The sequence below is a fragment of the Lonchura striata genome, chromosome 12, assembly GCF_050655825.1.
Source record: "Lonchura striata isolate lonStrDom1 chromosome 12, ASM5065582v1, whole genome shotgun sequence".
NCBI lineage: Eukaryota > Metazoa > Chordata > Aves > Passeriformes > Estrildidae > Lonchura > Lonchura striata.
The window spans coordinates 15,838,945-16,320,818 of NC_140714.1; the positions used below are offsets into that span (position 1 = coordinate 15,838,945).

At 47.1% G+C, this 481,874-nt stretch overlaps 12 protein-coding genes and 1 long non-coding RNA gene across 35 annotated transcripts; 2 read left to right on the top strand and 11 right to left on the bottom strand.

Annotated features, from left to right (window-relative positions):
- Positions 1-15,613: 15,613 nt before the first annotated feature.
- RFT1 (RFT1 glycolipid translocator homolog) lies at positions 15,614-80,737 on the bottom strand. Of its 4 annotated transcripts, XM_085590666.1 has the most exons (19): positions 74,493-80,737; positions 62,938-63,046; positions 38,683-38,794; positions 37,433-37,570; positions 36,777-36,890; positions 35,763-35,932; positions 33,920-34,027; positions 28,405-28,490; positions 27,838-27,954; positions 26,127-26,316; positions 25,496-25,597; positions 24,632-24,766; positions 23,645-23,723; positions 23,337-23,387; positions 22,616-22,746; positions 21,638-21,782; positions 20,699-20,804; positions 19,469-19,718; positions 15,614-18,609 (listed from the first exon to the last, which is right to left on the bottom strand). In XM_085590666.1, the coding sequence occupies exons 7-19, from the start codon at positions 33,938-33,940 to the stop codon at positions 18,445-18,447; spliced, it is 1,578 nt and encodes a 525-aa protein (XP_085446792.1). In that variant the 5' UTR covers positions 33,941-34,027; positions 35,763-35,932; positions 36,777-36,890; positions 37,433-37,570; positions 38,683-38,794; positions 62,938-63,046; positions 74,493-80,737; the 3' UTR covers positions 15,614-18,444. The 4 variants fall into 4 exon arrangements, with proteins under 4 accessions (XP_085446792.1, XP_085446791.1, XP_085446793.1 ...); XM_085590665.1 differs by lacking the exons at positions 35,763-35,932; positions 36,777-36,890; positions 37,433-37,570; ... (1 more) ...; positions 62,938-63,046; positions 74,493-80,737 and having other exon boundaries at positions 33,920-35,038; XM_085590667.1 differs by lacking the exons at positions 33,920-34,027; positions 35,763-35,932; positions 36,777-36,890; ... (2 more) ...; positions 62,938-63,046; positions 74,493-80,737 and adding an exon at positions 30,353-31,314.
- A 3,919-nt stretch (positions 80,738-84,656) lies between these two features.
- Positions 84,657-91,866, bottom strand: LOC146766270 (uncharacterized). The gene is made up of 4 exons (XR_014958186.1): positions 91,735-91,866; positions 91,334-91,482; positions 88,203-88,324; positions 84,657-87,678 (listed from the first exon to the last, which is right to left on the bottom strand). It is a non-coding gene; the product is annotated as an uncharacterized LOC146766270 (long non-coding RNA).
- A 399-nt stretch (positions 91,867-92,265) lies between these two features.
- On the top strand, positions 92,266-152,757 carry PRKCD (protein kinase C delta). Of its 3 annotated transcripts, none has more exons than XM_085590669.1 (18): positions 92,266-92,285; positions 127,098-127,232; positions 131,107-131,306; positions 132,548-132,608; positions 140,995-141,151; positions 141,775-141,806; positions 142,445-142,530; positions 142,807-142,936; positions 143,539-143,639; positions 144,770-144,866; positions 145,170-145,300; positions 145,963-146,136; positions 146,679-146,770; positions 148,283-148,345; positions 149,498-149,636; positions 150,450-150,638; positions 150,871-150,999; positions 152,208-152,757. In XM_085590669.1, exons 2-18 carry the CDS (start codon positions 127,118-127,120, stop codon positions 152,364-152,366), a joined length of 2,055 nt encoding a protein of 684 aa, XP_085446795.1. In that variant the 5' UTR covers positions 92,266-92,285; positions 127,098-127,117; the 3' UTR covers positions 152,367-152,757. The 3 variants fall into 3 exon arrangements, with proteins under 3 accessions (XP_085446795.1, XP_021384803.1, XP_021384804.1); XM_021529128.4 differs by having other exon boundaries at positions 92,278-92,459; XM_021529129.4 differs by having other exon boundaries at positions 92,278-92,459; positions 145,173-145,300.
- Positions 152,758-155,152: 2,395 nt separating this feature from the next.
- LOC110469914 (6-phosphofructo-2-kinase/fructose-2,6-bisphosphatase 4) lies at positions 155,153-206,495 on the bottom strand. Of its 12 annotated transcripts, none has more exons than XM_085590675.1 (15): positions 194,813-194,855; positions 183,065-183,181; positions 179,350-179,446; positions 176,941-177,007; positions 175,738-175,812; positions 174,830-174,886; positions 174,370-174,491; positions 172,519-172,726; positions 171,844-171,990; positions 171,139-171,243; positions 169,467-169,596; positions 169,047-169,109; positions 165,905-165,969; positions 165,389-165,466; positions 157,824-157,944 (listed from the first exon to the last, which is right to left on the bottom strand). In XM_085590675.1, exons 1-14 carry the CDS (start codon positions 194,838-194,840, stop codon positions 165,404-165,406), a joined length of 1,344 nt encoding a protein of 447 aa, XP_085446801.1. In that variant the 5' UTR covers positions 194,841-194,855; the 3' UTR covers positions 157,824-157,944; positions 165,389-165,403. The 12 variants fall into 12 exon arrangements, with proteins under 12 accessions (XP_085446806.1, XP_085446808.1, XP_021384807.1 ...); XM_085590672.1 differs by lacking the exon at positions 194,813-194,855 and adding an exon at positions 190,323-190,457; XM_085590676.1 differs by lacking the exon at positions 194,813-194,855 and adding an exon at positions 183,934-183,955.
- Positions 206,496-215,990: 9,495 nt separating this feature from the next.
- On the bottom strand, positions 215,991-218,610 carry HYAL1 (hyaluronidase 1). Of its 2 annotated transcripts, XM_021529219.3 has the most exons (4): positions 218,490-218,610; positions 216,730-217,664; positions 216,518-216,607; positions 215,991-216,428 (listed from the first exon to the last, which is right to left on the bottom strand). In XM_021529219.3, the coding sequence occupies exons 2-4, from the start codon at positions 217,627-217,629 to the stop codon at positions 216,111-216,113; spliced, it is 1,308 nt and encodes a 435-aa protein (XP_021384894.2). In that variant the 5' UTR covers positions 217,630-217,664; positions 218,490-218,610; the 3' UTR covers positions 215,991-216,110. The 2 variants fall into 2 exon arrangements, with proteins under 2 accessions (XP_021384894.2, XP_085446796.1); XM_085590670.1 differs by lacking the exon at positions 218,490-218,610 and having other exon boundaries at positions 216,730-217,827.
- A 252-nt stretch (positions 218,611-218,862) lies between these two features.
- On the bottom strand, positions 218,863-222,007 carry HYAL2 (hyaluronidase 2). Of its 3 annotated transcripts, none has more exons than XM_085590671.1 (4): positions 221,910-222,007; positions 220,454-221,395; positions 219,734-219,823; positions 218,863-219,599 (listed from the first exon to the last, which is right to left on the bottom strand). In XM_085590671.1, exons 2-4 carry the CDS (start codon positions 221,378-221,380, stop codon positions 219,186-219,188), a joined length of 1,431 nt encoding a protein of 476 aa, XP_085446797.1. In that variant the 5' UTR covers positions 221,381-221,395; positions 221,910-222,007; the 3' UTR covers positions 218,863-219,185. The 3 variants fall into 3 exon arrangements, with proteins under 3 accessions (XP_085446797.1, XP_021384896.1, XP_021384897.1); XM_021529221.3 differs by lacking the exon at positions 221,910-222,007 and adding an exon at positions 221,706-221,746; XM_021529222.4 differs by lacking the exon at positions 221,910-222,007 and having other exon boundaries at positions 220,454-221,646.
- Positions 222,008-224,650: 2,643 nt separating this feature from the next.
- On the bottom strand, positions 224,651-229,384 carry TUSC2 (tumor suppressor 2, mitochondrial calcium regulator). Its single transcript, XM_021529136.3, has 3 exons — positions 229,212-229,384; positions 228,883-229,003; positions 224,651-227,316 (listed from the first exon to the last, which is right to left on the bottom strand). The coding sequence occupies exons 1-3, from the start codon at positions 229,361-229,363 to the stop codon at positions 227,251-227,253; spliced, it is 339 nt and encodes a 112-aa protein (XP_021384811.1). The 5' UTR covers positions 229,364-229,384; the 3' UTR covers positions 224,651-227,250.
- A 279-nt stretch (positions 229,385-229,663) lies between these two features.
- Positions 229,664-234,803, bottom strand: RASSF1 (Ras association domain family member 1). Its single transcript, XM_021529205.3, has 6 exons — positions 234,539-234,803; positions 233,469-233,590; positions 231,234-231,338; positions 230,867-231,155; positions 230,374-230,489; positions 229,664-230,269 (listed from the first exon to the last, which is right to left on the bottom strand). Exons 1-6 carry the CDS (start codon positions 234,786-234,788, stop codon positions 230,123-230,125), a joined length of 1,029 nt encoding a protein of 342 aa, XP_021384880.2. The 5' UTR covers positions 234,789-234,803; the 3' UTR covers positions 229,664-230,122.
- A 1,055-nt stretch (positions 234,804-235,858) lies between these two features.
- On the bottom strand, positions 235,859-246,134 carry ZMYND10 (zinc finger MYND-type containing 10). 2 transcript variants are annotated; one of them, XM_077786081.2, is made up of 12 exons: positions 246,022-246,134; positions 245,343-245,451; positions 244,700-244,816; positions 243,585-243,638; positions 243,338-243,490; positions 241,274-241,362; positions 240,881-240,984; positions 239,383-239,555; positions 238,967-239,092; positions 237,100-237,221; positions 236,780-236,905; positions 235,859-236,142 (listed from the first exon to the last, which is right to left on the bottom strand). In XM_077786081.2, the coding sequence occupies exons 1-12, from the start codon at positions 246,117-246,119 to the stop codon at positions 236,058-236,060; spliced, it is 1,356 nt and encodes a 451-aa protein (XP_077642207.1). In that variant the 5' UTR covers positions 246,120-246,134; the 3' UTR covers positions 235,859-236,057. The 2 variants fall into 2 exon arrangements, with proteins under 2 accessions (XP_077642207.1, XP_085446809.1); XM_085590683.1 differs by lacking the exon at positions 238,967-239,092.
- A 108-nt stretch (positions 246,135-246,242) lies between these two features.
- On the bottom strand, positions 246,243-249,625 carry NPRL2 (NPR2 like, GATOR1 complex subunit). The gene is made up of 11 exons (XM_021529142.4): positions 249,482-249,625; positions 249,227-249,318; positions 248,671-248,839; positions 248,335-248,443; positions 247,917-248,053; positions 247,558-247,655; positions 247,437-247,473; positions 247,205-247,298; positions 247,013-247,130; positions 246,686-246,828; positions 246,243-246,400 (listed from the first exon to the last, which is right to left on the bottom strand). The coding sequence occupies exons 1-11, from the start codon at positions 249,551-249,553 to the stop codon at positions 246,333-246,335; spliced, it is 1,137 nt and encodes a 378-aa protein (XP_021384817.1). The 5' UTR covers positions 249,554-249,625; the 3' UTR covers positions 246,243-246,332.
- Positions 249,626-249,765: 140 nt separating this feature from the next.
- On the top strand, positions 249,766-251,840 carry CYB561D2 (cytochrome b561 family member D2). The gene is made up of 3 exons (XM_021529144.3): positions 249,766-249,925; positions 250,017-250,054; positions 250,432-251,840. Exons 1-3 carry the CDS (start codon positions 249,799-249,801, stop codon positions 250,933-250,935), a joined length of 669 nt encoding a protein of 222 aa, XP_021384819.1. The 5' UTR covers positions 249,766-249,798; the 3' UTR covers positions 250,936-251,840.
- A 175-nt stretch (positions 251,841-252,015) lies between these two features.
- On the bottom strand, positions 252,016-254,792 carry TMEM115 (transmembrane protein 115). Its single transcript, XM_021529143.3, has 2 exons — positions 253,889-254,792; positions 252,016-253,182 (listed from the first exon to the last, which is right to left on the bottom strand). The coding sequence occupies exons 1-2, from the start codon at positions 254,740-254,742 to the stop codon at positions 252,978-252,980; spliced, it is 1,059 nt and encodes a 352-aa protein (XP_021384818.2). The 5' UTR covers positions 254,743-254,792; the 3' UTR covers positions 252,016-252,977.
- Positions 254,793-255,632: 840 nt separating this feature from the next.
- On the bottom strand, positions 255,633-473,447 carry CACNA2D2 (calcium voltage-gated channel auxiliary subunit alpha2delta 2). Of its 3 annotated transcripts, XM_021529146.3 has the most exons (39): positions 473,131-473,447; positions 451,327-451,408; positions 391,469-391,585; positions 305,412-305,471; positions 288,293-288,337; positions 281,679-281,817; positions 278,069-278,200; positions 277,754-277,811; positions 275,627-275,677; positions 275,369-275,468; positions 274,463-274,621; positions 273,876-273,983; positions 273,106-273,184; positions 272,896-272,945; positions 272,046-272,135; positions 271,642-271,710; positions 271,131-271,205; positions 270,613-270,687; positions 270,370-270,441; positions 270,018-270,089; positions 269,801-269,862; positions 267,974-268,050; positions 266,758-266,778; positions 264,415-264,475; positions 262,015-262,112; positions 261,723-261,813; positions 261,529-261,591; positions 261,322-261,425; positions 261,138-261,236; positions 260,942-261,036; positions 260,652-260,699; positions 260,184-260,255; positions 259,881-260,033; positions 259,711-259,763; positions 259,550-259,605; positions 259,344-259,467; positions 258,633-258,742; positions 258,349-258,437; positions 255,633-257,735 (listed from the first exon to the last, which is right to left on the bottom strand). In XM_021529146.3, the coding sequence occupies exons 1-39, from the start codon at positions 473,253-473,255 to the stop codon at positions 257,607-257,609; spliced, it is 3,363 nt and encodes a 1,120-aa protein (XP_021384821.1). In that variant the 5' UTR covers positions 473,256-473,447; the 3' UTR covers positions 255,633-257,606. The 3 variants fall into 3 exon arrangements, with proteins under 3 accessions (XP_021384821.1, XP_021384822.1, XP_085446811.1); XM_021529147.3 differs by lacking the exon at positions 266,758-266,778; XM_085590685.1 differs by lacking the exons at positions 391,469-391,585; positions 451,327-451,408; positions 473,131-473,447 and adding an exon at positions 338,325-338,360.
- Between the last annotated feature and the right edge of the window lie 8,427 nt (positions 473,448-481,874).

A 481,874-nucleotide genomic window follows, 5' to 3' on the forward strand; every position in this document is an offset into this window, starting at 1 on the left:
CAAGGCTGCAAGTCACTGACATTTAAAGGCAAAAATCTGCATTACTGGAAACGCTCAAAGTTAAAAGTAATCCTCTATCTTTCAATTCTCTGAAGAGCTACAAAGTCAGGACTGAAAAAAGGATTTTCTGGAAGCAGTCAAATGAGACCACTTCTGCAGGTGAGATTTCTGCAGATAAACGAGATTGCTGGGGGAAAATAAAGTCTAAGCAATGGAAGACACAAGACCTTAGATACAACACATGTACTAATGGCTGCTGTAAAAACAGCAGCTCACCATGCTGCACCTTTGGAAAATCACCATGATGTTACCATGCAAAAAAGGCTACTCTGGGACCAGTTTTACCCACAATACACATCTGTAGTTCATCTACCTGATGAATATAAATTGCATGGTCTGTCTCCTGTGATTGCAGCTTCCTTCAACTTATCCTGATGAGTCTTCCCAGCACTTCTTACTTAATGATTCAGATTGGCAGCCCCTAACTCGAGGAGTCAGCAATTGTGTGGAGTCACTCGGTGCACACCTGAGAGGAACAATTAGACAGAGTCCTGAACAAATACAGTGACAAAGGTACAGGAAAAAACACAGCCTATTCATGCCAGTGTAACTGATGGCAAAAGCTCAGTCACTAGAATCCAACAGGTCATTTCAGCATGGACAGTGAAAATCTGCAGAAAAAGACAATATATATCCAGCTATGCTTACAGCAGATGGGTTTATTTGCCAAAGAAATTCAGTGTTCCACAGCAACTGTCTAAAAAAAGCTTGCATCACTGAAAATGCCAACTTTTTCACTTGTAATTATGGCATACCAATACTATTTTTAGTTTGATTTTATGAGGATCCCTATATTTGTAGAAGGGACTGCTTTGACCAATAATGCAGACACTTCTCTCTGCAAGAGGTGAAAGGACTGTTTTAAAATAACCCTTTCACACATAAGCAGACAAAATAATTGAAATAAAAACTGATTAGATAAGACTACTAATTAACCCATTTGTCATCAACCCATCTGTTACCAACCAATTTGGTCAATTCATTAAGAAGAACTGCCTCATTACATTTAGCCCAGATTATGAGACCTACAAAGCTTTAACACTGTAAGGCAACAGAAAACCTTCCTTCCTTCCTTGTGGAAAAGTTCCTAGTTGCCTAGAAAATCAATTAGCAGCACAGGCAGTTCAGTAGATCATTTACTCCATCTTTTGGCAGAACAAAGGAGTGCAATGAAATTGGGTTCCTTCTTCCTCTCCATCTCTATCAATGCTGTAAACTCAGAGTGCTGTGGGTACAAAGGCCTCATGGCATTGCTCCTCCCACAAGGGGAAAGCTCATCACTCAATAACTCTCAATCAGAAAGTAAAAATAGATGCCAAATAGTGATGTCTTGCATAAAAGGATGCTGCTTCAAAGCATCAAGTCTCAGCTAAGATCTTCATGCAATAGAACTGGTAAAGACTGGAAGGTTCTGAGCTCCAAGCCCAGGAAGTCTCTCTGTTCTCCCTGAAGTTATTGCTACTTAATTAATTTGAATAAAAAGGTCCATATCTAAAATAAGAAAGTCAGAACATCTTTAAAGCACCTCGAAAAGAAATGTAAATGAAGAAATACTTGGAGAAGCATGAAAATATTATTGCAGATGAAGAAAGTAACCTCATTCATTAGCCACAGATAATATTTCTTTCCTACTAGATGCTTCAGTAACAGCCATAAAAACACAAAACAACAGTTAAACCCACATAACTAGTACTATTAAACATGTAGTGGTGGGTATTTTTTCAGCTGTAGAAAATAAGCAGAAGGCTAAAAAGTAAACAAGTAAACTATTACAAGAGGCTTACAAGAACAAGTAAATAATTAAGACAGTATTTTGAGTATATACCCAGCTCTCTTAACATCACAAAAGCTCTGCCCTGGAGAACTATAGAAGACAAAAAAAAAAAACAACAACAAAAAAAAAAAAATACAACAACCAGCTAAAGTAAGAATAACTTCTCTGTTATGGGAAATACTTCCATTTCTATATAACTATTAAAATGGCATTGCTATTATTTTTGCTGCTGTAATATGGCATTGCTTCAGGCACATGACCATTATGTGCAGTAATGTAACCCATGATTACAGGAAGCAGATAAATGGTCTCACATGGTGCTATTTCCCAGTATTCCTCATTGGAAAAACACTTTTTTTTCCTGTTACTGTAAGACAAAAACATTAAGAGAGTCTTATTCACAAATCCATTTATAGAAATACAAAAACTCAATGCTGCAGTAGGAAGCTAAATTTTTGGAGTGTTCTCAGAACTCCAAGTTCTCTCAAAGTAGCCCTACATTTGCAACACAAAAACCTGGGAGAGAAATACTCAGGAGACATCAATCAACTGAATTCCAATGCCAGCCTGGATCCCTGACTTCAGCTTACATTCCTGATGGAGTGAACCTGGGGAGCCAAAATTCCACTAGGCTTTTCCTGTAATTTTAGGAAAAAACAAAATTCTGTAGAGAAATTCATACTTTACTGAAAACTGTTTACACAAGCACACCTTAGGGGAGAAGAAACACTTTGTACTTCACAACTATAAATCAGATCACATAAATAGAAAAAAAAAAATGCAGAGCCTCACAGGTATTGCCAGGAAAGAGCAAAGCATACTTGTACAAATGAAGGTCACAAATAATAGCTTAGTTAAATCACTCAAATATGATTAAATTTTGAGTCAAATAAAAAAATTGTCTTCACACTAAGAAATTATATAGTTACAAGCAATCTAATAAATTCTTCATTACTATAAGAAGTCAAGCATTAACAAAATTAATGTCATTTTTTTTTGTGTTGGAGGATACAAGCAGTAAAACCTTGTACAACAGGAGTAAAAGAGGACCCAGCAGCTGGCAGAAAAACATGCAGAGAACCAGGGAATCCAATGGTTAAGCAAAGCAACATCTGAAAGGACAGCACTCAGGGAGAGAGGAAGGGAGAGAGATACAGAAAGGAAAAGGGAAGGTAGGGGAAAATAACAGAAAATAATAAACTGTCTGCAGGATAATCAGGTTAAAACCATTAAAACACCTCAACTGTGCTAAAACACAGCAGCTGTGACAAATGACCCAGAAATGCACAAAAAGGCAAGGAGATATTCTCAAATTCCCCAGTAAAGAAATGAAATGTCTCCAGTTAGGGAAAGATCAACACAATTTCAAAGCATGAAAGATAATTACAGTTCATCAAAGAGAAAGCTAGACACACACAAGCACATAAGTGTTGTGCAGTTTTTACTCTTAGGGATCACTGATTTTTATTAAAAAGGCTGAGCTGGCTCTTCAGTATCCAGTGCCACTTGTTGATGCCTTGTACTTCACAAAGCTTTTTTGCAGCTTACTTGGGTTAAAAGGAAACTTAGTGAGAGCTAATTCTGCTCACAATCTAACAGTTGATCTGTTGAATGTGAGAAATATTTCTGTCATGCCTTAATTTTGCATTTCATTTCAAATTAGGAGCCCTGAAGGGCAGGTTTAATCAGGAAGTCTGACTGGCAACATCTGCCAAGATAATACATCCATATGATGCCAGTTAATTATCCCCACCCCTTTTCATTTGGGTTTAAGCATTAAAAAAATATTTGGATAATACCTATAGCATGCTAAAATCCATAATCAGTAAGTGGGAAAGGGAACTGATTTTTTCCGTCATAGAATTGCAGCTACATCATCTGCAGTATGTTCTGTATCTTAAGGTTGGCTAGTTTTCCTGCCTCTCAAACATGAGGGATTTGCTGTCACTTCCACAGATATATAGGTTCCAGATAAATTAACTGAGGAGCAAATGAGAAAGTTATAATTTAGGAAAAAATCCTGCGAACTGTGGGGGTTTTTTTACCATACGCAAACCATACATTGCTGACCTATCTCACCTCTCCCTCATTTTTCCTGCCTTTCAGATTCCCACAAATAGTCACAATCCCTTCCCATTCATCCCTACCCCAAATTTAGCAAATATCTGTCTGTACAACCATCTATCACTGTGTCTCACACCAAGTGCAGGGTAAATCCAAGCACCCTGCAGTCTGAGCACATCCAGCCAAGGCAGGCATTCCAGAGCCAGTGTGTAAAGTCAGGCTAAGGAGCAAGTTGGTTGGTTGCAGGGGTACAGGTCTCAGCCCAACTCAAGCACATCAAGTGCAGAAAACCAGGATGAATCCAGCCCTCTAAGAGCTGAGCTGCTGGCAGGACTGGGCCAGCTACACTGGCTTTAGTTTGGCTTTTTTCACAAATCAGACCCTGCTGTTTACATGCAGGCTGAAAAGATGCAGGCCTGTAAGCAATGCAGGTTTTCAAACTGTCAGAGCTTTTTTTCCCTCCTCAGCCCCTTTCCATGCTTTACCTACTTTTCTGATAATGCAATTTTGTCAACTCTCTAGTGATGAAATGCCCTGATCAGAGTTCAAGTTCTAGTTGCTTTATCTGCAAAGTCAGCCACATGCTGCAATAGTTCAATCACTTAGAGTCACACCACCTCTCCACTTACTGCCCTGGCTTTGACCTCTAGGAATGAGTTGATAACAGTTTCTCTGCTGAAATTCAGGTGCTTTCAAATTGATCTATCAGGATCTGAGCAGCTCTTGAGAAGAAAGTCCAAAGACTTTCACATTTGTTTTCAACCTTCCATTAACAAGCTGAATCCAGTCAATCTGGGGCTCACTCAGAGGGAACACTCAGTTTCCCTGCCTGCTCACAAGCAGCACAGCTTTGCAGGTTTGATTCTGATCTTGCTTTTAAAAATGTAGCAGTAAGATGAAGTAAGGAAATAAGACTGGGTAGATGAAGCACTAAAGAGAACAAGATATAACAGCATTGCTAACACAGGCAAACTCACAGGGAAAAAGTCACTTTATGTGGACTCATGAGACTTCCTCTAGTCCTACATTAATCTGCTTTGCTCCCTTTGCCAGCTCTCAGGCACCAATGTGTTTTCCAGACTCTTACATCACTTTCTTGCATTACTCATGAAGTCTGACAGCTCAGAACTTTGTAGATCTGGATTTCCATCTCATGTTTGACTGCTTTTCCCAGCTGAATACCTAGCTACAGCTCTACCAAGTTGAATGTGTTTAACAATTTTCACCACGTGTTTTCAGGTCCCTGTGCAGTAAAACAAGACAAAACAGCAGCTACCATCCATGTCCCCCTAACCCAAGGCAACAGTGTGGTTTGCTTGCAACTTTGCCCCTCACCACTCCTGTTTGCCTTCTCACTCAGCATCTTTCTGTATCTGCTGACTGTCAAGATGGCTTTTCAAAGAAAGAAAAATTCTCGTCTAGTTCACAGATTCTCTGAAAACAGCAAAAAAAAAGTTTGTAGTTGAATTTGAAGCTAAGGAATGACTTTTTTCCCCAATACCCATAGACAAAGAAGCCAAAGTATTAATTCATTTCAACAACTCTTCAGTAGTTGTGATACAGCAATAATCCTGGTTTATGAATTAAAAAAAAATAAACAGAAGAAATTACTAGTGAGAAGAGGAATTATTAAATATTTTGATATCTGCACTCTACTTCTACAACATAAATCATCCAAGAGCCACACCTTGAGAAAGAAAGAAGACCAGGAAAAACCAAACACTTACCAGGAGAGATACTTTTCATGTTAACAGCCCAAGTCATCAAATCAAAGTTCAGAAGAAATATTTTGTGTTGACAGCTTGAATTGAATGCTCAGCCATATACTCCATTCTTCTCTACATATATATAAATAGGAAGCACAGAGGAAGTGCAATTGTGCAAAACAAGCTTTTTTAAGCATACAGAAAGTGTCAGGATGATAAACCACGTAAGCACAGAATTAAATCAAAGTTAATGGCCACTATCTGGTATTTAACTTACTTTCATTTCTCTTTTCTTTTCATTTTTCCACCTAGCCTGCTCAGCTAATAAAATTGCCATTATAAAGGAGAAGCAAAGGCACGATTCAATGCTACATCAATTATTATGACTTTATTGTGACATACTGGCATTCAGCTCATCCCAGAAGGCTATACTGATGCCTTGGATGCAATTAATTTTTGATTGATCTAACTCACTCTAATACTGCATGTAAAATGTTCATAGACATTTGAATAATTCTATTATATCTAGGAGATTGCTGCACAGAGATCATTTGAAATTAATTGCCAAGTTATTTTAGTAAATGTAAAACACCATTCTATTCCTATTGTGGTAACAGTTATGTAATTGCCTTACAAAGTAAACTAATGAAATAAATGAACTCTGACTAATATGTGGCATAACAGGGCTGGAAAAGTGAAATCACACTGTAGATATCCTATCTACCTCTCCAGGGCTGGGGCTGGTGAGTCAACCTTTCCATTACAGAAGTGAATGAGAGAAGAATGACCTCATAAAAAGGGTTTTGTCTCACTGGCTGCAGGTGAACTTAGGCGGGGGCTACTTCTAAGAGCAGCTAGAAGATGATTACTCAATACCTAGAGTGTTTGCAAAACCTGAGGATAAAGAAACCTTCATTATCCCAAGGGGGTTGCCACAGTTTGTTCTGTGTGTGTGTGATGGGTTTTTCTCAGGGCTGTGTAACAGTATCTGCTACACACAGAAAGCAAATTTCACATCTGAAGCTGCTGACTATCTCCTAGTTAAATCACAGACACATCCAGTTCACAGAGAAGCTTTGAAATCCACAACTGAGAATTTCACACGAGCCAGATAATGGAAGGATTGAAGAGTTGGCTTTTAGCAAGAAGGGTAAGAGTCTGAATCTCTGCAAGTCAGGACCTGGAGAAAGCAACTTCAAAGGCAAAGCAAAATCCAGGCAGGAGAGAGGTTTTACAGGCACAGGGGAAAGGTGCTCATTCCTGGAAGCTGCCTGCAGCTGCAGTCTCTGACTGTCCCCTGAAGCACTGCACCCATACTTCCAGTCATTTCTCCAAACCAGAGAAGTACAACACTGGGATACTTTGAGTAGGGTCAGTAGCTCAGAGAGCTCAGATGCCAATGCAGCCATTGTAAAACATTAACTCTTTAATTAACTCATAATTCTGAAAGTTGCTTCCAAGGATGTCACAGCACTTTCTGCCCTCAGAAAATGTTCATAAGAAACTACAACTTGACATTCTTAGTAAAAATAGAGAAACAACAACACAAAGCAGACAAAAAATGCTTAATATTTACGTACCTTAAATTATTTTTGTCCCTGACACACAAAGGTCATCACCCCAAGGAAGAGGCAAAGAAGCTACCCCAGTTACAGTCAGCCCAAGGCAGCGTGGGATGGGAACCCAAGTCAGTTCAGGTTAGCAATAGGGTGAGGAGGACTAAGCACAGCTTAGTGCAGGGTGAGATCCCCTAACATCTCACATGGATTGTGTTAGCTAAAAAGGAAACCTAAGAGCAAATGTAAATTGTTACAGGAGTTTAAAAACCTCAGTCACATGCTTCCAGCACACTGCCTGTAAAATCACTGGCAACACTGAAAATGTGGCAAGGAGAGTGAAAAAAGGAAGACATGGAGGAGATGAAGTGGAAATTCTATCACAAAGAAATAGCTCCACCTTATGTTTGAGCAGCAGGAGCATTTTGTTCAAACTTACCTTCCAAATACACGTATGAGGGGAAATCCAGCTAACACAGCCCATAAAACAATGGTCAAAAAGGCAATTTAGCAACATCTTTGCTCTGGAGTTATTTTTTCCACTCCAGTGTTTGCAGTATTACTGGTGTAATAACTAAGCTCTCCACAAAACAGATGTTGTGTCATGACCTCTTTACTTTTCCAGGTTGAATTCAATGCCAGGAGTGAATTTCCTAGTGACAAAACAATGTTATGTTCAGCTGCAGTATTTTTTCATCTAATTCACAGCTGCAGGGGAAGAAAAATCCAAATAACCAGTCACAACGCTTCATAAACTGTTAAAAGTAATCAGACAACTAGTTTCAGGTAGTATATCTCAATCCAGGTGACAGACTCCATTTACTATTGGAAAATTATATTTGCTTAACAAATGGTTTTGATCCCTTTTTCCAGGCTTTACTTTAGCAACAGATGATTTCTAAAACTTAAGAACTTAAATTCATGCCCCAAATAGGAAGGTATTTTTAAAATAATTGAGATGTGCTGTTTATTTGCCATGATCAGATGAACACGCTCTTACCTCGAACACAAACATTTAAACCCAGAATTAGGTGGTGAAGTAACTGATGATGTCTAAACCTTTTATTAAATGCTGCACATGGACTTGACTTAAATAATACAGGACTGAGCTGAAGGATCAGTTGGAACATGCATGACAATATTTCACAGTTAAACACACAAAAAGTATCTCCTTAGGGTCTCACGGCTGCTACAGCAAAGGAACAAGAAGGAAAACATAGATGGTACCAAAGAGGGGAGCAAGGGCACAGAACTACAGGGGGGAAATAATGTTTGATGTTTATTTTGCCAAGATGGTGCTGTTGGCAATGGTGAGCAGTCAGGGCATCAAAGAACCAGAGTGCTCCACTCCAGAGTCAGTCAGGAAGGGAGAGGGGAAGGACATGCAACAGAGTATTTCCCTCATGCAGAAATTAAGAAACCTGAAGCACTTAATAAAAATCAGTCTTGATTTGACAAAAACAATACTGTTCAGGAGATGAACTCCGTACAATTTCTCAAGCACTCTTCTAAAAAAGAAAGGAAAGTTAAGTCACTCCACATGCATACCCAGGAAGCAGCACATTTGACATATAAGCTGTGTACCTTCTGCCCATCAGGAGCAGCAGGGCACCATTCCCTTGGCCAAAGTAAGTCACAAGCCCTTTATCTCATCCTGACTTTGTATAAGTTGTCACTGTCACCAAGATCCTGTGCACCCCGCCACAACATAAACAATAAGGAAACCAACCCCAAAACATACAGTTTTAATAATTATTTCAAAGGTGAATTTACAAGCTACTTCTGACATTCCATAAGAAATGGTCCCCAGGAACTGCTTTAATACTATTTTAATAAATATTTATGGATACATCAGTACAAACTGGATTCCACTGATGTTTAATGCTTGCTGTGTAGTAACAGAAACATTTTCTTTGGCCTGTGATCTTCTAACACAGGCACAGATTTGTTTGATACACACACACATATTTACCTAGGTGAATGCATTTGGCAGTCAGTGCAGGTTGTCATAACCCAAACAACATCAGCACTTTGTGATGGCGACAAACAGCAGAAATCAATCAAGGCATTGATATGTTGATACAATTATTCCTGTTAGTGGCCAGGTGATTTATTGGTAACTGAGATATGTAATCAAAACTGTTATTAATTGTAGTGCCAAAGATTAGAGGAACTGCATATAATGACTTGCTCAAGTTCTGCACGAGCAGCTTTCACTCACATTTATGCTTGTTTTCTGTTTTAGACTGCAAGGCTCATTTAACTTTTTTGCTTCACAAAGCTTTTTTTGTAATCAAGGGATGTCTTCAGCTAATATTCCATGGCAGTAGCATTCTTTGTAAATTCATATGTCATCACTGCTGCTTGTCATTTCTAATGACAGAGAAATACTTGGTCATCATTGAAGAAAAATTACAGTATCATTACTTGTATTATTTTTTAATTTGATGAAGCTATTCACTGAGCAAACCTCACACTTTTCTCAGGCATTAATTTTATCCAGGCACAAAGTTCTTGCTATTTTTATTTGCCAATATTCTAGCCAGTAAAGCTCAAATGATACTATGATCTGCTTATGTCTGTTCTCCATTTGCTCAATATTCACTCGTTCCACTTTTCGCCTTCAAGAAGCAGATAACTTTGTATTTAGTACAAGTAATTGTTACAGTAGTGTTCTAATACAGCCAGGAAAGAACAATAACTACCAAGAATCACCCTGTTTCCTTGGCACACGCTCATCCCAGAAGTTTTTGCTCTGAACTCTTATAGCTTGTACAGAAAAAATACCTTTCATGGTTAAGGTGTCTGATATTGAGACTACACAACAGATGCCTCTACCATTTTGTCCTTTATTCTCATGGGAGGTATTCCTTCTACAGTCAGTTTTATAAATAGGAATTGTGTTTATCAACAGAAGTGATGGTTAACATTGAAAATCTTAGAGATACACACTTGAGGGGAAGGAAGGAGGAAGGGAGGGAGGGAGAGAGAAAGGGAGCTTTGATTGGAACACACATGCACAAGCCTCTTCTAGCACTCACCTGTACAATCTTCCTTTCGTTTTATCCCTGCCCCACTTGGACTGCACTATTTCATTAGTAATTTTTATTTCATATACACATTAAATTCCACAATTCTCCAAACTCCTTACTAAAGTACTGTCAGTATTTAATGCTTTTCTACTTCAAACCTCTTCCCTTCTGTTTTATTCACCTCTTCTGGAATCTCTCTGTTGCTACACACTTGCTTGAAATCAGCATCATTCTCACTACATTGAGCTACTTATCCTCAAACCAATAATGCTGGCAGCATCACCCTGTAAAATAAACCACAAGAACTTAACAATGGCTATTGACTTACTATGTTTCTAATTCACTCTTTCAAGGTTTTATCTCAATCAAATAAAGCACTTCTTCCAATGCTGGTCTTTGTATTTTGGTCTACTCTTAATCCTATTATTTATTCCTGATCCAAAGCACCACAAGCTCTTTCTACACTTACAGCTGGTGGTACCTTTTGACACAAATGTAGTCCTGAATAATCCTTGGGGTCTGGTCCGTGTATCCCCAAATGGTGTTTGTACTTCACCACTTCCTCAGCACACACCTTTCTTGGAAAACAGTGATTTCCCAGAATATTCCATTACTTTTTCAATGGCTGAAGTTTTCCCTCCTCAAGCAGAAGGGACAATCCCTTTCTTTAAATTGTTTCTTCATCTACCCAAATTACTGTACATCATACACACTTCACTAAATTCAAAGAAAGCAGATCTGCAAATAACCAATATTTACCATTTACCTTTGCTCATTCAAGACTGAGTCCATATTTAATACATTAAATGCTCTACTATTTTAATTGTGAATACTAAGTCATGCACATTTAGTCGAAATCCAAACATTGTCAGTGCAAAATTCTTCTATTTTTTAATTTCTGTTCCCAAATTCATTAAACTTAAAATCCACTGTGCTGTCTGTGGGGCTCCTGTATATGCACTCTGAGTTCCTCCAGGTAGCAGGTGTGGAGTCAGGGAATGCACAGTCTAGAGCACAGCCTCACTGCCCTGTCCTCCCTGTGTCCATGCTCCCCAGCAGAGATCAGTGCTCCCACTCCCATGGTGTGGCAGCTGCTTATGGCAGTGGCAGTTTTCCATCTGTCTGCATTCACCTGCAATTTCTCCCATTTGTCCCACATGGATTAGCAGAAGAGAACTGGTCTAAGTCCTGGTACCAAGAAACTTGGGAAGAGCTAGGAAATGTCTCTTCCATGTGTTTTGGTATATCCACACCAAACTGATCTGGACTGAACCAACAACCTTCCCTTCAGTCCCACAGGCTGAGGTCTCTGGGCTAAATTCTGCACCAGCAAATCCAACCACACCTTGCTCTTCTTGCAATGCCCTTTTCTAAGACCAGGAGACTCCTTGAGGAAGCTGAATCATCCAATCCACAATCCTGCCTCTAACTACAGCCCTGAAGCTGCTCAAGCTTGTTTCCACTGCCAAGTAACTGCACAGCTGGAGGTTTTATTGTCTAGCCTTTTGTATGTCCTTCATCACATGCACTTCATCACAGATGCTGAACACAGGCTTTTTGCAGCACACACCACTCTGCACTACTTTTCTGCTGTTCTTCCACTTCCATTCTGTTTCTGTTCCTTTAATAATTCAACCTCTGCTTTCAAGTCCACCTTTTCTTACCCTACAGAGACTAATTTTCCTTTTCCTAACTGTTATAGATTAAGTCAAATTGCTTGCAGATCACCTCAAGCCCCATCCTGCAGCAACCTTAATGCTGCCTTAGATGTACTGCTCCCCTGACAGATTGCAAATGCCTTTTCAGCCTTTGTCAATGCATCTTCAGCCATGAAAGCTTCCTTCTCCCACACCAGAATATCTTTCAGGTGACCTATAACACTACATTTTCCTCTGGATGGGAGAAATCCTTCCCTTTTCACCTCACCTGGTGAGCAGTCATGCCCAGCAGAACACTGACTACCATTAATGCCAGTTACCAAACCTCAAAATTATGTGTTTGTTTTCAGTTTCTGATTTTATTCTGCTTCAGTTGTGGCTTTCACACCAAAATACTTGGTTCACCTGCACTCCACAATTTTTCAAGTCTTCCTCTGAGCTGTTTCATTCAGGCAACTTTGGCCAACTGCAAATAGAATCCACAAGCAGGATAGGATGTCCTTGCTCGTGGCAGGAGCACTGATGATCTTTAAAGGTCCCTACCAACCCAAACAATTCTATGATTCTGTAATACATTCAACTCAGAAAAGATAACTCATGTATTGGTTTGAATGCACAAACCCACTGAAACTTAGAGAGCTATGAAGCACAGCACACATACAGCACTTAGAGCATCTCTACCAGCAGATGGTTTGGTAGGGAATCTCTGCAGCTCCCTGAAATGGACCTTCTGGGCTCAAGAGCTGCCACCTTCCAATTCTGTATTTACAGTACGGAACGCATACTTGTAGTGGTTTTCATCCTGAATCCCGGAGCAGCTGTCTCAAGAAAAAAGTCCTAGTTGTTTTATCCTGCCCAGCTTTATTACAGATGTTTCCCTCAGCTCTCCCAACTTTTCCTTAGGAATCTGAGGCAAGGTGCTCACAGCTGTGCAGCCAAGACTCAGGCCATGAGTCCTGACACTCACCCCTGTTGATCAGGGGAGGTTCTACTCAGCCCTCCTCCAACCTGACTGTGCTGAGCAGGAGCTGAGTGATGCTCCAGCACTTCCCCAGTCCTCATCCTGTGCTTCTGCAGAGATCCCAGATGAACATGTGTGAAGCTGCTGTGTAATTAAGTCATCTGAGAGAGAAGAAAAATATACTAGAAAAATGTACTATCAGTACAATTCTGAAAGAACCACAGAAAAACCACACCATTTCCACAGGTTAATACACAGTCAATCTCAAACGGGAGGACTCTTAGTGAGAGTTATATATTGTCACACACTATTGCCTGCATTTTCAATGCATCAATAAACCCTACTTGACCAGCAAAGCTCCATGGGCATACTCTGATTCTTCCAAACAGGTTCTCCTGGTTGCCTAGAGAAGCACTTGAGCAGAGACGTGCTTTTATCTGCAGTGACAGAAGCGCAGAGAGGGACTAAAGGCCTCTCCCCAGAGGGACACTCTGTGCCTTGCACATGTACTGTACTCAGCATACTTCCCTTTCCTCATCCCATAACATCTCCTCTCTGCACTGAGAGACTTCTAAAAATCATTACACAACTAAGAGAAGGCATATGAGTGCACTTTATGGCACCTGTTTAATAAAATGACTTCCAAAAATCCCTTCCATTTGGAAAACAGCACTGCCAAGTCAAGCATCCACAACAAAAAAGAAACCACAATTAAATTTTTCTGTGCAAGCCTAATTTGCTCCCTCCTCAGTCTGTGCTGTCAGGGCTGGACCTTCAGCAAGCTGACCCACACCTTCCTCAAACCAGCCCCTTGATTCTTGCAATGAGACTGGCTAGGCTGAAGTTTTACAGCATAAAAGGGGCATACCTACGTACAGGAGGTGGTTATGAATGGCTTGCCAACATATGAATGAAACAGGGATCAAAAAAAAAAAACCCAAAAAAAACCAAAAAAACAAACAAACAAAACAATTTGAAGATATTCCGAAGTGATGACAAGGCGCTTTCTCACAGACAGTGCATGACTGTGATTCAGTTGCTCTCTGGGACACAGGCACATCCCTTCAGAACTTTCATATTCCTCTCTCCCTAGGAGGCCACAAAGATGTAAGTGCATAATTTTCTTCATTTGAGAATGTTAAGAACTAAACCTTGCAGTCTTCTCCCAAACTCTGTTACATTGTTCCCTTTTTGGAGCAAAAGTATATCACAAAGAACAAAACACGATTCTTGTTTGCTACTGGATTGGAACTACTCATACACCTGATGTGTCTTAAAGGACTACTATCTCTGTTGAGTTTTTTTCTTCTTGACACAGCTTTAGTTACTTGTTTTATTAAATGGGCCACAAATATAAATTATCTGCCCTCTTGGTTATGTTCCTTGCCACTTTCTCAGTGGGATGGCACAGAACTTTGGAGAGAAATTATGCCAAACACATCATCCATGACTCAGAAGACATTGCCAACGAACAACACACAGAGCTCTGCCAGAGGCTCACTTACCACACCTAACCAGCGAGTCTGACGAAGGAAAACCCAGAGGTGTTTTGCCTCTCCCTACAGTTCCCAGGAAATCCTGCCAAATTAGCTGCATGAGAGGCACACACTCACCCCATTCCATGAACAGAGCTCACTGCAGGGAGGTGCAGTGACAGATACCCCACTGAAAAGGGCTCACTCCTCCTCCTAGATCCCAGCAAGGCGGGGCATGGAGTGCAGCTCAGATCAGAAACTAGAGAGAACACACATCTTTCCATGGAAGCAATCCAAAGTGAAGCAGAGATAAGCACTTCCTATCAGTTTTCTTTAAATCCCCAGCTGCTCACACTTTTGAGCAGGCCCTGATGTTTCCAAGGCCCAGCTGTACATCACATGTGCACAGCTTTAAACTTCATTTTCAGCTTACACTGAAAACCAGCTCCATTTCCAGAGCACCCTCAGAATGCAGATGAGTTATGCATTTTGTGCTGAGCTGTAACGGTTTTGTTCAGCACATCTATTGAAGCACTGATATGGTTCAAAAAGCCTCAGATTCCCTCTCTGGCATTATCTTTAAAATCAGGTAATTAAACTGCAAAAAAAAAAAAAAAAAAAAAAAGTATGACGTTCAGACAGCAAGAAATATGAAGCCCACAAAAAAATGTCCAAGTCTAGATAGAAGGACTGTTCAGCATCCAAGGACCTCAAGACACTCACAGAATCATTCACATGAACTAAAAAGCCAATATCCCTTATGGGTGCTCAGTTGTGGTCAACATTCAAACTTTTATCTATTCTCTTTTGTGCCTGCTGAAGCAGATTAACCATTTAGGCAAAGCTTCAACTCCTCATTTCTTTACCTAAAAAAGGCTGCCCCTGCCTACATTTTTAACAAATAAAATACTTACAGTATTGGGGGAAAATCAAACAGTTGAAAAACTGGTTAATTTGTTAGTTCCCAATAGCAACATTGCCATTCACAAACTAATTCACTAAAAAATTTCATTAAATATCAGATTTATTCCTGGCCACTGAATCAGTTTTTATCACAATGCATTGTAAAAACAAGCAAAGGAATTTGGCCATTCCAATTCATACAATTTGATAGAAACAAAGAAGGGAAATGTACTATAATGATGCCGCTTCTCACAAAACTACTACAGCAAATTTTATCCATGTGTGTTAGAAAATGGAGTGTATGTTTAGGTTGATAATTTATACATAAGATATCCTAGAAAATCCAACCAAATTCAAACACCAGCTGTACCAATGATGCAAATAAAACTCCAGTAATCATCAAGTGGAAGACAACAACAAAATATAAAGGAAATAAACTTTATTTAGTGTTACCTTGAAAATCATTCATCCAACAAATAAGAAAAGCGCACCACAAAGCATGAAATCATAACCTTCCCCACCAAAGAAAATGTTTCATTCCCCTTTGGCTGAAACGAAAAAATTTCAGAACTCCTTAAAACAGCTTCATGACACTTTAGACAGTGGTGCTTTTGACTGATGAACAAGGCTAAAACAACAGGGAAATGTGGTCAAGTTCAATCTCAACCTGGTCCCTGAGTTTGAGAGTTTGCTGCTTTAGCAATAAAACAATTAATAGCTCTGACATTAAGGATCCCACTGATAAATAAAAAACCAGTAGTTTCATAGGTCTCTACGTCCTGTCTCTCCTTGCAGTTTCCTGCCACATAAAAAATGAAAAATAAAACATCCCAAATCACAAACACCAGTCAACCATCACTGATGTGCCTACAGATGATGTTTAAATGAGGAATGTGTCCTTAATTTGCTAATGAGCAATCATTAAGTCACCTTAACTGTATTCCTGATTCTTATAAAATAGCATTTGAGACATGAGATTTGCCAATATGAAATAAGACAAATCATATTGCCAATACAAAATAACACAAACTGGTATAAAAATGTAAGTTGTCTTTAAATTAATTCATATTATACTAAATAATTCATTTATATTAAATAATATTTATGAGACTACACAGGTCATGTCGCTGAAGAATATCTCACATCACCCTACTTACAAGATTACAGTAGCAGAAGTAATATCAGTGTACAGCTGGGGCTGTAAGAGCAGACAAACAGAATGACTTCAAGCTTCAGTTTGATATGAGAAGTTCTTCCACCTCCAAAGCACTTTAGGTGCAGGGCTGTACAAAATTTCTCATTCCAAGGAGTTATAAAAATTCACTGTACAGATTGAGATATTACCACAGTAGGATCCCAAAGGCACACAGAAAGACAGACCTTAAAACACAGCCATAGGTTCAACTGTCTTAACAAGTAAAGAAGAAGCAGCTGTTGTAAGCATTGACCATTCATCATAAAGAAGTTTCAACCCTCTGCAATAATTGAAGCCGTACTTTACAACTAACTCCACACCTGACAGAAAAGAGAAAAAAAAGGTGTAGGACATTCTGAAAAGAAAAATGTAGAAGGCAAAGAATTACTGAATTCAATTAAGAAGACAGAAAAAGGTAGAGTTTGTTTCATTTTGACAGATTTCAAAACAGCATAAGAAGAATCAGCAAGACTTTTTCTACTCCTTCTAGCCAGGCAATAGAGACAACTGCCCTTGGCTGTGCAAGGCCACTCCCTTCACTGTCACATTTTGGCTTCTCTATGATAATTTTTCAATCACCAAATTCTCAAATAAAGGATCTTTGGCAATGTTTTCCAAGTGGGAACTACCAGAGTTTAGAAAATATTTCTAACTATAAGCTGAAGGCTCTGACACTAGAAAGCATTTCAGCCTGTGCACTGAGGTCACCAGAATGAACTCCACCATACCACTGCAGTGAGTTTTTTTTAAGCAGTCTGAGGATCTGCAGAGTTGCTACATAATTAAACTAAAAGCTTTCAACTACACACATCTGAGCACACATTTTTCATACCTTGACATTTTTTGGTCCATCCAAAAACTGCAAAGGGAACATTGATGATTATAAACCTGCCACTTGTACATTCTGGAACTGCCCAGTTCAGATCTTAGATCAGTAATATAATACACCATTAGTACACCTAAACCAGCAGCCTTACACAAAATTTTAGAACTTCTGAACATCCAAATTTTCATCAATTATAAAAAAACCAAACCAATCCAGAGGTTGAGATTGAAGAAGTAAAGAAACAAGATATGAGGAAAACATTGGAACAAAAGGAAGTATTTACTATCCAATGAAAACATCTTCAATATGCATAATTCCTTGTAAAAAAACCTTATTAAATATATTTAACATTCAGTTGTACAGACAAAATAACTTTTATTGAGATAAGTTTGTTCATGCTGGTGTTTAGAATCTCAGACAAACCCAAAAGACAATGGAATGAAAGCAAGAAGTTTTATGAGTAACCTTATGAACTGCACTATCCATGATTGTACTCAACACCTAATGCAGACAATGCCCAAAACCCCTTCCAGTTAAGGCTTCAGAGTATTTCTGACAAGTTAATCAATGCCCTCAGACAGGAAGGATCTGATGAATGAAATACTCTCACAGAGCCAGCAGGGACACACGCTGTGTACTGCATTAATTTACTTGTAAACGTCAGCATCTTCTGTTCCCTAGTTTGCACTTCAAACAGTGACAGCTCAATCCCTCTGCACCACACTGTGTTCTGCTCCACAACACTCACACTGGTGCTGGTCCTTGCTCTAGCGTTCTCCTCAGCTTCTGGGTATTTTTATGGCATTCACAGTCGTGGTTGGTTTTGGGATTTTCTCCCTGACCATCTTCTCCTCAGTTAAGCAGCACGCATGCCAAATAAAAGCCTTCTAAACCACGTCAGGCCTTCCTACGCTGCCCAGTGGTAGGAAGGGGAGCTCTCTACATGCAGTCTGTCAACCAGGTTATATCAGTGGGTGCAGCTTAGATCTTCAGAGGCTGTTTGAAGAAAAGCTTAGACAAGAATGATTCATAAAGAGAAAACTATTCACCTCTCTTCTGCTGTACTGACCATTTCAGAAGACAAAATAATATTCATGTGCCAGTTGCCAACATTGCCACTCCCTTATCAGTGCTTCCAAACACACATGGAAACCTTTTTTCAATACAGATCTTATGGAAAAAACACAGCCCTTTCCTGCAAGCATGTACAAGAACTGTTCTGCACAGGAGCAGGTCATGTTCCTTTCTTCAGATAGCGGGAGAGGAACTGACTCCTGACAAAGTGGATGAGCTTGGTCTCTGTGCAGAACATGGTAACCAGGGTTGCTGCAAGGCACAGGGCACCTGTGCTGATGTGGATCAGCCTGGCCATCCAGCCCTTGTCACAGCAGAACAACACCTACAACAAAGAAAACAAGGCATTGCAGGAAAACCACTCAGCACAAAGTGTATTTACTGCCTCAACAAGAAGTAAGGTCCAACACCTCTGTCCAACACACTAACGCCACCATCAAGACAAGTAGAGCTGTGCACGTGCACTGACCCTACAATAAATCATCTTCAGGAGCCACAACATTCACTTATTTAAGTTCTTAAGTTCAGCAAAAAATAACCATTCAATAGATATCTGAAGGTGAATGAGAAAGATGCTGTTATCTGGCATGCAGAAATGTGTTAACTGAGATGACACAAAACTCTGCTGGTGCTATCAGGCAAGTCTGCTACTGTACAGCAACATATCAGGCTATTTTCTAACAAACTGGAAATCTCTCACTCCAAAACATAAAATTCTCCTTTCTCAAGCATAATGGATTTTCAAGCTGTCAAATTTTTGTATATTGAAAAGTTCCAATCAGCCTGCACAATTACCATCTTGTACTGAATAAATGTGTTAAATGTGCTCTGAGCAATTTTTGGTTTTCTTCTAGTTTTGGTTATTACTTGTTTTTATTACAGAATTTTTAATGCCAGTTTCTTGGTGCCACTGCAAAATTTCCACTATTAATAACAAAGAACATGGATTAATTACACACAGCAGAAATGTGTTAGATTTTATTTTACTTGTCAGATCCACCTTGTACAGGTGGCAGAGAACATTGATACAAAGAATCTCTTAACAATATATCCTGCCTTTCTGTAATGCAAATCTCCCAGCCTATCCTCAAAAGCCTGTTTTCCTAATGGCATTCCCCTTTCTGTGGACACAAAAGTCACCTGACAGCAGCATGGTCCGTGAGAGCAGAGAGGAAGGAGCTCACCTCTGAGAAAGCAGTGACCCCAGCACTGAGGATGTAAACCAGCAGCACAGCTGGTGAGGGCAGCAGGCCTGTGAGGGGTCTGTGGCTGCTTTCTCTGAAGTAGTGATGGATGTAGTGGGTGCTGTGAGCTATTCTGATGCCCATGTTGAAGCAGTTGGCAAGGATAAAGCCCACACTGCCATACCAGTGGGTCAGGAAATAAGAGATGCACAGAAATATCAAAGACAAAGCCAGCATAACAAAATTGTACCTAGGGAAAAAAAACAAAAAGAAGAAATAATTTAACAATGCATGCAGTTCCAGCATTCATTTACTAATGATCTTTTATTTTCTAACATCAGTAACAGAATTTCTTTTGCCATCTTCTAGTGAAAATAAATTTGAGAAATGAGAGGATAAAAAAAAATCATTTGAAAGAAAAGAAAATACATCAACCAAATTAAACCAAGAATTACATTATGTGAACAGAATTCTATTACACTAAACAGTTGTGCACTCATTGCAGAAAATCAAACTTAATAACAATTATTAGTTATGTAAAAACTTGTGCATTTTTCGCTGTTTTATGTTAGGAATATACTAAAGAAAATGAATGCTCAAGAACAAATTGACACTTTATTTCATTTCTGTTGTAAACAGTGACTTGGAAAACTAGTGCACATTTTAAAGGGGTGGAGAAAGCAGCCCTTGCAAAGTCAAAAAAGATCTCACTTTGATTGTGGAAAATAGATCTCACTGAAATTAATTTGAAAGGGCCACATCAGAACCAGGAAATAATCCAGGCTGGAGGGGCTCTCAAGAGGTCACCTAGTCCAACCTCCTACAAAGTAGTAAACCACTGGATTCACACCCACAGCTTGGGCCATTCCTAAGTGTATGTCCAGTACCTTTACATGAAAAATGTTAATAGTTGCAAACTTTCAGTGAGTCAAGTGATTGTCTTAAAAAGTGTAACTTCAAGCTCATCTGTACAGAAAACACACATTTAAACTACTTTATCAGTTAGTGATGTGCCTAAAGCTAAATTAACAATATTTCTTAGTTTCTGACCTTTCTTACCCAAACTTTTCAACTCTTGCTAAAGCTTCTATATCTGAATCTAAATGCACACTGCCTAGCAGGGAGTTATTTTCTGTGGGGCAGGATATTATTTTGTGCAAAAGCACCAATTCCTTTTTAAGGTCAGCACAAATAAATTCACAGGAACACTCTGTAGGCATTGTTTCCTACCTGTCCACTTCTTCTTTGCACATTAAGGCAGATGTAAAACATTCTGTTACTCCATTTACAGCAAGAAACAGGACATACAACGAGTAACACCGGAGGAGATCTGGACCTAAAAAACACATTAGAAAGAGAAATAGTTAATGATATCTTTTATCAAACCACTTTGTTTTTACAGACACTGGTATTAAGAGACAGAATTTGTAACATTAATACTAATAATGGAAGCTTTAGTGTAGGGAAGGCTGTGCTCCAGGACAGTTTGGATGAATGGAGACGAGAGATCTCTGAAGGCTGCTCTTAGAATATCAGGTTTATTAGGGATGGAGAAAGGTCTTGCTTGGAGCTGCCAGACGCAGCGTGGCAAGGCCTGAGGGGATGGTGGAGGGGAGAGACAAGGGGTAGAGAGGATGCTCGAGGAGAGGGTGGAAGTTCTAGGAGGGGAGAAGATCCAAGAGAGCGTCTGGCCCCTCAGAGACCCCTTATCAGGGGGTTTCCAGGTGGGCTGGAACAAGACTTAGGCCAATGGGGTCACAGACACCTGATGCTTCCGGGGAGGGTTGCAGGTGTGGGATGAACTGTACATTTTGGGGATTGAGATGGAACAGTCCATTTGACTTTTGGTCCTGTCTGTAGGTAAGGGTATTGTCCAGCCAGTAGGGGGGATTGTTTTCATCCTCGCTGTACTATTGTGAATCTTCTGCCAGGCAATTATATTTATCCATCCTTCCCAGCACTTTAGTTAATTTGAACAAGTTTCCTGTCTAGATATCTTGAGAAGAACACAAATAAGCAAGATGAAGGATTCTGATGAGCTAAATCACAGATTTCAATAGCAGTTTCACAGGAAAAAACCTAAACTGCTGATTTATAAAATATTCATGATAGCTGTAGGGTTTTTCTCCTAAAGAGGGGTGGTTTTTTGTCAGGTCTATAAATCTTTACCTGTTCCAGAACTGAGCATTGAGCCTCCATAAATACCCAGAGCCAGCTGAGAATAGGCATAACCAAAAACAGTAATGGTGAGGCCAATCAGGAGCACAAGTTTCAGCAGCAATTCCAATACATTTGCAGCCATAGCAACATCATCCTGAAAAAAAACACAGTAAATTACATGAACCAAAATCAATGTAATAACAGCCACTCTCATGCAGAAATGCTCCTTCAGAGAAACAAATCAGTTTGCATGGTCTAAAAAGGTGTGAAACGTATCCTTTGTTATTGAATTATCCACACACATGCTCTTAACTTGGTAACACTTTTTACAGATTTATTATTCCACCATTTTTTCAGTTCTACACACCCGGTAGGTTTTATACGAAATACAGACACCTCCCTTAGCCCACCACAGACCTGTAGCACAGGATTTAATTGTGTGCTGATGTGCAATTAGCAGGACTGCTACAGGCTGACCCTCATGAGTGAGCAAGAATAATACTCTGTGGAACAAAGCTCCTATTCATTAATCCTCCTCATATAACTCAAACACAAGGAAAATCCAATTATTTTCTTCCCAAAGTAGCACTCTTCAGAAACATTATTTAACAGCTACATTTATGTAAAGAAAGTACTTCCAGATAGCATTTATTTACTAGATTTCATTATTTAAATAATGGCTTGCTATATCTGGAAATACACAGTAAGGCAGGCTTTCCATCACACTGCTTGGAGCAGCTGAAGTTAACTTTATTGATGCAAAGCAGCACTATACCACTACATATTTTCATTTCTATTTCCTTCTTTTACCCATTCTCTTTTCTTTTTGGTCCAGTCACACTCAACATTTTTATTCTCCATTTTTCAATTTTAACAGCCTCAATAAGCAAATTTAAACACATATTTCTGTCAGTCACGCTTCTGTGATGCAACTCATCTGTAACAAAAATCAACAATTTGACAAGTAATTAATCCAAACAAACATACCTGCTTCTGGTCCTTTACAGCCTTCCCTCTTTCCAACACTTTAGCAAAAAATACATAAAAGCTCTCCTCAATAGGCAGAAAGATAAACCTGGCCACCAGTGAACCGAGGTTATTCACAATATCATATACACCTTAAATAAAAAAAAGGCAATCTCAGAGTTTTAGACATATTTTAATTCCAAATCTTTAATAACAACATGAATTCTAATTTAACATCCCCAAAAAAAGAGAAAACAAGTGTTATTTAGTGCAACATTGAAGCAGTATTCTCTAAAAATTCTGACAATCAAGCAACTACACCTTAAAATTGCAAGGTTTGCTCATGGCAAAGGTAAGACAAAAGCACCAGCTAGACAGAAGTGAATCTAGACTTAGAATTCTTGCTGTAGAGGAATTAAATGATCATGATGAAGTTCACCGAATAAGAACAGGAATGTAAGGATTTTCTGATACAGGAGAATGCAAAGATATAAATCTAGTGAACATCCATGGCAGGGGGACTGGAACTAGATAATCTTCAAGGTCATTTCCAACCCAAGCTATTCTATAATTCTATTATCTTAAAGTTTATATTAATCGTTCCCTGAAATGCAGCTCAAAGGCTTTGAAACCTTCTCAGACTTTCAAGCTATCTTCAAACACTTTAGGCCATTTTCAGAACTACATGAAGAGCAGTGACTAAGAAAACTCTGTCACCATTCCACAGTACCATCACACTTACCCTGATCTCCAAAATTTAACACATTCAAAAAAGTCATCACATAACGTTCACCTGTAAGTCCAAAATAAAGAACTTCAGAACAAGCCTCTAAATCCTACCCAATACTTGTTCAGGCACTTCCAATACTAAGCATTCAAGAGACAAAGTCAAATAGGATAGCACCTAGTTCTGAAAACCTTCAAAAACTCCTTTCAGGTTGGCAATCATGTGCCTCATCTTCCCCCACCCAAGCTTCCTGAAGCTTTAAGTCAATTTTGTAAATAGTTTTCATGACCCCTCTTCCCTCACACCTTTATGTCAAGCCTCACCCTCTGTCAAAATCTGTTTCAAGAAGGATTGTTTGAAGAAACTCCATGTCAAGCGTGCTTCCTTCCAGTTAACAAAGGTCTGAAAATAAATACTGAAATGTAACAAATGTGATTGATGTTACAGAGTAGAAATAGAAAACAGCAAGGCAGTGCAACGCTAGGGTAGCTCTAACTGCAGTGGTGAGGAAACCCACAATGCCACAGTTATTAACCACTAGTAAAATATTGCTGAATTCAAGCACCAACATCACTGATCTGGCAAAAACTGATTCGCTTGTTGGAAAGTGCTGCTGCTGCTGAAAGTACCCATAAGAGCATTCTACAGAAAATACTAATCAAGGCTAGAGTTAGGAACTCAGAGTGTTTAAAGTGCCAATATAACTTTACCCTCACTGGAGATATGAACTGTTTACTGCTCTTCAAACTGTCCTTTTAAGACTCGCAACCAAGAACCACCTGTATATTTTCAATCTGTAAATCTTATCCAGAATGTTGTCTTCCTCAATGAGTCTTTTAATTTCTTTCTTTGCTTCATTTTTGTTTGAGGGATATTTGTGTATCTCTAGGATGCTGTGGAACATTATGGCTATTTTGTGCAGAGATCAAAGTACCAAAAAATTCACTGTTATATGGTTCTGGTTTATTTTCTGCCTCAGATCCAGTGATAGCTGGTCATTCCCCTGCACAGTGGAGATGGTCTATCTCCAGTTCATGTCTGCTAATATTTTGCACACACACAGTTGGCAACAACAAACCCAAAACCACAAAGAGTTCAAGTTTCATTAAGTTATTCTGACAAGAATTTTACTAATATAAACTTCAAATACAATTTCTATGTAATATTTTTAACTTAATCAGTCATATCCTTCTATAGTGCAAAAATAACCCCAAAACTACTCAATTTACACCCCAGTCTAAAAGCAACATTCAAAGTGCCTTCACGTGAGATTTTAAGAAGAAAATCAAGAAATAAATTGCACAACTTACCTCATCTTCCACAAAGCTAGGTAACAGACCTTTCACTCTAGCAACTGGAAATGATTTCTTTGTGGCTTCAGGAGATCCCAAAAACATGACAAAATGAATTACATAGCACATTACCAGAACACTGACATATAAAAGCTGGGAAGATCAGGAACGAGAAAAGAAAAACAGTGAAACCAAATTAACTTAGAAATGCAGAATTATATATTAGGTGAAAATACAGTGAGAAGAAAATGTAAGTAGTTCTTAAGCCTACCAAATATTAAACTAGGTAAGGATTTGAACAGTTCTTGAGAATGCTGTTGAGCTTTTTACCTTTTTTTAACATGTAGGTTATCATAGGCCTTTGATAATTTTCCTGCTTTATTCATCATTTATAGAACGTTGAAGGTCCAATTATAAAGCAATTACTCAATCAAAAATCAAGCTGACAGAGTAGCTACTGCCTACATCTCTCACCTCATAGAACATTTCCAATTTCCATCAGTTATAAGAGATCTACAACAGCCAGGGCAAAAACTTGAAGGAGAAAAATTATCCCTCCTTCATTGTCATCAAGAAAAAGTTTTAACCTGAATTAATTGCACTTGATTAGCACTTGATTAGGCTGATAAGGTTCTGTGTGATTAGAATAACATAACCTTATTTGCAAGATGTGCCTTCACAGATGGAAGGAGTTTCGTTCTACCTCCCTTTAACTCAGTGTCAAAGCACCAAGTCAATAATGAATATTAGGAAAATACTAAATATAAATTCTAAATCTTAAACCTCCCAGGAGCTTTTTCTCTCAGCTCCACAAAGTTCTTTAGCAGGCTAAATATCAAAGGAAAATTAAAATTCAGGTGAGAGGGAACAAAGGGAACTTACCTGAGCCAAGCAAAAAATGTAAAGGCCCCAGTGAGGATAAAGGATTACTAAAGTAACTGTCAAAATGCATTTTGACACTACTGAAAGGCTTTCAGCAATTACCTTTAAGAAACACAAAACAGAGACAGGTTATTTTCTGACAACTTAAGCATGTACACAAGCTTAAAATACATATGTTTAATGCACAGAATTGATGTAGGAATGTAAGATTTTTCAAAGTCAGCATGACTTTATGGCAGTTTCTTTTTGCTGAGCTGACCAGCTTAGATTGTCATTGCTCTGTATGTTTTCTATTCTAGCATTACCCCGTTCTTTTTACAGGACATATGGAAAAAATCTTTGCTTGAGACTATCATAGTCTCAATATCTCATGAAGAATTGTGGAAGCAGTGTCTCTCCCTCCAGTTAAAACCTATGTTTCAGGATTAAAGGAACTTGAAGGTGATAATGTCTAAATAAACCAATTTGCTTATTTTAATGGGTACAAATTCCTGGGTATGTTACAAACTAGGCCACGCAGTACTAAACAGTACACACAGGTAAGCTTGAATATACAAAGATCTAAGTCAGTAATCTGTTCTTTTCAGTAAAGATTCCCCCCACATGCACACACCCCACAGACTTTACTAACCTTAAGTCTCACAAACAAATGAGCTTGTGCTAAAACCCAGAATGGCTCTCCCAGGAGTTCAATAATGGCAGAAAGACCAAATGCCACTACACCAGCCTGATAGTGAGGAACCACAGAAGGATCGGGTACTTCAAGCAAGTATAGCCAGACTAAGCCCAAGATAAGAGACCAAAAGACACCAAGAGGGACTCTAAAAAAATATAAAAACTAATTAATGGAAATGTTACTGCAGCAGAAACAAAAAAAAAAAAAAAGGAAAAACCCAAGACAAACAAACAAAAAACACTACAACCAAAAACAAAACAAAAATACCCCAACAAAACAGGAAAAAAAATATTAGATTACATATGGCCATATATGTAATATCACATATGGCCACAATGATTACACAAAAAAAGGCCCTGAGGAATTAATTCCTGTTGTTACCATACCAAGAATTAATATTTTCCTTTGTAATGAACACCCTTAAGGCACTCTACAGAAAACATTTTTTATGAGTTGCCCATTTTCTACTCCAGACCCGTTAGGTCAAATATCTGCATTTTTGTGCCTTAGGAGCAAACAATTCTGATCCCACATCAGCTTGCACATCCTTTTCTGCTGACACTGCTTCAGAAACAGAGCTCCTGACAGAGTCCATCAAGTTTTACATCACTGCAGCAAGAATCTCTTCGACCCTCACACTATCAGACCCCTAAGATATTAGACATCAAGCTCCTAACACGTATTTCAGATGCTTCACCAAAGTTAACCTTCATTTGAAGTTACGCTTCTCTATGAGGAAAAATTTAAAACAAAAATATACACACAATCAGTGTCATCTCTGCCAAAGCTTGCTTGAAAGGCTATCACACAGCAGAAAGCTGACTACAGTACAGAAACAATGTATTTTAAATATTACTATTACACCTTTCCCTGACAGGAACAATCCCTCTGCTTCATACCTGGATGAAGATGACCACTCATAACCCCCCCTTTCTGGGCCAGATCCAAGTAACAGCTGGGCAGTTCCAGGGAAAGTCAGGTGCCCCAGTGGGAGAATACTATTTGATCATGCAGGGGTAGTTTTCAACCATATCAGGCAGGTAAATTTACTGCCCAGCCCAGCCCAGTTGGGGCTACACAGCAGCTAGAGCTGACAGAGGGAGAAAGCAGAGAGAATCACGAACCAGGAGGGATAAACAAGCTATAAAATCCACTTTAGCCACACTGCAGTGCGTGATCGCTTGTTGCAGTGTCCTGTGGACTTTAAGGTGTTCTGCTATAAACAGCATCACAGCTGAAAGAGGCAACCCTACTTCCTCCTTGTTGTCTAATTTCACATCTCTCCTACCTAAACATTTATGTTGCAGGTTCACAAATGCACACTGGGTAATAAAAGAACAAAACTGGGCAAAAAACGAAGAAAAAACAAAGGGCTACATATTGGAGCAACAGGGTTTTCCTTCAAAAGTTACAGCCCAAATGAAACTCAAGGAACAGAAAAAATGGCACTTTTTGCAATGAACTTCCTCATGTGCTCCAACAAAAAATCAAGTCCAAAAATGCTACAGCACCAGACTCGAGCAAGTTCCTACAACAGTCCTAGATCAGAAACATAACTGAGGCTTCTGAAATAATTATCTCAGTAAATAAACACTTCTTCTCATTCTGTGAGCTCCCAGACAAAAACAAAATATTTTAAGGAAGTAAACTTTTAAGGGTATCTTACGTCAGCCACAAGAGATTAATTGTTTTGGTCCAGTTTCTCTTGGCACTTCCACTTAAACAAGCTCTGCGAAACGCCTCCCTGGCGAGGAAGACAACTGTTGAGTACAGCAGAGTCAGCCTAAAGGGGGTGAAAAGGGGAAAAAAAAAAAGGAGAGAAAACAATTTCTTTTCTATAAATTGTAAATCCTTCATGCAGTAGCATCAGTTTTTACACACGACTGCCTGGCAGACAAATTCCTACAGGTGTGCAAACATGTTTATACGAGGCAAAATTATCACCATCTCCTAAAAACGGAAAGTAATTTCGTGTGATGTTTCAAATGGCAAAAATACAGGCTGCAGACCAAATGTGAAGCTACAGTATATCCTATAGCAAAAGCACATTGTATCTAGTTTTTACTCCCCAAACTGATGGTTTAAACACACAACAGTGATACCGGTGTTTCAGGCCAAAACAGACCTGGGGAGGCAAGAAATGACCAAACACCGTGACACGGCCAGGAGCATTGATCAGAGCCTCGCAGTGACAGGGCGCAGAGCAGCCCGAGCTCCGCCGCACAGCCCTCACCTGACATTGACCACGCCGAGCAGCTCCCGGGACAGGTAGCGGAGGGTGAAGGCGTTCAGCCCGAACGTGACCACCCGGAACAGCACCTGCGAAAGAAGCCGCACGGGAAGCACCTGCGGCGCCCCGCCGAGCAGCAGCGGCTAGAGGAGGAGGAAGGAGGGAGGGGCGGCCCCGCACCTGCAGCAGGGCGCTGGACGAGGCCAGCCGGGCGGTCTGGCCCAGCACGTCCTGCGCCGCCATCGCCCCGCTCCCGCCGCCAGGAAGTGGCGCGGCCGCCGTCGCGCCGGAGCGCGTCAGCGGGGCGGCACCGCCCGGTCCTGAGGGGGCACGGCGGCACCGCCCGGCCCGGCCCGGCCCGGTCCCGAGGGGGCACGGCGGCACCGCCCGGCCCGGTTCTGAGGGGGCACGGCGGCACCGCCCGGCACCGCCCGGTCCCGAGGGGGCACGGCGGCACCGCCCGGCCCGGTTCTGAGGGGGCACGGCGGCACCGCCCGGCACCGCCCGGTCCCGAGGGGGCACGGCGGCACCGCCCGGCCCGGCCCGGTCCCGAGGGGGCACGGCGGCACCGCCCGGCCCGGCCCGGTCCCGAGGGGGCACGGCGGCACCGCCCGGTCCCGAGGGGACACGGCGGCACCGCCTCGCACTGAGGGGACACCGGGCAACATGGCGGGACGCTGAGGGGACACGACAAAGGGTGAATGGCCAAGCACTTCAGCCCGCCAAAGCTGCGGCGCTGCTCCACAGCCCCGCGCTCCTCCGAAGCCAGCCCAGAACTGCAGCCTGGCTCACGGGAGGAGATGCGCGGTAGATGCGGTAACATTCAACAAGCGCTGTTTGCCAAAGATTGCTGAAAAAGCTTCCGAGTTCCACCAATCCCTTTCCAAACTGAGGGCAAACCCACCGGCCTTCCCTGACCTAAGGAGAAACACAACCAAGACGTAGGGAAAAAAACATTCCCTTTATTCTGTGGAGAAAAAAATAAATAAAAACCCAAAACATACAACTAAAAAACAACCAAAAAAACCCCCCAAAATAAAGAACAACAAAATCAACCGAAAACAAACAAACAAACAAAAAAACCCATCACATAAAGCCCAAACACACCTTCAAATGCCAAGATGCAATTTAATTGCTGCAGATTGGATTTGATAATAAGAGTGCATTGAAGGCTGCCAAACAGGCAAGGCTTTGGACTCAGTGTAAGTCAGGACAGTTACAGACTATTTTGGATCACTGTTTAAGCAGTGATATATAAAAAGATTCTATCTTTCTGCGTTACAGAACGTTCCCTTCAGAAGCACGGCGCTTCGAGCTCAGAGGTCACATTTTTCTTAGCAATGCTAGAGTTGAACTAAGATTTTTCCTGTCTAACAGCAGCAGCTACAAAGAGCACGGGGGAGGGAAGTATTTGAGCCCTACTTGATTGCAGCTCCTTAGTGACAGACTGTGAACAGCATCAGTTTCAATCAGGGTCTTCAGAGAATCTGGAGAACTAACCAAAATTATTCAACCTCATGCAAAGCAGCCACCTGTCCATCAATTGTCTTCTGCATGAAACCTCCTCCTCTGAGCCATTTCACCCACCACTTTATTTCTTCCATGTTCAGAGTAAAGTTTCCCAGGCTGCTTTTTTTCCCCCTACTTGGTCATTTTTCCTAATAACATTATTTAAGTAATCTGGAAGTGATGTATAGATGTAGATGTATGTGGCAGAGGAATATATCCTATGACTAAAAAAACACAAACCAATGAAGGAAAAAAAAAAAGGGATTGTTTTCCCATAGGGAAACGGAGAGAAACAGAAGAAACTAATCTGTGTTGAGCAACTGCAGAGAGATTTTGAGTTATAGAAGAGTACTGATTGCAGCTAGAGGGGAAGAAGCATTACCATTCACCTCCTTTGTTTTCCAGTTATCAAATGGAAAAAGCAACTAAAATATTGTCCTACCTCAGACTCTGGAGTTTGCTCTTGTGGCAGTACGGGGTGATGGCAGAAATGAAAAAGGACTTCCAGTGTGTTATGGCTTGTGCTGATCTCTATAAGGGTGGATGAACTGGAAGGGATTAAAACCCAGTATAAACTACCAGATAAGCTAAACTGGGAAACAGAAATGCAATTGAGGTGCATGAAGCATACACCATAGAACTGTTCAGGTTGGAAAGGACTCTTGAGGTCAGAGAGCCCAACTGGTCCAGGTCCACCGCTGAACCATGCCCCCAAGCACCACATCTAATTGGTTTTGAAATCCCCCCAGGGATGGTGACTCCACCACTCCCCTGAGCAGCCTGTTCCAGTGCGGTTTTGTTGAAGACATTTTTCCTAATATCCAATCTAAACCTCCCCTGGCACAAGTTGAGGCTGTTTGCTCTCATCTTATTGTTACTTGGGAGGAGAGACCAACACCCACCTATCTGGAAAAGCCTTCTTTCAGACTCGTGAGTGATAAGGTCTCTCTTGAGCCTCCTCTTCTCCAGTTTCCACCTGTCTCTGCAGCTGCTCCTCATAAGACTGATGCTCCAGATTTCTCAGCCTTCTTAATTTCCCCTCTCTGGACATGCTCCAGCATCTACCAATACTCCAGTAAGAAGGACTCATGTCTACTCTCTACACACAAACATTTCTGTGACAAAAGGGGGTAACTTTGAGGACTAAAACATGAGGATTCACTGTGCTACCTGGAGGCAATGATCTGACCTTTCCAGGCATCTGCCACAGGCAACAGTAAGTGACAATGAGCGATGTTTTGTTGGACAGTTTGGCTTGTCACCTCATAAAGCCGAAACAGAAACAGCCGCAAAGCCTGAGGGGGAGGAAGAGGAGGAATATCTGCAACTCCAGGTGGTTGTGATAGGAGGCAGCTCCGGCACGAGGAGACCCCGGGCATTGACGCGGTTGGGCCGCGCGGTGGCGGCACCGGCCCCGCCACGGCCGGGACGGGCCGGGCGCTCCCACCGGCTGCGGGCGTGTCCGACCGGCTGCGGTGTGTCCGAGCAACAAATGAACAGCCCAGCTGGTGATGGAAATGGGACACAGCACAAGGCCAGCTCTGATCAGGAGCAGCATTTCATAGAACAGCCTAGATTGGAAGGCACCTTATAGCTCATCTTGTTCCAACCCCCTGCCATGCCACACCTTCTGTTAGACTGGGTTGCTCCAAGCCCCATCCAATCTGGCTTTAAACACTTCTGGGATGGGACAGCTTCAGCTTCTCTGGGAAACCTGTGTCAGTGCCTCACCACCTTCACAGTAAAGAGCTTTCTCCTGATATCTAATCTAAACCTACTCTTTATGTGGAGCATTCCCCCTTGTCCTATAACTCTTAAGTCTCTTTCCATCTTTCCTGTAAGTTCCCTGCAGGTACTGGAAGGCCACAGTTAGGTTACCCCAAATCCTTCTCTTTACCAGGCTGAACAACCCCAGTTCTTTCAGCCTTTCCTCAGAGGTGCTCCTTTCCTCAATTCATCTTGGCACCTTGCTGGTCTCTGGACTGTTTCCAGCAGGTTCATATCCTTCCTAGGCTGTGGCCCCAGAGCTGGATGCAGTCTTCCAGGTGGGTCTCACCAGAATGGAGCAGAGGGGCAGAATCCCCTCCCTCCCCTGCTGCCCATGCTGCTTTGGATGAAGCCCAGGGCACAACTGGTTTTCTGGGCTGCCAGTAGACATTGCTGGTTCATACCCAGCCTCTCATCCACCAGCACCCTCAAGTCCTTTTCAAAAGATTAACTGACCTATCTTTTAACTTAATTTTATTCACAACTATACCTGAACAGGCTTAACAACTGAGTTGACAAAAATTGCTTGCTTTTAGTAACATAACTTTAGAATAGGTACAAGTTAAAGGAGTTACTGAACTGGCACACAGTGTCACAAAATCTTCTTGAGAACATTAAGTCAAAACAATTGCTCTCTGATTCCCAGAGTAGGCAATGCCCTCTTAAAGCATTCCTGCATCTTTTCAGCACAACATTCTTCACTTTTGGCTGCCCTGAGGCAAGTTTGTGATGGGATACTCTAAAATAGTTCACTTTTCTTAACAGCAAAGGAGGAAAGATTAACTTTTACAGAGACTTTTACATACAGAGTTAGCCTGCATCTGGAACCAAACTAGGCTGGATTTTCCTCCGGCACACACCACACACTCCTTAATTTAGCACAATGGGACAAACCCTTGGTTTTTTAGAGGTATGTGAAACCTCCATGTCAGAGAACACCTTTGATTTACACCGAAGTTTAGTTAGTCCAAAAAGACCAGACAATGTATATACAGGCCTTAGAATGAGTTGGGACTGTTCCTTCAGAATTTAAAAAAGAAAAAATTTTGTCTTTCAGTAGCTTGGTATCTGTGTTCCAACTTGGGGAACTTAGGTAATTAATTACCCAACTAATAAGGTATTTTGGGATGAAAGGTAGACTTTAAATCACAACTTTTTTTATAGACCGACAGTAGCCCAGAAAACTTACAACCTGTTAAGAACAATTAGAGACCTTCCATAGTATCACCTCCCTCAGAAAGGAATTCCTCTTCTGCAAAAATATATCCCAAAGTAAAGACACAGTGAGATTGGAACCTATTAGCAGGAACCTATTGAACCATTGCAGAACTAAAACCAAATCCAGTATAAAGGATCATTACTATTTTGTATTTTATTAACACAAATAAATGCTGCATTTTAGAGTTAGCAATGTATTTTAATTTCTTCATTTTATTTGTAGGTTTCCATTTCCTTTAAGGTCCCTTGAGGAATTAAGCTAGAAAATCAACTGTGCTATGAAATCATAGGCAGCTCTACCTCCTGGAATAGTGCATGATGTAACACAAAATGACAGACTGGGCTGTGAGCTAAAGACTGTAGATTTCTCAGCTGCTGAAAAAGCTTTCGAGTCGGGACTCATTTTGGAAACAAGCAAAACAAATAGTCAAAACCCCTGGTGCTGGCTGAGCAATCTTCCCCCTCAATGTCACCCTGTCCAGCACCTCAGTGCTCAGCACAGAAGATGCCCCAGGCCAGGAGCAGCCCAGAGGTGCTGCTGCTGCAGCCAGCCCTGCCCGTGCCCCTGAGGGCAGCATGTCCTGCACGAAGGGCTGCGTGCACCCTGCTCCTCCCATCCTCTGCCCACATCTCCACTGGGTCCCAGCACAGCAGAGTGGTGCACAAGGGGAGCTGTAGGATACTGCTCTGCAGGGCTCGCTCATCCCAATCCCCCTCCAGCCTTTTTCAGGAGCAATGGTCCTTAACACAACTGCTCTGTCTCTGCTGCAAGTCCACATTTTGCCATTTCATTAATGAGGACAAAATCATTTGTTCTTGGGATGGCAAAAGGTCATTTTTCCTATTCTGTTCAGAAGTCTTGTGCCAGAAGAGGCCAAATTACATTGTCTGGTCTTAATTTTGTTTCTTTTTCAGAAAGAAAGCATACAAGACATCAGTGTCTTTGTTCCTGATCTTATAAAGCTTGTTTCTTCACAGCAATAACTAGGTTGGGGTCAATGCAAGGAGTCACATGGAGACTTACCAGACTAGGCATTAATCTCATTAAGCTTCCTTCTCTCCTCTGAGCACCTCTCTTGGGTCAGAGACATATCCAAGCCTGGGCATGCAACATTTCCAATGCAGTGCAGAACTGCAGGAAGAAAAATATGCTAGTCACAGGTCATTCACCAGCAAAGGACACATTAGGAGTTACTGCTGTGCCAGTTTTTCTTCCCTCCAACTAAAGTGTCCCCCAGAGGGCTTTTTTGATTTGTTCCCCAGGCCTTGTGCACTGAGTTAATCTCTATGAGCATGTTAAATGGTTAAACAAAAATCTGCATTTTTTTTTCCTGGATGCATAATTAGTTCAGCAAGGATTTCATTTATGTCTTTTCTTTGGGATAAAAGAATAAAGGGACTTTTTGAAGAATGCAGAGAAGTGGGTTTTTCTGTGATTTGCAACATTTGAAAAAACAGTGTCTCAGCTTTACAGCACAGCTTTTGACTTAGTAGTGTTCATTTTGCCTCACACATTTTAATACACTGTTTATATGTAATTTGATAACTGGTCTTGCAGCCTTATCAGTTTCAATTGTAAATTCAACTATTATTTATTGAAATACTTTACATATGGAAGACTAGCATTTTTTATATATGAAATAATATAACAAACCAATGTTCTACTCAAGGGAAAGGCAAAAATATGTAGCAAAAATACAAGACATAGTAAAATATCAAGGATGGGATAGTGCTACATTTTTTTATAATTCTAAATAATTGACCTGCATACTTCACAGTATATTTGGCAGATTTTAAGAAATTGTGTGTATTGATTAGAAAAGCAAAAATAAGTGTTCTGTACAATGTTGTCTGGTCCAAAAAGCCTTTTTTTTTTAACCTTTTCAATTTAGAAATCTGTGACATTCAACAGACATTTTAAAGATCTACAAAAAAACCCCTCCTTCTGGTTATTTAATGTGGGGAAGCAATAAATTACAATATTTTGTCACAGGAACTGGCAAGGTCCTTACTTAGTATTCATGCAAAATGAATTCTAAAACATGCATATAATGAATTCTGCACCATCTGAACTGTCCTTTGTTTTCTAAATACTAAGTGCTTTATATATGTATATATATATATATATATTTATGTTCAGCTGAAGATTTCTGTCTTGCCTTCTTCAAGGGTTGAAATTCCAGCCATTTTTGCTGGGATCTACCTAACAGTTTCTGGCTTACATGTCACTTGACAGGCTTAGGAAATGTGCATCAGCCCCTCACTCTGAGCACTGGTAGACAATTTATCTAATTGCTGTGTGCTTTAGAAGCCTATCAATATATGAAATAAGAAAACTACAATGGAACACCTCTTGATCTTTTTGGAACATTTATACTGTCAGCAATAATTATAAATAAGAAGTTCAATTGCAGATTGTTTCTTTTACCTTGCAAAATCTCACTGCCATCACTTGTTGCTCATGTCAGTTATGCACAACTTCAGCTATCACTATGATCAGAATTGTTTCTGGAGGGTAGGTGTCATGGTTTGACCCTGGAACAATGCCAGTGTCTCCATGAAAATACACCCTCCCCAAATGAGTGCTGTGAGATGCAACCAGGAACAGAACAGAGCAAGCTCAAGCTTAGAAATAAAGGAAAAAAGACACACCCTGAATCCAGGATGACAACCTTCCAAAACATTCCTCCTCCCCCCATCCAATTTCCACCAAAACACAGTGAGACACAACCTTGGATTCCTGATCAAGTTACCACCTTTCAGATGATCAATTCTTAGTTCATCAAGGGAGAGATGAATCTCTCCAAGTGTCAATATCCAAACCTGACCACTGATTGGTTTGACCCCAACTTCCTGAGAAAACTCACTTCCATGTCAAACCACAACAGTAGGACATCCCAAATCCTACTCTGCAAAGCTGAATTATAAAGGTGGTGATGAGCAGGTGCTGAGGCAAAATGTACAATTTCCTCCTTCCTGTGCATTCTGTAAGATGAACCCCAGGGTAACACGTGCTGCTGCAGATGCCAGTGTATTGCTAGGGAACAGACAGAAGGATTTTCTGGTTAGAACAGCCAGAGTAAAAGTACAGGAACACATTCTGCACCTGTGAGCACTCGCAATTGAAAGCTCTTTACTAACTAGTGCTTGGCATCTTTGCACAACAAAATCATTCCATGGGCTCCAGGCTGCATCCCTTGAGAAAAAATGTACTTGAAAAAGAGGTGCAAAAAGTCTGCACAAGAGATTTCTGCTTGCTGTACAAACATGTATATTCACCAACACTGTTAATATTGTTATTATTAATGTTAATATTCATATAGAAATAAGGCTCTGTTCATTAAAACACTTCACAGCTGCCAAGTATTCAAGCAGAATGATCCTCTTATATTTTAGAATTCAACAAGAAGTGTTATTAAACTTGATTTAACCTCAGCATGATTTTTTTGTCTATGAAATACCCTTAAAACTTTTAAAATCAACAGTGACAATAACTCAACGAACACAGTAAAATACACACTGTGGAAGAACACAACTAGCAAAGAGCTACTGAAATACATATGAGAGGAATGTGGATTCTGAAAATGCACTGAATGCAATGTATTCTTGAAAAATATTCCAGTTTCTCCTTCCTTTTTTTTTTTTTCTTGAGTCACCTGGAGACTTTTGAAAGAGAAGAAGACATGCAGGAATTGTACTTAACAACCAGCAGGATATGACACAAAAAAGTGGTTTTGCTATTCAAAAAATTCAGCATCTAGGAGGAGAAAAATCACTTCATGCTATGGCTTATAAAGTTTGAGAATGCAGAATTTGTGACTCACCATACACTGCCTTCAAACTGTGTTCATACAATATTATATAACACTGTGCACACTCACCTGTCAGAGTTAATTATGAGTCAGGTATCTCTTCACATCATTCATTTCCTTCTCTCTTGAGAGTTGACTTTCTTTCTTTACTGAAATAACTCCTCTCACAAGACAGTGATTAGTCTGACAAATTGATAGAATAAAATACCTTCAGCCCCTTTACGGGACCTCCTCTGGCATTCATGACAGCTACAGCTAAGTGCAATACATTTTTTGGATTCCTCTTTTTCTTTTGTGGCAAACAAGGAATGTCTTAAATAAGATAATCCCAGCATATGTTTACCTATTCAGTTTCAGAAACCCCCACATTATCCTTCAACATTTAAAATTCACTTTCATTACAAAACCCTAAAATATTAGGGAAAAAAAAAAACTCACTAGGAATATGGGGAGGAGAACTTAACACTCTGCCCAGCAGAGCTCTCTCAATAAAAATTGGGAAAAAGGAAAGCTCTTATTTCACCTTCTAGTGGGAGGTTATCTAAATATATCCCTTTGATATAGGGGAACAATATTGAGCACCAAAATCATCTCTGCCTCTAATGCAGTTGTCCATAGATTCGAGTTCCTGAGCTTCACTGTCTCCATGTGGATTGAGATAATGACTTTGTTGGATGTGTCTGTTCAGAAAAAAATAATCTCCCCAAGGTCATAAGACAACTCACCTTGAAAGTCCTGTTGTCAGGGCATGAGGAACAAGGCTCTGCACTCCAAGTTTGGCTGCACTGCCGCCCTTGCCGGCTCAGTCTCTGGACTTACATGGAACAAACAAACACAGGATGGCTCAGCTCTGAGAACACCAGCTGTCCTCAAACATCACAGTTATGGTGACAGAAAAACAGAAAAGACAAATGAGATTAGTCACCACATGAGATACATTTCTGCAAGTCTTCAAACATAAGATCTTGTGTCATGCTAACATTAGGGAATTTCCCCACTTTGTCCCTTAAGCAGAATGCAATAAGAAAACTCCCCTCTCCCTTCTCTACTAAATAACCTGCTTTGTTTTATTTTCTCTTAAAAATATTTTGTTTTCAGCTTTGCCAATCACTCTGAGTTTGTGTGCTAAGCAGTCATGTAGAAAAAAATACTTTTCTTTGTTCAGTCATGTTATAAGTGTATCACAACTGAACCATGATGTGTCAACAGTTTGTGTGTAACTTGGAAAAAAAAAAGAATATATCCACTCTCACTACTAAGATTGGCTGAGGAGGTGATTGGCATTTTTTTTAGGATCAGGTATATTAGGCTAAATTCACAGATGTCATACAACTCCTAAAGATAACAGCAGCAAAATGTTCCCTTAAGTGGGATATGTACTTTTGTTTCTTCTCTCTCTCTGTGGGTTCATGGTTTAGTTACAGAGAGCAAAAATTTGTCTACTACAACATAAGATGTTGTCATACATTAACATATTCCTGACCACAGCTAAATCCTGGTGAAAAGATCCCTTGTAATGCTGTAAAGACACTTGGGCATAAACTATAAGGCAGTTTACACTTAAATACAGGAAGTCTAGCTTTAACATGATTGGAAAGTTGTACTTTAACATAATATTCCAGACACACCCTATGGGCTCTGCTTCAATCCCTGAGAATTGCATGAGGGCTGCATGGGCACCTTGGTGCTCATAAATGTCTATATTCACTACACTTCCCATGTTCCTAAGAATTTATGTTGTGGACAAAGCCATATATCCTACCAGATATTCAATTTTACCAGAAAGTCTGCATCCCTCCACCAAGAGTCATGGTTTGGCTTCTTGCCAAGTGGAAGAGAGGTGAAAGCAAACACAGTCAACTCTATAGGCCATAAAGGGAGCAAAAGTTACCCAACTTAAAATAAAAAGAAAGAATTAAAAAGTTCACCTTCCCAGGTCTGTAGAAGAAAATTCTTGAGACAATTTAGTCCTTACCAGAGGGGAGAAACTCTGAATGATCAGCAGGCAGAACTGCTCATAGCCAGTCAAAGGAGCTGGATATTCCTCTCACAAATACCGGTGTCCACACACAGAGCAATGGATGTGCCTGGTAAGGAAAGAAAGCTGCACCCTGGCTCTTGTATTCTGCTGCTGCATCTACAACCACCACTCCCATCAGAAGATAAATGCCACTAAATGGAACAAGTTTAATCTTTCTGACTACATAACCACTGTGTTAGAAAGCTGAAGGTGCAGCATACAACTGCTACTCATTTGGAGCCTCAGACTGTCACTATTACCTTTACTCACCATTCTGCAGCTTGCAGGCTGTGGTTCACACCACCTTTCATTCATCAGCAGATTTCAGAAGCACTGTGTATTTCACCATGTCTTTAGACCTCCATGCCTGTCCTACCTCAACATTAATTTAAAATTATTTTCTTAGAAACCAGTAGTATCAGAGGTTCACTGTAAGAGAAGTCGCAGGAGTCGCTTAAGATTTTCATGTATGGGAGAATACTCCCACTCACATCCTGAAGAATGTGGGGAGGTTCAAACAAAAGGATCTGACCACATGTCTGAGACTAAACCAGCAATGCATATCTTTTTCTACCCACACCCTGCTCCCAAAACTCAATCTGTTACAAAACCAGTTCCTTTCCATCTGCAAAGTTCACTATTTTATGTTACCAGTCTCATTCAGAGTCCAACCGAAAAAGCAAGAAATCATTACTAGCAAAGAGTGATGAATCTTGAAATTATTTCAGCCCTAGACACACAGAGAACACTGTAACTTTTCTACGGAAACATTTAGGAATACAAGTCCATTCTGACTATTCCACTGACATTGTATCCTTAGATTTTCATCCTCTCTCAGATATTAAATTGTACTGGGCCTCATTCTGTAATGCTGTTGGTAATGTTTTCAAATGCTGTATGCAGGGTTACTGTACTCTGGGAAAGTGCTAGTCAGGAAATTATGTAAGAAATTAGCTTTATTCAGTTACTGCAATTCTGGCAGTCTTCCAGGTCTTTATGTCACTGGCTGCATGTGATTATCAACAAAAAAACTCCAGCAATCTTCTTGCCATGACTGTAATTAATTCCAGCAGTCAGGTACAGAATACATTATTTGCAACAATATGAGTCCAAAATTTGAGGTAATCCATAAGAAAATCAACAATATTTCATATCATTCTGGATGTTTTACCAGTCTTATTTAAAACTGCCTTTTTCCTTACATATTGTTTTTTCAAACATTATTTTAGTTATACCTTAGTTATACATTAGCAGGATGGAACCTGTTGATTCCAACTTAAAAATACCACATGATTTTAAAATAACTTTTTATCTCTCTGCACTACCCAAGAAGAACTGTCTGCTTGTTAAAGACCATCATCAGTTGTGACTCTGCTTGTACTCTGGTATGATTTGTTCTCTTTATGAATAAAACTGTTTGCTTTCAAATGCCATTTACCAGTTTCTTCCCTGATGTAACACTGTATATTCTTTTCTTTGCCAAAAGAAGTGGAGTGGTTTGGGGTGTAACAGGCCACTAAAATTGAGATCTGCACTGGTAGGATTGCTTCTGAATAGTTCTGTTACAAGTCATTGTGAACTTGACAATGGAAAGCACTGCCAAAGCAGGGAAAGCTGTTCAAAACCCCAGATTTCATTCTAGGCACATTACTAAAATCACAGGCTGCTTCCTGCTTTTTAGATAAAAAATACAAATATTTGCAGGGAGATGAGGAAATAAAACTCATTCACTTTACTTATTTTTTCACCATCCAGGCTTACATTCAGCCACTTTTCACCTCTGAGACAAAATCCTGCATGATGGAAGAGCAAATTCAAAGCCATTCAGGTGAAGTTAATTCCATTTGGTCACTCCAATAACACAAGTACACGAGGAGGTTACAGCTGGGTAGTGCAGTGTGAGACAAACACTCAAAATTCAGCTAAGAAACCACTGAGCCTGTGCCTTATTGCTACCACCACTGGTTTTGGTCCACCTCTGCTACCAAAGAACCAGGCACAGCTGTGTGGAAAAACTCTGTGCTGATAGTGGGGCACAGGCTGCTCACCCTGGCCAAGGGATGTGCTCTTTGCTACTCTGCTTTCTGATTAAAATCTGGGAAGGAGATGCTTCCCAATATGCAGCAAAACATAAAGAAAAATGAATAAAATGTCTTCAAATGTGCCTATGAGAAATGGACAATACAAGAACTCTCAATACTTTGTTATATTACAAAAGGAGGAAAAAATGTCTTGAAAACAAATAAGACTCATGGCATCGATAATTTTAAAAAAGAATTATGATGCTATATTTAGAAAAGAAGTCAGACACTGGATTTCAAAACCATATGTGGCAAACATTAAAGGGAAAACTGGATAGGATTGTCAAGGCAGTATGGGGCCAAGAACTGCTGCTTTTTTTTTTTTTTAAGCTCACCCCAAAACACTGGTGGGGGGCAGAGAAGTTTAACACAACTTTCCTCTGCAACTACTGCTAAAGGTAGTTTGACTGGCAGTGCTGGAATGATGCTGACAGCACAGGACTAGCTGGGCAGTTTCGGGACAGTCTGCAGCATTATTGCCCATTTTTGGCTGGTTTGTAAATAAAAAGGAAATTTCAGTATGAGATTAATAGAGAATATATGGGAGAGCAAGACTTCCCTTGGAAGTGCATGAGAGGTCAATAAGCAGTGCACATTAGCCAAAATTTTACTGCCAGCAGTAGAAAACCTGTGAGTATATTGTCAATATAAATAAAAATTAATGACCTGAACATGCACTGTTACTGTTTTCTTCTAAATGTGTATGCCAAGAATTGCAGAAATGGTCTTGCTCACAGCCCTGAAAAAAATTACTTCATTATTAGTTCCTTCCTTTTTGAGAAAAGACTATACCTAATGAAAATTCACAAAACTTAGAGAAGCCAAACAGCAGTTTGCCAAAAGGGGAGTGGTCAGGTTGGCACTTACTCTGTCCAAGCCTTTGCACAACCAGAGCAGCACTTCAATATTGATTGTCAGAATGCTCAAATGAGACAAGCAAACAGAAATCTGACAGCCACATGCTATAAACAGTCCTCTATTCACACAGATCATGTATTATCCTATCACTGCTTTTCCCCAGTATTTTCAGGCTGAATGGTATAACTTAAGTTGCATGTTCTCAACAAGGATTACAATACAGTACCTATTTACAGAATTAAGTACAAAGGTAAATGTGTAGCATCTGAGAAGGAGCAGATCATTCTTTTGTAAGATTAAAAAACATCTTGGGATTTTTATTTGTAAACTATGCCATGCAATTCCTTTATTTCCTTTTCATCCCAGTGTTTCCCAAATTCTTTGTCCTTCACAAGATTTTATTTGCCTCAGGGGAAAACTCAGTATTTCTACTGAACACCCATGACAATTTGGCAGGAGAGAAGGAATTGAACCTAAAAGTTGCATTTACAGCCTGAAATCATGCAAAGACCCTAAGAGCAAGTGTCCTCTTAAAAAAAAAACAAAATCTGCACTGAGGTATTTGGAGCCACAGCTTGTCTTCTGTCTTCCTTTTCATCACACTGGAGCATGCGGCTCTTTAAAAGGATGTCTGTGCAATCCTTCTCTTCTCCAAGATTAAATACAAGAGGGATCAAAACCTCACAGGCCCCACCACTGCCTCATCCTCAGGCAAAGAACGAGGATGTGCAGAACTCCTCACAGTGCTCCCATGGGAAGATTCCTACTAAAGGAGTCAAGTGAGTCAATCGGGGAACAGACCAAAACCTGGCACCCTGGGACAGAGATTGCAAAGCCTTGGACTCTGAAAGGACAGAATATATGGATTTAGTTCATTTGTTTGCCTTCTCAGCAACACAGCATTCACAGCTCATCCAGAAATTAAAGCAGTTCTGGTCATCAGTCCCCTTACCACAGCAATACAATCTGGGCTCACACAGAGCTGGAGAAATGGGGAGCAAGCCTGCACATGTCAGAACCCCAACAGGGAGTTCACGACTAGTACCTTGATATTCTCCTCAAAATCAGTCAGCATAGTTACATTTCAGAAATGACAGCTGACTGACTGATTTTTAGACTAACTACCCTTCTTTGGCTCTTTCCGAGGTACATTATAAAACTGAAAGAGCATTAGATATCTTGAGTATGTGTGCATAGAGAAAAGTATCTGCCATTTCCCTAAGACATATCAGTATAAGATGTGCCCTAAATTAGTTCCTTCATCACTTTCTGATGGTTTTAAGAGATTACACAGTATGCTCATACACCTACATAAACATGGTATTTATCTGGGTACCGGGTTTCATTCTACAGTATTTTAACTGCCAGCTGCTATTCTGAGAGAGAGATAATGAAAATAATTAACAGGCAGGACATTCTTCCAGCTGCTAATGCTGTAAAATAATTACTCAGATGTCATTCCAGAATTAGATTTAATACTGATTAAGCACTCAATAATAATGTGTGGCGAAAGACAGACAACTGTAACAGAACAAAGAGTGCCAAGAAGTGCTGATGTTTGTCTGACTGGCTTTCTGCCTTTACTGATGGCAGTCCATTAAAAAGCATTTTTTGCATGCTGACAGGAGTTTTGTGCACTGTCTTCCTGCACTTCTCTCACATCTCTGTTAATAGTGATGTGCTTTCATTAGCTATGGAACAGCAGTAGCCAATGCCAAGGCACTCTGTGCGTCAGGAACAGATGGTTCTCCCTCACAGCACACCAGGGAGGCTGGCTGTTCCACACAAAAATACCTGTTCACACCTGCTGGGCAGGCCAAGGAGACAGTCATCAGGACACTCAGATCCATTACATGTACACAGGGCACTTTCATGGGTGGAATCCTCCCAGTTTCGGTTTTTACACTCAGTTGTCAGAACAGGTGGACCCCTCCCTGAGGCTTTCTCAGCCCCAGGAGCTGCAGGAAGGTCCCCTGTCACTGCTCATGATGGAACAGAAGTTATTTCAGCCTTTGTGAGAGCCAGTCATTCAGTGTAGGCTTCTGATCAGATATTGATACCAGTGGTGTTGCTGCTACAGACACTAACTCAGTCATGTCTGGAAAAACAAACCTTCCACAAGTGTTTCATCAGCCAGGATCTGTATCTCATTATCATTTGCACCTTGCCCAGGCTCTGGAATTAGTGAATCCAAGTTAATCAAGGTTCTCTGTTTAGCAAAGAGATCAGTTCACAATTAAAACTACATTTCTAAAATGGGAGTTGAACATTAACATGTCTGTAGGGCTTTTTAAGCTGCAGTACCCAGAAGTCGTAGCATAAATGGACTTGAACACATTCCAGCAACTTGTATAACTAAAAAAGATACAAAGTGCTTTAAAAATTTAAAACTGCAGCCCCACATACTGTCTCCAGCTCTGTCCAGTCACCCACATAATCACATCCACCCTAGTACAGTTATGGACTTCAAATTTAAAAGCATTAAACTGATTCTCATCTGTGACATATTATGTTGACTTTGTTGAGAGCACAATTAGGCTGATGCTACTTGAAATCTTCACCAAAAACTCTCCAAGTTTGTTTTAATGTCACTTTTGACACACTGACAAAGCCAGAAATACCTAGTGTTCTGTAAGAGCTAAGTGTTATGGATAGAGCAGATCTTAAGAGCTGAAAGCACTCCGTGCTTGGATGCAGTTCCTGGAAAAGCTTCAGGAAGCTTTCATTAACAGTGTTAGATGAGTAGGTATCACAGCTTTTCTATTACACAGTTATTAAGCGGACCTTTCAGTACCTGCAGAAGTTTTGAACATCTGCAAAATACTTTTTGTGAAACTGAACTACCAATTCGGACTATTACAAGGTGACTAGATTATATTTTTCTTCTGGAGGAACAGGTGCTCTGTGTTCTGAGTGTTTGTACACTGCAGCTAAACCAGCCTGGAGGCTGCACTGACCTCTGCTGAAGTTCAGCACTGCAGGGCAGTGTATAAATGTTCTATTCTGGGACAAATGCTTAAAGCTGAGGTAACTCCTCTGAACTTCACATACTAGATGAGAGCCAAATCAGCAGTCTGAAACTGTTAGTAGGTACCAGTTAAACTCATTTTCTTCTTCAATTTTCTTCTCACTTCTAGTCCTAATAAAAGTACAGCCCTAACACCTGAAATATTGTTCTTTTCTTTCAAAACTGCATTTGTATTATACTGCTGCTAATATAGAGCTACTGAAAATTATGAAATTCATAATTATTATCTAAACAGAAGCCAGTCAATGGCAACAATAAGAATACTTCAACACTATTGACAGAGCTAAAAAAAAAAAAAAAAAAAAAAAAAAGGCAGGGGAAAGAGTTTGTTGGAACATGAGAGACCATGAACTGCAGAGTTTTGTCCAGGCTACTGACTATTCAGCAGTACCTTGCCTTTGTAGGCTTTCTCTGTATGACCACATCATGTAAATAAGCAAAGCCACAAAAGCCAAATAAAATACAACCAAGCCAACCCCACATGCAGAAAAATCTCTGGGGAGAAAAGGACTCGTACCTATCCCTCAGTGAAAAGCACCTATTACTTACAAACACTGTGAGGAGCAAAATTCTCCTTCCAGGAAGCAAACAACTGTACCTCAAGGGTGGAAGAAATAGATGATATCTGCACATGTAAATCTCAGTCTTTAGCCATCAGTGTTTCCAGAGATGTCCTGATTAATCAAACCGCATAATTAGGTGTTTTAAGTGTCCCTACTATATCAATTGCCTTTACGATGGCTTGTAAAGTGGTTCAGTTTTAACTGTGACTGGATAGAGGCTTGACTGTGCTGATAATCCAGATATGCTTTGGGAATTACTGTGTACCAGTTGATTAGATTAAGAGATAAAGAGAATTAGGAAGCACTTGCCATAGCTTCATCAATGCAGGCTTCTGTCACAAACTTTGCTGGAACAGACTACCCAAATTCTGAAGAGACAGATGATAAAGGCAAGAGCGTTCCTTTGCTGTTTAGGTTGGTATGTGAACAAGCAAGGCAGAAATTTAAGATTGATTTACTCACACTTAGATTAACAAAGACAAACAAGCTGGCCTAGTAAAAACACAAACAAGCCCCATTTCCAAAACACTGTCCTGCTTCTGTGAGCACTGGAATAACCCAGATAAGCCATACCATCAGGAAACTATTTTTCTCTTACTACAAGTACACAAAATAAGCTGTGTTTGTGTTGGGGTATGTGTGTACATAACTTTTACCAGCTGTAAGTCTACCGCCATTGCTTAAGGATAAAGCAAAAGCAGCCAAAGGATGTGATCCCATAATTAAGGGACATCTCTCATGAGGAAAGGCAGAGGGAGCTGGAGCTGTTCAGCCTGAAGAAGAGATGACAGAGGGGACCTCATCCCTGTGCGTCAGTGTCTGCAGGGAAGGGTCAGAGCAGGGACCAGGCTCTGCTCCTGCTGCCCAGCAATGGGACAAGACAACGGGCAGGGACTGATGCCCAGGAATTTCCACCTGAACGTGAGGAAGAACCTTAGTGTGCAGGTGATAGCACTGGAACAGGCTCCCCAGAGAGGGTCTGGAGTGTTCCCCACTGGGAGGAACCACCTGGATGCAATCCTGTGCCATGGGTGACCTTGTTTGAGCAGAGAGGCTGGACCAGATGACCCCCAGTGGTCCCTTCCAATCTGACCCATTGGTGATTCTGGGACCCACTCACACTACCACACTGCCAGACAATCCTTTTCTAGTTTTTACAATTAAATAAGCCATAGGTAAATGTCTAGACTAATTCTTTGACCCTACACTTCAGTCTCACAATAAAAATCACAAACACTCTGCAAAATTTATAGTGGGAAAATTACACACATAAATTGTCTTTTAAAAAGACACATTTTTGGTGGCAGGAAGCAAATTTGCTTCACACCACTGCACAATTTTCAGAGGTCTCTACTACTGAGTATTTTAAGAGTGATTCAGCAGTAATTCCAAAACAATTCTCATAAATTCTTTACCATGTATGGACACAGAAACTTCTCCCCCCTTTTTTTTGGAGCATGCTCTGCAGATAACCAGATGACTGTAAGATTTCTGATGCAACTCGAAAAAATGAACTGCGTTCTAAGGTTTTAAAGGAATTGATTATTTCAGTTTGGGTTTGATAGTTCACTGTTCAAGAAAAAATATTATTTACTGGTCAAAGGGCTGCAAGAGAAGACACCAGGCTCAATTTCCCAGTAGGGTCTGAGACCTGACTTCAAGCACTCATGTAGATTTTATGTGCCTTATTTTCTGTTGTATACAAAACACTGCACAAAGATAACACAGTACAGGACAAAACGTACAGACATACACAAAAATAAACTTGTTAATAATAAAAACGTCTGAGAAATTTGTGCAATATTAAGATCTGAGTTTCATTTCTATTCTATAAAACATTTATAAAAATGCATGGAGTTGTACTGGGTAAGGGAAGAATAGAAAATTAAATGAAAGCTCAGAGCACACAGCTCTTCACTGATGGATGAAGACAGATACAATTTCTTTCCAGGAAAAGTATAAAATGCCTGATGACTAAACTATGAATTAGTTAAATTCTCATTTATTTCATATATTGCTGTTGGACAGTTTACTCTAGGATAACATACAATCTATTTAAACCAAATTACAGTCCTTTTATTTCTACAAGGTATATAAAAACTGGCTACATTAAGTTAGTTTTATTTAAAATTGTATTTTAATAAAGAATCTATTACAGACTTAAAAAAATACCAAACTTGTCATTGTCACAGTCAGGAGACTGATTTTTAAAGAATAAACATTGGAAATTGTGCTTGGTTTTATGAAAGGATCCCTCCTTCCTATTTGCTATATGGGTGGTGGCCTTTATCTAGAGATGCATACAGGTTAATAACTTGAGCAACAATTCCACATGCAACAGATACAGATTTCAGTGGCAGAAACGGATCCATGATGCAAAACAAGCACAAAATCCCTATTTCTCTAAGTCAGTGACCTCCCCAGATCCAGACACAGGTAGTAAATTAACAGATGGCCTTAAGGACCTAAGGATCTATAAAAGACATAAACCACAAATACTATTAACTGCTCAGTTTTGGGACTGGGCATTGATTTTCATTGTCAAACTGCATTACTGCTGCAGGCACAAGATTCACTGCTGACTTCTGCTCTGTATTGATTTTGTTGAACAGCAATCAAGAGTTCAGTATTTAATGGGATGTAGCTCAAACTGGAGTTCCCACTTACTGCAGAGAGGGTTTAATCAATTAAATCTGCCCATAACATATTCTCATTCACTCTGTGTAACTGCCTTGCATAAAAGCACAAAAGAATGAGAATGCCATTTTGTTATCATCAATACTCCATGAAATTGCCTTTACTCATTAATTTAGTAACATTTATAGATCTTCAGCAAGCAAGGCTTTAGAAGCAGTGAAAGAATTCTGTCACAGATTTTCTGCATGACTGCTCATCCTTGCCACTTGGAATCACACAACTCCAATGGAAGACAAATTGAAGCATTGGACAGAATAATTCCCTCAAGTTGCACAGCACTCTGACAAGCAAACTGACCTTACCACATGTGATCCAATTAAGATTCTTTTGCCATCTAGGATTTAAATTACTTCTATCAATGACAGCTACAGCATCAAAAACAGTAAATGCTCTCCCCAATACAAATAAAATATACTTTCTCTTTGGCAAAGATGATGAAATCTCTGAAATAAATCCACCCTGAAGCTGAAAAATTACTAACAGTTCCAGGCTTTGCTGCATAATAACTCTTCAAACTGCAAACAAATGCTCCTGCACATGTAATTACCTGAACAGAAATTCATTCTTGTTTTACTTTTGCAACCCCACTTCATGATGATTTCTGATGGAGACAATTTGTTATTACCATAAGAGCAAAGTAATGAAATCGTGAACCACTGCTCATACATTTACTGAATCCACTGCAAAAGCAAGGTGAGATATTAAGTGCAATTCTGTTGTGGGTTAGATTTTACAGAGACATTTAAATAATTAACAATTACAGCTGATAATATAAAACAGCAGGAACCATTAAAATCTATTTGTGTGAAAAGCAAGTTGGAGAATTCTTAAAATATAAACAAGATATTAAATTATTCCTCACAAATAATATGAAGCAAAATATAATAAGTCATGACATACCCAAAATGTTCAAAGGAAGGAAAGCAAAGAGACTAATTAAGGCTTGGGGGCAGTAGATGATGGTTATAAGCATATGAAGTGACAGCACAGTCCGAAAGAATTCATATACATAAAAATCAGTACTCCAACAGGAAATATCTTGCTTGATATAAAGGGAAAAGGATGAAAATCAGTTAACTAGATCGGGGTTTTTTCACACCTTCCTAGTTATTTTGCATCTTGCCATTAGACAGACAAATGTGATCACGTCACAAAAAAAGGCTGCTAATGAACAGCTAGTGAACTCTGGGGTTCTCAGATTAGCCAGGCGGAATGTTAGCAGACAGATTGGGTAGAAAGAGCTCCGATGCTACATTTTTTCAGGGGGAAAAAAGTGAAATGTGATTAAAAAAATTGGAGCAAATGATCACAAAAAACAAAGGAATGAATGGTCTTGTCCTTTGAATCTGCAACATCTGAGGAATTAGAAATGTGAAGAATAAACAGCAAGGAACTTTCTGGCACAGCTTAGTTATTATGCTGGAAAAAAGAAGGAAATAAACTAAAGCAGATGTAGCATTTTCTATTTAAAAATTCAAACCTGTTTTCCAACACTGTTGGAACTGTTTAGCTCTTTCTCTTCTGAGAAGAATATTCTTTAGACTGTATTTCAGAAAGTCGTTTTTGAAATTGTAGGTGGTGATATAAAGCAAAGCAGAGTGAGCTTCTGAAATGAAGTGATAATTGGCCACTGTACTGAGGCAAACTCCTACCCAGTGCAGTGTGTTAGCTACCAGAACTTACTATCTCCATAAACACAATTTCAAGATTTAACAAAAGACACATTCAGTTGTTTTGCTGTCCTGTCAATGGAGCTAATGCAAGAAAAACTCTTACCAAGAAGTGATACCTGCAAAATGCAAAAAAAAAAATACATTTCTGGAAAACAAAACAAGGGGGGGTGGGGGGGAAGTTAAAACTATGATTAAAAGGAAAGACAAAAAGTAGAAAAAGAGCTGTCTGGTTTTTCCACTTTCTTTGAGTTCTGTGCTGACACCAGAGGCACCAACCACAACATTGATCATTTACAGGATGAAGCACAGGATATTTTTGTCATGTCATTTTACACATAGTAAGGATTGTATGCTCATATGAAATGGGAAATGGTAACAGCTGAGAGTCCAGGCAGGGATTATTCATCCCTGTAGCCTTCCTCAGCATCAGCTGGAGGGACAACAGGCAGATGGACATTGGCTGAAGCAGTCAATACCCAGGGAACCCAAGTGAGTGCAGATCCTCTGGGTGGGTTCTGCCAATAGCTCCAAGAAGCTTCAATCAGCTGATCATGGTCATTGCCTGGGCTGCTCTAATCAATAAACATGATCCATAGCACAGGTGTTTGGTGTACTCCAGGGGTTCCCTACCCAAGACAGTTTGTCAAAGTGAAGTAGCTTTCTAGTGACAACTGCAGGAGATACAGGAATCAGTGCCTCCTGCCACAAGGGCTCCTTGGAAAACCTAGGAGTAACCTCTGTGGGGGTGATTTCAGTTATGAGTCCTTCCAGTGATAAATAATAATAACCATCTCTGCAGCTACACTGCTCTGCTTTCTTATTCATGTCAAGTAATAATGGACCACTGTAAAACATGGAGAGAAGCTCAACTACGTGAAATATGCACAAGTGTGAATTTAAAGAGGAAAACCTACAAAACAGTATGAATACCTGCCGTACTGCTGTAAGATCTCTGCTTAAATAAGGGCATGGTAAGTGCCTCTAAACATAAAAATTAACCAAGTGATCAAATTACTGAACATATATCTTATACAAAGTGCATATTCCTTCCCCACAGCCCCCACTCAAGAAGAGTTTCAAATTAAATTGCTACAAAAATTAAAATAATCATTCTGCTCACACCAAGGTCAAAATAGCAACTAACACATTTCATTTATAATGTGGCATTATCTGCTGGAGGCAGACTGACACAATCTGAAAGGGAATGATCTTAAGTTAGCATTCCTCATGTTCCTTTGCCACAGCCTGAGCTATCAGTGAAAGGATTCAGAGCTGACAAATTCCAGTGTTTCACTGAAAGGAGGTTTTCCATGTGAGCCATTGAGATCAGGCACCAGAGCTGGTCAGCTGCTGTGCTCCAAGGCTCAGCATGGGCCAAGAGGTATTAATGGGTGAGAAATATTACCCATGTGAGCAGATCACACACCACACTAACATTCATTAGAAATGTATTTCAGAAGTCCAAAGCTTTCAGTTTTGTAGCACCCATCACCCTGAGCTAGATTTTGCTCATGCCTGGTCCTCACCATGCTTAACATTTTAGATCACTGAAACAAATGTGAAACACTCTGTATGCCACAAGTCCTATTTTAGAACATTAAAACAAACCTGGGACACAATGTGCCTCAAGCACAAGGAGCAATGCCATGATTTTAATGGAAGAAAACATCACCATGGGTCCACCAAGTTATCCAGCAGTGTTAAATGCCTGTATTTGCAATGAAGCATGAATACAAAGCTGCTGCGTCTCCTTTGCGGCACTAAGCAGCACAGAAAGGGAATCTAATCCAAAGTGCTGAGGTAATGACCAAAACCAACTTAAAGTACCAGGGGAACTCCAAAGCTGCACACAATTGTTAGTTAAATTAACAGAGGTTAATTAAACAAGCAGGTTTCAACAGATGATCCAGTGTGGTACATTCACAAAGGATGGGAAAGAGCTGGACAATGAATACAGCAAGAGGAAAGCAACACTGCCTTTTAAAAGATTTAACTGCTCATACCATCAGCAAAAAGAAGCCATCAAAATTTGGCCACTCTCTCAGACACATTCCACTTCCTTTCATCTTGAGTGAGCTCTCCTCAGGCTCCCATGGAAAAACAGCTTTTTATTGGACAGGAATAAAAACAAATAAACTATGAAGCTAATATAAAATTCAGCTCCTCTTAAAATCTCAAAATAAGACCTGTTCCCTTCCTCCACCCGCTGAACCTTGCCAGACAAGAGCTAAGCAGTATTGGGTAATACCAAGCTTGAAGAATGAGCCTTTCAGAGGAGAATGTTTGTTCTTAATTCCGAAAACCATGTTAACAAGTTACTTTATCAAAATTAGAGAATAATAGATGAAAAAAAATAAACAGCCATCTCCTTGCAGCCAAATTGGGCCACACTCAAAAGTCGGTCTGGAGACTTCACACCTGAGTCACAAGCAAACTGGGAATTCACTTTATTTTTTTTATTGCACAATATGGAAATTATCTGTGCTGTACAGGTTAAATTATTCTCTCTCTTATTTTATACAACCGAGATTTAGAAATGAAAACTTGGGCTCAAAATATACAGGATATGAGTGACTCTATTACAAACAGTACTTCATAGTAAAAAAAAAATGAGCTAAAGCAGCACCCATACACTCCTTGAAAAAAAAAAAAAAATCAAGAGACAATATTATTCAGCATTGTTTGCTGCATATCACTACCCTCTGCAGAGATTTCTCTGTTCAGTCAGCCATCCACTTTCACAAGAGGACAACAGGTTATTCTCTTTCAGTTTCTCCAAAACAATAGCAGCAACAAATAAAGTTCTGTCCAAAGGATTTTAGAAATGCAGCAGTGCAGCTCTAAGGAAAAACCTGTCAGCAGCTAAGGATTACACACCTTTGCCCTGGGGATAGGAAAAAGTGCCAAAGCAACCCTTACAAAAAGAAAAAGATCCCCATTCTCAGATGTAGCTGTGCTTCCATTTGACAAATGGGCTGTAGGGGAGGGTGCTCCACCACTGATGTTTATTTCTAATTGTGGAAATGAAATGACTGACACCTGGTGAGGAATGAAGCCCAGAATGTCTCACTGCCCATCTGTGTTCATACTTACATCATGCTAAAAATCCTGAAGGACATGGCAGCCTTGTCCACATTGCTGTTATAATCCCCAAAATCCTGCAGTCAGCAAGGACAACCTAGCTGAGAAATTAATTCAGTCAAGTCAAATGCCTGTCCAAGCATAGATGCTGCCATATGGTTTTCCATGCGATACATCCATAGCTCAGAATTTCACCTGATGTACTTGAAGACACAAAGGAATAAACACAAGTATTTTCTCACTGATGCGCCTGCTGGATTCTGTCATTATAAGTGATATTATTGTCCTCAAACAACAACTCTTACCTTCTTATATAAACCTTTGCAAATGCATTTCTAACAGCAAAATCTGCCTCAGAGATCAAGCTCCCCATGAACTATTTCCTGTAAGGACACTCCCAGAAGCATCACTGGTCTGACTGCTCTGTGCATGGCACAGCAAGACTCTGGACCTGACCACTCCTTGCTGAGGATCTTTTCCGGCCCCTCAGGGCTCTGCAGCCTGTGCAGGTCACAACACTCTTTGTTCAAATCAGGCTAATGTCTCAGACCTCATTTACCACAGTTTTATGACTGCTTCTGTTATTTTTATATTTTTATATGATGTAAAGTACGCCTTTACACCCGTCTAAGTGACAATCAGATGTGTATCTCCCGAAAATCAGATTCTAGTGTGAGTTGTTGAGCCAGAAGAAGAGAGCACACTGGAAACCATGGGGAAAGAATGATGACAGTGGGGTTTTCTTGGCTTTCAGGAAGCAAGGAGGATATTAGGAAGGAATGAAAACAGAAGTTGGGTAGAAAAACAATGCTGAGGGCACTCAATGGTGAAGAGAAGGTATTGGATATGTACTGTACTTTATAGTGAAAGTGTATTTAAAGCTGTGTTTACTCTGTAAAGAACATGGAAACTACCTAAGAGACAGATTCTCTTCTCATTTAAACCAACATCATTAAGACAGCTTCTGAAATGAACTGCAAAATATGTCAAGCTGGTACTAATGCAAAAATCCCCACATTCCAATAATCACTAAGACTCACAGTAGGTGATTTCATGAAGGATGAAGCAAGAGTACTTCATGTTGTCTAATCTCAGCTGCAGCCATCAAAAATTCTTCTCCTACAGTCGTGGTTTGCTGTGGGAGGATGTGGGGGCTGTAATTGTCCCACTGAGGGTTTCTGATGGATGATTGTATTTCAGATATCTGGACCTGTGATTCTGTAAGACTCACTTTGACTAATTATTACATTAAAAATAAAACAAAGCATTCAGAAGCCTCTGGGGGGAAAAAATGAAAATGGCTGGTCCTAAAAAGATCTAAAAAGATGCACTCCAAAAAGAAGGCATAGTTTTTATTTTCTTCGTGTAATCTTAAATAAAATTAGATACCAAGTAAATACAGTGAATTTTACAGAAGTCCTGGATGCAGGGGCACTTACTATGACAATTAAGTGGAAAAATCAGTAGGTCCTCTATGATGGGAGGAATTCAGCAAGTTTGTTCCCTACATCACCTTTCTTACATGGATTTTCCGTAAGTTATTGAAGAATAACTGTCCCAAGACATTCACAGCAGCCCTTTGCCAGAGATTACAAACAAAGCAGCAAACCCAGACCCATACCTGCTGTGCAAAGTGTTTTACACAAACAGAAATGGGTTTGTTTTCACCTGAAGTTTTCAATGGGTTGGTCAGTACATGGTGAGGGGCAGAGCTCAGTTGCCAAGGGTTAAACAAACCCATCTACCAGAGCTCTTCTCTCTGAGCTCTTGGTCCAACTCAAGCACTTGGAGAAAAAACAGCAAATCCACAATAACCTAATCTTAATCTTGCTGTCATAATCTTTATTGCATTTAACTACCATATTTAACTACCATAAATTAAAAAAAAAACCAAAAAAACCAAACCATCTACCCAAATGACAGGACCAGAAACTGGTTTGTTTATGCTGTTAACTCCACAGACATCAATAAAGTTACTCCTCATTTTCAAGTAAAATCAGCCCCAAGCTGTTTAAAGTTGACACATGTGCACAGCTGAGCACTTTGTGAAATAAACAGATCAATAACTGACCTGAAAATGATAATTAGGGGCAGAACTCTTACTTGCAGAGCTGTCCTATTGTCTCTTCCTTCAGTACCACAGAGCATGCTGACTACTTACTGTTTACACAAAACTTTCTACATTAAATGCTGAACTCTCAAATCCACCTACTTAACATATGCCATTTGTAGTATGCAAATACCAAGCTACTTAAGGTGCTGCTGTTTTTGCAGCAAGTGACATTTTCAAGGCATCCCCACAAGAGCAGAAAGATCACTTCAGCAGAACTTGGGGGTTACCACTGAGCAGATGAAAAAGCAGCAATGGTTTGCACTCAGAGACTGCTCTGTGCTTGTTGGGAATGGTATGTGAGACACAGGAAAATTTGTTGGTTTGAAAGAGTATTTAAAATACACACACCTGTGTTTTAAGGCTTCAAATGCTGATATTATACATTATACAGAACAGTGATAGGAATATTCTTAAAATCTAGGCCTCCACTCTACTGCTTCTCTTAACAGATGTTACCCTTACAAAACTGAAGCCAACAAGCTCTGGATTCAAATTCATACCAGTCAGTACCTGACCCATACACACACTGAGTTACTGGTTTGGTTTATTTTGTTCCAACTGCTTTCATAAGCATCAGGTAACTATTTGATGATGTTACATATGTCATACATATGTGTTCTTCCAAATTAAATCTGTAGAAATAAAAGCCAATTTTTTTTTTTTTTTTTTTAGATTCAAGAGGAAATGAAGTTGCATTCTTGGCCTTCTTGGCTATAAGACTTGTCCTTTTTTGACATATTCATCAAGCAGTCAGTTAGCTCCAGATAATGCCATATGTTCAAAGTGAAAAAGTACTTCTTCCCCAAAGAGCAATGTTAGGACTACTGGGGCTGCAGAAGGCAGAAATATTTGACTCCCTGCCAGACTCTGAGCTCCCAGAACAGCACTAGTCATGGCTCTGAGAACTGAGCTCCACACCAGAGCAGCTCTTTATTTTTGTTAACTTGTTCACAGCTTCCCAGCTTTTCAAATCACACTATTATAAAATTTTAGCCTCCCCATCTTTCTTTGGCTACACCATTTCCCCTAGCAGAAGTGGCTTATAAATGATATTCATAGTTTCACTGCACATTTGTAGCATTCATTTAGTAGCATTAACTTGAGTATCAGCACCCAGGAACACTTACATTTAACAAATGAGCCAAGTTTTTACTTACAATTCATTAAGGCTTGGAGAAATTTCCATTTACATTTGCCATGAATTTAGGGATCCCAGACAGAAACCTTTAAACATATCTAATCTTTCAACCCAAGTTTGTGATCCATAAAGCTCCTTTTTAATCCAAAACATGTATTACCTTCAGCTGATATTCTGACATGTATTACCTTCAGCTGACATGCTAATTTCAGTCACCACAAGTACTTGAGGGGCATGGAATTGACTGAACAGCTCTAAATTGGGTAAGAATGTGGCTTTTTATCCTAAAGATAGAATATAGAATATTAGCTATAGAGAGAATATAGATATAGAGATAGAATATAACTCCTAAGTAGAAGCTCTGGTGTTGTAAAAAGATCCCAACATTGGTGGGCAAAAAAATCAAGGCTGATTTGCCTTGTCAACTAGGACTATCAATATGGCACTTGAGAGCTTTACCAAAGCACAGAATACACAAAATTACCCCCAGGCACACAGGAAACTCCTTTACTCTCAAGTTTCTCAAATGGCAAGGTGCCAGTAAATGGTACCATTGTGGAGCACTCTCTATTCAAGTGTTTTCTTGGTGTCATACACACACCCATCAAGCCTGGGATTAACTTTAATCCTGTTTAGGAGCAAAGATGAGACTCTTTTCAGTCTTGACTGGCAGTCTATGTACAGGCCACTGGACTGATGAACTCTAAATGCTCAGCACAGCCGATTCTATCACACTGCTCTTGAGTTACTCATCCTACCCCATAAAGCTTCTGTTTCCAGCTAAAAGCACATTTGTTATTAATTTTTCCAAGATGACTCCTGGTAGAAAACAACCTTTCTTTCTGTTTAGACTTTTAAATAAAAAACATCACGCGAAAAATCCAAGACAGGAGATACAAATCTGATATTTTTGAGATATAAGTGAAACTGACACCTTCTAATTTAGTCCAAGGTAGAAAAATCTCCTAAATTCTATTAAATCACCTCAGCTCTATGCATCTTTAAATGTCTTTTGACATCCCTCATTTGATGGAATCCCATAAAACCCATGAAATTAGTACATCAGAAATAAAAAGATGGCAAGAACTGTGGATAGGAATCTATTCCAAGAAAAATCTTTGGTGTTTAGATACTCTTGGCAGTGTCACAAAGATTAAAAACCCTGATACATACCCAGAAACCATTACAGCCTGTGGAAGTAGGGAAATGATACACAATCCACATCTCCGCTTGCCTGACCTCAAGGCTGCTGCTGCCATCTGGGTTTGACCTGAGGTTTGAGCCATGAAAAATCCCTTCAGCACCTTGCCTGCCTTCCTCAGAGCCTCTTAGAGTTCTTTTGGTATCCATGAAAAAGCATGGAAATCTTACATTTACTGTGGCAAGGAGTTTTTGGAGATGCTGAAAACATCCTTCCCTTTCTCTCCCTCATAACTGCTGATGATCTGTACAGATAAAGCCACACTGGAGAGCTGGCAAAAAAACTTCTCTTTGAGACTCAGCAAGGCCCCTCACCTGCATCAGTGCTTTGAGATGCTGCTTACAGTTCTACCTCTGCTTCATAGAAAATATTCTTCTTTTCCCTCCTAGGAACAATGTCAAAGGGCTTTGTGATAAACAAGTGTGGGTGGGAGCCTGAGGCTCTCCTCCTCACTCCCAAGATCCAGTCCAAACCAGAGCCAGCTCTCATGCAAAATTAAAAATATATTATTAAAATATTTTTGCAGGCTGCATCTGTTTTCAACACCCACAAACCTGCTCCTGCCCTGATACTGCTGCCTACTGGTGTGTTTCATCTTTAGATAGAAATCACTCTAGGGAAGCAGGGCAGCAAGGTTAATGACAGCTTTGATTACTCAGGTTGAGTATGGATGGAATTAAGGAACTTTGTCTGCGTGTGATGGTGAGGTTTCTTTGTGTGTACTTTCACATCCAGCTTTAATTAATAAACAAGCTCAGCCTGTGGTAGTAGACACTGCAAAGAGAAGTGTCACAGGAGCTTTAATGGCTCTTCCAAGACCTTGCAGCACCTTCAGAAAAAATTATTTGGTTTCTTGTTCTTACTGATGTTGTTGAATGTCTTTGGGAGGGCTGCAGGGTTTCTGTCCTGGGGTAACTTTGACATTAAACAGGCCTGGACTTCTAAATCTGTCCATGATCCAACTAAAACTTTGAAATTACAAATTTTGTTTCTGTAGCTCTACTTCTTAGACATGTTCCACTGAGTCTAAACATATCAGTCAATTTTTCCAGTTGCCCAGGCAGTGGTACAATTATTAGAAAGTTAATTTCAGAACACCATACTTAAATTATTTTTAAGAGTTATTGACCTATGCAAATGTACACTGCCAGCTTGGATTCCTTATGGGTATTGAATATAGTAAGTATTTTCTAAACCATGTTGACTGAATTTCATAGTCAGCCTGGACCTGGAAAAATGCCAAGAAGTGTTGTTAAAGTTGACAGGACATCAAAGTTTTCTATGACTTCTGCTATTTATGTAATTATGTGTCAGCCCTTTTGTTTTGGTGCTGCTCCTTTATTTACATAACAATTAAAATTGATGCTTCCTTAAGTGCAGTTTGAGAACATTGTAAAAAAAAAAAAAAAAGTACATAAAATTCAGTCCAATAGTCCCTCTCACTAACAGTTCCTATGATTGCTGAAATAAAAAAGTTACAGCAGTCTGGACAGTTGTAATTAAAAAAATCTTCTTTGATGTTTTTTGTCAAGAAAAGTAACAGAGTTTAAACCGGAGATGAAATGCAGCAGGAGGAAAACAGGATAAAGCTTATGTCATTATTCTAACAAAACATCCAAGTTTATGTATGCTTCCCACACAAACTCAGGAATGGGAAATTGATTTTTTCCTCCATCCTAGATATTTGAGACTGGCCTTTCTTCAGCTGGGAGGTTGGACTGGATCTCCCTACCAAGCTAATTATTCCTATTCTAGTCCCCTTCTCAGTGCACTCCAGAATGGCTGGAAACTGCAGGATAAGAAAGGATCTCGTGACTAAAGCACCTTTCCCACAGTAAGGAGTCCTTTTGCCTATGATTCTGTAATCCAGCTTGGTTTATCACACCCAGATTCTACTACAGAAATGGGGTGAGAGCAGAAGCCACAGTGGCATAATTGTGCCATAGCAATTGTAGTGGGCAATCAACAGGGATCCTGCTTCCAGGGGTCATAAAACAAGGAATGTCAGCCTACAAAACCAGTCACAAGCTGGAAGTACTTGTGCCATGATTTAAACTGCTGCTTAAATTCCTAGACCAAGTTTCAGAGTGAAGATACACTTGCTGAGAAAAAGCTTCCTCTGCTCAGGATCAGGCTGTCAGAGAAATGGATGTGAGCAAACAGAGAGCAGGGGCCTGCCACAGGTAATGTGATTGAGTGGGTTTATCCATTTTGTTCATTAAGGGTGTTTTCCCACAGTGTTGAGGAATCTCAGCTCTGTCAACCCCCTTTTATAGTCTTTCCTTAAATTCTGAGGTCTTGATATTCACAAGGACCTCCAACACACATTCAGGATAACTACAGCTAAAGATAGAGCAAAGCCAACAAGTAAGAGCAGTTTCACTGTTACCTAAATTAACAAAAGAAATACCTCACAGAAATACATTTCTTGTCTCTTTTTCCTCCTCATAGCAAGAGAAGGAAAAGTTTAGTTTATTCTCTTACTCTGGGTTTGCACAAGGGTAACTCCAGTAACATCAGTTGAGTTATTCTGGCATGAACCCAGCATAAGCAAAAGCAAAATTTAGTCCCTTGTTTGTTCTTTGTAAGGCGCCTGACCCTTAGAAGCATCAGCCTGTTTGGAAACAATCCCGTAGCCTTCAAGAGAGGAAGGCAAAAAAGATCTGACTTACATAAAAAATATAAGTATGCCAAGTAAAGTTGGTATTTCTTTTCATTTTACTGACTTAAAAAGATGCTGAAACAACACAAAAACCCCAAACCTGTATATGGCCTAGCAAGAAAACACTCTTGGTCGTTGTATTCTACTGCTGAAAATGGTGCTCCATTACTTTGGGGCAAACTGCCTTTTTTTCTTTTTTCTTAAATAAAAACCATAGTTCTTGCCTGCTTCATTAAGGATTAAGAGTTTTGATAGCTATTTTAAATAGCTGGATTTTATGATAGGTAAGAAAACTTCTCTCTGAAATTTCTTGCAGCTTGGCTGTTGCAAGAATAGCAATGCCGTCATCTCAGTGTCATGGTAAGCCCAGCACAGACTGCATTACATATTTTGTAGTCTAAAAGTAGCACAAAGCTTGTTGGTTTTGAAGCAAGGACTCAAAGAAGGAGAGAGGGACAAGTGGACCTTCCTTTGTAAAGATTTCCCCCCATGGTGCCAATCTGCCTCAAATTCCTTTTCCAGTTTACTCTCTTGAGCAGATTTCTTTCTGAAACGAATAGGGAGAAGACAGTAATGGCACCAGTAATAGATGAAGCATAAATGATCCACAAAGCCTTCCTGTTTCTCCCTGGGGAGTGAGCTCATTGAAAAAGTTTGAATTTGCACTTACAGCCATAGTCCATTTGTGGGACTTGAGAACATCCGAGTTCAGTCACGCAGTGTAACACCAGAACTTTTTTTCTTCCTCTTTTCTCAAAGAAAACAGGACTAATTTGGTCACTGTCATGGTTCTGACTGCAATCACTCATCTAACTGCTTATTTGAGCCTATTGAGTCATTTGGACCCAAACTTCCCAAGTTTCACAGTGTATGTGGGCTGTCTCTGGAATCCAGACACTGTCTCACATGTGGATCTCCAGTGGGAACTGAAACTGCAGAAATCAGTGACCTCAATTTAAAGAACAGTACCAGTTTCCTTCATCACCTCAACTGGTTTGTGTCTTTCTTTGTAGAGAAGAATTTACTGATATTTTGGCTAAAGTAATTCCTACAGAGACAGTAGAAACTCACTATTAGCAGAATCTAGGCTTTAAAAAATAGACATAAAAATTGATCTTTCAAAAAAGTGCAAGAAATACTTAGATTGAGAAAAACAGCACACTTGAACATCTCAGACACAGAGGAGAAAAAAGTGTTTTCTATTTTAATTTAGCTCACCACTATAAATTCTCCTCCTCAGACACTGACAAAGCTTTGTAGCTCCGGCTGCTCCATGGTTCAGAGATGCACAGAGCAGCGTGGTACAGCACAGCATCTGCCACATTCCTGCCACACTGGAAATGCACCAACCTCAGGGGCCAGACAGCATCAACAAGCTTTTGGCAGAGAGTTATCCATACTGTGACAGTGACATCTCTATTGTGGACATCAAGGAAAAAAGCCTTTGTAGAGTACTACTCAGTAAACACCAAAGTGCAGTCCAGCACTAATGAACTGGTTCTTGTCTCACTAGAGGGTTCTAAGCTACAATCCAAAAAAAAAAAAAAAAAAAAAAAAAAAAAAAAACCAAAACAAAAAAAAAGTTAAGCTAATTTCTTCAAGGGAAGTTCATTAATGCTGTTACATTTCACTGACAAAAAGTCCCCAGCACTCTGCAGCACCATGGCTCTGCATTACACTTCATCTGTTATAATTTAATCAGAAAATGCAAAAGAAACAAGAAGATAATGGTCCATTTCAGTAGCTGCTCAAATGACTTGATAAACACTGGCATTTTTTATCAAGATCCTCAGCACAGCTCTTGACTGCATTTATTGTGACCTTTCTCAGTTTTCTGCTGGCAGTATCTTCTAGCCTTGCAGTGACTCAAAAAAACTCACACCCTGATAAGGCATTCTTCCCTTATCCCACAACATCAATATTACTCAAGCCCCTGTAGCTGCCATATATGAGTGGTTTAGCATATGGTGATAAATTGAAGGCAATGAAACCAACAAGTCATTGTGTTTCTTCCTTTACAGTTATTTATGTGAGGTACTTTTAGATCCTTACAACAGTAAGCTCTACACAAACATGCTTTTTAATTATTGGAATTGAAGTATTTTTGAGACAGAAGTCTTAATTTTTTTCTCTGTCACACAACCTGAACGTAGCACAAGATAGCCTCCCTCACGGAGGCAAAGCTGAGAGTAAGCAGATGAAACAAGTGTAAGATCATAACTGTGCTAGAAGAGGACCAGATACTTTATTAAATCAGCTGTCTCCTTCAGATTTGCACCTCTCCATGCTGCAGTTAAGGTTAGACTAGTCCATTTTCAGTCCTGAAAAATCCTATGTGCACACATGCTATTATGAAGGCAGAGACAGTCAACAGAAACACAGCTACATTAAAATATTAAATAGCTAAAAACATCCAAAGAAGCTGTAACTAAGTTACCAAACACAGGACATGTGCAGAGGCCACACCTCACCAAGATCAGACTGGGCCAGCTCAGTGCTCACACAGAAGTCAAATAGATGATTTTAAGGAGGGATGCATACTTGCTCCTAAAAAATCGTAGTCTTCCCAGTCTTTAGTCTTCCCAATTCTTTAGTTATGAATAAAATAAAGAAGTTACTGGAAGTTTTAACCAGCATTTGTACAGCCCCACAAGGATTGCTACAAAAACCATTATCTGAGAACAGCAACAACATGTAAAGCCTGTATGTTAAGGAAGGATGATTGTTCTCAGAAATAACTTATCTAGGGGCTAAACCAGATTATTTTCTGTGGCAGCAATGGGTGAAATCTTGCTAAAATGTTCCAATGTTCCAAAGTCTAACCAAAATAGACTAAGAACTATTGACAATACATCTAAAACTTGGTGATGCCACAGTCAAGCCACTACTCCTCACAGCATTAAAGAATGTGTAGTCTCACACAACCTTGCTCTAGTAAGACTATAAACCACTACATCTCTCAACCTTCTCTCTGCTTGGCTACACTTCTGTAGGGATTTTTTTGTTCCCTATCCTCCCCCCACTCCCCTATCAACCAAATGAAATATTTACTGTTGGAGGCATCAGAATAATTAATTAATATATTTGTGTAATTTCCAGAAACTGGAAGACTCACACAATGCTGCAGCAGAATTCATGTCAGAATTAGGTGTGACTGTAACCAAGCTGAAAGCTCAAAGCAGGTTGCAGATCCCCTCAGAAGTCTCCCCAAGTTGATGCTGGCTCTGTACAAAAAGGATCATTAAAATGAGGCTTTTACAAAGTTGATACAAAACTAAGCAAGAAAGAATAACATAAGAGCAGAATTAAATGCGCTTCTAAACAAGACCAACAGGTTTCTCCACACAATCCCCACACCCCCTGCCAGAAGGAGACAGAGACAAAAGACAATAAAAGCTTCAGGAAAGATTCTGATCTAAATTATTCCTGTATGCACAGCTTATAAGTTAATAGATCTATTTTTATACCTTTGAAAAGAGAAAAAACAGATGGAAGACTTAAACATTTTTACAAAATGCTAGGAGTAAATGGCTTTACTTTTCTTAATTGTATTTACATTATCTATATTTTTTTATCGCTCTCCAATCCTCAGAGATGTTAAATATAGGACTGAGTTAGTAGGTTCTAATTACAATTGTTTTGGATAATGTTTCACATTATCCAAACTTCACAGCATAAGAATTGTGCTTTCTGACTTCCAAGGCTTTACATGAGAAATGGGCAATATGCCATTGTTTTGTGTGCTCAAGTCCATTACAGTACAGGAAGAATTAGAATATGCAACTGAAAAGACAATGTGCATCTCTAATACATAGCTAAATAAAACTAGAGGTAACCCCACACTCAATGCCCACTTTCCAAAAACTGCTCTTTGCTCATCTGTTCTTGAAATCCAAGTCTTATTCACCAACTGGAGGAGAGATTTTGTTTTTCTCCACAGAACATAAACTCATGTAAAAAAGTTTTAATGCTTTAAACTTTTGTGCTGTGGCAATCCTAAAAATAAATAGTACATTTTGTAACAGCTTGTAGTCTTATGACAGAAGACGGAACTCACCAGGAGATTCAAAGCAGCATAATTTGAAATACTTTGCTTTTGTTCCAAACCAACACTTGTTCTTTTAAATCAATTCTTTGGGTTGTGAGGCTGAGTGTCATCCCTGCCAGCACCTTGGGTTGGAATATTCCAACATTCACAGGGGGTTCAAACTGGTGTTGGTGACTTTACCTCACTTTCACACACACTGATTTTCACAAGGCCTTGAATTAAAGTCAGGCCTTCTCTTTTCCCCTTGGCTGACAGAGAAAAACATTTCCTCATTCCAAGTAACCTTAGGGCAAGAGAGTAAAATTTGTCCTTCCTTTACCATGTGTGCTGTTCATGATGATCTAGAGATGTACAATTGTCATTACACCATATATTGAGGGACCATGACAACTAATAGCACCTGAGAAAGCAATTGCCTTTAAGGTTGGTATACTATCTAGCTCTTCAAGTCAGACTTGGTTTTTTTAATGTTTTACCATTACCAAACAGGCCACAATGTTTTTCCCCATGGATCTGTGATCCTCTCCTTCCCAGCTCTGCAGCAACTACTAACAGACCCTAACTTAAATGATGCTCTGGCATCTGCACTGGATCAGAAAGCAGAGATACAGATTTTCTGGCATTTTCTGGACATGGATGACTCCTCTGATTCAATTTAATTTCCATTAATTACTGTCTACTTCCCCACACTCATCTGCAGCTGAAACTGGAGAAGAAGCTTTCTACAATCTTTGAACAGCTGCATAACAATGCATTACCAATGGCTTATTCTCAGGCAGTTTATTTCACCAATAACTTCATCAATACCTACTAAATGCACCTTACACCTACCCAGAACCTCTTTGGGCCTTGGATATTCTGTTTGTGTCCATCTGCCTTTTGTGAAACAATGAGCAGAGAGTGAAGCTGACACAAACAACTGATTGCCTCGAGACAAGGCAGCAGCCTGGCTTGGCCTGTAATTTGTATTCTTGCACTGTTACTGCAGGATGATTGCATAGCTATTTGCCATGCCATAAAAAGGTACAAGAGACCGAGCCCTGCCCTTCTTGGTCAGTGCTGAGCCTGTAATTTGTGGTGGAAACAATCCTGGGCCAGCAGGAGGGGTGTGATGGGCCATGTTTAGGTGTTCCCCGTGTGCCAATAATGGGAGCGGATGGAAACGTCACCGTGCAGGGGACAAGAAGGAGAAGGGCTGCTGCCACAGCCTGGCTCTGGCAAATCTTCCAGCTCATTAATCCTGAGCTCTCAGCTCTGCTCTAAGGCTTGTTTTCTCCAGCTATTCTGCAGTTAAACACAGCCTTGCTGTGCCCTGCACCACAGCACCAGGGACTGTTCAATGTCACGGAGCCTGAGCTGCTCCAAGGGAAGGGAACTTCCAAGGCATTTAATTCAGCCTAACCATCAGCATAGTTCCTAGAAATACTCAGAGAGCTGACAGCCAAGTACAAAGACTTTTCTTAAAGAGCAGGTTTCATAACTAAGTCAAGAGGCTTCCCAAAGTAATAGAAAAGATAATGAAGCAATAGAAATAAGTAATGAGGAGCAATTTAAACATACCTAGAGATTATCCCTGTTTCAAGTAAATTAATGACCTTCCAATCACACATCTTTTTATTCATCCATGATTCTAACTTCTTTTTTTCTTTGCTATTCTATTTCTTCAAACCTGGAAAAATTAGTTGAAAGTGTTGGCAGCTGAAAGTAAATATAATTGCATGAAACTGCACATCAAGCCATCAAATATATGGGACAAATAGATATGTTAGTGCAGTTAAACCAAAGGTAAAAGAGTTCCATAAACTTCATTCTGTGTCTGTAGAGATCACTGAAGTAGATTTTACTCAGAAAATTGGGTTACAAGCTTTTTCCCAGCTCTCATATTAAACGCAACTATAACATGACCAAAAAATATTCAGAACTGAGGAGAGAGTATTTACTTTCTAATAAGTCCCTGTTTTCTATCATGTTATAATCAAAGGCATTGTCAGCAGTAACACAGGGCAGAATCCAGAAAACAGAATTTGGATTTTCTGTGCCCATAACCTTCATGGAAAATGGCTGATAGTCTCCGAGAGTCACAAGCCCTGTATTTTTGCTATGTTATTTCTTATTATCATCATTAGTGCATAAGGTCTGCTAAAGGAAAAAGAAAATTGCTGTGGAAGGAAGAGGGTGTCAGTACCATAAAGTGCAAGCAAGCAGTGTGTTTCAGGGCAGGAAAGGACAGGAGGGAGAGATGAGGGTAGTAAAGCTTATTCCATTTACATGGAAACACAAAACAAAATAAAGGGTGGGAAATTCTGGTCCATAGTGATCCCTTAAATGTTAGACTATGGTATATAAAGTACCAGTATAAATTCACATATGCTTATGGCCTAAATCAGAAGGTAAACTCTCCCAAAGTACTGGAGAGCAAAGTCAATACCCCAAGATGGGCTGATCAAGTTCCAAATGTTTGAGACTAGCTCTTCTGCTATGCAGGTGTTCAACTGTACTGAAGTTTGTTGCCTTTTTTTCAAAGAAGCACTTTGAACACAGCATTCACAATGTTCTCTTTGCTCCTTTTCAAAGTAAACTTTGTTTCCTCAGGCGGTTCACCTTTCAGGCTTTGTAGCCCTTAACTGCATTTTATGCAGAGACTGCTCTGTGATGCTCTCTGTGGTGAAACAACACGCATCACGACACGTTCTCACAATGTATAAAGAAATGCTGTGCTAATGCAACCCACTGATTAGTGCCTCCACAAACAGCAAGAGACTGTTCTCTAATGCTAAGGGGAAAGACAGGAAGAGAATAACTGTATGAGTGAACAACAGAGATCTTGCAGAAAGACATTAAGCCACTTCACAGTGCTCTTGAAATAGAAAATTCAGTCACAAAGACGACAAGACATGGCTTTTAGATACTCTGAAAACAAAAGGGATCTTTTGCTTGTGCACCTAGAGCTATTTGCTGTTCTACCTCCCTATCAGCTTCTCATCAAAGACTGCCTACACAAATGCTCTGATAACAATAGGATCACAGCAACAAGAGTATTCATTATTCCAGCTCAACAGGAAACCAAAGTATGATATTAAGCAGAAACTGCAGCCCAAGTTCTGCACTCAGAGTGTCTGGCTCAACACTGCAACAGCTTCAGGTACTCCTAGTTGACACCTTTGAAGGTGTACAAGTCAACCCATGTTCTCAAATTGGAATTTTTGCTAATAACTTGTATTTTATGGATCTGCATTGTCAGGCCAGCCAGGACAGGTCAGCTGGGAGACACAACCAGTAGAAAATATCTGTGTATGAAAAACACCACAGTGAAATAAATTGTGGCATACAAGAATTGAGTTAATCTGAAATCCCAAAACAACTTCATTTCCTATAGAAGGATCTTGGAAAGATTAGTCTGCAGAGAATAAGGAGTTAAGCCTTTATTAGTATTTCCAAAGTGGCCTTGGCAAGGGGCCTCCAGAAGAGGGTTTAATCTAGCCTCTGTCAATTAGCTTTTGCTCTGTCATAATAAACCACCTTCCACAACAAAAACTTTCCCTTCCTGACAACATAATACAGCTACAACTTATCCAGCAATAGATGAAATTATATTCACTACGAGCAGTTGAACTTTTCTCAGAATCCACTCCGCTGGGTGATTTAATTCCCTTAAATATTTATCTAATATTGAATGAGCAACACTTTGATTCTCCAGCAGCTCTGGAGATAGTTTTCCAGTGACTGCATGAAAATAAAGTAAAAGTCTTCTGTGTGAAATGGAAACTAAAACAATACTATAAAACCCTCAGTAAATTTTTGTGACATTAGCAGCAAAGTCCGTTTGAACTGGGTCACCTGTTGTGTCTGTGTATGGCAATGAAATAATACCAGAACTCCAGCTGTGCTGTAAAGCAGATCAGTAAAAAGATCAAGTGTTTGTTTTGCTTGGGTTTTTTTTTAAAGAAGCACACACAGTTTTTGTGGTGGTTTCAACAATCTGGGATACACCAACACCACACAAAGAACACAGGAATGGCTGCTGAACTGAGGGGAGGACAAGCAAGGGAACTGTCAGAGCAGCTCTGCCAACCAAACCAGTAGCTCATGAAACTACTCTTCTCAGCAAATCTGGTATTATTACATGAAATGTATAAATTAGATAATAACATTGTTCAAAATTATGAACATTAAATGTCGTCTCGCTCAACATCTCCTTGGCTGTAGTAGGGAGCATAAGTCTTTCCTTTTAGTTCCTAGAGAAGACTCTGAACTGGAATGGATTCTGCAGGTATGACGTCCTAGGTAATACAAAAAAGAGAAAATAAGGGGGGTTTTATTGTTTTTAACAGATAAAACCCCTTTCCAGCTCAAACTCTCTGATCTCGCCTCCACATCATTTGCAATGTGTAGAAATCTGATTTAAAGGGGTAAGAAGAACAAGCACAGCACAAAAAAAACCCTCATTTTATAATGCATCTTATGACCTCTGCTGCCCAAATCCACAGCCTCATCTGATCAGAAGGTAAACACCTTGCTATACCACATCTGAGTTTGTCAAAGTCAACATTCTCAGCAGAGAGTGGGATAAAAAGCACCAGCTCATTCCCACACTGTCACTAGACTTCTGGAAAAAACAGGCTCTGTCTTACACACCAACAAACCAGCCCCTGTGCACTTGGTATCATGGAAAGTTACCAACACTCCAGTAATTTCTTAATTCCTAGCTTTAAAATGCTCCAACTAACCATTGCACTAATTGTGTGGTCTGAGGGCCAAAAAGCATAATGCTTCCCCTTGGTTTTGCTTTTATCTCCATGTCTCCAGCTAATAGTGTTGTTGAATGTGGTTACTTACAATGGCACTTTATCTCAGAAAATTATAATTTAAAACCACAGTTGTGTTGTTCATGTTCTTCTCTCCTCTGGGATGGATTTCTGTGGAAAGCAGAACTGAAAACTGGTTTCATTTTGTTACTCAGAAAGGTTTGGAGCAAAGGAGAGTTTACAACACTCAAATAAAGACATTACTTTCTCTGAAAGTTGGGTTTGGCTCTGTTTGCATGTGTGTCCCTCAGATGAAACTAATTTCTATCCTTCTTACTGTAGTAGGAGTTTTCAGTCTTGCCCTGCTCATATTTTGATAGCAAGAGGGTACATTATTACAAAAGAATCTCTCAAAGAGATACAGGGTAGAGAAGAGGCCACCATGAATCCAAAAGATAATGATAGCACAGAAATATCTCTTCTAGGAAAGCTGAAATACAGGCCTTCAGCAGAGATTACAGGGAAAGTCTTCCTCTCACCTATAAAGAGCACGAAAAGTTTCAAATTTTTGTTGGAGCTACTTTGGAACAAGAGGAAAGGTAAGAGTAAGAGAGAAATTCTCGCACCCAGACTTAAGCTGTCAGAATGGAAATTAAGAGAAGAAATCAAAGAAAAAATACTCTGTGATAACATATGATTCACAAGCTTTAACAAACTCCCTCCAGAAATACTGTTAGGCAGAGTAAAAGCTCCCTTGTCTTCCTCTTTTCCATTTACACATCCCAAGATTTGCTGTGAAAGAAAACACCAATATTTTTCTCCAAATCTTTAGGGAGAAACAACCTCATGTTTTTACAGCTGCACTTGCCAGAATGCTGTTCCCACCAGTCCCTTGGCTCTTTCCTCAAATGTCCCATAGTTCAGATTCCTTCAAGAGTAACTGTCAAATCCTCATATTAGTCCCCAGGACACAGATACATAATCCCTGTCTTAAAAGACTTCAAAAGATTTTCCCATTTTGCAGTTGATAGAGCTCCTTCTGTATAACACTGCCAAAAAAGCCCAACACAGCACAGTGACCAAGCCAAAACCATGAAGTTTTATCTGTTTGGTGGGTTTTTTGGTTTGTTTTTGGTTTTGTTTTGTTTTTTGTTTGGTTGGTTGGGTTTTTTTTGTTTTTTGGTTTTTTCTATTTCAGGACCCAGAAGCTGTCAAAGGCATACACAGTGTGTTCAAAGCAGCAGTTGGGCACACGTGCCTCAAATTTAGAAGTTGCCCACCTGGATCTGTGTTGGGGGCTTTTAGAAGTTCCTTCACAAAGCCCAGAGCATCAGAACAAGGCTCAGCACCTGAGAGCTCTTTGTTCTCCTTGGCAACGTTAGCATGTTTGTCCTGTCAGTGCTCACAGAACAGCCTGTCAGTGTTCACCCCAGAAGACTGAACCTGACTGAAGAGACAAAACAGCCCAAGGCCAGGTATCTCCCTGTATCTTTTCCTTGATTCTGCCCACATAAGCAATCAAATCCAGTAAAAGGTTAAGAATAGGAATATAATGGGTAAAATTTAAGGGTGGGAGTAGGAATATTACAAGATGACAGCAAGTAAGACACATCTCTACTTCAGTTTTTTCCTCTTGTAGCTAACTCCAAAATTAAAGGATGGTGAAAAAATACCTGCTACCCCTGCACATGAAGTTAACTAGGGTTAATCTATAATGCCTGCCTAACACACTGACACCTGTACAGACATGCTGACATCTAAAAAAGGCTTGTTCATTATGCTGACCTTCACTGTATAGATGTTGTGAAAAGTAATTAGTATTTTTCAGCAATTAGGACTACACACAATAATGCTATGCAAAAAACAATGAAGTTCTTCATCACAGGTCTGTTCTGTTGGTAATAAAAAACAGTTAAAAGCACTCAGCCTCCAGATCATGCTGAAGTCTTTTAGAAACTCTCACTGGCTAATATTTGACTTAGAAGTAAAAATTTAGGACTCAAAGCAGCCGTGTTTGCCTCTGCAGCATTGACCTGGACATGGGCATGGTTCAGTAGCACAGTGAACGGGATGTGCTGGCAGCCTCAAAGCAGGTGCCAGGCAGGAATACTGCTCCTGAGGCAGAGATCTTCCCTCAGTGCCCATCACAGGTACTGCAACCAAAATAGTGCCCTCGGTATTTATAGCCCCACAGAGCACAGAAGGGTTTAGTCTCAGTGCGTGACATGGACACACCCCTCAAGGGCTGAAGGTGAAAAACTGTTCAGGACTCCTGACCCGGGTCTGCTGAGTGATGTACCTGCTCTGCACCTTTTATTAGCTCCAGGTTTGCCTGCAGTTATTTACCCAGTGACAGCTGAGCCTCCCCCTTAACAACATGCCTGGAGCAGAGCTAATGATTACATGATTAATCTGCATAACCCTTGACTTGAAACAACTCTTGTCAACTCTTGGCAAGAACAGTTGACTAAACTGCTTTTCCAGCCCCTCCAACACACAGCAAGTCACGCAAAATAAATTCTTAAGAGGCGGGAGGGCAAGGTCATTTGAGCCCTTTGTATCACTTGGTTCTAAGTGTATGTATATTCAAATCAACAGAAAATGCCTTTGCTTTCTTCAAAAAGAAAGTGAAACAAGCAAGTGATCTTTGCTTTAAATAAATGTCAGCAGGTGACATACCTGGCAAAACGCACCAAAATTAAACTTCAAATAGTAATGAAGCCTAAGTTTTATATGGAATCATTTACCAAACCAGATTTCAGCAGAATCAAAAGGCTTAAAAAATAAAAATAAAATCACCAGGAACCGAAAATCCCACCCAGTGGAATCCTTCAGCCCATTTTTAAGCTTTTCCATAAAACTCATGTGGGACTTCTCAGTTGACTGCATTCATCTGAGCTTTTCACTGTTCTTTTAAAGGGTACACCACAATAAGATTTCCAAGAAATCACAGCTGGTGTGTTCACAAATGAACAGTCAAAGCACACATAAAGAGAAAGATTCCTTTTAATCCCCTGCATGAGATCTATTTCCTTCTTTGTTAGGGAAAAACACAGATCTCAGCTTTTGTAAAAATATACACACCATGCCTAAAAGTGATGGTATCAGAAATGCCACTGCTTAGCTGCAATTGACTGTGATTTCCAGTGCCCAAAAGCATCTTGAGCATAAGTACTCCACATCCCGTTTTGATTGCCTTGCCTGCTTCTGTTTCTGTACCCATGGATAAAGAACACTGAAGAGCAGCATAGGGAAAGGCAAGAAAAATTAAAAAAAAAACTACAAATAAGAAAACAGAGTCATCACCTATTTCCCTAGAATAGTCACAAGTTTCTTTTGCTTCTTATGCTGTAGAAAAAGTAGAACTACAGAAAGCAGCATGTAATTTGCAGCAATTACATTAGCAAAAAAACTTATTTCCAACCATCTCTTTACCCAACCTCTACTTCCACACAGTGGTACTGCAGAACAGCTTTAAACCAGGTCAGTAGAATGCAAAAGTACATGATACAACTGAGGATTGCCCCAAAACATTTTGATTACTTTCCTAAGCACTGCTTTCTTCAAAAGTCCCCAAGATAAAGATGTAGGATAGGGTGATACAACACTAGAAAGGCACATATTGGGTATAATAAATACATTTTCTGGCAATTCGCCTCATATGGAAAGAGAAACAGAGTAAGAATATAAATAGACAAAGCTCATTCTCTTCTGGAAATTAATTCTGATTTTATTTCTAAATGGCCAAACGGCTTAACTATGTGAATTTTTATTTTTACTGATAAGAGATGAAGCTGACACATCACTAACAAGGAAGGCTTAAAAATTCACTTTTAGGTGTTTATTTTCATAAATTATTTAGCCGGGCGGTTGTTGCACTGAATTTGCAAGAGTGCAGAAAGATAGAGACAATATTTAATTTTGAATCCCTTTATATCCTGCACATACCAAAATTCATTCTATAAAAATTGATTAGTTTTAAACCAAGCATCTTCCTGCTACTTAATTCTGATACACACATTTCAATTCTAGTTGCCATCCAAAAAAACCGAATTTTTATTTAGCAATGAACTCTCTTTGAACTCACAATGTCCAGAAAGATTTTCTGGCCATTGCTCCACTCAGAACAGTGTCAAAAGGGCACAGACTTAAAGAATCTTTTCCCACAAGGTGTGTCCCTTCCTGGGCTGTCATCTGACAGACACATGAAAAACACCCAGAGACCACAGAAGAGAATAGCTTAAGGGACAGAGGTGACAGCTGTACAAACATATTTTCAATGCCAGGTTTATGCAGGGCAGTGAAATTCTTAACCTCCTGAAACCATCATATATAAAGTCTCCCAAACTGTTTCCAAGAAAAATCAAAGGCATAGAGCTCCAAAATGTGACTTTACAGAAAAGTCAGACATCTTGTAAAACGAACAAGTCGGATTTTGCCTGTGGCAAATTTTACAGAAACCTCCCATCACTGCCTAAAAGTCTGGTTTGGTTTTGCTTTGAGTTTCTACCTCTTGGCTCTTGCTTGCAAATGCTCAGGCAGATCTCAGTTTTAGCCTTCAAATTACAAAGTGTCCATGGTGTGTTTGACACGGCTCCAGGACAGCGATGTCACACAGGCTGCCCCAAGCAGCACAATGTCCTGGCACCATCCTCTGCCAGGACACAGCCTGCCACTCCTCTCCTGCAGGGACTCAGAGCACAGAAAAGAAGAAAGATGTAACCTAGAGGGGTGAAGCTTTGCCTGGTGTACAAGGGAAAATCAATTCATTAGAAAAAAACAGAAGGAATCAATTTAGTTCATAAATGGGGACTCCTTTTAGTACCTGGTACCTCCAAATAATAAAGAAATAGCTGAGGAGTTAGAACCAGGTGAGGCCAAAAAGGACCCTGATTTCCTTGTTTATCAGTGGTGTGTGTTACCATTTTGCCTACAGCAAGATTATTCTGGAAGCCAATTGCTTAAAGGGGTCATCAAGAAAGAGGAGGGATTTTTCACCCATCTGAATAGAAACCAACATCATCCTCTTTTATTTATTTTAGCTTAAAGAACTGCAGACTGTCTGTGAACTTGACTATAGGAACAGACCTGGAGCAAAAACTCCTGCTGCCTTCCACTGAAACCAGTCCAGGACAATCCACAGGTATTCAGTCAGTTTTACTGAGGGTGATGCAAACAAGAACATACAGAACAGCACTGAGCCACAACTCCGTGGCTCCACTGCTGGGTTTTCCTGATCTTGTTTTAAGCATTGCAATTCTTTTAGTGATGAAAAACATGAAGATTTGAACAGAAAGCAAGGTACACAGCTGAGCTTGTCAGGAATTCTTTGATGAAATAGCAAATAAGACTTTTAACCTGGTGTGGGAAAAAACTCTTCTGTCTGAATGATGGCCACTAGCGAGGGTCACTGCAGCACCACTGGGGTACCAACAGCAGCCTGAAACAGCCAGCAGCAGTGCCCAGAAAAGATATTTTCTTGTACAGTGCACAGGAAGCACAGGCATAAAGAAGCCTCACAGAGACCTGAGCAGTCTGAATTGCAAAGTTGTTGGGGCTGTGCCAGCCTGTGCTCAGGCACAAGGACGTGGCTGCAATGTGCACAGCCAGAGCACTCTGCACACAGGGGCAGCTGAGCAGCAGTGGGAGCAGAAACGCTGCAGGTGTGGAGCTGCTGCCCAGTGCCAGCATCCACCTGCACGACTTGTTCCTCACCTCAGGCCTCTGAATATTCCTCATTTCAGAACAAGCTCCATTAAATGTGGCATGACTGTTTCTCAGCTGAGAGGAAGCTTTAAGACTTGCAAGTTTTAACATTTGGCAAATCTTCCAGATTTCTCAGCTGGATGAATAAACAAAATGTAAATACCAACTTACCTGATATTAACAGGTGTTTTCCTGTAGTTGTCACATTGCTTGCATTGCTCCTGAGTCACAGTGTGAAAACCCCGTACCAGAAGAATCAGGTCAATGGGAGTATCCACATGAAACAAGGAACATTAATAAGAAAAAAAATATTTACATCTGAGTCAGCATTAACCAAACTGAACTACAGTCAGAAAAACAAGGAAGTTAGGAAACTCTCTCTGACAGGTATTTTGTTTGGGAATTTCCTCTTCCATATAACTTGAGATATTTTTAATCAGTTTTTGTTGCAGAAGCTGGTGAAAGAAACAATGATGGGAAATCAAATATTCCTCAAAATTAAGTATTATATTAATAGTATTAAATGACAGTGTCCTCTAAATCCAGTCTCTTGACTGTTGACATACAGAGTGATAAATTACTTTCACAATCATTTATTTGATACATAACAACGCCAGTATGCACATTATTATGTTATTTGCATGTTCACATTAATGCACTCTCAAGTTTATGGAAATTACAAAAAAAATATTCTGCTGATTAAGAAAACTTACAGATAATATAAATTTAACTGCTCAAGTTATATTGACTTGCACCTTATAAGGTTTTCAATGTACTTTGAGGAAGACAGGGGCGTCTGTTTCACTCCTGCTGTAGAGGACAATTCATGGCCCTTTTAGCAGAAAAAATATAGCTGTAGAAATATTGAGGCTGGCAACAGAAGGATTCACCCCAGTCAAACCACAAGAAAGGAGAATCAGGACAGTAACACTGCTCAATTATCTGTGAGGAATGCTGGTATTTAACTTGCATGACTTTTATCCTATTTACTGTGAAACCATCAGAGGACTCTAATCCCAATTGCCATAACTGCGTCTTTGCTTTAGTTGATGCTCATGCTTATCCTCTACACATTAGACTAAAATATGTGGTTTTTTCTCCACTCAGTGGTTCATTACTGTCTCAGAACTTGACCTCTTTACAGCCATAGTGGTTTTTAAAAGCAGTTGCTCTGCATTGTTGAAATCAAAGGATGGAACTGTCATAACACCACTAAAACTCTTCCATCACCTTCAGCACTTTAAATCTACATTTTGGTCTCTGCTGCACTGCACTGTACAGAGCTTTACCTCTACTTTCCTACATTAGGAAACCTCCATTTGGTCATGACATCTTGCTGCTAAGTTTTTATGGTAGTAATTAGAAGACATGTTCAATTTTATGACTGAGTTATTTTCATTAAAATTAAACATTTCTAACCAAATATGTTAATCCCTATTGAACAAGGGTGTCCATGCACAGGAACTGAAGAAAATGCAAAGCTTTCATGGCAATTTATCCAGATGGAATACAGAATATGTAGTTATTAAAATTAATCTGACTGAAGTTCACAGAGCATTCCTGCCAACCCTCAACACTGAAGGGAAGGAATAAATAATTTCCCTACTGACTTCTGTTTTAACAGGATATGGAAACCAGATGAAAACACTGCTTTTTACAATCACTGGGCTAATCAAATATTTCTGGCAGACTCTATAGCAAGTGAAGGACTGTAAAAGAATATTTTAGTGTTCTTCAAAAAGTGTATGGTGAGAAGAAATGAGATTTTTCGTGACTCACTCACTATATATTTGTATAACATTAAGCAAATTTTGTCTAGGCAACACTTAGGAAAAAGAAAGCTTTTGTTATTCCAAACCTTTATCTTTCAAATGGAAGTATGAGAAATATCCATCATTCACACTCAATTTATTCTTGAAGAATCCTAGAGCTGCATTTCCAGTAAAGTCTAAAGTAAGCACATGGACAAATCACAGGTAATGAAAAGAAAAAAGGAATTATAGATCCTTTTGAAAGCCTTTCCATGTAAAAGAGCCAATGATTTGCATTAGTGATGTGCAAGCCTGTGATGCTACAGCAGAATATTTGGAGTTTTAAAGAAAGAAAGAAATTACTGGAAGAAATTACTTCCTTGCCTGGAAGAAGCATTTCAAATATCCAGCCAGCAAAATCCATTAAAGAAGGGCCATAAAGATACTCCCAGATAGTTCTGGCTTGAGCTGGATTTTCTCTGCCCTGGTCTGTAGATTTATCCCAAATATCTCTCTATACCATTATGAAGATATTGATGCAAACTTTACTTCTCACTTTCCTCCCTCACCCATTATGGTCAATCATCTGTTCTCTTATCAAAGGGCATCCTTCCCTTTTTATTTGTGTGAGCCTCTTCTAAGGAGATTTTCATCTCCAATTCCAGAAGCTGCAATATATTAACATGCCCACTCTGTGCCATTCATTATCTTCATTACTCAGCCACACATTCTACTTTCCTGCCCCCTTACAGTTGTCACATCTTTCCAAGTCACAGAATTTCAATTTACACAGGATTGGGTGAAAAGGGCTCCTTTCAGGCACAACTATAAGAAAGACAAAAAACAGCCAGAGATTTCTTCCTCCCAAAAACTTAGGTGTCAAATTCAAATGATCACAACAGAATGTCACAAAAACTTTCTAGCTAGCACATTTCAGGATAAATGTTGAGCCAAACACACTCCAAAAATTCAGAAAATAAAGAACTCCATGCTTTTCATACTTTTTTTTAGATAATTTTTTAATATTGATTTCTAATAATTTGAAAGGTAAAATTATCACCTGTGATGTTGTGCCTGTTTTGAGCAGAACTTTCAGTCACTTGACAAGAGCTAAATATCACAGGGAAGAATCCCACAATAAAAACATGACCTGCCAAAAATCTGTAAAGCCTCACTAAGTTTGCATGTAACATCATTAAACATTCTGGGAGTTTTTCCCTTTGCTATTTCAAATGTATTTCTTTTGCTGACTGTAAGGCACAAACAGAAAATGAAAGAGTTGACATGCATGGTTGGGAAACTAAGTGCACTCTGCAAAGAACATAATAGGATTAGGAAAACAGTAGCATTTCTTGGTAAATAGGGAGCAAGGTGACTGTTTAGGAGGCTTGGGGTTACTTGATCTATTCAGGAAAGTGTCTTAGACAGCAGCAGCTGATCACAAGTGGAAGGCATGAGGCACAAGGGCACGTAAAACATGCCCAGAGCACAAGAAGGAACAATTCATTCCTTTCATCTCTTCTGTGCTCTACTCTAAGAGGAGATTAATATTCCAAAAACCATTGCAAACTGACTGAAGGAAAATATTTTATCCTGTTCTCCAAAACTTTACTCAATAACTAAGGAAAAAAAATGGTAACAGAATCACCAAAAGTTCGGTAAAGAACACAGGACGAGGAAAGGAAGCAAAATAATATGGATGCAAAAGAATTTTCACATTTAAATGAGATTCAGCCTCATGAATCATTAATATTTCCATCTCACAGGACAAGTTATCTCAACTACTTTGATGTACTTTAAATGGGAGATAAATACAATTCCTTCTATTACATTTTTGCTGTCAAAGACAATTTCTGTGACTGGTTTGGTTTTCTGTTGTTTGGGGTTTGGTGTTGTGTTGTTTGGGGGTTTTTTCCCCCCTTGCAATTACATTTTCAACAGCTACACAAAGCAGCTTTCCCTTCTCAGAAAACTGCAGAATTTTAAGCCTAATCAGTCCGTGAGACAAAGATAAGCATCTTCTGCTTCATGATGGAAATCAACCTGATTTTGCAATTGATGATTTGTAAAGCTGCACACCAAGTACAAACCTAACACCCTGGACAAGCACCAGCTCCTGACACAGTAAACAAACTTGGACAGTCATGGAACTGAACCATGTACTGTTTCCAATGGCCATACAACTTCCTTGTGGATAAAAGCACCAAATGGATTGCAATACATGCCTGAGCACTGTTGGTTTAGATCATTTTCCACAAAGCATCTCATTTTAGATGTTTGACTTATAATGCAAATAAACAACAGAAGGTCACTAAATGCAACCTTTTGCCTGAAAATGGTGCTTGCCCTTGTCAAGAACTACATTCCTTCAAATCCCCTGGGGACTCTCTGCATGAATGATTTTGCATCTGAAATTCCTTACCTGTATTCACCTACATCTGAGCTAACAAAACACTGAAGCTTAATAATTTACTCTAGATTCCAACACTTGGAAGTGAAGTTTGCAGCTGAGCTGGACGGTGACAGAGTGTACTGCTGCTCTTTATCCTGGTTTTCCCCAGTGCTGAAGGGATCTGTTCCTCACTGAGGAATGATGACCCTGAAAATTAAACCTAAGCACTAAATTTTAGCTCTTCACCCGAGTGCTCTGCAATGTTGTCAAAAATGGGGTTCAAACACTCTCATAGTGATGCTGACATCCCTTCCTTAAAGGTGTGCTTTCCAAACTCTCTCCTGTACCATGTAGCTGCTGGATTTCAAGCCAGGAGCCCTGGTATTTTCATGACCCCACCAAACAATGACTGAATTTCATCACAACTCTTTTTGGACCAGTAAGTGGTTCAGGACATAGCTTGAAATTACCAAAGTTATAAGTGACAGATCATTTATTAGTAATAAGCTGAGGACAAAGCCATAGGAGTATAGAGATATGAGACCCCTGTCCATTCTCACACTCTACAGCACTTAACAAATTTCACTAAAAAAAAATTTCACATAAAAGCAGATTATAACAACTAAATCTATGCAATGCCTTTAATGAAAATATAAATCAGAAATGTTAAATTATTTTATGTTATATATGCAAATATTCGCCATATGTAGTAAGCTATTCTGAAAAGCAAGGTTATTAAAAACCAGACACAGCACATCCTGCACGCCTGGGCTCTATGGATGAACAGTTCCCAACAGCAACAGCCCCAAACTGGAGCAATTTCAGCCGTCACAGAGCCAGGCATAGCTTCTTTATCTTTGCAGCTCATTCTGCTTGCCCTGCAGCTGAATTTAGCCTATTAATATATAACACTAAGGAAAGATTTCCTCTGGAGACAGCAATGCACTTAAAACAATAGGTAGCTGTATTATTTTCATCTTGCAGCAAAAGCAAGTGATCACATTACAGCTCTCCTGGTCTCCAAACACCTCATCCTTTAGAGCACATTCCATTTTAGTGGGATCACAGAGACAATTTCACTGAAATCAGGCACAATAGTGGTGCAAACCAGCACCTTCCTCATCTGCAGTGTTAAATAAAATATTAATCAGAATCTCAAAGAAAAACATGCTGCTTCTGAAAATATGAAGACCAGCTGGTAAGAAACCAGCACAAGAGTACCAGTTAAATTGTTACTTTGGTCAAGTTAATTAACAGTCTTAATGATCCTACCAAAGTCAGAATGTTGAGAAACATATATTCAGATCTATTTGTTTTAGACTGTGGGGAAAATATTCTTTTACAGAGAGGGTTGTGTCTTGATGAGGGTCTATTAGGCACAACCAGTCCCCAGCGATTACAGTACAAACATTTCCTCTTAACATTTGAGCTGCACCATTATTCTGTCACTGATGTGACACTCTCCCTACAATCCCACCCCCCTCAACAATAAATAAAAGATAAAAACTCAGATAAAAACTCCCACCACCCTCACCAAACGGGACCACTTCCTCATTACTGTGGTAACGGCACGTTGAGCTGGAGAATCAAGATGAGATGAGCACAACCTTTTCAATCTATTCCCTGTGACAACTAAGAAAATCCTTTCTACCAGCTTATGCCAGGAAGATGACAATTAAACAGCAGCCACGCACTTTAATCAGAATCATCAAGCAAAGCAAAGCAGTGCCCAGTTCAGAGATGCTCTGGCCTCAGGCAGGCAGCTTTCCTGCTTCTCTGGATCACACAAACTTTCAACACCTTGCAGAGTGAAAGTTGAAACTGGAGAAATGATGGACAGTTTTAAACACCCACACCTGAGAGTCATAACCAGCATTCCTGCTCATTCACATGTACCAGGAAATAAGGCAGATTTTTAATAGAAATCTCCATAACATTGGGCTGCCTCTGTGCTGTAGGATATTAAGTTCTTAAAAATAATAATTTGAAGACTCTGGGAAGTAGATTTATTCATCTACATTAGTTTCTCTTCGCAGTAATACTATATTATAAATGTCACCTAAGTCTATCAGCTGTATTAACATTTACATCACGTATTTCAATATCATTTATTCATCCAGTTTCTGAGAAAAATGTACCTGCTACTGAAATTTGAGCCAAGACTTGTAGCCCACATGATATTCCCAAGATCTGAACAAAGCTTTGTATTCACAAAAAGCAAGAAATGCTAAATCATCTGGGATGACTCTTCATCATCACAAGACAAGTTAAGATGTAAAATTCTAATTGCAAGTGAAAAAAAAAAAAACCAGAAGTTTTATCCCAGAGTTTCTTTAGGGTTTTTTGGGGTTTTTTTGGTTTTGTTTGTTTGTTTGTTTTGTTGTTGTTTTTTTTTTTTTTTGCTGTGGCCTTGGGGAGGTTTTGTTGAGCTTTTAAATATTTTTATTTTCCTGAACTATCTTCAATGAAGTGTTTATAGAACCTGTCTTTCAATGAAGCTCGAAAGAAGAGCACATTTCCAGACAACAAATCCCTCTACCTGGAAGGACTCAATTTACTGAAGTTTTTTTTAATTGCTTGAACTAAAATGCACATGAGTCACTTTGTCAAAACTAGAATTACTAGTATTAGAAAAGGGGATTAAAGTGATAATTATTCCTGATGCCCAAATAAGTGTCTCTCAATCTGCAGAGACATTTAAAAGCTGAAAGAGCTATCAGATTGTCCTGAGTAGAACAACACTGCACTAAAATTCCATTAATAATAGGAAATTTGTTCAAAGTGGCCCAAACCAACTGCTATTCATTAAAACCAACCCTGTCCTTTAATATGCCAATAACTTGGAATGTTTCTGGAATTTCTGCTTATCTATAATTGTAAAATAAACAGAAAAAAAGGAATTCTGAAAGCCTCTAACCATCACCACTGTTATTGGCTACAACAAACATGACTTCACCTCAAGAAGGACACGCAGCACTTCCTGCTCTGGGCAGACCCTGTGCTCTGAATTAAAACACACACAGGCTCAGTGCTCTAGACAAATACAAATGTTTAAATGTGAACCACAAGTGCAACATATAGAGTCCACAGGGTACACCAGAATTCCCAAGAGCTACAGGCAGTGGCTTAGGCAAATACTTAGTCCCATGTTTTACAATAACATGCCAATTTTTTTATGTCTTGGCATTTGCTGCACATTGTCAGTCTTTTAAATTAATGTGAATTTAAGTAGGTGGAATATATAGTTCCAGGGAAATTCCATTATAACTTATCATAAATTAATCTTACCACCTACTACACCATCAAGTTCCTGTTGTGCCTACAGATTAGTTCACCCAAGTATTAAACTTGTTTCTTATTAAAGCATCTAAACTCTGAAATTGTACATTTTCCAGAACTTGAAAGGCACTCACAAGGAATGCACTTGACAAAAATCAGTCGTATTCTTGCGTTTTTAGCTCATGATGACTGTACTCACATACATCTATTTTTATTAAGATATTTTGTCAGTTACTAATTATTTGTACATCTTCCCTGATTAAATAAAGAATTGATAATCCAAATCACAACTTTATGAAAAATAATTTAAATATAACGGTATTAGAAAATATGAAAAACAACTTGCATAAAGGATATATTTATATTCAAATAATATTCCCCAGAGCATACACAATTTCTTTTCTGAATATATTGACATTTCATCTTCAGTTTTGACACAGAGGGAAAAAAAAATAAACAAAAAAAAAAAAAAAAAAAACAACAAAAAAAACAACCTCCATAAACAAACCCAAAATCAAACAAACAGTGACAATCTGCATATGTTGAATAAAATTAAACTCACCCAGGCCTTGCTAGAGAGAACTCAGGATGGATTCCTTCATCCAGTTCAAAACAGTTCTCCCATTCTGGCACAATCTCAGACCTTTACTAACTGACTTCCAGACTAACATGGCAATGAAAATAATAAAAGCTTTTCTCTGCAGCCTTCACATCTCCTGACAGCTCGTAGGTGGAGGTTAAAGTAATGCAATGTGAAAAGGAGTCACACAGGCCCCTGGCCACCATTCTGGCAGCGTTCATCAGAGGCACTGTCTAGCAGGAATTCAGGAGTTAAATATTTTGGCTTTGACAGGAACATCTGTTTAAGCCATCTGCACATTTCCCTTGTGACCACTTGTCCACCACAAGCTGGGCTAAAGCTAAAGGTATTTTGTATGTCAAGAAATACCTGTCAAGAAGGAAAAAAGAAGAGCAAAAGGAAAAGACAAGGGAAAAAGATAAGAGGAACACAGAAGCATCCAAATAGTAACAGCAGAAGGAATGTCCAATAGAAGGATATTCTCAAGAAGACAAAACCAGCAGGAGAAGTCTCAGAGGAGAAAATGAGAAAGTAAAGAAGAGATTAATCCAAGCTGGAACATTTGGATCCATGTGCAAACACAGCCAGTTGAAAGCACATGACCCTGCCTGGGAGCAGACCCCAGGGTTTGAGTCTCCATTTGTTTGTTTTTTTCCTGGAAACTAAATAGGTTTCAATTCAGATTAGGATTACACTGAAGCTTTTTGCTGTGTTACTATAATTCCATAATTTACTGCAATATCACAAGGCCTATCAAAGTAGTCCTCCATTTAAAAAGGGGAATTCTTGTTACACCCAATAAAAGAATTAGGATTCAAGTAATAAAATCTTTTCAATATGAGATACAAAGTAGATGTGATTGTTTCCTGATTTTTTTTTTTTTTTTTTTAATTCAAGACTTAAATGTTTCTGAAAGGGAAGAGCATATCAAAATCCTTTCTTCCTCCAATCTCCACCCACAACTCAGTTCATCAGAAACACAAGCTGGAGCTGGATCCTGAAAACATTTACTATCTAAGTCAAGTTTAGTGTTTACAGCTGGATCAATGAAATGCAGCAGTCAGTCCTTTGAGTAGCTCAGAGACCCACACACATTTAACTTCAAAGAAAGCACTGGAGGATATGTGAGTACATGCATGGCTCTAGTTTAGCACTCGCAAACATCAGACTTAAAACTCACATGTATTTGCAGGTGCTCAAAAAGTAATGGGCCAAATGCAACTTAACCTTTTGAGCTGCACGTGTGATTGAAACCCAGATTGATAAAATCATCATATGTTAGGCTCTTTCTTACACATCAGAACAATCATAACAGCTCCAGCTGCCTAAAAGAACAATTTTTGCTGCCCTCCTTTTGTGTTCTCCATTTATCCCATGTCTCTCAAGCACAGAAACCCATTATTAAGTCAGTGTTGTTCAATAAAAAGGCAGAAAATGGTCCATGGTTGTTTGGGGTTTGGATGTGTTGGTTTGATTTTTTTTTCCCTGGAATACCTTGCTGATATTTCAAGAGTTAAATCAAAGCCTGAAGCATTCCAACAAGCATCAAAGCTGGCACAAGTGAGAACACGTAGGCAGGAAGACAGGAACAAGGAGATGCGGGTGATGTGGCTCCCTGTTTCAGCAGCTATAAGCTGTTAAGTCTGACCCCCCTGTGCTAAGAACCATGCAGATAGTGGGCAGATATTTAGCAGTTTTTCCTTTTGCTTTGCAGCCAACTAATTAAGTCTGACTTAAGATGGTAAAGTACCCACAACAGTAAACAGCACCTACACAAGGCAAGAATCGCCTCACCTTCACCTCCGAGTTCTGCCATACAGGAGACGTGCACACAGAAACAGCTCTGCTCAGACTTTGTCTGGTCTCAAATAAGTTGAATGGAACTTGTGATATGATAATCAAACTATTCAAGTCAATGTTGTAGTTAGAGGAATAAAATAGAGGGGATTTTTTCCACGTGAGACTTAAGGAGACATTCTAAGCATTTGCTTTAAGCAACAAATTTTTCCTGTAGTTAATGCAAAACAAAACCTCCATATGACGACTCAGAGCAGGAATCTAGATCAGGGGCTCTGAATTGCTGGTAGAAGAACCTTGCTTTCTGAAGAAGCCTAGGAAGGAACCATTTTAAAGACCTGTATGTTTAGGAAGTGTGTTCCCATAAATTCTGAAAAGGAAATTGCAAAATTACATTAGGTCTCTGATTCTGTGGTTTTTTTACAAAATACATAAAAAAACTAAAACAGTACATCAAAACTTTGATCCCTAAAGGACAGTTGTAAATACAGGGTTTTGACACAGACACATTCCTATTTAATTTTTTTTCTTTTTCGCTACTATTAACACTACTTCTATAGAGTGTATTCATCTACATTTAAACAAAGTGTATAAAGCCCCCACTCAACCTGAGCTTGCCCTACTGCTATAAAGGACCTGCACAACAGGTATATTCTGAGGAGAAGGATATCATTAACAGAGAATAAACAATTGTTCTGAAGTCCTAAATTGCTCTACAATTTTTTCTGAACCTATACTTTTTCCTAAAAGCTTGAGCAGGTAAAAGACTTATTTAATGAGACCAAGAATGATTTCCCCTCTTCTACTCTGTGCCTACCTGGAAACAAAGTTTGGATAACCATAAGGGAACTATTACCTCTTCCTCCTCTGAATTATTTATATCACTGCTATCCTCTGCATTACCAGCTCATAAAAGCTTCCTCACAGTTCTAAACCTGCATGTAGAACACACTTTCCTACAGACAAAAGTGAAGAAATGTTAGAAATTTCCTCCAAACACAGTGTTAAAAATTTTGCTGAGTAAAAGTAGTTGGAAACATGGCAAACCTGTTCCTCTAAAAGTTTTTTTCTAATCTTCAAGCAAGTCAGAATCATTGGAAGAATGTGACCAATAAAAAAATACAGCATCTATTTGTCCTTAGCAATAGAATTTACTGTACTGACAGCATGAGAAAACAACTAGTTAATATTTGAACATCTGAATTGTTCTTCCATTTACCTTTCTGTCACAAAAAAAAAGAACCACAGGCACCTTTGTAATGATAAGAATGACGTGCAGTGAATCATATTTAATATAAGCCTGACTAAAAGAAAAATTCTGTGGTGATCTCGAACACTAAGCCTATTAAAACTTCCTATACGTTCAGGTGTGTTGTAGATCATCCAGGCTTGAATGATCATATATATTCAGGTATGTTGTAGAATGTAAAATATGTAAACCATTAACTATCCAATTATATATAATGGCATATAAAGTTCATGAGATTTAATTATACGTTAAATAATTAGCTTACAAAAATAAAAGAGATCACAGACCAACTGGTTTACACTGCATGCATTTAAAAGTGGTTAAAAGACATATAGGGTCAGATCAATACTAACCAGAAATCTGGGTTTGACCCCATAAACAGTGTCCAAGTGTGGCAGAGCAAGGCGACACACTAGAATTCAGCAGACACAAGACACCATACCGGCATCAAGATCCAGCAACTCTACAGCCTCTTTTGAATAGAATTTTAACACCTTTAATTTTTTTTTTTTTTAACAAGAAACATAACAAATTGCTGAGTAAAATTAATGTCCCAGTTGCAAAGAGGTAAAAACAGCTGAATTTACTCAAGAAATATGTCTGGCTCTAATATAGAGCCTTCAACAACATAACCCGTCTTCAAACATGTTTGCAATGTTCTGCTGCACATAGACTTTACAACTCTGTTAACACAGCTTTTTAGATTTATACTGCTAAGTCCTTGGGGAAATAACCAATTTTTAGCCTATTACTAAAAAGTAGAGTAAATATTCTCAGTGTCTTTATTAATTTACCAAATTTTAACAGCAACATCAAATCCTTCCTTCACCCTGCTACCAATAGCAGCAAACATGCACAAGAAATGGAAGTTTGGCTCACCCATTATTAGGCAAGGCCAAGGCAGAGCTATTTCCCACAAACACTATCTCTCATGCACTGCAGGGTGGGGAGGAGAGCTGTGTTGACATCTCTCCCTGAAGTCTCCTGACTCAACATCTGTTCCACAGCTCCAAACATCAACTTCACCAAACTCTCCCCTCGTGGTTCATCAGAACTGTGATGTGCCTGGGACAGGTGACCTCAGTCCTCCACCCTGCTCCTGTGCAAACACACACAGTCTGCAGTTTCATTATTGATGTTTGCTTTCATTTTAAATGTTTACTAGGATTGATTTTGAACACTATTTCATTTCACTGATACTGTGTTTGGCTTTAGATAGCAGCAATGCCTGTAGCAATAAAAACAAATCCTACTAAATGAGTATCATAACATAATAATGGTCTAAATAATATGTGCCCCAGTACAGGCAAGAAAATTGACTAAGATAGACAGCTTGCAAGACATGAAAACAAGCTTATTAATTATTACTTGAAGGGAAAATACCCAAGCCCACAGCCCAAGCAGAAAAGAATACATGACAATTAAATGGTAGTGGTACAAGGTGCCAAAAGTTGTTCATTTGCAGTGGCCAAACTGTTCTTTAAAATTATACAACTGGATTCAAATACTCCTCTATCCTCACACCAGATCACAATAGGAGATCTTTTTCTTTCTGCAAAGAAAGCCTTGTTCCAGTCACAGCATAGGACTGACCCATCTTATTGTTTGACAATATAAGCTGAAGCATTTTAAGACAAAAAAACACTCCATGTACCAATGCCATTGCAGTTTGCATTTTTGGATAAACATTTACCCTAATAAAAGGAACACCTTCTGACCATCTGGCAATATTCTGTAAAAATAGCACTGGCCCTTTGTCCTAGGGATGAGGTGGGTGGTGCATGTTCCTGCTCCTGCATCTGGCATATCCTGCTCCTTCACTGAGATGGGGATAAATCATGGCAGGGCAGAGAGTGAAGAACAGCCACACTCGCCTGCTCTCCCCCCACAGCCACACCTTGTGCCAGGTGAGTGACAGAGCAACAGCCTGAGCAGCAGGCCTTAACCTCCTCTTTTCATTCTTTAAAGGAGCACAGCAACTGTAGTCCCTGAAAATATCCACAAATGAGATAGGGTTAAAACCAAAACAAAGCCTGTGTGCATTATCTTAGCATCTTACCGTCTCATCAGACAACAGAATCTCTTCAACATCGGAGCTCTTGATACCTGACACCTTTGAGACATCACTCTTAAAGCAGGAGGCACCTGTGTTGCCTCAGGTGATTGCACTGTAGCTGAGGAAGTTCTTCATTCCTCCCAGGTGAGCAGCAAAAGCAGAAGGTACTACAAGCTGCTGTCATGTGATGGTCTAAATTCATTGACTTCACTGTCTCCAGCTTGTTCTTGTTGATTGATGAGACAACTTACAGCTGCAAATCAAAAGGGATTTAGGAAAAAAAAAGACAATGCCCCTGCTAGACTGAGAACACCACAGTGTGAATTGCGCCCCTCTATGCTGCCTCTATTCTTTGCACAGACAGAATATTAATCTCCTAAACCTTAAATTAAGACCAAAAATCTTTTTTTTTTTCAAAAGAGCTGAAAAACCAACCAAGAAATCAGAAAACATTGCTTGTGTTCTTTCACAGCACGGTTTTCTCAGAGGAATATAAAACCAACTGTGAATAGGACTGTGGTGAGCAAGAAAATTGCTTCCTGCAATACATACACTTCCTTGTTCTCCCATCTATATTAACTAACAGCAAAAAAAAGCTGTCATAAGGGGAAGTAGAACACTTACATTGCTCAGAATCAACATTGGCAGCTGGCATGTTGAAACCAAATGTAAGGGGGTGTAGGCAGCAAACACCATAAAAACCTTTTTCTAATTTCAATTCTTCTTAAAAACTAACTACAGTCTCCAATGTTCAAAATGCAGGGATCAGTCTCCTACCCTCAACAACAGAAGGCAGCATGGGGATATTTGTAAAACTTTAAGAGATTTTGTGTTCCTCTTATATGTAGCCCAGATTTTCAATCCTTTAGGAACTCCAAGATGACATGTGCATGTACCTTCTGGACAAACACAAAAAATACGTTTTATTTAAGAAAGACAAAAAAAAAATAAAAAGCCCAAGATTTTAATCCAATTACTTCCTCAAGGAAATAAGGCTTTAAAAGCACCAAACATAACAAAAATTGGCAATGCTCTAAGCAGGCATTTCAGCAAAACAGTCAGGAAACTATTCACTTGTCTGGTTTATAAATGAATCTTATATAAAAGTTCCTTCAAATGCTCAGAACTTTGGGGTGGTCGGGATATAAGCATATCTCATTTTAATCTCAAATTCTTAAGGTTCTATTCTGATAACAAAAAAGCCTCTGCAGTAACTTAGTTACACAAACATGTTGAAATTCACATGATTGCATCTGACACCAGGATCTTCGCCAGCACAGCCACTAACTTCTACATCTCATGCTCCAGGAAAAAAAAAAAAAAAAAATCATTCCACTTAAACTCTGCTAGGCACAGAATATTACTCATATTCAAGCTCTAAAACACAGCAAATGAAGCACAGAGATGATAATTTCTAGGTGTAGTGCCTATCCACAGTCTCTCCCCTGCAGAGTGCTCTTGCCTGTTGCACAGGCACATGCAACATCCACACAAGCGAACCCTGACAAAGTAGGAAAAACACAACTCAGCTCCAAGTTTGAAAAAAATGGCAAGCAGACCAACTCAAAGAAAAAACTCTTCCTTAATCAGTATAAAAAACTGCAAAGATAACCAGTAGAAATTAATGTATGTTGTTATCAAAAGAATCTTTAAAGTTACAAGGTCAGGAAAGGCAGCCTTATTCCTGTTTCACCTGGACATCAGCCCAAGTTTATGGCACCCAGGCCTTCACGTGACCAAATCAGTATCTGTCTCATTGCTAATCCATAAAGAGTTCATGCCCTTCACAGAGAAAAGCATGAAAACCTGGAGGAAAAGCCTGACAGAGAACACAAGCCTCTCATCTCAACCTTAAGGCAAAGCTGAAGACAATGAACAATGCTCAGAACACTTCAAAAAGTGAATCTACACAATAGACCACAGACCCGTGTAGAAGGTTATGGGTGGAAACTCCCACCACCACCAGACTCTTCACACCTCCCACCACTATCAGAAAAGAGGAAATGAGAGCCGGCATTTGGTGGTTAGGCTTGGGACTGAGAGACCAGTGAAGTCCTGCTACAAAGTGGGGCTGTGAAAAAAAAAATGGCAGCAACGGCCATGACTGTTTTCTGTTCTGAAATTACACTTTTGCAAAAGGCTTCATCTTTGCATAAATGAGGTATCTACCATCAGGATTAAAATCAGGTTTGTTTGCTGGAGGTAACAGATACTGTAGATATAGTCTTTCAGCTCACAATAGGTTATTACACACTTGTGAAAAGCAATTTTGCACCAGTCTGCCTCAGAAATCTTCAGAGAAGCAGTTCTTAACTTCCACTAGAAAATTTTTGTTTATATTTGCTGCAGAAAATTTTATCTCTAACTTTTGTTTCTAATGTGCATGTTCAAAGTCACATCACCCCTTACTGTCATCCTATCATATGGCAAAAATTAAGTGACCCCAGGTAAAGCAGGTTTTCTCTATGTGAAAATACAAGAGAAAATCCAGCTGTGGGAGGCCCTGGTAGTTCATCTTCTCCCCAGAGATCCCCTGGAACAAAGCAGTGATTTACCATGGGATTGGGAATTATTGGGATGTCTATCCAGCTACCAAAGAGATGACATGTTTTAACTCAGCTTGAGACTGTTTTCTTTTTTTGAAATATCCAAAGGCACATTTCAGGAAAATGGATCAGAGACAGTAATGCCCTTTTCCTTTCCAATAGTTACCCTGTAATCACTATGAAATCCAGTATTTCTTACTATTTACTTAGAAGCTGACAGAGAGTACTGCTAAAGGATGTTCACTTAGAACTGATTTTCATCCCCCTCTCAAATCCACTGGACATAAAATGGCTTAATAAAGCCTTCTGAGCTGCATTAAAATCTATTCTGAGGAAAGACGCTCTCCAGCTGTAGGAGCATTTCCATGCATTAAGCACAGCTAAGTTGTATAGGAAAAATTACAGAAAATAGGCAGCAAGAAAGTCTCAGTACCAGGAAACACCTCAAATTTCTAAAGTCACATTAATAGCTGAGAAGACTCTCGCATTTCATTTCCTGTGGATCAAATTTTTACATCTTTACTCAGTCCTAATCCAACTTGAGCCCATTGTCTGAGCAAAGATGTGAGAGGCAAAGCTCTTTAGGTCTTGCAAAATTTTCCACAGTCCAAATGAGAAATGACTCTTTGTTTCAGAAAGACTTGGACAAAAGTAATGCTCTAAATAATTGAAATACAGCAGTAGTTAACTAATGGTCTGCTGCAACATTATATGCTCAGGTCACAAATGAAAATGGACTCTCTCTGACCATTTACATGCCATTAAATGCTCAAAGAGCATGAAGCTAAATAAAATAAATTTTAAAGCACTGTTTCCAAACTTCTCTGGACATATTGAAATGAGGAAAATTCCTCACTATAATTAGCTTCTGCTTTTTCTTCTCTCATTCAAACTAGTCTTAGTTTTGCTTTTATTACATGACATTCATTAACTGCTCAAGCATATAAAGCTTCTCCAGATTTCAGCATAACAGCAGTCTATACGATTTTAAATGAGGGTCCTCATACAATTTATTACAGCACTATAGCTAATCAGATTACATTCTCTCCCCAAACAGAGAAACATTATTAAATGTTCCAGCCAAAAACAACACCCCACACTTAATCATGCGTAAGAACATGTATCTGTACAAAATACTACATAGTTTAATTTGCAGCAGAAGTAGAAAGGAAATTACCTCAGATGACTCTGTTCCTTTGCTTTCACCCAAACTGTAATATATCTACTAGAGCTCTCAATTTTGAAAAATATTTCTTCAAATTAGACTCTTCAAGTATAAATTAACTATTGACTGATTTATATGCCTATTATAGCCTTTCCAAGATGATGTCAGACAGCACAAGCAAGGAACTTTGACATTACCTTATAACTGTCAAGTGAAATGTTCTGGAAAGAAGCTGGACATCACATGGGTGGAATTTGGCGTTTCAGAATGGACTCTGCAGCAATGTAACAGCTGGGTCACAGTCCCTGCAGTGGTGACACCCGCACTGCACACCAGGGGCTGGCACCTGCCCAGAGAAAAACCCAGTTACCACAGCACCACAGAAACACTGGGAATTTCATCACCGTTTTCAGCTAGAGCTGAATGAGGTCATTTAAGATGAAAACCTGAGAGCAATTCTACATGACCTGTGCGAGTTAAAAAGTGATAACAAAGGTCTGCCTTGAAGTATAGAGGTGTTTTCTCTGGTTCCTACACTTTACCCATTCCTGTGCTGCACCCCATCCCTAAAATACCTCATTTTAAAACAAACGCTTACAGCACTTGAAGAAACACCGAGCCCCATCACTCAGAGCAGAGCACGGACTGGGGTAGCCCCGGCTGGGACCCAAAATGACCCCGTGAAGGCCTCCAAGGCTGAGGTCTCTGAAGTGAGCTCGCTCAGGCGACGGCAGCGACCGCAGAGCTACGCGGTTCGGCCGTGGCTTCTAAGCCATTAAGGAATGTTTTAACCAAAACCGCAGTAAAGGCTGAGGACACCTGAGCACAGCTCAGCCCTGCAGACGGGCAGGGGCTCGCTCCGAGCTCCGGCACCTCAAACCCCGGCGCTTCCCCGAGTCCGGGTGACCAGCGGAACAACACCTCCCAAACCCCAACCACCACAAGAGCGCTGCCGCGGCCCCTCCCTCCCTCGGGCACGGCACCGAGCCTCGGGCGGGGCTCCCCCTGAGGGCTCGGGCGCTGCCACACGCGGCCAGCGCCGGGGGAGAGGAGGGCAGGGGCAGCAGGGCGGGGACGAGCCGCGGGGAGCCCGGCAGGGACGGCCGGCGCCTGGCACGGCAGCTCGGGGCGGGGCGGCGGCAGGAGCAGGTGAGCGTGGCCGCAGCCGCGCCGGGGCGGGGCGGAGCGCGGGGCCGGGCCGGGCACACTCTGCTGCCTCCCGCCCGCCGCTCCGCCCGCACTCCTTCGCTCTCGCTCTCTGTTTCCCGGGACAGCGCCCGAAACTCGGCGGCGGCCGCGGCTCCCGACGGCTCTCCGGACGCGGTGAGTGCCCGTACCTGCCCCCGGCGCGGCGCTGCCGCCGCCCGGCAGTTCCTGCCCCGCCTGGGGTGAAGGAGGAAGCGAGACGGGCTCCGGCTCCCTCCGGCCCGCCCGGCTTCCGTGGGGCGCCCGGCGCGCAGAGCGAGCGGGAGGAAGAGCGAGGGTGCCGGGGCTCAGCCGCCGTGCCCCGTGTGCCCCGGGCAGCGCCCCGGCGCCGGCTGGGGCGGGAGGCGGCGGGGCTGCGGCCCCGGCCCGGGGCTGCCTCCCCCGAGCCTCCATGCTGGGTGCGGGGATGGGGCTGCGGCCCCGGCCCGGGGCTGCCTCCCCCGAGCCTCTATGCTGGGTGCGGGGATGGGGCTGCGGCCCCGGCCCGCCCGAGCCCCCTCGGCCGCTGGGGAGCGGGGCGAGCCCGGGGGCTGCGGCGGGCACAGCGCTGTGCCCCGTGCGGGCGGGCGGCGAGACCCCGGGCTCCGTCCCTGACAGGAGCGTGGAGTCTCCTCCCGGCAGAAGTAACGACTTTGATGCCACCAACTTTTTCTACCACCCGACTCTCTGTTCAGCCTCCGTGCTGCAGTGAGTTTGGGCAGATGAAATGCACAGTCTTTCGAATGGTCAGTTTCCAGCTGAATGGCGACAGACAGTAAGAAATGAAGGAGCAGGAATGCCTGATGCTTTTGTGTACGTACATGCCAGCCGTGCATCTATTAAAAAACAATTTTCAGTTCATTGCTAGAGAATTCCCCACTTGCATCAGAGCATGAAATATTAAAATAATTGGATTACAGCATTTTGTGGTTACATCTGACATTAGTTTACTTGCGGGCCCTGATTGTTGCACCACTTCACTTCTAGATTGTCCAAGTAGCACTGAAGCAGAGAGCAGAGTGTAGATCTGGACCTAGGAGGTTTATGTGCAAGGATGACACTGCCCTGTATCCCATCCTTTCATATGTCCGAGGAGAGAACTGACTCTGCAGAGCAGATGGGTGTGGGAAAATCAGTTCTAGTACTAGATTTCTACCTAGTTTTAGAGACTTGTTTAAAGCCTGAACTGCCATGTTTAGTATCTCTACAAATAACCAGTATAAAAATCCTTGATACCCTTGCAGTGTGTTTTGTTCCTTTTAAATCTTTTTTGCTCCACACTTGTACAGTCAACAGTCTATTAACAATGTAATAGCAACTTAACTCTTTAGCTTTCAGTCTGTCAAATAATGCCATGCAGCACTGTGCTAATCACATAGGAAGCTGTAAGCAACATAGATTTCTGAGCAGGAACACTATGAAGAACTGCTTCTTAAGTGGTTAAGCAGTAATTCATAAGCATTTTTTAAGTGTATATGCAGGGTTTCCTGTTTATTTTAGTTTTGAAAATGGCTGTGTTAAAAATGAGCTGTGTGTCTTTGGACTGATAGATTTCAGTCACCCCATGTCACTGCTGTGGAAACCTACAAATACTAAGGAAAGGAAACAAACCTGCAAAACATGGGTTTAGGGGTTTTTTTTTAATGTTTCTGATCCTCATCTTAGATTTCATAATAAAATACAGGTGTGTGCTTTAATTTAAGAAATTATTAAATGCTGGCATTTTCAGTTTCTTTGACCCACACAGTTTTGCTATGTTTTGTAAAATTGAATACATCTAAGTTCTAAGGACATATGATTTTCAGAATGAAGTGCATTATTTTTGAAACTTCAGCTAAAAAATTCAAAGGTGCAATAGGATATTTCACTAGTTGTTATTATTTTCCTGCACTGCTAAACACAAAAGAACTTAGGGGCAGCACAAAAGAATTTAGATTTGGGAATCCTTTGAGATTTTCATCCTGTATCTCATAATTCAGATTTAGGTATGAAGGAATTGCTGCCACTCAGTGGCTGATACAAACATACAGAAAAATATATTCAGTTACACAGATGTGATGTTCTGTGTGGGTAATGGGAAATGTTATAAGGTGATTCTACTCAGGCAATATGTGTGACATAATTAATCAGGAAGATGCTCGTATTGTTATCACCAGAAAAGAGCTCATTGTTAATTTCTTTGCCATTTTGTGCTTCATTAATTAAAACCCACCTTTTCATTAGACATAATCATACAGTAGGGTCCTGTTTTTTTAATTGAATGGAATAGTGAAATAGCATAATAATTTTTACTTTTTGGTCACACAACATAGATGAAAAGATACTCTGTACAGAAGGAATTATTTAGAAACTATTTCTAACTTATAACTTACATTTTCTAGGTACATTTCTTAAAAAGAAATCTTTAGAAGAATCCCTTAAAGAGAACTTGGCTAATTGATGCTATATAGATCTAGGAAATAACAATAAATCTTGGAAAGATGCCGTCTGTTACTGAAGTAACTGATTTCCCAGGAAAAGCATAGAAGCTTTCAGGCTTCAGAGTTTATTTTGACGTCTAAAAGCCGCAGTCATTACAAGTAAAGTCCATTCAGAGTAAGTCCCATCCCTGGAAGTGTTCAGGGCCAGGCTGAACAGGACTTTGAGCAAGCTGCTCTAGTGGAAGGTGTCCCTACCTGTGCCAAGGGGGTGGAACTGGGTGGTCTTTAAGGTCCCTACCAACCTTTACCAGCCCGTGATTCTGGTGAGTACTTTAGGGCCTAATAGCTTAAATTAACCGTCCATCCTTGTTCCCATTTGAAGGGCTGCACTGTCAGCCTGCCTCTGTGTGGAGGCACAAATCTGCCCTCTGCCCAGCCACAGCTGGAGCTCAGCTCTGGCTGCTGCTCCCACAGAGAGGGGCCCCTTCCCCACCTCTCAGTGCCAGCTGTGCCTGGAGGTGGGGCTGTGGCCGGTGTGCGTGTGCCAAGGTGGCTCAGGGCAGCTGATCCCCAGGGAGCTGCAGTGGCCCAAGCCCCAGCATGGCCTGTGCACTGTAAATATCTTACAGGGCTGGCCAGCACTGAGCTGAGAGGTGTGCCTGGACCCCAGCATGGCCTGTGCACTGTAATTACCTTACAGGGTTGGCCAGCACTGAGCTGAGAGGTGTGCCTGGACCCCAGCATGGCCTGTGCACTGTAAATACCTTACAGGGCTGGCCAGCACTGAGCTGAGAGGTGTGCCTGGACCGTGTTCATTGACACAGGTATTTCAGTTCCCCAGAGCTAACTCAGGTGTGTCTCTTCCTGATGCAGTCCCAGTGCATTGTGTGTCTGTAATCCACCATCTCCTTCACTGCATTTGCAAAGTATGTACTTCAAATACTGCAGAAAGAATGGAGGAGGAATGAATAGTCTGGGGATTGGACTGTTTGTTGCAGATGAGTCAGAGCTGAATGTGAAAGATGACAAGAAGGGATTTACCAGTGGAGTCTGGGGGCTGGCTGACCTCATTAGGAGCCAAATTCCTCTGTTAATCATCCACTGATGAGAAAGATTGTGACTTTTTACTCTGAGGTTATCCTTGCATTTGAATGCATTATCTCCATTCTTATCAGGTTCTGTCCAACAGCTGCCTAAAAAGCAACAAAACAGTTTGTGTTCCAGTAGTTTTTTAACTACTGCTCTGTGACAGAACTCATCATCTTTCTCTGAGTGTGCCTTTATCTACATAATCCAAGTGCAGAATTTGTTTTCTGTAGAGCTCCATGTGGAACCAAAGGACAAGAAGCAGGAATAAGGAAAGGGGGAAAGCTGCACCCATTCAGAGCCACTTGGGTAGCACATTAAGAGTCATCATTCTGCATCCGCTTGGCTGCACTTTGCAAAGATGCAATTAACAGAAATGAGCCAGGGAAGGCTCTTTACAGCCTTGGTAAAATAATGCTGAAGTGTCCTTTTCTGTGTTCTCATTTCAAAGGCAGTTATTTCTACCCGAAAGAGTTTTTACACTTTCTTAAAGAGAAAGTGCCTCTTCAAGCCAGAGCTACCCGACAGGTTTTTACAGTATTTGAGTACTTTTGCAGAAACCTGCTCTGTAGGAAGCAATGGATTGCCTCTATCTCTGCAGGACCTCCTAGATGATCCATACTGCCTTTCTGCCTGGAAGCTGCACCAGTGTGCTGCTCCTGCACCAGGACACCAGGAAAGGTAGTGAAATGAGGGATCTGGCACGCAGGAGTGCTGGGAACTGCACAAATCTGACCTTGGGAGTCATGCAGGATTTATTTCTGGTCTGCTCTAGACTAGACTCTGTTATTACACATAACATTGCTACAGAGGAAAGAAATCTGACATGTATATCTGTGTGCTTCAAATAATTTTCTGTTGATTTTTTTTTTCTTCTGATTAAAATTTATGCAAGTGGGATATTATGTCTGATTTTTGGTGACAGCAAGGTGCCCTAACATCCATGAAGTTGTGTTTTGAACCTGTTGCTTTTTTCTAATTGGCAATAGACCTGACAGTTTGACTGAAAGATGGAAGTGATGCAGCATAGATTTATGTTGATAGCTGCAAATCCAAGAGGCAGGGCATAAAATAAATTCTTTGCAAATACTGCTCAAGACAAGAAAGTGCTTAAAACCACAGAATACTTTTTATGGTATCCTCTTACTGAAATTGATGTGTTTTCTGGCAATTGCTTTGCCATTGAGTGCAATGCTCTATCTGGAAAAGTTTATTTAAGGATACTTAAGCATAGTTGGTATTCATGTGATAATAATCACCGTCCATAAAGTCTGGGAATGACTATCACAGATAACTTCATGGAACTGATCCGTGTTAAGCTTTTAGCCTTGGATGATGCTTGCCTGACTTCTAAGGGAGGAGTGTGTGTACTTACCATCTCGTCACATTTAATCAGCCAACGATCAAAAAAATAAGCAGCAGTACCTCTCCATGCCTCAGAACAAGGTTATTCTGAATTCTGAGGTGCTACCTGCTTTTGAGAACAAAGCAGACAATTAATGTATGCACATACCCTGCTATTTCTGGTACTTCTGCTTAGAGCTGTGAGCAGGCTATGGTTGAGATGTAACCAAGTGGTTCCACTTTTACCCATTGGGAGTGGAGTCAGGAGAGCTCCTGGGAGACTGGATAACTGAATAATAGGGCAGGGTATCATTGCTGTGGACTCTGTGGCAGAGACCCTCCTGAAACAGGCTCTTCCCAGACCCCTTAGTGAGGGTGCCCTCTTGTCTGAAGAGGTACATGTGTGCTGACATCCTTTCCACCCCATAGGGCTCAGAGGAGTTATCTCAGTTAGCATCTTGTTTCTCACCTCCTGAATGGCTGAAAATCCCTAAAATGGGATGTACGTTTGCACATGAGTGGCTTTGATTTGTGTTTTGTTAATCCTTTGCAGCCTCATAAATTATTTAGGTATTTATGGACTTGGTTTAATCCTGGCTGCCTGCTATGGATAAAACATATGTCTTAAATCTAAACTTATTTTCCCACACCCCTGAGCTCTGATGTAATTCATGCTGCTGATCTGGAGCTGGAAGCCCAGACCTGTGTTGGTTTAGCTTTGCTGTTTATTTTGTGATAAATTTGTACTGATCAGATGACAGAGAAAACTGCATGGCTGTTTAGCACTCAAGTGTTGAGCTACTCTGAGTGTTTGATTTTATCTGCTCCTATCCCTATCAACACCTATTTAATAGAGATCTAATAAAATTCTGGTTTGTATACTTGACTCTATCATATTCTCTGGTTTCTCAAGGAAATGCAGTTTGAGCTTTGGCATGACTTTTCTGCCAAAGGAACTCTTCAAATCTGAGTGTTTGTCAGGATCGCTTTGTTCATCATTTCAAGGATATTTAATTTACTTCAGTGCATTGAATGCATCAATATTCACTTTGAGGAACTATGAGGAACAGTTTAGAGGAAGAAGTTTTGGTTGTGATACCAGATTTTTCTTTCTGATAGTAAAACTTTTTTTTTTCAAGATTTAGATGCTTGAACATGTGGATGGATATTTGAAAATATGATCAAAACTGTCTTAAGAGCCAAACTTAAGGTTAAGCTTGTCTTCTGAAGTCTGCCTTTGTGTGGGAAATTCTGAGTACAAAGGTAGCTAAGCAATTGCTAACACATTGTTTGATGTGATTGTTTGAACTATGCTTTTCTAGGAGGCTGTATTTGATTCTTGCTTGAACAAAAGAGGGATCTTGTATTTCTTTCTTAAAAGAAACAGTCCCTGCTCTTCAAAAAGTCTTCTGTGCAGAAGTTTGGTAGGAAGATATGGTTCAGCCAGTAACAAGCAGTGCTCATCATGTGCTTTCAACTTCTATTCTCATGGAAAAGTAAGATAAATAGACATAGTGCAATAACATTGAAAGACTGTCATGTTTGAAATATGACACTGACTGCCCTGTACGTTTTATCTCAAGATGTTTATGATATGTTTTGGAATGCCTCCTGGTAACTGCATTTTGCTGGTGTGACTTTGTAACCAAAATGGGTACTTTGTACCTCACTGATTCCATTAAGGCCGGTTGAGAAACTACTTCACTTGCTAAGGAGCACAGTTGTATGTCTGAATATTTTACTGAAAAACTCTTGTGAAAGTAAGATTTATTCTTGCCTATTTAAAGAAAAGAAAAAGTATTTAATGTATATTTCTGTAAGAATGAGCACAGATGGCTGCCTTACAGCAAGCAGGTGCAGACAGATTCTATGATTTTGATAAGGAACGCTTTAACTAGACCTGAAACCCGTAGTCAAACAAGTATCTCTGCAGGTGAAGGAGTAGATTTGACTATAGATGCTTTCAGTATCGATGGATTTGGGTTTTTTAAAAGAATTTTTTTAATAGGCTGGTTCCTGCACTTGCTGATCAATGATGATGACATTTCTTCCCATGCAGCGTGCTGGTCTGTAATGCTGTGCTCACGCTGAGCTGTGAATTGCTCAACAAGAGTTCAGCTGTTTCCTTAAGTGTCTGATGACTGTGGCCTTTGCTGAACTCAGATAGTCTCACTAATGACTTGGGGGTGCTGATTGCCAAATATCCAGAGCAGATTAGTGTGTCAGGGAATTGTGAACCCTCTCAGGTTACATTTGCTTACATTCCTCAGTAGCTGACAGGAGCCCACAGTTGCGATTTCTGTTTGACAAGTTTACCTAAGAAACAGCATCCCACGGGCAAGAGCTTCTTGCTGTGGACCTACACTTTCCCAGGTAACTTAAGAGCCAAAATTAATCCAGTTTTGCTATGGTCTGAATGCAGTGAGCTATTGGCACTGGAACATGTCTTCTCCCCTTCTCCCTGCACAAAAGGAGATGCCAACATCCCCATCTACCTCATTCCTTCAAACCTAGCATAAGTTAGGGAAGGACAGGTTAAACCAGGGGTCAGCAGACAGCATCTGCCTAGGAAAAAAAAATGTTGGGGAACTAGAGAGCAGGAGACACAGCTCAAAGCAGTATTACAGCTCAAAGCAGTATTACAGCTTTAGCAAGTATCATGGCCCCAGCTCTACCCAGTGAAAGAAGCAAGTCCAGTGATGTCATTGCACTGGGGATTCCTCACCTTTACATTAACAAAAGAGAATTGTCATGAGGGAACATTGCCAGGTATTTTTTTCCTGGTGGATTTTTTTTTTTTTTTTTTACATTAAGGCCATTTGAAGAAGCATATTATAATTGGACCAAGAATTTATAGATCTCTCTGTTAATTCCTGCCATGCTTGTATGAGGTTCTTGGGACTTCTTTTCTTCTCTGGTTTTCTTGGACCCTTACCATGAGGGAATCTGCAATCAATTTGTACCTCTCAGCTCATCTGTAATTGCAGGGGATGTATTCAGTTGCACATACACCTGAGAACATCTTAACTATTGAAGGCCCTCTGGAATCTGATTCTCCTGATTTTCCCCATGTATTTGGTCTCATTTCACCAGAGGCTGTTTTTTCTCTCCAGGAAGTCAGGGCGTGTCTGTCTCATTGCCTCAGTAGTCTCAGCTGTGATTTTTGCCTTTCCTGGCTGAGCCATGGCAGCCTGGGCACAGGTTTCCAGGGCTGCCTCTGCAGAGCAGTCAGTTCCAGGCAAGGGTGGGGTTTGTGGCACATGTGCAGCTGTTAAAGTGCTGGCACTGCACCTGCAGTGCAGGCTTGGTGTGCAAGCAACTCACATGGCTGACCTAGGGACACGCTGTAGGTGTATGTGTGGGTTCCTTTTATCCAAAATTAAAACCAGTTTTGTCCAAAGTAAGCTGCTCTGTTGCAGCCTGTATGGGTTTTTACTCAGCCTTTCCACATGGCTTCATTTCCCAAAAGATGAAGTTGTTGGATCTGCACCACAGACTCCCCACGTCTCCATTGAAGGGAATGTGGGAGTTGCTGGCAAGGGAAAGCAAGAATGCTGAAACTGCCATTTGGGCAAGGAAGCTGATTGATTTCTGCTGTAAAGCAAGAGCAGGTGGGAAAGAGGAGAACCATGAGTGTGTAGATATGGACCTGGAGCATGGCAGGGGCAGCCCAGAGTGATGAGAAATGCCAGGCTCTGCAATGCTGCTCATCCATGTCACATCCTGGGCTGCCAGCCTTCCTTCTGCTCCAGCCTCAGGAACTCCTCCCCAAAACTTCTGTAATACAACCCAAATGCTCTCACCGGGTCAGGGTGGATAGAGGAAGTACAGCTCTAGTTCATTGCTGTATCCTGGTTTTTGTTTCAGTTTAATTTGCAAGCTTGCTGATTTCTTGCAGTGTCACTAAGAGTTTTCAAGGCAACCCCAGGGTTTTAATGTAATCTGTTCCAGTGTCTGTCAGATTGATTTTCTGACCTATTTTTGGTCTTGAAATTTGGAATTAATGTTGCTTTCCTTTTCCAGTGGGTGGCAGTTGAAGCATGGAGAAATGTTTATTTGCTTGAAAGTTTATATAGATATGGATTTAAGTGGAAGAAGCCAAAATAAGCCAGTTATTCCTTGTGTCTCCTTATGTTGAATTCTGTTCTTTTTGTCTTGCATCTTGTAGCTGGAGAAAAGAACAAAAACCTCTTGTGAGCAAAATCCGCTTTTAGTTTCAATCTCCTACTTTTTGTGTGTTGTTCTGAACTCATTTCCTTATTCTCTTACTGGTTAATAACTGTGAACCCAATCTTTCCATCTCTAGAACTCTGCATTGCATAAGCCTCCTTTCAAAACTTTGAAGCAGGGAGCTGCTGACTTCTTGCAGCAAAGTGTTCACCTTCCCAGAACTGTATTTTGATTCTGAATGTGACATGTAATAGCAGTTCTTTCTCCTGGTAAAAAGCTCGACTTGTCAAGAAGTCTTTAGTACTGATTATTTGAAATTTAATGTGTATTTTACCTCTAATATCTGTGTCCTTGTGGGGCCAAATTTTAACTGGAAATTACTTTCATGCACATTTTTCATATGGAGTTAGTGCATATCTTATGGCTGAATTCAAGCATATGTTATTAAAATAAGTGGTGCTTGGAATCCAATGTGCTAGCTAAAATGCACATTAGTGCATGTAGTAAATAGTTCTGAGTAAAATATTAGTATGTCTTTATGGGAATATAAATTTTTTTTAATGTATAAAATACTGCAGTTCCAAGCACAGTAGAGGTTAAGTTTAATCTATTCATCTAAAATTGTAAGAAGTATTTATATCAGTGTTGAAATCAAATGTGAGGTTGGTATTTATTGTTGGATTGAGGAGCAGAATTTAATGTACTTTGCGAAGAACCAAATTTCTTTTTGTTTTCTCCAAAATACTCAAATCATGAAAGGACTTTTCCAGGATTTCCCAGTGCTTTATTTTGTGAATAACTACTTAATGTAGCATAAAAATCAGGGGAAGTCTTTTATTTTAGTGAGGTTTTTCCCCTAGGGATGAACTAGCTATTCATCTTCTACAATGTGTGATTAGAGCTAAATTAGCAATTATCTCCATCCTTTCCCTGAAGAAAATGAGCTCTTATATAGGTATTTAATGACTGAGTCAGCTTATCATAGCTAAGCCTTGTCTAAGCATATGTGCCAGTCCACTTGGAGTCTGCTCTTAAGTTGATGCAGTTAAATACAAAAGCTTGTGCAAACACAGTATTTCTAGATGTTTATAAACTCATTTGCCGCTTGTGGGGATACAAGTTCTGTTGCTTCTGTGGTTGATGGATGAAACTTGAAACTGATTTAGGACTCTAAATGGAAAAATATCCAGGAAGAAACCTTTGTTCCCCTTCTGGCCAAGTGAAATGATGAGGAATTAATTACCAGTGCAGCAACAAGTTGAGCTTTGTCTGGTTGATAACAAAACTGATTTTACTTAGCAGCAGTACTCTATGGCTGTATTACCCTAAAATGTAAAACTTCAAAGTAAAAAGTACTCTAAAAGTCATGACATAGCATGATCTCAGTTTTGTCAAAGGGACCCATTCAAACAGAAGATGACTCCATTGAAAGTCATTACTTGTTTTTGTTTTGGTTTGTTTTTTTGGGTTTTTTTGTTGTGTTTTTTTGGGTTTTTTTTGTTTTTTTGTTACAAGACTATAATAACATCTATGATTACTTCAATGCAAGTCATGTTTATTTTCAATTCCTTTATCTGTCGATTCCTGGAATATCATTTGCTGGAAAATAATGCTTCTGTAGATGGTGAGGAAAAGGCTCTAAATTATTTTAAAACTTTGATACACACATTGTGTGTGATGGCATGCTTGAAGTCTTTAAGACTTTATCCAACTGGCAGATCTTGTTCAGAGGGCTGTGGAACGGTTTTAGCATTATTCCTACTCTGGATTGCAAAAAACATCTACTTTTATTATGGTTTGGGTATTTTTTTTTCCTTTGCTTTTCATTTTTTTAAAATAAATCTGGTTTTCTTGCTGCTATTTCATTCTGCTTTCCAGTGAATAAGGCTGATCCTAATACTAAAATAGTTTTGAGTGAGTCTCAAACAGAGGGATGTTTTCTTTCTTTGCTTTAAACAAACCATGTGGGTTACACGGCTCTGTTTTGAATTAACAGCTCTCTAAGCTGGGCTGACCACTTAAGGCTTCTCAGACACGGAGGATTCAAATACCTCAAAGGAAAGACAGCTATATCTAATGTTTCATCCTCTTAAAAGCACAAAAAACGATGCCAGACTCATAGGTAAGGTGTCCCAGGCAGGGCAAGGTGGAAGAACCTATCCCTGTTCTGCTGTGTTTAGTTTTACTTTGGTTAGTAGGGGCACCCTGCTGCCTAATAAGAGTTAAATAAGAGTTAAAACTTTGCCTGTTTGTGTCTCTCTGATTTTGGTTTAATTCTTGTGGTCCTTTAGCTCTTATTTGGAGTTCTAGTGGGTGAAGTCAGAATAAATGGAGAGCAGCATGCATAATGCTCTTCTGATCAGGGTCTTATTTTCCAAAGTCCACTTAATACCACTTTTTAATTGCTTAACCATTCAATATCCCACAGCAATTTGTTAGGAAAGTTACAAAAAAACCCCACTTTGCAGTCCATCAGTGTCTGCTGTGTAAGCCTTTTAAAGCCTGTGTATAAATACCCCAGTGTGGTTCCATCTGTTCTCTGTGCTCAAGGAGAGAGGCAATAGAGGGAAGCAGGGGCAGATGGGGGAAATGTTTGCAGCTGGATATGGGACTCTGCAGGAGTAAGACAGTGACAGTGCTGTTGTACTGGGGAGCAAAATTGTTCTGCTTCTGCTGGACCACTGACAAGTTGAATAGTTTGGGTAATTGTTTGCTTGCTGCCTGCCCAGATCATGGGTAGTGAAACTTGTGTTTGTTCAGGGTTTTGGTTCTGGGGGTTTGGGTATTTGGTTGCGTGGTTTAGTTGTTTTTTTCAGGTTTTTTTTTTTGCCTGGTTTTCCTATTGCAGTAGCCCAAGAGTGGGTGCCTGGTTGGGACACCCCATCAAGTCCTGTCAGTGTCCTGTGGTTTGCTGCCTGCCCCGTCTCTTGACAGGCTGGGCACTGAGCTGTCCAGCTGGGACACAGCCCACAGCTCCCATCCAGCAGTGTAGGGCTGAGCTCAGCTGTGTGTGCTGCAAAGCAACGCCCACTGCTGTCCTTGCACAGCCCGAGCCCTTCCCTGGTGCAAACTGGAGAAATTTCCATCTAACTGACACTGCACAATATTGTATCAAAGCTGGAACAAAGATGAGGTTGATGTTCTGCCAGCATCCTAGGGAAAAGCAAGTACTCTTGAGACTTGTGAATTTTCCTGTGCATTCTTTGTGACTTTATGATTATAAAGTTTCCGAGAGATTTTTCTCCCTCAAAGTTAGGCTTTAAGTGTGTAAGTCACATATTTTGTGCCTGTGCAGGTGTGTTAATAAATGGGGGTAAAATAAATGGAGTAATTGAGAGGGTTTTGTCCTCTGGGAAAAGAAGCTGGAAAAGCTTTTTTGGTCCATTTCATCTTTCCAAAGATTCTGGCTGGACTCTCTCAGTATCACTTGGAGCTGTGTTCTGAAACTGACTGCTTCTCTCTGGAAACACTTGCACAAAACCGGGGTAGCAGTGTCATACTGTCCTCACATCTACCTGAGATTGCGGTTGGCTGGGCTTGAGAATCTTCACACTCAACTGTACAGAATTTCTCATTTTGAATCTTCTGAAAGCTTGATCTGATAAATTGCTGGAAGGACGTGTTCTGGGTATGAGTGAGCAGAATCTTTTCCTGTTGGAGACAAAGTGTGGTGAAATGGAAAACAGAAGCTATGGGAAGCCCCTGTTGTGTTTGATGCAGCCAGAAGCTGGAGTCTCAGGTTTTTGGTCAAAGTATGGGAGATGTCCTTTAAGCCTCTTGGGCTTTATGCAATGCAATGACTTCAAGTGTTACAGCATTTTTTTATTAAACTTTTCTCAATATTCCCATGCTATAGAGAATTAGCAGCCATGTAGTTTGTGTTCAGCTTGGCTTCGATAGTTGGAGGTGCAAAGGATTGGCTGAAGGACTTTGGCACCATTTTTCCACTAGTTGCATCTCCCCAGAAACTCAAACAGTAAAATTGCTCTTTTCTATTCAAATGTGTAGTGCTGTGTGACATCAGGTGCATATGGCATTCATCAATAATGAAAATGTTTAGCTGAGCAGTAATAGCATCTACAAATAAGTAGTAATGCAAATAAGTAATGAGTAATCCCTACCAAGCAACATATTAAGAGGAAGTAGGCTGCTTGCTTCTGTTCCTTTAATGTGGATCCTGGAATCCAGAGGTTGATTGTGTCTGACTGTGCATTTCATAAATACATTTCTAAGCTCATTCCCACATCATTTATACACTGAAGTTATCCAAGTTCTGAATTGGCCTTTCGGAGAACAGGGCTAGTGCTCTTTGTTTTCAGGCATTGCCAAATATTAAGAAAGAAATAAAAATGTGAGCTTTTACTTTGCAACAGTTTTCAGATGTTTGGTTGTGTGTTCTTATAGTGCAAATCAAAACTGCCATCTGTATGGGTGAGTAGAAAGGGCTGAAGTGGTAGCAGGGAGGTGGCCATGGGCTGCTTGAGGTATCTCCACTGGTGGGAGATGCCCAGGGACCTGAGCAGGGACTGCAGATGAATTTGGTCCTGTTAGTCCTGTCCAGTGTAACAGTGCTGGAGGAACCTGGCAGGGAAAGCAAAATGCTCATTTATTTACTTCAACCAGGAGCCAGAAACCTCTGTACTTCACCCTACCCAGAGCCTTGGCTTGCTGCAAAGACATCCAAGTTTATCTGTTGCTGTTAGACTTTGCTTTGCCTACACATCCTCAAATACTGCACAGCCCATCGTATCAGGAAGGAATCCCATAGTGACTGGAGTTACTTGGGCTCACCAGACTTTGAACAATGTCTGAGTAAAACCAGATTGGAAGCAGTACAACCAGTTTTCCTTTTGCTGTAGCTGTGTTTACAAAGATTTCAGTGTGGCCATAATTTACCTGGCTTGATAACACTATCATTGACAGAGAAATTAATGAATGCTTACATTCATACTTCATGCTTGCAAGATTGTGCTTCAAGAATGAAATTTCCCTGAGTTTAACCAGAAAACACATTTAATTAAAATGTTAATGAAGCTGATATATTTTTTCTTTCTGCTGCAATTGTTTTAACCAGTGCCATTGCGCCCATTAAGGGATGTGGGCTATGTGTGTCCTCCCCAAAACAAACACTGAAAAAAAGCCCTCATCCTTTGTTGATAAAGTGTGAAAATAGTAAAATGCAGTCTTAAGACTGCCTTAAGAAAGAGACAAATCAATTTCAGATCTCAAATGCAGTACTTTAAAACACATTTTGGCATTCTGGTGACATCAGTCTTAGTAGAGCATACTTCACAGAACTGAAACTCATCTTTCACTTTTCACTTTGTGTGCCTGTGCTCTACTTTCTTTTCCCCAACTTTTCTGTGCTTTGCTAAAAAGGCAGATCCAGTCCAATACTTTTTTTTCCTAAAAGGCGTGTTGTACAAAGAAGTTCTGCAGTGAAACCTTTTAAATCATGAAACTCCAACAGGATTTGATTTTCTGTTTCTCAGCTTGCTCTCTGCCTTGACCTTTGTTGTGTTTTAGGATACATAAGCAGCAGTCAAAAACTGATTTTAAGAAACTTTACTGGGTTACTTTGATTCTCTCTCTTAGTTTAATCCTTTCAGAGATGAATTGCAGTTCCCCTGGTGCTCCTAGGAAACGCTGAAGCGAGTCCATTTTTAAAACAAATAACAAATTCCAACAGTAATTCTAGCAGGAAGCAGTGGATGGCAATTTAATGAATTTCTGAGATCAGTCATTAAGCATCTTTCTCTGACCTTAATTTGTTATATGGAAACTGCTGGTTTTACATGTGTCCTGGTTTTGGAGAAAAAAACCAAATTATGATCTCTGAATATGTATACAGTGTTAGTGTCTAGTTTATTTAGAAATGGATGATAAAACTCCAGAGAAAAACATGTGATGTGGTAAAATGTATTTGCTCAAAATTAAGTGTCTCAGTCATCTTGTAAAGATATGGGAGTATTTGGAGCTTTTTCCCACTTTTTTTTTCTGAGCAAAATCCAGTGTGCTGCTGTCAAGTCCTCAGCAGTTTGCAATCAGATGTTCCCAGCATCTGTCAGATTAATTAGTGTGACTCTCTTCAACGCAGCAACTTGAAAGATTTTTTTTCCTTTTAATTGCTGAAGTTTGATACTAACCTTCCCAATGATTTGTTCAGTAGCAGGCAGTGCAGGGGAGTAGCACAGTGAGCTGGCATTCAGAAGCTGCTCATAGCTGCATGTTTTTCCCTTTCAAAATACTTTGTAAAGTCAACAGAAGGGTGAAAACTCTGTGAAATTCCGAGTAACTGTACAGTGATCAAACAATTCTGCAAATGTGTACTTTGAGTTTCTCCAAGTTCATGCTTGTTTTATTTGGTGAAATACTTTGAAAGAGTTGATATGACATTGGTGTGAAGTGTAAAGTTATACAAATAAAGTCATGTATTCCTATGAAACCCCACCTCTGGCAATGTATTAGGGCACAGAAGTTTTGGTTCTTTTACAGTAGCTGGTTTGTCCTTCCTAGTCAGATTTTCCCATGTTTGAAAGGGTCTTTGTTGCACTCTTTGGCTCCTCTTGCCATTGATACACAGGTCTGAGGTTTTCCTGTTCAGGGAGAATTTGGCTGCACTCACCGTGCTGCTTCTAGTAAAGCTCACAGAGCAGAGAGTTGTCTTGGAAAATGTAACAGATTGGGTTTTATTCAGCTGGTATATTTTGGACCTCTACCATGTTCTCATTTATCTCTCACTCACAGAAACACTCTAAAATGGCAACCATGTAATCTTTTTTAGATTGTAAAGCCTTTGTTATGGCTCCAGACATTGATGCCTGACGCTTTACTGTGGGCTTTGATCCTGATTTTCTGGTTTGTGTTTTCGTTTGATTTGGGGACTTTTTTCCCCTGGTGCCTATAGAAACATTCAAAGTCCTGATTATTTTCAGGGACTAATATAACTTTTTATGGAATCATATTGTAAAAGGGCTTTGTTAGATTAGTGAAGCATTCATGTGCTTTTCTTCATTTGCAGAGTAGAGGTTTTTTTGCTAAACCCTAACTCTTCTCTATTAATATTTACTTTCTGCTTCCAAGCTAGCTCTTTGTGAACAAGGAAGAGATTCCTGGTGAAGCTTCATCTGGAGCATAAGGGTTCCTCTGTTGGCTGTTCCTTGACGTGGTTTTTGTCATTCATATTTGAGTTACTGTCTAAATTCAGGATATTTAGTTGTGATGAACTATAGCAGTTGCAAGAAGCTCTGTCTCCTTGTAGAGACCCACATGTAGTATTTTAAATAATTGTTCTTCATTCAGTGTTAGTGTTCAAGAGAGCAGGGATGAAGCAGTTCCATTTGGCTGATGCTCCATTTACAATGTGGAAAGCTTCTCTCTTGTGGCTCTGCCCAGTTTATCTGGAAAAGCAGAAGTTTTCAGGCTACAAGACTCATTTAGGTGGAGTCTTAGTTTTAGTGGTCAACTCTAATTTCCTGCCAGGTGCAAACACTTAGTCCTGGAGGACTTGGTCACTGTGGCTGAGATTTGCCATAGCCTGGGTCTTAAAAGTTGTAGGTTACCTAGAAGAAAACTCATCTGTCTAGGAAGTTACTACCAAAGAAAATTCAGGAAAAGGGGTTAATGGCAAGTATGCTAAGTATTTATTTTGTTCTTTATTATTTGAGTTAATAGAGTTTAACTCAGTACAGTGAAATTCTTGTGGTTAACTTTTAACTTGTACTAGAAACAGGTAGGAAGCACAGACTGGTGTGCTCGGCTTCCTAAGAAAGACAAACTTGGTGACTTTTTTGAGTGCATTACTCATCAACTAGCTTGTGTATTCAAGGAAAAATTCCAGATACTCCCCCAGTGATGTGACTGTTTCTGTCTTGCCTAAGTGTGGTTACGGCCCCTATCCAAGAGGTTTAGAAGGTAGAGTGAAATCTTTGCCAAGTATGAAACACAGGTATGACAGGCAAGTACTCTTGGCAGGCAATTTAGTTTATTATGCAGCTATTTGAAGGGGCAAGTTGCCAGCTTTCCACGTTAAAGGGAAGATAATTGCCTAACAAGGTCACTGGGAATAAGGAATACTGTGGGATAGAAATTTTGTCCTGTCCCTTGGTAGAACAGATAATTTTATTTCATTGCGTGCTGGAAGTACCCATGGGGCCTAAATCGTGCCAGTTCCAGACATTGTATGTCTACCATGTCTTCCACTGCCAGCCAGAAAAATGTGTTTATGAAATGTTGGAAAGTGCCCAAGTGAGGATTAATATGCAAACTAGAACTGAGGCTGGCTGTAGTAGTGTAGTACCTTCCCTAAATGTGTAAAGAGAGGAGGAAGTTGGGCTTTTTTTGTTTCTCTTTAATTTAGTAGGAATGGTGTCTTATTTTGGGGGGAGTTTTTCTGTTTATTAGCTTAATCTGCTCTGAAGATAGTGTCAGTAATTTTCTTGTTCACTGTGTTTGTGATTAGAATAAGTCTCATTTTTTGGGGGGTAATTTCACTGTGTCATTGAGGTGGAATTATTTGCATTTTAAAAGAGGGGAATTGTTATAGAAAAAGTTTCTTATCTGTTTAAAATACTAATCTCATATTTTAGAGATTGAGACAGCTATACCTGTGTCTTCAGAGTACATTCCAGGTGTTTTATAGCCATGTTCTAATAAAGAGCTGAAGGGTTTGTTTGGATGAAACTTAAAACTCCTCTGAGGCAGAAAACCTGCAATGTCTGTGAAACTTCAGTGTCATGATTAAAATTAGACATACTTGTAAGCAGCTTCAGAGGAGTTTGCTGGCAGTCATGACTGTAGTGCATGTCAGAGGCTGTTATTGCTGTTTGAGTGAGTCATTTGGGTAACAGAGGTCATAATTTAATTTGTAGTTGTGTACCTAAGTACACAGAGCACGGGAACCACCTGTTAACTACTGCATTTTAATATATTTTTACTGTCTATCATTCTAAAATGTATTTCCAAAGGGAGAGGAGCAATCTGAAAGAGGTATGTGCTTATAGAGGTTAAACTGTATTTATTTAGAGAGAGCTTTATCTTTCTGATGCCACACTGAAATATTTATATGATCCTCAAATAATGCATGTGAAACAGACACAATGAACTGTTGGTCAACTTCCAGAAAAGTTGCTCAGTGTTTTCTCAGAAGGCATCATCCTTCAACTTCCTGGTAAAAGAGTAACCATTGTTTGGAAATAATACAGTGATCCATCTAATGAGTATCCATAGCTCAGCACCTGATGGAGGATTTAAAATAAAAGTGAATAGCTGCTTTTCTGCTGTTGGTGCTTTGTACCTTCTGAAACAAAAAGTGCCTGCCTACCCTCACAATTAGATGATGAGAAAAACAAAAACTAAAAAGACCTTGACCAAAGTCTTAAAATGTTCTGGGGACTCTGCCTGCCTCTGCAGCCCAGGACCAGCCCTCTCCTTCATCTCCCCCCATGCAGCAGGGATGGGCCATCACTCCAGTCCCCAAGCTTAGGGGTGATACTGATTGGTTTTGCTGGGCCTGCTGAGGAGCTGGAGTCCATCAAGGCTGGTTTATCCATCATTTCTGGTCCTGGCAGATGCCTTCTCCTAAGACACATACTGATTTAGGAGCTCAGCTGAACTTGTGGTCCCTGGAAAGCATGGGGACAAGGACATTGCCACCCAAAGGAGTGTGTTCCAAACACTCACACATGAGTGAGTTTATTCCCTTAAAATGTGGAGTGCTTCATTCCCAAGTTGCAGCACAAGTGGTTTTTTCCCCCAAGTACTTAATTCCTATTTTCAAGGCCCAGGAATTTCCAGTATCATAACAGTGCAGCCATGGTGTTAATGCTTTTTGGGTTTTACTGTGTTTTTTAGTAAACTCTGTATTCCCATGTAGTCTCCCATAGTTTGTTTGAGCAGGAATGTTTGTCTGTAAACTATGCCAAAAAGAGGGGTTAAAATTCTCCAGAAGTTATAGGAGCTAACTGAGGAATTATGAGAGGAAACGAATTCTTCGAAATATACTTAATTAGGGGTTGTCACTTGAAAAAATTGTAAGCAGACTCAAATCTCTGATAATCCGGAACTATGTATCTATAATCTGTTTGTTTGCTTGAGAAGGAAAAATCGTTTATATTGTATCCCAAAATCCATCAAAGTCTCCCCAGGATGATTAAAACACAGGTGAAAGCTAGCAACAAAAGTAAAAATGTTCAAGTTCCTCTCCATCTTTCCCTCCCACCTGTTGCCTATTTTTAATCCCATGCTAGATACAGTCGACAGGCAATGATCTAAACTCTCTTAACAATTTGGCTTTCAAACATGTTTGAGTTGCTTGTTCCAGATCTAGATCTCTCATTTTTGCTCTGTGGGTTGGCTCTTACTGACTTCTCTCTGCACACTGTGTGGTCCAGAACATTTATTTCACCTGCTGGATATCTATGGGAAAACAATCTTGAGTTCTTCAGGAGCTCTGGTTATCTCTATTTGTTCATCTTAAGTTATAGTTTGCATTGCTTGTACTGTTGGCTCTCAATGTCATGTGTGAGTCTCTCTCCTGTTAGATGCTTAAGCATTATTTATGGAGTGTTTGTAAACTTACCAGCAGAGTGTCTGGGAATGTTTGGTGTGTTCCCATGGAGCTGACTGTATTTTGACAGCTGGTAAATGCCACAAAGCCTCCAGAGGCCACTGCTCTCTATCTGCCATTCCTCCACCATTTAGCTGACTTGTGATAGCTGTTCTGCAGACAGAGCTGTGATTGACAATCTCAATTTCAAAATGTAGGCTCTTCCATGTATCTGTTATTTGTAGCATTAGTCCAGACCAAGTAGTTTTGCTTTCCTCTGTAAATGCATATGTTCGAAATTGAGTTGAGAGTTGGTGTTAACAAACCCTATTTTTAATATTAGAGTTTCTGTTATGAGTCTTCACAATCAAAGCCCTTTGTCAAGTGTATATATATTGTTTTATTAGAGCAAACTAAGGAATAGACAAGTTAAAAGGTTTCTCAGTGTCATAGGTCATTCAAGATCAGATTCAAAGGAAAACAGTACCAACTTGGGACCTTGTCTGCTTTTATGGTTACTAACACCCCTCCCTGTAGCAGCAGAAGTTACCAATTGCTTCTCTGCAGTCTAATCTCTCCCTGTTGTTTATGTTTGGATGTGAAAATGAGGTTTCAGTCATTGTTTGTAGTGAGTCCAATGAATGCTGAAACCTGAAAGAATGCTGCTCTTTTCTACTTGAGAGGTGCCTCCTGAAACTGAGACCAGCTGGGCCTTGGCCCTAGGAGGAAGAACAAAGAACATGGACTGTAGTGTTCCTCGAGGTAAAGGATTTTTTGGTTTTGAAGTGTTGTGAGACTTTTGTCAAAATTATTCCTCACTTGTGCGTAAGGGAATGAATAAAAGAATGAGTATGTTGTAAGGCTGGTCTGGTCATTGGTCTGTCTTTGAGTGTACTTTTTGAGTACCCCCTAGTCAGGTGGGTGAGTAGATAACATTAAATTCTTGCTAATGATGGGTAAAAAACCAGAAAGAGAATCAAGTAGAACAAATTTAGTCTTTCTATTTTAAGTTCTCTTTTTTCACTTCCCTGGGCATTTCCATTCTCCATCATTCCTTGTATTCAGCTTAGTTTACTTATTATTTATTATAGGGGAAGCCAGGGGGTTTTCAGGGTAACAGTTTTGTAGGAAGAATAGGTTTCACTTAACACGGAGTAGGGGTATCAACTGAGAACTTGTAATTTAAGGTGCTGCTGACATCTACACCAAGCCTGGCTGGTAGTCTTCTTATCCCAAACTAAAATGCAGTTATGTTCCTCTGCCCTTCAGCTCTTTAATGGATTGTCCTTGAGGCTGATTCAAACATCCCACTTTTTCAAAGGCCCTTAAAAGGATAAAACTTTAGAAAAAAAAATTCTTACAATTTTAAAAAGGTATATCTCAGGTGGATAGATAGTGTGCAAACTTCTTGAGATAACCTTTGGTATTAAGTTTGGTAAATTTGTTTCAGATTGAAAAAAGGTTGTTGAAAGGGAGCTTTAGGAAGTGTGGTGCTTTCATGAGTATTTGTAATGGCAGATTACCTGTCTGTGCAGTTCTGAGCTGTGTCCTTACTCAGCATTCTGGCTCCTTGGTTTATGAGTAAGCACGGAAGTTGGGAGTTTCCACAAGCATTATTCATAGCAAGGAGGAATCCTAAGAGGCTCGTCCCTGTCTGATCATGGAAGCAAATTAATTACCTGTTTGCATAATGTGTCTTTCCAAAATTACAGGCAGACTCTTGATTCTCTTTGCTGTAGGAGATGGGAAGGAAAGTTCTGAATATAAATTCAGTCACTTGTTGCCTCAGAAATGTGTTGAATTGCTGTTAGGAGCCTGTAAGCGGCCATGCTGACACCTTGCTGAAAGTATAATATTGACTCTTTCTGTTGAGTGTTTTTGAAGGCAATGGTTAAAAGACTTTTGAGACTTTAGATGATAATCCTTAGCTATGATAAGGTAGCCAAGCCTGTCAGTAACTATTTTTACAGCATCACTTTCTGGTAGGTAGGTCATGATAGGAAAAGGGAACAGAGGAAGAGAAGTCAGCAGTAAATGGGTCACAAACCCAAACCTTGATTTTTGACTCTCTCATGCCAAGATCTAAAATGTAATGCTGTGTTCCACTGAGCTCCATACAACTGCCTGGAGTAACTTTTTCTCTGTGTAGCTCATGTAACTTCACTAGGAGATGCTGGAAGAGTTCAAACTGTGCCTTTTAAAGTTGTTACTGAAAATTGTTTAGAGATTCTAACCATTCTCTGTTTGGAGAACAGAAATTAATGTTTTCATTGTAGAGTATCCTGAAAGTTTGTTTGGAATTAAGCAAGAGCCACAAAATATTTACTGACAAGAAAAACCAAACTGAATGGTGTTTTCTCTTCTGTAGGCAGAGTTTATTGTACTTGCTTGTCCTAAAATTTAACATGGTGTTGGAAGGTAGTTACAAACAATGGAAACAGCTCTATCCCACTACTTTGTAAGTCTCCTAAACTGCTTTTGGATTATGCAATAGTACAGATTGATGCTTAAAGTGCTTCTGTTTTGATTTTGTGTTCCAAGATTGAAAGTAAAACTTTATAATTGCTCAGATCTGCATTTGGGAAGGGTGAAGAATCTATTTTTTTGGTCAGGCCTACACTATGTATCGCTGTTCCAGAACTGTACTAAATACCTGTAGTATTTGTTACTTGTTATATCTGAGTTTTTCAGAGGTAGCAACATGAAATTTTTAACAGAATAACTGTAGAATTAAACTCTTGTAACTCCTAATGCCCCAATTTAAAAGTATTGTGATGTTTACCTACACTGCACTGAGCCTTGTAGCTCACACTAAGCATTTTGAAAGAGGTCGGTGTACAAATCCTCTTTGCTGTGATATCAATTCCATGCATTAAGGTAGGTTAATAAGAATATGATTAGCACAATTTTTTAAAAAGGAACTATTTTCAATTTGTCTTAATTCTCTATTCCAGATGGGTGTTTTCGGCCTTCCACTATAAATGAATGCTATTGCTAGAAAATTGTTACTTGCAATAACAGGAAAGAATCTATCTTCACCATTTTTTTTCTATTTATTCTTTGAGAAGCTCTTGTTTTATTTTCTAGGTACTCTTTTACCTTGTAAGTAATGGTAGGGCAGATGCAGGCCTTGCTCTGGAGGTTTCTGTGTAATTTTTGAGGGTCATGTCTGAAGTCAGCAACACACAGTTTCTTCTCCATTTTCCTTTGCAACTCTTCCTCTGGAAAAGAAAACGAAAGCAACTTGAATAGTTTTGTATTATTTACTTGAGATGTGTAAGTTGTTACTTAAAATACCGTATTTTTTTATACTCAGCTATAATCTGTAATCCTAACAAAATAAGGCAAATAGTTCTACCACTGAGCAAATACTGCATGTCATACACTATTTCCAGTAATACTGGAAACTTTCCTCAGTTTCACACAAGATATGGGAGTTAAATTTTGCCTTTTGATGAGCAAGCTGCTCTAAGTAGTTTTATATGGTAGTCAAGAGTGTATCAAACCTTACTATATTCAATTGACATATGTTGGAAATCAATATGGTTTTATGCAATATTTTCCTCTTAACATTTTAAAATTAAAAAAAGCCCTACTGCTTCGGTGGAACGAAATGTTAATGAGAGGAGATAATTATGAAAATTACTCTCCTTCCTCAGGATATCCGATCTTTGTGCGTGTGATCCATATTTGCACATCTCACCTGATGCAGTTCCTTAGTGCACATCTAAGATGAAGGTGGGGTGCTAACAGCTACAAGAGAATCATGAGGTTCTTTTCTCCTTTGATATCTCCTCAGATGAATTTTAAGTGATTTTCTGTCAGAAATAGGTTTCATAACCTCATTTTCAGAGGTGGATTTTGTTTTAGACCAGTTAAAATGTTTATGCTCTATTTGGAAAACTGCATTGGGGTCAAGGAGATACATCATAGGAGCATAAAAATTATATTTACTAGACCACCTTTTAAATTAAGCATTTTCCAAAGACAAGCAAATACATTTCTCAATATAGCTGGTTTTCAGGTCTGAGTAAATATCTTAATTTTTAATAGTCCCAAAGGAGCAGAGTGGGGTTGTCTATTCAAGACTGGAAAAGTAGCTGTCTGCAGCTCTTTCCCACAAAGCTGTCATTCATTGGGCTGAAGTTGATCTAACTTCTGTTTACACAGTATTGGGGACTCTCAAATTATCCAAGATGTGAACTAACTTATTGTAAGAAGTGGGTTATGGGCATCTTTTTACCTCTTCTTGATTGTGTGAATTGCTTCTCAGTCCTGGTCACAAAACGTGTCTGTGGGTTCAGCAGTAATTGCTAATATGGAAAAAACATCATTTACACCAGGATTTATGTACTTAGTGGTGTAGTAGAAGCAAATATCCAGATCTGTGGGGAAAAGCCATCATCCTGTGGCCTGGGGAGTGCTGAGTACTGTAAACCACAAGGCAGAAAGGAATCTTTTTGGGCTAATTTGTGTTGGGTTTGCTGTAAACATCAGGAGAGCTCCTGGCCAGCACTAACTACTCATTCTTTTGCTGCTTCGTGGAAGTGAAAGGTATTTCAGATAGACAAAATGCCAGGGTGATTATAATTAAGCAAGCTGCATAGTAAACAGCATGAAAGAGCCTCTTGGCATTGGAGAAGGGAAAGAATCAAGGCAGTGTGGACGGCACTAATTCACAGAGGAAAGATCTGGAGGCAGGACTGGGCAGACCATTAAGGGTTAGATCTACTCAAACAAATGACACCATGTGGAAAGAGAATTTCCCACGCAGCTGCCTGGGGATGAGCAATCTTTCCATGCCAGGAGCATTTGGAAGTTCTGGAAGGTTCCTGTGGGCCTCGCTCTGTGACCTCCCTGTCCCCTTTAAAGCACTGGAAGGGTTGGGAAGAGCATTGTGCCATGGTGTGTGCTACTGCCTCAGGAGCGTGGGGCTTTACAGCCCTCTGGTTTTCCTCCTGAGTTCTTCTGTGCCAGTAGCACCCATGCCCCATCCCTTTTAACTGAATGATCTCACAGAAAAACTCCCCTGCCTGCTGTCACCCCCAGTATCCCAGCGTGGTTGGAAAGCAGACCATTAGGGCATGTCATTTCTATCAAAAAAGTTGCTATAAAAGTTATTGTAAAGAAGCATTTCTATGGCGGAAGAAACCTGTGCAGAAAAAAAAAAAAAACAAACAAACAAACAAACAAAAAAAAACCACAAACAAACTCAGAAATAATTGGAAGGTGCAGGGAAAGTGACCAAGACTTTAACTCATTTATCCATTTAGTGATGGAGAAAGTGAAAGGCCATAATGAGCCAGGAAAGCTTGTCTGTAGGAAAATCATTGAACACTCTGTTGCTTTTGTGGATTAACTGGGACAGGAGTACAACTGTAATCAAAGAGCTTGTCTTTAGTTGCCTTTTTTACCCTGGTAAGTCAGTTGCACAAATCTTCCTGAAAGTATTTTTTTAGACAAGTAATGAAGTCTGTGTCTTGTTTACCAACATGTTCATCAGTGCAACGACCCAATAAAGTAACAAAGTAGGTGCTGACTTGCAGTGTTGCGAAGTGAAGCCCTTGGGTATTTGGTTTGTGTTTCTCTCTGTGTGTAGGGCTTTGCATAGGAAAAGCAAAATGCTTCTTCTTAACTGTTTCTCCAGTTTTTAGCAGGATGAGCACTGGAGGGGCAGCTGGAATAAGCCACGGCAAACAATACACACTTAATAATTTGATTTGCACTGTCCAGAAATGGGAGTCCTTCAGGCAGTAGGAATAACATTTCTGGAAGGTGCCCAGAGGATGTTCCTGACAGCACCCAGTCCACACAACTCTTTATGCTCTCCAAACCTAAAATCGTTGAGCATGTCCTGACATGGTTGTCCATACAAACAAGGTTCTGGCATATCAGAAACTCCAGGGATTTTTGTTTAGCTTTTTCTTTCTTACTTACTGTCTTGTGTTCCAGACATTTCAATGCTTAAAGGTTTTCTTGCCCCATGATGGTACAAAAATGATATATTCTTTTCATTTACTGAAAAATCATTCAATATGGCTGTTAGCAAACATGAATCCTAAGTGTTTAGATCCATCAGAGTGTGGAGTTTATATGTTTTAACCACAAAATTCAGGAAAAGGTTAAAAAAATAAATGCTTGCTCTTAACATCTTATCAGGAGGATTAAAAAAAGAAAGAAAATTAAAATGGTATTAAATTGTATATCTCACCCTGAGTTTACAACTTGTTATGCAAACTTTGTGCTACCTTTAAGTAACCCAAATTTCTCTTAAGATCTCTTTATGCTTAAATTCAACTTGCTGTTAATGAGTTGTGTCTGATTTTCGTATGTTTGGGAATGCCAGGTCTGCTGTAGAGCTTTATATGCTCATTTCTTCCAGAAGGTGATTCAAAGGGGAGGGGACAGTTAAAAATAATTTGTGGTTCTATTTTCTTATTTCTTTTTGCAAGTTGGAAGGCTGAACCTTGAAATTACAGTAGGAGCAATGCTGTATTAATTAAAAATAAGTTTTGGTTATGTTTGCTTCTTTCCAGTTTCTCCTTATCAACCCCTATGGCTGTTTACTATTTAGCATCAAACTGTACATCCTCAGTGGAATAGAGCTGTGCTTATTTTCTCTCTTCATTGCAAAAGAGAGATCACAGAATCACAGGTAGTGATGCATGTATGTTTTCACTGTTTATTTTCAGTTTATAAACCATAGCAAAAGGCCTTGATTAAGTTGACTAAGATTGGTTATTTACATTTATTTTTTGGGTTTTTTTGGCTTTCACATTCCCAGTAATGAAACAACCAGAACAAAAGAATAACAGGATGATTTCTACCTGCCCTGAGCAGCCACTGAGTACCAGGAAATAGCAAGAAGAGTATTGTGCCCAGAAAGGCAGACCCAGTCCATCTTAGAAACACAGAATAGTATGGGTGGGAAGGGACCCTCAAGGTCATCTCAAAAAAAAACCAACCAAACAACCCAAATAATGCCAGATGCAGTCAGGAGGGTGGACTGGATCTATTCCTACAACTCCATACACAGTTAATGAACAAAATTTTTGGTTCATAACACTTGCACCCTTTTAGTTTAAAAGCCTTGATCATATCCATGGGCTGAATTGTGTTCCCCCTGATGAGGTTATCTGAGCAGCAGCTTTCCAGCGTGTATGAATGATGATACAGTTCTCTCAGCTAATGAATATTCTCGTTTTCCAGATACTTCGAGGATTAGGTCATAAGTGCTGGCAGTAGGATAAATTCTTGACTTGGAGGCTTGTACACTTGGAGAGGCACTTAGACTCCATAATCTGCTGGTGTTTTCAAAAGAGCAAACTAAAGTTGTTTTCTTACTGCAGTGTTTTAGAAGGCATTTTTTATAATTCTGTTGAATGTCCCATTTCTTTATTTCCATTTTTTCCCTCTTCATGGTTCATGTATACTCATTAACCCAGTACATGTAAATTAAGACAGATTAAAAATTCCTTTTTATCTTAAACTGTAATTGACTTACTATCTTTATGGTATTTGGCTTTTTCAGTGTAAAGGAATTCAGTGGAAAATACAAAAAAATCTACCCAAACATAAAACTCCCCAGTGTTTTGAAGAGAAAGGCAGTGTTTTCTGTTTGGTTTGAAAATATGTTGGCATTATCTATAATTCTTTCTGGGGAATACATTTCAATTTCCAGGAAGCTTATAATTGAGCAGAAGAATTACAACATTATGGAAGGGTTTGGGTTGGAAGGGACCTTAAAGCTCATGCAGTTCCACTCCCTGTCATGGCAGGGACACCTTCCACTATCCCAGGTTGCCCTGAGCCTTGTCCAGCCCGGCCCTGGACACTCCCAGGGATGGGACAGCCACAGTCTCCCTGGACAGCCTATGGCAGGGCCTCACCAGCCTCAGAGCTGAGAATTCCTTTCTAATATCCAAGCTAACCCTGCCCTCTGGCAGTGGGCAGCCATTCCCCCTGTCCTGTCCTTCCAGGCCCTTGTCCAAAGTCCCTCTTCAACTCTCTTAGAGTCCCTTTACGCACTGGAAGGGCAGAAAATCTTGGATGTTATAATGGATCCTAGATAAAAGTATTCACAGGAATGAACTGGAGGATGGGCTTGGTGTCTATCTCCTCTGTTAGGGGAGAAATACGCTACTGGAGCATGGCTGAATGTGGGTCTCTGTCCACCTGATCATGGTGGTACCTGACCAGTTATTGTACACTGGATTTTCTTCAGCTATTTCCCTTTAGTTTGGTCCTTCTGAAAGCTGTGAGTAGCTCAGCTGTCCTCATGTACTGGTTGTTACAAAAAAGTCTATGAAGCCTTTTGCAGAATGGCTTGCTTCCTTTGGAGAACTCATATTCACATGATAAACTTGATGTGCAATTTTGCAATTCACTTGTGCTGGCTTATAAGCTGCTGGATTTCTATACCATTGTTGGGGAAGTGGGAGCTAATCGAGGGCTCAGATTCAGCTCCTTCAGTGCCCTCCTTAATGACACAGAGCCAGACCTGGTGTAGAGCTTGGCTACAGGCCATTATTATAGAAAAGTGTAACTTCATCCCTTTCACAGAATAGTTTTCCTCTCATGTGGAAGGGATTGTGTTACTTAATTGAAGGGAAAAAAACCTCAGCCTCTACTTATTCCCCTTGTCAAAGAAAAAAAAAAAGCTTCCTAATTAGACTTAAATTATGCATTGCATAGAGGAAAGCTATGGTTTGCCTCCTATCAAAATATTTTGGACATGCTCTCATTTCATAGTGTGAGGTGGTATTAATGAATGGTTCGTTCACCTGGAGCCTCATAAGGGTCTGTCCAGCCAGCCCCATTGTATTAATCCCTCCAAAATATTGTTTCAGCTGTACTCAACCAATGATACCAGCTTGTGCTATCAGAAATAATTAACAAAGTCTTTGGGCTTCAGGCAGCCTTTCCTCTCCTGTGTGTTTCCAATGTGTGATGTTTGGGTTTGAAATTCATGAATGGGATTCATTTGTACTTTTGGTTCAAGCCTGATTTTGGCAGTGGTGACAAGCAGAGGCCTATAGTGTTTCCTGGTTAGTCCTGTGTGTTCACAGAGGAAGGAGAACTCGGGACTCTAAAAAGAAATATTTAAATGACTATTTCTTATGCACTTATAAAGAATAAACAAATGACAGTACTTCCCCCTTCTCCCCACCAAGTGGTGGTTATGGAATATTGGAAAAGCCAGTTGTTGCTCCAAGTGTTCTCTGTTTCCAAAAAAAGGATACTTGGTGTAAAATGCTGGTTTTATCTTGCAGCATATGCTGCGTGACAGCCTGGCCTGCTGCCCATTTCAGAGTCCACAATTTCTTCCACTTTCTAATCTTTGAGTGTAAAATCCAGATTTTTCATCCTCAATGCACTTGAAACCACTTTAAGAACAGTCAATTCTTGTTACTGAGCTTATCATGTTATCCTGTTCCCAAATAAACTGGGCTCTGTGTCTTCCTTAAAGCTCCCAAAACTGGGTCTGCTTTACCTCCTGCTTGCCTCCAATCTGCATCCCCCCTCAATCTGCATCCCCTTGAGCTTCCAGTTGTGCTGTCAAGATTGAAAGAGTTTCCCTGTTTAGACAAATATTTCTGGTGCTCATATTTTGAAAAGCTTCTTGTTGTAATGATAAGGGAATTTTTTTATTTTTGCCTTGAAGGGTGTTGAGGAAATACCAGCAATTTAGACAGCAGCCATAAATTTGGGCAGTTTGGGGACTGTCTGAGCAAAAGAAGTGTGGAAAGTTGGAAAAATCTGTGCTTCTGGCCAAGGGGGATGAAACCAAGGAACATCTCTTGCTACATGGCTTATCTGGATGGATTCTTCTCCAGACTCTTGTAACACAGTGATAGATTTTATTATGCAATGGTTTCTGTTTCTGGAACTTGGCCTAACCCAGCAAAAGCAGAAGTATCTGAAAGAAAATACACTTGGGGGAGGAGGGAAGGAAATGGTAACTACACTTCTTCCAAGTTAAGCTTAGGAACCTGAGCCACTCTACTTGTACTATTTAAAAAGAAAAAACAAAAGACCATATAAACCCCAAAACTTGCATCATTTACATTTGAATTCAATGTATGAACTGTCATTTTGAAATTGTAAACCAGAAAAAAAATCATTTGCAGTAAATTTAACAGAAAGTAAATAGAACTGTGAGTTAAATTTCTGTTCTCTTTTCTTTTCATAGAGTTGTGTAATTATTTTAAAACATTTTATGAAGATACACTGTTTTAGAACTATTACTACAGAAATTCTACTTGATTGAGTTGTTTGACTGTTTTAAAAGTGGTCTTTTTATCCTTGTCTTTCTGAAGATAACTGCAATTATTACATATTACCAGATGCATATATTTTGCTTTCATCACAATTCTAATTTCTAAATTAAACCATTCATAGGAGATAGCTGTACCTTAATGTCTAAACCTAAATGACAACTGGCTAAACCTAAATAAAAGCATGAGTGATGCTGCTGCAGGAACAGTATTTTTGGAGAATTCTTTTTTTTTTTTTTGCAGGGACCTACATGCAGCATGTTAGTTTAGCTGTGTTTTGTGGAGAGCACTTCTTAAGCTGCTTCTCTGTGGATTTTAAGCTTTCAGAACAGCACCTGAGCATAATGGGTTTTTTGCTATCCCTGGTGGCTGTGGGAGTTCAGCATCATGATATAAAGTGATTTGAGGTTGGATATAAGAATGTTTTTTAGAGTTTATTTGGGTAGCAGTACTGCCTGGGGAAGTCCAGCTGATAAAAGTTGCTGCTATGTATCTTTTTGACAAGGTTCATAACGGCAAATATAATAAGCCTCTTGTAAACTGACTTCATTTTTAGCCTGACTTTACTGACAGAGCATCAAATAAAGGCCAGGTCTTGCAGAACAGAACCTGCAAAAATTCTCTCTAGACTAATCCTAGGTGTGCAGTGTAGACAGTAGTTAGCACCATATTCCTTTGGTTCAGTGAATTGTCCCACAGCACAGATACTGGTTTTCTCTCTTGGACCATCAGCTGAAAGCATCTAAGTGCAGAGAGTGTGAGTTGTCACACATGGGAACAATAAAAACAGGTGGAGGATGCTAATCCCTCTTTTAGCATCTTCATTTGCAGGCTGCCTTGTGTGATTGCCATGCATGCAGCACAGCCACCTTTGCAGGCTGTACACAAAGACCACAGAGAACCTTGTTCCTGTGCTTGGAAGTGCTGTAGGGACAATAAATTGGACAGTAATTTGGTGCTATCTTTCTTGTCCCTTGCTAGAATACAGGACAGGAACTCCTTGTGTAAAAAAAGTTGGATATAATCTATATTTTTACATCTTAAAGAAAAAGTTACTGCTTCATCTTTTCAGGGAAGAATGACATTGGTTATATCTGAGTGGTGCTGTTGGTGGTTCCCAGAGCAGCCGTGTGGCCCTGGAAGCAACCTCAGCAAGGAGCTAAGCAGGAATCAGGCATTTCATGGCACCCAGAGCATTTCTGTGAGACAGCATGGAACAGCTGTGATGCCTTGCAGCTTTACATCCATCTGCAAAATGTTTCACAGAGTAAAACAAGGAAATCAGAAGCACAAACCTGCAGGGGAGTTTTCTCAGTTGTATTTCTCTTGGATCCATGGTCCTTATCAGTGATGGAACAGCCTGGCTTTGTTTGGGCCCATTGGCTTTCAGTCTCTTCAGTGCTCTGTTGTCAGCCAGTGTCAGCATTTCCTCCAGATCATCCACTGCTTTTCCTCCAGATCATCCACTGCTTTGATGTGCCTTCCCGCTTTGTGTAAAAGTTACAACCATGTCTTTGTTTCTGGGCTGTGTTAAGGCTGGCTTGTCCTCACTGTTTATAACAAGACAGAATTACAGCAACAAAGGAACCCTGGCAAGCGCTGCCTTCCCCCCAGCCCCTGAGAACTGGGCACTGTTGGAAGGAGAAACACTGCAGATTTGTCCCTTTGGTCTCTGTGAACAAGATTTTTAATCTAATGTGGATTTTGTGCCAGCAAATCTTGATAAAGTTCTCCTTGAAATATTTTAATATTTTAATTCGCTTTGAAGACTTTTTTAAAACTGCATGTTACAAACACATCAGTGGGAAAATTGAGCACTTGTTCATCTGGCAGGTGTTGACATTGATGATGTGAAGATGTTTCCAGCTTCTTCCTTTCTCTCTGTAGTTGATAATAACATTGTTGATTTTCTTTCCATATTAAATAATCAAAACCAGTGAATTTTAAAGCTCAGTGGAAAGTACAGTGTATTTTGCAGAATCTGTCCCTGATAGCATAGGACATAGGTTTAGTTTGGATTAGAGAAGGTCAGGGATGCTTGACAAAATGAATGTTGTGCAAGACAGCATCTGATGGTGTGCTATAAACCACTGGGGCCACCACCAGGTATTTCATATAGAGTAATGTTACTGGGATGTTTTTCCCTTAGTTTTTTGTTTTGTTTTGTTTTTTCAGATTGTACTTTGAAACTGTTTGAGATATTAAACCTGTCATTTAGACTGGGAGTATTCTTGGAGCTCACATCTCAGTTTTTCCACCATTTGGTTTGGATAAAATCTTGCCCTTCAGGGAAAAGAGTTTGGCTTTAACACTTCATAGCTGCAATGCAGATTATATGAGTAGATTTTACAGTCTCCCTCAATTCAAAGCTGGTGTTTTGCAGCAGTTTCAGTTCTTGACAGCCTTTAAAACAGGAGTCAGCACTTGTGCTGTCACTTCTGTGACAGACACAGACTGGAGGTGGACTCTTGTCTAAACTGCAACAAGCAAAGCCTGTGTGCTGCTTTCAGTGTCTTTCCTTCTCAAATGTGTTCTCACATGAGTGTGTACTCAGTAGGGATTTGAGAAACTTTGTTGATTTAAAATTAGTCTCTTTCACTGAGTGTCACTGCCAAAAGCAGTTTTAGTGGGGTATGGTTTTGTTTACAGCAGTGCAGCTGATCCTTGTCAGCTATCTCACAGTACATCTCGGCATAGGAAAGGATCCGAAAGTGTATATGAGGAACAAATCCAAACCCTCCTTTCTCACTTAACCTCTCTCTGTCACAATATACTCTACAATGTATAGTGAAGAGTTTGCATGCAGGCATTTATGATCTCTACATCTGTGAAAAAATCATATAATGTGTAGGAGTGGAGAAACTTGGCAAGGGCAGGCAGCTGCTGAGTTTGTTTGGGCTCTTTTTAAGCTCTTGCTATATGTAAAAGCAAACAGTTATCTTCTGGTTTCCACTGTGACCTTGGACTTTGAACATCATCAGAAACTCTGGGATATTGATGTATTCTTCTAACTGCTTAATTGCTTGTGTGTGGCATTTCTGTGTGAGAAGTGAGCAGTGGAGATGCACTGAAGCTGAGTACAACAAATAACCACAACCAAAACTATGAAGCAGAGGTGAAAATATGGCATCCAAATGTATTTGGTCATTGGAAATGAGAAAGGTTGTGGGATTACTCAAAATGTGTATGCATTGTACCTGTTTTTATTGTATCTGATAACTTGGAGATAAAAAACTACGTTGTAAATCTTTGTATTCTGTCTCGGGACTAACATTGGCCTGAGTCATGTGGGCTGAGTAAAATCAGTGCAATTGTTAGTTTGGCTTTGTCAGTGCTTTCCAATTTTTTTTTCATATAGTAACAAGCTTACTGGAAATTGTGACTTCTTGCTGGGCTGTCCCTTAGAGCAGAATTCTCCTGTGATTCTGTTAAAGAAACCTTCCAGTGGGAGCTGTATGTTAACCTGCCCAGATTGTTTCTACCTATGGCCTCACTGAGTCTTTGGGCTGTTTCCCAGAGGTGAACAAGGCTGAAATCTGGTTTCTTTTACATCCATGTAGTGTAGTAATGATATGTGATCTGCTGCTGGCAAGTCCTGTAGCTGATCACTGGGGTGTAGTTCTGAACAGAGTGAGCACAGGGTCTCCTGAGCAGCTAAAATATGTTCCTCATTAAAACTCTTGATAAGCACTGTGCTTAAGTTGTGTTTGTGAAAGTGAGCTGTCAGATGGTATTTGTTAATTTTTACAAAAGCTGTCTATTTTTCTTTCTTTATGAGGTCACCTCAATCTCCACTCTCGTTAAATGGTGCCCCAAGCTGCAATAAGCAGTGGAGTAGTGTGGGAGGGTTATTGCTTTATTGTGAGTCTGTGTGAATGAGAATTATAGTAGTGGCTTTCTGTTCTTCAGGGGGATAAGCAGTGGAGCCAAGTAGTCCTAAACTTGCTTTCTAACTCTTGTTTTACTCCACAGAAAGAAAGTGAGGAAACAGTCAGTTAAAAAAAAAAAAAAAAACCTAGCTCAATAAAAGATAGTCATAAAATTTTTCCACTTATCGAAAATGGTCCCCACATGGATAGAGTGTGAGATGTGCAAATGATGCTAAATGCTGTCTTGCTGCAGAGACTTGATTTCAGTCTTTTCTCTAAATGACTGTAAGGGCCTTTTTGGAGATAGAAGAGAAATGTTAATTGTTTCTCAGGTCGATGTCTTTACATGAAAAAATGCCAGCATGTGCAAGATTGCTTGAAATGTTCTTCCTAGTGCTGCTTGAGTAAGCTGGTTGACAATCTACAGTCAAAAGGCCAGCTCAGCCCATTTTCAAGTCTTAATTTCTTTTCTACCATCTCTTCCTGTTACCTTGTTACGTCTTTCCTCCTAATCCCTCCTTCCTTGCATCACTCATTCTCCAAATGCACTAGCATTTCTTTTCTCTCAAATGACTCTTTTCTCTTAGCCTTTGAAGAAATCCTTTTTGTGTCACAAAACAATGTGACATACAGGACAAACTCCATGGCTAAAAGTGCTGTGAGTCATAAATTGAAATCTGCTCTAAATTCAAGAACTCTTAAGAATGGGGGAAGACTGTATTGAAACACCTGTTTGCTGACTTAGAAATCACAGGTGTTTTGAATTCTTGTAATTAACTCCTGACACTTTAAAACAGGTGACACAGTAGCTCTGGAGCTCTCCCTGCCTGTCCCTGTTCTCTTTGCCTGGCATGATGTGCAGGTTTGGAGGCTCACAGGTTGGGTCACTAGCTCTGGATGCTTCCTAGGATTTGTGAACTGCCACCTGAAAGCAGTACAGGAATAGAAGCCGTGTGATTGTAGCTTCAATAGAAGCTCTGATGTCTGTTGAGAAATGTCACTTCATTACATGTCTCAGAGCAGGTGTTTTACTCTGTGATTTTTATTTCTTTCTTTCCACCTAGGTTGTGTATCACCCTGAGCAATGGCCCCCTTCCTACGGATATCTTTCAACTCCTTTGAGCTGGGACCTGTGCAGAACCAAGGAGAGCAAGTGCAGCCTTTCTGTGCTATCAAGATGAAGGAATCTCTGACTACAGGTGAGCTTACAAATGGGGATGCTTTTCTGAATATCAGTAAGTTTTTGAGCAATACTGTCATCCTCCTTAATATGTAGTATTGCAGTGAGTCCTTCCCTTCCTGTCATGCCAAGCACTTCAGTGTGAGCTTTTCCTTTGGAATGGAAGAAATGATGGCTGTTTTCTCTACCCCCACCTTAAAGCAAGGTTTCTTTGTTAGTACTCAGGACTGGAAGCTGGACTGCAGCAGGTTTGAGGGAGCTATCCTCAAGTACAGAGCAGCAAATGCTCCTTGTTGGTTTCAAGGATGAGAGATGCAGTTTGTTACTGTTGTAGTAACTGAGGTACTTCGGTTGAATTGTTTGCTTGAAATGACTCCCACCAAAGGTCCTCTTAGCACAGAAACACAGAATGAGCTGTGCTGGAAGGGATCCTCAATGATCACTGAGTCCAGCTCCTGGCCCTGCACGGGATCATCCCCAAAAGTCCCACACTGTGCCTAAGAGCTCTGTCCAAACACTCCTGGGGCTCTGTCACCCTTGGGGCTGTGCCCCTTCCCTGGGGAACCTCTTCAGTGCCCCACCACCCTCTGGGAGGAACCTTTTTCTAATAGGCAACCTGAACCTGCCCTGACACAACTTCAGGCCATTCCCTCGGGTCCTGTCACTGTCACCTAAGAGCAGAGATCAGTGTCTGCCCCTCACAAGGAAGTTGTAACTGCACTGAGGTCTCCTCTCAGTCTTCAACTCAACAGACCAAGTGACTCAGCAGGCTCTTAGCCTTCAGAGACCTTATCTTTACAGAAACTGGTCCAAAGGTTTATAATATCTTGTGACATTTGGCTAGAATACACCACTGCAGCCAAACAGGATGAGAGGGAATTGCTGTATTGGGTAGACTGCAGCTCTAATTCTGTACTATGGCTGTAGAGATTCACAAAACATCAAAGAATGCAGAAAAGGGTGAAGTTCTTCTTCCTTACAACATGATTGATTGGTCTTTTCCCTTACAGCTGAGGGTAAAAGTTGTATTTAAACTTGAAATACTAAGCATGGTGTCTTTTCCACAAAGTGTTGTCATCCAGCAAATGTATTAATCTCCAAAGAAGCAGTTTCCTAATCTGGGAGAATGAAATGGTGTTGAAGGTGTAGCAGCTGCCAGAATATGTGGAGAAATAAAAGTGATTTAAATAAATCACTGGGTTTTTTCCAGCCATTTGCTTTTGAAAAATAGAATTGTCCCAATATTTCCCAGTCTTTGCTTGGGTGTGTCTTTGATGTACTAAAAAAAGAGAGAGGAGAGGGAACTGCTTGGAGAGGTGAGTAATTGGAGTAATCAGGAAAATAATCTGATGCTCCTGTTGTCAGTTTGACAAGATCTGGAACAGCTTTTTGTTGGATTTGAATGCTGAAACACAATTGGGAAAAAAGTTATTGTAAAGGAAGAAGAAAATCATAGGGCTTAATGATTAGGCATGGAGCCAGTTTGCAAACATGGGATGTGTTTTGAAGTCAGGAGTGTGAGCAGAGAAGCCAAGGAGGCCTGAACACAGCAGAGGCAGGAACAGTGTTCTTGAAGGTTGTCCTTTGCTGACCCTTCAGTGCTCATTTGCAGACAGGGATTATGACCCATGACAAACTTTGAATAGCATGATTTTAATTAGAGAAGCAGCGTGGCCAGGCTGGAAGCCGTTTCCAGTAACTGAGACATCTTCTCTATGTTTGGTGTAGGGTAAAAATATATAGAGGTGACTGATCAAAGCAGATATGAATTGGGACATAGGACTAGGGAGGAGAGAGGCTGTGGACAGACTGAAATCATTCTTTCCCCTTTTAAGAATCTTGCAAAGAGCATTACCAACTCTTTACAAATTGCTGCTGTTTCTGCAAACCCTGAATTACTGTCAAAGGTTCTGCAAATATGCACTGTCTCCTATTGCCAAGGATGCCTCCTGAATTGTGCCTTTTTGATGAAGGGGTCTGGCTTTAGCAATCCAAAAAGCAGGCCAGTGTAAAAGCCTTGCTGTGCAGACAGCCTGGTTCCTATCCCCCTCCCCACCTTTATTGTCTGTCCTAATAATCTCTATATAAATGTGTAGATGTGGCACTTGGGGACATGGTGTAATGATGGCCTTGGTGGTGCTGGGTTAATGGTTGGACTTGATGATTTTAAAGGTCTTTTTCAACCTAAACAATTCAGTGATTCTGTGACAATATTTTCAAGTTTTTTCATAGAACTGGGCTCTGGAAGTAGGTTTGCACTGTGAAGGGCTTGAGCCTTCTGTCTACACAGTTCCTCAAATTCCAGATAAAAGCTTTTGACTGAGTAGAGGAGGAACGCTCAAGTTTGCTTTGCAATGGAGAGGGCCTCAGGTGGCTGTTTCTGAGCATTTTGGAATCTCCTTTGGCAAGTGGCTTAGGGCTGTGTCTGAGCTGTGACACCCAGTGCTGCTGCTGGCAGGCATTCCCTAATAAAGCAGTGCAAGGACACCATTCCCTGTGCTTGTCTGCAGATCTCAGCACAGCTGAGTGCAGTGTCCAGCAAGCTCTTCATGAATGAACACTGACTTTGCCTTGAGATTCCAACAGGATTTTAAAATATAAAGCATCTAAGAGACCACACTGCAGCTTCCCGGGGAAGGGTCCAACTATTTAATCTGCTTTACTACTGCCTTGATATCATAACAGCAAATGGATCATTCAGAGCTGGAGAGGCACTTGAAAAGCACTTCTATTGAAAAAAAAAATTATAAGTAACAGAAATTGTGTAGAATGTAGAAAATTGTATTCCATTTCCTGGGCACAAATGGAGAATAATTGACTTGACAGCAAATCAGAGGGAAACTGGAAGGTGGCTCTGTGTGCCAGAGTCACAGTGAAGAGCTGGATGTGGTTTCTCAGGAGGCATCATCACTTTGGATATGTTGGTGAGACTTAGAAACTCAGATCTAGAAATATGCTAATGCTTGTGATAGATTGTTCAGTTACTGGCTATTTTCTGTGCCTGAGATATGGACAGGAGGAAATCCATTTAATGGGTAGCAGGAGAGACTGAAGCTGTGTATTAGGTTCATAGAATACCAGGCTGGAAGGGACTTCAAGGAGCATCCAGCCTTTCTTGGCAAAAAGGAAAAAAAATCCATCTAATAAGAATAGTACAGCAATGTAAAACTCTTAACAAAGGAGTGTGCTGAGATGATTTTAATGGAAACCAAAAAATTTTTTAAAAAAAAGAAGGGGACAAAAGGACATTTTTTGAGGTAATTTTAGCTTTTTTGTTATTCCTTACCTACACAAGGTCTGCATGGACTGCAGAGGACAGATAAGCCCTGAAATCTCCTTTAAAAAGCAGCAGCCATGGTAGAGTACAATGCCAAGGAGAGTGACTTATGAATACAAGTGAAATGTTGGGATAACTTGGAAGTAGATTAATGAAATGTGAAGCCTTTCATCTCTCAGACTCTGGTTTCAATTTAAACTGGGTCAATGTGAGGTTTATCTTAATTTATCTTATAGCAGTAGGTATTCATGATGATCACATGGCACTTCATGGAGATTTATACTAGGATGGAGCCGTGCAGGTGTTCCCTGGCACGTTGTGACTGACTAACCCAGCTCAAGTTCCACATCAGGGTTTGTCCCTCCTGCTCTCTAGCTCCGTGTTAACCCCTTCACTGCCTCTGCATGTTCATCAGGGTGGGCTTTGCCTTCCATGTCATGAACTTTGAACTGAATATTTAAACCTGGGTGCAACAACAGTAAAAGAAGCAGTAAGTCTGCTAGTAGTTTCAGTACAAGTATAGTATTCCCTCTTTTATTTTGTTGAGTTTCAATGCTAGATCTATATACATTTTACAATTTCTGTTCTTTCTTTTTTTTGTGTATGTGGCTTTCAGAGAGAGGAAAAACACTGGTTCAGAAGAAACCCACCATGTACCCCGAATGGAAATCGACTTTTGACGCCCACATTTACGAGGGCCGGGTGATCCAGATTGTGCTGATGAAAGCAGCAGAAGAGCCACTGTCTGAGGTGACTGTGGGTGTGTCAGTGCTGGCAGAACGGTGCAAGAAAGGCAATGGCAAAGCAGAGTTCTGGGTAAGGAAAAAGATTTAATTCCTCTAAATTGCTGACCTAGTTTTGTTTCTTTCAAGCTGAATGAATGCCTTGTGCCTTTTAGGCTTACAGATTTTCCTAGGTCAGTAGAATCGCTCCAGTTTGTATTCACCTGTTACACTTGGGGCTTTTTTTTCACTTTGATTTCTAAGACAAGAAAATGATTCAAAAGAGTAGAAGCTAATAGTGATCAGTTTTAGCCAGTTCAGTGGTCTCAAACCCTCTGCTTATTATCCACAGAACAGGTACCACATTGATATAATCAGTGTTAAACTTCTCTACAGCCTGTCATGGCTTGGACAGAGCATCATGGCCAGCAAAGAGACCACTTAGCATAGCCTGTAAGTTTATTTTTGTGTGTGGAGAGACAGACTGGCATTAGGAGCTGTAACTGAGGTCTTGGCCTTCTGTAAACTTTGCTGGGCAAATGTTCTGAGTGTCACACACTGCCTTAGAGATGAACTCACTCATTATCCCAGTAGGATGATGGGATTTCTTGGGATATGTTCATCTAATGTAACTGTGGTTTGGTTTTGTCTGGGGCCTGGATTTCTCATCCCAAGTTGTATTTAGTGTAACCCAGGGGTACTTTGCTCTGTGCTGAAGTGAAGATTAAGTCACTCTTACATGGTTAAGTGTTTCTTATCTTTTATGAAGGGAGCAGTTTAAGAATTAGTGGCTACACTCTTAGCACAGGAACTGACCTCAGCTGTTGCCTTAAAAGGCACTTATTTTTTTGCTGGTCTGTAGCATTTGCCACAGAAACCATGTGTAACAGTTTTGAGGAGCAAAGGAAAATAAATTTTGATTATATCACTTCTTTTCATTGCCAGCAACAGCATTTGATAATACTATGGTTTGTACTCTCAATAAACACATAAAGGATTGTATAGACTTCTTTTAAAACAGTGTTCCTGTGCAGATTGCGTTTACTCACAGTAATAACAGAAGCCAACAAAGTTCTTGGGAGAAGTGGGAAAGGGATGTGGACAGTGTGAACTCTGACCATGCTGAACTCCTGGGGACACATCAAAGCAATGCAGCACATGAGGAAAAGCAGGAGCATAAAAGCCCCTGACTCAGCTGCAATAGTGAGATATGGGAGAGGACTGCAATCAAATAGTTATTGAATAGTCTGTTTTGATACACTAGAAAGAGCTGTTTAAATTCCTGAGAGATGCAGTCAGCCACACACTTCACTGTTGCTATCTTTCTTTCCACAGCTTGACCTTCAGCCTCAGGGGAAGGTGCTGATGGCTGTGCAGTATTTCCTGGAAGATGCAGGTATTGTCATTGTTTATTTTCAGTCAGTTATGTGAAAAAAGGGTTTGGTTTTTTGGGTGGGTTTTTTTGCAGCACACAGGATGTAGATTCCAGAAAAAAATCACATGGTGTACTGAGTAGAATCTTATTAATTAATTGTATTAATTTGCTTTCCAGGTGTTTGTTTGGGTTGTTTTTTTTTGTTGTTCTATGCACTCATGGCAGGATTTGTTAATTTCTAAATGCTATTGCATTTAGGCACTTTCAGATCTTTAATATGTCTAGTCTCATGTTTTGATGTGATAGAAAATATATTATCTGTTCCTTTTTGGGTGCAAAAAAGTTAAATCTCTTGCTCTAGCTTATGTGGGAAAATTTTTTATGGATTGGAGCATTGGGTGTGAGTTTCCTGGGATTCAGACATCCTATTCACTAATTACAGAAACTGATTGTAGGAATGAGTGAATGGTTTTGTATAAAAATGCAAATCCAATCAATGATCTGATGTACCAGTTTAAAAAGTGCACAGCCTGTCTGTTTCAGAAACCTACACAGGCTCTTTGGAAATGAACTAGGAGGGAAGCTTCAAGTACAGTAATAAACCCAAGATAAGCCCAAATTTTGGCATGGATTTGTGTATCTGGGAGTCCTTTCCTAAAGAAAATGCCATAAACCTCACAATGTGCTCAGCTTGTAGTTAAGACTTTGCCATACTAGAAGTCATGAAGTCTTATTTTTTGGAATAATATTGTAATTATAATTTACCTGGTCTGCCAGATTAGCCTACCAGTCTTATAAGTTTTAATAGTATGTGTTAATAAATGACTGAAAATACTAAACAGGAAAATTTGAAGCATGGGTGGTTTTTTCCCCCCACAGATTTATAGAAAGAGCACAATTCTCTCTAGAATAAGTTTATTGAGAAGGTACCATACTTTTTTGTACCTTCTGTGCAGAAGATACTGAAGATAGAATGTGATGTGCATAGGTTACATTTCAGAGGTGATGTTTTATCTTTGTGATGACAAAAACCTCAGTCTATATGCTTGTTGCTTTAGTGTCTATGGAAAGCCAACACTTTAAATCAAAATTTAAAAAAAAAAATACTGGGACTTTAAAGAGTCTCTGAGTGGGAGCTTTTCTCAGGTTTGCATTTAAACTGGTATGAGCAAAGGCTTATATTAGGAAATATTTATCTTGGGCTTTGTCATAGTTCCCTGTGCAAGGCTGTTTCATGGGGCAATGGTACTCTGATCATACATATTTAATGTGATATACAGAAATCCATTTCTCCGGAACACCCAGAAGTTTCTCAAGCAAACCTGTACAAACCCAGTTTCTGTATTTTCAGTTGTTTATTTAATGAGGCTGAAGCATATTTCCTCCTCTCCACGCAGACATATGGAAAAGCAGAGATGGCATAAGTGAAACCCTTCCATAATTTATTATTAGCTGTTAGCAGGAAGGTAATACTTGTGTGCTGAAAGTACTATATTCATTTTACTCAGTAATCAAAATAACTTAAAAATAGATTCAATGTTCTTGCAATTCTTTTCATTGCCTGTGTTAGGGATTGCAGATGGTGGTGGATGAAGCCTAAATACCAAACAGATCAATAAGTCATGCATTTATATTCTAATTGGCAAGTTAATATTCACATCTTACTGCACTTTTTTGACCTTCTACTTTGCAATGAGTTCCTATTTACCTTCTCCTGTATATGAAATTAGTCACCAATACATTTTTGGTAACTGAACCACAGAGGTGGTGGAAGTCACCTTTCAAGACTTTTATGCATCTACATTTTGTGAAGGAAAGTCACTCAATCTGATATTTTAATGTGAATATCAATACATTTTGACAAACTACTCCTCCTCAAGGTTGCAAACCTCCCTTATGTCAGTGTGTAATGCTGTTAAATAGGCAAACACTGATTTTTGGCTCATCACTGCACTGCTGTAAATGTTCTCTTCTGTTAAATCAGCATTGCCAGTGTGAGAGCAGAGAGGTTTGCTGGTGCATTGCAAGGATGTTTGTGTCAGCCTGCATTCCTCACCCTGCTGAACCCCTCAGTCAATAGCTGAAGCTCAGGACAGTTCACATTCCTTTCTATGCACTTGTCACTTTGTTCTCCCTCTGACCTGCCTTTGCATACTGAACTCTATGGTAGCTAAAATACTAAAAAAGGCTTGCTCTGAAACTGGTATTTCAGTTGTTCCTTGGTTTATTCAAAGTATTCCCTGGTTTATTCTGTTGCTGCCATTTGTATCTTTGAGTTATAGGTGCTACCTTATGTTTGAAAACCTCCAAGCAGTTCACAAAAGTGACTGATTCTTTCTTTGGTTTGTTTTGCAAACTGAAGCTGCTGTTTTTCAAACCTTTCTTCTAAGTAGCAAACGTTCTGCTACCTTTAGAGGAAACTGCCTTCCTCTGCTGCAGTGGTGCAGAGCAGGGAATGTTATTGCTACATTAACAGATATATTCCTAGAAAAAAAGAAATCACAAAATAAGCTGGTATTAATGGTTCTTCCATGGTAGACTACACTGAGACTTTTCATTTGCATATTCTTTTTCCAGATTGAGGCCTGACCAGTTAATTTAGGGCTGCATATGAAAAGTCTTAGCAATCTTAAAGGCTTTTTTCTTCCTATACCCTATAAAATGGGGACTGCAGAGCCCTGACTTAGAGCTGTCAAAGAACTTATTTGTCTTCTGTCTTGTGATTTGAATATGAGCTTGTGCTGGAAATTCAAAAGCTTTTCTTCTGGTGTGTGAAATGTGAGAACAGGGTGTTAACCTCAATTTTAATTTTGAAATTTGTTTTCCTTCTACCACTTCTTCTCTCGTTGTAGTATTGAAACTAGGTTATAATTCTGCAAAGCAGCTTTAGTTTTAATAGGTGGGAGTTGAACTAAGTTTAATGCTTTGCTTGATCTTTGTTTATTCAAATGTGGTTAATGACCTCCTCGAGTAAGAAAACGCAGAGCCTCACTCTCCTGTGTCTTGTGCAGCATTAGCAGCTTTGGGCTTGTGTCTTGGGCTTGAATTCTGAATTGCTCTTTTGCTGACTACAGCTTCCTGCAGAAAGGGGCAGTGAATTTTTTTCTTAAAATGCCATTAGAAGTATCAGAAGGTGAGTAATTTACATGCAGACTTTTGATATCTCAATTCTATGAATGCTGGGAGAGAGAGCTGAAGATATTTTGAATTTGTTGCTCTCTGTGTGTTGAGTGTTGGGGAAGCATAAGACCTTCAGCATTTTTCTGAGTTATCTGTGAAAAATTTCCCATTTGCCATTTCAGTCTGGATATTGTATGGGCCTAAAGTAAGAGTTGAAGAAAGTATCTCTACAAATGAAGTGCATTGTGGAAGGATGGTCACATTTTTAATAAATAATAGTGTTGAGGGCTGAAGAGCCAGAACTGAACCTTATAGTTGTACATGGGGATGTTGGTATGATTTAATCATTTAACTGAGAAAAAGCCATTTCTAGAAATTTGACTAATGTGGAGGTTATTCAGTGGCACCTCACATCCCCTTTAATCTGCACCAGAAGTGCAATAGCATGAATTGAACAAAAAACATCTGCAGGCTTTATCTTCTGATATTCATTCCTCTCAGAGAATCAGACAGTTGCAGATGTAGTGATTTCATGGATAGCAGGTTGGTGTGTCCGTGGTTCCTAAGGTAGCTAACATGCTGTGTGGAGCACAGAAAATCTGATATAGTTTGTACCTTCAGTAGAAGTTTGAGATGCTTGAGATCTGTAGCTGTATATTGAGATGCTGTATCTGTTGGTTTGACTGTGTAATTTGAAAAAGAGAGAAGACCCATTTTCCAGTTTAGTCCAGTTTATTCCGGTTTTATTATCACAAATGAGATACCAGAGGTCTCTGCAGAAGCATTTAGCAAAACACTGAACTGTAAAACAAGAGCTCTGTACACTGAGCATGGGCTGTGTTCACACTGCAGCTCTGTGTGGGTGGGAGCACCACAAAGGCTGGAGTGTGTTTGGTTTTGGGGATTTTTAAGCCTGGATTGAAAAGCAGGGCTTGTTACAGCTGGTGTTTTGTTTTACACTTCTCTGCCTAGGAAAGGTTACACTCACACACTGAAGTAGCTTCAGAGCAGCAGCAGCAGCTCAGGGCCATGGCAGGACTTCATCCTGGATTTGTCCAAGGCCAGGCTGGATGGGGCTCTGAGCAACCTGGTCTAGTGCAAGTTACCTCTGCCTGTGGCAGCCATTGCAACTGAATGCTCCAACCCAAACATCTGATCCTCTTTGGAGGGGTAGCAGAAAAATCAGAGTGATTTGACATAGCAAGTTCATGTCACAGAACTGTGGGCTTTGGGGAAACTTCTACTTCTGTAAATGGTTTCTTGGGATTTTTGGGTTTGGTTGGGTTGGGGTTTTTTAACAGGTGATCTTTAAATCAATCTTCTCTAGGACCAGGGTAAAGAGCAGTTTGCATCTGAGAAAGTCCATACTGGGAAAGTCTCTTAGTCAGGAACAAGCTTTCCCTTTTAATGATTGCTCTGAGAGATTAATATTTTTCTTGACCTGAAGGTGCACTTAAGTTTCAAACAAAGCCAAGTGCAAGACTGCAGAACAGCAGAAGGAGACAGACACTGAACAGAAATGTTAGTGGGGTTTGTAATTAATTATAAAGTTTCAGACAAATCTCAGCCTGAGCAACCAGCTCAGAAAATTCCTTTCCTGTCCCTGTTTGAAGTCCTGGTTCCCAGACTCTGACAGTAGCACTGTTCTCTTTCCTCTTCACAAACAGCACCGTGAAATAAGCAGGCTAAAATGAAACATGAACTCTGAAGAGGGTAAATATTTCTTTCAATTCCTTCTTTTAAGAAAAATGAGGAGGGTTATCCTGAGGTTGTTTTCCTTTGTCGTTGGACTTTTGAGGTTCAGTTGAGAAAATGTGACATCTCACCTTGAGGTTTGTTACAGCTCAGCAGAGCCCCAGCACTGTTATTGTAGTAAATGTTTTCCAGGCTTGTTGGGTGTTGTGTTAGTGGCTGTGGGGACTGTGAAATGTTCAGCAGGACAGGCACTGCAGCTGAACAGAGTGCAGGGGGTGTTTCCAGCACTCTGTGGGGCTGCACTCCCAATTCCCAGCCCTGCCTTGTGGCTTCTTTGTGAATGTTCAGCACAGAGGAGTTCTGGGCGTGTCAGATCAGCTGCAAGTTTTGAGAAGGGACCTTGGAATACATGAACCTGTCAGTGATAAATATTAACCACAGCTCTCAACAGAGGAAATAGATTATGTTTAATGGTGTATGCTGTGTGCAGAATGATTCATGTCAATCCAGGCTGCAGAGGTCACCTGGGTTGCTGATTCAGCTGTTCTGTACCTGCTCTTTTTGACCATGTGCTGGTTCATAATAAGCATTTCATTTATGGAAATGGTTTGCTTGGAGGGGGAAGCAAAGTTTTTCCCTTCGTGTTTCTCCACCCCGCATCCATATAGTTGTTGTGAAAGTTACTTCCCTGCAACTGTTGATTGTCTCTACATCTCTGAAATTAGGCCTTTATTCTCCAGTTAACTCCATGTTTGGCTGAGCTGCTTAAAACTTTTCTGGAGCAATACTCATTAAAGGCAATTTACACATTAAAGATAACTTGTTAAACATGCCCATAGTAAATCCAAATTATGCCATAATTTCAGAGCTACCTGAAATCCTGATGAACCTTACTCACAGCTGCTCTACAAACCCCTCAGCTGCTTCTGAGCCAGACAATGTCTTCAGCTATTCTTTATTATATTGGTTGGTTTTGCCAAAGGCATCTAACAAGGCAGCTGGTTGTAAAGTCTGTGTGTCCTCACATGCAGATTTTGAGGTTTTGCTGTACTAAGGATTCTTCCCCATTAAAGTACACCTAGGGAAAATGTGCAAAATAAAAATAAAAAAAAAAAAGAGGAAGAAAACCCCAAAGTGATTAGTTTAGATAATTACCCTCTCAAAGAAATAAGCGTCAGTCTCACGTATTTCTTTTAAGTTTGATGTCAGGGCTTCAGACAGAGAGGAAACACTGGTGTTTCCCATAAATTAATCAAGTTTTGTCAGAGACTTCTGCACACAGTATCAGCAATACTAAATTTCTCCAAGTATTTTGTCATGAGGTGTTTGTTCCTCACTAAACACTTGGTTTGCTTGTTATGGACTTTAGAAAGGCTTTTGTCTGGTAATTTGCTGCATCACAGGTGATCTCCTCAGAAAACTGCCATAAAGCAAAAGGCCTTTCTCTGCTTCCTCCCTGTTACTGATTAAATCTCCCTTACCAAGACACCCTTTACTGCACCAGACAATGTGCAGTACTGCTGCCTCTCAAGCACCTTGTTTCCCTTGCACCACACCAGTGTGGTTTCCCTGAAGCATTTTTGCAGCAGTGGGTGAGGTCTGTGTGTTTGCTCAGCAGGATTAAACAGAGATAGCAGTTTGCAGACTGCCACAAGCTGAAGTGCAGCAGCTGATGAGTTTGTGTTGGGTGAATTCAGCAGCCTCTTTGAACAAGGCAAGGAATCCTGTTCCTGTAGGGGCAGGGGTGACTCAGGGACTGTCACAGTGCACACTGGACAGTCCTTTCAGGGGCTGTCAGGATGGGTATTTCTCTGAACCAGGTGGCAAATTTGTCAGAAAAGTACATTAATACCTAGTGGCAAACCTGGAGACCTTTTTTAAACTTTCTTTTCTCTAATATGCTTAACCTTTCCTCAATAGCTGAGTTGATGATGCCGTTTCTTTTCTAAGACAGCAGATGCTGCTGCAGTGTGGCTGCTGCTGGCTGTGACAGGTAAATTAGTTTAGGACACTCAGAAAGGTGTCACATGTCAGATTGTATTCCAGGTTCAGCAGTCTGTTGGAATAGCAGTGGTGGCAGCCAGCTAAAACAAATGACAAAAACCAAGTGCATCTAGCAGCCAGAAAAACAGAGCTCCTGGGTAACTTTGTAGTAAGCTCAGGCATTGCAGTGAGTGTGACTTGGCAAAGGACACAAATCTGCTTCTGTCAGTGCTGAAAGAAAGGCTCCCCCTGATAGTGATAAAAGGCAGCAATGCAACAAAGCTAATTTGGAAAGCCATTATATTGATGATGGGAGAAATGCTCCTCTGGCTTTTCCCTTACTCCATGGCTGTGGAAATTCCCAGCCTGCAAACAGCAAGATGCTGTTGCCCTCAGCTTTACAGCACTTTGGACATGTGAATTATGTCCACATTTCTTCAGCTGGGACCCACAAACTGGTGGCCACAGCTGATGGAATTAGCAGTTGATCAGCTCTTCGTTTCCAGCTCAAGCCTTTATCTTTTCCTGCTGGATGGGATTGTCCCTCAACAGCTCCTTTTGGTTGACAAGAAATGTGTTCGCAGGTTAAATCAGTTACCCAGTCTCTTGATATACCTGCATTAGGTTACCTCTGCTCCAAACCCCAATGACTTCAAAAATGCCTAATTAAATAATTAAATGCCTCATTAACTAATTAAATAGTCTGAGTTTGTGTCTCAGTCTTACAGCCATAAATTGCATTTTTGTAAAAGAAACTGATAAGCTTCCTTGGAAATAAGTGAAAATAACCATAACCACCAATGAGGACCTGTATGAGCCAGCTGGAATTAGAGCCTGAGAATTTGTTTGGTTTTATTTCTTGGCTTAATGCTGCATGTGATTTCTATGTCATCCAGTATTAGATGCTACAGTAGATGGGAGCAGGTAATATTGTTATAATACTGAATAATTTGATTCCATGGGGGCTGGAAGGGGAAAGGAATGAGACTGGGATTCGTGGAAAGATAAAACATGAATGTTATAAGACATCAAAATGTAAATGTCTGACTGAAAATCTCATTTGTCCTTGCTGCCTAATGATCCTGGAGGCTGGAAGAAAGTCGTCTTCCAGTAGGATGGTCCTGTGGTCACCCAGAAGGTCCTGCAGCAGCTCATCTGAATTTCTGCTGTAGTCCTGATTCAGGAGGGCATGTGGAGCAGAGCATGGAAAGGCTTCTGATGACCTTCCTGCTTCTAATAAAATACTTACTCATATTAAACTTAAATCATAGAACAGAAGTCATAGATTTATTTTTTTTTTTCAAGGAACAACAGTGGTTGCCACTTCTCTTTCAAAACTGTGCTCCATCCCTGCTCTGTGCTCTCAGTTCATCAGCTGAAAGCTTTTTCTGTGTGGGCAGGAGTGGGAAGCACTTGCACAGAACACAGGGACACGTGGAAACAGTGTGTGCACCTGTACCACCCCTGATGGACTGAAAGGATGCAGGTGTCAAATGAACAGAAACACGAGTCAGAAACAGGAAAACAAACTCAACATTTGGGAGAAGCAAATATTAACCTTTCTAATACCTGGAAGTATTAAAAGTGTGTCTTCTTGTGTCCCCCTCAGACTGCAGACAGTCGATGAGGGAAGAGGAGGGGACAGTAACTATCAACAGGAGAGGAGCTATCAAGCAAGCCAAAATCCACTACATCAAAAGTCATGAATTTATTGCCACCTTCTTTGGACAACCTACATTTTGCTCTGTCTGCAGAGACTTTGTATGGTAAGAAAGAAAATCTAAGCTTCTTCCAGCTCCAAGGGCCAAATTACTGCAAAATTTGCTTCAGATATACGCAGATAAAGCATGACAAATAAATTTGTGTTGGGAAATTGAAGTTACATACTCAATAAGGGCATTTTTATACCTAAGAACCATAGTTGTCTTTCACACTGAGAAGTAGAGCTTGAACATTTTTGCCACTGAAATAATAGGCAGAAACTCCATCAGCATCAAGTGATATCTGGCCATGGTCATCAGCAGCTCTGCCACAGGAGAACAAGAGGGGTGGGTCTGAGAAAACAATGGCCAGACTGAGATGTGAAGTGACTGATGGCAGCCTAGAGACCCACAGAGAAGTTGAATTCCTTTCATAGTAAGGCTGGTTTTGTCCTACGTTAGGTTGGGTGGATTTTCCATGTGATTGAAAATTTGTTGTTTCTGGGTTTTCCTCCTCATTTGCTGGTCTATCAAATACAGGACTTTATCTTCTAAACAATGACAGAGGATTCGATTACCAGAATTTAGACCAATTTATTAATTGGTTGTTTGACATGATAAAAATAAAAACCAGACATCTTTTATGCCAGAAAATGTACTGATTTCCTTTTTTATAATTTGTTTTTCAGGGGACTCAACAAGCAGGGATACAAATGTAGACGTGAGTTGGTTTTTTTTGTTTTTTTTTAATCTTATACTGCTTTCCACATGAATCTGGAGATCTTGAAAAAATTCTGTAAATATGCATGGTACAATGCATCATCACTATGGGTAGTAGTAGAAGTTAAATATCAATTTTGCACAAGAACCAGAGGAACCTGTGATTCCTACCTGGGGTTTCAGATCAAGATTTAGACTTAGCTATTCTACTGGGAAGTGTGTAATGCAATTGAAAAGTTGCACTCATTTATGACAGCAGTTTTTTGTGGAACCTCTTCTAAAGTGAATTACAGCTATTGAGGGGCTTTACAAGCTGGATTGAAAATCACCTTTGACTTGGCATACATCTGTGCATTGCTCCAAGCAGGGAGGAGCTATCAAAGGGCAAAACTCAAAAGCATTATATTGTCCTTCTGTTATCAAATGCTGGGGGCATTACTGATTTCATTTAGAAATAAAGTTTAACCTTCTATCAAGGTTAAAAAATATTATTATCTTGATAGAAAATAAACTTTTGGTACATATAGTATGATGCAAAAAGAGTGTGATTTTCACATTCTGCCATTAAATGCAAACACCTCATCCCATGTATTTATTATCTGAATGAATTCTTTTTTTTCTCTTGTGCATGTCTTGAAGAATGCAATGCTGCTATTCATAAGAAATGCATTGATAAAATTATTGGGAGGTGTACTGGTACTGCAGCCAACAGCAGGGACACAATGGTAAGAGCCGAAACAATATATTTAGAGTGTAATTATGTAATTAAACATTGCTGAACTAAGAAAACCTTGTACAGAAACTGACAGCTCCACTTGGGAGATGCTTGCCTGTACAAACCAAGGTTCTGTCTTTGCTTAAAGCTGTGTAATGTTCTGTAAGGGGCAGGGGGCAAAGCTTCCAAGGAAGCAAAGCAGCTGAAAGCTCGGTGAGGGTGGGTGCTGTGTGAGGCCAGAGGCAGGTCCCTGCGGGGAGGGAGCTGAGGTTGTCCCTGTGCTCAGTTCCAGAAGGAGCGCTTCAACATCGACATGCCCCACCGCTTCCGCGTCTACAACTACATGAGCCCCACCTTCTGCGACCACTGTGGCAGCCTGCTCTGGGGGCTGGTCAAGCAAGGGCTCAAGTGTGAAGGTGAGGAGGAGGAGGGAGCTGGCAGCTCTCAGTGCTTTTCCAGTGTTCCCCCACTGGGACTGCTGGTGGTGCACACTGTGCCTTTCCACGCGAGTCGTGTAGGGTGGGATTCGTCTCGTCCATATGGGGTTAAAAAGCTTTTGTACAAAGGAGACAGAAGCACTGGGCTCGTGGGACAGCTCAGCCTAGGTGAGCTGCTGAAGGAGTCAGGAAACACTGCAGAGGTGTAATCTTGAGCATTATCAAAATTACTGCTTTGGGAATAGCTGAAATTTGGAGACTGACTCAACGTAGCATCTCAAAGTGCATTCAAAGCGTTTACTGCAAATACTGCTTTTATAATTCTCCCACAAAAAAGCAGTATTATCCTTATTGTCACAGGTTTTGAGAATAAAGTAATGATGATTAGAGGCTTTTCCCTTGTGAAACCTTTTTTTAGCCTTCATTGTGTTAAAGGATAAAAACTGCAATTTTGGTAGCAATGGCAGGTCCATGTCCAGTCTAGTCTTAAAAAAAGTTTTCTGAACTGCTCAGAACAGCCCTGTTTGTTGTAATGTCAGTATTTTCCTGATGCTTGATAACAATCCTTACATTTCTTCTAGAATGTGGGATGAACGTGCATCATAAGTGCCAGAAGAAGGTGGCAAACTTATGTGGAATAAACCAGAAGTTGCTAGCTGAAGCTTTAAATCAAGTTAGCCAGGTAAGCTTTATTGCCATTTCTCAGGTAATTACTTGTTTTCAGAGCATTTGGGGGTTTCCACATTGTCTTTTATTGGAAACTGTATTTGGAAAAAACAGCTTTGTCTTTTTTAATTTGACACTTACAGAGACTAACAAAGATATCAATAGCCTGAAACTGAAATAGGGAAGGGGTATGCTACTCTAAACAATTTTTTAAAAGGTGTGTGGCTCCCTGAAATCCAATTTTGTTCTTCTGCAGTGCCAAGATTATTCTGTTCTTTTCTGTTCAATGGGTTAATCAGTGGAATGCTGAAAATCTGTTTTTACACACTTCAACTTTAAAATTCCACTTGAATGATAAAATTAAATGAATAAGGAGAACTGTACCAGATAGTCTCATTTTTAATTCATATATATATATACAAACAGAAAAACACTGAATTAATGTTGGCCCCATAGCTTGCATCGTTTATCTCCTGCTGCAGCACGATTCTTTTGTGGCCAGCTTCTGCAAATAAAGATTCAGACACAAGCTCTGAAATAAAACAGGAAAATATATCACAAAAGCCAACAGTGCTTCCTTTGAGATGTGTATTCCTAAGCTTTCCCAGGATATTTACTTTGAAAACAGTGAAAGCTGTTGTGGCAGCGCTCTCATGACACAGGAGCTCAATCTTTTCATTACTGAAATTTGATCTCAGGGATCTCCCATATGTAAACGTTGTTTCCCTGTGCTAAGGACAGATGTCACATCCAGAAAGGACTTCAGCAGGTCAGTAAAACAGTGATTCCCTTCTCCTCTTTCACATGAACAGACATCTAAGGGGACATTTTCCCACAGTTCACATCCTTTCCACTGTGGTTGAAACCATTATACCTTGAATAATTTCACAATGAAAATGGAACACAGACTGTTCAGGAATTTCAGTGACTTATTTTCTTGCAGTGAAGGAAATAAAGCAAATGACTGATGTGAAGCTGCAAAGGAGGTGACTAAATAGTCTGTGAACCAAACTTCTTGAAAAAAGATTCTGGGAGTTAATAATTAAAAAGAAATGTTTATGCTGCCATCATGTTACATTTAAAGCTATTGCTCTATTTTTAAAGTAACAGTGCTAATATAAATTCAAATGTTCCCCTTCTCCCCAGAAATCTACACGAAGGTCTGATTCTGGATCTGTAGAAAGTGTTGGTATTTATCAAGATTTTGATAAGAAACATAAAGCTCCTGGAGGAGACACAACGGGTAAGGAAACAAACAATGTTTCAATACAGCCACTTACCTACCAGATAGTTTAAGAAGTTATTAATTAATTGTGTTAGACAATTTTTTTAATAAGTCCTGTTAAGAAAAGCAGCATGTCTTCCTTCTTCTTTTCTCTTGGCCACATGAAAAGCTTACACAGGACTTGTCCCTTATGTTTGGGTTCACCTGTAATTCCAGCAGCAGATGCATTGAAATGCTGTGTCAGTACCTCATTCTTACCCAGGGCTCTGAGTCCTGCAGGGTTCCTGCATCCCCTGAATTTTCCCTCCCTGTTTTGCTCAGCAGATAACAGCGAGTACGATAAGCTCTGGGAGGTAAACACAACCAAACCAGTGCCAAGAGCTGCAAGGAGAAAATTCAACATAGACAGCTTTGTCTTCCACAAGGTGCTGGGGAAAGGAAGCTTTGGAAAGGTAAGTGACAAACTGAGAGTTCAGGTGTCTGCCTGGCTTGATCTGCAATGTGATTTTTTTTTTTCCTTTAACCAGACAGGTCTCACAGCTTTTTGGGTCAGTAATCTTCTAAAAGAATTGTATGTAGACATCTTTGTCAAAGACACTGGAAATTCATCAGCTGCATCTTGTGTAAACCCCAAAGTGATTCATTGTGCCCAGCAGTTTGTCAGTGTTTAGTACTGAGGCAGAGGAATTGCCCTTTAATGCACATACCCAGTGCAAATGGATGTTTTAGTTCTGTTCCCTCCACACAGAAACAGCCTCACAACGCCCCAGTGCAGTGGCAGGGGATGTGTGGGAGAGCAGTGTGACCTCCACGGGCTCTGCCCTGCTGCCTCTGAAACTGCAGCTCTAGTGACAGACCAGGCTTGCATGGCTGCTGCTCACACACTCCCAAGGCATTGACTTGAAAAAACTGCCTGTGGTACATGGTCCTTGAACCCCATCTCCTCATCTGTGTCCAGCAGCTGCAGCTTCCCAAACCTCCCTCATCTTTCCCATGCAAATGCGTTTTATAATTGTCAGTGCACCTGCTATGAACACCTTTGGCTTTCCCTCACTGATAAATCAGCACCAGTCTTTCCTACACGTGCTGTACTCTCATCTTTTATCTTTTGTAGGTTCTGCTTGCAGAGCTGAAAGGGAAGAACGAATTCTTTGCTATCAAAGCTCTGAAAAAGGACGTGGTGCTAATTGATGATGATGTGGAATGTACTATGGTGGAAAAGAGGGTCCTGGCCCTTGCCTGGGAAAATCCATTTCTCACACATCTTTACTGCACATTTCAGACAAAGGTAAGAAAAATTTAAATGGTGACAGCAGCACAACAGATTGAACCTTTAATGGATGCTGATACCAGCAGTCAAATTAAAGTAATTTAGTAATGCAAGAATTAAACATCCTTTTCCTGCACTCTGTGCAATTCATGGGCCTAGTGGAAAGTAAATATGAGTATGCCCAAACATACCTTGATGAAGACAGAATAAAATCAGAAAAACATCTATGCAGTCTGGAATAAGAAGGAGTTTAATTTAAGTCCTTAATCTGAGCTTTACCCTTGGTGAGGGGAAAAGGATGACTGTCACAGATTGAAATCAGTAGGTCTGTTTCAGTGAGTATTAAGCCTAGAGACCCACAGAATACAGGATCAGGTATTTATATTTACTACAAGACCAGGCCACTCAACTCTGTTGGAGCCTCACAGGGATGCATGAAACTAAAAATCCTTCAGGAGAAGAGGGAGGTGGCTGCTTGGTCCCCTGGAGAGGTACATTTCTACTTCATTTATGGTTGGATAGCATCAGTAATTGTTCCATTCCCTGGTTATCTGCTAAAGGATCATTTGTTCTTCGTGATGGAGTTCCTGAATGGGGGAGACCTGATGTTCCACATCCAAGACAAGGGGCGGTTCGACCTCTACAGAGCAACGTGAGTCCTCAGCCCTTCCTTCCCCACCTCCCTTCATTCCTCACCCCATTTCATCTCTGGGTTTATGGCTTCTGGTTCTGTGCCCCCCCCCACTTACCTGCAGTCAAGTTTCAGTGGCTGATGTTTGAAAATATGTTTCTAGGCACTGGTTGAATACAATGAAGTTCACTTAATGATGTGTGGAGTTGGGCTTTTTGAATTTACAGTGTGATCTTGTACTTTATGGGGTGCTTGTTCCTGAAGGTGCAAAATAAATTGCAACATGAGCCAACATGAAAAGCAAAAGGCACAGCTTCAGTGTACTTTAGGACAGTATTCTGATGGAAAAAATTGGAAAACAGCATAGGGAGAAAAGTTTAACACTTATTTACTGCTGTTGCTAAATTGAGAGGATAATACAATAAAACCCATATATTCCATGAGATGCTGATTAAATGGGTAAGCACTTTGTTTAATAAGTGCACTTGTGTTAGTTATCTATGACTTAAGTTTTCAGCTCCAGTGATCTTTAAAGGATGCAAAAATACTGTATTATTGTTACCTCAGCTATCATTTTTAGATTGAGGTTGGTTTCTGCTTCTGTCATCCAAACCCATGGGTGTTGTAATGCCATCATTGAAGGGGTGGCATGTAAGCCTTAAAAAGTAACAGTGCAGAGTACTGGACCTGTCTGTAAGCCCCAGGAAAATTACTTCTGTTACTGGCACTGTGCTAAGAATTGCTGAGTGGATGGGATCACAAGAAGTCTGGGATCAACAGCAGCCAGTGGTACAGGTCAGCTCCCTTCCCACTCTCCCCAGCAAAAATGTGGACAAAGTCCCTCCATCTTACCTGCATGCCAGGAAACATCTGTGCATCTGGCATTCTCTCTGGTTATATTCTGTGCTCTTTGTTTTGGACCAACATTCATCTGCTATACAGAAATTGAAATAGTTTTGTATTTTTCCAATTTAAAAAAAAGTGTGCTTTTAGGGGCAGAGGGAAGCATTCTTTCAGATCTTCCTTCATGTCCCTTAGATATCACTCTTTCCTTTGAGGAGAGTGCCCCTGAAGTGATGGCATTTTCAGTGTGTCTGTTGTGGCCAGGCAGGTGCAGAGGGAGACGGGTGAGGCCCAATTCTAACCTTGCCATTGGTGCCCAGTCCCTCCTGCAGCAATCCTGGAGGGCTGAGCTCCCAGTAGCTTTTCAAAAGGCACGTGCCTATCCCTAAAACCACACAAAGAGTTATCAAGGAGGAGGACAGGGACGGTGTTCCCTGAGGAAGTGGGATGAAGCCTCACAGCAATTGCTGCTGTGTCCCCTCTGCTGTTTGGTGTTGGACACTGCCGATGTGTGGTGAAGGGATCACCTTGCAGGTTACAGCATCTGGCTGCAGAAACACACAGACACTGGCATTTAAAGATGTGTACAGTGCTTCTCACTCCATGAAAAGATGCCCACAGCATTCTTTTGGCTACCTGCACTGACTGTTTTAACCGAGCAAAGATTAAAGTATGTTTTGGTCTTTTCAGGTTTTATGGAGCTGAAATTTTATGTGGGCTCCAGTTTCTTCACAGCAAAGGCATTATTTACAGGTGAGTACCAGCGAGCTCCAGGCTGGGACCTGGGAATTGTCCTAGCACTTCACGCATCTTTGAATTCCTGACTGATGTAACAAACACAAGCTGTCTGTCAGAGATCTGATGTAGTTCCAAGGCCATTAACATGCCTGAGATTAATCTTTATTTGTGTGGTTTTTTCCTCGGCAACTGGAATGATGGCATGGGATTTTTGTTACACTAAAGGAGTTTTGTTTCAGTTATTTTCAAACACTGCCTTCAAATCATGAGTCCATTTAGTGTGGAGGTGAGGGAGGGGCTCCTTGAGCAAACCACCAAGGTGAAAGTTCCCTGCTTGTGACTTCTTGTGAAACCACAACATTGATGCTTCTGCCTCACCAGGTTGAAGCATCAAGGGCCAAATCCTGATCTACTGCTGGTACTGGGAACTTCAGTTACCCGGGAGAAAAGACTGCCCTGTTCTTATGTGAAATTCCCTGCTCTATTTCAGGGAGGGAGAGGGCTGTTCAGTTCTCTTCAGCCTGCCCTCCTTGGTATGTGCATTTGCAGCCAGATGGACAAAAATGCAGCATGGTCAAAGGGAGGGAATGTAGCTTTTGGAAACTGCTGGGGAAAAAAAAGCTCGCTCTTGGTTGAATAGTGTTGTTCTGAGAAAAGACATGAATTGGACCCTGCACAGGCACTGCCACAACCCATGAGCGTGTGCTGTAACCAGAAGCAAGTCACAGGTAGTGTTAAGAGTTGGGCAGGTTTCAAACAATCAAATTTCTGCCAAAGGCTCTCAGAATCCAGCACAATCCTCCTTTTGAGCCCTGGAGCAGCACTGCTGTGTCAGCTGCTGGGGCATTAACTCTCACCATCTTCCAGCATCAGCAGAAGCTCTGGTTGTGCTTCTGTATCTGAAAGCAAATGTGGAGGATTATACAGTCACATTCTATATCTGCACCTCAGCCTCTTCTTTTCTTTGACAAGAGAGAATTCTTCCCTTGTCCCTCATGCCTTTAAAGCACAGAAGTACCATTCTGGATGGATTGTGTTGATGGATGATTATTTTTCTGGAAAAGCTTTTGCGTGTGCAGTTAGAGAGGTATTTACCAGTGAACAAACTGTGTGCATCTGATTACAAAAACTACTTAAAGTACAACATTTTAAAAACACTTTTTGCAGAGACCTAAAACTGGACAATGTGATGCTTGATAAAGAAGGCCACATCAAAATAGCTGATTTTGGAATGTGCAAAGAAAACGTTGTTGGTGACAACAAGGCGAGCACTTTCTGTGGGACCCCCGACTACATCGCTCCCGAGGTCAGTATGGCACAGACACTGCTGGATTAGTGCCCTGATGGCACAAGAGCTGCTGGGATTCACCACATGTTTGTGAAAAGAAAAGGTCCAAGTCTAATTAGAGGCAAAAATTAGAGCAAAAAATTGTATCTGTTTTTTTTTATAGAAGCTACTTGAGATTTTAAAATATTCTGTAGCTGTAGTTTAAAAAAAATGTGGGTTTGGAAAGTTAAACTGCTCAGGTCAAGAGATGGGAGTTAGGTGTAGCCAGCACATCCATGAGGCTCCTGCAGAATGAATCTATATGTGCACTGCAGATGGAGAAGAGAATTGAGCCTGTGCAAACAACCAGAATTCAAAACAAAAAGAGCTTTTAAGGGGACTCTCAGAGAGTTTAATTCTCTGGATTTTTTTTTAAAAAACCTCATTTGTGAAGCAGCTCAACTAAGGTATTTTGCTTTTAAAGCTATAAATTATGTCAAAGACTTCTGTAGGAATCTACTTTGCATCACTATTTGCTTCTCCCTTCATCTTGTAAAGAAACTAGAGAGGATGTTTTTTTAAGTCTGTGGTTATTTAAAATTAAGGGAGAAAATTTCTGAATGAGAGTAAAGACCTGTCTGTGGAGCTGGCCACATTCCCACAAACAGCAGCCTAGGGTAAAACCACAGCTCAGCATCACTGTCCACAATTTCCCAGAGAGATGGATTTTTATTTTTCCCTGAAGTGCTCTAGTCATTAAAGACTGTCTCTTGAAATACCTCTTGAAAAATCTGGGTTTTGGGATATATTGCTGCTTCTTGCCCCTTACCTGCACTCTCCTGTGGGCCCAAGATCCTGCAGGGTTTGCGGTACACGTTCTCTGTGGACTGGTGGTCCTTCGGGGTGCTGCTGTACGAGATGCTGATCGGCCAGTCACCCTTCCATGGGGACGATGAAGATGAGCTGTTCGAGTCGATCCGAGTGGACACCCCTCACTACCCACGCTGGATCACCAAGGAATCAAAGGATATCTTAGAAAAGGTAGGACTGATGATCCTTGGGGTCCTGGTACTGTCTCTGTGCAGGCAGAGACAAATCTCCTATTAAGAGAGTTGTTATCAACAATTGCTCTTACAAAGGGAAAGCCAGGGCAGAATAATTCCTAATGCTCTGTTTGCTGTCAGCACCCTTAGTTGTTTGAGCACCATACCTGTAACTCTTCCATTGCCATGTACCTTTGGAGCAGCTCTTTACTGGGTGTCTTCTCCTGCAGCTCTTTGAAAGGGATCCAGCAAAACGACTTGGGGTCACTGGGAATATCAGAGACCATCCTTTCTTCAAAACAATCAACTGGACAGCACTAGAGAAGAGGGAGGTGGACCCTCCCTTCAGGCCAAAAGTGGTAAGTGGGCTGTTCTTTGTTCTTAGTAAACAGCAGCCCAGGGGTAAGGGGTGAATTCTGTACCTGCACAAAGGATCCCACTGTCATCTCCTCCTCACATCTTACAAATGAGAAAGTTATGTATCTGTTAGCCTGCTATTCTTGGATGGTTCAGTTATACACAGGTGCACTGTACTCCTCTGACTGCCCTGAGATCTTCCTGTTAAGACTGTCTTCCTATTGCTCCCAAGGAGCTTTATGGATGAAATATTCAGGAAAACCAATAGTTTGATCTCCATTCCTCCCCTGCACTGGAATGTTTACAGCTCCTCACAGCACTTTGCTTTTCTGAAATACAACATGGGAGGAGCAGCAGTAGCTCCAGGCTGCTCAGCTGCTACCTACTGCAGGCACTCTGTGGAAGAATTAAAACTCTGCTGCTTCAAATTCACTCAGCATCTCCAAGGGGGCAAGAAGCAGCATTCTCTAAGCTACTGAACTTGGAATTTATGTACATGTCTGATGTGACCTGAAAAAGCACCTCCAGAACAGACTGTAACTCAATCTGTATCACAGTGGGATGAGGCTGCTTCAGCTCATATGGTTAAAAACCCAAACCAGTGTTTCTCCAGCCTGTTCCTAGAACAGGCAGCAGTGTCTTTAAAACAGTGTCTCCTCTATGGAGGACAGCTGTCCCCTTCAAACACACAAGGTTTTGTGTTGCTTGTTCCCCGAGAAGGGGGAAATCTTTGGTGATTAAGAGTGTAGAACAGTTTGTAGTTACATGAATATTTATTAAACACAAAACAGCTGCTACAGGGCATTGCTTTATTCTCTGAACAAGTACAGCCTGTATAATGTTCTCAGGAATTTAAACATTTTGGTTAAGGGCAAGAAATGTTGATCAGATGTGTAAGTTAACGCTGCATTGCTTTTGTCAACAGATAATCTTTGGATAATAACCCAGTGTTATCCCAAATCCAGGTTTCTTCTGCAAAGCAACCTGGGATTTGGGTTTTCTGTTGGTTTCCAATGAACAATAAGAAAGTGCCCAGTTACAGTCTTAATAGTCTTGTTAAAATAGGTTAAAATGAGATTTTTTTTCTCTAAAGCAGGGGAAGGAGGGAGGGAGCTAAAAGACTTTTAACTTCACAACATTTTGTATTTAATTAATTTGTTCTTGAAGAAATATAAAGTTTGTCTCAAACTGTCTTCCCTCTCTAATACAGAAATCAGCAAATGACTACAACAACTTTGACAGAGAATTTCTGAGTGAGAAGCCAAAATTGTCTTACAGTGACAAAAACCTGATTGAATCCATGGATCAGTCTGCATTTGATGGATTTTCTTTTATTAACCCAAAATTTGAACAGATCTTGAACAAGTAAGTCTCTGAACAGCTGGACTTTAAAGCAGGGTTACAAACCAGACTCCCAAGTGTTAATGCATTCCAACGACGTCGATACTTCAGAATAATACACAGTAGTGTGATGAATTATGTTCAACTCCTGATTTATTGGCAGTGTTTTTATGCATGGTTGGGTTTAAGGTATGTGAATCATGTGCATTATTTTCTCTGTTTGGGAAAATGTAAATTCTATTTGGTACTTGAATATAGTTATGTTATATATATATATATATATATATATATATATATACACATGTGTGCTGTATATTTTGCTCGAGAGAAAACATTGGGGGACAGAAGATGTCTTTTTAAAATGTGTTTGAGCCCTTGGTTCTTTTATTCGTCTTCAATTAAAAGAAAATTTAATCTAACTTTCGCTCATGGCTCTTATGATTTTTAACAATATACAACTTAACTCCAGTGGTCTTTAAAGCACAGTGAAAAAATAATGCTTGGTCATCCCTGATCACTTACGTAAAATATTTGTTCTTGTGAATTAAACAAAAGGAAGTGTCAGGAGAAAGCAGATATTCCTAGTGTAACACCAGCTGCTGTGGTAAGCAGCTCAGGGCTGCTTTTGCTGAATAAATAAATTTATTCCAAGGCAGTCCAAGCATGAGACAAAAAGGCCTCAGCACCCCAAAACAGCCCCATCCTGCCTGGAAATGTGGGGTTCTGTCACTAAATGCCACTTTCCTGCTAGCAGCCACAACATTCACAGCAGGACAGAACCCAGGTAATGACTGTAGAGTTACTTGCCTGCTCTGCTTGAGGAATTATTCCGTTTAACTGCCAAACACAAATTCTTCTTCCAGTTTTATTTGCTTGTTTGTAACACAGCAGCTGTGGCTCCTCCTGCTTGCTGTTAGAAGGGCACACAACCAGATCCTGCTGTCTTGCAACACCTACTTCTGAATTTTGATTTTTAGCCCTTAGAGAGAAAGAAAATCTAATATAATTACTTGCAAAGCTCCTTCCAAATGCTTTACCTTGCAGTCAGCTCATAAAATTCAGGCTGAAGGTTTCTTTCTTTCTCAGGAGCTTTCTGTATCTTTTAACACTATTGCAAATGATTTGATTTTTCTCAACACTAAGCAGGCAGAAAAAATGTAGCTGTGTCAGTTCATCCAAGAGTTATGGAATGCTACAGAACTCTTAGGAGCACCCTGGAGCTTCTGGGTAATTTCAGACTGTTAATCCTGCTGAAAGAGCAGCAGAAAGCTGTAATACTTTGTAGAGATTAAAAAAAAATACACTACTGCCTTTGTTCAGCTCCTGAAGAACAGCTCTAGCTTATTGTTACAACTCAAGTAATGCCAGCATGACTTGGATGCCATCTGAGCCTGCAGCAGATCGAGGCTGGAAGGGGCAGAACACAGCTGGCACTTCCAAACAGCCAGGGCTGGCCTGCATAACAACCCCAGTCCAAGGGGAACCAGCACTGCCCTGCAAGGTGCTGCAGGGAGAGCAGGAACCTGGGCTTTTCCCCTTCACATAACCTACAGAGGCACTCCTGCTTTGCCATTTGTCACCAGAAAGTGACTCTGCTTTCCAAGGTGAGTGCTGTGCTGTTACACCTGAGCAGGAACGCATTTCTAGGTAAGGAGTTCCAAATGTGGGTGTCAGCAGCAGTGGGCATCTGCACACAAAGAGACTGTTATGAGCTATAAGTAGTAGTAAATATTCCTTGTGGGAATGCTGGCTCCCTGTACTCACCTGCTTTGCTCTGGAGTAACGAGTGCCAGATCTGCTCAGGAGGCTTCACACAGCCAACTCTTCCAGCTGGCATCTGCCTGATGTACCAGGAGCATCTCCTGCTGCCACAGCTGTGCCCGACTGCACTCGTGCCATGGGGGCACACATCCCTTTCCTCTGCACAGCAGCTACTCCACCCCTCCTCCAGCCCCTGCCCTGCACCACTGTTACAGCACAGGCACAAAAGCTCCACAGCCTGGGGAGCTTCTCCACCTCCCCTGCAGAACTGCTGCAGCCCAGGGCCACCTGTGAGCACCATCTGGCTTCACTCACCCATCGGCTCTGGGTCATCCTCATACTACAGAAGTTTCAGCTATTCAAGGATTTTGTCCAGAAAACAGCCTAAAAGCTCTAAAACAAAGAAAGAAGTTACCTGCTCCCCAAACAGAAATACACAGTGGAGTTAAAAAGCAATTAATACACTCCTCCCACCTAGCAGAGAGACAAGTGGTTACCACCTGGGGGGCTGCAATCAGCAAGACATGAAAATGTGAGTACATCATTCTAAAAGCACAAAGCAGTAATTAATTTTGTTCCTGTCATTTTGAAGGATAAGTACCCCTGCAAATGTAATGCCCTCCAGCTCCCCTCTGCATACATACTTGTACTGACAGGCAGCATTTGGCTGTTGGGTTTCAGCTTTCTCAAAACACCAGCAGCATGTTCAAGACAATGTAAGAACAGTGTAGCTCTGAGAGGGTGGAGCAGATCTTAATCCCAGTGACCAGGTAAAGCTAATAAAGTCTTACCTTTCCCCTCCATCATGTGCAAATCCTGGCATGCATTTATTTAACCAGTTCTTCCAACTTCTTCTCTATTATTGAGCTTCCTACTTAAATCATAGTTACTTGTCACAGTAAAGCAACCACAAGGTGAATTAATGTAATCCTTAAATTTCTATCTAAACTCCCTAAAGCCAGCTTGTGGGAGCTGTGGAACCCTGCTGAGGCTCAGGAACACTCACCTGGCACTTCAGCCACTGGGAGGGGACATGGAAAGAAACACACATCATTGCCCCTGGTAGCATTTGATCTTTATTACTGGGATAAAAGGTCAAATGATTACATTTGTCTGAAAGATCACAATGAAGGCCAACGATGTAAGAAAGGACAGTTTAATCCCAGTCAAGAGACTGCATCTGAGCCAGGCACACACGGAACAGAGGCAGTCAAATAGTACAAACACAGAAGGTCAGGACAAGGGTTTTCCCCTCCCCATCAGTGACTGTTCTGTCAGGAGTGGGGACACACGCTTACAGAAAGTGACAATTAACTGCAACTCTTAACTGTGCCTTCCCAGAGCAGCAGTTAGGGTTACACCCTGGGGGAACCCACCACTCCAAATCTACATTCAGCTCAAATCTACATTCATCATCTACACCTGCTCTCTCCAGTCAGTCAGATGCAGTCACTGATTTAGTACCTTCCTACTGTAGAACCAACAACTTCATTTTTTTTTCTCTTCAAGTATCAGCACAATAGTTTATTTACACTTCTATACAACTCTTTTTACTGAACACCCATTGTAGTAAAACACTCATCACAGTATATTTGAAAGCAGGCTATAAAAATACCTACTCTACATAGAACATGTAGCCTGGAGGATGTTACAGCACCTCTGACAGATCAGAGAGGTAAAACAAAGGGGGGGAGGAGACACTTCAAGCTGTGCTCACCAGCAAAAAGAAGCAACTCTGGGCTCAGCTCTCACTGGGGAAAACATTTCTACCCAAAATTCTTCAGACAGGTCTGAGCTCGCAATCTGCCAGTAAAATCCCACTTTTCTAATGCAGCCTTCTGGGATTTTTACAGATAAATCCTGACATTCTCAGTGTAAAAACTGCTTAACCACCCCTCCTGTCCCAGCAGAGGAGCGAGGGCTGCCTGGGGCACAGCCTGGCTTTCCCACACCACAGTGGGAGGGGGAATTGCTCCTTCAGTTGTGCCACAAAGGTGGCCTTGTTAACCACACATCAATGAATTCACTCCTCTGAGCAGTGCCAGGCAGGCTCTCTCCTCACCCCAAACTACGGGCACAGCTGAATTAATAAAGGTCTGAAATGGCATTACCATAACACACACACACAAAGCTTTAGACAGCAGCGCCTGAAGCAAGTGTTCTGGTCATTCTGCACCCTACACATTCCTCCTCTGAAACAGAACCCAGCAATGCACTATGGCTTACTTCCAAGAGCTGAATATATTGCTGAATTTAGCTTATTTAAAAGAAAAAGTAATCACAACAGCAGCACATTATTTTATAAACCCTGCACAAACAAAAGACAATTTAGCCCTTGCCCGCAAAACTATGTTACCAGGGCCTGGTATTTCACACAGGAATTCAGGAAAGAAAAAAAAATCAAAACAACAAAACAACCCCACCAATTCACATGGTAAAAGCTCAATTAATTGGAGAGAATCCTTAGGAAAAACACAGTTCATCTACCAAAGAATAGTTCTCCTCATTGCAGAGCTAGAGCCAGCAGCAGTGCTGGCAGCTCATTTCAGTTGTCTGGTAACATACATACAAAATACACTTTGATTTAGTACAGTTAAAAGGTTGTGACCTTGACACAGAAAATTCCATTTTTAGCACTGGAGTTTCACTAGGCATAAAAGAGCAACGAAGAATTGGGATGATGGAAGGTGCTTAAAAAACAATACAAAAAACTCCAAGGCAGGTGTGCCCTGTTAAAATTATTTCAGAATTTACCTGGTGTTTTTGTTGCATGAGTTGTTAGAATGGTTAAACTCACCTAACCTTTCTGTACTGTTTCCTGATGTACGTATTAAATGTGGCTATAAAAGAGAAACATATACTTTTATGTTGAAATTCATTCCAAAAATACTCTAAAAATATAAAGACAACACTAACAAGACAAGCAGCTTTTCCAGCCCTTGACTGGGCTCAATCCTTTTCCCCTCCCTTCCTGACTCAGAAAAGCTGCTCATCCCCTCCTGTAATTGCAGTAGAAAGGATGTGTCTCTCTCCATCTCTCTCCATTCATTCCCCAGCTGTCACTCACACCCATGTCCCCACTGCCCTCCAAAATACACCTGGTCTCAGGAAAGTGTTAAAATCTTGCTAAAACAGCAGAATTTCCCAGGTAGAAAATTCAGCTTTAATGCTTTGATTTTACAAAGGGAACATCTCTTTTGTGAATTTCAGAAAAACTTTAAGTTGTGGCTGGCAAACCAAAGTTCAATTTAAAACACAGGATCGAAGTTCAATTTAAGACATAGGACCAAAGTTCAATTTAAAACAGAGCTGATGGGCATCCCCATTTAAAGCAGCTTTGCAATATGAAGCCTCCAGTGCTCAAAATGTAGAATTTTGCCCATGTTAAATACGTCATCAAAAACCTCCATGTAATTCTAGGCAATCATTCACAGTAAAAATAAGAGAACTCTTAGAAAAAACACTTAAAAAAGAAAATAAAATCTAGTTAAAAATTGACAGTAAAATCAACATGGGCAATTAACCACTTCGCATTATCCACAAACAGTAAAAACCCACTGAAACTGCACAAATTTACATGAGAAAAATCTAAAACTCTGCTCTGCTCCCCACAATCTTTTTCACTGATACCTTCTGAGTTATCCACGAGCACAGGTTTTGTCCAAAGGAGCAGAATCACATTCGAAATGTCTCCAAGGGAAGGGGAGGCGCGTCCATCCCGCCCTGCTCCGACACCGCCGGGCCCTGAGCTGCTGGAGGAAGGGCTGCTGCCCCAGGAGCTGCAGCTATAGGTGGGTGGGGACTGTCCTCAAAGCTTCTTCTCTCGACCTATTCACACCTACATTCTGCAAATTTAAAGACAGAAAAAAAACCAAATATTTAAAGCAGAGGTCTGATAGGCAGCCAAGGTTTTCACTCAGCACGCAGCGGTTACACGACACAGAAGGTGAGCAAATTGTAATGCTTGTTTTCCTCAAAATGCTCTGGAAAACACAAGGAAAGGTCCCAGCCCCGGGCAGGAGTCAGAACCAGGCTTGGACCTCGTCCCAGTGCCAGGAGCTTTACCGAGCCCCCTAGACATCCAAAAGCAGGATCTCTGCTGCCAGTGAAATGCAGACTTGTATCACACCGGCTCTGGCAGGACAATTGTTCCCTGTACACCATATGCAGGTCTCACTGTTACAGCTTTTAAAACCTTTTTTCCTTTAATCACTGTTTTAACCCCATTTTTCTAACCCACTGTCTCTCCAGTCCTTATGCATGTAGTGTAAGGAAAACCAGAACCCTGTAAAGGCCATAAACAACACAGGAATCAATAAAATCTTGAGGGAGGGAAGCTCTCCCCTCCTTGTTCCAAGCACACTCCAGGAAATAATTCCTTAACACCAAGAGCCATAAAGCCAATCCTGATCCTCTCTGCGAGCAGCCAAATCACTGGAAGAACTCCGAGTAACTCCCTGAAGAGCTGGTAACATCAAGTGTTCCCTGAAGAGCTGGTAACATAAAGTTTAAATGCACTTCGGGGTACACGTGGCATGTGGCAGATGTCACACTGACATCAGGGAATGCTCCAGTGGTTTTATATCCACTTTTATTAGGGTTTACATTCAAAACAAGTCTCTCCAGTTGAACTGTGGGGAAAGGAGAGCCCTACGAGCACACAGCAAGGGGCCCTCTCAGCACATGCAAACACACAACTCCATCAGTCAAAACTCATCCACTCAAAAAGCAATTCAATCCCAGTTTCTAGATTTTCAGCCATTTCTTATGAAAGCAGGCTATAAACAATCAGCACCAGATTCATTTTGGACGCTGAACTCTGCCAACATTGCTCTGCCCTCACCAGTTCTACATCTGCAACAGCCCTTTCAAGGGCTGACCCCTCTGTCATCAGCCTTCAAGCCCTTGGGTAAATCCTCATTTTCCACCATGAATACCACACCAAGGTTTCTGGGAACACACACAGCAAATGCTGCTGGACAGAGTTGTCCAGGTACTGGAAATCTCTGCACCCACCAGCACACAGCCTGACCCACTCACATCTTTTTGACAGAAAACAAAGCAACAACCCTATCTAAAAAAAGCAGCTTCTACAAGAAGCATCTCTTCTGCAGCAAGGGGAAAACATCAGTATCTGCTAAGAACTAACTAAGGAATTAGCGAAACAAGTCATACTCTGCATGGTTATAGGGAAAGAAAAACAACAAACCAACAGAACGTGATGGCATTTGGTGTGTTTGTGTTTTTCTTAGCAACTGATGAAACATACCCAGGATTACCCTGGGATGGCTGAGAGGTCTCCACAGGCACTCACAGAATACTGGCTGAAATCTCTTAAGTTGAACATCTGATGTTGATTCAAAGAACATTAAATGGAGCATGAAATGGAGCATCAAAATGCAGGAGTCCAGAGGTACTGGAAATTAGTCCACAAGCAGCAAGAGGTAGACAGCTCAAACATGAAGCTAAAAGGAAATGAGGTGATTAAGGCAAAGCAGAAGATACAGCTTATTTCAGTGAATGAGAGAATTGGATAAAAGCAGCATTCTAACAACTAAGACAGACCCAAAGGGAATATTGACAAGCAAGCAAGAAAGCTGAAAGCAAAAAAAAAAGCTTGCATTTGAGTAAATACAGCCTGTGGAAGCAGAGTGTGCTGAACTGACACACTGAAGGAAGAAAACTGGGATAAACCCTGATAAACACCCCCAAGGATTTATTAAACAAACACAACAGCCAGCAGAGAGAGCACAGATGAACAGGGGCTTAGAAAGGAACCAATATCCTCATTAACTGTAAGTGGATTCCTACTCTTAGGAATCCCATTAGATGAGATGATGGCAACTGAGATTGTACCCACTTTCAGAGCAGCCATGGGCACTGTGAGAGAAAAGCCATGCAACAAGGACAGTGCTGCTGCTTAGAAAGGGGACAGAGGTTTCAGCCTTACTTTTGGGATCAGAAGGTGTCCCTGCAACTGCCTGGCACCAAAGCACACCTGGACAAGTGACCATGCTGAGAACAGCCCCACACCAGCAGCAACACTGTCTGGAGAGCCCAGAAAACACAGGAGAAGGAATAAAAACCACACACCTGTCCCAAATACTGTTTCTACGCAGCCATTCACCCTCTTCCCTGGCCAGCCCCAGCAGGAGCTGGCTGTTTGCAGAGCCTGCTCCCCCAGGCAGGAGCAGTCTGACCCTGCCTTGCACAAGAGTCCATCTCACCCAGTCCTTCCTGGAAAGACTGAAAGTACACAGATTAACTCAAATACCCTCCTATACCCTCTTGCTGTTCTCATTATGCCCTGGCCTTTGGACATTTTTGTCCTACAGGACAGAGCCTCCCCCAGCAAAGTGCTGTGGGTCTCCAACAGGACAGGCCTTGTTTTCAGCTTTGCTTTGACTCAGCTACATGTGATCTCACAGCAGAATGGGAAGAACTTGCAGAAAGGCTCCTGCAAGCAAAAGGAGGAACCTCTGGTGAAAAGGGCCAGCACAGCCATCAATATAGAAATAAACAGCACAATATAAACATCCAGCACTCTATCAGCCAGCTTCACCTCAGCAAGCCTCCCATCCGGAATCAGGCCTTCCTTTTACTGACAGAGCACGGGCTGCTAAGCAATCCTGCTGTAAGAGGAGACCCCTTAGAGCAGTCTGCTTTTAAATATCCACTTCACTCTGTGGCACTCATCAGCACAGTGAGTGCTGTGCTCAGCAAAGTACAACATGCAGACATAGCTCCAGGAAATGTGGCTGGCAGCAGCTGGCAGAAATGGAGGGTCCTGGCTGCTCCTGCTGCTTCCCTTCCCTCTGCAACCTCCACCAGCCACAGACCAGGCAAACTTTGCTTTCCTCTCTGGCCAAGCTTCTGCTCCTGTCATCCTCCCCCTCAATTTTCTCTGACAACCCAAACCATCCTTTTTCAAGCAGCAAAACTCAGTTTTTCCGCAGCAGATGCCAGCACAGGTTTGGGCTCCATAAGAAATACAATGCATTTAATTTCATTTGGATGGTGTTTCCTGAGCTGTGGCCTGAGGTGACAGCACTCCAAGCTGTCTCCATGTGGCTCCTCAATACCTGGCTATGGCCAGCATCCCTGTGATCCCTTAGGATGTCACCTCAGCTGTCACGTAAGAGCAACCAGACCCACTGTTGTGTGCAAGGGGGTAGAGCAGGCTCAGGTGCTCCTCTGGGCCACCTTTCACAGCAAAGGTCATGCCCAGACCATGGAGCAATTAAACATGGAAGGTGACCAACCACTCCTACATCACACCAGGATCACACCACCACAGCAGGAGGTTCCCTGGCCAGAAGGTTGTCTGGTTATGACAAACATTCCCAATTGCTACAAACTTATGAAGACTTCAGTACCATTTTAGAAATGTAAATATTTAACTTGTCTTTTTTTTTTTCCAAAATCCTGGTTTTGGAAAAACATACCACCCGAGAAACCTAACAGCTAAAAACTTACCACAGTCCTGCTTACTTTCACTACTTAAAGTCCCCCTCAGAAGACAGTTGTGAGGCTCAGTGCTTTTCTGCCTTTCCTTGCCTCAATGACACATGTTCCATGGCACAGGCACATCCCACAGCCTTGTGGAGCCCATGGAACACGGTGGCAAAGGCACCAAGGCACCACATCTCCCACAGCCTGCAGTCTCCTCCCTCCTGCAAGGAGCTTTCCTATCATCCAGTTTGGGATTCATGCCCTGTTGGTTTGAGATCTGTGTCTGCTGGAGCCAGTACCCAGCTACAAAATGCTCTGGCTGACTCTGCTTCCCCGCTCTGGAATGGTCAGCACTGCTATTTGGAGCCCACATAAAATCTGGGTACACAGCAGCTGGGGTAGAGCTGTACATGCTCCAGCACCCACATCCACACAAAGCAGGAAAAGAGGGAATTTTAAATCCCTTCTCTAGGCAAACCCTAGAGCCTCATTAATGCAAAACAGCTGTTAAAGTTGTATATTAAGAACATTTATACACATTCCTGTTCTTTGAATAATTGTCCTGGAACTAAGTGAAAACTTGCTAACCTGCTCCAACAGCACATCCTTAATTAGCACATGTAGAGCACTAGTGCTGTGGATCAGTGGGATTAGGGATTTACAGTAATTATGGGTTGTTATTTTACACTACATGGCAGTCCAATCACTCCCAAGGGCCTTGAAACAGATAATACTGGTGCTCTGCTGGGCAAAACAAATTCTGACCTTCTTATCTCACACAGGATGTTGTGTTTCATGGCTTTCATAAATACACTGCAGCTAACACTAAATGATTGCTGGCTATTACAATAAAGCTTAATGCTGCAGGATATTTAAATTACAGCAATTTACAAAACCAGCATTCCACTGAGAGCCGATCAAGGTTTGATAACTCATCCACAATAAATTAGCCAGTGCAACAATTTTATTGTGATTTGATAATTTTTTTCAAGTCATGTGCTGTACAAACATTTGGTTTGAGTTATGAGTTTGGTTTGGGTGTGGCTATTTTTTTTTTATTTCAAAGCAATTGGAATGATTAGTTTTTGAATTTATTTTGAAGTAGCAGGACGAAACAGCACCCAAGTTCGAAAGTTGGTCAGGACACAGGATTCACTGATGAGCAGGGACTGTTACAAGAGCCTCCTCGGTAGGTCTGGAAATGTCTACATTCTGTATAATAATAAAAATACAGAGAATATTTATCATGCAGCAGGTAAGACCAACAAAAACCACCAATCAGGTCGCTTCACAAGTACACAGCTGGGTTGATTGAGAAGCAGAGATTGTTTCAGCCCCCCACACCCCAAGAATGCAGCAGACTGAGAGCTAGTCCCTGTCCCAGAATGAGACAGCAGAGAAATGTATTTACAGTAAACAAAAATAAAAGCTTTTGAAATTTTCACAGTCCTTTGAGGAGCAGTTAAATACAGCTCGATTGCTGACAGCACTACCCAAAGCTCGAGTCAGTCACGTTTAGGAGGAAGTCTTTTACAGGCCCAAGCAGAAAACCACCTTACCATGTGCTTCAGCACATACACATCTCACTGAGCAATGTTCACTGTTTCACTGAATATGCCATGTGCTTCTGTGCCAAGAGAAAGCTTTTAACATGTGCCTGCATTATAGGCAATGTAACACCTCTAACAAAATGAAATATATGTTCTCAGACACCTTAACCATTCAAGGCTGATCACACAAACTAGATCTCACCTCCTTTTGCAGAGGCTGCAGAAAAACGATGATATTCAGTGCAGCACTCAATTATTCAAAACTGAACGAAAACAAGACCCCAGTGCAGCCAAACAGGAATCATATCTGCTATGGCATCATCTCCTGCAAGTCCCAAAGCCTGTGCAATTGGTGTTCTCCCTCCTACCAAGAGAGCAGACCGTGATAAATGGCTCTGAAGTTCCTTACAAGATCCATTTTAGGCCAAATCATTGCCAATTCTTCAAACTTCACGCTGATGGGATTCATTAGTCCTGCTTGTTCTGCACTGTGGTAAGCCAGCTCACCTTGCACTAACATCTCCCTCCCCTTTGTTCCCTCAACAAAATAAAAAAGGAGATGTGGTATGACTAATCCCCTCTCTGTCATTCACTGACTAAGCCAGAGGTGCCCAGCACTTTCTGGGTTCCTTCTCTGGGCCAGAAAACAACAGGTAAAGCAACTCCCCTGAATTATTTTCTGTAAAAGACTATAGACTCCTTCATTAGAAAAGGTCAGAACTTCAGCCACTACAAGGCTGACAAAACACAAGGTTTCATTCTGCTCCAGGCAAATCACCATGGTACTTTGAGGTTCACACATACCACAAACAAACACCCCAAAGCTTTGCCTGCATTTATGCCATGTGAAAATAGACATTTTCAGCTGAGCCAAAAGGAGGGCACTGTTCTGGAGCACAGACTACAAGTGACTGGTGGGTCACAGAACAGCACACTGGGCAATTCTCAGTCCAATAGCTTCATTGTTTAACAATGCTGTTGTGTGACACTGTATTTAATTAAATGCTTTCACTTCAATAGACTACTTGAAAACTTAATTTTACAGAAGTAATTAACATTTTCATAGGTGATTTAAATGAAAGCTTTTGAAATGTTCACAGACCTCTGAGCAGCAATTAAATGCAGACAGGACCAGCTTAGGTCCTTAATTCAGACCCACTACCTGAACAGTGTAACATCATCCATAATCCACCAGCCTGGGTTTCCTTTGGAGCAAAGGGAGAAGAGGATTTGAGGGGTTTTTAGGAAAATGCTAATATTCCTTTTTTTCTTCTTATAAAATTCATGCACTCAGTTTATTTGTGTTCCAATCAGTCTTTGTGTCTTTGAGCCCACTGCAATGGAAGGGTCTTCCTGATCCTCCATGTGCACCCGAATAGAGCCACCCCACAGCAGAGCCAGCATGGCCACATCACTTGCCAGACGTGGAAAGTCACTTGGTGATTCAGGCAGAGCTTTTCTCCTTGAAACAAACCCCTTCAGTTAGAGGACTGGCATCTTCAGCAACATTTTAGCAAGCTGTAAATTCAGCACCAATATTTTGATCTGCCGAGCTAAAGATGTTCATCTACCTTATTTAACACAGCCTACTACTCTAAGATACCCTCATGGATTTTTCAATATGCTTCTCCAGCTTTATGGACTGTGAAAACACAGACTTGATTTCCTAAACATGATAAATCAAACTAAGATACAAAACAGCAAAGCAGAATGACAAAGCAGGAAAAGGAGGAGAAAAGAGATAATGCAGTGCAGTTGTTGAAGAGATAATGTCCAAAAGTCAGTATTTTCAGAACTTGGAATACCCAGGTCAATGAAACAAAGCTTCTTTGCAGAAGAATTCAGCAAAGAATTCCAGCATGAATTCTGTACAAAAGTGAACCCTCGGTTACAAAAGGCACTTCATGTCCTGTGCCTTGTGGAACACACAGATAAAACCTCATTTCTCACTATATTCTTTTTCACTATGAACTGTTGCTCTGAAAACCACCAAACACAGTCCTTTTTTCTCATGTTATCAAACTGACTTCCAAGTCAACAGCAAGCACTGCTCCTAACCTCAGCAGGGAATCAGTGCCATGCCTGGTGGCACGAGCCTGAGGATCTGCAAGGGAACCAGAGAGCTTTAACCATGACACATTTCACACAACTTGGATGCTAAAGCAAAGGAAGAGCTTGGCACAAGCAGCAGAGTGAGCCTGAGCTCAGGTGGACACTGAGGAGCACAGAGAGCCTGACGCAGGCAGGGCACAGAGCTGCCATGGGCTGACATCTTCTCTGCACTTACATGTCACAAACACGCTCAATTTCCTTCCCCCGGGTGTCCTGCTGTTTCCCGAGATCTAGTCTTCCTCTCCAGCTTTGGCTTAAAACACAGGTGACATCATCAATTCCTCTTTTTCATACAGCAATGACAGCAGGGATGAAAAAGCTGATTGATTTCTCTCCCCAGAATAGGTGTGGCATTCATAACACAACTGTGGGCTACACCTACTTCTGCTGAGGGACAAAGCCTGGCAGAACTTTATACAGTTTTTAGCCTGACACCACATCTTCAAATTCTCATTTCTCAAAGATAAACCATTCCACTAGAACTCACATATAAGATAAATTCAGACAATGAGAGATTTGCTCCCCCCTCACAGTAAACCAGTAGCAAAGTATGTAAAATATATGTAAAATGTAATAAAATAGGTAAAATAAAATACACTCAGCTGAGCTATCGATTCTAGCCACAAGGACAATGGAAATCAGCTCAGAATGTACATTACATCAAGTTCTCCAATTTGAGAAATAGTCTTACCTCAGGTTTATCTCTGTGTGTGTTTACAGCTTCAACATTCAGAAATATAGATTCTACTTTACATCCTGTTGATAGAAAACACATTTTTAGACACATCTGCTTTGAAAGTGAATTTATAATAAAGATACAATCTAATTTTGAGATGGTGAAGGTTAATCACTTTCCCCTTCTGATTTATACCAGCATTTCCTGAATTCTGAGGAGCTAAAGCTACGGAAATTAATTTGTTCCCCCTGGATAAATCTTATTGTCAATCTGATAATCAATCTCCTCAGCCTAGCTTTATCATTATTTTCTTGGAAAAAAAAATGTATGTTTTTTTTTAAACATACATGAACATTCAATCAGAATGTTTGTATTTGTAACTTTCTGTGTTTTAAACATCCAGGACTTTTGTACTACAGTAAAATTCTAAGAAGATACATGCTGCTCTCATTCCTTAAACATAAAAACAACTACAAGGTACAGTGTGTTGTCAGCAACCTCCATCCCTCTATATGTGCAAAATGGTTTTAACCCCAAGCTAACAGAACTTCAAAGCTGACTCCTGAAAAGGAACTTCTGCTTTACATTCAGAAATTCAAAACGCCAGTAAGGCAAGAAAAATTAAAGCAGTGAGAAGAAACAACTAGGTAGTATAAATAATAAGGTAGTATAAACTGATCTACTTAAGAGAATTATATAATTACTCCATCCACCATGGCCACAGCACTTCAAACAATCTCTGATTGTCAAATCCTGGCTTATCTCGGACAAATGTGACTTTTATAAGCTACCACTACTCTACAGAACATCATTAATTGTCACTTCCTCTGACACACCAGAGTCTATCCTCTATCACAAGCAGCTTTCCAGATTTTTATCCTCATTTATTCCCTAAAGTTGCACCACACTCCATCAAGTTGCTACATGACAGAAAAAAGGGGATTTCCTTAGAAAGCCACAGCACTTTAAAAAAATAATAAGAAATTAGTAAGGCCAGTATTTGCCTTCCCTTTGGGAAGCCTGTCCTTTTAAAGCCCATTTGTCAGGAAAACTGTGAGCAAACACTGCGGGAAGGCCAGAACTCAGAAACAGTGAACCATAAAACAGATTTTAAGGAGGAAAAGCACATCATCTCCCACTGGAGCAGGATCTTTACTCATCCTTCTGTCCACAGATCCACTGTGACCCCGGAGACCAAGCCAAGACAAGCTCTGAGCCCTGCTGCTGGCCATTCCCCAGGACTGTTACACAGCAGACACTTCAGAGCCCTCTCAGTCCTTGTCACAAGTGGAGTTTAAGATCCAAAGAGAGCATCGTGTGGAAAGCTTTAAAAACAAAACAAAAGGACATGCCTTGCTCCACAGCAATTACCACCTGCATACTCCCAGCTCAGTTTTAATTACTGATGAGCAAGTTCGTACCTACAGCAAGCTGCACTTTCTCTTTCCATAGACCACCACTGCCCTGGACTACTGGGTAAAGGTCTCACCCACCCTGATCCAGCTGTCAGGCTGTAACAGATGTTCCTCCACTGCAGATCAGACTCTTACAGTGGCAATGATGCTCCCCTCCAACACCAGGAAGGTCAAAGCCCCAGGAGAGGCATTTCCCCAGAACAGGCTTAGCTGGGAGGTATCCAACACACCAGCTCTGATGCTGCATCCTGCCTGGAGCCAAGTGACACATCAGTGCCATCGATCAGCACTGCATCAATCATTTACACAGCCCTCGTGTTTCCAGATGGCTGAATTCCACAGAACAGGTTGCCTGAAATGTGCTTGTCAGACATACATAGCAAACACCTTAAAAAAGGACAATGGCATTTCTTTCCCTCTAGTCAGAAGGGCAAGGACAGCATTTTGTACCACTTTGTTTCCTTCCTGCGTGAGCAAACACTGCAAACATCCACACCCTCTTAAAATTTATGAACAGTCACCCAACTTCCCACCCCCCCACAAAGAAGAATGAAAAAGCAACAACAAAACAAAAATCACCAGAGATTTTTTTCACCCAAAAATCCAAAGAGTACCCCAAAACAAAGCCTTGCTGTGGAAAACAGGCATAGACTAGCAGGTCAGAAGAATCTAGTTTTAAAAAGCCCAAGTTTTAACTGCAGTGAATCTATTTTCAAAACCCCAGCTTGTCATGCAAGGCTGGGAGCACCAGATGTCACCACAGCACAGGCTTTCCTTCCTGCAAGAGGAAACTCAACCAAATTACAAAAATCTCACACAGATTTCCCAGTGCAGCAGCTACTTTGTTTCACAATATTCTTTGTTTCAACTTCATTTGGAACTTAACAAAAAACAAAGGACAGACCTGGACCGCTATTTTTCAGAGCTGATAAGACAAAGACAGCTTCCAATTAATGACTGAGCCAACATTTTTGGGCAATACATTTTTCCTAATAAGCCATGCAGATAATTTTCTGCCTGAGATGATCTTCTGAAGAGGGCTATCAGCAGATACGACCCAGCCATAACTGAACAAAAATGAAGGCACACACTAAGCTAAGGTGGGAACACACACAAAACTCCTTCAGCAATCAGCCTAAAGCCCAAGCAGGGCACCCTCAGCCCACACTGCCCACAGAGCCCAGGGAAAGCACCTGAGCCAAGCACCAGAACAGCTGCTGACAAACAAATGCCAGCACCAACAAACAAGGTGAGTTCCTGGCCTACTCTCATAGTCCATGGAAAAAAAAGTTCAGGAAAAGAGAACAAATTTATTTAAGGCTACGGGAACACATTTGGCAAGATGATAAACCTACACAAATGCAAATTTGTCTTCTGAAAAGCAATGCCTTCCAATACATCAAAAAAACCTCAGATCTTGCTGTAGCAGACGTGTAAATGCATGGGTTTGCCAGAAGAATTAGTGAAACAGAGTATGAACTGAGCACAAAAATGTCCCCTGCAGCAGTTACAGCCACTGGTGGTTTCAGGCCTTCAGCACACATGTGTTTCCTGGCACAAGGCAAAGCCAGGGTAATCCAGAGGATTCAATTATTCCAGCAAAGCTCTGCAGGCATACATGAAATGTCAAACCTGACTACTTTAAAGCAACATAAAGAGTGTTTTAAACACTCCACCACCTTTCCTGATGACAGAGACAGTATAGCCAAAATTGTATAATAAATATACAGAATTGCACCTACCATAAGCCACGGGGGTTAGCTTTAAGACGGTATGCAGTGGGCACTTCAGGTAGGGCAGTTGTTCTGAAAAATCAAACCACAAATTACACATGAAATACAGGTTACAACTGACTTTTCTGCTATGTTTCAGGTCAACTATTTGAATGACTTTTTACCTAACAGGATATCTCTTTTCCTAGCATGCAACAGAGATGCTAATCAGAGGTAAAAACAACTATCACAGTATTTCAGGTGAGGAGCAGCTCAGTAACATCAACTACCGAGTTTCATGTGGGGGTCAAATGCAAAAAAAATACACTTGGGTACTTGCCTAGCAAAACCAGACTCTGATGATACAGCAAATTGTTAGAATTTACTGTTTGAAACCTTAAGCAGTAAACTTTCAAAAAAACAGACTGTAACATATCATGGAAGACTTACCTGCGGGCTTGTCAAGGAAATATGCGAGCAAACAGCGCATGACAGCTTGGTGACAAATGACAAGCACATTTTCCTGCCTTTCGAGTTCCATAATTACTGGCTCCAGCCTTTGAACAAGATCTTCATAGGACTGGGTGGGGAGGAGAAGCACATTAAAAAGGGAAAACTCTTTGAACAAGTATATGTATACAGAGGGGATCTTACTTTCATATTAGTCATCGTCTAAATATTATTTATGCACAGACAAATACTGCAGTAATAATTGTCATTCAACTAAGAACACAGTTCAGACCTAAGCACATACATAACACATTTTATTATACACATAACAAAACAAATCTCCCTCATGGAAAAGCTTTATTAAATTAGCCACTTTGATCAAGAATTTCCACAAAATCCCTAGGATTTAATTCACATCTGCAAATAGGAGTCTTGCACGTTATTTTCCATAGCTCATCTTCGAAAGCATCTCTTCTCCAAACCCAAATCTAGGAAGCTCAGCCAACAATCAGCATGCAAGGAGTTCACAAAGCCTGACTTGTTCAGGCTGCCCTTTCAAAACAAGCTATGGGCATGTTGGACTGGCCTGGTGACAGCAGCCACCATCCCACCAAGAGCCAGCAGAAGGACTTGCTGGTGACCTGTCCTGCCTCATTGTGCACAGGGAATTGCTGCTGCAGGGGAGCAGCAGGACTCCTGCATGGGCACAACTGAGCTCAATTTCACATGCATGGTAAAGACTCTGCTTCCAAAATGTGCCAGGTACTTCCAAACTGTGTCATGTACCACACGTGGAGAGCTCAGCACACTGCCCAGCAGGGCAGGGACCAAGCACAGCAGAAAACCTTCACCTTGGTCCCCAAGAAGGACCAAGTGGCACTGCTGACTGAGCCCTGGACAACAGAATGCCCCCAGTCCCCCAAGAGCTGTGCACCCCTGACACTATTACCAGACACAAAACTGTCTTGGATAAATGAGACCAACTCATCCCCACAAGGCACTGAGGGAGTTTGACATGCCAGTCACCATCCCCAGGACTGCACTGGTTCGAAAAACAAACACTCCTTGTTCAAATGCATGAGGAGAACTTGCAGCTTAATGACTGCCTCATTAGCAGGACCCGGGTCACACTGCCAGGGACATTGCTCTTGTCACAGTGTTTGCTCTTGAGGAAGAAGGCAGAGCTCTGCTCCCTCACAGCTCAAGCACGAGTTGCTGGGCCAACCCCTCTTCCCAGACCCTCAGCAATGGCCCTGTGACCATCTGGCCAGCACTGCACTGCACTAGGGCTGCTTTAGAAAAAACATCAGCAAATTTTCCCAGAGAAAAGGAGTTTAATAACATGGCTGGAGATTTCCCCAGCATCACAGTCAGAGCTGCCTGCAAAACAGCCACCACCAAGAGCAGGGATGAATATAAACAGGCATCTTAGCAGCATGTTTGCATATGCAACAGCTGAAGCCCTGCAATAATTCCTCCTGCTTTATCACTGCAGGACCAGTACAGATAAGTGGTCTGGGCTCAATCTTTGCAAGATCCTATGTGCTTTTCCACAGAGAAAGGAACAACCTTTTCATTAATTTAAAAATTTATTTTTCCTTCCTAAAGCCAGCATGGATGTATGCAAGAAGACAAGGAAGCACTTCAACTTGAGAGATTAAAAATAGCATACCTCTCCTTTAGGGTATCTGTATCTGTATTTGTCTTGGTCTCTCAGTGCAAATTCAAGAGGATAATTTTCCTGTATTTCTTCGTATGTCATTTCTTCACACACTCCCTGTCGGTAATGAAAACAATTAAAAAACATGTATTCCCAGTAATGCAAAAAGCAGATATCACTCTTAAACAAAACCATATACAACTAACCTTTAACAGTTTTATTTTGCTACTCTGACATTTAAAATTGTCACACATGATAAACAGGGCACTCAGCTTGTCTCAGAGGTGGTTAGTAGGAATCATTACCTCCCTGTACAGGTGAAGTTACATCTATGGACAAAGCAAGGCCATGTCTTATCTATTGCACCTCTTATTATATCTTACAGCTGCAGCTGGGAATTGCCAGCTAGCAAAACTCCCCCACCACACACTTCTTTCCAAGCCAAACTAACCAAAGCTTCATAACATCACTGCTTCTACAGAGGAATGTTTTACTGGGAATGTCAAGAAAAGAACAAATTAACAATGGAAAAATTCAATTAAATGTTTATTTAGCCTTGTTTAATGTTTGTTAAGTAACGACAATTATTTCCAGCCTCTAGAAGCAGCTTCAATGACTTTCTACCCCATAAAAGACATATTATTAAAAAACTAAGTCCTCTCTTTCACCCCTAACAATCAAAGCAACTTATTAGGCATTTAAAAGAGAAGAACTTACTGCATCAATCTCATTCAAAACCTTCCACTGTTCATAAGGCACTCCCAAGGCTTCAGCAGTCTGAATTGTCCTTTTCATCTGGCTGGTCCAAACTTTCAGATCTTTGATATTTTGCTCATTAATAAACTGTGCCAAGCTTTTGGCAAACTGGAAGAAAAACCAAGCGACACTGGGTGAAGGCTCAGAGCCAACACATGGCTTTCACTTTAGAATACACGGGTACCAGCCTCTGTAAGCTCACTGTAGCTTTTCCAAAAGACTGTCAAAGTTTTTGCTAAGAAATACAACCTACTCCATTAGCCAAGAGGGACAGGAGAAAGAAGTACAAGAAAAATATTTGTATTTTCAGCATTTCCTAGCTTTCCTTTCAGCTTTAAATTGTGTACACTTTCCCAATTACCCAACAAGTCAGGATTCCACAAAAATATAGTTAAAAAATAAAGCACTCTTGCCAACTGATTTGTGGTGTGGGCTAAAAAGGAATTTCAGCCAACAGAAAGGCAAACAGATGTAAGAGTACAAACCACAACGTGCAAAGTGCCCGTCCTGTTTCCACTACCCGAACACACAACTAAAGAAGTCCTTTAAACTCATTAAGAGGGAAAGGCTGCAGAGGAGGAAAGCTGCAAGTGCCCAGCACAAAGAGCAGAGTTCCACCTGGCTGGAGGTACGTACTTCCTTCCCCCTGACAGACAGCCCGGGATCGCCTCCTATCCTCCCCTTCAGGTTGAGCTCGCTCTCTCCGTGGCGGCAGAGGTAGATGGACCGAGGAGTCACATGGATATTCATGAGGTAGTAGACAATCCGGCTCTGGATGTGATCCATCACTCTGTTCACCAGGTAACTCCTTCCGACATCCATGATTTTAATGTAAGAAAGATCCCTTTCATGAGCAAGTTAAAAAAAAAAAAGTAAGGTTCCACATTGTTGCTATTAGTACATACCACAATCTTTCCACCCTCTCTGTCCACCCTCTGTCCTTATAAAACAAAGGGGCAACAAGCCAAAGAAATTTAAACATCCTCAATTAGCCACAGAATATGCATTAGTCCTAAGAAATAACACAGTGCTCCAAAGGTACAGGATGAACTCTATTCCTTTCACGTGGAGCTGCTCACATCACTTTCCTTTCTGCCTCCTTTACTTGCACTTCATCCAAATCTACATCCTACTCTTGGAAAAATACAGCCCATACACTGAAAGGGAGATTCAGTGGAGTCACTTAAGTTACCATAGCTGAATAAGATACACAGCTATTTTACAATACCATTTGGTTTTTTTTTTCCCAGGTTACAAACACTTTCCATCACCAAGTGTTTGTCTGATTGCACCCAGGGGCCAAAAGGAATGGTCACTAATTACCCATCTCATTTAATCCCTCCAGAAAAAGTAGGGCACCAGAAGAGCCTAGGAGCAGTCTGAAGCAAGACATTTTCTCAACTGCACTGTGAGCAACCCTTTGTTAACTGTACTGTAATCTACCCCACCACTACCTTCTCTCAGCATCAGACAGCTTACAATTTCAATTTTCACTGCTTATCCTTTACCATCTGAGCTATAAATCTAGATCAGCTTCTCATTCACACAAGGAAAGATGTAAGATGAAAATAACCACTATTGGTTTCCAGCTATGTGTTTGAGACACCACACTACAATAAAACAAGAAAACTGATAATAAAACCAAACAGAGGTAGTGAGAAACAGGCATCAGCACCCTCATTCCTGCCCGTGTTCCTTGGAGTTAATGATTACTATTCCAGCCAGGCAGAGCCATTAGGTCCATCATGGGAATTACATGCATGAACTGAGCCGATTGAACCGGCTTCACACTGTTCACGCTCAATTACATTAAAATGCAGCTCAGCCTTCTCTGCAGCTCTGGCCTGGAACAAACCAGGAGCACCTGGTAAGGCTGCAACTCCAAACCCTACTCTGAAATCCTGGGCTGTAGCACACATGATTCATCCCTACCTTATTCTCAAGAGTTCAAAGTTAATAAAAACCAGAAGAATGTTTTGGGGTGAGGATAAATAATGTAGCCAAGACAGTTTCTCAGAGGCCTGCATCTGCAGGATAATTTTGCAAGCACAAAGGAATTTATTCAGAAGTCACATTTTTAAAACTGATGTGCTCATAATTAACCTTAACTACGCCAAACAATTAAGTTATGCTTACAAATCACTCATGTCTCCTCTATGTACCAAAAAAACAAGTACCACCCAACCACTGTAGAAAATCTGGAATAATTGCTAAATGCTGGTTCTATCCCAGAAGAATAAATACCATTCTCCAAGTGGGAAAATCAAGAAGAATATTGTCCCAGACTAGACTCACTAGCCAATTTTCCTCAAACAAGGAAGTGTCCATGCTACACCCCCAGAGTCACCTCTCTCTAATTTGCCAAAGGAGAGAGAGAGATCAAGCCACTAAAATAATGACTTTGAAGCCCTAATCCCCAATACAGGATGCCCCAATCCTTACAGAAATAAACACTGGCTGTAATAACAGTGTTGCTCCATCACTTACTTGTCCAGAGTTTCATCTAAGGTCTCATACGAGTTCTTGTAGCACTCTATTCTTTTCATGAAGTCTTCTGTTGCTTCATCATTACTACAATCAACATAGTCAGGACTACCCAGCTTCACTTGCTGTTTAAAATAAAACCAGGAGAACAGTATTTAAGTTTCCTTCCATTCTTCATGGATGTTTAAAGAAAGCGGGAATGGGAGAACACAACAAAAAATTTTGTCTGCAACTTCATTAAAATACATGGAAAGCTAAAAAAAAAAAACCTACTCCTCAGAAAATTAAACTTCTGTGCTAGTAACATTCACATGGATGGGGAAAAAAAAAGATTTTTTTTCTATTAATGAGATCTGAAGTGGGATTTTTGCTATTGGAAATTCTTATAATGTACTTCTAAAAATACTGAGCTGCTTTAAACCTCCCAATGTCAAGCTGTTAAAGCAAACTTTCCTTTACTCACCACAATATTTGCAGCAATGACCTCTGGATCCACACATACAGACTCCACAAAAAAAGTCTTCAGTCCAAATGGGAGGAAGAAGGAACAGAAGGGAGGAAGAAGGAAGATGCATGAAAACACCTCTGGATACTAACACACATGAGCAGCATGTCACCCACTTCCATGCCAAGGTCTTTTTCCCCTCCATTTAGTCAGAAAGCATCTCCAGACCCTCTCATGAGAAATTCCTGGCTCCCCATTCCATGACACATCATGCTCTGTGCTCTTTTCCCCAACAATGCTTGGAAGTGGAAAATTCTTGCCATAGAAAAACCTTAGGATGGAAGAGGAAGAAACAAATGCAGAGGATGCTGGTCCAGCCCCACAAACAGTAACTAACATTTAGGAAGTAACATTTTAGAAGCCTCCCAGCTAATGGAGTAACCTCACTTATAGAGAGGCTTGTGTTCTGCTGTGCCAAAGGCTTACAGAGATTAAGTTTAAAGGAAATGAAAGATGACTGGAGAACTGCTAAACGTAAAACCAGAAGGCAGAAAACCACTGAGCTTTTGGTTTGTACAGAACTAACACAGGACCCCCTTTGTGTTCCTGCAGCAACGACCTCAACTGCATGAAGAACAATACTTTAAATGCTCTTTCTGACACTGCATTCATGACCACAGGTCCAGGAAGACAAAATTGAAGCTGTAGCACAAAATAGCTTAGCTCCAAACAGTACAAACACTAAAGATGAGGAAAACAAGGACTGAATGACTTCCAATCACAAACAATGCTTAGGAACACAAAACATTATTGATTAAATATCCAAGAAGAATGTGGGTCGTGCTAGTGCACTTACAGATAAGGGTGAAACTACCACTGGCTTACCTGGCCATGCAATAGCTCAGAACTGCTTTGCTTTGACTCACCTTATATCCGTTTTCTTCACCAAATTTATAAATAGTTTCTCTACGTTCTCGAGTTGTGTTTGTAGCATCAAAGACCTAGGAACAATTAAAGGGAGAGAAAAAGGAATTAAGAAAGCAGCACAGCATTGGAAAGCACTGTGTTAGTTGTTAAAGTCCCTTGGTGTGAAGGAAAGCAGTGGAAACTCTTCCCCTTCCCTCTACCCTACTATTTGAACAAGAAAACAAAGACATTACTACTTTACACATATTATTCTCTAAATACAAAATTTAGTAATATTTTGAAAGCAATTCTAGCAGAACTATGGATTTGGAAAAGGAAATCAGAATTTAAGCCTAGCACATAGTGCAGGAGAGACTCTTCCTCCTTGCCCATTATCAGTACAAAATAGTAACACACAAGTTTTAGTGAACTTAGCTACAAAAAAACAATGCTGCAGTTCAATGGGCTGTTCAAAATGCAAGTGTAAAATCTGCAAGACTTGTAAATCCTGTCCATTAATAACACCACCAATGCAGCCATTTTTGTAGGAACTCAGTTAACTCTGAACACAGTATTTTACTAAAGTATAAAGTTTGCCAAAGCATAACATTTACCTCATGTATCCACCAGAACTTATAGTTCATGGTTTTCCCTGATTAGTTAATAAAAACCCCAGAGTTGTGTTTTAAAAATTAGTCTCAACCTGCAATGTCAATAGTCGAGGAACTGATGTTTTGCATTCTATTATTAAATACTCAGGTATGCAGCAACTTATAATAAATTTCTCCTGGTCTCTTCAGACATTTCTAATGCCAGTAACAAGTGCCAAGAAATACAGAGGATACTTTTTGTTCAGCAAATCTTTACCTTCCACTTGGAACACTGAACTATCACATAGACATGTAAGCAAAATGGCAGATATGTTTAATGGTACATTGTGGAGCAATGTCCTATAGTGATGGGGAGGGAAGGTGGACTTTTTTCTTGGTGTTATCCTCTTCTCAGCTAACCTTTCAAATCAAAGCTAGTTGCTCAACATGGCATCATCACCCTGAAATTCAGCATTCACTTCACTGCAGCAGCAAGGCAGACCTAACTGCCAAGGAAAAGAAAGCTGGTATACTGGACAGCTGTTGTTATCCCTCAAGCTGTGGATAATCCAGCAGACACACAGTGTTTAGTGCAGGGGCATCTCAAGAAGGTGTCTCCAACAAGAAACTTACAGCCACGTGCCCGTTCTCTTCGCTGAGGTACTGCCGGACGTCGTTCAGCGCTGCTAAGGCACACTGCCTTCAGAAGGAAAGAATCACAGTCAAATGCTAGATAAAGGCATTTTGTTAATGCACTTGGGAGCAAAGGGCCCTGAAAATGGTAAGATAATTTATCTCAAAAACACAAGACCTCCCTCCAAACACGGGAAAAAGCCAACAGAGGTCAGCCAAGATACACTAAGGAAATGTGGTCATGTCCCCTTGCTCCTCTGTGTCACTGACACAGCACCACATGTCAGTGACACAGAACACCCATCAACTTTGCAGACCAGGATACACTTCCACTGATCTAAAATAACATCACTGAAACATCCCTGCAACTGTATGCTTTTCCCAATTACCTATTCATACATAACTGCTTCTTAATTTGACTTGCAAAATAATAAACAAAATGAACCAACTTAAGGCCTTTATCTTGTGGCACTAAGTTGAAGTGAAGAGACAACTGTCTTTCAGTAATCTACTTACTCTCTTTTGAGCTATTGAAAACTGCTAATGTAAAAAAAAAAAACCAAAAAACAGTTAAAGCAGAGAGCAAAACAAAGTTAGCATCAAGTATTAGTGACTGAGGTGAAGAATCATCCCACTGCAGTCATCAACCCCATGTAATTAGTACTGGAGACAGCTGAGGATACAAACACCAAAAATCCCCACCCTGACATACTTTACACTTGTGTTAAATCTGGACAAGAATACATGAATATGCAACTTTCCTATGTCCCCAGCATTAGCATTATCTTCAAAGTCCATTATGATTCCTAACACATCAGTAATGCTGGAGGGGGACATTGTACACGATTTACTTGTTAGCAGAATAAAGCCCCATTTATTCCCAGTAAGTACAGCCTCTCTGCAGTACCAACATAAAAGCCTACCCATTCCAACAGCCCTTCCCTACATTTCTGCTGAATTTTGACTTCCAGACTGAAATAAATAATTCCTCTATTTACCATCTTCTGGAAGCACAGTTTTATCTTGAAAGAGAAATGAAAGCTTTTGGATCCTGACAGTATTTCCACATTAGCACAGTTAACAGATGTCAGGACCTGAGATTCATCACCCAGGTCTTCACTGAATAAATACAAACCCTCTTTACTCATTGCTAACCAGGCAGATTATTTCACACAGCCCATTTCATGCTACATCCCTCACCACTTAGCCTAATAGGTAGCACAGAGGCACATTAAAAGGTTTGGCTCTACCTGTAAGCATAAGGTAGTGGCTTGCAAAGCTAATGCACCTTATAACTGCTCTTTATTCCCAAGGATTCCTTTGGCTTTAGCAACACTCAGTGCTGCTGAGAGGGAGAAAGGGAAGAGAGAGGAGAGACAAGACAATGGACAGCCACAAAAGAAAGTCCAGATATTTTTGATGTCTGAAGCTGAATTAAGAATAAGACAGCCCATACTTTAAGTAGCCTGAATAAATATGATTTCCATCCACCTCAAATTTCTCATTTCCTTCTCATTTCACACTGCACACTCTAAGTGCTTTCCTGAACACATTAAAAAGCACAGTGAATGTCCAAGAAAATCTAAAGGCCTTGTTGTTTGGTCTCCTCTAGGAAAGAAGCAGATCTCTCTTGCTCTGCCCTTTCTCATCATCCACCCTTTCTTCTCAAGGTCTGTCCCCACATTAAAGCACAGCCTCTTTCCAGGCAAGAGCAGGGACTCAGCTGCTTCATCTGGACACAGAACTCTGGTTCCCTCCTTGCTTTGCACAGCATTAGCAAAACATGGCAATTTTTGAGGCTGTGCATTGATGGACTGAATGAGGCACCTGCATGGTGGCCAAAACCACAATTTCAGGGAGAAAATTATCACATTTGATTCTCACTCATTTAAACAGATAATGATGAATACATTCAAAGTGCTACAGATGAACAATTTCATTATACAAACCAAAAAGAAAAGCAGTTATGTGTTTTTTTTCCTTTATGAAGCAAACAAAAGCTCTAAAATGGGATTTTAGGAATTATGCAGCAGAAAGAGTCACATTTATTAGCTGGTACTTTACAAGAAGGTAGAAAAAGTTATAACTATCTGTTAAAATAGTTTTTGAGTGAAAATATTCTAGAGTATCTACAGGAGTAACAGTAGTCACATCCTAATGAAAAGGAATCAAGAAGGACTTCTCTCCATATCTGATGCTTCAGATGAAACAACCAAGAAAAAAAGACCCCCAATTTTTAATGAGCCTAAAGAAATCACTATTCCATCTTCTCTAGAATGTCTTTTCCTGCAGTCTCCCTAAGGGTCTTGATCATACAAAAATGCAACTTCACGCAATCTCTAAGAGAAATAACACAGGATATATTTTTAATATGATTAGCATGGTGTTCCAAGCACAATCAAAACTTACTTCCTGATTTTCAAGCCTTCTTCATTGTCAGGCAGGAAGAATTCAAAGGATTTATACTTTTTCACCAAATCTCGACGATACTGACCAACATTAAATTCTGCCAAGAGAAACCAGCATTAGCAAGAGCCAACAACAGGCACATGAAAAGGACAAAAGTTATGATAACTTTGAAACCAATCTTCCTGCAAAGATAAAATAACTTGGCCTGTAAGTTATCATACTTCTTATGAAGCAAGATAACTTACTTCATACTTCTTTTTGTGTTTTGTGAGGTTTAAAATAGCGAAACAGCAATAAATCTTGGAAATAGCTAAAGAACATTTGGGCTGTAGTCACTCTACTTCAGTGGCCACACTGTAGTGCCTTTGTCTGCCAGTTTGCCTGGACAACAAAAAAAAAATTATTTTCCTCCTTTTCAGGAGTAACTCAAAGTCTATGAAGGACTAGTAATTATTATTGGTATTAATAATTATTATTATTATTAGCTTTTTCTTCTATGTATATGTACAGTGAAACAGTGTTCAGATAGCACCTCCCAAAACTTAAAACCCTTAAGTACAAGGCAGAGCTCTAAACAGAACTAAACAATCTTGCTTTAAATAAATAAAATTTTAAATTCCAGTAGCGAAAACATTTTTTCAGAGTCCTGCTCTAATATTCCTACTCTTTAAGAATTAGTATTTCACAACCCTTGCTCCACTTACTGGGGAAAAAAAAAGATAAATTACTAAAACAAAACAAAAAAAAAATTAAAAATCATCCTATGTATGAAACAATCTCACTGTGATCTCATTTCAGTGATCAAAAAACACCTACTCCATATCTGGACAAAGGTGTAAAAGGTCCATGGCCAAACACAGTATCAGGTCACCATGTCAGGTATGGGATTAGGGCAAGACAGCTCTGCTTTGGCTCAGAGCAGAATGACATTGAACCCTAATTAATTTCATTCAGTGGCTGTGAAAGTAGGCCTCTGAAATGAAATTAAACATTAAGTTGTTTCAGAACTACAGGTTTTGTCTGCAGAACTGCAAAGCTTCGTTTTTGGGGTTTTTTTAAGATTAAACCACACTGAAATATTCTGTTTAAAATGCTGCCAAGGTACAACTCTATTTGCCAGACTTCATTTCTGGAAAAAGAAGCAGTAGACACAATTACAAGGTCATAGTTAAGGAAGAGGATACAGAATAAAAGAGCTCATGAACCACATGCTGTATACAGATTGCTGTTGGGATTGGAGGCAGAAGATAATGATATAGAAATTATTTTTCTCCCCCAAAAGTCAAGTTTTGTTTGAGCTCAGCAGTGCTGATGAAATTCATCATGACATGGATTACAGAACAATCCAGGTGATTCTGTGATGGTTTTAATAAGCACTAGCCACAGTGGCTACATGAAAAGGTTTACCTTCCCTTTTAAAATAAACGGAAGGTGCAAGAAGTTCAGATGGCCAGTGTTGTAAGTCAAAAGCATTTTAACAGTCAAAAATCATTAATTTCATGAGAAGGAATAGTTACTGCCAGAGGGCCATGCAAAGCAGAGGAAAAAGTGTTATCCAGTGGGACAATCTCCAGCCTTTATTCTTGGCAGCCATACCTATGGAAAAGTTTCCCAAAGCTCACTGGTATCACAACCACAACTATTGAATAAAGCTTCCAAGGCTCAGTATCTCAAAACCACATTGCAACACAATTCTATTCAGACATCTAATTGACCTCATTTCCTTCAAAAAGCACAGACAAAAGTCCCCTGTACTTTTAACCATTTCACATTCTATACAAGAGAGGATTTTGGAAGAAAACACAAATATGATGACTGATTTAACCATCAGCAAAAGCCTGGGTTATTTACCTCCACCTTCTGTTCTTGAACTCTCCAGCTTGCTTAATGTTACATGAAAAGATGGCATTTATCTTTTCTCTGGTTTACATAACCTCATAATTTGAACCATCTGTCTCAGAGAACAAGAACTCCTGCTAAATTAAGCACACACTAATTTTAAGATATTAAGAGCCATAGGGTAGCAGATGTTAGGGCTACTTGATACTGATCCTGTATCAGTTCAGTCCCATTAAGTGGAAGAATTAGGGAAAATGTCATCTATTCCCTCAAACAGGCAGTGAGATGTTTTACATGGACTTCAGTAAAATTGCATCACTGAAGACACAAACAGAAAGGCCTTGTGGTTTTCTGAGAAAATCTCAGTCACCCTTTCTAACAAAGACAAACAATACTCAGCAACGAAGGACAGAAACTCATATGGCAACTTTATATTGAATATTTTTGTAAAATCAGGCAGCAATGCTCCACCTGTTTTTTCATCAAGTACTACTGTGTGTGTTTTCTGATGTGATGCTCACAGTACCCCACAGAATTTCTCCTACCAGTTGAGCCAAACTCCACCTACAGTAAAATTAGTATTTGGGATACATTCAACCAAGCATGAGCCAGATGTGGATAATATCTTTCTTGGTGTCCAGTACTGGACTTCTGCTTGTCAAAGATCACACAGTGAAGTGCTCAAACTCAATTACATTTATACATAATATATCTCATGAATTTAAGTTACATGTGTATCTATCATACAAACATTTTCTCACCTTGGATATAGGTTAAACTACTTCGATTGTTATTTCATTTCAGCCTAATGGATAAAACTAAACTCTGAACTAGCTGATACTGGTCATCAGAAGGGTTAAACCATGTGAAAACAGTCAAAATCAAGTGATAATTTAAATCCTATAAACTCTTACACTTAAACAATATATCCCCCATGTCTCTTCTAAATAAAGCACATTATACAAGTTCCTAAAAACTTAAGGAAACACCCACACAAAAAGCTTTACCCTAGAAGCAAAAGGCAGTTTAAATATAGGCCAGAATTTTTCATCTTGACTTTTTAGAGTGACTAGGAAATACATCTCTGAACAGCCAGCCAAAACTCCACACTTTATTATGACCTCATGTGTTTAATACCATTTAAATTATTAAATAGGCATAGAGCTACTATTACTGCACTGGACACAGAATGAGAGCACACCAAATGTGTCTTGCTCTTCTGCAGAGAAAGAGGAGAAAGAAGGGGAGGTGGCTGCTCAGAAACTCAAATGTACTTAGGTCCTGTTTACTGGGCCCACAAGAGACCACAGGAGCCCAGACAGGTCCTTGGCACAGCCAATCTGAGCCATTTCCTGCTCAAAACACACAGAAATCTTTAAGGAATTGATAACAAGTGGCAACTGGCTTCCTCAGTCTTTGGCTCTTAGTATTTAGACAAAGAACTGCAAGTCATTCCACAAACATAAAGAAGTAAAGAACTGCAAGTAGCACAAAGTTCACAGAAAAAAAAAAGATGGAGGAGTTGAGAGTTTAACCCAGAAGTGCCGACTGCTCAACTGCTTGTAAACAACATTCCTTTTCACCCACATGTAGAAAGGAAAACAAGGAAAAAATAAACAAAAAAGGGCAGTGTTTCACAATAAGGGAAAAAGGTTGATTTAGGCAGAACAAGAAGGTAAAGGGACAGTCAACATAATTGGATTCATTAACACATAAACAGTAACATGCCTGTGTATATAATTGCTTAAAATTACATTAACAAAGCAGGAGGATTTTAAGTAGTCAAACTTGGCAACAAAATTACTGAAAATCAGGTTTATAAGCCACCTAAGGTTGCGCCCTGTCCTTCTGATGTAAACAACAGTAAACCCATCACCTTTTGTAGGCACTCCAATCCAATTTAAGTAGCGTGTCAGCTTCTTGGAGATGTAGGTTTTTCCTCTTGCTGGGAGACCCACCATGACAATCAGAGTAGGGCAATTGGTCATACATACTGCAAGAGAAACAGGAAACCAGGATTTACCAACAGCATTCCCACAAGCAAAGGCTGCTCTGTGAGCTCCCCAGGAAGGTCCCACCCACCCAAGCAGCTCATGCACTGTGGGGAACCATTTGGAGCTCCACAGCAGGACAGGGAGCCTCACCACCCTTCTTACGCTGAATTGTGGAAGGGTAAGTCAGTGGTAGTGCAGTGATGGACGTGTGAGGTGTAAACAGGCAGAAAAGAAGAAATCTGGGTATTTGCACACAGTAATAATAGCAAAATAAAGGCAACTGACATCTTATGCCCCTGCGTACCTCAGTTAGTGCTTGCATTGAAAGGAAATAGCAAGGTGTACAGTTTTAAAATATTTTTTATATTTTTAAGACAAGACCTAAACATCAGTCAATTTTTTCTTGATTTTGAGCAAAACAAGCATGACAAACACATCTTAATACATTATAGTAAGACATGCTACTCACTACTGATTACTCCTTTAAGTATAATTAACACTAAAATCTCTCCTGAGCAGAGCTCATTTGGCTATTACTAAGAATAAGACAAGTATTCTACACAATCAAGTACAATAATCTGATACAGATATATGTACACACTCTTAATCAAAGCCAGAACATTTAACTTAATAAAAACCCTCAACACTGTAGGAGGCTGAAAGAATTGTATGTACGACCTGAAAACTCTGGAGGCATTTCCTTTCAAATTACAAGTTTTTGAACATTTTAACAGCACAAAACTAAGGATACCTTGCATTAATCTATCACAGCTACAAGGGACTTCCTAAAAAGAAAGAAAATATTAAAGTGATGCAGATACCGCCAAACTCCCTCCACCTTCTATTTTTAAGGAAATTCATTTCTATACAATCCACATGTGTATCAATTTCCTCAGTGCCTTGACAGAGGAGACGTCAAGTCACTCCAAAAGACCAAATCTCAGTGATTAGCTGTAAGGCATAACTGAACTGTTGTACAGAGGGCTGTGATTGCTCACTGCCATCCCACAAAGCCACTTGCATAAATCTAGTGCAGATAGTTCACATAACAGATTAAAAAAAAAAAAAAAAAAAAAAAACCACCAAGCAGATTAGCAAAGGCAGACGTGCCATTTTAAAATGCACATTTTAAGACACAAAACAAAAAACATTAAAAATACACCACTTTTCATGAGGGAGAGGAGGTGAAATGGCACCCAACCTCAAATTCATGAAACAGTCAACTACTCCCTGTAATGACAGCTACAGGGAACTCAATGCAAAGCAAAACAGATCCATCCAAACATGACCAAATCTCTGGAAGGATGCTGAAAAAGCCCTCAGAGTAAGTTCCCCTGTGCAGAAGCCTATAAACAAGCAAGGTAATAATTTCTTTTCCTTTTTATCATAAGTTCAGGCTGTGAACCCCCTCTCCAAGAGGGTGAAGGAAGTCTCTAGGGAAACGACAAAGCTATGGAGTGCCAAGTGCTTATTAAGCTTAATAGCCTTGCTTCCAGCTTTAAGGGCATAAAATAAAACACTGAGACAAGAGAAACCCCTGGGCCCCAAGACATTTTAAGAGAAGACATTTTTCTTCAAAGCCTGTTCAAAAGGTCCTTCACCTGAAACATCTAGCTCAAGTTTTGAACAATTTTTCAGAACAAGCAGTGAAGTAAGAGCTGTAAAAGACAAACCAGGATCTCTACAGAAAGGCTCCATGCACAGCCTGAACTCCTCCAGCTCTGCAAAGAACTGTGGTGCAATAGGCTTTTATACCTATTCCAAACAGAATTTACCAACCTTTTATTCTTAGAGCACCTCTTTTCTTTTTTTTTTTTTTTCCCCTTTTTCTGCTGCTGGGGTCAACCATACAAATTTCACCTTCTCACAGAATATCTGTCTTCTGGAAATGCAACAATAAACCTATACTGGAATAAAACTGAAGTCTGGGAAGCTTCCATGAAGAGACCTTCAAACCACTTAAATTAAATGGCTGCTTCACAGATTATATCAACAGCTAAATTTCTAAATTAAGTCCTACTGCCTGCATGGTTTTCTAACCAAGCAGCAAACTAGATCAACACCACTACAACATGCATAAGGGACATTGAGTGTGCCAGTCTGCTACCACCCCTATTTTTACACATATTTCCTCAAAGAAAGTACAAAACCAGCAAAGCTGCCTTTGTTAGAACCCCGCGTGTCCAGTTTAACAGGCACACCTCACCTGTTATTCCAATCACTCTGGTGAGTAACCACAGAGCAGAAACCAAGAGAAATATCCCAGTCAAACAAGTGGCAATCCTACTCTCATTAGGTGCCAGGCTGAACAAGAGTGCTTTTTCTCTGCAGACAGATGCCCCTGTCTTTGTAAGGAGAACACCACTGATGCCAATGATCCCAAATCTGCTTTTACAAAATGCCACAGCCCTGTAAGCAACACTACACAGGACATGATGCTACAGTGATGTGCCACTCCTCAGTGCTTGTCTTTAACAAGAGGGTGGCAGTTCATAGTCTAAAATTCAGGGCATCTAAAGACGTGTTTGGTGTTCTGGATTAGATGGCCACCAATGGCTGCAGCATCATACCACCTGCACAGGTGGCACTTAGTGACAAACACACCTGTGCACTGACAAGTAGAAGCCAAAGGCACCTGTGCTGGCCAAAACAGCCCATTCACAGCTAAGTGGTAGGACTAAAAATTAAAGCACACAAAAAGCTATTTAATTTCTTCTGTATCTCAGTGTAGCATTCTTAATACACAAAGACTTAGCACAGCAGACTTTATTTCCTCCCTTATGATCCCGTGTAATTAACAGGGCTTAATTTTGTTCAATTAGCTGAGTAAAAAAGTTAAGACCAGAACAGAATGCCAAGTTCTGAGGATGTATCATATACTCCAAATAAATTAATTATCTTTCACTTTATCTAAACCACAGCTTTCTCAACACTTACTGTAAGCAGGGAGAAACAGTCATTCCCATGGAGGTATTTTCAGTATCAGTGTCTCATGGTTTACATTTTCCCTTGAAGAAATGTAAGCAAGTTTGACATGAGGAAGTAGGCTGATAAAAATATCCAATACCACAGTTACATATACGTAATTCCTGGTTTCCCAGTGGCACAGTGTTCAACCCCCGTTTTCACAGCACCTCACCATCACTCAAATTTATATTTAAAAAACTTCAGTGTGAGCTACAGGTGTGTGAGTTAGAGCCAAGGCAAACTCCTAAGGGTGGCTTTCTCACCACTTCTTACCACTGCATTGTCTGGTTTATCTTCAGAAATAGCTCGACACAGTCTAGTCTCCAGAAACATCCCACTTTTCACTGCTGCTTCGCATATGTAACTCCTAAGGGTTTCTGACAGCCCCAACCTGTGGATATGTCATCAACACTAATTTTGTTAGATGAACACAAGCACTCAGAACAGTAAAACAGAACTTGCATCTTGTACACCATATTTGCTAAAGATGCTCTAAGACTTTAGTCGGTTTTTTCTTTGAAACAGATGCTTGTGATATATGCATTTAAGAGTGCATGTTTATAAACAGCATCACCAAAGGAGAAGGAAAACACACCCAAAATACCAATCAGTGAGGGAAAATGGCCAAATGATGAAATGCTGCAACTGAAGCAAAGTCATTATCCCAGTTTAATATTTCTTAAACATTAGAACAACACAGCAAGCTGCAGCTCAAGAGTAAAATTATGACAGCCTACCCTTCTAAAGTTTAAGACTTAACAGTCAAGGAAAAAGAAATTACATGTTTATTTCTTGCCTCTTAGACTCTGTTGTGAAATAATGCAAACGCAAAAGAAAATTGTGAAACCAAACTGGGACACGGAACAATCTAGATGAGTTGTGCTGCAATTCATCAGCCTTCAACTCTTTTGGATCTTGTGAAATCCAAGTCAAGAGCTGATATTTTCCAAGTTCACTTACTACCGAACAAATTATCAGCTGTCCTTTCCTTTGACCCAGAATCAGATTTTGTTTTTTCCTTATATGTGTTAAGGACAGATGTTTTTTGTATCATGCTGTTACGGTTAGAGATTTGAAGTTTACAAAGTGTTCTTGCAGTTTCTATGGCCTTCAATTCAAGGCCTGCTCTCCAAAAATCCTGTACTATTTAGAGGCTCATACACAAATACCTCTGACTTTAAGCCAACATAAGCACCCTTCCAAATAAGGTTAGCCCTACATGTTTTATTCATTACTTATCCAAGTTAACCATTGTTAATCCATCATATCCTTTTGATTAATAATGACAACCAGTCTCTCTTCTTCGCATCCCACAGGGATGAGTTCCTCATCCTGCTGTTCTTCCTGAAAAGCATCTGCTCCTAGACCTGAAGAAGTCCATTATCTTCTAATTTGTATCTCCTCTTTCTGTCCAAACCAACAGTTTTTATCATCACCTTGGCCCAAGGGATTCAGAATTCACATTTGTCCCCTGGCCAGCCTTGTGCCACCAGCTGCTCCAAACCACTCTGTCATTCACTTCCTCAGGGTCACCCTTTGCTTCTTACAGCTTTGATGCCAAGAGCAAGGATCCCATCTCACATCCTGCTCCTCAGGCACCATCCTCACCTCATTCGCTCTCCTATTTTCAGTTCCTAGGATTAGGAGCATAAATACACACAAGCAGCATGTGCTCAAAGGGTAGAGTTCTTCAGAGCAGAGATAATAATTTGATACTTTTTTTTTTATGTACATTTCTACTGCTGTATCATCAGCAAATGATAATTATTAGACTGACCAAATTTTAGCAGTTGTAGGGAAACAAAGCATTTAACTGTACTGGGGAGGAATGTTTAACCACAGGAAGTTCATTATTTATCTCTCACTATAAACATCCTCTGCTGGAACAACTTTCACTAGGGCCTACTCAGCTATTTGTTTTTTATGTCCATGTTTACAGCCCTCTGCTTGATTCAGAGGTTACAGCAATCTGAACATTCAATGTCAAGAACAGTTTTAATTCAACCTATTCACAGACAAAACTCTTCACAAGTGACCACAAAAGGCAAGCCACAGCTATTAACAACAATATGCACTCCCAGTGCCTTCAGGTGTGACTCTGGAAGGTCACCAGAACAGTTACCTTGGCTGCACCTGTGTCACCAGCTGTACAAGCTGCCTGCTCAGTAGGCTGTATATGGACACAACTCCTCCTCAAAGACCTTGTACTGACAGGTTGAAAGAACTGGCTCTTCAAAGCCCTGTGACAGCTAAACCCAGGCACAGCTCAACAGATTTCTTCTTCTCAAGACAACAGTAGTTGCTACAACTCTTAGAAAATCACACTAAAAAAGGCTAACACTGATAAGTCCTTTAGTAGACAAACCTGCCGAGTCCTCAACTGGAAGTGTGAACAGTTCTGCTCATCCAGCTTCTAGAAGGATAAAGACTAAAGGTAGAGCAAAGGTCAGCAGCACAAAGCAAAAAATAAAAAAAATAAAAAAAAAAAGCCAACCAAAAGAGGCTGAAAGAGTTCATCTTGTTTAGCCAAGAAACTCAGAACACAGAGTGACTTACTTCACTTTTCCCACTGCAGAACTTGAGGACAAGAAAACCACTTCCACCTTGAGCTGGTATTTTTGGAACAGTATCATCTGACACAGTTACCTGAAGCAGCAAAGAACTGGAACTGGTCAGCCCAACACAGCCCCAAGTCACCCATCTGGGCAGTCCATCCTGAGCTGCCACAGCTACAGCACCCACAGTCACACTGCCCCACCAGAACACAGGGCAACAGAGGATGCATGGAAATCTTGGGGAAAAGGAGTCTGCAACACCCCTGCATGGGAAAAATTATGAAGTGTCCTCAGTTTGCTGACACAAAATAGATGGCTTCATCAAGGAAGAGTAACTTCTGCTCTTCTGCAGGCTGATTGTAATTCTTACATATCACAAATGACTGCAGATTTTTTACGAGTAGGGATGCAAAAGGATTAAAAAAAAAAAAGGGCAATCTCTTTTTGTAGCAAAAGGTTTTTTTTCATTTATAAGGGGTCTTAGGAATTAAATTTACAGAGTCCTACCAAAAAACCCACAGGCATGTGAAATATTTTTTAATTTATAGTCAAGTGAAACTAAATAATTCTGCCAAGAAGACAATGTACATCGTCAAATTACACATGACTCACATGCAATTTTGTTCTTGGGTTTGGGGGATTCTTTTGCAAAGCAGTATCTGTGTCAGAGCTATAACAGATATTAGTCTGTTTGGAAAAGAGATGCCACATTAAGGCTAAAACGAAGCAGTCTTCTTAGCATGTTTATAAAGCACTTATACACATTTTCTGACTCTCTTCCTATTTCAGCATTCATCTCAGTCTACCATGGTTCCGATGCTGCAGTTCCCACAGAAATACAATCCTGCCTGCTTGCCCAGCACACCACAAAAGAGTTAGGGGTGGTTTGGGGTTTTTTTGGGGGGAGGGGGTTTGGTTTTCTCTTTTAGCAAGGGCTGGACCAAAGCAAGAGCAGAGAGAGCCAAGGCTGCAGCCCATGGACTGCTGCCACACCGGCAGAGCCTCAGCTCTGTCAGCACAGCCTCTTTGCATGACAAATACAAACAATTCTACACGACAAAGCCCCTTTTGTCTGCAAAACTGCCGTGTACCGGACCTCAGTTACTTAAGTAAGGGGGAAAAATGAAAGGAAGAGGGGGGAAAAGCAACCTGTGAGGCAAAGTTTGTTAATGAACTATGGTTTACAAACGCTACAGCCAAAGTCGCAGGAGGCTGATGACTTGGTTGGCTGCACCTCAAAATATGGGAAGTCATTAACTCATGGAACAGATGGGCTGATACAGCATTGGCCTTAAAGGAAAAAAAAAAAAATAAAGGAACATAACAACCAAAACAACACTGTGACATTTTTAGGCCTCTCTCCAAGACGAATATACCGAACATAAACGCTCCCTGACACCAGAACGTCTCACAAATAAAAAACCCAAACACACCCGCAGAACACCAACAAAAGCACGCAGAAAACACATTCATCCCAGCTGAGCTCCCCTGCCTTCCGCTGGGCACCGAGCCAGCAGCTCCGGGGCTCGACCCTCGGGGGGACCCGCGCCCGCCGCCCGCGCAGCGACCGGCCCGGGGCTCGGTCCGTGCCCGCCCCCGGGCCCGAGGGAGCCCTCACCGCCGCGCTGCGCGCTGTGCCCCGCGGGCAGCCCGTTGTCGTAGGGCTCCCACGTCTTCTGCAGCGGGTTCTGCGTGAGCTCCCGCGCCGCCGGAGCCGCCGCCATCCTCGGCCGCTCCCGGCTCCCACCGCAGCGGGGCGGGCGGGGCGCGCCGGGGCCGCCCCCGGGGCAGGGCCGGCGGCGGAGGCCGCAGCCCCGCCGCGCCCGGCACCGGCGGAGCCCCGCGGGACGGGCCCGGCCGAGGGTCGTGCTGCGAGCGGCCGGCTCCGCTCCGTGCAGCAGCACGCTGCTTCTGAAACGCCTTAAAAAAAACACACAGCCAGCCCAAAATCTAAATACAGGACGCCCAGGGAGCGTGCGGTGTGTTTTAAGTCATGCATCGAGTGAGACATTTTTCCAATTAAATTCTGTTTTGGCCTAAAGGCTAAATTAATAAACATAAACAAACCATAGGTTTCCTACATCCTATTTGGCTCCCCGCAAAAAAAGCTGTTAACAAATGGCCCTGGGAAGCTGCAGTGGTTTGACTAAACGCAACACCCAGCTGTCGCCTTTCCACATCACCTTTATCAGCTTTACAGCTTGGGGAAACCCACCTCCTTAACCGCCCTCAGCAAAGCCCTAAGAAAGCTCAATATTTCACATATATACACCTCTCTATATATTTTACAGAAAATAAATGCAACACAGTGGAAATACGGTAGTGAAGTGGAATACACACTTTCATTATTAATCACTCCAGTATTATGACACTGGCCTAAACACAAGTGAAGCTCGGTACATACTTTCTTTTTTAATATTAACCAGGCTCTGATCACCTGAGGATTATTTTTAGTCTTTCTGTTGTACTACAAGCTAAAATGTACCTTTCTAAACAACAAAAAAATCAGTTCTCAGCCATGTGGCAAGATACCTCTCGGAGGGTCAATATTGTTTTTCCAGAACCATGTTTGCTTGACTTGTTTTTCCCACTGTTCCATTTCCTTCTCTCCAAGACCAATGACAGTTTTCCTCTGTAGGTACCCTACACTATATTTTTATCCAAGATTTTCTTCATGATTTCGTTTTGGGTCAATAGCTGACTTGGGGAGGGGCAGAGGGGCTACAAGAGTTTCATTGCAAGGGTCAGAAAACTAGGAGCAGAGAGAGGGAAGTTCTGAATTCTTGAAAGCTTCCTGGTTTCTTCTGTCAACTGTGTTTACTTCCAACAGTTGTCCAAAGAGCTGTGAGCAGGAACAACTCAATCTGTGTCCCAGGTTTATCCCAGAAGCCTGTCTCCTATGCACACATGGAATGCTGCAACACACAGGACACAGACTCCAGAGTAGAGTCCAGCACCAGGACATCCCCACCTCACCCTCCTGTGATCACAGCAAGGCCAACACCAAAATGCTCCAGCTTTGCTAACAATGCCTCCAGTAAAGCCAGGGGAGCCCACCACAGATGTGATATTAACAGATACAAGAGATTAATAGGAAGGCATGTATAAACCACACTTCTCAGGTTTGTTTTACATACATTAAGTAGAAAACCGACTAAATCCTTCCAGCCTCTAGAAACAAAGTTTGTACTTCCTTTCTGCAAATCCACACCCTGCACAAGAACTGGAAGCCCGGTCACACCACTACCTCATACCAAGAACACTGACCTGATGTTATTCATATAAAAATAGCATTTTTCAAAAGCGGTGAATGGCCACATTTCTAAGTCTCATCCTCAAAGCACCACACAGGTCCAGTTAATTAATTCTTTTCTGCTCGGGCAGATTCAAACCAGAGGCACCTGCACAAAACTTCAGCTAAGGGTTTGTCCAGGTGTCTCTAATAACATCAGAGGTGTTCAGAGACACCTGCTAGCCTTTGTTCTTGTGAGGCACAGAGTTTAGCTTGGTTGACAACAAGCTTATGCAATTATGTTGTATTCAAGGGTTAGTTGATTTGTTTTTAAAACTCAGTGCAGTAATGAGGCATTAGATCAAGGACACAGAGAAAGCAAATACAGGTATCTTGTGCTACTCCTGAGGTCTCCTTTCAAAACACGGTTTACAAGGGCACTACATTCACTTACTGGGAAAGGACAGAACAAGTGTTGCCTGTTAGATTCTCAATAAATGACAGAGATCACCTGCTGCACAATCTCATTGTCATCAGCAGCTGCCTTAATGCAAAGGCTGGAGGAGCAGAGCTGATGCCTGCAGGTGAAGAGCTTTGTTTGCTACAGGGAAACCATGAACAAGCCTTTAGTCCCGGGAAGGCTTTTACACAAAGCATCTGCTCTCAGGGCCATGGTGGGCAGAGAGCTTACCTGAGAAACCACCTCTGTCCAGGGGCAAAACATAAGGAGAAGGCAGTCCTGGAAACTGAGCTGCAGCATGGAAATAACGTGCTTGAGCCAAGTGACAAAGTTACACTCACTCTCTGGAAACAACTGACTGACAAGACAGGAAATGTAGGGGTTTAATGCCTACAGCAAATGGTAATTATTTAGAGACAGGGAGAAATAAAAGAGACTGAACCAAGGTTTCAGCTTGATCCTACAGAAACCCAACTTGTATCTGTGAACAGGCTGGATCATATGGCAGCCACATAACCCAAGTTTCACAATATGTGTGAGTAACTTCCACATACCTCATTTCCCAAGTAAAGGTATCACTTTTTAGCCTGACAGCCCATAAAACATCCATAAACCACTCATCATCTCTTCCTCCTGTCCTTCCACCATCTCCCGGGCAGCACACACCCGCTACTTGGAACTGGGAAAGATTTCCCAGTCTCCCGGGTGCCCAGTCCTCAGCACGCGAGCACACACAGCTCACCACAGCCCACCCTGTGCAGCGCAGGGATCCGGGCCAGAGCTGAGAGCCGGGAGGGATCTGCGGCAAGACAACGAGGCAGCCAGCGGGGAATAGAGGGGTTCTGGAGCGTCCGGGCAGCTCTCCCGCACCGCCCGGGGACATCGCGGGACATCCCGGGGACATCCCGGGGGCGCCCTCAGGCTCCCGCGGGTGCTGGCACCGCCCGCGCCGCCAGGCGGCGCCCTGGCCCCTCCGCGGGCACTGCGCGGGCGCCCCCTGGCGGCGGCGGCGGGCAAAGGCACCGCCCCCGACAGAGCGGGGATGGGCGGACGGACACACGGCCGGGGGATAGACGGACGGACGGACACACGGCCGGGGGATAGACGGACACACGGCCGGGGGGACGGACCGACGACACACGGCCGGGGGGACCGACGGACGGACGGACACACGGCCGGGGGATAGACGGACGGACGGACGGACACACGGCCGGGGGATAGACGGACGGACGGACACACGGCCGGGGGGACGGACCGACGACACACGGCCGGGGGGACCGACGGACGGACGGACACACGGCCGGGGGATAGACGGACGGACGGACACACGGCCACAGCGCTGGCCATCTCCGTGCCTCGAGCTGCTCTAAGCCCGCCGAGCCGCCCGTGCCCAGAGAGCTCTCCTGGAAAAATGAATTCCCTGTCACCCTTCCCAAAGGCACTGTCGCAGCCAAGTGACACCCGCATCGCCGTGCCAGGAGACAGCAAAGCTCCGCAGAACTAAAATTCAGCAGGACCTGCGTTCTGAGCTTCTACTCTGTGCTAGAGTCAGAGTTAACAGACAGCTACCGGGAAGAAAGCCCATCTACCAGCCCTGAGTTATTTCTTAACCCAAATGAAAAAAAATACTGGGAGGTGTGAGTCCACACTCAGAACTAAATACCCACATTTCTTTATAGACATTAAACAGCAACAAAATATATTTCATCATTTATCTATTACTTCAATTTCTCTAAAGTAATTCTCCTACCAATAAGTCATGGGGTATACTTTGCAGTCTCATATTCTCAGCTACTTTGACAAAACCCATAGTCCCTGACCTCTACACACACAGCTGGCAATAATCAGCTGGGGGAAACCTACATCCAAACCCTCTCTATTGCAAGTGGCAGGTTTCTGCTCTAGCTCGAAGTGACAAACAGGAACTAGTTTAAATTATCCCATCTTAAGACTACCATCTGCATTTTCTACATCTGGCAATAGTGAGAGGGGGACAGATCAGAGTTTAAATTCTTATCCCCATTTAAGAAAGCACAAAGACAGGGCTGAGGCTCCCCATTTACAAGTACTCAAAAATTTGACATCACCCCTAGCACAGCACCGGTTTTGTTTCAGCACAAATTGAGGAAACACAAAGGAACACAGACCTTGCAATAATCACTACAAATGGCTGTTATTCAAGAAGTACACACACCAGCACAGCCTTCAGCCACACATAAAGCTTACATATTCAGCTTTGACACCCACCCAAAGCTCCCCAGTTTGACATGGATTGCCTGGCTCTGACCAGCTAACAGGCAGCCTGCTACACTGCATCAGTGTTTGTAGAAAGGAGACAGGGTAATTCCTGTTGAATTTGTAATTTATTTTCTCCTTCAATGAAAAGAAAAAAACCCAAAAAATATTTCAAATGTACCTTCAGCAGGCTGGTGGCAGTCCTTCATTGGCCAAAATCCATGCAGCTGGAAGCATCACCTGAGGACAGCAGCTATCTAATTTATACCAGGCTGTTACCACACTGCAAGCCAATGAGAGGAGTCAGTGCCCACACACACAACTATGCTTCACCCTTTCTGTTCACAAGTAACAACAGTCCAGCATTTCAAAACTGGGTTTCAGGTGCAATGGGAGAGATTTCTCCCCACTCAGCTGATGTGAGGCACATTGCTGATGGGTTTTTTGACCAAGTATTTGTTGGGGTGCTCTTATATGGCGAAAAGACTTGTAAATGCACCCAGTTTCTGCTATAATGACTAAACCTACTGCAGAGCAGCTGGGACACTTGGCCTGTTCTGTCACATCCCTTGTTACACGAAGACCTCAGCAGGGAACAGACTGCTCTCTCCTCCAGGTAATTCCCATATTCCTGAAGTGCAGATCAAGCCTGGCAGGTTTTTCCTCCCTGTGCAAGAGAAGTGCCTAACAAGCTGCCTAGAACACAATGCCCTTCTGCTCAGTATGATGTGACCTATGTAAGGCAGGCACTAACCCAGCCTCGCTGGGTGCCAAGGACACCCAGAGATGAAGGAAGCTGCACCACAAAAAGCACCTCTCTTCCTCCCTGGGCTGTTCTGAGCTCCTGGATGATGACACAGAGTATGCCTTGGGAACAGTCATCCTCCACAAGAGATCCCCCAGGAGCTAAAAGCTTCTCAAAGAGCTTCCCACAGAGAACAGAGTAAGTTCTTTCCCATCCAGAGCTTAGCAAGCACAATGAGCAATCAAGGCAGAGAGGTGCAATGCTGGGCTAGCAGTGACACACACTGACTCACACCTTCTCACTTCAGGCTCTCAGGACGTTTTGTTACATCAGCTCCTGAAATGAAGACTTTCCATCTGATCAAGGCCACCTATGATTCCTTTCTCAACCCCGAGTGCCATCCTCCTTTTTGTTTTCCCACAGTGTCATGTCCCAGGAGTCAACCCAGCAAAAATAACAAATAGCGCACTAAGTCCCCAAAAATTTCAAGCATCCCACATGACAGGTTCAGCAGGTTCCCCAGACCATCTCCACAGGCCCTTCCATTCCGGACTTGATTCCAAACCAACCGAAATCACAAGGGCCAGGCCTTGTGATACACAGCCCTAGCACTTCCCTCAATCCTTCTGAGCAACAAGTAAGCTTTATTAGTGGGACCATCCACTCCATATCTTATTTCCTATCACTGCCTAAAGGGAAAATGTTCCTGTTGTCTTGGAGTACGCTGCTACCCCAAAGACAAGCAAAAAGCCATTAAGAATTCAGAAGTAAAACACGAATCTGCCCTCAGCAAGACACACCTTCAGAAATTATTTTGTAAGAGTTCATTTTACTACCAGACTTCATGGCTACAGATCAATCTATCAAAGAGATTGATAACAAATACCCAGATGTAATCACGCTTTAGATGAGAATAAGCTACTACTAAGGACAAAAAATTCCTCTGTGCTAACCGGGGAATAGATTTAAACAACACCTAAGATCCCACACAGACAAAACCTTATAAATACAGATACTAAAGAGATTCCTTGAGCTAAAACAAAATATTCCTTAGCATAGATAAGGAAAATAATTCATCCAAACAGAAAATGTTCATGTCAGGTAAATCAGCAAGAAAACAAGCTCCTATCTATTCCAACAACCATCAACACATCTGATACAAGGGAAGATCTGACAGGGTTTGGGCTGTCAGGAGCCTCACACCACACCTGAGAGACAGATAATTCCCACAGCAATTTGCTTGTATGGTATGTTCCTCATTGTCTACTGGAACATCAGAGTTATTCATGGTGCATGCAAAGCAACGAGGCAGCCCTGACAGCAGAGCTCATGTGTGGCTGGATTCCAGCACAGGTGTGCTTTCCAAGCCATGAGGACCCCACCATCAGGAAACAAGCACCAGCCACACAAAGGTTTTATTGTCAGAATTATACCAATAAACTCTTGGATCACTTTCTACGGAACTCACTCCTTGCATTGCAGGCACATAAACTTTATTAGAGGAGATATCTGAGATTACTTGGGGAGACAGAGCTGATCAGCAGAACATCATCTCACCAACACGTGGATTGCATGAGAACCCCAGAGCAAACACTGAGACTCACACACAGCAATATCAACTAAAAAAAAAAATACACCTTGCAACACTGTCACTCTGTTCTTTGTTATCTTCACGTGAACCATTCCTCAAAGCATGGTCACTCAGAGTACTTTCCTTATTCTTAAGTATATAAATATGTTAGTCTAGAGGTTTATCACATTTCGGAATAATTGATCTCTTTTAAATGTGGGAGAAATTTAATGTCTCGAGATAAACCCTTTTGAAGAGATGCTATTGTTTTCACACAAGGAAGTTTCCTGTGTTAAGCCTGCTATTAGGGGTAGATTTAAGGCTAGCCTGCATTAATTCTGTTTGTTAAATCTGAAGGACTAATCACTAAATCTTTACACCTTCAGTCCAAGCAGTCCTCTCCCATCTTTCCCTCTAAGAGAATACTGAAATTATTTCCCTGAAAAACAGGAAAGATCCTCAAGTGGTACTTCCACCTATTGCTTAAAACTATTCCCATCATCACAAAGTTGAGCAACGTTTTAAATCTTCCTGTTATGATGCAACATAAAGGAAAGATGGCATCCATTATTCATGTTTTCTGAGTGCAACCCAGTGTTAAAAAGCCCTTTGTAAGATAAACCCTCTCTCTGTATACCAGGGACTCCAAACTATTTACATGAGGGGACCTGTGCTTGTCAGAAGCGCAGAAGGAGGACACCAAAACACCCAGCACTTGCACAAATTGCCTGTTTACAGTCCCATGTCCAGAGCTCAAGTGAAAATCCCGGGTTCCCAAGATGGCAAGCGCAGTGAGGAGAGCAATTCCTGCACGCTGCTCTGGTAGAACCTGATGCTGCCACCACAGCTCCAGCACGGGCAGCCTGGCACAGCCCCTGCATCGCCCCCGGACAGTCCCACACCTGCAAGGTGACACAGCAGCAGGGCCACTGCAGCCACCTGCCAGCCTGCTTTAACCACCAAAACAAAGGCTGTAGTGCTTGAAAGAGAAGGGAACACAAAAACATCCATGGGGATGTCTGCCTTTGAGCCTCTTGAAGCTGCTGAGAAGCAATCTGTGCTAGGCAGTGTGAAAGTGCCTCTATCACCTCACAGCTCTCTACTCCTTTTCAGTCACCAAGCATATTAGAAAAGCTCCCCAGTTCCGAGTTTGAGTGTGCAGGTATGAGTAGTGATATAATTAAAGGGAGCACAGGGAAGGCACTGACAGTTTTAAGTACAACAGACAGCCCTTATCCAGGCTGACAGGCTTATGAATTATGCTCAGCTACTTTTATATTAGATATTTTAACACTTCTGGTGTATACACATCCTCTCTCCTGTCACTCAGCTAGGATCTTATGAATCCCACTTGCTCATAACAGCAGGTTCAGGCTGCTAAATAATAATAAAAAAAAGATAAAACAAGGGCAGCTGCCATCTCAGAGTAGAATTAAAACACTTTACGCCACCTTTAAAACCAAATGCTATCAACTGACTTCAGAAGTACAATTCTACAAGAGCTGTCACTTCAAAGGAAAACATCTGTAAAAACTTACTACATGAGTTAGAGGAGTTGTCTGACGAGATGAAAAAGGAGAATATACTGACAACAAAGAGCACACAAAATTTGCATGCTATTTAAATGCATGAAGTACACCAAATTAAGTTTTTAAAAATCTTGAAGGCTTCGGGACAGAGCTACCTATCAGATAGCAGCACTTTAAAAGACAAGAGATACGAGAGCTTGGGAAACACCACACGGGGTTTGGGGTGTGAAATACTGCATGAGTGATGGGGAGCTCAGAGGGGAAAAGGCAAGAAGGAAAACAGCCACCGGGCTGGGTGACAAAGCCTGGAGGTGTAGAGTGAATCTGTGAGTCACCAGCACTTAATAGAAGCTGAAGCCATGTGAATGCCTGGAAAAGGGCACAGGGAGACAAGAGCAAGACAAGGTCAGACCTGGGGAGGAGGAGGAGGAGGAAACGCTGGACCAGGAGCAGGGAAGAACATCAGCAAAGAAAGAACAGCTCACTGGGAGCAGCAGTGACTGTGCAGAGAGGTCCTGCAGAACAGGAACAAAACAGGGGCCTGCAAACATTTCAGTGACATCAAAAACAGGTAATTAGAGAGAAGCACCCAAAGCAGCCCTGGCACAGCAGAGGCTGAGGGACAGGGGGGACAGCCTCACCTTGTGAGAGGGACTAGACCTCACTGAGAGCCAGAACAAATTTTAAAAAGGGGGACAAGAGTTAAAGGTCCAGCAGAGGATAGTCCAGCCTACCTTAAAAAACAGGTATGTCACTGAGGGAAAAGCCCATGGCAATGGAAGCAAGAGCAAAGAGAAATGGGCCCAAAGTCCTCTCAGTTACACTCGGGTTCCTGCATGTCCTGCAGCAACAGTAAAGCAGGGTTTGTGAAAGTAAGGAATAAATCCGTCTGGAAAGGCAGCATGGAAAACTGACACTGACACAGGAGGAAAACAACCCACAGCATATGCGACACCAGCTGCTGCTGGAAATATTCTTAAGCTCTGTGAAAAAGGAGAGTATTCATCCAAATAAAAATACAAGCAAACCAGAGCAAAGCTTCTCAGCAGCTACCAGTGATAGAATTTATAATAAAAGCAAAAATTCATCTCAATTTGGCAAACTACAATGAAATCAGGTAGTCTAAACAGCACCAAAGGGGAAAAAAATACAGGCCAGACACACAGATCTAAATCGCAGTGAATCTCACTATTCAGAGCCTCCAGGGCAGATTTTTCATTTTCTGTGCATTTTGCAAGTAGACCTAGATGGCCTATCAGCTTCCTGAAACTAACAGGATCAATGTGCAAATGAGGAAGCTTAATAAAAGTAATAAAATTATGACAACCAAAATAATCAGATTTACAGAATGCAGACAGGCTAAACAGCACAAATGCTACACATTAAACTCTTGCATAGGGAAAACATTTACCCAGTGAGACTCCAGCATAATGTTAGTAAAGTAAGCTGTTCTTTAAAACAAACAAAAAAAAATAAAAAGTAGCCCACCTGGGTTATCTTTCTATTTTGAAAAAAATAACTTTGGTTCAGCACAAGTGTTTCTCTAGAGAAAATACAAAAAATTGTTCAGGTGCACAGAAGGCCATACTCCATCACAAACAGCATAAGGGACAGCCTTTGGCACCAGAATGTGTAAAAACACATTCCAAAATCTAAATATCAATTGAAAGCCAAGAAGTATACAAAAATAGAAAACAAATCAAGGGAATCAGAAGCAAATGAGCCCAGCAGCTCTCACACTCACCACCTCCAGAGAAACACCAGCTGTCCAGGACTGCTGGCTCCAGACACCCCACCCTGGCTCGGTCTGTGCCTGCTCGGGTCCCCCCTCACCACCAGGGACAGCTGACCCTTCTTCCACACAGGACAGAGGTCTCAGAAACATCAGTCTTTCACATTTTAATGACAACTGGCTAGCAGGAGTGAAGAGGTGCCCTACCAATGCTCCCAGGACACACAGTGCTTTGAGCTGGTCCCATCAGACTCGGGACCGACTCCAGATGAGACCAAATCCCTGGAACTGGCTCAGCCTGGGGAGGAAAAATCAGTCACAACCCAAAGACATAAATCTGTGGGAGATATTTCTTCCAGAACTGCTAGGATTTTTAAGCTCCTGTACTCTAATCCCCAAATTGAGCATTTCTCAGGGAAAAATAAAGAGGAATCTGTGAGATTGATCTCCCACCAAAAGTAAGTAACAGGGCTGCTCCCTCATCAGTCCACCTGTCACATGCTGACATTTTCTAATTACAAGAGGTCATGAACCCCTGAAATCTCCTCATTGTGTTGGGGAAACCAGCTTCACATGGGTAGCAGAAAAAAATAAAAAGCTTTTTTCCCCCCCTCCTTAATGCAGATGGTAAATGCTGCACAGCTCAAGGACATCAACAGGGTTTCCATGAACAACAAATGTCTCTTGTTATTAACCAACAACAGCAATTAGATTTCCACGGATATATGACCATAAATGAAAACTTAAAAGGAAGGAAAAGCCAGCCGTAAATCCAAAGAGTGTCAGTGATCATTGGTGAGAAGCAGTTTCAGACCACTCATGGTGGTTGTGCTCCCAAAGTCCAAAGAGGGGGTGTAATCACATAGAAGCTTTTAGGTATAACAAATCACCACAAATATTTAATCTTTGCACATTTTAATTTAAAATATCCACTGGCAAACCGTACCCAACCCAGACATGAGGATTTCTTGCTGCTTAGGGAAACCTCCCCATTTAGGCAGCTAAAACGTGCGGGATCAAACCGAGCCTCTGCAGCGCCAGCTCAGAGCCAGACAGCTCACCAGCTCTGCTGCTGTGTGCCCTGGAGAATCCCTCACGTGGGAACCCGCTGCCAGAGAAGCAGCACCACGAGTGGCTTTTCCCAGCCTGGCAGGAATAGCACGTCCCAGCCATTTTTAGGCACGTCCCAGCCATTTTTAGGTGTCACTGTGGTGGCAGGCGCGGAGCCCGCAGCAGATCCGGGGCTGTCGTGAGGCTCTCCTCTGCTCGGAGGAGAACAGTGCCAGGAGCCTGGGTCACACAGCTGCCCTGGCAGTGCCCAGCTCAACACGGGTGAAGCCAGCCCCACAAAAAGACAGGGTGCCATAGAGAAACAGAAGGAACTATTTTTAAAATAGCTACTCAGGAAGGAGTTCGGGCAACTCTAGCTCACCTTCAGAGTCAAAAAGAGGCAAGAACTCAAAACCCTATTCATCTATTTTGGTTTTTATTTTTTCCTACATTTTTCTACTCGTACATGCCTGTAAACAATAACATACTGAATCACCTGGAAACTCATGCCATGCAGGCATTTCAGATAGCTGAGTGCAGAAATTACAGCTTTAAATTCCATGTTTCAATGTAGCAAGCACATTATTTCTACAAGGGCACCCATTACAAATCCATCCTGATTTATTAATAAAACATTTGCAAAACACCGTTTTTATCCATCACATGGATACAAGTCAGTTGCAATTAAGAGACTCATCATCTGTGTTCATGGCAGCTCAGGGCTTCAAGATTAATTCCAGAGCATTACTTCAGACCCTTAAATGTTGCAGAAACCAACACCCAGGACAGCCCCTCATGCAGCAGCTTCTCAAATGAGAAATAAGTTTGGCAGAATCAAAACACAACCGTAAAGGCACCTAAAACTCCACTGTTGTAATAGCACAGGTAAATTGACACATTTTACTCAAAAAATCCCAAGTATTTCTTCTCTTTGCATGGACACAAATCCACACAGGCTCAGCACATCAGAGTGGTTTTGGAGAAGAGAAGGCTCTGGGAGATATGAGAGCACCTTCCAGTGTATAAAGGGGCTCCAAGAGAGCTGCAGAGCCTTTTGACAAGGGCACGGAGTGGCAGGACAAGGGGGAACAGCTTTAAACTGCCAGAGGGCAGGGCTAGAGGGGATATTAGGAATAAATTCTTCCCCATGAGGCTGGGGAGTCCCTGGCACAGGTTGCCCAGAGAAGCTGTGGCTGTCCCATCCCTGGAAATGTCCAAGGCCAGGTGGGATGGGACCTCAGCAGCCTGGGGTAGTGGAAGGTGTCCCTGTCCATGGCAGGGGGTGGAACTGGATGAACTTTAAGGTCCCTTCCAACCCAAACTATCCTGTGATTTTACTTCCCCAAGTCAGCACCTCAGCAGGTAACAAGTACAGCACGTCTGGAGATTAGGATTCATAATCAGTGAGTGATTACAAAACCTAGGGCCAGGTCTTGGCAGGCACCCAGGAACAAGCCTGGTTTAGAGGGCACCCCAGCCCCACGCTGGAGCCTTGTCAGAGCACCCCAGGCCACAGCTGCCCCTGCTCCTCTGCACAACCAAACCATGCCCAAAACCAATCCACCACTGCTGGAAATAACAACCTGTGTGAAGCAACATGGGTCTCTCCTGCAGCCCTACTTTAAATGCCTGGTAAAAATCCAGTTAAATCAGGAATCAAGCTAAATTACTTAATTTTAGACACTGGAGAGCCCAACTAGACAGTCTAGGGAGTTTGGAGCTGATTATTCTCTTTTACTGCTTTTCACAATTTAATTACTTAACCTCTTATGGTCTCAGACACCGCAAGCCAAGCACTTTGCCTGTGAGAAAAGGTTAACAGACTAATTACTTCTCTTATAATGGGCAAAAATGGCTTCTGGGGAAAACCAGTGCAGACCCAAAGAACCTTGCACTTCTCAGGCTCACAGTTGCTGCCTCCTCACTTGTATTTTCACTATTTTTACCCTTTCTACTACACTGACCTTGTGACTCTTCCCAAGAAGCTCCACCCAGGGTGTGGGGCCACAAGTTTGCAGCATATCCAACAACTTAAAGCAAACGAAGAAAAGAGAAACAGAACAAAACATATAGAGTAAGAAGGTGGGGGAATACTCCAGCAGGTCATTTCTTTCAGAAGGTCGAAGCATTCCCCAAATATGTCTTTTCCAGCACTTCAAATCTAAGATTTATATTTATCTCAAGCAAAAATCTGTGGGCATCATACGCAGAGAGGTTAAGCCCCAAGGAAACCATGCAAGTCCAGTGAGCCATTCACAACACATCCATAGTGCTTCACCAGCAATTAAATACTGTCCACAAGTTGGATTTACCAAATCTCTTACTCATAAGAGCAGAAGGAACACTGACGCAATCAAATTGAGAAAAATATTGCTGCAACTAGGCTTATTTTTTTAATTGGATGGATGGTACATTAAAAAAATGAAGTGTTACAATCACTCAATTCAACAACATCCTGCTATTGGTAAGGCTTGTATTTATAAATCAGTACACTTTCATAACAAAATGTCCTATTTCATAGCAGATTCTTCCTTTGAATGACCTCAAGAAAGTTCTGAAACCAAATCCTCCCCAAAATGCTCTCAGCTTTGGGTCCTCATCCTGCACAGCTATCCCTACATGAATGCTCTCATTAGATGATGCACTGATTTAAAAGGACTGGCATCTTATATAAATGGATGTTATTGCCTTTAATTGCAGCCATAATTATGGGAGTGCCTCAGAACTGAGTAAGGTCACATTAAGCAAACTTATTGGAAACTTTGCAAACTGCTCTGCAACACGCTGGACGAGCACCAGGAGTCCCACAACGGGCATTTATTCAATCCCATCTTCAGCTCTACTCAAAGCACTACAAAATCAATAATGTATTTATGGGATTGCTCCAAGTTATAGCTGGTTTAGTATGTTTTTGCCTCAAATTAACTAATTTATATGGCATTTGCCAATATAAAAAGTTTAATTTAGAACTAACGCCTTTAAAGATTGAAAAAATCTTAAAGAGTTTTCAAGTTTCTTCAGTATTAATGTCTTTCTTTATCCTCCTCACATCGCAGAGCACCACAGAGCACCAAGGGACCTGCTACAGAGCCAAGAAGGAACCAGAGGTTGACAAGAGGAGCAAGGGCAGTATGCAACTCCCCTGGCACAACCAACAAATCCCTGCTGGTGAAAGACACGGGCACAAGCACCCTGGGAATGACCAAAGGGGCAGCGAAGGGGTTTTTGTTCAGCCACAGAGCAATGGCCATCAGCACCTTTCAGCAGCTGAATAGGGTCCCCCTGCTAGTCCCAGAGGTTCTGAAAGCCCAGCCTCGCTGGAAGCCCTCTCCATGCCCTGGGGTGGCGTCAGGCTCGGAGGAAGCAGGCAGCTGCCCACCGTAAGGCTGGCAGAAGCACAGAGATGGCTGTAAACAAGAGCAAGCCTGTGACTCACTGGGCAGGAGCCACAGCCAGCCTGCACCCGGTGACACCCAGTTCTGTGTGGCACCGAGCACCTCGGGGTGCTGGTCCCGTTACCAAACCCGAGTCCAACACCCTCCCTGCCACATCCATCTCTGCCTCCCCGTCCTGCCCCACGGCAACAGCGCTGCCTGGCTCATCTTCCAGCCTACATCATGCCATTTTCCAAGGAAGTGGGGAAATTATATCCAAACATAACCATGACTAAGGCTACGGGCAAAAGTTTTGGTGCACTTGCATCACAGCTGTCACCCTGTATTACACAAAGTGCCTGACAAACACGCCAGACCTCGGGCCCCAGCCCTTTCCAAGGAAGGCCCCAACGAGCCAGCAGCCAAATCTCACGAAGGAAGATAAAAAAGGTGCAGATTATGTGCTTTTTATGGAGCTGCCCTTAGAAATAAGGGAAGAAGAGCTAACCAGTTAGATCAGTATTTGCCAAAGCACTGCTTTTACACCTTTCCTCGGCAAATGGAGAAGCACCAAGGCTTGGAGGAGTGATGTAAACCCGCCTTCCTACAGACAGTTGGAAAAAAAAAAAAAAAGTCCATCACAGCACAGCAATCTCCAAAAATAACTCGACAAGCAAACAGCTGCTGCTACACTACGATTCCCTCTTTCCACACCACATCTCCCAACCCTTCCTTCACCCAGGGCTGTTCCAGCAGAAGCCGCAATTCCCATTTCCCAGCGGCCGAGCTTTCCGAGATGCCTCACTCCCGGGAGGGAAAATCCCGACCGGGGCTCCAGGAAAACACCCAACAGCCCCTTCCCCGTTCAGCCGTGCCCGACCGCGCGCGGGTCTCTCGGGGCCGCCCGGTGCGTGGGGAGCCGGGGCGGGAGGGGAGAAGCGGCGGCGCGGCCCCGCTCCCGCGGCGCTCCCGGGGCTCCCGGGGGTCCTACCTCGGCAGCGCCGGCCCTGCGGGCAGCGGCCGCGGCGGCGGCAGCCCCACATGGGCGGCGGGCTGGGCTCCGCTCCGGCGGAGGCTGGCACGGAGCGCAGGGCCGCGGGGAGCCCCGCGGAGCTGCCCGCGGGTGTGCGCGCCCCGCGCGGGGCGGGGCGGGCAGGAGGGACCGGCCCCGGGCAGCCCCCGCCCCGCCGGGAGCCCCCGCTCCGCCCCGCAGCCCGCGGGGTGCGGAGGGCTTTGGGGGAGCCGCTCCCGCGCCTCTGTGCGGGCACGGCCGCGGAACCGCCGCTCCGCACCCCCCGCACTGCACCCCTGCACCGCACCCCCTGCACTCCCCGCACCCCTGCACCGCACCCCCTGCACTCCTCGCACCCCTGCACCGCACCCCCTGCACTGCACCCCTGCACCGCACCCCCTGCACTCCCCGCACCCCTGCACCGCACCCCCTGCACTCCCCGCACCCCTGCACTGCACCCCTGCACCGCACCCCTGCACCGCACCCCCTGCACTGCACCCCCTGCACCGCACCCCTGCACCGCACCTCTGCGCGCCCCATCGCCTGCTCCCTGCCGGGACCGCAGCCGTCCCTCCGCTGTCTGCTCCCCAGGGCTTCGTGTTTCGTTAAAGCGAGCCGAATTTAAAATAAACAAATTGCTAAGTAAAAATCGAGTGGCCGTGAGGGCGGTGGGGCGGCTGAAGCCATTTTGGAGAGCTGGCTGTGAGTGCAGCGCGCAGGGGCGAGGGTCGGCAGGGGCCGGGGGAACGGGGCTCCGCTAGCAGCGAGCCCTGGGCCGGGCTCAGCAGCAGCCGCCCCGCGGAGCCAGCGCTGACCCGGCGCTGACCCGGCCGGGCTCACCCCGCCGACAGCGCCAGGAGAGGAGCCAGGCCGGGATGCACCTCCCCGGGAGCCGGAGCGGGCCCGGTGCAGCCAGGCCGGGCACGTACGGGCTCTACGTGCGCTCGGGGCACAGCCGCCACCCGCTCCGGGCTGCAGATTGCGCTGCCCTTGCCGTACAGCATCCCCGAGGACACACACAGCATTCCTCCTGACACAAGCTTGAGCTTAATGACAAAAATCCTCTAGGTCTTTATACCATCCTTGGGGTGATACTGAAGTGCGTTTGTTATTTTGTTCAGGTTGGGACACGTTATTTTTGTGGTTGCCTTTCCTCACGGCTTTGTAATTTTGTTAAGCTTCCCCCCCGAGGCAGGCATGAAAGAAATGGGTGTGTGTAGGAGCTTCAGAGCTGTTATCACACTGAGTGTCCTGCACTGGGGTGAGGATCCGGAGAGGTAGCACGGTGCTCAGGAGAGTTATCTGACTGCAGTGCCTTTGGCCTGCAGAGATAGGCAAACACAAGTGTGGGGAGGGGGAAACACCACTGCAGATGAGAGAGGGGCCAAACAGAAAATGAAGGAAGATTAAGGAAGCATCAGTCAAAAGTCACTGATGAAAAATGTGAAAAATCAGTAATAATTCTCCTTTTAAGATGAAAATGGTCAACATAAGCAATGGAGTTACTTTTTTTGTTGTTGTTGTTTTGCATAAAATTCACATGCAAATTTTCTTTACCTTGTTAGGATGTCTTTTCATTTGCCTACACCACTCCATCCTGCGTCCCAAGTTGTCTCCAAGTTTAGTTAGAGTAAACTTTAAGTTTTCTGTCTGGGCAGCTGGTTTCAGACCTCCACTGGCAACATCAGCATAACTATGTTGGCTCTGCTTGAGCATCGCCTAATGCTTTAAAACTTCAATTAATAAAGTATAACTTCTGAATTGCTTATAGAAATTAAGCCACATGAAAAAAAGGGTGGTTTGTTGGTGTGGGTTTTTTAGACAAGGAGTATTGCATGCTTATCTGCAGGTGGTGATGTCTCCTGCAATGAGGAAACTCGGCAGGATGCCTGGTTTCCCTTCCTTCACGTGTGTGTGGGGTGACTCAGAGCAAGCACTGGGTTACTTTGGTTTGAGACCAGACCCCTACTGCTTCTCCAATGCTAGGCTGTCACAGCTGAGGGCAAACACAAGAGAAAAGTGTATCACTGCTGGTGCAATGCTGGGGAAAATGCCTTTTCTTCTGGGGAGCTGTCAAAGACCCAGCTCCTTGTGCAGCCCCTAGAGCTGAACAGATTCTAGAGGTGCCATAGTGTAGGTGTGGGGTCTGTGGAGGTGGAAGTCACCTGTGTCACCTTCTGGACAGTGCTTAATCCTTATTAACTCTCTGTGAATTCATCTGGAGTATTAATGACTAATTTGCTTTATCTTCTAAGGACCTCAAGTGACTTTACATAACTGTGGCCTTTTCAATATTAGCAACCTTTGTTGTGCGCTGCAAAGGGCATGAAGGAGGGGGATGATATGTGGGTACTCAGAGCCACCATGTCCCTGAGCTGTTCTGGAGCAGAGCATTTGTCACTGACACAGATGGCATAGCTCAAAACTGGGTTAACTCTGCTTTTGGTCACTGACTGCTTCCAGCTTGAAGCAAGGGCCACTGGAGTTGTTTGAGAATTTCTCTGAAAGAAATATCATACAATTCTGAGCCCTGGGATAGGAGAGAGGCCCTTTGTTTCATCTGCTCTCCCCATGAAACATCTTTTAGTCACAGTTTCTTGGCTTAGTGAAACCTTATCCCTATGTTTTATTAATTTTTTTTTTTTTTTTTTTTTTCAGCTGGTGTGAAGCAGCAGGTAGTGAGGCACAGCCAGAAATGGAGCTCAGGGGGCTGGGCACTGCAGCAGCTCACCCTCCTGTCCTTGGCCATAAAAACAAAGAAAATCCAACAAAACCACCCATCTGCAAGGATTCCTCACTGCTTGATGTTGGTGAAAAGGTTCAGAGTGAACCCCTGTCCCACTGGGCAGCGAGATGTGGCTCAGTGTCAGCCAGAAGCCTCCACTCCTGGCAGAACAAAAGGTCCTGAGCAGCAGCGGTGAGGCAGCCTCACCCCTGCCCTGCTGCTGGGCAGAGCCTCCCGGGGCATCCAGCAGCCCTTTCTGTGCTTTTTCTCTTCTGCTCAACCATGTCTATCCTCCTCCACTGCATTTTTCCCAAGGTGGGAAGGCACAAGGCACACCTCGGCCTTTGTGTGCAGCAGCTGCTTCCCACACGAGCTGTACCGCAGGGCCCTAACTGTGCAGAGGACTTCAGTGTTCTTAAAAACAAAGCACACTAGATCACTGATAAACCAGTGCAAGTATGAGCAGCAAAACTTACTAGAAATCTTGGGTTCTGCTCAAGATCTGTGTAGCCAACCACTACTGAAGTTGTTGAGATTTTGTCCAAATTGGTGAGGTGAAGTTAATTTGGCAAGTGGTGCTGGGAACAGATTCATGAGGGGGAAAAAAATTAATCTGATAATTCATTTGCATTTAGGAGAACTCAGCAGGAGAGAAGAGTGTTCAAGGTGAACACTCACAGTTTCTGCCTGGGATGTTTGACCCTTGCTTGTGCTTGGATAAACTGAACAAGCAGTTCAACAAGTCATCCATTTGGAAAATGTTTGACCTAGTCCCGTGCCTTTCTTGAAAATAATTAAATTGGAAAAATTGCTGCACTTACAGGCTTTGGAAAATATTATTCCCTACATGTGGCTTTGTGGTTTCAAAGAACTGAAGAGAGGGCCACAAAAATACATTTTTCCTTCAGCTGCTTGGCAAGGGAAATCATCTGATGGGGCTTATCAGAGCAACGTGGCTGGGGCAGGCCTGGACTGCCTGGGGACACCAATCCTATTGACTGTGTTTTTCACAGGTCACATTATTCCTCCTCTAATGCGAGCCAATAATTTTTACCTCTGGATGACAATAATTTAAAGATGAGTAAATCAATTGGATTTTTGTTCCTCAGCTTCACTGGGAGGTTTAAGCCGTTGGGTGCTTTGTTAAATTCCTTGGAAATTGGCCACATGCAGGATTGCACTGCATTCAGTTCAGCCAGATAAAACAATTCTTTCTTAAAGATATATCTGTAATCTTTACCCAAATTGTAAGTGTGCAGGGGAAGAATAAAAGGAAGTAACCAACAGGTGAACCAGCAAGTAAAATGGAATACAATTATTCGTGTAGTCACCCTGTGCTAATTCTGTACCTTTTTTCCATTTCTCTGAACTATTTATTTTGTCTATACTATAAGATCTTTAAAAATCAGGTGTATTCATGTCCTAAAGCATTGGAGCATGTTAAAGTACCCCAAGACTGGAGACTTAAGATGTTTGGGAAGCCTTATCTTTTTGGGTGGGAAGTCTCATCTCCAATCTGGTCAGACCCCAAGAGCTTGCCTGGCCTTTCTCAGGCTCTTTGGAAGAGGCAGATCTTGTTATGTGCATTGCTGGAGTGCTTGTTGTGCTATTTTTACACTGCTCAGTTTTTGTATGTGCAGCTGTAGTGAAGTGTTGCTTCTTGATCCCAGACAACTGAGATTTTCCATAACCTTTGACTAAGAAAAAATGTATCTTTAATCATAGCTCCCCTTCACAACAGGCAGCATGTAAGAAGATTATATAAATATTATATTAAGCACATTTTTTCGCATATTGCTTGCATTGGTGTTGCATTTCTTTCCACCAGTGTCTGGGTGATAGAAAAAATAAATTATGAACTTGGGCCATAATGGAAATGAATACTCTGGTGTGTGTCTCTTCTAATTTGGGGATTCCTTATCAATTAACTGCCTTGTTAAAATAACTCTGACATCAATTTATCTACCAAGAGCCCAGATCAGGGCATTTTAAAGATTAATCCCTTTACTCTTGGTTATTGGTAGGTATTTTGTGGTAAACCTGCATAGGTAGAAATAATTTTTCCTCGCTTAGAAAACAAAGATAAGGTGCTTGTTTTTTTTTTTTTAAGCTGGCAGAAAATTATCATTCATCCTATGCCTTCTAGTCATAGCTGAAGTGGAAAAGAAAAGGTTTCATGACCCTTCTGACCAACATCCTGAAGGTTAGCTCCAAGTACATTTTGGTGGCAATTCTTCTGGGGCTCACCTGGTTTCAGACACTGGTAAGACACTGATGACAGATTTTCAAGTTATTTCATTCAATCTGAATGCAATTACTGATGCAACAAATTCTATGAGTGTATGAACAAATGTTAATCCATGAAATAAAAAGCAACATAGGTGTTTGTCCACATGAATAAACGCAGCATGGATTTATGATGGAGAATCTGTTTCATTCAACTAATTTTGGTAGAGTGGCAGAGGTGCAGAGAGGAAAGGGTACCTTTGAAGGGCTCTTCTGTTCTAGGCCAGTGACTATGAAGAGTCACTTGAGCCCCAGGAGCTGATTTATGCAGCCAGGGAGAGCAGACCCACACTCAAGGGTCACCACCTCCACTGTTTTATAAAAGGAAAGTAAGATTCAACAGAGACCACCCTCCTTCCCAGCTGCCTGGAAGACAAGGAAGCAAGCACCTACCTGTGTGTTTACCTGCTGCTGATTTGCACAGCACACACTCCCCAGGGCACGCCGGTGCTCGTGGGCAGACGTGCGGGGTGGTTCTGCATGGGCAGTGAGAGATCCACCCTGCCTGCACCACTGCCCTCGCTGGGTGGATGCTGCTGCTTACCCATGGCCTCTTACTCGCCTTACAGATTTGAGATTTGTTGCTATGGTGAGAGAAGCCAAGCCTTAAATATTGAACTCCCTTCCTGTTAGCTCAGCTGGTATCTGCTGTGTGCAGGTATCACTTGGTGTGTATTAAAACAAATAAGATAATAAAGAATATATGCTTTGCACTGTGGGCAGGTTCTGCCTCCAAATTTTGGGTTGTTTTTGGTTTTCCCCCTTCTTCAATTCTAACTTGGTTTGTTTTTGCTGAAACTAACCTTGAACTCTGCCCAACAGCACAGAGGATTACAACTGTTTATGTCTTAATTGGGGAATAGGACCAGTAACCTGTCAAATCAAATTTTTCCTCTTGAGAAGTTACAGTCAAAGGCAGGACAGTTCCCACAAAATGTTTTGCTATATTATTTGCTGTTTGCATGAAGCCTGCACCAGCAGATTAGAGCAGGGTTTGGAGCACTATATGGCTTTGTGCTTAACATGTTACTGGAAGAAAATGAATTTACAAGGTGTTTTATGCAGTGCAAGCCAGCGGCTTCCCTGGAAGCACTCCCAGGGCCTCACTCTGACCCTCCTCGGGCTGTTGATAATGCTCCTGCTGATTGACTCATGCCAGCACAGGACACAGATCAGCCTGTTTGGTGGAAAATAACTAGGAGGGAAGCTGCTGCCAAATCAGAGCTGCGGAGATGCTGCAAATAGGACAAGTGTTCTGCCCCTGACAGTCCCAGCAGCAGTGAAAAACACAAACTGGACTTTTCTCAAGCAGAAAATGCAGAAGCCCTTGCACCCCACACAGCAGCCCTGCCTGAGGCTGGCCTGGAGCACTCCAGAAGGAGCTGCTGCTGCGCCCACATTCTTGTGGTGAAAGTCCTGCTCTGCTGCCCAGCCCCGGGAATGGCAGATTTTAAAAGTTCTGGAACAAAGCAGGACACGTTCTCAAGCGCAGAGGCATTTTTATTTGGAAAACATAAAGCAAGGTCTGCTGTGTGCGGTGGATGTTCAAACACTCGCTGGGAGCCCACAAACGGTGCTTCGGGGCTTACTTTTGTTTTTTTTTCAAGTAACTTCTGAAATTGCAATCTGATGAATCAGAGGAATGAGGGCTGATATTCCTGCTAGTTCTCAGAAACAAGGGATTTCAGGTCCAGGGCAGTAGCAGAGTCTGTGGCCCCTGAAGGCCACTTTAGATCTTTCTTAAATATGGTTTGTTTTTTATAAATCTTTTCATACCTTTTCTAGAAATACCTGAGCAAGTGAAAAGGGTTGGAGTGGGTGATTTTCAAACAAAACAGAGATACAGAGATACAAAGACACTGTAAGAAAGAGCCACTTTCTCTTTAGGTAAACGGTAGCTTGAAATTTTTGTGTTCAAGTCAGTGCTGCTCCAAGTGACACTGAGGGGGGTTGGGATACAGAGTCTTGCATTCAAGCTCTGGAAATTATTTCTGTAGGAGCTGAATGTTTGACTTTTGAAACAATAATCAGAAGTGAACTTTGACATTGCACGTGGAAAAGAAGTGGCAAGTTTTAGTTAAAAGCATAAACAGGCGAGCAATGAAGCCTTGTGCACACCTTCAGTGCTACTGGCATATGGGGGGTGCTTTATTCAAAGCCACTGCTGCTCTGGGTAGCCCCTCAAACTGCTCAAGTGTCATTGGAGGCAGTTTCTGTGCTGCTGCCTCCTCCTCCTCCTTCTCCTGGTCTCATGTTTCTCTGAGGTACCTGAGTCCCCTTAGCTGCTCCTGCAGGGTTAGCCACTCACCTGGAAGTTTTGGGCACAGCAGAGCAGTGTGGTTTTGGGAGTTAGGGGGGCTTTCTGCAACTGGAGCCAAAGAGAGTGACCAAAACCCGCCCAGGGCTGGCAGAGCACCCAGCCCTCCTCTCTGCCTTTGAGCTGCCGTGTGTTTGCACACCCACGAAGCAGCCTGAGCTCTGAGTGACCAGCCCTGTGTGCCACAAGCCTCTGCTGCAATGCAAATGGATTAAAGGGCATTTTAAAGACTCACATGCCATCTCTTTAATTTCAAAATATACAGTTGCTGTGATCTGCTTTTGGGAAGGATTTATTTCTTCCAAGACAGGTTTGTACTTGAAAATCAGGAGAAGCTCAGCATCCAGCTGGAAGAGATGCAGAAGTGGTCTGGAAGGGCCTGCTTCACATACTCCCAATTTTAGTTTAATGGCTTCAGTCCAGATCTTTGGGTGAAGTGAAATACGGCAGCAAATGATAGCTAATGGGGTTCTAAAACAACTTCTAGAGTCTCAAAATACATCACCTCCTTGGTCATCTAACCATAGGTGTGGGCTGTTAATCCAAGACAAAACTGAAAACAATGTCTTAGTGTCAGACTAAACTGATTTCTAACAACGTGGGAAATATCTCTCTATACAGATTCTGAGTTTTTTTAGTAAGAGAAACAAGGCAGATTAGAACTTTTCTTATTACGAAAATAACAGGCCACTGATTTCTTGTTTGTATTTTAAAAACCTGTGAATTGCTTGGAAGGGCTTCCTTCCATCTGTTTTATGCAAGACTTAATCTACACCTTACCCTTCAGCTGAACTACTCATTTTCTGGTTATATCAGAGCATTTAAAGGCTCCTCACTACAAGTATCTTCATTCGCTCTATCTTCAGAGCACTCAGCAGTTCCATTCTATCTGTTTGGGATAGTTAACTATGGTAAATACTTAGGATTATTTGTGGAGCTATGAGGCTTAAGCAATGCAGACAAAAAATAATGAGCCATTGAAATGAAAAACCTGGCAATGTAAGAACAGTTCTAAGTGACCGTCTTCCCTCACTTCTTAGAGCAGCACATGGAAAAAGCCTAGAAATTGATTTAGTGTGAAGCCTGTAATGCAGTGGACAAGCAAGCTCTGCACACAGCAGGTTTGTCAGTCACCCAGAGCATGGAAAACAGGAGCTGCTGTGACAACACGGTGAGCACATCCCAGGAGAGGCAGAAATGTGACCCACACAAAGGCCCGTGCCTGGACTGCTGCTGGCTGCTCTCCAGCACACCCCAGCCGAGCGTGGGCTGGCTCCAGCAGGCTGCGTTTGCACAGCTCCACACATGGACAGGTTTGCAGACCTGGAAAAAACAACCCAGCAGATGTTCAGTGCTTCCACACTGTCTGCTGGCACCACATGCAGCGCCTTTCTAGTCTCCATTCCTCAGAGTCTAGAGCAAGACAAGCTGAATTACATGAAATCCAGTGTCTTGGGTGGTTTTAGATACAGTGTGAGGGGCAAGGACAGAAGAGCTGCAGTAAGTAGGATGAATAAAGCAAATCCTCTCACACATTCAAAGCTATTATTTGAAAGTGGCAAACTGCATTCATGCCTAAGTTTGCATTATTTCAATAACAAGAAAAGGAGCTGTTTCAAGAAATAAGGGAAGTCTGTCACTTCCCAGCCTTATTTTTCTTTAAGAAAAGCCAAAAACTCACACCTGGAGACAGGGTTTCTGCAGGGCTTAAGTGGCTTCTGACAGTGCCAGAGCCTCTGCAGCTCCTAAGGAAATGTCTCTTTCCTGATGCCCACCTCAGTGCTTAGTTTGGTTAATGGATTGAGATAATACTGTCCAGGAGAACCACAGACCAGCCCCCAGTTAGGCACCAGTAGCTAAATATTTGAAGCATATTAAATTACCTGAAGTTACAAGCACACAGTTCTGATCCCTTCCAGGCATAAGGAGGACTTGAAATTCATGGTAATTTTCTTTGTGTGAGTAGCAAGGTGAACTTTGCTTTCCATTTCAGCATTTAATACAGGGCAAATATCAAATTTCCTGTAGCTTGGGAGGAGCGTGTTTGAGTGCTCATTTAAGTTAAATCACATTTCACATACAAAAAATACTAAGATAATGTTGTTTCCAATATTAACATACAACATTTACCAAGATATCTCTATAAGAATTAGATAAAACTATTAATTCTGGGCCAAAATCCAATTATGACTAATTTTTTTCAGGAGCCCCCAGATTTTCAAAGAGCTTGGAAATAACACAGTGTATGTTTCTGAAAGCTGTGACTAGGGAATCCAAAGGCCTAATTATGTTTCCAGTGGTATCTTCTCAGATCCTCCTCAATGTAATAAGAAGTGAACATAAGAAATGTAGTACCTCTGCAATGATTTACACCAACCAGCTTAAAAATTAAGGGTGCAGCATTGGAAGTCCCCAGTACACGCAGAGTGCCATGCATTGCAGTCCCAAAAATTCAGATCTGAATTGAAGCCTAAAATCAGATAAATGTGCATGTGATTTCCCCACCCCAGTATCAACATCCCTCTTTGTCTCAGCTCGCCAGGGTTTCATGCCTTCTCCCAACTGCTTTGAGATAGGTACAGTTAAGTCTGTAGCCTGGGTTACAGAAATCAGTGGTTTTGCATATCATTTCTGGGCTTAACTGCTTTGCATATGTTTATCCAGGGGAAAATCAAAGTGGAGGTATTGGTTTCAGGCCACTCCTCTGTGCACGGTGAGGGGTTGGAGCACACCCTCCCTCAACTACAGCCACACAATCACATCCTTCTCGCCCCCTTTGCCTCCACTCTTTGGCCATTCCCCATCATTCTTCCATTTCTCATCCTCTTCCCCCATCATCCCCTCTTCCTATGTCTTTTCCCATAGATTTTCCTTTTTCCTTGTGGTTTCTCTGAGGCACTACCTGCCAAGCTCCCAGCCCAAAGGACAGCCCTTGGCAGCATCACAAGGCAGCACTGGTGTTGCAGGAAGATCCTGCCACCCCAAAATGTGCTGCAGCAGAAGACAAGGAGACACTTGCTGGTGCTTTCTGGTTTTATTAAGAGTCCCACATTAAGGTTCTCAACCCTATGGCAAGGGTGCTGAGGTAGTGTCACCCTGTCTGCCCCAGGGTCCTCAGTGGGGGAGGATTGTGCGGGGGTCACTTGGCAAAGCCCTGGGTGTCACAGCGGGGTCCCTGCCACTTGTCATAGCACTGGCAGCTGAACTCCTTGGCCAGTTTGGAGATGTCCTCCCCAGGCTCCAGGCTCTGAGCCACCAGCCAGGGCTTGCCAGCACGCAGGTCGATGGTGAAGCGGGAGGGGTCCAGGTGGAGGTAGCCCTGCTGCTTGTCCTGGCGCACGCAGCGGCCCCGGCCAGAGCACAGGGTCTGGCTGCACAGGTCAGCGCCGGCCGTCACATTGACGATGTAGTGGCCCAGGGGCCCCTCCACGTAGTCCTTCAGCCTCAGGCACATCTCCTGCAATGGCATTCGGTGTCACAGCCCTGCACAGCTGAGGAACTGGGGGTCCCTGCTGACAGGGACCTGATGCCACCATCTGCACTCACCTTGGAGGTGCTGTAGTTCAGGCTGCCCCAGAGGATGATGCCAGCAGCACCCTGAGCTGCGCTCTCCCCGATGGTGTTCATCAGGTCCTCCTGCACCCATGGGGAGAGAAGAAGTCAGCACAGAGCCCCCACATAGCCCCAGCAGAGATAAAGACTCCCTGGTGCCAGCCCATCGGCCCAAGAGGTGCCCACTATCCCCACATCTCCATCACCTGGGAAAGGAAGTCCAGAGTGCGCTCGAAGGCGATCTGGGAGTAAGGCAGGACGGGGATGCCGCTGTCAAGGATTCCCTGCTGGACAGCAAGAGCCTCGGCCACGCGGTGCCGGACGTAGGCAAGAACCTTGTTGGTGCCATTGAGGCGGAGGGGCAGGTAGATGCTGGGGTAGAGTGCCTGGCTGCCCTTCCAGAGCCAGGAGAGATTCTGGTTCCTCTGCTGCTCCACATCTGGGCACGTCCCGTTGTAGGGCAGGCTATCAAAGTCATTGTTGTAGCAGTCGGGGAAACCATAGAAGCCCCAGTAGGCACTGGGACGGAGGCTCTTGCCCAGCCACAGGGTCTCGTTCATGAAATCGCAGGCGCTCTTCTCAAACTGCTGCTTGGCCATCTCCTCCACCTCCTTGGGAGGCCACTGCGGGTGCTGCTGCTGCACCAGCTCCTCCGACTTCTGCTGGTAGATCTCCATGGAGTCCCAGTTGCGGATCCACAGTGGGCGCCACTTCTCCCAGTCGATGACAGCCAGCCCACTGTAGTCAGGGCTGGGCAGGGTCACCTTGATGTCCTGGGTGGCCTGGTGGATGTGAGCCTCCAGGCTGGCATTTTGGGGGAGCCCCCCATTCACTGGCACCCCCTCAGGTGTGTAGTAGGGGAAGAGACCTATCTTGTCGCTGTAGAAGAGGGTGATGTCCTGCCCAGTGAAGGACTGCTGGTCATTGGCCAACACATCAAAGACCTCCAGGCTGAGGGAGACATTGTACTTCTCGGCGCAGCGCTCAGTGGGGATGTTCCAGATGGTGACAAAGGGGCGGTTGACGAGGACAGGACCAGGCCCTCCAGCGTGGGTCAGGGCAGGCAGGAGCAGCAGGAGGACCCAGCAGGACCACGCTGATGCCATGATGCCGGTGTGCTCAGGGTGAGTTCTGGAGCTGCCTGGGTAGAACCGAGACCTTGAAGCTTTTATCCCCAAGTCAGGACCGGCATTAATCCACACCTCCGTTCCTAAGCGGTGCCGGTCAGCCAGCGTCACCTCCTCCACCTCCTCAAAGTCCCCGAATTTATCAGCAGCTGGAGCCCAGCAGAGCAGCCCCGGAGTGGGACAGCAGCGTCAGCCGCGCCTTATGAGCGGCGGCGGCGGGCTGGGCTGGAAGGAATGTGCCGAGTCAACATCCTATGACTGGCCGGCGATGGAAAGACAAAACAGACACGGACGGGGCGGGGGACGAAGGTCACGGTGATAGACGGGGCTGCGCCGGGCGGGCGCCGCTCGCCAAGTGGAGAGGACGGCCGTTCCCTGGCGGGAGGGGGGCACTGCCGGGGGAGCCCACGGCACCGGGCAGGACCCGGCGCGACACGGCCCGCGGTGGCAGGGGACACTCCCGCGTGGGCACCGCAGCCGCAGGAGGGCACGGCCCGGGGCCACTCACGTGTGGGGCCAGGAGGCACAGAAAGGCACGGCCTGGGGACACCCCCAGCACAGGACAGCGGCCACAGAGAGCACGGCACGGGGGCTCTCACTGCAGCCAAGGCGGTGGGCGGGGAGGTGGCTGTGCCACGCGAGGCCGCTCCACGCCCACGGGCGCGCTTCAGGACAGGGCAGTGGCCGGAGAGGCTGCACGGGCAGAGGCGGGGCGGGGCAGTGTCGGGAACAGGGAGCCACGCCAGGGCACCGCTGGGGGACACTCGTGGCACGGGACAGCGCAGCTCAGGGGCGGGCGCGGCCCAGGGCCGTCCCCGGCCCCGCGGGGCTGAACCTACCCTCGGCCGTGGCGCACAGCACGGTGTCCCCACGCGATCCCGGTGCTGGGAGCTCCGGCCCCGCATCCCGGACACTGCCCGGGGCCGGGGGCCGGGCCACGCGGGGAATCCCGCTGGAGGCGGGGCCGGGGCGGGGCCGCACGCCGCCTCCACGTGGGTGGCCCGGCCGTGGCTGCCCACGCGGCTCCGGCCCCACGGGCCCCTCCAGCCCCTTCCCCGAGCGGCTGCGGCGCCGCGGGGCAGCTCCCAGCACAGCAGGGCTTTCCCCGAGCTGCATGCCACCACACACCGCTCCCGGCCGCCCCGACCCGGCGGCTGTGTCCGCGAGTTGAGTGACCCGTGTGCCCGCCTTGCCCAAATCAGCCCAAACCTCTCGGTTTGACTCAGCTTTATTCGAGGTAAAGCACTTCAGTGTGGGGCAGCACACGGGGGATCAGCACCACGCAGCACCCGCTCCCCGCCCCCGTGTCCCTCTTGCCCCCATCCCTCTCCTTACAACAGGAGAGGGGTTCCCCTCCTACCCCATCCCCATGAAGGGCACCTGCACTGCAGCAGGCTGAGTAGAATTGGGGCAACCACAGAGCTCTTCCCCCACACCACCACAGTGAGGGACAGCCCTCCATAATTAGCTGCCTCCCAGGCAGGGTAGGAATATCTTAAATAGGCTCCTCCTACACCACCAGAGAAAGGGACAGCTCAGTCCAGGGGCGGGTAGCACCAGCTTGCAAGCAGCAACAGCACCCCAAGTCCCAGCGGTGCCAAAGGGCCAGGGGCATCGCTGCGGGGGCCAGCGCGTGTCTGGCAGCCACTGCCCTGCCAGCCCTGGTAGCAGTGGCAGTGAAAGTGGGTCCGTAGGAAGAGTACGTCAGCAGAGGAGAGCTGGCCCTCGGCCCAGAAGAGGGGGCGCTCGGGGTGGTCAGCATCCCGGCGCCGCAGCTGGAAGCTGGTAGAGTTGAGGTGGAGGAAGACATCGGCGTGGCTGTCCTGGCGCAGGCAGCGACCCCGGCCCTGGCACAGCGTCGTGCTGCAGAGCTCTGCTGCTGTCGTGACATTCACAACATAGCGTCCCAGGTCCCCCTCCAGGTAGTTTTTCATGAACTGGCACAACTCCTAGGGAAAGGGAAGCACCAAGGTGTGACCCAGGGAGAAGTAACTTGGATGGAGAGGACAGCTCAGCCACTGGTCCGCCCCTGGGGCAGGTGATCCCTCCACCCATCTACCTCCCACACTGACCCCAAACTTACCCGGTTTCTGGTGTCAACTGCATCACCCCACAAAATGGCCCCAGCTGCACCCAGTGCTGCACTCTCTCCGATGGTGGAGATCAGGTCCGCCTGTGGGAACACGGTCCGCTTAGCACCCACAGAGCCCATGCAGCACCCACAGCCCCAGCACAGTGTGCTCCAAAGTGTCTACTGCAGGACCAGGGACCCAATCCCCGCTCCAGGGAAAAGGGACTGTCCCAACAACTGGGGGACAAGGCTTCCCAATACTGCCCTCCTCCTCAGGGGCTAAGCCAGCACAGCACAGAGCTGTGGGCTCACACACCCCAGGGCTCCAGCTGCCAGGACCTGAGTCCTTCAGTACACCCCAGGCACTTCCCTGGAGATAATCACCATTGGTGCCAGTCCTGCTGCCAGACATCCATCCATAAGGGAAACAATTTATGGCAACCCATCATCCGGCCCAGACAGGGGCTGAGCTGTAGGTCCTAGGAAAGGAAGCACCCCTCCTGCTCCCTGGGGTCAGCTGCCAGCCCCGTGCCAAATGTGCTGCTTCCCATCACATGGAAACAGTCAAACCATGGGGTGCCAGTAACACCATGAGTGCCAACACCAGCCTCCAGAGCCACCCTACTCCATGGGAGCAAGGTGCGATGCACAGACAGAGGAACCACCTCAGCTGACCCCAAAGCCCAGATGCCCGGGGTTTGGAGTGAGGACGTCCCAGTGGTACAGCCCTACCTGGCTGAGCACATTCAGCTTGCGGATGTAGGTGGGCCGGGTGTAGACAAAGACAGGTAGGGAGTAGTCATCGTGGTGCTTCTGCGAGATGCGCATGGCCTCCATCACCCGCGCCCGCACAAACTTGCGGCTGTTCGGAGTGGAGTCCAGGAGCGGGTCGAGGTAGATGGAGGGGTAGAGCGCCATGCTCTCCTTCCACAGCCACTTCAGCTGGTCATTGCGAGATTTCTCCACATCTGGGCACTGCCCGGTGTAGCTCTCCTTGTTCTTGCTGTAGTCGTGGTTGTAGCAGTCAGGGAAGAGGTAGAACCCCCAGAGCTGTTTGGGTCGGAAGCTCTTGGCCTTGCGTAGGGTTCTCACCATGAACTCCTGGGCAGCCGACTCAAACTCAAACGCTGCCTGCTTGTTCACCTTCTCAGGGGGCCAGGTGGGCTGACGCTGTAACACCAGTTCCTGGGACGCCTCCCGGTAGATATCCTTGGGCTTCCAGTTGCGAGCCCAGACGGGACGCCACTCCTCCCAGTCGATGATGGCCAGCCCTTCCTTGGTGGATGAGCGGATGTACTTATTGATGCCCTCCTGGAGGCGGGCGAGGTGCTCGGACAGGCTGCTGTTCTGGGGGACACCACCATTGACGGCCACACCTTGGCGGGTGTAGTAGGGGTAGAGTCCCAGGCGTTCCTTGTAGAAAATGGTGAGGTTCTGCCCCACGAAGCCCTCGTTGGGGGAGGCGTACAGGTCGAAGATGCTGAAGTCGAACGACACCTGGAAGCGGGGTTTGCAGTCCTGGGTGGGCACATTCCAAGCCACCAGGAAGGGCCGGCGGGTGAGATGGGGGGCGGCCGACGGCTTCTCGGGGGGCTGCCGGGCCAAGGCCAGCAGAGCCAGCCAGGGAACAGCCACCGCCGCCGCGCAGCCCCCGCGCATCCTGCCCGACAGGACCTGGAGGCGGCGGGAGAACAGAGTCAGAAAGGGGGGCCGGCAGGAGGGGGTGCAGGCAGCGGCCGATCTGCCCGCACCCCCCACGGCAGACCTGATCCAAGTCTCCTCCCGGGGCAGAGAGCTCCGAGGTGTGCGGGCAGAGCCCCGTTTGAGGGCTGCTTCTCGGGAATCCCGGTCCCGAGCGGCTTCGCCCGCCCGTGCTCCCCCGGGTGCCGGCGCGGCGCTGCCTTTGTTCGAGCCGGGCAGACAAAGCGCCGGGGCGCGGCCCCCGGCGGCCCCGCTCCGCTCCCGCTCCCCGCGCGGCTCTCACCGCGCCTCAGGCCATCCCCCGCCGCGGGCTCCTCCGGCACCGCCGCCGCCCCCCCGCCGCCGCTTTTAAACCTTCCGGCACGCACCACCCGCGGGGGCGCCGGCCCCGCCCCCGCGCCCCGCCCGCGCCGCGCCGGGCCGGCGGCACCGACTATCGCGGGCCCCGGGCTCCCGACGGCGGCGGAGCCCCGCTGCACACACACACCTCCGTGGGACGCGGTACCGGGCACCGGGCGCCGGGGACTCATGCCCTGTCCCGCCGCGATTGGTACGGCCCGGGAGGACCCGCCCCCCCCACGCGGCGGAAGGGGGCGGGGCGGGGCCGCGGTGGGCGCCGGCAGGGGGCGCCACGGCCGGCGGGGGAGCGGGGCTGAGGCGGCCGAGGCGCCCCGGCCGCGGTGGCCGCGGGACGGGACCGTCCCCAGCGGGCTGCTGCGGCTGGCGCCGGGGCTGGCGCTGCCCTGGGGAGCGGTCACTCCAAAACCAGAGCGACCCCCGCGCGGTGCTGTCCCCAGGATCATCATCACTCCCAAGTGGGGACTCTGGAATGGTGGTGACCCCAGGGTGGTGTGTGAGGATCATGTTGTCCCTAAAAAGCTGGTGATCCTACAGTGGTGGTGACTCCAGAGTGCTGGCAAGCCAGAATGCTGGTGTCAAGGTGGTGGTGACAGCAGAAGAGCAGTGTCCCTGCAGCAGCAGAGTCCCCAGGCCGGTGCTGACCCCAGGGCGGTGCTGTGCCGGACAGGACATCCTGTGCAGGGCTAGGGCAATCGGTGCTGCTGACTCAGCCATGGCCCCGTGGGTTTCCTGCCTGGAGAGGACAAGGGGGGCCATGGGTGGAACAGGGCTGGGGCGCCTTCCTTCCCAGAGCACTGCTGAGGCTCCAGCTGGTCCCCTCAGGACAGGCAGGGCTCGGGGACCAGCCGTGTGGCATGTGGCAGTCCTCATGTGCTGCCTGTCCCTCACCGGCTCTGGCCAGGGCTGGCCCCATTGGGCTGAGGGCCACGGGGGTGCCCCGCGCAGGAAGCGCCAGACTGCGAGGGTGTGCCGGGGCTGACAGGGGAAGGAAGAGGGATTGAATCTACGGAAGTGCTCCCCAGCCACCCGCCAGCTCCCTAAGGATCAGGCGGGAGCACCAAGCCCAGCATTGTTCGGTGTCAGCTCCTGGTGCCTCACCAAGCCCTGGCCGCAGGCACCCGCAGCTGGCTCCAGTTAGTGGCACCACTTAGGTGTCAGCTTTTGTGGTGAAGCTTCCATGGAGAGGGGACAGCCCTGCTAGGGATGGGCAGTGCATCCAGGCCGGCCACTCCAAATCCGTGCTGCACCCCACAGCTCAGCCTGACCTGTGGGCAATGCCAGGCACTGGCTGGGAGAGGGGCTGGGAAGGTCAGCCGCTGGCCGGGCGTTGGCTGCCAAAACCCTTGGGAGAGATTGCAGGGAGCCAAGAAGTCCCAGTGCTGCAGGCGCTGCCCTTCCCCTCTGGGCAGTAAACAGGCTCCCTTCGCCAACAGCTAAAATTTTCCATCCTCCTCATGCAAAGTTATCCAGCCCCACCGGCAGTGGGGTGGCTGGAGGGGTCACAGATTTCCACTGCTGGGAGGGCTGGAAGTCCTCAGTGTGACGCAAATTCTCACTGCTGTCCCCTCAGTGGGAGCATCACCTTTCCCTCCTTCCTTCCCACAGGTAAGACTTGCTTTTGGGAAGGGGCAGCTGGGCAGGTCCAGCCTCCCCTTGCCCTACCAAGCAAGAGATCATTCCAAGTCATTTCCAGAGTGTAAAGGGGTGTGGGATGGCAGCAGCAGACAGCAACCAGGGCGAGCTGAGCAGGCAAGCTGCTCCAGGCAGGCAGCAGGAGGATGGGAATCCCTCACGGATGGTAGATAAAGATAACGGGACATGAGTCACAGCCACTCGTGCCAGTCAGGTCTGGGCTAGGTGTGAGAGGAGGTCAGCTTGGGAATGGAGCAGACATGAAGCCAGAAGGGGACGTCAGCACCTGCCTTTGCCCTGGGTTGGGGGCTCTGGGCATGGCCCTGCCCCACTGGCAGCAGGAGGGGACGGTGGTGGCCCTGGCAGACACAGAGACGGCCACGGAACCACAGAGCCACAGCCACCGCCTTGCGTAATCTTGCCGACTGTACCACCCTGCGCAGCCACCCGGTCCCTTTCTAAGCCACCAGGATCCCTCCATCCCTCCTGGGGCTCGGTCCCTGCGCATGAACGGGCCACAGCCTCACCCCGCCGAGGCTGGAGGGCTGGCACCACACACTGCACCTCTCACTCTCATGACAGCTCTCATCAGCGGCTCATTTCCGAGCCGGCCTGCGAGGAGGAAATGATGAGAAGTGACGGTGGCTGCAGGAAAACACTTGCAGGGCTGTTGGGGATAGGACGTGGGGAACAAAGTGAGATCACACTTGCCCCACGGACAGCCGGCAATGCTCGGGGGACATCCCGGCAGAGTCACGCCGGCTCCAGAACGTCAGGCCCCCGTGATGAATGAGGCACTGATTTGGCAGGCGAGGAAGGAGCGGACAGGCGGATCCTCCCCCCCGCGGGGCTCGGGCGGAGCCATGGAAGAGTCAGCTTCAAGCTAGGCTGCTGCGAACCCTGGGTCCTCACACCTCCGTCCCCACAAGGGAGGAGAGGCCTCAGCTCCAGCCCTCGGGAATGAACAAGGAAATTACATATACTTCACATTAGTTACACATTTAAAAGCTGTTACGGCAGCTACAAGTAGAGAGTCACAGCCTGGCACAGCCACCAACTCCTGCCAGTCCCATGTGCCAACTGGAGAACCTGGAAATTGCTGTGACTCGGGGGTCCTTCACCATCAGCTCGGCCACACATGCACAAACACACCCTTCCCGAAAAAACGGGGGGCTCAAAGTCCACCCTCCCTCAGGTACATCTTCCTTCCCCAGTAAGACAGCTCTGGGACCTGTGGGCTCTACAAATAATTTTATTGAAATTTAACAAAAGTGGACAGATGCACTGGGAGGAAGGACCAGAAGTAGTGTACATTTCCCAAACCCATGGGTCCTACCCACACACTAGAGGAGCAAGGAGCTTAGTGTCGGTGAGTACGATTCGGCTACACATCCACACAGGAAAGCACAATGTTGCACAGAAATTGTACAAAAAAAAAATAGAATTAAAAGGAAAACTTTTGTGGTTTTCTTTTTTTTTTTTTTTTTTGCTTGCTCCAACACCACAGTGGACACAGATACTATTTACAGTGACCTTCACATTTTTAAGATCCCTCCAGGTGCTCCCAAGGCCCTGCTGCTGCAGGAATGCTGGGGTCCTGGGGGCTGGCTGCTGTGGGGACCAGCCTGGGAAGAAGCGGGGAAGGATGCAACTTGTTGGCAACCTGCAGAGGTTCGCTGCCACTCTGAGGGGGTAGAAGAGTGGGAGAAGGCATGGGTTTTGGAGACGCATGTTTAATATGCTGGGGGAAGGATGGGCAGCCTGTCAGAAAGGATAAAAGCATCCTTGCTAAGCTGGTCACAGTCTCTGCCCCCTCCCCTGGGTTTGGGCCATGCCTTGCCAGCAGATTTTTGGCTGGTAGCCAGGTGAGGGGCTCCCCACTGGGGCAGGCAAACAGCGCCAACCCTCTCCCCATTCCTCCTCCTCCTCCTTCCCCCATGCCCAAGGCAGGGTCGGTGCAGCTTCCCGTGCCCTCAAACAGCAATGGGGCAAGGCAGCACAGACAGCGTGGCCATGGTTTTCTCTCCTCTTCCTGGGGACAGCAGCTCCTGCTCTCCTGTGGAGCCCAAGGGATGTCCTTCCCAGGGAGCTCCAGCCAGGGAGAAACTCAAGAGCAGGTGGTGCAAATAAGAAACACTTCAGTGAGGGATTGTTTTAAGACAAGACTCTTTCAAGCAAGCAGAACAAAAGATGTCGAAAGAAGCGCCCAGCATCACAGTGTAGATGGGCCCTGCCCTTCCACCTTCCTGCCTGGTGGCAGCCAGCACATTTATTTCACCCTGTGTGCTTGCTCCTGTCGATGGGAACCGCGGGTGGAGGGACGTGAAGGGAAGAGGTGGTGACAGGAAGACAGCAACAGCCACGTCGCTGTTATCTCCCCGAAGCTGGGAATGTGGCCCCGCGCCCGGGCGGGGATGGATACATCCAACGTAGACACCGACAGGGCTGGCAGCCAAGTGCCAGCAGCTTAAATTAAAAATCGAGGTAGCAAACATCTGAAGTGCTTAGAAAGTAAATAAGTTCTGGAACGAAAGAGGAGGAAAGCCGAGCTAGCTGCTGTGGGGAGTAGGCTCTGACCCACTTTAAAGCTGTGCCTGCTGCCGGTCCTCCTCTGCCTGCCCGGTCCGGGCACAGCTGAGCAGGGAGGCAGGGGCTCCTCGTGCTGCCAAGGGGCATTTGGGCTCAGGCCTTTCCCCCAGCAGCTGGACACACACAGGGCTGAGAGGTTCTTCGGTGCTGCCAAGACCTCAACCTTCTTAGGTGGGAAGAAAGAGGAGAAAAGAGCAGGACCTTCCAAGGAGGGGCAGAAAGCCTTCCTTTAAAGTGCATTGCATTTCTCCTCCTGCCACCAGCTGGGATGCGGGAGAAACCACAGTTCACATCGCCAGGGAGATTTCCAAGCTGTGGCAGGTACACCAATTGATTGTTTCGGGGGCACAGGGAAGGAAGACAGGATTCCTTTCCTGCTTGGCTCAGTCGAGGCCCAGCCTACAGGGAGGTATGTTCAAACAGCAGCAGGGCTGAGGAAGCTGCCCGGCAGCCCAGCCCCACAGCAGGTGAGGGACGGCGCTCAGCAGGAGCCAGTGTGACAATGGGGGAGGCAAGTCCACTGCAGAGCTGGGACCTTGCTGCCACCAGCAGGGGCCAGGGACTGCAGAGATCTCCAGCAGGCAGCAGTAAAGCCAACCTCCCCAGCACTGGCCTAAGTGGGGAAACACAGTGGGGGAAGAGACCGAGGTCTAAGAGAGTGGCATCTGATCTCCATCCCCTTCCCAAGAGGAGAGCAGCAGCCAGCCCAATGTGCTTTGAGACCCCTCAGTCTGCTCTGCTTATCCTCCATCAACAAACCCACATGGGGGAGTGTCACATCACACTGGTGTCAAAGGGAGGTGCTGCAGCATTGGCCACCTAACCTGCGGGCCCCAGGGACCTCGGGGTGCAGGGCAGGGTGTTACCGTGCCCTGGCTCTCCCTGGGCCGCATACCTGAGAAGCAGGGGATTCTCTCTGATGAGAAGTGCAGGCTTGCTCTCCCTTTCACAGCTCAATCACAGCAGCTTGTTTGCAGTTCCAGTTACCCATCAAACGTCGGCTAGAGGCTACAAAAGGTATTTTAGTCTTCTGACTCAAGCGAGGATGTTTTTAAGCAGTCGCTGCACAGTCACGCATCTCCTGCGAAGGCCTGCTCCGTCCTGCCTCACCTCCAGGCGAGGGGAGATCCACCATCCTGCCACACGGCTGGAGTCCTCCTCAGTGGGAACACGATGCAGCCTGGCCCAGTGAGGCTGGAGTGGTGGGGCAGGGCCTCCCACCCACGGGCAGCAGCGATGTCTGGGACTCACACCTCGCAGATAATCACTGGGAAATCCACGTGAATGCGAGGATGCTCTAGTTTCACTATGCCCTGAAAGAAGAGTCAGAGTGGTGAGGAGAAGGGACAGCCAATCAACATCCTTGAGCCCTGCCAGTCACCCAGTGTCAGAGAACACTGTGCCCTGGAGGAGCTGGAGGGACCAGGCTCCATAAATCGCCCAGGTACGCCTGAGCAGCAGCACACAAAGCACCAGCTCTTTGCCCTTCGCACTCGTCCCTGGAGAGCTGAGGGCGGCACGGCTGGCTGCCACACATGGCAGGGCGAGAAAGGAGGGAGCTGCTCTGCCAGGCACTGCCCGTGCAGCAGCTGGTGCGTGACTGGCAGATATTGGCTGCCTGGGCTTTTCATGCGGCACCTTTCATTCATGGGATTTAGAGGAATGAAAAGAGCTCTCTGAGAGCACGCAGCCGGGGCAGCTGGCGCACAGAAAAGCGGCTTTCTGTGCAGGGGGAAGGCTGCTGAATGCCGCTCCCTCCACACCAGCCACGGGAACCGTTCCCATGGCCCATCCCAGCCTTCTCCTGTGACAGCACCAGGTTGGGGGGGCTGGGGAAGAGGAGGAGTGGGGGTTCAGGGCTGGGCCCGCACCCGCAGAACCAGAGTAAAGCCTGTGCTGGCAAAGGACTGTTCAGTGCTGGTACCTGCCCGCTCCAGCTCAGCTGAGCTTTCCAACTGCGTGAGTTTCAACACACATGAACGAGGACTCAGTTCCATATGCCAAGCCTGCTTCTGCTAGAATGCCAGCCCAGGAAGCAGTACCAAATCCTTCCATCCACAACTGCTTGCTCAGCACTCAGAGGAGTTCCATCCAGCTGAGAGGCTGCCCACTCCTCAGAGTACACTGACAGCTCACCCCAGCTGCTCATTACAGCCATGCCTTTCTGCTCAATTCGGGAAGACTTCTATAGAGGCTCTTTCCAGCCCTATTTTGATCTGCTCTTTCCATTTATGCCCCCAAAGGATTCCTACATGCAGGCTCTCCTGCCCCTGCACCATGATCCTCACTCGACATCCTAACCCCAGCTTCACACCACTTGCTTATTTAAAGAGGAGACTTTTCTGCTGAAGGGCAAAGCACAGAGCTGTCAACACTGCTGAGCAGCTGGAGGGGACATGCAAGCTCATGTCAGCAGCTGATGGGCTCTGGCTGCTGCTCGCTAACACAGAGCCTGGCCTTCCACAGTGACATGACATTGGCTGAGGCAGCACAACATCCTACACCTCGTGGAAGGTGCTTGTTAGGGGACTCCATGGCCATGCAGGGCTGCCTGGCACTCTGTGCCCCACAACATACACCCAGCTGAGCTATCTTCCCCTGCCTGGCAGTTCTGACAGGCTCAGGCACTGCTTCTCTTCGAAAAAGGCAGCTGGAGGGTGGCCCCAGCTCTCCCTTTCCTGTCACAGCCTCAGGTGACACGGGTGTGAGCAAGGACACACAGGAATCGTGGCTCTGAGGCAGATACTGGGGAGGAGGAGAGAGCCTCCACCTTCCCAGGAAAAACATGCCCCGAGGGAGATGGTTCCTGTAAAGGCCGGACTTCAAGTGTCACCGTGGCGCTTGGCACTCACTTTCCCCCATCCTTCCCCGTACACTACCTGAGGTATCAGGTTCTTGTGGATCCTCTTCAGCTTGGCGCGCTTCCTCCCGTTCTTGGTGACGATTGTCTCCTCGTAGAACTCGTGAGCAAGGTCCCCGTCCTCATCGTAATACATGGAGCTGCCGAGAGGAGAGGGGAGGCGCTGGATGAGAGCCTGCCGGGCGGGCCGGGGGCCGGGGCCGGGGCCGGTCCCGCTCCCCGGGGAGCTGCAGCCATCACCCGCTGCCGGCGGCTCCTCCCGCCCCCGTGCCGTGCCTGGCTGGGGCCGGCCGGCAGCAGAGCCCCCCGCCCGTGGCCGCCGAGCCGCCCCCCGCGCCCGCGCCTCACCCGCGCCGAGTGAACACGAAGGGGGTGGCGGCGCGCGCGGCCCGCGCCCGGGCCAGGGCCTGCTGCCCGCCGGGGCCCTCGGGGCCGCCGCCGCCCGCCGCCGGCGTGGCGAAGGGCCACAGCCCCCGCGACTTGGAGCCGCTGGCGCCCATGGCGGGGGCGGCGGCGGCAGGAGCGGGGCCGGGGGGGAAGGGACGGGGGCGGCCCGGAGCCGCCCGGCGACACCGACCGAGCGCCGCCCGCGCCACTTCCGGCGCCCGCACCACGTGACACCGGCGCGGGCGCGCCCTCCTCCCCGCCCGCCGCCGGCAGCGCGGGAGCCCCGGGTTCGAGTCCCGCTGCCGCCACCTCGCGCCACGTGCGGGCACCTACGGCCCGCTGACACCGGGGCATTACACATCCCGCCCCTTCCCAACCAGCCCGCCCCGCCAAAGACAACACCGCAGGCCAGGCCTCGTCACCAAGATGCCTTTATTGGTGCTCAATGCCCTGCTTCTTCCCAGGGACACTCACTTCTCCGGGGACACTCGCTCCCCCCATATCAGCCACTCCCCTGGGGATACCTAATCCCCCAGGTAACATTTGCTTCCCGCAAGACACACGCTCCCTTCGGGACACCCACTCCCCTGGGGACACGCAATCCCCCAGGTGACATACGCTCTCTTGGGGACACGCAATCCCCCAGGGTACACTCGTTCCCCCCAGGACACACGCTCCCTGGGGACACCCACTCCCGGGTGACACTCGCTCTCGCTCCCACCAGGAACCCTCACTCTCTGGGCCAGCCCCATGGGGGCTGTGACAGCCCGGTGGGTCCGTGGTGCCCCGTTCCACCCCCCCTCCCTGCCGCCCCCACCGCCGGTGGGCGAGGATCCTGGTGCACTGGCTGGCCTCGGCTGCGATCCCCGCGGTCACCCCGGCGTGAGCGCGGCCAGCGCCTCCTGCATCTTCTGGCGGCAGCGCGCGTAGCGGTGCCGCAGCCGCCGCACGTGCTCCTCCTCCTCCCGCTGCAGGATCAGCAGGAAGTTGTGCAGCTCCGGCAGCGTGAAGGCGTCCCACTGCAGGCACAAGGGCTGCCATCGCGACGGGAACCTGCATGGTCACCCATGGCCACCGCCCCGGGCAATGAGGGTGCCAGCCCCCTCCCCGTCCCCGCACTTACGTTCACCTCTCCGGTCTCGTTCTCCTTCAGGATGAAGCTCAGCACCTTCTCGCTAGGGCCAGCCAGCAGCCGCAGCCGCAGGGGCTGCTCCTCGTCACCCAGCTTCCGCAGATACACTGCAATGGGGCTGCGTGTCACCGCGGGGACACTGCCACTACGGGGACATCACTGCTGCTACAGAGATGCTGCTGCTATGGGGACATCATCACCACAGGGCACACCACTGCTGGGACACTGTCACCACTGCTACAGGGATGCTGTCACCAAGGGGATGCTGCTGCCTAAGGAAAGCTGTCACTGTTGGGGCACCACTGCCGTAATATTGCCACCATGGGGGACACCACCACTAGGGGGACACCACTGCCATGGACATGCTGCTGCCACCATGAGGGATCCTGGGGACATCACCACCATGAACTGGCACCACCCAGGGGAAATTGCCTGTATGGGGACATGGCAACCACTTTGCAGACAGTGTGATGCTGGGCACTACCTTGCTCATCCTTCTCAGACCTCTCGAAGAGGGCAAACTTGCGGGGGTTGTCGATGACGGTGAACTTGCGGAGGAGGGCATCGATGACCTCGCTGGCGCGGGTGTGTGAGAAGATGTGCAGGTGTTTGACGGTCCCCTTGGGCAGGTAGAAGGACGTGCGGCGCTTCACCCCCTGGGGGTGTGGCCGCCCCGCCTGCAGGGACGGGCCCCGCTTGGTGGATGGCACCGAGACAGGACGAACCAGCTTCAGCTGCACCTTGATGAAGCCGGTGTAGGAGCCATCCTTGTTCTACAAGACACCGGTGAGGGGTGAGTGGGGTCAGGGCAGGGCACCGTGACCCACCCCGGCCCTATGCCGACCCCGTACCAGGCTCATGAAGAGGTTGCTGTTGATTTGGCTGTTGTACTCCTTGATCCGCTGCTCCACCTGCACCTGGTCCAGCTCTGTCTTCTCCCACTCGCTGGGCTCATCCTGCGGGACAGCAGCCGGGCTGAGCGGCGCAGAGACCGGGGGGTACAGTCCCGCCTGCCTCGGTGTCGCGCCGGCCCCCAGCCCACCCCGAAGCCCCGGGTTGCACGGGGTTGCATCAGCCCGGCCGGCGCTGAGCTGGGCTGTGCCGGGGACGCACAGCTGAGCTCACCGCGGCCCCAGCCCTGCTCCGGGGACACCGGCACCGACCGCCCCCAAGACGCCCGTCCCCCGGGCTGCAGGGCTGTGCGATCGCGCTGCCGGCACCCCAGATCGGAGCCGCGCGTCCGCTGCCGGCACCCCAGATCTGAGAGGCGTCCCCAAGGCAGAGCGCCGGCAGCCGCCAGCCCGGCACCAGGGCGTCTGGGCAGGCTCCGAGCCCGCGGGGCCGCCCTGAGATTGGAGGCAGGAGGGCCGGGCTGGGGGTGCAGCCCGCCCTGGCCGCCGGCACCCCACTTCAAAGTGCTGGCCCCGCACACGGGGGACCGAGCGTCCTGGCTCGGCGTCGCTGCCACCGGCACCCGCTAATGAGTATTGACGCGGGGCCGCGGAGCTGCCACACAGCGCTGCACATGTCCCCACGGCACTGAGGGGTCCCCAGTCCCGACAGCCGCCCCACAGCATGCAGGCACTGCAGGACCCTGCAGGATGGGGACAGCTGTGAAGCTGCTCGGGGAGTTTGTCCCGGCACCCCCAAAACTCCAGCAGCTCCAGCCCTGAGGGGACCTTGGCATGCCCATGCCAGGCAGCGAAACTCCACTCGCCCCACATCCAACCGGACAGGGCCACCGTGTCCCCCGGCACGGCCATGCTCGACCCCACTCCTGCCCCACAGCAGGGCCAAGCTCACCTCTAAGAAAAGACCACCGACACCTCTAGTTTCCCCACGCACCAAGCCCACCCTCGCCTGCTCCCCAGCACCCAGCCGGGGGAATGTGCTCCCGATGACGTCACCCGTGTCCCCCATTACGTCACGGCCCGGGACCGACCTGGCGGCGGCGCGGGCGGCGGCCGAGGGAGGTGCGGGCGGTGTAGAAGAGCTCGGGCTCGGAGTCGGAGTCCTCCTGGCTGCAGTAGCCGCTGCTGGCCGTGCTGCCCCCCGTGCCCCCCGCGCCGCCCCGCCGCAGAGCCAACGCCGCCGCCCCGCAGCCCCCGGGCCCGCCGGCCCCCGGCCCGGCCACGGGCACGGCGGCGGTGGCGGTGGGCACGGCCCGGCCCGGCCGCCCCGCGGCCCCGCCGGGGCGGCGAGCACACGGGCACGCCCGGCCTCGCGCCAGCCCGACCGGCCCCCGGGCCGGGGCCCGGCTCGCTCCGCTCCCGGCTCGGCTCAGCCCGCTCCCGGTCCTTGGCCCGGCTCCGCTCAGCCCGGCCCTTGGCCCGGCTCGGCTCCGCTCGGTCCCTATGGCGTCTCGGCTCCGCCCGGTCGCACTCTCAGTCCCGGCTCAGCTTCGCCCGGTCCCTATCACCGTCCCGCTCGGCTCCGCCCGGCGTCTATCGCGGTCCCGTCCTCGGCTCGGCTCAGACCGGTCCCTATCGCGCTCCTGTCCCGGCTCGGTTCGGCGCGGCGTCTACCGCGCCCTGCCCGCTCCCGGCTCAGCGCGGTCCCCCCCGCCCCGCCCCGGCCGCGGGGTGACGCGGGCCGGGGGCGGCGCGGCGGCCCCGCTTCCGGCGGTGACTTCACCCGCGCCCGCCCGGACACGGCTGAGTCCCGGCTGCGCTCGGCTCGGCTCGGGCACGGTGTGGTGCGGGCGGCGCGGCACGGGCAGGACACAGCACAGCCTGGCTTGGCACAGCATAGCCCGACATGGCACAACATGGCATGGCACGACCTTACTCAGCCCAGACCAGCGCAGTGCAGTCCATCAAGGCTTGGCACAGCCCAACGTGGCACAGCATAGCCTGGCATGGTGCAGCCTGGCATGGCACAGCCTGGCATGCTAGCTGCACTCAGCTCAGCTAAGCCCAGCCAAGCCCAGCTCAGCAAGGCTTGGCACAGCCTGGCATGGCACAGCCTGGCATGCCATGCCATGGCCTCACATGGCACAGCCCAGCTCAGCCCCCCCGAGCCCAGCGTAGCCCCCAGTTTGCCACTCCCTGCGCAAGCTCTCCCTCACAGACAGGCACAGGCCTTACCACGTTGGTGTCCTTCTCCAGCACCTGCTCATTGCCATCGTCCTCATCACCAGCACCTGGGGGGCCACCGCAGTCCAGCTGCACCAGGGCCCGGCACCGGTAGTGGCAGGTGAAGCTGCAGTCTGGGGACAGAGACAGAAGCAGGGTCACCACTGTGCACAGCCTGGGGGTCAGGGCACTGGCTGGGACAAGGGCTGGCACACGGTGACAGCATCAGCTGTCTGCTCATGCTGTGCCCAGGGGCTCAGGGAGATAGCACTGTGCCATGTCTTGGCCAGGGCTGCTGTGTTCCCTGCTGTGCTGGCCAGCATGGTGTGCTCAGTGCCTGGTACTGGGCTGCCCAGTGTGGGTGTCTAGTGCTGGGATTCCCAGTGGCCAGTGTGGGTACCCCATGCTGGAATACCTGGTACCTGGTGCAGGTACCCAGTACAGGGATGCATGGTGCCGTGTGAGGGTATTCTGTATGGGGCTGCCAGTGCCTGGTGTGGGTGCCCGATCCAGGGGTGTCCAGTGTTTGGTGGCAACTCCTGGTGCCCAGAAGCCCAGTGCCTGCTGCAGCTGCCCAGAATGGTGATGCCCAACTTAATGGAAATGCCTGGCACCAGGATGCCTGGTGGGGGTAATTATTATTGAGGTGCCCTGTGCTGGGATGTTTGGTGCCTGGTGCGGGATGCCTGTGCCCAGTGGTGGGGCAGCCGGTGCACAGTGAGGGGGCCCACTACCAGAGGGTGGGGGCCCGTGGGGGTGCCCGATGCCCCACCCGCTGGTGGTGGGAGTGTCCGGTGGCAGCATGTCCGGTGCTGGGAAACTCATGCCCACCAGTGGGACAGCCGGTGCTCAGCGGGGCTGCCTACTACCAGGATGCTCGGTGTCCTGTAGAGGTGGCCGGTTGGTGGGATGCCCGGTGGGAACGCCCAGTGGTGAGTGTGCCCGGTGGTGGGGATGCCCGGTGCTCGCTGGGGGTGCCCGGTGCTGAGGAAGCCGAGCGGCGGGACGCCCGGAGCCTGGCGGGGGTGCGGGCGTGCCCGGCGGCGGGGGTGCGGGGGCCCGGGGCGCGGCGCGGTACTCACGGCGGCACTGGAGGCTCTTCCTGCCGCCGCCCCAGACGAAGTCCCCGCAGAGATCGCACCAGGTGTGCAGCCCGCGGCGCCGCGGCTCGAAGCGGTGCCCGGCGCCCGGTGCCGCCGTCAGCCGCGGGTCAGGGTGCGCCCCGGGGCCGGGCCGGCGGGCCGGGCTGATGCGCAGCGCGTTGGCCCGTTCCAGGCGGCCCCGGCCCGGCCGCGGCTCCGGCTGCAGCTCCCGCAGCTCGATGAGCTCCATGGCCCGGCGGCCGCGGGCGCAGCTCGGCGGCGGGGCGGGGGCCGGCACCGGGCCGGGGCCGGGGCCGGGGCGGGGATCGGGAGGGGCCGCCTCGATCGGGCACTGCGGGGAAACTGAGGCAGGAAAGATGGGGCTCAATGCCCCGGGCTCCCGATCGCCAACTCCAGTCCCGGCGAGCCCGGCGGGGCGGGCTGGAGGCGGGGATGAGGTTCCCGGAGCCGCCGCGGAGGAAGGGGGGCCCGCTGCAGCCGCTCCGCTCTCTCTGCCTCTTCTCGCAGGAGGAGGACAAACTGTGCTCCCTGCCTCAGTTTCCCAGTGAGGAAGGGGCTGGAAGCACCCCTGGCGGCGGGTGAGAAGCAGACCGAGAGCTACGGAGAGCGCTCCTGCTCCCGGTGGCTGCAGCCCTGGACGTGCAGCACGGGTTTGGGGTGAGGAGTTTATTGAGCTCCGGGCGCGGGCTGCTCAGCCGCGGCTGCAGCTGGACGAGATGGTTTCCTGCCTGCTGCCGTGGCTCCTGCAGCAGCAGCCTTGGTGCAAAGCTTATTTTTATGTGTCGGATTCTCCAGTGCCCCATCAGAAAAAGGACATGGCCAACCTTTCCCAGCTGTGCTCAGACCAAGGCTCCAGCCCTTTGGCAGCAGCTGCTGACCAGTGAGATGCACCCCAGGGTATCCCCACCAGTAGAACCTGTTTACTGGTAATGCTGGTGGGCAGAGGACCAAGCCCTTGGTGCTAACATCACATCAAGAGCGAGGAAATGGGGTGAATTGTCCCTGCAAGGTGGGAGATGACAAATACCCAAGAAACTCTTTCTCACAGCAAGATGCTCGTGCAAACCACATCCTCTGCTCCCCACGCTGCTCTAACAATGGTGAGACGGCACAGAAGCCTTCTCACTCCCTTCCCTCCCAGATGCAGTAAGGTAACCATACCCTCACAATTTTTTTCGGGTTCTCAGGGATTTCTGTTGTTGCAGAGAAAATGGACACACGCCTCCCACTTTGTGGAAAGGAGGGGACGAAGCAGTTTGTTACGTTCAGCTAGGAGAGAAAACACAGAAGCCAAGCAACTGTGGGATGCACAAGGAGGTTTATTGGAGAAGGCAGAATGGTGAGGTGGTGGGAGAGGAGAGGATAGCCCAGGCTTGTGCTGCCTGCAGCTGGGAGCAGGCAGAAGGGGCCCTTGCCAGCTTCTTTCCCGCTCTGGGCTACACACCAGGGGAACCTCCGACTCTGTGAGCCATGGGCCAGTTGCCAGACACCACTTTTCTTACAGACCATCCACACTCCTTGGCACCTCAGCCATCAGGTTGCAGGCAGGCTTGTGCTTCTGCCAGTGCTGCACCTGGCATGCCCTGCAGAGGGGGAAGCTGCTGTCAGGGGCACTGGAGTCATATCCATCTCTGTTGGCAAAGCAGCAAGAAGGACAAACTCCATGACCGCACCCTCTGTGAGCTGGGAGAGAGCTGATACAGCCCAGCATTAGACTAAGAGGGGGTGGATGCAGCCCCAGTGCTGGGGGTTAAGAAGGTTTAACGACAGACCTTGCCAGATGGTCCAGGACCAGAGATTTAATTTACTGCCACCGTCCCAGCTGCCACATCCCAGCTTGTCACCTGCACCCATGGGGTCATGGGTGCTTTCCTACTTGTGCCCCACCAAGGTGGGAGGAGGAAGACAGTGTCACCATGGAAAACCCAGCCTGTCACTGCTGTTGCTGTGGGCAGAGGCAGCTCAGCACCTCAGCAACATAACCTTCACCAACACCTCCTCCACCAGCAGCCCAGCACATCAGCCTCCCCACAAAATTCACAGAGGTACATGGCCAGCAGAGAGCTGGTGGTGCTGAGCAGTGGTGGGACCCCTGGCTTTGCTTGGCCCTCCCACAGAATTCTCCAGTGAGACCCTGTGGTGCTCTGGGGAGTACTGAGGAGCTGCAGGGAGGCCCAGGGGGGCTGCAGGGGTCCCAAGGGGGTGGCAGGGCTCCCTTACCGTGTGCAGTACCACTCGTTCCGGCAGCGAGAGCAGCGCTTGGTTGCTTCTACACCACACACCCTGCAACGGGGCTTGTCAGGGGCCAGAGCCTCCATCATGTCCAGGCTGTAGGTCTGTGCCCACCTGTGCAGGCAGAGAGGGATGAGGCTGCTTACAGGGAATGGCCGACAGTGAGCTATCCCTGTTGCACCCTGCCACTGAGGGGACATCTCCAGCCAGTGCCACAGGACCCCTCTGTCCTCCCAGTGACGAGCTCCAGCTCTGCTCATGGGGATACTGGTTCCACTGGGCACTCTGCAAACCTGCTCCAGCCTCACCTGCCTGCCTGCAGCTTCAGCTCCTCCTCAGTGGGGCTGAAAGCGTGCTTCACCTGGTGCTTGGCAATGGCCTCCCACTTCCCTGAGTTTTTCTTGAGGATATGGTCCCAGATGACAGGAACCTGGTGGGAGATGCAGTGCAAGAAGAAGAGGTGCTAACAGCCTGAAAAGGATGCTGTAATCTGGGGAGAAGGCAGCCAGCCCTATGCACAAGACGCATGGTCCTCCAGGAGGGCAGGCAGAGGTGGTCAGGGTATGCTTTTGGGTACATGGAGGGGATGGATCCACCCTCCAGTGGGCATTGAGATGAAACAAGGACCTCTTTGGGGTCCAGCTGGGAGTAAGTGTTCAGCCTTGAGGCCTGTGCTGCTGAGAAGAAAGCCCTGAGACCTCAGCACCCTGCGTGTGGCAGCAGAGTGAACCCCATGCTCCAGAGCCGTTTGTCTGAGCAGATTTTTCCGCTCGTCATTTCCCTGAAGATGAACACCCGGGGAAGGGCTGGCCGGCCAGAAGGAAACATCCCAGCCAAGAGCAGCGTGCTGAGTTCGGCTCTGGAGGGGACCGTGCAGCTTCAAACAGCGCTGCCTTCTCCAGCAGAGTAAAAATAGCCAAGGAAGGGGAGGAGGCTGCTCTGGAAGCAGCCAAATGGAAAAAGTCCGTTCCTTAGCTTGGCTCAGCAACAAGGAGTGAGTTCAGCACTCTCTGGGCAGAGCAGGGAGCCCATATCTGTGCTTCCCGCTGCCTCCCTGTGCCTGCCCCCAGGCTCAGCCCTAGCCCTTGGCAGGGGCAGGCACAAAAGCAGAGCTATGGAGAAGGGCAGCAGCCTGACTGAGGGCTACAGGAGGTCCCCAGCATGCAGCTGCTTGTCACTGTGCCACCAACACGCTGGCAGTCAAGCATGGGGTGTGAATCCATGTCCACCTTGCTCTGATGCCAGCCCCAGCCCCAACAGCTCAGCTTGCCATTATGCAGCTTCCCCAGCTCCAGCTCCCAGCCTGGGCCGTGTCTCCAGCTCAGCCACAGGCACCTCTGACAGGGCACATCACCCTCCTCCCAGGCCATGCCGCCAGCTGCGATGGGGACAGCGTGCTCCCATTGGGGACAGCGTGCTGCCACTGGGGACAGCCCAGACGGCCACTGCCCAACAGACCCATCTCCTCCAGGAAGCAGTGTGGGAGCCTCTGGCAGTGGGGAAGAGCCCCTCTGCTCCCAGCTTTTCTCAGCAGCCTCTTTGCAGATCTGCCCCCATACTCAGTTTCTCCCCTCAGCTCACAAGAAGGCAGTAGAAACACATAAAAACACTTTTCTCCAGAGATTACCACTGCATGGATTAAAGCCCCCAAGAACCTCTTTGCTGTTTAAAGACTTTCATGGCCTAACTCCCAAAGGCCCAGACACCAGCTGGGACCAGTTTAACTCCAGGCTCTATCACCAGACCATGATGCCCCTCTGTACACAGTGTGCCAAGCAGCCTCAGACCAGGGCTGTAAAAGGGTACTTCCCTGGGGAGTCCAGAATTCAACATGAAAACACTGATAGATGTCAAATGAAGAGTTAATTGTCAAAACAAGCCAGTGCCTATGTCTGCCCCATGCAGCTGCCATCCCAGGGGCTCAGTGTGACCTGGAGAGCTGTTTATAACCCAGCATTTATGCTTTTATGCTTGGCCACTGCAGGGCAGGACAAGGCTCTCACGTCAGCCACAGGCAGCTTTGCTGGCAAAAAGGGTGTAACTGAAATGGGTACTTGGCTGTTTTTCCAGGGCATCATCATGCCAGAGCTGAGCTTGCTGGAAGAAAAAAAGGGTAGGGAGCCATCAGGCTTAAACCAGAGCAGCTGTAGAGGTGAAGGAAAAGCCACAGGATACCTGCTCCAGGATGAGATCTTTTTTAGGGGGAGCAGGGTCTGTCACTGCGAGGTAACTCAGAAATCTCTGCATCTCCACCAGGTTGGGCAGCTGGTCAATGAGGACGTCTGTCAGGAATGCACGGAGCTGTGGCCATGGAAGGGGGGAGAAAAGTGAATGGAAAGGGGTCAGGACAAGGGAGGCAGAGCTGGGGATGCAGCAGGGCAAGAGCAGGGATTTGAGGGGCAGTGGCAGAGAGACCAGTGGGGGCCTCATGAGGTGCACTCATAAACACAAGCTTTGCTGCTGCTGCTACAGTGACAGACCTGCTGTTCTCCCACCACACCTCCTTGGAACCCGCAGTGAGGGTGGGGACAGATATCTGGAGGTGCCCAGTGCTGGCAAGGACCCAGGGCCTTCGTGCTGCAGGGTCCTACCTTGAGGAGCTGGCTCTTGTTGAAGCCATCGAAGCGGTATTTGCGCTGGCACTCGGGACTGAGCAGGAGGTTGAGGAGGGCAAGCCACACCTGCCCATCGAGTTTGGTCATCTTCACCTGGTCCTCAGGGGGCACCACATGCCACGTGCCATTCTCAAACTTCTTGAGCTTGCCTGAGGATCAGAACCAGGGAGACACAGTGCTGCCTGGAGGAAGACAGCTCAGCAGGGGGATGCTGGCCTGTGCTCACTGCCTCACCTCACCCTCTGCTTCTGCCTGCCTCAATTTCCCCACCCTTTGCTCCACATAGCAGCCTACTTGGTACTGAGGCAAAATATCAGAGAACATGAAAAGCAGAAAATACACGTATTTATATAAACCAATTATATATATTGTATTATATATATATTCTATATATGTATTATATAAACCAATATTGCTGTGGCAGGAACAAAAGATCCCTGAAACATCTCCCTCTGTACTTGGCCAAGAGTGTAGAGCACTGGTGGGCAGCAGGGCAGTGCATGCTGCAACAACAGTGTGAGTGGAGAGACCCATTTTGGGGTACCAGCATGGCCACTCTTCTCGAGTTTCCTCTGCCAGGCAGAGCCAGAAGCAGCATGACTATAACAGATATGACAAAACAAGCTCCAACAGCTACTGTGTGGCTCTAGGGGGATGGAGCAGGATGTGCCCCTGCATCTGCACAGCCTGGAAATGCCTTTGTGCTCGTCTCTTTCCGGTCCCTCCCTCAGGACCCTGGATCAAAGCTCCCTCTCACACCCCGAGCACACAGGCAGGGAGAAGGGATGTGTTTCGGCTGGAGGAAGGAGGAAAGCTCCCGCATCCAGCTGGGCTGCTCTCGGCAGGCACAGCCACATGCTTCCCCGAGCTCTTCCTGCCCTGCCCCCGCTGTGACCCCCGAGCAGGGCTGGGCCAGCACGCTTCCCACGGCCCAGGCTGAGCCCCACCACAGGGAAGGCAGGGGGAGGCTGGGGGGCTGTGGGGGGCATGCCTGGCTGCAAAGGTGGGGGATGATTGCCAATGGGCACAGCCTGATCAGGGGCCTTTGGAAGAGTGAAGCTCAGGGACCAGCAGCAGAATTAGGGCAACGTTTGCTGCTGGGAGAGAGCACGTCTGGCTCCAGTGAGCACTGCCCCAAAAGGTGCAGAGAAGCTGGGACAGGCACTCCGGTCTTTCTGTGTCCAGAAGACTCCTCAGAGGAGCACGTGGGGCTGGCCGAAGTGCTACACTCCAGTGCTGGCTGTGATCACTCAGAAGAGACCCAGCCCTGAGTGAGGATCAGCTTTTGGGAGCACTGCCGGGTCCCCAGCCCAGCTGTGCTGCAGCTGCTCTCGAGCTGAACAGCTCCAGGCAGGGAGCACTGAGGAGCTGGAGGGGAGGCCAGAGGGGGAACAGCTCTGCAAGGACTCCTACAGCAGATGCCTCAGTGGATGTACATCCCAGCACAGCAGAGACCATGGGGCATGATCCATACCTCCTGCTTCCCAGAAGCTCCAGGGACAATGCTCCACCAGCTCGACAAAGAGGCAGGGCAGGTTGTGGGTGTTCAGCATTCGTGTCAGAGCACTCAGGGGCAGACTGGAGATATGACAGAAAGGGAGAAACAGCACTTACAGATTAATGCCAGAATTTGTACCTACAAATGCTCCCTGAGGCAACTGGGAGAGGCAGGAAAGAAACAATGATCTGAGTTCCCAGGAGTACCATGGAGCAGGGTGGACTGCTGCTGCGTTTGCTTCCCAGAGCACAGTGCCATTGTCACTGTGGATGCAGCCAGCTGCTGAAAGGGGTCCAGGCACCCGCTGTGACCCCACAGGAATCCCATCTGGAGAGCTGGGCACATCCTCTGCTGCTCCTGGGCACTTACCTGTCCACCTGGTCAGTGATGAACCGCAGCACAGACAGGGCCTTCAGGGAAATCTCAAACTCCATCACCTCTGCCTGCTTCTGCAGCTCCTGTGGAGGGACAGGATCAGCCTTGGGATTTCAGGCCCCATTTTCCAGGAGCTACAGAGAGGCAGGCTGTTGACTGCATTGGTAACCACAGTCTGGGTAGGAAAACAGAGCACTGAAAAACAGTTTCTTGTCTCAGCTGTGCCAACACTGCCTGTTTGCCAGCACAGCCACAGAAGTGCTTGCAGTCCACAGTTGCTCTTCCCTCATGTCCCTGTTCCTAACAGCTCGTGGGTGGCTACTGGCTGCCATGCTCCTGTACAAGAACACCCCCTAAAAGAGGCTGGTCCCAAATTTTGCCTCTCTCCCTTCCTGGGACCATCTTGTGGCCCATGGCCCTGTGGAGACCTGTGAGGGTTGAAGGAGGGGGGAGCTGCATGATCAGCAGAGGAACCAGAGGAGGAGGAAGAGGAGGGAAAAACTTGGCCCTGATGCAGCTGCAGTCCTGTGTCCACCCCTCCTGGATCTGCCTCTTCCCTCCAGCTTGGAACAGCCAGCTAGAATATCTGCCTGTGGTTATCCCAGCCCACACCTGTGCCATGCTCTAACCCAGGCTCCTTCCCTTCCCAGACAGCATGGACACCCCCCTCATCCCCCACCAGCCTGACCATCCTCTGACTCAGCTCTTTCGAGACCAGGGGAGGGCCATTCTGAGAGGTGCCAAGTCCTTGTCCCTGGCTCAGGCACAGCCCCTCTCCAGTCCCAGATGCAGCTCACACTCAGCGTGCAGAGCTCTGACCTCAGCTTCTTGTATTTCTCCAAAGAGCCACTGCAACAGTTGCCGTCCAGATTTCTGTGGTAAGCAGCTCTGTGCTCCCTGTACTGGTGCCCCATACCACTAAGAGAGTCTTGTGGGCTCTTCCTGCCTCCTCCCTCTCCAAACTGCCCTAGTGAGGTTTGTCCTACAGCTCCTCCTGGTACCCAGACCTCATCTCTGCTGCCTTGAGACAGGGACTATCTTTTGCCTGTGCTTCAAGGGGACAATAGAACTGGGGTTACCACCATACACAGTTCCAAAGGACAGCAGGCTCCACAACACAGGACATGGAGGAACAGCTTTTTCACAGGGGTTATTGTACACAGGGTCAGGAGAGGCTGGAATGAATCAGAGGAAGCCAGGCTCTCTGGAAGATGAGTGCTTTTGAGAACCCTATTGGCTAGAAAAGGTCTGGGTTTTCATGTTCGTGTCAAAGCAGTAACAGAGACACCCCCTTCCCCTCCCCAGCTGGGAAAGCATTTCCTGGAAAACATCCCTATTGTGCTCCAGATCCCTCCACTTCCTTCCCTTTTCTGAAAGAGAAGTATGTGCTTGGGCAACAAGCCAAAGGATGGAGGCAAGGGAAGGTTCAGGCTCTCCCTTTAACCCTGCTCTTCCAGATACTCCTCCTGACGTGCAGTTCCAGGTGCTGAGAGGCACCAAAGGCAGAAACAGCTCCTGCTCTGGGAAGGTGTGTGTGTGTCAGCCTGGAATATCTGACTGAGAAAGCTCAGGGATCGCTGCTGGCCTGGACCAGCTCAGGGGAGGTTTCTCAGAGAATAAAGGAGGCTGGGGGAAGCACATGAGGACAATTCTTGATTGTTGGAACTCTCTCATGGTTAACCCTGGCTGGCCATAGTGGCAGCCTGACCCAGGGTGGCTTCAGGGAGAGATATCCACACAGCTTCCAAGAGCAACAGCAAATGGCCAAACCCCTCTACTGAGTATTTTGCCCATCAACTCTGTGTGTCCCACCCCAGAATTCTGAGCAAGTCCTTCAGGAAGCCTGAGGCTGGCATTAGCACCAGGCGGGGCAGAAGCCAGGCTGCAGAGTGGAGGGGGGTGGATGCAGCCACAGGCACACAGAAGCACCAGGCACCCTCTGAGGTGGGCAGGAGGTGCCAGGGCTGCAAGCCATGAAAAGGCCTCCCTGTGCCTCTGCAGGCTAACCACATTGCTCACCACACATGTCCCCAGGGAACTGCAGGGCATTCTCCTCACCTGCATGGACGAGGGGCTGGCCAGAGGCTCAGCACGAAGCTCTGCTGAGGTCACTGCTTGTGCCTTGGTGCTCCGAGCTGCCAGCAGCGTCAGCTTGCGGTGGCAGTAATCAATCAAATCCAGAATGCTGTCCTCTGCTGACTCACAGATCTCCTTCACAGCAACAAGGGTTCCACACAGGGTCAGTCCCCACAGCCTTCCTCCCCCAGGGGCTTTCCACTTGAGGAAAGCTGAACCTGTCTCTCACCTTGTGAAAGAACACTGTCTCCAGGAGGTTGATGATGGAGGCTTCATGGTACAGCTGTGGAAGGAGAATGGCAAGAGTGAGGTAAGGGTGGAGCAGCACTGGGGACATGGGCATTGGGACAGGGAAAAGGGCTTTTCTGAGAAGCTGCTTATGTAGTTGTGGCTAACAAGAAAAATACAAGTGATGCAACCTTCAAAACAACTCCAGTTCATGCAGTTCATGTTAGTATTTATGCTGACATGCCCGTGACACTCCAACATGCCAATGGAGAGCCACACTTCCCAGCAGGCAGGGCTCTTCAGGCTCTGCCTGTGCTGCAGGGGCAGGACAACCACTGCCCTCGGGCAAGCTGCAGGCTGTGGCACCAGAACAGAGCCAGTGCCTGAGCTGGGACAGTGCTCTGCATGGCTGTGCTTCTCCCAGGCCCTGGGACTGGGGCAGCCAGCCTTGTCCGAGCCTGGGAACTATGGGATAGCTGCCCGAGGCAATCGGCTGCTCACCACCCTGCCCCTGCAAGGTGTTTGTCTGCACTGAAAATGGGTTAAAACTTCCAAGCCTCAGGCAGATTTCCCTTAGGTCAAGGGCTACATCCCTCAGCAAGGAAGCCCAGATCTGGAGATCATTCACTTGCCAGGAATGGCCCAAGGGACCACTGGACCCAGGAGCTCAGTAAGAAAAAGCTACATTTTTGTTAGCCCAGAGGCATATTACAGTGGAGAGCCTCTGGCTGGAGGAAAACAGTGCTCAGAGTGGGGAAAACACCCCAGGTGTGTCACTGCCTGGGAGCAGGGCAGCACTGGGAGCCACAGCCAGGAGCACAGCTGCCTCCAGGAATGGCTTTTGCTCCACCCAGCAGCTCCTGCAAGCCCCTTTGTGGGATTAGAGAGGGGACAGCTCTCCACAAAGCCAAGCTTCTCTGGGACTGAGTCCCTGTCTCCTCCTGGGGGCAAGGGCATGGATTTTGGGAAACCAGGAACTTCCCAGTGTCCCACTGCCCACCTCAGCCTGGTGAGATGCAAACCCTCAGCTCTGAGACCTTCAGGGTGACATTTATTTTCAAGCACAGCTGTGCCTGACCCATTTGCAGGCTCATTCCCACCACCCCCTCTACTCACCACCACGTAGATGGGGAAGGTGCTTCTTGGCTTGAAGTCCTCCAGCCGGCACAGCACGGGAAAGATCTTGTGCTTCCAGATCTCCACAGAGATCAGCTCCCCAATGAGAACAGGAATCTGGACAGGGAAGGATGAGGAAGTGTAGCCTTTCAGAGCAGCACTGCAGGGAGAACCAATTTGTTGCTAATGGTCACTGGAGTCACCCAGGGAGGAGCGTGGCTTGGGGCACACTCTGTTCTTCAAGCTCAGAAGCGAGCAGATTCTCACAACAGGGCTGAGCTCCTGGGCTGCACAGGGGGAAGGTGACCCCAAGGAGCTGGGCAGGTCCAGGCAACCTCACAGCCTGGGACTGGGACCCCTCAGGCATAGGGCAGAGATCAGCAACTGGAGGGACCAGTGCATCAGGGAGACCAAAACAACCTCCAAGAGAGAAACCAGACAGCAACAAGCAGAAATACCACAACTTGACCTTTAATTTCTTTAAAAAACAAAACTGGCACACACCACCAGTGAAACATCTTTTTCTGAGACACAACAGATCATTTGGCATTTTATTCCAAAATTGCACACTGCCCACAGGACAAGCCCAGCTGGAGGCTGAAGGCCCAGCAGGGGGATCACTGCTGCACCCAGGGAGGCTCACCTTGGCATGGGTGACCAGCAGCTCGGTGAGGAGCTGCTCCTGGCCCGCTGAGGCGCTCAGGATGCTGTGCATGTTGAGCTTCTCCACGTACTCGTGCTGCCGAAGCCATCTGTGGGGCAGCCAGCCAGGACACCAGTGCCACAGACCTCTGGTGACCGGCTCGGCGAGGGTCCCTCGTGCAGGGAAACTGCTCCTGCAACCCCCAACCCCACAGTGCCCTCCGAGCCTGGGGCTGCAGCTCCGCTGGGACTGCCCTGCCCTCCTGGCTGCCCCAGCTGCACCCTCACAGGGCACACCGCAGAACCAGGGGCAGCCTCTCCATCACCCTGCCCTCACAGACACTCAGATCTGGGATCCTTCCTCGCCCTGGGCCCTCCAATCTCCCCCAGTCCTTCCAGGAACACTCCAGAATTGCAGCCCCTTCTCTCACCCCACCTCACCTTGACCCTCTGGGGTCCTCAAAACCAGGGGGGTCTTCAAAACCAGGACTCCTCCTCTCCACCCAAAACCTTTGGGAACCCCTCCGTACCCGCACTGTGAGCCCTGGAAAGGCCCCAAAACTGGGCGCCCTCCTGTCCTCCCACAGCCCCAAAGGTGATCCCGCCCCAAAATTAAAGTCCCATTTCCACGTTTTCACCCCACAGACACCCGGGGACATCCCACTGCCGTGTCCCCGCACCCCTGCCCGCCGATGTCCCGCAGCTCGGAGCCCTGCAGGGCCCGCACCAGCGCCTCGGCCTCGGCGGGCAGCAGCGGCGCGGCGGCCATGGCGGCCATGGCGTCCGCGTCGCTGAGGCAACGGCGCCACGCTGGCGCCCCCTGGCGGCGCGGAGGACTCGCCGCGGGCCGGCCGCAGCGGCGGCGCGGGGCGGCCTCTGGCGCCCCCCGGCGGCGCGGAGGAGCGGCCGCAGGCGGGGGCGCGGCGGGGACAAGGCGGGACGCGGGGGGACGCAGCTCTAGCGAGGGCCATCGCTGATGGCCATCGCTGCGTCACTTCCAGCACACGATGATGTTGGGGTCGTTCTCCAGGCGCTCATCCAGCTCCTTGTAACTCATGCCTGGGGGTGAGACAGTAGGGTGTCAGTGTGGTGTCGGTGCGGTGCCTGGCGGCGGTGTCAGAGGGCTGCGTGGAGTCCCCAAGCCCTGCCCCTGGCAACATGGACTTGGCAGCCCGGCTTGGAGAAGAGCCTGGCCCACAGTCCCATCTCCCTGCAGTCTGAAAGCTCCCAAAGCGGCAAGAACCCAGGACCAGTGCACAGCTGTGGGCAGGCAATTCCTTTGCCTCCCACCAGCCCTGGGGCCCACACGGAGCAGAGGATCCCGTGGGTCCCAGGGATCCGTACCGGTCTTGCAGCAGATCTCGTCGTAGCTGTGGCAGCCCGTGTACAGCCGGGCTGGGTGGCTCCGCTCGTCCCGGGCCACCTTGACAGGGTATTTCTGGAGCCGCCGGATAAGGCCCTTCATCAAACCAAACTGGATAAGCCTCCTGCGGGTGAGGAGGAAAGAGACTGGGACCACAATGCTGAGGTGCCAAATGCCCCAGCTCCCCACATTCCCCTTCTGTTCCATGCGTCCTGCCACTGCCTCACACCTCCTACCCTACAGACACAGTACTTCCTGCTTGCTCTCTCTGCCATCCCCAGTGTCACCACTGCCCTCAGGGCTCTGACCTCTCATCCACCCTCTGGAGCTGCAGGGTGTAGCGGGAGATGAGGTCTCGCACGGTGGTGCCAGGGCTCAGCCCGCAGTACAGCTGGAAGACATCCCTGAGGCTGGCTCGCTTGTGCCCTGCGAGGACAAGTCACCATTCAGCTGCCCTGTCCCCCTGCCTGGGCCAGCATCCCCATGCTGGGTCACTGTACCTTGTTTGGTGACATAGGACAGACACTCTTCCTGGAGGCACTTGTCATCCACCAGGTCCTGCACCTTTGGTGTGGTGCAGTAGACATTGGAGTACTAGAGGGTGATGGAAAACCAGCTTGGCTCAGCTGCAGCTCTGAGAGACAGGCCTGGCCCACTCCAACCCCACTGCTCACCCTCCCCAGCCACTGCCCAAATCCTGCTCACAGCCCCACGCTCCCTGGCCCGACCCACCTGGAGTATGGAGACAAGCGTGACAACCCCGTAGTACCTGCAGACAGACAGGACAAGGTGAGAGGCGCTCTCTGGCAGCACCCACCCCTCCTCGGGCCATGCAGCCCCTCCAGGCACTCACAGCAGGTTCTGCACAGCGATGCGCACCAAGTTCAGCTCCACGTCAGCTTCTGCAGAGATCTTCTGGACGTGCCGAAAGCCATCGATGTAGGGCAGGATCTGGGAGGGGAGGAGGCAGAGAGCAGTGAGGCATCACTCTGAAGCCCAAGCAGCTCCCCTGCATCTGGGAGCAGCTGGGATAGGCAGGCTCCGTCCCCAGGTGCACTTTAACCCCGTGATGGTGAATGATTTGCTCACAGGCCCAAGCACAAAGCCAAGGGCAGCACCAAACCGTGCTCATAAACGTGGGGATCTCCAGGACAGCCTAACTCCTCCGATGGTCTGGAAATGGATCCCCTTCAAAGTGTCAAGCACACAGACCTGCTGCGTGGTGAGATCCCACTGGGAATTGAAGAAGTCATCCTTGTCCTGGGTGAAGACAGGGACATCGTACTCCTGCACAATGGGGGGGTCTGGACGCTGCTCAATCACCTTCAGGTGGATGGTGTTCGACTCATCTGTCCGGGAGAAGGGGAAGGCTCAATCTCCGTGCAAAACAGAGCTCTCTCAGGAGCTTGCAACCATCAATGCCAGGACACCACAATGTCACACAGAACAAGGTCCTTGCAGCCCATAACCCCATCCCACCCCTCCCTTGGAGCCAGGTAGGGCAAGGCTGGGTCGGACACCTCCAGCTCCAAGGAGACAGGTAGGGAGCTGCTGGGAGCAGCACAGGCAGAGCTGACCTGGGCAGGGAATGGCCCAGCTGTCTCCCAGCATAGCCCTGTCCTCACCGTACCTATGGGCAGGGTGCACTTCCCTTTGGCATTCAGCTCCTCCAGCAGGATGGTCATGATGGGAACCAGCTTCTGCTTACTCTCCTCGTTGGAGATGAATCCACTTTCCAGCTGAAGAGAGCAGAAAGTCAAGTCAGCTGTTCCCCACAGGATTGCTGGCTACAGGAGCCCAGATCCTGTACCCCTTTAAGACTGAAGTGATCTGCAGGAAACCAGCACAATCCCCTCCTCGCTGTAAAACCAGCCCCTGTCCCAGCAGTGCCCAGCGGCCCCCACCATGCTCCAGGATGCTGCTGAGGCGCCCACGCTCTGTGGGGTGGATCAGAGGCAGCCTGTACCTCCAGGGTGGTGAGATAGCCAGCCAGCTTCTTCACGATGGGCTCCAGCGCGCAGGCCTTGGCCCTGGCGTCGCACACGAAGCCCAGGTTGAAGAGCAGAGCGTTCCGGCTGTACTTCTTGTGCTCGATGCACACGGGGCAGCCGATCAGCTTCTTCTCCATGGCTGTCCTGTGGAGACACCTGTCACCTGCTCTGTGCCCTCAGGAAGCCTTGAGTCCCCCACGAGGCTGGCTCCCGGTCGGCTCTGCAGGTCAGGGCTTCTTTATATTGCAGGAAAAGTGATGCCTAAGCCCTACATGCTCAGAGTGCAAATCCCAGTCTGAAGGGAGAGGGGGGAGGAAAGAGCCAGCCCTCAGAAAAGGAAGCAGTGTCCTTTCGAAAGCAGCACAGCTCTCCTGACTGCTCTGATTTCCTGGATTCAAGGCTGGCGGCGCAGCAGCTGCAGCACCAGCCACCCCTAGATGAGACCCCCACCCTCCGCACGGGTACCGGGGTCACCGCAGTGACCGGCTGGGCCCGGGGCCGGGAGCCCGGCCGGGGCTCGCCCGCACTCACACGGTGATCAGCTTGTTCTGCAGCTCGGGCTTCGTGATGACGTACACCTGGATGGTGTCAAACAGCTCCCGGGAGATGAAGTCCTCGGGGACCTGCGGCGGCACAGAGCTCCCGTTCCAGCCGAGCCCGTCCGCCCCGGGGCGCGCCCGCCGCCCCAGTCCCTGCGCCCCCTTCCCCTCCACGGCCGCTGCCGCGGCCCCGTCTCAGTCCCCTGCCGCGGGCAGGCACTGCGGGCCCCGGGCCCTCGCCCCGCACCTGGTAGGTGATTTTGGGCCCCAGCGTGGGGTGGAACTCGCTGAAGAACACGCACTCGATGCGGCCGCCCATGGCGGGACGCGGAGCGGCCGAACCCGCCCGCAGCCCCGCCGGCCACCGTAGCGCCGCCCCCGCGGAGCCACAGGGCGCGCGGCGGGGCGGGCTCTCGCCTTGAGCGACAGCACTGCCCGCCACTCAGCGGCGGCGCGGCGCGGCGGGGCGGGCCTCGGCGCTGACGGACAGCCCGGCTCAGCCAATCGCAGCCCGCGCCGCGGCCCGGCCATGTCGGCAGCGGCGGTCCCGCCCGCCCGGCCAACATGGCCCTGACGGCCGAGAGCGAGTCCCGCCTGTACCGCTCGCTGCGCGTGGCCTCCGGCGCCGCCGCGCACCTCGTGGCGCTCGGCTTCCCCGCCGCCGTGGCCGTGCTGGCGCGGCCCGGATCCAGTGAGTGCCGCTGGGGCCGGGGCCCGGGGCGCGGGGAGGGCCGGATGTCTCAGCTCGCCTCACCTCACCTCACGCTGCGCTTCCCTTCCAGGTCTCTTCTCCTGGCACCCGCTGCTCATGGCGCTCGCGGTAAGTGCCGCTGCCCCGGGCACCGCCCTGCTGCCGTGGGGCAGGCAGGGCCGTGCTGAGCCCCGGGCGGTGGGAGCCGAGCCCCGGGAGCCCCCGGGTGAGGGGAGGCTGAGCCCCGGGCGGTGGGAGCCGAGCCCCGGGCGCCCCCGGGTGAGGGGAGGCTGAGCCCCGGGCGGTGGGAGCCGAGCCCCGGGCGGTGGGAGCCGAGCCCCGGGTGATGCGAGGCTGAGCCCCGGGTGATGCGAGGCTGAGCCCCGGGCGGTGGGAGCCGAGCCCCGGGTGACGGGAGGCTGAGCCCCGGGCGGTGGGAGCCGAGCCCGGCAGCCGCGGCGCAGGGGCGTTCGGCCGGTGCCAATGCCGCTGCCCTCTGCCCCCAGTTCTCGTTCCTGATGACGGAAGCGCTGCTGATCTTCTCCCCGGAGACCTCGCTGCTGCGCTCCTTCTCCCGCAAAGTCCGAGTGCGGGCGCACTGGGCCCTGCAGCTGCTCGCTCTGCTCTGCGCGCTCCTGGGGCTGGGAATCATCAGCTACAACAAGCACCTGAACGGCAAGGGCCACTTTGTCACCTGGCACGGGCTGACGGGGCTGCTGGCCGTGCTGTACACCGGCGGGCAGTGCGCCGGGGGCGTGCTCCTGCTCTACCCCAAGCTGATGAAGAACTGGACGCTGGCCAAGCTGAAGCTGTACCATGCAACCTCAGGGCTGGTGGGCTACCTGCTGGGCTGTGCCAGCCTGATGCTGGGCATGTGCTCCCTCTGGTTCACCACCACGGTGACTGGTGCCTCGTGGTACCTGGCCATGCTGTGTCCCCTCGTCACCAGCCTGGTTATCATGAACCAGGTGAGCAACGCATACTTGTACCGCAAGCGGAGCCAGCACTGAGGGCTTGGTGCTGACCTGAACTTCCCAGAGCAAGCTGGGTCTCCCCTTGGAGAGAGCTGGCAGTCCCCCTGCTTGCACAGGGCCTCTTTGAAACTTGGTTTCTACCTACTTGTCTTTCGTTAGTCCTGGATTGTCCGTAGTGTCCTGTCCCTGGGGAGCAGCCGCTCCAGATGTGTGTGACACCTCAGCCCTGCCTCGGTGGGGACGTTACCTGGCACAGGTGAAGCTGCTGGTCCCTGTGGCAGCTCGGTGCTCAGTGCTGGGAAATGGAGGGCTCACTCAGGATCTCTGCTCCTTTTCCCTTCCCACGCAGGGCTGCTTTGGAGCAGGCAGGACAGGAGCCATCCTGGTGAGGAGGGCAGGGGGTCCCTTCTCTCCCGGGAGGCTGCAGCAGGCACCATGCTGCCTCTCCTGCCACGGGGGCAGCTTGACAGGAAAGCACAGGGCACGGTTGTGGCTTCAGCCCTGGCAGGGCTGGGGCAGGGCGGTGGCACCCGCGTACGGTACAGCAGCATGTGTGTCCCCATGGCACGGGCAGTCCCTGGGATCAAAGCGTGCAGCTCTGCCCCAAGGCCCTGGGTCTGGACACCCACTGCCACGCACAAACCCCTCCTCCGTGGGCTGGGCTCGGCCTCGTGGGGTGGGGTCAGTTTACAGAGCAAATTACTGAGCCGGGCTGGAACATGCAGCCAGCAAGTCACAGGGAACAGCGTGAGCACGGGGAGGCACGGACCTGGGTGATGAACCCTTGGCAAGGCAGGAAGAAAACTCCATGCTGGCACAACAGCCTTCCTTCCAACACGCATCCTGCTCCTGGCAGGGCTGGAGAGCTGGGAGCGGCTCCCAGGCTGAAAAATTCCTCTGTATCCAGAGCTTTTATTCAATAAACATTTCAGGCAGCTAGAGTGCAACAAGCCCTCTGTCCTTTTTGGGTGAGATGACTTCTGGGGTGCAGGCAGACATCTCTCCCTGCTGTGAGCACCTGGGAAGAAGCCCCCTCCCCAGCCTCCTGTCAAGAGCCCCCAGGGGCTGCTCTGGGCCAGGTCCCCCACCCTGCCCATGCTCTGCTGCAGGAGCCAGTGCTTTCAAAGAACTCTTTATTAATACCCAAATGTCTGTGTTCTTCCCATTTGACAAAACCTTCTCGTGTGGTCCTTTAAAAAAATAATCATGACACTGCTGATCCACATCCCAGGCTGGGAGTTGCCCACTGGATCAGGAGCTGTGGAGGCTGTCGCAGGGAGCATCCTCTCCATCCAGGAAAAAAACTCCACTAACAAAGAGGGAGGGAAAAGAAAGGGGGAGCCCATATTCTACCTGCAGGAAAGAAAACCTGCTGCCAGAGGAAGCAGCTTGAGTCCCACTGTAAAATTAATTCCAGCTTCTAGTGTAATCTGGCAAACAGATTAGCCAGGGAGCAGCCAAGGGCAGCAGCTCCCCACAGGGGGAGGGGGCAGGAGAGGAAGGAGGAGAGAATCCTCACCATGCAAAGCCTGGAGCTGGCAGTGCTGGAGCACCACCATGAGGGGCTGGTGGCCTCTTCCTGCCCAGTGTCCTGCCCCCTCCTACCCAACAAACTTCTCACCCGGCCTGGTGAGCTCCTGCTGGGGCGGGGAGAGGCTCCCCAAGGGAAAGACATTTGTAAGAGAAACCCACCAGCCTTCCTATTGCCTCAGTTAGGGCCAAAACTACCTTCAGAAAGGAGAAAGTAAGTGTTGAGTGCTCTGGCAAAGCCCTGGCACAGAGGAGAAGCTGACTTCGATCCCTCGAGGGCCAGCACAGCGGCTTGGGGCAGGGATCAGCCCCGTGTCCCTGTCCCAGAACAGCTCCTGCTGTCTGCACGGCCTGCCTCGGCTGGGGGAGTGGCTCCAGGAATTCCTGTCCTCAGGGTGGTGGCAGTGTCACTGTCCGGGCGCCTGGTGCTGGCCGCGAGCAGCAGCGAAGCGTTGCAATGAGGTATCCCCCTGGCTGTGCCCGGGAGGAGTCCCCGCTCCCAGCGGGATTAGCAGCTCTCCAGCGGAGACAGGGCGGGAAGGGGCCGGTCACAGCTGAGCCGGGGCGTCCTGGAAGCTGATGAGGTTGGACTCCTGGCCAGGGCTCTTCCCGGCCGTGCTGGGGTCAGGCAGCAGAGGGCTGTCAGCCTTCGCTGCTGCTGCCGCCTCCTCCTCATCATCCTCCATGCTGGGCCAGGCTGATTGGTCCTCCACTCGCTTCAGCCGCTCGTTCAAAGCCTTCAGGGCCAGCTGCCTGCAGGACAAGGCACGTGGGCAGGTTAACCCTGGGTCACTGGCGCTGCCCCATGGGGCACTGTGCAACTCAGTCCCCGGCTTCTTCCCAGCAGGAAAGGGTGGGGTCAGTAGTGCTGGGGAAAACCTGGAGAGCCTGGGACTGCTCCACAGAAATCCACTCTGGCTCCCAGACTATTCACAAAGAGTTTTCATGCTACGTGGTACAGCCAGAGGCTGTCAGCACGAGAGCAGCTCCGGGAATGGGGAATAAAGGCATAAAGCAGAGCAGGGAAAAGGGAGTGCCAGCACCCTGTCCAAACCCTTCTGCCAGAAGTCAGGAAGGCCAGTGCTGGCTGTGCTGGAGGGCTGGGGTGTGGGGCTGACTCACTGCCCTGTCCTGGGCCAGGGTGAACTGGTGGAAGGCTGCCACCCCTAGGCTGCACCCCTTTCTTCTGCAGGGACCCCAACCTTGTCTGCCCCTTTCCCAGGATCTCCCCTGCCTTACTATTGCTCCTCCACATCTGGAAGAGCGGGATAATGTCCCACCAGCTCCCTGAAATGCTCCTCACCACCTCCATGGCAGACCACATGGAGAAGGCTCCTCCTCAGCCCCTGCACCTAAATCTCCCCCCTCTTCCTTGGCTGGATTTTAAACCATACCCTTTCTGTCCCCAGACACGATCCCTATGGGCAGGGAAGGCCAGGCAGGGCAGGGCAGGGGGTACCTTCTCCTCTCGGCGTCCTGGGGGTCTGTTCCTGGCAGGCTGATGGTGATGGAGGACGGGGCACCCACGTCGTAGCGCTTGACGGTCTTGCGGCACAAGCGCACCTTGACCAGCACGCTGTGCACCAGGTTGGCCACCAGACCCACCACGGGCTGCAGGATCTCGGGGAAGAAAGTGGCGAAGGCAAAGTGGTCGCTCATGTCTCCGCGGCCTCTACTGTGCCGCTGGTAGAAGCGGAGATAGACCCAGCTGGAGAGGAGCCCGAAGCCGTACGAGGCCAGTACATTGCTCTCGACGAGGGCAGCGAGCCGCAGCAGAGCCAGGAGAAGGAGCAGGAGCATGGGGACAGCCTTCATTCTGACCTGAGGCACCTTCAGTACGGTGCTGTCCCCCATCGTCTGCTTGAGGGCCACCAAGACCCCCCCGAGGAAGCCCAGGCCGCCGTGGATGCGGACGGCGAACAGATAGTGGAGGTGGAAGGAGGCCACATAGGTGAGGAAGTAGGCGAGGGCCGCCAGGAGCCCCACGGAGATGTTCACCACGGCGAAGAAGACGAGGAGCTCCAGCGCGCCCCAGAGCGGCTCCAGCAGCCGCCCGGCCGTGCCCAGCGTGGCCAGGCTGGCCGCCAGCCCCCAGGCGCGCTCCTCCACCAGCCCGTGCGTCAGCAGCGTCCACACCCAGAAGTTGGGGGGCAGGAGGTAGCCGGGCGTCACCGCCAGCCCGTAGGCCGTGTCCAGCCCGAAGGAGAGCAGGTACAGCAGCACCGCGGCGGCGCTCAGCGACTTCACCACCACGCTGGTGCCGGCCAGCGCCGCCAGGAAATGCTGCCGGGCCACCGGCAGGTACCGCCGCATCTTCGGCCCCGCGGGCGGCACGGGGCGGCCCCGCGGGGGCTGCCCGGCCCCACCCGCCCGCCGCCCCGCGCAGCCCCCGGCCGGCCCCGGTCCCGGTCCCGGCCCCGGCCCCGGTCTCTCCCTCCGCCGCCGCCCCGGGCCAGGCCGCGCTCGGACCGTCCGCTGGGCCAGGCCGGGCGCGGACAAACAGGGCCGCCGCGCATGCGCGGAAAGGGGGCGCCGGGGCGGGGCTGCCGCGGGGGCGAGGCTAGGGCGCCGCGGGGCACGTCGGGACTTGTAGTCCGGCCACGTTGGCAGCGCGGGGCGACGCGGGACACACGGACGGGGGACACGGGGGAAGAGTGCCAGGGAGGAGAGACAGGGACATGGGAGGACACCGACACGGGAGGACATGGGACAAACGAGCGACACGGACGTTGGGGGGACACGGACACGGGGGTCACGGCGGGGGGTGGAGAAGAGGGGTGGCAAAGCACGGTTATGGGACTTGAAGGACACAGTCATGGGGGTGCGTACATGGGGGGCACGAACCCCGGGAAACGGGCATATGGACACGGGTGGGCTGGACACGGAGGGCACCCGGGGACATTGACCCCCTGCAACGGGGGGACACCAGGACACGGGCATGGAGTGGGGCGTGGGAGGGGGGACAGAGTCCTGCGGGGCCACAGGAAGATGGGGGGCAGAGCCCCTGCTGTGCCCCAGCCCCTCCTGTGCAGGGCGGGCTCTGCGGCGTCCCTGCCTGTCCCGTGTCCCCGTCCCCCCGCGGTGCAGCAGGTGTCAGGGCAGTGTCCCGCCTGGCAGGAGCCCCCCGATATCCTGTGCCCCCCAATGCGCTGTACCCCCCCAGCAGTTCCCACGGCCCCGGGCAATGACGCAGCCACCGCCTGTGAAGTGAAAATATGAACATTATTTAATAACTGAGTCTCTGTAATAAACCATTTGAAAATATTTTACAAGGAGTCACACACACGATATCTTACAAATTCTCTTTTTGTTGGTTTTTTTTTTTTTTTTTAGTTTTCCAACTCTTCTGTACAAAAAAAAAAAAAAAAAAAGAAAGGAAAAAAAAAAGAAAGGAAACCCAAAGAAATTAAAAATAAATTAAAGAAAATCAATTAAAAACCGAATGCCTTTGAATGAGCAGAGAGAAGCTTTCGGGTGGGGACAGGGCAGGAGATGACCCCGGCGGGACGGGGGACCCGGGGCCACACCGCCCGTTTGTCTCATTGGTTTTTAACTTAAAATAGACTATATATGTATATATTTATAGGTATGTATAGTGGTGGTTTTCTGGCAGAGCACCTAACTAGACTACAGAAGTACACACACTCCCGGTAACACAGAGCCATCTGTTCAAACACGGTTCCCAGAGACAGTAACCAAACACACACTGAAAAAGCTACAAGCAGAATGACCATTAATTAACCCCAGCACTAATTAGCGCCTGGCGCCCTCCCCAGCCCCCCCGGGGTGGCCATGCCGAGGGGGCTCCCCTGGACCCGGTTGATGGGGTGGCTCTGAGCGGGGTGCCCCGGGGGGGTGAGGGTCCCCAGGGCTGCCCAGGGACCCCCGGCACTGCCGGGAGCAGCGGGAGGGCGGGTGCGGCACCCCGGGTGTCGCAGCTGTCACCCCGGGTGTCGCAGCTGTCACCCTGCTCTGGACCCCTCTAGCCCCGCGGCACCTCTCCTGCTTGACTTTGTGGGCTGCAGCGGGGTCTGTGGGGTGCCAGGGCAGAGCAGCCACGCCGTCCCCCTCGTCGGCAGCCGGTGGATTGACTGGGGGGACGACACCCCCGGTGGGCGCCCCGGGGTGCCCCGGTTCCTCGGGGCCCCGCCGCGGGGCCACCCGCGCCCAGCGCCGTGTGCCAGCCAGCAGCTCCCGGTGCCGCGGGACGGGCACGGGCGCCTGGCACGGCCCTTCTGGGGACAATTGGCACGTCCCGCGTGGGGCGTGAGGCGTGACCCACTCGGGGACACAGGGCACGTCCCCCAGGGGACAAGCAGCACGTCCCCGGCCCGCGCGGTGTCTTTGGCAGGGCAAGGGGGTCCGGGCAGGGCTGGAGGCGGGGGGCAGGGCTGAGCGGGCAGGATTCACAGTGATCTGCAGAACGGAAAAGAAACAAAATACATTTTTTCCCCTCCCTCCTTTTCACCCCAGTATCTGTGCCCAAGGACGGCTGAGCCCAGCGCAGGGGCTCCATCGTGCCACGGCGCAGGCAAAGGCCACTGCCCCCTGTCCCTGTCCCTGTCCCTGTCCCTGCCCGCTCCCAGCCCACAGGGATGAGCCCTGCGATGCTGCAGCTGCCCCACACGCCCTGGGGCCGGTACCGCCAGAACAAATGATACTGACCCGCACAGTCAAGTCCTTTCTTTCTTTCTTTCTTTCTTTCAATTTTTTTTTTTTTTTGACTTCCCCCCCCTTTTTTTTTTTTTTGTTTGTTTTTTTGTTTGTTCGTTTGTTTTCCCATGTGTCCTCCTTGCTGACAACAAACCCCGCCGGTCTCCAGGTGAAAATGTTGGAAACTCGATGTAGAAAGATCTGCTTTAAAATCTTCAGGCTAAAAAAATAGGCGAGGTGGATGGGGAGGGTCGCGGGCGGAGGACACCGACGCCACTTTTCCAAGTCCGAGTGGCCGGGAGGGCGCGACGCCGGGGCACCGGGCACCGTCCCGGCCCCCGCCCTGCCGGGGAGCCCCTGTCCACACCCCGACTCTTCTTTGGCTGCGGCCGGTGGGAGAGCCGGGCGGCACCCGGGGGGTCCCCGAGGCGGCGGAGGGGACGTCGCTCCCCCTCCACCGGGCCGGGGAGGGGCATGGAGATGGAAGTTGAAAGAAAAGAGAGCTGGCGGGGGCGGCCGGGGGGCTAAAGGCAGGCGGCCGGGGGAAGTGGGTGCCGGCTGGTGCTGGAGTAGAGGAGCAGCAGCTGCAGCGAGAGCAGGACCCCCAGGGAGGGGGAGAAGGAAGCCCCTCGGCCGCAGTCTGAGGTATCTTCCTGAGTGGGTGAAGAGAGAGGGGCCGTGGGGCACCCCCAGCAGTGCCTCGGCACCCCAGGGGCGCCCACTGCCCTGGCAGGGGCATCTGCACCTCCCTGCAGCCCCGAGAGCCTCCCGCCCTGCAGCACAGCCCCGGGACCACCCCTGCTGCTGCTCTCCCCGGGACCCCCGTGGCTCTGCTCTTTCCCCCATGGCACTGCTCTCCTAGGGACCCCTCATAGCTGTGATCTCCCCAGAGAATACCCCGGGGCTCCTGACCCCTCCTCCCTATCCTCCCAGGGCTCCAAATCCCCATCAGAGGGTCCCCCCACAGCACTGCACCCCCAGGGATCCCCTCATGGCTCTGTTCCCCTCGGGGGACACCCCATGGCTCTGCTCCCCCAGGGGGGATGCTCACCTTTCCACTTCCCCCTCAGGGTTCCCCTGGGACCCCCCCATGGCTCCATTCCCCTGCTCAGGGGGAAACCACTGTCCAAATTTCCCCCAGTGGAGCAGCTCCCAGGGTACCCCCCCATGGCTCTGCAACCCACCAGAGGATTCCCACTGCCCCCACCCCTTCCCAGGGGCCAGCCCCAGCTCTGCTCCCCTCCTGCTCCCGCTGCCCCCACGTACTGTTGCATTGTAGTCGAAGCAGATGTGGGGACCTTTCCGGTAGCGGGGCCTGTCCACCAGCTCACACTGGTTGGGGTCCCTCGGGGGGGCTTCGCAGGTCAAGGAACCCACCAGGAACAGGGCTGTGGGGGCTCGTAGGGCACCCCTAGCGCCTCTGGCCATGGGCCAGCTCCCTCCAAACTCCACAGGTCCTTGTCACCCTGTCTGTCCCACAGACCCCACGTGTCCCCCCACCTCGCTGCCACCACATTCCGGTGGGATGCAGCTGAGACAGCAAAGGATACCTCTTACCTCTGCCTGCAGCAGCTTGACAGACTCACACTGGCTGCAGAGGGGCTTGTCAGCCACCACGAAGAGCAGGTTGGTGTTGGCCAGTCTCTGTGCATGGAAGAGCCTGGGGGTGCGAAGGCAGTGGGACCCCTCTTACCCTGTGCCCCAGTCCCTGCCAGACACCAGTGCCAGCCCTGCTGGTGTGTGGCTCTGGGGAGGCTGAACCAGAGCATCTCCCCAGACCCAATTTCATCACTGTCCCTGTCCTCCTCCCCATCCCTGTCCCCAACTTCATCCCTATGCCTAACCTCATGTCTGTCTGCATTCCCATCCCTGTCCTCAACTTCTTCCCTATGCCTAACCTCATGTCTGTCTGCATTCCCATCCTTGTCCCCAGACTTATCACCATTCCCTGCCCTGGCCTCCATCCCCATCCTCATCTCCACCTCCCTCCCCATCCCCATGCTGGGGGCTGCCAGGGACTCAGCCCTGATGGGCTTCCAGGGCTTGCTTCCACGCAGAGGCTCCCTGGGGACACCATCACCACAGCCCATGGGGACACCACTTTTCCTCTCTGTCCCCGCTCCGGGTATCACAGTCCCCCTAAATGCTGCACAGCATCTCCTACTGCCCCCACACAGGCTGCTGCACGGGGATCTTGGCACAGGCAGCCTCGGGGGTGTCCTCAGCCCTGCCCAGGGGAGGGACAGCGGGGATGGACCCACCTGGAGCAGTTGCCGCAGTCGATGATGGCGTTGTAGGTGGCGTTGACGGTGCTGAAGTAATACTGGGTCTGCTTCATGATGCAGCTCGTCTCCCTGGCCTCCATGCCGTCCCCCACCACCTCCTCTGTGCCAGCACAGCGCTGTGGGCCAAAGCCACCAACCCCCCCACCCTGCCCACCCCAGCTCAAAGCTCCCCAGGGACTGACCCGTCTGGAACCAGCTGCTGTAGGTGAGGCTGTACAGGAACTGCTGGAACAGGGACCTGGGGAAGCAAAGTGTGGCCACGTCAGGTGTCCCCGCCCCAAGGACACCCCAGTGTCACTCCCCAATGGGAATGGCCCCAGGGAGGGGACATGGCAGGGCTCACCAGGCTGCAGCCGAGGTCCACCAGGCGAGGCTCAGGAGATCGGCCACGGTGGGCTGGGGGCAGAGAGGGAGCGGTGAGCCAGCAGGTCCCCATGAGGGGCACTGGGGACACACTCACGGGTCCCTGAGCTCCCAGAGCAGCTGGAATGCACCATCCCTGTGGGTGCTCACCACGAAGACGCCGCGAGGTGCCGCACCCGTGTTGCTGGGGGCCTCGGGGGCACAGACGGACTGGAAGTCGTAGGACTCCTTGCGGGCGTAGAAGGAGTTGTTGTAGAGGGCAGACATCAGGTTGGCATCCACTTCGCTAAAGAACTTGCCCACCTGAAATGGAGACACTGAATCTGCACCCAAATGCCACATTGGCACTCACTCCCCTGGAGGGACTCGAGTGGGGCTGTGTCACAGACACGAGCTCAAGAGTTCAGCTCCTCGCTGGCATCCACGCCCAGGAGAGCTGCAGGCACCACTCACCTGGTACCAATGGTCCTCCTGGTTGGAGAGCACCAGGAAGCCCCCATCATCGATCAGGACACAGATGAGGTCCTGGGGAAGAAGGGCAGTGTCAGCCAACCCTGACCATGCCCAGGGCAAGGCAGGACCAGAGGAGGAGGTGGCAGGCTGTCAGCCACAGGGGCAGTGCAGTGTCCCCAAGCTCAGAAGCATCTCAGTGCCAGGAGCACCCATGCTGGGTGCAGGGAGCAGGAGACACCACCCACCCTGGGGGTTTAACAGCTCTCTCAGGGGGTGCATGGTCCATGGGGCAACACTGTGTGGTGGGCTTCATCCCTGTGTGGTGGGCTGGGTCTGGCCAAGCTTGGGGAGCAGCAGGGCACAGGGTGGGTGCACAGGCTGAGTAAGCAGGGGACAGGGACCTCTCCCACCTCTCCCAGCCATTCCATACAAACCCACCAGCTGCCCCTACCTTTGCCCACCACCCACCTTGTTGTTGGCCTCACAGTCCATCTCACAGCTGCTTGAGGGGTCACACTGTCAACCAAAAGCAGGGCAGAGGGACAGGTTAGCAGGATGGTCATCCCCCCAGAGCTGTCCTCCCAGCCAGACAGGGACATGCAGGGTGGTGTCTCCAGAGGCTGGGGACAGGTACCCGGAGGAACAAGCCCATTGCAACCACAGGCACCATGTCCCAGCACTGGCCCCCAGCAAGCAGAGCTCCCTCCCTGCCCTGTCTCCAGCCCTGTTCCCTGGCTGTGCCAGGCCCCAGGACATACCCGGCGGGTGCCCAGCTGGTCCCGGTCTGTCCGGTTGCTCGCCAGCACTTTGAACTTCTCAGCCCAGGCCTCCAGGTCCAGCTTCACCCCCACCACTGGGGAAGTGGGGAGACAGGGGAGTGGGGAGTGAGCTGTAGCCTGGAGGGGTTGCAGGGACCCCCCAGCCTGGCACCAGGGCACTCAGCTCCCTGCCTACCTGCGGGCTTCAGAGTCTTGCCCCCGATGCTGAGCTCCACGGCGGTGCTCACCAGGATCCCAATGGTGTTGTTCTCCAGGTCCAGCCCACGGTAGCCAGCTGTGGAAGGCAGGGGTGACACCAGGGGACACATGGAGCCAGTGGCAGCCTGGGTCACATGCTGTTGCCCTGAGCTGGCACCCACCATCTCGGTAGGGTGGCTTGAAGATGTAGCCCTTGTTGTCCAGGCTCCTCCGGTAGAAGCTGGCATTGAAGGGCTCTGGCTCCTCCTCCCAGTCATCTGCAGCCCTGGAAGGGAGAAGCCACAGCCATGACTGTCACTGTCACCTCTGGTCCCACCAGAGATGGCCCAGCAGGAGCAGACACGTCACTGAGCTGGGCAGACACTCACTTGTTAGGGAAGATACGGGTGATGCCCCCGTCAGTGGCTGCGAAGACAGCCAAGAGGCTGTACCTGCAAGGAGAGGGGCCAGGTACACCATCCATCAGTGGGGCTTTGCTCTGTCCCTGCCTCCACAGCCCATCCCAATCCTCATCTGTCCCAAGACAGTGCTGCCCACCCTGGGCCATCTCCCCATCACCTACGTGTTGAGGTCCTGGTCCTTCCAGACTTGATCCACCAGCTGCTGTGTGATACCCGTGTCCAGGATGAGGTTGTGCAGGAGGAAGTTGTCGCCTTGGGTGGTGGACAGGAGGAGAAGGTGAGAGCTGACACCATGAGGGCCACCCATGTCCCCTGCTCTGCCCCAGCACCCACTCTGCAGCAGTTGCCAGGATCCCAACCCCAGCACAGTTTATCCCCTGCTCCATCTCCACCTGAATCCCCATCCACCCTCGACCCCCCAGCAGCCCCCCAGCAGCCATCCCAGCTACTCACACTGCTTGGAGTCTGGGGTCACCTTTTCCATGAGGGCAATAAAGTTTTCCAGGAATTCGGTGTTGTTATCCGACAAGTCGAGGTCTTTGCAATACTCTCTGGGGTTTGGGGACAAGGTTTGTCGTTCGTGGGGATGGAAAAGGTAAGGTCAGTTCTCCCCCGGGGCCGGCGGGGTGGGCGCTGGCTGTGCTGCCAGCACCCAGGCTTGACAGGGACACAATGGTGGTGATGTGCCACCTCTCCTGAGAGTGTCACCCCGCCAGGGGAACTGGCTGTGGGCATCTCTACAGACTGCCCAGTACCAGCCCCTGCTGCCTGCAGTGCTACCAGAGAAGCGTCACACCACTCACCGGGTCTGTCACTGCCACAGGCACTGAGGTACCCTCACCTCTGCCAGGGCAAGGTTTGATGGATCCTGGTTTGCCCAGAACGGTACAACACCGAGTCCATCTCTCCCCATAGTGCTGGGGCTACTGGTGGGACTGGGTGCCTCTGACACCGTACTTACCTTTGGGGCTATGCCCACCCTGCCCTGCACCTGTGGCATCCCAGGGATTGTGGCTCCATTGTGGGTGCCAGCAGGGATTTGCCTCGGGATTCTCCATAGCTGCACTGGCAGCACCAGGCAGGCACTCAAGGCTGTACCTGTGCCCTTTGCACAGATGGTTGGGTGCTGGCTGAACCCCAGCTGGTGGAGGTGGGTGCTTGCCCATGGGCATCACTGGCCCTGAGACACTCCTGGGACAGGCAGTATGGTGACTGCCATGTCCCTGCTTCAGTCTGGAACACCCTGAGCGCAGAATCCCAGCCCCACCGATGCCAGGGACAGCTGTAACCTGTTGGTCACCACGAGACTCTGACTGGGTGGCACATGTTAGTGCCACCCTGGTGTGCCAAGAGCCTCCTGTCCTCAGCAGTGTGCCTGTGAACAGTGCCAGGGTGCTCAGGGCTCCCCCACTCACAACCCCTGACTCTGCCAAAAACTCTGTCATTAAGAGGAAAAATGGAGCAAAGGGTGTCAGGGAGCATGTCCACAGGGCAGCTGAAAAAGGTGAAGCACCTTGCCCAGCTCAGCTCGGCCCCTTAACCCCTATTTGGGAGGGGAACAGCCACCTAAATATCTCCACCGACACGCACAGATACAGGTACTCACACACCCACGGGGGACGGGGGATATACGGTTTCTGAAAATTTCCAGAGGCCCTTGGGCGCGGCAGCGCCAGCGGCAGATCATACAGTCGCCCTGGGTGCCAGGCACGCCCTGGCACACGGCCCCCCCTGCCCCTGCCCACAAGGGGGCAAGGGGGCTCATGGAGCCGCTCTGGGGGCACCGAAGGGCTCGCCCTGACTTCCACACCCAAAGTTCTTTCCAGCTGCAGCGTCTGCAGAGCCCCACACTGGACACTGAGCCCAGCACTGCAACCTGAGCAGCACTGTGGGTGCAGACCCACTCCTGGGGCCTTGGGCTCGGGCATCCCCTCCCTATCCATCCTCTCTGTGTGCTTACGGGCCAATTTTCGGTAACAGCGCTCCTGTTCCTCATTCACGCTCTGTTGTGGCTCCCATGTGCCCTGGACTTCACCCCCACTGCCCAGCAGAGGGCCTGGGGACTAAGCTCCCCAAAAAGCCAGCGCTGCACAGTGACTGTACCTTCTGGGCTGGTTCACCCACTTGCTGTGAGTGACTGCTGCTGTGGCCCGGCAGGGTGGGGGGTACCCGCAGGTGGCCGTGCTGGACTTCGACCCACAGCAATTCCCAAAAGCTGCACTGGTAAAACATCCCCTAACAGGACGTTTAATTGCCATAACGACCTGTGAGCACACAGGTGATTAGCTGGCGATGTTAATTAGGGCTGGTCAGAGATTGCTCTGTAGTAGCAGGAAGGGCGGTGTGCTGGCAGAGCCATGGGGCTCCCCAAACAACCCATTCAAGGATGGCCCTTCATCCCTGCTAGTGACAAGACTGGGCGGCATGGCCCAGGCGAGGGGACGTATCTGTCCGTCAAGGGGCCTCTACGCTGCCCTCATGTCCCCAAACCTCTGGGCATCCCGAATTTGGGCCGAAACCTCCCCTCCTTCTCCCTCCCCCCCGCAGCCAGCACGACTGTATGATGCCGCCGGCGGCCCCTCGCTCGGCAGGGATTTTCAGAAACTATACCTATATATGCACGCGCAGAGGTCGGGCTGCACCGGGTGCATATATACTGTGCTGGATGCAACCGGGTGGCGCAGCGGGGCCGGGGACCGGCGGCAGCCCCGCGGCCGAGCGGGCACACGACACACACAGCCACAGGGCACGGGAGCGGGGACAAGGCACGATGAGGCGAGGATGGGGCGATGGCGGGGTCGGCAGCGGGGCCGGGGCGGATGCACACCTCGGCAAGCGCACACGCAAAGCTACCTGGGCGCAATGAACACATGTCCCTCCGACTCAAAGCTGTTGGGCAGCAGGTATTCAAAATCTGCAACAGAAAGGGAAGGTTATCCGGCGGGGAGCGGGGACGGGGGCGCCGGGGGCCAGGAGGGAGAGAGACGGACAGAGAGAGAGAGAGAGAGGGGAGGGAACAACAACAACAAAAAAAACCAATAAAGAAAAAAGGCATTTGCTGCTCTTGGTAACAAGAGAGGAAGGAAAAGGCCGTTCTGCTGTTGCTGGCACCGCACGGGAAGGAAGGTTAGAGCCAAATCAGGAGAGGTTTGCCCAGCTCGGCTCGAATTTGCTCGGTCGCGGCTGAAGGCGCGTACGCGCGGCCGGTACGCAGGGACACACAGACACACACACATATATATATGTGCGCACATGTATATATATATATATGCATGTTCGGGAGGGCGGGGGGACGTCTCTCTCTCGGGGGAGGGGTGGTGGGCGAGGGCAGGGAACCACATGCTGCGCTCCTGGCCGGAAGAGGATCACCAGAACACTCGGTTGTCGGGAGAAAAAAATAAAGGGAGTTTTCAGGCATCAACATGGCCAGAGGGGAACCTTGCCGAGGACAGTCCAACCAGAGGCTCCCGCCCTGCCGCAGGGCCGTGCAATGCGCTGCCGGGCTCTGCTGCCGGGCACCGGTGCCCCCTCCCTCCCCGGGGCGGTGGTACCCCAATAGGGACGGGGATCCGCGCTCGCCCGCCAGCACGCTCTGCTTTAAGGGGGGCATGCAGCCCAGTAGCTTTGGGGTGTCTCTGGAAATGCCCCGGCAGAAGAGACAGAGGATGCCGGGCTCAGCTCGCAGGGGCAAGCTGGGTTAGGGGGTGCATGGAGGGGTGCTGTGGGACACCCCTAGGACTACATCTCCCCCAGGATGGGCACCGCCACCCCCTTGCCCTCCCGCCAGCTCCTGGTGCATTGCACGGCACAGCCAGAGGTTGGACTGTTGCTCTCTGAGGGCTGGAGGCAGGGGCTGGGTACAAGCCGATGAGAGGAAGAAAAGGAGGAGGAGGAGGAGTACAAACACTCGTACTTGGTCCATCAGCATTGCCATCACAGGGGCGCTGGGAGGAGGCAACTCAAGGCTGATTGAACAGGGCTGAGGGTGACACTTCCACCTCCCCACTGTCCTGCCCGCCTGGCCCTGTCCCCCATGGCCCCTCCTGTGCTGCAGTGCCCCCCACAAGCCGTTTCCCTGCCTGTGCCAGGGAGGGGGTAGCGGGTGGGTCCGTGTGCTGGGGGCTGTGTGGGATGGAGGGTGGTGGCGGGTCCCATGGGGACCGTGTGTGCCGGGTGTCCCCTGGCCCACCGTGGGGCTGTGTGGGAGCTGTGGGTCAGGAGGCCCCTCTGGCATTGAGGGAATGTGGGCCAAATCCTGTGTCCCATGAGTGATGTCCTGCTCCACTGCAGGGGAAAACCGACTCTGGCACCTGGACCTGCCCTGGTGGGACTTTGGGCTCAAACTTGGCTGCCCCCAGGGCACAGATGGCACCAGGACACTGTACCTTCAGTGCTACAGTACACTGTACCATGCCATGCTGGTCCCCATGGCAGGGGGGATGGCCACCGAGCAGCTGTGGGGACAGGCAGTGTGGCACCCCTGGGCTCAGCCATCCCGCGTGCCCCTGGGGCCAGGCTTGCAGTCATCTGTGCAGCTGGGAGGCACTGCCCCAGGTGGTCCCATCCCATCTCTGCAGAGGGTTCCTGCTTGCAGGCTTTCCCCAAAAAGCTTGTCCCAGAGGCTGATGGCAGTGGTGGATTGGGCCCCCCACCTGTCCTCCATCCCTACCACCTTTGGGCACCCACCCCTGAGCCCCCCACTCCCTGCACAGCCCTATCCCTTTCAGGTTGAGTTGTCTTGGGGAGGAGGAAGCAAAGGAGCCAGGAGAAGGGGAGAAGGAATTGGAGGAGACGAGCGGGAGAAGAGGAGCAAGAAGGGGCAGCGCTGGGGAGGAAGAGCAGGGCATCCAACTAGCTACAAAATCCTCGTGGACCGAAAACGGCAGTTTCATACAAGGTCGGCTCTCGAACGATATCGAACCGGGTTTGGGAGTGATGCGCAGGGAGGGAGTGGGGATTTTCGTGACAAAGCTCTCATGAACAGAACAAGACATGTTGCTTTCAAATAAAGGGGGAACTGGAGGAGAGGAGGAGGAAGAGGAGAAGGAGAAGGGAGGAAGGGCGAGTTGGTGGCGGTTTGCAGGTTCGGCGTGGCAAACGGGCAGGGAGATGGGCAAGCAGGGGGCTGGGGGGGACTGGACACGGGGCAGGGGACGGGGTGGTGAAGGTGAGTGGTCTGAGACTGAAAATACTTGCCCTTCATTTTGATGTTTGGTACTGTGTGAATCCACCATAGAGAGAAAGCAAGAAAAACAACAAACAAAAAACAACAAACAAAAAAAAAAGGGGTTGGGTGGAAAGGGGGAAGGGGGGCACAAACAATATTTTATTCAATCGACGTTTGAATAAAAATATTGTGTACTATAATCATACCAAAAGGAAACCTCTTGCAAAAAACGACATGAAGAAAAGAAAACATAAGAAAAACCCAGTAACAAAAGGAAAAGAAAAGGCCACGGTGAAATAAGAACAAAAAAAAATGCAAAGATATAACTAGAAAAATATATAGATATATATTCAATACTCCAAAGGAAAATGAGAATCAGTAGCAAACAGTTGCAACAGTCTTGATATCAAAATGTCCTCACTGAGTCAGGGGGCATGCACGGCACGGTGGGCACAGCTGGGGAGGACGGAGGGGTCCCCCCTCCCAGGGATGGGGACAGCCTGGCCTTGTCCCCACAGGGACACAGGGCTCCTGCCCATGGATGGAGGGGGTGGCAGGGGCTGGATCCGGAGCGGGGCCAGGGCCAGGCCACCGGGGTGGCTGAGGGGGAGAAACAGGGGGAACCGAAGGGGAGAGGGGAAGGGTCCAGTTCTCCCATGGGGGAGAGGGTCCCTGGGAGCAGCGTGGACCTGAGGTGGGGAAAAGGCTTGGGGGTCAGGGGAAAGAGAAAGAGAGAGAAAGGGGGGCCAGGCTAACACACACATACACAGATTAATTCCGAACAAAAAATCGAAACCAATCAAAACCAAACTCATAAAAAGAATAAATGGCTTAAACTGAAACCAAAGTATCGTAATAAACCAAAGGAAATTAAAGAGATCCATGCAAACTTCCCCAGGCTCACGAATTATCTGGCTGCCACAGCGCCATCCCTCGTCCCCGGGAGGCCAGCAGGCAGTGCCTGCAGTGCCTGCCTGCAGCCCGGGCGGGGCTTTTGGGGTGCAAAGCACGAGGAGCACACCCCGGCCCTGGGGCACCCCAGGCAGGCAGCTCGCTTTCCCTCTGTGTGCTCACCTCGACTCACGCCTCTCTGAGCTTTAGTTTTTCTCTTTATTTTGCCTCTCACAGTGATCCCTATGACCTTTCCCAAGTCTGTGGTTTGTGTTTCTCCCCCCGGCAGCCACGGGCTGGCGTGGGGTGAAGGGGAGTGTGAGAGGGCGGCAGGGAGAGCCAGGGGCTACTTACACTTCACTTGCAGGATCTGGTCGCTGAGGTTGGCCTGGATGTAGTAGGTACTGTAGGGAGGCAGAACAAGTCCCAGGCTGTGGAGAGGGAGAGCAGACACCTGGTGTAAGGCTTTACACCTGCTCAGAATTCTTGCCCAGCTCCCAGTCCCTGCCTGGCACCTGCAGGCAGCAGTTTGACCCAGGCGATGGCAGGCAGCAGCCCCACTGGCCTCCTGCACAGCCTGCTGCATCCCTCTCCCAGGAACTGCAGCCAGAGTCATCCCCCAGAGCACCCAGGGTCATCCTGGGGCATCCAGGGTCATCCCCAGAGCACCCAGGGTCATCCTGGGGCATCCAGGGTCATCCCCCAGAGCACCCAGGGTCATCCTGGGGCATCCAGGGTCATGCCCAGAGCACCCAAGGCTGTGCTGGGGGCACACATGGGCACAGAAGTTGGCACATCTGCCTAGCCAGGGCTGAAATGGGCAGGATGTACCAGCCCAGGAACCAAGGGAGATATGGAAGAGGAACACAACATCTCTGTGAGGGAGGAAGGCAGGCAGTGACACAGCCCATGAAAGAAGGGACAAAGCCTTCCCAGGCTGCAGAAACCAATGACATCCATTATACAGGCACCAGAAGCCAGATAAGTCAGAAAGGAGAGTGATCCAGGAATCTGGCATGCAGGGTGTGGGACAGGGTGATGAGATAGCAGGAGGTGGTTCTGGGGCTGCTTAACCCACAGGACACACTGCCAGAGGGAACTTGACTCCTTGGTGCCAGCTACAGTGGCCATTGGCCTTTGGTGACAGTGCTTGTGCCAGGTGCTGTGAGGAATAAGTGAGCAAGGACCACATTCCTGACTCTCATTGGATGTAGCACCTGCACCAGAGCCACTGGGATCTGGGTTCCCTCCCTAAAGCACCCTCCAGATACCCCTGTCTGTGCTGGCAGCATGGGCACAGTCTGGGCATTGCAGCCAGCACAGCAGAGCTGCTGGCACCCCAAACCACAGATGTCAGGAAGAGGGTGGTGCCTTTTTCTGTTCAGTGTTGGTGGCACCCCATGCTGATGGCATGCCAGGGAAACCCAGGAAATATCCCTGCTGCAGAGCAGAGCCATGGGAGTATAGGGCTTTCACCCTACAGATGTGTCACCCTGTGGCATTGTCCCCTCCTCACCAGTGCTGCTGGGCTCCAGAGGGGTAACAGCATGGGGGACACGACTGGGACTGCACTGGGGACACCTGGCAGTGCTGGGTAGTGGCTGTGACCCTTGCCAGCCCCTCCTGAGCTGGGTGGTGAGCAGGAGGGCACACTGGGCAACAGGGGCTCACATGGCTCCTCCTGGGATTAAGGCAGCGTGAGATGAGAAATGATGATGTCAGGGTCTTTCTTACACTCTGCTGGTCCAAACTGGTGCAAACTGGGTGATAAAATGCAGAACTTTGCTCTCCTCTGGCTCTAAAGACACTGCCTGTGCTGCAGGGTGGGCACACATCACTGTCATCCACCCTAGGAGCAGGCAGGGACCTGCATGAGCCCTTGGCTGTGCACATGGGGTGGCAGGGGTGTCACTTATCTGGCCCCTTGCACACCAGCCCTGCAGCCTGTCTGGAGTCCTGGGGACTGTGTCCAAGCCCTACAGTGCCAAACACTGGCAGGCAGCCCTTTCAGGAGTGCCCTCCAGCACGTCTCTTACTGTGTGCAATAATGTGGCATATGCAGGACACATCTCTGGTGGCCTTGGGGACTTTGGGAGCTGCAGGCACAAGCCCCCAGGCCTGTGCTGGTGTGGGTCTAGCCCCAGTGCAGGGCAGTCTGGATGCACTGGCTGTGACACTCACCTGTAGTTGGTGCTTTTGATGGGAGCCCATGTGTAGGTCCGGAACACCTCGTCGATGTATTGCTGTGGGTCAGAGAGAAGCAGTCAGGCCTGGGCACTGCCAGGACTCTGCTGGCACAGTGCCACAGGGCCCTGGCTCCCAGCCCCTCATCCCCACTGCTGGTTCTGGGTGCTCAGCACAGTGACAGCTCCAGCTGTGACTCCCCCTGCAGTGTTACCTCGTCCAGGGACTTGATGAGGGTCTTGATGAACCTCTGCCCATCATTCCCATCAATCATGCTTCTCCGGATCTGTGGGACACAGAGGAGGCAACTGAGGGCCACAGAGCCCAGCCATTCACCTGTGGGTACCCATCCCATGGGGGTGGCATGTGAGCAGCCTGGCAAGATTTGTCGTGCTAGCACCCAGGGGACAGTGACCCAGCTCCTGTCCCCACTGTGGCTCCATGGGAGCTATGCCAGCACCCTGAGGATGAGACTCTGCAGGGCAGGCTGCAGGGGCTGAGTGCCCTTTGCAACTGCAGATGAGGGGGCCAGTCTGTGCCCCAGAAGCTACCCCTGGTCTGCTCACCTCCTCCTTGTTTTCATCCTCCAGCTCAGCATCCAGGAAGTCCAGCGTCACTGGCTCACGGAAATTGATGATCTGCAGGAAGAAAGAGAGAGCCAGGAAGGGCTCAGGGCTCCTGCAGCCACTGCTGAGTCCAGACGAACTCATCACAAACCCCACAATTATGTCCTAAGGAACCTGGAAAGCCACATGGCCCTCAGGGCCTGGCTAATCCCCGTGGCTGCTGCCCCTTTGGCCCCTCCTCACCTGGGGCTGCAGGTTGGGGTGCAGCAGGACGTAGCCGTTCAGGTCGATGGCGAAGACGTAGCCATTGGCCCCCAGCTGCAGGAGGACAGGAGGAAGGGTGAGGCTGACCAGGTGGCTCAGTGGCATGACACACTGTGCTGGTGTGATCACCCTCACCTCTGCAGGCAGAGCTCACCCCACGTCACCCCCAGGGCTCAGCCCATTCTATCCATTCATTTCCATTCTCAGGACAATGCAATCTGCCACTCCTGGGGAGAGAGTTTGCCTCTGGGTTTTCCCCACTGCTCCTTTCCCCAGGCCTGTAAGGTTTATTCCCTGCTGACCCTACAAGGGTTTTGGCACTGCACTGGGTCCCAGAGCATCATGCAGCTTTGAGCCCTGCTCTTCTGCCTGTCCCATCCCTGCCTGCACCCATGGCTCTGGAGTGCTGGGGCACAGCTTGGGGCTCCCATCAGAGGGGTTCCACACCAGGATCAGGCAGTGCAGGGCAGGGACAGACGGGAGGGGCCCCCACGCACGTTGTAACGCGGCGTCAGCCTCTTGATGTCATTGAGAGCCACATCGATCCCCATCACGCCCAGGATGAGCTGGTTCTGGAAGGAAATGCAGGACGGAGGTGGGTGGGACCAGGGCTGTCACCTGTCACCACCAGCCCAGGGACAGAGAAACAGCAGGATGGACCTCTTCTCCTTCTGGGCACGTGTGGGTCAGATTTGGATACTGCAGGGGCACAGGGTGGGATGTACCAGCTCCCCAGGAGCCCCCATGGGACACTGCACCCCCAGGGACTCACAGCTGTCAGTTGTCCCAATTGAACTGTCAGAGCTGGCCAAGGTAATTTTGGGTCCCGGGGATGGCAGTCACCCCTGGTGTCACTGCAGGGAGCTGGTGCAGAGCAGGCAGCACCCCAGGGATGCCAGGGTCCCCCCTGCAGCCACACACACATCACCAGGGCACCTTCCCCACCCCACAGTGGTCCCACACCAGGGCTCCCAGTGCAGCCAGGGCAGGGGCAGCAGAGTTTCCTACCTTCCTGTCACTGCTGTCCTCTGTCAGGTTGAACACTGGCAGCGTTCCTGTCACCACCAGGCCCAGCCCCTGCACAAGCATAGAATGATGTCCCATGGCCCCTCACTGGCCTCAGGACCCAGGGCTGGGGGTGGGCAGCAGAGGGGGGTTACTCCCCTGACAAGGGAGATGGGGCACATCCTGTGCAGGACCCTGGGGCCGGTGTCCTCATCCTCCTGCACCCTGGAGTTCTGTGGGACCCCAGGGTCAGTGTCCCCAGCTGCACCATGGGGCCAGAGACCCCACCCACGTGCCCCGTGGGGCTGTATAGGACCCAGGGGTGGGGATCCCCACCTGCTCCTGGGGCTGTGTGGGACCCTGGGGCTGGGGGCCCCTCCCTGCACCCCAGGGCTGGGGGTCCTTACCAGGGCATCCTGGTAGACATTGGTCCACTGGACTTGCTTGGCTCGGTTCCCAGCCAGAACCATGGGTCTGCCCAGCACATCCAGGTACTCCTGCAGGGACACAGGACATGAGAAAGGACAACGTGGGAACCAGATGTCTCCTTGCTCCAGCCCAGTGACACCCTTGTCCCTAAGGACACCCAGGAATATTCATGAGGTGAGGCTGAGCTAGGGGAGAGGGCTTGGCAGCCACCAAACCTGGGGGACTGGGACCCCCATAGGCCCATTAAGATGCAAACAAGGTGCTGCCCACCACTGGCCATGCACAGGCAGGGCAGGGGCTCCCCAGGCAGCACCCAGCCATTCCCGGGGCTGGGATTGCTCCACCATGCCTGGACCATGTCACTACTGTCTCCCTGGCTGCCATCTTCTCCTGGGGCAGGTTTCCCTTTTCCTGGCTCACCTTGCCAAGGAAGATCTCTGGGCAGGGAGGCAGCCCCTGTGCCACAGTGCCAGCCCTGCCCTGCCCTCATGGCACCTCGTGCACATCTCATAAAGAAAAGGGGCAGAAAAGAGGCAGTGAGAGGAGGTGTGGGGCAGATAGGACCGGCTCTGCTGGGCTGGGCCCTGCCCACGCTCAGCTCCGTGCTGATTAATGCCTGATGTTTCACAATTAGTCACTCAAAAGGCAGCAGGTCCGTGGGGAGCTGCAGAAGATGAATTACTTAATGGCGCAGGGCCCGGCTGAGGGCTCAGCTGGCTCCCCAGCTTGCTGCCACACTCACTGTCAGCCTGTGGGCTCTCCCCAGTGGGGCTGGGGCTGCCTGACCTCCCCCCAGGCAGGCTCTGCCTGCCTGGCTCCCGCCTGTACCTGCGTGTTAATGCGGATGGCGCCGATGGAGGGGATTTCGAAGTAGTAACCTTGGGAAAGAAAGAGGCAGCTGATGATGCAGCTGTCCAGCAGCCTGGCTGCCCCGCTGCCCCTTGCACCAGGGCTTTGCTGGCAGTGGCACACACTGGAGCCGAGGGGTGAGCCCAGCACCCCGCAGCCCCCCGTGCCCGCCAGGTGCCAGCCCCTCACCTTTGTTGGCACAGGCCATCCACTGCAGCGGGGTCACGTCGTAGTTGTGCTGCCCCACGGAGAAGGTGAAGACCCGCACCTGTGGCAGAGTGAGCACTGAGGGCCATCCACTGGGCACCCCTCTTTTCCACACCTGGTGCTCCTAGCCAATGACAACCTCCCCAGGGGCAGCAAGGCATTGCCTGCCACGGCCCACAGAATGAGTGCACGTGGGCAGAAGAATCCTGCAGGTGCTGGCTGTGCTGGCAGCAAGGGAGTCCATGTCTCCTTGTCTGGCCCCAGCCTGTCCTGCCCTCCAGCATCACTCTGATGGCTCAAGTCTCCTACCTCAGTGGTCCTTGCTCTGGGGCATCGCTGCTCCAGAGGGGTCTGTGCCCTCTGAGGGTGATACATGGACCAGAATCCCCCCACCTCACAGGTTTCCAGGTACTGAGCAGCAACTGGGACCTTCCTGCTGGTTCCTCTGCCTGCCAGCAGCCCTGTCCCCATGCCTGGGGTGTGCTCCCTTCAGGGCCAGCATTCAGGCAGCCCACCAGCCCCATTCCCTCCCCAGCATCCTACAGCGTGCCTGGTCCCACGGCTCCTTCACAGGGAGGTGGGAGCCAGCTACAAACCCTTTAGCAGGGCAGTGGCTCCATGCAGGAGCAGGCTGTTGGGGAGGGAGGATGGTGAGGAGGCAAATAGAGCAGAAGCCAGCAATGGAGCTGGAGCAGCTGTCTCCCTCCGTGGTGAGCAGCCCCAGCCCAGAACACAGACCCACAGCCTCTCACCGTCTTGTTGGGCCAGTTGTACTTCTCAAAGACGTCCTGCACTCGGTCCTCACCACCGTCCGTGAACATCATGATCATCTTGTTGCAGTTGGCACGTGTGATGTTGGACTGTGGGGCAGACACAGCACCTGAGGCCACACCTGGGGCCAGCAGTGCTGGGCACTGGGCTGGATGCAGCCAGGAGGGCTGGCCCCAACCCACCTCTTTTCCCAGCCCATTTTTTTGAGGCAAGAGTGACCAGCTTGAATGGGCAGGAGGGACACTGCCAGCTGGGGAATGATGTTGTGGTTAATGCCACTTGGCACCTAATAGCACAATTCATCTTTATTTTACTGCTGGCACAGTGTTTGGTTGGGTCTGGCCCCTCCACCCAGCCCTGCTAACTTTTAATAACCCAGAGTGGGGCGCAGCACCAGCAAAACCTTGGCTACAGCATGCCTGGAGGTGGGATGTCTCCCCCAGCATCGAGAAGGAACACAAGGAGCCCTCAGCACAGGGCAGCAGCCAGGCACTCGGAGCTGTGCTACCGTCCCCAGCACCCACAGGTGCACCCTGCCCCCCAGCCCCCAGCCCAGCCCCCAGCTCACGTTCTGCAGCTGGTCGAAGGCATACTCAAAGCCAGCCTTGTAGTCTGTTGTGCCCTTGGCCACCATGCCCTGCACGTCCTCCTTGAACACTTTCTTGTTCCGGATGTTGGCCTGCACCAGGTGCTTGAAGCACGACACCGGCTTTGCCTTTTCATTGAACTGGGAGGTGAAACGGAGGGGAGTGGGTCACAGAACGGGCACAGGGCAGACACCAGCAAGCACAAGCCACTCGTGACACCCCGCTCTCACGGGCAGCAGGTGACCCCGACGTGCCCCACAGCCCAGGGAGGGCTGAGGCTGAAGTTTGGCTGGGACCATGCAGCGCCGAGCTGCGGTGTAGGTGCTGGCAGCGCAGGGCTCGCCGCGCCCTCACTTCTGCAGGAGCTGCAGCTTGTGCAAGCAGCCGTGCAGTGCCGCTCTGTGCCAACACCGGGAGCAGGTGCTGCCGCTCATTACGGCTTCATTACCGGCCACGGGGCCCATTCCTGAGGGCAGCGGCCATCCAGCTAACGGAGCCGGCCAGACACGTTCATTAGTGCCAGCACTGGTGCCAGGCAGGGCCGGGCCAGCCGGCCACACGCACATGCGGTGGCATGGCCACTGTGCCGCGAGCTGGTGACATTGCGTGGGGTGCCCGGTGTCAGCGGCTGGCGATGGACAGGAGGTGGCTGGCTGGGATAATGGAGGAATATCTCTGCCAAATGCTCCATGATAGGGGCAGCTTTTGCGTGCCGAGCCCCGGGCAGCTGTTTCCTTATGTGCAGGTGGGTGGTTAAGAAGACGAAAAATGGTATTTTTTGTCTGCAGAGCCCTTAGCCAGGTGTGTGTGGGGGAAAAGGGTTTCTGTGCTGGGGAGCTGGGAGGTGCCTGGGGACACAGCCCTTCCTCTTGCCCCACGGCACTCACCGAGGCCACATTGACATAGTCATCATCTGAGAGGGTGTCCAGCATCTCATAGACTGAGGTCTTCATCAGCTTGAGGGTAAGCCCGCTCACACTGCCACTCCTGCAGGAGACAGGGGTGCTGGGGGCTTGGCAGCGAGGGAGCACAGGGCTGTGCTGTCCCCACAGCTTCCCTGTGGCCACTGGTGGGACCGTGGCACCTTGGAGAGCTGCGTCACCATCCTAGCCTAAGCCCAGCCATAGCCCCCAGCATATACTCACACGTCCACAATGATGACCATGTCCTTTGGGGAGGAGGCACCTTGGATGTACCTGTGGGGTACAGAGTGGGCTCAGCAGGGTTGACTCATTTTGTGGGGACCCTGACTCTGCTGGGCGCAGCCCAGGAGCAAAGCCCTGCCAGGGCACAGGCACTGGGGAGCTGTGCTGGGACTCTGGGCACCAGGGCTGTGGTGACCCCATGGCAAGGAGCAGGGACGAGGTGGCTGTGGGCAGGGGGCGGCGAGGACACGGCTCCCGTGGCACAGCAGCAGACGGGCAGCGATTGCTGCTCCGCACTGTCAGCCTAATGAGCTCTAAATGCTAAACTCTTCCATCATCGCAGGCCCTTTCCTGCGTGCTGATTGTGCTGACACACACATCCATATTAAGATGCTATTTACCCCCCTGGTAGCTTCAAAGGCCAGGCTGATTAGGTTATTTTTAGCTACAAGGAGGAAAAATAATAACACTACGTAAATCTTCCCCATTGAAAACAATTAGGGAACCCTTCCTCACCCCTTGAAACAACTGGTGCTGCTCCCAGCCCTGCTGTGCCATCCTGTGAGGGAGGGGCTGGCACAGTGCTTAGCACCCATCCCATCTCAGACATGGCCATGCACGGCCCCACCTCACCATGCAGGAGGCCTGATCCTGCCCTGGCTGAAGGCCAAGGGAACCTCATTATTGGCTTGATCAGGACAGGGCCTCGTGTGAATTAATTAGTGAGTTATCAGCATCAATTGCTCACCACCTCTGGGGAGGACTGGGGAAGGGGCAGGCTCTGATTGTTTAATCCCAGGGCCTGATGCTCTCTAATGACATGTGATTACCCGGGTGGGATGCAGGATGCTGGCACATGGGGCCCTCCTGACATGGGTGCAGCATCCCCCAGCAGCTTCCTCTGGTGCTGGGTGCAGGACATGCAGCTGCCCACGGGGCTCCTCCCTGCCGGCATGAGACGGGGCTCTTGGAGCCTGCCCTGCTCCCGGGGCTGGGCTCTGGTGCAGCACAGAGCCCAACTAAGATGCTGCCCCTAATGGGTTGTGGCAGCACATCCATCTCCAGCTGCCCAGCTCAGATGAATACCCTGGGCTCAACAGGAGACGGCTGTGGCTAATGGGGCCATTCATCAGGGGAGGGGAAGGTGGGCGAGTGGAGCCTGTGGCCATGGCCAGGATCGTGGCCCTGGAGCAGTGAAGGCTGTGTCCTGCATGGGACCCCACTGAGAGCAGAAGGCCCTGAAGGGGGTTCCCCCAGTTGTGCTGTCCCCCAGCATGAAGGGTGCTGCTGCTCCTCCATGGCTGGGTGGACAACCAGGTGGCCAGCCTGGCTGGTGGACAGAGAGCTGGGCTCAGTATCCCCCATACACATCAGCAGCCCCTGCCCCAAAACAGCCTTCCAGTCCCTGCCCTGCAATAACCTGCACAGACACCTCAGCAGGGAACAGCTAATAATTAATGTGGAGCAATAAAAGGCAATTAACCATAGTAGCAGGGCCATTAATTTTCTGACAAGGAGAGGGGGCAGCTCCTGATGTGGGCAGGGGGATGATCCATTGGGATACAGGGCTCCCTGGACATGTGCCAGAGGCTGTGCCCACTCTCCTCTCCATGACTGCAGTTCTAGGCAGCAGGTGTGGGCAGGATGGGGCTGTCCCTCCCCCAGCTCCAGCTGATAACCAGCACTGCCACACCAGCACCTCCAGCTGGGCTAAGGGGAGCCCATTCAATCCCAGCTCACTTGGTGTGGGCTAAAAGGCTGCTCCGCTATCACTGAGCCACAGCCTGCTGCTGCTGCCCATTCCTCTCCCCATCCTCCCATCTCATGGTTTCCAAGCTAGCTGTTATCTCATTTGGATGGGAATGCTGGCCAGGACTGAGTGCCAGCAGCCATGGCTGTGGTGAGGGGGCACAGGGCTCTCTCCACACTTTCATCTGCACCCAAGGATTTATCCCTCCATCCTGCTCCGCTTTCCCAGGAAGAGGGAAGGGGAGAAGGAGCCAAGTGCCATAGCTTAGTCGCCTCTGCCTGTGTTATGGTGTCCCTTTGCCGGTTCCAAAATGAAATGGAAAGGGGAGGGAGTGGATTGCTCCCAGCCAGGAGCCTCCTCCCTGCCCACCCCCTTACCAGGGCCGCCGGCGCACGTCGTAGAGGTCGATCTTGTTGGGGGCTCTCCATGGGGTAGCTGTGGGGAGAAGGCAGGGAGTTGAGTAAGGCAGGGCTGTCCCAGGGTGGGGGACAGGGGGACATGGGGGACAGGGCAGAGAGATGCCCAGGGCTGAGGAAGCAGCAGGCTCAGGTGGGAGCTCAGACCAATGGCACAGCACAGCTGCATGTGTCAGACCAGGCCCAGGGGGGTGCTTATCCACATGGAGCAGTGAGAAGGACCCTGGCTGCCCTTGGCCACGGCCCCTCTGTGCCAAACCTCTCCCTGCCACGCACCGGGGTAGTAGCGGGTGACGCCGGTGGCGCTGCCGAAGACCTGCCAGAGCAGGGAGGGATCCTCCTTCCGGTTCTCGATGAAAACGTCCTCCAGGGCCTGCGTCCAGTTCAGCTCGTTGAGGATGACGGTGGCTGCAGGACACAGAGACAGGGGTGGGTGGGTGGGTGGAGGGAGCTGGGGTGGGCTGAGGGGTGATGGGGGCTGTGCTGGCCCCAAGTGATGGCAGGGAGGAAGAGGTATGTTCCCTCTGCCCTTCCCAAGAAGAAGCCCATGGGGCTTTCCAGCTTCTCCTACATCCCCTCAACCCCCTCCCTTCCACACAACTCCAGCACCACCCTGCTGTCCCTTGTCCCCAGAGAAATGAGCCACTCTTCAGAGCTCCCCAGAGTGCTCACTGTCCCCATCTGCTCTGGGGCAGACACAGCCATCTCTGGGGACAGCTGGCCTGCCATCTCCACTCCCTTCCCAGCAAAACTCCCTGTGCAAGCCTCCCTCCCTGGGGACAGTCACCGGCTGGGAAACCCAAGGCTGGTGTCCCCACAGGCTGTGTGGAGTCTCTCAGGCCCACTCTGCATTCCCACTGGCCCTGCACCTGACACAAAAGCAATTAAGATGCTGGCAAACAGCAGTTTTAAATTATTCAGCTATTAAAGCCAAAGATAAGCTGCTGGCAGCCCCAGCCTGTAATTAATCAAGGGGGGCTGGCAGAGCACAGGGGGGCCATGTGGTGTGGCAGGAATGGGGCTAGCAGGGAGCTGGGATGGCACCTCCCTGTACCCGCAGGGGACCCCAAATGCTGTGGGAGAGGAATCCCACGATGACCACTGGTGCTGGGTTGCCCCATGACTGCAGCATGGAGGAGCCAGTGGTGGGTGCCACTGCAGGACCAAGGAGTCAGCAGCACCCTGAGACTAGGCACTGATCCCTCCTGGGAGACCCTCAATGCATCTTTGGGGTGCAAAAACTCTCAGGAGCACCCCATCTCTTTGGAATTGGGCAAAACAACCCAGTGTGGTGCTGCAGGGGAGCCAGTGTGCATTTGAGCAGTAAATTTAGCTCTCCTAAGCCTTCCTCCCACACCTGTCCTTTCTGGAAACACTGTCATCACCCATTCCAGCCTTTACTGTGGTCCCAAGGCACTGGCAAGATGTGGGTAGGTTTCCTAGGATGAATCCTGGATCCCTCTATCCCAGCATGACTGCTGAAGAATTGTCTTTCCCTCAGGCAGCCATGCCTTCAAACCATGATTTACTCTACCTGTATCTCCCCAGCCATTCCTCAGCGCTGTGCCCACACACAGTGCTGTTACCTGGGCACTTAGGATGATTTCTTGTTTGGCTCTGACACTGGATGTGGTTTTTCCCAGGAGAAGTGGCTATGAGCTGGCTGCCAGGCTGCTGCCTGCCTGGAGCAGCCCTGGGCAGTGCTGCCAGCCTCAGCTGGGCACCGGGCTGGGCCCTGACACATCCATGAGAGCCCTGGCAGCACCTACACGTCCTGACCCTCGGGGCCCATCAGCCACACCATTTGTTTGTACTGAATGCTCCTCATTTTGTCCCTGTGCCCAAACACAGCCCTTCTGTTATCTCTGAGCACGAATGCAGCCCCTACACCTTTCCTGGGCATGAAAGTAACCCCGTACCAACCCTGTGAACAAACACAGTTCTACACTCTTACCATGTGCAGAGTGGTGAAGCTGTGCCCTGGCTGGCATAGCTCCTGTCCCTCTCAGTCGAGGTCAGAGCTGCCAGCCCCACTGGTGACATCCCAGTCCCTGTCCCCATGAGAGTAAACCCAGCCCCGCCCTGCCCACGAGCGATAGCACATTTAATTAAAAACGGCAGAGTAAATAAAACACATATAGGATGTAATTTGCGTGTGTAGCGAGGGGTGACGGCGGCGGGCGTCGCCGCAGGTTTAATCAGCGTGCCAGGCAGCGATAGCGCCTCTCCGCCGGTCCCACCGGGACACGCTCCCGCCCACAGCTCCGCGGGGCCCCGCCACGCTCGCTGCTGGCCCTGGCAGGACAGGCTGGCTCCTGCCCCCACCCCAAACCACCCTCTGTGCAGCAGCAGTTGTAGACCCTTGCCTGCACCCTGGATCTCTGGAGCACCCTGGTGTGGCCGGACGTGGCCTGATCCCTGTGCCCACAAGGGCTGCAGCCTGGTAAGGGGCACTGACAGTCCCTGCACTGTCACCCCCCAGTGCCACATCCCCTCTCCAGCATCCCTCTCGGAGCGGCGGTGAGTCCCTGGAGCGCGTTCGTCCCAGCTCGCTCCGCTCGCAGGGCGGATGGGGCGATCGTGTGGCCGTGGCGGGGCTGCAGCCGGCTGGGAGCAGCGAGGATTTCACCGTGCGCAGCCCACCCGGCTCGCACGGTGCGCTTCATCAGCTGCCTGCCCTGCGCTGGCTGCCTCATAAAACGAACTGCAAATTCCTCATCCAGCGCCGCCCCCGCGGTGCAATGGCCGCACCGATGCGGCTCCGGCCCGTAAGGAGCCGTGCCCCGGGAACGCTCCGCTCAGGCAGGAGCGTCAGCTCGGCCCCATCGCCACCCTCAGCAAGGCACTGAAACACAGGCGTGGGGACAGCGGTGCCCTGCGTGGTGTGAGGGCCGCCCATGACAGCGGGGTCCGGGGCTGGGCGCAGGCTGCGGCCGGCGGGTGCTCAGGATGCCCTCCAGCTGGGAGCGGTCCCGGCTCGGAGCCGAGCTGCCACTAGAGGGAAATGGAGACCGACTGTCACCATGTGCCACCGCAGCAGGGCGAGGTACCGGAGAGATCTGAAAGCTCAGGCACCGTCACAGCTCTCGGCGGGGACTGAAGCTGGTGTGTCCATCCATCCATCCTTCCATCCATCCACCCCTGCCCACTCCCGGGCTGGCCCACCAGCCCATCCCCGTTTCTGGAGCAGCCTGTGCCCTGCGGCAGCCACAGGGACACAGCCGCAGGGCTGACCCCCCTGCACCTCCCGGCAGCAGGAGCTTAATAAGCTACGGGGTGGCATCACGCTATCCTACAGTCACCCTTGGCTGCCTTCCTGCGGGACTGCAGCTGCTTTTTCTCCCTTTTCCTGACCTCAGCCCCAAGTAGGCTGAAGACAGGCAGCATCCCTGCTTCACCCTCTGCCACTGCCCAGCCATGTCTCACTCCCTCCTACAAGCAGGTCGGTGCTGCCTCTGTTGTTGCTGCTGCACAGAGCTGCTCCATCCCTCTGAAAGTCTCTGGTGCCCACTTTGAGCCTTCTTGAGCTTTGCTGGGCTCTTCTGCAGGAGGATCAGAGCCATGTGGGCACAGCTGAGCTTTACCCTGGGCCATAATCACCACCTCTCCTTCACTCCCCATCCCTTCCCTAATAGCTCCTAATCCCTGATCTGCCTCTTTTGCCTGTGCTGAGCTCTTGAGAGTCCCTGAGGAGGGACACATTGCCACCTCGATCCTGAAACGGTGACTCTGCCTTGTTTCACTACCTGCCTGTCTGGGAGCCAGTCACCAAGACCCAGTTGGGGCACCCAGAGCTGATGGTCCCTGGAGCTGCAGTGCTCCAGGCAGGAGAGGTGTATGCCCAGCCAGGCAGCACGAATGGGAGAGGGTGAGGAGGGGCACTCACAGCCTTTGTAGATGTCCGTGGGGATCTGCACAGCAGCGTAGGAATAGTTAACCTTGGTCTTGAAGTTGTCATCATCAGTGAACTCCAGCTTCAAGGAGTTGGACTTCTCCCTCTCGATCTCTTCTCCATCGGGGTCGTCCTGGGGAAGGAGCAGAATGCATGGGGTCACTCAGTGTTCCAACCCTGGATGGTTGTGGGAATACCTCCACCTGAAGCCCATCACCAAATGTTTTGTGGGGGAGACCAGCCCTGCTGGATTTCGTGTGGATTTGGCCTGCCAGGAGTGGGTGGGTACAAAGGCAAGCACTGGTTACCCCTCGCCTCTCCAGCTTTGGTGGCACAGCAGGTATTAAATCAGACATAGAGAAAAAAAAAATCAAAAAAAGGCCTTGAAAATCAATTAGCAGCAAAAGGCAACTATCAAAGAGCAAATTAAAACGGAGTGCAGCTTAGCGCTCTGTCAATAAGCAATGCAAACAATATTTAATTATGGTGGAGAGACGGCGAATTCCCCACTGCTGGTGCTGGAAAACACTCCCTCACCTTCCCAGCCCTCCTCTCCATTCCCCAGTCCTGCTGCCAGCATGACACTGAGGGTAAAACCCCTCTGGCAAGGCAGGCAGGGCTGAGCTGGTGCAGGCAAAACAGCTGGGTGACTGCAGACAGGGGACAGGGTGGGAGCTGCAGCACGGGGCCATGGGGGTGGACTTGCTACAGAGCTGGAGAAATTGCCTCTGCCACCCCACCAGGAGCACAGAAAACCAGGAGAAGGTGCTGGCTCTGAGCTGCCCATCCCTGCCACAAGCCCAGCAGCTGAGGAAGGCTGTTTGCAGCCAGCTGGGAGATGTTCAGGGTAGGAAGGAGGGAGAGGAGGATGCTGCAGCACCTGCTCTTTGTGCTCCTGGAGCTACATCTCTGCTGAAGAGGGGCAGGGACACAGAGCTGCCTGTGCCATCCACAGGCAGGGACAGGCAACAGTGCCAAGCCCAAACTGGAATAGACACCTGAAGGGATGCCCCATGCTGTCCACAGCAAAGAACCATGACACCAGGGAACACAAGGGATAGGGGATGGTCCCATCCTGCTGTCATCAGTGGCCCACTGCAAGCATCTCTCCCACTGGCCAGGCTCCCCTCAACAAAACCCAGGGAACAAAGACCTGAATTTCTCACAGAAAAAGCCATATATTTAAAGGAAAACTATGGGTTTGGGAAGTAAACTATGAAGCTTGTTTAACACCCATCTTGGCCCCCTCCCCGTTTCCCCTTCACAGATGACATGGAGAAATGTCACCTCCCCTGCAACACCTCCAGCCAGCCACTGAAGTGGTGACATTCCCATGACATTGAGAGGGGTGGCCAAGCCATTCGCCACAGCTCGGGAGAGTAACAGGATTGATGTGCAAGGCTTGGGTTTATTTCCAGCCGATGGGCTGTGAGTGCGCCATGCTGCCGAGCCGACCCCGCTGTGGGGGCTGCAGCTGCCCAGAAAGATGCTGAACTCAATTACAGCTGCACTAGGCAAGCAGGAGGGACTGTTCTCAACTCCCTGGAGCCAAATCTCCGAGATCAAAATCCAGATTACGCTCTCAATTTCATGTAAATCTGGAGAAAAGGCAAAAAACTGACTGCTGGAGCCCCTGCAAAGTCGTGATGCTGCAGCAGAGCTGGCACTCCAGCTGCGTGCCAGCCATGGGCTACCCGGAGAGTGGATCTGGCCCCAAGCCTGCTGTCCGTGGGGCTCAGCTCTCTGGGGGAAAGCACACACAATATTCATCCCTGCAGACCCCTCTGAGCACCAGACAGAGATACAGAGGTGCCTGCTGAAAACAGGCTTTGGGATAAAGCCGTGGCCTGAGGGCATCTGTAGCACCAAAAACTGCGCTTTGACACTAAACCCTTTTTTAGCTCAGCCCAGCAAATTCCTGGTGACAGCTCCCCATCCCTCCCTATCTCAGATGAGCAGGGCACCCTCACACAGCCCATCCACTGCCCCTGTCACCACCAGCAGCTGGAAAATCCAACTCTCCCTCTTTCCCTCACTCTGGCATGGCTATTCCCCACTTCATCGGAGCTGGAACTACTGTATATAATTACTGCTCCTCTGTTTATCATTATTCTGTGATCTCACCCACTTCTGAGGGGCTAATTTGTATGCTGCCAGGTTTGGTGCTGTCTGGCTGCTCTCATTCATGGAGCTGTGAAGAGGCACATGTATAGATCTCGGGGACAAATATACAGCTATCTATACGTGGGGCACTTCATGCATCACTGACACCTATAGGGCAAACAGACCTGCACAAAGAGCTGATGTTATCCAAGCTACATTTGCCCTTTATCCATAAATCCCCCCAACTTCAACTGAGTTATTTCTGTTTAAGCCAGACTGAATTTGGCCCCTGAAAGGGGTTAATTTCCAGCCACATGAAGGAGGGTGAAGCTGTCACCAGCCCAGGCAGGGAGGGGAGCATCTGGGATACAAAGAGACACCTTGGGAAGGCCAAGGGAAGAAATCCTGCATTAAATTTAAATTAGAGCAAAGCAGATGATTCAAGTTCTCCTGAATTTACACCGGTTTAACTGTGAGCATCTCGGCAGGCCCCCAGCCAGATCTTGCAGCATTCCTCATCATTACATTTCAAAAGAACTTGGAAACATCTATTTATCTGTTACAGTACGTACAACGAAACACAAATAGATGCTACAGTTTGAATATATTATTTGCTACACACCATTAGAAATTGACTCCATGGCAATATATCAATATGATACATATTTACTGCTTCAGTAAAAAGTCATCACGCCCTGAGAGCTTTTGCCACCTCCACTGCTTTCACAGCTGGGTTGTCATCACATTTTCTCTTCAGTCTCCCAAAATGACAGACAGGACAAAACCCAGAGATGCCCCAACACCCAGTGAGCACCAGCAGCTCCACCCAACAGCTTTACTGGAGGCTGCCACGCTCGGGGCAGTCACCTGCCGCTGTCCCATCGCGGCTGGTGCTGGCTGAGGAGAGCCCGGCCCGCGGTGGTCCCAGGGTTTGGAGCTGCGGATGTGACCTGGCGCAGCAGCGATGCCGACGCCTCGTCCCCGACAGCTGCCGCAGATGCAGCCCCCCGTTCACTGCTCATCTCCATGGGAACCAGCCATCACAGCTAATGACGGCTGCTTCAATGGCAGCCCCGCTGACAAAGGCCGGGCTGATCCGGCCGCAGCATCCCGGCAGCATCCCTGCCTCCCCCGGCCTGCCCCACGAGTGCCTGCTGGAGAACACACCGAGACCCCAGCACAGCCTCTTCAGTCTCCCAGGGACACCCATCCATGCTAAGTCTGGAAAGGCCAGCGAAATATTCCCATCAGCACGCTGTGATTCTGCTAATAATGGATATAAATGCCAGCCCCCAACACACGGCTGAGAAACTCCATGCCTGTACAGAAGGGTCTTTCTCCTTAAATGTATCAGTTTTTCCTGAAATGCAGTAATTTAATGCCGAGGAGGGAGATGGTGTGTTCTCCAGCTGCATTCCTGCTTTTACAGCAGCCCCGGTTATAAATAACAATCAGCCTCTCCCGCCAGCCTGATCCCCTATCCCCCTTCGTTTTTTTTAATCTTTGCCAAAGGTACTGTTTAGAGATCTTTCTAGACCATTTATTTTTAAATTACCAGCCAGAGGAGAGAAGTTTAAAAAATAGGAAAAAAAAATAAAAAAGGAAAAAGAAAGAAACTTCTGGGGCTGATAGCTTATCGAGAGGAAATCCAAATGTCACATTAGTTGAGAAAGTTAGAAGATTAAATTTTCCAACACCCTTCATCTGCTGCTGCTGACATTTAGGGGCTTTTTTCCCTCCCTTCCTTCCCCTCCTCGCTGCATCTACTGAGCAGGGTGAGCAGTGAGAGGGGTGAGCAGTGAGGGGGGTGAGCAGTGAGAGGGGTGAGCAGTGAGAGGGCAGCCCCACGTCCCCTGCACCAGAGTGGGCTGAGGCTGGCACGGAGCCTCCCACCATCAGCCCCTTGCTCTCAGCCCTCCCCAGGACCTGTGGCAGGTGGCTGGGGGCTGGAGGGCTGACCTTGGGGCCAGGACACCTTCACACAGCACTGCTCTTTTCCACCTGAGTACAGTATGTCCCAGGCTCAGCTTTGACAAGCATCATCCCCTGCCACGAACACAACACAAAAGATGGAAAATTACTTTATTTCTGTGTTGTTCTGCCTATGACTCCCAACTGAGACTGTCTGCTGATTTCAACACTTCTCCCACATAAACCCCATGGTCCTTGCTAGCGGGGAAAGGTGAAAACTTCACTTCTGCAAACATTCTGACAGCCTTGGGGACCCCTGGGAGAATTTTCTGATGTTCCCATTTGTTAAAATCCACTGGAAATCCAAAGCCTGTTTGGGCAGATAGCGGAGCTGAGGTGCAGGCAAGATGAACTGGAAGCTCATTTCCTCCTCACTGCAGTTAAAGCCAACATAAGGCTTGTGAATAAGCCCCAGTTACAGGGAGCAGCCATTGTCCGTCAGCACCAACTCTGGCTCAGCTACATCCTGCTCCATTTAAATAGAAAAATTAAGGCTAAATAAAGAAAGGATGGATAGAGCAGTATTACATTCCATTCAGACCTTCTGGTCTCATCTCTCTTCTTTTTTACCTCAGCAGCATCTTCTTTTTTTTCCCTCATTATTTGTGTTGGAATTAAATTTTCTGGGATTTCACTGGTAAGGAAGCAACAGAAGTAGGGAAGTGCTCTCCTTGCCAAACCCACATACATCAGCAATAGGACACCTCCAATTTTGCAATTTTGCTTGGTATCTCCCCAGAGCAGGACTAAAGCTGATGTGGCTGGTGATGGATTTGCAGGGCTGTTCCTCCTTGATATGTCAGCTCCTTTGAGGAAGGATGAGGGATCAGGGAGGGGAGTCCCGCAGTCCCCAGGGACACTGTGCCGTGCCACTGTGCACAGCCACTCCCCAGTGGCCCCTGTGCTGGGAGGGCTCCACGGGCACAGCTCCAAGGCTGAGGTGCCTCCTGTTTCCTAATCCTGCCTAATGTGACCAGGACGGTGGGGTGTGACACTCAGGGAAACATGGGGACATCCAGCTTCTGTCCCCTGCCCTGCAGCAGTGATGGCAAAAGCCCAGCCCAGCCTGATGGATGCATTAGTCCTACTCCTCATCCCCTGTGCTGGGAGCTGCTCTGCTCCCCAGGCTGTCTCCTCCTGCCTCAACCGCCAGCCAGTTTTTCCTTCACTTCTATCCAAAATCCCCTTTAATGTATTTTAAGCCCATTAGCTCCATCCTCTCCAGAGCAGCCATGGCAGGATCCTCTCCTCCCTCCTTTGGTAGCTCCCCCCAGGCTGGGGGTGGGGACAGGAGACATCCTCTGCATCCTCAGCTGTAAATGAGTGGGACTGTGGGCAGGGAGACTTGCTCAGGAGAGCAAGAGTCCTCCAATTCACAGCATCTGCCTAATCTCTCCATCCACCTCCCAGACTCTCCGTGGCTGCTTCCCCTGCCAAGGAGCCTTCTTACTGTCACTGCCTGGGGACAATAGCACTGGCAGTTAGTCAGTAACTCTGCTTTGAAGGCATCCAACCATCTCCACTCCAGCCTGTCCCTGGCTCTGCTCTGGGGCATAGATTCAGGTGAATTGAGAGGTCAGTGCAGGTCATGTCACCCAAGTTGGTGGGACCCCATCAAGCCGAGATCCTCCCCACCCTTCTGCACAGAGCCTTGTGAATGGTCTTGGGGTCACCTGAGTGTTATTTTTAGATGAGTCCATGTGGTTTGCAAGTGGTTTGCTGCTAACACCATGTTTTCTCCCACTTTGTTACTGTCTCTCCATGGCACATCTGCTGCCAGGTCTGCCTGGGGACAAGGAGCAGTCCTGGAGCACCAGCATTGGCTGGGGCTGTCCCCAGGGCTGCACCCCACTGTGCCTGGGGCTCCTGGTCAGCTCCAAGGACTCTGCTCAGCAGCCTCACACCACTGACACGACAAGCCCCTGTTTCATAAGGATCCCACAGCACGGTGTGGGAGCTGGGTGACCTGGCAGCAAAGTGGGGTGCCCCAGGGCAGAGAGGGTGCCCCAGGGCAGCAAGCATTGCTGCTGGAGCTCCCTGAGCCCGTGGCACAGCACCTGAGTGAAGTCACCCTCACTGTCACCAGGAGGAGGAGCCGGCAAATGCCGTCTCTCTTGGGAGCACCGGGAGATGGGAGCTGACAGGCCTGTAGTTAAAGCACTGATTGCCAGAAATCACAGGATGGCTATGCTCCGAGTAGGGCAGAGAATTAGATTCAGTCTCTAATTAAAGGTTTGCTCTTCATTTGAATTTCAGATGCCAGCTTTAATTTTAGAAACTTTTGCAGGCAGCAGAGCGACCTGCCCACCTGCCTGCTGCCAGGCCCGGTGCTCGTGGCCAGATGTCACCATGGCTCGGCTGGGGGGACAGGGCTGCACACCGGGCACTTGCTGCCCACTGCAGAATCTGGTTACAGTGGCTGTGACAAATGCTGTGCCATGACCCCTAGTACTGTACTGGGACAGACTGGTGAGGGGCTCAGCCCTGGGCCAGGGTGTTGGCTGTGCCAGAGATGCCACAGAGACAGCACTTACATATTCAGTGTCGGCCTTGGAGTCGTAGTACTCGATGTCTTCCTCCTGCAGAGAAAGGGAGAGCTGTTAGTGCGGGTCAAGGACAGGGATGGAAAAGGAATCCCTCCCCCTGACTCATCCCCTCAGCACCTCTCTCATGCTGTTGGCAGCCACCAAATTGCCGGGGACTGAATCCTTCCCAGCCCTTGTTGTCCTTGGGACATGTTCAGGACCTCACATCCTCCACACCCTCCAAGGACTGGCCATGGCCTGCCATGTTTCCCTCCACTCATGGCTGCTGTTGAGCCAGAGCACTGCAGGGCCAACAGCCCTGTAACAATGACATCAGTGTCACCAGGTGCAAGCCTGTGCCACGTCCCCACAGCCAGGGCACTTTGGCTCTACTGCAAACATCAGGAGCCATAGAAGAGCCAGGTATAGGCAGCGTGGCAGGCAGCAGCCCTGCAGCCACCCAGGCCCTGTCCCGGCACTACAGAAGCAGGGAAAAAAGTGTCCTTGCTTCCACAGAGAAATACACGTCGTTAATTTGGGGTATTTAGAACCTATTTAAGCAGAAAGGTCTGCTTGGATTCCTCTTCCCAGAGTGTCAAGACTCGAGACAGCTGATAAAATTCCTGAAGAGGCAATTGGGAGAGCAGCGATGCTGTCACAACAGCATTCCGTGTACAGCAGAAAGGGTAATTAAAGGGCACTCAGAGACTCTTCCCAGCGTGCCGGCCCGGTGAGATGCCGGCACACCGGCAGCTGCTGTGCTGCTGACACGTCTGCCAGTCAATCCCCATCAGCAGCCAACCAGCCTTCCCCGGCACGGGCAGCGCCCTGGGGTGATTGCTGCTGGCATTACCTACCGAGGAAAGCCATCTGGACACGGCCAGAAACACGGCCAAAGCCTCAGTGGCACTGACTGCATCCCTGTCCCTGCTCTGCACAGTCCTGGACACAGCCCTGTGGCAGGCACGGTGGCACTGTGACACCCATCCCGGTCACGGGCTCCGCTGGAGAAGGGACAGCCGAGGCAGCAGCTCCGGGCAGCGGCACCACCCGCTCCACCTGCCCGGCCCCCTGAGCCCCGGCAGCCACTGACCCCTCCCCGGGATTTAGCCAAAAAATCGCTCCCTACGGTGGCTTGCAGTGGCTTCTCCCGGCTTCCCAAGAGGTGGGAAAAACCCTGAAGCTGATCTTGGGGACATTAACAGCAGGGAACCCTGGCAGGCCGTGCAGCCGGTGTCTCCCCAGGATGGGGCTTGCAAAGGGCAGTTCCAGCATCTTCCTGAGCAGAGAGGCCGTGGCTTCCGCGGCCTCTGCGACTCTCAGAGATTGAGATAAGGCAGCACCGGGAGGGGAAAGTGAAAAAATAATTGACGCAGCATCTTCCAATTTCTGCTATTAAAAAGCCCAGTCATTAAGGGAACACACTTATTAATTATCTGTGATTTGTTGTGAAATGCTGTGGGGTTTACAACAACAAGAAAGGGAAAAAAAAAAAAGAATTAATTTCTCCTCAGCTGGCCTTGCCGCGCCGCTCCCGGCCCCACGCACGCCCCTGCCCCGCGCCGGCGCCGCCGCCTCCCCCGGTCCGCGGCCATCTGCACTTCCCAATTAACGGAACCCCCGGAGACCCGCAACACAAACCAGCTAATTTCATGTTTAATGATCTTTAATCAGGAGTGAGTGTGACTAACAACGGCCGTCCAGAAGGTGCTTTGTTATTCATTTTATTTGCCATTGGCTCCTCCGAAAAGCTCGATTCCCCTCCCACCCGCAGAGGTCTCCGCTCCCGCAGTGGAGAGGGCACGAGGTGATGATGCTCGGGCAGGAGAGATGGTCCCCTGATCCTGCTTTCCCCACGGCACAGGGAGCAGAGCTCCCGTAAGGACATCCCTCCCACCGATTCCCCAGGGATCACAGAGCCCTTGCCATGCAAGCCCTCTTTCAAGCCCCGACAACCCCAGGAGCAGCTGGGTGAGATCTCGGCCACGCTCAGGGTGTGGCTGAGGTTTCCACGTGCAAGACAGCACGTGTGGGACAGCCAGCACCAGCGTGGCCCCGGCCCTGAGATGTGCCCTGCTGGCAGGCTCCAAAATCCTTGCCACAACCCTGCTGATGCTGTGGGGCTGGGGGCTTTTCATGGGGTCCAAGGGAGACTGGGGGAGCTGGCAGGGCATCTGTGTTCCTTGCCGCTTGGAAGTCTGTGTTTATTCCAAGAAGGAGGGATAGAGCCCTCAGAGATGCTCTAAAGAGATGCCATGAATGTTCCAAGAGGCAACAAGGGGTGCTACAATTTCTGCTCCCTAATATTTTTTTAAACCACATTTGCTTTCTTCACATAATCCTCTCCTCCTCTGGTCCATGTAAAACTCAGCACCAGGTCTGTGTAAATACCATTGGTATTTCTAGAGCCTTTCAGAATAAATACCAATAAAGAAAACAAGGGGGTGAAGATGTCAAGGGATTTTGAGGCAAAATATTGTCCCTGTCTCTTGCAATCAAGCCTGCAGGAAGCACACACTGGTTCCCACTGCAGGGGAGGCTGACAAGGAGGAGCTGCTGCTCCATGATGTGTTAACCCATTTTCTTGTACCTAAATTGCCAAGTGCCACCTGCACAAGGGCACTGCATGGCTGTGTCACTGGTGGTTAAGTGTGGGGTTTTTTCAGCTCCTAAAGTGCAACACTCTGTGCGACCCTAAACCCTGTGCAACACTCTGGGAGCTCAGGGCAATCCCAGCCTGATCTGCAACTGTCCCTGCAGCCATGGCCCAGGCTTCTCCAGCCAGGCCACCAAGGAACCACTGCACCTGCACCAAACCCTTGTGGTTCAGTGTCACTGGGCATCCCCTGGCCAAGGCTTGACCCAGGTGAGACCTCCTGGAGGTGGCCCTGAGGATGCTGCATGCCAGAATCTCCCCAAGGACCCTGGCTTCTTCCTCATCCCCACCTTCAGCCCTCCCTAGGTGCCCTGTGCCCCACACCTTCACTGTTTTCATAACAAAACACCAAGCAAAAGGCTGATTAAAAATCCAAGCTGTGAGCTTCTGGAAAGCTGCAAGCTGGAGCCTTGCCAGCAGACCCTGCTCTGGCACCGGTGCTCCCTTGCCACACACCAGCAGAACAGGTATGAGACAAAGACCAGGACAAGGAGGGGCACACAAGTGTCTCAGTGGGTGGGGAGGGACACTCGTCCCTCACCCCTGACACAGCTCTCTACAAGCATCCAAATAGATTTTTTTTTTTTTTTTGCCTAAAACAATTACAGCAACTAAAAATAATGCTGGAAAAATCAGTGCTCTGTTATCTCACTGCAGCCTAGAGATGGAGGGGTGCCGGCCCAAGCCTCCAAGTCAGCGACCTAACGAGGTGACAATGAAACAATCAAACTATACCAAACACACAGAGCTGCCACCACCCTAAAATACCTCCAAGGAGCTGTTAGTGGCAGCTCCCTGCTCCAGCCATCCAGCTGGAGCACACAGCTGGCAGGGACACTGCAGGAGGGCTATGGCACACTCTCCTCTATAGAGCTTTCCTGTAAAATCATCTAATCTGGCAAATCCTTCTCCTGAGACCTGTAGGATCTGTAGTACTCCACAGGATTGCTCGCTGTTGTCTTGTAAGGGTCACCCTGCTAATCACATGCCCTGGGGATGCTGCAGCTCCCCGGGGCAGCTTTGCAGGCAGATCCTGCTGCAGTGCATTGGTTTCAGTCCCTCTCAGCCTCTGGCTGTGGGTTTCATTTCTCCGAGCAGCACAGGTGACCCCTGTGGTCAGCAAATCTCTTTCAAGATTTAATTGGCTCTGGAAGAGCCAAATCCTGCAGCAGTTTGCCTTCAGGCAGTTAGGGGGAACTTGGAGGGTGGTGGGAAGAAAAGATAGATCCCAAGCTGGCACCTGCCTGTTTTCCAGCCACTGGATGGAGCTGGTGGCAGGACCAGCATCCCAGCCCACAGTTTACCAATGTGGGGAAAAGCCAGGTGACCAGAGCTGGGCCTGGTCAGACAGCAGGCAATTCAGTGGGTGGGGAAAGCAAGCAGGAACTGGTGTCCCCATACAGAACTGGGGCCTCTGCTCACAAGCCTACCTTTCCTCTGCCATCAGCACTTAGAGAGGACAGTGAGTATTTAGGTACTTCTTCATGTCCCTGAACCTATTTCTTTGTTAAGCACACAGAAATAGCAACAGCTTTTGCTTATAGTTGCACCTTTCATACAGAAGACCTCCTGCAGCGTGTCACAGAGCTCCTGCAGCCTCACACGTGTGCTATGGCCAGAGGAGCAGAGCGGGAGCAGGGACACAGCATGTCCCCACCACAGCATCACCCTGCCAAGCCCTCCTGGGTCATGAGGAGTGGGATGGGGCCATCCGATGGCTGTCCCTGGGGATTGGTGTGTGCTGGTCAGTTGGTCCTGGCTGGCAGCTGGGGCTGCAGGTCTCAGCCAGGTGAGTGCTCAGCCCGAGGTGTCTGAGCCCTGCCATGGGCACAGCAGCCTCTTGGCTGGGGAACAACAGAGCAAAGAAAGTGTTCCTGCTAAACCTGCCGTGGGCTGGTGTGAGTCCCACAGCCAGGAACAGGCTACAAAGGGGCTGGATGAACTCCTGGGAAAAATTCCTACCTGTAATCACAGCCACGCCTGGCTGTGGCTGGTAGGGGCTGAAGCTTTATTTCCACTGGCTAGAGCTATTCTTGTCCATATACAGCACAATGAATCCTTTCTTAGTCCCCAGAAAAGGACAATATTCATGGTTAACCCCAGCACCACAGGCTGTTGGATAGACCAAGAGGGGGTCTGGTGGAGCCCATGCTTTTCCTGCAGCACTGTGAATTCCCTGCATCCCATCCACCATCAGGGGCCCTACGCATTACCCAGGACAGGTGGAAACAGTCATCATAATCTGCCTTGGCATCTTTTTTTTTTAAAAAGCAATTTCCTCCCTCTGCCTCTCTGACAGAGCTGGGGAAATATTTAAGTGACCTGTCAACAGTTTTTTCATCTCCCCAAGAAGATGTTTTATCTGATCACACCTCACCAGCTATTCTTCTTTACATGGCATCTCCTGTCTGTCCTGCTCCTCTGAGGTTGCCTCAAACGAGGCGTGGCTGCTGCTCCCCTCCACTGCACCCGGGTGCCACAGGAATGCCAACACACAGAGAGGCTGTTGGAGACACCCTGCCCTTCCTGGGATGGGATGGGATGGGATGGGATGGGATGGGATGGGAAAACAGCACTGAGAGGAAAGCCAGCAACCCCTTCACCAAACCATCATAGTCATAGGGAAGCCATGGGTAGCCCAGTGGTCTTGAAGAGTGGGGAGTTGGACAAGCCCCCTCAAGCCCCATCCTTGGTTTTGAAGAGGGAACAGCACCGACACAGGGGTTTTGTGAATGATTTTCTTGTTCTGCTTTTCGGCCAGACCGGCGCTACAGGAGCAAGGTTGGTGCTATAGCACAGTAATTCTCCGAGCGTAATGAAAGCTGACATTATATCAAACACAATAAAGACTCTCAGCTGATGGAGATCATTCCTGAACACACAAACCCATTAAACTGAAAAAAAAAAATATCAATTCTACACACTCGCCAGCCAAAAGAAAATGTGATTTGTTATCTAAAAGGGGGTTATAAACACAGCTTCAATGCACTTTCTGTGCTGTAATGAAAACTGGGTTTGAAATGGCAAGACGACTGCAAATTAGAGTATTTGATTTTATTTTCTAACTTTTTAGGTAAACCTTCTACAAGGGCAAGTGCAAGGTTACGGTGACAATCTTTCTGTTCTCAGCCGATAAGTAGGATCTGTAATTAAAGGAGGAGAAAAATGAAAGGAGGATAAGGAGCTGGCGTTCGCCCTTCTGCTTCTGCTTTGAACACAAAGCCCTGCCTGCGTGGCCGTGCCCAGCCTGCGGCAGCAGCTGCTGGAGCCCACGCATGGCATGGCATGGCATGGCATGGCATGGCATGCATGGCATGGCATGGCATGGCATGGCATGGCATGGCATGGCATGGCATGGCATGGCACAGCTGCTGTTCCCCCGCAGACACCTACCCAGCAGTGCTGGGTGGAGCAGCAGGAAGGGGCAGCAGGATGGGGCAGGATCCTGCACCTGCAGGATGCAGCACCCAGGGCTGTATGGCTGTGGCTGGGTACCCAGCCATGCTGCCATGTACCCCTGCTTCATCCCACACCTTTCCTAGGCTGTCAGGAGCACAGTCTCTGTTATTGCTCCTGTCCATCCCCATTTGGCAAACAGCAATCCCCTTTTCCCTGGAGTTTCGTTTCTAATGGAGCTTGAAATTATCTGGGCTTTGTTATTCCTCATGTGCTTGCAGGCAGGGGTTACAGATGGAGGCAGCAGCATGGGGCTGTCCAGCACTTGTGATCCCCCTGCCACCTCCACAAATGTCACCACTCCCTAAAAGCACCCAGTGGTTAAACCCTGTCCCCAGCAGCTCCTACATCCACAGCTCAATGCATGGCTATTTTTCTTTTCCAAGGAAGAAGGGCCTGCTGGGCTCTGACCCTTCAAAGGGCCCTTTCTAACATCAAAGGTGGGGAGAGGTGGGAGGCAGAGGGGCAGCAGGCAGAGGAAGAGGGGAGCTTCCCAGTATAGTGATGGAAAATGCAGTGAGGAAGGAGACTGGGAGAAAAACAACAGTAATAAACATTTTATGAAGCAGAAAATGGCTTATAAAGAAGTCAACTTTTAAAGGCAATTTATGTAATCCTGCCAAGCGCACATAAACGTGGGGATGGATCTCTGCAGCACTGGAGGGTCCCCTAAAGGCACAAATAGCTCTGGCAGCCCCAGCAGACCTGCACAGGGTGATGATGATGATGGTGATGATGATGGTGGTGATGTTGGCCTGGGATGCATTCTGTGGCTGGCAGTGCAGATCTGCACCTCTGACAGCATCCCCCAGGTGAGCATGGCCCCTCTCCCACACACTGTGTGAGTGTGGGACTCCTGAGACCCTGCTGATGCTGCTGGGATGGGGCTGAAGGCCTGGAAAAAAACCCAAGGAAAACTTGGGAGGAAAGTGGAGCACACAAATGGAAAAGAGCTGGGAGAACATGGAGCTGGCTGGGATGTCTGACAGGTCACATGGCAGCTTGTCAGCAAGGACAGATACAAAGGATGGCAGCAAAAAACGCAACATGATCTTTCAGCATTTTTATACTACTTCTGCTTCTACTTCTGCAGCTCACTTGCACAAGCAGGGCAGCAAACAGAGGATGGAAACCTGAAAACTGCATTGCAGGGTGGGCTGAAGTCCTGACACCCCTGTTTGCTGCTGGGGATGGTCAGCACAGGTGTCTTCGTTAGACAAGACAGGAGTCTGTGAAAGAGGGCAAAGCCTCCTGTGCAATGGAGAACGGCAAACCCCCCTCCCTCTGAATTACGAGGATCTTTAAATTAAAAGGCTCTCAGGCAAAGATATGGGAGTGGGAGTAACAATTCTTTACTAGGAGAAAACTAGACAACAATTTAAAAAGGAAAATGCAATCGGTACAAACAAAACTAGTGAAAGAAAAAGTCTAGAACCTGAGGAATGCCAGTATCAGGTTTTGCTGGGACAATTGCTTTCCCTTGCAATAGTTGATGAGTTGCAGCTGAAGTGGTGATCTTTAGAAGGGTATAATTTTCCTCTGAAGATCTGGTGGCAGTGGGGGCCGGTCTTCCTCTGCGCCGGGGTTGCCTCTGAGCTCCGCTGCCGTCGCCTCTGCGCGCCGGCTGCTTCGCTGCGGGTGCCGCCGAAGAGAGAGCGAGAGGGAGCTGCTTTCCCCGGGAATCCCGCGAAGAGAGAGAGAGCTGCTTCTCTCGGAGTCCCGCAAAGAAGAGGGAGAGCTGCTTCTCTCGGAATCCCGCGAAGAGAGAGAGAGCTGCTTCTCTCGGAGTCCCGCAAAGAAGAGGGAGAGCTGCTTCTCTCGGAATCCCGCGAAGAGAGAGCGAGAGAGCTGCTTCCCCCCTCTGGGTGGGACCCCTCACGGCGTTACATTTTTTCAGCCTTTCATTGAATCAGTCAAAGGTGTATACACAAACCATTGTCTCTGAGAGAGATAACAAAAAACCTGTCCAACCGGTTCGCCTTCGACAGATGGCAAATGGAATACAAGCTTATCTTACAACCCAGGACATTATCCACCCCTTATTCTATTTCCATCTGCACACCATGAAATCTTACACCCAGTTCTCTCTTAAGACTAAGTTTCCCTGTGGTACACAGCGGGTCTCCCCATCTTCCTGCATTACCCACCAAGTGTAACCAGGTCCTTGAGCAAAGACAATCCCACGAATGGGTTGGTCTTTGCCTGAGGTGGGATTAATCCAAACAGTTTTCCCTAAAATACCTTTCATATGTACTACAGGGACCTTATCTCCATCTACTGCGTGTAAGGGTTCTGACTGAGCAGGGCCAGCTCGATTGACAGACCCCCGGGTGTTGACCATCCAGGTTGCTTTTGCCAGGTTAATTTCCCAGTTTCTAAATGTTCCCCCACCGAGTGCCTTCAGGGTAGTCTTAAGGAGTCCGTTGCACCGTTCAACTTTGCCGGCAGCTGGAGCATGATAGGGAATATGATATATCCATTCGATACCATGTTCTCTGGCCCAGGTGTTGATAAGGCTGTTCTTGAAATGGGTGCCGTTGTCAGACTCAATTCTCTCAGGGGTGCCGTGTCTCCACAGGACTTGTTTTTCCAAGCCTAAGATGGTGTTCCGGGCAGTGGCATGAGGTACAGGGAAAGTCTCCAGCCATCCAGTGGTGGCTTCCACCATGGTCAGCACGTAGCGCTTGCCTTGGCGTGTCTGGGGCAGTGTGATGTAGTCAATCTGCCAGGCCTCCCCATACTTGTACTTGGACCACCGCCCACCATACCATAGGGGCTTCACCCTCTTGGCCTGTTTGATGGCAGCACACGTCTCACAGTCATGGATAACCTGGGAAACACTGTCCATGGTTAGATCCACCCCTCGGTCTCGTGCCCACTTGTAGGTGGCATCTCTGCCCTGATGACCTGAGGCATCATGAGCCCATCGAGCCAGGAACAACTCCCCCTTATGGTGCCAATCTAAGTCTATCTTTGACACCTCTATTTTTGCTGCCTGATCTACCTGCTCGTTGTTCCGGTGCTCCTCATTAGCCCGACTTTTGGGGACATGGGCATCTACATGACGGACTTTCACCGTCAGCTTTTCCACCCGAGAGGCAATGTCTTTCCATATATCAGCAGCCCAGATTGGCTTTCCTCTACGTTGCCAGTTGGCCTTTCTCCACCTTCCCAGCCAGCCCCACAGAGCATTGGCTACCATCCATGAATCAGTATAAAGGTAGAGCTTTGGCCACTTTTCCCTTTCAGCAATGTCCAGAGCCAGCTGAACGGCCTTGAGTTCAGCGAGTTGGCTCGATCCACCTTCTCCTTCGGTAGCTTGTGCAACTTGGCGTGTGGGGCTCCATACGGCTGCTTTCCACTTCCGGTTCATCCCTACGATGCGACAGGAACCGTCAGTGAAAAGAGCGTAGCAGGTCTCCTCTGCTGGTAGTTGGTTGTATGGTGGAGCTTCTTCAGCCCTTGCCACTTGTACCTGCTCCTCATCATCAGTGAGACCAAAGTTTTCACCTTCTGGCCAGTTCGTAATTATCTCCAAAATCCCAGGGCGATTCAGGTTTCCAATACGGGCGCGTTGAGTGATGAGGGCAATCCATTTGCTCCATGTGGCGTCAGTGGCATGGTGGGTAGTAGGAACCTTTCCTTTAAACATCCACCCCAGCACCGGTAGTCGGGGTGCCAGGAGGAGTTGTGTTTCTGTGCCAATTACTTCCGAGGCTGCTTGAACTCCTTCAAAGGCAGCCAAGATTTCCTTCTCTGTGGGAGTGTAGTTGGCTTCAGACCCTCTGTAACTTCGGCTCCAGAATCCCAGTGGTTGGCCTCGAGTCTCCCCAGGCACTTTCTGCCAAAGGCTCCAAGACAACCCATGGTTCCCGGCTGCAGAGTAGAGCACATTCTTGACCTCTGGTCCCGTTCTGACTGGGCCAAGGGCTACAGCATGAGCGATCTCCTGCTTGATCTGGGTGAAGGCTTGTTGCTGCTCAGGGCCCCAGTGGAAATCATTCTTCTTTCGGGTAACCAGATAAAGAGGGCTCACAATCTGGCTATACTCAGGAATGTGCATTCTCCAGAAACCTATGGCACCCAGGAAAGCTTGTGTTTCCTTTTTGCTGGTTGGTGGGGACATAGCTGTGATCTTGTTGATGACCTCAGTGGGAATCTGGCGCCGTCCATCTTGCCATTTCACTCCCAGGAACTGGATCTCTCGGGCAGGTCCCTTGACTTTGCTCTTCTTGACGGCAAAGCCAGCTTCTAGTAGTATCTGGATGATCCTCTCACCTTTCTCAAACACTTCTGCCGCTGTGCTCCCCCACACAATGATGTCATCAATGTATTGCAGGTGTTCTGGAGCCTCACCCTTTTCTAGTGTAGCCTGGATCAGTCCATGGCAGATGGTGGGGCTGTGTTTCCACCCCTGGGGCAGTCGGTTCCAGGTGTACTGCACGCCCCTCCAGGTGAAAGCAAACTGAGGCCTGCATTCTGCTGCCAGAGGAATGGAGAAAAACGCATTAGCAATATCAATGGTGGCATACCACTTTGCTGCCTTGGACTCCAGCTCGTACTGGAGTTCCAGCATGTCCGGCACAGCAGCGCTCAGCGGTGGAGTCACTTCATTTAAGCCACGATAGTCCACAGTCAATCTCCATTCTTTGTCAGATTTGCGCACAGGCCAGATGGGGCTGTTGAAGGGTGAGTGGGTTTTGCTGACCACCCCTTGGCTCTCCAGCTCCCGAATCATTTTGTGGATGGGGATCACGGCATCTCGATCCGTCCGATACTGCCGGCGGTGCACTGTCGAGGTCGCAATTGGCACGCGTTGTTCTTCCACCCTTAGGAGTCCTACTGCAGAGGGGTTTTCTGACAGTCCAGGCAAGGTGTTCAATTGCTTAATGTCTTCTGCCTCTACAGCGGCTATTCCAAAAGCCCACCTGAGTCCCTTTGGGTCTTTGTAATATCCGTTCCGGAGGAAGTCTATACCTAGGATACACGGAGCATCTGGGCCAGTCACTATAGGGTGTTTCTTCCACTCCTTCCCAGTCAGGCTCACCTCAGCTTCCACCAGAGTCAATTGTTGTGATCCCCCTGTCACACCAGCAATGGAAACAGGCTCTGCCCCCACATGTCCCGATGGTATCAGAGTACACTGTGCACCAGTATCAACTAAAGCATCATATTTTTGTGGCTCTGATGTGCCAGGCCATCGGATCCACACTGTCCAGAAGATCCGGTTTTCCCGTGCCTCTCCCTGGCTAGAGACAGGGCCCCTCTAACACTGGTTATCATTCCTTCCCTGGGCATACATACTAGAGGTCCCTTCAAGGGGGTCTGACAGATCGTACCCACAAGCTTGGTCACGGGAGGTTGAGGCTACCTTCACTTTGGTGGAACTCCCCCGGTTAGAGTTTCCCTCCTTGAGTTGACGGACCCGTGCTGCCAGGACAGAGGTGGGTTTCCCATCCCACCTCCCCATGTCTTCCCCATGGTCACGCAGGAAGAACCACAGATTAGCCCTTGGGGTGTACCCTCTCTCTCTAGCTGGGGATTGTTGGGTGCTGATTCTGGGGCCTGTGACTCTCACGGGTGCTGTATTAACCTTCCTTATCTCCTCCCTCATCTCCTCTTTAAACTCCTTAATCACAGCTGAGATATGAGCCTGCATTGGGCCATTAATCATACTCTCATAATTCCTAAGTTTGTTGGCAACAGAACCTATTGTCTCCCGGTGGGTGTCAGCATTGATCGTTGCAATGAAGGTGGCGTATTGAGATGGCCCAAGATTTGCCAGACTCCACAGCATTTGTCCCGTACACCTGACCTTGTCAGGATCATTATTGTGTCGTCCATCCCTCCCAAAGAGTACCTCCAATACTGCCACTTCTCTCAGCTGTTGGATCCCTTCCTCGAGGGTCTTCCAGCGCATTCTATGATGGTGCTCTTGCATTCTCTCTCTGTGGATAAACCTCTCCCTGACACTCATTAAGAGCCGCTCCCAGAGAGAAAGGGACCCTGGTTCCCTTACAAAAACCTGATTTATACCCGAGTCCTGGGTCAAGGGTCCCAAGTTCCTTGCCTCACCACCGTCCAGCTGCACGCCTGTACCCATAAGATCCCAAACCCGGAGTAGCCAGGTAGCATAAGCCTCACGCCCTCGTCGCACAATGTCTTTATGCAGATTGCGAAGACTTTCGTACGTCAGGGACTCGGTGATGATAGCAATCTCTGGCTCCCCTGTGGGTTGTGAGGTTCCTCCATTCCTGTCCCTATCTGCAGGGTGCTCTGCTTTCACCTTAGACTTCCTTGTTTCTACCGGGGCCACTGCTGCTGACCGTGACTGCCCTTGTGGTTCAGCTGGAACCTGGACAGTTGTAACATTAGTGGGTTCCACAGCTGTACTATTAGACTGTCCCTCCTCAAGGCAAAGGGCCGGTTTCTCACCAGCTGGGGAAATGCACTCCTTCAGCATCTCTCGTATCTCCTTAACCAGAACCCTCACCCAATCTGGGCGGTTCATTTCTGAGGTGGGCTGTGGGGCAGGGTCAGGCTCTGGAGCAGCAGCATCTCGAGTCTGTGGTGTAGGTGTGAGGGTAGTTATCCAGGTTAATCTTCCCTTATCTCTGAATGCTAAATATAACAGGACTATCAGCAACACCACCCATTGTATGGTATCATTAGCACTTATAAAGGATCTTAACCCTTTGAGAACTGGTGGAACAGACCCAAAAAGATGGTTAAAAGGTTGAGAGAAAGTTTGCCCAGGTGCTATTTCCTCGCAGTAGGTACCGTTATTAAAGTAACCCCAAAAACATACAGTTAACGTGTGATAGCTATGAATCCATGTACCTGCCTTCCAGAGGAAATTAAAGATCCATGAATTCCTCACCCAATTAACCCAGAAGCCAAACTTGATAACAGACACCGTAGCCTTAGTCATAGGACCCATTTTTAGATAAGGGTCTGCAAATGGGAAAAGTATAGCTACGATCACATGCCACCCAAACCAAGGTAAACTAGACCACATGGTGATGCTGAAGATGTTTTTACACACAACAAAACCAAATTACTTAAGAACTGTTAATCCTTTTTCCCTCTCAATGCCCTCGGGCCTCACGTTGATGCGCCAAATTCTGTCTTCGTTAGACAAGACAGGAGTCTGTGAAAGAGGGCAAAGCCTCCTGTGCAATGGAGAACGGCAAACCCCCCTCCCTCTGAATTACGAGGATCTTTAAATTAAAAGGCTCTCAGGCAAAGATATGGGAGTGGGAGTAACAATTCTTTACTAGGAGAAAACTAGACAACAATTTAAAAAGGAAAATGCAATCGGTACAAACAAAACTAGTGAAAGAAAAAGTCTAGAACCTGAGGAATGCCAGTATCAGGTTTTGCTGGGACAATTGCTTTCCCTTGCAATAGTTGATGAGTTGCAGCTGAAGTGGTGATCTTTAGAAGGGTATAATTTTCCTCTGAAGATCTGGTGGCAGTGGGGGCCGGTCTTCCTCTGCGCCGGGGTTGCCTCTGAGCTCCGCTGCCGTCGCCTCTGCGCGCCGGCTGCTTCGCTGCGGGTGCCGCCGAAGAGAGAGCGAGAGGGAGCTGCTTTCCCCGGGAATCCCGCGAAGAGAGAGAGAGCTGCTTCTCTCGGAGTCCCGCAAAGAAGAGGGAGAGCTGCTTCTCTCGGAATCCCGCGAAGAGAGAGAGAGCTGCTTCTCTCGGAGTCCCGCAAAGAAGAGGGAGAGCTGCTTCTCTCGGAATCCCGCGAAGAGAGAGCGAGAGAGCTGCTTGCCCCCTCTGGGTGGGACCCCTCACGGCGTTACATTTTTTCAGCCTTTCATTGAATCAGTCAAAGGTGTATACACAAACCATTGTCTCTGAGAGAGATAACAAAAAACCTGTCCAACCGGTTCGCCTTCGACAGATGGCAAATGGAATACAAGCTTATCTTACAACCCAGGACAACAGGGCAGGCTCAGAACCACTGCCATGGCCAGGGGATAGGACTGGGGACATCCGGAGCAGGGGCCAGCCCTGATGTGCCTTGAAAGACAAACCCTCATGGCTCTGCATGGAGTGGAGCCAGACTATCCCAGTGGATCTCTGAATGGAAGCCTGTAGGCCAGAAGATTCTCTCTGGGAAAACTGGTAGGCCAGGCCATTGCAAACAGGGAATTTTCTGTGGTTTCCTGCCATACCAGTGCCAGGTGGTTGCCGTGTCCCTTGGTGGGAGCCCACTCTGGCAACAGAACCCAGCTCTCACCTTTCCAGAGCTCTACCAGCCTTCTCCAGTGGGTGAACGTGCATCCCTGACAGACCCTCATAGTGCAGGCAGGGAAGGGCACGATCTTTCCCCACAGCCTGCCCACATGCCTGCCCACCATGCCACTCTGAGCTGCCACCCAGCCCTGGAGTAAAACAAGCTTGAGGGAACTCATGAGGGTGCTGAGGATATGGGTGACCTTGGGGCCAAGGTTACTTTTGACTAAGGAAAATGGCCTGATGTCCAGAATTGATTTGGGGACACAGACCCAACTTGGCACAGCTGGTAGACATGAGGGTGGACAAGCACAAGGAGCAGGGATGAAGCAGGACAGGATGAAGGGATTGTTTAGGGAACAGGGAGGCACTTCACAAAGCCTCCTGAAGTGGGAGGCTGAACTCAACTCCAGAAAGGCCAGCTTGGCTGGCATGTAGCTGGAAACACCAGAAAATAGCAAGGAAAAAGGAACTTTCCCTGTAGAGATGGATCGTGAGTGATTGCTGGCAGCAGCTCCCAGCCGCTCATGCTCTTGCTCCTGCTTCATTTTCCCCTGGACTTCCATAGCAACCCATCTGCAGTGAGGTTTAATGGGGCTGCCATTAGCACTAATGCAGCGCAAACACTCAGCATCTGCCGGCGCCCTTGGACGGAAACACAAAAATAACCGCGCTCGCCGCAATCCGTCATCGACTCCGGCGCGGGGTTAGGACGCGACACGCTGGGAGAGGAGGGGAGAGCTGCAGCCAGGAGGAACGCTGCTCCTGCTCGGTGGGAAGGGAGGAGAGGAGGAGCTGGGATGCTGTGCTGCTGCCCTCCCTGCCTGCTGCCCGTGCCAGCACCGGTGACAAGCTGGGGGCAGCTGCAGAGGCAGGGACAGCGGTGCTGGCACACGGCTCTGACCGTGCCTGACCATCTCCTGGATAAAGGGCAGGAAAAGGGGATGTAATGAGATGTACAAAGCCCTTCATCCCTCTGCTCTGCTCAGGAGCTGGGGCTGTTGCACGCAGGACTGAGGCAGGCAAGGCTGATGCCCAGCACCCTGGGGGCTGTGCACAGAGCTGGACCAGTCCATCAAGTGTCCCAGCCAGGCCTGGGCTGTCCTGATAAAGCTGCGCCGAGCTCTGCGGTGACGCATCGCTGCACATTGTTTCTGGGTGACTCGCTCCTAATTACCTTGATTAAGTGGTTGCAAACAGTGCTATTAAAAAATATTTTTTTTTCTATGAAAGTGGATTTCTGAAAGGTTTGTGCTGCGAATGGCAAAATGAGCCAAGAGCTCCCCAGCGCTACAGCCTTTCCCAGTGTGTTTTGTGTCCTGCTGTTATTCCCCTGGCAGTGGAAGGCAGCCAGGTCTGGTTGGAGAAGGAGCTCTTTGGGGCTGCAAATAGCCTCTGCAGCAGGAGCCCATCCCTGCGTTCCAGAGGATGAGCAAAAGCCCCAAGCTTTTGCTACTGCTACAAAATGCAGTGACCTTGTGCCACTTCTGCCCACCTTGCACATGCCCCAGTCACAAGGCATCCAACCCTGGGTGCCAGCACAGCATGGGGGGCACAGGGCAACTACAGTGTCCCTGGGGTATCCACAGTCAAGCTTCAGGTGCTGCTCAAGGATGTTTCCTGACTCTGGAGGACATGTGAGACTGGGTCAACACTAGGGTTGAAGATGCTTGAAGCTCACCCTGTACTTCTCTGAACTTTCCTTGGGAGCCCTGAGCCAAGGTCCTGGTGTGGCACCAGCACTGGCATCAGCAGGTGCCTGCACCAAATCTCATTATTCTCCTCAGCTCCTCTCCACTGCTCTCTTGGGAGGAGCTGTCAGCAATTCACCAGTGCTCTCATGCAGACAGGAAGATCCCTGTGAGCTCATCCTGCTCCTTGGGTGCCTGTGGGACACAGATTCAGCCACCAGCCTCCACCCCAAGCTGGCCACATGGCAAATGAAAGCCAAGCAGGTCAACCCCTTGCCTTCTCTTTTGCTCTCCCTACCTCTTCCTCCACAGCCACCCCTGGTGACCATCACCTACAGCAGAAAGGTCTGTGGGAGCAGCAGCAGCTCAGACTGTGAAATACCCCCCAAAATACAGCAGCATGGCCTGGCAGAGGGGCTGTCCCCAGGCTGTCCCCCCAGATGATGCAGGGGGCTCCTTGGGGCTGGGCAGGATGCGGCCCTAGCCAAGAGGAAGGGGTTTGGTGGCTCAGGAGTATTTTTTCATTGCAGACTCCATTCGCACTGGGAGAAAAACAATCTTTCCTTCCTTTTGTATTATGGTTATAATTTGAGAGCATTTCCAGACAGAATCCTTCAGGTTCCTGCTGAGTGCTATCACCGCCAGAATTACAAAGTCAAATGCAATCATTAAGCCCGCTTCTTCCCTCTCCCAGCCCAGATTGCTCCTTCCCTGGGAGCAGCCCCCGCCGCCACTGCTGGCATGTGCCGCCGAGGGGGCCCCGCCGCTGTCGGCCCGTGCGCGGCCCGCAGCACCAGCCCAGCTCGGTGCCTCGGGCGCGGCGCCCGGCGCGGGGCCGTCAGCCCGACCTTCGCCTCCCGCTCTCCTCGCGGCGTGCGCGGGCCGAGGCGAGCCTGCAAACCAGCTCCACATCGCTTCGTTTGCTCTCAGTAGCACGGGGCTGGGCCGTGCGGAGCGCGGCGCAGCCAGCCGCCCTCACGGCGGGGACACGGCGGGCAAGGAGGGACGGGACGGTGGCTCCCGTGCCAGGAGACATCCCGCAGAGGGCAGGGCTGGGGAGGCCGGGTTCCACGGGCCTTACCCGGATGTTGTCCTGCCAGTGGTGAGCCTTCTGGAATTTCTCCGCCGCGTTGGCAAGTCTCTGCAAAACAAGTGGGAGAGGAGAAATGAGCCTAGGGGAAGCAGGGGGACCCAGCTATTGCCCGCTGCAGCCCCGGAGCCACCCCAACACCCAGCATCCCTGCGGGGGTTCCTGCAGCACCCTGCCACCCCTCTGCTGCACGGGCAAGGGGGCAGGAGGAGGCACTGCGGGCAGCCCCCTGGAAGGGTGTTCCAGGGACAGGGAGCCAGATTTTCCTCCTTGCTCCTGCCTTTCCTGGAGCAAGCCAGTATCTCCAGGGCCATCGCTGAACTCAGCAGGGCTGAGCCACTGCAGCTTGGCAGCTGCGGGCATCCCCCCGGAGCAGGGCAGCCTCTTGTTGCACAGGGCAAGGGCTGAACCCAGGTCTCTGTGCTGACAGCCCCCCGCTCTGTGCAGAGCAGGGCAGACTCTTCAAAAATGCCTCAAAACCCCCTCAAAATGCCCCAGTGCTGGGGCCCAGAGGTGCACCATGCTGCCCACCCAGATTTAACCCCCTTGTATACCCATGCCCACACTGGGGTACCCAGAGGAAGCAGGATTTGCCAGAAGCAGGATGGGGCGATGCTCAGCACCAGGGTACCCTCACTGGATGCTCAGCCATGAGACCCCTCACCAGCACAGAGGGTGCAGCAGGGCAGGGCTGGAGACTGGGCAGCCCCTGCGGTACTGCAGTGCCTGGAAGAAGCTGCAATCTGGCCTTTTGTGGAATCCAAGGGGTTAAACAGGGCAAGAACTCCAGGCTTTCTACAGGATCCTCTCCGCATCACTAAGAAAATAAAGCCAAGAGCAAAACGAGCATGTTTCTCTCCATCCCTGGACCAGCCCAGGCACCCTGGTTTGTGGGCAGCTGCCTGGGGAGGTGCCTGCCAGGGCTGTACAACCTGATCAGCACCAAAACCCAGCGGGAGGCAGCCCAGCGTCCTGATCCAGAGGATCCACAGAGCTGAGGGCCACCCAGACCCCTGGGTGCTGGACACTCACTGCTAACAGGGACACGGATTCATGTCCGGTCCCCAGCAGCCATCAGCTGTGCAAGGCTCCCAGGGAACACACACTGCCAGGTCTCAGCTCCAGGGGCCAGTCTGTGCTGGGCTAACAGGCCACGAGGCTTTCGAGGCTGTTGCAGTCCCTAGAGGCTCCCTGGAGAGTTAGTGGGAGACAGATCAAGCAAAGATGTACCTTACAGCACAGGCTCCTGCCTCGCCTGCTCCTCAGTTCCCTGCAGATATATTTCCCTAGAGGGAGATGGACATGCTCAGCCCCATGCAAGTGGTGCTGGCAGCCAGAGCGTGGGGAGAGAGGTGAGCCCTGGCTGTTTTCAGACACTGAATTGGCTGGGAGGAGGAAGGAGCACTGACAATGGGGTGACATCTTGGGCAAAATAACAACCCCAAATCACCGCCTGGGCAGCACCACAGAGATTCACATAATGAACACAAGATTCCCAGTGCTTGTACATACACAACTTTCATGCCATGAACCACGAATTCCAGGATGAAAAAGCACTCCTTTGCTCATCAGGGATGTGGCAGGCTGGTGGCAGACCACAGGGACAGCAGTGAAGTCCAGTGATATCCCTGGGAAATGATTTCCCCAGGGCCTGAACAGTGGCCAGCTGTAAGAGCACACACACACACACACACACACACAAGCACACACACACACACACACAGACACATACAAACACGAGCCCTGGGCACAGCCACAGGTCACAGCTGCTGTCCCCATTGTCACCAGCTTCTCCAGCACTCCTGTCAGCAGACAGAGATGCAAAATGTCTCAGCCTTCCACATGGAAGCTCAGGGGAAAGGAAGCCGCCAGGTGCCACAGTGCCCCATTGCCCATGCAGGTGAGTGGCAGTCCCAGCCCTGGCAGGTGGCTTGAGCAGGGCTGTGGCAGCAGATGCTGTATTTCTGTGAGTGTGGCAAAGCACAGGCACTTGCAAGTACAGATCCGGCCCTCCCCTGCCTGAAAATGCAGCTTGTTCTTATCAGATGCAGGGAAACACGAATCCATCACTGAATAATCTCAGCACGTACTGGTTTAAACTTTCCTGTTTAATCTTTTCTCTTTCTCTTAATCTTGATTTCTAAATCAAAATGCTTGCTTTCAGTGGCCAGCATCCAAGGGGAAAGATCAGCTATCAGCTGAATATTGAAGCAAAATCCTTATGGCTCCAGTGGCAGGCAGAAGGGAATGAGAAACAACACGTGGCTGGACAGAAAAGCCAAGTGATATGAATTTTCAGGGCAGTTTTTCATGGTCTCACCTGCACAGCCATATCCCTGCCCCCAAGAGCTGCCTAGAAAATCCATGGCCCAATTCCATACCTCATCCCCTCCAAGCTTTTGTGCTCTGTTTATATACTGAGATGGCTGATTAAAGACAAGCATTTATTCTGAGTTGCATTTAAGGCAGTGGTGATGAAATATGCATTTTTCTATACTTGATAAGAGTGTGTTTGTTTATTATGGGCTAGGGTAAGATTTATGGACATCTTTAACTATTCATCGCCTTGTGCAAAGTGCCTGGAGGGTTGCAAATGGTGCAGTAAGGGACAGCTACACCCAGGAACGACTCCTCGACAGAAGATATTTTTCCTCTGGAAAATGTCAATTTGTCAAAGTCAAACCAGACACAATTTTGGTTAAAAAAAAAAAAAAGAGGAAACCCAGATGTTCTTGTTTGATAAATAGCAGGAATTGCAGGAATGGGGGAGCCTGCAGCAGGATGGCACAGCCACAGCAGGGTGCTGTGCTGGCTCCTGGCTGCCACTGGATATTCACCCAGGAGAAGTGTTCCCAGAGCCCTCCAGCTGTTGCTCCTGGAGCATTTTCCTCGCTACAGACACTTCAGTCCCGTGAGCACAAAGGTGACTGGGAGGAGAAAGGGGCCAAGCAGGCAGCCAACCATCCTTCCTCTGCAACAGGGCACAGACCCAGAGTGGTGCCACGTGGGGCTCCCATGGCAGCAGTCGCATCCTGCCACGTCCCTGACTGGTGCCAGAGGGAGCCCATCCAGCCCTGCATGGAGATGGGCTGCTGTCATGAACAGGATGGGAGATTGCTGGATTCAGGACCCTCCAAAACTGTGCCAATAACAATTGGTCCCCCGGGGGGCTCTCTGGGACAGCACTCCTGGAGTTGTTTGTTAGGGCAGGGTTTGTTGCTGCTCCCACAAACCCCGCTGACAGCTCCCCAGGGAAGGTGACGGGTCTGCCTGGAGCCACACACTGCTGCAGGATGTCCCCATAAATGCCAAATGAGTTCATCGTGAATAATGTTACTGTGATCAATACAGCTCAAGGATTATTTCTAATCCTTAATAATGATTAAACCATTATTTTTCAAGTGTTACAGATCAATCAGACCAGCTCAAGGTGTGCTGCGTGCATGGATTGTGAGATGCCCAGGAGGCAGGTAGTGAACTGGAGAGCCTGGCAGGGTACAGGGCACTCACCAAAACCTCTCCAGATTTCAGACCTGTCAATTGTTGTCAATTGTGAGGTTCAAACAGCAATAAAAAAAATAGAGGAATTACCAAAAATAAAACATGGATGTGAAATACCTGCAGGTTTCCAGCAGGCTGTGGTGCAGAGACTGCCCTGGCACTTTAAGGAGCACAGTTCTTTCCCAAGAAGTCACCCAGGGCTAAGGACAGGAGATTTAGAGGCTGAAAACACTGAATTGAAACGACTCTGAAGGTCATGAAAGGCCAGCAGGAGATTTGCAAGGGATTGGTGTCTGGAGATCCCGACAGACAGCGGCTGTGTGAGGGGGAAGGTGCTGCACGGGACTCATTTGTATTCTGCACAGAGCCCCTCGCTGCTCAGCAGGGCCCTAGGGAGCTCCTGCTCTGCACACCAGCCCTGCACTCAGGATGGGCACAGGGCAGCAAAGGTGGCACAGCTGGGCACACACCCTCCCTCCCAGAAGATGGGCAGGAAAGGAAAGGGGCAGCAGTTTGGGTGACCATCTGTCTGTCCAGAGGATGGCAACTGCACACACGTGGCTGCCGCTTTTCCCTGGCTTTGCTCCAGGACCTTGCTACTCAGCCCAATCCCCCACAGGCTCACTCGGCCCACCCTGAGCACGGCTCACCCACGTGTGTTCACCCCAGCAGCAGCTTTTGGGGACAGCTGGTCTGATGTCCTGAAGCTTCTGGCAGTGTGGTGGTGGGAAATACTTGGAGCTAGCACAGGCAGGGACCACGATCTCATCCTTAGTGGAGAGGACCATCCCCACTGCTTGAGGGGCCAGCATGCTGGAGGATTGTCCCTGATGGAACAGACAGCCAAGGGTGATGCTCACCTCCTCCTTGCCACCCCTTCTCTCCCATCACACTTGGGGCTATCCTGCATTGCTCTGATATTTTTACACAGACTCTTTCCAAAGGAAACTGGTCCAATGATTTACTAAATCTCTTCTCCCAGCCCCACCATGGCAATAAGCATGCCCTGGCTGCTCCTGCCTCAGTCAGATCAGTGGGTTTAGCTTGGGAGGCAGCAGAGCAGAGCTCAGGGAGGCCAAAGACCAAGGCTGGATTTATAAAACAGGATTACAGCAAACACTCTGCAGAAGGAGACTGAGCAGCCCTGTGTAACAGCAGCCATGCCACCCCCGTGTCCACGCCTCCACACAGGTGCCCCAAGCCTATGTGGATGCTGGGGGATGCTCCTCAGGCAGTCTGGGGTGGCGTTCTGGCTTCTCCCCACAGCCGGTGTGGAAGCCCAGCCACGGCTGGGTGTTCCTAGGGATGTTTGCTCCGAGGGAGAGCCACTCCTGCTAAGCCTTCAGTGAACTCCCTCGGGGAGACTCTTATCACCCTCATCGCAGCGCCTTGCCCAAGGCTCTGAATTGCATTAACCTCCCGCAGCCCAGCACGCAGCTGGGAGGGGAGATCTGGGCTGGAGATTGAAACAGCCCTGCGCTGCCAGGCGGGGAGTGCCACACAGCATCACAGCGGCCAGCCCTCCTCCCGCGGCAGGGAATGCTGCGCTGGTTCAAGGTGGTTAAATCAAACGCACATGACCAAGCCAAGGAACCCAAGCCCCAGGCAGGAACATCCCCCAGGAGCTGGTTTTGCAGCTCTTCCTCCTCCATAATGAAGGAATGAGGACGACACAAGCCCTCTCCTCTGGTACTAGACCCTCTTCCATGGACAGGGCACTCTGAAGCCTCACCTGCTACTGCAGAGCACCTGGAAAGGCAAAAGCCCATTCCACCATGTGCTTCACACGTCTCCATCCTTTCTGCCTGCATGCAAGAGGGCAGAGGGCACTTCCTCATGGTGCCACCTCCTGCCACCAGCTCCAGGGTGCCTCCACCCCAGCTCTCCCTCTCATCCCCAGCACGTTCATGGAATTCACCCCTAAGCAAACCCTACCAACAGCGTGCACGTCACCGTCAAAAAATGATCAACCAGCGACAAAAGACAACAACCCCCTTATGTACACAGAGGGAATATAAATCTTGAGTAAACACTGTAAAGCAGTGAAGCATCTCATCCTGTAATAATCTCCGAGACAGTTGATCCCAGGGCTCTTATTACCCCCACAGCCGTCATCTGAAATCCAGTCGGCAGCAGGCTCAGCCACGGCTCCGTATTGATCACGGAGGCAGCTTCAAATATGCTGCGGCATTTTTCTTTCAAAGCACTAACTTGTTTGTCAATAACTCCCTTGGCTGTGCAGGGGGAGAGGGATGGATGGAGCCCATCTTCTCCTTCCTTGTGCCTGGATGCAGCCTGTGCATGAGGGAGGATGGGGCTGCAGCCAGCACTGGCTGCTAATGTTCTCCTGTTCATGGGAGGGCAAATAAATCCCCAGGGACTAGCAAAGAGCACATGGACTCCCAGCCCTGGGTTCTGTAGTTGCTGGGGTCTGGCAGGGCAGGGAGCAGGGATACCTCTGCAGAGCCAGCCCTGCCAGCAGGGAGGTCACAAGTGCAAACCCGGAGCTAAACCAGAGCCAGAGCTGCTGCAGACCCCATACGGGACAGTGGCACAGCCAGCATCTGGCACTGAGGGTCTGGGATGAGCCCCAGAGCCACAACTTCAATCATTTTCCTGAGCACCTCAGTAACTCATGCTCTGCAGGCCAGCAGCATGTGGCTCTTGTTCCCCTGTCAGCATTTCTCGTTTCTCCTTCTTCTCCAGGGCCACAATTTTTACCAATAGGAAGCACCAGCACCATCCCAACAACCACAGAGAGGGAAGGAGTGAAACATCCCAAGAGGAGAGGTACCAATGTCTTTGCAGAGATGGTGAGGACAGTGTTGCTGCTCAGGGTGTTTCTCCTACACCAAAATATTGCTCAGGTCTCCAGAAGGGCTTAACTTCCCACAAACAGCAAAGCACCAAGGGCAAAAGGACATGCAGAGAACCAGGCATCCTGCAGCACAAACTGTGCCTGGTGCTCTCTTCAGCTCTGCTCCCCTTGCAGAAAAGCCTCTCTCTGTTACCCTTCTCCTGGAGTTCCTGTGCTCCATGAGGGTGGATACTCGCTTTCCAAAATTACAAGCAGAGATTAGCTCTGCCCCTGCTCCCTGTCACCCAGGAGGGGAGGAGGAGGGCAGGGGCACTGTGCCCTGTAAAGCCAGGGGGACAGCCTGAAAGCCAGGGTCCCCCTGGGGACCAGCAATAGCAAAACCTCAGCTCAGCTGCTCAGACCCTCCTTGGCTCCTGTCCCATCTCTCCTGGGGAAGGAAGGGCTCACACCAGGTGCAGGATCTGTCCCCACCTCCATCAGCAGTGAGACAGAGCCGTGGGAGGCAGGATGGAGAGATGAGGCCAGGAACAGGTGCAGGCAGATTTGGCCTCTCTCGCTGTGCCTTTCCTCTGAGTGGAGTCAGCAGAAGGAGCATTTGGCCACACTGGCATTGCCTCATCCTGCATGCTCCTGCCTTTCACCCTGGACATATGGCAGCAAACTTTGCTCTTGCATTAGAGATGACTTTAAACAGTACTGCTAAATATCATGCTCAAGTGCTGCTGCTGTCCAGCTTTGGGATGCAGGTGGTCCCTTGGGAAGCCAAACCAGTCACACTTGTCTTCTCCGCTCAGGATATGAGAAAAATCCTTTTCCTCCATCCCCTTTGTCACGCTATTTTCAGTCCCAGTAGCCTTTTGCATCTTCTGTAGTGGATGGAAAGCAGGGACCTCTGCTCTGAGATCCCAACATTCAGCCAGAGGAGAGCTAAGCAGGAGTATTCAGCTGCCCTGTGGCATCACAGATCTTCAAGCTGTCCATGTCCAGCACTTTAAATGGTGCTCATTTCACACCTCTCACTCTTTTTTGGAGCACCAGCTCACAAGAAGCCAGGCAGAGAAAGCCCAGTCTGTTCCTGATGGAAGTTCCTACCATTTCCACAGTAGTCAGACCAGGAAAAGTCTAGCCTTCTGGCAGTCAAGGAAAAAAAGTCTCTCTTGGAATGAAGCTGGAATATTGGTGGCTACTTCCAGGAGGTGCTGACAAACTGGGGCATCCCAGAGGGGTGATGGATACAAACCACCTGAGAAATGTGACTCCAGAGCTGTTTTTTTGGTTGTGGGTGGGACAGATGTGTTCCAGCAGTGTCAGGGCTGTCCCTCCCAATCCAAGCCTCTTGGTGGTGGGCTGCCAGGCTAAAAGCCTGGTGGGTGCTGCTACCCACAGCTCTTGCCATTGCCTGCTTTGCCAGGCTCCTGCCGTGTGCTGGGAGACAGCAGCAGGGTCAGGGCGGGTGAGCTGCTGGGCACAAACACTGCATCCTGGCACACTGCTGCACGTCTGCCAGAGCTCTGCCACCACTGGAAGGGCTTGGGGACTCTCCTGCTGGGTGACAAGCAGCTGCTTGCTGCACAATAAAGTTTCAGATGACTAGAAATAATTCAGGTCAAGATGCATTTGCTGGAAGGTCAGAGCTGGAAAATATGACAGCAGGCAATTCACCAAGCTGTGGAGGAGGAGACAGCACTGCCCTGGGCTCTTTGCATCTCCTTTCCCCCTATGCCAGTGGGCTGTGGCTCCCATGGGATGGGTGACTGGAGAGACATGGCTCCCACAAAGGATTTTTGGACACGGTCCCTTCTGGCATGGGGTCCCAGGGCAGGCTCAGCTTCTGCAGTGTTGGGAGGGTCAGCATGTAAGTCACAATCTCAGCCCACTGCTCCAGCCCCATCTCCTCCCAAATATACTCCAAATATTCAAACAAATGGTACTCCCTAAAACACACTTAAATATCCTGTGGACCTCCTGCTATAATCATCAAGAAGGACTTGTCACAGTTCAAAATCCATTACAATAACCACAAGGCGTTTCAGCAGCAATTATAAGAGATAGTTGCACTTAAAAATCAATTTTACTTAGAGCTTGGAGGAACAGAGTTTTTTAAAAATAAAGAAAAAAAAAAGGAAGTGATACAGCTCATCACTTGGGCAGGAGAAGGAGGAATTTGCCTGGCCAGGGCTTAACAGCCAGAGTCTTCAAAGAAAAAAAAAAAATCCTTCCTTATCATTATCCATGTGTATTTTGGACAAATAAATTCCATGTAAAGATGAGAAGAAGTTCAAGGAGTGGCTCTCCCTTCCCTGTGGTTCCCCACATGGTGCCAACAACACAGAAGCTCCTCTGAGATGCAGGAGGGCATCCCTGAAAACCCAAAATGCAGCCTGCATCCTGGCAGGCCCCTGACTCCCTGCTCCATGGGCCTGAAGCCTTTTGCACCTTTGAAATCCTCCCCTTTAGCTCTCTGCCTTTCATTCAGGCGGAGGCTGTTGAAAGTTTGTACTGGAAACCACTTACAATCGATTTATTTTAAGGCATCACCTCTCGCCGAGCTTTAGAGAGCGCCTGGCTCATGATCCGCCGCCGCCGGGGATTTCCATGTGGCACCTCCCGCTGCAGCCGGAGCTCCTCTGCTCTCGGCTTCTTATGCTAAGGCAGATTCGCAGCGTGCACAAATTCCACAAGAGTGCCCCAAAATACCACCGCCCACCCCACAACCCTGGCAAACTGAGAGAAACCCACCAAACTTCCCCACTTGAAACCCTCCAGGGACACATGTGACACCTTTCTGATGTCCTCTAGTGCCATCAGCCACTCTCCTGAAGTCTGACAGGGTCAGACACACTGAGCAGTTACTCAGGCCTCCATTGCCACTGTGATAGCAACAAAAACAGAGCAGTTGATATTGTCAGTTTTTAACACCAAAAAGAAACCAACTGCAGTGCAGAAAGTCATAGAAAGGATGTTTTAGTGGTATTTTGCTCTACAAACAAGGACAATAGCTGGAACCAGCTTTGCTCAAACTTTCAGACAAACAGCAAAGAAACCCCAGTGGCTCCCAGGTGAGGTGGGGGAGTTTCAGGGAGATGGAAGGGAGCAAGTTCAGGAGGCCACCAAATGGATGTTCCCAATGTGACAGCTCACAGTGACCTCAACACTCATTCAGCTCCTCCTGGTATTTCCATGGGGCAAGGGGCAGCCTCCAGGCTGCCAGGACCCATTCTCATCCCACTGAGACACCCTTTTTTGAGATCAGGCCTCTTCTCCTGGCCTTCAGCCTCCTGCTCTTTGGCAAAGCTCAAAGCTCCAGCTCTTCAGACCTCATTGCTCTTTGTCAAGATGTCCCAATGTGCCCTCCCACTCCTGTGTCTTCTTATTCAAAGTCCCAGATCTTCACACAGTACCTCCTGTCAGTCCCCATGCCTACACTGATGCTTATGGACCACTGGGCAAATCCAGACTGTGCTGATGGAGCAGGATGGTTGCTGCTTTGCTTTTGCCCTCCATTCAGCTATTCTCTCTTGTCTGGAGCCTAAAATTTCAGTGTTGTTCAACTCTGCATTTTTACAGCTCAGCAAGCCCCATTTATGGCCCAGCTTCCTCAATTACAATGAAAGAAGGAACCAAACAGAAGAGAACAACCACCATGGATGCAATGGGGTCTGGTATATTCTACACCGAGCCCAGGCCCTGGCAGATGTATCCACTCTACTTCCCTGTTTTCTGGTTTACACAGACTGCTGATCCTATGTTACAAGTAACTCAACTTGACCAAGGAACTTCAAAACAGGCCCTCTTCTGACTCTTGTCATCTTAATTTCTTTCTTTTGTTCCTTCTCTTTGCTTGTGCAAGGAGAGCAACTCTCCTTGCCTACTGCAGATCTGGCTCCTGCTGGCAGATGTGATGCTGGGAAGTGTTGGTGCTAATAAACCCCTGTCAGGAGAGCTCAGCTTCCTCCCCTCCTGCAGCAGTGTGACTGCCTTCCATTCCCATGGGAACAAAGAGGGACACAAGCCAAGGAGAAGGACCCAAAGCACATGTCCTGAAACCAGGACAACTTCCCACTACACACATTTCTTAGGTTTTGTCTTTATTAATTCTGCCTGAGATATGTGCTCACTGCAGACCAGCCCCCTGAAGAGCCTCTCCTTTCCCTGAGGCCATGGCTCCAGCAGGGATGAAGACCCTACAATCCTCCTTTGGAGTCTGTGTTTGTGGGGAGAAATCCTTCCCAGGTCAGGTTTTCCATGTGCCAACACTGGGCTGATTGCAGCAGCTCCCCAAGGGAACTTGCAGTGCCCTTCCACTGTCCTGCTCCTGGAACATGTTTTGCTGTTTCTGTTAAACCCAAAATTCAAGGCAACTTGACACTTTCTGTTTTAAAGACCGAGGTGGGGGAGGAGAAAGCATGGAGGAGCTTCCCTAAGGGAAAAACCATCAAGTGGAACAAGTTTTCAACAACTACACGTTCCTTGACCTTTTCCACAGTCATATCTTTAATGTTTCATGGATGGATTTGATAAAAAAAATTAATAAAATAGATTTCATTTTTAAAAAAAGGTCAGGACATGTGTTACAGGGAAAAACTCATTTAGGTCCCTACCTGATGCTGAGAAGCCCTCCCCTGCCTCCCACCCAGGGCATTCTAGCCCAGGCATCTACCTCCCCACCTTGCTTTTCATCATATTTGATCTCTTCTGGACTTTTCCTTCCCCTGCTAGACATGGAATCTGCTAGCATAAGCATTCAGAGCTGACAAATTCTTGAGAGTCACAAATATTTGGTGGAATGTTGCACACCTAACTTGGAGAGGCAGCCAGAGAGCTCAAATGTGGAGAAAATGCCTCCAGCACAGCTCTTCTGCCTGCAGCTGCTCAACCTTGAGCCCAAAGTTCTCTCCAAATATCTTGACAGATGTTGATTCTGCTGCCATGCACAGAATACCACCATTTGCACTCTCATGTCCATCATTTCATGGCTCCTGTACCCACCCCATGGATATCACATCCCTCATCCCAGTCTGTGGAAACAAACATGGATCCCATCTGCTGTGTCTGAGCTCAGACTTGTCAAGAGCAAGCAAAGCAAAATAAATTCCCCAAGCACAGAGCCAATTCCTACTGATCAAGATGTTTTAAAAAAATAAATGGTATTTAATAGCAGCTCCATCCTGGCTGGCCCAGCGGATGTTCCCAGAGACTCAGAAACAAAAGCAGCCTGGACGCTGTGGACATTTCTATTATTAAGCCCATTCTGCAATTAGAGCAGACTTCTGTCCAACTTCTGCCTCTTTTCACCATTCCCTCCATTTTTTTTTTTAATTCCCTAAGAACAAAATATTATTCATCAAAGTTTGCAAAAAACCCTGCGAATGGCTGCGATAACATCATACTAAGTTATTAAGTAGTGACAATGGGGGACAATTACAGTATATAGTCCATTATACAGCACTGCCGTTGGGATGAATCAAAGTAAAACACCCTGTGAATGGTGAGGAGCTTATTAACAGGAACATTGGTGTGCCAGAACATAATACCTGCATTCAGCCCCACAGTTAGTGCTGAGCTGCTGCTGGTGGGGACTGTGGAGGAAAGTGGAGGAAAGGGCCGGCAGTTCCACTGCACTACTCGAGGCATCAGCCCCATGGATTGAAAAAGGGCAAAACTTCAGTCCTGGGCCATCCCCATGCAGAGTCTCCTCCTCTAAATCTGCTTCTGGAAGGCTCAGAAGATTTTTGCAACAGCTCAGCCAAGCACAAGCAGACAAGATTTCTCTCAACTCCCACCAGGATCAGGAGCATCCCTCTCTTTTTAAATGCATGCTGTGGGCCATGAACAGGGCTGCCAAAGAAGTGTTTTTGTGCAAATAGGAGGGGGAAATGTGGGAACCCAGGGCATCCCTCTGGCTGCCCTGGCTATCTTGAGACCCTGGCAGGGGGCTCGGAGACCTTGGCATGAAGTCAAAAACACCTGTGGCTTCAGTTTTAGCCAAAACCTGCCAACTTTGCGTGAAGATTTATTTACAGGTCACAAGAGTTTGAGTTAATGTAACACAAGGTGAAAGAGTAGAATTTTGGGGTTTTTTTAGAATGGGATTCAGGAGGCAAGATGGAGGAATTTGGGTGTGTCTTGTCCTTCTTCTTCTTGTCCTCCATCTTTCACTGTGATGGTGACACTTTTTATTGGTTTAGAGACACACTGTCTAACATAGGTGAAAGGTATTGGTAATTAATAGTAAATAAAGTACACATAGTTCATAGTATAAAATGTAAACACCACCCTAGAGAGCAGACAGAATGCAACAATCCAACTTGCTAGACAGAGCTCAGCAGATCAGAGAAAGAATGTTATAGACAAGAGAAAATAAGAGAAGCAAAACCAACGCATCTGGGCTTCTTTGGCTGCGGGGCTGGGAGGAAAAGACTTTTTATGATCTCAGGGCCATCTTGACCACAGAACCTTGAGACTCACCAGCACCCTAGAGGGTCTCTCACCCCTGCCTTTCAGGCAAGGAGTGTTCCACCACTGTCAGCAAGTCTTTGCAGGTCCCACTCAGGGGTGTTGGGCACATCCCAGACTCCCTTTACCCATCACCTGAGGCTGACCCTTGCCTGCAGCAGCAGGTGAGGAGGGCCATGGTGCTGGGAGAGGCATGAACTAAATTATCTGTGAAAATTCTCTTTGTTGGGAAGGGAAATGAATAAGCAAGCTCCATGCCTTCTTCCAGAGCACAGCAGCAAAATTTCCAGGTTTGGGTGTGCTCAAGGACTAACCTGTGGGAAAAGCTGGTTTTATGCTATTCCTCCCAGGCTCTGCAGCCCATTCACACCTGGGTACAGTTTGGATAGCATCCCTTGCCTCACTGCTGGCCTGAATTCTTGCCAGTGGTGAAACCCTGCCCTCCTTTGCCAGTGTTTCCTGCTGCTCCAGCCGCTCTGGCTTGCTCCTTCTAAGATGTTATTTTTACACTTCCCTTAAAATACAACACTAAGAGAGGCTTCTTGACTATATTAACATTAGGAATCTAATCAGCAATCAGACAGCTCATAATTTTCTGATTAGCTCTGATTATACTCAATCTTTAGGAATGGAAAAAAAATATGAGGGAAAGAGGAAAAAAAACTTAGAAGGAAAAATATAAAAATATTCTCTGCTCAGTTTTCCCACCCTGATTCCCTTGACGAGGCACAGAGTCACAGGATCGGCTCTGCTGTTCCCAGCTAAGACCACAGTGACCTGCTAAGACAGTGTTGGTCAATAACCTGGTGCCATCAAACTGCTGATCTTCATCCTTCCAGGCTTGGCTGGGATATTGTCCCAGAAGGGGGCTGCTCAGGGAATGGAGAAGACATCAAGGGTGCCAGAGCTGCTGACAAACCCAGAGGAGTGTTGTGAGCTCTGCTCACAAATATCTCCAATAATCTGCTAAAAGTCAGGGTAAAATGATACCACCAAGAAAGGAAAGGATGTGTGTGTATCCAGCTGACCTCAGCCTGGAGAATGGAACCTCTCCAGGTGATGATGAGGAGGAAGAGGAAGAACTTTGTGAGATGAGATTATGGCTAGCTATGAGATCATACACCAGCTTGGCAGGAGATGATTGGTGCTTTGTGGCAGCCCAGAGAGAAAGATCCCAAGGATTCAGGATGTAAGGGCTGCCAGGAGATGGGAGGAAAATGAGCACATGGCCTGAAGACCCTGGGCAGGAGCAGAGGATGCCCCAACAGGAAGATTTACCTGCAGACCAGGTGGCAGGAGCAGGAATGGCATCTCCTCTGAGCATCTCCAGCATCCTCCAACAGCAGGGCTTTTGTGAAGGAGGAGAAAGAGATGTCCTGACACTGAGCCTCACAGCTACAGCCAGGAGGGAGGAAACTGAGGAATAAGCCAGAGGAAGGAGAGCTAAACCAATCCCTCTAACAGAGTTAATCAGTCGCGTGCGCTCTGTGTAGGAGATTCACTCCTGACTGCAGCAAGCCATCAGCTGATGCTGTGAAGCATGAGATTTAATTATTTGTATCATAGCCACGGCTTGCATAACTACAAATGATATTAATGGTGATAAAATTGTCCAGCTGGCTCTTCCAACCCATCACCACTCTGACTCGCTGCCTCCCACGGCAGGGATGTGCTGCCTTGCAGGGACCGCTCGCGCCGCGGCACAGCCGGTGGCAGGGCCCAGCCACCCAACAGACACCATCTGGAGCGACCATCCCATGTCCACACGGGATGGCTGAGCACGGAGCACGTGCTTGGTGTCTGAGGACAGCCTTGGAAATGAGAGGTGCTCTGTCAGAGCACTGCCTGGCTCTGTACTTGCAGCAGCGTAGCTGAACCTCTGCAGAGCTCACGCCTGCTCGCAGGCTGGGCGGACACTTTGCTGGGGAGGACAGCCCCTTCTCCCTCCAAGCTGCTCACTGCTCCAGGCTGCTCCTCAGGGATGCTGGCAGAGCTGCCAGGGAAAGCACTGCTCCTCACCTTGGTCAAACCAAATGGTTACAAAGATCTGCACTAAGCAATCAACCTGCTAAAAACCAGAATACGGCAGAGTAGAACAGAACAGAACAGCTCAGGTGGAAGTGACCTGAGGTAATCATCTTGTCCAACTGCAAGACTAAGGGACACCTGCCCACTTTTAATACAAAGAATTCAATTGTCAAAGTAAATGGCCTAGGTCAGAGCAGAGCAGCCACAGTGCTCCCAGCAGTCTGACACCACTCTCCTGTAGAACTCCTTGGCTGAGCTCTCCAGTCACTTTTACCATGACTTCAAAGAAAAAAGCTTGAAATCTCCACTTGAACTAAACTGTGGAGAAGGAGAAGGTGCAAACACCCCAGGGCTTGGCTCTCCCAACATTCTTCACCACAGCATCCCAAGTGGGCAAGAGGGTTACCCTATCCCCTTCCAGCCCAGCAAAGCAGGTGAGGCCCAGGAGGAGGTTGTACCTTCACTGGACATAACAATAGAGGGGACTGATCCCTTTCATGTGCTGGGACTCAGACCATGGTGTATCCCATAGCAGATGCAGTGCTCAGCAATCAGGGAGACTTTTATTGAATTATCTCAGTGCACACACTAAAACCCACCCCAGTTCCCATGAACACATGTCCCCACTCCCCACTCTGGGTAAGTCTCCTCCTCACACCCCAGCCACAACCACTGAGTTCTCTTTCATGAAGTGACTGCCAGAGCTGTAATTACTTTGAGGTGACCTCTAGAAAAAAAAAAGTTCAAGTTTAAAAAGAAAATCTCTCTGGTTAATGCTATGCAAATTGCCAGCGAGGCAATCAGGCTGACTTTTAAACACTGGCCCCTGTCGAAGGGCTCACAAGACAGTCTTATTGTCTTGCTATCAATTTGCATCTCATTACCCACAATGCGCCTCTGGTTGGAGGTAACCTTTGGGGGAGCACGCCGCGGTGGCGAGGAGCCCGGGGACACTGTGGTCACTCCTGTTTGCAAAGCTTCCGTGTGGCCCAGCACCTCAAATGTGATGGGTGAGGGACTGGTCACTGCCAGCCACCTGCTGACCTTGTGCCACTTGTGCCACCTCCTCTGAGGGCTCTGCCCATGCTGCCTGTCCCATGGACATTGTGTGTCCTTCCCACCGGGCTCACCGGCCCCCGTGTCCCCAGAGCCGTAGCAGTTTGTCTCCATGCAGCTGATCAAGGCCATTCAAAATGGTTCTGAGAGTCTTTGCACGCTTTTGCACATCTCTGCCAACCCTCCCCACCTTGGGAGATGGTACCAAAATAGCCTTTTTTTGATAGGAAGGAAATCTGCCATGTCCTTGTCCTCAGCCTGCCCCGCCTCTTCAGCCTCCCCAGCCTCTGCTGCAGTCTCCCACACCAGATGTCTCCACCTCCTCGCCATCCCTACCAGTCTGGGGTGACAAAACCAAGTTCTCAGCAATCATCTCACCTCCATGAATCACTGATGCCCCAACTAAGCTGCCCTTGACACGCTGCTGCCTGGCCCCATCCCATGTTACTTGGCTGCACCCCACTGCCACCCGCAACAAGAACCTTTTGTTGCCCAAAACAGAAGAAGCTACAGGTCTCCATGTTCCTTTTGTAAGGTCCTTCATCCAGCTGAAGCAGCCAGCATGGGGATCCTACCTCCAGGATGCTCAGCCTGTTCATACTGCCTTGGATACCTCTACAGCCAGGTCAGGCAGTGGCTGGGAAGGTGCCCAGTGGAAAAGGACCTGGGGGTGCTGGTTGACAGCAGCTGAATGTGAGCTCAGGTGGGCAAGAAGACTAATGGCAACTGGCTTGGATCAGCAATAGTGTGGTCAGCAGGACCAGGCAGTGACTGTCACCCTGTACTGGGCACTGGTGAGGCCACACCTCAAATCCTGGGCTCCATTTTGGGCCCCTGAGCACAAGAAGGACACTGAGGGGCTAGATCATATTAAGAGAATGGCGATGGATCTGGGAAAGGGTCTGGTGCACAGGTCCTATGAGGAGTGGCTGAGGGAGCTGGGGGAGCTCAGCCTGAAAAAAAAGAGGCTCAGGGGGGACCTAGAGGGAGCTTTCTCACTCTCTACCTGAAAGTTCTAGACAGGTGGCTGTTGGTCTTCTTGCCCAAGGAACAAGCAATAGGACAAGAGGAAACGGCGTCAAGTTGTGTCAGGGCAGGTTTAGATTGGATATCGGGAAAAAAATTCTGCACTGAAAGGGTTGTTAAGCACTGGAACAGGCTGCCCAGGGAAGTGGTTGAGTGACCATCTCTGCAGGGATTTAACAGATAGTAGATGTGGCACCTGGGGGTGTGGTTTAGTGGTGAACATGGTGCTGCTCAGGCTAGAGTTTGGACTTTGGAGTTTGGTCTTCTCCAACATAATCAATTCTACGGTCCAGCCAAACTACTGACACAGCACAACTCCCTCTTGCCCTGGCAGGCCCTGGCAGACCCCGGCAGACCCTGGCAGCAGCATCCCCACCTCCTCCTGCCCCCAGGGTCAGCTCAGCCAAGAGAACCTCCTTCGACACCCTGTCCTCCCTGCAACAGCAGCAGCAGCAGCACAGCAGCAGCAGCAGCAGCAGCAGCCGGGCTCTCACTCGCTCTGATTTCCTTCTCCCCATGAACTCTGCAGTGTGAGAGCTCCCCGGGGAAGCTCAGCGCTGCCCTGCCCTGCCTTCGCATCCTCCTGCGCTGCCGGCTCCCCGGGCTGCCCGGCACGGCCGCGTTGCTGAGCGCTGGCACCATCGCTGCCACCACGGCCACAAAGGGACTTCAACAGGAGAGAGAGCACCACTGCGAGGAAGAAAACCCAACTGCTTAAAATGCTCCTCAATAATGGTGCTGCCTCCCCGCTGCTCAAATCAGATGCAGCACTTTGTTGTTACGATAACTAAATACGGAAGATTTGAACAGCTGGAAACGCAGCAACAATATTTAAAAGAAGTTTTTTCTTTTTTTAAATTGTTGGTCTTTTATTCAATAATGGTAATGGGCTTTTTAGTGTTGTTATTATTGTTTCTGATTTTAAAGGTGCCCTAATCTGGTGTCTTTGCACAGTGCTGGCCAGGCTGTGAAGCTGGCTCTTGCCTGGCGATTGCAGGGAATAACTCTGAGACATCTGATAACAGCCAGACAAGGGGCTGCTCCAGGGAGCAGCCAGCTGACAGAGGCATGGAAATCACAGCTCATGTCCAGCACCCTGCTCAGCCCTGCACCTCACTGACAGGATGCAAAGGTGCAAAACGCAAAGGTGCTGCAGGGGAGCGGTGGGAAGCAGGCAGCAGTAACAGCAGCACCACCAGCCAGGGATGCCAGCTCCATGCCTGCTGAAGGGGAGGACTGGAGGCAGCTGTGGCTGTTAGCTGCTCACACCCTCAGATACCAGAGCCCTTTCACCCTTGGAGCCCGGGAAAGCACTCAGTTATCTTCACCTCCATTCTGATAACAGGTAGGATGTGCTGGGGGAACCAAAAATGCTGGAGACGGGGGTTTGGAAATGTGTTGGAATGAAAGGAAACCTCCAGAACCAGGGCATCCAGGGCACACTTGCCCACACAGATATTCAGGTGGTGACTGCACCTCTCTGGGTTTTTTAGGAATGCAGGAGCACAGACCTAGCTGACATTCAGGCTGCAGTGTCAGACTTTATGAACCATCTGGATGAGACACAGTGAGTCAATGATGGCTCATGGGACACACATTTCCCAGTGTCCTTCACAGGGATGGGACCCTCTCCTTCCTCCCAGACCTGCAGAGCACATGACTGGTGGTTGTTCCTCTTATATTAATCTTGAAAAATGCAGCATAGATAATTTGGTGTGTAACTGCAAGAAATTAAGACAAAATAACCAGTGTAAGTGTAAATAAAACCAAATCTTTTACAATGTAGTATTTTGAGCTCTGGGTTGTTTTTTCATACACTGAGCTGTGCCAGTTTCAGAGATGCAGTTGGCAGAGGCTCTCCTAGTCATCAGTGAACCACACTGTCATCCAGCCCTGTGACCCAACATCCCCATGTGGCTTCAAGTGCCCCCACAACACTGAGTTAAGGCAGAAAAGCTGCCTGACAATGGGATATCTGGGAATGCACCTTGTGTCAAGGCCCTTGTTGCTTTGGGACTGTGAACCCTGGAGCTGGCAGCTGATGGGGATGCCTTAGAGAGCCCAGACAACAAATCCACTGTGGCTCTTCCATGAGCCATACTGGACCATCAGTCATGGCAGTGTCAGGCATTGCTCCGACAGGGAAAGCCTCCCATGATGTCCCAGGAGGAGCACAGATGGAGACAAGGCTCCCAAGCATCCCTTTGGCAGCTCTTGCTCTTGCTCTAGCTATGGCATGGTCCCCACACCCAGCAGCAATCGAGGTGTCTGAGCACACATGCTACTCCCAACATGCTGAGAGACCTCCATCAGTTCCTGAGCCAGTACAAGCCAGGACCTGGGCTCCAGGTCCTGCAGCAGTCACCCCTATCCCAGTCCTGTCTGCTGACACTTCAAGGCAGGGAACATCCCCTGCCCCATACAAGACCTCTTACCTCAAAACTACTAAAATCACCATGGAGCTCATTACTACAGAGCTCAGTACTGCTGAAGAGGTCTGAAATAAATAAACCAGGGTTTGCAAGTACCAGCAAAACAAGGCAAGGAGAGCAGGCCCTTCTGCTGCCTGGTTTGGGGGACAGGAACCTGCTTGCTCTGAGTGCATCCCTGCTGTAGTGGGAGCCCCAGCCAGCGAGGAGGGGCTGCATTTGGGGCAGTGTTATTGGGTATTTATTTGGATGAGACAGGACAATCAGGAGCCAAGGGAAAGGATAGAGATATGAAAGTGGAAGGAGTGTGGGGACAAAAGGAGGGGCTGGGGTGGGGAACAGGAGAAATGGCAGAGGGAAGCAGGGAGGAGGAGCTGGAGCTGATGGGGAGGACAGCACTATTCCAGTGCTTTATTCTGAGGCTCTGGTGCCCTTCACCCTGATGCCTATTTAATGTCATCCTATTCAGCAAGTTGTCCCCATGATCTGGTAATTATCTTTTACTTACAAAAGAGCATCTCTGTGTCACAAATACTCCTTTCTCTGGCTCTGCCACAGATCAATATCTCCTCAAGGCCTTTACCATTGTTTGGGGAATGGAATTGATTTCTCTGATGAATGAGGAGAGGGAAAATATATAAATAAGTGCTGCAGAGATGTGTCCCTGCTGAAGGCTGAGCTGGGCAGTGGCAAAGGAAAGGAAAGCATTCAGATTCCACCTGACAATTGCAGGTACTGCATCCTATTGCTCTCCCTGCTGAACTGGCTGCAGGGGAGACTCAGTTGTTTGTCATTCAGTGTATAAACATCCAAAATGCTGGAGCCAGAGAAATCTCTAGTTCAGGATATCCCAGCTTTCCAAGATCTTACAGCAGAGTAAGAAGCACAGAGGTGCTGATTCAAGACTTCATTAGGACACATGCCTGTCCCAATCTAGGGCTGAAGCAGGTTGCAGCAGCTGCTGCTGTGACCCTGGTGGGCCCTAGAGAAGATCCTTAGAGGCATCCTTGGCTTAGAGGGCAGCACTTTGGTGTGAGCAGCACAGCACTAGCACTGAAACTCAGAGCAAGGCAGCAGCCACTAAGCCACACTGTTGCCAGTGTGACCACAGCAAGCAGAGTTCCCCTGGCAGCACAATCCATACACCCTTCACGCTCCTCTCATCTGCCTGGAAGATGACCTTCAAAATCATGAGATACAGGATAAATACAATTCGATCTGCTGTTTTAGTCAGGGTTGCTAAACCTTTGGGATCTCTGCATCACACAGCTCCTGCAGCCAGTGGCTCCAGGGTGCTGGAGAAGAGTGGGACAGAGTAAACCTGCTCCCCTGGCTCACACTACGCAGGGGAGATGGAATCTCCAGCAAGGGGGATGATCATAAGGGAAGATACCAAGGGATTTAAAAATCATGCAGGTGTAGGGAAGGAGAAAGGATTCATCATTGTCTCCTGCCCAGCATCTGCAGGTTTGTACGAATTTGAAGGCTATTAGCAGGTTTTACCTTTGTCTTCTCCAGAAAAAAAAACAAAACAACCTCTGCTTGAATCAGCTGCAAATGGGCCCTTGCTTTCTAATCCTCTCTTTGGTCCTTCTGCCTTTCCTTTTGCCTCCCTCTAGAAGCATGATGCCAGGCACCAGACCCTGAGCCAGCGCCAGCCGGGCTCAGCCGGTGCTGAGGAGGGAGCCAGGCTTACACCACCGTGTGTGCACAAGGTGCTATGAGATCAGGGTTTGTCTTCCCTTCAAACACCCCAGCAGGCCTGAGACATGCCAAGTCGCAGTCTTGAGAACCACTACCATCCATTTCAACCTTTCCCATCATGTCCTAATTTTTTGCTGTTCAGGTGGGAGGAAAGGAGGGAAAAAGTCTGAGTGCAGGGGAGGGTGGATATTGGACTTGAGAAAATCCGTGGTAAAGCTTTTCTTCCAAGGACCTTTAAAGGTGCATTTGTTCAGTTCCTTGGAAGGAGCTCATGGCTTTATAAAGCCCTGCTCAGCTGCAGGGGCTACTTCACCTTCTAAAAAGCAAACAAAGGTCAAGCACACTCTTCTGTGCAACAGATCTTATCTGAGCCTGGTCAGTCCTAAGAAGGGGAAACAAAGAGGGTGGGACAGAGCAGAAAGTGAAGGAGGAGGATGTCTTCCAATGCACAGGGATCAAAATGCTGGCTGTAGAAGGGAATAGTGGAGCATCCTAAGTGGGGAATATATATGTATTGAGAAGAAGGCAGGGAGGGGGAAACATCAGGTAGGACTAGATACATGTGAAAATGGCTTTGAAGGAGCCAGCTCATTCAGGACATTCAACAGCATGTAGACAGAGGAAATTGAGGGCAAACACATCCAAGGTACTGCTGGAGAACAACAATTAGGACCTGTCATGCACGCTGATGCAGCTTCAAATTAACCCCAACCATCTGAGGGAGAGAGGGAGGCCAAAGCATCTCAGTGTAAGTGATCGTTCAGAGATCCTCATTTATTCTCAGATAGGAGTGGAATATAAAACTGTCATATTAACAGCAGGCCTATGGTGTGTCCCTCGCCTGTGACACCACCCATGGTTCTGCTGTGCCCAGCAGGGGACAAGGTAAGATGTGGGGCAGGAAGGAGCACATGGCTGCTGGGAGCACAGGAGGAACTTGTGCTTTGGCAAACTGAAAACATTCAGGGGATTTGATTCACTTAAAGGAAGAAACGAATTTCAAAGGACACAGGAGTATAAATCCCCTCAATAAGAGGGAAGGTACCTCTGAGCTCAATTATTTCAAAGTCCAGATCTGATGATGAGAAGCACAGCTCCCTGTGGAACTCAGTGCCTCGAGATACCAGAGACACGATACCTTTTTAGGGAACAGAAATCAGATTAATCAGAGTATCATCGGTTATGCTAGCCAAGATCAAAGTACAGAGGAATATAAGTGCTATCACTCAAGGATTTATACCTTCCAAGTAACTGCTTAGGATTAGAAAGAAATTTCAATAATCTGCCAGCTAAGTATGCATTGCGAGAGTAATAATCCTTCTCTCCCAACATCTGCTAGCAGCTACTAATGGAGATGGTAATAAGCTAGGTGGATCATAAACCTGACCTGATCTGATTGCTACCTTATAAACTGGAACACGAGGGTGTTGTCATTTCTCTCAGGGTAACCTGTTGTCAACCAGGATCGTGCAGAGGCGGGAGCTGCAGGAGCGGAGCACCGAGATGCCTTCTTCTGCCTCACCACTGCAGGAGGCAGACCCTTCAGCAGGGAGTCTATTGATTTTTATATAATTTGTTAGAAACATTTCCAGTTGCTTCCTAAAATGGAACATTTCCCCAGGAGACAATGTATGTACGAAGCCACGGGAGGGGGAGAGCTCCCACGTGTGCAGTTTCTCTGTGGTAGGTCTGTGGTTCGAGCTCGATGTAGCACCAGACCAGGCGAGCAGAACGAGCTTGTGCCTTTGAAAAACTGAACCCAAACCCCACCATTGCTATCACTGGGTTTCCCTTTCAGTTTTGCACTTTTCAAATGTCTGTCACATTTTATTGAAGGTGACCCACTTGCCATTGAACATCAAACATGGGAATGTGGAAAGATGCTGCCTGTGCACTCTCTTGTTCCAAAACAATCTCGTGGGCTGGGGCACTCTCAAGGCAGGACATGGGATGGAGGACACTGCCCGAGCCTAAACAAACACCACCAGGAATGGCTGCTGGAGAGAGAAGGCACAAAAATAACAGTGAGAAGAAATAACATACAAAGGGAGGAATCGGGGGACAGGAGAACTATAACACCAAGGCATCCAATATAACTGATTTCCTCCAACAAAACCCACGGGAAAGGGTAGTTCTGGTATTAAAGCTACAGGAAAAATGTCAAGAGCTTTTCAGAGAAAAGCGAATAATGTTTTTATTCCCTGTCCTCTCTTGAGAAAGCAAACCAAAGTGAAACAGGAGCAGGGACCAGCCCCTGGCTGGTTCCAGGCCTTTCTCTGCACATGCAGAATCAGCGTAAAACACAGGAAAGAAAAAAACCATCACACTCTCATTTCCTTCCAAACGCCCTACAGGTTTTGGATGTAACACCCATACAAACAAGTCTTTCCTGCATCCCTTATTGGCTCACTTAAACCAGCTCTGTAGGAAGAGCTGTTTCCCAGCTCTCTGTCAAGCTGGGGCAGCTTTGTGGCACTGTCCCTGTGGGATATGACATCCCACAAGTCACAAGCACCAGAGGCTTTCTTAAGGCTGCTCCTCAGGGACCAAGTCTCACAGGTGGGAGCAGTGATGCCAGTCTAGCCAGTCAGGCTGCCAAGGTCACCTGCATGACTTCTGCTGTGCTGATAACAATGCTGGCTGGTATACCAAACCCATAGCAGCTCTCCACATGTGGTTGGCTACCTCTGGGCAGGCTGCAGGGGGTTCTGGTAACCTCCCGTGTCCATCACCTCTCCTGCCAGGTGCCTTTGCAGGAGGATGAATTGGAAATGGCCTCTCTCAGCTCTGCTTTTCAGTTTTACAGGCTCTAAAGTCCAATTTTAGGAAAGGGAATGCAAGAAAGCCCCTTTTCAAACTTATCCCAGAGGAGTGGGATGAAGCCTCAAGTCCCACCAGGTGACCCCATTTCTCCAGGCATACCTGCACCAAGCTTGGTAGAGATGTCTCCCATGGCACAAAAGGAGCACATTCCATTCCCATGGAAGCACCTGGTGTCAGTGGGAATGCATTTGGCTCATAGCTTCAAAAGACAAAGCAGACTATAGGAATCACCTTAAAATCCCCATGAACACAAAGCACTGCTGGCTGCAGAGCACCCATGGGACCTCTGCGTGGAGGCACGTGAAGGAGAACGTAGATGTCTCCCAGTGCTCCTGGAGCAGTGGGACCCCAGTGCTGGCACTGCTCCCAGCTCCCCAGTGCTCTTCCTAGACACCAGCACTCCTCTCACCAGCTCCTGCTGGTCCCTGGTGGCTGAGTGCTGAGGAATGATGTGTACAAACTGTCTGTGGCCCCTGTGTCCCATCCATGGCCGCACCACCTTGGGGAGAAGGGCAAACCCTCCCTTGCAGCGTGTGTTTAACACAAATTAATCCCCTATTGATTCCCAGCTTAAGCAAAGCCAAGCTGCTTATCCTGCCTGGTGTAGCCACCAATGATCATGCACCTCCTGGGCCTGCCTGGGGAGCGTGCTGTAGGTGGCAGGGACTGGGGCAGAGCCAAGCAGGTCTTTCCTGGGAACAGGGATGTGTGAATGGGGTGGCTCACTCCTGCCAGAGGCACCCAAAGCAACGCAGCTCCTGAACTGTTCTCCCCAGCCCAGCTAGAGGGACCTGATGGATAAAGAAAAAAACCACTGCACAAACAATCCAAAGGCACCAGGTCCTTTTCTCCACTTTGAAATAATAATAATAAAAAGGATGAATGCTCAGCAGTTCAGAGAAATTGCATCAAGAAATGTGCCCAGGGCAGGTGTCTCTTCTGGAAACTTTGGTCCCCTAACAAGACACCCCTCTGCAGCCCCTCTTGTGGCTTAGCTCACTCAGGAAGGTGTGGGCAATTCAGACATATATCCATGGGGCTGTCACCATATGTATGGACCAGGCTGCTGCAGCAGATGATTGGAGCCAGGAGCCCTGGGGCCCAAGCATGGCTTCTTCCCACCAACACCCACCCATGTACCAGCTGCTAGGTTATCTGTTATCTCCAAAGGAAATGCCCCAGGGAGTGCTCCCACCACTGGAGCTGACCTGGAGGGTGATCAAGCAAAGGATGTTGGAGAGTGACTGGCACTGAGATCCCTGCCCTGCCTGCCACAGTCCAGCAGTATCCAGGACAATGCTGGTGTCTTGTTACTCATTTCACTGGCCATGAGCAGTGGAGACAAAGCACTGCTACGGGCATCCATTGCTCAGTCCCATTGCTACCTCCATCCACTGGCACACGAGCCCTGCTTTGTTGCTGTCCTCCTCCTGGACATCAATCCTGCTTCTCCTGGCCTTGGCACAAAGTGGGAAAGCAGCGTGGAAGGAAAAGAAGAAATTCCGTGAATGGGACCAGTGAAAAATGGAGCTGAGCAGAATTCAAACAGTGAGGCCAGGACAAATAGAAGCAGGAACCCACAGAAGTTGTGGTGAGATGGTGTCCTGGTTTTGGCAGGATGGGAGCCCTTCTGCTCCACACAGCTCAGGCTGACCTGCAGTGAGGGGAAAACTGATAGCTGAGGAGGTGACTGCCATCATCTTTCCACCGAAAGACCTGGTTTAAATGAACACAGATATGCAGTCACCCACAAAACTTCTGGAACTTGGAAGCTGGCTGGCTATGGTGTGTTCACACACCAAACTGCCCCACATGTCTCTGGGTCCAGCTCTGCAACTTGTGCTCATGCAAATCCCTGGTGAATCATAATATTCCCCAAAGCTCAGCACTTCAGTGCATAGGTTAGAATTAGCAATAAAGACTCTCAACCTTCAAGGAAATCAGGCAACAAAAAAAGAGGCACACGGGTCCAGCCTTTTGCTACTTCAAGGCTCAAAGACACAAGCTCTGCTCAGGCTTTCTGTGAGCTTCATAAAATAATTTAATCTCTGTCCCAGCTGGCTTCAAACAAGAGAGAATAACTCTCCTTTTGCAGAGGAAGCTGTAAGGCACAACAGTGAGAACAAGCAATGAGGAGAAGAGTAGTACCAAAAAGGTTTTTTTTTAAAGAAGTTGACCCTAAAAATCAGAAAGACAACAAACAAGCCCAATCTGCAGTGTGCCAACCAGGACATTTCACTTATTGCTTCCATCTCCACAAAGCTTAGAAAACCACAATATAATTTTTAAAGTTTCACAAAAAGACTACCTTGGCGGTTTTTTGGCCTTATTCTGCCTCTTTTTTATCAGTGTAATATGTGGGGTTTTTTTGAAAACAAAACCATCTGATAAAACATGCCCACCAGACAGGTAGAGAACACTGCAGATGGAACAGAAATACCCAGCAGTAGGCTCCTGTGACAAAGGAGTGAAGTCAGAGACTCGAAGGATGCTCTGGCTGGCTCCACTGGTGAGACCCTAATCACACCAGAAGGCTTCTGGCTTGGCTCGAGACAATGCAATTGCTTTTTAATTTGTAAACTGTGCATATTTTCCTGATGATGTTTACACCGAGCTACAGATCGGTGCCCTGCCATTGACCAGATAATTGCCAAAGAGTTTGCTCCTGTCTGGGCTTCTTTAACCTTGCTGTTTATATTCAGCAGCACAATGGTTTAAGTCCGACTCAGAAGCACTTGAGGGTAATAAATTGGGAGAGGGGAGGGGGAGGGCTACACTATACTGTTATGATTCTGCAAAGGTTTCTATTTTCCTTCTTGTTATCCTAATAACCCTTTTATAGAGCAGGCTGTTGGCAAAGCCCTCTGCTGAGGCAGCCGTTCTGTGTAGGCACAAGACAATTTGCAAAAGCAATAAACTGACATTCAGCTGAAAAAGCCTGCTAGAAAGATGAGCCATCAGCAAATCCCCCTACACATGCATGGCCTTAAAGACCCACTGGGTTTATATTGCAGTGAAAAAAAAAAAAAAATTAAACCAAACTCAAAACAAAGAGGCAGTGCAGCACAGCGCCCTGGCACCACTGACATGTGGCAGGGGCAGGCACAGCTCTGCTCTCTGCTGGCAGGAGCCACCGTGGCCAGAAAGGTGGCCTGGGGTCACCAACCACAGGCACGTGCTTCCTGGGGACCCCTTTGGAAACTGCGAACCAGCTTGCCTGGAGACCAGTTGGCTGATTACCTCTGCTCATGCTGGCAGGGTGATTTTCTGGAATCAGCTTCCTTTGGTGGTTGGAAACCTTCAGGTCTGCAGCCCGGAGCTATCCACTGGAAATTTCTCATTCATTTTTCTGTTGATGCTGTACATGAACTTGAACAACCTTTGTTGCCCTGCACATTCACCCCCTTGCTGCATTCACAGAACAGTCAGTGCTCTGACTCCTGCTCATGGGCAGAAATCCCAGACAAAGCTGTGTCAGGTACCCCACTAGCCACCATCTCGTCCCCCCCTGAAGCTGTCACCTCATTGCAGGTATGGATGAAGAGGACAGGTAGCTGCTCCCAGGCTGCTGGGATTCCTCAGGCAGGACACACAGCAAGGTCATCACAGGCCACCAGAGCCCCATGGGATGGCATTTTGTCCCCCCATCTCACTGTGTCGGGCACCCCTGTGAGCTTCCCTACATCCCATGTGCTTTTTCCACAAACACATCACATCATAACTTCATGGTCACCCTATAACCAACAATGACAGCTCAGACCTTCTAGTCAGCCTATCACCCATTTGCAGAAGCAGCTCTTATGCTCACCCTTCATGTTATCCTTCATTCCAGGCTCTTCACATTTACTCATTCCTCAAGGTCATGGGGCTCCTTGGTGACAGCCTGACTCTCCTCTACCTGCATAACCCACGTGGCACCCCAACAGATTTGACTAGCACATCCCTTTTACATCTAGGCCATTAATCAAAACTAAGATTAATTTGGAAATTGGAGAACTGCACAGGTGATATCCTTCAACTGTAATAGCTACACACGGGTCCTTTCTGTAAGGACCTCATTGGTTTCAGAGTAAGCAAGCACAAAATTTAGCTTTGAAGGGTCTCTGGCTAGCCAAGGACACAAGCTCTAAAAAAGAAGTCATCAGCTGAGGTGTAAAGAAGAGCAAAATTTATTGCATTCAGAGCCAGGCTGGCTGGAGAAATCAAGCCTGAGAAAATAGAGACATATTACCAGGGCAAAACCTACTGCCGAGTCTTAAGCCTGTGCTTTGGCAGACAGCTAATCCTGCTAACATTAAAACAGGAGCTGAGGGTTTTTAATGGCAGAGCTATTTATGGAGAGCTCATCTACCTCTTTATCATCTCCCTGAGATCCTGGTCAAGGAAAGAACCTCATAACTCAGGGGCCTGCTGGATACAAAAGGCAAACAGATGTCAATGGGCATGGGGAGAAGATATGGGGAGGATGTGGTGGCATAGCTGATGGCCCTGCTCGCTCGGAGGGAGCAGGCTGGGCCTGCAGTGACACTGATTTGGTGACACCATTTACAGCCTGTGCAGCTCAAATAGCTTGTTGAGTTGTCACCTTCCCTCTCCAGTCCTCTGTCAAGCCTCGTCCCACCTAATATCATTAAGGATACCTTGTTGGCACCACCACACTTCTCAGGAACCATTCCAGTAATTGCAGATCTGCAGGACACCCATCCAAGTCACACAACGAGCACAGGAAAAACTTTTCATCTGGAAATCCTCGTTTGCTTTGCAGTGTGGCACCCATCCCTGCTGCTGGGACAGGCACCAGTTGCACCCGTGCCCAGAGGCTGCAGGAGGCTGGGCATTGATCAGGAAGAGAGCAGAGTGGAGGAGCTGGAGAGCAGGTGGGAAGCAGGGAGCAGCAGCTTGCTGCTCACTGGGGTCCTGGCAGCCCCGCTCTGTGCTTCTCAACACTCTCTCTGCTTAATTGTCTTTCCAGAAAAGCATCTTGTTTAAATGGGATGATTCTTATTAAGATCATTACCTCCTCCAGCGAGAGCTGAGCTGAGCTGAGCTGACCTCCTGTTACCCTGCTCTCTGAAGTCCCCTCCTACCAGGTCCACATTCCCCTTCATCCCACACTGCTCCATCCTTCTCACATGCTCCATCAACACTGATTCAAAGCTGACCCAGTCCTTACTTGACCTAGCTCCATTCCCTCCCTCCAGAGGGACCTGCCATGACCTGCTACCCATTTAAATCCATTTTTGGGCTTCCTCTCACTTTTCTCCTGCCTATCACCTTCCCAGGGTGCCACTCTGCCAGCCAGGAGGGAGGTCCCAGTCCACGGAGGATGAGTAGGGACAGATGTAAGACAGATGTGGTCAGGAGGATGCAGCTCAGACACCCCATTTCTCCCCAGCATCCAGGCTCAGCCTGTTGATGCCAAGTACTCTGTCAGACCTCAGCTCCCCAATTTGCTGCCTTCCCATTCCCACCTCAGTGGAAGTGCTTTGCCATTATCCCTTAAAAGCACCCAGCCACTGTAGGAAGTCCATCCCATCCCTGCCAGGGAAGTGAGGGGGTTTGCTGCTCCAGCTATTGTCCAGCTCCCAGCAAAGTCAAAATTTTAATCACCAGATTCAAGAGAGAAACCAAATCCCTCCTCACCCTGTCACACTTGAGCTCTCTCTCCCCACTCACTTCTCAAAATAAAGGCATCTTTCTGGAGCAAAAACTTCAGTGGATGGAAAGGGTTGAGGGTTTTTTACATGTTTCATGTCCCTTTTGTTTAAAAAATGCTTTATGCAGCTGTCAGAAACCAAAATGAGAATTTTGTATTTTTTAGCAGTTTTTGAAATAAGGATGCTATGTGGGATCAATTTTTTATGGCAGTAAAGTAAAGGGGGAAAATAGCAGCAATTTTCTCTTTTGAACATGGCTGTTTAATGGCATGGATGTCACGCTGCAGCTTTATCCAGAGTGAGGGAGAAAAAAGCCACAAAATGGTACTGTGGTCAATCAAAGACTTCTACACTACAATCTGCTTCTCCATCTCTCCTACAGCCAGCTGAGATTTCCATCACTTCTCTCTTAGCCTTTCTTCCCACCTCTCCTCTCCCCGCAGACCTGACAGAAGCTGAAATAAAGCACTAAGTGCCCAGATCCAACAGCCCCACCAAGAAAAACACTGGTACTCTGAGCACAGCCCCTCCCCGGGAATCACAGACGGGAGCAGCACAGGGAGCTGGGGAAATGCTGCTGCTGCTCCAGCAGCGTTTGGTCTATGTGATACCACACCAGCAAGGAAATTTGTTTCATTATAATGCCAACAAATCCACAGCAGCTCTGCCTAATCCCACAGTGCATCCAAGGACCAGGAATGCTGCTCTCTGCCCTTCCTGCTCAGCTCACAGCCTCCCTTCCATGGGAGCTGCCACCTGTGCAGCCTCATCCTCCGTGCCCATGGCTGAGCTCTGTGCAGCGCTGTGGACTTGCTGCACCTTCCCTGCAGCCTTGAATGTAGCCTGCTCCCCTTCCCAGCACAGCTCCACTAGGACAAAGTGCCACACAGGCCCTGGGAAGAGACAAATTTCAAATTACATCCCCAGAGATGCTGCAAACCCTATTTGCAGAGGTGCTGCCTGGTGTAACAGTGGCTGTGCTCCACCCCTCAGCCTTCTCCCACTGCAGGCCAGCTGACATGGAATAACAGAATTTTAAAATGCTTTAAAGATAATCCAGTTCCAAGCCTTTGCCATGGGAAGGGACACATTCCACCAGAGCAGGTGGCTCCAAGCCCCATCTAACCTAGCCTTGAAAATTTCCAGGCATGGGGTGTTCACAACTCTGAGCAACTTGTCCCAGTACCTCACCACCCTCCCTGACATGTTGTCCCATGGAGCAGGAGGCCAGGCAGGAAGCAGGTCCCTTCCCAGGGAAGTCAAGCAGGTATAGACACAGGATGTGGGTACCACTGGTGTGGCTGGGGGGACACAGCCCTTACACCTCACCCTTCCACTGACAAAAGCCTGCCTGATTTGCCCCCGGAATGGTCTGGAGAGGAAGTGACCCATACACACCAGTGCTGCTGGCACAAGAAACTGCCCCAAGGAATTTGGGGTGAGCTGGAGGTCACAGGAGCCCTGTCTGCATCAGAGCTCCCAGCAGTGCTCTGACAGCAGTGATGGGGAGGCTACAGGCAGCAGAGCTGGGGGAAGTATGGCTGGACACAGAGCATGCCAGTAGCTTGGCTCATTCTCCACTCCCTGCCGTGGCACAGGAAACCAGGGCAGGGGACAAAGGACAAAGCCCCCTGAAGAGAGTCCTGCCAGGGCCTGGCCTCTCTGGCACCCTCCTGCCTAGCCCATGGCAGCAAAGCGCATGTGTGTGGCTCCATGCCCCTCTGCTGGCATCCTGCCTGTGGATGGACAGAGGCCATGGACTCACGGTGACTCACAGGGACATCAAGACAAGCAACCCATCCCGGACACCGGCACTCCATGGAGCAGCAACAGCTTGGGTTCCAGGACCAGGGTGGGAGGAGACTGGCAGAGACAAATTTATTTCTAGTCTGTCAGCTTCTTTAGGTCCTGTCTTTGGGATACTTTTTCCCCCTGAAGAATCCTACACAAAATCTTATATGGACTAAAACACATGTAGATTGCATTTCTTCTCAATTTCACTCAAAACCAGTGTGTTTGAGTCCCCTCCCACACAGAGGCCCTGGCACAAGCATGCCTGACTCTAGCAGGCAGCCCCAGGTACCCAGCCAGGATCCAGCCCAGCAAGGGCTGGGCACAGACAGCATTAGAAAGGAGCAGGTATGCCCCTTGATTTCATGATTTCAGCTTTTATTAGACACACATTGGAGGTTTGGAGCCAAATTCAGATTCCAGCTTCCCTGAGGCTCGGAAGCGCTGGGGTCCAAGGTTTGGGTTTGGACCCAGAGTTGTTTCAATTCTCACCATTAACACAGGGGGGGTCTTTATCCTGGCCTGGACGAATCTTTGTTTGATGCCCAGGGCACCATGAACAGAGGGGTAAAGTTACTTGTCTGAACTCAGACAGCAAGTCAAAGGCAAAATTAAGAAGCTGCAGCCAGGTTGCACTTGATACACAAATCCCAGACCCAGGACAGACATTGCATTTGTGTTAAGGGTTAAAAAGATAAAAATACCAGGAAGGCAAGCAAGAGAACGAGGGCACAAGCCCCTGTGGGAAGGCAAAGCATGGTCAGAAGGATGGATGTAGCCCAGCTCCTTGCAGGCACTTCCATCAAAGCTCTGTCTGGGGAGCAGCATCAGGAGAGCACAGCACACATAACTGCACCCATCCAAGGCTAGAGCAGGGCTGGGCGCTCATTGCTGCCTGCTCTTCCCAGCCTGGCCATGGTGAGCAGCCACCTGGACAGCCTCAGGCCTCCCATGCTCTCTGCAGGGACCCGAATCCCGTGGGCAGCACAGTGGGCACCACCACAGAGCGACCCCGAGGCCACTGCCGCTGCCCGGCTCCGGCCTTGCCACGCTCCACGCTGCCAAAGGCTTCTCTTCTCCAAGGGCACAGGAAGGACACAGGGGCTACCAGGCTCTCTGGCAGCAGGGAGGGATGTGAGGGCTGGCAGGACAGCCTCAGAGAAAGGGGGTGCTCCTGTAAAAGGCTCTAGGAGCGGGTGGGAAACAAGGCTCCAGAAATGCAGGAGCTTCCCAGGAGCAATCCCTGCTGCTGCCCTCCCGGAGCCGCGGCAGCCCCGGGCACGGCTCCCGCTGCTGGGTGACCGTGCGGCCCGGGCTGCGTGTCCCTGTGCTGGGCACGGCAGACAGCAAAGCCGGGGGTCCCAGCAGAGCCCGGCCCCCTCCAAACGCAGGGCAAAGAGACAGCTCGATGCAGGGAGGGGCACAGCCCGGGCAGGTCCCTGCCGAGGGAAGCTGCCGGCACAGCTTTCAGCCCAAAAGCTCAGCTAAGCCAGCCCTGCAGCAGCTGCACGGCCCGGCCGGCAGTGCCAGCCCCCGTGGGGTGCCCAGCGCCCCGTGGGCTCGCCAGCCCCGCCGTGCTCGGGTTCGCCAAGCGCTGCCCAGAGCAAACGCTCACCTCCGACTGCCTCTGCTCCATGTCGGGAGGATGGGCTTGCAAACCATCTGCATGAACCAGGCTGCTCTTATCAGCCTTTGTGAATCCTTAACCTGCCTCCTGGAGCCACCCGAGCGCACGGGGAGGGCTGGAGAGGAGCAGGACCCTCCCAGATTTACTGCCGTCATCCGACACCTCGTTGTCACCCCAAGAGCAGAGATACGTGCTGGGCTGTTGGATGTGTGAGGGGGACACATCGGGCTGCTGGCTACGAGAGCAGCACAGCGGGCAGCAGAGCAGGAGGAGAAATGGCCCTGGGCATGGGCAGCCAGGCTGCAGGCGGTGGGCTCATGGCTCAGCTCCCTGGCACCGAGGGCACAGCAGGGAGTGCACCCACATGCAGCAGCACCCAGAAAGCCCCCAGATATCCCCAGTGTATTGTGACAGACAGGGTGGCTGAGGACCACCAGTCTGGTTTGAGTGCCACAGAGTGCCACCTGCACCAGAGGGAACACTGCCAGGCACCATCTACACCAGCTGCTGGGCTTTGCCCCACGGCCTGAATGCCCCACATGCCAGCAGTGCCTGCCTGGTGCCACACGCTCACCATGTGCTGGCCAGCCCTGCCTACCCTGCCAGGAATGGGGGAGAGCAGGACAGGGATGAGTGCCAGCACAGCGGGGCTTCCCCCCAGCCCAGCCCAGCCCAGCCCAGCCCTCCCCAGGGACAGGAGTCAGCACCAGCCCTGCTGACAAACCGCACAGAGCTGCCAGGACGCAGTGCCAGGGCCAGGCTGGCAGCCGCATCAAAAGCCATTAGCAGGAAGGCACCAGAGTCCATCACGCCGGGCCCTCGGGTGCTGGCAGCACCCGCTACCTGCAGACAGCTCATCCTGCTCCTCCCGCAGCACCAAGCCTTCAAAGCAATTAGCAATTCCAAACCACAAAACATTGTCCCGGTGGGATAATAAACTCCAACATCTGTCAGAAGAGCTAGCGCCTATCAAATTGCCAAGAGAAACGTTTTTCTTCTCATTCAATTCACAGCTAAATTGAAAACAACCCCAGAAAGTATCCAGTGGCACTGGCTCACCATCCATCTCTGCGAGCGTGCAAGCTGTTCGCCATTGCAGGAAAAGCATCCTGGCCACGCAGTGATCACTCACTCAAATTAACAAATCATTTTATTTAGAGATGAAAAAAAGCCATAATTGACTGATGGTACATTCCCATATGGCACCGTACACTGGGGGAGAAGTAAAATACTCAAGGCAATCACCCCCTTGGAGCACACACTTGTTACAGCTCTGGAAGAGGAAGGAAGTGGAGGAAGCAGCTTCTGGGGGCCAGGCTGTCAGGTCCTGGGGGGCCATGGATGCCTGGCCCCTCTGCACCAAAACCAGTGCCAGAGCAGAGCACAGGGTGAGGTGATGGTTTCCTCTCCCTCAAAGCCCAGCAGCAAGGACAACCTGCAGCACTAGAGAACAGGCCCTTAACACAGCACAGCATCAGGGGAAAAAAAAGGAAAGGATCCTTATTTTACAGATGGGGAAGCCATAACTTACACATGGGAATCAAGCATGACTACAGCACTACAGCATCTCTGCAGGTGCTGCTCCAGCAGGGATTGGCACAGGGGCTCAAGAATGGTTCCTGCCTTGTCCCCTCATGCTAAGGATGAAGGAGACAGCTTGTCTGAGGACTGGTGGTTTCACAGGAACCATGCAGGGATGTGCTGGGTGGGAAAGCCTCACGGCCTCTTACATCCTGACTGTGCCTCATAGGGACATTTCAACACGGGACACAGAAATTGTGGGGGAATGTTCTCCTACCTGCTCTAAAATCAAACCTTCCTCCTGACAGTGACCTGGGAGTTGTCTGCTTGAACAGGCAATAGAGAAGATCATCCTGATCACATGTACAGAGCTGGACAACATTTTCATTTCACCTGAATTAACTCAGAGTGTCAATACAAAAGGCCTCATTTTGGGGAGTTGGAAGAACATGGTCTCAGGATGCTCACTGGAAATGAAAGTCCATGCATTCCCAGGGTGATGGTGCACTGGGGAAACCCACCTGCATATCAAGATATGCAAACCTGGGTGCTCTGAACAGCCCCCTGAGAATATCCCAGCAAAGCTCAGCATCTGATGGAGTTGTGGGGTGGCTGCTGCTGGTTCCTTGGGGATGGATACCCTGGAGCAGAGTGTGCCAGTGCCCCTGTGTGCAGGACAGAGCCCTAGTGCTGCCAAGGTGCACCAGTGTCAGACTGGCCTTTTGACAAGAACAAAGTAAATCTTGGTGCTTCACCAGTGACATTTGCCTCATAAAGGTTGTTATATTTGAATGCTCTACTAAATGAACAGAGATAAAGCAAAGATCTGCTTTCTCTGCCACACCTGGTAAGATCTGGAAAGGCTTCTTTTCAAAACTGAAGCCCAGGATCCACTTCCTACATATTCACATCAACCTTCACAGCAGGTTGGGCTTTACTGGGCCTGAAACCCAGCTCTGCCACAGCTCCCAAGGCTCTCAGCTCTCTTGGGCAAGGGCTGTATTTGCAGGACAGGGAACAGAGACGCCCAAACCCAAAAAAGCAAGTAGTGATGCCCACAAAAATCCCTACAGGTCAAGGAGGCATCCTACCCTCCTGGTTCACAACACTCCAAAAGTCACAAATATCATTACAGCTTAAACACAGTGCCATACTCACATACAGAATCCTCCAACTTCATCTGAGAGATGGTTTGCTGATAATATGTCTGAATTAGAAATAAATAGCAAATCAAGTTTGATTGAGAGCTGCCCACCTTTATTCATGCTGTCAGCAACAGTTTTGCCAACCATGCACAATGCCGAGTGAGATTTCTCTCCTTTCCCAAAATGTCAAAATTGTTCTGACTGTGTAGTTGGAATCATTCTGTCAGCGGGGACAGCTGCCTCCGGTGCCTGCCAGCCCAGGGACAGTGGCAAGGAGCACAGCCTGGCCAGAGCCTGCAGATACACCACAGCACTAGGGATGGATGTGGGCAGAGCATGTGGGATGTGCCTGCTGCATCCCTCTGCATCCCTCTCCCTCCGTATGATCCACAGGGACAACTGTTCTCCAAATGGAGGAAGAATGCAAGAAAGGAAATCATTTTTGATTTTCCAGAGTGGAAGGAGGGGAAAAGCCTCAAGCCAGTGAGGTCAGAAAAATCTGAAATACTCTGCAGTAGGACACTGCCCTCCAACACAGCCTCTGCCGGGTCTGGCATGCCCCTGCTGTCAAGCCAGGGCTGGCTGGGAACAAGCTGAGAGCAGTGTGTGAGATGAGATTCTGCCTGATGGTGAAAAACACCCCAGACTCTCTCATTCATATGGGTGACAGGGGAGCAGGGAAAGGTGGGAGTGCGTGCTTGGGTTTGGCTCATTTTCCTCCTTTGAAATCCAGATGATTTCCAGGGAGTGTGCAGTGTATAACAAACAGGATGGGGACTCAGCCAAGCTGCCCTGCCCATGCCCCATGTGCCCAGTGGCTCTCATGTCCTGGCCATGGTCCTTTCCACAAGCCCTTCTCCCTCACTTCCTGCAGCAGCAGTACCTGGAGGCAGTTGCAGGGATATAATACCCTTGTTACCAAGGTGGCTTGCAGATCGTTTTAGGCTTAGCAGGTACAGCTGACCTTGTGGTTAAAGCCTTGCTCAGGCTTGCGGCAGTCTCGAGAGCATCCTCGTGCTGCAGGAGCCAGCACGGCTGGCACCCTGTGTTACCCACTGTCACCTTAAATAAGCACTGGGGCAAGGCAGCAGTTCAGCACGGGCTGCTCCTCTTGAGCAGTCACAAGACCTCAGGGAAGCTCACCCTCAGCATGGCCGGGTGTCTCAGGGGGCTGCGTGACATTTTGAGACCTTTGCAGTAAATAAATGAGGCAATGAGATTGTTTCCTGGAAATTATCCTGGATTTCCTCACCCCTGCTCCTTTGGTTGTCCACCACTGCAGCAGCTGTTTTTTGTGTCCGGGAGTCTCCAGCAACACTGACCTGGAGAGTCTTGCCTGGAGCAAGCTTCCAGGAGGAGGTTTCTGCAAGCAGCTCCTGACCCAGCAGCAGGAGCAGATTCAGCACAGCCATACATCCTCGGATCTGACCCAGCTCATAGCAGGCAGAAAAAACAAACAGAAAATAACCAAAAGCAAAAACCTCAGCAGACAATCCTACATGAGACCAGCATGACCTGAAAACCAGACACATCACCACTGGGTCCATCTATGTGGTGCTTTCCAGCTCAAAGAGAAAGTAGGGGCTGGAGGCAGGAATTACTGGGTGAAATTCCCTGGACTTCATTAGGCAGGAGGTCAGAGCTGATGGCTGCAACTGTCCCTCCTGGCCTTTGTGTCTATGAACCTCAGAGAACTGGGAAAAAGGGAGAAGCTGCTTTGAGTGCTGCTCCTCAAGGTTAAAGAGGAATGGAGGAATGCTGAGCAGGGGATAGGGATGGCACAGGCCATCTCCCTCCACTCTGGAAAATCACTGCGAGAGCTGTCAGGTGGCTTTTGCCAGGGGTTTGTGGGCCAAAAGGGCACAGTGGTACAAGAGAAGGAAAAAAACATAAAGAGCTTTGTTCAGCCCCAGGATTTCTGAGAGTTCAGAGCAAAGCTGTGAGCACAGCCCCATAGGGAGCCCACAGCCCTGGTATGCTCTGGAATACTCTGGGATGCTCTGCACCCCTCTGAGCACACTTGGGCATAACAGCTGCATCTCTCTGATGCTCTCTCACTTAGAAATCCTTGAGATTAATGACCAGAAGGAGTCTATCTGGGAGATAAAAGCATTATGTAAAAAGCATGACAGCAATTACGTTAGTATTAGTCACAAAACACTGCACACTTGGAGAGGTTTTAAGTTGTGTTCCTTGTTTATTTGCTTTGCTTTTCCTCTCCCTGTGTGGCTGTGGTATCCTGTGCTCCCTGGAATGGCAGCAGCACTGTAGCAGCAGTGACAAGCTGGCTGGGCACCGAGAAGGGTGTCTGCGTCAAGGAGCACCAATGGTCACCAACCAGATGGTATTTCTCATTCCCCACCTCTCAGTGGCTACCCACCTCCTTCACATGAAGGTAACAGCCCAACATACCTTCACAAAGCCAGAAAAACAAGAACTTGAACAACCTTTTTTCTTCTGAGATGCAAGCCCAAGCCTTCCAGTCTAACAGGGATGCTGGCTGCTGCCCTGCTGACAGGCAGAGTTCCAGTTTCCACCTACAGCCCCATGAGCGATGCCTCCTGACCAGAGATATCCCCTGGGAGCACAACTCCCTCCACACCATCACTCTCTTGTGACTGTAACCCTCATATCCATCCAGTACCAGGATTTCAGGACCTCCAGCCAGCCTCACCCCAGCAGGACCCACAGCTATGCCAGCACGATGTCCTGCTGCTGTCTCAGCCCCGAGATGGCTCTGCTCAGCTCTCCAGTGCTCAGTTCCTCTACTCTGCAGTCTACCAAACCACTGCTCCATTTGTCCATTGTGTGTGCAAATGCCCCCAACAGAGGAGGGTGACACCACCCAGAGCAGAGATGAACCAGTTTCAGTCAGTTCAGGACCATCTACCCAAGCACAGCCAGTGGGGATGCCCCGGGACAGTCATCTGTTCACATGAGCACCCACTGATTCCCCTGCATCCTGCTGACCTCCAGCATCCCGTGGTACAGAGATTTAGCTCATCACTGCCAGTGCCAGCAACACTCTCAATAGTATTATCCTCTTTCAAATTTGTCTAATTACTTCTGGAAGCTTTCTAAACTCATCTGGCAGCCAGTTCCGCTGTTCTCCTTCCTTCTGCCATAGAGGAGCCATGTGTGTTTGCTCTCCTCCTGCCATCTATTAATTTAATTTGATGCCCCAGTAACTGATTAGCAGTAGCAAGAAAAGACATTTCCTACAGACCCCACAGTGCTCAGCCCTGCCTGCACAGCCCAGGTTACTCTTCTGCAGCTTTGAGAGTCACTTATGTTGCCAAAGCTCATAAAGATGTCCATGGCCCTTGTCACCCTGCTCTGTCCCTGCCCTGGCTCCCCACTGCTCTCTGCAGCAGGGATCAGAGCTGCAGGCAGTGTTTATTTCCCATGCAGACACACAGTAGATTAATGCAACAGTCCATAACCGTGTTCTGGGTTTCATTTTCTCTTTGTTTCCAAAAAATCCGTTACACTCAGCCTGAGGTTTGGATCCTTACAGAGTACCAAGTCAATATTTTCATGGAAGTGTTAATCCTAACTCCAAAACACAGCAGCAAGAGCCAGGTCAGCCCATGGCATTGCTTATGGATGCGAGGATCGTTTCTCCTCACCTGCATCACTCAGGCTTCAACAACACTGGATTTCATCTGCTGCTTTACCAGGCAGCCACTTGCCACCTGATGTCCCTTGCAGCTCTTCGCACTGACCCATTCTCACCACCCAGGACAAGCCTTTGGCATGGTGTTCTTAGCCTCCTGCATACAAAAAACACTGAGCAGTGCTGATCCTACAGAGATCAGTACTGAGAAAACTTACACCATATCTTCTAATCTCTGATTTATCCAATTACCTATCACCCTCTTATTCTAAAGCAGGTTAATTCTTTATAAGCCCATGCTGAGAGACTGTAGCATAGTCTCAGCACATGACAACCCAAGCAGGAGCATCCCCCTTCCCCAAAAGACTTCTGCTCACAAATGCAGAGCAGACCCTCCTTGCCATGCCCCACCTGCACATGTCTACTGACACGTCTGCCTGCATGCAATGGCCCTGCACTGTGAGTGGGACATGACTTCCCTGGTGTCCCCCACTCTGGTCCAAGGCAAAGACACCTCCCTCACAGACACACATTACCAGTGACACAGAAAATTCATAACAGTAGGAAGGGAGACCTGGAGTCTCCAGCTGTAAGGTTTCGGGGTGCTGTGACTATGCCACTAGTGTGAGGCCCCTCAATCCTGCAAACAACCCCATCTGAGAGCCAGAAGGAGAGGCAGCAATGAACTGGGGGCACCCACCATCCTAACACAGCTCTGTGGCAGGCAGGGACCAACAGCACCTGCAGGAGGATTTGCTGTCCTTGGGTTTGCTCCTTGGTAGGGGTCTCCAAGGTGATGGTGACTTTAAGTGGAAGCAGCCATCAGGTCTCATCAGGGCTGCAGATGTCAGAGCAGGGACAGGTACTTGCTGGGAGTCAGCCCCTAATGTCTGCAAACAAGCTGCCGGGCTCATTGCGCTGCTCGCTCTGCTCTGCCAGCTAATTACAGCATTGTCAGGGACACTGATGCATGTGCCACTCACAGCAATTCAATTGTCCTCTCTGCTCTGTACATCTTATCAATATATACCCGGATAGATTTTCCCTGAAATCTCACAGAGGTGCAAAGAGCTGCCTACAGGAGATGGATTTTGCTCTCGGCATGCCGTGCAGGCAAACAGCACAGCTCTGGGACAGCCACTGCCTCTGGGAGGCATCGAGGAGCTCTGCCTGTATTTCTGGAGGCTGCTGCAGAGACACGAGACAAAGTGGAGAAATGCACTTCAGGGTGGGTGGGCAGAGGGAGCAGGGGGAAAGCCCAGGGCAAACAACAGAAGGTTGTGATGAGGGGGTATTTTGAAGCAGAGAAGTCAATTTGCAGAGACAGAAGAGAGAAAAATGCTCTTGCAGCAGCCTGACAAGAGAGTTGACTCTGAGGATGATGGCTTGGAAACCTGGGAAAAACATGGGAAGAGCACAAGGGGGAAAATGTTTAACACAGGCAGGTGGAAAAGGTGAAACACAGTAAGAAAAACAGGCAGAGCCTGAGGCGATGTTGCAGTAAGACAAGGTGGGGGTGAAAGCCACCTGTGACCAGAGGTGACCACTCAGCAGAGAGGGAAGGAGGAGGCAGAAATGACAGAAGCAGTGCGAGGAGAACAAAAAGCAGCAACAACCCCAATTGCATGGGCACTGGAGCTGGCAGGACGAGCCTCTGCAGGGGCAGTGGGGCTGTCAGTCATGGCTGGAGAGACTCACCCTTGTGCTCCCAGGGCAGTAACCACCACCCACATCCCCTGGGAAGAGGTGGCAGCCCCTGCAGTGCCAGGTGGCACATCCTCAAAGGGTTCAGAACTTGCTGTCCCTGTGTGCCAGGGAAGTCCCAGGGCTCAACTGCACAGCAATGCCAAGCAGGTGCTGGCACCATCTTCCCAGCTGCTGGTTTGGCAAAATCCTAGAGGTCTATCACTACAAAGGTGATCAAGGCAGGCTGGAAATATGCCTTTCCATAAACCCACGTGGCCAGCACACATTGCTTACACCTGGGAAGTCTGGTGCAAATGTCCTTAGCCAACACTGAAGGTAACACATGATCAGAGGGATCACCATGACATTAGGATTGCCCTCAGCCACCAGAGAGCAGCATGAGGTCAGGGTCAGACATGAACTTCACTGCAATTCAGTGTAATAAATCCATAAATCCACACATCTGATGTGTTTTTGGGGTGATGCTTGGACTACAGGAAAATGTCACAACTCTTGGTATTTTTAAAGTCACTGATTGTAGCATGATGGTTTGCAGCATGCCAAGTGTGTCCCATAAGAACATAAAACTAGAGCTTCTCATTTTGCATAAGTAAGACTTCACAGAACTCAAATGCCTAGAAAGTCTTTACATGAAATACATATGAAATGGGAGCAAAAAGCCACCTAAGAAACATTTTTAATTTATGAACTGTCAGACAAAAACGTCTCAGAATTAAGAGATAAGGGGGTTTAGAAGATAAAGGGCTCTACATCTGACACCCTCTGCAGCCTAGAAGCATCCACGTGATTCATTTCTGAAATACAGATTTTCCCACTGTGCCAGAATGTGGGAGCAATGGCTTGGGAGGCACAGACAGATGTGCTCCAAGCCAGAAGACAGATGTGCTCCCAGACAGAAGTATGGCAGGAGTTTACAACTGCAGTACTTATTTAAAAGGCAGCAATGCATTATCCCTTGGGGGGGAAAAGAATTTAAATAGTTTAAGAAAAGAAAACAGAATGATTAATTAAACTTGCTATTTCTAGAAAGAACCTGCCACAGCAGATGTGCTCTGGTCCTTCCCTGGGGATGATTTACAAAAACAGAACCCTGTGGCTCTTTGCTCCCCACAGCTTCGTGTTATTAGACAATGGCTGCGTGTTCTCTTCGTTATTTTAAGTTGTTGATTAGGGTGGATCTACAGGGAAGGGCCCTTGGTCACCTTGCAGAGACAACCACCCAGTGAGGAGCTTTGGGTCCCAGGCTGCTGCTGCCCTTCTCCAGCACTGGGTCAGCAGCCACCTTTATTGCAGTTGAGCAGCACAGGAGCTCCTTGGTTTCAGCATGAGAGGCTCCTGTGGAGCAGAAGTTTGAAAGGTGTTTTGGGGAGGGATAGTGTCTCTCTGGGGTTTAGGGTGAGGGCTGCTGGCCCCAGCCCCACCCCAGAGAGGAAAGCCAGGGTGAAACAGCTCTGCTCCACCATCCTCGCTGGGGAGCTGTAAGAGAGAACAGTATCGGAGCTTACTGAGGCAGCAACCATAGGGCAAAAAGAGCAAGCTAAAACTTATTACAACCCTCCAAAAAAGCAAAATATCCTAGTGCACGTTTTCTGCTTGGGGCGCCCTTCCTGGATTCCTGCAGTAACAGGAATGTGGTCCTTAGGAGGTGGTACACACAGCAGTGATTACACACTGATAATGTACAAATTGTCACTTAAGTGGGATTACTGCTACCTCCTCCAGCAGCTTCTTTGCTCCCTGCTCTCCCTCACCCTCCCTCTGCTCCAAAAGTGGGGGGGAAGAATGACAGTTGCAATATTTTACAAAATGAGATAATTATATAGCAGCCACATGGTGAGATTAGATTAGCAAGAGATTTCAATGCAAGGATATTTAATAAGAATGAGACACAGGTACATGGAAATGCAGGCAGCAAAAGGTCATCATCATCATCACCACGTTAAGATTATGAAACAAAATGCTTATGACCTACATGGACTTTGATGCTCGCTGCAGTAATTCTATTGTTATTGCAACACAAATAGGATTATTCTGAACAGGAGATGGATAGCTGCACACAGCCAACAAGAATTAAAAAAATAACACTACAGTGACTACAGCAAAGCAGTTCAGATGCAGGGCAGAAACTCTATCCTATTTCCAGCCCACCTCGCCACCCTGTAAGGTTTGCACTCTGTGTTCCTCATGCCAAATACCATGGGAACAGCCAACAGCTCAGGACCAAAGTCCTGTTTGCTGGCAGGAAAGCAGTAATAAGCTCTGGCTGCAGGAGGACAAGGGCAGCCCCTCCTCACCTCTGCCAGTCCACTCCAGCTTGTGTTGGGCCAGAGCATCCCCACGAGGATGTGATCCACTGCAGAGAGTCCTCACAGAGGCAAAGCCTTCATTTGTCACTATCTCGGCCTTTGTTAACACTAATGCAAATCCATCTTTATGGATTGCCATCCTCTGTCTGTTGAAAAATTCTCTCCATGTTATCTTAAATGTGAGGGGGAGCAGGGAGGGGGCCGGAGGAGCCAGTCCTGGCAGCGTGGCAGAGCTGACATGACAGCCGAGGCGCGCAGAGGGATCTGATAGAGACACAGAGATGGATCACACAGATGAAGCGATAATTTCACAGCGATTAAGCCACACTCTATAGGAGCCTTCATTAAAGTCTGCTGGGGAGAGGAAGCAAGCCCTCTTGATTTTTTTTCTTAAGACAGCAAATAGTAACTTTCCAAGAGCATTCCTACTTTTTATTTTTGAGAGGGACATTCCCTTCAGGAACATCTCAGACCCTTTGCCAGTCTTTGGCTGTCCTAAAACTGCAAATCCCCTGCCTGCCATGGATGCTGAGCTTTGATCTGGGTAAGCCTGCAAGAGCACAGTCCTGATGAGAAGCCAGGCATGGCTCCACAGAGCCTCACAATTCGAAACACAGGCACCACAAGGACACAGGAGTCTGGACCAAGACGCTTAACCTCAACCTTGGACTGAGATGCAGACTCAGGACTCAGACTGGCTGATGCCATTCTCTCTGTCATGGGTCCCCAGGCGTGAAACCTAATTATGTGCCTGCAGCTTGAAATTTTACTTTTGTTGCCCACACTGTACTGCCCTGGATATAAAAGACTAATTCTTAATAGCTGCTTAAAACCAGGCAAAAATAGCCCTCCTGCGCATGGCTGCTGCTCACCACTGCTGTCTCAGCAAGCTTCACCCTGGGAAAATGTCAGTGTTTGATTGACAAAGCAGAAACACCCATTGCAACGTGTTCTAAACAAAAAACATCTGCACTAACTTGTACAGCACAATCAGAGAGACGAGCCCCCTCCCGTCAGGGAACGCAGAGATCAGGGCTGGCTCTGCCACAGGGCCACCTGCACTCGGGCCCCTCAGCCCAGGAGCAAAGCAGGACCCGCAGGGACAGCCCTGCATGCCAGCTCACTGGGGTATGAGTGGCTGCTGATGAGTTCAGCAGCTTGTCACAGAAGCAAACAGCTCTGTGCCATGCCCCAGGAGGTTGGTGCCAGGGCATGGCAATGACTACTGGCTCGTCCATGTCTTGGGGAAAGAGGATAAATCCTCCTCTGGAAGACAAGGGACAGTGGCCCTTTGGCCTGGGAGGAGATGGCTGTGTCAGAGCTGATCCTAGAGATCACACGTTCCAGGGGAATGGTGCACACACCTCCATGCCAGCACATCACAGTGGGCTGGAGCTTTCCCTCCTGCAGTGGTCCAGCACTCAGTGCATCCCACCAGAAAGTCAGCTCATGGCTGCACAAAACACACTGGCACTCAGCCTGTGAGATCCAACTCATCTGCTCTTCCCAGGGCAGGACAAACAGCTTTCATATGCAGGCACCATCTCCTCTGCCTCAGCTCATCCTCCAGCGTGGCTGGCAGCAAGGGAGTCACTGCAGCAGGCAGGGAACTCCGAGCAGACAGAGTGAGTACAAGATCTTACAGTTACATCCCAGCAAATCAGAGACCCAAAATACAGAGACACAGTTAAATGCAGGCACGTTCCCCTTCTACAAGACAAATTGCTTTCAGTAATCTGGAATTACTTCTCTTGGGCTTTCTAAAGACTTCTCAAACATATTAGGACAGCCAGGAGCACAGATGAACTATTTAGCTTCCTTGATAGGAAAATATTCTCTTCACACAGCTAGTACGACTTACAAGTAAGCCAATGGGGAAATCTGTACCATCTTCACATAGAGATGTGTAGCAATGATTAATATCTAAAGTTAGCCATGATTTATTGCTCTATTCCAGGTAAAAGGTGCCAAGACTAGATAATTTTGCTGCGTCCAAAGCTAGCTCACAGGCTGGAATGACTTTGTAGAAACAAATGCAGCATCACCAGCCCTGCTCATCATTGAAGACCAAATCCTGGCAGGATAGTATCTTAATTTGATCCTCACAGCTTTATGGACACATACAGAAATGTCATAATTTTTTCCCATTTTAAGCTGCATAGGAAGGTTGAAATTTGGGATTTGTATAGTCTTATCCAAATACCACAGTAAGCCATTAAAAACCTAAACAAAATCAAGGTACAGCAATGGTGTACCTTGAAAACACAAAAAACACAAAAGTGTTTTTTGGAGTTCAATCAGTCTGGTTTGGATTATTTTTAAGCCATAGGAGAGAAGCAACTGAGGCTGCAGGACAGACATCCATCCTCCTCCAGCAGCACAGAGGGACAGAGGGATGCTCCCTGCTGCAGGTGAAGCAGCACTGGCTCCTGGTGCTCCTGCTCCAGTGAGTATTCCAGCTCCAGCCTCACAGATCTGCTGCACTCTGACAGTGCTAAAATAAATGTGGAGCACCTCTGGCTGCGAGGTGATGAATGTGCAGCTGGTATGCCAGGATTTCTGTGGGTCACCCTTCTGTTTAAGGTCAACACAATTATTTTAATTATTACCTGGATCTCAATTTCGATCGGTTCCTAAGGGTGGGTATTTATCTGCATCCTGTGATGCAGGAGAGTGTTTCTGTGGGCATGTCCAAGAGCTAATGCATGCTTTTCCCTGTGCCAGGGATGCCAACATTCCCTTGGCCAGAGAAAGAGCTGGGAGGTTTCCCATGGGCCATCACTGCCCCCTTGCAAGCACCTTGGGCAGTGGGGGCTGGAGCCAAGAGCTTTAGCCCAAGTTCCTCCAATGAACAAACTTTGCATTCCCAAACCCAGCAGCAAGAACTAATTACAGTTTGTGCTCTAGATTGAGAACAAAAACCCACAGTTTAAAACGCCGAGGTGTTTTTCTTGCAATCTCCTGAAGGGGAAGAGGCTGACAAGCACAGGATTGTACTAATGGCTGTGGTGAAACACTCGCCCGTTTGCAGGAGTGCTTTGATACTCTCACCAGATGAATGCCAGCCAGCAAAATGATTAAAAATGCTAAGGCTGGCAAAACGTAGGAAGCTTTAAAGAGCATGTATCAGAGCAGCTTCCACCGCCCCGACACCGCCTTGGGCTCTGCAAATCCATTTCTCCCTACAATTGTGTGCAAGTACTAGTTTATCTCCCTTGTTAAGTAACCTGTATCAAAATGATCAGAGGAATATATTTTTGAAGTTTCTGGTGACCTAGTTCAAAGTAACAATGTGAAATTTATTCGTCCAAGCCAGGCACATGATATGGGGAGACGACACTTCTCATCTGCATAAGGGCCTATAAATATCCTTATGCAAACCACGGCCGGGCTCTCGTTAATGCCAACACAACCTGAAAATAATGTTAAATACCGAAGGGAAAGGGAAATTCAATTACTCTCATTTGATGCAGAGCAGGAGAATGCCCTTTAGCAGTGCAGTGGTTTATGAAGTGCAAGCAGCAGAGGGGTGATGGAGACTGCAGAGGGACCACATCTTGCTGAGCTGGGATCAGCTGCCCAAGGGGCCAGCGAGCCAGAGGGACCCTCCAGCCAGGATTCGCTCAGTTTTCATGCTGCAGAGGTGTCAAATAATCATCTCCAGCTTTGAAGAGAGAGAGCCTATGAGCAGTCACGCATCTCTGTCCCCAGCTCATCTGGAGGCTTTGCTCCTGTCTCCAGAATGCGAGCTGTGTTTGGAGCCCCACCATCCCCTGAAACCCGCTGGTCAGTGGAAGCTGGGAGCACACAGCAAGGAGGGCTCACACTCATGAATGATTCACTGTCAGTAATAGTGAGTGTGTATCAAGCTCTCCCAGCACCCCTTTGAGGTGGAAAAAGTCATCACTGACTCTCAGTGATGCAAAACAGCCACTGGAGTCAAGCTGAGCATCACAGTCCCTTCCCCTGGAGCTGCCCTCTCTGAGCAGGCTGGGGTCAGCCAGGACTGCCTGTCCCGCTGGTGCTATTATGAAGATCAGAAACCACGATCTAACTGAAAGCATGGTGATGTTAATCCCTGCCAAATGCAAGCCTGGCACTGGGAGTGTAAAGCCAGACTTGCTGGCTTGCAGAGCCCCACGTGTGTGTACTCAAGGATACAACCAGAGGCAGCATTCCTGTATGGGACAGAGACAATACTTCCAAAGATCTCTGAAGAAAACATCACTGACACCCTCCCTGCAGCCCTTATGCTGCTTGTGAAGATGGGCCACACCACCGCAACACTCACACAGTTCCTTGAGCTATGTAGGTGCTTCTGAACAAGGGCTGAATCCTGCTGCTACTCAAAGCCAAAGGAATCTATAACAGAGTAAGAACAGAGCTTTTCCTTTCAGGAGCAGGAGTTGCCATGAACCAGGGCTCGGTGCTCATGCCGTGCCAGCCCATGGACACATAACATGGGAGCCTACCCCTCCCACTGTCAGGTCCACAGCCACCAACAAGGCTGTTCAGTAGCAGGCCCAGTTCAGAGCCTCCCAAAAGCACAGCAACTGGGATTAAATCTCTACACTGCATCCATTAATCTCCATGAGCAGTGGAAGAGCACACGCCCCCACAGCCTTTATCATAAGCCACATCTGATATCCTCTCCACTGATCACCTCTTGCAAGCTGTCCTACTCAATTCAGGAGAATAAGTCAAAGGTACCAGCCCTTCATCCTCTCCTTAAGGCAGCTCTGTTTGCTTTTGAAGGCAGATATTATACAGTGGCACAATACAATCAGGAAAAGCAGCGGAGGAATGGCACCGGAGCCGTAACCACTCGCGATAAGAGGCAAGCGTGCAGTGCAATGAGCATCTCTTTCCCATTAAACCTTTCTGAATGACTCTCATTTCCAATCTTGATGCACCCTATGGAAAAATATGATAGGTTGTTCCTCATCTCTCTAATGTACTTTAAATAGACGATGCTCCAGATGGTATTGACACTGCTAAACAAATTGTGAAATCCACATGCCAAAAATACTGTGGGTAAACATACTAAACCACCCCGTGCAACAAAAGAGGCTAAAAGAACTGCAATCATCATCAACTTTAAATGCTACTCACATCGCAGAACAGGGACTGGGCCTCAATTTTTGTTACTTTTAACAAAAATAAGATAGTACAATACTAATCAGAGATGAGGCTTGTAACATGCTGCAGACAGGATCTGGGGAAAGAGCTGCCAGCTGCAGAGCCTTCCACATGTAGATGGATGTGATGGGAGCAGCTCAGGTCAGCAAGGACAATGTCAGTGACACTCCATGCTTTGTGCCTGGCTGAAAACTTGGTGAGACTCAGTACAACTCTCAGCCAAAAACAACCCACCCCAAACAAACCCCCTCATAATTCCAATCATCCTTCTTGCCCCATGGATGCTCTCAGCATGGCAGGTGGGAGTGACATGGAGGGAAACAGGCTGCAGGAGGCTCAGCACAGACCAGTGTGGTGCTCCCCAACACCATTTTGCTTTCAAATGCAGATCTTGTTATGAAATATGGTCAACTTCAGCATGAAAAAGAGAAACTGAGTTTCAAACTTGAACAGCTTGAGTAGTTAACTCAAAAAAGAGCCACAGTACACTCTTTGTGCTATTAATGCTTGCAGTAAAACCCTACTTGGGAGTGCAAATGGCATTTGGAAAAATTATTAGGAAGAACAGCACTTAGCAAAATCCTTGGGGACTACCTCTGCAAAATCCTCTCTGATGGTGTTCAGCGAGAAGGCAAACGTGTGACCCGCTTCCTCAGTGTCTCCAGGTGCAGGTAGCACAAATAAGGCTTTGGGCAAAAACCAGTTGCCACTAAACACCTTCTCTAGCTGGGAATCTGGGCCTGTTCTTGCATGAAGAACAACTCTGACCTCAGGAGCAGCTGCCATGAAGCAGCTGAGGCTGTCAGGCATCAGCTCAGCTGTGAGTGTGCAGCAAGTGCAGGCACAGCCACGTGTGCACACACGGCCCTTGCAGCGCCCTGCCAGCCCCACTCTCCAGCACCAGCCTCGGTGCAGCCTCACTGCTACAGAGGGGAAAAGGGCAATGAAGAATCATTGCCACGCCTCACCCTGATTTTTGCCCCCAAAAGCAGCCCTGACTCCTCAGAGAACACTCCAAGGCACAGGCACAAAAATAACCAGGTAGAAAAACACCCATTTAATAATGTCAGCTGAGGTGAGGACCAAGAAATCTTCCTTAAAAATCCAAGCAAAGTGCTGAGGAGCAAAGGGGCTACAGGCTACTGAGAGGAAATCTGTTGATGGGTACAGTCAATCTGTGCTGCTGGGATGCCACACTGCTCCTCTGGGAAGCTGTGTGCTGCTCTCCAAAACTGCACCAGTCAGCTCCACCACCCTGCTGCGGGCAGGGAACACTTGGACCTCTTAATGACAAGTGAAGACAGTGAGGATAAGAGGCCACAACCACACCATTTCCACATCACCAATGACAGCTTGCATTTTAAGGGGCTGCTCCCAACCTTAGCACCAGCATTTTCAGCCCAGCAAGGGCACTGGAATTCTTGTCCTATGTTGCAGGGTGGCTCAGCTGGCATTTGTTATTATTGTTCCTGCTCATTTGTTTTACCACTGCTGCAGAGAGGAGCATGCAGGAGCTTCTGGAGCAGTGGTCTCACTGTGGGTTGCAGGAGGAGAGCCCAGGGCTGTTGGTACCTTCCTCATGTGCTGTGTTCAGGCACCATACAGGGGGCTGCTGGGCATCCCAAGCAACAGGGATGAGTTGAGCCTGGCATCAGTTGCCTCCCAAAACACTGCTGTGTGCTCCTTCCCCTCATGACAGCCAGCTGCTGGCTCAGACAGATGTCACAGCATCATTTTTACTTGAGTCATGGAGACCAGAAGAATTAATGACAGTTTATATTTTATAAACTGCCAGTTCTTCCCTTCAGGGGGATGCAGAGGGAAGAGGCCAGCAGGGTTCAGGACTTTGCATGGGCAGGTGTCCCCCCAGCCCAGCGTGGTGTTCCAGGGCTGGTGTGGGGGGTGCAGCTCCCTGGGGACCCCAGAAAATGTGGAGGAGAGCTGTACTGACCACATCTCATCACCCCTTCACACAGCATCAGCAATAGAGCTCTGGTCTCACAAACTCTGGCCATGCCCATCAACTCCTGATGAAAACTCTCTCCTGCACTGCAGCCAAGATTTCTCTCTCCCCAAGGTGGGTTACACACAGTTTATGAATCCAGCTGGTCTTTTATCCTATACTGACAGTTAACAGCAGTAAATACAGCCCCCACAATTTCCTCCTCTGTGCCTTTCTGCCAGGCAAAGCCTGCTCTGTCCTCGCCATGCAAAGTCAGGATGAAAAAAGGGATGCTCTTTAACAGGCATCCCTGGATGGCAGCACCACGCTGAAGGAGCCCTCGGTAACCAGCATGACAGCACATTCCTGCACCGCCACTTCCAATTTCACCACGCTGGATTGCTGTCACTGCCATCTCTGAAACACCAACAGGCAAATGTGCTTTAATTGAGGGCACACCACGTGCTGTGCTCCAGTACTCTGAAAGGTTTCACTCTGTGAAGGGATGGAAGAGTGTGGGGTAAAACCAGCCATGAGGAAGGGGCGAGATGCCCCTTGGAAAGGGCTCTTAGCTGGTGCATTTGGGATGAGGTGCTGTTTAACAGGTGCCCATCTGGACCTGCAGGGTGAATCAGCTCCTCGATGGGCAGCAAGGCCGAGTGTGAAGGAAACCAGCACCTGGACGTGTTGGGCCATTGCAGGGAGAGCCTGGGTGCTTTAATCACAGCAGCTGGACTTGGCTGAGCACGAGAGCAAGAGGGGGAACAGAAAATGCAATCTGCAGAAAGCAACAGCCCAATGACCTTGAGGTGCACAAGAAAGGTGAGGAAGGAAGAAAGAGACATAACTGGACCAGGACATTTCTGATCACATGCTCTGAACCAGGTTTTCCTTTTCCCTCACACCAACTGCATGAGTGCAAGGGGAAGCAGAAACAGCATACAGATATTAGATCAGGTTCTCCCTTCCCAAAACTGCAGAGAATGTTTTTATCTTCAGGGAAGATTAGCAGCAGCAAGCCCAGTCCAGGAGGCTGCATCTAGCACAGGGAAGGACTGGTCAGATACCTCCTGCAGCCCTGAGCTCTCAATCTGCCCCAGGAGACCCACTGGCTTCTAGTAACAGTTCATCCTGTATCCATGGACACTTGTGATCCTCAGCTGCTCATCGTCCCTGTAAACCTGATCATGCCTTTGGGCTGAGACACAGCACCTCTGCAGCCAGTGCAGCACCATGCAGGTAAAAACCACCATCAGAACCATTTCCTATCATCAGCCTGGGGTCTGCTTCCTTCCCTTCTTGCTGCCCAGCCTTGGCTCTTACAGAAAATTAAGTTAACATAGAAAACAATATTAAATTATAATTTAAAAAATTAAATTCCCACACTGATGCTTCCTGTACATTTGTTTCTGTTCTGCTCAGCTCATCCCAGCAGCGAGTCCAAGCTCACTGACCTGTTCCTATCACCACTACTCATGTTTTCGTACCATAGTCCTGTCTTGTGCTGCTCATTTCTGGCCCAGCCCTACCTTGGCAGAGAAAGGCTAAAAGAGGGACTAGTTTTTAAAAAAACCTGGATATCTAAGAAATTAATAACCAGAGTGAGAAGACAGTGAGGAGAAACAGACTCAATTTTGGACAGAGGAGGAGGATTTCTCATCCTCTCCTAGTGATATAGTTTATAGCTACTTGGGAGAGTCCTTAAGCCTTTAAGTAAAAAGGATAAATATTTTTAGTCTCTCTTGCTCATTTTCTATTGCTCATTTGGGTTGAGATTTTTCTAGAGACTTTTAGGCACATGAGGATCTGGATTCATGTGCCCAGCAGAGCTCCATTTCAGTCCAAGAACCAGGCAAGCCTGCAGCATTTCCAGTTGAATTGCCAAACAGCCAAGGCATCAAAATCACCAACAGCTTCTTAAAATTCCCCAATACCTCCTTTCCCTACAGAGAGCAGGCAGTCAGGGAGCTTCCACCTGTGAGGATGAGGAGGGGAGGCCCCTCCAACAGGCAGCATCCTCACACACACAGGTTTTAGGAGCTGGTGACCAATTTGCTTCAACCTGATGCCTCGCCATCCAGCAGAAATGCTGCCTCCCACCTTCCCCTAGAGCCAGATCCCCTTCTGGCCACTCACCCGCTGTGGTTCCATCATGTGCAGTGCTGGGGACATCAGGCTCCCCGCAGGCAGCTGAGAGAGAATGGGTCGTGCTATAAAAAGCTCGAGATTCCCATTATTTCCTCTTTTACAACAGCTCCTCTCGCGAAGCACTGGCTGGGGTTCAGGAATCTGTCACTGCAAACAGCGTGCTGGAAATAAGTTTCCTAATTGCCGTCTGTTAGGAGATACACATGTAACCAGCACGGGGGGTTCCTCTGAGGCTCCCTCCTGGCCCAGCCCTTCTCCCACCCTGGGGCAGGGCTGAGAGCTTCCTCTGCAAAGCAACAACCCCTGGGCCATGAGATGACCTGAGAATCTCCTCTTCCACTTTACAATGGCAGTACATTGCTGCCCCTCACATCTGTGACATGAAGCTCTAAAATGTAATTCCTGCAACTTCCTGATTCAGTGAGGAAGGGCAGGGTTATGTGAGGAAAGTTAACAGGTTTGATTTGCTGTTGTTTTCAGACTGTGTCACAGTCACAGAGACCTGGAGAAGCTGAGCACGGCAGGATAGGCAATTACTTCAGGCAGCTTTCCAGCAGGAGAAGTGGTGAAGCCAGCCCACTCACCTCATCTTGGCCAAATTACAGGTAAATCTTGTCAGCCCACCTACCTACAGGTACTTATGGCAACCCAGGGACCTCCGGACTTGCTGCTCCATCTCCCCTTTACAGACAGGGAACAGAGAGACTGAACCATTGGCAAGTGATCTGTTCAAGGTCTCTGTGCTGTAGCACAGCCAGGACATGCAGATATGTGTCTCAGGACAGTGTGTCACCCATGGGGCTACATCCTCCTCTCCCATCCCCTGCAGCGTGGGTTGTTGTTGGCTCAGCCCTACTACTGAGAGTCTCCCATGGGAGGCCTGGGGCAGGATGGGCCATGCAGTACACGGGCTGCAAACACAGACCATTTTTCTAAAACAAATTGGTTTTCAACAGAACAAAGCATCATTCAAACTAAGCAAATAAAAGCAGCAGCAGCTGGTTTAATGAAATATATAGTGACTTATTTTCAGATTAGATATAGATGGCAAGCCCAGATACGAATGCTGAGCGCCGTGCCTGCAATTACCCCAGCCAGCCTCGGAGAGGTCTCTGCCGGGCAGCGACTGCTTGGTGCGGACCAATAGTCCATCAGCCTACAGCAAATCTGAAGAGACAGCAATGCTTTTCTTCTTATTTTTAAGATTCTAAAGAATTTTACCCTTTCTAATCCCACTCTCTATTTGAGACTCCAGACAGCACTGGAGAGAGGGAGCACAGAAGCCAGTGCTCTCTTCCCATAATAAATAAAGCTTGAGCATCCTGGGGCTTTGTGATGAGTCCTCCTCAGAGCAAGACCCATCCCATCACACTTGTGCCTATCTCCATGCTGACACTGGGGTCTGTGCCTTGGCAGTCTCTGGGCTCTGCAGAGCCCAATGGCTCAGGCAGCACATGCACAGCCCTGCCTCCTTCCCCACTGAGCCACGCTGGTTCTGCCAGAGCACACAAGGGGAGGAGCACAGGGCTGCCCCCCTCCCTCGGCAGCTCAGCACGTTCCCAACAGTTGCTATAGAAAGGAAAGCACAGGGCCTGTGGGTCTGGTCATGGGACAGTGAAATCCCCCATCAGGGGAGATAAACTGCAGTCATTGGCACCTGCCTGTCCCCAGCAGCTCGCTCAGGCTCATCACACACCCCCACAGACCCAGAAGCAGAATGAGAAATAAACCACAAACAGCGAATAAGGAAAGGACTTCACAGAGCTGTAAAGATTGTCCCACATGAAGCACACATCCTGGGGACAAGAAGGGCCACCGCAAGCTCAGCTAAGGGTGTCCCCACTGCCCCATCAAGGCTGTGCTTGAGAGGGGCTGCAGAGGCAGAGCCAAGCTCAGGGCACATTCCGCACTCTCTCCTCCCCTGTACTGTGACCTTCCTGTCACTCCTCATCAGCATCGCATTGCTGGACTCCAGGAAGAAACCGCAGCAGATAAACTTTCCATCATGTAAACAGAGGAGCAAGAGGAGCTTGGGGCGAGAGGGGAAGGCAGTCCCTGAACTGCCAGACTTCCCACGGAGCCTGGGGAACTGAGGACACGCCACTGCAGGTTAGCAGAAAGGATGCTCACAGACAGACATCCTCCACAGCCCACCCACACGCAAAGGAGAGAAACTGGAGGTGATCCACATCCCAGCACCACTCCTCCAGCTCTGGAGCACCATCCCAGAGGGACCAAGCTTCACCGGGACAATGAACCCCCAAAGAGTGGAAAGCCACAAAAGAAAACCAAGGAATGCGGCAAAAGAATCGGAGTCGATACAAATGAAACGCTCTAGAAGCCAGGAAAACAAATAGCATCCTTTGTTTGTGCAGCAAGCTGGAATAATAACATTTGCTCGCCCAGCCTCACTCCTCACCCCTCTCACTATTGTACCTCCTCAAAGCTCCGGCAAGGCACGGAGGCAGGCTGCTATTGTAACTGGAGTGGGCTGAATGCTATTCACAAAACTCAGCAAATTGGGGCTATTTTGGGATTTACTAGGCATTTGCAAACAACTCCAGTTGGTATTTGAAAACACACACCGAGTATCACAAGCCAACAGAAATGACAGCCCATGGGCTGCTGTCCAAGAAGCACCAAACAGAGCTGGTCTGTCTGTAAGCTTCTGATCCAGCTGTGTGACCAAAGCACCTAAGGGTCACCAAAAATATGGGGGTAAGCCTTTCTGGCCAAAGTCCTGGGTCAAAGCCATTAAAAAGCTCTGATATGGTAGAAGGGAAGCTCAACCCTCCTGACTGCAAAAGCATGGCTCTTTCCATGTAATAGTTGGGCTGGGTTTCCCTCTGTCCTGCTCCTGGGATGTGCAGAGCTTGGGCACCGAGTTCCCACATCCATATCCTGATTCAGACACTCTAGACCTCAGTTTCCCCACCTATGAGCACATTATTATATCTAGGGCTTGACTGAAAGCTCAGAAGGCCCACAGGAAATGCTCACCTTGACTTTCATGGATTTTGGGTCAGGTACCAAAGCAGCACAGGCAGTGCTGGGACAGGGATCCCATGGAGGAAACTTGCCTGCAGGCACTGGCACTCCAGAGGAATATTAAATAGCCTAATTTAATAGCCTAATTACTGTATTTCTGGAAGGAAGAATGTCTGTAAAAGCCAGCTGTGATGAAACATTGGAATAAGATGCGAGAAAAGTCAGAAAATGCAGCGGAAGAAATAATTCTGCACCAGTCTCCTGAGGAATGGCTTGGCAAACACCATGTCCCTTGGAAATACCACTGTGCTCATTGCCTGTACACAAGGGCCAGGGCTCCAGCATAGCCCCAGAGCCCTGCCAGCCCCTCTCTGACTCACTGCCTCCTATGTTAGTCTGGCAGGGGGGCTCTACTGACAAAATGTGGGGATCTGAACTGCTTCTGCTGTGACTGGGATGCTGCTCTCAGGATTTGCAAGGAGCAAACCCAACATCCAAATTCTGGGTGGTTCTGTCAATATCAGGTACTAACAAGAATTTTTCAGGGCAAATGATTTATCAAAGCTGTTATCTGCTCCGCTGAAGTATGAGAACTGAATCAGCTCCTTTGGCTGCTTCAGGACACAGCTTATCCCAGGAAAGCCATGCAGGCAGCAGCTGCTGAGGCCACAGCAATGGGATTCACTTGGAGCTGGAAGAAATCTCGCCAGGGAAAGCTGCACTGGGGAGAGCCCCAATTGAGCACCCGCTACAAAATGCCCACCTCAGGAGTGTCAGAGTGGTGGGTGCTGTTCTCAAAAGTGAATTTACGTCAGCCCTGGGACCTGGGGGATAATTAGAGAGCAAACTCCCAGGTGAACACGACAGGGACGACAGGGACGAGGGCTGTTGCAGTCCTCACTGCCCTCCAACGCATCCCCCCAAACGAGGAGCAAAGTGAAGTGCCAGGCACTCTCCTGGGGCAGGGCACAACATCCTCCTCACCAGTTAACACTGAAGCAATGCTCCTGGAGACAGCAGAAAGAGAGATGCACACAGCACGCAGGCAGGCAACAAAGGACGCTGCTTTGAAGGAGAAATCACTTCTGGCCCTGTCTGGAGTGCAGGAAGGCACAGGGCAGGCTCGCCCAGGGTGGCTGTTCCCTTCTCTCAGCTGTTCCCCTCTGCAAAGCCGATGGCTGCAGAGTGACACAGACTGCCTGATGTGGAGAGAACAAATTATTCATGAAAAACACAATTGTTAAGCCGCGTGGCAGCGCGTGCAGAATGAGAGGCAGACGGGAGGAACTCAGACCTGGCATCGGCAGCGAGGCCGCTCTGCCTGGCAAACTGATCAGCAAAACGCATTAGCTGGAAGAGATGAGAGATTAAAAATGTCACCCGGAGTGCAGCATCTCCTGTAATACTCTTTTGGGTTACAATCCCAGGAGCTGCATGACGTGTCAAGTCAAACCTGCAAAATGAAAGTGCCTCAGAAAGGTAAACCTGTCACTTTGGCATGCTCTACCTTCAGGTCCAAATTTGATTATAGATGCAGGAAGGTTTCCCCAAGGGACAGGCACCACCAGCCAGACGTGCTGGGCTATCAGGACACCACTCAGGGCAGCTGTGGGCAGTTGTGGAGGCCACACAGACCTTAGAGCTATTCTGAGTCCAGCTACTGACCTTGGCTTCCACAAGGCTGGAGATGGACCCAGCTGCATATTGCTTTTGCTGTCATCACGGTCAGCTTCTTGTAGATGGGTTAAGCTAGATTTGTCAGATCATTCCTGCTCCTCACAGCCTTCATTTCAGAGAGGAACACTGACTCCTTATACCTTGCCGAGCCCATCAAGAGCCTGCAGGGTCTGTCCTTGGCTATCAGCATCACAGACAAGTCTGTGCAGTGCTGCAGCCAAGCCAGCACCCCTTCAACAGCCAGAGCTCCCACAGTGACAGGCTAAGTGCCCCGCAGGAGCAGTGAGGTCACAGCCAGGCACACACAGCATGGCTTGTCTTGCAGTGCTGACCCTCACCCCCAGACTGGTGAGCACACAACGCTGAGCTGCTTCTGGGTGCCACTCAGATGGAATAAAACCTCCACACACACCATCCATCACCTGGGAGAGCTCCCAGCCACCAAAAGGCTGTGCAATTAGCAAGCACAAGGTTGGAATTCCTGATTGATTCCAGGGCACTCAGAGGTCTGATAGATGGAGCACAGAAACCCTATCTAAAATAAGAGGATCAGACTGGCACCAGCAGAATAAATGCTGGAATTGGGAAAGAAACTCTCTTCCTTGCTGTGCTCTTTGAAGGACAAATGGTAGAGTGATTCTGAAACCACAGTATTGCAGTGCAGAGACCATGGAAAGCAGCTTAGGTTAAGCAATGCTCACAGCTTGGAAATTTATTGTCCTTTCCAGGTATTTCCATGGCCCTTCGCAGCAGGGATGGAAATTTTCACAGTCACTTATGAATTTATCCTCAGAGTAGAGGACAGAGGAGAGCTTTATCCTACAGGTCCTCTTTATAAATATAGAAATAAGTCTGAGTTTGCCCAAGAGGCAGCAACAGAGGCAGAACCCAAGCCATGGCTTGATAGCACAGTGTTGTTTCTGGGGAACAGGCAATCCCCATTTAATAGGGTTATTCCCACTCTGGTTAATGAAGTTATCCCCCATTCCTCTGTTATTCCTCCAGCCACAATTAGCTCAGTTGGTTGGAGCACAGCGCTAATAATGTTGATCTTCTAGGTTTAGTCCCAGTATGGGTTGTTCACTTAAGAGCTGGACTTGATGATCCTTGTGGACCTTTTGCAACTCAGAGTATTTTGTAATTCTGTGATTTTACCTCCACTAGCTCTGAGCAGTGTGCTGATTCTGAAAACACAGACAGGGCTGTGAAATTGCCACTGCTGGCATGTGAAAAGCTTCCCCTCCCTCAATGGTCAGCCACAGAAGGGCTTCTGCAGCATCCTCAGGTTAAAAGGAGCTCCCAGACTCTGTCATACAATCAATCAATCCAACAAACAACTCACTGACCTGGAACACAGGTGTTATCCATGGCACAGCACATCAGAGACATGACACATCATTGTGCAGTGACTGGGGAAGAGGGCTGGGACCCACATCACTTAATGCTAAGCAGGTACAAGCTCAGGAAGGTTTTCCCTTTGCAAGCTGCCCAGGGGCTGGGACCTGTCCCTGCCCACCAGCACATGGAGAGCAGAACATGTATTGGGAACATCTACAGTCCCTCATTTCACCTCTGGGATACAGGGAGCTCTCAGTGGGATGTAACTTCCACTCTCAGACCTGCTTCCCAGAGCTGCAATGCCCTGGCCCCAGGAAGGTCCAGGAGGGTAACTGGCATCTTCTCAGCAGCCAGAGGTTGTGCAAAATAGGCATGAAAGCAACAGCAAGGAGGCAGAAAATAAAACAAGCCCTGCAGCAAACGTCACATCGCTTTCCACGCTCCATAACCAGACACAGCACTGGAAAAAAAGTGATGCAGCTGAAGAGCTCATTCCTTATCACAACTACTGTCACCAAAATGGGGAGGTCTCTGGACATCATGCCTGGACCAGATGCAGTCACTAACTGCTCAGAAGCCTGTGTGACATTTATTGAGGGGTCTACTACAGGACACCCCTGACCAGGACAATTGAGTGGATGAGACCCTTTGGCCCTATGTTATAGGCAGCACTCTTTTCACTTTATTTGAGATGCAAAATTATGTTTGTTGGAGCAGATGCCATCCTCTTGGTTCATCACTGACTGACTCTTTGTTTTAATAAGCAGTGAAATTCTCTTGTTATTCCTCAGCTGGCCATGAACACAGGGCTGCTTAAAGCAGAGGAGGGACAGTTCCACTCTCTTTCTCTGTTTCTGCTGGCCTCCTCCAAGAGCCAACTCCTCCAACAAACGATCCAGTATGTTTGGCCGGAAGAAAATCACTCAGGCAAAACAAATCAAGGGGCATCTCAGTGTGGTTGGTGAGTCAGGTCAGCTCAGGGAAGGGCAGGTAGTGTGAGAAGAGTTCTCAGCAGCTGCCCAGTACCTAGTTATTACTGGGAAGTAACGTGGGTTTAACTGTTTGCAGACCCACAGCCTTGGGGCACACAGACAAAGAACTTCTCTTCAAGGTGAATGAAGGTAAATGAAGAGTGTCTGCAACTGGCTCCTGGCTGAGGCCAGACAGGGGTGATAAAGCACCTGGGATGACTGACCAGCTGTAGCTGTGCTCAGCATATGAAAAGTCCAGTCAGCCCAGTCACCTCCTCCCTGGCTGCACAAGCAGCACTGCCCAGGACTCTGCTTGAGGCAGGCACCACACAAGGGGCAGAAATATCTTCAAAGCAGCCACGGAAAGCTCCCGGCCCAGTGACCAGCCCTGTGCACTCAGACAGGCAGCACAGGGCACCAATGTGGCCCCACAGACACAGCTCCCAGTCCGGCCATGCCCAGCAGAAGGCTTCTAAAGCTTGCCAGAGCCCAGCTCTCTGGTGGGGATTTGCAGTGTTCTGACTCAGCTCCAGTGTGTCAGGTGCTGTGTGGGCAGGGAGACAGACTCAGCACAAGGAAAACCCACGTTTGCAGTGGGGCAATGCTGGGGGATGCCTGCCTGCAGGGAAACACTGAGCACACACATACACGGGGCTGGGGAGAGGTAAGAGCCATCCCTTCCCATCTGAGCACTCCAGGCAGACCTGACTGACAAGGGCACGGTGGCTTTGCACTCCTCAGGAAGAGTTTTCGTGCTTGAAGGTGGCAGGATGATTTGAGAGAGAAAGCTGCAAACGGATGAACTGCTGGCAGAGAAGAGGTTGCAGAGTGACAAAGTAGGGCAGAGCTGAAGATCTGGGAAGAGCCTTGAGATGAGGCTGGCCCCAGTTTTGCATCCTAGCCCCCTTCCTCTTCATGGCTGAGACACCCCTTTTTCTTCCAGCATCCTCCTGCAGCTCCTCTCAAATGCCTTCAGGTCAGATAGAAGAGCCCCACAGGCCTCGTTTCAAGGAGAAGCTGATGCTGCTCAGCAGCTCCCAAACTCCTGCAGCTCCAGCAGATTTCACCTATTTGCTCTACAAATCACCATGTTTGAGGGCTCCTGACTTCCAGCCCTCCCTGATGCAGCAAGGGAGGTTTCCTGGGCAGCCCAGCCCTGGCTCTGCCTCCCCACAGCCAGCCCGGGGCTGCAGCAGCTGCTGCCATCGCTGTCCCTCTCCCTGCAGCGGCCGCTGCTCCCTGCAAAGGTTTGCTCTAAAAAGAACAAATCTTGAGAGCAATCGGCTGCCTCCTGACAGGAGCCAGCGCTCTTCCGAGTGCCCTACTTAGCAGGCAATGCCCCTCACACGCACTCAAGCAGTTACATTTGTTTTTACTGTGTGGAACACAAATTTATTCAATGCAAATTCGATCTTTTAGTAAAAAAAAGGAGACAAAAATCGTGGATTCACTCACCTGCCGCTGCCCAGCTGAGCTAATGTTTTAGCTGACTCGCCTGTGCTGCCTCCTGCCTGCCTGCCACAAATACTGGGGAGACTGGAGAGCCAGGCCTGGCTCCAGGGGCAGGTGGGGGTCTTGAGCTAGTGCTGGCACTATTGCTCTGCCCCTGGCATTCACACTGTCCAGACAACTCCATCCCTTTGCTCTCTAACTCAGCACAGCAAGCAAGTCAGCAGAGGGAGGAACTAAGGGCTGACACTGTGCACCCCAGAGGGACACAGCACTGGAGCAGTTAGAAGTAGGAAAACAGACAGTTATTACTAAGGACACTTCCTTCCATAAGAGAATGCAATCCATATGTGTGAGTACAATTTTTTACAAAGAGGGCATGGGAGTGCTCAGTCTTCAGCCTCCTGAGGGAAGCAGAGCCTGGACAGTGGGGGCAGAGGAGGCCAGGCATGCACAAGTGCTGGGTTTGGAAGCAGGAAGGCAGTGCTGACAAATGCCATCTTGAGCTGCAGGCTCCATTCAACATGGGACACAAGCCTGTCGTTCAGGTCCAGCTGCCCTGGAGGCTCCAGGTCTTCACTCCAGGCATTGAGGGTCTGGTCTCAGCTCTTGCCAGTTATTCTGCATTCATACAGAAATTAGCTCCCTGAAGTCCAGTGTGGGACGCTGGACTTGAATGTTCAGGAAAAAGAGTAACAAGCAGCCAAGGGAGCTGTCAAAGCCTACATATTTTTGGGCTCTCCCATTGAACAGAGCAGAAAGGCACATGGGTGACTTGGGGCAGAGTGGCAGCTCCTTTTCACCCCTTCCATCAATCACCATGCTGGGATATCATGTCTTGCACCCAGACTGAAGCAGACTTCTCCTCACCAGTCTCCCTTTCTGTCTGTCCTTCACAGAGCACCTCACGGCGTTAAGCATCCAGATGCTCTTTCCTGTCCCCAAATTTAGCTCTTTTCACGGGTTGCTATCCATCTGAACTCTGCCCAAATGGCAGAGCTGCTTTAGTATGAGCTGTCTGTCACTGGCCGGCTCCTTGCTCCCAGAGCCAGCTGCACGATGACACTTAACTGCCGAGCTCAGCCATGCGCAGGCACCGGCACTCCCAAGTCAAGCTGCCCACGGACATCGGGCTTTGCTTCTTTATAGCCCAACTGCAGCTTTAGGAGCACTGAGCTCGCCGTTAGCTGCTCAGCCTTTCCACACCCGTCTGTATTTTGACATTACAAAGCGTGTTTAACTCCATGAATACTCCCAGAATATTCCTGCTGGCAGTTCTCCCCTCCTGCCCGCCCATGCTGGACATTCGCACCGCAGTCGCATTTTCCAGCTGGTGGGTTGTTTTTACTCATAGACTCCTACCAGTTTTCCAGCTGAGCTTTTGTTCCAGGCTGGGAGTTCAGCTTAATAATACAAGTCAGGTTTTTCTCAGTTGTCTTTTGCAGAACCACAGCCTGGCTTTGAAAGTCTTGGGCCCATCTTCCAGGCCACTCTCACTGCAAATGGTGCAAAGGCAGTGGATGTGCCTGGTGCTCAGGGAATACCCAAAGGGCTGGAGCTCAGCAGAGCTAAAGTTTACACACCCCAAAGGAAAAAAGCCCTGTGGGTAAGCAAACCTGACAGTATTTTTAATCACCACGTGCCTCACACACCACACAGCCATGTCTGTGCACGTGCAACACAGCTTCCACCTCGAGCCACCTGCTCTTTAGGATAGACACATCATGGTGGAAATACTTCTCTCATTTGTCCTCTTATCCTGCCATGGTAGAATGTGGGCTTTCCATAAGAAATGTAATCAAAATATTCCCACGCAAAATAGCTGAAAGCATTATTGAGGGATATTTTTCAAATCTCAATTAGAAACAAGCTATTCTGTAGCCTCAGTTTTGCTTCAGTCTCAGATCAGCAGGGATGTGGCATTTTAATTTTTATAAAAGAAAGGACAAATCTCAATACAAAGAGAAAGGAAGAAGGCAGACATGCTGAAAAACAAGAGGATAAAAGAAAGAAAATACAGCACAACTGCCCTAAACAGAACTAGCACAGCACAAGGAGAAAAAAAGAGCAGCAACCATTTTCCTCCGTAATTTGCTTAAGAGATTGAGAGCAGAGCCCTAAAACTGCAACAATGGTTTTTTCTTAGAGGACAAGGAAACCTCCAGGCATGGCTGCCTGGAGACAAGGAAATCACATTCATTCTACTAACACCGTGGTGGGTTTGTGCTGTGGCAGTCCCAGAGTTCCCCAGGAAAGAGCCCTGCTGTGCCCAGCAGTGTCCATGCACATCCAAATACACACAGACACACTCTCACACGTATGTGTGTGCCTAGGAGAGAATTCCCAACCCAAAGACCTTCCAGCCTTATCAGACAACAGAAAGTCTGTGACTACTGTCCACTGGAAACTTTACTGGGCCTTAACTGGGAAACAGTAAAGCTGGAATTCTGCAATGCAGCCATTCCACTGCAGGAAAGGCATCTGCCCTCACCTTCTCTCTCTCTGCACATTTTTTGAGTTAAATGGATGGATGCATTAAACTGACAATTTAATCACCAGCTGCCACACAGAGGCAGAGGGAAGATGGGGAGTTACAGCTCCCACTTCCCTCTCCCATAGTGCCTGCACACCGAGGGACACCACATCCAGACGGGACTCTACATGCAACGGCCTCAGCACCATGGAGGAGAAATGACAAATCCACTCCCTGCTTTCACAGATGTGAGTTACGGTTTTAAAAACAATGCCTGCATTTCCACCTTTCTGACTAAACACAGCTCCACAGAAATGCCTGTGAAAGCTGGAGGCTCCATCCATGCCATGAGCAGTGAAGCATGGAGCAGTCCCACTGGGCATGCCTGTCCCACCATGGGATTGCAGCTGAGAGGGTAACAGGGTACCCTCATCTCCCCCTGAAGAGTGTCAGTCCAACAGTGTTGTAACCTAGAGGATAAATAAGTTATTTCATTTGACTTCTAGATTTTGTGGCCACAGACTGCTGGGCTAATAGCCAATGAATCATTTTAGGGTGCAGAAATTGCTTCCCAGGTGAGGAGCACTACGCTGGAAAACCACAAGGAGGGCACGGAGAAGTGTGGACACTGACTCTGAGACAATCCAAGGCAGCAGCTGCATTTCCACCACACCTGACTGTGACCAGACCATGCTGCCTGCTTTTATCAGAGGGAAATGGATCAAGAAATCTGGCAAAGGCCACGGGCAAGGTCTCTGGGACACACTGCTCAGATGCTGGGCTAGCAGGTTACTCTGCATGCTTTGGAGGTTGGCAAAAGTCCTGTTTCTATCTCCATTGCATCCAACAGGAGTGTCAGACTGCTAGAAACAGTGAAGATTGGTGGAATCCAGTAGCATGCAAGTAAATGGTGCAACTTTACTGACTTCTTGGGTGGAATTATCAAAATGTAAAAAATGTGAGGCATTAAAGCTTCAACCCTTTCAGAGATCTTGAGCTTCAGAGCTAAACAGCACCAGGGCTCTCAGCTCTACGACATTTCCAAAAGGCCAGTGTTTGAAAAGATGATGTGTAAAACTCTCTGTGTTCTACCAAAATATAAAGAGTTGTTTCCCCTTCTTCTGTCTGCCTCTGATAACAGATTATTATACTTCTCATACCACTTTATGTTCAAATCACCCAAACATCACAATCAGCCTTAAATGCAGGCAATCAAATAAAATATGCATTTCATAGACACTAATTTCCACACACTGACTACTAAATTGGCACAACTTACTACTGTTATTCTGAAAGGTGGAAATCAAGGGGTCAAGTTCTTTTAATAGACAGAAGGGGTAAAATGCATGAAAAACTACTGCCTGCTTAAGAAATTCTTTCATTTAAAAAAAAGGCTTGGGAAGTAATAACAAAGTGGAAGGAGAGAAGAAGCACTGAAGATGCACACACATCTCTCTTACGGCAAAATTCTCATTAGAATAACGAGCTTATTCTCATCTCTCCTGTTCACCTTTCTACTGTAATTCAAAATACATACTTTTTATCCACCAGTTGATGGAGTTGAAAGGCAGAGTAGCTGTCTGGCTCAGTCACTAAGGCAGGTATAATAAAAGACCCTCCTCCTCCCCACCATTTGTACTTCATAGACACAAAGCAGTTTTGGGCTCAGTAAAGCAGGATATGCTTGGGTGGCTCTCTAGAGAGTCACTGCCAAGTGGTCTCAGCCTGTGGTGGGTTTGTAAAGCACTGATGGGAAAATTTAATGCACCTGTCAGGAAAAGCACAGAGACTGCTCTAATGAAAGTGGCCTGGAGTCCCACCAACTTCTACAGTCTGAAAATGGTCTGGAGAAAAGACCCAACTCTCCTCAGCTGGATACTGCAACTACATATCTTAAAAAATATGTCTGCAAGAGAAGAAAATAATATCCTGGGTTCACTAATTGCCTTAAATCTTCCCAAAGCAAGAAAGAATAGCCTTGGTCATTTATCTTCTCCTCAGCTCAATTTGCAGATATTCACGTTGATCTTAAAAGCTTCCATCACTCAGACAAACGCAGCGTCACAATGGCAGCACTGCCAAGGGAGGATTATCACATCCACCACAGACTCAGAGCTACTGCTCAGATTCACAACAAGCTCCCCCTCATTCTTCTGTCTTGCTGAATTTCTTGCTCTGACAGCATCTTCGGGCAACAAGTTCTATCAGTGAGCTACAAGCTGTATTAAAAAGCATTTAACTTGCAGCAGACCTGTTGCCTTTTAATTATACCGGGTGCCCTCAGCTTCTGCTTTCAGCACAGGGGCTGTCAGGACCAGCAAAAAGACTATTTTAACGAGTAAACATCACATTAATGGTGCTACCTTATTGTCTCTTTGATTTTCAGAACTCAATAATCTTAATCTGTTTCATCTGCATTTTAAAACTAGAAGAAGTGTGATCTGGGGAATTAGACTAATTTCAAGCCTTACTGAAATAGTGGAACAAACATTAAGAGAAAAGCCTAAAAGGATAATAGAATTGAACAATGAACACCAATATAATGAGACAAACTTGATTGCTTTCTTTTATAAAATTACAAAATCAGTAATCAGAAAAAGAAGGTAGATGTCACATTGGTTTTTTTTGTGGAGCTTTGATACAGCAACTCAAAACCTTGTTCTCAAGGATAAATTACTGTTGTTTTCAGTAAGTGTTGTTACTTTAGCTGAAGGAGCAGAAACAAAGAACACTGGGTCACTGTTTAGAGCAGAATCCTCTTAATTAACCCTTTATAAATAATTAGCAGAGGTTACGAGTGTGCCGTGGAAATGAGCAGTGTGTGTTACAGATGGTTAGCAAAACCCTCGGCACACTAAATTCCAGATGATAATAAGATATGGCTGTGAGCAACCCACTGACCCCTCTGCTGTGAGATAGCAATGAATCATTCATCCTCCCTTTATAACAACAAAATCACAACACAAAATTGTGTTCAAAAGACCAAATCAGAGAGGGATGTGGTGGATGTGTTCCTGTGATGAGCTACTGCTTCTCCATGACTTTCCCAGGAAGAAAGGGAGGTGGGGAACACATTGCCTGCAAGACCAGCATTCCTAACACACAACTTACTTGGCACTTCAGAAAGACTGAAACTGTAGGAAAAAAGAAAATCTTAACTTGAATTTTGCTTAAGTAGGTAATGTAGATGTAAAAGGGTATTTAATGGGATGGGCCACATTTTAATGCTTACAGCAATTGAGGAGTGAATGTAGAAAACCAATTAGGAGACTGCAATAAGGAGAGACAGCAAAAGCCCACTTCAGCTACAGACTGAATGTGCAGAAGAAACCTTTTAGGAAATAGAAAAATTCCTCTTCATTGTGGCCGCTCCTGGTGTATTCCAAATTCTACAATTTTACAAACTATATATATTTTTTTTTTTTAGTCCTTTCTTTACTACAGCAGAAGCTCTGGATTTAGCAAAGCACTAGAGGAAATCTTAAACAAACCACCATGCCTAGAGAGCACACACTCTGCCACAGCCCACTGGGGAAAATACCCTGCATCTATCAGATGCCTCACCTGAAAGGCCGGGTGAATCCCATACCGATGTGACTCCTATGGCCTGGAGGCATCTGTTGAATTTACTGGAAAGATCAGTCAGATTGATTTTTCACTTCTCTAACACGTTGCCCTACACATGCTGTCGTCAGTTTTGCTCCTGTTTAGTTTCCCTGCCCTCCCTGTTTGGCTGCTCTGAGAGTGAGGTCCAGCATGGGGTGCTTTTACCACTTTGACTCCTTTGTTTCCACCAGGCTCCTTGTTAAAAGCCTCTCGACAGCAGCTGGCACAGCCCATCCTGCCAGTGCTGATCGTGCTCGCTGCTGCTCTGGCTGAATGGCTGGGCTGTTTCCTACAACTGTGAAAAAAGCCAGTTTAACAAATCATGTATTATTTTAGCTCTGGCACATGAAACTTGCACAAGACCTACAAAGTAAATGGGAGGCATGCTGTTCTCCTGATGATTTTAACAAAGTCATCTGTAAGACTCCCTCCTCCAGCTTGGCTTAGCTGGAAGTCAGGAGCCGGTGTCCTACATACTGCCCACAGCTTGTCTTCTACCACTCCTACACCTCCAACCACCTCCTTCCTCAGCTCCAAATCAAAGCTCTCACAGACAAAAAAGAACATCACGTGTCCAAGTCCTGGTCCCCCTTTAAGATGGGGTCACTGAGTTCTGGCACTGGACTGTGTCCAGTTGAGCCCAACCCACAAGGACAGAGTCTCCACTACTCATCTGTTTAACCTGTTCAGTGTTCAGCAACCCAGCATTGGGCAGTGGGAGTGCTCAAGGATGGTCACACCATCAATCCTGATGACAAATCAGCACCAGAGCATGGGAGGTGTCACCACCAAGAAGAAGTGTCCTCTACTTGGTGACATCCAGCTCCCTGTTGCAATCTATGGCCATAGCCTGAATGTGTAGCTATTTACATATTATTTTTTCCCCATAAATGAAAGGAGGCTAAGAAGTCATCTCTTTAGCAGGAACACAGCAATGAGATAAGGCATCACCTAAACCACAGGCTCTGTGTACAGGGCATGCCAGAAATGGAAATCTGTGGGCAGAGGGTTGTGCTAGTAATTAAATCAAACCCATGTGTTTAATGGGATAAAGGAGCCAAAGAACAAAGGAAGAAAAAGGCATCAAACAAGATATCATGTGAAGGAAAGTCTCTAGACAGAAGAACAGACAGGGATCCAGAGTGAAGGAGCTTCATCCCTGGAGATATCCAAAACCCAACAGATAAGGCCCTGACCAACATATCTAACCACTTTCTTTGTGCAGGAAGTTAGGCCAGAATGCTGCTGTGTTGCCCAGGATTTTAAGAACAGTTTTCAGAGCACTGTTCTAGCAAGAATTTCATGGAAGTGTGAGCAAAGATGCTGTATCAGCAAAATCAGCCGTGGTGTGGATCTCGTAAGAGAGATCATCACTGGCCACATCATTACTTCCTCCTCCTAATGAGGCAACCCACAAGCATGAAAGCATTTGCTAAGCAGCCAGACCAGAGCAGCAGCAGTGCAAAGAAGGTTTGAGTCCAGACTGCTGGTTTGCCTGCAGAGCTGCTGCTCCATGACATCAAGCTGCTCTTACCCCATCATCAGTCACAGCAGAAAGCTAAAGGCAGGAGAAAAAGCATGCAGTGACAAACTCCCAGTTCACAAGCTGTTTCAAGAAGTGCAGCAAAATTTGGTTTGTTTTGTTCCCCGTTTCTGTGAGATGCTGGAAAAGCCGTGACACTGATAAACTGAGCAACATTTAAAGAACAGATTCATATACCAAGTCCTGAAACCCCCACAAGAAGCACAGTGAGGTACTTTGCTAGAAAAGCCTTTCAAATCCACAGCAGAGACATTTTGCATCCTGGACACTTGAAACATTCTACAAAATGTCTATATCCTAACAGAGAAAGAGTCCTCCAGGAATGTTCCTGCCAGGGAAATTCTTATTCTTAGAAGCCTGCAAATGATGGGGTTTTCTTCTTGCTAGGATGTCCCTGGAGGTTAATTCTTATGCTATCTGCCTTCACTAGGGAGAGAGGGGGAAAAATAAAGAGAAAATAAAGCAGAATGTGAGATTATAATTCCTTTTGCAGCCCGATCCCTCTCCCGGCTGCCCTCCCCTTCTCCGGCCGCTGCAAGCCGCAGCTGCCGAGAGCCGGCCCGGCCTGGGGAGCGCAGCGGCGGCTCCGCAGCCCCAGCTCCGCCCCGCCGGCCGCCCCATCCGCAGGGAGCCAGGAGAAGGTTCGGGATGGGCGCTCCAGAGCACCCTGCAGTCATCACTTCTTCCCGAGGAAAGGGAAGATGGCTGAGATCCTGCCACAAAGGATTCGTCTGACATTTACGGTGCTCCCTGGCTGGCTAGAACAGAGCTGCCCCAGCGGGATGCTCGTTCCACAGGCAGGCATGTGGCTCAGACAAACATAGGCTAATTTTTTAGGAGACACTGTGGCAAGAGCTGTAGGCAAGTCAGGATGGACCAGGTAATCCTGACAGGGATGGTCTGTCCTCATAGGCTGACCTTCAGCAGAGCACTAGAGGAAAACAACTTCCCAATAGCTCTTGTCACAGAGAATCTTAGAAGCGTGATGAATTCCACTGGCGACTACAAGACCAAGGAGTCTGCAAACAGAATTCCAGAATTCACTGCTCCCTTTCCCCTCTATTCAGTGTTTTCCACTCATTCCTGGCCAGAGAAGAAGACAAATCTCTGTGATGCTGTTATGTTCTGATCTTAAAGCTCTTCAAGTCTAACAGACTTTAGTGACTTTGATTCCTGAAAAAAAATGTCTTTAATAGAAAGCCAGCACCACTGCAGCCAGGAGTTCTTGAAAAGATGAGTAAGCACACACACATGTGCTTTGCAGCCCCAAGGCCTTCTTCACCTTCTCACCCTCACCACCTGCACTCACCTTCCAGATGTCTCAGCCAGGTCACTGCCCAGGGCTTATCCTGCCTATCTGTAAAATTAGGAAATCACAGAATCCCCCACAGGAGCAACTGAGTTCCTGGCAGGCTGCTCCAGCTCACCCTGCTTTCCAGGGGTTCAAGTGGGTGATCTGCAAAGGTCCCTGCCAGGCTCAGTGAGCTGGTGACTGACTCGTGTTGCTGCTCTGGGTTGTGGCAGCCCAGCCATGTGTCACTGGGGTTCAGCAGTACAGTCACAAACATGTCCTGCCCACAGGGCTTGTTGGGAACTGAGCACACATGGCTGAGACCTCTAGCCTTGTTAGTACAGAGTCACCAAAAACACAGTATCCCTCTGATCCAAGCTGCAGTGCACTCACCTGCTAAACTCTGCATACCCTGCCATCATTTTCAGCCCAAGATTGCAGCAGCAGATTCTAATTCACCTTCATCGAGGATGAATTTTAGATAAAATTCTGATTAATGAAGAGGAGGTTAAGCACTTCCAATCAGGGTGGCAAGAAAAGTGCTAGAACAGTAAAATTGAATCCCAGACTGTCTCTCTGCACTTCTTAAAGGTGTGTAAGCTCAGAGGATTCATCTAAGATGCTTCCCCACATCTCTGTTACTGTGGATGAAACTGGCTGATGGTCACAGCACACTGAGGCTCGCCATACACAAGGTGTCACAGCACACTTCCCTGTGGGGACATCAAACACTAAAAAATACATATCATCAATAATGCAGAGCAAGAGTTTCCTTTTAAATTATTTCCATCCCTTTTCCTCATTCTGAAAATTTCATGTTCACCTCTCTAGAGCTGTGACAGCACAGTGCTCTGCCCTTCTGGAGCATGAGAAGGAATCAGCAATGGTCCCCAGAGAACTCCCTCCTGTACACCATGCTGGGGAGCAGAGAAGGCATGTTTCCTCCTGGGAGCTCTTTCACACTTCCAGTGCAACAACACAAAGGTATTTGACCTATCTGGGGCGAATCCAGCTCTGTGGAGATTAGAGAGCCTCTGACTTAACTGTAGAGATGATAAACTTCTCTGTATTTCCTGTGGGATATCCAACATCCACACATGCATAGAAGAGCAGCCACGGCCTTTCCTCTCATTACTCTGATGGTGCCAAAGACAAAAAAAAAAAAAAACAAACTGGATTTGAAGCAAAATCTTCCCATTCCCATCACTGTTGGCTTCACCCTGTATCCAAACCCTAAAAGAATGTACAATCTGGAATTCCACAATGTTCTCCTCTGCCAAATTGTTTGCAAGCATCCAGAGCTCCAGGCACTCACAAGATTTGCAGTGTGGTAGTTTAACATCTTGTGCAGAGAAAGAGAGGGAGAGGATATTTATGGAAGATAAAATGTAAAGACTTAGATTTTGGTATGTTACACCATGCATGTCCTCACGTAAAGGAGGTAGTGGTCTTTATCCTGAAGGACCCAGAGAAATTTCAAAGCCTAATAGCAAAATTCCCTGGATGGATCTGTAAGAAGCATTCATGACATTGAACCATCCTCTTTGTAAGGAGAGTCTCAGATTAAGACGCTTCTGCATTATCTCTAATTTGTGCAAATAGTCTTAATTTCCCCACCTGAGTCCTGGGAGAAGCCACAGAACCAAACACCTGCACCCACAGCCAGAAAGCCACAGAAGACTTCTACAGGATGTTTTAGCAGAATGTCACTCCACTGGGATTTGTGAAGTATGTTTGTATTGTGAAATATATAAACCAAAGAAATTTAGAGTCCTGAGGGAAACAGCAAAGCCAGCATTAGTCTGAAAGACAGCCCTGACAATAACACATATGATGATAACAAGACCAGGAGGCAGGGTGTGACAGAGCATTGAGGGATGCAAATGATGGGTGGCATCATCTTCATGCACCCAAATTTCTCCCCAAAACAACAGTTGTCAAGTGTGTCCTAGAGTGAGTAAGCGGCAGCCGGAAGAGCTCGGGCTCATCTTCCTCAGCACCTGGCTTGGGGCCCTTTTCAGTGAACCAAACTCAATTTCATCCTTCAATGTTCCCAAATCATAGCTCTGACTTCTGCACCCAGAAAATGTCCAGATTTTGAATGTCCTTCAAACTGGCCAAGTCAGTAAATTTTTTTTTTTTGCAACTCAATTCCCAGGTTCACACTTGGCAAAGAGGCAGAATTGAAGCAGAAATAATGTACCTTGATTTGAGACCAGGCAGAACTGACGTGGATCTTCCCCAACATCCTCTGACTGCTCTGGTGCTGGATCAAGAAGCCTGTGTCCTCTTTGTTAAGAGATATAATAAAGCAAAATTGCTGTCCTAAATATTACTAAAGCACTGGCTGGCATGTTTAATAAACCTTTCCATTTGGGTAAATTAGCACTCATCTGGACAAGTGCTGAAGTGCTGTTACTTGAAGAAAAAAATTCAATGCTTGGAGTCTAATTTAAATAATTATCAGCATATTTCTGCTCTGCCTGTTTCGCTGAAATTACTGGGAGACTTGATGCAGTCTGAGTGTAAGTGCCTTTTGTCTGCATGTAATTTGTTGACCCCATTTCAGTTAAGTTTTTGGTCCACTCATTGCCATGCTGGAGCACCATAACCAAAAAGGACTTTGTGGCCTCACAGAGTAAAACCAATAACAACTGATCTACTTTTACCCAAATCCCTTTCAAGAGCTATAAGTTACTTCTTCATCTTTTCCACATGTGGGGGGTCTCAGATCTGTGACAATCTGCTGTTCCCATAGGGTTGCTGTTGGTGATGGTCACCCCATCCCTGCCAGCCAGGCTTCAGGTGTAGTCCAACACAGCCTCACAGCAAACTTGTGCAGTACTGGGATGTATGCTGAAATTCTCCCTTATACCCTCCAAAACCTAGAGTGGATACCAGCTCTGCAGCACCAAATGCTTCATCCTACAGACCTCCAGCCATCCCATGGCTGTGTTCCATAAGGGACACAGCCCAGAGCAGCAAGCAGCCACAGGCTTGGCTCCCAAGAACAGAACAGCCCTGGGGACACAGCACTGACCTTCAGCTACGCTCGTGCCAGAAGGCCTTGGTACCCAGCACACTGGTCACAGGATTAATTTTATTTCTAGCAAGGAAAACATAGAGAAAACTCTTGAATTATTTTTCTCCTCTTTTTTTGGTTGAGAAATGGCAGTGGTATTTGTGCCTTTACTTCTGTCAGCAGAAAACATCACAAGACCACTCGTTTGCCCGAAACGCCCCCTTTCCCTGGGAGCACCTCCAGCCAAGCTGCCAGCAGCACTGATTTGGGGCACGGAGCCATCCCTCGTGGAACGCTGGGCAGCCCCTGGCACGGGGTGGTGCTGCCAGGGAGGGGACCAGCCTGCCTGGATGGATGAAGGTGACGCTGCGGCCCCGCTCCTGCTCCCTGGCTGCGTCTGCATTCCGCTCGCGATCCCGCCATCTGCACCTATGGCTGCCGTGACGAGGGAAGCTTCCCTCCGGGCACGTTCTGCAAACCTCGCATCCACCAGCTCATCAATCCTTGGCTCTCATCAAAAGACAAACTTATAAACAGGCCCAGACGCTTCTCCCAGGTTTAATGGAGGCAGCTAAGAAGCTGTGATCATTCGATGTTTTCCAATGATAGTGGTGATGCCTGGGGCCAGCTATAATATTGCCATGAAATAAATCTGCAGTGATATAATTAGCAGAGATGCTATTATGCCCAGGTTTTAGGAATGCTCAGCACAGAAGGAGAAGAGCAGCTACTCAGAATGGGACCTTGCAGAGATTCTGGGTTTGAGATGGGGCTGGGAGTAGGAGACACACAAATACTCTAATGTCAAGGCAGCGTGGGCAAAATAAAACAATATTTTTAATAGCCAGATGTTATGGTAAACAGAGGTCTGTGCAAGTCTCAGGGTTAAAGCTTTCTCCTTGCCACTCCAGCTACCTCTGCCCTGCAAACAGCTGTGGACTTTAGGTGGCACTTGCAAAACTGCTTCTTCCAGCGTGCAGTCTGTGATGTGCCGTGCTGTGCCCTAAACTAGGATGGGAGGTGGAGCAGGGAGATGAGAACCAACACAGCTCTGAAGCCCACGTCTGGCTCAAGGAGATGACTGCTGTTTTCTCTGTCATGCTGCATCAAGAGAACAACACCCTGTTAATTGTGCCACTGGTACATATAAAAGGTAGACAAATACCTCTAGGAACAGCTAGGAGGAAAAGACAGAAGAGGCTGGGTTAGAAATGGGATGCTACTCATATCTGTAAGGAACAGCTAAAAAAAGAGTTGGCACCTACACAGTGTTTTCTGTTGCTTGCAGCTGTAGTGCTAAAAGTAAGAGCACAGAAAAAGGATATAAGTGGAGAAAAATATTTTAGGATCAATAGTTATGGGGGAGAGAATGGGAAGAAAAAAGTCAACACATGCCAGGATTGATCCTCAGTTTTGACACAAAATCCTTATGGCAGTTGTTTAACAGCCACATTCAGGGAACATGCAGTTCCTCAGGACTTCCAGTCCAGACACCCTGGAAGGGTTTCTGCCCCACACACAGGACACAGACTCGTGAGCTGGAGCTCCTGTGCCAGTGTCTGCATGTTATGTCATGGCTTGATTATAAAAGGTGACATGCTAGGGCAGAGTTTGCACCAAAATCAAGAGATCATCCTTTAAAAGTGCTGGGCAGGAGATGCCCTGGAGGAAAACCCTGAAGTAGACAGCCTGCCCTCAGCTAAGGTTCAAAAACTCTTCATAAGTTTTAAGTGCGTTTCCAAATCTGCAGTCAAATCCTACACCTTCCCTCTTTTTTGCTACAATAAACTTTATCTCAGAATGTAATCTAGTAATAAAAATGGTTTTAAAATGATCTGACAAGCACTAGAAACCCCATTTCTTTTAGAGTGACAACTCTATTTACAACCTCACATACATACACTCTGGTTTATATTCTACATACACATCAGGCCCTCAAGATTTGGGATATATCCTTTCCATCCACTTGCAAGAATCAACTTCAGTCATGCAAAGAAGTTCTTCAGCAGGCAGAAGGTAGGAAGAAAGATTACCTCTAATGCTGGGGTCTCTGCACATCTCCCAGGACAGGGACACAAAGGGATAGGCAGTTTCCTCTCCCCCCATATCAGGGCTGTCTTACTGCACTTGAGCAACCCTCCTAACTCCACAGGCCACCTCTCCAGCAAGAGCCACAAGCTCATCCCTGAACAGGCAGAGGGCTGCTTTGTTTGAGGGGAGGTGCAGAAGAGCTGGGCAACATCACACATGGTGAAGATTTAGGATGTGTTCAACTCATACTCTTTCAAAAGGGTGCAGAAAATTGCTAAACTGCTAAAAAATTCACATTCAAAGCCTGAAGTGGCCAGGGAACAATAGCACCAAACACGAGCAGAACTGAGAGAAGGAGCTTTGAGCTCCAGGGAGATGTTATTGTCATAATCACGCATGAAGGACACCTTGTAGCTAAAAGTTTCAGAACTTAATTAGGAAGCATAGCTCTTATTCCAGGGTGTATCAAAGACAAAGAATGATCTCTCCAGGCCTCAGTTTCCCTATGCATAAAGCTGGAGCAGTCAAATACATCTACACTAAGGGCATACAGCACTTGCTGGAATGCACTTGGGAAGCCACACTACCACAATCTTGGATTTTGCTTCTTGGCTCCCACAGTCACCCAAGCACAAGATTCTTATCTCCTCCTCCCCATCACAGTTTCCCACTGCCCCACAATGCTGACAAGCTCAACACCTTCCATATCTTATCCAACTTCCTCAATTACAGGCAGACCAGCAGAGACATCTTCATCTGTGTGAGTGGAGAGTGAGGCACAGCTAAGATTAACAACAGGAACGGACCGGTGTTGGCTCCCTATATAATGAGCTGATATAAAAGCTGTGCCATCTACTGGCATCCCGCTGAAACACTGCTCCCATCAGTTGTTGCTCCAGCAGCTCTTCCTGTAGAGCTGGGGTGGGATTTCCCTCATCCTTGTGCAGGTAGCGGCACACAAAGGGCAGCCAAAGACAAAAGTTCACTTTGCAGTAGCAAAACCAGGCAGTCACTGGAGCCCTGTGTTCAGATTTCACACCCAGCCCTTATAATCCCCCCACTTGTTATGGAATTGCCAGCTTTACTTAAAGGATTTTTTTTTTTAATTATCATGCCTGTAATAAAAAACAGCTATCCACCATTTAAAATTAACTCCCATTATTATGCCTAAAATTTTGGGAAGACATTTTGGCATGCACAATACTGACCTACAGCTGGCAGCCCTGCACAGAAACCTGGAGTTACCCCTTCCATCAAACCTGTAGGGTACTTCAATAGCCTTTACTGCTGTCACCTGCCCACTTCCAGAGATGGGACAGGTGAGGAGGGACAGAAACCAAGGGCATACAGCAGCAACACCAGCCGAGAAACAGGTGGCCAGCAGGGACAGGCAAGCAGAGACACACACCAGGCTGGGTTATGGAGGAGCTCCTGTGCCCTCACCAGCACTGCTACAAGCCCAGCTCTGTCTGTGAAGCTGCTCCAGCTCCCCCAGTGACCCCAGTTCCAGCCTCACATCCCAGTTCAGCTGGTGGCTCCACGAGCAGCACCAGGCAGGCAGGCAGGTTCACAGTTAAATATTTTTGCTCGCAACCTTTTCATGTTGCTTTCACTTCAGACCGTACCTCTGAACACTGACAGATTTCTCACTGCGAGGCTGTATTAAGTCGCTTTTTAATTGCATTTTGAGGGACCCAAAGGCCAGCAGGCAGAAGGGCACTTTATTTTTTTCCAGGGAACATTATTTTTATTGTAGAGGCAGGAGAGGTTTCCATTAATCCTCAGCAAGCAGACAGCTTCCACACAGCACGCTGGCTGCAGGAACGGCGGTACAGAGCACTGGGATGATTTGAACACTGTCTGCTGGAATATCAAGGCTCCCAACAACTCCTCTTCAAAGAGCAGATGACAGGCTTTGGCACAAAACTTGCATTAAATTGATACAATCTCTTTAATGTTATCTCTGGCTCTTTATCACAATTGTATGTGCAATTTACATTCTTGTCGCCTTTTTTTTATTAAGATTTGCTAGATCCTTATCACTGATATTTTACACATTGTTGTAGTGTCACTCAAACGTTTAATGGACATCAGCTGCTCTGGGAATATATAATAGCTCCTTGCTATGGGGTAGGGCGGGATGCTGATGGATTTCAGACTCCCATGAAAGCTTCAGCGGATGCAAAGCAAATCCACGTGGGACAGAAGCAGGGTCCTGGTGGGCACCATCCCAGGGCAGGGAGCACACTCTGTGCCAGCCCCTGTGCCAGCACAGCACCACGTGCCCAGAGCCAAGCTAAATACTCATCATGCAAGGCACCTTGGGGCTGCCTCCTGCTCCTCACCTGCAGCCAGCCCTGCTGTTCAAGTCACTCCTGTGCAGAGACCTACTGGGATAAACTCTGCCAAAGCCGATCTGCGGTTTGCGGGCTGCAGAAATGCAACTTGCTAAATCTACTTTCTTTAGGGGAAAAAAAAAATAAAAAAAGAGGGATTTGAAGAGAGCTTTTGAGACAAAAAAGCTTCATGCAAGTCCATTAACCTCCAGGACCAAGCCTCCACCCCCTCACTCATTAGTCTTTAACTTCACTACCTGCCTGTAAGCACAGCTATACAAATAACTGATTTTTTAGTTTAGCCTGAGGATGAAACCCTTAAAAAATAATCCTCATTCCACCTGAAATAAACTCAAAATGATTCACTGTCCCAGGTCAATTACTCCCATTCAATATGAGTCTTCCACCCCAAATGATGCATCTGAAATATTCAAGGGAAAAACATTAAACAAGAATAAATTGGTTGGAGGTTTTTCTGCCCAAGATCTTGGGCTTTGCAGAGCTCTCTGAGCATGTACAGCATCATGGAGGGCAGGAGCTGAACCCACAGGGACTGAGAGCACATCTCTAAGTGCAGAAGCACACACTCCATGAAAACCTACAGGCAGCCCTGGGGAAATAAAGATCCCCCTCTCACCCTCTCCCAAGATGCACAGATCACAAAGTCACAGGTCAGGGTGCAGAAGTAACTCTAGGTACCAAACTGCCATGGAAATGCATTTTCTCATGCCAAAATTAACCAAGAAAATTCAAATAAATCCCCTTTTCAGTGACCTGGTTTCTTTTATTTTGCTATCATTACAAGCATATCTTCCCAATCATGTTTAAAGGTTGTTCTGTAAAGAATTAAATAATTCCCTTCCCTAGCACTAATTCCCTCAGAGACCTCCTCCTCTTCTGCATCACTCACCAGTTTATGTCTATATCTATCTCCACAGATAGACCAATAAGTCATACCCATCTGCTTTTACCCTTTCAGCCACCCCCAAGTGCCTCCTCTTAGAGCACAGCCCTGCCAGGCCTCAGGATCTTGAGAGGGTAAGGACCAAGCTGAAGGACCCGAGTTCTGAGATGCTGCAAATCCCCTGCCCACAGCAATGGCTTCCTCTGCTAGAAACACTGCTCCTGTGCTGGAAAAAAAGCAGGAAGAACTGAAATTCAACATGCAAACTGCTGTCTAACACATAACACAGTTTGAGGAAGGGAAGTAAAAACCCTCTAAGGGCTATTTCATCCCTTGGTCTCAGAGGTGTCTGCGTTCCTCACAGCGTGGGGCGCAGAGTGCAGGAAGGCAACGCACGCACAGCAATTAAACCCTCCCAGAAAAGTTAGCTCCTATTCCCAGGAACAGAGAGCTCCTATTCCTCCTCCTGTGCGTGCAAACCAGGCTGGCAGCGCTCAGAGAGAGGCCGTGAGGGCAGGCCTTGCTCAGGCGAAAAGCCCGGCGTGGCTGTCCTCCCGTCCACTGCCCTGGGGAGCGCCGCACCCCGCCAGGATGCTCCAGGCCGGGGAGGAAGCCATAAACCTCTAATAAATCCCCGGGCAAAGGCAGCGAGTGCAGAGCTAAGTGCTGCACTCCTGGAGCATGAGAACCAGCGCACCTCTTGACAGGGCAAGGGACTAGATGGGTATTTCAGTCTTCAGGAAGAGCAAAGGCAGGCACTATTTATTTGCACAGGGTAAGGAAACTCCACTCTGGGTTGGAGACTTATACTAAGAGACATCATCTTGTTCACAGAGTTGGTTTTGCCTCCTCTTTTGTTTCAGTCCCTGAAAGGGCATCAAAAAGAAAATCCAGACAGGTGTTTTCTTTAAACACCAGCTGCCCAGACTTCTTACAGCAAGTACCAGAAACAACAGCCTCAGTCTGCCAAGGGCAAGGGAGGACAAAGGTTTCTTCATCTGTTCTTTACCAACAGCCATGCACAGGGCTGGAGATCCGCTGTGGAGAATTACTGAACACCCTATCAGGTCAGGAATATCACTTTTCACTCCCCCATCTGTGACTCCAGATGCACTGGTGGCACCGGGTCCATTCCTTGTACGTGTGCCACAAAACAGGATCATCCCAGGAGCTCAGCGGAGACAGCAGCCCACGGGTCCTGGAGAACCTCTGCTGCCCCAGAGGGCACCCAGCAGCTCACCAAGCTGTAAAGCCCATCGGGCTGGGCTGCTGCCAAGTGTTCGTGGGAGAAGAAAGGGAAACATTCAATGTAATCTGCATGAAAGCACAGGAAGCCCTAAATCGTGTTAGCACTATTAACGCTGGTTACACCGCTCAGCAAACTGGCCCAATTCAGGTTTGATTGACTTGTTACAAACATCTGATTGTCCCTGATTAGATTAGACAATCAACCCCCATCCTGGTGTGTGGGCATTGTTTAACTCCCCTCCGCAATCTATAAATTAGAATTCCAGACCTGGGAGATTGGGTTCAAATTGGATTACTGGAGCAGGTCCAGCACAAGAACAATTGTGAGGCAGGAGAAGACACACACACATATGCACAAATGAATAAATAAATAAATAAATAAATAAGCAAACAAACACACGGGGACTGTCAGCCAGGATTTGATTAGGAGTGAATTAAAAATAGAATTAAAAACAAAAACCAGCAATTACCAAAGAAACGGAAAGAGGGGTGGATATGTCACTATGAAATAAGAAAGCATGAAGGCCCTGCCCTTAAATAGTTCATACTTCAGCATGTGCAAGATTGGTGGTCGTTGTCCTTACTCCACCAACTCACAAGCTCCTGTCCATGGCAATGCAGCTGGAATGGTGCAGGAGTGCATGAGGCATGAAGCCCCACACCTCACCCAACCCACAGGCTGTGTCAGAGCTCACCTGAGCTGTGTTTATTCCCTCCTACCCCATTTTGCTGCCTAGGCAAGACAGGTAATGTGTCCCCTAGCTGGCACTCAGCAGGCCACAGTGTGACCACTGGTAGCCTTCAGACATGCCCAGAAGTCCCCCTCAAATCAAAGCCAGGGCTGTACCACACTGCAGGAGGGAAACCCACAAGGGTTTGGCACCACATGCTGCCAGCCAGAGTGAACCCCCAGTGCATTCTCTCTCCTGGCCTGGGACCTCTCTAGTTAAACACTTCAATGACTTGGCCTGTGAGCACCTTCAACATCCTTCAGACAGCTCCATGGTGCAGGGAGTGGCAACGTGGCCTTGTTCCACCAGAAATAAAGGAGAAATCCAGTACAACCCCAGAGCTGCTTCTGCTGAATGCTGACCCCTTTTTCTGCCTGCCACCAAGACCAGAGGACAGCAACAACACCGACAGAGAAGGAGAGATTTCCTGATGATATTCTACCAGCCCATGCCATGACAGAGGTCAGTGCCTCTGCTGGTGAAAGAGGAGGGAGCAGGGAGATGCTCTGATCTGGGCTGAGAGATGCTTTGCTGTATGCCAATTTTTGCAGCTTGTCAGACAGGTGGCACTTTTTATTGTCTCTATCAGAGACCAGAAACCTGATAAAGGCTCCATTCAACACAAACCTGCAAGAGAAATCTCAGGGCTATCAGAATTGTTAAAGGAATAAACCTGTCCAATTAAATCCCCTCTGCACTCTTGATATATACTTGTGCCAGGCTCAAATGGAGCTTGGAACTAGTCCCAGTTGAGCAGTAATGCACTGAGTGTTCAACCAGGACTGAAAGCACAACTGGCCTGAGCTCCTCCCTCCCTCCTGCAATGTCCCCCTGACCAGCTTCACACTGAGAAGCTGATTTGGTCAGTCCTTTGTGGTAACACACCAAACTCTCACCTCACCCTTCATCACAGGATCCTAAAGCATGGCCAAGTACTAAGTGCATCAACACTTCAGAAGAAACACACAAGGAAAAATGCCAGTAAGTGGGAAAGCTCAAGGCTGAAGGTGAGGGGTGGAAACAGGAGTCAAATCAGCAAAAGAGGGTTAAGGCTGTAGAAAACCCTAAGTATCTCCAGACCAATCACTTTTTCTCCCAGCTCTTCCAACCTCTTTCCCTTATAATCCAAGGTAAAGAACGATGGGAACACCTACAGCCACATTCCCCCAGGCTTTGTAGCCACAGGAAACCCAGATAGACTTCCCTGCAGGATGCTTTCAAAATACAGGAAATACCCAGTCTTGTCCTTTGTATTCTTTTGTCTGCCAAAAGAAAACTTCTAATGTCAAGTTTAGATTTTACTACTCTGGTTGTAGTAAAATCTGAGTGAAATATATTGTGACCTCCTACACCTTAGCTGAAGGAACAGGAACCTTGAGACCTCCTACCATTGAGCCCTCCTGCCAAACCCCTGCTTTCTCCCAGATGCTCATTCCACACTGAAGTGTAATACACAGCAACAAAAATATGCAAATAAATTTCACAAAAATACAATTAATCCCCCTCCCCCCCCCAAACCTTCCTCCTGTTAGGTGCTGTTAGTGCTCTCCTCACCAGAGACACACAAGGGGCACCAAACCTGTTGCACACACATACATGTACATAAGATACACACAGATGTACATAGTACACACTACAGATTCTGGTACAAAAAAATGCCACTTTGCTGCACATCTGCTCAACACATCCTATTTGATATTGCACACAGCTGAGGTCCACAGGAAATGCAACAAACTTCACCTTAACTCAAAAGATTGCATCAATGATGTATAACTTGCAAAACTAAATCAGCTCTATGGAGAAAATACCAGCCCAACCATGTCACCATCAGGGCAGCAGGAGAGCCTGCAGGCATCCAGACCATGTTTTGTGGATCAGCAGGCCTCTTTCTGGAGATGGGGGAAGGCCACCAGCACAGACAGTAATCTTTAGGCTGGTCATAGTATACGAATAGTTCACTTCAGGGCATAACCTACTCAGTAACCTGTGGGATGTAACACTCTCAGGAGTCAAAGCAAATTGTCTGTGGTTAAATATGTGAAGAATGAAGCAGTCAGTATCCAAAAGCAGCCTTCACAAGAACTAAATAAGAAGGAGAAACAATCTTAAAACATATCTTAGGATCTAAAATTTCCACCTCTCAGCCTCCTCCTCCATCAAATCACAATTTCCTTCTCCCCCAGTCTGCAGAGCTTCAGGAAAGAACAGACCTGGAGGCATTCTCATGCACACGACATAGTACTCTAAAAGAAAGAAAAAGTGCCCCTTGGGTTTGGGAATCTGGACCCACACCAACCACACCTTCAGGTGATGGCTTTTCCCTGGTTCACTCAGTGCTCCACCAACAGCAAACTCCAACATCTGGGCTCCCAGACAAGCTCCCAAAGAAGCCCCAGCCTGTACAAACCTCTCTGGGCACATACAGAGGCAAAGAGGGGTCTGAACACACTGAAAAACTGAAGAGGAGGTAGGAAATAAATTTGAAAAAGTGACAAAGAATCTGCTTGGCAAAAAACAGCCTAATGAGTTCTAGTCTCAGATGATGTAAAGCCATGAGCCAACCAGCTGTGATTCCCAGTACAAGGGGAATTTGTAGTTATTTGGTAACATGCCACCTCACTCCTTCCCACGTCTTACAAAAGATGCCTTTTTTAGCCCTAACAAGGACAAGCTCATGAGTGTGGACAAGACTAGACCATTTCCTTACACCTCCCCTGCAGCTCTGGAACTTCCCCACAGTGCAATATACTGGGTAGATGTAATGTCATCTCCCTCAGGAGTCACTCCACCGTAGTCTTTTACTTCCAACTGAAAGGAAATCAGATGCATTGTTGGTATTGAAGGCCATCTTTTTTACCTACCCCCCTGTTAAATCTTGGGAATAAAAAGCAGCTGGAACTACAGAGCCCAGAGGTGACTGGGAGGCCAGGCTTGAAGCAATGGAATCATCCCGGACAAAGGACACTGGAAAAGGCAATTTGTGCTGATGCAAATCCATGTCATACAGAAGCCATTTTGTGAGACATGGGGTAGAAGTCCCCCGGGATCCAGGTGTAGGTGGAACTGCAGTGCCAGGTGGAACAGGTGGAGATTGCAAAAACATCTCCCTAGGAGTTTTTTTTGTCCCCTGATGAAACTGTCATCTGATATGATGCTCTGGAACAAAAAAGGAGAGACAGCATCCAAATAACCAGCCCCTTGTAGGTGACTTATTTTAGGAACCAATTATCCTCTCTGCCACACACCTCTGGCTCCAGCACACCTCCAAAATGCATGTGGGAAATCAGAGTGTCCTGTTAGTGCCAGATCCATGCCACAGTGCTGCACCATGGCTGTCAGGGCCAGACAAGTTCAGTTTCCTTGGGGTTGATTTCTGCCTCTTAGAAATGCAACACACAAGGTAAGAAACTGTATTAATAAATGCTCTGCACATCGTTTAATAAAGACACATTAATATTTTCACTTAGAAACAGAGGAGAACAGGTTCTTTGATGACTGGACTGAATCACCACCTAATCAGAACAGCGCTCTGAGCTGTGTACCCATGGTGTGTACCCAAAGGCTTGTGAGCACCTTCCTACAAAGCCCCACTGAGGCCCAGGCAGCATCTCTTCTCTCTCTTGCAGCAAAGGAGACAGGGATGTGTCCTGAGGAGAGAAAGCACACGAGTGACAGAGCAATTCATACATCAAGGAGAGACTCCATTTCTCCCTCCTCACCTGCCCTTGCCAATACATGGAGTCCCACCTGACTCAGATGCTGAAAAATATGTTTCAAGAAGTCATCATCACTCTTGTGAGTCATGAGAGAAGAGGAGGAAATGACTCCAGGAAAGATGATTCAACTAAAGGGAGAGTTAAGACAGATGAAAACAAGGAGGAGAATGGAAGGAGCTATGGGAGCCCCACTGCTTCAAAGGAGCTCAGCAAAATGTGGGAGAAATTTAGAAGATTCAATTTCTCTTTCCCCATCAACTTTCCTGTTTCTAGATTTTGTTGTTAGCACCATCAATCCAAAATGCCAAGAATTTACAGGGAAACTGGATGTAAAAGTCTGCTCCATCTGAGAGTGCTTTCTGAAGGAGTCCTCTTGAAAGACTGATTTCGGTCAAGGGTTCATTGTTTTCACTATAAAGACAGCACCACGTGCTGTTACCTAATCAGCACTGCCAGAATCACCCCTGTGACAGGGGAGCCCTTCACGGCACACCAGAGGGTCCTGCCCAAAAACCCAACAAAAAAAAAAAGACAGTTGGAAGACAAGGTTATTTGTACCACGGGTACAGTTCAATCCTTGATCTAGCACCAAAAGATGCCCAAACTCTCTATAAATCTGTGTGACTCAGAGCAAAGGCCAAAGCAAAACAGTGTGACTTGATGAGCTGAAATTCAAATGTCACAGTGGAACCACTCAGCACAGTCATGCTGTGTAACTCAGGGTTATTACCCTGTGCATCCCATGGGAGCCATGTGTTGTCCAGGTTATCAAGTTTGCAACAACCTTCTTTCCCCCAGTGTCTTCCTCCAGCATTTTTAGTGCAACACATCTCTGGAACATTTAATAGAATATATGCTCAAGTATGCACACAAACTATATGAGCACAAGGATGCAAGTTCATGTTAAGAAGAAAATTTGCCTTCCTGATTTTCATTTCCACAATCCCAAATGCAGTGCTCACACTTTACACCTCTTTAGTCCCACTTCATCTCCTTCCATTCAAGCTAAAACACTTGGTGTGAGTCCCAAGTAGGATCATTCTTTACTTCCCAGAATAAGAAATTGGGTAAACAGCAATCTTCTTCAACCAATTCCCTACAGTCACCATCTTAGTCAGGCACTGAGGACAACCTCACACCATCTGGACACTCAGGTCAGACTTTGACCAACCTTGACTGAGATCTTGAGTCTTGAGACTCCCCTAGCCCACATGGGTGTCCTGTGACTCCTGTTGCACGCATTCTCCAAGCCACTTCTTACTCACTGTCACTTCCAAGCCCTCACTGCCTCAGTTACACCTCAGTTACTGCAACATCCCTTCTCTCAGCACAGCACGTTCCCTGCCTCTCAGGTTGAAAGGTGATGAAGTCTTTTTGGCTGCAGTGCCCCTGTGGACAGGACACATCAGCTGTGTTACCTACTCCAAGCCTTCCCCATGTCCATCACCCTGCAGACACCCTTCCAGTGGATCAAGCTACAAGCTGCATCCAGCTGGCCACGCTGCCAAATTCCCATTGCACAGTGTCATGCCACTTGATAAAATTGTGTTCAGAGAGGACACCTGAGCTCCTGGAGAGGAAGTATCCATACCCCTGTGCAATGGAGAGGGTTGTCCCCCTCTCCAGGAAGGCAATTCCTTGTCTCTGCCCCAGCAGCAGAGCATGGCCCTGCTGCCACTTCATTATAGCCACTGCTGGGTTCTACTGAGCAGCACCATGGATCAGGTCACCTTCCTCCACTACAGATAAAATGAGTTAATTTTAAAAGGAGTGTCACAAAAGAGCACAATAGATTGGAAATGTATGCAGATATCCATGAGGGCAACCCACTCATGCAGTCAGTCCCAGGGCTCAAGTCCCAGGCACTGGCACAAACCCTTCAAGCACATCATCTCCTAAACAGGAGAGGCTCCACTTGTCCAAACTACTTCCATGAGCCATAGCAGAGACACTGCAGTCCCTCTGCTTCCTGTACACCCCCAGCTAAATAACTGGATCAAATTTGCTGTCACCTGTATTCTTGTGGCAGCACCTTCAGGTGTTTGCATGATGGTGGGAGGAGATAAAAAGCAAGAAGGTACCTAGAGGACATCCCCACATGACACATCTTTGCTTCACATGCTCCAGATGAATCTGTCCAACTGCAGGATACAGTTCCCAGAAATGGCCACACAATCACAGGAATCACTTTGAAGCTGAGATCATACTGCTATGCCAGCATCAACCCTCTTGTTTAAACTGAGCATCTCCATCAAAGGATCAGCACACAGGCCCATCTCCTTACCTTTAAAGCACGGACTTTCTTGGCCAAGAGGCTCTCAATGTCCCCTGCGACCTTCTCCACCAATTTCCTAGGCACATTCTCCTTGACTTCAAATAGGCTTTTATTGTCATCGTAGATCTAAGAGGGGAAGCAAGAGAAAAAGACAGTCAATATTAGTGAGGAGTACAGCAGTCTTCCTACAGAAAAGCTGATCCTCTAACAGAGAATTCCAGCAATGTGGATTAGGTAACAATATAAGCTTTGGAAATGAGAGGAGCAAGAGAAGAAAGGCTTTGCAATCAGAAAAAACAGAAACGCAGTTCACCTGCTGCCCACACCACTGGCTCTATAGCTGCCTCCTTTCATGCTTGCAGGCATCCCACCCTCTCACTCGAAAGATGAACTGCCCTCCCCTGTCTCTGCTGAGCCACTCCTGTGGCACAGGCAGAGCCACCACGCTTCCTGCTGTGCCCTCTCTCACCCAACAGCATCCCCAAAGCCCACTGACCATCTCCCCAAAGCCACTTGCTCAGCTTGGCAAGTGCAAGCCCAAGTCCCTGCCCACCCCCAGTGCAGGGCCTGGCAGCACTGGGGCAGCAGGGCAGCCCTGGGTACCAGGAATGGGAACAAGGGGATCACATGAAGCAGGATAAACCCTACATCTCTAACCAAGGCTAAGTCATTTGGCACCCTCAAGGAATGGGAATTTCTACAACCAGTCCAAAACTTGGCCAGGCTGTGGTGGGTAGTGGCACAAATCTATACCAGGATTATCCTGAAGGCCAATGCAATTATCTGTATTTGAATGTTTGCACCCAAAGTGGCAGCAATGGCCCACAGGCACATGATACAACTGCAGGGAACAACCCCAGACCCAAGGGAAGTGCTGTTGGCATCATAACTGCCTCAAGAAGAAGGGATCAGTCCCACCAGAAGACTTCACAACCATGAACCCCTCAGTCACCTCCTCAGATGATTTTGTAACTTGTTAACTCCACCTGCCTGCAGACCCAGGTGCAGCCAACACAGGGTCAAAGGGAATAGTTTATTGCCATCATCTGAGACTAGCAAAAAAAAATTCCTCACACCTTATCTTTTCTTAAGTAAGGTATATGAAGAAAACCACAAAGCAAACAGGATTCTGCTTCTCTCTTTATCCTCAGGCTGCTCACAAATACCTTCAGCTCCAGACATGGAGACATATGGGAACAGAGAACCCTCCAAGGAGAGCTGGACCTCCCCAAGGAGGGAGCAGGCTGAACGCTCAACTGCGAATTCCATGCTAAGCATGTCTGGCACCTACCCAAGCTTGCATGATCCTTAGGAGCTGAATCATGCTTCCCACGGGACAAAACCCTTTCTTTGCTGGAGCTTCACTACAAGTGAAAGACTCTGCCTGGAAGTGGTGCTTTGTTACAGACCTGGCCATAAAGACTGGGGTTGCAAAAACAATTTCTCATGAAACATCTGCCCTGGGTGTCAGAGCAGCACCCAAACACAAACAGTAAACAACCAGCTTCCACATGGCAAACACGTACCCAGAACCTCCTCTATTTCACCCAGGACTAAGGAGAGGCTCAGCCAGAGACACCCAGCAGGCTCATAGCACCACAACACTTTCTCTTGGTGGAGCCAGCAAAAGTAAAGGTACAGGCAGGCAGGTGCCCAGGATCTGGATAGTGGCACATGATTAGACTCTCTAAAATCTGGGAAACTACTTACAGCCCTCTCCTCTTTCTCCAGACCTTACAACAAACTGGAGTAGACAGCAACTCCACTTGCTGAAGGCAGCTGACAATTAATTCAAGAGCCAGAGCAGAGACATCCCCCAGCTCCAGCCTCCCTTTTCCTTTCATAGGTAAACAAAACAGTTTCTGAGGCTGAAGCCACAGGAGTGCACTGACAGACTAAGCACAAGGCTGCTCTTTCAGCTGTGCACAGTCCCCCCAGACCTACTGGGTTAATTCCAGGCTTCCACTTTGCTTTTTGCAGCTCTCGCTGGGACCCCTGCTCTGCCCAAGCTCCTCCTGTCTTCCATGGCATTAGCAAATTCCTACCAGCAGTCTCTTCCAGCAGCCTTATGTCCACATATACCATTACTCCATTCTAGCTCTACTCCAGCAACTGCTTTTTTCTACCCAAAAAGTCCCAAGGGATTCAGGTTGCCTGCCCTGGCTGCCAGAAGAGTAACCCATCCCACCTCTGTCAGTGGGGCAGCACACAAAAGGCTCAGATCTGATAGTTCCTGAGGTTTCTGGAGAAAACAGAATTTCTGTAAATTTTCATGGTTACTGACTTGCAAGAGCACGGCCCATGAGCCAAGAGCCAGTCATCTGTGATCCTCATCTGACTCCTCAGTCCCTAAGAGACACATGGAGCACGGCTCCAGTGCCCTCCCCAAGGCTCTGCTCTTGCTCCATACCTGCCATCCTTCAAGGAAAGGCAACACCTACAACCTGATCTGTCAGAAATGGGCTTCACCCAAATCACTTTGGTCCCAAACCACCCACACTTCACATTAACTTGGCAACTCCTGTGTGACTCTGTGAGCACAGGGATTCCAAAGAGGATGCTTTAGTAAGAGAAGACATTTAAGAGGCATTCTCAGACTCCAGAAGAAATTATTTAATAGAATGGTTTAGGTTGGAAGAGACCTTAAATACTATCTCATTCCAACCCCCTGCCATGGGCGGGGACCCCTTCCACTATCCCAGGCTGCTCCAAGTCTTGTCCAACCTGGCCTTGAACATTTCCAGGGATGGGGCAGCTATAGCTTCTCTGGGCAGCCTGTGCCAGGGCCTCACCACCCCCACAGTAATTAATTTCTTCCTAATATCTAATCTCAACCTCCCCTCTTTCAGTGTGAAGCCCTCTTGTCATATCACACCATTGCCTTGCCCAAAGTCCCTGTGCAGCTTTCTTGGAGCCCCTTTAGGCAGTGGAAAAGGCCCTAAGGTCTGCCCAGAGCTTTCTCTTCTCCAGGCTGAACATGCCCAGCTCTCTAAGCCTGCCTTCACAGCAGAGGTGCTCCAGCCTTCTGGGGATCTGCATTGCCTGCTCTGCACCTCCTCCACCTGCTTCTTATGTTAAGTATCACAGAGCTGGATGCAGGATTCCAGGGGAGGGCTCAGCAGAGCAGAGGGCGAGAATCGCTCACCTCCCTCGAGCCACTTTTGGTGTGGCTCAGGATACTATTTCCAGATGTTCTTCACATCAGAGCTCCAAAAAAATGCTTGTATTTCCAACAGCACAACATCTTGCACTAGATAAGAACACCCCACATTGGCACAGAAAGGGTTAAAGCAAGGAAAGCTCAACACAAAGCAACATTCTCTCACACTCTTTTTTCCTCCCCTTGGTAAGTAACAGCACAACAAAGTCATGTGCTTGGAAGATGCAGGATACCTCCAGCTGAGCAGCAGCAATTAGGGAAGCAAAGGGGAGCAATCTTCAAGGAGAAAGCTTTGGGTACAGAGGGAGTCCTGACATCAGTATTTTCCTATTATGAAACAAAATTGTGTCCTATTGGTTACGGATAGAAACAGTACCTGTCCACAAGGGAGGAAAGAACAGAAAAAGAAACCAGGAGCTGTTCCTCCAGCCCTCTCTGCAGCTGCAGAGCTCTGCAGTCTTCGTGGCTGAACAGTTCACTGGCGTTAATTAGAACAATCCAAGACAAATTAACAGCGACCATACGTGCATGAGAACGTCCCAGACAGGCAGGGGAATGAATGGTGGGGGCTGCAGGGCTCCAGGCAATTCAGAGAACTTCATTGTCTCCAGTGTAGCATTTTGCTTTGGGTTGTTCAGAACATGGCTAGGTTTTACTTATCTAAGGTGACATTTCCCATATTGGGTTTTTCCTTTAGCTGAATCAAAGGGAGGATTTTCTGGCCAAAGACATCCCGAACATTCCTCGGTGATGGCAAAAACCTTTAGTTTTGTCAAGATTAGAAAGCAATTCTCATTGAAATTCTCCTGTGAACCGGTGCTCTGGGACCTGGTTTTGAAATTAGTAACACCGGTGACCTCGGAGTCAAGGAACTGCTGCTTGTGAGTCCATGTTCGTACCCTCGCAGCCAGCTGTGTCGGCACCCTTGGGGACAAGGGCTGTGGGTTGTGTGCTCTTGGCAGACTGGGTTTTGCTTGGCAATACCTTGAGCAACAGGCCCCATCCCCTCACAGCCTCCCTGCCAGGCAGGGCAGGTGGGTGGCAGTGCAGGGACACAGGCAAAGCCAAATGCTGCACTGCTCCAGCCACGCTGAAACAAGAAGTAATGCCCTTGCATTAGTCCTGCTCAGTGTGGGTGGCAAACCTGCGATTACTCGGCAGGAGAAGGGCTGTAGAGAGCCCCTGAATTACCTACATGGGGAGTAGCCCTCAGGCAGCACAGAGGAGGAAGCTGCTGGACTCAGAGAATGGGGATTGAGACCACATTATGAACGGCAGTTTCCATAAAAAGTCTGGGAAGGGCTGAAGCTGGGTGCTGTAGCAGAAGATCCAATCCTGGCAGTGGAAAGGAGTCCAGCAGTGGATGCTGAGAGTGAAATAAAAAGTGGCAAGAGCAAGGGGAAGTGGGAGGGAATACTAACAGCAGATAAACAATAGAAAGTACTGAGCTGAAACAAACAAAAAAATAAATAAAAGAAAAAAAAAAATCAAAACAGTGGCAGGTGGGGGAAGGAAAAATCCAACTGTTCAAGACAACCTGCAACATGAAAGATTTAATCCTAAATACTCCTAAGCATAGTGCAATTACAAATAGCCACGAGAAAGATTTAAACCAGCCCAGACGTGCGAAGTGGCCTCACTTAAGAGCAAAGCTGGTAACACAACTGTCAGCACATGCTCCCAGCTGCACCTGTACAGCCAAGGAGGTGGATCTGATACTGTCTTGCAACACCCATTCTCTAAATTCACTTGTTTGCCTTGCTTCTAATGCACAATAGATGATGCTCATCTCTGCCTTTAATTCCCTCTGTGCCTATATATTCAGGGAGCTGTCAGAGTTCAGAGAAAGCACTTTCCTCTCCCCAGTTCCCTGTAAGCACAACTAGCACCATGAAACTTGGCAGCCTGAGAAAGGAACGAGTGCAGAAATACTCCCGTAAGTGCAGAAATCACCATTTGATGAGCTGCCATGAGAGGGCCCAACACCTTCCCATGGGTCAATGTATCCAGTGATTAAATGTGAAGGAAAATAACAAATCTCAGGAGAGAGCCCTGTAAAGCACCACTGGAAAGTAAAAATTGTCTCCTCAGCCTCCCTTGCCAACTGTCTCCAGCATCCTCATCCAGAACATGAGGGAGGACGCTGATGGCAGGGCAGGGATGTAGGGTATACCTGCAGCCCAAAGCAGACCCCTCCCTTCTCAGTCCCTCTATCCCCAGCTCCCTGTCACATCTGCCAAGAATAAGCCCTTCCCCAAAATCAGAGGGGCAGCACTGTGCTGCACTTGCACAGCATCACCTCCAGGCCAAGACTCTCCCATCACCTTCAAGAACAAGAGCAACCCAAAAGCTGAACCCCAGCAGAACACCTGGTAACCCCAGAAGCTCTTAGCCCCACTGGGGTTGTACCCACAGCTCAAACCTAGAGTTTGCTCAGGGCTCAGCTGGAAGAGGCTGTGGAGCTCCAGCTCCTGCTGGAAAGGCATCTGATCTGGGTAATAGCCATTTTCCAGAAATTAATTTTTTTCTCCGCCCTGTATGAATCCAATACACCAGGTTTGGACAGCTGCAGTCCAAACAGCAGCGTTTAATCACAGTGCAAACCTGGCATGTTTGCAAAAGAGCAAAGTACTACGTGCAGTAACAGAGCAGCTGCCTTCCTGCTCCCAGAGCATCCCACCTCAGAGCTGGGGTGCTCCAGGTGAGGGAGGCCAAAGACCAAACCACATCTGTGCAAGCACAAGAGCCACCCCTACTTAAGGTAACCCTCATGCCCCAGAAATGGGGCTGTGCCATGTCATGCCCCACAAAAGCCAGCAAGCAGGAAAACAAAAGGGTTTTCCCAGCCAGCATTATCATGGGAGGCAGGGAAGGTCTCTGTTCAGGGTTATGCTCCAAGCTCCTGCAGCCAGACCCGTGCCTGGGATCAGTGTTGTACAGTGACCCAGATATGGCATCTGCAAAGGGAATTCATCGGTACAGCCAACACTGCAGCAGGATACCTGCCCTGAGAGGCACTGCTCGCTCAGATGCTGGTCTGGAGCTTCTCCTGGAGCTTCAGGATCTGTTGGTGTCCCTCAGACAAGCATCAGTCTGGTCCCTTTTGAGTCTCATCTCACCTACTGCAGGATCCTACCATTTCCCCACAGCTCAGAGTATGAGTGAGGAGGGGAGAGGAGAACCCTTGGGCAGACTTGCTTTTGCCTTGAGTACACAGAACAGACCCCTCTGACGAAGTGGGAGCCTTGAGGAGAATTGCCCAGTGGTCTAAATGACCAACAAGAGCACGATGAGATGGTCAAGGCCAAGCACAGAACACTGTGGCTGGGTGACAGGGAAGAAAAGGAGTGCCAGACCCCAGAGATCCTGCTGGAAGGTGGAGACTGCTCAGGGCCATAGGCAGAGAGCAGAGACAGCACGATTTCCATCTCGCCCCTCATCACTGCTGCACCTACTGCTGTTAAATTTCATTGTCTGGTGGTTATAGTCCTTGCAATGATGGTAATCATCGTGGTGTCTGTATTACATGAGGAGGATGTCAGGCTCGGCGCAGCGTCAGGGACAATCGAGCAGGCAGCGATAAGAGCCACAGCGGCCTCGCTGACAGCCTGCCAGGACGGGCAGCGCTGCACTCCTGCTGCAGAGCGGGTCACACACCACTGCAGGGGCCAGGGGATGGGCCCTGGCACAGCCATGCCCTGCTGGAGGAGCAGTGCTCAGCCAGGAAGGTGCCAGGCCCTGGCTCTCCCTGTTGAAGAGGCACGAGGGGAACAGGCAAAGGGAAGCAGCTGCAGGTGAGCGCTGGTGCCACACTCAGAGAGGGCTTTGCAAATCTACCCCACACCAAATCCCAGAGCTGGTACCACGGATGCCAGCAGCCCTGAGGGCAGAGTTCTGTGAGCACAGCCCTGAGGCCGGGTGCCCATTGGGAGCAGCGTGGGCAGTGGCTCCCTCAGAGCCCTTTGTCACCAGCCCTGCCTCGTCCGCGGCGCAGCCGCTGCTGCGGACGTGCTCCAGCGCGCGCAGGAGGCGAACAGCTTGACATTTACTAACCCCAGCTCCCTCTCTCCTCAGTGCCATTTCCCTGCTGTGCTCCAGCCTTCCACCTACCTCATAAAAAGCAAGCACCCTCTGAGCAGCTCTTCACAGCTCTCCCGCAGAAGCAGGACAGGGAAATGTGAAGTTTAGTTGCTCCTCAGGGATGGTCAGCTCTAATTGAAGCAAACAAACCATAGAACTGAGGTCTCTCTAGTTCACTAAAGGGCCTGCTAAAAGGCAGCAGTACCACAGAGAACACGGGGGAAGAGGGAAAAGCAGCCCACACCACCAGGGATGGGGAGGTGGAGCTGCTCCAGTGTTCTCTATCTTGTCCCAGCACCCACACTTCCAATCCTCTGTGGCACTGGCTGGACTTCTGCTTCCTAAGCACAGGATCACCAGCCTCTGCAGCTGAGACTTCATCCCTGCCAGCCCCAAAGCAGACCTGGGCCTGCTATACGTAATTTAGCAACTAGGCAGGGATAAAGGGCTATGCACGGTTAGCCTGGATTATAGAAAACCTCTCCCGGCCTGGAAAGCAGCTTTTAGTCTTCATCATACAAAACCCTTGTACAGGGAACTATCAGAGCAACAGACCTGCCCGGGTGTTTGCAGAAAGTGAGAATCTTCTGCAAGGAGATTCAGTACCACACAGCTTCCAACTTGGTCTTCTCCTTTCAGATAAAACGCTGCGAAAATAAATTGCTGCATAGTTGGAGACAGTAGGTCTCAACCAGGATGGGAACTCTGCCCAGGCTCTTCTCTGCACACTTACAGCCACTTGGATGGTGTGGCTCTTGCTGCCAGGTCAGGGCACAAGCACCTCAGAGCCTGCAGTGCTAATGTACAAGAGAGAAAGAACAACTACAGCTTCTCAGAAAAATGCCCAAATGCAGTCAGACATCACATCTCAAAAAATACAAGCTTGTACAGTAAAACAGAAACAAAAAACCCCCAATCTGATCCTGGAGGCTGGTTCCTCTCTTTTTTATGTGGAACATAAGAAAAGCTTTAGTAAAGAAAACAGTATTTTTAAAAGGTGTCTCAACTAATTTCCTTCACGATTTGTTGAAGACGTAACCAGTTTATGTTATGTCCACACAAAAGACACATACTTCAGATCAATGGCATTCAAATTGCACCTCAAATACCCTGGGTGCATCCTAGGAGGGGTGCTGTCACAGATAAAGATTTGCTATGTTACTAAATTTCAGGGTGGATATCACAAAGAAATTCTTTACTCAGAATGTGGTGAGGCCCTGGCACAGGCTGCCCCATCCCTGGAGTGTTCAAGGCCAGACTGGATGGGGTCCTGAGCAATCTGATCTAGTGGAAAGGGTCCCTGCCCATGGCAGGGGATTGGTATAAGATGGCATTTAAAGTCCCTTCCAACCCAAACCATTCTGTGGCTTCTGTAGGAATCAGTGCCTCCACACAATGGATTATGCTGGGTTTTCCCCAACACCCCTAAGAGAATGAAGAGGATGAAAACCATTAGGGAAAGATAAAACAAGAAACATCTCTGCTCCTCAGATCCCCCCCTGGACCCCTGTGGTTGCAGTTTTGCCTTTCACACAGCTACTGGACAGATTAAAACTGTGTTTTCTTTTATTCTGCTGCTTTTCTCTCAAGGTTAAATGTTTAGGACGCTGAAATTACAACAGTTCATGGAGACCCAAAATGGGATCTCACCAGACTCCATTTCCCTGGCAGTGAGGAGGATGAGAAAGGAAGTGCCCGGGGCAGGGCTGCTGCAGGTGGGCAAAGGCTGCTCTCATCCCCTGCGAGCATAGCTAAAGCACACACAGCTCCTTACTCTGCACTGAGCGATGCAAGACTCCCAGATCCTCAAAGACTTGACTTTAAATAAATAACCAGACCTCTTTCCCAAAACAGCTTTATCTTCCTTGCCAGAAATGCTGTTGCTTTTTGTAGGAAGGGCTGTGGAAAAAAGGCTGTGCAACCTCTAACACTAAGGCTCCCAGACATTTTGCAGGCTTCCTTTTATCGACACATGAAAAAGAGTAACAATTACCCCACACTGCCTTTTATTTTTATTGATGGCTACCACTGGCCAAATTCAGCTCTCAGCTGCAGTGATGCAAATTTGGGATGACTCCACTGACATGGAATTAAACTAAATCTCTTATTAGAGCTAAAGCAATTGAAATCTAGGCCAGCATAAGTCAGCACTGTCAACAGTTACCCCCACAGGTTTCTGCAAGTAATGATCTATTTTAAAGAAATTGAACTTTTAGAAACAGCGACTTTGCAATTCTCTTGATTTACCTTCTGATATAGGTGTTGGAGCTTTCTCTGCACTTCAGACATTCACAGTTGCAAGCTTTTTCCCCTAATCTCAAGCACTGGAAGCATTTCTGTAAAGGCACAGGATCAGTGGAAGCAAGGCTGGAAGAGACCCACTTGTCCAACCCATCCTTTCTGCTTCTTTCAGGACCCACCTAACAGCTGTTTACAAACTCTTCTCTAATCCACTGCTGGTGAAGAGCCCAGGTTTCCCTGGCTGATGTCCTTTAGTGTTTTTTTAGAATCAAGCATGGTTTGGATTGGAAGGGTTAAAGAACATCTTGTTCCAACCCCCGTGCCCTGAGCAGGACCACCTTCCACTATTCCTGGTTGCTCCAAGCCTTGACCAATCTGGCCCTGAGCACTTCTGGGGATAGGGCAGGCACAGCTTCTCAGGGCAACCTGTGCCAGGGCCTCACCACCCCACAATAAAGAATTTCTTTCTACTATCTAATGTAACTCTGCCCTCTGGCAGTGTGAAACCATTCCCCATTGTCCTCTCAGTCCACGCCCTTGTCAAAAGTCCCTCTGCAGCTCTCTTGAAGCCCTTTTAGTCACTGAAAGGGCAACCTGTTAGAAAGTCATTACTGGTGTTTAATATAAAGTGCTCTCTGTTGTGGAATAGGCTCATAAAGCTTTGCCTTATCACCAGAGGATATGAAGAACAGATTTCCAGACAGCTTTCTTCCACGCATTCCAGACTCATCCTTTTTCCTGCTAGAGCCTTCTGCTCCCTGAGCCAGTGGGGTTCAGAAGCTGTAACAAGAATACACCATGTACCTGGAGATTTTAATAAAGAGGTGGCCCTCTGCAAAGCCATTTCAGCTGAGATTTTCAGTTTAGTCCCACCTTGAAATCGTCACCAGCAAGACTTCAGCAGTGGCATTGAACCCTACAGCTGGCAAAAACTCAGGTTTGTTTTCAGCACAGTCTTGGAGAGGTGCAGGGGCAGGACTGATGTGTACCCACAGAGATCCCATAGGATGTGTGTTCTGAAGGCAATCTCGAGTGGTCTGACATCTGAAGGGAAAGATGCCACTAAAAAATTCAGAAATCTCTGCAGCAGCACAGATAATAGGGCTGGAACAGATCTCATCAACTCAAGTATTCTCAACCTGTTCCCATATCCCAGCAAAAGGTGGCATCATGGATGTGTCATTTCTAACATAATTACCACAGTTCTCTCATTCTTAACCTGTTCCTCTGACCCGTTCTTAAAGAAATCCAGTGATGGAGATTCCTGTGTTTCACAAGACAAAATTCTCTGGTACTTTACACTCCTATTTGAAAACTTTTTATGATGCTAAGTTGAAAACCTCTTACTGCAATTAAAAACCATGTTCTTGGTGGAAAGACCTCAAATTAACAAAGAACAGGCACTTCTGCCTTGTGCTGCCGTGCCCTGTTATTATTCTGAAGATTTGTCCTATTTTAGTTTTCACTCTTGTACGCCAAAAAATTCATATTAATTTATTCTTTCCCTACAAGTTAATGCTTTTCATACCTCTGTGTCTTTGGTTCAAGTTACAATAAATGTGACAATTAGACAATGTCCTTGGATGCTATTCCAAACAGTCCTCCAAATATCCAGGCATCAATCAATGCTGGGAAACTTTGATCAGGTGTCCACCAGACACACCAGCTTCTGAAGATCTTGTGTGCAGGTCAATAATTTTCTGCTCTCCACAGGGCCAAGGAGGAGGCAGCAGGATGCTCTGCAATCCTGGCATCACTCCTGCTGCCCCTGTACATTGCTTAAGATTGCAGGAGCGCTGTCCCACAGGTGAGAAAAACCTCAGTCGCCAGGGCCCATCTCCCCCCAGGAATAACAGCGTGTAGGGAAGCACCCACAGTGTGAAAGCCACAGCTGGGCCAGGGGAGCCAAACTCCCAGGGCAGCCAGAAATACTCAGGTCTCCTCAACCACCATCACACACACATCTGTGCACACTCTTGCACCCAACTTGCCTCGTCCTCTCCTTCTTCAGTTCCCCCTGTGTCTGAGGGCTCTTGTCCCTGCTGTCACAGCCCTTTTCTCCTGCACACACAGATCAGACCCAGGGCTGAGCTCCAGACCCACCTGTGTGCACAGGTCCAGCCCCCCACACAGCTCTGCTGTGTCACAAAGCACTGTTTAGGCTCAACACCTGTTCTCCCTATGACAGCCATGGTCTTAATTAAGCTTTAGGCACAGGCAGGGAGTAATTGGAGTAATTTTCTGGCACTTAAGGCTGAGAGAGGGACTTAGTCTGTATTCCCCCCCTTGCCATACACAGTACTGACCTGCCTGCATGATCATTGCCACATCACCTTCCTGTGTTCTGCACTGGCCTCCCACTTTGAAATAATTTATTGTTAATTTTTGCAAAGTGTTGTGGAAGCCTCAGAGGAAAGGTAGCACAGGAATGGAGACTATTAATATTCCACCAAGAGCTCTAGGGACCAACCAGCACATTAAAGCTTCTGCAAGCAGAAACAAAACTCTTGCACAGCTCAAGCCAGACCCCTCAAAGCACCGGTAGATTTTTTCAGTACTTTCCATCAGCATCAGGAAAAATGTATTTGGCCTGTCATTACACATCCAGAGCAATGGCCTTGCCAAACCTAAGAAAACACAACGAGGGCAGTGTAGGACCAGGGGTGGATTCAGATCTACTTGGTGTAAGAAAAAGTTGCATCGTGTACGGTAAAGTATTCGTCTCCTGCTGTTCCAGCATAAAGTTAATCAGGGACAGAAATTAATCCCTCCTGACAGCATGTTGCCAATTTCTGATTTCATCCCCATTTCCTCGTAGCTTATCATCAAGAGAATGGGAAACCTGTAGCATGGACAAGCCTGTCACATGCTTCTTTCTTTGGAAAAGGCTCAGAGACACCAGCCATGAGCTGCTGCACGCTCAGAGCAGCGCGTCCGTGCTCTGCAGGCACGCAGGTCCCCTCACTCCGTGCAGATTCACCCACCATTGCACAGGTAGTGAAAAGTGATGCATATGCTTAAGGCAAACTATGTGCCCAACCATCAGCTTTACTCCAAGACAGTTGGAGGGAGGAGGGAAAACAAGAATCAGATTAAAGAAATCCTCTCCCTGGAGCGATAGCGCCAGAAGAGCAAAGTGGCATTTACAAATCATAAGCACTTCCCCACTCGGTGCTCCTTTGCCCAGAATGTTAATTAGCATTACTCTAAACAGCAGTGGCACAAGCTGAAACCCAAGCAGCCTCAATTGCTTGAAAAGAAACCTGGTTGGGAATTTTTTCAGATGAGATATTTAAACTCAAATGGTGAGACATGTGATGGTGATGCAGCAGGTGCTTTTTAATGCCACCCTGTAACTTCCCTCCTAAAACTTGGGAGTAAGTTCTAAATAGAAAAGCATAATTTCCAAGGGCTATGGAATTTTGCCTCTTGTTCCAAATGTCAGGGGTTTATTCTACAGCTTATTTTTTCAAGCCCAGTGGCTCATGGATGGAACCCCCCAGCATTGCAGCAGCACTCTGCTCACTCCCACAATCCTGAAGTGTGTCACTGCAATCTAGCTGGGCAACCCCCAAGGCTACTTTGCAATGCAGTTTAGTTGATCAGATAATAGAAAAGTGGATTTGCAATTATATTAATAATAGTGCTGACTTGGTTTGTGTCATAAATAAAACTTAGATGATTATATAGACCACATATATCTCCATGTTTGGATGATCAATATGTATCTTAATCTACCACTAAATTTTAGCTACAGAAAGTGTAGCAGGAAACAAGCTTCACGATTTGCTTCTCCTTTTAGTGCCATTTCCTTTCCTACTGTATGTCTCCTCCTCCAACTTATTAAAATTATCACCACCATCAGAAAACCCCCATGCATTGAGTGAGTGTTGCTGCCTTTCTGGCACACCTGGTGCCATAGCTTACACTGTCAGAAAGAACCTGCACTTCATCTCTTGAAAAACACAGACAACAGGGCCACTGGAATTAATTCCTGCTGAAATTAGAAACTCAACAACATCCCATGGGCTGGATTTGGTTCTCCACCAAACCCACACCTAGCTCCACACCTGAGCGAGGTCCAGACTTCGTAGGGATGGTCTGACACTGAGCACCTGCACAGTGAACATGCCAGTACAACAGGCATCCCAGTACAACAATGGATCAGAAGCAAAACAAGAAAACTCCAGTGTTTTCTCCTCTGAGAGCACAGTGCAGGAGCATTCAGCCCCATGACCTCAGAAGTGAAGTGCTGTTGTGAAGTACCAGAGGACTTGGGGAGGGGAGCAGAGTTTTGGCCATAAACCCATCAGGAGAGCAAACGTGTTCCAGGCACTTGCTGAGCTCACAGGAGAACTGCTCCCCTCCCTGTGACAGAGCCAGGCTGCAGGTCAGACTGGCACCACCAGCCCCTGCATCCCAGCCTCCTGCTCAGGCCACAGGCATGTCCAAGGCAAAACAGGCATTTTGCACATGCCCTGCGAGTGTGGGGTTCTGCCCTCCTTCCACTTTATTTTTCCAGATCCTCTCTCAGGCTGAGAAATTTCTCAAGTAAGCCCCATGCAGAACCACTTACTCAATAGGGCATAATTGACTCTTATTGCAAAGAATTAAGTGCTCTCAATAGAGATGTCCAATTTTAAGGCTCCTTTTTAATTCTTACTAATGAATTAAGCCAAGATAATGCCAAATAGTTCCCAGATGAGACTGATTGTCAAGCAGATGAGGGTTTTATGAATAGATTTTTTTTAAAGTCAACTCAGAAAAATCACAATAAAAATATACAAGCAACCAGAGATGCCTCAAAAAAGCACAGAGTAATCTCTCCAGGAGATTCCTTTCCCAGTTATATTGGTTATTACTGCCTCAGCATGGTTTCTAGTTATGTGTGCATTTGTAGAAAAAGATGAAAAAATGCCTGAGTTCACTAACCTCCTGTATCTGAACCTTAGAATGCTTTGGTGAACATTTTGAATGAAATGACCCGTAAAGTGATTAACAGTGTGTTAACTTGAAGGGCAAGTCACAACACCACCACAGAAAGGCAATGCACTGTTTCTGGATAAGATGGGGAGTTGTTCCATGGGCACTAATGTTCTCAATGGTGGGGTTTTTCTCTCCCTTCCTTTTTCATATAAAGGCTTGCTTCAGTTTTCTCTCACCTAACTCACTTCCCTGCAAGCCCACTACCCTTCCCATTCATAGACTAGTATCCAAACCTGCCACAGACACTGCTTCCTGAAGATTACTCCTCCAAATTGCAGAGAACACATACTGTCTATCTTGGTGTGCTCCAAAAATCTCTCACACTCAGCCTGGAAATGACAAGCACTGTGGCTCCCATCATCTGCTCACTACATCTCAAATGCTTTTTCAGATCTTCCTGCCCTGCTACTCAGAGTCCCTGTTCTTGTCTCTTCACCTTGCTTAAGGTGCAGGAAAGCTCCACCCCTCATCATCCCTTTTCCAAGCAGCTCAGGGCTCCCAGAAGGAGAAGACCACAGCTCCTACATTGGTGACTCCTGGTTATGCAGGACCTGTGGTCTGCATCTCCAGTTGCAGTTCCAGGCATGAGGTAGGGACAGCTCTGATTTACAGAGCTTGTTTGCAGCCTGTGTGACTGTCTGACCAAGCTCATCTCACTTTCTGGAAAATGGAAGAAGAGCAAGGCATGAGGATCACCCCTGAAACATCTTGTACGCTGAAGTTTTGCATTGTGTAGGTAGGAAAAGGACAGGACAAAGCATGGCAGAAGAAACAATGCCTGGAAAGCCAGGCTGATCTGCTCAGGAATTCAGCACAGTCTGCATGGCCAGGCTGGACAGATGCTGGGGTTGAGCTGAGGAGTTTCACAGCAGATGGTCAAGGAGCTGTGATTTGCAGGTAACCTAATAATCAAGTAGTCCTACCAGTGAGGATATGAGCCACAGGGTCATGAGGGGTTGGCAACTTTCCCCCTTTCTGTAGAAGTCATTGGACAGTACAAAGCAAGGACATTATCTGTTTAGCTCCTAGCTACAGCCAGCAGCAGCTTCCTTCCAAAAAATCCCTGTAGGGCACAACCAGGAGCCAAAGCTGTGATGACACCGTTACCCCAGAATCCACGACTGGACCATGTCAACCACAGGCTGCCACCTCCTCCCCTTCCCCCTTACCACAGCCCTGGTGCCAACAGAAGCAACTCTGCAGCAAGGCTGCTCAAGTCACTGATAAGCTAACCCTCTCAAAATTTCCAGCTGGGAATATCAAACTCTGAGCATGTTATGCCAGCTTAAAGGCCATGGAATGCCAGGAGTGACTTCTTCACCCTGTGCCACTGCATCAGATACAGGATACCTGTGGCAGCAAGGAAGGAGGAAGTAGAAAAATTCCAGGACAAAGTCCTCCAGTGAAAATAAAAGCCATCATTTTAGAAGCAATGAAATGCCAGTACTCAATCTCTACAGCCCTCAACAAAACACCCTGTTCAGATTTTTTTCATTAACTGTCACAAAATGATGCAATGCATATAGTGTAATTATGCTTAAGTGCTTTCCATGTTAAATGTCATTTCAGTTATCACTTTTTAAATGCAATTTTTATTGAGTGCACAATAATAATTTAGCAAGTAAACAGGCAAGTTACAAGAAAAGAGTGGAAGTGCAAGGGGAGGTGGGAAAACCTCAAGTGTGACAATGAAATGCACTGGGGTACATGGAGCTGTTACTTCTGAAAGCTCAAAAAGAATTATAAAAAAGCCATAAATTACAAGGTTGCAAAATGCAATAAATTACAGCCTCTACAAAAGGCAGATAATGGAAATGAGAAAGGAGAGAGGGAAGAGGGAGGAATCTACATAATTTGTCACCACTGACCCCAGACATCTGCACAGCCTGCAAAGAGCACTGGAAATATTTGGGTGTTTCAGTCTCTTCACAAACAACAGGGCTCAGAGGCCAGTTGGGAGTGGGTCAGCTTTAGGGGCACTTGCCCTCCATCAGCACAAACACAGGATTCCTCCCTCAAATGGGCAGTCTTTCCTGCATCAGCCATATCTTGGAGAAACCAGAGGGCTCCAGGCTGAAGACCAACATCCCCATGCTTTGCAGAAACTAAAACCCATCAGTCTGCCAAGGCAAGAGGAATGGGGTGTAATCAAGTGCTGGCACACTCAGAAAGGAGAGGTATGAACGTGCTGTGATTATCCCACCAATAATCACATAATGGCTTGGGTTAGAAGGGACCTTAAAGACCATCTCATTCCACCCCCCTGCCATGGGCAGGGACACCTCCCACTAGACCAGAGATGCTCCAAGCCTCATCCAGCTCAGCCTCAAACACTTTGAGGGATGGGGCAGCCACAGCTTCTCTGGGCAGCCTGTGCCAAAGTCTTAACCACAGACTTTCAAGGGTACAACCCTTACTCCTTTCCCTTTGCAGACAAAGGTGCTGGGGGTCTTGATGGATACTAAGTTGACTATGAGGCAGCAGTGTGTCCATGCAGCAAAGGCAGCCAGTGGTACCCAGGTCTGCCTGAGAAGTGCCAGCAGGTCAAAGGAGATGTTCCTTCCCCTTCACTCAGCACTGGTGAGGTCACTCCTCGTGTGCTGGGCCAGTTCTGGGATCCCAGCACAAGGGAGATATGGAACTACTGGAGAGTGTCCAGAAAAGAAGCGCTAAGATGGTTAAAGGGCTGAAGCATCTCACATACAAGGAAAAGCTGAGAGAGCTGGGACTGCTTAATCTGGATACGAGAAAGCTGAGGGGGATCTTATCAGTGTCTATAAACACCTGAAGGAAGGCTGTAAAGAAGACAGAGCCAGGCTCCTCTCAGTGCTGCCCAATGGCAGGGAAAGAAGCAACAGACACACACTGAAACGCAACAGGGTCCATCAAACCATAAGGAAACAACTTAATATGTTTTTCCCTGTTCCCACTGTGAAGGAGACTAAGTCCTGGTAAATGTTGTCCAGAGGAATTGTGGGACCTCCCTCTCTGGAGATATTCAAAAGAGCAACTGAACTGAGCCCTGAGGGACCAACTCTGATTCTGGGGTCTTTAACACAAGAAGTTGATATTTTTACTGCCATTCAGGCTCCATGGAGATGCTGAACCCAAGATGGCAGCAAAGACAGACAACCTTTTACAGAGCAAGAGGACCTGGCAGCCAGGAGATAGCCCTTGCTATGGGAAAACACATTCCCAGCAGAACACTCCTCAGCAGCAATGCCAAAGCCTTTTGGAGGAAGACAACAACCCACATTCCAGGCACGAAGGGCAGGAGCAGGCGAGATGCTGCCAGGTGTGGGAAGGCTCAGCTCCCTATCGATTTCACAGCCGGCTGGGTCCTCGGGAATCAGAGCCCTTGGGGCTTCAGGATTTTCAAAACAAAGCCACCAACAGAAAAGAAAAACCTACTAGAGTAAAACCAACAAACAAAACAGAGGCAGCCAAGTTCTGAGAGTGGAGATGAGCAGGATCTTAATCTCTGGAAAATTAAATCAGAAGCAAATGAAACAGGCACAGATTTTGGCTGACAGATAGCAGCCTCCTTTCAGAAGCGCGTGTGCCAGGTTTACTTGATTAAAACTCTTCAGGATGGAGAGAGAAGGGAGTGTTTTCATTACTGAAGTGGGAGTGAGGAGGAGGTGGCCTATGGTTGCCATAGGACCATTTTTAATACTAATGGTAGCAAATAGTCCCAGTGTATAGGAGTAAATGATTGTACAGGTGATTATTTAATTCCCTGGGGATATAACTTTTTTTGCAGGGACAGGGTGCAGACTTTCTGGTGTCCATTGGAGCTCTGGGCTTATGTTGAAAGCTCTGAAATTGTCTAGCAGTTGTTTTTACCGTTTCCAGACCTCAGGAAAGAGGAAACCAGCTGGGTTGACTGGGAGTCTAAAATGAGGTTTTATTATTGCAGTGGCAAGTCCTGGACATTTTTCAGCCAGCACCGAAGGCATAGGACAGGCTGGACGCTGCCAATGGCACCTCGGGGCCTTCTTGAAATGAGCTGGCAGAGCTCAGCTTAACTCCCAATCTGTCCACTCTTTTCCCTCTGTCTAATCTGAGTCCCACCTACAGAACACCACCAGAAGAAAGCCTGGGCAGCATCCTGAGCATCAGCCAAGGGAAGAAACCAGCTTCTCAGCCTGTGTGGGCAGAGAGGCAGCAGGAAGGGAAAGCCTATGCTCATGCCTCCATTATAGCTAGAGAGGCTGAAGAAACTCAGGCAGCAGAACACGCTGGGAAAGGTAGGTCAGGCCATGGCAAGCCAGCAGGACACAGGCAGGCTGGGACACATGGCAGAGGCAGCAGCACATGCTGCAGCCCCGGTGCCCTGCCAGCACTGCAAACCAGGCAGAAAGGCTCCTGAAAGAGAGGGCTGAGAGCTCCATGGTCCCCTCATCTCCACTGCTCCTTGAGCAGCCCAGCCCCCTGTGCTGATGTGCTCCAGCACAAGTTGCTAATCAGGGCACAGCACGAGCAGGGACCAGCAGGCGCTGGGCTCCAGCACTTTTTTCTCAGCAGGAGCTGAGTGCTAAAAAAAAAAAAAAAGTAATGTTAAAGGAAATGCATTTCCAAGTGAAGCAGCAAACCCCAGGGTCTGAGTGGTTCTCACCCAGCTGTCCCTTGGCCCTGCTTTCAGAGGAGACCAGCTAACAAGGACAGTGCTTTCAGAGCCCCCGAGCATGTTAAGTTATTCAGCTTTGTGATGCCAAGTGGAACAGAGTCACTGAACTTTACTAGAGACACCCAGAGGTGTTGCCAGCCCTAGCAGCTCACACCAGCCTCTCCTGCAGATAGCCCCTGTGTTCATGCTGGTAACCAGCAGCTCAGGATGCTCCTCTGCTCACAAGTCACTGTCCCACATGCACCAGGAAGAGGCAGAAGTAATCTACCCACCAGTGACTGCCAGAGGTAAGCAGAAACCAAAATACAAGTCAGTAAGTATCCTTCCAGCAAGATCACTGTCTGAACCCACAACAGTTCCTTTAAGCCCCCACATTTGCATCCTGTCCTTGCCTTCAACCTCATGTGCCAAAGAACACAAAATATTCTGTTATTCTCGACACGGCAATCGATTCCAATGCTGCTGAAGATGGACTGGTTTCACCCATGTCTAATGGGTTAGAATAAAGCAAAGCCTGTCCTTACACTCCCTTTTCTCCTGCCCTGCTCTTTGCCACTGCAGCACAAAGATCCTTCTGCTCATGGCCTGAAGACTACAACCCTGTTGAAAAAGTCTGCTCTGTAACCTCTCAGCCTCCAATTTATCTGGACAAAAGCTACAAAAGCAATTTGCCATCTCATTTCAGGATTCTGCCAGCAGCTACAACATGGAAATGAGGCAGGCTGTTCTCTGTTGCAGCCTTTAAATACTTTGACTCACTTTGGTCAGGCTTACCCGCTGACATTGCTGCCAGCACCACACTGCCCTTACCTGAAGCGCCCTGACACCCACAAGGACAGGTTACTGAGGATTGGTACCTGGGATATGATTTCTACAAAGTTTCCAGATAAGTAATGAATGCTAAATAAAAGCTTGGGCACAAAAAGCTGGAAAACCAATCACCTCCCTAGTAATCCTAAATCTGATGCCTCTGACCATGACTCATTCCCACAGTGCTACACCAGCTAGAAACTGTGGCCTTCCAAGTTCCCCTTAGAGCTGGTAAATTCCTCTCCTGCCTCTTTCCTTTGCTGCCCTTGTCCAGCTCTCCCTGAAACATCAAGGAGACAGAATCATTGTACCAGCTCTTGATTTTGGGAGACAGCGAGTGATGGCCCCAAAGCCATCACTCAAAATGGAGAGCACAGTGCAGGAGAGCACAGGAGCTGGAGTCAGGCTAAATAAGGGAGCCCCCCTTCCAAACAGTCTCTCCTGGCACAGGCTGACCCCCCAGCAGTGGCTGTCCCCTCTTAGTGCTCTGGAACCAGGAGGAATAGATCAGGGCTGCTGAATGTCCCCATGAAAGTGAGCAGAAATCAATGATGTGCCATTCGAGCCCTTGAGATAATCCTACCCAATCAAACAGACCCAGAGAAAACAAGATCTTACTGGCCATAAAACACCAGAGGCTTATTCCCCTCATAAATAGTGAGCTGACACCCCTACTGCTATAGCCCCTTTGGCTTCTCCTTCCTCCTCTCCCATCCTTCCACTTGAACGCTTGGCTGCTGACAGCTCCTAATAACTTGGACTCCGATGCGGTCCCTGACTGCCTAATCAGGGTTACATTAATGAAGTGGTTATCTCATCCAGCCTGACCCCAAAACATCCTCTGCAGAGCAGTGCCCAGCACACCAGGGAAACAGGTACTTTCAGAAGCAGCCCGTGGCTGGTGGGGTCCAACTCTGCAGCAAGAAGCAAACCCTAGGCAGCCTGAGGGAAATCCTGGCTCTGCTCAAGCCTACAGCTGAGCTCCTTTCAGAGCAAAGATGTTTCACACTCATTTCAGCCCTCATGCCTGTAGCAGTGGCCTGTGTCCCATCCCTACCCCTTCTCCCTGCCAACTTTCCCAGAGCTATTGGAAATTACCCACTACAACCACAGCAAGGGAGGCATCTCACACCTTCTAGTTAAGGGTGAGGACAAAGCACACCTGAGCCTTGTGAACATGATCAGCATCAGGAGGAGCTTTAGCTGGAACCCTCCTACAACAGAGTATTTGGCACTTTTCCTCTGCTGTCAGGGGTGTCCCAATTATTGCCTTAGAACTGTGGGCTAAGAAACTCCTAGGAAGCCCTGAATGCTTGGCTGCACACCCAAAGGAGACCTGCACGTGTCACAGTGAAATGAAGTTCTGACAGGGGGCATGGTCTGACACTTCCCTGTCTGCTGCCACCCAATGTCACTGAAGGTCACGTGCCACCAGTGCGACGCAGGTGATGCAGATCATAGGGAGTGCTGAGTTCCAGGACATTTCTGCAGACAAGCTCACTGAGGTGTGCTAGAGCTGAAGGAAACACTGATCCCTCCTCAGAGACACAGCAGCCCAGGTGACGAGAGCCAGCTCAGGAGCTGCCTGAAATCAGTCCTTCCTCTGTTTTGCCTAAGGAGAGGTCTGTTCCCATGAGAACTCCTCAGGAAAGTTATCCTGCCTGCAATAGCCTTCCTGTAGGGTTTAGTCTTGCTCCTTGGCTTCACTAGTTTTGGCTTCCAAATCCCCAGGAGCCTCCCAGTCTTTCCCATGAAGAAAGCTCTCCAGACCAAGGACAAATCCATCTGTTCCCCAGAGCAGCAGGACACAGCATACAGCTGGGAGAGGTTTGGGGGAGCCTTTCCCCACTTCCTGCAGGGTGATGGAGTTTACCACTGCTCCCCCAGCTCTGCCAGCCTCCCTGGCACCCCTGGTGCTTCAGAGGGATGCAACAGAGACCTTTCTCCCTCTCTTCCCTCCCCTCAAACAGAGCAAGGAGGGTGGGAATACCAAAGCCAAGGGGAAAAACAAAACAACAAGGCACCGTATAATCTGTATATTTCACCATTTGGCAGAGGGGATTTTTTAATCATTTAATAGTTTTAATCCTTTATCAGATGCTCATCTAAGAGGATTTTGCCGCACATACAAGATTCGGTACAAATTCATTTGCAGTAAATATACTCATTTAGCAATTTTATTTCCTGCCTGGGCACTGAGGGACATAAGTTGGCTACTACTTGACAAAGGTTGCCAGACCTTGCTGGAACTCCTCTGTGATGTATTTTTCCTGATTTTTGCAAGCCAGCATCTCAGATACTGGAGAAAAATGACATTGGGCATCCTCACAGCTCAATGTTCCCACGGACAGGGGCGCACACCTTTGGACAGCACCAGCCCTGCACTGCAGCCATGAGAGCATCTTTTCCCAGAGATGTGCAGACACCCACCCTGCCCTACTAACTCCACACTACTGGAGGCTTGCTGGCTGTTTCTACACCAGCAACTAAAGGGGGACACAGCACTGCCTCACCACCATCCACAGCAGAGCAGACACTCATGGCCCAGGGCTCCCCAGGGTGTTTTGGCTGAGACAGCCCAGGTGAGGTTAATGTCCTCTGGGGAGAAGAGGTCAGCCACAAGGACATGAACCATGCCATGCCACATGTCTTCAGAGCCAGAGAATGGGGACAAGTTTTTTTACTTTTTCGAAAAGCTAAAATGCTGATGAAAGCCCCTAGGTTTGAGGCAGCAGACAGACTGGCAGAGCAGGCTGCTGCAGCTCTAGAGAGAGGTACAACCCAGGGGAGATGGGTTTTGTTCACTCCTGCTGCATATTACAGGCCCAGCCACATCCTCTTGTGCCCCGTGGCTGACGGTCACTCAAGGCCAGCCCAGGAGAGCCCTGCTCACACTGGGTGACTGCAGGGTGCTGTGAAGGATAGCAAGAGACACCTGAGAGCACAGCTGAGGCACAGCTGCCCCCCCCACAAAATCCCTCTATGCAGCTGAAATCTCCAATTCTCAACGTACTTTGGGGAAAGGAAACAGAAATGAAAACTACAATGAATTTACACCTGAGGCCCTGTTAATTTAAAAGTGGCCAGAAGATATCATCTATATTAGAAGAGTGATGTGCTCTGTATGCATGCAAGGCAACTGCTGAGGCACAGCAAAGGTTTTCCAACTGGAACACAATTCATAGGATATAACGATACTTCTTTAGATGGCTTAAAGCTACAACAGAGCTGCTGCAGGGCTGATCATTTCTCATGTTTTTGTGCGCTTCGGTTTCTTTATGTATTTGCTTTCGGCTAAATACTTAGAAATACCCTGTAGGAACTGAAGCTGGATCTCCCAAATGCCAGCTCTGTGATTAACCTGTGGGTTGTTCCACTGCCAGCCTCTCTCCTCTCATCTCACAACCTCTGATCTTCATCTAGAGCATGGAATAAAAAGTTTCCGCTTCCCCACAGCTGTCAGGGAACACACAAATCCCTCTTACCTCTCTTTAAGGCCAGTACAAAGGCCCTGTTTAAAAGAAAAGGGCACACAATATTTCCCTGAGACTTCATACCCTCTTAGGACAAAAGCCAAGAGCCACATTTTTGTGTTCACAGAGCAGGGAAGTGCACAAGCAGCATCAGTGTCAGCACAATGCTGTTGTAACACCTCGGCCAGACAAGGGGGAAGAGATAGAGGGTGAAGGGGTTGGAGCAGCCAGCAAACGCAGTCATGCTGATGGCATGGCTTTTGGATGGAAGTTTTGATTAAAACACAGGAGTGATCATGGTTGGATTTACACCAGAAACATCCAGCCAGCAAGCTACCTGCCTTTCCCTGCAACACTGCTGATGCAATCCCAGATGCAGGTCAGCTTTTTAGACAAACAAGCTCTTTGGCTTCCCAAAATGTAACTCCCACTGTAAGCACAGTGGGGCAGAGAGCACACCTCCCTGGGCAAGGAGAGCACACCACACCTGCTGCAACCAGGCATAAATTCTACTGCAGCATAAATAAGTCAGAAAAATATTGTGCCCAGTCCAGGCCATGGTTAATTCAAACAAGCCCACCAGTTTGACAGCTTGGTTTGAGTGCTCTAGTGCTTGAAATACAAATTACAACATAGCCCATTAACCTGTGTCTGCAGAGAATTAGATCTTATTTTTTGTAGTTTATTCAACAAATCCAATAGCCTGATCCTATCCTATTCCCTCTGCCTTTAAGACAATCCAAGAATCTATTTACTTTCCTCTTTCCACATGGATGGCAGCAGTGATAGGTGCTTTGGGAGAGAGAGTGCCCACTAACATTTATTTATGGTCCAGCAGCAGCTGCAGCATGCAAGCACTGCTCGTGTGCACAGTGAGATACACTCCCTGCCCCACATCCTTTCAGTTTGTAAAACCTCCTAAACCTTCATTTCTTGGGACAAGAGCCTAAGAAAAGACTTCCTGGTGTAAACTGCCTTTGGCACCTCTCCAGGGTACCTTCTGCTAGCCCCTTCCACAGCCAAGGCACCAATCCAGGCTGGTGCAATGCAAGTTTGGTAATTCCCCATTTTGCAGATGATGAAGTTAAGGCATGAAAAGGTCAAGGGTCAGGCCTGACAAGCAAAACAGGTCTCTAATTTTAGAGTATATTTTCTGATAGCAGAACATGGCTAACTACATTTTGAGTCTCAAGACCTGTGTCTGGCAGCATCCAGGAACTCATCCAGGATCACAACCAAGACAATGTTCTGCTTTTTCACAAACCCAAGCGTTGAGCTGCTCAAAGGCCCAAACAACCCTCAGCTACTGGAACCACCTAAATCCATGACCAGAACCACAGATCAAAATTCAGGAAACAGCTGCTGCTTGGTACAAAAGATAGAGCAAGCCCCAGCCTGCTGGGATGCAGCCTTGCTGATATTTTTGCAGGTCCAGAAGAGTGATTCAAAAATCTGCAGTTTAGCACTTTTAGCTCCCTGCATAGATATATCTGATGCATTCAGGTACCACTGTGTATGTGCCACCTCCAGGGAATTTATTTTCCCCCTCTTTGCCAAGATAAACAGCATACCAAGCATGAAGGGGGGGAGGAGACAAGGCTGATTTAAGTGATTTCACTTTGCGATTTTCTGTGTTCTTTTTAAGTCGCTTATCCATTTCAGTGCTCAATATTCGGCTCTTTCCCTAATTAGAAAATCGCTAATCTGCTCTGAAAAATGTAAAAGTGAGTCTTGCTTACGTGCATTGCTTGGAATATGCAAGTGTGTTGGGTTTTGTGTTGCTTCCAAGCTCTTTTTAAAAGGCTTCTGGTGTCTCCAGCTGGCATCACTTGCTCCCGTTGATCCCTCCCCCCCAGTCCATGCTCAACCCCTGTGTGCAGTGCTATGCATACCTAGTGCCTCCAAGAAATTATTCCTGCTCTATTCCCAGTACACACATTAAAACTTTGGCACCCCTATAAATAACATCTTTGACCCTTCCTTTGCCTGGGGAACACCTCTCAACCAGAATAGGACAACCTTTCCACACCACCTCCCAGACACCAGCAACCCTGAAACCCTGGGAAAGGACAAGGGAGAGCTCTGAAGGTGGAAGCTCAAGAAAAGTGAAATTTCAAATCAGACCAGAAGATTGCTTCAAGAGCAGAATGGAATAAGCTTTTTATAGCCACAAGACTATCAGGGAGCAGAGAGAGTGAGGGTTCTCTACACAGGGGACAATGCAGGAGCCATGGGTGACCACAAGGCAGTCCTCACCCACCCAGTAGAGTCCCACAAGTCTGAGCAGGCCCAGTGAACAGCTCCAGGCAAGGTGAGGTGACAAGTCAGAGGCAAACTCCACCCACAGAGCTCAGGCAGGAGCAAGAGAGAGTCAGAGACAGGTTACCTGCAGCATAGCTCCAAAGTCCAGTCAGAGACAGGACTGGACAGCAGACTACCTGCCCTGTCACTGCGAGGTTCATCCAGGAGACAAGGCAGCAGCAAGGAACTGCAACATAGACCTGGAGTGCACCCACGGAGCCAGCAGCAGGACCATGCTGGGGACAGGTACAGCTCCAGCAGAGCTCAGGAAGGTACGAGGAGCTGAGCCTGAGTCCCAGGTGAAGCTGGTTAAGTTAATGAGGTTCATTAACACACAGGAGCTCTCCTGGCTGGTCAACACCCACTGCCTTCCCACCCTGTGTGCTGCTGTGGAGATCCCAGCCTGGGTAAGAGCAGTGGAGACAGGGACAGCTGGATTATTCAACCTGGTGTAGGATGGACAGCAGACCAGACAGAGCAGTTCCCAGCTCAGCAGTGCTCTGTGCATCAGGAATTCAACACCTGCTTTGAGGTATAAATCCAACTGTCCTGAAGGGCAGCAGCTGGTGGCCTTAGACAGCAGTGTCTAGCCTGGGTGATTCATCACTACCCTTTTGTGGAAAAAATCCCATTAAGCAGACACCAGCATAAGACCAGAGAGTGAGGAGTTGGTCCTGAACAGCTCACCCCAAGAAGGCAGTGCAGAGATCAGGCTCCTCTGCAACAGGTGAGTGCACCTGCAGAACATGTCTGCTCCTCAGAAACATGCCTGGTCCTGGGCAGAGCTGCTTGCACCCCATCAGAGCACATAATCTTTACACAAATCCCAGCATTGCTCAGCCAGCAGTTGACATTGTATTAAGAAAGAAACAACCCACCCACACACTGCATAACCAGCAATCAGGGGAGAAAAGAAATCAGGAGCAGCTGGCCAAGCCTCACCTGTAACAAGGCACCCACCACCTTAGAGGAGCACTCCAGAAACCTCCTGGCTAGCTGTGTACTATGAATAGTACCTGTTTAAACACCACTTCATCTTCACCCTAGACAAGAAGGATCTCTTGCCTAGGTATCTACACAGCACAGAAGTGAGATTAAAAACAGACAGGCAGCGTCCTGGCCAGGATTGCCTGTTCTGTGGCCTCTGCACCTCTCTCCCAAGTGTTATGGCTGTGGTCTGTCACACTTGGCTACCTGCACATTAAGCTGAGCAAGTGCTTGTGCTGCTGCAGCATCCTGCTGTGAGCCGCAGCTCTCACACTGCACATTTCAGGTTTTGAAAATCAGCTTCCCAGTGCTCTTGTACCTAAACCTTGCCACACACTGGAAGAACCATCCTGGTATCTTCATTCCTTCCTTCTCCATTTTCTTGCTGCTTTGGGAAGAGCTCAGTCCCTGGCTGTGACATGCCCATTGCTCCCTCTCTCTAGGTGCCTGTGAGAGCCCAGCTCACCCGGCGGCTCGTGGCAGGCACATCCCTGTCCTACAGGAGCACAGCCAAAGCAGGAGGAAGAAACTTGCAGCTATAACCAGCAACAGTGCCGCTGAAGAACTTGGAGCCTTCATATTACACCATTTTCCAGGGGTGCTATTTGCTCACAAGCTTTTCCCAAGCAAGCACTTTGCTAAGAAGAGTAGTACAACTTCAGTGGTAATTAGTCACCCATCCTGCCGTTGTTCCCAAAGGAGCTCCAGGAACATTTTGGGGAAAGACTGTGAAAATTAATCCGAGGCTGACATACAGGCAACATTGCATTGCAGTGGCATGGACAGTTTTCCACGAATCCTCTCCTGCCCAGATTGCTCACAGGAGAGGAAGGGTACACAGCTGCTATCATAAACCTTTCCAGCCAAACCGCCCCGCTTCATTATAGTTTGTCACCTGCTCAGGGAAATCACTTGTCACAAAAATTTTCTTTTCCACTTAATGACTTCAAACTCAATTTGGGGATTGGCTCAGCAGACTGCAGCTGAGGTACCTTTCAAACAGAGTGTGCACCTTCCCTGGGTATGAGCCAATGCTGGAGGGATGGCAGTCGTATCTTCCATTTGGGATGCAGATCTGTTGTAAGCTTGGGGTAATAAAAGGCCTGACTCAGCAAAGCATGACAACCCACTGTTGTAAGCCCACACTTATTGCTTAATAAGGATGAAATCTGTTAAACTGGGGCTGATGAGACCCTGACCTAAACAAGGGCTAGGTGAGGAATTGAGGATCATGACAAGGGATCTGCAGAGCAACGGAGTGAAAGAGGCAGAGGCCCCTCTGCATGGCCAGATTCAAGAGCATTTATAGATTGAAGTGTGGTGCTAGAATCAGCTCTGAAATCCAGAATTTTCTTAGCAGTAAGCAAGGGGAGCTGATCGTCACAGGCTGGTACTCTAAACTGCTCAGCACCTCCTCGCTGATGAAGCACACACAGAACTTGTGTTTTCACCATGTACTGAGGCTGGTACAAGACAGCATCAGTGGGCAAGGCAGGCCAACGCTCCTAGTCACTACAACTACATAAATAATGCAAATACTGCACTCAAGAAAAGTCACAAATAAAAAAAATAGATTATGTCACGAGGGAAGCCAGAAAGATAGAGGCTCTCATAAGTTAAGTGTCTTTTCTACAGTCATCAAGGAAGTTTCAGAGCCAAAACTAGAAGTTGGTGCACCCAGTGCCCTTCTCTGCACCCCAAACTGTCTTTTCAGCATTTTAGGCTATAGCGACAAAGTTTCCCTACCACAGATCTAGTCTAAAATTATTTCTGCTTACTGGAATTGCAAAAAAGGATTAGCAACAACTATATTGGTTGTCCTAGAATGATCTGTTAAAATTCTGCACGTGGATGTTGTTAAATGCAAGCATAAGGTAAGTGAATGCTGTGCCCCACATTCTCAGTGAAATTAATAGGCCCTGTGCTATGATGGAGCAGACACAAAATCATTGTTACAATGAAGCAAGGCCATGATTTATTTATCTAGTTTGCACTGTTCCTAAGTAGCTGCACACAGTATATTAGGTAAACTTAAACATATATCTTGTTACTTTAGCACCCCAATGACAGCAATCACACCTCTTCTAAAAGCAGAATAAATTGAACAGGAAACCAATGAATCAGCTTAACAATCTCCTCACCAAGGCACTTCCTCCCTTGCTGCTGGGACAGACACCCAATCCCACCCCTACAAGCCCTGGTCAGGATGGATGGAACACAGGACTGCTCCTGAAATCCACGCTCAGCTCCAGGTAGCAGGCTGGGGTCAGCCCCTCGCTCCATTTGGCTCAGCATCCAGCAGACTGAGTGTGTTCTCAGGAGAGAGCAGTTCAAATTAGCACATTAGCAGAACTGCCAAGAATTGAAACCCCAGTGCAACCAGCTAAACACTTGAGATTTGCTCCAGTGGCTGCTGGAGTAAACCCTGCTCAAAGCACAGATAACAACATGCTCAGTGACACAGACCCTCCCTACAGCCAGCAAGCCTGCCCCACACCAGCACCAACACAAACACACAGGCAGTGCTATGCAAAAACATCAGCCCAGCTCCTGAAAGCAGACCCATCCTGAAAACAAGCTAAAAAAGGTGCTGCATTAATGGAGAATGCACCAAATCCTGCTCCAGGGTTAGCTGGGGCTCAGCAAACCCATCCCTTTGCATGCACAGAGCATCCCACAGCACTGCCTCACCCCTCTTACCCAGCCCCTGAGGGGTTCTCACCCATTCATCCTCATCATCATCTCCATCCCTGCCCAGAAACCCAGCAAAGATTTAAGAAAAAAGAGAACTTTAAAACATTTCACCATCAAGTGTTAAAAATACTTTCTTCAGCCAACTGCAAGGCAAGCAGAGGGGACAGTGTTTACTGCAATGTATGGCTGCAAATTGAGGTTCCTGTTTTAGAGGAAGATCTTGTGCTCTGGTGGTTTCAATACGTTCTTTAAAGCCCTGTAATAGAGACTTATTTCAGCTCCCCTCTCCACAAGGAGCCTTTAACTTACTAGCAACCCCACTCCATTAGTTACACAAGCAACCAGTTCCCATCTAATTGGTTTATAAGACAGCAGGTCTTCCTTTTTAATGGCTGATTAATTGCCACACTGCCCAATGCAAGGCTGTGATTCACTTGTCTCTGTAGAGATTTAGCAGGGAAGCCTGAGGCTTCCATGTAAAGGAAGGGATTGACACCTAAAAGTTGTGATCCAGTCAGAACCAAACTGGCTGGCAGCTTCTCCCAGTAACCTTCCCACCACCTCCATCCTGTAAAAGTCAAGGGAAATAAAAATACTCCCATTTTTAAGGCAAAATTTGATGTTCATCAGGGAGATAGGGCTCATTTAGTTTTTAATTTTTCATTTAGCTCCAGGTTCAATTCAGGCAGGGAGCCTGATGTTGAAATGGATTGAACAACTGTTTTAACACAATCCAGCTTTCTTTCCAAAGCTCTTCCATCTCCCCATCCACTGCCAAGAAAGGGACCAAAGTGGACAAGAATAGGGAGATTAAACAGAAACAACAGTCAGAGTCAGCACCAGGCTGGCCTAATGCGGGCACAGCTTTGTTGTCGGCATTTTGCTGTTTGTTGTCTGCAATCCTTTTAAGGTGCTGCAGCTTGCAGCCAGCATAATCCTGATTTTGTAAAGGGTTTGGGGTTTTTTCCTCCCCCTTCCTTTTTTCACATTGCCAGCAATTGATTTCATTTAACATTTTCATTCCTCTGCCCGCTGTAAATAACCACTTGGCAGTTGAATTTCTCAAGTAGAACAGGCAGCGGCTGCTTACTCCCTTCCTGGCAGCTGGGGGGGAATCTGGCAAGCACTAAAGCAAGAAGCTGTTTCAAGTAGCTCTGAAATGTGCAAGAGATTACATGGGTAGCACTTGGAGTGGAAGAAGTCACAATACTGAAAGGCTGAGAACTTATTTTTGAAAAACCTGGTGAACTTGGTGGCTGAGAGACTAAATTCACCAGTGAGGGATGAGTATTGCTCTGCACAGCCACTGATGGATGCCAGTGGAGAAGGGGACTGAGCTACTGCAGCTCATGGTTGTCAGCAATCTGGCAGCACATTACTGCACCTAAACCAGCACACAAGGTACAACCCAAGGAAACAACAACCCAACTTGCCACCTCCTTGTGCTCTGCAAACAGCACTTGCTCACTGCTCGCTGCTGTGCACATCAGCAGCCTGAGATACTGCATCACACCAGCCCTGTCTTCCTCTATGCTGCATTCCCAAAATGTTCAGCAGGACAAGATACCTCTGACCTTCAAGATATCTGTGCCATTTCCTCTCCCACTGGCTTGGCAACACATGGAAACCCTGCCAGGAAAGCTCAAGACATGAGAGAAAAAGAACCACCCAGTTTATTAGCCACAAATTTCTGTTCTGGATAATAATCCAAATAAATCCCTGACCTCACTAGAATTGGACAAATTTAGGGCCAGAGCAAACTTCACTGTAAGTCAGTCTTCACAGCAGAGTAATAGAGTAGTCAGAGAATCAATGTTAACTGGCAGCAGATTAAATCCCTGCGTTTACTTTAGTCATCCTGGCATAGTATCCATGTACCTCCTTTAGGCTTAAAGCATTTTATTTGTATTCTATGTGAGGAGGGAGAAGGAGAGAGATTATTGCCCCAGAATTGCCAAGCTGCCCCCAAACACGCGTTCCCAGTACCAGCTTTGTTGCCATCCAAGAGAGGTTGAGCCATGGAGATCAAGCAAAAGAATGGGTATTTACCACTCTGAATGGCTGCATGCAAAGCTAAGTGAGCACAAAGTATTAATAATGATTAATTTGTAAGGGCTGCTTTTTAGCTTTTGTTCAGAAAAAGTCAGCATATTCCGAGCAGAGCTATTAACAATACCAACAAGCAGAGCTCATACCACAGGCTACGTGGCCTAATTCCACCCTGCTTTTCTGATGCTGCAAAAAAGCTGCAGTAAAGATCTCGTCAGCGGCAGGATCCTACCACACACCGGCCCCCACCGCATCTCAGCCCTGAAAAGCTCCTCAGCAAGAGCTGCTCGCTCCTCCCCACCTCCTGCCCCTCAAGCCGTGCTGCGAACCACAGCCCATGTCTTTGAAAATGCCCCCGCCGAACTCGTAGAGGCAGAGCGGAGCCGGGATGACAAACCCGGAGCTGTCAGCTCTGCAGGGCGCAGCCCCAGAGCGGGTTCCCCTCTCCCTTCCCGCTGCAGCCCGGCAGCGCTCGCCGCGGGCACGGGCTGCGGTGCGAGCGGAGGCTGCTCGGCACACTCCTAATCCACAGCTACACGGCGGGATAAAACACTCGCTCCCCCTCAGAAATGCCCCAGGCACGCCAGGGGTGCGGATGGAGCTCGTTCTGGCCCGCACCTGCTGCCGCAGCCGCGACCCCTCCGTCCAGAGCACGCTGCGCTACAGGGGAGCACAGGAGGGCTAATCCCCATCTCACTGCTCGCAACGCTACGTACATTAGAGGCTGTTCTTCCATTTGTTTATTTTTTATATATTTATTTTAGTAACTTTGCTTCACCTCTTCTTTCTCTCCAGCAGACAAACAGTGGAGTAGGGCAAGCATGGATAATTCTCATCCCATTTTATTTTATTTCTCTGTGGCGTTTCTCTGTTTGCTTTTGAGAGGAGGGGGTTGTTGAAGCATGTGTATTGCTTTGCAATTACAAATTAGCTTTTTAAATGAAGTGTGCTGCAAGAGGCCTGATATGCCATGTGTGAGTATGCTATTCAGCCTCTGATGAGAAACAAAAGTGGAAAAAACCCACCCTACAAATAACTGCCGTGGTGCCACTCACAGAGCCTGCTCTGAGCAGGGAGCTCTGCACAAGTGCAGGGCGAGGAATGGTCACAGTCACGGGCTCCTCCCGGAGTTTGGCTCCCAGAGACAGCAGAAAGGTTTTTTTTTTTGCAGAGTAAATGGAAGCACTTGACAGCAGGAACCAGGTCAAAGCACAGCTCTGCTCAGGCTTCAGGGAGGCTCTGAGCAGAGAGGAGGAGATAAGGAAAAGGCATCCTCCATTCCCATCGAGGGGGTTCAGCTTTCCCCAGACCTCCAAATGCAGAGCCTGCCATGCCAACAGCACTCTGTGCAGGGGACCTCTGGAAGAGCTGAATTTTACATGCACCAGAGTACAAAGTTTGGATACTGCAGCAACCTGACATGTCCCATCTCTCTTCCATGAAAACCCTCAAAGGCTGTGTCAGTAAAGTCAGGTCCTGCACGCTCTTCCCAAGGGCTTTGGCACTGTAGGTCATCACCACACTGAGAACTTGTAGGCCTGCTCTGGATCTGACACCCTTTAGGCAGCTGCTGGTGGGAAACACACCTCCAAGAGCATTCCTGGAAAAGCAATATGCTTCAGCCCAGTACACTTTCAGCCTGCCCACAGATTTAGGGAACCAGTAATTGCCTGCAGAAGCCTGGAACCACCTCTTTCCCAATGTCTGTTATTAGCAACAGACAGTGTTATTGGTCGAGCGAGCACCTTATTGTTGACAAACATTCAACTGCAGATGTGCCTTAGCCATGTCCCAACCTCTCTTCTTCCATCACCTGCAATTTTTGCAGCAGCTGATCAAACGAGCATACGCAGAGTGAGCACTCAGCAAACGTTATCAGATATTCAACACAAAAGGAATAGTTGACAAATGATCAAATGCAGTTCTATCTCCAGTCTGCTGCTCACAGACAACTGACAAACAGAACACCAATGGTGACAGTCTTCTTCTAAATTCAAAGGCAATCAGAGAGCAGCCTTTCAGCAAAACAGCTGCAATAAAAAAATAAATACCCCTAACCCATGCAAAATTAAAAACCCCTTGTACTTTAGCTCCAGAGCTCAGAAAACCTCAACCCCCAAAGCCAGTCCTCAGTGCTGGGTAAACACCAAAAGCTTGCTCAGATCCCAACTATGAACCTTTGGCTACCACTGTGGTGTTTCCCTACATCCTTTCAAACACATGTGGGCTTTTATAGTTTATTTGGGTTTAGGAAATAGCCAAGAATCTACTTGAAGCATCTTAGGAGTGTTTCCAATCCCTCATTCCCAGATCTTGACTACTCTGCCCTGTCCTTTCCCCTTTCTTTTCACTTGTCTCTGCCCAACTCACCCAACCATTAAGGAGCTTATTGTATAGCACTAACCTGCCATCCGTGGCCCTGTGCTGCTGATGTGCTCTCCTCCATCCCTCACCTGTGAAGGACTTTGTCTGCTCAGACCAGCCTGAACTGGTATTTTCCACCGCACATTCATTTTCTGCCCAGCAGAGCTGAGTGCAATGTTAAGGTCTCTGTCAAGCACCCCCTGTCCTTCTTACTACCTCCAAGCCTTTCCTTAGAACTGCTAAATCATAAGCCCATAAGTATCTAGACACTGTGATCTGCATTTAAGAAAATAAATCTCATGTTTTATAAAATACTGGCAGAGTTTTTCCCTCTGTTCCTCATTAAGCCTTTTTGGTTCACACGACATGTCCCCCGTGCAGACTGTAGCAGCAGCAGCGTGCAAGTTCAATGTAGGCAGAATAAAGAGCTACCTCGAGATTCACAGCATATTAAAATTAACAACCACTGCAGTCAAACACTGTCTCTCTCTCCAGTCTCATTATGAATAGCTTCTAACATAAAACAGGATCCACTTCACAATATTTCATAGAATGATCCACAAGGAAATGCAGAAAAGACAAATATATGTCAGAGTTTGCTTGAGCAAAAACCAAGAGCATGGAGGGAAGGAGAGCCATGCTTTTGTGCCCTGAGCTGGTTGCACCCCACTCACTGCCTCCGCTGACCAGACACTGCTGGGTCACATGGGCAGAGCGTGGGAGCTCAGGTCAGGGCTTTCCACTCCGAATCCAAGAACAAAATAGTGACAAATAAAGGCAAAATAAATGAAGACATTCTAAGCCTGGAGCAAACCAAGCAGGCCACGGGCTCTCATCTTCGCCAGTCATGCAATCGGTGTCCTAGTTCGTCCCGGTCATGTGTGGTTAATTGAGCTCCCAAGGGTTTCTTGACCTCATTTCCCAAGACACAACCCACAGCTCTGCCCTTCCTGGGCACCTCACTTCAGTAAGCCCCCAGCAATTCCTCTGCATGTGGAACATGTGCCCGCCACCCCCAGCTTTCCACATTGCACAGCCAGCCATGCTCAGCCCATCAGCTGACAGAAAGACAACTTTCCATGAACTACAATAAAAGGCAGAGCCAGGCTGGCTGCAGAGCAATACACCCTGGAGAAAAGCTGCAGACGTGGGGGGTACCCCATGTGAGAGCCCCCCACCCTGTGCCTACAAGGTGTTCCCTACTGTGCTTTCCTCCCCAAGCACAACCCTTCACCCCAGCAAGTTGCAGTCACCACCTTTTCTTTAAGCACAGGAAGGGTGGTTTCTGCCTCAAAGCACACCCACCTGGCTCATCCCATCCATCCAGGCCAATTGAGTTCGCTAGACATTCAGCAGCCCCATGTTTCTAGGAGAAAAAGTGGTGCTGTCAAGAATTGCAACAAGGGAAATTGCTCTGGTAGAAAAACCTGGCAGCACGCATAGCCTGGGAGCCTGCAGAGCCAAGCTGAGAGTAAGAGGGAGATAACTGAGAAACCTGTGAGCTCTGGGAAAAAGCTTTCACCCCCATTTTGCCACTGGGAATCCCTTCCAGCAAGAAACCTGTTAGCAAGGCTCCCTGGGCTTTGTCTCACAGGGGATGGAAACTGGGGGCACAGATACAGGAGGAAACACATGGTACTCGGCTTAATCTATTACCAAAAAGCATTTGCAAATCCAGTCACTAAGGGTAGAGATTGTATCTGTGCGCAGGAGGACACCAGATCCCTGGACAGTTCTGTTACACCTGACCCTTGCAGGCAGATACACCTAGGGAAACAGCCAGACATAATGTTATTTCCCAAAAAATCACCATTCCCTTTAATCCTCAGCAGCCATGTCTCCTCCCTGCAGCCAGTTTCCTTGAGAAATAGACAGCTTAAAATCTCTAGTGCAGCCTCCAGCATCATCAAGTGCTCCACACACAGAAAGGGCACAGACAGGAGAGGCATTCATCAGGCTGGTAGACACAGCATCATTTCGCTGGGTAGCTGGATGTGGTTGACTTGGATTCGCTCTCTCCCAGGAAATGATTGTGATTGTCAGAGGAGATTGGTATATGATTATTAATAACAACACAAGGAAAAATAGAAGGCAATCAGCTGAGCACGGCCGGGAGAGGAAGCGGGGAGGGTTTGCAGTGCTGGATCCTGCTCAGGGCCCGGCAGGCTGAGAGTACCTTGGTACATGCGTTAGGCAGAAACGCAACTGCATTTTGCTTTTCCAATGAACAAATTCCCCAGATGCCATGCAGAGCAAGTTAATAAACAACAGCAGAAGCAGCGAGGAATAAAGAAGCACAGGCATTAGGGATGGTGTTTGAATAGGTGATTTGCAGAGAGCAAGTTGCAAGGAGTGAAAACTGGAGCAAGGTGTTCAGGTGCTCAGGGTGTTTGTTTTTACACAAAAATTGGGCATAAGAGAGCACAAGAAATTGTCAAAAGGAGCTCAGCAGTAGATTTCAGGGCATCATCCATTGTTCTGCTCTCTCAGTCACCCAGGCAGAGGACTGTGGGTGACTGCAGCCATCGGGCTCAAAGCCACTCACTCAAAGGCATTCATTGCCTGCTTATCACCCAAAGGCACAGACAGGTCTCTCCCTGCAGGGGTATCACAGCACTGCACCAGCCTGGAACCTCTGCACCTTCCTTTTGCTCCAAAACCATCCCTATCCTGCTTATGGATGCTTCAGATTAAATTACTCACCAAATTCAGAGGGCTTGCAGCACAAGGAATCAATGCATGGCATGTGCCAAGTCTCAGTTTGGTTTCACCCGGAAAATATCCCTCCATGTGCCCTCTTTTCCCAGCTAATCATCCCCACCATGTGTGTGACACCAGCACTGGAATTTCAATTTTATGCTGTATTTGAGAACACATTTCAATAACAGGAGACAAGACCAAGATAATGCAAGTTAAACCCTTGTCCGGATGAATGCCAATTCTCCCCTCTGCTCCTCTTGCAGTGGAGGGATGGTGGCAAGGGAGGAGGAGGAGGAAGAGGAGGAAGAGAAGGAGGAAGGCAGCTCAGTCTGTGCTGAGCCTCCTCAGGGAAGGGAGGCAGGCTGCCAAGCAGGGGGGAGTGCAGGGCTTCAGCCTGTAACTGTGCAAACACTAATGCTGCAAAAGCTAATTTTACAGAGTTCCACTCTGTGGACTCCTCTTTGTCCCAGGATTCCTCAGCCTGAGAGATTAGCAGTTTAGAGATGGAGAAAAAGAAGGTATTTTAAAATTCAGCATAAACTCACTTAGACTCAATGAGCAAGTCAGTTTGGAAGGGTGGGGATGGGCGCATGAGGGAGGGCACAAATAAATAGGAAATAATTGAGCGACTAGGATGAAGAAAGAGCATATGTGCCACCCTAGAAAGCTCAATATTCGCTTTCATTTTTATTCTCATCTTCATGCCTCTTTGCAGCTTACTTTCTATCCTTTCCAAGCTTTCCCTGATCTCCAAACAATATTCCTGTCTCTGGCTGCCTTTAACTCCCTATCCACCAACCTCCAATCATACTGGCTATTTGCTACCATGCCACAGGCTCCGCAATAGTTTTTTTTTGAGCCCATAGCTGGGATGAGGCTATCCAGCCTGCAGTAAAAATTCCTGCAGTGAACATGGCATAGAATCACAGAGGGGTTTGGGTTGCAAGGGACCTTAAAGATCATCTCGTTTCAACCCCCTTGCTGTGGGCAGGGACACCTTCCATTAGACCAGGTTTCTCAGAGCCCCATCCAACCTGGCCTTGACCACTTCCAGGGATGAGGCATCCACAACTTCTCTGGGCAGCCTGTACCAGTGCCTCACCACTGTCACAGTAATCTTTTTCTAACATTCAATCTAAACCTACTCCCTTTCAGTTTGAAGCCATTTCCCCTTGTCCTGTCACTCCATGCCCTTGTAAACAATCCCTCTCCATCTTTCTTGCAGGCTTCCTCCAGGTACTGGAGGGCCACCGTTAGGTTACACAGAAGCCTGACCTTCTCCAAGTTGAACAATCCCAGTTCTCTCAGTCTCTCCCCATAGGAGAGGTGTTGATGTCACAGGTTGATGTCATTTCTGTGTTGGGGACCCTGGAGCTGGTTGCAGCACTGAAGTATCATCCCCTACGTGATCATCCAATCCCCACCAACAACCACAGCAGTACCCGCTTGGACCTCACAGACCTTCTGTCCTCACATTTTCATCTCCAGTGTATTTATCCTTGTAACACCTTGGAGAGGGATGGGGGAAACTGCTGTGAGGGCAACATCACAAATTAAACCCCACAGCTTCCCAGGAGAAGCTACAGGTGATGCCCCAGGCCAGAGCTCTCCAGACACAACATCAGAATCTGAGGACTACAGCACACAGAGCTCGAATCCTTCTCCCCAGCTGAATCCTCCTCGTAGATGAAGAATGGAAGCAATGAGAGCAGCTGCCCCCATCCAGCCAGCACGAGAAAGCTGTTCCTGTACACACACACACACACACATTTGCAGCAAGGGAAAGACAACAGAGAAATGGCTTCAGCGGGAGTTCATTACACTTGTTTATCTTCATTTTGTCTCTAACAGATGAACAGCGTAATGGCTTTGGCTTTCCTGGATGCCACAAACCCAGAAACATCCTAATGAAAAATAAATGTATTTACAGGGAGACGTCAAAACAGCCCAAGACAAGTCAAAGTAATGTGCCTGTGTTGGGAAAGAGCGCTTTTATTTCATTGTACCTCCATGGCCTTCGAGCAGATCACGCAGCAGAGAGAGATAAATATTTTAAATAGTGACACTTCAGCAATGCACAGTTGGGCAAGACAGAGAATAATTAGAAAATAAATTACTTTTTTTTGCACGGTAATTCCAAATGTTGAATGAATTGGATTACTTGACAGACTCCAGACCTGTTTCAATATCAAGGGTCCTATCCAAAGAGATACAGGGAACTTGGCCTCCAAAACTAAGCCAAAATACAAATAAATGCAGTTTAGAGAAAGTGTTTAAGATCTGCCTGGCAACCTCCATAAATCTAAAAGATAGAAGGCTTCTCCTGGCCTCACACCAACAGTTTGGTCTAAAAATAGGTTAATCTTCCCGAGAGCAAAGGAGCCATCATCAACCCAGCACTGCCTGCGCCGGTACCCTGCCCCCGCAGGCACACACCGCTGCCCTGGGCACAAAGTCACACGGGCACAAAGGCCACCGAACTCACTAATTAATGGCCAAATTCCCTTCCTTAATCCGCCCCGGGGATGCTCAAGTGCCGTCGCTGAGCAAGGGGAGTTGCTGTGATTACCTGGAACAGTCTCTCCTTGCTTCATTTTTTGGAAGAGCATTTGCATAGATGCAAGTGTGGTTTCCCCCCCAACCCTGATTAACTACACAAATGTATGGCTGTATAGATTGGGATGAATATGCACACGCATGCTTTACTGTTGTGCTGACAGAGCATATTGCTTATTTGGGGTAAACAGTGAGATTTTGACTTGCTCAAGTAAAGAGGGTTATATAATCTCTCTTCCCTTGTCCCCTCTCTCTTTGTCTGATTTTTGATTTAACTTGTCAGATGGTTCAATACCTGTCTTATGCAACACATGGAAATGGTCACTTATAAACTTTGGAAAACCATAGTTAGGATGCTTTTAGAGAAAAGCCAATTGTTTAATGACCTGCTAAACCAGATATAAAGCCGGGGCAATTTTTCGCATCAGAGGATTTCAGTTTTAATAAATATATCTTAAGACAGAGCTAAGTGAGAAGAGTAATTACCAATTTAAACAGGAGAAAACCTCTACAAATCCCAAAGAGTTGCCATTAGTCTCCTAAAAAGCATTATAAAGCAGAGCAGGTATATCAGTAATTTTGGATGAAATATTTAAAAGCAAATGTGAAAGAACACGGATGATGGAATCGGGAAATTCAATGTTTTAACACTAGACTGGACTGAAACCATCCAAAATTAAATTGTGTGGTAGTTACATAATGTGGGACTGTATTTTTAAATATAATATGCTTTGAAATGTGCTGCTTAACTAGAGTTCTTAAACCTTAATAGTGATTGTTATATTTTGCTTATACCTATTAAAGGAAGTGACAATAGGTACTTTCAGTATTTAACAATTAAATCACCACAATTAATTTTTAAAATCTTAAAAATATCAAATTCTCGCATGATTTAATGAATTCTGACCAGAGCAGAGCAATTGTACTAGTTTTTGAATTGAGATTTCTTTTGGTTTTACCTAAGAGCTCCTTAGCCTAACAGAATTATACATCATAATGGGTGTTCTTAATTGTGCAAATCCTGGGTTTAGATGCAATCATTGGGACTGCAATGCTCTGTTCACATTGCACTGATGTGCACACTCAGAAACATTATTCACCTTAGCACAGCTTTCCCTTGAAGAATATCCTTTGTTTTCAAAATTATTAAAAAAAAAAAAGTAATGGAGTTGCCCAAGGAAGAATTTGCAATGCAGTATTTGTTAGCACTTTGAAGTTAAGCATCAATCTCAAGCCATTTAAAAACTGCTTTTAAAAGCAAAGCTGCTAACACATAAAAGCTGGAGAAAGTAGCAACAGCATAAAAGCTGAATTTGCAGCTGGTTTGTATGACTAGAGCAGCTGAAGTGAACTCATGAATCTGGCCTTTAATTTCTAATTGATTTTATGACTTTGGTAGTGAGCACAGGAACACAGGTCTGTCTGTAGGAGGAGACCAGGGGGACATCAGTCCTGTGGGCTTGACCCCTTTGTGTCCCAGAGCTGCCCAGCCAGCCCTGCCCAGGGGCACAGGGGGCACAGCAGCTCTGCTGGGGAGCCCTTGGCTGGGGGGTGTCCCACTGCACAAGGCACCAGTACCCAGTGCATTGATACACAGGAAGGACAGAGATGAAGGACTCCCATCAGCCAGGGACCAGTGGATCACACACAAGCCACCTGCACAGGAGTTCTAAGGTCACATTAGCCCCCACCTTGCAGGTGACGTGCTGCTGACTTCACTTGGTTGTACCTGAGTAATGAGATGCAGGAATATTTAATAATTTAACCAAAGGATGACCCAGTTGCCTCAAGTACAACCTGTACCAAGCTTTCAGTTACAGCTATGGAAAATTTGTCTTCATTATCTTGCTATCGTAATTTGAAATATAAAAAAACGAAGACAAATTCCTGAAAGGACTTGATAATTAGTAATCAATCTTCTTCAGATTTGCTTACAGACTTTCAGAAGATTCCTCAGCCCATAGTTCTAAGTACTGTGCTGTGCTATATTTTCACATTAAAAAGACTGTGGGCTTCGACTTTAAATTAAATACTTCTGATTTCCCATAGTTTGTTGTACAAGCTTTGTACCAAGTGGGTGAAGTCAATGCTATACAGCTGGGAACTATAGTGCCAGAAGGCTTTTATTATTTATCATGCATTTATTATTTTTGTAAGTCACCATCAGCCTTCAGTTTCTGGAAGTAGAGGGCAGAGCATACCAGTAAACACAGTAAAAGAGATGGTGCTACTGACACCCATCAAGGAGTTTGTCTGAGCTGGCAATGCGAGTTACCTGAGACATGGGAAACCCTGGCAAAAGCTGGTCTGCCTCCTTCTACTTTAAATGAGTGAGGTATAAATATAGAAGCTTTGGAAAGTTGCCTCAAGTTTGCTGCATTGCAATTGCCATAACAATTGGATTATGATCCTTATTTATCCTCATTGACAAAGTGATTGAGTTTGGTCAGCTGGATCCCTTCCCTTCCTGGGGGACAGCAGACAGGTGACAACAGACAGCCCCAGGTCTCCCAGGAAAGCAGCAGAGGTCTGGCACTGGCTGACATCCAGCGACCTCCAGAGCCCTGTCTGGGACAGTTTGGACAATCCTGTCAATCCACCACTTGCCAAGTCCCTCTGACTGCAGAAATTACAGCTGTGAGCTGCTCTTCAGAAGAGACAGCAGCAGAGCTAGAATGATTTCCTTGTGCACCATGGATGTGACACAGAGCCAGCCTGAATGCCACACCCCTCTGTTGAGCTGAAGCAAACAAAAGGTCAGAAATGATGAGTATTCCCCACAGCTCAGCTAAGTCAGTGGCGTGGAATTTCTCTGACCAGTCTAAAAGCTGGGCTAGGATTTTCTAGACAAATGGCCAGACAGCCAGGCCAGCTGTAAATGACACACAGAAGAAATTGCCTGCAGAGACACTGCAGTGAGGCATGGGGAGGATGATGAATTCTGGGGTGCAGAGGCAAGGGAAAATTTGGACAAGAGTTCTGATATTGCTCCTAAAGAACATTTGTTCTATCATGGTTTAGGATGCCTTGATATTTGACCAAAAATCCAAAGCAAGGAAGAAAGAAAAAAAAAAACAGGAAAAAACAATGACACATGCAATCAAGCAGTAATAGTCAAAACAAAATCCAACAGACTCCTCCGTGAAGTGTTATTCTATTATGGTCTCATCTATATAGAAAAAGCAATGCAAAGAAAGAGAAGTAGGAGTAAGAACATTCCTAAACCACCTCCAGACATCACAAAGCATCAAGATGTCACTTGTTAACAGCTGGTGTTAGGACTGGAGATGCAAATAGCAAACAGGAAGGATTTTCTGGCTGGGAAAATAGGCCAGAACCAAATGCAACTGACTGGAGACTGCAGCTTCCCTAGCTGAACCCCTGAATATCTGTTGGTCAACAGGCATATCTGAACAGGAGCCACCAGTGAGAATGAGAAGATATTGAACAGCCATTGCTGCTTGGCCCCTCTCACTCTTGCTCCCAGTGCTGCAAATAGAATTACAGAATGGTTTGGGTTGGAAGGAACTTTAAAGATCATCCCATTTCAACCCCCTTGCTATGGCCAGTAACACCTTCCACTAGACCAGGTTTCTCAGAGCACCATCCCACCTGGCCTGGAACAATTCCAGGGAGAGGGTAGCCACAGCTTCCCTAAGCAACCTGTACCAGGGCCTCACCATCCTCACAGGGAAGGTCTTTTAATAGCTAATATAAGCCTACTCTCAGTTTGAAGACATTCCCTCTTGTCCTATTACTCCATACACTTGTGAATAGTCTCTTCCCATTTTTCTTGGAGGCTTCCTTCCATGAGCAGGAACTGCAACTGCAGTTTGATGTACCCTCAGCTCAGAGGTGCAGTGCCCAGAGAAGGACATTTGAGGAAAAGACAAACCTACTATAAGGAGCAAGGGAGAATCTAGGAAGTACACTACATGTTTAGAAGAGAACAGACCTGCAACAGACACATATTACAAGATCACAGCACAATAGATGGAAAGAAAGAAACACGGTAAATATTCTACAGTACATACAAGCAGCTCTAGAGATATACCAGAACAAATACAGAGGAAGAAATTACTACATATAGCTAACAGAGATCCACATTAGGAGTGGTATTACAAGAAAGATTACCTCCGTCAAAGCCAACCCCTGGAGACCTCCTTAGGCTAATGTTTGTCCTCAGCAGCTGCTTTTAAGGTCCTTATGAAATAGGGACACCTTTTATTACAGCACCAATTTCACTTCTGCTTAGTCTTTCATGTGAGAAAGTCTTCTGCTCAGTCTTTCACTTTCTTAAAGTGAAGCAGACCACAGCAACTCAGAGCAGCTTGAGCCTTAGACCCCCATTTAGAAGCCTGGCATGGGGAAGATTTAAGTGGATTCACATGTGTGATTTCTCCAGGGTTTGCTGGATCCCCATGAAGAGGGCTATAATAGCACACAAGAAGCTGCAACTAGAAATCTGCCAAAATGTACTTCTCCCTGAATTCTCAAAAACTACTGCAAAGCCCTGTTGTACCCGAAGTTTTTTCTTTGCTTTCAGTTCATGCTAATTTCAAACTATTAAGTGCCAATTTAAAAACATGAATTACAAAGCACTCTCAGTGTGCTTACTTTTCTTTTGGTTTCCTCTTGAAAATAACCAAAAATGTGCAGTTTGTCCCTAGATTTTTCTATGGCAGGCATCACTAACACCCAGTGAATGTGAATTCAGAAATCACTGTGGGAAGGAAATCCAGCAATAGATTGCTACACCAGGAAGATAAAGAAATCCTGCCCAGGCTCCTGGTGCAGGCTAAGACAGAGCCTGAGCAACTACTTTCCACCTGAATCACAAAAGTTTCTCATTCCTTTTGCCAGCAGACCTGCTCAACTTTGTGCCCTACCTGGACTAACTGAAACTTCACAGACCTACTGATCTAGAAATAAACTTTTGATTTGTCATTAAATCCTAAACCAAATGCCATGCAAAGAAAAAAGGTCAAAATGCAAGTGTGATGTGGTTCCTCCAGATGTGAGTGGATAATAAACAGCCCAGAAAACACCACAACATTCTCATGCCGTAGAAATGCTCAGATAAATGTTTCTGTTTACTTCATTGCAGCAATAATAGGAAGGTTTAAGTGATTTCTTTCATCAGTCTATTGCAAGGGTTAAAGTTAGCCACAAAATTTAGACTGGGATGTTGAGGGCTGCTCAGATGGCACATCTTTTGTTAATCTCAGATTCAGGCTTGAGCACAAATATTATATATTGTAATAGCAATACCTTATTATTAAATAATTTTTTTCTGTATATTAAATTCCCCTGGAAAACAGTTTTTGCTTTCTGGTGAAATATGTAGATATGTACAGTATAATTATCACTGGTTCCCCCATAAAACAATAATCCAGCATGGAATATAGAATTTCCAATTTAACAGGGACCTACATTTCTTTAAGGTTTTTGGTTTGGTTTTCCTTTTTTAAACTAGTTAATGAGCCACTTCTAAATGAAATGAATCTCATTAATGAGAAACTTATGATGAAGAGAAAAATAAACCTACCCTTCTGGTTTTTAATATGAACATGCTTCTCTTTAGTACACATTCCCCCAGTTTTCCCTTGTCCATTTTCAAAAGGAGTCATGCATGTTTGCCCTCTGGAAATGCTAAGGGCACATTTAGATGTAGGATGGACAGCTATTATCCCCACTGATATCTATACAGCCAACAGTTTTGGTAAACCAAACCTCCAGCCCCAAAGAATGGCTTTTTCTTATCACAAGGACCACCAAGACTTACCTGCTGAAACAGAGCATGTAGAGCAAACCAGTGGAGAGGGGGCTTAATGGCTTATCAGGCCTAACTGCCTAAATTCTTGCTTGAGTTTTTCCTCCTGATTTGTTTTGGACTTGGTAAAGTGATTGCAGGAGATCCTGGGTGCAGAGGGCTGCAACTGAGGCACCAGAAAGTGTTCCTGTGTAGATGACATTATGGTTTGCATGGAGCAAACCAGCTGTTGAGGTGAAGAATTCACCTTTGCCCCATCACACATTTGAAAGTTGTTTGCAGAAGGATTTTTTTACAGGTTTATTATTCCAAATATTTGCCAATTATCCAAGTATTATCCAAGTATTTGCCAATACTTCAACTTAGCCATACTGCAATGGTTCCTGGATATTCATGAGCTGAGTGAGGAGGCCTTGGAGATGCCCTCTGCAGTGTCATGAAAGACCATCTCCACCACTTGGCTAAAGAAATCAAATAACCAGAAGCTGACACAGTACTGTTGCAAAAAACCCCTACCAAAATCAACCAACACTAAGAAAACAAAACAACCCCACCTTCTCACTTCACATGGAGCAACTACAAGTGCATTTTGATAAGATCAACCTGTAACTTTATTCAGACAAGTGGAGTTTGTTCAAATAATTTGTGCACAGACAAATACATTCAATGTTAACAATGTGAAAATGTTGGGGCACCCAGAATTCAAGCATCTGACTTTTTCTGCTTCCAGCACAGCAGTGCCACTTAGGAGAAAGCTCATAGTCAAACAGAAATACAGTATCTGCAGTAAAATACATACAAAATTACCACAAAAGTAATTGCTTTTGGTATAAATGGTTGTCTTCAAAGTTTTCTCTAGCACACAAGTCCCTTCAGAAAGAGCAAGAATAAATTTACTGCATGTGAATTTATTCAAAGCTAGTAGATTCAGTATAATGAAATCCTCCAAAGTAAATATATGATAAAGAAGCCAATGCTTAGCACTTGACCTCAGGAGCTGGGATTTCTTGACACAAGGCTGTAATGCAAAGCAGCAGGAACCTCAGGACTGCTGGCACAGAGGAGTCAAGCAAGGAAAATCTCAGGGGGCTCAACTCCTGCGAGGAGATGGAGCCACACAGGGACTGAAACAACCGGTGCCACCAGAGTGTCATCTCTAGGAGGACTCTGAAAGCCCCAAAATCACAATCCATGTTGTACCTTTCTTTGCCAAGAGGCATGAAACACCCTGCATACATCTAAAAATGGTGATTTTTGCTGGGTTTTCCCCCAGACTTCATTGTCATGTTGCCCAGGACATGAACAGCAGCACACTTTGGTTTCCCTCAGCATAGAAGGTGCTCCTTGTCAGAATAACTTTATTAGTCTGTTATAGTAAGAGAGAAAAAGAAGCTGCCATTCAGTTGCATGAAAATCTTCACACCCATGACACCTACTCCTTGTCCAGAGTGTTGTCTCTGTTACCAGACATCCCACTGGCTCAGGAGCTGAAAGGCCTTGGTGCCCACTATGCCATTCAGTGGATGAATGTGGGATGGCATTTCCTCTGGCACAAGTCTTCCCACGTCCTACCTTCATGCTGTCAAGCATTTCTATAACAAACACCACAGGAGTCCTGTTGGTTACGGGGTGACAGCAGGGGTGGAAAACCCTGCTCCTGCAGAAGCAACTGAGACCAAGGGCCAAACCTATGGTGACCACTAACATCCCATGTATGGTGTGTCACAGAAGATGAAGTGCAAAAGCTCTCTGAATTCATGTTATCTCTGCATACAGCATGTCACTTAATTGCCCAGAAAAGCCTCTTGGAGAAGCATATGGGAAGTTTTCCCATGAAAAATGACACCGCTCAAAGTCTTTTCTAGTTAGAAACCACTCGACAGAATCTATCACTACTGACATCTGGGACATAAGCTTCAAAGCAGTTAATTTACCATTTTAGCTTGAGCCAGTTTCCTATAGACATTGATATCCAAAGTAGGTAATTGTTATGCCAGGAAGCAGAATCATTAGAGGAGAAAAAAAGGTGAAGAAGAAACCTATGCAGTAATTCTCCTGCAGTATCCAGACCTGCCAAAGCTTCATTTAGGATTGCTGATGACCCCTCTTTGGCCTCCCACATTGCTGAACTTTTAAGACAATGCTTCTACAGCTATTCTACAACATCATGAATAGCCTGTAGAAGTATTGCAGTAACAAACACCAAGACAAGCCCCCAGCAAGGTCCCAGGCCAGACAATAAAGCCTTTGTGCATCTCTGCTGGTATAACTGCAGCTCACCTTTAGCACCGAGCTCAAGCTCTCAGCTGTGCTAATTAATTGCTTGAGGAGCTGTCACCATCTCGGTGACGCAGAGCCAGCAGCCACTGCCACCCCTCCCCTCCCTGCCGCAGTCACATAAGCTGCTCCTCTCAAGGACCTCCTAGGGCTGGCTCCCCATCTGTCCCCTGCACAGCCTCACACAGCTCTGCTCCCCCTCTGCGAGTGGGAACTGAGGGGAGCCAAACCACAGCAGCTCTTTAGGAGCCAACGCTTCCCCTGTCCCCCTGTCCATCACCTTCCCCATCTCTGTCACTCCAGGTATCAGCAGGAGCTTTGCTCCACTTGCAGAGTTTCTAACCACACTGACAAAGCTGGTGTCCCACCTCTGCCTGGCACTTGCAGCTACAGAGGACACACAAGGACCTCAGGACCTTCTGCCTAACACGCCTCATATTTACTGCATTCAGAGTGTGCTCCCGTACCCATATGAATCTTGTGGTGATGGACAACACAAAAAGAACATGCTAAACCCCCAAAAATTGACTGCAATAAGGTGCTGCAGGAGCTGAGTAACTCTCATTACATCATTTGTCCGTGAATCCTTTCCAATCAGCCTTTCCAATGGCTCCAGTACTCTTTCCAGTCCATGAGGCTAGCATCTATGGCAAACCTGATCCTACAAGCTGAAAGTATATGGCTTTCCTCTCCTGACAGCACTCCTAGGGATGCCCATGGACACTAAAACACCTGTAAAATGATTGCCTCATGAAGCAGGGCATGGTCCAGAAATCACATGCCACTCTACAGGCTGGCAAGTGGACACCCACTGTAAAAGTAACCCCAACCTTATTTTGTGACTGCACCTGGGCTGTATCCAGCTTTTGTTTAAAAATTACTCCCCTCATTTCCCAGCCCTGCCTCCAGAGCTGTGTGAAGAACACTGCTGGTTATTTTTTAGAGTGAATCAACACTAATTCAAACTTGATGGCAACTTAATGACTTCCATCAGCAGCTCTGCACAGAGCAGAGCAGTGACCTCAAGCCAGTGGCTGACTGAAGGGCACCCACACCCACATAACACATGTGCAAAGTATAAGGGGATCTTCTTTGATATGCACTGGGTATCAGCATATGTTTTAGAAATGAATCAGATTGCAACCAATATGTTAGGAAGACAGGCCAGGCTCCTGGAAGAGTGGGACTAGGAGGTGGTTTCTGCTAGCAGAGTGCTTTCAGTCTGAGGTTTGTACTGAAGTTGTTACACCTACACCTGTGATGAAAAATCCTTCCTTAATACTGCACTGCAATAGCAGGAGAAGCCTGATTCCTTATTAAGTTGTGTAAGCTGAGAGGTTAAGTCTAGCACTGCTGAAAACCTGCAATTCCCTACACTCCTTTGGGATGCCACAGGTCAAGGTGGAAGTACAATGGCAAGTACATTTGCCCTGATGCTGCATTTGCTCTGTGGGTCAACAGAGACCATCTACTCCCTGGGCTGTCATTCTGGCATCTTTCATAACCACTAACCTCTCTTCTAAAAGAAAAAAGAAGTTTTATTAGAAAGTCAGTGGACGATCCAAATGTCAGAGTGAAAAATCCAGAGGAAGGTTAAGGATTTTTTTACCTTTTTATTTTTTTTTTTTAATACAGCTGCACTGGAGGTGAGTGAACACCAGAGCATTTTGATTTCCTGCCTGGTTTCAATAAACGTTGCACTCCCAGGCACCCAAGGGACTGCTGTGGTTTGTCAAAACCAATTAATTTTCTTCCACAGAATGCTTCAGGCACCTCAAAATGTGGTTCGAGAGCTAGCACACATCTAAGGAGGAGGAAAAGCTGGCAATCAACTGCTGCTCGGGCTCTGCATCAGGAGCACAGCCCTAAAAACTCACACCAACAGCAGAGGCAAGGAGAGGATGATGGCTTAGCACTTCAGTCATGGGAGGGAGCTGAGGGCAGAGCCAGTGAGAAAATGCCTTTTGTTGTAGGCCCTACAAATATAAACAAGAAGCTGCCACTTGTGAAACTTGCCAGAATAAGTTTCCTAAGGGAGAATTCAAAGCTGAAAGTTTCTCTCTCTCACTTGCATTTCCTAGGATTCAGTGCTAATAGATGTAGTAATGAGCCAGAAGAGGTAAACAGAACAGTTGTTATTAAAGAAGACATTTGGTAGATATGCCCTGGAGTCAGGATTCATAGGTTCCATCCCCAGCTCTCCATCAGACTCGCTGTAAAGAATAAAGGTTTTCCTCATCCAAGTCTCAATTTCCTATTTACAGAGCCCAACTTGGATGTTTTCCTTCTTTCCAGTTTTGAGATGTGAAAGTAAAATTGTTTGCAAGTAATTTTAATAATCAGCCATGAAATGCACTAGAGGTAAGCATGGTATTACCATGCTAGGATTTATTTTTCAGTGAACACCAAGTCACTGGGCACTTCAGAACATATTGGAGGTATCATTTCTACTCAGAATTGGACATACCCAGTAACAATGCTATGAATATTCCATGTCTGTACCTCACAGCAAACTATTATCACTGAATGTTAGGTAACCACCTGTTGCTTTCTACAAAAGGCAGGGATGGGGACAGATGTTTTTCTTGCATGCCAGCACTCTGCAAAAGGGGCAGAAGACAAAAGTTAAGTTGAATTTTAAACTATGTGAGTTGACTGTGGAGTCACATGCAAATCCTGCTAGAGCAGGAAACAGAACAACAGCGGATGTTCCTAGCAAGCACTATAGTAAGGCCCAGCCTAATCATAATGCCCAAGGAAACTGAGAACCAAGGCTCCTTTGAAGATCCCAGGCCCCAATCAGGTCTAGTGTCATCCTTGCTGGACCACTGACAGAAACAAAGCACTTCCAAAATTAAAAATGACAGCATGCTGAGCAGTGACGTGAGCTTTATAGTGTAACAAATCTTAGAAGAACAAGGAATAAATCCACCTTTTTTTCTTTTTCTGTTCACCAACTGTGGTATCTTCAATGACCTACTTGTTTTTAAAAGTAATCCAACATTTACCATTACAATCTTCTTTGCTCCTCAAGTCACATAAACCCCCTGCTGTCTCCTTCTTCTCTATTTACCTGGCCTTACAGTCACAGCAGGGAATTGAAAATCTGCTCCCTGCCTCCTAGCTACAAGCCAAGGCTTTGCTTGGGCATCCAACAGATGATAACTAATGCTACTGCTTAAACAATCCCTAGAGTGGCTCCTGACACATGCAGACATTTAGATCTGCCACCAGTCCAAGCCACATCAGCCAGGCATTTAGGAAACTTCCCTGATAGAAATAGCCATGCCTCTCATTCACAGCATCTCTTTGCATCAGTAAATCTCATGTTTCATTCAGGCAGGATTTTTCTCAGTGCTCGTACTTACTATTTAATATTTATGCTATGGTCAGTGTCCAAAAAGCATGACACTATTGGTTATAGTAGGTGCTGAACAAACACATACTAAATCTGTCTTGGATGCTTCCAGGTGTGAAAGGTCAGTTAGAAAAGGGAAAAAAGTCAATAAAATCTCAAGCCCAATGAATAACTGAATCAAAATGAGCAAGCCCAAATATAAATCTAAAATAATGAAACAGAGAAATACTCCAAAATATACCAAAATAAATAGGGAATGCCCCACATATATCAGTTGGCATTGATCTCCCAAGAGCAACAGAAGAGGAAGGAGAATCCATAACCATCAGCATCACCTTCCTGCTACATTTCTTCCTCAGCTGTTCACCTTCCTTCACGCTGCTCTGGACCTCCCAAATCATGACAGAACCTGGTTTATTCCTAAGACATAAAAGAGTGTGGAGCTTTTCAAGCTCATTGTATGCAGAATTGTCACAGTAAGATGCAAAGGCTACAAGTGTTGGAAAGCTACAGATCCCTGATGGTTACCAAGATCTGGAGTCTCCCAAGAGGCAGTTCCTCCAAAAGCAGAGCCATCTCTTTCAATAAAGCAACAGCAAACTACACCTTTAACCAGAGCACAGATTCTCACTCTTTAAGCAAAGCTCTCCAGTACTGAGGACCAGTTGATCTGTTTACAAGGAAGGCAAGACTGATCTAATAACAGACTCCACTCTCTCTCCCTCCCTTACAGTAATATCTTAACTCAAAATAATTAAAAGGAAATAAGTACCTATAAAACTGGCAGCATCACTGCAGGCCAATAGGTTGGCACGGGTGGGTGTTAGAAATAAGTGGTCCATTCAAGTTATTCACTTCAGATGTCAGAGGTGATCTGCTGTAATGAGGCACAATAAACACACTTAACATGCAAAGTGCCCACTGCTGTTTACCAGGCTGGAGCCACACTGGAACAGAACAACCACAACTGTGCCCTTGAGAAGTCACCTCCTCCCTGGCCTCCCCAGCTTCCCAAGCCCTCCTGCATTTCTCCATACCAAACAAAGAAGATGTGACACATCTTAATGCTTCCTCCACACAATAACCTCAAGTATCTAACAACAGTTTCCTTCTTTAAACCTTCCAGTATAACTGCATATTTCACTCCTCTGCAGTCCAGCGATGAATGGAAGTGATGGATCATCCACAAGAATGCCAGGATCCACTAGTGTCCAATATCTAGTGCTTGCTTGACAAACCTATCAGGAAGAGAAATGCAAACTCCCCAGACTGCAGCATTTCAAGTTGAAGGGGCACTTAAAGCCCATAAATAATATTTAAAAACATAGAATGGGAAAAATCTGAAACTATGATGAAATACAGTTATATATTTTCTATGTTTTGTATCTTGATCAGAGATAGAGTTGCATTTTTGGTTATCAGCTCTGCTCATGGGAGACTGAATTCAAGGCTATATCAATTCCCCTGTGAATGTAAAGGAAAAGAACCATCTGGAGAGAATAATAAAACAATTAACTTTCCATTAAAGAATAATCTATGTATGTTTTTAAGAAGGGAAACTTTAATGATCTCTACCTAATTATTCATACTACATTCTGGCAGAGTTGGTATGGATTTTGCCTTGCTTCATTTTTAAACACAGCCTGAAGTTAACAACTTCAGCTGGAATGAATGTGGGGACCACACAGGCTCCTTCAGTAAGGGCAGGACAACCTGGATGAGGGAGGCTTCCAGAAACACCAGCCAAGGTCTCAACCTTCACATGAATTCATATGGCTGTGTAAGGGCAACAGCATCAGTTCAAAGAGATGCACTGAATATTCATGAGGATTTTACAAACATGGCTGTTGACTGGCTGGGTACATCAGCTACATTTTTGGATGCAAAACTCAAAGTAGCGCACTCAGGAGATGCACACACCTGAACATCACTCTGTGAATGCTGGCCTCATTTAACTTGTCACTGACAGCAATATAAATCAGAAATTACTCCATAAAACTCAACAGCAATCCCCTTTGATTGTGCAAACTCACCAATTGGCTGCAAGTGTATTATCTTTACAAAGTAATTCTGTAAAGTGGAAAGGTTCAAAGAAGGGCTTTAAGGACTATTACTCTGCCTGTTACCCCTTCTAAACACACCCTCCTCTATGGACCTGCTGGCTGTACCCATGATGGAGAACAGTCCAGGCTGCACCACACCTTGGTTCTGCAGGCCTGCTCACCTTAACCACCTGCCTCAGTTTCCCAGTGGATAATACTAATGAGTCAGTAACTCTGCATGCCTGCACTTCATTCCAGTTTACACAGCACTTCCCAGCCAAGGCTCTCAAACATTTGGAAAGGACCAAATATAGTTTAAGCTAAAATTAACTGGAACATAAATACCAGGATTCAGCCAGTCAGATCACTCCTTCAGAACACCTACCTGTCACTCTGGGCTTTCCAGCATGAGAACTCACACATTAAAGAGCTGGTAAATAGTGAGACAGTGTCCAGGCAATTCTTTGCTACTATTTATTGACCGACTGATTGAGATCAGGTTTTGTGACACAGTGCAGGCACATTTATCCCTCTCCCCTGCAAGGTGCTAAGTTTTATGATCTGAAAAAGTAATTAAAAAAAAGCCCATATAATCCTGGCACACAAACTAGTCACACCTGAGTCCTGCTGAAAAAATCCCTGCCTCAGCCTTTCAAATGTTGCAGAACATTTTCATTTGCAGCTTCTGCATAGATGGAGCAAGTATTGAGCCTAAGAGTCTAAGGCATTTTAGCCTTTGAAACTTCCAGTCTGCTCTTCCCCTAGAACTGTAAAAGCCCATCTTTCTGCCCTAAATATATATATATATGAATATATATATGTATATACACACAGACATAACCACATACACAGATATATATGCAGCCCCTGATGTCTCAAAGCAGGGCCCCTGCATCTGCCAACGGGCTGCACACTGCATCGGCACAATGGCTCTGGTGCAGGATCTGCACCACCCACTGGAAAGGATTTAGTGAGGGGTGCTAACGTCACACACTGAGCAGCCACATACAGCTATAAATTATTCATACACATTACTCTAATTATGCAAATGTACTAAAAGCTGGAGCATATGTTTCCCTGACATCTCGCAGTACGGATGCAATATGGTTCTAGTAGAGAGAAAGATTGAGAAGTGAGATGATGGGTGTAAGGGGGCTAACGATGGCACTCACTGGCCCAAGCAAGGGGTGCCAGAGGATCCCTCTTTCCCAACCAAGCTGCTGCAAGCCTAAGGACATTTAAATGCTGCTCCTTGGTAATATAGTGTTGTCTTTGCACTCAGTGCTGAACAGAGTGCTGAGGCTGCTGAATGGCCCAGGCAGATTAAAATAAACCCAAGCAGTTTGGAACAGGAATGTGTTTATCTGGCATCACACACTTCCTCTTATCAAACATGAGGAGCAGGGGAGGGCACAGTGATGGTGTGCGGAAGCAGGCTGTGTGCATGCTGCTAGGAGAGGGGGAGGGAAAAGAGGAGAGGAAAGCAAGGATCAGACAGATTATGCATGAGCTTGGGAACCAGGGGCTTGGAGCTAGGCATCATCTCACTGGGGGACAGAGCCCATCCTCCAGGGCATTCCCCAGATGGGTACTAGCTGTTGGAAAACTCAGTAAGGTCCTTTCTCCCTGGCAGCATCTGGAAGAGAGCAGGCATTCAGTGCTGCTGTGGCATAAGCAGCTGGCTTTGTGTGTTGCCCAAGCTTTGGGTTCAAACTCCTCTCAACTCTGTTGAGCACAGTGCAGCCACTGGGCATCACCTGCCTCCTGTTCTGGGGGATGGGGCTGACACCTCAGAAGGAAAAGGCCTGATGAATTCTGCTATGGTGTTTTGAAGATAGTGCTGGAATGACTATGAGAAGATTAGGATCTAATTCCCAACTCTGCCGTGTTGGGAATAAGGACCACATCACTGTGTTTCTGTGAATTCCCAGCCCATGTGACAGAGCCCTTTGGAAGCAGAAAGGCTTCTCAGACACTGTGTCCAGAACATTGTGCAGGGGGACTCTGATTCTCTTGCATCCTTCATTTAAAATTCCATTAACACTTCTCAGATTCTCCAGCCCTACTGAATGACCAGCTGAGTGTTTCTACACCCAGAGAAAACAAAAGAACAGATTAAACATCATGTAATACCACAGTTACTTGGGAGATTTAAGCTAACTTATTATTATTCCAGTAGTTACTCAAGATCAAAAAAGTTGAACAGAAAACCTTGACAGCTCCTTTGATAAGAGCATGCCTCACCTCCTGGTGCTAGTATTAAAGAGGCTCTAGCTCTGTACCAGCAGTTTTGTAAGGGATGCTCTCACAGAGCCACGTGAAGCACTCGGCACTGCAGAGACCCTGTCACAGGAGGAGTGCTAGTGACTGCAGCACTACACAAGGCAGATGCCACTTCAGCTCTTCAGACCCAAGGCAAAATTCTGACAGTATACTAGTTTTTTTTTAATTCAACTTCTTGTTTGTGCACAGCTCAATCACAGCTCCTCACCTGCAGCTGCCTGAACTAAAGCATGGCCATGCTTTAAAAACAAGAGGGGATATATCAGAGAAGCAGCACTGAGCAGAAAGGACAGGCAGGATGAGGCAAATAAAGCTAGGGACACCTGCACATATCCTGGTCACTCTGCCCCAAGCCCTGGCCAGCAGGGTCCTTCCCTGTCAGAAAAACCCAGAGCAATGAACAGCAGCACTTCTGCCAGGCAGAGATGCCAAAGTAGCAAAACAAAGTACAAGATAACAAGCAAGAATAGAAGACAGACATGAAAATCCACTGGAGTAAAACCAGATATTGATTACAAGGACCAAGCTGAGCCACTTCTGCTGTGCCACAATCAGCAAACTCCCTGTGGGGCTGCATCCCAAAGGGTATAGCATGAGTCTCCCTTTCCCCTGGGCCCATCCTCCTTTCTGTGCAGTCACACATGCTGAGGACCAAGCACAGCACAGGCAGAGGCTCCCTGCCTGCCCGGCTCTGCCAGCAGGCTGCTCCCCACATCCCACCCTGGGCTCAGGTTTGAGGCCATCTCACCCTTTACAGACTGAGTGGCTCCTCATCACCAAGGCCAGCAGAATCCTTATCTTCCAGTCATACAGCAGCAAGGCAGACCCAGACCTTGGCTGCCCAGAGGAAAGGGAAGAGTGCCCAGCTTGACAGGCTGGAGAGGAGAAGCAGGTGCAGCTCAGGTCCAGCTCTGCTGCCCACCCTGCTCTGCTGCAGCCTGTCTGTGGCAGGGTACAGCACCTCCAGGAGAGAGTTCTATCCTGCTATGGAAGCAGTTCTCAGGAAAGACAACCAGAGGGAAGAGAGAAGGGAAGTCAGAGCAGGAAAGGGGGATCAGCATTTACATCTCTCAGCTCTTCTCCTCTCACTTGAAAGGCTTTGGCTTCCTCAGTAGCTGCCAGCGAGGAAACAAGGCCACTGGAGGCAGCAGGGATAACTGGTACTAGAGGAGGGGGAGGGGATGTTCTGACCAGCTCACTGCTCACCTCAGGAGACACAGGATCAAACACAATTTAGGTAACAAGCCAGGGCAGATTTGAGCCTCAGCCCAGCTATCCAGAAAAGGAGTTTTAACACAACATCCAGGGGAGCTGCTCAGTGTGGCACAAAACCCAGCAGCACACAGAGCTCTGCTGTCATCGGTCCTGCCACGAGTGCCAGCACAGCAGGACACTGGGAGCCTGGGACAGGGCTGCACCAGCATGGGAAATCTCTTGAGTCTACCCTCATGCAGGTTTTGCAGCATCTAGGCTGGAAAGACAAAATATTAACTCATTTTTGACTAAAGTCAGAAACTTTGACTTGTGCCAAAAAACTAGGAGAAAGAGAAATGTAGTATGGTGTAGCAAGAAATGTCAAAACAAAATATTTTTTTGTTCTGCAAAGTGAAGAGTCCACTGTAGCCACAAAGAAGTCACTAACAAAAAAAAAAAAACCTGGAAATCAGACAGCTGTATTTTTAGTATAATATTACTTATTCTAGAAATAATTATTTTAAGAATGTCAATCTATTCAGCCAGCATTATAGGGTTCCACATATCATCGTGCCAGTCAGAGCTAAATTAGCAATGATTTGTGCTCCCAATTATATCTGGTGAGCTGTGAGGGAGGCAAGAATAGGGAGGCAAAGCAACATGCCCTTATCCAAGTGCTGGGATTTGTTTTGAGGCATGCCTGGAGGAACCAGCCAGCCAAAGGATGCTGCACCACAGGCACTCTGAGGGCTGAACACTGACTTCACCGGGCAGAGAATCATCTGAGCAAGGCCATGGTCCTCCATACAGCTCCAAGCCTCCAGTGTTCAGTCATAGGGGTGGCCCACCACAGCCAGTCTGCCTGTCTAATCTGCACTTCAGTGTTTTCAAGGTCTGGACATCAGGAGAGAAGCGAGGTGATACCTCACAGCTGAAAGAAGAGCCCTTGGCATGACTCCCCTTTACATCTCAGAGCTTCTCAACCTCCTGTAATTGCTCCAGAATGGTCCCCTTGTGCAAAGGAGCATCTGCATGGTACAAGCTTGGAAAATCTCCCCAGGGAATTGCCTGCCCACTTGGCAGAACAGGAAGGAAGCATGGGCATTGAACTTTTAGCACTCCAACTCAAGGAAATGACTGAAGAGTTAAAACAAAAATCTTTCTGGGATGGGCAGCACTCCAGGAAGATAAAATATTCAGCACTGTTATGTTCCTGGACACCATATTTCTGACAATAAATCTCATGCCTCATATGCCATAACAGTTATGACAATAACCAAAGAACAAGTCTTCATCCTTTCACAGCAACCCAAGAAAAAAAGATTTGCAAGTAAACCTGGCCAATCTCAGAGGAGGGTATTTTTTATTATTGTTTGGTCTGTCACTTTGGTAGTCAGGCCTGGAAAGGGAAGATCCATTTCTGGCATGGACCCGCCTCCAGTGCTTCATAGTCCCATGAGAGCTGGCAGTGGAACCCACCAACTCACAACAGACCCCACCATGTTCAGAAGGACCAGTTCTGTCTTTGGTGACACTGGAGCACTGTTCTCCCCCACTGGAACACTTTTATAATACCACTATGCACAGTGAACCAGAAATCCCCTCTACAGACATGTCCCAGGCCAACATGGCAAGCCCAAAGTGCATCAGCAACTTTTAGCAAAAAACAAGGTTCTACTTGCTTCATTTTTGTTTATTCTTCCTACCCTGCACGGGTCTATTCTTGCTTAATGATGAACCTTCCTGTGAAATCCCAGTGAGTGGAATTAGCTTCTAGCTATACCATGTTTCAGCTTCCACAGCTCCTCAGGGGCTCTTCCTTCCCCCTCTGCCTGCTCACCTTCTAAATTTTGAGTATGGTTTCAGGAGAATGTGGACTTTTCCTACGTTAAACTTTTAAAATCCATGTCTCCAAGTAGGTTATGGTGCCACTTTATGACATTAGACAGCTCCCATACTGTAACCCAAATGAACCTGTGTGCACCTGGTGCATCAGGACTCCCTGCAGGTACAGCTCTGAGCACTCCATCCCATTTTCCATCAGTGAAGTTCCATCAGTGTGCACTAGCAAGGGATGTGGTTCTTAAGTATCATACTTGATATTGCATCTACAAATCACACATGAACTCCACATCCCAAGTTCTCCCCTAGAGATCAGCAGACAGCCTCCACCAGTCCTTTCTGGTGTTCAAACAGCTGCACAGTGGAATTTTCAGTAGCTCATTTCTTGGCTTCAGCTGGTTTATGCATTTACTAGATACAATAATTAGCTTCCTCGCTTTACATGAAGATTCCAAAACAGATTTCAAAAAACCCCTTCAATCCCTCTGTAGCCAGTGAATCCAGTATTAATCCATTGAAGTACTGCATTATGTTCTACCAGAAGAATTAAACAGGAAAAGTGGGAAGCTCTCTTACCTGTAATTGACTGACTGGCCAATAGGAGTCAAGTGCTGGCAAATTGGAGGTGTAATTTCTCTTTAATTACAGCATTAAAAAAATTACATTATATACCTATTTAACATGCAAAGGAGTAAAATCAAAGCTAATAAGAATAAATTGTAAGAGAGGACACGTACAAAAATGTAGTAGCAATACTTTTGTTTTTTATGATTGTGCTGTGCTGAAGAGAATGCTGGCTGCTGCACCATTATGGAAAACATCCCCAGCTCTAAGATCCTGCCAACATGCAAAACTGCATTGCACAAATGCATGGTTACATTTAAAAATATCTGTTGAAACCCAAGTGGGTGTATATGCTTTTCATGCTGCACATGAAGTTTATATCAATCCATCTAAAATTCAGCTAAAGTAAATGCACACCAAGCCCAGGTACACCATTCTAGAACTCAAATATGAACACAAATGAATGGATGAACCATGAAGAGTTTTGCAAGCCTTCATGTAAACTCATTTCAAAATGCATTTAAAAGAAAATAGTGTGACCTCTGTGTTTAGACAATGGATTACAACAAGTACTATAAAATATCAGCAGTTCTGTTTAAGTCAATATAGTTGCTAGTGCAAGACAGACAGTAGGAGTCCCATAAAGTATTGGCATCTGAGAAGAACATGTCACTGTCACCAGAAAACACAAATACACCCATGCTTTTTTTCTGGGATAATATATTTATCACTCTAGAGAAGCCTATTTTCTTTAGATTAACACCATAACTGTTATTCCAAATTGCTCAATTTCAAATCAGCTAGTCAGCACAAGAGTGTGGGCATGGGGAAACAGGGCTTAACGGGGAAAGGGATACAGGGAAAGTTTCAAAGATTGTTTGATCCCAAACCTAATAAACCCCAATGAAGCTGCTCTGTAACTGCCCTAACCCAACCCAGAGCACTGCTGCCAGGAGAAGAGCAGGTCTGGCTTCTGCAGCCTCTGCATCCTGGTGCTAACTCAGGGAGCAGGAGGCAGATGCCAGCATCAATAACTGAGTTTTGTTTTCTGGCACTTGGAAACAGTGGCCAAACAACAACTACAATTTTACCTGCAATTATATTTAAAAACAAGGAGCTTCCAATGGCTAGCAAAATTATCCTTTCAACATTTCCTGCTTTGCCAACACAAGTTTAAATTTAAAACACAACCTTAAGTCCCTGGAGGAAAGGTTCATTGAATTTATTATTTTTTAGTGTCTCATGTAGGAAAAGCTCAAGAGGTACATGCTCAGATAGCAGTGACATGCAGCCCCAGAGACAAACAGATACAAACCACACTCACTCCCACACAGTTGATAAGTGCATCTGATTGCCCAGGAACCAGAAGCACAGCTAGCCACGACCCTGCACATGGAGTGAGCTGAGAGGGTGAGAGTGCAAGAGTTCACACAGGTGATTTCTGCAGATGAGAACATTCATTGCCACAAGAGAGGCAGCACAGGTAAAAGAAAGACAGCTTACCTTTCTGAGCTGCTGGACTCCACCAAATATCCTCATCACTCCGTCAATCTCCTGCTCCAGCCTCCTGGCCCAGTACTGCATACTGCAAGAGATGGAGGGAAAGAGAGAAAGAGAAAGGGAGAGAAAGAGAGAGAAAGAGTCAGAGCCCTGACACTGAGTAGATAAGCAAGGGACTGAAGGGAAAGGGAGGAAATCAGTGCCTCAGCTAAGTTCACTGCTCTCTGCAGCACCAAGGGCAGGGCAGAGTACCAGGAACACACTGCTTTGAGAATTACAGCTGGGGCAGGTTATAAACTTCAAGACTTCAAAATTTATGCAGAAGGCACCACAGAGAGAAGAGGGGAGAAAAAGATACAACAAAAACTGCAAAGTTTGAGGCTTTATTTTCTCCTTATATAAACATTTGCAGTAGATAATTATTTAAGCCCAGAGTGATTAACAAGGTAGAAATGCTGTGGAGTACAGAAAACAGCTTATTGCTTCAGCAGGGCTCGGTGGCAGAGAGCAAACCACGAGCCATGGCAGGGCCAAAGGTGTCTTGTCCTACTGCAGCAATGGATTATCACTGCAGCACCACAGGAGAGACCTGGGCACAGCCAGGAGCCAAGAGCACAGCAGCGAGTGCCCAAGGGCTCAGCTGCTCTGCACCTTCAGCAAAGCCCAACCTGTGCCAGGCACCGGCTCTGCCAGGCCCACAGTGGGCAGAGGGAAGAGCCAGGAGCTGCCTCTGGCACGTCCTTCATCCTGAGCCCTGTATGGAGAGGGAGCTGCCAGGCCTTCCAACAGGCACAACACCCTTCCACAGACACGGATTTCTGCCCACAGAAATAACACCAAGTTAAAAACAACAAATAAACCCTCTTCTAAATCCACAGATCTTGGTAATTCTCCTTCTTTTAATGAGATTTCCCAGCTTCAGCCGCTGCCCAGGCAAATGTCAAATCTCCTGTCTGACCTGGAAAAGCAACACTCAATTGCCTCTGCACCACTTGGCACTGTCTTCAATGCTTTTTTCACAGCAACATTTCTCTCTCAATGGATGCCACAAAAAGGAGGGAAGGAGCAGAAGGAGTAGAAAGTAAGGCCAGCAGCAGGGCAAAGTGCTGGTGGGAGTGAGCTCGGGGAGGTTGCACTTTCTTTAGGTTCACCTAATGATTTCATTCTTCATGCAAAGAGACATCCCCCAGGCAGCCCACACACACTCCCCCAGAACTCCCAAACCATGGAGGGGCTCTCCCAGAGATCAAGGAGCAAAGAAACCTTATTATTTTTGAGCTGGGCACTGAATTACACAGCACAGCCCTAAAGCTGGGCAGAATTATCAAAGCAGAAAATGCCCTGAGCTGAGGGGCAGAGCAGAGCTGAAGCATCACTTTTGAGGGGTGAGGAACCAGCAGGACAGAGGGAAGGACTGGCAGATAGATGTGTGTTACTGAGGCAAAATTCATGCCAGTCAATAACATACAAGTCTGTGGATGAAAACAAGATTTAATTGTGCACGCCAAGCCTCCTCAGTTTTCCAGTGTAACTTATGCTATTTCCCATCTTCCCGCAGAGGCAACGCTGCCTCCTGTCCCCTGGAAGCGTGGCTGGGGAGGGGAAATCTGGGAAATGAGATGAGCAAACCCCCTATTCTGCCAGAGAAGGGAGAGCAATGCCTTAGTGGGGCTGCCAGTGTGAAGGTACCAGGTCATGGACAGAGCTGAGGGGAGGTTGGGTTTGGGGGTTTTTGTTTCTTTGTCTTTTCTATTCAAACATTTTATCAAAGGTATATTCGGGTTACCCTGAGTATCAAAGTTACCCACAAATCTTCTGAAGCATTTTCACCAAGAAATATCTATTTTTACACAGGGCAATCGCTTAAAAAAAAAAAAAAAAACCTTGACAAACCAAAACTGAATTTATTTTTCCCCTCCTCCAGTTTGTCCAGTGAACTGAAAAAAATCAATTATATGCTCATACTCAGCCACAGGTCTGAGAAACCCCACCGAGCACTTATGGAGCTGACACTTTTCCTTAACTTCCAGCTCTGTACAAGATCCATGATTTCAGTGACACCTGCCTGTGTCAGCTCTCACCAGGAACACCTACACCACCACAGCAAGGAAAAATTACCTCCCATCTTGAGCTGTATCCATCAACATTAACAACTGCTCCTATCCACTTAAATGTCATGTATGGCCAAGCCTTCAGAAAGGATTAGTTAGAGAGGAAGACAGAGGCATCAATATTACTCTGTTGGCATATGCTAAAGAGACACTGAGTGCTCAGCTGAGCTGGGATTTACAATTAATTTAAATTTAGTCAGCAGATTTGTTTAAAAAAAATTGTTTTAACTTATTCCACCCCCTGCCTCCGCCCCAAGAAGTACTACTATTTTAGAGAAAAGTCACTGGGTTTTTCATTCATGAGAAAAGCTGCAGTTCCCTTTAATTGTGCTGTCGTATGATACCTGACTCTGAGTCTTACAGACCAACAGGTTCCCAAAGAGTCCAGCTAAGCCTGGTGACATCAATATTAAAAATAAATAAACACAGGTATTACACTATGAAATAAAAATGACAGCATTTTGGCATAGCTGACACCAGGTTTCCAGATTTTAAAAAAAAGTAACAGCAGAAGCACCTTTTTTTTTTTTTTTTTTTTTTTTTGTGTAGTATGGCTATCCAAGAACTTTCCACAGTGGTATAAAAAATTCTTTTTTCTACCCAGCACATCCCTCACCCACATCAAGGCACTGGCAGAACTCTTGTCTGATCCATAACTATGTCCCTCTACCCTGGTAATGTCCAAGACAGAAGTCTGCAGAGTGGGCCACATCCCAAAATGTGGAGGTTTCATCTCAGTTGTCATATACTGGGTTGAAAGTTACCATTAAAAAATATAAACATTAAACTAATGCACTTAAAATTTTACGTAACAAGGCTGCAGAAGGTAAAGAAGCTGCTAGCCCATGATGAACATGGAGATGTCTGTGTGCAGCGTGTCTCCTATGGAAGCTGTAAGCAATAAGACATGGCAGTCATTGCATTCCTGGGCCATTACTGCAAGCCCCAGGTGCTTTACAGGGCTTGAGGAGCGATAACTCCTTCAAACATGCTGCCAGGAGTGCCCTGCTGCTCTTGTGAAATGTCATTTACAAGCAAAGCATAAAGAACACAGCTGATGCTCTGGCTGGGAAGCCACTGGCATGGCTGTGGTGGTGCTCACAGAAAGGCACAAGGCTCCTTTACGAGCCATGTGCACAAACCTCCTAAAACCAAGCACCACTTTGGTGTCCACTGTAGTGAGAAAACACGGGCCAGGAGAAAAACTTGGAGCTCAAGAATTTGTGATGGCACTTAATAGCTCTGTGCCTGCAGAAACTGCATGGAAGGAGCCTGGCACTATCCCCTGGGCTCTCTTTGGCAGTGACAAGTCCAGTACATCTCACTCATCCCCACTGTCTCAGCTGGCTCTCCCATTGCTGAGGAGTCTCCATAGGATCCTCCCAACCTAACAACTCTACCACTGTCATATACACATTCAGGATATCCATAAATAATCTTTAGTATTGAAAAAATGGTTGTTTCCTTCACCTATGTATATTAAAGCATCGAGTGCAATGTTTGCACGGGAGATAACTGATTTTTGAAAACACAACACCATTTATCACTGCCTCTCCAAAGAAAACTACAAAAATGTTAATTGATTACATAATTTGCATATTTGATTTTTCTTACTGATGATATAAAGTCGGCTTTAAAAAAGAAGCAGATATTCAAAACTATTCACTGTGTCAAGCAGAACACCAGGAAGCAAATCACTGCTGTCGCAGTTGGGGCCAAGAAGCAAAGCATCCCATGTGTCCCACTCCTGCTCAGTGGGCACCTGTGCCTTGCCACTGGTCACAGCAGCCCTTATTTAGGATTAGGGCATGTTCCATGCTTCAGGTCACCCAAGCAGTTGCAGAGACTTCCATGCACACGTCTGAGGCTACACTACTGCCCCAGCTGTGTAGCTTCAGAAGAAAATGATAATTGCCTGGAAAGACAAGAGACAGGCTGTGCTTGGCCCGCATCCTCCCACACTTATCCACACATCAGATGGCAGCCTGAGAGTCCTGGTCTTCTCTATAGAAACTGGAGACACTCACAGAGAAGCCACATGACCAAGCCATGCACTGCCAACCTGTGGCCAGCACCAGGGATGTGCCACAGCAGCCCAGCCCAAGGTCACTCTGTCCCTTGGGGCCTCTGGGCACAAGGACACCTCCTCATGGCTAACCTAGGGGTGGGCAAAGCAATTACACAAACCACTAATGAGTATAAGCCTCATTGCAAGGCACTTCTCACAAAAGCACTGTGAAAAGAGAAGCAAGAGGAAAGTTTTCTGCTTGAGGACATTTTTTCCTTAAAAGGAACCTTAGGAGAGTGCTTGTTTGGCTGTGAACAGAAGAGGATGTTAGAAAAAAAAAACCAAGAGAATTGGTCCTTTTCTTTTGCTGCCTTCCTGGCCCCACAAATAAAAGAGTCACAGAAACATAAAAGCACAAGAGGAAGAACTACTTACTAAGTGGATCTACTGCCCCAAAGCTTCTTGGGTTCTATACAGAGTGTGTTCTGAACAAGTGTCTATACTCCACGCAGGGTGTTCAGCCAAGAATGCTTCACCCTGATTCATACGCTTTGGTTCAGTGCCCAAATATTGCTATTTAATAAGGTTATTAATTACTGTGTTGTCTAATTTTTGCTGTGCAGGAACTTCTTATAATTGGCTTATTCCTTCAAGATGCTTAATGCTTTCACTATAGTAGCGTGTGTCAGTGCACACACGGGCACGTGTGTGTATGCAGGATATGCCCCTTCTGAGCTCTCTTACATACCTAGGCTGTAAATAACCCATGTGAGCAAACATTTACCCATCAAGGAAAAACAAGTTGCCTTTTTATTCTCCCCTGAAGATACAACTTAAAGACAACACCTGTTTCCTTCCAAATAACTTACTGACCGTGCTTCCAGACATTATCAAGCTTCCCACATTGTCATTTTATGACTGTGTTTTAATTTAAAGTATGTGCCCAGGTGTTTATATAAAAAAAGGGTGGGAAAAAATTGCCTTCTGGACTAGTCTTTTCTTAATATTTATCACGACATTATTCACCTCTACCATCTGGTCTTCCCTGTAATAAGAAAGTATCTTTGACATTATTACAGGGAGGAAGGACAGGACAAATGAATATTAGAACTATATCCTAAGGAAAAATCTTTTAAGAGACATGAAAGGGGTAGTTTGTCTACATTCACCTCTTTCATGACATTTTTTTGTTCTTCTCAATTCAAGCACAAACTTTCTGGGTCTGTTTGTGTGTCCTAGCTTCTGCTTATCTTTCCAATTTTTTACAGCAGGGTATGTCTTGCAAAAACACCCCAAGTGCCAACCCCCTACCAGATCCATCTGAATCCCAGTTTGACACCCCATCAACTATTAAAATATAATAAAAAGTGTAACTGCAGAGTTTTCTCAATCTGTGGCATAGATAAAGCTAAGTGAGGAAAAAATAAGTCTGAGGGAAAAATTAAACCAAAAAAAACTGTGTTTCATTAACAGTTCTTGAGCACTAATATTTTTGTAGGTATCTGTGAGAAAACCAACCATAACCACCAACTTGTCACCAGTGATGTTTTAGGACAATAGGAAAATTATTCCTTAAATATGATTTCTCTATCAAAACCCAGAAGCATTACCCATTCAAGGTCTAACTCCACCTGAGAACAGAGCAAGCAGTAGCTGTTCAGTCACAGATATGCAGGATGGCAGGGGTTTCAGGAACTTCCACCACTTACTTGCACTAAGACATCTAAATACCTGAACCCTCTGCATGAAGTGTTCTCTAAACTGTTCTTTAAATTCTCTGCTGAAGGTGAACACAAGATCCCCACAGTACCTCTTTCCAGTTCCATTTTTCAGCACATGGTAGAAAAAGTTCCCTTTTTATTCACCCTAAATCTCAGTTTCCTCTTTCCACATATCCCACCTACAGCTGACACTGAAAAAATCTTACAACAAGCTCCTAAGAACTGGAAGATCATGATTCTATTGCATCCTTTAGAGTAGTAAAATAAATAGAAAGGCAAACTCAGCTTTTCACAGCTTTCTCTATTTTGCACTGTTTCCTAAAACTTCTTTTCTGTTGCCCTTCTCTGGATTCTCTACAGTGTGCCTATATCTCCAAAGGCTCATGCCAAAAAGTGAGGTCAGTTACTCCAACAGAAGGCAAACCCAGTGCTGTATGAGGAAGAAGACATCACCTCCCCAGTCTTGTCCAAGAACCTACTTAACACTGAAGAATAAATGTGCCCTTCTGCTATGACAGCACTTGGCTGACTCAAAGTGATCCACAATAACTCTTGAGATCTTTTCTGCCACGCTGCTACCCAGACGGGTGTTCTTTATTCTGTATTTGTACATTTCATTTCTCTCTCATAAGTGCAGTACTTTGCATTTGTTTTCACTGAATTTCATTTTGCTGATATCCAGCTTGCCGTTCAATTTTTCTAGATAATTTTGAATTCTGGTAATGCCTTTCAAAGTACATCCAAACCCTCCTTGCTCAGTGTCGCCTGCAAATTTTATAAGCATATTTCCCATTCCATTGCTTAAGTTATTAATGAAACTATTGAATAAAAGCAGGTCCAGGGCAGATCCCTGCAGGACCCCACTTGAAGTGCCCTCCCAGTATGACAAAGAGCCACAATAACTATTCTTTGAGAGCTGCATGTCCAATCAAAATATCTTGAATTTCAAACTTTACAAAAAGCTGATTTGGAGTATTTGATATGCAAAGGAGCTGGAGGCCAAAGGATAATGCAGTGAATAATTTAAAGCCTACGAGTAGATTTGAGGAAAATCTCAGTCTGTTGGTGGATGATTTGCCCACAGACAGAGGAAGAAGCCACTGAATGTGTGAGCTGGTACATTTGCTTGGCAGCATTGGGAAAGGCCCCACACAGGCACCAATTTCTTTGGACCAAACGTGCACAACCTCTCACTGATACAGCAATGGAAAGAACAAATAGCAAAGCAAGCACAGCAGGTATTTTTTGCAGACCACAGGGCAGAGGATATCCTTTTGCCAAAAGGCCTTTCCAGCCTTGAACCCAGTACCCAACTCCAGGACCGTAACAAACAAAATAAGCCACAGGCAATGGCTATCAGCACTGGAGCAACACTGGCGACACCAGCAGTATCCTACCCAAAACAATTAACTGTTTTTTTCAGAGCCCAAGCTAACACAATGCCTTAGCATCCCTGCTTTTTTGAAAACTCTGCTCTCAGTTTACATCTGGGAGCTCTGTTTCCATGGCACACTTGCTGATGCGCATCGGGAGCAGCCCATGGCTTCTTTGCACCATCTTTGCACTCTCGTCGCGCAGGATTAGAACTGGGCTCCTTATCTCAAAGCCTGTCACAAATCTAGACTTGAAACACAATGAATTAATAAATAAGTGAATAGGTGTCAGTTTTATGGAGCACGCTACCTGCATAAATTTCACCCAATACAGCCACTTGTCATTTTCAGCACCCCTTGAGACCCCAATGGCTGATAACTCTTGCACGTCACTTTGCAACCCATTATACAGATGAAGCCTTATGATAAAACCTCCCTCCTCTCTGACTCGTGTTTTACAGATGCAATCTGAGTGGAGGCTGAAGAGATCCCATCCCCCATGGCAAAGATAAGGTTACAGAGGGTAGGTCTTAGTAAGGATTTTGCAAGCTGCATGAATTATTAAAGTCCTTTATGATATAATGACAGACATATCAGGTTATTTGTTTATTCTGTGTATAATTCATGACTCTCTTGGGAACTCGACAGAAGTAAGATCGCTTGTTGCATCTTCTTGTTCATTCCAGTAAATCCTCATCACCAGATGGAAAGCTGAACTACCCCTGAAGACAAAACAGCCACAACTTATAGGGCCTGTACCTGGGGCTGGAAATGGGAGAGCTTTTTACACAGCCTGGAGAAACAGTGAAGCTGTCATTTGAGTACGTCAGGCTGGATGGCTGAAAGATGACAGTCCAGGCACTGCTTCTTTATTATGCCATCAGAACACTGCCCACTAAAGCACATGCAAACAACTTTAGGATTACATGCTATGAGTTGCCCTGTGCTCCTCTATCACTGCTGAACAACAGTAGGGCCATCCAAGCTGACGCAGACTTTTAAAAGACTCCAGGATAATTCAAAACCACCACCTCCTGGCTACTCAAATAGTGTGATACTGGACAAAGCAAAAAATTCCCCTTGTTTGGGTCATTTTTGCAGAGTCTGGTCAAGATACTGGGCAAAGCATGATAAAGAGGTGCCACATCTTGATGGCTGGAACTGAGTTTTGAATACATGCATTGTAGTCATCTCTCATTTGCTAAGCACGCTGCTCAAAGGGTGAGGGAGATATGATGCCACAGCAGGAAAACAGGAAATTAAGGATTGACTGGAGCCCCTGGCAAGAAAGAGCTTCCCAACACTCAAGACTCTCCACCTGGTGATGCTCCCACTGCCAGGAAGAGTCACGCTACCATGGAGAGTTGCAGCATAACAAAGGTGGCCAAACTGCCACCTGCACCATGTAAACTTTTCCCAGCCACTTGACACCAGAGGACTGCTTTCAGCATCCACCCTGCCCATGACAGATTTCAGCTGATCAGAAACAAACTTGGCACAAATGATCAATCTGATCACTTAAAGACAAGCCAGGAATTTGGTGGAGGAGTACTGACTAGTCAGAACTCTGCTGAATTTGTGTCAACAGCTTCCCTCCTTACCAAGAAAAGATGTCATTAAACTCTGCCACAAAGACCTCCTGCTACCAGAAGCTATTTAGGAGCATCCATTGTCATTGCTTCAGCTTCAAACCATGTCAGTCCAGGTCTCCTGGGGTTTTTTGGAGTAGCTTCTCACAGCACCATATGTAACATTCTGCAAGGGTTTCTGGGCATCACTGTCACTCGATGTCTATCTAGTTAAACCCCCCACCTTAAACAAGTCCTCTCCACACCATCCCCCTACCTGGAGAGTTCCTGGCTCCTAAGAGAGCATTGTAATCATTGTTATTATAAAGCACTTAGCGATGCTCGTTTATTGCATCTCTCACCAGCCAAACACCCAGAACCCTGTTATTTCAAATGCAGTTGCCTTCATTTGCAGAAGCTCTTCATTGTATTAGTCCCTTTCAGGAATAAAAGAAAAAAGGGGTGGAGGTGGAGAGCATTAAAAAAAAAAATAGCAGTTTACTGCATTTTATACCATTACCTCACTACTTTGTGATACACATCTAAAAGCAGTTTGTAAGACCTTTCCTGCTGTAAGGTGGCATCCAGGCAAGCTCTGAAGCAGACAGAGTGGAAGCATGAAGCCCAGTTCAGTTTTGTCCCAGTACTGCTGCATCACCCAGAGCATAAAAGCAACAGGGATGAAGCTGTCAGCTTTCACAGGTCACCTCCTCTCTCCTTCTCCCTGTCCAACTGGGACAAAGACTGCTCCCACCACACGGAAAAAACATCTACATATCACTCTGAGAAGTAATACAAGTCTGTTCCTCTGAAAAGGATACGAGTCTGTATAAATGGAGGTACCTGAACCCTCTGGGAACACTCAGAAGGTGCTACAGGATTTGCTGTGCATGGAAAGGATGCTGATCTATCAGGCTCAGTTCCCCCATCTCCAGCTACAGCCAGCTTTCCACACTGAAAAGAATTCACCTCCTGTCCTGGAGGACCCCATAAAAGGAAGATCAACATTAAACTGTCAAATCCTCCTAATATGTCCAACAATAATATTTTCCATCTTTTTCAGGAGGGGAGAATGGAGCGAAACAGTAGTCTCAAACCCAGACAGACCTCTGGGAAGAGTCAAAAGTGCAACTCAACCTCCTGATGCTAACTTTGATGTCTGCCCTTGGTAGATAGCACTGGAACAACAAAGCAAGAAACTCACACACCTATGGGTAGCCCAGAGCAGGTTTGCTCCCAGCCCTCACACTCAATATGCTCACATGTAATTAGAATTGAGGATTATGCAATAATTCTCTTTTCTGCTTTTCTACATGAGCATCAACATTAAACTCAAAAACTCCTGACCTCCCAACACCCCATGAATAGAATGTCTTGGACACTTTCCTGTAAGAGATAAAAATCCCAGTCTCTAATGTGGTCCTCTCAACAGGGCCCGTGACATCACCAGCCCCTTTCTGTTCAGAATAATGACTTCTTCCACACGCCAAGAGATTTGAAATTACCTGTGAAATATATTTCCCTAGGCACAGGCTCAAGAAGCATGTAAATTACCCAGCTTAATGGCCTCCAGAATTTCTCTCCAAGACACACATAGAGAACAGGAAATGTTCAGATGATATCGCAGGTACTGTCCAAGGGGTTAAATGTCCAAGTGATGGTCAGGAGGTACAGCCCTACAGCTTGCCCAGCAACTGGTCCCACTGGTGAGCACTTGCCACAAGGAGGCAATAACCATAAGATCCAATTCTAAATGAGTGCCTCATCAGCACAAAAATACAATTTTAAGAGAGCATTTCTTGGGAAAGGTGCCTATCCATAATTTACATGGTACAAAGAGCCAACATAGGGCTTACGCAGCAGAAGGCACCCATTTAATTTGGAGAACTCCAGTGCTGAGCACTCAGCAGCAAAGCCTCTTGCCCTCCAACTGCACAGAGAACAGCACTGTCCAAGCTTTGATGTTCAGGCATTTGCCAGAGAAGTGTCCTTCAGAGACGCTTTTCATCCACAAGGACAGTTCCCATCCTCCCAACACCAAAGAAAGGGACAGACACTTTCCCTGGAGTCCAAATCCTCCTGCCCCTGTTTTCTGTTCTTGCATCTGAATCTGATGTCTTGTTAGTACACAGCAGAACATTTATCCCATGACTAAGAGCATGGATTCACTTAAAGGGACAGAGAAGGAGGAATTCTGTGATCTGGTTGCATTTTCTGCTCCACCACTGACTTACTGGAGTCTCTGAAACCTCTGTTTCAGCAGCAAAAGCTCACAACAAGGAGTGGAAGATGGAGAGCAGGACAAGATGCTCACAGTGCAATGGAGAGGGGATGGGGGGAGGGGGGAGGACAGTCCCAAGGCATCAGGAAAGAATTACCTGTCTCCCCAGGGAACAAGCCTGAGGCACACACGCTCTGCTCCTGATGCTCGCCAAGAATGACAGGCTGGTCACCTTTTAACACACAGTGGACAGAAAGTAGGCCAGAAGGTCAACTGGGGATAAGAAAACACCTGGAAGATAGGCCTGACAATTGAAAAATGGGCCACATTCCTCAGTGTAAACCTCCTCAGAGCAAAGGCGTAAGACAAGGTCTTTGCTGAGCCTCTTTTAAAGTGAGAACCTGCCCTCATTCTCGGCCACAACCATCTTGCTAACCCACATACTGCCAGAAGCTGTGGTATCACAGCAAGATTAACACAGAAGCAATTTTAACAAACAGCAATTTCCAAGCTAATTTCCTCACTCACAATCGTGCCACTGAGAGCTGAAGTCCGTCTGGACCTCTCACAGCTATCTGTGCTCAGGATTAACTATACATCACTGCCAGTAATGCAAGCACTCTGCTACTCAGAAACTATTAGAAGATAAATATTAAACCGCAATATCATAGTAGTAGGAAAAAAAATAGGAGGAATGTCATTGTAATAAATACTGTAACCAAGCCAAATGAGGAAGCAAGGTTAGTTTCATGTGGAAAATGAGACACAAAAAATAGAATATACTTGGAATAGCGCTCGCTTTGGTCATGGGATCTGGACTTCTGTGCAATGAACATCACAAACTTCAGAGCAGTTCAACAAACTGCAGTTCAGGACTGCAGGTTGGCAGTTGCAGGATGAAACAGGGCTCTGGCCACCAATTCCACCCAGCCCTGAAGCACCAGGCCTTGCACATGAATACTTCATCTAACATAGATTGTTATATGGAGGAACTACAGATCCACACATTACTTGTGGCCCCAACACAGGCTTCAGATGATGCAGCTGGACCATCTCACCTGCAGCCCAAGCAGGTCCCATTTCACCATACTGCAATCTTTCTGGTATTCCTCCATAAGAAAGACAGGCACATTTACTACCTCTTTCCTTTCTGCAACTGTTTGGTTTTCTCTGAAAGCAACTTCACTTACAAGAACTCTCATGTTATTCAGTGAGATCTGAGAACAACAGCAATGGTACAAACACAGCAATAAGTAGATTTAATTAAGAATGAAAGTCAAACATTATGCCAGCTACCATAAAAACCCTGTATTTTTTTTCCTTGCAGCCTGCTTTTCTACCAGCCAGCTATGACTCCAGAGAATAGGATGGGGTCTGTAAGCCACTCCCAAATAGAAAGGTAACTGGCCATGCACTCAGCTGCCTGAGCCCCCAAATAAGTGACATTTATTAAGAGGCTCTTATGGAATAAAAAAGGCAAGGCTGCTTTCAGCACACATAATCACATTCATAAACTGCACAAACCAGCAGTGCTTTCAGCACAAGGATTCACTTGGAATGGCATCAAGAGGAGAAGGGCAGAAAAAGAAGGTTCCCACACAGCAGTGGTGCCACAGGCAGTGCTCCATGCAGAGCACCAGCCTTGGGATGCATCCTCACCTCTGGCTTGGTAACTCTGCCTGCTCCAGGAAACATGGCCCCAGTGAGGCTGGCATGACAAGGGGCAAGAGGGGAAAAGGTAAGGGCAAGCCCAGCAGTGACAGCACTGAAGTGATGAAGTGAGACCTCACGTCAAAATGGGGCTGTCAGAGCCCTTTCATACCCAGCTGCTGTGTCCTCATGTCTGGGCAGGGAGCACAGGGAAGCAGAGGGAAAGTGAGGGTGTAAATTCACCTGTGGAAGGAGGCATTTCACATGAAAAAGAGCCCCAAGCACCTAGCAGACAGCTGAGGTGAGACAGAGCTGGTTAGATTTTTCTCTACAGTAAAGACTAGATCACAACAAATAAACATAGCAAGGAGCAAGGGATATAGAAGGGTTCAATTTAGCCTTTAGATGATGGGCAAAAAGGTGGTATTGATGTCAGAAATGCCAACACAACATTTCTGCTGCTGGGTCAAACAGGCGGGCAGATGCTAAATGGGGTTACTTAGAAACTGAGACCAAAGCATCAGCACAGTAGATGTGTTAGCTGCATTTCTTTTCTCCACCTCACCACAAAAATCCCACCAGAAGCAACCACAACCACAAGCACCAACATACTTAAAAGTTAAAACACAAAGGCCTGAAAGTTATCCTGGGCATAATCCCACAAACATCATTACATCAGGGATGAATTTGTCCCAGCATCTTGAACATTTTCTTGACAATTCTCAGCTTTTAAACCTACATAGCAGAGTACGGCATGCAAGATTTGACAACAGCAAATTTTTCTGCATTGCAACAAGCCTAACATGAGGAATGGCTCAATCAGAAAGCCCACAGCACATAGCCAAGGTGGGGCATGAGAGCATCCCTACGCACAGAGGAGGGTCCCTTTTGTTCTATGCTCTTTGAAATGCTGTTATTCTGTAGGAGGCAAAATAGTGTCATCAGCTTGGTCACTGATCAACAATTATTAAGACTTTCCAGCCAACAAAAATAGAATAAATAAAAAATATGAACTGCATGAAGAGAAAAATATTATTTTTTTTTCATACTCATGTAATCTACCCTCCTTTCCAGAGCAAGCAGGGGAGAGGGGAAAGCAGAGGTGTGCCCACGAAGCTTTGAGGCATGCCTAGCTCACTGTACTGAAATCCTTTTCAGCTTGCTGGCCTTGAATAATTAAATGCTTTTACTTCCACCCTTTTCTTCCCCTAATGTGCACGACACACTGCTGCAGAAAGTTAACTTTCACCTGGGCAAGGGGCATCCCTTTCCCTGCAGAGGTACTGAAAGTACAAGAGCAAGTACAAGTACATAATACTTCCCACACACACTGATCCCAAGAATGTGACACCACAGTGAACACTTACCAGAGATCTCTAATTTACAAGACTACCTCAGACATGAGGAAATGGCACTTTGGCTCCTTCTGGGTCTACTGAGTTTGTTATGGAGCAATAAAAAGACGTTCAACCACTCACAGCCCAGAATCTGACTCAATCTGCAACACCTGATAAAGTTGAACATTAGGTGCTTTGCTTGGCTTAAGTCTGTCTCTATTTTGGTGTTCATATTACAGCTGCCAAAAATCTGCCTGTAAAATCCACTATACGTTTATACATTAGATGTGCAAACAAAGCACTGTATTGATGATCCTCCCTGTTTCATACTGTACAGGAAGTGTTTATTAGCCACAATAGATATTACATGAAAATTAATAGATCTGAGAATTCACATACAAGAATATCTCTGGTTCAACAGAAATTACATCACTGAGAGCTTTATATATTTCTGAAGGATAAGTAGCTTATACAAGGTTAGCTCTGAACATGATTTAGATATATGCCCCTTGTTTTGCTTTCCCGTTTGGAGAATGAATGTGAACTCCGACTTTAGATACGGGATTCTTCTGGACTGCAGAATATTAAGTGCCCACTGGAGAAGAAACAGAGCCTGACAGCAAACTGGCAGCTTGTGACAAAAGTTACAGGACTCAGCTCTGAGTTGAGAGGTATTGGTATTTATAAGGAGACTCATACCCTCATTTGTCCCTTCAGTGGAGATGGATGCAATGCTTTCCCAATTCTTTCCACCAATTTGACTGTTTAAGGGCTAACTTTGTGCTTGCAATGCCAAGAGGCTCAGAAGCCCAAAGGCACAGGGCAGGTTCTGTGTGCCAACAAATCAGGTGCACAGTGGCAGCCACACTGTGAACCTGAGCTGCAGCACTAACTTTTAGCACTGAAATGGTGTTGCAGCAGGGATTGAAGCAAGCCCACGCACTGCTGCCAGGACTCTGACTCTTCCTGCCCTCGCTCTCTGTGTTAGACAACACTGACTTAATGCTCCTGTGGACACACATGTTCCAGGTTATCCTGAGCAAACCTCTCTGGTCAACAGCCACGTGCTCTGCACACTTCCAAGCCTCTCAGTCGCTGAATGCCACACAGGAAAGCTTGACCAGCTCTGGCTTGAGTCTTCTTTTACTGGAACTCGGATTAGAAAACCTCACCAAAATGAGTACATACTTTAACCAAACTACTCCTGCAACAGCATTTCTACAAATGGGAAACAGACAGTATTTTGGTCAAGAGATTTTTCACCCTGCTCTCTCCATCTGCATCTCTCCATCTGTACTCCCCATCCTTTCTACTCCCCACCCTTCCTTGAAGCATAGGCTGCTTTCTAACACTACACGGATTTTTGCTCCAATGCACAGCGTGATCTAACTAATTCGCACTTCATTGCTCTGCACACCTCATCATTTGCACATGAAAACAGCAGTCTCTCTCTATCCCTCCACTTGCTGCCTATTTCTTCCTCCTCCATCCCCCACCTCCTGTACCTCCTCAGAACAACTCCACTACGGAAGCTGCAGTGAAGAGGCTCACATTACCAGGACTCCATTGCTTTTACAAAATTTACTAGTGTGCTGTGAAACCTCATAAATAATTCAAGATAGACAACCTTTGTCAGGTAGATGAACGTGCCTTTGTACTGCATCACTCCGGGTTTTCTATCACAGCGATACTCACTGCAGGCACAACCCATATTGATTCAGGAATTCCCCAAGTGTCACTGTGGGAAAGGGTGGAACAGTTTTCACACCAGCAGAAGCCAAGGATACCCAAAGTCTATCCAGGGCTTCAGGGGACTCATAACAGAAACCCACTGGGGCAGACGTAGCTCCAGCCTAGTCTATAGAAAGCACAGCTCCATCCCCACTCTTCAAGGACAATGAACTAAGGAACAAGGTCGAGGGAGGCAAGAGACATCCTTATTATAGAAATCCTTTTCACTGCAAGAACTTCAGGGATTTTGACACACACCAGAACTAAAAATCATGTTGCATCCTGCATTTATTGCGTTTAACTCTACGCACAATCAGTGGTGTCGCTGCACAAAGAGATAGGCAAACTCAAATGCTGTTTTGACAACTGTGCCCAAGGCTTTACCATTATTGACCTAGATGGCTTATATGGCATTTAGCGCCCAATCTGATTGCTGTCAGCAATTATCTCCTCTGGAGTTCTCAGTCCCAACCAGACGTGCGGGAGGAGAATTGATCCTGGTTCTCCTGAAAGGCAGTCTCACAGCCTTGGGAGAAGCTGTGCTGTACAACAGCTCCTGTGCCGTCCCCCACCAGACTGAGCAGCAGCTTCCCAAGAGGTGGCACGGTAGCCTAATCACAAGCAAGGATAACGACCTTGTGATGAGTTAATGAATAGATACAGAAACCACAGACCGTGCACCCTTTGTCTGGCCTGACTGCGTTCAGATCCTTGTGTCTCTCGCCCTGCAGCCCTTTCACCCGTCACAAGCTCATCTGGTTAAATGTCCCCATCACTCACACATCAGTCAATTCGAGAAACAATTTTCTTTACAGAGGAAGAATGAATCCTTTGGTCTACATAAACACCTTTTAGTTCTCATTGTATTTATGACCAAAAGATAATGGCTGAGACAGAAGGGGAAGGGCTGTAGGAAAACTGTCAAAGTAATAAAGAAAATCTACATGCATTCTGCAAAAGATCAAATAATTCAACCTAAAGAAAACCATGCCAATAGCTTGTTGACAGAAATTGACTCTCTATTTGTACAACCCCATTTGCACAACCCCATTCCCCATGCAACCCAGCAATAATAAACTCTAGGATGAAGGCTAGATTACAGGAACGGCTCTAAAACAATAAACTACTACCAAAACCTCAGAAAGGAAAAATAATTTTACTAACAAAACGCATTTTGCTTTCAAGAGCCTCCTAGAAAAGTAAATATCGAAGCGTTCAGATGCCCTCCTTTCTTACTGAATATTTCACTCAAGTATGTTGCTTGGTAATTTTGGACTTTTGCTTTTATTTCATGGCACTTGAGCATTTCATTGGCTGAAAAAAGCATTGTCTGACTGGTACAGCGTGTGCACGTGTTCCACGTTGCAGCGTGCAGATGCTCCACCACGCGAGCCCTCAAGAGCTGTTCTGATGGCTTTTGAAGCCAAACTCCAGGCAGCTCGTTCAAGGATAAACGTTCAGGTTTCCATTCAGACCCTCCGGAACCACCTTCAGCTTTTCAGGGGCTGTTGCACAAACACACACAAAGCTTCTTTACAACAAAGCTGCTGAACTCTGCCTGTCAAACACCAAGCAGGAGCCCATTTCTACCCTCAGGTCTATGTGCAGGAGCCTTATTGATTTCAGTGGGAACCCACACGCTTTCTCAAGAGAATTTCAATTAACAATTTCTCAATGTATACAGTTGAAAAACTCAAACTCCTGAAGCCACAGTCTTGAAGGGAATGAGTGCAGGCAGGTCAAGGTGTTAAGGTGTCACAGGCAAGAAAGCAGCAATGCGCTGCTCTTTCTCTATGTGAGAAGGAAGGACTCAGAAATGGTAACAGGAATAGAGAAAGTTGTTTTTAAATAGCAAGAAATATTGCAAATGGCTTTTTAAAAACTTTTGTTCCTCTTTGTGAGGCTCTTCTTTTATCTCTGGGAAGTTCAGGGTGCCTCTGCACACCCCAAAAGTGGTTTCTGCCACCAAACACAGCCTGCACAGGGTTGGCAGGGACACTGGGGATTTGTGCTTCCACTGAGTACAAATTGTCACAGAGGCTGCTCAGCCCTCACAGGGATGGAGGGCCAGGATCTGTCAGTCACTCTTGGTGGTAGATTGCCCTCCCAGGGAGCTGTCTCTCTGCTTAGTGGAGCACAGCAGAAGACAAGCAGGGCCATCTCCCAGCTTCTCTACTTCTTTCCAGACAAGTTCCAATGCCAAGCATCAAAACCATAATTGGAAGAGATTTTCTGACTGTACAGCAGGTGGTCAGTAGAACAAGAGAAGGAGCTTCCTCTACATGGCATTCTGCAAACTATAAATGATCCAGTCCTAATAGAGTTATTTATTTCAAGCCCTGCTAGCCCAGATGTGCTATCACTACCAGCATCATTAACCTCATTTAGGGTGAAATGACAAGTACAAATCAAAATGCTACAAAGAAGCACCTAATTTGGAACAGGCAGCCTCAGGCCCACATTGTAGTGGTGACAGGAAGATATTAAGCCTTGCTGCTTTGAGCAGGAGTCTCCACTGCCCACTATCTGACAGGAACTGGGGTAGCACCTCCAGTTTGCTGCCCTAAACAACTGTCTACATCTGACAAGTGCTAAACCTGTTGGAAAAGCAGGACTGGACCCTGGACACCACACTGGCACTTCCCCTTGCAGACATACCTTTCTCCTCTGCTGCCTGGTCAGAGATGCCCTGCAGAGCAGTGATGAAGCCAAGCAGACACGCAGCAATTCTGCACACACCTGCTTCCTCACAAGAAGCAAATGGCTCTCCACCCTCTAGCAGATGGCAATTTTCTTTCAAGTCCAAGTGACAAAAAGCCTTGCTGGAAAGTGAGGAGGGGGTTTGTTCTGCTCCCCAGTGGCAGCCACATTCCCCAGCACTCGTGCATGATCTCCACTAACATGAGGCAATGGCAATCCAGGTACAGGACTTCCCTGACTGACCAGGCTTTCAATTATCTCATACCAAACTGCTCAGAAATTCAAGCAGAGGTTGTTACCATGCTGCCACAGGAATCCCTCTGTGTACTATTTAAAAGAAAAATTAACTGCAACCAACAGCCTTCCTTTCCACAGCCATTAATCCTGTTGCCCACATAGATGCACATTCTTGTACGTGACTATTCCTAAAAGGAGCCTTGTCAGTCAGTGGCCATCACCTAACACGCCTGCCCCAAAGGGTTTGTTCCAATCTGGGATTTTGCTTTTTAAATCTCAATGAGAAATTCTCCTTTGGACAACTGGCTGAGCCGAGCTTTCCTTAGCTCAGCATAAGATGATTAAAACCATGCTACCCGGGAGGAGAGAGATAATGTAGAACACCAACGATTTATCAGGGACAGAACCAAGAATCAACACACTGACAATAATTAATACAATTGTAAACAAAAATAAAAAACCAAAAATTATCTTTATTTTCTTTCTTCCCCCCCTTTGGCAAGATACCCGAATCGCTCACTCTGCTGCTTGCCAGAATGAAACGGTTCAGGGCTGCTTAAAAAAGCAGCCTCGTTTTTGAGAGTCCTGTAGTAAAAGATGACTTCAGTGATTTACAGAGAAAACCTCTAAAGACAAACATGTTTCTAATCAATGCTCTGAATCATTCACAAGGGTGCATTGTCCAAAGTAGGAGAAAATTAGCTGGCAATGGGAAGAATTCAGCAGCACATCTCATCAGCTAAACTCAAACTGCTTCCAGTAAATCTGCCCAAAAAATTTGTTATATCCAGTCTCTTTAAAATCAAGAAGGGTGCAAACAGGTAACTACTGGGGAGGAACAGTCAATTACAGGGGATTGTTCAGTTACCACCGAACTCTTTACTCCCATTAAGTATTTCCTTCCCAAGAAAAAAATAATCACAGCAGCCCCAGGGCAGAGCTCACCAGGCATTTCAGCCCACAGGTTACAGCATTAACCTACTGCCCAGCAATTGTGCATCATCATCAAATACTCATTCGTCACTCCTCTCTTCTCTGGGTTCACAGAACAGGTCATGAGGGGAACCAAACAAGGAAGAAGGTATCAGGTCAGGTTGAGGTCTTGAGTCCCTTCTGTGTCTCTTCTCCAGATGCAGCCAGACAGCATTAATTCCCACCAGAGGCACACACACAGAATTAGTGGCCTTTTCAGGACAATTCCTCCATATTTGCAAGAAATTATGGATCTTTGCCAGTAGCTTCAGTTTTTACTTATCTTGCCTCACTGAGTGCTGGATCAGGCCCACTCTGATAAAACCTCAGATAAGAAAGCACAGAGCTAACAAAATCTATTCTAGCAAACCAATTCCTCCAAATTAATTGGAATAAAACTGCTTTGGTTAAAAAGCTGGCATGGTTTATTACAATAACATGGATCATAGGGTGAGGGAATGCAAGCACATTATTTACAACTCACAAGCCTTTTTATGTCTCTCTCTTAAGTAGAAGAACCTTCTTATAAAACTTTCTGCTGCTAGAAAGAAAACACAGCTTTGACTCACAAACTGGTACCCAAAAGAAATTTATTCTATAAATTGATACTGTGTTCTGAACTTAATAAGCAAATGCAACAACTTGCAATCCATGAAAAGCTACAGAAATATCAAAAACATCCCACAAACTTGAGCTGTGCACCATCACGTACAGAATCCCCTTTGCTTCTTTAGGCATTCTCATGGGAGCAGAGATCGTTCATGGCAGAGCAAGGCTGGATCAGGACATAAGGCTGTGGTACTTGGAAGAGAACTGGCACGTTCCCTTTCCTCTCCTCCCTCTGTAGGTAGACATTTCTCAGGGTCTTATTCTGAAGAATTTCTGTATTTACATGACAGGAAGAAAAGGGAACCCATCAGCTCCCAAAGGTCAAAGATACTTAAAAATATGAATATGTGCCCCAAAAGAATCCAGAAGAAATCTGTCGGAATGGGAAGGATTTCGGCATAAGCAACCATGCCTTTGGTGAAGGCAGATATTAACACAGTAAGCTACAGCTCTCCCAAATAAACAACACTGTTTCTTCTGCCGATAAGCTTTCTTTTCAGAAGGCCTGACTACATGCTTACAAAAACGCACTTTGAGATCAAAGACACTAATCTAAAAGGCATTCAAAACTACTTCCTATGGCATATATATATATGAAATGTATTTCTATTCTTAAGCAAATCACAAATGACAAGACAACTGTGACATAAAGCAGTGCACATCCACTGGGGCAGCACGAAGTTAAGGGCAACACTGCTATTATTAACTCTATGTCATTGAAATCTTTCCCCCACCTTCAAAAACGCAGACTGTAAGGACACGGTGTCAGCCTTTACTTTGAATTGTCTGGATTTTTTTCAGTTTTGTGTCAACAAACCTCAGCAATTCATAACGGAGATGACAGCCTCTTAAAACACATTTCAGCAAGGTTTCCCGTGGATGTGTGGAGAGGGACAGGTTAGGTTTAGGGTTACCACAGTAGGCAAAAGAGCCATCCCTGTTAAAAAATATTCCCAAACATTAACTTCGAAAGCAATGTCTTCTTCTTCTTCTTAAAAAAAAATCTATTTATATCCTTCCTGCAGCGACTCTCCAGTCCCCCACCCCCTCACCCAAACGAGCTGCTCTCCGACTCTCTTTCAGTAGATTACAGTCAATTTTAGTCGCTCCAGAAGCAGGGAGAGGAAGACCCGCCAGCTCGGATAGCCTGTGGAACTATCCAGCTATTATTAGTTTATGCTCAAACTCCGGTGTGCACGGCCGGTTGTGGGTACCATATTGTGTGCTTGAAACGAGGATGGGGGGGTTGAAAAATAAGTCCTTTCTGGTCTTTCCCCCCTCTCGCCACATTAAGGCTCCGACAGCCGCCCTGCGGACCGGCACCCGCCGGGGAAGTTTGTGCTTTCCAGCAACTTTGGGTCCGTTCCTCAACCCGCCGCTCCGGCGGGGAGCGGGCAGAGACCCCCGCGCCCGCCCGCATCCAGCGCGGCGCCGGCCGCCGGCACCGGCAGCGCCCGCCGCGGCCCCGCCGCCGCCGCTCCCCCGCAGGCCCCGGGGCGGCCCCGCGATGCGCCACCGCGCCGGGCCGAGCCGCGGGGCGGGGGTACCGGCCGGGGCGGCGGCACTTACGTGTGCTGCTGGGGGAAGCTGTAGCCGTGGGCGGCGGGGGCGGCCAGGAGCAGCAGCAGGGCCAGGTGGCCGCAGAGGGCCGGGGCGACGGGCGCCGCGCTGCCGGTCGGAGCCGCCATCGCCATGTTTCCATTAACGGCGCGGCGGGGAAGGGGCAGAGGCGGCCCCGCGGGGCGGCTCCCCCCGCCGCCACTCGTGCGACGAGCGCGGCAGTCCTCGGCAGGGGGGCAGCGCCGCGCCGGCTGCGGGCACCGACCGGCGGCCGCTCGCCCGCTGCCTCTCCGCGGCGGCCGGCACTGAGCACCCGCCGAGCGCTACTTTCCCTCAAATAGGCGGCCCGGCCCGGCCCAGCCTCCTCCCCGCCCGCTCCCTCCCTCCCTCCGGCCCCCCGCGCCGCCCCGGCCCCCGCCGCCCCGCCGCCGCAGCGCATGCGCCCGGCTCCGCGCCCCCCCGCCGGTCCCGCCGCCCCCGGCTCCGCGCCGGGCTGGGGCGCCCCGGCCGCGCCATCCCGCGCCCCGCCGGGGCTCTGTGCATCCTCCCCCGCCCCCTGTGCCCCCGCCCCGGGCACTGCCCCGCCGGCGGGTCCCCCCCGCCCCGAGCAACGAGTGACCTCGCGGCTCCTTCCCATCCTCCGAGCGCCTCTGTCACTGCCATTCCTGCCCGGGTACCGCGTTCCCCTTCGGGGCCACCTCCCGGAGGCACGGCAGCATATGGGAATCTCCAGTTATGTTTAATATAATAATAATAGCAACTATAATTATTTTTTTTTTTTAAAGCACACTCTGACTTTGGAGAGTGTTTCCTCAGACTACAAATTCAAAATAACAGAATTAATAACTACAGCCCCCAAATTGGGAGAGTTTCTGAGCCAGACTTTTGAAGGCCTGGATTTTGAAACACTGTCTTCTGGACAGCTGCAGCACAATTTCATCCTCTCTAAACTCAAACCCAAGCTGTTCGGCTTCACGAGAACTGACCACTGGCAAGGCAGGGACAGCTGGCAAAGGCAGAGGCAGGAACGCTGTTCACATGCCCTCCTCCCCAGGCAGCCTAAATCTGGACAATCAGAGACCTGGCAATTTCTAAGTAGCACCACCTTGTCCTGTTTAACTCCAAAAAAAGGTGTCATGTAGGCACGGTTGCCAGATCTGGACAGATCTCTCAAGGAAGAGCCCTACAAATTAGGCATCAGTGCTTTAAAGATGCAAAGGCTTCTTGGTCGTGCCCACAGTAACAGCGCAGCAGTGGCAGGACAGGAGCTCCTGACAGTCTGGATTTGCAGCACAGAGGTTTAAAAGCCTTCCTTCTTGGGAAGGGGGAGGATTTTGATAAGATGTTGCTTCTCTAAAGCGGTCCCTGCCCTCCTTTTTAGCAGAACTTTCCTCCCCTGATGGGTGGAATTGCCTCTACGCTTTGTTTCTGCTGTGTAAAGGAAAAAATTTGGAGTAACACAGATCCAGACTCAGACTCCCAGGTACCCCAGAAGCACTGAGACTGCCATCTAAACTTATGTATGTCACATCCAGATACACCATGAGTTTCAGAGAAGAGCAGTGAAGGAACATTAAGGATTTGATGCACTGACTCCAGCTCAAGTTGCTTCACAGAAACAATTCTTTTTTCAAAGAGGTAGAAAAACACTATCGTTTTCCCAACTCATGTTGAAACTCAGCAATAAACCCACTCCTGAACCGGAAAATAGGACTTGCAAAAACATCAGACCCTGACTTGATATGTTCAACATAGAAATTAATATGCCCAGTAATTTAATACTTCAATAAATTATTAAGAAATACTTCAGTATTCCCTCTCTAGCTTCTGTACCACGTGCAGACTAGAACTATGCTTTCCACACTCTTCAGGGCATGCTCTGGTTTTGCATCCTGTATTTCAACTGCACCTGCCACAAAGTTTAATCCAGGTTTGCATCGGCTGCTACAGTCAAAATCACAGCTACTGACCTGTCATCCAGAAGTTTCCAATTTACAACCTCCAAGTGTGTTTCAGCAGTGGTAAGTGGATAATCTCTAGTGTATACATGGGAAACAGAGCGGCAATAGGATAAACAGCTTGTCCTTTGCTGGCAGAGTCAGCAGCAGATAGTAAACACTCTGCATTGTGTAGAATTTGGCTTTCCAAACTCTTGAAAGACAAATTCTGTTCTCTGTTACATCCCTACTTTCTTTCCCAGAGGAGCTGGGTTAGCATCTGTCTAACAGATACAATTTAACTCAAGATATGAGCCTACATGGTCCAGATTTTTGGTTCTCATTCCAACAGGATAGCCAGGGTGTTTGAGGCAACATTGTCATTGCCAGATATCCTTTATAATATGGGATTTTTTATGCATTATGCAATCTGATCCTCTGTCCTGTAAGAAAAGCTCAGGGAGACAACTGTGTATTGCCACGGCTATCAAGTGCTTTTCCAAATGTCTGGCATCCAGCAGCTGGCTGCTGTACAATTGCAAATACATGGCATGTATGCAGCAGCCCCAGTGCTGGATGCTCCAGCCTGTTGTGCTGGAGCTGTGTGTGTGAACAGAGCAACTCCCCATTGCAGGCACAGTGACCTGACACATTCAGTACAGCAGGAGTGATTTATTTCCTCGAGATGTGGCTCTCCAAAATGCTTACAGTTGTTTTGGTTTGATACCAATAACAATTCTTACAATTGTTTTGTTGGATACCAATAACCTTCAGAGCAGTATTTGATCTTGTGGTCTTATGGTAGGAGCAGATCTCTAGGTGTCAAGCAATTACTTTCAGATGTGGCTGTTTGGGTTTGTTAACAGTAAAGACTTGCCTGTAAAGAACAGTCCTGTACTGCTGAGATCAACATTTTGGTTTAGTTCTATGAAGTTGTTTTGCTTTGCTATGTTTTTGACTGTGTAGTGCTTATTGCTGCAGTGTCTGCAGTCCATACATGGATAGGTTGGCTGGTAGCAAGCTGGTTGGAAGGAGTCTTAAATGTAAAGGGACATAATCATGGAATAAGTCAAGATATGTGGCACAAAAAAGTGCTGATTCTCTCCTGTGTGCTGCTAGGTTAACCCTGTCACCTCCCATCCAAGCCCCTTTTCCTGAGGCACATATGTATACAGATTTATCAGCAGCTTCCTTTTACTGCTCAACCTAAAAATGCTGCAAGTTTTATTTCCAAGCTCCGCATAAGGAAGAGTCACATCCAGAATTGATATAAAAAATGAATTATAAAGACCTTACATGGCAAAATTTTTCAAAATCAATGCTGTCCCAAAAGGGAGAGAAGCAAATCAGTGGAATCCTCTTCCAGCTGGTATTCTGTTGAGAATGACAGGGAAGACAGCATTGCTACGTACATTATCCTTCACATTTTCTGCAGCAGGTGCTGCTCCACTGTGGCCTGTTTGAAACACTGTCTAACCTGCAGCACCAAGCAGCACCAAGCCACAAACGTGGGCTTGAACATGGAGTTCAAGCCATCTCCAGCGGAGCTGCTTGTGATATGTCAGTGTAGGTTCTCAGAATCAGCCTAACATTGTACTGAAAGCACCATAATCTGCACAGGACCCGGTGAAATTCCGCACAATACCTGAAATACTGACAGAGTTGCAGCAAAACAGGCAGGGACACTTCATTCTCCCACGACTTTTAGTGGAGAAGCCATGTAGGAGGAGGCTGTCTAAGTTATTCTTATGGCTGATTTATTTGCAAGTGCAGGTAGATGCAGAGAAGGTGTCAGTTTAACTCTTCCCTGACTGATCATTTCTCAGGAAAAATGCAAACCTTTGCAGTCAGCAGCTGCTTCATGGACATGTTTCTTTCCTTACTCCTTCAGGTACACCAAGTTTGGCCTTCCCCAGCCTCTGCTTTTATAAAGTGCCTTGATGAAAATGGTCATCCACACTGTCCTAGAAAAGCACAAGTCCTCTGTGCAACCCGAATGACCAGAGGGATTAGCAAGGATACTCCCCTCCCCCTCTGCTTCTGCATTCCTGCGGAGCAGCTGAGATTCCAGCATGCCTAAGGCAGCACAGCTCTGCACAGGATTCCCCATGAAGGGCAGTCAGCATCCCTGGACACAAGCTTCAACTTTAGGCAGATTGGCACAAGTACCTGGCTTGGTACATGAATGGCAGTCAGCAGAACAAATCTGTCAATTTAAACCTGAAGCTCTTTCATGCAATTAGTCCAGATCCACAGTTTTGTAATTACTAGTGCAGTTTGACACCCCATAGCAAAACATGTAAATGCTGGAATAAGTGATACCTATAGTCTTGACAAATCAGTTGCTGAGTGAGAGGTTAGAAAATGTTGTTGGCATACTATTAAAGAGAGACAAATAAGGGGAAGAGGTAATTAAGAGTGAGCAAGTGATAACAGCTAATGCACATCCTGACTTCAGAGGTTTGCTCTTATTCCAGGTTCTTAAACATGGAGCTCCTCAGCTAATGATGTGTAGAGTTGCTGATGCCAGATGTCATCGTTTCAGAAAGAGGAGCAAAGGATACACTTAACATTGATAAAAGCACAAGAAGTAGTCATTGCACTTACCACAAGTCATAGAAATCCACATTGTCTTCAAAAGCCCAAGAAATAAGGAAACAGCATCATGGATATTTGCAGAGTTTTTCATCTAGAGCAAAAAAAAAAAAACCCTGCAAGTAAGAGCAAAGTGTTGTTCTGTGGATACTAATATGGACAGGAAAGGGAAACAGTACAGGCACAAGGTTAAAACTATTCCAAAATCCTTTCCCAGCTGTCTCCATGGGGCTCTTACCTGCATGTTTCAGGGCCTCTGCTGGCCTGACATTACAAAGATAGTCCACAAAGTGTACATTTAGAGAAGCATACAGGTTCTTTGCCCAAACTTTGCCAAGTCAAAGGCTTGATTTGAGTCCACAACTGGAATCAATTCCTTCAGCACTATAATTTTTTACTATACACCTTTTCTAGACAGTCTGTGAAGTACATGCACTCCATGTCAAACTGGCAAGTCTCCCAATTACTCTAGGTAGCATTCACATTGCAGGAGCCTGAGGCATGACTAGAAGCCTACTCTGGAACTGTAATTGGGATTTGCCTGTTGACTTAAAAATTTATTTTCTTTTTTGCCATGAGTACAGAGATGCAAAGTCCAGTCCAGGACTGCAAAATTTTCCAGCTCTATAAAGACCTAGCCTCAGTGCCAAAGGGCTGATAAATGGCTTGCAAAATGGAATACAGTCCCACAATCACTTTGGAGGCTGCTGGAACAGCTGAAGATAGAGTTTTCTTCCAGCTTTTACCTGTACCTGTGCTGAAGGTAGACCTTGTGTGACAAAAAATAAAAACAGGAGCATGCATTCAGTCAGTCAATTTAACTCAAGCCCAAGTCACCTGGCATTGAATCATTTATCTTGGGGATCCAAATGATACTTCTGCACGATGTGAGGGTGAAATAGCTGAGGTCAGCATTGTAACAAGTCACACAGCATTGCATTCAGTTACCTAATGTAGTCACAACTCACTATTGCTTTAATTTAAAACATGATTACTGAACAACAGGAATCAACACTTGTTTCAGAGTTCAGTACAGGAGATACTCAACCTTGACCCATATTGAACATGAGATGGGTTTTTTTTGTTGTTTAGTTGGACAATGATTTAGGATTGTCATCATATTAAGTGCTTCTCCTGTGCTCAGCACAGAGATTAATACTGCTCCCCCAGCATTTTACAGGGAAGGAATATGTATTTGTGGTATATATACATTCATGGTAGTTCCATGTTGGAGGTGAGCACCTATGAAACAAAGGAGCTGAGTGACATGCCCAAGGACATGCCAGAAATCTGTGACACAGGAGGAGTGAACCCACATTTCCTAAAAACAGCCTTAAAAACTGTCAATTCCCCAGGGTCTTGCTCTGATTGGGGCCTGTAAATGCTTCTTCAAAGTAAATACATTTTTCTTATTATTAAATTCAGAAGAAGACCTAAAAATGATTTGATTAGATATATAAGTACCTTTATCCCAAGAACACAGGGGTTTGTAAAGGGTTTCTTAATCTGGTGGAAAAAGACATATTACAAGAGCCAGTGTCTGGAATTTAAAGCCAGAAAATTCAAATTAGAAACAAGGTACAGAACTGAGGGATTTCTAACTGTAAGGATGATTAAATACTGGAAAGACTGTCTAGGAATTATTTGCCTTTTGAATTCCTCACATCAAGAGTAGATGTCTCTCTGGAAGATCCAATTTTGTCAAACACAAGTTACTGGGCCTAGCACAAGGGTAACTGGATGAAATGTCTGGTTTTTGCTAAGCAGGAGGTCGGATTAGATCATCTTATCATCCTTTACAATCTTAAATTCTATGAATCTATGAATAGTAATGACCATCATTGTACGTTACAGCTTGTAAAACAGCAAAGAGCATGCTGCAACATAGCTGGGAGACAGAATAAAGAAGCACATAATAAAAAAAGCACTTTGCTCTGGAACTAAATTTGTGACTGGTAATTATTTAAACTCCATCCATGTGTTTCTAAATTTTTTTCCCCAAACAATATCTTAATTAGATTTCATTATAGGGAAAAAAATAATAATCTGATAACCAAATTGGTCCTGTTTCACTCAGAATGGCATCACCAACATTCCTGCATAACGTTTGTAAACCCAATTGATATAGAAATAGCTGTCAAATTGCAGGAATTATACATAGGAAATCTGTAAAGGAGGGCTTTTCTATAAAAGGTTTTATAGGCCTGAGTCTGGGATTCCTCTATTATATTTGAGTAGCTATAAAAGATCATAACATTCTGTAGTTGTGAATGCAACAGATTTTACAGAAAATCTGTTTTAGCAATGTCTCAGGGAGTTTTTCAAATAAAGACATTGGCACTGCTCTGTGCTTCTTTGCCCATAAAGCCAAATTCTTTTACTGCCACACTACAGCCTTCATCCTAAACTTCTACTTCTGTTTAAAGACCCACTCAGAAATCAGAACTTGTGTCTCCTCCCTTGGGTTGTTGGATGTGATGCTTGTTTGCCAGATATGGGTCTGAAAAAATGTCCATGAAGAGGGATCTGGAGGCCTCCAGTTTGCATATTTGCCTAACGTTCATCTCCACACCATAACATCTGAGCTCTCACATCTCTAACAGATTTATCTTCCCACCACTTCCGAGATAACATGAAGTGCAATTCCCACGTTACAGTTAGGAAACTGAGATGTGGGGTACCTAACGCAATTTGCCTAACATCAAACATTGGTAGCAAAGGAGGGGCTGTACAAAGGTCTTGCAGTTCTGAGGAGGTGCACCTCATATTCCAGATTGTCTTCCCCCTTCTGCATTTAGCTGGAATGAAAATGATTGAAAGGAAAGCAACAGAAAAAATCGAGTCATACAAGTAAATTTTCCCTACAAACTGCTGGGTTTTTGATGGGGGGAGGTAAAAGATGGTATGCTTCACAAAATTCCAAAAATTTCAACTAATATCTTTCTTAAGAATTTCAGTCATAGATTGTGTTTGTGAATTTTGGAAGGAAACACACACACAGACATACACAGAAGTCCTTCTTTTGGAACAAGAGCTAAAACTATAAAAGCAACAAAATGTGGAAAGCAGGCCTGCAGCAGTGTGGGTTGATATTCTGTCTTTAAATCATTCTGGCACTTGTTTTTTTCCCCTCGAGGTAGAAGTGGTAAGCATCAAGGCAGAACTGCAGTAGCCCTAAATCAGAACATGCCTCTGTTCCTGGGTTTACAAAGCAGACTCTTTGCATTCCCAAACAGAGGTCTTGGTGATTCTCTATAGTGCTACAAAGACAGTTTCTGCACAGCTGTTTCCTATGTACAAGCCAGCTTGCTTTCTTTCTCATCATGCATATTTTAGTACCAGTGACACATTCTAACATGGGCATGGCTGCCTTTTCTGGCCTCATGCAGGTGGCCCCTAAACATCCAGTGTTTGAATGTTCTAAATCCATTGTGCTGCTTATTCTGTAGAAGTCAAAGCAGTGTAATCCTCCTGATATTGTGATATAAACTAAACTTTGTGAATTAGTTTGTGGTTTAAGATACTTTTTTCTTATTCTTTTTTTTTTCCTCTGCAGGTGTATCCTCACCCTCTGCATCCTCCATCCAATTACTCATTTTTCTTTCTCTTTTCTCACCTCCATCCAATTAATTGTCTTTCTCTTTTCTCTCCTGCCTTATTGATCTCTTTAGTCCAAGGATGAGATGACAATTCTGTCTTTCCTCAAATCCCCATGATTTTTCCTGCAGTCTCCCTGATTCTACCAAGCCAAATTCTCTCTCCTTTTTCTCTCTCCTCCTCAATGTTCAGTTTCTCCCGTCCTTTCCATTCCTGCATCTGAAGTACTCCCTTAAAGCAAGAGTCTCTGTCTCTTGTGTCATTTTGATCTTCTCAGTGCTACCAATCAGGCTATTCCAAAATGACAGGAAAATATCTCTGGCCTGTTAATCCCAGTTAGTGTTAGAGCAAAAGCAGGCAGCTGCAGCAAAAACTGAAAAATCAAAAAGAGATCGAGGAGCACCCTACTTGCAAGCTAAAGGATGGTGAATCATAGTGTGTGCAGCTACAACATATTGCCATGATGTTCCATGTTAATATTCCAAGAAGAATACTGAAAACCGGTCTGATCACCTCTGAAGCACACCTTGAAATGTGGGCTAAGCAGGGAACCCACAAAGAGGTGCTTCCCTGAAGATGTGTTCTCTGAAGAAGATGCTGGACATTATTACAGCTGGAGGAGAT

Coding starts and splice junctions, on each gene's coding strand:
- CACNA2D2 (XM_021529146.3), bottom strand. CDS start 473,255: ATGGCGATGGCGGCTCCGACCGGCAGCGCGGCGCCCGTCGCCCCGGCC. Junction 270,090..270,369: donor AGGATGAAAACAAGGAGGAG/GTGAGCAGACCA, acceptor TGTGTCCCACAG/ATCCGGAGAAGCATGATTGA. Junction 258,438..258,632: donor GCTGCAGGCAGAGGTAAGAG/GTATCCTTTGCT, acceptor TGACCTGCGAAG/CCCCCCCGAGGGACCCCAAC.
- LOC110469914 (XM_085590672.1), bottom strand. CDS start 190,428: ATGGCGGCGGCTCCGGCGGCGCGGGAGCTCACGCAGAACCCGCTGCAG. Junction 169,597..171,138: donor ACAGATACCCTAAAGGAGAG/GTATGCTATTTT, acceptor CTCCCCACCCAG/TCCTATGAAGATCTTGTTCA. Junction 169,110..169,466: donor TTTCCTTGACAAGCCCGCAG/GTAAGTCTTCCA, acceptor TTGATTTTTCAG/AACAACTGCCCTACCTGAAG.
- HYAL2 (XM_085590671.1), bottom strand. CDS start 221,380: ATGCGCGGGGGCTGCGCGGCGGCGGTGGCTGTTCCCTGGCTGGCTCTG. Junction 219,824..220,453: donor AGCTGAATGTGCTCAGCCAG/GTAGGGCTGTAC, acceptor GTGTTCCCACAG/GCGGACCTGATCTCCACCAT. Junction 219,600..219,733: donor CAGTTGACACCAGAAACCGG/GTAAGTTTGGGG, acceptor CCCTTTCCCTAG/GAGTTGTGCCAGTTCATGAA.
- TMEM115 (XM_021529143.3), bottom strand. CDS start 254,742: ATGCGGCGGTACCTGCCGGTGGCCCGGCAGCATTTCCTGGCGGCGCTG. Junction 253,183..253,888: donor CAGGACGCCGAGAGGAGAAG/GTACCCCCTGCC, acceptor CTTGTCCTGCAG/GCAGCTGGCCCTGAAGGCTT.
- NPRL2 (XM_021529142.4), bottom strand. CDS start 249,553: ATGGGCGGCCGCATCGAGTGCGTGTTCTTCAGCGAGTTCCACCCCACG. Junction 248,444..248,670: donor GCTATCTCACCACCCTGGAG/GTACAGGCTGCC, acceptor TGCTCTCTTCAG/CTGGAAAGTGGATTCATCTC. Junction 246,401..246,685: donor CGAGATCTGCTGCAAGACCG/GTACGGATCCCT, acceptor TCTCACCCCCAG/GCATGAGTTACAAGGAGCTG.
- ZMYND10 (XM_077786081.2), bottom strand. CDS start 246,119: ATGGCCGCCATGGCCGCCGCGCCGCTGCTGCCCGCCGAGGCCGAGGCG. Junction 240,985..241,273: donor ATCACTGACCAGGTGGACAG/GTAAGTGCCCAG, acceptor TCATATCTCCAG/TCTGCCCCTGAGTGCTCTGA. Junction 237,222..238,966: donor AAGATCTCATCCTGGAGCAG/GTATCCTGTGGC, acceptor ATCTCCCACCAG/GTTCCTGTCATCTGGGACCA.
- CYB561D2 (XM_021529144.3), top strand. CDS start 249,799: ATGGCCCTGACGGCCGAGAGCGAGTCCCGCCTGTACCGCTCGCTGCGC. Junction 249,926..250,016: donor GCTGGCGCGGCCCGGATCCA/GTGAGTGCCGCT, acceptor CTTCCCTTCCAG/GTCTCTTCTCCTGGCACCCG. Junction 250,055..250,431: donor CGCTGCTCATGGCGCTCGCG/GTAAGTGCCGCT, acceptor CTCTGCCCCCAG/TTCTCGTTCCTGATGACGGA.
- PRKCD (XM_085590669.1), top strand. CDS start 127,118: ATGGCCCCCTTCCTACGGATATCTTTCAACTCCTTTGAGCTGGGACCT. Junction 144,867..145,169: donor TCCTGGAGGAGACACAACGG/GTAAGGAAACAA, acceptor TGTTTTGCTCAG/CAGATAACAGCGAGTACGAT. Junction 150,639..150,870: donor CAAAGGATATCTTAGAAAAG/GTAGGACTGATG, acceptor CTTCTCCTGCAG/CTCTTTGAAAGGGATCCAGC.
- TUSC2 (XM_021529136.3), bottom strand. CDS start 229,363: ATGGGCGCCAGCGGCTCCAAGTCGCGGGGGCTGTGGCCCTTCGCCACG. Junction 229,004..229,211: donor TTCGTGTTCACTCGGCGCGG/GTGAGGCGCGGG, acceptor TCCTCTCGGCAG/CTCCATGTATTACGATGAGG. Junction 227,317..228,882: donor ACAAGAACCTGATACCTCAG/GTAGTGTACGGG, acceptor CTCTTCTTTCAG/GGCATAGTGAAACTAGAGCA.
- HYAL1 (XM_021529219.3), bottom strand. CDS start 217,629: ATGGCATCAGCGTGGTCCTGCTGGGTCCTCCTGCTGCTCCTGCCTGCC. Junction 216,608..216,729: donor CTCTGGACTTCCTTTCCCAG/GTGATGGAGATG, acceptor CCATGGGTGCAG/GAGGACCTGATGAACACCAT. Junction 216,429..216,517: donor TGAACTACAGCACCTCCAAG/GTGAGTGCAGAT, acceptor ATGCCATTGCAG/GAGATGTGCCTGAGGCTGAA.
- RFT1 (XM_085590667.1), bottom strand. CDS start 30,634: ATGTGGTGCTTGGGGGCATGGTTCAGCGGTGGACCTGGACCAGTTGGG. Junction 23,724..24,631: donor CTAGCTTTGTGGAAGATGAG/GTAAGTTGTGCA, acceptor ATTTATTTTCAG/ACCTTTGTTAACTGGAAGGA. Junction 20,805..21,637: donor AATGCTCAGTTCTGGAACAG/GTAAAGATTTAT, acceptor TGTGTTTTTTAG/GTCCAGATCTCCTCCGGTGT.
- RASSF1 (XM_021529205.3), bottom strand. CDS start 234,788: ATGGAGCTCATCGAGCTGCGGGAGCTGCAGCCGGAGCCGCGGCCGGGC. Junction 231,156..231,233: donor GCAACCTCTTCATGAGCCTG/GTACGGGGTCGG, acceptor GGTGTCTTGTAG/AACAAGGATGGCTCCTACAC. Junction 230,270..230,373: donor ACGAGACCGGAGAGGTGAAC/GTAAGTGCGGGG, acceptor TTGTGCCTGCAG/TGGGACGCCTTCACGCTGCC.